Source organism: Hemitrygon akajei, chromosome 6, assembly GCF_048418815.1.
Source record: "Hemitrygon akajei chromosome 6, sHemAka1.3, whole genome shotgun sequence".
Taxonomy (NCBI): Eukaryota; Metazoa; Chordata; class Chondrichthyes; order Myliobatiformes; family Dasyatidae; genus Hemitrygon; species Hemitrygon akajei.
This window is the reverse complement of record NC_133129.1, coordinates 144,087,079-144,663,794: the sequence shown is the minus strand read 5'-3', so window position 1 is coordinate 144,663,794 and position 576,716 is coordinate 144,087,079. Positions and strand designations below refer to the sequence as shown.

The window sequence follows — 576,716 nt, the reverse complement described above, 5'->3', positions numbered from 1 at the left end:
TCGTCTTTGCAACAGCAGTTCAATGCAATACATAGTAACAGAAAAACTGAATTACAGTAAGTATATATATATTATATATGTGTATGTGTGTTTGTGTGTATAATAGTTAAATTAAATAAGCAATGAAAAAAATAGAAATAAAAATGTAGTGAGGTGGTGTTCATGGGTTTAATGTCCATTCAGAAATCAGATGGCAAAGCAGAAGAAGCTGTCCCTGAATCATCGAGTGTGGGCCTTCAGGCTTCTCTACGTCCTTCCTGATGAAAACAAGGCATAACCTGGGTGACGACCTGTGATTTTAGATCTCTGGAGTCAAACTTGAAGCCACATCTTCCTGAATCCATTGACACTATCGATGCACTTTAATGGGGATGCTAAACCAGGCTAAGGTTGGAATGGACACCTGTCCCTCATGTTTGTCAGCAACTACTATCTGAGCTCACAAACAAACACTTTGAGAAAGGTTGCTAGGATCTGTGTGAATCTGTGTCCAAAAGAGCAGTCAATCACTTAGAAGAGAGGTGAAAATTGGGAGGCTAAAAATACAGTTGATGTTTACTGGTACTGGGCTGTTTACGATTGATCGAAGTGTGGAAGTATTATGTCAGGCTCACATTGAAAAATTCTGCAAGGCTAACCAAGATTAATTAAGTGATGGCAATTAGCAGTTCACTTAAAGCATGAATAGCTGACACAAGAAGTCTTCTCAAAAATAAATTAAAAATCAATCCTCCTTATATTGTGCCCTGTGCTGCCTTCTCAGAATTTTAGTTTCCATTAATGTTACTTGTTATGTGTTCCTCATTGGCCTGCGCTCAGTTTGCCACTGCTGCAGACTTCAATTATCCATCAATGAAATAGCATGTCGTGCCTTGTAGAAACCAGGTACAAGCACAGAACATTACAGCTGTGTACACTGTAAGTTCCTTTATAGTGCTATGATCGAGAAGGATCAAATTATATTTCTCTCTCTAACCTGCAGATAGATGTGAGGAAAGCAGACCATTTTCTGTCTGTACTGTCCAATTAACTCTTTGGTTTCAGCAAAGAAACTTGAATACAATCTGAAGAGCACTGGATATGCCAGCGTTAACATTCTAGTTGTAAGGTACAAAGAGCATTATGCCCTGCATGTAGCCATGTGTCATAGAGTCATAGAGATACAGCATAGATAGAAACAGACCCTTCAGCCCACTGAGTCTGCACAGATCATCTAACATCCCAGTCACACAAGTCCTACATGAACCCCATGTTTTATTCTCCCCATATCCCTATCAATTCCTTCCAAATTCTACCACACATCAGAATCAGAATCAGGTTTAATATCACCAGCATATGTCATGAAACTTGTTAACTTTTCAGCAGCAGTACAATGCAATACATAATAGGGGAGAAAACCTGAATAACAGCAAGTAAATTAAAATAAGTAGTACAAAAACAGAAATAAATTTCAAAATGTAGGGTAGTGTTCATGATTTCAATGCTTTTTAAGAAAACTGGATGGCAGAGCGGAAGAAGCGGTTTCTGAATCACTGAGTGTGTGCCTTTAGGCTTCTGTATCTCCTTCCATGACTGGGTGGTGGGGGTTCTCAATGATGGACACTGCCTTCCTTAGGCACCACTCCTTCAAGATGTCTTGGATACTACACAGATGAGTACTATGATGGAGCTGACTAATATTACAACTTTCTACAACCTACTTTGATACATTGCAGTGGCGACCCCCACCCCACCCCCCCATACCAGAAGCTGCTGCAGCAAGTCAGAATGTTCTCATTGGTACACCTGTATCAGAATATTCTCATTGGTACACCTGCATCAGAGTGTTCTTATTGGTACACCTGTATCAGAATGTTCTCATTGGTACACCTGCATCAGAATGTTTGCATTGGTACACCTGCATCAGAATGTTCTCGTTGGTACACCTGTATCAGAATGTTCTCATTGGTACACCTGTATCAGAATGTTCTCATTGGTACACCTGCATCAGAGTGTTCTCATTGGTACACCTGTATCAGAATGTTCTCATTGGTACACCTGCATCAGAATGTTCTCGTTGGTACACCTGTATCAGAATGTTTGCATTGGTACACCTGTATCAGAATGTTCTCATTGGTACACCTGTAACAGAATGTTCTCCATGCTACACCTGTATCAGAATGCTCTCCATGGTACACCTGTATCAGAATGTTCTCATTGGTACACCTGTATCAGAATGCTCTCCATGGTACACCTGTATCAGAATGTTCTCGTTGGTACACCTGTATCAGAATGTTCTACATGGTACACCTGTATCAGAAAGCTCTCCATGGTACACCTGTATCAGCATGTTCTCATTGGTACACCTGTATCAGAATGCTCTCCATGGTACACCTGTATTAGAATGTTCTCATTGGTACACCTGTATCAGAATGCTCTCCATGGTACACCTGTATCAGTATGTTCTCGTTGGTACACCTGTATCAGAATGTTCTCCATGGTACACCTGTATCAGAATGCTCTCCATGGTACACCTGTATCAGAATGTTCTCGTTGGTACACCTGTATCAGAATGTTCTCCATGGTAAACCTGTATCAGAATGTTCTCATTGGTACACCTGTATCAGAAAGTTCTCCATGGTACACCTGTATCAGAATGTTCTCATTGGTACACCTGTATCAGAATGTTCTCGTTGGTACACCTGTATCAGAATGTTCTCGTTGGTACACCTGCATCAGAATGCTCTCGTTGGTACACCTGTATCAGAATGTTCTCCATGGTACACCTGTATCAGAATGTTCTCGTTGGTACACCTGTATCAGAATGTTCTCCATGGTACACCTGTATCAGAGTGTTCTCGTTGGTACACCTGTATCAGAATGTTCTCGTTGGTACACCTGTATCAGAATGTTCTCCATGGTACACCTGTATCAGAATGTTCTCGTTGGTACACCTGTATCAGAGTGTTCTCGTTGGCAAAACCTGTATCAGAGTGTTCTCGTTGGTACACCTGCATCAGAATGTTCTCGTTGGTACACCCGTATCAGAATGTTCTCGTTGGTGCACCTGTATAAGAATGTTCTCATTGGTGCACCTGTATCAGAATGTTCTCGTTGGTGCACCTGTATCAGAATACTCTCCATGGTACAGTTGTAACAGAATGTTCTCATTCGTACACCTGTATCAGAATGTTCTCAGTACACCTGTATCAGAATGTTCTCATTGGTACACCTGTATCAGAGTGTTCTCGTTGGTACACCTGTAACAGAATGTTCTCCATGGTACACCTGTATCAGAATGCTCTCCATGGTACACCTGTATCAGAATGTTGTCAATGGTACCCCTTTATCAGAATGCTCTCCATGGTACAACTGTATCAGAATGTTCTCGCTGGTACACCTGTATCAGAATATTCTCCATGGTACACCTGTATCAGAATGTTCTCGTTGTTACACCTGTAACAGAATGTTCTCCATGGTACACCTGTATCAGAATGTTCTCCATGGTACACCTGTATCAGAATGTTCTCCATGGTACACCTGTATCAGAATGTTATTGTTGGTACACCTGTATCAGAATGTTCTCATTGGTACACCTGTATCAGAATGTTCTCCATGGTACAACTGTATCAGAATGTTCTCCATGGTACACCTGTATCAGAGTGTTCTCGTTGGAACACCTGTGTTAGAGTGTTCTCGTTGGTACACCTATATCAGAATGTTCTCCATGGTACACCTGTATCAGAACGCTCTCCATGGTACACCTGTATCAGAATGTTCTCATTGGTACACCTGTATCAGAACGCTCTCCATGGTACACCTGTATCAGAGTGTCCTCATTGGTACACCTGTATCAGAATGTTCTCGTTGGTACACCTGTATCAGTATGTTCTCCATGGTACACCTGTATCAGAATGCTCTCCATGGTACACCTGTATCAGAATGTTCTCGTTGGTACACCTGTATCAGAATGTTCTCCATGGTAAACCTGTATCAGAATGTTCTCATTGGTACACCTGTATCAGAAAGTTCTCCATAGTACACCTGTATCAGAATGTTCTCATTGGTACACCTGTATCAGAATGTTCTCGTTGGTACACCTGCATCAGAATGCTCTCGTTGGTACACCTGTATCAGAATGTTCTCCATGGCACACCTGTATCAGAATGTTCTCGTTGGTACACCTGTATCAGAACGTTCTCCATGGTACACCTGTATCAGAGTGTTCTCGTTGGTACACCTGTATCAGAATGTTCTCGTTGGTACACCTGTATCAGAATGTTCTCCATGGTACACCTGTATCAGAATGTTCTCGTTGGTACACCTGTATCAGAGTGTTCTCGTTGGTAAAACCTGTATCAGAGTGTTCTCGTTGGTACACCTGCATCAGAATGTTCTCGTTGGTACACCCGTATCAGAATGTTCTCGTTGGTGCACCTGTATCAGAATGTTCTCATTGGTGCACCTGTATCAGAATGTTCTCGTTGGTGCACCTGTATCAGAATGCTCTCCAGGGTACAGTTGTAACAGAATGTTCTCATTCGTACACCTGTATCAGAATGTTCTCGTTGGTGCACCTGTATCAGAATGTTCTCATTGGTACACTTGTATCAGAGTGTTCTCGTTGGTACACCTGTAACAGAATGTTCTCCATGGTACACCTGTATCAGAATGTTCTCATTGGTACACCTGTATCAGAATGTTATTGTTGGTACACGTGTATCAGAATGTTCTCATTGGTACATCTGTATCAGAATGTTCTCGTTGGTACACGTGCATCAGAATGCTCTCGTTGGTACAACTGTATCAGAATGTTCTCCATGGTACATCTGTATCAGAATGTTCTCCATGGTACACCTGTATCAGAGTGTTCTCGTTGGAACACCTGTATTAGAGTGTTCTCGTTGGTACACCTGTATCAGAATGTTCTCCATGGTACACCTGTATCTGAACGCTCTCCATGGTACACCTGTATCAGAATGTTCTCATTGGTACATCTGTAACAGAATGCTCTCCATGGTACACCTGTAACAGAATGTTCTCCATGGTACACCTGTATCAGAATGCTCTCCATGGTACACCTGTATCAGAATGTTCTCATTGGTACACCTGTATCAGAATGCTCTCCATGGTACACCTGTATCAGAATGTTCTCGTTGGTACACCTGTATCAGAATGTTCTCCATGGTACACCTGTATCAGAATGCTCTCGTTGGTACACCTGTATCAGAATGTTCTCCATGGTACACTTGTATCAGAGTGTTCTCCATGGTACACCTGTATCAGAATGTTCTCGTTGGTACACCTGTATCAGAGTGTCCTCATTGGTACACCTGTATCAGAATGTTCTCGTTGGTACACCTGTATCAGTATGTTCTCCATGATACACCTGTATCAGAATGTTCTCCATGTTACACCTGTATCAGAATGTTCTCGTTGGTACACCTGTATGAGAAAGTTCTCCATGGTACACCTGTACCAGAATGCTCTCCATGGTACACTTGTATCAGAATGTTCTCATTGGTACACCTGTATCAGAATTTTCTCATTGGTACACCTGTATCAGAATGTTCTCGTTGGTACACCTGCATCAGAATGTCCTCACTGGTACACCTGTATCAGAATGTTCTCGTTGGTACACCTGTAACAGAATGTTCTCCATGGTACACCTGTATCAGAATGCTCTCCATGGTACAACTGTATCAGAATGTTCTCATTGGTCCACCTGTATCAGAATGCTTTCCATGGTACACCTGTATCAGAATGTTCTCGTTGGTACACCTGTATCAGAGTGTTCTCATTGGTACACCTGTATCAGAGTGTTCTCGTTGGTACACCTGTAACAGAATGTTCTCCATGGAACACCTGTATCAGAATGCACTCCATGGTACACCTGTATCAGAATGTTGTCATTGGTACCCCTTTATCAGAATGCTCTCCATGGTACACCTGTATCAGAATGTTCTCGTTGGTACACCTGTATCAGAATATTCTCCATGGTACACCTGTATCAGAATGTTCTCGTTGGTACACCTGTATCAGAATGTTCTCCACGGTACACCTGTATCAGAATATTCTCCATGGTACACCTGTATCAGAATGTTCTCGTTGGTGCACCTGTATCAGAATGCTCTCCATGGTACAGTTGTAACAGAATGTTCTCATTCGTACACCTGTATCAGAATGTTCTCGTTGGTGCACCTGTATCAGAATGTTCTCATTGGTACACTTGTATCAGAGTGTTCTCGTTGGTACACCTGTAACAGAATGTTCTCCATGGTACACCTGTATCAGAATGTTCTCATTGGTACACCTGTATCAGAATGTTATTGTTGGTACACCTGTATCAGAATGTTCTCATTGGTACATCTGTATCAGAATGTTCTCGTTGGTACACGTGCATCAGAATGCTCTCGTTGGTACAACTGTATCAGAATGTTCTCCATGGTACATCTGTATCAGAATGTTCTCCATGGTACACCTGTATCAGAGTGTTCTCGTTGGAACACCTGTATTAGAGTGTTCTCGTTGGTACACCTGTATCAGAATGTTCTCCATGGTACACCTGTATCTGAACGCTCTCCATGGTACACCTGTATCAGAATGTTCTCATTGGTACATCTGTAACAGAATGCTCTCCATGGTACACCTGTAACAGAATGTTCTCCATGGTACACCTGTATCAGAATGCTCTCCATGGTACACCTGTATCAGAATGTTCTCATTGGTACACCTGTATCAGAATGCTCTCCATGGTACACCTGTATCAGAATGTTCTCGTTGGTACACCTGTATCAGAATGTTCTCCATGGTACACCTGTATCAGAATGCTCTCGTTGGTACACCTGTATCAGAATGTTCTCCATGGTACACTTGTATCAGAGTGTTCTCCATGGTACACCTGTATCAGAATGTTCTCGTTGGTACACCTGTATCAGAGTGTCCTCATTGGTACACCTGTATCAGAATGTTCTCGTTGGTACACCTGTATCAGTATGTTCTCCATGATACACCTGTATCAGAATGTTCTCCATGTTACACCTGTATCAGAATGTTCTCGTTGGTACACCTGTATGAGAAAGTTCTCCATGGTACACCTGTACCAGAATGCTCTCCATGGTACACTTGTATCAGAATGTTCTCATTGGTACACCTGTATCAGAATTTTCTCATTGGTACACCTGTATCAGAATGTTCTCGTTGGTACACCTGCATCAGAATGTCCTCACTGGTACACCTGTATCAGAATGTTCTCGTTGGTACACCTGTAACAGAATGTTCTCCATGGTACACCTGTATCAGAATGCTCTCCATGGTACAACTGTATCAGAATGTTCTCATTGGTCCACCTGTATCAGAATGCTTTCCATGGTACACCTGTATCAGAATGTTCTCGTTGGTACACCTGTATCAGAGTGTTCTCATTGGTACAGCTGTATCAGAGTGTTCTCGTTGGTACACCTGTAACAGAATGTTCTCCATGGAACACCTGTATCAGAATGCACTCCATGGTACACCTGTATCAGAATGTTGTCATTGGTACCCCTTTATCAGAATGCTCTCCATGGTACACCTGTATCAGAATGTTCTCGTTGGTACACCTGTATCAGAATATTCTCCATGGTACACCTGTATCAGAATGTTCTCGTTGGTACACCTGTATCAGAATGTTCTCCACGGTACACCTGTATCAGAAAGTTCTCCATGGTACACCTGTATCAGAATGTTCACATTGGTACACCTGTATCAGAATGTTATTGTTGGTACACCTGTATCAGAATGTTCTCATTGGTACACCTGTATCAGAATGTTCTCGTTGATACACCTGTATCAGAATGCTCTCGTTGGTACACCTGTATCAGAATGTTCTCCATGGTACATCTGTATCAGAATGTTCTCGTTGGTACACCTGTATCAGAGTGTTCTCGTTGGAACACCTGTATTAGAGTGTTCTCGTTGGTACACCTGTATCAGAATATTCTCGTTGGTACACCTGTATCAGAATGTTCTCCATGGTACACCTGTATCAGAATGTTCTCATTGGTACACCTGTATCAGAGTGTTCTCGTTGGTACACCTGTATCAGAATGTTCTCATTGGACACCTGTATCAGAATGTTCTCGTTGGTACACCTGTATCAGAATGTTCTCCATGGTACACCTGTAGCAGAATGTTCTCGTTGGTAGCCCTGCATCAGAATGTTCTCCATAATACACCTGTATCTGAATGCTCTCCATGATACACCTGTATCAGAATGATCTTATTGGTACACCTGTATCAGAATGTTCTCATTGGTACACCTGTATCAGAATGCTCTCCATGCTACACCTGTAGCAGAATGTTCTCATTGGTACACCTGTATCAGAGTGTCCTCATTGGTACACCTGTATCAGAATGTTCTCGTTGGTACACCTGTATTAGTATGTTCTCCATGATACACCTGTATCAGAATGTTCTCCATGTTACACCTGTATCAGAATGTTCTCGTTGGTACACCCGTAACAGAATGTTCTCCATGGTACACCTGTATCAGAATGCTCTCCATGGTACAACTGTATCAGAATGTTCTCATTGGTCCACCTGTATCAGAATGCTTTCCATGGTACACCTGTATCAGAATGTTCTCGTTGGTACACCTGTAACAGAATGTTCTCGTTGGAACACCTGTATCAGAGTGTTCTCGTTGGTACACCTGTATCAGAATGTCCTCATTGTTACACCTGTATCAGAATGTTCTCGTTGGTACACCTGTATCAGAATGTTCTCCATGGTACACCTGTATCAGAATGTTCTCCATGTTACACCTGTATCAGAATGTTCTCGTTGGTACACCTGTATCAGAAAGTTCTCCATGGTACACCTGTATCAGAATGTTCTCATTGGTACACCTGTATCAGAATGTTCTCGTTGGTACACCTGTATCAGAATGTTCTCGTTGGTGCACCTGTATCAGAATGCTCTCGTTGGTACACCTGTATCAGAATGTTCTCCATGGTACACCTGTAGCAGAATGTTCTCGTTGGTACACCTGTATCAGAGTGTCCTCATTGGTACACCTGTATCAGAATGTTCTCGTTGGTACACCTGTATCAGTATGTTCTCCATGATACACCTGTATCAGAATGTTCTCCATGTTACACCTGTATCAGAATGTTCTCATTGGTACACCTGTATCAGAATGCTTTCCATGGTACACCTGTATCAGAATGTTCTTTTTGGTACACCTGTATCAGAGTGTTCTCATTGGTACACCTGCATCAGAATGTTCTCGTTGGTACACCCGTATCAGAATGTTCTCGTTGGTGCACCTGTATCAGAATGTTCTCGTTGGTGCACCTGTATCAGAATGCTCTCCATGTTACAGTTGTATCAGAATGTTCTCATTCGTACACCTGTATCAGAATGTTCTCATTCGTACACCTGTATCAGAATGTTCTCAGTACACCTGTATCAGAATGTTCTCATTGGTACACCTGTATCAGAGTGTTCTCGTTGGTACACCTGTAACAGAATGTTCTCCATGGTACACCTGTATCAGAATGCACTCCATGGTACACCTGTATCAGAATGTTGTCATTGGTACCCCTTTATCAGAATGCTCTCCATGGTACAGCTGTATCAGAATGTTCTCGTTGGTACACCTGTATCAGAATATTCTCCATGGTACACCTGTATCAGAATGTTCTCGTTGGTACACCTGTATCAGAATGTTCTCCATGGTGCACCTGTATCAGAAAGTTCTCCATGGTACACCTGTATCAGAATGTTCTCATTGGTACACCTGTATCAGAATGTTATTGTTGGTACACCTGTATCAGAATGTTCTCATGGGTACACCTGTATCAGAATGTTCTCGTTGGTACAACTGCATCAGAATGCTCTCGTTGGTACACCTGTATCAGAATGTTCTCCATGGTACATCTGTATCAGAATGTTCTCGTTGGTACACCTGTATCAGAGTGTTCTCATTGGAACACCTGTATTAGAGTGTTCTCGTTGGTACACCTGTATTAGAATATTCTCGTTGGTACACCTGTATCAGAATGTTCTCCATGGTACACCTGTATCAGAATGTTCTCATTGGTACACCTGTATCAGAGTGTTCTCGTTGGTACACCTGTATCAGAATGTTCTCATTGGACACCTGTATCAGAATGTTCTCGTTGGTACACCTGTATCAGAATGTTCTCCATGGTACACCTGTATCAGAATGTTCTCGTTGGTAGCCCTGCATCAGAATGTTCTCCATAATACACCTGTATCTGAATGCTCTCCATGATACACCTGTATCAGAATGATCTTATTGGTACACCTGTATCAGAATGTTCTCCATGGTACACCTGTATCAGAGTGTTCTCCATGGTACACCTGTATCAGAATGTTCTCATTGGTACACCTGTATCAGAATGCTCTCGTTGGTACACCTGTATCAGAATATTCTCCATGGTACACCTGTATCAGAATGTTCTCGTTGGTACACCTGTATCAGAATGTTCTCCATGGTACACCTGTATCAGAAAGTTCTCCATGGTACACCTGTATCAGAATGTTCTCATTGGTACACCTGTATCAGAATGTTATTGTTGGTACACCTGTATCAGAATGTTCTCATGGGTACACCTGTATCAGAATGTTCTCGTTGGTACACCTGCATCAGAATGCTCTCGTTGGTACACCTGTATCAGAATGTTCTCCATGGTACATCTGTATCAGAATGTTCTCGTTGGTACACCTGTATCAGAGTGTTCTCATTGGAACACCTGTATTAGAGTGTTCTCGTTGGTACACCTGTATTAGAATATTCTCGTTGGTACACCTGTATCAGAATGTTCTCCATGGTACACCTGTATCAGAATGTTCTCATTGGTACACCTGTATCAGAGTGTTCTCGTTGGTACACCTGTATCAGAATGTTCTCATTGGACACCTGTATCAGAATGTTCTCGTTGGTACACCTGTATCAGAATGTTCTCCATGGTACACCTGTATCAGAATGTTCTCGTTGGTAGCCCTGCATCAGAATGTTCTCCATAATACACCTGTATCTGAATGCTCTCCATGATACACCTGTATCAGAATGATCTTATTGGTACACCTGTATCAGAATGTTCTCCATGGTACACCTGTATCAGAGTGTTCTCCATGGTACACCTGTATCAGAATGTTCTCATTGGTACACCTGTATCAGAATGCTCTCGTTGGTACACCTGTATCAGAATATTCTCCATGGTACACCTGTATCAGAATGTTCTCGTTGGTACACCTGTATCAGAATGTTCTCCATGGTACACCTGTATCAGAAAGTTCTCCATGGTACACCTGTATCAGAATGTTCTCATTGGTACACCTGTATCAGAATGTTATTGTTGGTACACCTGTATCAGAATGTTCTCATGGGTACACCTGTATCAGAATGTTCTCGTTGGTACACCTGCATCAGAATGCTCTCGTTGGTACACCTGTATCAGAATGTTCTCCATGGTACATCTGTATCAGAATGTTCTCGTTGGTACACCTGTATCAGAGTGTTCTCATTGGAACACCTGTATTAGAGTGTTCTCGTTGGTACACCTGTATTAGAATATTCTCGTTGGTACACCTGTATCAGAATGTTCTCCATGGTACACCTGTATCAGAATGTTCTCATTGGTACACCTGTATCAGAGTGTTCTCGTTGGTACACCTGTATCAGAATGTTCTCATTGGACACCTGTATCAGAATGTTCTCGTTGGTACACCTGTATCAGAATGTTCTCCATGGTACACCTGTATCAGAATGTTCTCGTTGGTAGCCCTGCATCAGAATGTTCTCCATAATACACCTGTATCTGAATGCTCTCCATGATACACCTGTATCAGAATGATCTTATTGGTACACCTGTATCAGAATGTTCTCATTGGTACACCTGTATCAGAGTGTTCTCCATGGTACACCTGTATCAGAATGTTCTCATTGGTACACCTGTATCAGAATGCTCTCCATGGTACACCTGTAGCAGAATGTTCTCATTGGTACACCTGTATCAGAGTGTCCTCATTGGTACACCTGTATCAGAATGTTCTCGTTGGTACACCTGTATCAGTATGTTCTCCATGATACACCTGTATCAGAATGTTCTCCATGTTACACCTGTATCAGAATGTTCTCGTTGGTACACCCGTAACAGAATGTTCTCCATGGTACACCTGTATCAGAATGCTCTCCATGGTACAACTGTATCAGAATGTTCTCATTGGTCCACCTGTATCAGAATGCTTTCCATGGTACACCTGTATCAGAATGTTCTCGTTGGTACACCTGTATCAGAATGTTCTCCATGGTACACCTGTATCAGAATGTTCTCCATGGTACACCTGTATCAGAGTGTTCTCCATGGTACAGCTGTATCAGAGTGTTCTCCATGGTACACCTATATCAGAATGTTCTCTTTGGTACACCTGCATCAGAATGTTCTCCATGATACACCTGTATCTGAATGCTCTCCACGACACACCTATATCAGAATGATCTAATTGCTACACATGTATCAGAATGTTCTCCAGGGTACACCTGTATCAGAGTGTTCTCCATGGTACACCTGTATCAGAATGCTCTCGAAGGTACACTTGTATCAGAATGTTCTCATTGGTACACCTGTAACAGAATGCTCTCCATGGTACACCTGTAACAGAATGTTCTCCATGGTACACCTGTATCAGAATGTTCTCCATGGTACACCTGTATCAGAATGCTCTCCATGGTACAACTGTATCAGAATGTTCTCATTGGTCCATCTGTATCAGAATGCTCTACATGGTACACCTGTATCAGAATGTTCTCGTTGGTACACCTGTATCAGAATGTTCTCCATGGTACACCTGTATCAGAATGTTCTCCATGGTACACCTGTATCAGAGTGTTCTCCATGGTACAGCTGTATCAGAGTGTTCTCCATGGTACACCTGTATCAGAATGTTCTCTTTGGTACACCTGCATCAGAATGTTCTCCATGATACACCTGTATCTGAATGCTCTCCACGATACACCTATATCAGAATGATCTAATTGGTACACCTGTATCAGAATGTTCTGCATGGTACACCTGCATCAGAATGTTCTCCATGGTACACCTGTATCAGAATGTTCTCCATGTTACACCTGTATCAGAATGTTCTCGTTGGTACACCTGTATCAGAAAGTTCTCCATGGTACACCTGTATCAGAATGTTCTCATTGGTACACCTGTATCAGAATGTTCTGTATGGTACACCTGCATCAGAATGTTCTCCATGGTACACCTGTATCAGAATGTTCTCCATGTTACACCTGTATCAGAATGTTCTCGTTGGTAGACCTGTATCAGAATGCTCTCGTTGGTGCACCTGTATCAGAATGCTCGCCATGGTACAGTTGTATCAGAATGTTCTCATTCGTACACCTGTATCAGAATGTTCTCATTCGTACACCTGTATCAGAATGTTCTCAGTACACCTGTATCAGAATGTTCTCATTGGTACACCTGTATCAGAGTGTTCTCGTTGGTACACCTGTAACAGAATGTTCTCCATGGTACACCTGTATCAGAATGCACTCCATGGTACACCTGTATCAGAATGTTCTCGTTGGTACACCTGTATCAGAATGTTCTCCATGGTACACCTGTATCAGAAAGTTCTCCATGGTACACCTGTATCAGAATGTTATTGTTGGTACACCTGTATCAGAATGTTCTCATGGGTACACCTGTATCAGAATGTTCTCATTGGTACACCTGCATCAGAATGCTCTCGTTGGTACACCTGTATCAGAATGTTCTCCATGGTACATCTGTATCAGAATGTTCTCGTTGGTACACCTGTATCAGAGTGTTCTCGTTGGAACACCTGTATTAGAGTGTTCTCGTTGGTACACCTGTATTAGAATATTCTCGTTGGTACACCTGTATCAGAATGTTCTCCATGGTACACCTGCATCAGAATGTTCTCCATGGTACACCTGTATCAGAATGTTGTCATTGGTACCCCTTTATCAGAATGCTCTCCATGGTACACCTGTATCAGAATGTTCTCATTCGTACACCTGTATCAGAATGTTCTCAGTACACCTGTATCAGAGTGTTCTCGTTTGAACACCTGTATCAGAGTGTTCTCGTTGGTACACCTGTAACAGAATGTTCTCCATGGTACACCTGTATCAGAATGCACTCCATGGTACACCTGTATCAGAGTGTTCTCATTGGTACACCTGTATCAGAATGTTCTCTTTGGTACACCTGTATCAGAGTGTTCTCGTTTGAACACCTGTATCAGAGTGTTCTCGTTGGTACACCTGTATCAGAATGTTCTCCATGGTACACCTGTATCAGAATGTTCTCGTTGGTAGACCTGTATCAGAATGCTCTCGTTGGTGCACCTGTATCAGAATGCTCTCCATGGTACAGTTGTATCAGAATGTTCTCATTCGTACACCTGTATCAGAATGTTCTCATTCGTACACCTGTATCAGAATGTTCTCAGTACACCTGTATCAGAATGTTCTCAGTACACCTGTATCAGAATGTTCTCATTGGTACACCTGTATCAGAGTGTTCTCGTTGGTACACCTGTAACAGAATGTTCTCCATGGTACACCTGTATCAGAATGCACTCCATGGTACACCTGTATCAGAATGTTGTCATTGGTACCCCTTTATCAGAATGCTCTCCATGGTACAGCTGTATCAGAATGTTCTCGTTGGTACACCTGTATCAGAATATTCTCCATGGTACACCTGTATCAGAATGTTCTCATTGGTACACCTGTATCAGAATGTTCTCTTTGGTACACCTGTATCAGAGTGTTCTCGTTTGAACACCTGTATCAGAGTGTTCTCGTTGGTACACCTGTAACAGAATGTTCTCCATGGTACACCTGTATCAGAATGCACTCCATGGTACACCTGTATCAGAGTGTTCTCATTGGTACACCTGTATCAGAATGTTCTCTTTGGTACACCTGTATCAGAGTGTTCTCGTTTGAACACCTGTATCAGAGTGTTCTCGTTGGTACACCTGTATCAGAATGTTCTCCATGGTACACCTGTATCAGAATGTTCTCATTGGTACACCTGTATCAGAGTGTTCTCGTTGGTACACCTGTATCAGAATGTTCTCGTTGGTACACCTGTATCAGAGTGTTCTCGTTGGAACACCTGTATCGGAATGTTCTCATTGGTACACCTGTATCAGAGTGTTCTCGTTGGTACACCTGCATCAGAATGTTCTCGTTGGTGCACCTGTATCAGAGTGTTCTCGTTGGTGCACCTGTATCAGAGTGTTCTCGTTGGTACACCTGTATCAGAGTGTTCTCGTTGGTGCACCTGTATCAGAATGTTCTCCATGGTACACCTGTATCAGAATGCTCTCCATGGTACACTTGTATCAGAATGTTCTCGTTGGTACACCTGTATCAGAATGATCTCCATGGTACACTTGTATCAGAATGTTCTCCATGGTACACCTGTATCAGAATGTTCTCGTTGGTACACCTGTATCAGAGTGTTATCGTTGGAACACCTGTATCAGAATGTTCTCATTGGTACACCTGTATCAGAATGTTCTCTTTGGTACACCTGTATCAGAGTGTTCTCGTTTGAACACCTGTATCAGAGTGTTCTCGTTGGTACACCTGTATCAGAATGTTCTCCATGGTACACCTGTATCAGAATGTTCTCATTGGTACACCTGTATCAGAGTGTTCTCGTTGGTACACCTGCATCAGAATGTTCTCGTTGGTACAGCTGTATCAGAATGTTCTCCATGGTACACCTGTATCAGAATGTTCTCGTTGGTACACCTGTATCAGAAAGTTCTCCATGGTACACCTGTATCAGAATGTTCTCGTTGGTACACCTGTATCAGAATGTTCTCGTTGGTACTCCGGCATCAGAATGCTCTCGTTGGTACACCTGCATCAGAATGCTCACTTTGGTACACCTGTATCAGAATGTTCTCCATGGTACACCTGTATCAGAATGTTCTCGTTGGTACACCTGTATCAGAGTGTTCTCGTTGCAAAACCTGTATCAGAGTGTTCTCGTTGGTACACCTGTATCAGAATGTTCTCGTTTGTACACCTGTATCAGAATGTTCTCGTTGGTACAGCTGTATCAGAATGTTCTCGTTGGTACACCTGCATCAGAGTGTTCTCGTTGGTACACCTGCATCAGAATGTTCTCATTGGTACACCTGTATCAGAATGTTCTCGTTGGTGCACCTGTATCAGAATGTTCTCGTTGGTGCACCTGTATCAGAATGTTCTCCATGGTACACCTGTATCAGAATGTTCTCGTAGGTACACCTGTATCAGAATGTTCTCGTTTGTACACCTGTATCAGAATGTTCTCCATGGTACACCTGTATCAGAATGTTCTCCATGGTACACCTGTATCAGAATGTTCTCGTTGGTACACCTGTATCAGAGTGTTCTCGTTGGTACACCTGCATCAGAATGTTCTCATTGGTACACCTGTATCAGAATGTTCTCGTTGCTTCACCTGTATCAGAATGTTCTCATTGGTACACCTGTAACAGAATGTTCGCTTTGGTACACCTGTATCAGAATGTTCTTGTTGGTACACCTGTATCAGAGTGTTCGCATTGGTACATCTGTATCAGAATGTTCTCATTGGTACACCTGTATCAGAATGTTCTCGTTGGTACACCTGTAACAGAATGTTCTCCATGGTACACCAGTAACAGAATGCTCTCCATGGTACACCTGTATCAGAATGTTCTAATTGGCACAACTGTATCAGAATGTTCTCGTTGGTGCACCTGTATCAGAATGTTCTCGTTGGTACACCTGTATCAGAGTGTTCTCGTTGGTGCACCTGTATCAGAGTGTTCGTGTTGGTGCACATGTATCAGAGTGTTCGTGTTGGTACACCTGTATCGGTATGTTCTCCATGATACACCTGTATCAGAATGCTCTCCATGATACACCTGTATCAGAATGTTCTCATTGGTACACCTGTATCAGAATGTTCTCGTTGGTACACCTGCATCAGAATGTTCTCGTTGGTACACCTGTATCAGAATGTTCTCGTTGGTACACCTGAATCAGAATGCTCTCGTTGGTACACCTGCATCAGAATGTTCTCGTTGGTACCCCTGCATCAGAATGCTCTCCATGATACACCTGTATCTGAATACTCTCCATGATACACCTGTATCAGAAAGGTCTAATTGGTACAACTGTATCAGAATGTTCTCATTGGTACACCTGTATCAGAATGTTCTCGTTGGTACACATGTATCAGAATGTTCTCGTTGGTACCCCTGCATCAGAATGCTCTCCATGATACACCTGTATCTGAATACTCTCCATGATACACCTGTATCAGAAAGGTCTAATTGGTACAACTGTATCAGAATGTTCTCATTGGTACACCTGTATCAGAATGTTCTCGTTGCTTCACCTGTATCAGAATGTTCTCATTGGTACACCTGTAACAGAATGTTCGCTTTGGTACACCTGTATCAGAATGTTCTTGTTGGTACACCTGTATCAGAGTGTTCGCATTGGTACATCTGTATCAGAATGTTCTCATTGGTACACCTGTATCAGAATGTTCTCGTTGGTACACCTGTAACAGAATGTTCTCCATGGTACACCAGTAACAGAATGCTCTCCATGGTACACCTGTATCAGAATGTTCTAATTGGCACACCTGTATCAGAATGTTCTCGTTGGTGCACCTGTATCAGAATGTTCTCGTTGGTACACCTGTATCAGAGTGTTCTCGTTGGTGCACCTGTATCAGAGTGTTCGTGTTGGTGCACATGTAACAGAGTGTTCGTGTTGGTACACCTGTATCGGTATGTTCTCCATGATACACCTGTATCAGAATGCTCTCCATGATACACCTGTATCAGAATGTTCTCATTGGTACACCTGTATCAGGATGTTCTCGTTGGTACACCTGCATCAGAATGTTCTCGTTGGTACACCTGTATCAGAATGTTCTCGTTGGTACACCTGAATCAGAATGCTCTTGTTGGTACACCTGCATCAGAATGTTCTCGTTGGTACCCCTGCATCAGAATGCTCTCCATGATACACCTGTATCTGAATACTCTCCATGATACACCTGTATCAGAAAGGTCTAATTGGTACAACTGTATCAGAATGTTCTCATTGGTACACCTGTATCAGAATGTTCTCGTTGGTACACCTGTATCAGAATGTTCTCGTTGGTACACCAGTATCAGAAAGTTCTCCATGGTACACCTGTATCAGAATGCTCTCGTTAGTACACCTGTATCAGAATGTTCACCATGGTACACCTGTATCAGAATGTTCTCATTGGTACACCTGTATCAGACTGTTCTCGTTGGTACACCTTCATCAGAATGTTCTTGTTGGTACACCTATATTAGAATGTTCTCATTGGTACACCTGTATCAGAATGTTCGCATTGGTACATCTGTATCAAAATGTTCGCACTGGTGCACCTGTATCAGAATGTTCTCCATGGTACACCTGTATCAGAATGCTCTCCATGGTACACTTGTATCAGAATGTTCTCGTTGGTACACCTGTATCAGAATGATCTCCATGGTACACTTGTATCAGAATGTTCTCCATGGTACACCTGTATCAGAATGTTCTCGTTGGTACACCTGTATCAGAGTGTTATCGTTGGAACACCTGTATCATAGTGTTCTCATTGGTACACCTGTATCAGAATGTGCTCTTTGGTACACCTGTATCAGAGTGTTCTCGTTTGAACACCTGTATCAGAGTGTTCTCGTTGGTACACCTGTATCAGAGTGTTCTCCATGGTACACCTGTATCAGAATGTTCTCATTGGTACACCTGTATCAGAGTGTTCTCGTTGGTACACCTGCATCAGAATGTTCTCGTTGGTACAGCTGTATCAGAATGTTCTCGTTGGTACACCTGTATCAGAAAGTTCTCGTTGGTACACCTCTATCAGAATGTTCTCGTTGGTACCCCTGCATCAGAGTGTTCGTGTTGGTGCACCTGTATCAGAGTGTTCTCATTGGTACACCTGTATCCGTATGTTCTCCATGATACACCTGTATCAGAATGCTCTCCATGATCCACCTGTATCAGAATGTTCTCATTGGTACACCTGTATCACAATGTTCTCGTTGGTACACCTGTATCAGAATGTTCTCGTTGGTACACCTGCATCAGACTGTTCTCGTTGGTAGACCTGTATCAGAATGTTCTCGTTGGTACACCTCTATCAGAATGTTCTCGTTGGTACCCCTGCATCAGAATGTTCTCCATGATACACCTGTATCTGAATGCTCTCCATGATACAACTGTATCAGAAAGATCTAATTGGTACACCTGTATCAGAATGTTCTCCATGGTACACCTGTATCAGAGTGTTCTCCATGGTACAGCTGTATCAGAATGTTCTCCATGTTACACCTGTATCAGAAAGTTCTCCATGGTACACCTGTATCAGAAAGTTCTCCATGGTACACCTGTATCAGAATGTTCTCATTGCTACACCTGTATCGGAATGTTCTCGTTGGTACACCTGTATCAGAGTGTTCTCGTTGGAACACCTGTATCGGAATGTTCTCATTGGTACACCTGTATCAGAGTGTTCTCGTTGGTACACCTGCATCAGAATGTTCTCGTTGGTGCACCTGTATCAGAGTGTTCTCGTTGGTGCACCTGTATCAGAGTGTTCTCGTTGGTGCACCTGTATCAGAGTGTTCTCGTTGGTGCACCTGTATCAGAATGTTCTCCATGGTACACCTGTATCAGAATGCTCTCCATAGTACACTTGTATCAGAATGTTCTCGTTGTTACACCTGTATCAGAATGATCTCCATGGTACACCTGTATCAGAATGTTCTCCATGGAACACCTGTATCAGAATGTTCTCGTTGGTATACCTGTATCAGAGTGTTATCGTTGGAACACCTGTATCAGAGTGTTCTCATTGGTACACCTGTATCAGAATGTTCTCTTTGGTACACCTGTATCAGAGTGTTCTCGTTTGAACACCTGTATCAGAGTGTTCTCGTTGGTACACCTGTATCAGAATGTTCTCCATGGTACACCTGTATCAGGATGTTCTCATTGGTACACCTGTATCAGAGTGTTCTCGTTGGTGCACCTGTATCAGAGTGTTCTCGTTGGTGCACCTGTATCAGAGTGTTCTCGTTGGTACACCTGTATCAGAGTGTTCTCGTTGGTGCACCTGTATCAGAATGTTCTCCATGGTACACCTGTATCAGAATGCTCTCCATGGTACACTTGTATCAGAATGTTCTCCATGGTACACCTGTATCAGAATGTTCTCATTGGTACACCTGTATCAGAGTGTTATCGTTGGAACACCTGTATCATAGTGTTCTCATTGGTACACCTGTATCAGAATGTTCTCTTTGGTACACCTGTATCAGAGTGTTCTCGTTTGAACACCTGTATCAGAGTGTTCTCGTTGGTACACCTGTATCTGAATGTTCTCCATGGTACACCTGTATCAGAATGTTCTCATTGGTACACCTGTATCAGAGTGTTCTCGTTGGTACACCTGCATCATAATGTTCTCGTTGGTACAGCTGTATCAGAATGTTCTCCATGGTACACCTGTATCAGAATGTTCTCGTTGGTACACCTGTATCAGAAAGTTCTCCATGGTACACCTGTATCAGAATGTTCTCGTTGGTACACCTGTATCAGAATGTTCTCGTTGGTACTCCTGCATCAGAATGCTCTCGTTGGTACACCTGCATCAGAATGCTCACTTTGGTACACCTGTATCAGAATGTTCTCCATGGTACACCTGTATCAGAATGTTCTCGTTGGTACACCTGTATCAGAATGTTCTCGTTTGTACACCTGTATCAGAATGTTCTCGTTGGTACAGCTGTATCAGAATGTTCTCGTTGGTACACCTGCATCAGAGTGTTCTCGTTGGTACACCTGCATCAGAATGTTCTCATTGGTACACCTGTATCAGAATGTTCTCGTTGGTGCACCTGTATCAGAATGTTCTCGTTGGTGCACCTTTATCAGAATGTTCTCATTGGTGCACCTGTATCAGAATGTTCTCGTTTGTACACCTGTATCAGAATGTTCTCGTTGGTACCCCTGCATCAGAATGTTCTCCATGATACACCTGTATCTGAATGCTCTCCATGATACAACTGTATCAGAAAGATCTAATTGGTACACCTGTATCAGAATGTTCTCCATGGTACACCTGTATCAGAGTGTTCTCCATGGTACAGCTGTATCAGAATGTTCTCCATGTTACACCTGTATCAGAAAGTTCTCCATGGTACACCTGTATCAGAAAGTTCTCCATGGTACACCTGTATCAGAATGTTCTCATTGCTACACCTGTATCGGAATGTTCTCGTTGGTACACCTGTATCAGAGTGTTCTCGTTGGAACACCTGTATCGGAATGTTCTCATTGGTACACCTGTATCAGAGTGTTCTCGTTGGTACACCTGCATCAGAATGTTCTCGTTGGTGCACCTGTATCAGAGTGTTCTCGTTGGTGCACCTGTATCAGAGTGTTCTCGTTGGTGCACCTGTATCAGAATGTTCTCCATGGTACACCTGTATCAGAATGCTCTCCATGGTACACTTGTATCAGAATGTTCTCGTTGTTACACCTGTATCAGAATGATCTCCATGGTACACCTGTATCAGAATGTTCTCCATGGAACACCTGTATCAAAATGTTCTCGTTGGTATACCTGTATCAGAGTGTTATCGTTGGAACACCTGCATCAGACTGTTCTCGTTGGTACACCTGTATCAGAATGTTCTCGTTGGTACACCTGTATCAGAATGTTCTCGTTGGTACCCCTGCATCAGAATGTTCTCCATGATACACCTGTATCTGAATGCTCTCCATGATACAACTGTATCAGAAAGATCTAATTGGTACACCTGTATCAGAATGTTCTCCATGGTACACCTGTATCAGAGTGTTCTCCATGGTACAGCTGTATCAGAGTGTTCTCCATGTTACACCTGTATCAGAAAGTTCTCCATGGTACACCTGTATCAGAAAGTTCTCCATGGTACACCTGTATCAGAATGTTCTCATTGCTACACCTGTATCGGAATGTTCTCGTTGGTACACCTGTATCAGAGTGTTCTCGTTGGAACACCGGTATCGGAATGTTCTCATTGGTACACCTGTATCAGAGTGTTCTCGTTGGTACACCTGCATCAGAATGTTCTCGTTGGTGCACCTGTATCAGAGTGTTCTCGTTGGTGCACCTGTATCAGAGTGTTCTCGTTGGTGCACCTGTATCAGAATGTTCTCCATGGTACACCTGTATCAGAATGCTCTCCATGGTACACTTGTATCAGAATGTTCTCGTTGTTACACCTGTATCAGAATGATCTCCATGGTACACCTGTATCAGAATGTTCTCCATGGAACACCTGTATCAGAATGTTCTCGTTGGTATACCTGTATCAGAGTGTTATCGTTGGAACACCTGTATCAGAGTGTTCTCATTGGTACACCTGTATCAGAATGTTCTCGTTGGTGCACCTGTATCAGAGTGTTCTCGTTGGTGCACCTGTATCAGAATGTTCTCCATGGTACACCTGTATCAGAATGCTCTCCATGGTACACTTGTATCAGAATGTTCTCGTTGTTACACCTGTATCAGAATGATCTCCATGGTACACCTGTATCAGAATGTTCTCCATGGAACACCTGTATCAGAATGTTCTCGTTGGTATACCTGTATCAGAGTGTTATCGTTGGAACACCTGTATCAGAGTGTTCTCATGGGTACACCTGTATCAGAATGTTCTCGTTGGTACACCTGTATCAGAATGTTCTCTTTGGTACACCTGTATCAGAGTGTTCTCGTTTGAACACCTGTATCAGAGTGTTCTCGTTTGAACACCTGTATCAGAGTGTTCTCGTTGGTACACCTGTATCAGAATGTTCTCCATGGTACACCTGTATCAGGATGTTCTCATTGGTACACCTGTATCAGAGTGTTCTCGTTGGTGCACCTGTATCAGAGTGTTCTCGTTGTTGCACCTGTATCAGAGTGTTCTCGTTGGTGCACCTGTATCAGAATGTTCTCCATGGTACACCTGTATCAGAATGCTCTCCATGGTACACTTGTATCAGAATGTTCTCCATGGTACACCTGTATCAGAATGTTCTCATTGGTACACCTGTATCAGAGTGTTATCGTTGGAACACCTGTATCATAGTGTTCTCATTGGTACACCTGTATCAGAATGTTCTCTTTGGTACACCTGTATCAGAGTGTTCTCGTTTGAACACCTGTATCAGAGTGTTCTCGTTGGTACACCTGTATCTGAATGTTCTCCATGGTACACCTGTATCAGAATGTTCTCATTGGTACACCTGTATCAGAGTGTTCTCGTTGGTACACCTGCATCAGAATGTTCTCGTTGGTACAGCTGTATCAGAATGTTCTCCATGGTACACCTGTATCAGAATGTTCTCGTTGGTACACCTGTATCAGAAAGTTCTCCATGGTACACCTGTATCAGAATGTTCTCGTTGGTACACCTGTATCAGAATGTTCTCGTTGGTACTCCTGCATCAGAATGCTCTCGTTGGTAAACCTGCATCAGAATGCTCACTTTGGTACACCTGTATCAGAATGTTCTCCATGGTACACCTGTATCAGAATGTTCTCGTTGGTACACCTGTATCAGAGTGTTCTCGTTGCAAAACCAGTATCAGAGTGTTCTCGTTGGTACACCTGTATCAGAATGTTCTCGTTTGTACACCTGTATCAGAATGTTCTCGTTGGTACAGCTGTATCAGAATGTTCTCGTTGGTACACCTGCATCAGAGTGTTCTCGTTGGTACACCTGCATCAGAATGTTCTCATTGGTACACCTGTATCAGAATGTTCTCGTTGGTGCACCTGTATCAGAATGTTCTCGTTGGTGCACCTTTATCAGAATGTTCTCATTGGTGCACCTGTATCAGAATGTTCTCGTTTGTACACCTGTATCAGAATGTTCTCCATGGTACACCTGTATCAGAATGTTCTCCATGGTACACCTGTATCAGAGTGTTCTCGTTGGTACAGCTGTATCAGAATGTTCTCGTTGGTACACCTGTATCAGAGTGTTCTCGTTGGTACACCTGCATCAGAATGTTCTCATTGGTACACCTGTATCAGAATGTTCTCGTTGCTTCACCTGTATCAGAATGTTCTCATTGGTACACCTGTAACAGAATGTTCGCTTTGGTACACCTGTATCAGAATGTTCTTGTTGGTACACCTGTATCAGAGTGTTCGCATTGGTACATCTGTATCAGAATGTTCTCATTGGTACACCTGTATCAGAATGTTCTCGTTGGTACACCTGTAACAGAATGTTCTCCATGGTACACCTGTAACAGAATGCTCTCCATGGTACACCTGTATCAGAATGTTCTAATTGGCACACCTGTATCAGAATGTTCTCGTTGGTGCACCTGTATCAGAATGTTCTCGTTGGTACACCTGTATCAGAGTGTTCTCGTTGGTGCACCTGTATCAGAGTGTTCGTGTTGGTGCACATGTATCAGAGTGTTCGTGTTGGTACACCTGTATCGGTATGTTCTCCATGATACACCTGTATCAGAATGCTCTCCATGATACACCTGTATCAGAATGTTCTCATTGGTACACCTGTATCAGAATGTTCTCGTTGGTACACCTGCATCAGAATGTTCTCGTTGGTACACCTGTATCAGAATGTTCTCGTTGGTACACCTGAATCAGAATGCTCTCGTTGGTACACCTGCATCAGAATGTTCTCGTTGGTACCCCTGCATCAGAATGCTCTCCATGATACACCTGTATCTGAATACTCTCCATGATACACCTGTATCAGAAAGGTCTAATTGGTACAACTGTATCAGAATGTTCTCATTGGTACACCTGTATCAGAATGTTCTCGTTGGTACACCTGTATCAGAATGTTCTCGTTGGTACACCTGTATCAGAAAGTTCTCCATGGTACACCTGTATCAGAATGCTCTCGTTGGTACACCTGTATCAGAATGTTCACCATGGTACACCTGTATCAGAATGTTCTCATTGGTACACCTGTATCAGACTGTTCTCGTTGGTACACCTTCATCAGAATGTTCTTGTTGGTACACCTATATTAGAATGTTCTCGTTGGTACACCTGTATCAGAATGTTCGCATTGGTACATCTGTATCAGAATGTTCGCATTGGTACACCTGTATCAGAATGCTCTCCATGGTTCAGGTGTGTCAGAATGTTCTCGTTAGTACACCTGTATCAGAATGTTCTCCATGGTACACCTGTATCAGAATGCTCTCCATGGTACACTTGTATCAGAATGTTCTCGTTGGTACCCCTGTATCAGAATGTTCTCCATGGTACACCTGTATCAGAATGTTCTCGTTGGTACACCTGTATCATAGTTTTCTCGTTGGAACACCTGTATCAGAGTGTTCTCGTTGGTGCACCTGTATCAGAATGTTCTCGTTGGTACACCTGTATCAGAATGTTCTCGTTGGTACACCTGTATCAGAGTGTTCTCGTTGGTACACCTGTATCAGAATGCTCTCCATGGTACACCTGTATCAGAATGTTCTCGTTGGTACACCTGTATCAGAATGTTCTCCATGGTACACCTATTTCAGAATGCTCTCCATGGTACACCTGTATCAGAATGTTCTCGTTGGTACACCTGTATCAGAATGTTCTCCATGGTGCACCTGTATCAGAATGTTCTCGTTGGTACACCTGTATCAGAGTGTTCTTGTTGGTACACCTGTATCAGAGTGTTCTCCGTGTTACACATATCAGAATGTTCTCATTGGTACACCTGTATCAGAGTGTTCTCATTGGTACAACTGCATCAGAGTGTTCTCGTTGGTACACCTCTATCAGAATGTTCTCGTTGGTACACCTGTATCAGAATGTTCTCGTTGGTGCACCTGTATCAGAGTGTTCTCGTTGGTGCACCTGCATCAGAGTGTTCTCGTTGGTACACCTGTATCAGAGTGTTCTCGTTGGTGCACCTGTATCAGAATGTTCTATATGGTACACCTGTATCAGAATGCTCTCCATGGTACACCTGTATCAGAATGTTCTCGTTGGTACACCTGTATCAGAGTGTTCTCGTTGGTACACCTGTATCAGAATGTTCTCGTTGGTACACCTGTATCAGATTGTTCTCGTTGGAACACCTGTATCGGAATGTTCTCATTGGTACACCTGTATCAGAGTGTTCTCGTTGGTACACCTGCATCAGAATGTTCTCGTTGGTGCACCTGTATCAGAGTGTTCTCGTTGGTGCACCTGTATCAGAGTGTTCTCGTTGGTACACCTGTATCAGAGTGTTCTCGTTTGTACACCTGTATCAGAATGTTCTCGTTGGTACAGCTGTATCAGAATGTTCTCGTTGGTACACCTGCATCAGAGTGTTCTCGTTGGTACACCTGCATCAGAATGTTCTCATTGGTACACCTGTATCAGAATGTTCTCGTTGGTGCACCTGTATCAGAATGTTCTCGTTGGTGCACCTTTATCAGAATGTTCTCATTGGTGCACCTGTATCAGAATGTTCTCGTTTGTACACCTGTATCAGAATGTTCTCCATGGTACACCTGTATCAGAATGTTCTCCATGGTACACCTGTATCAGAGTGTTCTCGTTGGTACAGCTGTATCAGAATGTTCTCGTTGGTACACCTGTATCAGAGTGTTCTCGTTGGTACACCTGCATCAGAATGTTCTCATTGGTACACCTGTATCAGAATGTTCTCGTTGCTTCACCTGTATCAGAATGTTCTCATTGGTACACCTGTAACAGAATGTTCGCTTTGGTACACCTGTATCAGAATGTTCTTGTTGGTACACCTGTATCAGAGTGTTCGCATTGGTACATCTGTATCAGAATGTTCTCATTGGTACACCTGTATCAGAATGTTCTCGTTGGTACACCTGTAACAGAATGTTCTCCATGGTACACCTGTAACAGAATGCTCTCCATGGTACACCTGTATCAGAATGTTCTAATTCGCACACCTGTATCAGAATGTTCTCGTTGGTGCACCTGTATCAGAATGTTCTCGTTGGTACACCTGTATCAGAGTGTTCTCGTTGGTGCACCTGTATCAGAGTGTTCGTGTTGGTGCACATGTATCAGAGTGTTCGTGTTGGTACACCTGTATCGGTATGTTCTCCATGATACACCTGTATCAGAATGCTCTCCATGATACACCTGTATCAGAATGTTCTCATTGGTACACCTGTATCAGAATGTTCTCGTTGGTACACCTGCATCAGAATGTTCTCGTTGGTACACCTGTATCAGAATGTTCTCGTTGGTACACCTGAATCAGAATGCTCTCGTTGGTACACCTGCATCAGAATGTTCTCGTTGGTACCCCTGCATCAGAATGCTCTCCATGATACACCTGTATCTGAATACTCTCCATGATACACCTGTATCAGAAAGGTCTAATTGGTACAACTGTATCAGAATGTTCTCATTGGTACACCTGTATCAGAATGTTCTCGTTGGTACACCTGTATCAGAATGTTCTCGTTGGTACACCTGTATCAGAAAGTTCTCCATGGTACACCTGTATCAGAATGCTCTCGTTGGTACACCTGTATCAGAATGTTCACCATGGTACACCTGTATCAGAATGTTCTCATTGGTACACCTGTATCAGACTGTTCTCGTTGGTACACCTTCATCAGAATGTTCTTGTTGGTACACCTATATTAGAATGTTCTCGTTGGTACACCTGTATCAGAATGTTCGCATTGGTACATCTGTATCAGAATGTTCGCATTGGTACACCTGTATCAGAATGCTCTCCATGGTTCAGGTGTGTCAGAATGTTCTCGTTAGTACACCTGTATCAGAATGTTCTCCATGGTACACCTGTATCAGAATGCTCTCCATGGTACACTTGTATCAGAATGTTCTCGTTGGTACCCCTGTATCAGAATGTTCTCCATGGTACACCTGTATCAGAATGTTCTCGTTGGTACACCTGTATCATAGTTTTCTCGTTGGAACACCTGTATCAGAGTGTTCTCGTTGGTGCACCTGTATCAGAATGTTCTCGTTGGTACACCTGTATCAGAATGTTCTCGTTGGTACACCTGTATCAGAGTGTTCTCGTTGGTACACCTGTATCAGAATGCTCTCCATGGTACACCTGTATCAGAATGTTCTCGTTGGTACACCTGTATCAGAATGTTCTCCATGGTACACCTATTTCAGAATGCTCTCCATGGTACACCTGTATCAGAATGTTCTCGTTGGTACACCTGTATCAGAATGTTCTCCATGGTGCACCTGTATCAGAATGTTCTCGTTGGTACACCTGTATCAGAGTGTTCTTGTTGGTACACCTGTATCAGAGTGTTCTCCGTGTTACACATATCAGAATGTTCTCATTGGTACACCTGTATCAGAGTGTTCTCATTGGTACAACTGCATCAGAGTGTTCTCGTTGGTACACCTCTATCAGAATGTTCTCGTTGGTACACCTGTATCAGAATGTTCTCGTTGGTGCACCTGTATCAGAGTGTTCTCGTTGGTGCACCTGCATCAGAGTGTTCTCGTTGGTACACCTGTATCAGAGTGTTCTCGTTGGTGCACCTGTATCAGAATGTTCTATATGGTACACCTGTATCAGAATGCTCTCCATGGTACACCTGTATCAGAATGTTCTCGTTGGTACACCTGTATCAGAGTGTTCTCGTTGGTACACCTGTATCAGAATGTTCTCGTTGGTACACCTGTATCAGAGTGTTCTCGTTGGAACACCTGTATCGGAATGTTCTCATTGGTACACCTGTATCAGAGTGTTCTCGTTGGTACACCTGCATCAGAATGTTCTCGTTGGTGCACCTGTATCAGAGTGTTCTCGTTGGTGCACCTGTATCAGAGTGTTCTCGTTGGTACACCTGTATCAGAGTGTTCTCGTTGGTGCACCTGTATCAGAATGTTCTCCATGGTACACCTGTATCAGAATGCTCTCCATGGTACACTTGTATCAGAATGTTCTCGTTGGTACACCTGTATCAGAATGATCTCCATGGTACACTTGTATCAGAATGTTCTCCATGGTACACCTGTATCAGAATGTTCTCGTTGGTACACCTGTATCAGAGTGTTATCGTTGGAACACCTGTATCATAGTGTTCTCATTGGTACACCTGTATCAGAATGTTCTCTTTGGTACACCTGTATCAGAGTGTTCTCGTTTGAACACCTGTATCAGAGTGTTCTCGTTGGTACACCTGTATCAGAATGTTCTCCATGGTACACCTGTATCAGAATGTTCTCATTGGTACACCTGTATCAGAGTGTTCTCGTTGCTACACCTGCATCAGAATGTTCTCGTTGGTACAGCTGTATCAGAATGTTCTCGTTGGTGCACCTGTATCAGAGTTTTCTCGTTGGTACACCTGTATCAGAGTGTTCTCGTTGGTGCACCTGTATCAGAATGTTCTCGTTGGTACACCTGTACAGAGTGTTCTCGTTGGTGCACCTGTATCAGAGTGTTCGTGTTGGTGCACCTGTAACAGAGTGTTCTCATTGGTACACCTGTATCCGTATGTTCTCCATGATACACCTGTATCAGAATGCTCTCCATGATCCACCTGTATCAGAATGTTCTCATTGGTACACCTGTATCACAATGTTCTCGTTGGTACACCTGTATCAGAATGTTCTCGTTGGTACACCTGCATCAGACTGTTCTCGTTGGTACACCTGTATCAGAATGTTCTCGTTGGTACACCTGTATCAGAATGTTCTCGTTGGTACCCCTGCATCAGAATGTTCTCCATGATACACCTGTATCTGAATGCTCTCCATGATACAACTGTATCAGAAAGATCTAATTGGTACACCTGTATCAGAATGTTCTCCATGGTACACCTGTATCAGAGTGTTCTCCATGGTACAGCTGTATCAGAATGTTCTCCATGTTACACCTGTATCAGAAAGTTCTCCATGGTACACCTGTATCAGAAAGTTCTCCATGGTACACCTGTATCAGAATGTTCTCATTGCTACACCTGTATCGGAATGTTCTCGTTGGTACACCTGTATCAGAGTGTTCTCGTTGGAACACCTGTATCGGAATGTTCTCATTGGTACACCTGTATCAGAGTGTTCTCGTTGGTACACCTGCATCAGAATGTTCTCGTTGGTGCACCTGTATCAGAGTGTTCTCTTTGGTGCACCTGTATCAGAGTGTTCTCGTTGGTGCACCTGTATCAGAATGTTCTCCATGGTACACCTGTATCAGAATGCTCTCCATGGTACACTTGTATCAGAATGTTCTCCATGGTACACCTGTATCAGAATGTTCTCGTTGGTATACCTGTATCAGAGTGTTATCGTTGGAACACCTGTATCAGAGTGTTCTCATTGGTACACCTGTATCAGAATGTTCTCTTTGGTACACCTGTATCAGAGTGTTCTCGTTTGAACACCTGTATCAGAGTGTTCTCGTTGGTACACCTGTATCAGAATGTTCTCCATGGTACACCTGTATCAGAATGTTCTCATTGGTACACCTGTATCAGAGTGTTCTCGTTGGTACACCTGTATCAGAATGTTCTCGTTTGTACACCTGTATCAGAATGTTCTCGTTGGTACAGCTGTATCAGAATGTTCTCGTTGGTACACCTGCATCAGAGTGTTCTCGTTGGTACACCTGCATCAGAATGTTCTCACTGGTACACCTGTATCAGAATGTTCTCGTTGGTGCACCTGTATCAGAATGTTCTCGTTGGTGCACCTGTATCAGAATGTTCTCCATGGTACACCTGTATCAGAATGTTCTCGTTGGTACACCTGTATCAGAATGTTCTCGTTTGTACACCTGTATCAGAATGTTCTCCATGGTACACCTGTATCAGAATGTTCTCCATGGTACACCTGTATCAGAATGTTCTCGTTGGTACACCTGTATCAGAGTGTTCTCGTTGGTACACCTGCATCAGAATGTTCTCATTGGTACACCTGTATCAGAATGTTCTCGTTGCTTCACCTGTATCAGAATGTTCTCATTGGTACACCTGTAACAGAATGTTCGCTTTGGTACACCTGTATCAGAATGTTCTTGTTGGTACACCTGTATCAGAGTGTTCGCATTGGTACATCTGTATCAGAATGTTCTCATTGGTACACCTGTATCAGAATGTTCTCGTTGGTACACCTGTAACAGAATGTTCTCCATGGTACACCAGTAACAGAATGCTCTCCATGGTACACCTGTATCAGAATGTTCTAATTGGCACACCTGTATCAGAATGTTCTCGTTGGTGCACCTGTATCAGAATGTTCTCGTTGGTACACCTGTATCAGAGTGTTCTCGTTGGTGCACCTGTATCAGAGTGTTCGTGTTGGTGCACATGTATCAGAGTGTTCGTGTTGGTACACCTGTATCGGTATGTTCTCCATGATACACCTGTATCAGAATGCTCTCCATGATACACCTGTATCAGAATGTTCTCATTGGTACAACTGCATCAGAGTGTTCTCGTTGGTACACCTCTATCAGAATGTTCTCGTTGGTACACCTGTATCAGAATGTTCTCGTTGGTGCACCTGTATCAGAGTGTTCTCGTTGGTGCACCTGCATCAGAGTGTTCTCGTTGGTACACCTGTATCAGAGTGTTCTCGTTGGTGCACCTGTATCAGAATGTTCTCCATGGTACACCTGTATCAGAATGCTCTCCATGGTACACCTGTATCAGAATGTTCTCGTTGGTACACCTGTATCAGAGTGTTCTCTTTGGTACACCTGTATCAGAATGTTCTCGTTGGTACACCTGTATCAGAGTGTTCTCGTTGGAACACCTGTATCGGAATGTTCTCATTGGTACACCTGTATCAGAGTGTTCTCGTTGGTACACCTGCATCAGAATGTTCTCGTTGGTGCACCTCTATCAGAGTGTTCTCGTTGGTGCACCTGTATCAGAGTGTTCTCGTTGGTACACCTGTATCAGAGTGTTCTCGTTGGTGCACCTGTATCAGAATGTTCTCCATGGTACACCTGTATCAGAATGCTCTCCATGGTACACTTGTATCAGAATGTTCTCGTTGGTACACCTGTATCAGAATGATCTCCATGGTACACTTGTATCAGAATGTTCTCCATGGTACACCTGTATCAGAATGTTCTCGTTGGTACACCTGTATCAGAGTGTTATCGTTGGAACACCTGTATCATAGTGTTCTCATTGGTACACCTGTATCAGAATGTTCTCTTTGGTACACCTGTATCAGAGTGTTCTCGTTTGAACACCTGTATCAGAGTGTTCTCGTTGGTACACCTGTATCAGAATGTTCTCCATGGTACACCTGTATCAGAATGTTCTCGTTGGTATACCTGTATCAGAGTGTTATCGTTGGAACACCTGTATCAGAGTGTTCTCATTTGTACACCTGTATCAGAATGTTCTCTTTGGTACACCTGTATCAGAGTGTTCTCGTTTGAACACCTGTATCAGAGTGTTCTCGTTGGTACACCTGTATCAGAATGTTCTCCATGGTACACCTGTATCAGAATGTTCTCATTGGTACACCTGTATCAGAGTGTTCTCGTTGGTACACCTGTATCAGAATGTTCTCGTTTGTACACCTGTATCAGAATGTTCTCGTTGGTACAGCTGTATCAGAATGTTCTCGTTGGTACACCTGCATCAGAGTGTTCTCGTTGGAACACCTGCATCAGAATGTTCTCATTGGTACACCTGTATCAGAATGTTCTCGTTGGTGCACCTGTATCAGAATGTTCTCGTTGGTGCACCTGTATCAGAATGTTCTCCATGGTACACCTGTATCAGAATGTTCTTGTTGGTACACCTGTATCAGAATGTTCTCGTTTGTACACCTGTATCAGAATGTTCTCCATGGTACACCTGTATCAGAATGTTCTCCATGGTACACCTGTATCAGAATGTTCTCGTTGGTACACCTGTATCAGAGTGTTCTCGTTGGTACACCTGCATCAGAATGTTCTCATTGGTACACCTGTATCAGAATGTTCTCGTTGCTTCACCTGTATCAGAATGTTCTCATTGGTACACCTGTAACAGAATGTTCGCTTTGGTACACCTGTATCAGAATGTTCTTGTTGGTACACCTGTATCAGAGTGTTCGCATTGGTACATCTGTATCAGAATGTCCTCATTGGTACACCTGTATCAGAATGTTCTCGTTGGTACACCTGTAACAGAATGTTCTCCATGGTACACCAGTAACAGAATGCTCTCCATGGTACACCTGTATCAGAATGTTCTAATTGGCACACCTGTATCAGAATGTTCTCGTTGGTGCACCTGTATCAGAATGTTCTCGTTGGTACACCTGTATCAGAGTGTTCTCGTTGGTGCACCTGTATCAGAGTGTTCGTGTTGGTGCACATGTATCAGAGTGTTCGTGTTGGTACACCTGTATCGGTATGTTCTCCATGATACACCTGTATCAGAATGCTCTCCATGATACACCTGTATCAGAATGTTCTCATTGGTACAACTGCATCAGAGTGTTCTCGTTGGTACACCTCTATCAGAATGTTCTCGTTGGTACACCTGTATCAGAATGTTCTCGTTGGTGCACCTGTATCAGAGTGTTCTCGTTGGTGCACCTGCATCAGAGTGTTCTCGTTGGTACACCTGTATCAGAGTGTTCTCGTTGGTGCACCTGTATCAGAATGTTCTCCATGGTACACCTGTATCAGAATGCTCTCCATGGTACACCTGTATCAGAATGTTCTCGTTGGTACACCTGTATCAGAGTGTTCTCGTTGGTACACCTGTATCAGAATGTTCTCGTTGGTACACCTGTATCAGAGTGTTCTCGTTGGAACACCTGTATCGGAATGTTCTCATTGGTACACCTGTATCAGAGTGTTCTCGTTGGTACACCTGCATCAGAATGTTCTCGTTGGTGCACCTCTATCAGAGTGTTCTCGTTGGTGCACCTGTATCAGAGTGTTCTCGTTGGTACACCTGTATCAGAGTGTTCTCGTTGGTGCACCTGTATCAGAATGTTCTCCATGGTACACCTGTATCAGAATGCTCTCCATGGTACACTTGTATCAGAATGTTCTCGTTGGTACACCTGTATCAGAATGATCTCCATGGTACACTTGTATCAGAATGTTCTCCATGGTAAACCTGTATCAGAATGTTCTCGTTGGTACACCTGTATCAGAGTGTTATCGTTGGAACACCTGTATCATAGTGTTCTCATTGGTACACCTGTATCAGAATGTTCTCTTTGGTACACCTGTATCAGAGTGTTCTCGTTTGAACACCTGTATCAGAGTGTTCTCGTTGGTACACCTGTATCAGAATGTTCTCCAAGGTACACCTGTATCAGAATGTTCTCGTTGGTATACCTGTATCAGAGTGTTATCGTTGGAACACCTGTATCAGAGTGTTCTCATTGGTACACCTGTATCAGAATGTTCTCTTTGGTACACCTGTATCAGAGTGTTCTCGTTTGAACACCTGTATCAGAGTGTTCTCGTTGGTACACCTGTATCAGAATGTTCTCCATGGTACACCTGTATCAGAATGTTCTCATTGGTACACCTGTATCAGAGTGTTCTCGTTGGTACACCTGTATCAGAATGTTCTCGTTTGTACACCTGTATCAGAATGTTCTCGTTGGTACAGCTGTATCAGAATGTTCTCGTTGGTACACCTGCATCAGAGTGTTCTCGTTGGTACACCTGCATCAGAATGTTCTCATTGGTACACCTGTATCAGAATGTTCTCGTTGGTGCACCTGTATCAGAATGTTCTCGTTGGTGCACCTGTATCAGAATGTTCTCCATGGTACACCTGTATCAGAATGTTCTCGTTGGTACACCTGTATCAGAATGTTCTCGTTTGTACACCTGTATCAGAATGTTCTCCATGGTACACCTGTATCAGAATGTTCTCCATGGTACACCTGTATCAGAATGTTCTCGTTGGTACACCTGTATCAGAGTGTTCTCGTTGGTACACCTGCATCAGAATGTTCTCATTGGTACACCTGTATCAGAATGTTCTCGTTGCTTCACCTGTATCAGAATGTTCTCATTGGTACACCTGTAACAGAATGTTCGCTTTGGTACACCTGTATCAGAATGTTCTCGTTGGTGCACCTGTATCAGAGTGTTCGTGTTGGTGCACCTGTAACAGAGTGTTCTCATTGGTACACCTGTATCCGTATGTTCTCCATGATACACCTGTATCAGAATGCTCTCCATGATCCACCTGTATCAGAATGTTCTCATTGGTACACCTGTATCACAATGTTCTCGTTGGTACACCTGTATCAGAATGTTCTCGTTGGTACACCTGCATCAGACTGTTCTCGTTGGTACAACTGTATCAGAATGTTCTCGTTGGTACACCTGTATCAGAATGTTCTCGTTGGTACCCCTGCATCAGAATGTTCTCCATGGTACACCTGTATCAGAATGTTCTCATTGGTACACCTGTATCAGAGTGTTCTCGTTGCTACACCTGCATCAGAATGTTCTCGTTGGTACAGCTGTATCAGAATGTTCTCGTTGGTGCACCTGTATCAGAGTTTTCTCGTTGGTACACCTGTTTCAGAGTGTTCTCGTTGGTGCACCTGTATCAGAATGTTCTCGTTGGTACACCTGTACAGAGTGTTCTCGTTGGTGCACCTGTATCAGAGTGTTCGTGTTGGTGCACCTGTAACAGAGTGTTCTCATTGGTACACCTGTATCCGTATGTTCTCCATGATACACCTGTATCAGAATGCTCTCCATGATCCACCTGTATCAGAATGTTCTCATTGGTACACCTGTATCACAATGTTCTCGTTGGTACACCTGTATCAGAATGTTCTCGTTGGTACACCTGCATCAGACTGTTCTCGTTGGTACACCTGTATCAGAATGTTCTCGTTGGTACACCTGTATCAGAATGTTCTCGTTGGTACCCCTGCATCAGAATGTTCTCCATGATACACCTGTATCTGAATGCTCTCCATGATACAACTGTATCAGAAAGATCTAATTGGTACACCTGTATCAGAATGTTCTCCATGGTACACCTGTATCAGAGTGTTCTCCATGGTACAGCTGTATCAGAATGTTCTCCATGTTACACCTGTATCAGAAAGTTCTCCATGGTACACCTGTATCAGAAAGTTCTCCATGGTACACCTGTATCAGAATGTTCTCATTGCTACACCTGTATCGGAATGTTCTCGTTGGTACACCTGTATCAGAGTGTTCTCGTTGGAACACCTGTATCGGAATGTTCTCATTGGTACACCTGTATCAGAGTGTTCTCGTTGGTACACCTGCATCAGAATGTTCTCGTTGGTGCACCTGTATCAGAGTGTTCTCTTTGGTGCACCTGTATCAGAGTGTTCTCGTTGGTGCACCTGTATCAGAATGTTCTCCATGGTACACCTGTATCAGAATGCTCTCCATGGTACACCTGTATCAGAATGTTCTCCATGGTACACCTGTATCAGAATGTTCTCGTTGGTATACCTGTATCAGAGTGTTATCGTTGGAACACCTGTATCAGAGTGTTCTCATTGGTACACCTGTATCAGAATGTTCTCTTTGGTACACCTGTATCAGAGTGTTCTCGTTTGAACACCTGTATCAGAGTGTTCTCGTTGGTACACCTGTATCAGAATGTTCTCCATGGTACACCTGTATCAGAATGTTCTCATTGGTACACCTGTATCAGAGTGTTCTCGTTGGTACACCTGTATCAGAATGTTCTCGTTTGTACACCTGTATCAGAATGTTCTCGTTGGTACAGCTGTATCAGAATGTTCTCGTTGGTACACCTGCATCAGAGTGTTCTCGTTGGTACACCTGCATCAGAATGTTCTCATTGGTACACCTGTATCAGAATGTTCTCGTTGGTGCACCTGTATCAGAATGTTCTCGTTGGTGCACCTGTATCAGAATGTTCTCCATGGTACACCTGTATCAGAATGTTCTCGTTGGTACACCTGTATCAGAATGTTCTCGTTTGTACACCTGTATCAGAATGTTCTCCATGGTACACCTGTATCAGAATGTTCTCCATGGTACACCTGTATCAGAATGTTCTCGTTGGTACACCTGTATCAGAGTGTTCTCGTTGGTACACCTGCATCAGAATGTTCTCATTGGTACACCTGTATCAGAATGTTCTCGTTGCTTCACCTGTATCAGAATGTTCTCATTGGTACACCTGTAACAGAATGTTCGCTTTGGTACACCTGTATCAGAATGTTCTTGTTGGTACACCTGTATCAGAGTGTTCGCATTGGTACATCTGTATCAGAATGTTCTCATTGGTACACCTGTATCAGAATGTTCTCGTTGGTACACCTGTAACAGAATGTTCTCCATGGTACACCAGTAACAGAATGCTCTCCATGGTACACCTGTATCAGAATGTTCTAATTGGCACACCTGTATCAGAATGTTCTCGTTGGTGCACCTGTATCAGAATGTTCTCGTTGGTACACCTGTATCAGAGTGTTCTCGTTGGTGCACCTGTATCAGAGTGTTCGTGTTGGTGCACATGTATCAGAGTGTTCGTGTTGGTACACCTGTATCGGTATGTTCTCCATGATACACCTGTATCGTTATGTTCTCCATGATACACCTGTATCAGAATGCTCTCCATGATACACCTGTATCAGAATGTTCTCATTGGTACAACTGCATCAGAGTGTTCTCGTTGGTACACCTGTATCAGAATGTTCTCGTTGGTACACCTGTATCAGAATGTTCTCGTTGGTGCACCTGTATCAGAGTGTTCTCGTTGGTGCACCTGCATCAGAGTGTTCTCGTTGGTACACCTGTATCAGAGTGTTCTCGTTGGTGCACCTGTATCAGAATGTTCTCCATGGTACACCTGTATCAGAATGCTCTCCATGGTACACCTGTATCAGAATGTTCTCGTTGGTACACCTGTATCAGAGTGTTCTCGTTGGTACACCTGTATCAGAATGTTCTCGTTGGTACACCTGTATCAGAGTGTTCTCGTTGGAACACCTGTATCGGAATGTTCTCATTGGTACACCTGTATCAGAGTGTTCTCGTTGGTACACCTGCATCAGAATGTTCTCGTTGGTGCACCTCTATCAGAGTGTTCTCGTTGGTGCACCTGTATCAGAGTGTTATCGTTGGTACACCTGTATCAGAGTGTTCTCGTTGGTGCACCTGTATCAGAATGTTCTCCATGGTACACCTGTATCAGAATGCTCTCCATGGTACACTTGTATCAGAATGTTCTCGTTGGTACACCTGTATCAGAATGATCTCCATGGTACACTTGTATCAGAATGTTCTCCATGGTACACCTGTATCAGAATGTTCTCGTTGGTACACCTGTATCAGAGTGTTATCGTTGGAACACCTGTATCATAGTGTTCTCATTGGTACACCTGTATCAGAATGTTCTCCTTGGTACACCTGTATCAGAGTGTTCTCGTTTGAACACCTGTATCAGAGTGTTCTCGTTGGTACACCTGTATCAGAATGTTCTCCATGGTACACCTGTATCAGAATGTTCTCATTGGTACACCTGTATCAGAGTGTTCTCGTTGCTACACCTGCATCAGAATGTTCTCGTTGGTACAGCTGTATCAGAATGTTCTCGTTGGTGCACCTGTATCAGAGTTTTCTCGTTGGTACACCTGTTTCAGAGTGTTCTCGTTGGTGCACCTGTATCAGAATGTTCTCGTTGGTACACCTGTACAGAGTGTTCTCGTTGGTGCACCTCTATCAGAGTGTTCTCGTTGGTGCACCTGTATCAGAGTGTTATCGTTGGTACACCTGTATCAGAGTGTTCTCGTTGGTGCACCTGTATCAGAATGTTCTCCATGGTACACCTGTATCAGAATGCTCTCCATGGTACACTTGTATCAGAATGTTCTCGTTGGTACACCTGTATCAGAATGATCTCCATGGTACACTTGTATCAGAATGTTCTCCATGGTACACCTGTATCAGAATGTTCTCGTTGGTACACCTGTATCAGAGTGTTATCGTTGGAACACCTGTATCATAGTGTTCTCATTGGTACACCTGTATCAGAATGTTCTCCTTGGTACACCTGTATCAGAGTGTTCTCGTTTGAACACCTGTATCAGAGTGTTCTCGTTGGTACACCTGTATCAGAATGTTCTCCATGGTACACCTGTATCAGAATGTTCTCATTGGTACACCTGTATCAGAGTGTTCTCGTTGCTACACCTGCATCAGAATGTTCTCGTTGGTACAGCTGTATCAGAATGTTCTCGTTGGTGCACCTGTATCAGAGTTTTCTCGTTGGTACACCTGTTTCAGAGTGTTCTCGTTGGTGCACCTGTATCAGAATGTTCTCGTTGGTACACCTGTACAGAGTGTTCTCGTTGGTGCACCTGTATCAGAGTGTTCGTGTTGGTGCACCTGTAACAGAGTGTTCTCATTGGTACACCTGTATCCGTATGTTCTCCATGATACACCTGTATCAGAATGCTCTCCATGATCCACCTGTATCAGAATGTTCTCACTGGTACACCTGTATCACAATGTTCTCGTTGGTACACCTGTATCAGAATGTTCTCGTTGGTACACCTGCATCAGACTGTTCTCGTTGGTACACCTGTATCAGAATGTTCTCGTTGGTACACCTGTATCAGAATGTTCTCGTTGGTACCCCTGCATCAGAATGTTCTCCATGATACACCTGTATCTGAATGCTCTCCATGATACAACTGTATCAGAAAGATCTAATTGGTACACCTGTATCAGAATGTTCTCCATGGTACACCTGTATCAGAGTGTTCTCCATGGTACAGCTGTATCAGAATGTTCTCCATGTTACACCTGTATCAGAAAGTTCTCCATGGTACACCTGTATCAGAAAGTTCTCCATGGTACACCTGTATCAGAATGTTCTCATTGCTACACCTGTATCGGAATGTTCTCGTTGGTACACCTGTATCAGAGTGTTCTCGTTGGAACACCTGTATCGGAATGTTCTCATTGGTACACCTGTATCAGAGTGTTCTCGTTGGTACACCTGCATCAGAATGTTCTCGTTGGTGCACCTGTATCAGAGTGTTCTCTTTGGTGCACCTGTATCAGAGTGTTCTCGTTGGTGCACCTGTATCAGAATGTTCTCCATGGTACACCTGTATCAGAATGCTCTCCATGGTACACCTGTATCAGAATGTTCTCCATGGTACACCTGTATCAGAATGTTCTCGTTGGTATACCTGTATCAGAGTGTTATCGTTGGAACACCTGTATCAGAGTGTTCTCATTGGTACACCTGTATCAGAATGTTCTCTTTGGTACACCTGTATCAGAGTGTTCTCGTTTGAACACCTGTATCAGAGTGTTCTCGTTGGTACACCTGTATCAGAATGTTCTCCATGGTACACCTGTATCAGAATGTTCTCATTGGTACACCTGTATCAGAGTGTTCTCGTTGGTACACCTGTATCAGAATGTTCTCGTTTGTACACCTGTATCAGAATGTTCTCGTTGGTACAGCTGTATCAGAATGTTCTCGTTGGTACACCTGCATCAGAGTGTTCTCGTTGGTACACCTGCATCAGAATGTTCTCATTGGTACACCTGTATCAGAATGTTCTCGTTGGTGCACCTGTATAAGAATGTTCTCGTTGGTGCACCTGTATCAGAATGTTCTCCATGGTACACCTGTATCAGAATGTTCTCGTTGGTACACCTGTATCAGAATGTTCTCGTTTGTACACCTGTATCAGAATGTTCTCCATGGTACACCTGTATCAGAATGTTCTCCATGGTACACCTGTATCAGAATGTTCTCGTTGGTACACCTGTATCAGAGTGTTCTCGTTGGTACACCTGCATCAGAATGTTCTCATTGGTACACCTGTATCAGAATGTTCTCGTTGCTTCACCTGTATCAGAATGTTCTCATTGGTACACCTGTAACAGAATGTTCGCTTTGGTACACCTGTATCAGAATGTTCTTGTTGGTACACCTGTATCAGAGTGTTCGCATTGGTACATCTGTATCAGAATGTTCTCATTGGTACACCTGTATCAGAATGTTCTCGTTGGTACACCTGTAACAGAATGTTCTCCATGGTACACCAGTAACAGAATGCTCTCCATGGTACACCTGTATCAGAATGTTCTAATTGGCACACCTGTATCAGAATGTTCTCGTTGGTGCACCTGTATCAGAATGTTCTCGTTGGTACACCTGTATCAGAGTGTTCTCGTTGGTGCACCTGTATCAGAGTGTTCGTGTTGGTGCACATGTATCAGAGTGTTCCTGTTGGTACACCTGTATCGGTATGTTCTCCATGATACACCTGTATCGTTATGTTCTCCATGATACACCTGTATCAGAATGCTCTCCATGATACACCTGTATCAGAATGTTCTCATTGGTACAACTGCATCAGAATGATCTCCATGGTACACTTGTATCAGAATGTTCTCCATGGTACACCTGTATCAGAATGTTCTCGTTGGTACACCTGTATCAGAGTGTTATCGTTGGAACACCTGTATCATAGTGTTCTCATTGGTACACCTGTATCAGAATGTTCTCCTTGGTACACCTGTATCAGAGTGTTCTCGTTTGAACACCTGTATCAGAGTGTTCTCGTTGGTACACCTGTATCAGAATGTTCTCCATGGTACACCTGTATCAGAATGTTCTCATTGGTACACCTGTATCAGAGTGTTCTCGTTGCTACACCTGCATCAGAATGTTCTCGTTGGTACAGCTGTATCAGAATGTTCTCGTTGGTGCACCTGTATCAGAGTTTTCTCGTTGGTACACCTGTTTCAGAGTGTTCTCGTTGGTGCACCTGTATCAGAATGTTCTCGTTGGTACACCTGTACAGAGTGTTCTCGTTGGTGCACCTCTATCAGAGTGTTCTCGTTGGTGCACCTGTATCGGTATGTTCTCCATGATACACCTGTATCGTTATGTTCTCCATGATACACCTGTATCAGAATGCTCTCCATGATACACCTGTATCAGAATGTTCTAATTGGCACACCTGTATCAGAATGTTCTCGTTGGTGCACCTGTATCAGAATGTTCTCGTTGGTACACCTGTATCAGAGTGTTCTCGTTGGTGCACCTGTATCAGAGTGTTCGTGTTGGTGCACATGTATCAGAGTGTTCGTGTTGGTACACCTGTATCGGTATGTTCTCCATGATACACCTGTATCGTTATGTTCTCCATGATACACCTGTATCAGAATGCTCTCCATGATACACCTGTATCAGAATGTTCTCATTGGTACAACTGCATCAGAGTGTTCTCGTTGGTACACCTCTATCAGAATGTTCTCGTTGGTACACCTGTATCAGAATGTTCTCGTTGGTGCACCTGTATCAGAGTGTTCTCGTTGGTGCACCTGCATCAGAGTGTTCTCGTTGGTACACCTGTATCAGAGTGTTCTCGTTGGTACACCTGTATCAGAATGTTCTCGTTGGTACACCTGTATCAGAGTGTTCTCGTTGGAACACCTGTATCGGAATGTTCTCATTGGTACACCTGTATCAGAGTGTTCTCGTTGGTACACCTGTATCAGAATGTTCTCGTTGCTTCACCTGTATCAGAATGTTCTCATTGGTACACCTGTAACAGAATGTTCGCTTTGGTACACCTGTATCAGAATGTTCTTGTTGGTACACCTGTATCAGAGTGTTCGCATTGGTACATCTGTATCAGAATGTTCTCATTGGTACACCTGTATCAGAATGTTCTCGTTGGTACACCTGTAACAGAATGTTCTCCATGGTACACCAGTAACAGAATGCTCTCCATGGTACACCTGTATCAGAATGTTCTAATTGGCACACCTGTATCAGAATGTTCTCGTTGGTGCACCTGTATCAGAATGTTCTCGTTGGTACACCTGTATCAGAGTGTTCTCGTTGGTGCACCTGTATCAGAGTGTTCGTGTTGGTGCACATGTATCAGAGTGTTCGTGTTGGTACACCTGTATCGGTATGTTCTCCATGATACACCTGTATCAGAATGCTCTCCATGATACACCTGTATCAGAATGTTCTCATTGGTACACCTGTATCAGAATGTTCTCGTTGGTACACCTGCATCAGAATGTTCTCGTTGGTACACCTGTATCAGAATGTTCTCGTTGGTACACATGAATCAGAATGCTCTCGTTGGTACACCTGCATCAGAATGTTCTCGTTGGTACCCCTGCATCAGAATGCTCTCCATGATACACCTGTATCTGAATACTCTCCATGATACACCTGTATCAGAAAGGTCTAATTGGTACAACTGTATCAGAATGTTCTCATTGGTACACCTGTATCAGAATGTTCTCGTTGGTACACCTGTATCAGAATGTTCTCGTTGGTACACCTGTATCAGAAAGTTCTCCATGGTACACCTGTATCAGAATGCTCTCGTTGGTACACCTGTATCAGAATGTTCACCATGGTACACCTGTATCAGAATGTTCTCTTTGGTACACCTGTATCAGAGTGTTCTCGTTTGAACACCTGTATCAGAGTGTTCTCGTTGGTACACCTGTATCAGAATGTTCTCCATGGTACACCTGTATCAGAATGTTCTCATTGGTACACCTGTATCAGAGTGTTCTCGTTGGTACACCTGTATCAGAATGTTCTCGTTTGTACACCTGTATCAGAATGTTCTCGTTGGTACAGCTGTATCAGAATGTTCTCGTTGGTACACCTGCATCAGAGTGTTCTCGTTGGTACACCTGCATCAGAATGTTCTCATTGGTACACCTGTATCAGAATGTTCTCGTTGGTGCACCTGTATCAGAATGTTCTCGTTGGTGCACCTGTATCAGAATGTTCTCCATGGTACACCTGTATCAGAATGTTCTCGTTGGTACACCTGTATCAGAATGTTCTCGTTTGTACACCTGTATCAGAATCTTCTCGTTGGTACACCTGTATCAGAATGTTCTCCATGGTACACCTGTATCAGAATGTTCTCGTTGGTACACCTGTATCAGAGTGTTCTCGTTGGTACACCTGCATCAGAATGTTCTCATTGGTACACCTGTATCAGAATGTTCTTGTTGCTTCACCTGTATCAGAATGTTCTCATTGGTACACCTGTAACAGAATGTTCGCTTTGGTACACCTGTATCAGAATGTTCTTGTTGGTACACCTGTATCAGAGTGTTCGCATTGGTACATCTGTATCAGAATGTTCTCATTGGTACACCTGTATCAGAATGTTCTCGTTGGTACACCTGTAACAGAATGTTCTCCATGGTACACCAGCAACAGAATGCTCTCCATGGTACACCTGTATCAGAATGTTCTAATTGGCACACCTGTATCAGAATGTTCTCGTTGGTGCACCTGTATCAGAATGTTCTCGTTGGTACACCTGTATCAGAATGTTCTCGTTGGTACACATGAATCAGAATGCTCTCGTTGGTACACCTGCATCAGAATGTTCTCGTTGGTACCCCTGCATCAGAATGCTCTCCATGATACACCTGTATCTGAATACTCTCCATGATACACCTGTATCAGAAAGGTCTAATTGGTACAACTGTATCAGAATGTTCTCATTGCTACACCTGTATCAGAATGTTCTCGTTGGTACACCTGTATCAGAATGTTCTCGTTGGTACACCTGTATCAGAAAGTTCTCCATGGTACACCTGTATCAGAATGCTCTCGTTGGTACACCTGTATCAGAATGTTCACCATGGTACACCTGTATCAGAATGTTCTCATTGGTACACCTGTATCAGACTGTTCTCGTTGGTACACCTTCATCAGAATGTTCTTGTTGGTGCACCTATATTAGAATGTTCTCGTTGGTACACCTGTATCAGAATGTTCGCATTGGTACACCTGTATCAGAATGCTCTCCATGGTACACTTCTATCAGAATGTTCTCGTTGGTACCCCTGTATCAGAATGTTCTCCATGGTACACCTGTATCAGAATGTTCTTGTTGGTACACCTGTATCATAGTTTTCTCGTTGGAACACCTGTATCAGAGTGTTCTCGTTGGTGCACCTGTATCAGAATGTTCTCGTTGGTACACCTGTATCAGAGTGTTCTCGTTGGTACACCTGTATCAGAATGCTCTCCATGGTACACCTGTATCAGAATGTTCTCGTTGGTACACCTGTATCAGAATGTTCTCCATGGTACACCTATTTCAGAATGCTCTCCATGGTACACCTGTATCAGAATGTTCTCGTTGGTACACCTGTATCAGAATGTTCTCCATGGTGCACCTGTATCAGAATGTTCTCGTTGGTACACCTGTATCAGAGTGTTCTTGTTGGTACACCTGTATCAGAGTGTTTTCCGTGTTACACGTATCAGAATGTTCTCATTGGTACACCTGTATCAGAGTGTTCTCATTGGTACAACTGCATCAGAGTGTTCTCGTTGGTACAGCTCTATCAGAATGTTCTCGTTGGTACACCTGTATCAGAATGTTCTCGTTGGTGCACCTGTATCAGAGTGTTCTCGTTGGTGCACCTGTATCAGAGTGTTCTCGTTGGTACACCTGTATCAGAGTGTTCTCGTTGGTGCACCTGTATCAGAATGTTCTCCATGGTACACCTGTATCAGAATGCTCTCCATGGTACACATGTATCAGAATGTTCTCTTTGGTACACCTGTATCAGAATGTTCTCGTTGGTACACCTGTATCAGAAAGTTCTCCATGGTACACCTGTATCAGAATGTTCTCCATGGTACACCTGTATCAGAATGTTCTCGTTGGTAGACCTGTATCAGAGTGTTCTCGTTGCAAAACCTGTATCAGAGTGTTCTCGTTTGTACACCTGTATCAGAATGTTCTCGTTTGTACACCTGTATCAGAATGTTCTCGTTGGTACAGCTGTATTAGAATGTTCTCGTTGGTACACCTGCATCAGAGTGTTCTCGTTGGTACACCTGCATCAGAATGTTCTCATTGGTACACCTGTATCAGAATGTTCTCGTTGGTGCACCTGTATCAGAATGTTCTCGTTGGTGCACCTTTATCAGAATGTTCTCATTGGTGCACCTGTATCAGAATGTTCTCGTTTGTACACCTGTATCAGAATGTTCTCGTTTGTACACCTGTATCAGAATGTTCTCCATGGTACACCTGTATCAGAATGTTCTCCATGGTACACCTGTATCAGAGTGTACTCGTTGGTACAGCTGTATCAGAATGTTCTCGTTGGTACACCTGTATCAGAGTGTTCTCGTTGGTACACCTGCATCAGAATGTTCTCATTGGTACACCGGTATCAGAATGTTCTCGTTGCTTCACCTGTATCAGAATGTTCTCATTGGTACACCTGTAACAGAATGTTCGCTTTGGTACACCTGTATCAGAATGTTCTCATTGGTACACCTGTATCAGAATGTTCTCGTTGGTACACCTGTAACAGAATGTTCTCCATGTTACACCTGTAACAGAATGCTCTCCATGGTACACCTGTATCAGAATGTTCTAATTGGCACACCTGTATCAGAATGTTCTCGTTGGTGCACCTGTATCAGAATGTTCTCGTTGGTACACCTGTATCAGAGTGTTCTCGTTGGTGCACCTGTATCAGAGTGTTCGTGTTGGTGCACATGTATCAGAGTGTTCGTGTTGGTACACCTGTATCGGTATGTTCTCCATGATACACCTGTATCAGAATGCTCTCCATGATACACCTGTATCAGAATGTTCTCATTGGTACACCTGTATCAGAATGTTCTCGTTGGTACACCTGCATCAGAATGTTCTCGTTGGTACACCTGTATCAGAATGTTCTCGTTGGTACACCTGAATCAGAATGCTCTCGTTGGTACACCTGCATCAGAATGTTCTCGTTGGTACCCCTGCATCAGAATGCTCTCCATGATACACCTGTATCTGAATACTCTCCATGATACACCTGTATCAGAATGGTCTAATTGGTACAACTGTATCAGAATGTTCTCATTGGTACACCTGTATCAGAATGTTCTCGTTGGTACACCTGTATCAGAAAGTTCTCGTTGGTACACCTGTATCAGAAAGTTCTCCATGGTACACCTGTATCAGAATGCTCTCGTTGGTACACCTGTATCAGAATGTTCACCATGGTACACCTGTATCAGAATGTTCTCATTGGTACACCTGTATCAGACTGTTCTCATTGGTACACCTTCATCAGAATGTTCTTGTTGGTACACCTATATTAGAATGTTCTCGTTGGTACACCTGTATCGGAATGTTCGCATTGGTACATCTGTATCAGAATGTTCGCATTGGTACACCTGTATCAGAATGCTCTCCATGGTTCAGGTGTGTCAGAATGTTCTCGTTGGTACACCTGTATCAGAATGTTCTCCATGGTACACCTGTATCAGAATGCTCTCCATGGTACACTTGTATCAGAATGTTCTCGTTGGTACCCCTGTATCAGAATGTTCTCCATGGTACACCTGTATCAGAATGTTCTTGTTGGTACACCTGTATCATAGTTTTCTCGTTGGAACACCTGTATCAGAGTGTTCTCGTTGGTGCACCTGTATCAGAATGTTCTCGTTGGTACACCTGTATCAGAGTGTTCTCGTTGGTACACCTGTATCAGAATGCTCTCCATGGTACACCTGTATCAGAATGTTCTCGTTGGTACACCTGTATCAGAATGTTCTCCATGGTACACCTATTTCAGAATGCTCTCCATGGTACACCTGTATCAGAATGTTCTCGTTGGTACACCTGTATCAGAATGTTCTCCATGGTGCACCTGTATCAGAATGTTCTCGTTGGTACACCTGTATCAGAGTGTTCTTGTTGGTACACCTGTATCAGAGTGTTCTCCGTGTTACACGTATCAGAATGTTCTCCTTGGTACACCTGTATCAGAGTGTTCTCATTGGTACAACTGCATCAGAGTGTTCTCGTTGGTACACCTCTATCAGAATGTTCTCGTTGGTACACCTGTATCAGAATGTTCTCGTTGGTGCACCTGTATCAGAGTGTTCTCGTTGGTGCACCTGTATCAGAGTGTTCTCGTTGGTACACCTGTATCAGAGTGTTCTCGTTGGTGCACCTGTATCAGAATGTTCTCCATGGTACACCTGTATCAGAATGCTCTCCATGGTACACATGTATCAGAATGTTCTCGTTGGTACACCTGTATCAGAATGTTCTCGTTGGTACACCTGTATCAGAAAGTTCTCCATGGTACACCTGTATCAGAATGTTCTCCATGGTACACCTGTATCAGAATGTTCTCGTTGGTACACCTGTATCAGAGTGTTCTCGTTGGTACACCTGTATCAGAGTGTTCTCGTTGGTGCACCTGTATCAGAGTGTTCGTGTTGGTGCACATGTATCAGAGTGTTCGTGTTGGTACACCTGTATCGGTATGTTCTCCATGATACACCTGTATCAGAATGCTCTCCATGATACACCTGTATCAGAATGTTCTCATTGGTACACCTGTATCAGAATGTTCTCGTTGGTACACCTGCATCAGAATGTTCTCGTTGGTACACCTGTATCAGAATGTTCTCGTTGGTACACCTGAATCAGAATGCTCTCGTTGGTACACCTGCATCAGAATGTTCTCGTTGGTACCAATGCATCAGAATGCTCTCCATGATACACCTGTATCTGAATACTCTCCATGATACACCTGTACCAGAAAGGTCTAATTGGTACAACTGTATCAGAATGTTCTCATTGGTACACCTGTATCAGAATGTTCTCGTTGGTACACCTGTATCAGAATGTTCTCGTTGGTACACCTGTATCAGAAAGTTCTCCATGGTACACCTGTATCAGAATGCTCTCGTTGGTACACCTGTATCAGAATGTTCACCATGGTACACCTGTATCAGAATGTTCTCATTGGTACACCTGTATCAGACTGTTCTCGTTGGTACACCTTCATCAGAATGTTCGCATTGGTACATCTGTATCAGAATGTTTGCATTGGTACACCTGTATCAGAATGCTCTCCATGGTTCAGGTGTGTCAGAATGTTCTCGTTGGTACACCTGTATCAGAATGTTCTCCATGGTACACCTGTATCAGAATGTTCTTGTTGGTACACCTGTATCATAGTTTTCTCGTTGGAACACCTGTATCAGAGTGTTCTCGTTGGTGCACCTGTATCAGAATGTTCTCGTTGGTACACCTGTATCAGAATGTTCTCGTTGGTACACCAGTATCAGAGTGTTCTCGTTGGTACACCTGTATCAGAATGCTCTCCATGGTACACCTGTATCAGAATGTTCTCGTTGGTACACCTGTATCAGAATGTTCTCCATGGTACACCTATCTCAGAATGCTCTCCATGGTACACCTGTATCAGAATGTTCTCGTTGGTACACCTGTATCAGAATGTTCTCCATGGTGCACCTGTATCAGAATGTTCTCATTGGTACACCTGTATCAGAGTGTTCTTGTTGGTACACCTGTATCAGAGTGTTCTCCGTGTTACACGTATCAGAATGTTCTCATTGGTACAACTGCATCAGAGTGTTCTCGTTGGTAGACCTGTATCAGAGTGTTCTCGTTGCAAAACCTGTATCAGAGTGTTCTCGTTTGTACACCTGTATCAGAATGTTCTCGTTTGTACACCTGTATCAGAATGTTCTCGTTGGTACAGCTGTATCAGAATGTTCTCGTTGGTACACCTGCATCAGAGTGTTCTCGTTGGTACACCTGCATCAGAATGTTCTCATTGGTACACCTGTATCAGAATGTTCTCGTTGGTGCACCTGTATCAGAATGTTCTCGTTGGTGCACCTTTATCAGAATGTTCTCATTGGTGCACCTGTATCAGAATGTTCTCGTTTGTACACCTGTATCAGAATGTTCTCGTTTGTACACCTGTATCAGAATGTTCTCCATGGTACACCTGTATCAGAATGTTCTCCATGGTACACCTGTATCAGAGTGTACTCGTTGGTACAGCTGTATCAGAATGTTCTCGTTGGTACACCTGTATCAGAGTGTTCTCGTTGGTACACCTGCATCAGAATGTTCTCATTGGTACACCGGTATCAGAATGTTCTCGTTGCTTCACCTGTATCAGAATGTTCTCATTGGTACACCTGTAACAGAATGTTCGCTTTGGTACACCTGTATCAGAATGTTCTCATTGGTACACCTGTATCAGAATGTTCTCGTTGGTACACCTGTAACAGAATGTTCTCCATGGTACACCTGTAACAGAATGCTCTCCATGGTACACCTGTATCAGAATGTTCTAATTGGCACACCTGTATCAGAATGTTCTCGTTGGTGCACCTGTATCAGAATGTTCTCGTTGGTACACCTGTATCAGAGTGTTCTCGTTGGTGCACCTGTATCAGAGTGTTCGTGTTGGTGCACATGTATCAGAGTGTTCGTGTTGGTACACCTGTATCGGTATGTTCTCCATGATACACCTGTATCAGAATGCTCTCCATGATACACCTGTATCAGAATGTTCTCATTGGTACACCTGTATCAGAATGTTCTCGTTGGTACACCTGCATCAGAATGTTCTCGTTGGTACACCTGTATCAGAATGTTCTCGTTGGTACACCTGAATCAGAATGCTCTCGTTGGTACACCTGCATCAGAATGTTCTCGTTGGTACCCCTGCATCAGAATGCTCTCCATGATACACCTGTATCTGAATACTCTCCATGATACACCTGTATCAGAATGGTCTAATTGGTACAACTGTATCAGAATGTTCTCATTGGTACACCTGTATCAGAATGTTCTCGTTGGTACACCTGTATCAGAAAGTTCTCGTTGGTACACCTGTATCAGAAAGTTCTCCATGGTACACCTGTATCAGAATGCTCTCGTTGGTACACCTGTATCAGAATGTTCACCATGGTACACCTGTATCAGAATGTTCTCATTGGTACACCTGTATCAGACTGTTCTCATTGGTACACCTTCATCAGAATGTTCTTGTTGGTACACCTATATTAGAATGTTCTCGTTGGTACACCTGTATCAGAATGTTCGCATTGGTACATCTGTATCAGAATGTTCGCATTGGTACACCTGTATCAGAATGCTCTCCATGGTTCAGGTGTGTCAGAATGTTCTCGTTGGTACACCTGTATCAGAATGTTCTCCATGGTACACCTGTATCAGAATGCTCTCCATGGTACACTTGTATCAGAATGTTCTCGTTGGTACCCCTGTATCAGAATGTTCTCCATGGTACACCTGTATCAGAATGTTCTTGTTGGTACACCTGTATCATAGTTTTCTCGTTGGAACACCTGTATCAGAGTGTTCTCGTTGGTGCACCTGTATCAGAATGTTCTCGTTGGTACACCTGTATCAGAGTGTTCTCGTTGGTACACCTGTATCAGAATGCTCTCCATGGTACACCTGTATCAGAATGTTCTCGTTGGTACACCTGTATCAGAATGTTCTCCATGGTACACCTATTTCAGAATGCTCTCCATGGTACACCTGTATCAGAATGTTCTCGTTGGTACACCTGTATCAGAATGTTCTCCATGGTGCACCTGTATCAGAATGTTCTCGTTGGTACACCTGTATCAGAGTGTTCTTGTTTTTACACCTGTATCAGAGTGTTCTCCGTGTTACACGTATCAGAATGTTCTCCTTGGTACACCTGTATCAGAGTGTTCTCATTGGTACAACTGCATCAGAGTGTTCTCGTTGGTACACCTCTATCAGAATGTTCTCGTTGGTACACCTGTATCAGAATGTTCTCGTTGGTGCACCTGTATCAGAGTGTTCTCGTTGGTGCACCTGTATCAGAGTGTTCTCGTTGGTACACCTGTATCAGAGTGTTCTCGTTGGTGCACCTGTATCAGAATGTTCTCCATGGTACACCTGTATCAGAATGCTCTCCATGGTACACATGTATCAGAATGTTCTCGTTGGTACACCTGTATCAGAATGTTCTCGTTGGTACACCTGTATCAGAAAGTTCTCCATGGTACACCTGTATCAGAATGTTCTCCATGGTACACCTGTATCAGAATGTTCTCGTTGGTACACCTGTATCAGAGTGTTCTCGTTGGTACACCTGTATCAGAGTGTTCTCGTTGGTGCACCTGTATCAGAGTGTTCGTGTTGGTGCACATGTATCAGAGTGTTCGTGTTGGTACACCTGTATCGGTATGTTCTCCATGATACACCTGTATCAGAATGCTCTCCATGATACACCTGTATCAGAATGTTCTCATTGGTACACCTGTATCAGAATGTTCTCGTTGGTACACCTGCATCAGAATGTTCTCGTTGGTACACCTGTATCAGAATGTTCTCGTTGGTACACCTGAATCAGAATGCTCTCGTTGGTACACCTGCATCAGAATGTTCTCGTTGGTACCCCTGCATCAGAATGCTCTCCATGATACACCTGTATCTGAATACTCTCCATGATACACCTGTACCAGAAAGGTCTAATTGGTACAACTGTATCAGAATGTTCTCATTGGTACACCTGTATCAGAATGTTCTCGTTGGTACACCTGTATCAGAATGTTCTCGTTGGTACACCTGTATCAGAAAGTTCTCCATGGTACACCTGTATCAGAATGCTCTCGTTGGTACACCTGTATCAGAATGTTCACCATGGTACACCTGTATCAGAATGTTCTCATTGGTACACCTGTATCAGACTGTTCTCGTTGGTACACCTTCATCAGAATGTTCGCATTGGTACATCTGTATCAGAATGTTCGCATTGGTACACCTGTATCAGAATGCTCTCCATGGTTCAGGTGTGTCAGAATGTTCTCGTTGGTACACCTGTATCAGAATGTTCTCCATGGTACACCTGTATCAGAATGTTCTTGTTGGTACACCTGTATCATAGTTTTCTCGTTGGAACACCTGTATCAAAGTGTTCTCGTTGGTGCACCTGTATCAGAATGTTCTCGTTGGTACACCTGTATCAGAATGTTCTCGTTGGTACACCAGTATCAGAGTGTTCTCGTTGGTACACCTGTATCAGAATGCTCTCCATGGTACACCTGTATCAGAATGTTCTCGTTGGTACACCTGTATCAGAATGTTCTCCATGGTACACCTATTTCAGAATGCTCTCCATGGTACACCTGTATCAGAATGTTCTCGTTGGTACACCTGTATCAGAATGTTCTCCATGGTGCACCTGTATCAGAATGTTCTCATTGGTACACCTGTATCAGAGTGTTCTTGTTGGTACACCTGTATCAGAGTGTTCTCCGTGTTACACGTATCAGAATGTTCTCATTGGTACAACTGCATCAGAGTGTTCTCGTTGGTACACCTCTATCAGAATGTTCTCGTTGGTACACCTGTATCAGAATGTTCTCGTTGGTGCACCTGTATCAGAGTGTTCTCGTTGGTGCACCTGTATCAGAGTGTTCTCGTTGGTACACCTGTCTCAGAGTGTTCTCGTTGGTGCACCTGTATCAGAATGTTCTCCATGGTACACCTGTATCAGAATGCTCTCCATGGTACACATGTATCAGAATGTTCTCGTTGGTACACCTGTATCAGATTGTTCTCGTTGGTACACCTGTATCAGAAAGTTCTCCATGGTACACCTGTATCAGAATGTTCTCCATGGTACACCTGTATCAGAATGTTCTCGTTGGTACACCTGTATCAGAGTGTTCTCGTTGGTACATCTGTATCAGAATGTTCTCGTTGGTACACCTGTATCAGAGTGTTCTCGTTGGAACACCTGTATCGGAATGTTCTCATTGGTACACCTGTATCAGAGTGTTCTCGTTGGTACACCTGCATCAGAATGTTCTCGTTGGTGCAACTGTATCAGAGTGTTCTCGTTGGTGCACCTGTATCAGAGTGTTCTCGTTGGTACACCTGTATCAGAGTGTTCTCGTTGGTGCACCTGTATCAGAATGTTCTCCATGGTACACCTGTATCAGAATGCTCTCCATGGTACACTTGTATCAGAATGTTCTCGTTGGTACACCTGTATCAGAATGATCTCCATGGTACACTTGTATCAGAATGTTCTCCATGGTACACCTGTATCAGAATGTTCTCGTTGGTACACCTGTATCAGAGTGTTATCATTGGAACACCTGTATCATAGTGTTCTCATTGGTACACCTGTATCAGAATGTTCTCTTTGGTACACCTGTATCAGAGTGTTCTCGTTGGTACACCTGTATCAGAGTGTTCTCGTTGGTACACCTGTATCAGAATGTTCTCCATGGTACACCTGTATCAGAATGTTCTCGTTGGTATACCTGTATCAGAGTGTTATCGTTGGAACACCTGTATCAGAGTGTTCTCATTGGTACACCTGTATCAGAATGTTCTCTTTGGTACACCTGTATCAGAGTGTTCTCGTTTGAACACCTGTATCAGAGTGTTCTCGTTGGTACACCTGTATCAGAATGTTCTCATTGGTACACCTGTATCAGAATGTTCTCATTGGTACACCTGTATCAGAGTGTTCTCGTTGGTACACCTGTATCAGAATGTTCTCGTTTGTACACCTGTATCAGAATGTTCTCGTTGGTACAGCTGTATCAGAATGTTCTCGTTGGTACACCTGCATCAGAGTGTTCTCGTTGGTACACCTGCATCAGAATGTTCTCATTGGTACACCTGTATCAGAATGTTCTCGTTGGTGCACCTGTATCAGAATGTTCTCGTTGGTGCACCTGTATCAGAATGTTCTCCATGGTACACCTGTATCAGAATGTTCTCGTTGGTACACCTGTATCAGAATGTTCTCGTTTGTACACCTGTATCAGAATGTTCTCCATGGTACACCTGTATCAGAATGTTCTCCATGGTACACCTGTATCAGAATGTTCTCGTTGGTACACCTGTATCAGAGTGTTCTCGTTGGTACACCTGCATCAGAATGTTCTCATTGGTACACCTGTATCAGAATGTTCTCGTTGCTTCACCTGTATCAGAATGTTCTCATTGGTACACCTGTAACAGAATGTTCGCTTTGGTACACCTGTATCAGAATGTTCTTGTTGGTACACCTGTATCAGAGTGTTCGCATTGGTACATCTGTATCAGAATGTTCTCATTGGTACACCTGTATCAGAGTGTTCTCGTTTGAACACCTGTATCAGAGTGTTCTCGTTGGTACACCTGTATCAGAATGTTCTCCATGGTACACCTGTATCAGAATGTTCTCATTGGTACACCTGTATCAGAGTGTTCTCGTTGGTACACCTGTATCAGAATGTTCTCGTTTGTACACCTGTATCAGAATGTTCTCGTTGGTACAGCTGTATCAGAATGTTCTCGTTGGTACACCTGCATCAGAGTGTTCTCGTTGGTACACCTGCATCAGAATGTTCTCATTGGTACACCTGTATCAGAATGTTCTCGTTGGTGCACCTGTATCAGAATGTTCTCGTTGGTGCACCTGTATCAGAATGTTCTCCATGGTACACCTGTATCAGAATGTTCTCGTTGGTACACCTGTATCAGAATGTTCTCGTTTGTACACCTGTATCAGAATGTTCTCCATGGTACACCTGTATCAGAATGTTCTCCATGGTACACCTGTATCAGAATGTTCTCGTTGGTACACCTGTATCAGAGTGTTCTCGTTGGTACACCTGCATCAGAATGTTCTCATTGGTACACCTGTATCAGAATGTTCTCGTTGCTTCACCTGTATCAGAATGTTCTCATTGGTACACCTGTAACAGAATGTTCGCTTTGGTACACCTGTATCAGAATGTTCTTGTTGGTACACCTGTATCAGAGTGTTCGCATTGGTACATCTGTATCAGAATGTTCTCATTGGTACACCTGTATCAGAATGTTCTCGTTGGTACACCTGTAACAGAATGTTCTCCATGGTACACCAGTAACAGAATGCTCTCCATGGTACACCTGTATCAGAATGTTCTAATTGGCACACCTGTATCAGAATGTTCTCGTTGGTGCACCTGTATCAGAATGTTCTCGTTGGTACACCTGTATCAGAGTGTTCTCGTTGGTGCACCTGTATCAGAGTGTTCGTGTTGGTGCACATGTATCAGAGTGTTCGTGTTGGTACACCTGTATCGGTATGTTCTCCATGATACACCTGTATCGTTATGTTCTCCATGATACACCTGTATCAGAATGCTCTCCATGATACACCTGTATCAGAATGTTCTCATTGGTACAACTGCATCAGAATGATCTCCATGGTACACTTGTATCAGAATGTTCTCCATGGTACACCTGTATCAGAATGTTCTCGTTGGTACACCTGTATCAGAGTGTTATCGTTGGAACACCTGTATCATAGTGTTCTCATTGGTACACCTGTATCAGAATGTTCTCCTTGGTACACCTGTATCAGAGTGTTCTCGTTTGAACACCTGTATCAGAGTGTTCTCGTTGGTACACCTGTATCAGAATGTTCTCCATGGTACACCTGTATCAGAATGTTCTCATTGGTACACCTGTATCAGAGTGTTCTCGTTGCTACACCTGCATCAGAATGTTCTCGTTGGTACAGCTGTATCAGAATGTTCTCGTTGGTGCACCTGTATCAGAGTTTTCTCGTTGGTACACCTGTTTCAGAGTGTTCTCGTTGGTGCACCTGTATCAGAATGTTCTCGTTGGTACACCTGTACAGAGTGTTCTCGTTGGTGCACCTCTATCAGAGTGTTCTCGTTGGTGCACCTGTATCGGTATGTTCTCCATGATACACCTGTATCGTTATGTTCTCCATGATACACCTGTATCAGAATGCTCTCCATGATACACCTGTATCAGAATGTTCTAATTGGCACACCTGTATCAGAATGTTCTCGTTGGTGCACCTGTATCAGAATGTTCTCGTTGGTACACCTGTATCAGAGTGTTCTCGTTGGTGCACCTGTATCAGAGTGTTCGTGTTGGTGCACATGTATCAGAGTGTTCGTGTTGGTACACCTGTATCGGTATGTTCTCCATGATACACCTGTATCGTTATGTTCTCCATGATACACCTGTATCAGAATGCTCTCCATGATACACCTGTATCAGAATGTTCTCATTGGTACAACTGCATCAGAGTGTTCTCGTTGGTACACCTCTATCAGAATGTTCTCGTTGGTACACCTGTATCAGAATGTTCTCGTTGGTGCACCTGTATCAGAGTGTTCTCGTTGGTGCACCTGCATCAGAGTGTTCTCGTTGGTACACCTGTATCAGAGTGTTCTCGTTGGTACACCTGTATCAGAATGTTCTCGTTGGTACACCTGTATCAGAGTGTTCTCGTTGGAACACCTGTATCGGAATGTTCTCATTGGTACACCTGTATCAGAGTGTTCTCGTTGGTACACCTGTATCAGAATGTTCTCGTTGCTTCACCTGTATCAGAATGTTCTCATTGGTACACCTGTAACAGAATGTTCGCTTTGGTACACCTGTATCAGAATGTTCTTGTTGGTACACCTGTATCAGAGTGTTCGCATTGGTACATCTGTATCAGAATGTTCTCATTGGTACACCTGTATCAGAATGTTCTCGTTGGTACACCTGTAACAGAATGTTCTCCATGGTACACCAGTAACAGAATGCTCTCCATGGTACACCTGTATCAGAATGTTCTAATTGGCACACCTGTATCAGAATGTTCTCGTTGGTGCACCTGTATCAGAATGTTCTCGTTGGTACACCTGTATCAGAGTGTTCTCGTTGGTGCACCTGTATCAGAGTGTTCGTGTTGGTGCACATGTATCAGAGTGTTCGTGTTGGTACACCTGTATCGGTATGTTCTCCATGATACACCTGTATCAGAATGCTCTCCATGATACACCTGTATCAGAATGTTCTCATTGGTACACCTGTATCAGAATGTTCTCGTTGGTACACCTGCATCAGAATGTTCTCGTTGGTACACCTGTATCAGAATGTTCTCGTTGGTACACATGAATCAGAATGCTCTCGTTGGTACACCTGCATCAGAATGTTCTCGTTGGTACCCCTGCATCAGAATGCTCTCCATGATACACCTGTATCTGAATACTCTCCATGATACACCTGTATCAGAAAGGTCTAATTGGTACAACTGTATCAGAATGTTCTCATTGGTACACCTGTATCAGAATGTTCTCGTTGGTACACCTGTATCAGAATGTTCTCGTTGGTACACCTGTATCAGAAAGTTCTCCATGGTACACCTGTATCAGAATGCTCTCGTTGGTACACCTGTATCAGAATGTTCACCATGGTACACCTGTATCAGAATGTTCTCTTTGGTACACCTGTATCAGAGTGTTCTCGTTTGAACACCTGTATCAGAGTGTTCTCGTTGGTACACCTGTATCAGAATGTTCTCCATGGTACACCTGTATCAGAATGTTCTCATTGGTACACCTGTATCAGAGTGTTCTCGTTGGTACACCTGTATCAGAATGTTCTCGTTTGTACACCTGTATCAGAATGTTCTCGTTGGTACAGCTGTATCAGAATGTTCTCGTTGGTACACCTGCATCAGAGTGTTCTCGTTGGTACACCTGCATCAGAATGTTCTCATTGGTACACCTGTATCAGAATGTTCTCGTTGGTGCACCTGTATCAGAATGTTCTCGTTGGTGCACCTGTATCAGAATGTTCTCCATGGTACACCTGTATCAGAATGTTCTCGTTGGTACACCTGTATCAGAATGTTCTCGTTTGTACACCTGTATCAGAATGTTCTCCATGGTACACCTGTATCAGAATGTTCTCCATGGTACACCTGTATCAGAATGTTCTCGTTGGTACACCTGTATCAGAGTGTTCTCGTTGGTACACCTGCATCAGAATGTTCTCATTGGTACACCTGTATCAGAATGTTCTTGTTGCTTCACCTGTATCAGAATGTTCTCATTGGTACACCTGTAACAGAATGTTCGCTTTGGTACACCTGTATCAGAATGTTCTTGTTGGTACACCTGTATCAGAGTGTTCGCATTGGTACATCTGTATCAGAATGTTCTCATTGGTACACCTGTATCAGAATGTTCTCGTTGGTACACCTGTAACAGAATGTTCTCCATGGTACACCAGCAACAGAATGCTCTCCATGGTACACCTGTATCAGAATGTTCTAATTGGCACACCTGTATCAGAATGTTCTCGTTGGTGCACCTGTATCAGAATGTTCTCGTTGGTACACCTGTATCAGAATGTTCTCGTTGGTACACATGAATCAGAATGCTCTCGTTGGTACACCTGCATCAGAATGTTCTCGTTGGTACCCCTGCATCAGAATGCTCTCCATGATACACCTGTATCTGAATACTCTCCATGATACACCTGTATCAGAAAGGTCTAATTGGTACAACTGTATCAGAATGTTCTCATTGCTACACCTGTATCAGAATGTTCTCGTTGGTACACCTGTATCAGAATGTTCTCGTTGGTACACCTGTATCAGAAAGTTCTCCATGGTACACCTGTATCAGAATGCTCTCGTTGGTACACCTGTATCAGAATGTTCACCATGGTACACCTGTATCAGAATGTTGTCATTGGTACACCTGTATCAGACTGTTCTCGTTGGTACACCTTCATCAGAATGTTCTTGTTGGTGCACCTATATTAGAATGTTCTCGTTGGTACACCTGTATCAGAATGTTCGCATTGGTACACCTGTATCAGAATGCTCTCCATGGTACACTTCTATCAGAATGTTCTCGTTGGTACCCCTGTATCAGAATGTTCTCCATGGTACACCTGTATCAGAATGTTCTTGTTGGTACACCTGTATCATAGTTTTCTCGTTGGAACACCTGTATCAGAGTGTTCTCGTTGGTGCACCTGTATCAGAATGTTCTCGTTGGTACACCTGTATCAGAGTGTTCTCGTTGGTACACCTGTATCAGAATGCTCTCCATGGTACACCTGTATCAGAATGTTCTCGTTGGTACACCTGTATCAGAATGTTCTCCATGGTACACCTATTTCAGAATGCTCTCCATGGTACACCTGTATCAGAATGTTCTCTTTGGTACACCTGTATCAGAATGTTCTCCATGGTGCACCTGTATCAGAATGTTCTCGTTGGTACACCTGTATCAGAGTGTTCTTGTTGGTACACCTGTATCAGAGTGTTCTCCGTGTTACACGTATCAGAATGTTCTCATTGGTACACCTGTATCAGAGTGTTCTCATTGGTACAACTGCATCAGAGTGTTCTCGTTGGTACAGCTCTATCAGAATGTTCTCGTTGGTACACCTGTATCAGAATGTTCTCGTTTGTGCACCTGTATCAGAGTGTTCTCGTTGGTGCACCTGTATCAGAGTGTTCTCGTTGGTACACCTGTATCAGAGTGTTCTCGTTGGTGCACCTGTATCAGAATGTTCTCCATGGTACACCTGTATCAGAATGCTCTCCATGGTACACATGTATCAGAATGTTCTCTTTGGTACACCTGTATCAGAATGTTCTCGTTGGTACACCTGTATCAGAAAGTTCTCCATGGTACACCTGTATCAGAATGTTCTCGTTGGTAGACCTGTATCAGAGTGTTCTCGTTGCAAAACCTGTATCAGAGTGTTCTCGTTTGTACACCTGTATCAGAATGTTCTCGTTTGTACACCTGTATCAGAATGTTCTCGTTGGTACAGCTGTATTAGAATGTTCTCGTTGGTACACCTGCATCAGAGTGTTCTCGTTCGTACACCTGCATCAGAATGTTCTCATTGGTACACCTGTATCAGAATGTTCTCGTTGGTGCACCTGTATCAGAATGTTCTCGTTGGTGCACCTTTATCAGAATGTTCTCATTGGTGCACCTGTATCAGAATGTTCTCGTTTGTACACCTGTATCAGAATGTTCTCGTTTGTACACCTGTATCAGAATGTTCTCCATGGTACACCTGTATCAGAATGTTCTCCATGGTACACCTGTATCAGAGTGTACTCTTTGGTACAGCTGTATCAGAATGTTCTCGTTGGTACACCTGTATCAGAGTGTTCTCGTTGGTACACCTGCATCAGAATGTTCTCATTGGTACACCGGTATCAGAATGTTCTCGTTGCTTCACCTGTATCAGAATGTTCTCATTGGTACACCTGTAACAGAATGTTCGCTTTGGTACACCTGTATCAGAATGTTCTCATTGGTACACCTGTATCAGAATGTTCTCGTTGGTACACCTGTAACAGAATGTTCTCCATGGTACACCTGTAACAGAATGCTCTCCATGGTACACCTGTATCAGAATGTTCTAATTGGCACACCTGTATCAGAATGTTCTCGTTGGTGCACCTGTATCAGAATGTTCTCGTTGGTACACCTGTATCAGAGTGTTCTCGTTGGTGCACCTGTATCAGAGTGTTCGTGTTGGTGCACATGTATCAGAGTGTTCGTGTTGGTACACCTGTATCGGTATGTTCTCCATGATACACCTGTATCAGAATGCTCTCCATGATACACCTGTATCAGAATGTTCTCATTGGTACACCTGTATCAGAATGTTCTCGTTGGTACACCTGTATCAGAATGTTCTCGTTGGTACACCTGAATCAGAATGCTCTCGTTGGTACACCTGCATCAGAATGTTCTCGTTGGTACCCCTGCATCAGAATGCTCTCCATGATACACCTGTATCTGAATACTCTCCATGATACACCTGTATCAGAATGGTCTAATTGGTACAACTGTATCAGAATGTTCTCATTGGTACACCTGTATCAGAATGTTCTCGTTGGTACACCTGTATCAGAAAGTTCTCGTTGGTACACCTGTATCAGAAAGTTCTCCATGGTACACCTGTATCAGAATGCTCTCGTTGGTACACCTGTATCAGAATGTTCACCATGGTACACCTGTATCAGAATGTTCTCATTGGTACACCTGTATCAGACTGTTCTCATTGGTACACCTTCATCAGAATGTTCTTGTTGGTACACCTATATTAGAATGTTCTCGTTGGTACACCTGTATCAGAATGTTCGCATTGGTACATCTGTATCAGAATGTTCGCATTGGTACACCTGTATCAGAATGCTCTCCATGGTTCAGGTGTGTCAGAATGTTCTCGTTGGTACACCTGTATCAGAATGTTCTCCATGGTACACCTGTATCAGAATGCTCTCCATGGTACACTTGTATCAGAATGTTCTCGTTGGTACCCCTGTATCAGAATGTTCTCCATGGTACACCTGTATCAGAATGTTCTTGTTGGTACACCTGTATCATAGTTTTCTCGTTGGAACACCTGTATCAGAGTGTTCTCGTTGGTGCACCTGTATCAGAATGTTCTCGTTGGTACACCTGTATCAGAGTGTTCTCGTTGGTACACCTGTATCAGAATGCTCTCCATGGTACACCTGTATCAGAATGTTCTCGTTGGTACACCTGTATCAGAATGTTCTCCATGGTACACCTATTTCAGAATGCTCTCCATGGTACACCTGTATCAGAATGTTCTCGTTGGTACACCTGTATCAGAATGTTCTCCATGGTGCACCTGTATCAGAATGTTCTCGTTGGTACACCTGTATCAGAGTGTTCTTGTTGGTACACCTGTATCAGAGTGTTCTCCGTGTTACACGTATCAGAATGTTCTCCTTGGTACACCTGTATCAGAGTGTTCTCATTGGTACAACTGCATCAGAGTGTTCTCGTTGGTACACCTCTATCAGAATGTTCTCGTTGGTACACCTGTATCAGAATGTTCTCGTTGGTGCACCTGTATCAGAGTGTTCTCGTTGGTGCACCTGTATCAGAGTGTTCTCGTTGGTACACCTGTATCAGAGTGTTCTCGTTGGTGCACCTGTATCAGAATGTTCTCCATGGTACACCTGTATCAGAATGCTCTCCATGGTACACATGTATCAGAATGTTCTCGTTGGTACACCTGTATCAGAATGTTCTCGTTGGTACACCTGTATCAGAAAGTTCTCCATGGTACACCTGTATCAGAATGTTCTCCATGGTACACCTGTATCAGAATGTTCTCGTTGGTACACCTGTATCAGAGTGTTCTCGTTGGTACACCTGTATCAGAGTGTTCTCGTTGGTGCACCTGTATCAGAGTGTTCTCGTTGGTGCACCTGTATCAGAATGTTCTCGTTGGTACACCTGTATCAGAGTGTTCTCGTTGGTGCACCTGTATCAGAGTGTTCGTGTTGGTGCACATGTATCAGAGTGTTCGTGTTGGTACACCTGTATCGGTATGTTCTCCATGATACACCTGTATCAGAATGCTCTCCATGATACACCTGTATCAGAATGTTCTCATTGGTACACCTGTATCAGAATGTTCTCGTTGGTACACCTGCATCAGAATGTTCTCGTTGGTACACCTGTATCAGAATGTTCTCGTTGGTACACCTGAATCAGAATGCTCTCGTTGGTACACCTGCATCAGAATGTTCTCGTTGGTACCCCTGCATCAGAATGCTCTCCATGATACACCTGTATCTGAATACTCTCCATGATACACCTGTATCAGAATGGTCTAATTGGTACAACTGTATCAGAATGTTCTCATTGGTACACCTGTATCAGAATGTTCTCGTTGGTACACCTGTATCAGAAAGTTCTCGTTGGTACACCTGTATCAGAAAGTTCTCCATGGTACACCTGTATCAGAATGCTCTCGTTGGTACACCTGTATCAGAATGTTCACCATGGTACACCTGTATCAGAATGTTCTCATTGGTACACCTGTATCAGACTGTTCTCATTGGTACACCTTCATCAGAATGTTCTTGTTGGTACACCTATATTAGAATGTTCTCGTTGGTACACCTGTATCAGAATGTTCGCATTGGTACATCTGTATCAGAATGTTCGCATTGGTACACCTGTATCAGAATGCTCTCCATGGTTCAGGTGTGTCAGAATGTTCTCGTTGGTACACCTGTATCAGAATGTTCTCCATGGTACACCTGTATCAGAATGCTCTCCATGGTACACTTGTATCAGAATGTTCTCGTTGGTACCCCTGTATCAGAATGTTCTCCATGGTACACCTGTATCAGAATGTTCTTGTTGGTACACCTGTATCATAGTTTTCTCGTTGGAACACCTGTATCAGAGTGTTCTCGTTGGTGCACCTGTATCAGAATGTTCTCGTTGGTACACCTGTATCAGAGTGTTCTCGTTGGTACACCTGTATCAGAATGCTCTCCATGGTACACCTGTATCAGAATGTTCTCGTTGGTACACCTGTATCAGAATGTTCTCCATGGTACACCTATTTCAGAATGCTCTCCATGGTACACCTGTATCAGAATGTTCTCGTTGGTACACCTGTATCAGAATGTTCTCCATGGTGCACCTGTATCAGAATGTTCTCGTTGGTACACCTGTATCAGAGTGTTCTTGTTGGTACACCTGTATCAGAGTGTTCTCCGTGTTACACGTATCAGAATGTTCTCCTTGGTAAACCTGTATCAGAGTGTTCTCATTGGTACAACTGCATCAGAGTGTTCTCGTTGGTACACCTCTATCAGAATGTTCTCGTTGGTACACCTGTATCAGAATGTTCTCGTTGGTGCACCTGTATCAGAGTGTTCTCGTTGGTGCACCTGTATCAGAGTGTTCTCGTTGGTACACCTGTATCAGAGTGTTCTCGTTGGTGCACCTGTATCAGAATGTTCTCCATGGTACACCTGTATCAGAATGCTCTCCATGGTACACATGTATCAGAATGTTCTCGTTGGTACACCTGTATCAGAATGTTCTCGTTGGTACACCTGTATCAGAAAGTTCTCCATGGTACACCTGTATCAGAATGTTCTCCATGGTACACCTGTATCAGAATGTTCTCGTTGGTACACCTGTATCAGAGTGTTCTCGTTGGTACACCTGTATCAGAGTGTTCTCGTTGGTGCACCTGTATCAGAGTGTTCGTGTTGGTGCACATGTATCAGAGTGTTCGTGTTGGTACACCTGTATCGGTATGTTCTCCATGATACACCTGTATCAGAATGCTCTCCATGATACACCTGTATCAGAATGTTCTCATTGGTACACCTGTATCAGAATGTTCTCGTTGGTACACCTGCATCAGAATGTTCTCGTTGGTACACCTGTATCAGAATGTTCTCGTTGGTACACCTGAATCAGAATGCTCTCGTTGGTACACCTGCATCAGAATGTTCTCGTTGGTACCCCTGCATCAGAATGCTCTCCATGATACACCTGTATCTGAATACTCTCCATGATACACCTGTACCAGAAAGGTCTAATTGGTACAACTGTATCAGAATGTTCTCATTGGTACACCTGTATCAGAATGTTCTCGTTGGTACACCTGTATCAGAATGTTCTCGTTGGTACACCTGTATCAGAAAGTTCTCCATGGTACACCTGTATCAGAATGCTCTCGTTGGTACACCTGTATCAGAATGTTCACCATGGTACACCTGTATCAGAATGTTCTCATTGGTACACCTGTATCAGACTGTTCTCGTTGGTACACCTTCATCAGAATGTTCGCATTGGTACATCTGTATCAGAATGTTCGCATTGGTACACCTGTATCAGAATGCTCTCCATGGTTCAGGTGTGTCAGAATGTTCTCGTTGGTACACCTGTATCAGAATGTTCTCCATGGTACACCTGTATCAGAATGTTCTTGTTGGTACACCTGTATCATAGTTTTCTCGTTGGAACACCTGTATCAGAGTGTTCTCGTTGGTGCACCTGTATCAGAATGTTCTCGTTGGTACACCTGTATCAGAATGTTCTCGTTGGTACACCAGTATCAGAGTGTTCTCGTTGGTACACCTGTATCAGAATGCTCTCCATGGTACACCTGTATCAGAATGTTCTCGTTGGTACACCTGTATCAGAATGTTCTCCATGGTACACCTATTTCAGAATGCTCTCCATGGTACACCTGTATCAGAATGTTCTCGTTGGTACACCTGTATCAGAATGTTCTCCATGGTGCACCTGTATCAGAATGTTCTCATTGGTACACCTGTATCAGAGTGTTCTTGTTGGTACACCTGTATCAGAGTGTTCTCCGTGTTACACGTATCAGAATGTTCTCATTGGTACAACTGCATCAGAGTGTTCTCGTTGGTACACCTCTATCAGAATGTTCTCGTTGGTACACCTGTATCAGAATGTTCTCGTTGGTGCACCTGTATCAGAGTGTTCTCGTTGGTGCACCTGTATCAGAGTGTTCTCGTTGGTACACCTGTATCAGAGTGTTCTCGTTGGTGCACCTGTATCAGAATGTTCTCCATGGTACACCTGTATCAGAATGCTCTCCATGGTACACATGTATCAGAATGTTCTCGTTGGTACACCTGTATCAGATTGTTCTCGTTGGTACACCTGTATCAGAAAGTTCTCCATGGTACACCTGTATCAGAATGTTCTCCATGGTACACCTGTATCAGAATGTTCTCGTTGGTACACCTGTATCAGAGTGTTCTCGTTGGTACATCTGTATCAGAATGTTCTCGTTGGTACACCTGTATCAGAGTGTTCTCGTTGGAACACCTGTATCGGAATGTTCTCATTGGTACACCTGTATCAGAGTGTTCTCGTTGGTACACCTGCATCAGAATGTTCTCGTTGGTGCAACTGTATCAGAGTGTTCTCGTTGGTGCACCTGTATCAGAGTGTTCTCGTTGGTACACCTGTATCAGAGTGTTCTCGTTGGTGCACCTGTATCAGAATGTTCTCCATGGTACACCTGTATCAGAATGCTCTCCATGGTACACTTGTATCAGAATGTTCTCGTTGGTACACCTGTATCAGAATGATCTCCATGGTACACTTGTATCAGAATGTTCTCCATGGTACACCTGTATCAGAATGTTCTCGTTGGTACACCTGTATCAGAGTGTTATCATTGGAACACCTGTATCATAGTGTTCTCATTGGTACACCTGTATCAGAATGTTCTCTTTGGTACACCTGTATCAGAGTGTTCTCGTTGGTACACCTGTATCAGAGTGTTCTCGTTGGTACACCTGTATCAGAATGTTCTCCATGGTACACCTGTATCAGAATGTTCTCGTTGGTATACCTGTATCAGAGTGTTATCGTTGGAACACCTGTATCAGAGTGTTCTCATTGGTACACCTGTATCAGAATGTTCTCTTTGGTACACCTGTATCAGAGTGTTCTCGTTTGAACACCTGTATCAGAGTGTTCTCGTTGGTACACCTGTATCAGAATGTTCTCCATGGTACACCTGTATCAGAATGTTCTCATTGGTACACCTGTATCAGAGTGTTCTCGTTGGTACACCTGTATCAGAATGTTCTCGTTTGTACACCTGTATCAGAATGTTCTCGTTGGTACAGCTGTATCAGAATGTTCTCGTTGGTACACCTGCATCAGAGTGTTCTCGTTGGTACACCTGCATCAGAATGTTCTCATTGGTACACCTGTATCAGAATGTTCTCGTTGGTGCACCTGTATCAGAATGTTCTCGTTGGTGCACCTGTATCAGAATGTTCTCCATGGTACACCTGTATCAGAATGTTCTCGTTGGTACACCTGTATCAGAATGTTCTCGTTTGTACACCTGTATCAGAATGTTCTCCATGGTACACCTGTATCAGAATGTTCTCCATGGTACACCTGTATCAGAATGTTCTCGTTGGTACACCTGTATCAGAGTGTTCTCGTTGGTACACCTGCATCAGAATGTTCTCATTGGTACACGTATCAGAATGTTCTCGTTGCTTCACCTGTATCAGAATGTTCTCATTGGTACACCTGTAACAGAATGTTCGCTTTGGTACACCTGTATCAGAATGTTCTTGTTGGTACACCTGTATCAGAGTGTTCGCATTGGTACATCTGTATCAGAATGTTCTCATTGGTACACCTGTATCAGAATGTTCTCGTTGGTACACCTGTAACAGAATGTTCTCCATGGTACACCAGTAACAGAATGCTCTCCATGGTACACCTGTATCAGAATGTTCTAATTGGCACACCTGTATCAGAATGTTCTCGTTGGTGCACCTGTATCAGAATGTTCTCGTTGGTACACCTGTATCAGAGTGTTCTCGTTGGTGCACCTGTATCAGAGTGTTCGTGTTGGTGCAACTGTATCAGAGTGTTCGTGTTGGTGCACCTGTATCAGAGTGTTCTCATTGGTACACCTGTATCCGTATGTTCTCCCTGATACACCTGTATCAGAATGTTCTCATTGGTACACCTGTATCAGAATCTTCTCGTTGGTACACCTGTATCAGAATGTTCTCGTTGGTACACATGTATCAGAATGCTCTCGTTGGTACACCTGTATCAGAATGCTCTCGTTGGTACACCTGCATCAGAATGTTCTCCATGATACACCTGTATCTGAATGCTCTCCATGATACATCTGTATCAGAAAGATCTAATTGGTACACCTGTATCAGAATGTTCTCCATGGTACACCTGTATCATAATGTTCTCCATGGTACACCTGTATCAGAATGTTCTCTTTGGTACACCTGTATCAGAATGTTCTCCATGGTACACATGTATCAGAATGTTCTCATTGGTACACCTGTATCAGAGTGTTCTCGTTGGTACACCTGTATCAGAATGTTCTCGTTGGTACACCTGTATCAGAGTGTTCTCATTGGTACACCTGTAACAGAATGTTCTCGTTGGAACACCTGTATCAGAGTGTTCTCGTTGGTACACCTGTATCAGAATGCTCTCCATGGTACACTTGTATCAGAATGTTCTCGTTGGTACACATGTATCAGAATGTTCGCATTGGTACACCTCTATCAGAATGTTCTTGTTGGTAGACCTGTATCAGAATGTTCGCATTGGTACACCTGTATCAGAGTGTCCTCATTGGTACACCTGTATCAGAATGTTCTCGTTGGTACACCTGTATCAGAATGTTCTCGTTGGTGCACCTGTATCAGAATGTTCTCGTTGGTACACCTGTATCAGAGTGTTCTCGTTGGTGCACCTGTATCAGAGTGTTCGTGTTGGTGCACATGTATCAGAGTGTTCGTGTTGGTACACCTGTATCGGTATGTTCTCCATGATACACCTGTATCAGAATGCTCTCCATGATACACCTGTATCAGAATGTTCTCATTGGTACAACTGCATCAGAGTGTTCTCGTTGGAACACCTCTATCAGAATGTTCTCGTTGGTACACCTGTATCAGAATGTTCTCGTTGGTGCACCTGTATCAGAGTGTTCTCGTTGGTGCACCTGCATCAGAGTGTTCTCGTTGGTACACCTGTATCAGAGTGTTCTCGTTGGTGCACCTGTATCAGAATGTTCTCCATGGTACACCTGTATCAGAATGCTCTCCATGGTACACCTGTATCAGAATGTTCTCGTTGGTACACCTGTATCAGAGTGTTCTCGTTGGTACACCTGTATCAGAATGTTCTCGTTGGTACACCTGTATCAGAGTGTTCTCGTTGGAACACCTGTATCGGAATGTTCTCATTGGTACACCTGTATCAGAGTGTTCTCGTTGGTACACCTGCATCAGAATGTTCTCGTTGGTGCACCTCTATCAGAGTGTTCTCGTTGGTGCACCTGTATCAGAGTGTTCTCGTTGGTACACCTGTATCAGAGTGTTCTCGTTGGTGCACCTGTATCAGAATGTTCTCCATGGTACACCTGTATCAGAATGCTCTCCATGGTACACTTGTATCAGAATGTTCTCGTTGGTACACCTGTATCAGAATGATCTCCATGGTACACTTGTATCAGAATGTTCTCCATGGTACACCTGTATCAGAATGTTCTCGTTGGTACCCCTGCGTCAGAATGTTCTCCATAATACACCTGTATCAGAATGCTCTCCATGGTACACCTGTATCAGAATGCTCTCCATGGTACACTTGTATCAGAATGTTCTCGTTGGTACACATGTATCAGAATGTTCGCATTGGTACACCTCTATCAGAATGTTCTTGTTGGTAGACCTGTATCAGAATGTTCGCATTGGTACACCTGTATCAGAGTGTCCTCATTGGTACACCTGTATCAGAATGTTCTCGTTGGTACACCTGTAACAGAATGTTCTCCATGGTACACCTGTAACAGAATGCTCTCCATGGTACACCTGTATCAGAATGTTCTCATTGGCACACCTGTATCAGAATGCTCTCCATGGTACACCTGTATCAGAATGTTCTCATTGGTACACCTGTATCAGAATGTCCTCATTGGTACACCTGTATCAGAATGTTCTCGTTGGTACACCTGTAACAGAATGTTCTCCATGGTACACCTGTAACAGAATGCTCTCCATGGTACACCTGTATCAGAATGTTCTCATTGGCACACCTGTATCAGAATGCTCTCCATGGTACACCTGTATCAGAATGTTCTCATTGGCACACCTGTATCAGAATGCTCTCCATGGTACACCTGTATCAGAATGTTCTCGTTGGTACACCTGTATCAGAATGTTCTCCATGGTACACCTGTATCAGAATGCTCGCCATGGTACACTTGTATCAGAATGTTCTCGTTGGTACACATGTATCAAAATGTTCTCCATGGTACACCTGTATCAGAATGCTCTCGTTGGTACACCTGTATCATAATGTTCTCGTTGGTACACCTGTATTAGAGTGTTCTCTTTGGTACACCTGCATCAGAATGCTCTCGTTGGTACACCTGTATCAGAATGTTCTCATTGGCACACCTGTATCAGAATGTTCTCGTTGGTACACCTGTATCAGAGTGTTCTCGTTGGTACACCTGTATCAGAATGTTCTCGTTGGTACACCTGTATCAGAGTGTACTCGTTGGAACACCTGTATCAGAGTGTTCTCGTTGGTACACCTGTATCAGAATGTTCGCATTGGTGCACCTGTATCAGAGTGTTCTCATTGGTACACCTGTATCAGAATGTCCTCATTGTTACACCTGTATCAGAATGTTCTCGTTGGTACACCTGTAACAGAATTTTCTCCATGGTACACCTGTAACAGAATGCTCTCCATGGTACACCTGTATCAGAATGTTCTCATTGGCACACCTGTATCAGAATGCTCTCCATGGTACACTTGTATCAGAATGTTCTCGTTGGTACACCTATATCATAATGTTCTCCATGGAACACCTGTATCAGAATGGTCTCGTTGGTACACCTGTATCAGAGTGTTCTCGTTGGAAAACCTATATCAGAGTGTACTCGTTGGTACACCTGTATCAGAATGTTCTCGTTGGTACACCTGTATCTGAGTGTTCTCGTTGGTACACCTGTAGCTGAGTGTTCTCGTTGGTGCACCTGCATCAGAATGTTCTTGTTGGTACACCTGTATCAGAGTGTTCTCGTTGGTGCAACTGTATCAGAGTGTTCGTGTTGGTGCACCTGTATCAGAGTGTTCTCATTGGTACACCTGTATCCGTATGTTCTCCCTGATACACCTGTATCAGAATGTTCTCATTGGTACACCTGTATCAGAATCTTCTCGTTGGTACACCTGTATCAGAATGTTCTCGTTGGTACACATGTATCAGAATGCTCTCGTTGGTACACCTGTATCAGAATGCTCTCGTTGGTACACCTGCATCAGAATGTTCTCCATGATACACCTGTATCTGAATGCTCTCCATGATACATCTGTATCAGAAAGATCTAATTGGTACACCTGTATCAGAATGTTCTCCATGGTACACCTGTATCATAATGTTCTCCATGGTACACCTGTATCAGAATGTTCTCTTTGGTACACCTGTATCAGAATGTTCTCCATGGTACACATGTATCAGAATGTTCTCATTGGTACACCTGTATCAGAGTGTTCTCGTTGGTACACCTGTATCAGAATGTTCTCGTTGGTACACCTGTATCAGAGTGTTCTCATTGGTACACCTGTAACAGAATGTTCTCGTTGGAACACCTGTATCAGAGTGTTCTCGTTGGTACACCTGTATCAGAATGTTCGCATTGGTACACCTGTATCAGAGTGTTCTCATTGGTACACCTGTATCAGAATGTCCTCATTGTTACACCTGTATCAGAATGTTCTCGTTGGTACACCTGTAACAGAATGTTCTCCATGGTACACCTGTAACAGAATGCTCTCCATGGTACACCTGTATCAGAATGTTCTCATTGGCACACCTGTATCAGAATGCTCTCCATGGTACACCTGTATCAGAATGTTCTCGTTGGTACACCTGTATCAGAATGTTCTCCATGGTACACCTGTATCAGAATGCTCTCCATGGTACACCTGTATCAGAATGTTCTCTTTGGTACACCTGTATCAGAATGTTCTCCATGGTACACATGTATCAGAATGTACTCATTGGTACACCTGTATCAGAGTGTTCTCATTGGTACACCTGTATCAGAATGTTCTCGTTGGTACACCTGTATCAGAGTGTTCTCATTGGTACACCTGTAACAGAATGTTCTCGTTGGAACACCTGTATCAGAGTGTTCTCGTTGGTACACCTGTATCAGAATGTTCGCATTGGTACACCTGTATCAGAGTGTTCTCATTGGTACACCTGTATCAGAATGTCCTCATTGTTACACCTGTATCAGAATGTTCTCATTGGCACACCTGTATCAGAATGCTCTCCATGGTACACCTGTATCAGAATGTTCTCGTTGGTACACCTGTATCAGAATGTTCTCCATGGTACACCTGTATCAGAATGCTCTCCATGGTACACTTGTATCAGAATGTTCTCGTTGGTACACCTGTATCATAATGTTCTCCATGGTACACCTGTATCAGAATGTTCTCGTTGGTACACCTGTATCAGAGTGTACTCGTTGGAACACCTGTATCAGAGTGTACTCGTTGGTACACCTGTATCAGAATGTTCTCGTTGGTCCACGTGTATCATAGTGTTCTCGTTGGTGCACCTGTATCAGAATGTTCTCGTTGGTACACCTGCATCAGACTGTTCTCGTTGGTACACCTGTATCAGAATGTTCTCGTTGGTACACCTGTATCAGAATGCTCTCGTTTGTGCACCTGTATCAGAATGTTCTCGTTGGTACACCTGTATCAGAGTGTTCTCGTTGGTGCAACGGCATCAGTGTGTTCGTGTTGGTGCACCTGTATCAGAGCGTTCTCATTGGTACACCTCTATCCGTATGTTCTCCATGATACACCTGTATCAGAATGCTCTCCATGATACACCTGTATCAGAATGCTCTCGTTGGTACACCTGTATCAGAATGTTCTCGTTGGTACCCCTGCATCAGAATGTTCTCCATAATACACCTGTATCAGAATGCTCTCCATGGTACACCTGTATCAGAATGCTCTCCATGGTACACTTGTATCAGAATGTTCTCGTTGGTACACATGTATCAGAATGTTCGCATTGGTACACCTCTATCAGAATGTTCTTGTTGGTAGACCTGTATCAGAATGTTCGCATTGGTACACCTGTATAAGAGTGTTCTCATTGGTACACCTGTATCAGAATGTCCTCATTGGTACACCTGTATCAGAATGTTCTCGTTGGTACACCTGTAACAGAATGTTCTCCATGGTACACCTGTAACAGAATGCTCTCCATGGTACACCTGTATCAGAATGTTCTCATTGGCACACCTGTATCAGAATGCTCTCCATGGTACACCTGTATCAGAATGTTCTCGTTGGTACACCTGTATCAGAATGTTCTCCATGGTACACCTGTATCAGAATGCTCGCCATGGTACACTTGTATCAGAATGTTCTCGTTGGTACACATGTATCAAAATGTTCTCCATGGTACACCTGTATCAGAATGCTCTCGTTGGTACACCTGTATCAGAATGTTCTCGTTGGTACACCTGTATTAGAGTGTTCTCTTTGGTACACCTGCATCAGAATGCTCTCGTTGGTACACCTGTATCAGAATGTTCTCCATGGTACACCTGTATCAGAATGTTCTCGTTGGTACACCTGTATCAGAGTGTTCTCGTTGGTACACCTGTATCAGAATGTTCTCGTTGGTACACCTGTATCAGAGTGTACTCGTTGGAACACCTGTATCAGAGTGTTCTCGTTGGTACACCTGTATCAGAATGTTCGCATTGGTGCACCTGTATCAGAGTGTTCTCATTGGTACACCTGTATCAGAATGTCCTCATTGTTACACCTGTATCAGAATGTTCTCGTTGGTACACCTGTAACAGAATTTTCTCCATGGTACACCTGTAACAGAATGCTCTCCATGGTACACCTGTATCAGAATGTTCTCATTGGCACACCTGTATCAGAATGCTCTCCATGGTACACTTGTATCAGAATGTTCTCGTTGGTACACCTATATCATAATGTTCTCCATGGAACACCTGTATCAGAATGGTCTCGTTGGTACACCTGTATCAGAGTGTTCTCGTTGGAAAACCTATATCAGAGTGTACTCGTTGGTACACCTGTATCAGAATGTTCTCGTTGGTACACCTGTATCTGAGTGTTCTCGTTGGTACACCTGTAGCTGAGTGTTCTCGTTGGTGCACCTGCATCAGAATGTTCTTGTTGGTACACCTGTATCAGAGTGTTCTCGTTGGTGCAACTGTATCAGAGTGTTCGTGTTGGTGCACCTGTATCAGAGTGTTCTCATTGGTACACCTGTATCCGTATGTTCTCCCTGATACACCTGTATCAGAATGTTCTCATTGGTACACCTGTATCAGAATCTTCTCGTTGGTACACCTGTATCAGAATGTTCTCGTTGGTACACATGTATCAGAATGCTCTCGTTGGTACACCTGTATCAGAATGCTCTCGTTGGTACACCTGCATCAGAATGTTCTCCATGATACACCTGTATCTGAATGCTCTCCATGATACATCTGTATCAGAAAGATCTAATTGGTACATCTGTATCAGAATGTTCTCCATGGTACACCTGTATCATAATGTTCTCCATGGTACACCTGTATCAGAATGTTCTCTTTGGTACACCTGTATCAGAATGTTCTCCATGGTACACATGTATCAGAATGTTCTCATTGGTACACCTGTATCAGAGTGTTCTCGTTGGTACACCTGTATCAGAATGTTCTCGTTGGTACACCTGTATCAGAGTGTTCTCATTGGTACACCTGTAACAGAATGTTCTCGTTGGAACACCTGTATCAGAGTGTTCTCGTTGGTACACCTGTATCAGAATGTTCGCATTGGTACACCTGTATCAGAGTGTTCTCATTGGTACACCTGTATCAGAATGTCCTCATTGTTACACCTGTATCAGAATGTTCTCGTTGGTACACCTGTAACAGAATGTTCTCCATGGTACACCTGTAACAGAATGCTCTCCATGGTACACCTGTATCAGAATGTTCTCATTGGCACACCTGTATCAGAATGCTCTCCATGGTACACCTGTATCAGAATGTTCTCATTGGCACACCTGTATCAGAATGCTCTCCATGGTACACCTGTATCAGAATGTTCTCGTTGGTACACCTGTATCAGAATGTTCTCCATGGTACACCTGTATCAGAATGCTCTCCATGGTACACTTGTATCAGAATGTTCTCGTTGGTACACCTGTATCAGAGTGTACTCGTTGGAACACCTGTATCAGAGTGTACTCATTGGTACACCTGTATCAGAATGTTCTCGTTGGTCCACCTGTATCATAGTGTTCTCGTTGGTGCACCTGTATCAGAATGTTCTCGTTGGTACACCTGCATCAGACTGTTCTCGTTGGTACACCTGTATCAGAATGTTCTCGTTGGTACACCTGTATCAGAATGCTCTCGTTTGTGCACCTGTATCAGAATGTTCTCGTTGATACACCCGTATCAGAGTGTTCTCGTTGGTGCAACTGCATCAGTGTGTTCGTGTTGGTGCACCTGTATCAGAGCGTTCTCATTGGTACACCTCTATCCGTATGTTCTCCATGATACACCTGTATCAGAATGCTCTCCATGATACACCTGTATCAGAATGCTCTCGTTGGTACACCTGTATCAGAATGTTCTCGTTGGTACCCCTGCGTCAGAATGTTCTCCATAATACACCTGTATCAGAATGCTCTCCATGGTACACCTGTATCAGAATGCTCTCCATGGTACACTTGTATCAGAATGTTCTCGTTGGTACACATGTATCAGAATGTTCGCATTGGTACACCTCTATCAGAATGTTCTTGTTGGTAGACCTGTATCAGAATGTTCGCATTGGTACACCTGTATCAGAGTGTCCTCATTGGTACACCTGTATCAGAATGTTCTCGTTGGTACACCTGTAACAGAATGTTCTCCATGGTACACCTGTAACAGAATGCTCTCCATGGTACACCTGTATCAGAATGTTCTCATTGGCACACCTGTATCAGAATGCTCTCCATGGTACACCTGTATCAGAATGTTCTCGTTGGTACACCCGTATCCGAATGTTCTCCATGGTACACCTGTATCAGAATGCTCTCCATGGTACACCTGTATCAGAATGTTCTCGTTGGTACACATGTATCAGAATGTTCTCCATGGTACACCTGTATCAGAATGCTCTCGTTGGTACACCTGTATCAGAATGTTCTCGTTGGTACACCTGTATTAGAGTGTTCTCTTTGGTACACCTGCATCAGAATGCTCTCGTTGGTACACCTGTATCAGAATGTTCTCCATGGTACACCTGTATCAGAATGTTCTCGTTGGTACACCTGTATCAGAGTGTTCTCGTTGGTACACCTGTATCAGAATGTTCTCGTTGGTACACCTGTATCAGAGTGTACTCGTTGGAACACCTGTATCAGAGTGTACTCGTTGGTACACCTGTATCAGAATGTTCTCGTTGGTCCACCTGTATCATAGTGTTCTCGTTGGTGCACCTGTATCAGAATGTTCTCGTTGGTACACCTGCATCAGACTGTTCTCGTTGGTACACCTGTATCAGAATGTTCTCGTTGGTACACCTGTATCAGAATGCTCTCGTTTGTGCACCTGTATCAGAATGTTCTCGTTGGTACACCTGTATCAGAGTGTTCTCGTTGGTGCAACTGCATCAGTGTGTTCGTGTTGGTGCACCTGTATCAGAGCGTTCTCATTGGTACACCTCTATCCGTATGTTCTCCATGATACACCTGTATCAGAATGCTCTCCATGATACACCTGTATCAGAATGCTCTCGTTGGTACACCTGTATCAGAATGTTCTCGTTGGTACCCCTGCGTCAGAATGTTCTCCATAATACACCTGTATCAGAATGCTCTCCATGGTACACCTGTATCAGAATGCTCTCCATGGTACACTTGTATCAGAATGTTCTCGTTGGTACACATGTATCAGAATGTTCGCATTGGTACACCTCTATCAGAATGTTCTTGTTGGTAGACCTGTATCAGAATGTTCGCATTGGTACACCTGTATCAGAGTGTCCTCATTGGTACACCTGTATCAGAATGTTCTCGTTGGTACACCTGTAACAGAATGTTCTCCATGGTACACCTGTAACAGAATGCTCTCCATGGTACACCTGTATCAGAATGTTCTCATTGGCACACCTGTATCAGAATGCTCTCCATGGTACACCTGTATCAGAATGTTCTCGTTGGTACACCCGTATCCGAATGTTCTCCATGGTACACCTGTATCAGAATGCTCTCCATGGTACACCTGTATCAGAATGTTCTCGTTGGTACACATGTATCAGAATGTTCTCCATGGTACACCTGTATCAGAATGCTCTCGTTGGTACACCTGTATCAGAATGTTCTCGTTGGTACACCTGTATTAGAGTGTTCTCTTTGGTACACCTGCATCAGAATGCACTCGTTGGTACACCTGTATCAGAATGTTCTCCATGGTACACCTGTATCAGAATGTTCTCATTGGTACACCTGTATCAGAGTGTTCTCGTTGGTACACCTGTATCAGAATGTTCTCGTTGGTACACCTGTATCAGAGTGTACTCGTTGGAACACCTGTATCAGAGTGTACTCGTTGGTACACCTGTATCAGAATGTTCTCGTTGGTCCACCTGTATCATAGTGTTCTCGTTGGTGCACCTGTATCAGAATGTTCTCGTTGGTACACCTGCATCAGACTGTTCTCGTTGGTACACCTGTATCAGAATGTTCTCGTTGGTACACCTGTATCAGAATGCTCTCGTTTGTGCACCTGTATCAGAATGTTCTCGTTGGTACACCTGTATCAGAGTGTTCTCGTTGGTGCAACTGCATCAGTGTGTTCGTGTTGGTGCACCTGTATCAGAGCGTTCTCATTGGTACACCTCTATCCGTATGTTCTCCATGATACACCTGTATCAGAATGCTCTCCATGATACACCTGTATCAGAATGCTCTCGTTGGTACACCTGTATCAGAATGTTCTCGTTGGTACCCCTGCATCAGAATGTTCTCCATAATACACCTGTATCAGAATGCTCTCCATGGTACACCTGTATCAGAATGCTCTCCATGGTACACTTGTATCAGAATGTTCTCGTTGGTACACATGTATCAGAATGTTCGCATTGGTACACCTCTATCAGAATGTTCTTGTTGGTAGACCTGTATCAGAATGTTCGCATTGGTACACCTGTATCAGAGTGTTCTCATTGGTACACCTGTATCAGAATGTCCTCATTGGTACACCTGTATCAGAATGTTCTCGTTGGTACACCTGTAACAGAATGTTCTCCATGGTACACCTGTAACAGAATGCTCTCCATGGTACACCAGTATCAGAATGTTCTCATTGGCACACCTGTATCAGAATGCTCTCCATGGTACACCTGTATCAGAATGTTCTCGTTGGTACACCTGTATCAGAATGTTCTCCATGGTACACCTGTATCAGAATGCTCTCCATGGTACACTTGTATCAGAATGTTCTCGTTGGTACACATGTATCAGAATGTTCTCCATGGTACACCTGTATCAGAATGCTCTCGTTGGTACACCTGTATCAGAATGTTCTCGTTGGTACACCTGTATTAGAGTGTTCTCTTTGGTACACCTGCATCAGAATGTTCTCGTTGGTACACCTGTAACAGAATTTTCTCCATGGTACACCTGTAACAGAATGCTCTCCATGGTACACCTGTATCAGAATGTTCTCATTGGCACACCTGTATCAGAATGCTCTCCATGGTACACTTGTATCAGAATGTTCTCGTTGGTACACCTATATCATAATGTTCTCCATGGTACACCTGTATCAGAATGGTCTCGTTGGTACACCTGTATCAGAGTGTTCTCGTTGGAAAACCTATATCAGAGTGTACTCGTTGGTACACCTGTATCAGAATGTTCTCGTTGGTACACCTGTATCTGAGTGTTCTCGTTGGTACACCTGTAGCTGAGTGTTCTCGTTGGTGCACCTGCATCAGAATGTTCTTGTTGGTACACCTGTATCAGAGTGTTCTCGTTGGTGCAACTGTATCAGAGTGTTCGTGTTGGTGCACCTGTATCAGAGTGTTCTCATTGGTACACCTGTATCCGTATGTTCTCCCTGATACACCTGTATCAGAATGTTCTCATTGGTACACCTGTATCAGAATCTTCTCGTTGGTACACCTGTATCAGAATGTTCTCGTTGGTACACATGTATCAGAATGCTCTCGTTGGTACACCTGTATCAGAATGCTCTCGTTGGTACACCTGCATCAGAATGTTCTCCATGATACACCTGTATCTGAATGCTCTCCATGATACATCTGTATCAGAAAGATCTAATTGGTACACCTGTATCAGAATGTTCTCCATGGTACACCTGTATCATAATGTTCTCCATGGTACACCTGTATCAGAATGTTCTCTTTGGTACACCTGTATCAGAATGTTCTCCATGGTACACATGTATCAGAATGTTCTCATTGGTACACCTGTATCAGAGTGTTCTCGTTGGTACACCTGTATCAGAATGTTCTCCATGGTACACATGTATCAGAATGTTCTCATTGGTACACCTGTATCAGAGTGTTCTCGTTGGTACACCTGTATCAGAATGTTCTCGTTGGTACACCTGTATCAGAGTGTTCTCATTGGTACACCTGTAACAGAATGTTCTCGTTGGAACACCTGTATCAGAGTGTTCTCGTTGGTACACCTGTATCAGAATGTTCGCATTGGTACACCTGTATCAGAGTGTTCTCATTGGTACACCTGTATCAGAATGTCCTCATTGTTACACCTGTATCAGAATGTTCTCGTTGGTACACCTGTAACAGAATGTTCTCCATGGTACACCTGTAACAGAATGCTCTCCATGGTACACCTGTATCAGAATGTTCTCATTGGCACACCTGTATCAGAATGCTCTCCATGGTACACCTGTATCAGAATGTTCTCGTTGGTACACCTGTATCAGAATGTTCTCCATGGTACACCTGTATCAGAATGCTCTCCATGGTACACTTGTATCAGAATGTTCTCGTTGGTACACCTGTATCATAATGTTCTCCATGGTACACCTGTATCAGAATGTTCTCGTTGGTACACCTGTATCAGAGTGTACTCATTGGAACACCTGTATCAGAGTGTACTCGTTGGTACACCTGTATCAGAATGTTCTCGTTGGTCCACCTGTATCATAGTGTTCTCGTTGGTGCACCTGTATCAGAATGTTCTCGTTGGTACACCTGCATCAGACTGTTCTCGGTGGTACACCTGTATCAGAATGTTCTCGTTGGTACACCTGTATCAGAATGCTCTCGTTTGTGCACCTGTATCAGAATGTTCTCGTTGGTACACCCGTATCAGAGTGTTCTCGTTGGTGCAACTGCATCAGTGTGTTCGTGTTGGTGCACCTGTATCAGAGCGTTCTCATTGGTACACCTCTATCCGTATGTTCTCCATGATACACCTGTATCAGTATGCTCTCCATGATACACCTGTATCAGAATGCTCTCGTTGGTACACCTGTATCAGAATGTTCTCGTTGGTACCCCTGCGTCAGAATGTTCTCCATAATACACCTGTATCAGAATGCTCTCCATGGTACACCTGTATCAGAATGCTCTCCATGGTACACTTGTATCAGAATGTTCTCGTTGGTACACATGTATCAGAATGTTCGCATTGGTACACCTCTATCAGAATGTTCTTGTTGGTAGACCTGTATCAGAATGTTCGCATTGGTACACCTGTATCAGAGTGTCCTCATTGGTACACCTGTATCAGAATGTTCTCGTTGGTACACCTGTAACAGAATGTTCTCCATGGTACACCTGTAACAGAATGCTCTCCATGGTACACCTGTATCAGAATGTTCTCATTGGCACACCTGTATCAGAATGCTCTCCATGGTACACCTGTATCAGAATGTTCTCATTGGTACACCTGTATCAGAATGTCCTCATTGGTACACCTGTATCAGAATGTTCTCGTTGGTACACCTGTAACAGAATGTTCTCCATGGTACACCTGTAACAGAATGCTCTCCATGGTACACCTGTATCAGAATGTTCTCATTGGCACACCTGTATCAGAATGCTCTCCATGGTACACCTGTATCAGAATGTTCTCATTGGCACACCTGTATCAGAATGCTCTCCATGGTACACCTGTATCAGAATGTTCTCGTTGGTACACCTGTATCAGAATGTTCTCCATGGTACACCTGTATCAGAATGCTCGCCATGGTACACTTGTATCAGAATGTTCTCGTTGGTACACATGTATCAAAATGTTCTCCATGGTACACCTGTATCAGAATGCTCTCGTTGGTACACCTGTATCATAATGTTCTCGTTGGTACACCTGTATTAGAGTGTTCTCTTTGGTACACCTGCATCAGAATGCTCTCGTTGGTACACCTGTATCAGAATGTTCTCATTGGCACACCTGTATCAGAATGTTCTCGTTGGTACACCTGTATCAGAGTGTTCTCGTTGGTACACCTGTATCAGAATGTTCTCGTTGGTACACCTGTATCAGAGTGTACTCGTTGGAACACCTGTATCAGAGTGTTCTCGTTGGTACACCTGTATCAGAATGTTCGCATTGGTGCACCTGTATCAGAGTGTTCTCATTGGTACACCTGTATCAGAATGTCCTCATTGTTACACCTGTATCAGAATGTTCTCGTTGGTACACCTGTAACAGAATTTTCTCCATGGTACACCTGTAACAGAATGCTCTCGATGGTACACCTGTATCAGAATGTTCTCATTGGCACACCTGTATCAGAATGCTCTCCATGGTACACTTGTATCAGAATGTTCTCGTTGGTACACCTATATCATAATGTTCTCCATGGAACACCTGTATCAGAATGTTCTCGTTGGTACACCTGTATCTGAGTGTTCTCGTTGGTACACCTGTAGCTGAGTGTTCTCGTTGGTGCACCTGCATCAGAATGTTCTTGTTGGTACACCTGTATCAGAGTGTTCTCGTTGGTGCAACTGTATCAGAGTGTTCGTGTTGGTGCACCTGTATCAGAGTGTTCTCATTGGTACACCTGTATCCGTATGTTCTCCCTGATACACCTGTATCAGAATGTTCTCATTGGTACACCTGTATCAGAATCTTCTCGTTGGTACACCTGTATCAGAATGTTCTCGTTGGTACACATGTATCAGAATGCTCTCGTTGGTACACCTGTATCAGAATGCTCTCGTTGGTACACCTGCATCAGAATGTTCTCCATGATACACCTGTATCTGAATGCTCTCCATGATACATCTGTATCAGAAAGATCTAATTGGTACACCTGTATCAGAATGTTCTCCATGGTACACCTGTATCATAATGTTCTCCATGGTACACCTGTATCAGAATGTTCTCTTTGGTACACCTGTATCAGAATGTTCTCCATGGTACACATGTATCAGAATGTTCTCATTGGTACACCTGTATCAGAGTGTTCTCGTTGGTACACCTGTATCAGAATGTTCTCGTTGGTACACCTGTATCAGAGTGTTCTCATTGGTACACCTGTAACAGAATGTTCTCGTTGGAACACCTGTATCAGAGTGTTCTCGTTGGTACACCTGTATCAGAATGTTCGCATTGGTACACCTGTATCAGAGTGTTCTCATTGGTACACCTGTATCAGAATGTCCTCATTGTTACACCTGTATCAGAATGTTCTCGTTGGTACACCTGTAACAGAATGTTCTCCATGGTACACCTGTAACAGAATGCTCTCCATGGTACACCTGTATCAGAATGTTCTCATTGGCACACCTGTATCAGAATGCTCTCCATGGTACACCTGTATCAGAATGTTCTCGTTGGTACACCTGTATCAGAATGTTCTCCATGGTACACCTGTATCAGAATGCTCTCCATGGTACACCTGTATCAGAATGTTCTCTTTGGTACACCTGTATCAGAATGTTCTCCATGGTACACATGTATCAGAATGTTCTCATTGGTACACCTGTATCAGAGTGTTCTCATTGGTACACCTGTATCAGAATGTTCTCGTTGGTACACCTGTATCAGAGTGTTCTCATTGGTACACCTGTAACAGAATGTTCTCGTTGGAACACCTGTATCAGAGTGTTCTCGTTGGTACACCTGTATCAGAATGTTCGCATTGGTACACCTGTATCAGAGTGTTCTCATTGGTACACCTGTATCAGAATGTCCTCATTGTTACACCTGTATCAGAATGTTCTCATTGGCACACCTGTATCAGAATGCTCTCCATGGTACACCTGTATCAGAATGTTCTCGTTGGTACACCTGTATCAGAATGTTCTCCATGGTACACCTGTATCAGAATGCTCTCCATGGTACACTTGTATCAGAATGTTCTCGTTGGTACACCTGTATCATAATGTTCTCCATGGTACACCTGTATCAGAATGTTCTCGTTGGTACACCTGTATCAGAGTGTACTCGTTGGAACACCTGTATCAGAGTGTACTCGTTGGTACACCTGTATCAGAATGTTCTCGTTGGTCCACGTGTATCATAGTGTTCTCGTTGGTGCACCTGTATCAGAATGTTCTCGTTGGTACACCTGCATCAGACTGTTCTCGTTGGTACGCCTGTATCAGAATGTTCTCGTTGGTACACCTGTATCAGAATGCTCTCGTTTGTGCACCTGTATCAGAATGTTCTCGTTGGTACACCTGTATCAGAGTGTTCTCGTTGGTGCAACGGCATCAGTGTGTTCGTGTTGGTGCACCTGTATCAGAGCGTTCTCATTGGTACACCTCTATCCGTATGTTCTCCATGATACACCTGTATCAGAATGCTCTCCATGATACACCTGTATCAGAATGCTCTCGTTGGTACACCTGTATCAGAATGTTCTCGTTGGTACCCCTGCATCAGAATGTTCTCCATAATACACCTGTATCAGAATGCTCTCCATGGTACACCTGTATCAGAATGCTCTCCATGGTACACTTGTATCAGAATGTTCTCGTTGGTACACATGTATCAGAATGTTCGCATTGGTACACCTCTATCAGAATGTTCTTGTTGGTAGACCTGTATCAGAATGTTCGCATTGGTACACCTGTATAAGAGTGTTCTCATTGGTACACCTGTATCAGAATGTCCTCATTGGTACACCTGTATCAGAATGTTCTCGTTGGTACACCTGTAACAGAATGTTCTCCATGGTACACCTGTAACAGAATGCTCTCCATGGTACACCTGTATCAGAATGTTCTCATTGGCACACCTGTATCAGAATGCTCTCCATGGTACACCTGTATCAGAATGTTCTCGTTGGTACACCTGTATCAGAATGTTCTCCATGGTACACCTGTATCAGAATGCTCGCCATGGTACACTTGTATCAGAATGTTCTCGTTGGTACACATGTATCAAAATGTTCTCCATGGTACACCTGTATCAGAATGCTCTCGTTGGTACACCTGTATCAGAATGTTCTCGTTGGTACACCTGTATTAGAGTGTTCTCTTTGGTACACCTGCATCAGAATGCTCTCGTTGGTACACCTGTATCAGAATGTTCTCCATGGTACACCTGTATCAGAATGTTCTCGTTGGTACACCTGTATCAGAGTGTTCTCGTTGGTACACCTGTATCAGAATGTTCTCGTTGGTACACCTGTATCAGAGTGTACTCGTTGGAACACCTGTATCAGAGTGTTCTCGTTGGTACACCTGTATCAGAATGTTCGCATTGGTGCACCTGTATCAGAGTGTTCTCATTGGTACACCTGTATCAGAATGTCCTCATTGTTACACCTGTATCAGAATGTTCTCGTTGGTACACCTGTAACAGAATTTTCTCCATGGTACACCTGTAACAGAATGCTCTCCATGGTACACCTGTATCAGAATGTTCTCATTGGCACACCTGTATCAGAATGTTCTCCATGGAACACCTGTATCAGAATGGTCTCGTTGGTACACCTGTATCAGAGTGTTCTCGTTGGAAAACCTATATCAGAGTGTACTCGTTGGTACACCTGTATCAGAATGTTCTCGTTGGTACACCTGTATCTGAGTGTTCTCGTTGGTACACCTGTAGCTGAGTGTTCTCGTTGGTGCACCTGCATCAGAATGTTCTTGTTGGTACACCTGTATCAGAGTGTTCTCGTTGGTGCAACTGTATCAGAGTGTTCGTGTTGGTGCACCTGTATCAGAGTGTTCTCATTGGTACACCTGTATCCGTATGTTCTCCCTGATACACCTGTATCAGAATGTTCTCATTGGTACACCTGTATCAGAATCTTCTCGTTGGTACACCTGTATCAGAATGTTCTCGTTGGTACACATGTATCAGAATGCTCTCGTTGGTACACCTGTATCAGAATGCTCTCGTTGGTACACCTGCATCAGAATGTTCTCCATGATACACCTGTATCTGAATGCTCTCCATGATACATCTGTATCAGAAAGATCTAATTGGTACATCTGTATCAGAATGTTCTCCATGGTACACCTGTATCATAATGTTCTCCATGGTACACCTGTATCAGAATGTTCTCTTTGGTACACCTGTATCAGAATGTTCTCCATGGTACACATGTATCAGAATGTTCTCATTGGTACACCTGTATCAGAGTGTTCTCGTTGGTACACCTGTATCAGAATGTTCTCGTTGGTACACCTGTATCAGAGTGTTCTCATTGGTACACCTGTAACAGAATGTTCTCGTTGGAACACCTGTATCAGAGTGTTCTCGTTGGTACACCTGTATCAGAATGTTCGCATTGGTACACCTGTATCAGAGTGTTCTCATTGGTACACCTGTATCAGAATGTCCTCATTGTTACACCTGTATCAGAATGTTCTCGTTGGTACACCTGTAACAGAATGTTCTCCATGGTACACCTGTAACAGAATGCTCTCCATGGTACACCTGTATCAGAATGTTCTCATTGGCACACCTGTATCAGAATGCTCTCCATGGTACACCTGTATCAGAATGTTCTCATTGGCACACCTGTATCAGAATGCTCTCCATGGTACACCTGTATCAGAATGTTCTCGTTGGTACACCTGTATCAGAATGTTCTCCATGGTACACCTGTATCAGAATGCTCTCCATGGTACACTTGTATCAGAATGTTCTCGTTGGTACACCTGTATCAGAGTGTACTCGTTGGAACACCTGTATCAGAGTGTACTCATTGGTACACCTGTATCAGAATGTTCTCGTTGGTCCACCTGTATCATAGTGTTCTCGTTGGTGCACCTGTATCAGAATGTTCTCGTTGGTACACCTGCATCAGACTGTTCTCGTTGGTACACCTGTATCAGAATGTTCTCGTTGGTACACCTGTATCAGAATGCTCTCGTTTGTGCACCTGTATCAGAATGTTCTCGTTGGTACACCCGTATCAGAGTGTTCTCGTTGGTGCAACTGCATCAGTGTGTTCGTGTTGGTGCACCTGTATCAGAGCGTTCTCATTGGTACACCTCTATCCGTATGTTCTCCATGATACACCTGTATCAGAATGCTCTCCATGATACACCTGTATCAGAATGCTCTCGTTGGTACACCTGTATCAGAATGTTCTCGTTGGTACCCCTGCGTCAGAATGTTCTCCATAATACACCTGTATCAGAATGCTCTCCATGGTACACCTGTATCAGAATGCTCTCCATGGTACACTTGTATCAGAATGTTCTCGTTGGTACACATGTATCAGAATGTTCGCATTGGTACACCTCTATCAGAATGTTCTTGTTGGTAGACCTGTATCAGAATGTTCGCATTGGTACACCTGTATCAGAGTGTCCTCATTGGTACACCTGTATCAGAATGTTCTCGTTGGTACACCTGTAACAGAATGTTCTCCATGGTACACCTGTAACAGAATGCTCTCCATGGTACACCTGTATCAGAATGTTCTCATTGGCACACCTGTATCAGAATGCTCTCCATGGTACACCTGTATCAGAATGTTCTCGTTGGTACACCCGTATCCGAATGTTCTCCATGGTACACCTGTATCAGAATGCTCTCCATGGTACACCTGTATCAGAATGTTCTCGTTGGTACACATGTATCAGAATGTTCTCCATGGTACACCTGTATCAGAATGCTCTCGTTGGTACACCTGTATCAGAATGTTCTCGTTGGTACACCTGTATTAGAGTGTTCTCTTTGGTACACCTGCATCAGAATGCTCTCGTTGGTACACCTGTATCAGAATGTTCTCCATGGTACACCTGTATCAGAATGTTCTCGTTGGTACACCTGTATCAGAGTGTTCTCGTTGGTACACCTGTATCAGAATGTTCTCGTTGGTACACCTGTATCAGAGTGTACTCGTTGGAACACCTGTATCAGAGTGTACTCGTTGGTACACCTGTATCAGAATGTTCTCGTTGGTCCACCTGTATCATAGTGTTCTCGTTGGTGCACCTGTATCAGAATGTTCTCGTTGGTACACCTGCATCAGACTGTTCTCGTTGGTACACCTGTATCAGAATGTTCTCGTTGGTACACCTGTATCAGAATGCTCTCGTTTGTGCACCTGTATCAGAATGTTCTCGTTGGTACACCTGTATCAGAGTGTTCTCGTTGGTGCAACTGCATCAGTGTGTTCGTGTTGGTGCACCTGTATCAGAGCGTTCTCATTGGTACACCTCTATCCGTATGTTCTCCATGATACACCTGTATCAGAATGCTCTCCATGATACACCTGTATCAGAATGCTCTCGTTGGTACACCTGTATCAGAATGTTCTCGTTGGTACCCCTGCATCAGAATGTTCTCCATAATACACCTGTATCAGAATGCTCTCCATGGTACACCTGTATCAGAATGCTCTCCATGGTACACTTGTATCAGAATGTTCTCGTTGGTACACATGTATCAGAATGTTCGCATTGGTACACCTCTATCAGAATGTTCTTGTTGGTAGACCTGTATCAGAATGTTCGCATTGGTACACCTGTATAAGAGTGTTCTCATTGGTACACCTGTATCAGAATGTCCTCATTGGTACACCTGTATCAGAATGTTCTCGTTGGTACACCTGTAACAGAATGTTCTCCATGGTACACCTGTAACAGAATGCTCTCCATGGTACACCTGTATCAGAATGTTCTCATTGGCACACCTGTATCAGAATGCTCTCCATGGTACACCTGTATCAGAATGTTCTCGTTGGTACACCTGTATCAGAATGTTCTCCATGGTACACCTGTATCAGAATGCTCGCCATGGTACACTTGTATCAGAATGTTCTCGTTGGTACACATGTATCAAAATGTTCTCCATGGTACACCTGTATCAGAATGCTCTCGTTGGTACACCTGTATCAGAATGTTCTCGTTGGTACACCTGTATTAGAGTGTTCTCTTTGGTACACCTGCATCAGAATGCTCTCGTTGGTACACCTGTATCAGAATGTTCTCCATGGTACACCTGTATCAGAATGTTCTCGTTGGTACACCTGTATCAGAGTGTTCTCGTTGGTACACCTGTATCAGAATGTTCTCGTTGGTACACCTGTATCAGAGTGTACTCGTTGGAACACCTGTATCAGAGTGTTCTCGTTGGTACACCTGTATCAGAATGTTCGCATTGGTGCACCTGTATCAGAGTGTTCTCATTGGTACACCTGTATCAGAATGTCCTCATTGTTACACCTGTATCAGAATGTTCTCGTTGGTACACCTGTAACAGAATTTTCTCCATGGTACACCTGTAACAGAATGCTCTCCATGGTACACCTGTATCAGAATGTTCTCATTGGCACACCTGTATCAGAATGTTCTCCATGGAACACCTGTATCAGAATGGTCTCGTTGGTACACCTGTATCAGAGTGTTCTCGTTGGAAAACCTATATCAGAGTGTACTCGTTGGTACACCTGTATCAGAATGTTCTCGTTGGTACACCTGTATCTGAGTGTTCTCGTTGGTACACCTGTAGCTGAGTGTTCTCGTTGGTGCACCTGCATCAGAATGTTCTTGTTGGTACACCTGTATCAGAGTGTTCTCGTTGGTGCAACTGTATCAGAGTGTTCGTGTTGGTGCACCTGTATCAGAGTGTTCTCATTGGTACACCTGTATCCGTATGTTCTCCCTGATACACCTGTATCAGAATGTTCTCATTGGTACACCTGTATCAGAATTTTCTCGTTGGTACACCTGTATCAGAATGTTCTCGTTGGTACACATGTATCAGAATGCTCTCGTTGGTACACCTGTATCAGAATGCTCTCGTTGGTACACCTGCATCAGAATGTTCTCCATGATACACCTGTATCTGAATGCTCTCCATGATACATCTGTATCAGAAAGATCTAATTGGTACATCTGTATCAGAATGTTCTCCATGGTACACCTGTATCATAATGTTCTCCATGGTACACCTGTATCAGAATGTTCTCTTTGGTACACCTGTATCAGAATGTTCTCCATGGTACACATGTATCAGAATGTTGTCATTGGTACACCTGTATCAGAGTGTTCTCGTTGGTACACCTGTATCAGAATGTTCTCGTTGGTACACCTGTATCAGAGTGTTCTCATTGGTACACCTGTAACAGAATGTTCTCGTTGGAACACCTGTATCAGAGTGTTCTCGTTGGTACACCTGTATCAGAATGTTCGCATTGGTACACCTGTATCAGAGTGTTCTCATTGGTACACCTGTATCAGAATGTCCTCATTGTTACACCTGTATCAGAATGTTCTCGTTGGTACACCTGTAACAGAATGTTCTCCATGGTACACCTGTAACAGAATGCTCTCCATGGTACACCTGTATCAGAATGTTCTCATTGGCACACCTGTATCAGAATGCTCTCCATGGTACACCTGTATCAGAATGTTCTCATTGGCACACCTGTATCAGAATGCTCTCCATGGTACACCTGTATCAGAATGTTCTCGTTGGTACACCTGTATCAGAATGTTCTCCATGGTACACCTGTATCAGAATGCTCTCCATGGTACACTTGTATCAGAATGTTCTCGTTGGTACACCTGTATCAGAGTGTACTCGTTGGAACACCTGTATCAGAGTGTACTCATTGGTACACCTGTATCAGAATGTTCTCGTTGGTCCACCTGTATCATAGTGTTCTCGTTGGTGCACCTGTATCAGAATGTTCTCGTTGGTACACCTGCATCAGACTGTTCTCGTTGGTACACCTGTATCAGAATGTTCTCGTTGGTACACCTGTATCAGAATGCTCTCGTTTGTGCACCTGTATCAGAATGTTCTCGTTGGTACACCCGTATCAGAGTGTTCTCGTTGGTGCAACTGCATCAGTGTGTTCGTGTTGGTGCACCTGTATCAGAGCGTTCTCATTGGTACACCTCTATCCGTATGTTCTCCATGATACACCTGTATCAGAATGCTCTCCATGATACACCTGTATCAGAATGCTCTCGTTGGTACACCTGTATCAGAATGTTCTCGTTGGTACCCCTGCGTCAGAATGTTCTCCATAATACACCTGTATCAGAATGCTCTCCATGGTACACCTGTATCAGAATGCTCTCCATGGTACACTTGTATCAGAATGTTCTCGTTGGTACACATGTATCAGAATGTTCGCATTGGTACACCTCTATCAGAATGTTCTTGTTGGTAGACCTGTATCAGAATGTTCGCATTGGTACACCTGTATCAGAGTGTCCTCATTGGTACACCTGTATCAGAATGTTCTCGTTGGTACACCTGTAACAGAATGTTCTCCATGGTACACCTGTAACAGAATGCTCTCCATGGTACACCTGTATCAGAATGTTCTCATTGGCACACCTGTATCAGAATGCTCTCCATGGTACACCTGTATCAGAATGTTCTCGTTGGTACACCCGTATCCGAATGTTCTCCATGGTACACCTGTATCAGAATGCTCTCCATGGTACACCTGTATCAGAATGTTCTCGTTGGTACACATGTATCAGAATGTTCTCCATGGTACACCTGTATCAGAATGCTCTCGTTGGTACACCTGTATCAGAATGTTCTCGTTGGTACACCTGTATTAGAGTGTTCTCTTTGGTACACCTGCATCAGAATGCTCTCGTTGGTACACCTGTATCAGAATGTTCTCCATGGTACACCTGTATCAGAATGTTCTCGTTGGTACACCTGTATCAGAGTGTTCTCGTTGGTACACCTGTATCAGAATGTTCTCGTTGGTACACCTGTATCAGAGTGTACTCGTTGGAACACCTGTATCAGAGTGTACTCGTTGGTACACCTGTATCAGAATGTTCTCGTTGGTCCACCTGTATCATAGTGTTCTCGTTGGTGCACCTGTATCAGAATGTTCTCGTTGGTACACCTGCATCAGACTGTTCTCGTTGGTACACCTGTATCAGAATGTTCTCGTTGGTACACCTGTATCAGAATGCTCTCGTTTGTGCACCTGTATCAGAATGTTCTCGTTGGTACACCTGTATCAGAGTGTTCTCGTTGGTGCAACTGCATCAGTGTGTTCGTGTTGGTGCACCTGTATCAGAGCGTTCTCATTGGTACACCTCTATCCGTATGTTCTCCATGATACACCTGTATCAGAATGCTCTCCATGATACACCTGTATCAGAATGCTCTCGTTGGTACACCTGTATCAGAATGTTCTCGTTGGTACCCCTGCGTCAGAATGTTCTCCATAATACACCTGTATCAGAATGCTCTCCATGGTACACCTGTATCAGAATGCTCTCCATGGTACACTTGTATCAGAATGTTCTCGTTGGTACACATGTATCAGAATGTTCGCATTGGTACACCTCTATCAGAATGTTCTTGTTGGTAGACCTGTATCAGAATGTTCGCATTGGTACACCTGTATCAGAGTGTCCTCATTGGTACACCTGTATCAGAATGTTCTCGTTGGTACACCTGTAACAGAATGTTCTCCATGGTACACCTGTAACAGAATGCTCTCCATGGTACACCTGTATCAGAATGTTCTCATTGGCACACCTGTATCAGAATGCTCTCCATGGTACACCTGTATCAGAATGTTCTCGTTGGTACACCCGTATCCGAATGTTCTCCATGGTACACCTGTATCAGAATGCTCTCCATGGTACACCTGTATCAGAATGTTCTCGTTGGTACACATGTATCAGAATGTTCTCCATGGTACACCTGTATCAGAATGCTCTCGTTGGTACACCTGTATCAGAATGTTCTCATTGGTACACCTGTATTAGAGTGTTCTCTTTGGTACACCTGCATCAGAATGCTCTCGTTGGTACACCTGTATCAGAATGTTCTCCATGGTACACCTGTATCAGAATGTTCTCATTGGTACACCTGTATCAGAGTGTTCTCGTTGGTACACCTGTATCAGAATGTTCTCGTTGGTACACCTGTATCAGAGTGTACTCGTTGGAACACCTGTATCAGAGTGTACTCGTTGGTACACCTGTATCAGAATGTTCTCGTTGGTCCACCTGTATCATAGTGTTCTCGTTGGTGCACCTGTATCAGAATGTTCTCGTTGGTACACCTGCATCAGACTGTTCTCGTTGGTACACCTGTATCAGAATGTTCTCGTTGGTACACCTGTATCAGAATGCTCTCGTTTGTGCACCTGTATCAGAATGTTCTCGTTGGTACACCTGTATCAGAGTGTTCTCGTTGGTGCAACTGCATCAGTGTGTTCGTGTTGGTGCACCTGTATCAGAGCGTTCTCATTGGTACACCTCTATCCGTATGTTCTCCATGATACACCTGTATCAGAATGCTCTCCATGATACACCTGTATCAGAATGCTCTCGTTGGTACACCTGTATCAGAATGTTCTCGTTGGTACCCCTGCATCAGAATGTTCTCCATAATACACCTGTATCAGAATGCTCTCCATGGTACACCTGTATCAGAATGCTCTCCATGGTACACTTGTATCAGAATGTTCTCGTTGGTACACATGTATCAGAATGTTCGCATTGGTACACCTCTATCAGAATGTTCTTGTTGGTAGACCTGTATCAGAATGTTCGCATTGGTACACCTGTATCAGAGTGTTCTCGTTGGTACACCTGTATCAGAATGTTCGCATTGGTACACCTGTATCAGAGTGTTCTCATTGGTACACCTGTATCAGAATGTCCTCATTGTTACACCTGTATCAGAATGTTCTCGTTGGTACACCTGTAACAGAATGTTCTCCATGGTACACCTGTAACAGAATGCTCTCCATGGTACACCTGTATCAGAATGTTCTCATTGGCACACCTGTATCAGAATGCTCTCCATGGTACACCTGTATCAGAATGTTCTCGTTGGTACACCTGTATCAGAATGTTCTCCATGGTACACCTGTATCAGAATGCTCTCCATGGTACACCTGTATCAGAATGTTCTCTTTGGTACACCTGTATCAGAATGTTCTCCATGGTACACATGTATCAGAATGTTCTCATTGGTACACCTGTATCAGAGTGTTCTCATTGGTACACCTGTATCAGAATGTTCTCGTTGGTACACCTGTATCAGAGTGTTCTCATTGGTACACCTGTAACAGAATGTTCTCGTTGGAACACCTGTATCAGAGTGTTCTCGTTGGTACACCTGTATCAGAATGTTCGCATTGGTACACCTGTATCAGAGTGTTCTCATTGGTACACCTGTATCAGAATGTCCTCATTGTTACACCTGTATCAGAATGTTCTCATTGGCACACCTGTATCAGAATGCTCTCCATGGTACACCTGTATCAGAATGTTCTCGTTGGTACACCTGTATCAGAATGTTCTCCATGGTACACCTGTATCAGAATGCTCGCCATGGTACACTTGTATCAGAATGTTCTCGTTGGTACACATGTATCAAAATGTTCTCCATGGTACACCTGTATCAGAATGCTCTCGTTGGTACACCTGTATCAGAATGTTCTCGTTGGTACACCTGTATTAGAGTGTTCTCTTTGGTACACCTGCATCAGAATGCTCTCGTTGGTACACCTGTATCAGAATGTTCTCCATGGTACACCTGTATCAGAATGTTCTCGTTGGTACACCTGTATCAGAGTGTTCTCGTTGGTACACCTGTATCAGAATGTTCTCGTTGGTACACCTGTATCAGAGTGTACTCGTTGGAACACCTGTATCAGAGTGTTCTCGTTGGTACACCTGTATCAGAATGTTCGCATTGGTGCACCTGTATCAGAGTGTTCTCATTGGTACACCTGTATCAGAATGTCCTCATTGTTACACCTGTATCAGAATGTTCTCGTTGGTACACCTGTAACAGAATTTTCTCCATGGTACACCTGTAACAGAATGCTCTCCATGGTACACCTGTATCAGAATGTTCTCATTGGCACACCTGTATCAGAATGCTCTCCATGGTACACTTGTATCAGAATGTTCTCGTTGGTACACCTATATCATAATGTTCTCCATGGAACACCTGTATCAGAATGGTCTCGTTGGTACACCTGTATCAGAGTGTTCTCGTTGGAAAACCTATATCAGAGTGTACTCGTTGGTACACCTGTATCAGAATGTTCTCGTTGGTACACCTGTATCTGAGTGTTCTCGTTGGTACACCTGTAGCTGAGTGTTCTCGTTGGTGCACCTGCATCAGAATGTTCTTGTTGGTACACCTGTATCAGAGTGTTCTCGTTGGTGCAACTGTATCAGAGTGTTCGTGTTGGTGCACCTGTATCAGAGTGTTCTCATTGGTACACCTGTATCCGTATGTTCTCCCTGATACACCTGTATCAGAATGTTCTCATTGGTACACCTGTATCAGAATCTTCTCGTTGGTACACCTGTATCAGAATGTTCTCGTTGGTACACATGTATCAGAATGCTCTCGTTGGTACACCTGTATCAGAATGCTCTCGTTGGTACACCTGCATCAGAATGTTCTCCATGATACACCTGTATCTGAATGCTCTCCATGATACATCTGTATCAGAAAGATCTAATTGGTACATCTGTATCAGAATGTTCTCCATGGTACACCTGTATCATAATGTTCTCCATGGTACACCTGTATCAGAATGTTCTCTTTGGTACACCTGTATCAGAATGTTCTCCATGATACACATGTATCAGAATGTTCTCATTGGTACACCTGTATCAGAGTGTTCTCGTTGGTACACCTGTATCAGAATGTTCTCGTTGGTACACCTGTATCAGAGTGTTCTCATTGGTACACCTGTAACAGAATGTTCTCGTTGGAACACCTGTATCAGAGTGTTCTCGTTGGTACACCTGTATCAGAATGTTCGCATTGGTACACCTGTATCAGAGTGTTCTCATTGGTACACCTGTATCAGAATGTCCTCATTGTTACACCTGTATCAGAATGTTCTCGTTGGTACACCTGTAACAGAATGTTCTCCATGGTACACCTGTAACAGAATGCTCTCCATGGTACACCTGTATCAGAATGTTCTCATTGGCACACCTGTATCAGAATGCTCTCCATGGTACACCTGTATCAGAATGTTCTCATTGGCACACCTGTATCAGAATGCTCTCCATGGTACACCTGTATCAGAATGTTCTCGTTGGTACACCTGTATCAGAATGTTCTCCATGGTACACCTGTATCAGAATGCTCTCCATGGTACACTTGTATCAGAATGTTCTCGTTGGTACACCTGTATCAGAGTGTACTCGTTGGAACACCTGTATCAGAGTGTACTCATTGGTACACCTGTATCAGAATGTTCTCGTTGGTCCACCTGTATCATAGTGTTCTCGTTGGTGCACCTGTATCAGAATGTTCTCGTTGGTACACCTGCATCAGACTGTTCTCGTTGGTACACCTGTATCAGAATGTTCTCGTTGGTACACCTGTATCAGAATGCTCTCGTTTGTGCACCTGTATCAGAATGTTCTCGTTGGTACACCCGTATCAGAGTGTTCTCGTTGGTGCAACTGCATCAGTGTGTTCGTGTTGGTGCACCTGTATCAGAGCGTTCTCATTGGTACACCTCTATCCGTATGTTCTCCATGATACACCTGTATCAGAATGCTCTCCATGATACACCTGTATCAGAATGCTCTCGTTGGTACACCTGTATCAGAATGTTCTCGTTGGTACCCCTGCGTCAGAATGTTCTCCATAATACACCTGTATCAGAATGCTCTCCATGGTACACCTGTATCAGAATGCTCTCCATGGTACACTTGTATCAGAATGTTCTCGTTGGTACACATGTATCAGAATGTTCGCATTGGTACACCTCTATCAGAATGTTCTTGTTGGTAGACCTGTATCAGAATGTTCGCATTGGTACACCTGTATCAGAGTGTCCTCATTGGTACACCTGTATCAGAATGTTCTCGTTGGTACACCTGTAACAGAATGTTCTCCATGGTACACCTGTAACAGAATGCTCTCCATGGTACACCTGTATCAGAATGTTCTCATTGGCACACCTGTATCAGAATGCTCTCCATGGTACACCTGTATCAGAATGTTCTCGTTGGTACACCCGTATCCGAATGTTCTCCATGGTACACCTGTATCAGAATGCTCTCCATGGTACACCTGTATCAGAATGTTCTCGTTGGTACACATGTATCAGAATGTTCTCCATGGTACACCTGTATCAGAATGCTCTCGTTGGTACACCTGTATCAGAATGTTCTCGTTGGTACACCTGTATTAGAGTGTTCTCTTTGGTACACCTGCATCAGAATGCTCTCGTTGGTACACCTGTATCAGAATGTTCTCCATGGTACACCTGTATCAGAATGTTCTCGTTGGTACACCTGTATCAGAGTGTTCTCGTTGGTACACCTGTATCAGAATGTTCTCGTTGGTACACCTGTATCAGAGTGTACTCGTTGGAACACCTGTATCAGAGTGTACTCGTTGGTACACCTGTATCAGAATGTTCTCGTTGGTCCACCTGTATCATAGTGTTCTCGTTGGTGCACCTGTATCAGAATGTTCTCGTTGGTACACCTGCATCAGACTGTTCTCGTTGGTACACCTGTATCAGAATGTTCTCGTTGGTACACCTGTATCAGAATGCTCTCGTTTGTGCACCTGTATCAGAATGTTCTCGTTGGTACACCTGTATCAGAGTGTTCTCGTTGGTGCAACTGCATCAGTGTGTTCGTGTTGGTGCACCTGTATCAGAGCGTTCTCATTGGTACACCTCTATCCGTATGTTCTCCATGATACACCTGTATCAGAATGCTCTCCATGATACACCTGTATCAGAATGCTCTCGTTGGTACACCTGTATCAGAATGTTCTCGTTGGTACCCCTGCGTCAGAATGTTCTCCATAATACACCTGTATCAGAATGCTCTCCATGGTACACCTGTATCAGAATGCTCTCCATGGTACACTTGTATCAGAATGTTCTCGTTGGTACACATGTATCAGAATGTTCGCATTGGTACACCTCTATCAGAATGTTCTTGTTGGTAGACCTGTATCAGAATGTTCGCATTGGTACACCTGTATCAGAGTGTCCTCATTGGTACACCTGTATCAGAATGTTCTCGTTGGTACACCTGTAACAGAATGTTCTCCATGGTACACCTGTAACAGAATGCTCTCCATGGTACACCTGTATCAGAATGTTCTCATTGGCACACCTGTATCAGAATGCTCTCCATGGTACACCTGTATCAGAATGTTCTCGTTGGTACACCCGTATCCGAATGTTCTCCATGGTACACCTGTATCAGAATGCTCTCCATGGTACACCTGTATCAGAATGTTCTCGTTGGTACACATGTATCAGAATGTTCTCCATGGTACACCTGTATCAGAATGCTCTCGTTGGTACACCTGTATCAGAATGTTCTCGTTGGTACACCTGTATTAGAGTGTTCTCTTTGGTACACCTGCATCAGAATGCTCTCGTTGGTACACCTGTATCAGAATGTTCTCCATGGTACACCTGTATCAGAATGTTCTCATTGGTACACCTGTATCAGAGTGTTCTCGTTGGTACACCTGTATCAGAATGTTCTCGTTGGTACACCTGTATCAGAGTGTACTCGTTGGAACACCTGTATCAGAGTGTACTCGTTGGTACACCTGTATCAGAATGTTCTCGTTGGTCCACCTGTATCATAGTGTTCTCGTTGGTGCACCTGTATCAGAATGTTCTCGTTGGTACACCTGCATCAGACTGTTCTCGTTGGTACACCTGTATCAGAATGTTCTCGTTGGTACACCTGTATCAGAATGCTCTCGTTTGTGCTCCTGTATCAGAATGTTCTCGTTGGTACACCTGTATCAGAGTGTTCTCGTTGGTGCAACTGCATCAGTGTGTTCGTGTTGGTGCACCTGTATCAGAGCGTTCTCATTGGTACACCTCTATCCGTATGTTCTCCATGATACACCTGTATCAGAATGCTCTCCATGATACACCTGTATCAGAATGCTCTCGTTGGTACACCTGTATCAGAATGTTCTCGTTGGTACCCCTGCATCAGAATGTTCTCCATAATACACCTGTATCAGAATGCTCTCCATGGTACACCTGTATCAGAATGCTCTCCATGGTACACTTGTATCAGAATGTTCTCGTTGGTACACATGTATCAGAATGTTCGCATTGGTACACCTCTATCAGAATGTTCTTGTTGGTAGACCTGTATCAGAATGTTCGCATTGGTACACCTGTATCAGAGTGTTCTCATTGGTACACCTGTATCAGAATGTCCTCATTGGTACACCTGTATCAGAATGTTCTCGTTGGTACACCTGTAACAGAATGTTCTCCATGGTACACCTGTAACAGAATGCTCTCCATGGTACACCAGTATCAGAATGTTCTCATTGGCACACCTGTATCAGAATGCTCTCCATGGTACACCTGTATCAGAATGTTCTCGTTGGTACACCTGTATCAGAATGTTCTCCATGGTACACCTGTATCAGAATGCTCTCCATGGTACACTTGTATCAGAATGTTCTCGTTGGTACACATGTATCAGAATGTTCTCCATGGTACACCTGTATCAGAATGCTCTCGTTGGTACACCTGTATCAGAATGTTCTCGTTGGTACACCTGTATTAGAGTGTTCTCTTTGGTACACCTGCATCAGAATGCTCTCGTTGGTACACCTGTATCAGAATGTTCTCCATGGTACACCTGTATCAGAATGTTCTCGTTGGTACACCTGTATCAGAGTGTTCTCGTTGGAACAACTGTATCTGAGTGTTCTCGTTGGTACACCTGTATCAGAATGTTCTCGTTGGTACACCTGTAACAGAATGTTCTCCATGGTACACCTGTAACAGAATGCTCTCCATGGTACACCTGTATCAGAATGTTCTCATTGGCACACCTGTATCAGAATGCTCTCCATGGTACACCTGTATCAGAATGTTCTCGTTGGTACACCCGTATCCGAATGTTCTCCATGGTACACCTGTATCAGAATGCTCTCCATGGTACACCTGTATCAGAATGTTCTCGTTGGTACACATGTATCAGAATGTTCTCCATGGTACACCTGTATCAGAATGCTCTCGTTGGTACACCTGTATCAGAATGTTCTCGTTGGTACACCTGTATTAGAGTGTTCTCTTTGGTACACCTGCATCAGAATGCTCTCGTTGGTACACCTGTATCAGAATGTTCTCCATGGTACACCTGTATCAGAATGTTCTCATTGGTACACCTGTATCAGAGTGTTCTCGTTGGTACACCTGTATCAGAATGTTCTCGTTGGTACACCTGTATCAGAGTGTACTCGTTGGAACACCTGTATCAGAGTGTACTCGTTGGTACACCTGTATCAGAATGTTCTCGTTGGTCCACCTGTATCATAGTGTTCTCGTTGGTGCACCTGTATCAGAATGTTCTCGTTGGTACACCTGCATCAGACTGTTCTCGTTGGTACACCTGTATCAGAATGTTCTCGTTGGTACACCTGTATCAGAATGCTCTCGTTTGTGCTCCTGTATCAGAATGTTCTCGTTGGTACACCTGTATCAGAGTGTTCTCGTTGGTGCAACTGCATCAGTGTGTTCGTGTTGGTGCACCTGTATCAGAGCGTTCTCATTGGTACACCTCTATCCGTATGTTCTCCATGATACACCTGTATCAGAATGCTCTCCATGATACACCTGTATCAGAATGCTCTCGTTGGTACACCTGTATCAGAATGTTCTCGTTGGTACCCCTGCATCAGAATGTTCTCCATAATACACCTGTATCAGAATGCTCTCCATGGTACACCTGTATCAGAATGCTCTCCATGGTACACTTGTATCAGAATGTTCTCGTTGGTACACATGTATCAGAATGTTCGCATTGGTACACCTCTATCAGAATGTTCTTGTTGGTAGACCTGTATCAGAATGTTCGCATTGGTACACCTGTATCAGAGTGTTCTCATTGGTACACCTGTATCAGAATGTCCTCATTGGTACACCTGTATCAGAATGTTCTCGTTGGTACACCTGTAACAGAATGTTCTCCATGGTACACCTGTAACAGAATGCTCTCCATGGTACACCAGTATCAGAATGTTCTCATTGGCACACCTGTATCAGAATGCTCTCCATGGTACACCTGTATCAGAATGTTCTCGTTGGTACACCTGTATCAGAATGTTCTCCATGGTACACCTGTATCAGAATGCTCTCCATGGTACACTTGTATCAGAATGTTCTCGTTGGTACACATGTATCAGAATGTTCTCCATGGTACACCTGTATCAGAATGCTCTCGTTGGTACACCTGTATCAGAATGTTCTCGTTGGTACACCTGTATTAGAGTGTTCTCTTTGGTACACCTGCATCAGAATGCTCTCGTTGGTACACCTGTATCAGAATGTTCTCCATGGTACACCTGTATCAGAATGTTCTCGTTGGTACACCTGTATCAGAGTGTTCTCGTTGGAACAACTGTATCTGAGTGTTCTCGTTGGTACACCTGTATCAGAATGTTCTCCATGGTACACCTGTATCAGAATGTTCTCATTGGTACACCTGTATCAGAGTGTTCTCGTTGGTACACCAGCATCAGAATGTTCTCGTTGGTACACCTGTATCAGAATGTTCTCGTTGGTGCACCTGTATCAGAGTGTTCTCGTTGGTACACCTGTATCATAGTGTTCTCGTTGGTGCACCTGTATCAGAATGTTCTCGTTGGTACACCTGTATCAGGGTGTTCTCGTTGGTGCACCTGTATCAGAGTGTTCGTGTTGGTGCACCTGTATCAGAGTGTTCTCATTGGTACACCTGTATCCGTATGTTCTCCATGATACACCTGTATCAGAATGTTCTCGTTGGTACACCAGCATCAGAATGTTCTCGTTGGTACACCTGTATCAGAATGTTCACGTTGGTACACCTGTATCAGAATGCTCTCGTTGGTACACCTGTATCAGAATGTTCTCGTTGGTACCCCTGCATCAGAATGTTCTCCATGATACACCTGTATCTGAATGCTCTCCATGATACACCTGTATCAGAAAGATCTAATTGGTACACCTGTATCAGAATGTCCTCCATGGTACACCTGTATCAGAGTTTTCTCCATGGTACACCTGTATCAGAATGTTCTCATTGGTACACCTGTATCAGAATGCTCTCCATGGTACAACTGTATCAGAATGTTCTCGTTGGTACACCTGTATCAGTGTGTTCTCATTGGTACACCTGTATCAGAATGTCCTCATTGTTACACCTGTATCAGAATGTTCTCGTTGGTACACCTGTATCAGAATGTTCTCCATGGTACACCTGTATCAGAATGTTCTCCATGTTACACCTGTATCAGAATGTTCTCCATGGTACATTTGTATCAGAATGTTCTCCATGGTACACCTGTATCATAATGTTCTCCATGGTACAACTGTATCAGAATGTTCTCGTTGGTACACCTGTATCAGAGTGTTCTCGTTGGAACACCTGTATCAGAGTGTACTCGTTGGTACACCTGTATCAGAATGTTCTCGTTGGTGCACCTGTATCAGAGTGTTCTCGTTGGTGCACCTGTATCAGAATGTTCTCGTTGGTACACCTGTATCAGAGTGTTCTCGTTGGTGCAACTGCATCAGAGTGTTCGTGTTGGTGCACTTGTATCAGAGTGTTCTCATTGGTACACCTGTATCCGTATGTTCTCCATGATACACCTGTATCAGAATGTTCTCATTGGTACACCTGTATCAGAATCTTCTCGTTGGTACACCTGTATCAGAATGTTCTCGTTGGTACACCTGCATCAGAATGCTCTCGTTGGTACACCTGTATCAGAATGCTCTCGTTGGTACACCTGCATCAGAATGTTCTCCATGATACACCTGTATCTGAATGCTCTCCATGATACATCTGTATCAGAAAGATCTAATTGGTACACCTGTATCAGAATGTTCTCCATGGTACACCTGTATCAGAATGTTCTCGTTGGTACACCTGTATCAGAGTGTTCTCGTTGGTGCACCTGTATCAGAATGTTCTCGTTGGTACACCTGTATCAGAGTGTTCTCGTTGGTGCACCTGTATCAGAGTGTACTTGTTGGTGCACCTGTATCAGAGTGTTCCCATTGTTACACCTGTATCCGTATGTTCTCCATGATACACCTGTATCAGAATGCTCTCCATGATACACCTGTATCGGAATGCTCTCGTTGGTACACCTGTATCAGAATGTTCTCGTTGGTACCCCTGCATCAGAATGTTCTCCATAATACACCTGTATCAGAATGCTCTCCATGGTACACCTGTATCAGAATGCTCTCCATGGTACACTTGTATCAGAATGTTCTCGTTGGTGCACCTGTATCAGAATGTTCTCCTTGGTACAACTGTAACAGAATGTTTGCTTTGGTACACATGTATCAGAATGTTCGCATTGGTACACCTCTATCAGAATGTTCTCGTTGGTAGACCTGTATCAGAATGTTCGCATTGGTACACCTGTATCAGAGTGTTCTCATTGGTACACCTGTATCAGAATGTCCTCATTGGTACACCTGTATCAGAATGTTCTCGTTGGTACACCTGTAACAGAATGTTCTCCATGGTACACCTGTAACAGAATGCTCTCCATGGTACACCTGTATCAGAATGTTCTCATTGGCACACCTGTATCAGAATGCTCTCCATGGTACACCTGTATCAGAATGTTCTCATTGGTACACCTGTATCAGAATGTTCTCCATGGTACACCTGTATCAGAATGCTCTCCATGGTACACTTGTATCAGAATGTTCTCGTTGGTACACATGTATCAGAATGTTCTCCATGGTACACCTGTATCAGAATGCTCTCGTTGGTACACCTGTATCAGAATTTTCTCGTTGGTACACCTGTATTAGAATGTTCTCTTTGGTACACCTGCATCAGAATGCTCTCGTTGGTACACCTGTATCAGAATGTTCTCCATGGTACACCTGTATCAGAATGTTCTCGTTGGTACACTTGTATCAGAGTGTTCTCGTTGGAACAACTGTATCAGAGTGTTCTCGTTGGTACACCTGTATCAGAATGTTCTCCATGGTACACCTGTATCAGAATGTTCTCATTGGTACACCTGTATCAGAGTGTTCTCGTTGGTACACCAGCATCAGAATGTTCTCGTTGGTACACCTGTATCAGAATGTTCTCATTGGTGCACCTGTATCAGAGTGTTCTCGTTGGTACACCTGTATCATAGTGTTCTCGTTGGTGCACCTGTATCAGAATGTTCTCGTTGGTACACCTGTATCAGCGTGTTCTCGTTGGTGCACCTGTATCAGAGTGTTCGTGTTGGTGCACCTGTATCAGAGTGTTCTCATTGGTACACCTGTATCCGTATGTTCTCCATGATACACCTGTATCAGAAAGATCTAATTGGTACACCTATATCAGAATGTTCTCATTGGTACACCTGTATCAGAATGCTCTCCATGGTACACCTGTATCAGAATGTTCTCCATGGTACACCTGTATCAGAATGTTCTCATTGGTACAGCTGTATCAGAGTGTTCTCGTTGGTACACCAGCATCAGAATGTTCTCGTTGGTACACCTGTATCAGAATTTTCTCGTTGGTACACCTGTATTAGAATGTTCTCTTTGGTACACCTGCATCAGAATGCTCTCGTTGGTACACCTGTATCAGAATGTTCTCCATGGTACACCTGTATCAGAATGTTCTCGTTGGTACACCAGCATCAGAATGTTCTCGTTGGTACCCCTGCATCAGAATGTTCTCAATGATACACCTGTATCTGAATGCTCTCCATGATACACCTGTATCAGAAAGATCTAATTGGTACACCTGTATCAGAATGTTCTCATTGGTACACCTGTATCAGAATGCTCTCCATGGTACACCTGTATCAGAATGTTCTCGTTGGTACACCTGTATCAGTGTGTTCTCATTGGTACACCTGTATCAGAATGTCCTCATTGTTACACCTGTATTAGAATGTTCTCGTTGGTACACCTGTATCAGAATGTTCTCCATGGTACACCTGTATCAGAAAGTTCTCCATGGTACACCTGTATCAGAATGTTCTCATTGGTACACCTGTATCAGAATGTTCTCTTTGGTACACCTGTATCAGAATGTTCTTGTTGGTACACCTGTATCAGAATGCTCTCGTTGGAACACCTGTATCAGAATGTTCTCCATGGTACACCTGTATCAGAATGTTCTCGTTGGTACACCTGTATCAGAGTGTTCTCGTTGGAACACCTGTATCAGAATGTTCTCGTTGGTACACCTGTATCAGAATGTTCTCCATGGTACACCTGTATCAGAATGTTCTCGTTGGTACACCTGTATCAGAATGTTCTCGTTGGTACACCTGTATCAGAATGCTCTCGTTGGAACACCTGTATCAGAATGTTCTCCATGGTACACCTGTATCAGAATGTTCTCGTTGGTACACCTGTATCAGAGTGTTCTCGTTGGAACACCTGTATCAGAGTGTTCTCGTTGGTGCACCTGTATCAGAATGTTCTCGTTGGTACACCTGTATCAGAGTGTTCTCGTTGGTGCACCTGTATCAGAGTGTACTTGTTGGTGCACCTGTATCAGAGTGTTCCCATTGGTACACCTGTATCCGTATGTTCTCCATGATACACCTGTATCAGAATGCTCTCCATGATACACCTGTATCAGAATGTTCTCGTTGGTACACCTGTATCAGGGTGTTCTCGTTGGTGCACCTGTATCAGAGTGTTCGTGTTGGTGCACCTGTATCAGAGTGTTCTCATTGGTACACCTGTATCCGTATGTTCTCCATGATTCACCTGTATCAGAATGTTCTCGTTGGTACACCAGCATCAGAATGTTCTCGTTGGTACACCTGTATCAGAATGTTCTCGTTGGTACACCTGTATCAGAATGCTCTCGTTGGTACACCTGTATCAGAATGTTCTCGTTGGTACCCCTGCATCAGAATGTTCTCCATGATACACCTGTATCTGAATGCTCTCCATGATACACCTGTATCAGAAAGATCTAATTGGTACACCTGTATCAGAATGTTCTCCATGGTACACCTGTATCAGAGTTTTCTCCATGGTACACCTGTATCAGAATGTTCTCATTGGTACACCTGTATCAGAATGCTCTCCATGGTACACCTGTATCAGAATGTTCTCGTTGGTACACCTGTATCAGTGTGTTCTCATTGGTACACCTGTATCAGAATGTCCTCATTGTTACACCTGTATCAGAATGTTCTCGTTGGTACACCTGTATCAGAATGTTCTCCATGGTACACCTGTATCAGAATGTTCTCCATGTTACACCTGTATCAGAATGTTCTTGTTGGTACACCTATATTAGAATGTTCTCGTTGGTACACCTGTATCAGAATGTTCGCATTGGTACACCTGTATCAGAATGCTCTCCATGGTACACCTGTATCAGAATGATCTAATTGGTACACTTGTATCAGAATGCTCTCCATGGTACACCTGCATCAGATTGTTCCCATTGGTACACATGTATCAGATTGTTCCCATTGGTACACATGTATCAGAATGTTCTCGTTGGTACACCTGTATCAGAATGTTCTCTTTGGTACACCTGCATCAGAATGCTCTCGTTGGTACACCTGTATCAGAATGTTCTCGTTGGTATACCTGCATCAGAATGTTCTCCATGATACACCTGTATCAGAATGCTCTCCATGATACACCTGTATCAGAATGGTCTAATTGGTACACCTGTATCAGAATGCTCTCCATGGTACACCTGCATCAGAATGTTCTCGTTGGTACACCTGTATCAGAATGTTCCCATTGGTACACATGTATCAGAATGTTCTCCATGGTACACCTGTATCAGTGTGTTCTCCATGGTACACCTGTATCAGAGTGTTCTCCATGGTACACCTGTATCAGAATGCTCTCCATGGTACACTTGTATCAGAATGTTCTCATTGGTACACCTGTATCAGAATGTTCTCGTTGGTACACCTGTATCAGAATGTTCTCATTGGTACACCTGTATCAGAATGCTCTCCATGGTACACCTGTATCAGAATGTTCTCCATGGTACACCTGTATCAGAATGCTCTCCATGATGCACATGTAGAAGTTTTTGAGTGTTTTAGGTGCCAAACCATATCTCCAAACCAAACCAAATTCAAACTCTGAATTAAATATATCCACTGCCTTGCCTTCTTTAGGCTGCAACAATATATTGCATCCAGGTTAGGTCCTCAGAGATATTGATATCCAGGAACTTGAAATGGCTCACTCTCTCATCTATTCAGTAGAGACTATTTACGATGTTTAATTTACCTTACCAACCTGCATAATTTTTCTGGGATGTGAGAAGAAATCAGAGCCCACGTGGTCAAAGGAGACCCAGTGAACCACACAGATAGCAAATAAGTTCAGCATTGAATTTGTGTCTCTGGCTCTATAGTACAGTGATTCTACTAGCTACGTTAATATGCTTCTCATGTGCTTGAACGTCTTTACCAAATTTAAAGTTATTTATTTTAGGTATTGGTGTTTACACTGCTGTAATCTTGTTGTAAAGTCACTAAATCTAGAACAATAACTTACAAGGAGATAATATCTATTAGTTACTTTTTATTTCAGATAAAAGTTTGCCATCTGCTCGTGGACTTGTTTATCCTAATCTCTATAATCAATTCCAGCTGTATAATCAAAATCTGAATCAGAATCAGAATCAAGTTTAAGATCAATGGCGTATGTCGTGAAATTTGTTGAGTTTGCAGCAGCAGTAGAATGCAATACATGATAACGGAGAGAATAAAAACTGTGAATTACAGTAAGTATATATAAATATATTAAATAGTTAAATAAGTAGTGCAAGAAAGTAGGATATAAAAAAAGGAGTGAGGTAGTGTTCATGGGTTCAATGTCCATTCAGAAATCAGATGGCAAAAGGGAAAAAGATATTCCTGAATCATTGAGTGTGTGCCTTTAGGCTTCAGTACATCCTTTCTGATGAAGGAGTCTTTAGAGATTCGATGTCCCTCTTTTTTCTAGCCCTGTGATCATTCTGAAATTTAATCATTCAATTGCTTGTACAATTCCTTCATCTGACCAGAGCCAAGCTTTGGAATTTCCTTCAAAAATCATTCCATTTCACTACCACTCTCTCCTTCTTTAATGCAGTCCTTCTTCCTATCTCTGAGCATACTTGTGGACACCTGCTAATATTTTCGCGAATAGTTCTGAATCAGTTTTAGTTTGATAGTCTTAGGATATGTTGATACATTGAAGATGATGTATGAATAGAATTGCTTTAAAAGCACTGAAACGGATTACATGCACTGATTGATTCCTTCTCTAGGATAATTGATTTGTACGTCAACACTTTGGGAGTGTACCTAATTGCAGTTCCTTGAACATTTGCCAGGCGTATAAAAATTAGAAAATTTTAGTGAATACTATTTCATAGAAGATACAGCATTTTCACTACAGTTATCATTTTAAAATGGTTCCCCCAAGATTCCACGTGGTACTTGAGCCTCACTTTACTCACTGAAGAGGCTTCAGAGGATGTTTATGAGAAGGGTCCTGGGAATGGAAAGATTAACATATGAGGAGTGTTTGAAAGCTCTGTGCCCATACTCACTGGAGTTTAGAATAATTAACGTGGTAGCGGGGAATCTCATTGAAAGTTACTGAATACTGAAAGGGCTAGATAAACTGAATGTGGAGAGGATGTTTCCGATATTGAGAACATTTAGGACCAGACGGCCCAGTGTCCCTTTAGAACAAAGATGAAGGGGAATTTCTTTAGCCATATGATGATGAATCTGTGGAATACATTGCTACAAATAGCTGTGGAGGCCAAGTCATTGGGTCTATTTAAGGTGCAGGTTGAGGTTCTTGAATAGTAAAGGTATCAAAGGTTATGGGGGAAGGCAGCAGAATGAGTTGAGAGAGAAAATAAATCAACCATAAACAAACGATGGAGCAGATTCAATTGGACAAATGGCCTAATTCTGCTCCTATGTCTTATGGCATTTTGGTCAATACTTAAATTTGAAAAGCTGGAGACATAACAAGTGCAGGCAAGATGGAAGTTTAGGCAGTGGAGTGCTCCTCCTGTGAGATGTGGGAATTCAGGGTACCTAACAGCTCACTGATGGCTACATCTGCAGGAAGTGCACCTAATTTCAGCTCCTGACTGACAAGGTCAAGGATCTGGAGCTGGAGCTGGATGCACTCTGGACCACCCAGGAAACTGAAGAGAAGTAAGGGGAGTAAGCAGTCAGTGCAAAGTTCACCTAAGGCCATTCCCCCCAGCAACAAGTACACCCCTTTGGGGCATGACCCATCAGAATCAGGTTTAATATTTCTGGCACGTGGCGTGCAATTTGTTAACTTTGCGGTAGCAGTACAATGAAATACATGATAAATATAGAAAATAAGTGCATATATGTATATTAAATAGTTTAATTTAAATAAGTAGCATATAAATATAAATTTTGAAAAAGTAGTGATTAGTGTTCATGGGTCCATTTAGAATTCAGATGGCAGAGAGGGAGAAGCTGTTCCTGAATCACTGAATGTGTCCCTGTACCTCCTTCCTGACGGTTAGAATGAGAAGAGGGCATGTCCTGGGAGGCACCGCTCCGTGATGATACTATGAAGGTTAGTATCCGTTCTGGAGCTGACTACTTTTATAACTCTCCGCAGCTTACTTCGATCCTGTGCAGTACTGGTCAGATAGGAAAGGGTAAAGTCAGGCAGAGTGGTAGTGGTAGGGGGATTGGCAGGAGAGTCTGTGCTTGTGAAAGCAAAGGCAGGATGGCGTGTTGAGTCCCAGGTGCTGGGGGCCAGTTTGTCTCAGAGCAGCTGCAGAAGATTCTCAAGAAGGAGGGTGAGCAGCCAGATATTCTGGAGCACATTGGACCCAGTAACATAGGTAGAAAGAAGGAAGAGGTTCTGTGCTGTGAGTACAGGGATTTATGGAAAAGGCTGAAGAGTGGTACTTCCACGGCAGTAATCTTGGGATTACTCCCAATGCCACGTGCTAGTCAGGACAGGAATAGGATGATGGTACAGGTGGATGAGTGGCTGAGGACATCGTGTAGGGGGAAGGGTTTCAGATTTCTGGATCATTGGGATCTCTTCTGGGGAAGGTATGACCTGTATGAAAAGGATGTTATGATCGGTACAAAAAGGGAGAGTAGTAGAAGGCGGCTGTCTCTTTGACTGGAGGCCTGTGACTAGCGGAGTGCCGTAGGGATTGAAGCTGGGTCCATTGTTGTTTGTCATCTACTTAATGGGTACTTTGCATCTGTTTCCACTGTGGAAGACACTAGCAGTGTGCCAGAGGTCCGTGAGTGTCAGGGAGCAGGAGTGAGTGCCACTGCTATTACAAAGGAAAAAGTGCCAGGCAAACTGAAAGATCCCAAGGAGGATAAGTCACCTGGACCACATGATCTACATCCCTAAGTGCTGAGAGAGGTTGCTGAGGAGGTAACAGATGCTTTAGTCATGATCTTTCAAGAATCACAATCCTGACATGATCCTTGAGGACAAGAATACTGCAAATGTCACTCCACTCTTTAAGAAGGGAGGAAGGTAAAAGAAAGGAAATTATAGCCCAGTTAGTATAATCTCAGTGTTTAGGAAAGTGTTGGAGTCTATTATTAAGGATGAGGCTTCAGGACATTTGGAGTCAAATGCTAAAATAAGTCAAAGTCAGCATGATTTCTGTAAAGGGAAATCTTGCCTGACAAATCTGTTAAGAGTTCTTCGAGGAAATAACAAGCAAGTGGATAAAGGAGAGGCAGTGGCTGTCATTTACTTCGATTTTTCAGAAGGTGTTTGATAAGATGCCACACATGAGGCAGCTTAACAAGATAAAAACCCAGGGCATTACAGGAGAGATGTGAGAATGCTGATAGGCAGGAGACAGTGAATGGAATAAAGGGGGCCTTTTCCGATTGGCTGCCAGTGACTAGTGGTGTTCCTCAAGGGTCAGTATTGGGAGAGCTATTTTTCACATTGTTGTGTCAGTAACTTGGATAATGGAATTGATGGCTTTGTGGTAAAGTTTGTGGATCATACAAAGACAGGTGGAGAGGTAGGTAGCACTGAGGAAGCAATGCGATTGCAGTAGGACTGACAAATTGGAAGAATGAGCAAAAAGGTGACAGTTGGGATACAGTGTTGGGTAATGTATGATAATGCATTTAGTAAAAGGAACAACAGTGCCGACCATTATCTAAATGGGGAGGTTCAAAAATCAGAGGTGCAAAGGGACTCAGGAGTCCTTGTGCAAGGCTCTCAGAAGGTTACTTTACAGTAGAGTCTGTGGTAAAGAGGGCAAAAGCAATGTTGGTATTTATTTCAACAGAATATAAAAGCAAGGAGATAAAACTGAGGCTTTATACGACACTTGGGAGGCAGCACTTGGAGTATTGTCAACAGTTTAAGGCCTCATATCTCAGAAACGATGTGTTGTCGTTGGAGAGAATCCAGAGGAGGTTCACAATGATGATTCCAGGAATGAATGGGTTAACAAATGAGGAATGTTTGGCAGCTTTGGGCCTGTACTCACTGGAATTTAGAAGAATATGGGGGGAATCTCATTGAAACCTATTGAAAGGACTAGATAGGGTTGATGTGGAGAGGATGTCTCCTGCGGTGGGGGAACCTCAAAATTGAGGTGTGACCTTTTATAACAGAGGTAAGGGGGAACTTTTTTAGCCGGAGAGTAGTGAATCTATGAAATACTCAGCCACAGACTGCAGTGGAGGCCATAACTATGGTTATACCTAAGGCATAACTTGATTGTTTCCTGATTGGTCAGGTCATCAAAGGTTATGGCAAGAAGGCAGGCGCATGGAGTTGAGTGGGATCCAGGATCAACCATGATGGAATGGTGGAGCACACTCGATGGGTTGAATGGCCTAATTCTGCTCGCATGTCTTATGGTTTAAATTGATCAATTATGTTGCCTGGTTCATTTATGACAATGTATATTCTACTTTGTTTTAATATCGGTGGAATGCCATTCATTTTTTATGTTGAAAGTATGCAAACAACATAAAATTTTTGAAAGTTTTGTTGACATTTGTGCAGATCAATCTGAGCAACTGTAAAAGAAATTCTCTGTCAGAATCATTGAACGCTTTGAATCTTGCAAGGGAATCCTTTAGAAAAAAACATTTGGGTTTCTTAGAACTGTAGGAAATTGAATTATGTTATATTTAATTAGAAATAAAAATAAAACTCAGTTGTGTAATTAATCTGATGAAGAAGCTGATTCGAAATGAGGACAAGAGAATTCCATTAGTTGCTTCCTATAATATAAAGTGTAATTGGCAAATGAGTATATGAATATTGAGACTTGCCTCTGCTGGACTAATTCAGACTTTTTTGCACACACACACACACACACACACACACACACACACACACACACACACACACACACACACACACACACACACACACACACACACACACACACACACACACACACACAATCACTTTCTTTATTATGAAGAAAGGCCTCTGATTTTCTGCAAGGCTTAAATATTTTACCTATGGCTTCAGGAGAGTCAGTGTACTTTTTTGGAATATCTTTAACCAGAAATCTTCCACACATCAATTCCAGATCTATGACAGCCCCAACACCACTGTCCCTAACATTAAGAACTAATCGTCTGTCTACACATCCACGACTTTATATAATACATTTTAAGTTGATTACTTAGGGGACTGGTGTATCTTCTGCAATGTTCTCACCTTCCAAATGTGTACACACCCATTTCCACTGATTAATGCATCTACTTGCTTATTCACAAAATCCTTCAATCTATCACATTGTTTCTGATCCATTGTGTTAATGACACTGGTTAAATAATTTCATATTTTTGTTATGTGATGATCAAAACTACAGGTAGATTAGAAGAAACTCTCTCAGATCAAAATTCCCAGCAATGATGCCCCAGTTACCCACAGTCAACTCTGGTGGGCTGGGCGTATAGTTCACATACCTATCATCAGACTTATGAAAGAAGCACCCTGCCATGGGAAGGACAACAGATACAGAAAGGAAAAGATTCAACGATTCAAAAGTTCCCTAGGAGAAATGAATTACTCCATGGACTCATGTAATTTTTTGATTCATGACTGCTCAAAGAGGTGGAGAAGTATTTGAGATGGTTTGCGAAGCTCAAGGCTCACAGAAGCTCTTCATAAGCACATAGAGAGGTGCCACTTCACAAGTTACCCACCTGTTCAGGCACTTTCTATCCATCTGTGGAAGAATCTGCAGCTCCCATATTGGCCTCTACAATGCCTCATAACCTCAAATCAAAACTGGAGTAGAAACCTTTCAACCTTGGATAAGCCACAAAGAAAAAGGAGTAACTATGAACTCTCCTGTTGCCCTCCTGTGTAAAACCACAAAATCTGCATTCCACCCCAGTCAATGACACAGATTCCCCTTCATTAGCATGTGAACTGTGTTGCCAACATTGCTACCGTTACTCTGTTTAACTCCTGTGTAATTGAAAGTTGTGGAATTGATAGATTGGGTAAATAAGACTGAAATCTACTGCTTCCCTCCTCTGTACATTATAAACTTATTGGTTCAAACTTGTTGGACAAAGTCAAGGGGTGCATTAAGCTGGCAGTCTCAACTGCAGTTAAGGTCTTGAATACAGTTTGTTTTTGTCAAGGAAATGATTAGATCGTTATCAATGAATTAAGGCACTGCTGAAAATTACAAAAAAAGTATTGAAATCGCCTTTGGTCTCCAGTCTTCTTCCAGAACTATTTATTTGCATTTCCAATCGTGTAGAACCTTTCTAACCAAATATAAGCAACTGATCTATCTGTAGCTCTTCAAAAGTTAGTTCTTCCTATTATCTTCAGGGGTTTCAGACTTGGGAACAACCTAGAATGAGAGTACACGAATCTTTCACTTCACTTCCAAATAACAGTGGTATGTAGAAGAGCATATCTGAACACACAGCACATCGAACCTTGAAGCGGTAGAAGACCAAACACTCAATGGGCACCTTATTATGTACAGGAGGTACCTCATAAAGTGGCTACTGAGTGTAAGTGGGAAACGTAATGTTAGCATTTTTGCTCTTGATCATCTGCATTTTTTTATGAAGACAAATAAAGATTTCTGATAAGCTGGTTCCCTTCCATGCCACTCCGCCTTCCCTGCTCCAAGTTGATACATAGAAAGGCAATTTAAGTAATGTGATGGCCCTCTAGATTCCCAGAGGGAAAAGGAATTGAAAGTTAGAAGATAAGGAGCTGCAATGCCCTCAGATTTTGCTCTCTAAATGCAAAGGTAAACAAACTTTGCTGCAGTTGTCTGAATTTCAATAGCACCTTTCTAATTTGTTGAACAATTTGAATGTCAGGTTAGCACTTTATACATTGTGACATGTTGGCAACTTGCAAACCCTGTAGCAACTTTAGGTACTAAATGCCTTCTTTCAGTTCCAGGTGTTTATAGAGTGAGCTCAGAGACCAAAAATTTTTCAGGCGACAATAGAGAAACTTATCTTAACATGTTTATGGTTTTATATGTGGACTGCATGAAGTTAGAAGATTAATGGTATTTCAGTTACAACCCTATGCATCAGAATGAGACCAAATATGTCAAAATACTTGCCCAGATTTGTAGTGCCTCTGATCAGAGGACTTACCTTTCTGTCTCTTCAGTGTTTGATCAACACTCAGAAAATGAATGTTCTTAGGCAACCTGGAGTTGCAGTATGCTATTAGCATGTTAGTTAGTGGGATATAAGTTTACATTGTAATTTTTCAGAGTCACCGGCTGTTGATCACATTTTTTAATCCATCAATTCCAAACAGCATATTTTTAAACCTAACCAGTCCTGTCACCCTCCCAAAAGTAACTGCTGGAGAAACCTGGCAGGTCCTACAGCATCTCTGGAGAAAAGGAATGATTGATGTTTCGAGCTGAGACTTTGCATCTTTGTTCACTGCACACAGACTTTAATAAAGATATTCTAATAAATGGACTCTTACCTGATGTATTACCTGTTTCTCTTTCCACACGTAATGATTGAACTGTTCGGTATTGTTACGTACCCCATAACTGGGTGTCTTACCAGCAAAGATAGAAGTATCTGTTGGAGTCTGGTACTATTATCAAAACAGTGTTTATTAGTAAAATATACAAATCAATATCAACAATGCAAATATACAGATAATACACGTTAGCAATACTAAACCTAAATGTGTGGGTATAATAATAATCAATAATAAACAAGCTCTATCGATGTCTAGGGGATAATGAATTGTCATATGTGAATATAAAGTTCAGTTCAGTTCATACAGGCTGAGGTAGTTGTTGGTCGATGTGTTGTAATTGTTGGAGAGAGAGAGAGAGCGAGAGCAAGCAAACAGTGACAGCCAGTCAAAACTTCCTTTACGTTCTTGATCCATCGATGTGTTGCTGTGGCCATTCAGGTATGACCCCTCTCGCCTTTAGCTAGACCGTTCTTTTATGGTGGACTCGTCACCCAGGCAAGGGTGGACACACACACAAACCCCCACCGGCCTCGCTATAAACACTGTGAGTTAAAATTGACCGATCCTTCATTCGGTCTCCGATGCCCCCACACCTTCTCATGGGTTCCAACACTTAAGCAGTGCTCACTAGTGTGTCTCCTGGTGTGTCTGAGGGGTGTCTCCCCAGACCTCACTTTTATCCCTACTCACGGGGTCTCAGGTGTCAATCAGTTTTGAATGGCTTAGTCCATCAAACCAGCCCACTCTGGCTGTCCACTGAGGAATTTTAATGAACAGAATGGTACCAAGTAAACAGCCCTCTCCGGAGCCGTAAGTCTTACAGGAGTCATAATATGGTGGAACAACAAGTCTCTTTCTCCCTGTGTTATCTCTCCCTTATCTGAAGCAAATGTTCCAGTCCCAGTATGTTTTTGTTCCATCTCTTTCTCTCTCATTAGCAGCCTGGCAACAGTAACGGTTTGTAATTCTACCAGGGGAGGGGGACATGGGCAACCCTGCACCCTTCTGCCCATCAGAGCTGTTCATCCTTCGTAACAGTATTTACCAGAATTTTCCATTTTTTTATCTCTATTCCATTTTAAGAGAAAAGATCATTAGGCTGTGCATTATTCTAATCAGCACAACTTAGACATTTCTTATAAGATTCTTGTTACTTCTATTTCATTGTTAAATTTGTGGCCTCACATCTGCTGAAGACACAAAAGCATTTACCCTGATATTGAATATGTGGAATAAGGTAAATAATCTTGTAGCACAGTTAGAAATTGTTAGGCATGACGTTGTAGACATCTCTAAGTCACAGCTGAAAGAAGATCATAGCTGGGAGTTTGACATCCAAGGATCCATTGTACCAAAAGGACAGGCAGATAGGTAGAAGTGGTGAGGTGGCTCTATTGGTAGAAAATGAAATCAAATCTTCAGAGAGAAATGACATAGGAGTGAAAGATGTAGAATCCTTGCCGGTAGAGCTGAGAAACTAGAAGAGCAAAAAGACCCTGATGGGAGGTACATACAGACCTCTGAACAGTAGCCCGGATGTGGAGTGTAAGTTATAATGGGAGATAGAAAAGGCATGTAAAAAGAGCAGTGTTACGATAGTCATGAGGGATTTCAATATGCAGGTAGTGTACATTGGAAAAATTAGGTTGGTATTGGATTTTGAGAAAGGAAATTTATAGAATGCCTACAAGATGGCTTTTCAGAGCAGTTTGTGGTTGAGCCTACTGGAGGAAAGGCAATTCTGGATTGAGTGTTGTGTAGTGACCCAGATTTGTTTAGGGACCTTAAGGTAAAGTAACCCTTAGGAGGCAGTGATCATAATATAAAAGAATTCTCTCTGCAGTTTGAGAGGGAGAAGCTGAAGTCAGATGTATCAGCATTACAGTGAAGCAAAGGGAACTGCAGATGCATAAGAGGGGTGTTGGCCAGTGTTGATTGGAAGGGGACACTTGCAGGGATAATTGGAGAACAGCAAAGGCTGGAGTTTTTTAGAGCAATTTGGAGGACATAGGATAGGTACATCCCAAACATGAAGAAGTATTCTAAAGGGAAGATGTGGCAATCATGGCTGATAAGGGAAGTCAAAGACAGTGCATATTATAGCAAAAATTAATGTGAAGTTAGAGAATTGAGAAGGTTTAAAAAACAACAGAGGGCAACTAAAAAGGCCATAAGGAGAGAGTAGTTGAAATATAAAGGTAAGCTGGGCAATAATATAAAAGAGGATGCAACAAGTTTTTTCAGATAAATTAAATGTAAAAGAGCTGATGCTGGATCACTGGAAAATGATTCTGGAGAAGTAGTAATGAGGAGATCAAAGAAATGAGATGAATTTAATAAGTATTTTGCTTCAGTCTTCACTGAGGAAGACACTAGGAGTATGCCGGAGATGTGAGAGTGTTGGGGGCAGAAGTGAGTATAGTTGCTATAACGGAGTAGAAGCTGCTTGACAGCCTGTAAGGTCTGAAGAGAGATAAGTCATCTGGATCAGATGGACTACACCCCAAGGTTCTGAAAGAGGTTGCAGAATATATTGTGGAGGCATTAATACTGACATTCCAAGAAACACCGGATTCTGGAGGTAGGCAGAAGAAAGGAAATTATAGGCCATTTGGCTTGACTTCAGTGTCGAGAAGATATTGGAGTCCATTATTAAGGATAATGATAAAACAGGCCAAAGTCAGTATGGTTTTCTTAAGGGAAATTCTTACCTGAAATTCTTATCTGTTGAAATTCTTTGAAGATTGAAACAGGCAGAATACACAAAAGAAAGTCGGTGGAAGTTGTTTATTTGGATTTTCAGAAAGCTTTTGATAAGGTGCTACACATGAGGCTGCTTAACAAGTTAAGAGCCCATGGTACTATGGGAAATATACTAATATGGATAGAAGATTGGCTGACTGGCAGGAAACAAAGAAGGTCTTTTCTGGTTGGCTGCTGATGACAAGTGATGTTCCACAAGGGTTGGTATTGGGTCTGCTTCTTTTCAAGTTACAAGTCAATGATTTGGATGACTGAATTGATGTATTTGTGGCCAAGTTTGTGGACAATACAAAGATAGGTGGAGGAGCAGTTGGTGTTGAGGAAGTAGGGAGACTGCCGATGGAATTAAGACAGGGTGGGAGAATGGACAAAGAATTGGCAGATGAAATATTAGGTAGGGAAGTGTATGGTCATGCATTTTGATAGAGGCAAAAAGTCATTATTTTCAAAATGGGGAGAAAATTCAAAATTCAGAGGTGCAATGGGACTTGGGAGTCCTTGAGCAGGATTCGTAAAAGATTAACTTGCAGGTTGAGTAGGTGGTGAGGAATGCAAATACAATGTTAGCATTCCATTTGAGAGGACTAGAATATAAGAACAATAATGTAATGCTGAGCCTTTATAAGGTATTAGTTGGGGCACACTTGGATTATTCTGAGCAGATTAGGGCCTCTTATTATAGAAAAGATTTGGTGGCATTGGAGAGGGTCCAGAGGAGGCTCACAAGAATGATTCTGGGAATGAAAAAGTTAAAATATGAGGAGCGTTTGATGGCTCTGGGCCTGTACTCACTGGAGTTTTGAAGAATGAGGGGGTGATCTCATTGAAACCTATTGAATATTGAAAGACCTAGATAGACCTGATTCTGATTATGATTCTGATTCTGAGAGTGTATGTGGATATTTCATTTCCTATAATGAGCGAGTCGAGGACCAGAGGGCACAGCCTCAGAATAGAGAACAGAAAACATTTAGAACAGAGATAAGGAGGAATTTATTTAGTCAGAGGGTAGTGAGTCTTTGGACTTCATTGCCACAGACGGTTTGGAGCCCAAGTCATTGGGTATATTTAAAGTGGAGGTTGGTGTATTCTTGATTAGTAAGATTGTCAAAGGTTATGTGGAGAAGGAAAGAGAATGCTTGAGAGGGATATTGGTTCAACCATGATGGAATGGCAGAGCACAAATTGCCGAATACTGATTCAATGCTTTATGGCCCTATGGTCTTACAGTCTTATAAGCCTTTATATTGATTCAATGAAGTACCACTGTACTGAAAATGTTCTAACTTTTGCCTGCCAGTCAGTAATGGATCTAGCTAATTCTTCTTCCCAACTGCAGGACTATGTCGAGGTTTCATCTCTGAAGTGATCATTCAGGTTCTTTAATAAATGTGGCAGTGGTTTCCTTCTGCATGCAACATAGCTGTCCCTCAAAATTTCTTTTAAAACATTTGTTTCTAAGATATCTGCAGACTTATTGAATTTTTTCTAATCTTTCTCTCTGTTTTTAATTTGACCTGGCTTCAAGCAAGAAATAATTATCTTATGATTTATAAGGCTCTTTGATAAAAATGTAGTTGTATCTTCCCAACAATTAAAAGTAGAGTTAATGATTGATTTAATCTTTCTCTAAAAATAACTGTACCGTTTTATTAATTAGGAGTAGACAGCAATGAATAGGTCTCGTGCTAGAATGAGTTGAAGATTAAAAATTAATTCCACTTCTCTGTAATAATGGATATAAACATAGTTAATTATGCTTCATGTAAAATTGTGTAGTAAAAATTAAAAGCTGCTGTTTTAGTTAAAAAGTGGGATGAAACACTGCTCCTTATGCGTAGGATTTCTTGCATGAATTCAATTTAAAATTGTAAATAGTGCTGACAAAGATCAATAGAAGTCAAAGATCACAACCATGCTTTATTGGAATGTACACGTGTGTCAGTGCATTCACTTCCTTTCTTTGTTTGGGAACAGATAGAAAGGTGAATGCTGCTTCTTATCACTTGTAATCAAAATTATTGCTAATATTACCTTTGGCTAACCTCTAGGTGTATGTTGCAATTGGTAGTTCTGGAAAATCAAACATTTTATGGTGTATTTTGGCTTAGGAGTAGAAATTCTGCTTAATTTCATTGCTAGTTTTTCGGTGACAGAAGTCATGGAAAGTACTCTACAAAAGTCATTTTCACACTGAATTTCTCTAAAATTAATAGCTTTACAATATATTTAGTCATTTATTATTAATAGTGACAAAGAAATTAAGGAAGAATACTTCAAGCAGTTAATGGGATACACTAAAGCAAGCTTTGCAAACCTATGGCACATACAAAATATTTGTTAGCATACAGCATCTCAAAAATATTCACCACCCCTGTTCTAAGATGCTTGAGATATTACTAAGATGAAATAACTTTGGGTTCCATTAATCCCTATGTACTTCTTCTTAAAGGACTTACTTGGATCTTTCCTGTTCTGGTTAGTTACTGGTACCTCTTTACTTCCCTCATGGAGTTGGTTTACTGTACACTTTGGACTATTTTGTCACTGTACAAAATGTGTGTCACTGTGTATTAATTATTTTATGTCTTTGTAAATTGTTTCTGGGAAACAGCAGGTAAGCTACTTTCTGAATTGCTCTAGTGCTATAGCAAAAGAACACTCACTATTCTATGGTGTAGCAACTTTCAGTATTTAGAGACAGATGACAGAATAGTGACATTTTTACAAATTAGGAGTGTATGTGACTTGGGGAACTTGTTCTAGATGATGTCAAACTTTTTAGTAGAACTACACTCATCTAGCTGTGTTCCTTCAGGGTGGCAGAGTGAGTCTGAATATTTCGCCCTAGGTATCGATTCTCTTGCTTATGTAGCAAATGAGAGTAGGGATAGGCCATATAGGTATTTATATTTTCTATTCAGTAATATCATAGCCAATATGACCATCGATCTCAAATTTACTTTCCTGCCAAATCTCATAATGCTTCATTCTCCTGTAATTTAAAAATGTATCTCTGCCACAATTGTATCAAATCACTTAATTTACTTAAATAATATCATCTGAATTATTTAATGAGATAGTGGACCTTCAATGCTGCCCTAAATGCCAGCAGCATAACAGGCAGTAAGTAAGCAAGTTTCACAGCCATGGGGGAGTTGGCTTGACTTGGAGCAAAGCAATGTTGCTACATTTCTGATTGTATTGGTGGAAAGATTATGGAATTTTATACAATTCTTATTCTCCGTAGTAAGACTTTTCCATGTATAAATCTCCGCCAGGTGAAGTCAAGAGTAATGTAAAACACAAAGTTATTTGCCAGGTTGAAGGTCTGAGTCTGGGTTGGGCAGAGAAACAGAATTTTATGAGAGTGCAAATACACCAGTTACAAAATTGTGCGCTCCATTTAACACAGTGTTTAAAACAAGCCAAGTATACATCTTGAGGAGATATCAAAAAGTAAGGAGGTTATGTAAGTCATCTATTAAACACTGGTGAATACTATTGTGGTCACCATATAATAAAAGGGATATGGGGCACTTGAGATTGAGTATACTGAAAAAACAATTTGTTAGAAATTAAAAGGTATGCATACAGGATGCACAGAATGTATTGCTTTTCTCTTGAGGAAAGAAAGCTGAGAGTAGACCCAAATAAACCCTGAAAATTACAAAAGAATTTTAGAAGCTGCTTGCAGGGTATGTTTCCACTTGTGAGGAACATCATGCCTGGAGGCCATTAATGAAAGACAGCTGACACGAAATTCGGCAGCAAACTCTGAAGAAACTTAATCAAAGGCTGATCAGAATGTGGAACTTGCTGTGACAGGATGTAGTTGAGTGGATAGCATGAATGCAATTAAGGGGAGACTGGACAAGAATATGGAGGAGAAGGAAACAGGAGGATTATTCTGATAGAATTAGATGGAGAAAGGTGTTGGCGTAGACTGTATGGTAGTTGACTAGTTTCTGTGCCATATATCTTGTATAAATTCGTATAGGGAGATTTTCATTGTCTAAAAAAAGTAATAGTTTTTGTTTACTCTGAAAACATCCAGATTTTCTCATAGAGACAAGGTGATAAACGTAGGGCCATGGATATTATCTGCATGGATTTCAGTAAGGTGTTTGAAGAGGTCCTTCACAGGAGGCTCATCCAGAAGATTAAGATGCATGTGATAACATGTGACTTTGCCATCTGGATTCAGAATTGGCATAGAAACAGGCCCGCTGGTGGCGTAGTGGCATCAGCGCTGGACTTCGGGGCGAGAGGTCCCAAGCTCGAATCCAGCCTGGCAGAAGACAAAGGCGAACACTGCCATAACTTGCCACGTACATGATTTCCCAATATGTCAGAGTGGCACCAACTGGAAATTACAGATGCGACCTACCGACGACGATAGAAGACAGAGGTAGTGGTAGATGGAATTTAACCTGGCTGGAGCGCCATATCTAATGGTGTTCGGTGGGGATCTGTACTGGGACATCTGCTGTTTATATATCTGCTGTATATATGAATGTAGATAGATGAGTTATAAGTTCAGAAGATTGGAAGCAATGGGCTTGCTGCTGGTTGTGTGCCCAGTGGCACAGAGCTTGGAAAGAGCAATGCAACAGACCTTTAACATGATAAATCAGCAAGTTGTTTTGTTATGTCTCCCCTCTCACTGTGAAATGGGGACACCGCTTTTTCCCATTACTCGGGGGGGGGGGGGTGGGGGGAGAGCGCCTGTGGTATTTTGAATACCAGGTGAACAAGAAGTCACTGGGGTACTGCAAGTCTGTGTCTTTATTGATGCTTTGCTGCACACTTGAGTGCTGGGTGGAGGGGGGACATAGATGCTTTTTTGCTGGTGGGGGAGGGAGTGTTGTTACCTTGCTGTTGCTAGTGGTGAGGGAGGGGGAAGCTGGAGGGGCTTTGGGATTCTAACATTTAACTGTCATTCATTCTTTGGTGCACTCCTCTGTATTTGTGGATGTTTGCAAAGAAAAAGAATTTCAGGATGTATATTGTATACACTTCTCAGGCATTAAATGTATCTTTGAAACCTGTTGAAAAGCTGCAGAGAAAGTGCAGTGCAGGTAAACAATAAAGTGCTGGCTGCTGTGGTCTGTAGGCATTTTCTGATATGGCTGAGTTTGTTTCACAACCATTCTTCTGAGCTGTGAACTGTCTGTGTTATGGACATTTCACAGGAATGGACCTTCTTTAACTCGTGGGGGATCAAGTTAAGGACCATTCTGTTTTGATGCCTACAAAAGAGTGGACTAGCTTCTAGGGCTTTGTTTGCTTGCTCAGCTTTACCCACAGGAAACTCAATTGTCATACAGTATAAAAACAGGCTATTCGGCCCATCATGTCTACACTGGCCGGAGGACACCACATCCTCGCCATATTTCTGCTGTCAAACACCTGAGTATATTTAAGAATGAGCACCTGCTAGAATTGAGACTGTCGGTCATTCTGCTCAAACCTTTGTTCTAATCTCATGATCCTTCAATGGACCACTTCGGATACAATTAAATAAAGAGACTAAAACTAAAAGTGCACCTCCACATGTAGTCTCACCAACACCTTGTGAAGATATACATATATAAAATGCAGGAAGACCTGAGCAGGCCAGGCAGCATCTATGGAAAAGAGTACAGTCAAAGTTTTGGGCAGAAACCCTTCGCAGTTTTGGCCCAAAATGTCAACTGTACTCTTTTCCATAGATGTTGCCTAGTCTACTGAGTTCCTTCAGCATTGTGTGTGTGTGTGTGTGTGTGTGTGTGTGTGTGTGTGTGTGTGTGTGTGTGTGTGTGTGTGTGTGTGTGTGTGTGTGTGTGTGTGGGTGGCCTGGATTTCCAGCATCTGCAGATTTTCTCCCGTTTGCCTTGTGAAGATACAGCAAGGTTTCCTTGGTGCTGTCTTCCAGAGTTTAACTATATCCTTACTGCCTCTACAAAATTATGTTGAATTGTAGTTGGACCCCAGGTGTTTGGGTAAAGAATAAACACACTATAGTTTCCTAGTGCTCATTGGATACTGGATGCAATAAGATAGATTGCTGGCATGCTGGTTCAGTAGCTATGCTACCTGTGGTAATGGGCACCTTAACCTATCCTCTTTAGGTTACTTTTGAGAGCCTACTGTGTATCAGATACTGTCCAGTTAGTGCTTTGGAATGAAGTGTAGGGATGTGCAATGTGCTGAGTGGATCCTATATTTCTGTTGAAATGGAACTGCTTGTTTCGTGTTCTCTCTTGTTCTCTCTGCAACAAGAAGCATGCTGCCGCTACTCGTTGTCCTGTCACTCCAGGAGTAAGAGGGAGCTGGTTGTCTGTGGATGTCCATTTCTGGAATCCAGCAGGTGTCCGCTTCTGGGATTGCCAGTTGTTGCTATGAGCCGGAGGTCAGTGGCCGGTACCGGCGGCTGCTATCACAACACACATAGATAGAGAGACACATAATGCGGAGGCAGCAGCTTCAAGTCCGAGTGGCTGTTACTGTTAGTAGCATGGAGCGGAGGAATGCAGTCGCTGGAACCAAACATCTCGAGATCTTCGTGGACGAGCAGAATCTGAGAAACAACATCGAAGCGCTTATGAAGGAAGTGCGGCCACTTTGGAAATCGGCAGAGATTAAGATTAAGGCAAGTGAAAGGTTAATTGGATCAAGGCAACCTTCGGAGCCTTAAAGTTTAGTCCTTAACTTGCACAGGAAGCATGGAGGTTATCACGCTAGACAAGTTATTTGAACTCAATTGCGGCTTTTGTAGCCTCCTTCAAAAGTTCCTTGCGCCATTTGTTTCCGAACAATATTCTCGAAAGAGGGTGAAAACAATCAAAAACAATGCAACTACGGCGAACAGGCAGGTTAGCGTGAAAATAGAGCGGACGGGAATGCGAGCTGGCAATGGGAAATCATGTGTGGGAGCGTTCACGTCAAGTCGGTCCTGGAGTTTAAAGGGACAGTCCGGGTTGGCAACACGACAACATAGATGAGTGAAAATACAATCTGGGCAGGTTTGCACAGACTGGCATACAAAGAGGTAGTATTAACTCAGTGAGTAAATCGGTTTAAATAAAAGTCAGGTAACAAAGACCTGAGATGATTGGAATTGTTCCGACTCTTCCATTGAGGTTTTGGGTCAGAGATGTTAAAGATTAAGTGGCGTTGAGCATAGTGGAGAGAGAATTACTGACCAGGCAAAATAGTTCGCTTATTACTGTTGATTTATTATCCAGTTCGAGTCTCCAACATATTTGAGCCATTTTTGCAGTCATCTTTGTGATACAACCTTATTCAATTGTTTGACCTTATGCATGATTTGGACCTTGGATGTTTCATGATCATATTGAATGACAGGATGAGTTTGGCATCCTGGAGAACAGTTCCTCCTATTCTCCTGTGTCCCTGCATTTTAAAACATCCTCCTTCCTTCATTATCTCTTCTGTCAGGCAGCCTCCAAGTTGAGTATAACACACTTCCATTCCAGCTCTGGGGGTTCTAAGGTGACTGGGAAAGCCAATATGGGACTTGTAGCAGGGGCTAGGTTTCTATCTGCTTCTGAGACACGTCATGCTAACTCAAATGCATTTTCTCCATTTTAAGCAGTCAATGATTCTTTAAAGTCAGTGGGGATATTACATTTATTTCAAGGAGGCTTTAAATAGCTTCCTCTGTCGATTGGATACTCTTTTGACATAAATAAACTTAAAATAGCATTCAGGTTTAGGTAGGAGACTTAAGAGACTGCAGATGCTAGAGTCAATCCAGATGAAGTCTCGAACCAAAACGTCCATTGCCCATTCCCCTCGATAGATGCTGCTAGACTCTCGAAGATCCTCCAGTGGTTTGTGGTACTAGGTTTTGGTTGTTGGTGTCAGAGTAGACAGTCTGTAATCAGGATGTCAGCATCAGGGATGCTGTCATTGGAAAGATACTTATGTTGGTTCACTTACTCTGCCAGTGGAGTTGGAGGACCTTACAGAGGCTGTGTTGGTCATATCTCTCCAGTGCTTGGTGGTGCCTACCCTTCTGAAAGCTGCCAAGTTTTCTGTTGTAACTGAAGCTTTGAGCTTTTGGATCTCGGGCATTCTGCTGGCCCCCAGCCTTTAACTAGGAGTTCTTTCCCTTAAGACACCTGTTGGAGCTTCCACACCATGTAGTTGTGGTTATTTAGCTCCTCAATCTCTTGGCAAATCTCATCAATCCAATCCAATTTTGTCTTCAGGTAGAGAAGAAAAGGCTCTCTTTATAATTGTCAATTATGGTTGAACAGGGTAACGCAGACACTATGAACATCCTTCAGATGTATTTAATTTGGCATTATCTAAGAAAAGCTACTTTTCAAGATGCTTGATGTTATGTTTTGTAATTTCAAAGCATTAAACCAACACTAATGCTTAATTAGTGAATATGTATGTGGTTATTCAAATATTACTGATATATTAAACAGAAAACACTTGAGACCTTCACAATAGATTGTCATTTGCCGATACTCCTGTTGTAGCCATTATTTTAGTGGATTGAATGGAAGCTACTGGTACCTATTACAGGGTGAGTGATGTGAACATCCTTTCAGGCTATCACTTAGACAGTGAGCCAGAGCATTGCTTGGGAGTGTAGTCATGATGGCTTGTATTCGTTTCTCTGGCAGAATCATGCTTGTTATTACAAAGCCATTTTCCTAGCATTTTATCAAGAGGTAGCCTACCCTGCTGTCTTCTGTCATGCCTTGCCAGAGGAGTGCATCTTCTCTCACTTTGCTAGTGACATTGTCCAGAATTCAGTCTGTCCCACTCTGAATGTGATGTGACATTCATCAGCATTCAATTTCCTTGTCCAAACTGCACCATCACTATTTTCTGATTAGTGCCTATAAATCTCTCTAACTCGATTTGTCCATCCTATGATACATTTTAAAACAATATTTATAATGCAGTCAAGATAAGTATAGTTTATGTTAGCAGAAATATAGCAGGATGCAAAATTTTAAGTAAATTTCCTGACCTGTTGCACAGCACTACAGAACATTGGCTGAAATGGTTCTCCAGTCCTTAGTGAAATACTATCTGTTGAACTCAACTGGCACCCAAGTTCAGTGGGTAAGAGCAACAATACCAGCTATTCCAAGACTGGTTGCAAGTTGTTTAAATCCTGCATTACTTGGCCAACGTTATCTGATGGAGAAGCAGATAAATCTGTTTTCAAAGCTTCAGTCGTGCAACTCAGGGGAAAAAAAAATGAAAGTGGCTCAGGATCAAATAGGACGACATTTTAACTTACCGCTTACTTTGTAATTATGAAGCATGATAGGTCAGAGTCTTTGAAGTGGTCTCTTTTAGGGGCTTCTGAGCAAGCAGTAATAGTCCTATCTTGAATAAATCAAATGCTGCCTCAGACTTTCACATGAGTGAACCAAGGTGCAGCTTGTTTATATTGCAGTGCCGAAAGATTGTCATCTCACTTCAGTGACTTTGGAGGCAGCCAAATCATCTTGAAACACAGTTACATATAGACATAGGGCATCAAAGTAGGAATAAAGCATCTGATTGACTGCTCTGTTTCTCGCATAATAACAGTCACTGCAATTCACAGTATCTGACTTGACTAAATAATTTTTTTTAAAATCTGAAAATATTAGATTCATGGAAGCAGAAGCTCTTTCTTTCCTGGTAACTCTTAGAAGAATTTCACAAACTCACAGTTAAGTTTGTCTTTCCTAATTAGTTAGCCCATCTCTTGGTATGTGGTGACCTTTTACGGGAAGTGAGGAGGGAGCAGGTTTTCTGTTCTTCTGTCCTTACTCAGTTGCCATCAGAAATCATAGAGCCAGTTTCCTCCAGTGCTGCTGAGTGAGTCGATGCATGGGTTCCTGCTGACACTAGGCTTTGGCATTTGGAGAGAGGCAGCATCATTTAAACATTCAATCAAATAAATTACTGTGAATTGCAATTACTATTGTTATGAAAGGAAACTTTGAATAGGTAGGTGGGATCTAAAACAGAGCAAATAGGCAGATAAAGAAATGAGTGCATCAGACACAAATAGGAGAGCAGTAGAATAACGTATTGGCTCTTCTGAAAAATGTACAGAAAGATGAAATAAAGTGAATGGGCAAGAAAATGTATAATACAGCATTGAAAAAGGAATTGCACAGATACAACTACCTCTCAGGTTCAGCCAGGTTTACCCCTCACCCCTGCACTGAGGATCGATGGTGAATGACCTCAGAGGGACTCCTTCCTCTCTTAACATAATGCTTCACACCACATGGCAATGCTACCACTACATGTGGAACAATGGAATTTAGTCAGTGGAGTGTGTATGCTCCTTTACAGGGAACAATTACATTAAATCACTGCAGCATGCATGTCCAATGAAGCAACATATTCACCATGCATATTCCCTGAGAGAAGTGACTTGAATATTCCAATAATTAGGCTGTGCCTGAAAGGGACAGGGATACTGTTCTCATTCTCAGCACAAATACACAATAGGCTGTTGTACCATAGATCTTAATCCAATATTCCACTAAAACATCATGATTACACTAAGCAAGGGGGGGGGGGGGGAGACATAAAATCTGGCACTTATAGTTTATGTAGATAAAAGTTTTAACATTTTGGAAATATAAAAGATTCGTGTTCTGACTCTCATAACCTGGAGTAGATCATTACATTAACAGATGAAGAGCAACAATATAGTTAGCAAGAAACTCAATTCATTTCCCACGAGGTTTAAAAGCTGGGTGAAGAGCAATGATGATTGGTCCTCCAATAGGCGAAACTGTTGATGGAAATTTACCTGCATCTTTAGTCACATTCCCAGCTGCATTAATCAGCAGGAGTACAATTATTTGGATCAATAGACTGAGAAAAAGATACTTTATACTCTGGGCTATGTAAGAATCTCATGGGTGGAATTGGAGCAAATCGTCAAGAATGAAAACTAAGGAATTGTCCTTGCCCAGCTGAGCAACTTTGCATGATTCTCTCTCAGGTTTTCTTGGGGAAAAGAAAGAAACTTTGCAGAACATGGTACTCAGAAAATGAAGGGCCCAAAAAAGCATTTCCTGAAATCTGCATTGGAAAATAAGAATGGGAGAATTCTTGTCAGCAACATCAGGGTGATCTTCTAAATGATGTAGAGTAGGCTGGAGATAATAACAGTTACAGATTGATAGACTAACTGGCTACTGTCAGTTGGCCCTGATGTGTAAGCAAGTGCTATAATGTGGAGTTGTGGGATAGTTTGGGGAGGAGTTGAATTAATTTTTTTAGAAAATTCAAGAATGGGATTAGTTTAAATTATTGGTTGTTACTGACTCAGTGGGGTTTAAGTGTCTGTTTCTCAGCTTTGTTTTACTATGATTTAAGAATGAAGGGAATGAAGAACAATGGTCCAGTAGGAAATTCCAAAATCTCCAGTGCCAGGTTGGTAGAATGTGCACAGCATATGAAAGGATATAGTTGTGATGCATGTAGACCATTTGATAATCCGAGTTAAGTCCTGCTGCAGTAGTTTATGAATTTTATTTAATTGAATTTATAGGAAATAAAGAGAGTGCATTGCTACTAGCTTCTATGAAGCCTTTGTAATATAATCCCAAGTAGTTTGTTAATGCTCTCCAGGAAAGAAATCTATGCTCCTTGATCTGCTTACAAGTGACTTGAAAGCTTTCTCTGAAATGGTTATGTAAACCATTTGGTTGTGTTAATCTGCCACCAAATGGTAATGTATGAGTTGTTGTGTTCTTTATACGTACCATGGATTACTAAGAACAAACCATACTCTGGAAAAACATAACTAGAACTTTTATTTAACAGTAAACAGCAACCATATTTTACACTATACAAGTTTCTCGATCATGCTCCCTCTGGTGTTCCCCTCCCCCTTTCTTTCTCCCTAGGCCTCCTGTCCCATGATCCTTTCCCTTCTCCAGCTCTGTATCCCTTTTGCCAATCACCTTTCTGGCTCTCATCTTCACCCCACCCCTTCCAGTCTTCTCCTATCATTCCACATTTCCCCTCCCTCTCCTACTTTCAAATCTCTTGCTATCTTTCCTTTCAGTTAGTCCTGACGAAGGGTCTCGGCCCGAATCGTCAACAGTGCTTCTCCCTATAGATGCTGCCTGGCCTGCTGTGTTCCACCAGCATTTTGTGTGTGTTGCTTGAATTTCCAGCATCTGCAGATTTCCTCGTGTTTGCTTTCTCGATCATTCTGTCAGTTCTGTGCATGCTCACGATTCCATCCAATTACGTTCTTACACATGACACGTGATATAAGCACATCTTCCTTTTATTAAAAAGAAAAACAATGCATAATTTAACATGTCTCTATCAGTCTCGCTAGGGGTTTATGAACATGAGTAGACCTTCTAAGTGCTTCACACAGTTCTTGTATTTCGTTGTTATTTCCATGTTTTGTCTGGTCTACATTGGTTAATGGAAACTCCGAAGTTGTCTCTTTCTTGAGGTCTTTGCGAAGAAATCACAATTCATTCATTAACTGTGTAATCTCTTTTTTATGCTGAGACCACATCATTTCAATAAAACCTCTCAATTCCTTCACTTGTGCTTTCACTTCTTCAATTGGATCCTGATTCTTGTCGCTCTTTGGCTTCGTATCAGTATTGTAATGTATCGGCAAGTTTGGTTTTGGTGACAATGCTTTGTCAGATGCTGGTAACGAAGGGATGGGTCTGGGATTTTTCTTTATGACTTCTTTTACTTTTGCCGCATTGGAATCAAATTCTGTTCTCTTGCTCTTTCGTCAAGTCACTGTATTCTGATTCTATATCACTGTCCAGGACTAAGACTCTTTTCACCAAATTCAGTCTCTTACAGGCAAATAAACCCAGTGTTGACTGTACATTTTTTGCCACTACCACAAATGAAAGCGTGCTCAATATTTTTGTGCGATACTTTTGCCACACATGTTCCTTTAACTGGAATGTCTGCACCTGAATACCCAGTCACTTTTATATTTGTCTGATGTAACTTTGGTCTTGGCTTTAATACATTAAACTCAGATTCTGCAAGAACATTTACTTGTGCTCCAGTATCCAGTTTAAACAGAATATTGTTTTGGTTCACTTGCAATGGAATAGTCCAGTCATTCTTACTTTGTTTGTTTTCACAAAGCACATCAATATAAAACTCCTCACGTTCATTTTCAAGCACTGCATTTACTTGTTTTATTTTCTTTTTACTTCTGCTACAGCATGAAAAATGATTACTCTTACTACTGTTGCTGCACATTGTCCAATATGCTGGACACTTATTTGGTCAGTGCTGCCACCCACAGTGATCACAAAGTTTTTTTCTTTCAGATGACATCTTGTTCTCTGTCGGTTCCCTTGCTGTTTTATTATTTTTTTCTAATATGTCCATGATTTACAGCGTCTACATTGCCGTTCTCAATTAAAAAGTTCTTTAGCCTGCGAAATCACGGTCTTCAAAGCTTTGCAGAGTGCCACAGCTTTTTCTAAATTCAAATCTTGCTCTAACAGTCTTTCTCTCAGACCATTATCCAGAATGCTGCAAACAATTCTGTCTTTAATGAGAGAGTCCATCAGCTCTGCAAACTCGTATGTTTTACTGTGATTTCTCAATTCCGTAACAAATTGATCAATCATTTGACTAGCTTTCTGCTTGCATGTAACGAATTTGTACCGTTCATATGTCACATTGCGCTTCGGTATACAAAATGCTTCAAACTTGTCAATTATCGCTTTCAAATTCAAATTATCTCCATTCTCAAAAGCAAAATAGTTATATACCTCAACTGCATCGTCCCCAATCATGTGGAGTAGAATTGCAGCTTTCATTTTCTCCGTTTTATTATCTGCTCCGATCGCCGATAAATAAATTTCAAAAAACTGTTTAAATCTTTTCAGCTACGTTTCCAGTCAGCTGAAGTGTCGATGAGGGTTGCAAAACTTCCATTCTTAAAGCTGTTAGCAAACAACAAAAAAGTTTGTGCTCTTTTTTCAATTATCTTCGCTTCTCCCATGTTACCGAAATGAATTATTCTTCTAGACCAACTTCTGACACCATGTTGCATTCGTTATACGTACCGTGGGTTACTAAGAACAATCCATATTCTGGAAAACATCACTAGAACTTTTATTTAACAGCAAACAGCAACCACGTTTTACACTATGCAAGTTTCTCGATCATTCTGTCATTTCTGCGCTTGATCCTGACTCTGTCCAATCACGTTCTTACACATGACACGTGATATCACCACATGAGTAAATGAACCAGATCAGCCAGTATCATCCATTGGAATTAGTTATGATGAAGCCACTACAACTTCTTTGTAGCAAAACAAGGGCCATGCCAAAATTGTGCAAGCTATCCTATTAACCAGTCAAGTAGTAGCTTTAAGTAGAAGCAGTCACAGAAACATTACCTAAATGTCAGGCCAGCTAAGGATGGTGGATTTCATTTTGTAAAGGGTATTATTGAACCAGATGGGACTTTTTGAGAATGTTTCATTATTACCATCTTATACTGATTTTTCCTTTAATTTCACTTGCATTTTAATTCTCCTAACTGCTATTGTGAGGGGATTCAAGCTCATGAAATCATACTAGTGATATAGGCTTCTGCATCCTCATCAAGACACAACTATTGAGTATTAGAGTGAATTTTGAGTTTAGCACACTTAGCAGATAATTTTGGCCACCAGTCTTCAGATTTGAGTTTAATGCAAGCTCTGAACAATAAGTTCACAGACCAGGAAACAGGCAGTCAGCTGATTGTCTGCAAATGCATGAGTCCAATCAACATGCTATTACATGGATGTGGCAGTGATTAACACTTGTTTTGGGTGTGATGTGGGAAGATTGAAAATATAGATTTGATTGAATTGTCCTGAAACTTCTTTGATCTTTAGCACATAAAATGTGTGTAGTGCTGGGCATTGGCAGACCTTTTCACCGAAAGCACCTCCATATGATGCCTGCTGTATCTGGTTTTATTGAATAAAGGGGCTGCTTAATATCTTCCAGTACTTTTCTTGGGTGACTTCATTCATATTAGCTACTACCTCAGACCATGGTCTTCAACACCAAGGACAAGGACAACAAATGCAGAGAAATATTGTCACTCGAAGATACCCCTCTAAGTCACACATCATTGTAGCTATTGACTGTATTATTAGTAAAGTAATCCTAGAACAGTATTGCCTCTGATCCACCTACTGATCAGTGTTCTTTGTCTAGTACACTGCCATCATTTTATCTATTCATTCTCATCTAGTGGAAAGCCACTGCAAATATTTCACCATGCTCTCTTTACTGTGAAAGCTGTTCCTAATTGAAACTAAATTTGAGAGACAATATTAGGGGCTCCCAGCCCTCGCCATTTAGTCATAAGGGTATTATCATGCCACCTATCCCACCAAAACTGATGTGCAACTATTTTTATGTTTTAGTATTCTTTGAAATATAGTTTAGTGCCATACCCTGTTCTTTCTAACGAGGCCTATGTTCTGCTAATTAGCTTGATTGTTTAAAATGTCAACTTTAAATTATATATTGCAGACAGAAAAAAATCTGCAGAATATTGCATATCTATTAAGTGTTGCATTTTTCTCCCAGCTATGACATGGGAATTCTCAATTCAATATTCATTGGATAGTTCAGTGAGTCAATTATAAACTTCGGGTTTTCACATTTGTATCATTTTTATCACTGTGTTTTTGTTAATCCATTACACTTGGAAACCATTTCTGCAGATATTATCAGCATTTGTGGTTTTTGGAGTTTCTCCCTGGCTCCTGCAAATCCAATCAGCAGCTATCATCACCTGAGATTTCATTAATGTAGAATAGAAAAGAAATTCAGTGGAAAGCTATGTTGACATGGCACCTGATAAGCAACAATGGATTATCTTTATTGAGTTATTTGTTTAACAAAATTAATACCCTGCAGGGAACGAGAAATTATATGTTGTGGCTTGATTTGCTTAGAAATGCAGAGTTTTAATGACAGGTATTAAGTGCATCTGATTATTTGTTTAATTTGCCATTTGTTTTATGAGCTTGCTTAATGTTCAAAAAATTACCTGACAAATTGAATGTGAAATATAGCAGGCCACTTACACTAGAGAGTTTTGTGTAAAGTGGTTTGGCTTTGTGTCACTGAAAACTGTGTAGTTTAATTTGGGTGTCATATCAACCACATTGTATTTAAGCACAAGCTGTAAGAACACCTTGAAAGAGCATCCTCATTCTGCCTCAGGCCTGCACCTGCTGTAATGCAACACACATCATAGAAATGTGTCACAAGAGAACAATGTGTCCGTTCTCTAGAGTCATACAGTCATAGTGTCATAGAAAAATAGGTCCGGCAGCCCATCTAATTTTTTCTGAGCCATCTAAACTGACCAGCCCCATCAACCTGGACCGGGACCATAGCCCTGCATACCCCTATCATCCATGTACCCATTCAAACTGCTCTTAAACACTTACGTCAGCAGCTTGTCCCACACTCTCACGACCTCTGTGAAGAAGTTTCCCTTCATGTTCTCCTTAAACTTTTCACCTTTCGCCCTTAACTCATAACTTTTAGTTGTAGTCCCGCTGACCTTTGTGGAAGAAGCCTGCTTGCATTGACTTTTATATACCCCTCATAATTTTGCAAACCTCTATCAAATCTCCCCTCAATCTTCTAAGTTCCAAAGAATGAAGTCCTAACCTAATCAATCTTTCCATATAACTCAGGTCCTCCAGTCCTAGCAACATCCTTGTAAAGTTTCTTTGTACTCTTTCAACCTTACTTACATCTTTCCTTTAGGTAGATGACCAAAACAGCAAACAATACTCCAAATTAGGCCTCACCAGTGCCTTATACAACTTTAACATAACATCCAGTCTCCTGTACTCAGTACTTTGATTTATGAAGGCCGATATGCCAAAAGCTTTCTTTGCAGCTCTATCTACCTGTGACGCCATTTTCAATGAATTTTGGCTGGTCTGTATTCCCAGATCCCTTTGTCCTACAGCACAGCTCAGTGCCCTACCGTTCACTGTGTAAGACCTACCCTGGTTGGTCATTCTGAAGTGCAACTCCTTCCACTTGTCTGCAATAAATTCAATCTGCCATTTTTCAGTCTATTTTCCAGATGGTTTAGATCTGATAGAAGTTCTGATAGTCAGGATTTTCCAATGATTCCAAGGTCCCTGGCCTCCATCTTATTGTTACTATGGAATTTCAGTCCCTGTACACCTCCATCCACCACCAAGAAGGCCTCAAAGTTGTCCGTTGTTATTTCTGGACACCAGACCTAACCAGTTCCCCTCCACCACCACTCTCCTCTGCCTAGCGGAACTTGTCCTCACTCAAAATAATTTCTCCTTTGGCTCCTCCCACTTCCCTCAAACAAAAGGCATTACCAAGGGCACTTGCATTGGTCCCAGCTATGTCTGCCTGTTTGTCGGCTACATGAAACAGACTACGTTCCAAGCCTACACTGGTGACCGTCCCACACTTCTCCTATGCTACATCGATGACTGCATTGTTGCTGCTTCCTGCACCTGTGCTGAACTCATCAACTTCATCCACTTTGCCTCCAACTTCCACCCTGCCCTCAAATTCACCTGGGCCATTTCTGACATCTCCCTTCCTTTTCTTGATCTCACCATCTCTGTCTCTGGAGATAGGTTATCTACCAGTGTCTATTACAAACCCACTGACTCTCACAGCTACCTGGACTACACCTCGTAGCACCCTGCTACTTGTAAAAATGCCATCTGGTCTCTCAATTCCTCTATCTTTGCCACATCTGCTCTCAAGATGAGGCTTTTCATTCCAGAACAAAGGAGATGTCCTCCTTTTTCAAAGAAAGGGGCTTCCCTTCCTCCACCATCAACGCTGCCCTTAACTGCATCTCTTCCATTTCACACACGTCTGCTCTTACCCTATCTTCCCGCCACCCTACCAGGGACAGGGTTCCTCTTGTCCTCAACTACCACGCCACCAACCTCCACATCTGGCACTTCGAACGGAATCCCACCATCAAGCACATAGTTCCCTCCCCTCCCACCTTTCCGCAGGGATCGCTTCCTACGCGACTCCCTTGTCCATTCATCCCTCCCCACTGCTCTCCCTCCTGGCACTTACCCTTGCAAGTGGAACAAGTGCTACATGTGCCCCTACACCTTCTCCCTCACTACCATTTAGGGCCCTAAAATGTCCCTCTAGGTGAGGTGACACGTCACCTGAGAGTCTGTTATGGTCACTTACTGTGTTCGCTGCTCCCAGTGTGGCCTCCTGTATATTGGTGAGACCAGATGTAGATTGGGAGACCGCTTCACTGAGCATCTATGCTCCATCCGCCAGATCAAGTGGGATCTCCCAGTGGCTGCCCACTGGCTTCCAGTTCCATTCCCATTCCGATATGTCCATCCATGGCCTCCTCCACTGTCATGATGAGGCCACACTTAGGCTGGAAGGAAGAACACCTTATATTCCATTTGGGTAGCCTCCAACCTGATGACATGAACATTGATTTCTTAAACTTCCGGTAATGCCACCCCACACCTTTCACCACTTCCCATCCCCTTTTGCCTCTCTCACCTTATCTCCATGCCCACCTATTGCCTCCCTCTGGTGCTTCTCCCCCCTTTTTCTTTCTTCCATAGTCTTCTGCCTCTTTCACCAGTCAACTTCCCAGCTCTTTACTTCATCCCTCCCTTCCAGGTTTCACCTATCACCTGCTGTTTCTCTCCCTCCCCTCCCCCCCCACCTTTTAAATCTACTCCTCAGCTTTTTTTCTCCAGTCCTGTCAAAGGATTTTGGCCTGAAACATCGACTGTATTTTTTTCCATAGATGCTGCCTGGCCTTCTGACTTTCTCCAGCATTTTGTATGTATTATTCTGATAGTCTTGCTCACTGTCCACTACGCCCCCAATCTTGTTGTCATCCACAAATTTGCTGATCCAGTTAACCACATTATTATCCAGATCATTGATACAGGTGACAAATAACAACAGACCCAGCACCAGTCACTGTGGCACTCCACTAGTCACAGGCATCCAGACAGAAAAGCAACCATCTACTACCGCTTTCTAGCTTCTCCAATAAGGCCAATGTCACATCCAATTTACTACCTCATATTGAATGTTGAGTGACTGAACCTCCCATGTGGGACCTTATCAAATGCCTTGCTAAAGTCCATGTAGACAACATCCACTCCCCTTCTTCATCATCTTCCTAGAAAAGCATTGGTTAGACATGACCTACCATGCAAACAGCCATGCTGGCTATCTGTAATCAGTCCACATCTATTCAAATACTCATATATCTAGTCCCTTAGATTATCTTCCAATAACTTTCCCACTGCTGATGTCAGGTTCACTGACATATAATTTCCTGCTTTCTTTTTAGAACCTTTCACAAATAATGGAACAACTTTGACTATCATCCAAACCTCTGTTACTTCACCTGTCGCTAAAGATGATTTAAATATCTCTGCTAGAGCTGTGGTAATTTTTGCACTTGCCTTCTGTAAGATCGGGGTAATACCTTGTCAGGCCCTGGGGATTTACCTACTCTAATTTGTCTCAAGACAGCAAACACCTCCTCCTCCATAATCTGTATAGGGTCCATGAAGTTGATGCCAGCTTGCCTCACTTTTATAGACCCTGTGTCCATCTTCTGAGTAAATACAGATGCAAAAATTTCATTTAAGATCTCCCCCATCTCTTTTGTCTCCACACATACGTTACCATTCTGATCTTCCAGAGGACCAATTTGTCCCTTGCAATCCTTTTGCTCTTTGATATTCCTTAGGATTCTCCTTTTTCAACCACATGCCTTCTTCAGCCCTCCTGATTTCTTTATAAAATGTCCTGTTGTATTTCTTACACTCCATAAGCACCTCATTTGTTCCAGTTTGCCTTTATTTGCTATGCACCTCCTGCCTTTTTCTTAACCACGGCCTCAATATCTCTTGAAACCAAGATTCCCTAAATGGGCTATTTTTACCTTTTGTTCTTACAGGCACATATAAGCTTTGTACTAAGTTTCACTTTTGAAGTAGTTAAGGAACTTTTTCTACAATCTAGACATAGAGTTAGACATTTATCCAGCATGGAAACCGTCCCCTCAGGCCCCTCATCCAAGTTACTTTCCTCCGAACCATTCCCATACCCAAATGTCTTTTAAACATTTCAATGCTACCCACCTCCTCTCCGAGCAGCTTGTTGTACATAAATATTGCCCTTCAGGTCTCCTTTAATTTTTAAAGCCTTAACTTAAACTCTATAACTTCTCTATTAATTATGTGCCAGGTCAAATTAAGATTCTGTATAATGTGACCGTCATGATGTTGGTGTTGGGAATCACAGTGATTGGAATGCCATTGGAGGTCTGAGGGAGATGCTTGGGCCCTCTTCTTTGAGATGGTCACTGGATTATTATCATGCTATGGAGGCATTTACCAGTTCAAGCCTGAAGGCTGATTAGGTTCTGCTGTATGCAGGCATGGACTATCTTATTGGCTAGTGAATCAAAATGAACATCTTCTAATCATCAATGAATATTCCCACTTCAACCTTGATCATAAAAGGAGGGTCAGTGCTGAAGAAGCTGAAAATAGTTGGGCCTAGGAAACTGCACTGAGAACTTCTTGCAGTGATGTCATGGGGATGGGATGATTGATGACCAATAGCTATAACCTGTGTCATTCATCTTAGGAATGGCTTCAACTATTGGAGTGCTTTTCTCTTGCTGTCCATTGGCCTCAATATTAACCAGAACTCCTCAATCCCAGACATGGTCAAATGTTCTCTTTAAGTTACTTTCGCTTTAACAAATTGGGGATTGGTGAGGGGGATATTGTTAAGTAAATGTCATGTGATAGCACTGAGCCAATGATTAAAACACACTATTGCTTTTCTTCTAAGTTGCTGCCTACAGTGGTGTATCAAGTATTAGTCTGAAAAGATTGAGTCCGAATATATAATTGTGGATTAAAATTGACAATAAAGAACTACATCGAATGTGATCCATGGACAAATAGATTCTATGTGCTTCTCTGTGCAAATATTTGAAAACAGACAATTGATTGAATAAATTTGGACTCAGTAAAGTTAGTTCTGACCTTGAGCAAAGGTTGTCTTGCATTATGTTCCTATTTTGCAGAGTAGGGTTAGGATGATTCTCCAGCCAAAAAAAAATTTGTCTTTCACATTGGTCTGTAGTCAAGTTCACAGAAAAGGATTCCTAATGTGCAGGCTAAAATCATTCACTGTCATTTTAAAGGAGTGAACATTTGGTCTAATTTGATTTGCTGACAGCAACCTCACATGAGATTGTTGGAGCAAAGGTGATTGTGCTTACATCAACAGTTTCCCATATCTCCTTTTTATGGAATTGGCAAAGTATTTATCACAATTATTTACTAGAAATCATTGAACATTCAGTCTTTTGAATAGATGAAACGTTTTTGTAACATAAGAAATCTCTTGTTTGTGTTTTTGGAGAATACCAAAGAAGAAATATGATCTTCTGTCCTTCAATTCAGATTATTCTGCATCCAAGTGGTGTCACTGATAGAGATAAATTCTTTTGTAGCCGCTACATATTGTAGCATGCCCATCTGGTGGAGTAGTGGCATCAGCACTGGACTTCAGGGTGAATGGTTCCAGGTTCGATTCTGGCTGGCTAATTGCACGCTTTTCGTCTGTGCTGAGTTGGGTGTTGAGCTACCAATTTGGCCTCATGAAAAAACAGACAAATGCTAAGAAAATGGCAAAAAATGCCGCCTGATGTGCCACAAGGCATATAAAGGAACAACAAATATTGTAGTACGGCATACTAATGTACCGTATATGAAGACCTAATATTATGAAAGCCATTATTTTGTAAGCTATATTAACAGAAATGACTAAGTCTACATAACATTAGTCAGTTTTCAAAGTATTTACAGATTTGATGAAGACATTCTGTTTGATTCACAGAAGGTCCTGTACTCCAAAATGACACTGTTAAACTTTGGCACCAACACTACGAAAATGTTACTAGCCATCTAAGGACACCAGGGTTAACTCTCTTGCTGTTTTAAATGAGGACGTGCGAACTTATTTGTCAGAAGGGCCTGGTTTTAATTATGGAATAATGTTTGATCATTATGGAATAATGTTTCATCATTGAGAAAATGTACGGTTTCTTCATAAACAACAATCAAGGTCACTGCATAATTTACCAGCATCAATTCCCCATCTCCAACATTATTTGTTTGTTGCTGTGATTTCCATTCATGTTTTGGAAGGACACTTTCATTGTAGAGATGACAGATTTCAGTGTCATTGTCACCCAGATTGTTCATAATTATTTTTTTTGTGTGTGAGGATGTCAACGTAAAACCTAAGCAATAATGAAGAGCAAAGTGATAGATGATGCGATTATACAGATATTGTGGATTAAATAGCTAGTAAGATTTTCTTTGTGTTGGTGCTGGAGTTTACCTGTGTCTGTCTTCAGCACAGGACTTGCTGATTTCAGAGACAAACAGAACGTCTTTCCTCAGTTTTTCGCTGTCGATCTGGTATGTGATTTACATTACAAAAGAAATTGCAATGCAAACCATTGCTGTAAATGGTGATGATGGCACTTAACTAATAACCTACACACTGCAAATAAAAACAAACCCCTTGGTAGTCTCTAGTGAATTACATTCAATTAGTTTATGAAAAGTGATCATAAAAGCTACCAGGCTTTTGTGAAAATGCAACTGGTTAATACTATGTTTCATCTGGCTTGCATATGACACCAGGCCTTCACTGAGTGGTTGACTTTTAATACCATCTAGGCCAATTAAAAACAGTAATTTACTACTTTGCAAGTACTGGCCACATCTTAAAACCAGATAACACACGCTACAGCTTTATCTTCAATATGAACTCATTCTGCTTTGTACTCTTATTACTAGTGGAAATGTTAACCTATCCTTGAAAACATACGTCATCAAAACACCCATCTCTTCAGATTGTTCGCCAACTAACTCGCTTGTATTCTAACAGGTGCAGTCCCACACACCATCCCCTTGTTAATAATTATTTAAAATCAATGTTTCTCTATGAGTTCAAGTTCAATAAATGATTTTCAGCGAACAACCAAATAAATGTGATGATACCCATGCTTGATAATAGACCAAACTCCAGACCAATCTTCCCTGTAATGAAGATCTTGTGTGAATATGGACAATATTTAATAGAAGACACACTTTTGTGAAACACCTTTCATGTTCTTGTCAAGTTTTTTTAATATAGCTAATCAAGTATTTTATAGAGCGTAGTAACTGTTGGCATATAAGAAACTGAGTAACACGTTTGACCAGAGCATGCTCCTGAAACTGTTGTGTGATCATGAGCATATAATCAATTTTAGTGATGTGGTCCAGGACACCAGAGATAACTCTCTAGGTGTATAAAATAGTGGCATACGTTCTACAGCCATCTGTCAGGAGGTACTGGCTTTAGGTAGTAAATGACATTATAAAGCCAACTTGTCCAAGAGTGAGCACAGGGCTCCCTGAGAAATACAGTGGAGCATTAACCTAGATTTTCATTTTCAAGTTTCTATAGCAGCTCTTGAACCCAGATCCATCTGACTCAGAGAAATAGGTGTTGCCAACTGAATCAGCGTGAACGAGTAGATACCACAGGTCAAAAATAAATAACTGTTTCATCTGTTGAGATAATTAGGCAATAAGTACATTGTATTAGGTTGACTTCACTAGGTTTCTTGAAATATATTTTTCAATTTATTTTAAAAAGAGGCAGGTTGAAATTTTTGGTTGAATGAAGAACCTGGGAGGTGTGGTGCTTCACAATAAAAGTATTGGTATTGGTTATTATTGGCACGTGTAACAAGATATAGTGAAAAACTTGTCTTGTATATGGTTTATACAGATCAAATCATTACACAGTGGACTGTGGACTGGAATAAGGTAAAACAATAATAATGAAGAAAAAGTACAAAAGGGAGCAGTGTGGGTAAATGATTAAGTGCAAGATCATAACAAATTGATTGTGAGGCTAAGCGCCTCTCTCAATGTACAAGAGCTCCGTTCAAGAGTCCAATGACAATGGGTTAGAATTTACCTTTGAGCTTGATGGTATGTGTTTTCAGGTACATGTTTTCTACCCAGTAGGAGAGGAGAGAAAAGAGAATGTCTGGGGTGAGTGAGTGATTCCCAGTGGCAAGAAGCATAACATTTTGATGGAAGATTTAGATATAATTGATCATAGTGAAGTATAAAGCTCCTTCTTTGTGAAAGCCTTCATAGGTTTCAATCCATGTTGCACAAGAAGAAACATTTACTACAGTGGCCCAAAGCTTTGAGGATGATACCTCTTATTTGTGTAAGAATTTGGACAATTGGCTCCATTGAGTTGAATACTTCTTTGAAATGTGTCAATGGAGAACTTAAACTTGTGAAAGCATTTGGGTCCTGAGTCAAAAAAATGTGGTACCATCTAGTGCTGTTTTGCTGTAATACTTAGATGCTACCACTAGGTGCCAGAAGTTTACTGTAGTCAATAAATATTTATTGTGGTCTGTAAATTGCAGATATTAGTACAGTACAAAGTTATAGCATTCTTCATTTTGGTTTAGAATGAGAATCCTTGGAGTTATGTTTTAGAGTTAGGACAGTGGGTTATAACATTTGCTAGGAGTGGCCACTAATTTAGAAACAGAGATATTAGCTCAGGAGAGAACATTCTTGGCATCACTGAAACAGATTATCAGGTTATTACTGTTTGTGAGACCTTGCTGTGTGCAAAATGACTGCTGGATTTGCCTGCATTATAGTACAATTTAAAAAGTACTTTAATGACTTCAAAGTACTTTGTGACCTCTGAAAGTGTACAGTATGTCTTTAGTCAATATTAGTGGGGCATTAACACAACATTAACAATTGGTCATAACGATTAAGGAACTTCCACGAGTTAACTCTTTCCACATACCAGCAAATAAGTAGCAAGTAGCTTAAAGCAGTGAACAACACAAAAAACATCACTGGTCCCACTGGTGATTAATTTATGTGCTGAGTTTGACTAATCCACAGCTCCAGAAGGTTTAGAGTCATCAGATCACAGACATATCAGTGAACATTCTAACTAGCTAATACACTAAATCTTTCCACAAGGAAATCATTTTGAATCAATAGCTGTCATACAGTTGAAGTATGAGCACCAGGGGAAAACAATGCCAATTCAAACTGCCAACATTCATACAGAACACAATAGGGGAAATGACACAGCGGGACCTGAGCACTGCTGCATGTTCCTTGTTGTTGGTTATGTGCATTAGAAGCCCACTAAAAGGATAAAGGAAATAAATGAACAGTATGAAAGTGCAATCCACGCAAGTTCCACAAGTCAGGCAGCATCTATTGAGGGGAATAAACAGCCGATGTTTCAGGCTGCGATCCTTCATCAGGACAGGAAGGGAATGGGACAGGGGCTAGAATAAAAGGTGGGGGAGGGGAAGTGTACAAGCTGGCAGGTAATAGGTGAGACCAGGTGAGGGATAAGGTTGGTGGCTGGGGATGGGTGTATGAAGTAAAATGTTGGGAGGAGACAGGTGGGGAAGGAAAAGTGCTGAAGAAGAAGGAATAATAGGTAAGGGCAGTGTGGACCATGGATGAAAGGGAATGAGGAGGGGAACCAAATGGAGGTGATGGGCAGGTGAAGAAAAAAAGGAGCGATGAGAGGTTAACCAGAAGGGGAATGGAAAAAGAGAGATAGAAGGTGTTTGTCCCTTCATAGATGTTGCCTGACTTGCTGAGATCCTCCAGCATTTTGTGTATGTGTTACTCAAGATCTCCAGTTTCTGCAGAATCTCTAGAGTGTATGAAAGTGTAACCTGTCTACTTTCATGCCCACTCAAGATGGCAATAACCACCATAAATTCACCACCTTCTGGCTAAAGAAATTCCTCCTCATCTCTATTCTAAGTGGATGTCCCTCTATTCTGAGGCTGGGCCCTCTGTTCCTAAACTCCCCCACCATAGGAAACATTCTCTCTATATCCACTCTTTTGAGGCCTTTCAACATTCGATAGGTTTTAATGAGATTCCAGCCCCCACACATTCTTCTGAATTCCAGTGGGAACAGGCCCGGAGCCACTGGAATTCAGAATTTTCACTTGAACTGATTTGTTTGGTTTCCCTTTATACAGTCATGAGAGGCTCTCATATTTAGTGTCCTAAGGTATTTTGATAATGCTTATCTCATCCAAAGAAGGATATATATTAATACTGTACTTTCACCCTGGTGCCACCAGAAAGAAAATAAGAAGAGCCATGTACACAATGTGGCTACAAGAGCAGGTCAGAACTGGGGGTGTCATGAGGAACAGGTGGCACTTAGTGCTCTGGGACCACAGACATAGTTGGCTTCCCATATGTGCAGGCATCCACTGCTTGCACTCTTCTATCTGTAAGCACCTCCATTTATCACCTATACCTTTTCGGGATTTCCCTCTCAAAATGCTCATAGGTCCTAAGAAGATTTTCCTGATTTCAGTACCCAAAGGGAAGGAACAATGGGGACAAAGGCTGCCTTCTACTTTCCCTGCATCCTCACAAAAGTGTGCTGTTCAAGCACAGCAGTTGAGAAAGCTCCATCGGAAGCTTGAATAGTAATGCAAAATATCACTGTTCCCCTACAAATGGAAATGTTGATATCTGCATCAGCCTTGGGTGACCTGCTGTGCACACCAACCATGTATAGAAACATCATCATGTGCACAATCCAAATTCAGCTGGCACTGCTGGGAAAGAGCAGAAGAACAGGACTCAATGTTCACCAAAGATTTCACCTGCTGCCATCGGGGCTATTGTCTGATCCTGGTGACCTTCCATGGCCATACAGCTGGAGTACCTCATGTGGTTGTTTTTATTTTCAGAAATGTGAAATATGGGGAGAAAATTAATCTCTTTTCATTTCAGTTTAAGCTTTAGCCCTCAAGCTGCCTTCCTAATACCTATTTCATATACGTGAAGAAACACCCGTAATGCATTTCTACAGCAGAAGGGCACAATTCCTTCTTAAATATTTAATCTGATATTCCTTAAGCCATCCAGCAGCCTGAGTGCTTTAGCATTCTCACCTCCTTTCCATTCTGCAGCAGTTTTAGACCATAAGATATAGCAGGAGATTAAGCCCATTTGGCCCAGTGAGTATTCTCCACCATTTCAGCATGGCTGATCTTTCTCCCTCTCAACCCCATTCTCCTGTCTCCTCCTCATAAACTTTCATACCCCAAGTAACCAGGACCCTATCAATCTCCGCCTTAAATTCACCCAATGACCCGGCCTCTACAGCAGGCTGTGGCAACAAATTCCACAGATTCACCACCCTCCGGCTAGTGAAATTTTGTAGAACTCCAAATGTGTGCTGTATACATGGTGTATAACATTGGAACTAACACCTCACCCAGTGTTCTGTTTGCACTATGACCCAGTACTCTTCATACATTAGAGGAAAATGATCTGACTGTGAACCATGATTTATCAGCACAGGTGAAATAAGTCAGGAACATGCATCTTTCCCCATTAGGATTGGTCATCTTGGACTATCAGAGCCATTTCAAAGTTGTATTCAACTGGTCATATTAGAATATACACAAAGAAGCAGGATTATCAATATGAATAGGACAATCCTTTGATAGCTTCTTTCTTCATCCTGGTCATTTCTTCCAGCCATACCGCCTGCTGAGGTACCTGTGTTCTTCCAATTCCAGCCTCTTGAGCATCCCCAATTTAAATTCTCCACATTTATTGACTTTATCCAGTTGTCAAGGCCTGGATCCGATTCCTCCATTGGCTGTTAGGAGTTTGTACATTCTCCCCATGACCACATGGGTTTTTATTTTTCCTCCGGGAGTTCCGGTTTTCTCCCACATTGTGAAGATGGACTGGTTAGTAGGTTAATTAGTCACATGAGTGTAATTGGGTGGTGTGAGTTCATTGGGCCGGAGGGGCCTTTTACTGTGCCATATCTCTAAATAAATAAAAAATCTCTGCTTTTCTACTCATCTTCGCTCTTTTAAAACTCTGTTGAACACATATCACTTTACTCCATTTGCCTTAATTTCTTCTTCTCTGGCTTGGTGTCAAATTTTGTTTATTAACTCTCCTGTGAAGCATCTTGAAATATTTTAACAAGCTAAAGGCACTGTATTAATCTATGCAGCTTCATACTTCCACCAGCTTGGACTACTGCACTAAAAACCTGACAAATACAAGCTGTAGAATCAGGTGTACGAGTAACAAGGATGTTGTTACTAGTATAGCAAGGAGCAACTCATCTGGATGAGTGATCACAGTGATAGCTTTGTTCATTTTCTTATTTCCAAATGCAAACAGAAATTCAAATTCATGCTTAAATGAAACATAGATCTGAGAAAAATTGGAGGGAAAATATCTGTCACAATAAGCAGCTAACCTTAAATATATGTGAGCTTTATGTGTAAGGCTTCATGAGTTCCATCTTCCATGGCAGAGTATAAAAAAAGCTAATCATCGTTCAAAAGTAAATTAACAGTTCTAATTAAAGTACCACACTGGGGACAGGGCACAGATTGCCTGGTGATGTAGCTTAGCTCATTGATCCTTTACTTCATTGAGTTAGAATTGAATTTAGCATCACAATGATACAACACATATCTACCTTAATTGCAATGAGCTTCCTGTGTGAAATGGGTTTGGAAAGTTGCAGCTCAGTTCCTAGTACATCGCAGCCAGTTAAATATTATTTGTTTCTAAAGCAAGACTTTAAACAAAAATAGAAAATGAAACCTTCCATGAGTTTGAGAATTTAAGCTAAAGCACATGGCTGAGCTGAGCAGAAGGGGATAAAACATGTGTCTTTTCCATTATAAATTTTTGTAATTGGTTGAGCTCAGAAAATGCCTCTGAGATGTTTGTAGGGGAGAATGGGTTCAAAGTGCAAAGTAAATATATTATTAAAGTACATATATGTCAGCATAAATAACCCTGAGATTCATTTTCTTGCAGACATACTAAATTAATTCATAGAAGAATAACAAGAACGGAATCTATGAAAGATTGTCCAAACTTGGGCATTCAACCAGTGTGCAAAAGACAACAAATTGTGCAAATATAAAAAGAATTAAATATTAATAATGAATAAATAAGCAATAAATATTGAGAACATGAAATGAAGAGCCCTTGAAAGTGAGTCCATAGGTTACGGGAACATTCAGTGATAGGGTAAGTGAAGTTGAGTGAAGTTATCCCCTTTGATTCAAGAGTCTGTTTATTACATAAGGTGTGTTCTTCCACAAAGATGATTCAAAGATGTTTCATTTGAACAAGGTTACCGCCATTGAACTTTTCAGAAACAGAATGTTTTGTGGTTCTATCTTACTTCTGTTTTGGACCCTTTGTGTTACAGTTTCCTGTACCTGTATGAACAAATCAAATTTCTTTATTTAGTTGCCGCCTATTCTGTGTATAGTCCCAAACTGCAGGTTGAAATCATAAAGCACTGTGTCTCAGCAAGGCTGCTCCATATTTGGTGGTTTGCATCTTCTACTAGGGAATGCAATTTTATGTGTCACACCAGCTACAATGTTTTTTATAAGCACCCGGTGAAGATACTATCATTAAGGTCAATTGTATACTTCCTGACTATCCACTTAACTTTATAAAGTGTCACTAATGCAAGTTTTCCAAGATAACTAAAATGCCTATCATTAACTTCTCATTTAGGTATTTCCTGTTTTTGAACTATAATTTTATTACTTATAACAAACAGTACTTTGTGAACATTTGTGATATTATTGACTTCTTTCTAAATTATAGATACTCTTTCCCCAAGCATTCTGTATGCATGTTTTACAAATGTTTGGGAATTCTGGTTTGTTCTTTAGTGAGCATTGTAAACTTTACCTTGTTATCTGGGGACAGTTATCAGACTAGGACTGGTCCAGAAAGGATAAATAGAGATAGGCTACTGCCATTAGCAGATGGTTCTTGTGCCAGAAGATAAAAACATGGCAAGGGATGCAAAGAAGACGCAAATGGCTGCCTGTGCACAGTGATTATAATGTGGAACCCACTCTTTATAAGGATGTTGGAATCAGAGATCATCAGAGCTCGCAAAAGGGAGTTGGATATGTATAGATGTGAAAATACTTTACTGAGTTTTGGGGAAAGAGGAAAACAAATGGCACAAACTGGATTGTTCGACAAATTGCTGGCACTAATTCTGTGGGCCAAATGGCTTACTTCCTTACTGCCATGGATCTGTGATTCAGTGGGTTAATGATTTGAACTCACCTTGTCAGCATATCAACCAATAAGTAGTTTTACAGATTGATACTAAAGATTTTCTTGTTTGTTTCAGTGTTTTGTTGAAAGTTATCAATGTAATTGAGTATGTACACAAAGAGCCGTTTCATCTTTTGTGTTCAGTACATTTTTTCAATTATAGGGTTGGATTCCCCTTTTTATTTGTTGCTTTTTATCTCTTTTGATTCTACAACCCCTCACAATGATACAAACACTATCAAGTTAATGTTCTGACTCAGTGCCATTTTGAGGTCAAGCATCAAGCAATAGCTAACATTGAAGTAAGCACAAAGATAGTCAACTCAGGAACAATTCTTGCAAGTAGGGTAATCATACCCTTGTATTGATTGACTGGCCCATATAACACCAGTACAGGACAGCACAGGAGGTCAGCATCCCCATATAACTTTCCTGATCTGTGAATCCAACCTGAAGCTGATGTTTCCAGAACTTAGTTTGATCTTGAGTTAATTCTTTTCATGAATACAGTAGCTGAGAATTTTGTTGCCAGTAGCGAGTGTTGTTGACAGACTGCAGATTTAAAAATAATTATGATCTTAACTTCAAGCATTCCTGGCAGTGGGAGGTTTTGAGTATCCCTGGGGGAGTGCTCATAGAAAGACAAAATGTCCAATGTGAAACAGGCTCTTCTCAGAGCAAACTCCTTATTTTTCAAATACTCTTTTGAGGAAAATACAGCAAAGCAGGTTTGGATGAAAAGACCTTGTTTTTCCAGTTAGTTTAATATTTCATAACTAGCATTTTTCCATTGTTGTCTGGTGACTGTAGAAAGTGACTCATCAATGTAAGATATTCCTTTCTTTGTTATATTGGCTTGCAATCCACCATTGCTAGCAATATGCTTGAGATCATATTTGACCTTTGAAACACAATAAACTTTGATTTGACTGGCAGTGATTTGGACAAGTTCTACTTCTGAGGTGCTGTGGAGAAATGAGGGAGGAGTGGAACAAAGTTGAATGTAAACTTATCAAAGTATATATACTGTATGTCAACATATACTACCCTAAGATTCATCTTCTGTGGGCATTCACAGCAGATGCAAAGAAACACAACAGAAACAATGAAAAACTACACACAACAAAGGTGGACAAATAACCAACTTGGAAAAGAATCAGAGGCAAAATCAATTTTAATAGCACTGACATACATTGCAAAATTTGTTGTTCACAGTGGAGTACATAATAAAATGCTACAAATGATAAAGAAAAACCATATTTAAACATTAAATTAGATAAGTAGTGTAAAAAGAGAGCTAAAAAAAAAAGAAAGAAATTGTGAGGTTGTGTACATGGGTTCTTGGTCCATTCATAAATATGATGTGGAGGGGAATAAGCTGTTCCTAAAATGTGGTGTTTGTGTCTTCAGGCTCCTATAACTCCTCCTTGATGTTAGCAATGAGAAGAGGGCATATCCTGGGTAATGGGGGTCCTTAATGATAGATTCAGACTATTTGAGTCATCGACTTTTGAAGAAAATAAAGAATTCTAAAATAATGATTCAATACAGAATTTGTGCTAGGTAATACACCATGAAAATAAATTCTGTCATATGTATTTATTGAAATTGAAGGGGAAACACTCTCAATGTTGTAGGTCCAACATGGCACAAAATATACTAGTGGATCCATTGACAAAAATAGTAGATGATGCCATTGCCCTATCTTACTCCACAAGAAGCTGAGCTACACAGTCTGATCAACAAAACAACAGGAGGTTGCTGACTGAAGCTTTGGGACTTCCACATTCACGTGGAAAATCCGACATTGCCCACCCTTCTGGGGAAATGCTAACATTTTCACAGAATATGCAGGTCAATAATTAGGATGAGAACTCTTCATATTGAAAGTTTACAATTTAGGTCATTGATGTAAAACAATTGTGGATAAAAATTTGAATATTAATTGCTTTACGAAAAGTTTGTCTTACATATACTGTTCATACAGATCAAATTATTGCACAGTGCAAATGATAACAGAGTGCAAAATTAACTGAAACAACTCCAGAGAAAGTGCAGTGCAGGTAGACAATAAGGTGCAAGTTTATACAAGTGTAGATTTTATGGTCAAGAATCCATATTATTATAGAAACATAGAAAACCTATAGCACAATACAAGCCCTTCGATCCACAATGCTGTGCTGAACATGTACTTACTTTAGAAATTACCTAGGGTTTCCCATGGTCCTCTATTTTTCTAAGCTTCATGTACCTATCCAGGAGCCTCTTAAAAGACCCTGTCATATCCGCCTCCATCACTGTTGCCAGCAGCCCATTCCATGCACTCACCACTCTCTGCATAAAAATCTTACCCCTGACATCTCCTCTGTATCTACTTCCAAGCACCTTAAAACTGTGCCTTCTCATGTTAGCCATTTCAGCCCTGGGAAAAGGCCTCTGACTATCCACACGATCAATGCCTCTCATCATCTTATACACCTCTATTAGGTCACCCCTCATCCTCCGTCGCTCCAAGGAGAAAAGCCAAGTTCACTCAAACTATTCTCATAAGGCATGCTCCCCAATCCAGACAACATCCTCGTAAATCTCCTCTGCACCCTTTCTATGGTTTCCACATCCTTCCTGTAGTGAGGTGACCAGAACTGAGCACAGTACTCCAAGTGGGATCTGACCAGGGTCCAATATAGCTGTAACATTACCTCTTGGCTCTTAAACTCAATCTCATGATTGAGAAAGGCCAATGCACCATATGCCTTTTTAACCACATGGCCAACCTGCGCAGCAGCTTTGAGTGTCCTGTGGACTTGGACCCCAAGATCCTGCTGATCCTCCACACTACCAAGAGTCTTACCATTAATACTATATTCTGCCATCGTGCTTGACCTACCAAAATGAACCACCTCACACTTATCTGGGTTGAACTCCATATGCCACTTCTCAGCGCAGTTTTGCATCCTATCGATGTCTCGCTGTAACCTCTAACAGCCCTCCACACTATGCACAACACCTCCAACCTTTGTGTCATCGGCAAACTTACTAACCCATCCCTCCACTTTCTCATCCAGGTCATATATAAAAATCAGGAAGAGAAGGGGTCCCAAAACAGATCCCTGAGGCACACCACTGGTCACCGACCTCCACCTCTTTTGCCTCCCTCCCTGTCGTTCCTGAAACATCTGAAGCCTGGCACCCTAAGTAGCCATTCCTGCCCCTGAGGCATCCAAGTCTCTGTAATGGCCACAACATCATAGCTCCAAGTACTGATCCACGCTCTCTCATTAATTAAGCTCATACCAGGGAGTCATTAATAATCTTAAAATAGTGGGATAGAAGCTGTTCTTGAGCCTAATGGTACTTGGTTTCAGGCTTTTGTACCTCCTGCCTGTTTGTAGAGGGGACAGGATGAAGTATCTGGGTGGGGGGGTGGTGTCGGGGAGGTTAATTATGCTGGTGGCTTTACTGTGGCAGCAAGAAGAATAGACAGTGTCCATGGAGGGAAATCTAATTACAGTGCTGTGCTTAGCTCTGTCATCAACTTGTTGTCATGAGCAGAACAATCACCACACCAAGCTGTGGTGCATCCAGATAGGATGCTTTCAATGGTGCACCAATAAAAATTGGTGAGCTGTGGTGGGGACTTGCCCAATTTGTTTAGCCTGTTGAGGAAGTAGAGGTGCTGGTGAACTTTCCAGCCATGATTTCAGTGTGGTTGGACAATGACAGACTATTGCTGATGTTCACTCTTAGAAACTTGAACCTCTCAACCTCTGCACCATTGATGAAGGTGGGCGCATGTGCATCGTTCCCCTTCCTAAATCAGTGACGAGCTCTTTTGTTTTGCTGACATAAGGAAAAGGTTATTATCGTGACAGCATGTTACTTAACTCTTTATCTCCTTCTGAACGCCAAATTAGCGTACAGCATACTTAATCTTCATTGGTTGGGGCAAAAGTACAGAAGTGAGAAAGTCATGTTGAAGCTTTATAAAACTTTAGATAGGCCACAGATAGAGTATTGTGTGCACTTCTGGTTGCTGCATTACAGGAAGGATGTGGAAACTTTGAAGCAGTCCTATTCCAGATATTCCCTCTTTTCACTTCTCTCATCAGAGAGAAGGTACAAAAGCCTGAAACCACATGTCAATAGACTTGACAGTTTCTATCTCACAGTTATAAGTTTATTAATGGCTCCTTGGTATGAAAAGATGGGTTCTTGACCTCACAATCTACCCTCATGTAATTTTGCACCTTCTTGTCTACCTGCACTGCACTTTCTCCATAGGTTGTTTCGGTTAACTCTGCAGTCTGTGATTGTTTTCCCTTGTACTATGTGAAGATTCATGATGTAATGTACTGTGTAATGATATATAAGGAGATGTAAGACAAACTTGGACTGTTTTTTCTGGAGCATCAGAGCCTCAGGATTGACCTGATAGAAATATATACTGTAGAATTTTAAGAATTATACATAAGGGTAGATAGTCTTTTTGCCTGGGTGGAAATGTCAAATACTAGAGGAGTATGGGGAGATTAAAGGAAATATATGAGGCAAGATTTTCTTTATACAAGGACTGGCCATGCCTGGAGTGGGTAGACTGATAGGGGAAATGGTGGAATCAATACTATGACAACATTTAAGAGGCTTTTAGACAGGTGCATGAGAAGGCAGGGATTGGACAAATAGACCAAGCAGAAGGGATTAGTTTAAATTGACATCACGGTTAGCATAACAGTTGTGGGCTGAAGGACCTATTCATGAGCTGCTCAAATTGAGAAAAACAAGAAGGTAATAGAAGAGGAGTAATACAGAGCAGAGAAAGAAAATAAAGAAAAGAGAATGGAAAGTAAAGTGATGGAAAGGAAAATGTGAAACAAAGTATAGAAAAAAAAGCAAAGTAAAATGTAAACGCAAACTAAAATGATGTGAAAAACTTCAGTTAAAATTCTTAATGTGCAAGTGACTCCTGAAGAGCTAGACACTCAGTCATTCAATTAATCTTAGCACGTGTGGGCGTCTGAAAGCATGGGATGGAACACAAGTCAGCAGAGAAGTCTGTCTGATGAAATGGGGCTGGCTACCAAGCCAAGAAGACTTCAAGATGGAGCTGGAATGCTTGTGTAACCAGGTGCTATTCTACTTTTTTTCACCCTCTGATTTTCTGTGGCATTTAACTGTAGCCAGCTTCAATTCTTCCCACTCTGCACACTGCCCCGCTCTGTGGGGTTCTGGCCACCCACAGTCCTTCAAGGCATTGCTGCTATTGATCTTTTCTTGCATCTCTGTAGATTTCATATTATGGGACTGAAATAACCAAACTGTTAGAAAATGGAAAAAGGCACAGGAGGAATAATAATAAACAATAAGTGTAAAATAAGAAATGCAAACAGATTTTCTTTTAACTGTACAGGATAATTATAATCGTGCTGAAAAGAACAAAAGAGAAGGGGGAAAAATCTGACAGAGAAGAAAGAAACAAACAAGCTTTGAATTGCTTGCAATTGCCCATCAGAATATTACCAGCATATGGATTGAGTGTGTGGTGCACATGTGTGACAATCTGTAGTTTGTTCTCAGCTTGAACTTTGAAAAAAATTATTTATGCAATTTTGTATGAACAAAACAATATTGGAAGTGAAAATAAACAGATAAAATATTTTTTTTTAAAATCTGGTGCATTTTCCAATTGAATGTGCATTCTTTTGTTACTGTGGTATTTTGGAGTATTTCATTGTGTCGAGGCCTCTTTGTTTTGCAAGTCCTCATCCTGAGTTACAAAACAAAAGCATATTAAAGAAGAATGCATTGGCAAAAGATTTGTATTACAGCAGACTTAGCGTCTAGTGTCTGGTACAATGCAAATCTGCTTCAACAGCCAGCATGGCACACTCTCAGATAACACTTTGGATCTGGTTCCTCCTGGCGGTCCCAGACGCAAAGTCTGTATGGGAGTTCAACAACATGAAGCCTTCTTGTAATGTTTGCTGGACCACAATAAATTAAAAAAAGTAAATGACTCATAAATCTGCTAATGCAGACAGTATGTAAAATAGTGGTGTATATATAAAATAAGGCACCTAAGTTATTCTCTCTCCCAATGTTCTTTGTTATGTATTCTGCTATAAGTGACCTTTCATAGATGAGATTTTATTTTCTTTGAATTTACTTTGGGAATAAGCTATGATTGCATATGCAGCATGAAACTTCATCCCATGTGGTTGTGTACCAGGCACAGTGCAGAAACAGTTTCTATACTGACCACAAAGATCAAAATAATCATCCCACAATACAGGGGAAGAATGGTAGCTCTGACTAGAACAAGTATTCTATTCAGAAATGAAATTAAGCCACATAATTTTCTAGATAATGAACTAAAATAGTTCCCAATTTCAGTGGAAGTGTCTCCACATCTGCAAGGCTTCCATATCCATCTTGTGTTGGGCTGTGTTTCAAATATATGTGATGGAAGGTTCTTGGGAAAATGTGATGGAAGCTTAATGGAAAAATGTGTTTCTCCTAAAGCCTAGCCCAGATTTTACTGGTAAATGTTGGCAGTTCCAAATTGATTAATCAGCATCCACCATTATGAATGGAAGGAAGCTGATGGGTTCTGTACATACTTCATCAAACACCAACATTCCAAACTGTTCCAAATCTGACAGCTTGCTTTGCTGCTAAAATCCTCATGCTCCCATGTTGTGCAGCTCAATTTTGCTGGAAAATACCATGAGTAGGGATTACTGCCTTAAAGGCACCAGGTCCGATCCTGATCTTGAGTGTTCTTTGTTCAGAGTTTGCATGTCTTCTTGATGCTGGAATAGATTTCTTCTGGGTGTTTCAGGCTCAACATTGGCATAGGGTTTTTCCAAGAACATAGTGCTACATTCATTGACTATTTTAAAATATTTTAAATTATTTTAAATTAAATTAAATTAAATTAAGTTACTCAGTGTAAATTAGTGGTGCAAACAATCAAATGAGAGTTCATGGGCAAAGGAGAATAGACTAAATGGTTACAGAGAAATAACGAAAGGGGGAATGCGACTAGTCATATTGTTAACATGAACTTGATAGGCAATATGGTTAATTTCTGTGTCAATATAAATAGAAGGTTTGAACCAGAAATTTCAGTGTCAGGGGCAGAAGTGTGTGTAGTTGCTAAGAAGAACGTGCTTGGGAAACTGAAAGGTTTGAAGTTAGCTAAGTCACCTGCACATGATGGACTATACCTCCGGGTTCTGAAAGAGGTAGCTGAAGAGATTGTGGAGGCATTAACAAAGATCTTTCAAGATTCACTAGCTCCTGGAATGGTTCTGGGGATTGGAAAATTGCAAGAGTCACTCCACTCTTTAAAAAGGGAGGGAGGCAAAAGGCAGGAAATTACAGGCCATTTAGCCTAACTTCAGTGGTTGGTAAAATGCTGTAGTCCATTATTAAGGTTTCAGGATACTTGGAAACCCATGATAAAATAGGCCAAAGACAGCATGGTTTCCTTAAGGTGAAATTTTGATGCCAAATCTGTTGGGATTAATTGAGAAAATAACAGGAAGGATAGACAGGAGAGTCAGTAGTTGTTTACTTAGATTTTCAGAAGGTGCAGCACATGAGGTTGCCAAACAAGGTAAGAATCATGGCATTTCAGGAAATTACTAGCATGGACAGAAGATTGGCTAACTGGCAGGAGACAAAGAATGGGAATAAAGGTGTCTTTTCTGCTTTGTGCCGGTGACTAGTGGTTTTCTGCAGGGGTCAGTGTTGGAACCACTTCCTTTCATGTTATGAGTCATGATTTGGATGATGGAATTGATGGCTTTGTGGCCAAGTTTGCAGATAATACAAAAATAGGTGGAGGGGCAGGTAGTGTTGAAAAAGCGGTGTGTCTGCAAAAGGACTCAGACTGATTAGGAGAATGGGCAAAGAAGTGGCAGATGGAATACAGTGAAGTGTATGGTCTTGCACTTTGGTAGAAGGAATAAAGGTATAAACCAATTTCTAAATGGGAAGAAATTTCAGAAATCAGAGGTGCAAAGGGATTTGGGAGTCCTCATGCTGGATTCCCTAAAGATTAACTTATAGATCGAGTGAATGGTAAGAAAAGCAAATGTAATGTTAGCATTTAATTCAAGAGGACTAGAATATAAAAGAAAGGATGTAATGCTGAGGCTTTATGAGGCATTTGTCAGACTGCACTTGGGGTATTGTGAGCAGTTTTGGGATCCTTATCTAAGAAAGGATGTGCTGGCATTGGAGAGGGTCCAGAGGACATTTACGACAATGATCCCAGAAATGAAAGAATTAATATATGAGGTTTGTTTGATGGCACTGAGTGAGAAATCACTGGATGTTTAGAAGAATGAGAAGGGATCTCATTGAAACTACTGAATATTGAAAGGCCTAGATAGAGTGGACATGAAGAAGATATTTCCTATAGTTGTGGAGTCTGAGACTAGAGGGCACAGCCACAGAATACAACATATGGAATATAGATGAGAATGTATTTCTATAGCCAGAGTATGATGAATCTGTGGAATTTATTGCCACAGGTGCTTATGGAGGCTGTCATTGGATATATTTAAAGCTACGGCTGATATGTTCTTGATTAGTCAGTCAAGGACTGCAGGGAGAAGGCAGGAGACTAGATGGACTGAGTAGCCTAATTCTTCTCCTGTGTCTTATATTCTTATGGTCTAATCAGTTTGGTGTGGGATTGCAGTGTAAAGTTTACAATGTGTTATTTTCAAAGTCACTGGCTGTTGAACACAATGCTTACTCCACTAATTCCAGACAGCATTTTCCTGTACATAACTAGTCCTGCCACATTCCCATTAAAATCTACTGGAGGTACTCGGCAGGTCAGGCAGTACCTATGGAATGGTTGGAGAAGACCTGATGGGTCAAATGGACTAATTCTGCCCCTGTGTCTTATCACCCTGATTTCAATAAAAATTTAGGGCTGCAGATCAGAAACTAAAGAATAAAGTTCTTAATTTGAATTGTCAAGTTTACTTTATTATTTTTATGCGATTTTTTGGTTTCATTTTCACTTTTAACTTTTTAAGTGTCAAATATCTTTAATAGTCAATAATTTTGAAATATTTCTAAATGTCAGAGAAACTCTGAAACATTAAAATCCCTCTACATACATACAGTACTGTAGCTGCCTAACCTATCTAGGGTATTTTGATGGTGGCTCATCTTCTATGCGCCAGTGGGAGGCCTGTTGTTGCTTTAGATTTGCTGGCGGATTTCAGAAGACTTCAAGCAGCAAGTTTGGCCCTGCATGTGTAGACTGGGTAAATTCATTTGTGTGTGACAGCACCTAGCTCTGGACTCGAACCCACAATATTTCTTTGTTGAAAAGTGTGAATTTCTGATCATGCAGTAGTTTACAACACTCTATGAAAATGAATATAAACCAAAATAAAACAAGGGAATTCAACAAGGTCTGTTCCTTTAAATAATAAATCCCCTGTGCGTTTTGCACATGGGGATGAAGAACACAAGGATGAGTGCGAGTACAGGCTTTAAGGGATCTCTTAACCCACGGCTGCTCTTACAGCTCTTACATCTTGAAGAATATAAGTCCTCTCAACTTATTCTTTGTGCTGTGCTGCAGAAAAAAAGAATCACCAAAAAAAGGGGCCAAGAAATGCATTTACTAAAATATTTAATATGTAGATACATTAAATTTAGAATAAACATTTCTATGAATGAAATAAAGGTATGCTTTCATGTAACATTCTAAGACATCCCTCAGAAATGCTTAAAAGCATTTCACATCAGCAAATTACCCCGGAGCCTTGCAAGAGCTGTTCTGTAAGAAAATACAGTGGCCAATTTATTCGCAAGTAGAAATAGAATGAATCTGATTTTGCTGAGAATAGTTGGAAAGAAGTTTGGAATTTAAAATACTCATTGAATGACTAAATGGACCTAATTGAAAGCAAAACTAAACCTAGCATTTGTTCAGAACTCTAAAGGAAAGATTTACAGTGAGATTACTCATCCATTGAACATAGAGGAGTATAACACAGGATCAGGCCCTTCACCCCACTATGTCCAGGGGGAACATGATGTTGAATTAAATTGTATTAATTAAAGGAATGTTGTTGGCCTTGTGGAGGAATGAGATATAAATGTAAGCCCTTTTCAGAGGTCTAGAATAGAAAATACAGTTTTTCTATAAATAATTAGAAAGGTTTATAAAATTATGAGGGGAATAAATAAGGCAGATAGTCTTTTTTTCTAAAAAAGAAGTCTAAAACTAGATGGCGTAGGTTTATGGTGAGATGGTGAAAATCTAAAGGGGCTTGCAGCAAGGATAGTGGGTATATGGAGCAAGGTCCCAGAGAAAGTGGTGTGGATGTGTACAATTACAGCATAAACTATATATACTGTAATGCATTTAGACAGGCATATGGATAGGAAAGGTTAACGTGGGCTAATGGACAAGCTGAAGAAGGCATCCTTGTCGGCATAGAAAAGTTGGGCTAAAGGCCTACTTCCCTGCAGTATAACTCTATGACTCTAATTAGTCAAGTTAAAGTTCAAATTTATTGCCATTAAATCATATACATGCATCCCTCTGGAGCAAGGTGTACAACATATCACTCACACACACACACACACACACACACACACACACACACACACACACACACACACACACACACACACACACACACACACACACACACACACGTTAACAAACAAATTAATAAAAATATATTACAGAAAACTGATATTTGGCATAAGATGCATTCATGACCCAAGTTAAAAAGTAAACATAACTCTGCTGGTACTTCATACGTGATGAGACGTGGATAGTGGTAGAGAGTTCGATAGACTCACTGCCTATGAAAGTTTTCCCATGAATGCTTTCCCATGAAATATGTGTTTACCATTTTAATAGAGATGTATCCCCTTTTATCTTATGTGAAATTTGATTGTGTAGCACCTAATACTTCTACTTATTTATAAATTGTTTATACATACATTGATCGCTGATTCTTTTTAGTGTTTATGTTTAACCATCATTATTCTTGTAAGGAAATTCTAACCATATGAATAAATATCTTCCTATTATATGGTGGAAGTCTTTGTATTATGTAAGTAAATGAGATGTAGAATAAAGCATTGAATTGTTTGTTGAACTGATTCCACTTGGAAATCATGCTGCTGTTGGAATTAAGTTTCTGGTTCAGGTGAGGTAGACATACCACAGCTTGCTGCTGACACACAAGCTTCTATTGCATCTTCTTTACAGGGCAAAACACACTTCTACCTGTTCTCTACAAATGTATTGCTTGCCAAAGGATATAATCCCCAAACCTCACATGGATATATAAGAATATGTACGGGAAGCTCTCATCATCACAAACCCCAGTTTGGTTCGTGCTACCTGTAAACCCATAGCCCAGAAACTGTCAGTTCTCGTGTCTCTATGGAATTGTAGCAGCTCTACCTCAGCTACATCAGATGTTTAACCCAAAAATGAGCAGGATTTCCAGGTAAAAATTTTAACTGAAATTTTGGCATAAGCATTTCTCTTACCAGTACATAAATTACATTGAATTAGCATTCTCTTTACACTTAAGATATTTTCTTCCTGGCGCTATTTACCATGGTTCATTCCCATTTTCCCAATTTGGTAAGCATATCTTATTTAGAGATATGTACTATGAGTCTATGACACCCTATTGATATGTACATCTTTGGGATGCAGGAGGAGACCATTAACACCCAGAGGAAACCATGGGGAGAACGTACCAGCTCCTTACAGACAGCAGTGGGAATTGAACACCGTTTCCTGACACCGTAACAGCATTAAGCTACCATGCTGCCTCACTGGAATTTGATATTCCTACAACAAAGATATACAGTATCTGTTTGTAGATATTTAATTTAAATTTGTGAAGTGATACTAGACATTTGTTATAGTAGATATGGAACTAATTAATGGCAATGTGTGTGTGAGAGAGATTTTACAGTGCATATCCTCAATGAGTTAAAACTTGCTGCAGAAATGACCGTCCAAGGGCCACATTACTATACCTAGCACTAGTGGGTGGTAGTATCCGATTAAGTACTTGTTCCAGAAGTCATTTTGGATTGGATAGCAGTTGGAAAGCTAAAAAATATTTGCTTTGATCAGTGTCAACACATTCAACATGCTGGAGGAACTCAGCAGGTCAGAAATGAATTAACAATGGATGTTTCAGGCCCAAACACTTCATCAAGATCCTCAACCTGAAATGTCAGTTGTTTATTCACTTCCAGAGATGCTGCCTGACCTACTGAGTTCCTTAACCACTTTGTGTGTTTTCCCTAGTTTTCGGGCATCTGGAGAACCTCTTATGTTTATCATTTTCTGGATCAAGACCCAAAGACACAAGTCTCAAAGAAGGGTGATTGTTTTTTAACCTTTGATTGCTCCTTTGCAATAACCCCTCTGTAAGTTGATGCTTTCTTTCTTGCATTAGATTTTGGCTCTGTTCCTGCAGTGACTGAAGCATACCTGGATTTCTGCCTGTGCCATGCACTATTGGGGATAAAGATATGATGATTTTGCAGATAAATGCATGTCTGAAGAATTGGTGCAGGGGACAGAGTTTCAGATTTCTGGATCATTGGTATCTCTTCTAGGGAAGGTAAGACCTGTATAAAAAGGATATGTTACACCTGAACCCAAGGGGGGAAGGCAATATCCTTGTGTGCAGGTTTTTCTAGAGTGGTTGGGGAGCATTTAAACTAATTTGGCAGGAGGATGGGAACCAAAGTGATAGGACTGAGGATGGTGTGCTTGGTATACAAGTTGATGCAGTGTGTAGGATGAGTTAAAGAGTAACATCATAACTGGTGATGACCACAGCACTGAAGGTGTAATATTTGAATGCATGCAGTATACCCAATAACGTAGCTCATCCTGTAGCACAGTTAAAGATTGGCAAGTGTGATGTTCTGGCATCTCCGAGTCATGGCTGTAAGAAGATCATAGTGGGGAGCTTAACATACAAGGATACACATTGTATCAAAAGGAAAGGCAGGAAGGCAAAGGGAATGGGGTGGCTCTTCTGGCAAGAAATAAAATCATATCCTTCAAAAGAGATGACAGAATTCACCCTGAGGTTTGAGAAGAAGAAGCTAAAATCAGATGTGCCAGTTTACAGTGGAGTAAAGGGAATTACAGAGCCATGAGAGAAGAGGTGACCAAAGTTGACTGGAAGGGGACACTAGCAGGGATGATGGCAGAACAGCAATGGCTGGTGTTTCTCTGGGAAATTCCGAAAGTACAGGAAAGATACATCCCAAAGATGAAGTACTCTAAAGGGAGGATGATGCAACCATGGCTGACAATGTAAGTCAAAGACTGCATAAAAGCAAAAATTAGCAGGAAGGTAGAGGATTGAGAAGTTTTAAAAAAACAACAACAAAAGGCAACTAAAAACTATAAAGAAAGAAAAGATGAACTATGAAGGTAAGATAGCCAATGATATAAAAGAGGGTACAAAATGTTTTATCATACATATAAGAAGTAAAAGAGAGATGAGAGTGGATATTAGACTGCTGGAAAAAGATGCTAGAGACATAGTAATTGGGGTCAAAGAAATGGTGGAGGAACTTAATAAGTATTTTGTATCAGTCTTCATTATGGAAGATGCTAACAGAATGCTGGAAACTTGGAAGTGTCTGAGGGCAGAAGTGAGTATAGCTGCTATTACAAAGGAGAAGGTGCTTGGGAAGCTGAAAGGTCTGATGGTAGGTGATTCACCTGGACCAGATGAACTACATCCCAGGGTTCTGAAAGAGGCGGCAGAAAAGATTGTGGAGGCATTAGTAATGAACTTTAAAGAATCTGGAGTGGTGCCTGAGGACTGGAAAACTGTAAAAGTCATTCCACTCTTTAAGAAGGGAGGAAGTCAGAAGAAAGGACTTTACAGGCCAGTTAGCCTGCTTTCAGTGGTTGGGAAGATGTTGGAGTCTATTATTAAGGATGAGGTTCTGGGGTACTTGGAGGCACAGGATGTTTTAAGGGAGTGGAAAAACATGCATCAAGTTGGCAGAAGAAGTTATACACAGTACGTTGGAAGTGGAATTTTTTTTATATATGATCACTTGAGAAAGTACAGAATAATGTTTGCTGCTGGCCTGTTCTACAGAGTAAGATTTTTTTTTGTATACAGTACACTGCAGTAAAAATAGTCAAAAGGGTATTGTAATTTGCTGTAGCTCCTTTTTGATTAAAATGGAATCTGTGACTGAACAGTTCATTATAATACTTTGACATCTCACTTCTTGATCCTTGTCCAGTTCGAAAGTTATAGAATCTCATCAGCATCTTTTTTTAGCTGAGAATGTCAATTTATATTTTGCATAAAGATCATTGAATGAGCTTAACTAGATCCTTCATACGCTTCTCTTAAGCAGGATCACTATGCAAAATGGTTTAGAAATTTTAAATATTCTTGATTTTGTTCCTCATGCTTTATCAAAAAGAAATCATCATCTGTAACAGACACTAACAACACTATGTTTGTAGGTGATTATCAGTTCTTTGCAAAATAAATAAGACCGTCACTAAATGATTTACTTAGTCTTTCAAATGTAACACAGTGTCATAAATAAGTACGATAAATAAGGTACCATGTTAGACTAAAGTGCTCATTTTTTTCAAATAACACCTAAAGATTTTTTGACATAAACCCATTCACTGGAGGGACACTGTGTTAGATGACTGTGCATACTATGAGAGTTTGTAAATGTTCATTCCAAGGTTCTTTCATAGTAGGTGTGAGTATATTCTTTGTGACAGTGCAGGATTCTCTTTTCCATCTTAGCAAGATTTATGGAAAATTCCAGAATTTTGCTATAAAAAACTATTCAAACAAAGAGAAAGGGGCATTTGTCCTAGTTTTCTATTAGAATATAAATTTAATGGAAGTCCATTCATTTTTTCTCTTTTCTTTTTCACTTAACAGTACCCTTTAAATCAACAGTAAAGGTATTATTTAATTGTGCAGTCTTTGGCTAGTGACTAACATTCATTTCAGCTAATCTGTGAGTAGAAAATTGGAGCATTAGTTATAAATGTACTAGTATAACATCCTGTACCTAATTGCACTAAATAATATAACTAACACCATATTGAGTCAGTGTTTTTAAGTGTCTCTGGACTAATTGAAGCATAGAATTAAAAGTTAAGACCCCCATCTGAAACTGATTTTTCAATGGACTTGATTCATAAGTTGCTAAGTCTTCCTTGCAAGTTGTGACCATGGTGGTTAGGAAGCAAGCTGTGCTCAGGTTTACTTTATTATCTTTATTGCCTGCTGCTGTGATATTGGGCTAACTATTTGGATTTTTTGCTTTGTGTTGCAGTCTTCAATAGCATTAGAAATTAACTTTTGAAAGCACGGTAAACATTTGAACATTGGTGGAAGGTAAATACACTGATTGGCTTGTCATTAAAATTACCAAATGAAGAGCATATGGAGATGGTACAACTCTGGGGAGAGTTGAAAGAGGAGGGACAACAATAGGACATTCAACAGCATTCAATCCTTTAGAAGCCAACCATCTGACCTGGACATGTTGAAGGAGTAGTGTGACCAGTGGACCCACTTCAGCATGCAATGACTTTAGTGTTGCCTTCAGTACCAAGAATTGAAGCTCATTTCTAAAACATGGTTATCACAACCTACATTAATATAACTGTAAGCTCCACTGTCTTCTGTTCGGCCTAGACTCCATGACATGACAATAACAATGTAAGCTTATCATGAGCAATAAATAGAGAAGCTAATAAAAATTGTCTTTTATTGCATGGGTATGGAGCATTAACATACAGATGTTTTAACAGACCATTACAGGGGCCACACCCTTAAAGCTATGTCAAAATTACTTGGTAGATTATATGTCTCCACATTTAAGTAATGGTATACTTGTGTTGTGTCCAATGCAGAGATATTCATTAGCATTGTTGGATCGAAGGCTCAGCAGATTTCATCTATGCACATTGGAACTCAGAAATATGAGAAGCGATTTTTTTTGAAACATGTACTTTTCTAGGGTCAGGTATACATTGAGAGGGTGTTTCCCCGATGGGATTATCTATAACTATAGTTTCAGAATAAGTAGGCATCAAATAAAGTCAGAGGTGCTGAGAAATGTCTTTTGTCAGAGGCCTGTGAACCTCATGAAGCTAAGGAAGATAAGTATTCAAATTTAACCAAAGTAAATATTTACAGACAGTTAAACTACAGACAAATCAAGGGAAATGGATTGATAAAGAAAAGTTGAGACCAAAGTTGGCTCAACCATGATCTTATTCAATGACAAGTGGATTTGAGATGATTATCCCTATCCTCATTTCCTATGTCCACATATCACAAATGCACACTTGGCCAAGAAATGAAAATTCATTACCTTCCCAACAGTCCATGATAAAGCAAAAGAGGTGTATTTACACAAATGCAGAGAAACACATTTTGCAACCTTACAGCTTTGCATGTTCACTATTCTATACTCAATCAATACAGTAATGTTTTATATAGCAAGTGGCTTCCATTATTTGAATTTCCCATTTCTTGCTGACCATAGGGATAGGATTTTAAACCTGTTAACCCTTTCCTTCCTTCGTTCCTCAAACCCATCGTTCCTACTGGGGCATAGGCCACTGACAGCAGCTTGCCAGCGTCCTCTGTCCTGGCCAGTCTCCCAAGTTAGCCCCAGGTGTAGCCCGTCTTCAAAGATCGTGTTGCTCACAGGGATGAGGTCTTTGTAGCTTTTGTAGGTGTTTCTATAGCTCTGGGCTTTTGCAGGACAGAGTTGCCAGGCGTCTGCCCAACCCTTCTTGATTTGCAGCCACAGTTGGGATTATCCATGGCAGAGTTCCCTTTTTCCTGAACGTAATCATGACTTCATCATGCATTATGCTTCAGTGTGTGATCTACTCTCTCTCACTGGCTCCTTGAGAACAAGAGTATTCTCTCAATACCTCGCTTATGAATCCCTTCATGGGAGTGTGAAGAAAAACTAATTCACTTACAGCAGACCAGTATAGGTTTAAGAAAGTCCTTCTCAGATGGATCCTTCAAATGCCCCAAGATTTGCTATCATGTGCAATTTTCCAATGCAAAAGAGAAAACCTTGGAAATGTCAGTAAAGCACGAGCTGGTTGAAGAGTGGTGTAAAGCAGAAGTGAGTGTCCCAGTGGTACTGTTGTCTGCTGTAACTCAAGGGTAGTAAATTATTTGTTTGCTTGAAGACTTCAAAGCTTTTCCTCTACACGAGAGCAGTAACAGCATAGATACTACCTGACTTGCTGACTATTTTCACCGGTACTTTGTTTTCTTTAAAATTCCTTCTTGCTGAAAAGTTTCCATTTAATTTTGCTTACCTGGAATTTTCTTTCTCTGCTTCCATTTTTCAGTTTGGATGTAAGTTCATTGGACTTTGTTTTGTAACTATTTTAAGGATCTCCCGTAAAATTCAGAAGTAAGACTTAGAGAGAAACTTGTTCCTCCCAGTTATCACTTGCTGCTAGATGCACATTGTCTCTCATTTGTCAAGGCTGCTTGTCTAATTGACTGCACTCCTAGACCTGACTCCAAGCTTCATCTGTAAGCCTGTCCACAGTTCGTGACCACCGGTGCTCCCAACCCCAACTTTGTGAGTACACAGGTCAGCAGTTGGTACGTCAGTCAATGACAAGGGCATACTGTAGAATACTCTAGAAAATGTGGCAACATATTGGGCACTGTGCACTATTCACAGATTTGTCGTGAAATGTTTATGTAGATTCTGTGAACATCTTGAGTCTAGATTGAAAACAGATTCTCTTTTGCATACTTAATGTTCGGTAGAAAATACATTGAATGGAGAGGTCATCGAGGGAATGTTTACTCACCACATTTCTGCTCCCACACAGGGGTCAGTGCAAACCCAGTAGTTAGGCAAAGATAAATTAAACTTAATCTGACCCATCTACCGTCCTTGCAAATAACGCAATGTGTTTTCAGAGAACTGGTAACACTGTTCATCTGCAACAGCAGCATACTTTGTTGAATCTGTTACAGGACCATTTCATGAAGAAACACTAGACTGACATGCTCTTTATCTGCTGAACACTGAGAGAACAGATCATTGTAGTTATATCTCACCCTACATCCTGATGTGGTACTCTAAAATATCTTCAAAAACATTTGGTAGCTATCTAGAAATATCTCTTAATACAGATTTGGATTAAAATACCTAGGTTTGCACAGGATAAAGAAAACATTGGTTGCCGTGATAACAGTATTTAATCCATTTGTATATATTTTCTAAAATTATTATGTATTTGGTTGAATAATTAATGCTTTAATTTGAAGAATTAAAATAAATCGGTTAACTTTCCTGACTTCTATCCTTATAAGTACTAGATTCCATTCACCAGTTTTGTTCATTTGATATTAGATTTAAAATCCTGTGAAACTGAATCAGCTTAGAATTGTGCTTGGTCTGCATTCAGTGCCAAGAACTGTTGTGATGGGTTTGACACATATTCCCAGGCTTCACTTTGAAAATGGTCAATTTCTTTTATAGGGTTATAAAAGGACCTTGAGGGAAGCTTAAATGATTACTCAGTGCTTAATCTGACATAGGGATATAAAATGAAATGCTTAAATTTCTAGAAAGGAATGTGCACATGTGTAGCTACACTTGATTGGAATTCAAATATGAGAATGGCAACTTTGTTTTAGATACTTTCTTTTTGAGCAGAGGACTTTACTGGAAGGACATGGTTGGAAGTTTATGCAAGTCTGTTCATTTCTAGACCCAGTGTATTGATTTGTCAATATTGAGCATTGAGCAACAAGTTCTAAAGTTTTATAGGGTAACTGAGAAGTCTGTCATAATCAGCACAGCAGACAGGGGAGATCTGTGAAAGAGGAAGCAATATCATGGTGGGGAGATTTGCTGGTGATACCTTTAATTATTTGAACTACTGGCAGGGAGTAGGGACTAAAGTAGTTGTGTGGCAGATGAGAATGTTGAGGCAAATATGGACGTTAATGCAAGCAAGTTCAGTAGGCAGTTCAGGCAGGAGTGGGACATGAAGTGAGGGAGGTCTTATAGACTAAACTGCTTTATTTTAATACAAGAAACCTTGCAGGTAAGACAGATGAACTCTAGGAATAGATAGGTACTTCAGACAGTTGCTCGATTTTTTTCCCCGCGGAGGGTGGTGGGGTTGTCCTGTGATCAAGGTGGGTACTATGGAAATATTTAAAGATATTTGGTCGGATATATAGATAGGAATGGATTGGAAGAATGCAATCCAAATGCACACAAATAGGGCTAGCTCAGGTAGGCACCTGGGTCAGCAGAGATGATTTAGGTGGAAGGGCTTTTTCCATATTGTACAATTCTTTGACTTTATCTGTGGAGAGAAAAACAGACTATATTTCAGTGACCTTTATTCTGAATGACTTTTTGATGACCTGTTAGTGGAGTTAGATATCCTTTATAAAGCTGGTTGCAGAGCTGATGTGACAACAGTTTCATTTGCTAGAATGTAGTAATATTTGAAAAAGTTCTTGAAATGATGCTGCATACTGCAGGCATCTCCATAAATGAGAGCATAATAAATTCAGGAGGCTTTTCCCAATGACAATCCTTCAGAGATTATACCATGTGATTTCCAAACATTAGCCTCTGGAAAAATCACAGCTCCTTTATCTCTAACTTGAGTATTTATGTTTTTGCAAAATATGAATTCAGGCTTATGAGTTACAGTTTGATTACTACATGAGGGAATTATTCATATTGTGCCCTGTGAAATTACCAACTCCTTTAAAGTAAACATACTTTAATCCGCTGGTTTACCTCTGCTCTTCATTTTATCTTGGAAGCCAAATTCAGTCTTTTTTTCTTTGAAGTACACCTCATTTATTTCCCCAAGGGTTTGACAGACATTTGGACCACTTCTGGATCTTAGTTGGGTGATTTTCTTTTGGGTTCGGTATAACTTTGATGATGTTCTGCTCTGTTTGATTTCTATGCAACTAGTTCCTGATTTTACTTTTAAATACCAGCTGTTTTTTTATCTTTAGAATATTTCATGAAAGTCATTGAAGCTCTATACATTATGGTTACTGGTCACATCTTTTACTTTGTTTGGTACCATTAACATTCAGCTGGCAAAAGGTAACCATATATTTAAAAGGTCTAGGACATCTCCATCTTAAAAAAGAAAGACTGAAATTTAAAGTACAATTGAATATTTTGGGGGAAATTTATTTGGAAATAAAAATATTGTTTTAATTCTTCTTAGCGTGTGTTTTTTGCATGTGTTTAATAAGAAAAGTTTAGTGACAGACCCTATGGTGATGGCTTGGATTTTGAGGTCAATGTTAAAGTGATGCAATTCACCATTGACCTTGAAGAAGGCTGCTTACAAAAATCTAGCAGTCTCTGTGGCTCAGATTTCCCCTTTCCATTCAAGCAACAGTTATAATTGATCACTGATATCTATCTCTTGTGATGTCATCAAGTGAGCTGACTAATTACTCCCATTGAAAAATTGTCACCAACAGCAAACCAGGAAGTAAAAAGTTTGAATTTCTGAAGTTTTTACATTATTTTGTGGAGGAATTAGATGTGGTTAGGACATAAAATAGAAATTGAAATATGAAAACTTATTAATCATAAGATATAATTATCTGTCAATTATTTATTTAAAGTCAAAAAAATAATTGATTATTCTGAGGGAATTTGATATTATGTATAAAATTAAGTATATTGATCAGGAAGGTCTATTGATCTTAAAAGTAAAAAGCATTTTTTTCTCAGTTACATTTGAATCAACAAATACACTGTTTCAAGAGCTTTCACTGCAAGAGTACTGCAGAGGTATTCCATTAATGCCATTTACTACAGCTCATCTCGTGAAGGAACAGAATGTGATTTCAACATTCACGTTATAGATGTAAATTCAATGATGTTAATGCTGATCACTATGGTGAATTCTGAAGCATTGGCAGTACTGAAATTGGATGATATGGGCTAATCAGATGGTAATTTCTAGGAAAGATGTAACAATGAATGTTCAACAGTCAGATACTCATGCAAAATCTATTAATTGTGCGTCTTTTCAATAGGGCTGAATTTTGTTGAGTCCTACTAATGGTTTATTTTTATTTTTTTATTATTCTTGCTTTATTCGCAATGTTGTTCTAGAATAAAATCAGTGGAAGTGAATTTCAAAGTGTCAAAAGTAGTTAGAAATATAGGGAGATCTTCATGCAGGTGAACCTCCTCACAAATGTGCTAAACAGCTGAAAACTTTACCATATGGTGAACCATGTAACAGTTTCTTCCCCCAAGCTATCAGACTCCTCAATACCCAGAGCCTGGACTGGCACCTTACTGCCCTATTGTCCTGTTTATTATTTATTGTAATGCCTGCACTGTTTTGTGCACTTTATGCAGTCCTGGGTAGGTCAGTAGTCTAGTGTAGTTGTTATTTTTTTTCTCTCTTTTTTTTTTACGTAATTCAGTCTAGTGTTTGTACTGTGTCATGTAACACCATGATATTGAAAAACATCTCATTTTTACTATGTACTGTACATAGCAGTTATGGTCAAAATGACAATAAAAGTGACTTGACTTGACTAGCTGCATGGAGCTTACATCCTTTGACTTACCTGAAGTCAGTTTCCGCTATTATCATTATTTGTACTGAGTTTCCTGCTTTTCCCTTTTAAATATTCCCTTTTCTTTTTAGGCTTGTAGTATTTGGCATATATCATGATATAACACTAATATCTTACACGCATCTGCAAGACAACATCCCAAAGCCTTTTGTGAAAGGTCAGATTTTCCATGTCTGAACCAGTCTTTACTCACAACATTAACTTCTAACACTAGAGGTCAGACTTCTTTTCCAAGGGCTTCAGTGCATCCCAGTTCCTGACAATCCAAAAATGACCACCATATCTCAACTCTTTTTTTTGCGTTAGTCAAATTTATATGTTTACACACACACATATAAATATATATAAAATAAATAAATATATATATATGAAATACTATATTATAATATGTTTGTGTATGTATGCATGAATCTAACCTCATGCACTCTTCTATGTTGTGATCAGTGTCTGAAATATTTGGCATTGCCCTATTCAAATTATCTGACATTTTCAGACTAACTAATTTGCTTTTATGCTATCAGTGCCAGATTTCTTTGCACTGCTTCGTGGAAGCATTGCCTTGCATTGGTCTTGGCCCACGACTGTGGGTTTTCTGGAAAGTTGTATGCAGATAATGATTCAATGGAACTCAAGAGATAAGCATTTGAATGCTCATTGAAACACCATACACCTTACAGAAAACCCAACCAATTGGACTGGTGGGGCACTACGAGTGCTTACAATATGCCGATCGCAAGCATTTCTGCTCAATTAAAGGTTTGCTTCTCATTCTGCATACTAATTAGTCTGTCAGGATGGATTGTTCCAAAACAGGCTCCTTTATTGGAAGATTCTTAAGCATTTACAATGTGATCATAAAGCCGCTGCCAAATTGTTACTGCCACCTTGCAGTTGAAGAGTCAGCTGCCAAGATGAAAGAATACGGAGTCTGTACTGATTTAGGTTTGGGCTACAGAATAAAAACCTTCCAAATTGCATCAGTGATGTGATCAGAAAATGGATGAATATCATTTCCTTCCCATAAGTGTCGTGTCTAACTGGTCCATAATTCTGTGAAGATCCTTAATGTATGTACCTAGTTGTAGTAAACGCTTTCACTGTGTGTGCAGAAAATCTTCACTACCACAGCTGAAAATGTTGAATCTGTTCGTTACTTACCCCGGTGTAATAATGATCCCCTGGCAAAGATACTTGAACTGAAGAATTATGTGAAAATTGTTCTTTATGTTTAATACACGTATTGCAAGGGTAGTTAAAAAGTCACATTTTACCACTGAAATTACACAAAGAACAGCTTAAGCTGCATAACTGAATCTACTGTATTCCCTTGGCTTGAACATGCACAGTAGTTCCACTGTATAAACTATAGGTACACATTGCAGATACAAGAGCCAATTGTTCTATTGCTAATGGTGACATAGATGCAATACCAACTGTAATGGGAGAAGAAACCTCTAAAAAATTTGTATGTTTGATAGGATTTATGTTGAGAAAAGTATTTCTTGGTGTTGGTGGGATCTTATGCTCACTGCAGCAAACAGATTTCCCCAGGGCTTTGAAAAATTATCCCTTGTAAATAGTATTTCTGTTGGTCGTCTTGGCTGTGTAAGTTGCACTGTAGCAATAGTTCAGAGTGAATTTTAAAATATCTAAGATCTACTTAAGCAGCTGGCAACTGTTGCTGAAAAAAATACTGATTTTACAGTTTTGCAGACCATTTAGATATTTCCTCCATGCATCCTGTATCAAGAAGCCAAAAAATGTGGTTTAGAGGGCATGAATTCAGGACTGAAGGACATCCATTTAGAACAGAGATGCGGACAAATTACTTTAGTCAGAGGCTGGTAAATCTGTGGAGTTTGTTGCCACATGTAGCTGTGGAGGCCAAGTCAGTGGGGGTATTTAAAGCAGAGATAGATAGGTTCCTGATTAGCCAGGGCACCAAAGGATATGGGGAGAAGGCAGGAGAATAGTGATGACTGAAAGAATTGGATCAGCCTATGATTGAATGACGGAGCAGACTTGATGGGCCAAATAGCCTACTTCTGCTCCTATATCTTATGGTCTTATATCCACAAAACTAGAAAGAGGATAAGTGAAAAATTGTATCTTTTTACAATTTGAATGGTAGCGATTTGTGTTTTGAGCTAGGCATGGTAGCATAAAGTTCAGCTTCCTTAGAAACGTAAGCACATAGTACACTAATATCTCAGATAATGCATTAATTTTTTTGACTTTATTTAATTTAACATATCTACTCTTCCATTCATGTCTAGTGTTCCTTTTCAAACTGACTGATGTATCTGTACATTGTTTAAAAGTCACCCTTATTAACATATTCAATGAGATCACTTTTATCAAAATCCAATGAACACATGGACAAGTGACTTTTGGAATCAATGGACTATGGACCTTCATGAGATGAAGTTTGGCATTTTTCATTATATTACAAGCTAATGGGGATGTAGCTCTTACAATGGAAGAGTATATAACCATTGTCACATCTTTTAGATCAGAAAGAAACTTGCCATTGTTTGTATGTTCTCAGTGCATAATGAATCTGCTCCACTGAATTTAATAGAACTGAATTTTGCAAGCAATATTCAACACATATGCACGTCTAAAGAGCACTTTTAGGACTGCTACACCAGGACAATTTTCAGCTTAATACAAATGACACTGACTATTATTTAGTTAAATATAATTGGCCCACAGCAAGTCTCTATGGGCAGAAAGAAAATGAATTATAAATCCATAAAATGTTTTGATTGATTGGAAATGTGTGCTTGGGTGTGCTGCTCCTGTGGAATCTGTAGCATTAACCGATCATCATGTATGACTTTGCTTTAATATTTTTGCAACTTCGAAAATTCCCAATGATAGTTGAGCAGACAGTGGCTCCTGGAGATTTTTTTTCAGAATCAGGTTTATTATCACTGGCATGTATTGTGACATTTGTTAACTTAGCAGCAATACATGATAATATAGAAAGAAAAAAATAAACAAATCAATTACAGTAAGTATATTGAATAGATTAAAAATAGAGCAGAACAGAAATAATATATAAAAAAGTGAGATAGTGTTCATGGGTTCAATGTCCATTTAGGAACTGTATGGCGAAGGGGAAGAAGTTGTTCCTGAATCATTGAGTGTATACCTTCAGGCTTCTGTACCTTCTTCCTGACAGTAACTATGATAAGAGGGCATGCCCTGGGTGATGGGGGGGGGGGGGGGCGTGGTCCTTAATAATGGATGCTGCCTTTCTGAGACACTGCTCCTTGAAGATGTCTTGGATACTATGGAAGCTAGTACCCAAGATGGAGCTGACTGATTTGACAACCTTCTGTAGTTCTTTCAGTCCTGTGAAGTAGCGCCCCCCACCCTTTCCCCGTACCAGACAATGATGCAGCCTGTCAGAATGTTCTCCACAGTACATCTATAGATGTTTGCAAGTGTTTTAGGTGACAAACCAAATCTTCTCAAGCTCATAATGAAATATAGATGCTGCTTTGCCTTCTTCATAGCTGCATTGCTATGTTGGGATCAAGTTTGATCCTCAGAGATCATGACACCCAGGAACTTGAAATTGCACACTCTCTCCACTTCTGACCCATGAATGGGGATTGATTCATCTTCTTTTGTGTTCGCTATCAGCTCTTTTGTCCTACTGACATTGAATGCAAGGTTGTTGCTGTGTACACCACTAAACTAGCTGGCATATATCACTAGTATTCTCTGTATATATCTAGTATTCTCAATAGTAATTTCTCATACCTACAAATTCATTTTGGAGCCCAATTCTATAAAGAAATTACTTATCCACAATTTTTATATAGATGATATTAAAACACAGTCTTTATGGAGCTTTGCTAAAACATATGAGATATTAGGTATATTTAAGTTATGAAAGAAAATGGCAAGTAAAGAAGCCTCCTAAAGGAAATATGCTGTAAATAAATTTCAGTTGTTGATTGAAAGGAGTCTATATGGTAGTGTTCCCTATCAGTTTCTTAATTTTCCTGTTAATGGCTGTTGTTTGCCATAATAAACAGATAGGATCTTCTTATATTGTTTGGCTTTGGTCTTCCTTTTCAGACTGTCTACCTACCCGTTTCCACTAACTACATGAAAAATCACCAATCATCATTAACATTATAAATACTTTCCAATCACTTTTGAAATATTTATACATCTGTGTGATCCAGTACAGATAATGGCGAACCTATGCATTTATATAAGTGATGCGATTCAAGAAATCCTGCAGATTTGCCTGATATTGCTAGATGTTACGCGAAATGCTAAGCAGAAGCTAGATAGTCCATTCAGTTGACAGTGATCCCACATCACTTTTAAAATGGAAGAAATATTCTTGTTCAACTTTCAACTTAAAACTAAATCTTGATTATTGAGATTGTATGATCTTGCTGAGCTTGGTTTTGCAATAAAGTTCATACCAAAAAATAAGTCCATTAGTATAATGCTCTGGTGAAGCCAAGGAAAGACAAGTATCTGGAAATCAGTTGCAATGCATGTGTTAGTTTTTTAAAATGCTGTAGGACTGAGTGGCTATTGGTCATATGGAAATCATGATTGGCAGCTTATAGTGAACTTTATTTTGGAAAATTTGACCTCATCTTGCATGCATGGTAAGGACACATGCCTGAAGCATGTGGAGAATTTTGAGATACTTCCATTCCTTATCCCATGAAAGTTGAAATTTTGCATGCAATTAGTTTATATGTGCCTGATTTGAGATGTGCACTGGAAATCAGCTCATTTTGGAGCCTTCAATTTTTCTTAAAATAGTGGATGCTTTAGCCATGATCTCTCTTCAGCATGACATGAAACAAAAAAAAAACAAAAGAAAAATCCTAAAACACAGATTATTTCTTAGTTGAAATAAAAGATAGAGTCAGACAAGATGAGTCTAATCCCCTAAAGTCTTTTTGGAGTATCTCTACTGTAAGTAATTACCTGAGAGACAATCCTGAGGCTCAGAATTTAATTTGCAACACTGATAGAGGCGTATATATCTGCCAGAGAAGAAGAGAGTATTGTTTTTCTGAATTTGTTTGCTTCTGAACTCTCTATGCAGTGGAAGCTGCTATTTCTCACACGCTCCATGTAACTTGAGGTACTTAATGGCACAGGCACACCACTGTATTCCAGGAAAATTGAATCCAGTCACTAGAAAGGAGACACGAGGAAACCTGCAGATGCTGGAAATTCAAGCAACATACAGAAAATGCTGGTGGAATGCAGCAGACCAGGCAGCATCTATAGGAAGAAACACAGTTAACATTTTGGGCTGAGACCATTCATCAGGACTAACTGAAAGAAAAGATAGTAAGAGATTTGAAAGTAGGAGGGGGAGGGGGAAATTCAAAATGATAGGAGAAGACTGGAGGGGGTGGGGTGAAGCTAAGAGCTGGAAAGGTGATTGGCAAAAGGGATACAGAGCTGGAGAAGGGAAAGGATCATGGGACGGGAGGCCGAGGGAGAAACAAAGAGGGAGGGAAGCACCGGAGGGAGATGGAGAACAGGCAAAGAGTGATTGTGAGAGGGACAGAGAGAGAAAATAAAAAAAGGGAGGGGGGAATAATTAAATCAGGGCTGGGGTAAGAAGGGCAGGAGGGGCATTTATGGAAGTTAGAGAAATCAATGTTCATGCCATCAGGTTGGAGGCTACCCAGACGGAATATAGGGTGTTGTTCCTCCAACCTGAGTGTGGCTTCATCTTGACGGTAGAGGAGGCCATGGATAGACATATCAAAATGGAATGGGACGTGGAATTAAAATGTGTGGCTACTGGGAGATCCTGCTTTTTCTGGCGGACAGAGCGTAGGTGTTCAGTGAAACGGTCTCCCAGTTTGGCCTGAAACGTTGACTGTGCTTCTTCCTATAGATGCTGCCTGGCTTGCTGTTTTCCACCAGCATTTTGTGTATGTTGCTAGAAAGGAGACATGCATTTGCCCTGATCATGAGCTTCTTGGGTTGTGCACTCAGGGCACATGCAGTGATGCAACATGCCAGGATGTGCTTTACTGCACATCTGTAGGACACTAGTATAGATGTGTATAATCCAGCTCACTTCAGCCTCGTTAGAAAGAAGAGCTGTTGGTGAGCTTTATTAAAGGTGTGAAATGTTTCCAGAGGAATAAGTGCAAGATGTGACACAGATGTGACCAGGAGTTTGAAACTGCTCGCAGTTACCACTGCCGTGCTGCTGATGTAAAGAGGGGTGTAAGTGGTTCAAGTTCTCCTGAAGTAGATAACCTTCCTTTGACTGGTTGACATTGAAGAGGAGGTTATTTGCTTGGTGCTAATCTGATTGAGCACAAATTTCTGGAAAGCCCGACAACCTCAAAGCCCCTCTGACAGTGGAATAAAGCGATACAATAGCAGGAAGAAGAGCCTGGTTAGTAAAAGTTTGAGTGTTCACTCTGCTGCTTAGTGCTGTGGTGCCTTCTGCCCACAATACAGACACTTCACCTGAATGCCGATGTGGAGATGGACATATACCTTTCAAGCTGCAAAGGACTGTTGTCCTGCTCTAAGGAAAACATTATGCTTGGTGAAGGTGAGTGAGAGTGACATACTTAAACAATGTGTGTGTTATGTGGTTGGAATTACTGCCATGTTCAGTTGTCTCCAATCCACTACCGGTCAGAGGCCTCATGTTAGATGAGCACACAATCACCGATAATCACTTCTGCAAATTTCTACAAATGTACCATGGAGAGCATTCTAGCTGGCTGCATCACTATCTGGTACGGGGATGGGGGGCAACCGCACAAGATCGAAGTAAACTGCAGAACGTACATAGAACATAGAATAGTACAGCACATTACAGGCCCTTTGGCCCACAATGTTGTGCCGACCCTTAAAAGAGAGTGGTAAAATTAGCCAGCTCCATCATGGGCACTAGCTTCTGTAGTATCCAGGACATCGTCAAGGAGCAGTACCTCAAAGGCAATGTTCATCATTAAGGACCTCCACCACTCAGGAAATGCCCTCTTCTCATTGCTTCCATCAGGGAGGAGGTACAGAACCCTGAAGGCACACACTCAACAATTCAGGAACAGCTTCTTCCCCTCTGCCATCTGATTTCTAACTGGACATTGAACCCATGAACACTATACTACTTTTTTATTTCCCATTTTTTTGCACTACATATTTGATTTAACTATTTTATACTGTATGTACTTACTGTAATTCTCAATTTACTTTTTCTCTCTATGATCATGTATCGCACTTTACTGCTGCCTCAGAGTTAACAAATTTCATAACGTATGCTGGTGATATTAAACCTGGTTCTGATTCAGAGTCTGATTTGGAGCCTACCATCTGTTGCTGCAACTAATGGTTGAGGGAGATGTTCTATGTAAGAGAGAGTGAGCCTGACACCCCTTCTAATGCTTGAATGACTGGCAGGATGTGCATCCCATGGGTGTCAGGAGTATGGTGGGATAGCTCACACTCATCTAGGCAAGTGCAACACCAGGGACGTTCAGGAAAAGGTTCGCACACCATCTATTACTTCAACATGCCTTGCCTCCACTGTTGGCCTACTATGGCTGCAGTGCACACCATCTACAAAATGCATTACAAAAGTTCACTTGGCCTACTCTGACAGTATCTCATGAATTCACAACCTCTTGCTGCAAGAAGGACAGAAGGCAACAGTTACATGAGATTATCAACCAAACACAGGTCGCCCTCCTTGTCGCACACTCTCCTGACTTAGAAATATACTGCCAGTTCTTCTTTTGGCGGGTTGCAAATTTTTAACCCTCTGCCCAGTAGCATTGTAGATGGCCGCATTTGTTTAGGAAGACATCTCATCACCAACCTCTTAAAGACATTTTGGGATGACCAATAAACACTGGTCTTGCCCAGATACCCAGATCCTATGAAACGAATAAAAGAAGGTGTGAGATGATAGAATTGTTTGAGTCTGAGTGGAGTTTTTGAAAGATCAGATTTAATTTTTTGCTTTCTCTGACCATTAAACATAAGAGATAACTTTTCCTTCTCTTGAAACTTTGGGACATCTGGCCTGGCACTGAGCTCAGTTTAATTCCTCTCACTAGTTTTTCACATTTGCTCTGGATATCTTCCTGAACATCCATTACCACCGAGGTGCCTACAGCATCGGTCCTGTAAACACAGCTTCCTACACTGCTCAATGACCTCCAGCAGCAATGACATTCAGTACTCATTTCCTATTTAAGAGACAAAGATATAATGTCCATCAGGAGAGATTAGTGTCACAAAGTTCCTAGGATACCTGATCAGTGCCTTCCATGGGGTAAACGTTACTATCGACAAGGCTTTAATTACTGTCGCATGTACCAAGAGACAGTAAAAAAAATTGTTTTGCATGCCGTTCATCCAGATCATCTGATCGCTTAATACATTGATATAGTCCAAGAGAAAAGCAATAACAGAATACAGAACACAGTGTAATAGTTGCAGAGAAAGTTCGGTGCTGGCAGACAAGAAGGTACAAGGTAGATTGTCAGGTCAAGAGTCCATCCTACTCTAACAACAGGTGAACAAGCTCGCTTTGGTATGAACATTTGCCTGTGAACGTGAGCTTAGGCATTATAGAGTAATTCCCACTCTACAATGCATCAACTATTCAGGGCCAGAGACTGTAATCCACTGGGCATAATTATTTTAATACTTTTTTACATTCACTTATGAATTTCTTGGTGTGGGTTTTATATAATTGCGTATTAGGTATCTTGATTTTCTGTTTCCTCTAAACTCACATCCTTGTTAATTGCCATGCAGGTAAGGATTAAGGATGAAATCTATAAATGCTGGTCTTTAAAATGTTATTTAGGATATTAATAACAAACAAAAATGTTAATTTATGATATTTATAGCACTAACAAAATTAATTATGAATAAAGGAGGTTAACCTCCTCTTCACAGAATTGGGATGTTCTCAAATTATGCAATTTGCTGAATATTTATTTCCTGAAAATTGACAGCATAATTTTTGGTGTTCAACTGTAGCTGCAATATTTTATTGCATTGGCAACAGGGGTATTGAAGAATGGATGGCCAATTCACTATCACTCATCTTACACAACAGCATTGCATTAATTCTATCCTGCTGTCTTTTTCACCAAAAAAAAATGGAAAACCAGATTTCTGGACATACAAGAATGCAGGTACAATCTCATTAATGTTTTCAAGTAGAACTGAAATTAATCAGCAGTTCTTCAGTCATATTTTTAATATACCATGATGAGTGTTCTCCACTTTAATGTTTATCAGCCTTGGCTTCCAGGTCTACAGCAAAGCAACATGTAGGCTGTGTAGAGCAAGATGCAGGCAGTACAGAGAGATCTAGACTGAATGCATTGTTTATTAAAAGTTAGATATAAAGTAAATGTACAATGATAAGCACAAGTTCAAATGTGTCATAGCTTCCTCGTTTTTCAGAAACAAAAGTAGTTTAATATACATTTGCTAGTTTTATCAATTAAGACGTATTGGAAATGTTTCAATCCTTGCAATTATATAAGGGTTCATATCTGTTCATCATAGGGAGTTGCCAAATATTGTTAGGAACATAGAAACACAGAAAACCTATAGCACAGTACAGGCCCTTCATCCCACAAAGTTGTACCAAACATGTCCCTACCTTAGAAATTACTGGGGTTACCCATAGCCCTCTATTTTTCTAAGCTCCATGTACCGATCCAAAAGTCTCTTAAAAGACGCTATCGTATCCGCCACCACCACAGTCGCTGGCAGCTCATTCCACGCACTCACCACTCCCTGCGTAAAAAAACGTACCCCTGACATCTCCTCTGTACCTACTCCCTGCTCCTGTGCCCTCTTGTGGCAGCCATTTCAGCCCTGGGAAAAAGCCTCTGACTATCCATGTTGATGAGGTATACATCTCTAACTCACTGAAGTTATCATTTCTTAAATTTGAAATAATGTTAACTGTTCTTCAATAACTGTAGAATTAAATACAGAAGTCATTTCAAATACACAGTCTTAACTATTTCCTTGAGTATCTTGCACTGTTATCAAGTGATTGAAATGAACCTTCCCAATCACTCTCTGAGATAAATATTATAACATTTGATGTCATATTTTCTTATCGGCGTCTCAACAAAACCCTTAACAGGGAATCTGAACCTTGCCCTTTTATGGCATGTTTTCTCTTAGTTTTAACTGTAGGATCTTAAATACTTGAATAAGATCACTTCTCATTCTCTTAAACCCCAAGCATATAGGCCCAACTATCTAGTCTCTCTTGGTAAGGCAAATCTCTAATTCCAGAAATTAGCCTGGTGAATCTCCTTTGGACTGCCTCCAGTGCTACCTTATCTATTTTTAGTTTAAGTGAATAAAACTGTGTATGTTATTGCAGATGAAGCCTTACCAGCGCAGTGAGCAATTTTCTTTAAATGTCCTTTGTAAATGTCAACCCCTTCACAATGAAGGCCAAGATGGTGTTTGCTTTAACAGCTGGTTGGACCTGTCTTCTCAACTTTAGTGACTCATATACTAAACATCTAGGTCCCTCTGAATTTCACTTACCTGCAGTCACTCTCAATTTTCATAACAATCTGTTTTTTGATCTCTCACTCCCCTTACATTGAACTCACTTTACCAGTCTTTTGCCCACACTTTCAGTATACCCATAGCCATTACGGAATCAAAACATATTCTTCCAACTTTATTTATAACATTGGAAAATTTGGTATCTTTTGTATTATTCCTTCCTTCAGGTCATTCACTATGTAAATAGTGAACAATAGCACGTCAGCAACTGATCCACTTTCAAACCAGTCCAAAAAGGACAAGTTTGCTCCAACTCCCTATTTTCAGCTCATTCTAATATAGATCCTCTGATATCATAGCTCTTATATGGTACCTTCCAAATATGTTTTTTAGAAGATAAATACACAATGTACTATTTTCTTTGTATAATATCTCCCAGTGACATCCTCAAAGGATTGATGCAAATTTGTCAAACATAATTTAACTTTCATGAAACGATGTTGACTCCATTTTATCATATTCAGCTGTCCTTAATAATTTTCTATTTCATCTTTGATTATTGACTCTTAACATCTTGCTAATATTAGCTGTTAATTTAACTGGCCTGTAGTTTCCTGTCATCTGTCTTTATCCTTTCTTGAACCAAAGGTTCTCATTGGATGTTTTCCAATCCACCGTTTTCGTATCCTCCAAGAGTTTAATGAGTTATAAAAAACTTCAACCAATGGGTCCACAATCTGAACAACCCATTTCCTTTAAGTCCCTAGCAACCAATCCATTGGGTCTTAGTGACATGTCCGCCTTTATTCCCTTGAAGTTCTTTTATATTTTATACCTTGTAAGTGGGATTTCTGTAAGTTCTGCCATGTTATTTGAAACTGGTGCATCTGATATTTTAGCATAATTTTCCACAGTGAAGACTGATGCAAAAAATAACTAATTCAACACATCAGCCATTTCTTTGCTGTTATTAATTTGCCAGCCTTGTTTTCTAAATGCCCTATATTTATCTTAACCATATTCATATATCCAGAGAAATTTTTACTGCTGGTTTATAAACTACCTGCAAGTTTCCTCTCAAAATTAATTGTCTCCCTTCTTATGAGCTTTTCAGGTTGCTTCTGCTAGATGCTAAATCTTTCCAGTTCTCTGGTCTACACTAGCCATTGACACTTTGTGTACCCCATTTTTCAATTTAACATGATCCTTTATCTCTTTTCTTAATCACAGGTTGTGTTTTTTTTTTCTCCCATGATTCTCAAGAGAATTGCTTTCTTGTACCTTCGTATTGCATCATTTTGAGCAGTCATGCTTTGACACTTAACTTAATTTCAACAAGCACAGTTCACCTTTATGAACACCTACATCTATTCTGCATGAGAACAGAAGGGCTTTATTGCTAACACCAAAGAACCTGGCTTCGCCAGATTGGGTCTGAGCTGCTACGTTGCTTTACTGGTGCTACACATACACTCCTCTTAATTCTTCTTGTGTCCAGATCTGAACCCACCCTGTCCCTTTAGCTCTGTACATTGGAGTTTCTGGGACCCACTGGGAGTTTTCAGGCTCAGTTTACTACTGTGAGCTTATTGCCAAATGAACATTTTAATGACTGTTAATTTTACTCTGTCTCCTTGTCATTAATGCAACTTATGTGTTGGTTTAGGTTTCCTGCCTATTGTTGATTAAGATGTAGAATAATACCAGAGAAATAATTATTGATGTATTCAGAGATACAGCATCAAGCAAGTCCTTCCACGCCACCCAGCAAACCATCTATTTTAACCCTAGCCTAATCATAGGACAGTTTACAGTGACAATTTAACCTACTGATCAGTATGGAAATGGAATGATCTACCTACACTTATATTGCTGCTGCACTTCTCACTGCCTCTGTCAAGCAGCCAACTTATTCAAAGACTTCCCATCCTAGACATTCTTCAGGTTTTTCCTCGTCCCATCAAGCAGAACGTCTGAAGGTATGCACCATCAGGGTCAAGCACGGCTTCTAAAACACTGTTACAGGATTATTGAATTATCTAGTATCAGATAGACTCTTGACATTTGGAGTGGCCCAATGAGTTTGGCTGCACTTTATATAGATAGATACGTTATTGATCCCAAAGGAAATTACAGTGTCATGGTAGCATTACAAGTGCACAGCTATAAATATTAGAAGAGAAGTAGAAAGATTATAAAAAAATAAGCTACCACAAACATTCGAACAGGAGGGGATCATCATTTCCTCAGCTATGGGTTGACTCATAGAGCCTAATGGCTGAGGGTAAGAATAACCTCATAGTGCTCTTTGGAGCAGCACAGCCGTCTTAGTCTATTACTGAAAGTGCTCCTCTGTTCAGCTAAGGTGGCACGCAGAGGGTGAGAAACATTGTCCAGAATTGCCATGATTTTTCCATAGGGTCTTTTGTTCTACCACAGCCTCCATTGTGTCCAGTTTGACTCCTATCACAGAGACAGCCTTCCTGATCAGTTTATTGAGCCTGTGAGCTCTGCTGGCCAGTGAATCTCCACTATCCAAGCACTGTCAAGGCTTTCAGTATTGTTGTGGCAATTAAATCTTTGTGTCTGCAAGCATTCAGTAACACTTGATTCATGTTAAATAAAGAAATAGTTAAAATTTAAAATTATTCAACATGATACATTTAACATAAAACATTTAAAAAAAACATTAAAATGAATTTACATCATTAAAACAATATAGATTTCTCTAGAATGACCAGTGTCACCTGTCCCTTGTTCCCTGGTTTGACCTTGCATTGGGTGAACAGATGGACTTTCCAGTCTGTGAGAACTTGGAGATTGCAGATGTGCATGGTGTTCTGTTGAACTACCGGTACATAGAGTCTACCGGATTAGCTACACCAAGTGGCAACAGGTCAAAGTAAAGAATTTTCACAGGGATATCCAAAAAAAATCCAGTCATTAGTGTCATCATCAGGTTGAAGAATCTATCTGAAAATCTGTTTATATTTTGATTGAAATGGAGAAAGAAGTTGATGTCAATTCTACTTCAAAATCCTCACAATAATATGATTGAGTGGATTGGATAAGCTTCATGACTATGCTAGTTGTTAGTACTACATGGACTACAGCAGTTCTTATCCTCATCTTCTCAAGGGCAATAGAAATGTGAAATAAATTATGACCACGCTTGAAATACTGATTATGTCATTATTGTGTGAAAAAATTCTTCCCTCACTGAGGGCACAAATCAGATATGTGCTGCAAGTTGCCATGATCTGACAAATGTTTACTTGGATTTCATTGGTAATTCTGTTTCTGAAAAGCTGTTTTTATATTTAAGAATTAATTTCATTGCTCAATTATGTTCTGATTTTGTGAACTGTGAGGAGTCCCATTGATTGGAAAAAAGGGTGTTGTAACAAGGATGATTGTCAGACTGGGACCCAAGTGCAGAGGAGATCAGAGAGGAGGATGTACTTGAACTATCTTTACCTGTGGGTTGGTTAGTAGAGAGCACAGTCTAGGCCTCGAGAGTCACTACATAAAGGATAGGTAAGTTCAAGACTGGGCTTACAGGTATAGGTGTGCTGATAACTAAGAGGATGTCACAGGAGTGAAGCCACAAACTTTCCTTTGGGTCATACCTTTCCCAATCCATTACATAATGGAGCTAGCCACAAACCAGAAGGGCATCCAGCAGCTGAAGGACAGTGCTCGCTGGCTGACAGTTAATGACACGGGGAGCCGAGACAATCTCAGGACAGGCACCAGTGGGTTGCACAGAGGAACTTTAGATGGAAGACATAGAAAGTGGGGTTGATAGATCATCATCTGGCAAATGGAGACTGTATGTAACTGGATCCGACAGAAAACATTGAATGGCCTAATGGAGCATGGAGCTAGTTTCTGAGATGCAACCTGCAGTGGAAGGTCTTTGGTGGAAAGCTAGATCCTTTGACCAGGATGGAATGAAGACCCCAGCCACCTCCGATGGCTGGCTTGCCACTGGTGTTGCAGAGAGGCCTTCAATAAGGCTGCCTGAGCTTTCCTCCATGTCTGTTCAGCAGATGGGACTCCCACACTGGACCCCTGCTCAGGAAACAGAGGTGGTGTATAACCAAACTGACACTCAAAGAGAGACATACCTAGAGAAGAGGGGCACAGAGTGTTCTCAGCAAACTCTACCCAGAGCCAGTGATCATTCCAGGTGGTTGGGATGCCTGACAAAAGGCATCTCAGGGTCTTCTTCAGGTCCTTCATATGCCCATTAAACTGCGGGTGAAATCCCGATGAGAGACTGACTAATGAGCCAACAGAAGGCCTTCTGGAACCTGGAGGTAAACTGAGGATCTCGGTCAGAAACAACATCCTGGGAAAAGCAGTATGCTCTGAACACGTGTGCAGCATAAGGTTGGCTGTCTCCTAAACTGAAGGAGGTTGCGGTAGGGGCACAAAGTGGCAGGCCTTAGAGAACCGGTCCACCACCACCATAATCACAGTGTAACCTTGCGATGGTAGCGACTGGTAATGAAGTCCATGTAGATATGGGATCAGGGACAGGAAGGAATAAGCAGTGGGTGTAGCCCCTGCGGACATGATCTGAGTTTCTTGTCCTGGGCGCAGCTGTGACAAACTGCAATGTATGGTTTGACATCCCATCCATGTCCTACCACCATAGTTGCCATTTGAGAGGTCCCCAGATGTCCTGTGATATGTGTCCCCACTAACATATCTGAATAGGCAGAGTGAGGGATGAAAAGGCGACCCTGTGGACCGTTACCTGGGTCTGCCTACTGTTGATGTGCTCTCCTGATGATAATCTCAATCCTCCCCCAATTGGACTGGTGTCACCATTTGGGAGGCTAGGTTCTGAGATGGCAACCAGGTCTGGTGGTTCAAACTGCATGGAGAGGCTGTCTGGTTTCTAATTTTTGAACCTGGATGATAGGTAATGATAAAATCAAAACAATTAAAAAAGAGAGACCTCCAAGCTTGGCACAAATTTAATCAACGTTGCCTCTTGAATAGTGGGCCAGGTTTTGTGGCCTGTCCAGACCACAGATGGATGTTTATCCCCCATCCCCCTCCCCAGCCGATGTCTCCACTACTCCAGGGTTAATTTGACTGTCAACAGCTCTTTATCCCATATGTCATAGTTCCTCTCCAGGGGACAGAGCCACTGGGAGAAGAAAGCACAAGAATGAATTTCTCCGAGAACATCGCGATAATGGCCTGCAAGACTGCAGGGGTGATAGCTAATCCAAATGGTATCACAAGACATTCATAGTGGCCAGCAGGAGTGCTAGAAGTGGTCCTCCATCCATCGCCATCCTGAGTGCATACCAAATTGCAAACATTTCGGAGGACCAGTTTGGTAAAGACAGTTGCTCCTTGCAATCAGAGGCAAGGATATTGGTTCTTCATGGTGATCTTATTGCGATCTCAATAATCAATTCGTGGTCAGAGTCACTACCCTTTCTCACCGCGAAGAAGCTGCTCGCACCAGCAGGTGATGTGGAGGGGCGAATGAAAGCAGACACTATGGCATCATGGATGTACTTCTCCATGGCCACTCTTTCTGGAGCTAATAGAGTAGAATCTTCCTTAGAGTAGAAAGATTCCAGTCAGCAAGTCAACTGCACAGTCATAGTTTTAATGAAGCAAGGGGTGTTGTGGCCCTTTCCTTACTAATAAACTCTGGTAGGTCTGCATACTTTGGCAGGAACTTGGGACAGCTCAGGAAAGGCAGGAGGCAGCTCAGGATGAGTGGGTGGGCAGGTGGTCTGGCAGGGAGAAGACCATTTGTGGAGTGCACTGTTGGACTAGTCAATTTGTGAGTTGTGGAGAGCTAACTGTAGGTGTCCTGAGATTAATGGGAACTCAGGAGAACGAATAATGTAAAACTGGATAGTTCAGGCATGCTGTTTTGTGTGTAGACAGATGGCAACAATCAGGTGGCAGATCCTCCCAGGACCCAGAGGTCTTCCATCCAGAACCATGCTCATGACTGGTTGGTCAAGTTGGGCCAGGGGAATTTGGAGATGCCTTATTAAGCCGGGTCATGAAATTGCCTGCTGCAGCAGAATCCACAAAGGCTTCATGGGCATGATGTTGTTAACCCCAGGAGATGGAGATAGACAGCTCAACCATGGATGCAGCAGACCTAGGAGGAATGGGAAAGCCTGCAGCAGACCTTCCTTCCCTGGGTGTGTCTGAATTTTTCCTAACAAGTCAGGATAGGCAGAATGGAAATGGCCCAGCTCACCACAGTAGAGGCAACACTTTCCCTTCATTTTCCAGTCCTGCTCAGCTGGAGAACATTGGCCTGCCCAGATGCATTGGAGAAAGCAGGGGAGTATACATGACCACACTGAGAACAATGAGGCTGGTGGAGCTCGGATAATGGAAACCCTAGCAAACTCACAGTGGCATTCTCTTTTCTTCTTTCCTGGAGATGATTGTCAACCTGGATGGAGTTATTGATGAGAATCTCAAGGTCCTAGACTGGGTCTCTGTCTGAGTTCAACTTTAATTTCACCTGATAACCCACGATGGACATGGGTATAAGAGCTTCAGTGTTCCAACCTCTCTCTGCTGCCAGAGTGCGGAACTCAATTATGTACGACACACTGCAGGTACCCACAGAGAGTTGGAGTTGTTGGTGGGCTACCTCTTGACTGCTGACTGGGTGGTAAAACTCTCTCTTCACCTCCTTGAAGACTGGTGCATCTGCACAACTTGGAGAGGTCTTCACCCAGACCGCTGTAGCCCAGGTGAAAGCTTTGCTTAAGAGAAGATAGATGATATAGGCTACTTTGCAATGGTTGGAAGGGAACTTAGTGAGTTACAGCTCAAAAGCCAGCGAACACTGGGTAAGAAACCTTCTACAAGTCCCTGGGTTGCGATCAAAACACTCAGGTGCAGCAGGTTCATGCACCGCCATGTGACCCATGAAGAACCACAACCGGACAAAAGGGTAATATATCTATATTGGCTGGAGACTTGGGAGCTGTGGTAGCAGCAGGGGTTTTCTGGCTCAGCCAGATAGTCTCAGGGAGCAACTACAACTGCAATGTGATCAAAATGTGCTGGAGCATATGCTCATGTCTACTCACCATGACTTTGTGGCCAGCCAGCACTGATCGGAGATGCTTATACACTGCTGAATCCATGAAAGATTCACTCTTGCTGTCACAAGGGTGGTTGCCTTGCTGGGTTTGAACCTGAATAGTTATGGTCTGTATCTTTAACCACTGGATTACCAGGAGAGACTTAGACCAGGTGGACCCAAGTGCGGAGGTAACCAGAGATGAGGGTGGATTTGAACAAATAATCTTGATTTGTGGGTTGGTTAGTGAAGAACACGGGCTAGGGCTCAAGAATTACTATACACAAAGTAGGTAAACTCAAGACTGAGAAAACATGAACAAAACAGAAGGAACTTAATTAAACAAATAAAACAAGGCACAGATCTACTGATAACTAAAATAAGACACAGGTTAAAATAATCAATTAATAATCATGGGGAAGCGGAGCATCAGAGCCTAGAGAACTCGGGCAACCCCGAGTGGTCAGAGTATGCAGAATTTATCTAATAGCCATGTTATTCAGCAGTAGCTTCCATAAATTTCTCTGACTTCTTGGCCTGATCATTTCAAAAAATGAAAAAGTAAGTTTATGCTTGCTTGTTTTAGTTTTAATATTTTATAACACATTTGTATGCTGTAAACAGGGTCAAAGTGTAGCCATTATTTGTGGAAATTCTATCTTACATTGATGTTTCATCTTTAGGGAAAAAGGTAACCTTTTTCACTTCTATCCTCAGGTTTTCACCAGTGGAATCACAAATAAACTTGTCGGCTGTCATGTGGACCAAGATATGGAAGAAGTTGTTCTAGTAAGAATATATGGCAACATGACAGAACGTTTCATAAACCGTGAGAATGAGGTGAAAAGCTTTCAGATTCTTCATGCTCACCACCGTGCTCCAGAACTTTACTGTACTTTTCAAAATGGAATATGCTATGAATTCATCAAAGGAACAGTCATAGACATGTGGCTGCTCAGGAACCCTTCCATTTCCAGGTAACAAACTTTGCATATTTACTTTTACTCTTTACAGCTTGAAGTATGGTTTTAGTATAGCTTTGGATAATCTTGAACCTGGCTAAGGTAGCATAATTAATTAAGTAGATTTACCTGGTTTCTTTTCATCTCTGGGCCTTTTTCACAGAGTTTCTTGGAAGTCAGATGGGACTGCCAAGAAAAACGAAGAGGATAAGTTGGATAAGATGAACTTGATGAAGTTTTGCAGTAGATGGGAGTGGGAGGGATATGATTTCAAGGTCCAGGTATGAAAACTTTGGGAGGGGTCTGGCTGAATGAAACAAGAGTTTGAGAAGAGTGACAAAAGTAGACTTTTATGAAGGAAGCCATTCAATTATATCATTCCATGGCATCACTTATTATTATTTAGATCTATTTCCAAAACTTTTCAACCTCTCATCCATCTACCTATTTAATCATATGTTGATTTGAGCCTCAAGCACTGATTATGGAAACAAATGGATATAGTGTCATAACGTTCTGGTGCCAAAAGTTTTATTGTGTTCTTTTTGTAAAAATTTGATACATTTAGCCATGTATTTGTGATTCAACTCGAGACAATCTTCTTTGTAACTGTCCAAACATTTAATAATAAGACTTTACATTTGACAATTAAAAATTTGCTTTCTGAAAAATCTATTCTGCGACCATAAATGTTTGCCTTTTCAAATAGAAGACAATATGTGTATCATAAAGATTTTTTGCTCATTATATATGGCAAAGTGCTTGGGATTTGTCATTAACTTGATGTCTTTTCATGTGTCACCTGAAGTCATAAACTCAATTAAAAATAAATCTATTCGTATAATGCAGCTAAAATTGCATGACATCATTTGGTAAATTCTCCACCATGATGTGATATTAGCCTTTGCAAAAACTTAAAAATATTATGTTGCTATGCTTCAAGATCATAGTGTAATACTGCTGTAGTCATACAAAAAATATCTAGTGTAATGGCATACATTTTTAATAATTTGGGTATGATATAAAATAAACTTTTTATCATTGCCATACATTGAAATTTATTATTCTATTTCAAACAGCAGTAGAAATGATTTTTTTTTGTATAATAGGCTTCCATAATATATTGAGGTTAAAGGTACTAGAGTAATGTAGCCTCCAGTCTCTGGGTGGGGCAGCAGGTTGGCCAATAAATCCTTTCACTGACCTGGGTTTAAGTGTGCATTTTTTTGGTTAGGAAGCTAACCTCTGAGGAGAGAAAAGAGAAGTTATTCATATTTTGGCCCTCTATGCCAAGAAATGTATTTATTGTATTCTTGCTTTAGAGCATTGATTCTGAGGTTGTTCCAGCAAATTGCACATTGGAAACTATGATTCAATGTTGGGTCACTTTATAAATGTACTGCAGTTTCCATGGAGTTGGTTCCCTTCAGTTTACCACTGTAAATGGAATAAAAGGTATGATAAGCAAAAATATAGTGTTTTGAAAATTGCAGATTTTTGTGAGCATCATGCACTCACTATCTTTCATGTATGTTTAGCAATAAGTGATCAAACCACTGTGCAGAATGCCACTTCTTAGTACAGTTTTGCATGAGGGTTGTTGCCAAGAAGTATCTATGTGCCAACTTTCTGCAAATCCTGCATTACGGATCCAAGAAAATAGGTTAAAATGCAAAAGTCTGAAAAATAATTGCAAACTGGATTGGAATTTCAATGATTCTCAAACCAACAGTAGCAGAGAAAAGGCCTTATTGTTTTATAATTTTGATCAAACTGCAAAAAGGAAATATAAATGAAGGAAGACGGATTAGTTTTCTTGAATATTTTCTTGATTCATTGAATGGTATCTGATCAATACATTTATTATTATCTGCCAGCTACTTCCAGTTCCCTAATGGTGCTCCTAGTTTTAAATTTTTTCTTTTTGAGGGTCTGGTCACTCATTATTCATCTGTACTGACAGTTGTCTCCGTAGTTCCCAAGCACTCGGTGGAAAAAGCAAATATGGTAATATTTAAGAGAAGAGCTGTGAGGATTTGGCCAACAGGGTTTAGTCCATGTAATCTTGTTACTTCTAACCACTTTCATTGCTGAAAGGGAACTAGTAAATATAAAACAAGTTTTCCTTGTTTATATTTGCTAATTTCCCCGCAAAACTGTAGTTGAGATTTCTTAGCCTTAGTTCCTTTCTGAATGCAATTAGTGAACAAGCTGGTTTTTGTGACATTCTATTGGGTGCCATTAGTTAATCAATTTTAAGGATTGAAAAATGTTGAATAAACAACTCAAGGCAAAATAAACGTTTGTCTTTGCTTGAGTTTGAGTTGCTATAAATAATTCAGCAGTGCCATTTTATGCAGCAAATACAGATATTTTACAAGAATATGCAAATCTATTACTTTAAACTTCAATTATCCCTAGTAACTGCATTCACTTTCTTCATAACACTAAAAATTTAATGCAACACTTCTACCTCTTAAATGTACACACTATAACCATATGTAAGTTTTCACTTATCTGGACACCCCCATGGTCAATTCAATATGACTTTCAGTGTTTTTCATGCAGCTACTGGAATCTGGAGCAACACTCAATATCCCAGAGAAACTCAGCAGCTCAGGCAACATCTGTGAAAGGAAATGGGCAGGGTTACGTTTCAGGTTAAGACCCTTCATCTGAACTGATAGATAGAGGGGAGCCAAGATAAAAAGATGGAAGGGTGGAGTAAGAGGTAGGAAGGGTGACAAGGCAGAATGAGGAGGGGAGAGAGGATATAGTGACAGATTCTGGGAGGTGACAAGTAGAAAAGACGAAAGGCTGAACGTGAAAGAATTTGATAGGACAGAAGGGTTTCAATCCAGAATAGGGTGGATTTATTTTATTCAGTTTCATAGCTTGTCTTTCCAATGCTGCCACATTTGGGTGACTGGGCTCATATTGGGATTGAGTAATTCTTATGTGTGGTTGAAGATAGTGAATTCACATTGTTGTTTATTGAAACAGCCACTTCTAGAATCAACTGATGCCAAAACAAAGTACAATTGAATCCATTTTGACATTTACTGCTGCATATAGACACCACTACAAGAGCAGATGTTGAGAAATGTAATTGCTTGAAGAATTGATACAAAAAGCACATGGGCCAAGATGGCACTTGTTCCTTTATTATTGACCCCCTGGGATGGATTTACTGTGGGTTTCAATCCATCTTATGGGCCCCTATTTCATACAGCTATCCTGTGAAATAGCAGAGCTCAGCAGCGTTGCCTTAATATCCGAGGAATATCACCTTTGCAGCTTCTGCAGGGAGACAACTCAATGTCACGACATTTCATATTGTTGTGCTTTCAGTGAGCCACCCAAGATAATATCCACAGTTCCCCTTCCTAGATCCCTGAAACAAGAGCCTCTTAGTTGGTTTGTATGTGACAGATAAGAGTGTTAAAAAGAGGACAACATTGGGAACTCGAGGAAATCTGCAGATGCTGGAAATTCAAACAACACACACAAAATGCTGGAGGATCACAGCAGGCCAGGCAGCATCTATAGGGAGAAGCGATGTCGACGTTTCGGGCCGAGACCCTTCGTCAGGACTAACTGAAAGGAAAGATAGTAAGAGATTTGAGAGGGGGAGGGGGAAATTCAAAATGATAGGAGAAGACAGGAGGGGGTGGGGTGAAGCTAAGAGCTGGAAAGGCGATTGGCAAAAGGGATACAGAGCTGGAGAAGGGAAAGGATCATGGGACAGGAGGCCGAGGGAGAAAGAAAGAGGGAAGGGAGCACCAGAGGGAGATGGAGAACGGGCAGAGTGATGGGCAGAGAGAGAACAAAAAGGGGAGGGGGGAAATAAATAAATCAGGGATGGGGGAAGGAGGGGCATTAACGGAAGTTAGAAAAGTCAATGTTCATTCCATCAGGTTGGAGGCTACCCAGATGATATATAAGGTGTTGTTCCTCCAACCTGAGTGTGGCTTCATCTTGACAGTAGACAGTAGAGGAGGCCATGGATAAGACAACCTGATGGCGTGAACATTGACTTCTCTAATTTCCGTTAATGCCCCTCCTCCCCTCCTTACCACTCCTTGATTTATTTATTTCCCCCCTCCCCTTTTTGTTCTCTCTCTGCCCATTCTCTATCTCCCTCTGGTGCTCCCCTCTCTCTTTCTTTCTCCCTTGGCCTCCTGTCCCATGATCCTTTTCCCTTCTCCAGCTCTGTATCCCTTTTGCCAATCACCTTTCCAGCTCTTAGCTTCATCCCACCCCTCCGGTCTTCTCCCATCATTTCGCATTTCCCCCTCCCCCTCCTACTTTCAAATCTCTTACTATCTTTTCTTTCAGTTAGTCCTGACGAAGGGTCTCGGCTTGAAACGTCGACAGTGCTTCTCCCTATAGATGCTGCCTGGCCTGCTGTGTCCCACCAGCATTTTGTGAAAATTGGGAACTGATGGGCAAATGAACCTTGATGGATGGCATGAAATTATCATTGCTGCATCATCATCGAGAGATTTCTCAGCTTTACACTCTAGTTCTGTTTTCTTTTACTGTGCTTGCTCTGGAGTAAGGAGTGGAGATATAGTAAATAAGATGAGAATAGCTGTGCTAGAGCAGAGGAGATCATGAGATAAAGAAAGCTCATGAATCCTTTGCCAGCATGCTTCTTTAAAGCACTGTACCATTTTGCACACATTGATCTGCCAGAATAGGAACAGAGTGCTTAACAGCTCGGTCACCTATTCTTCAAGACTTCTGCATCTGATGATTCACCCAGTCATCCAGGTACAATGCTCATAGCACTGGACAAAAGCAAATGTATGAAGTGTTCTCCCTAGGTAGCAGCAATCAGTCCTCTGGCAGGGTGACGAAGAGCCAGAAGAGAGAGGCTGGAATTATAAAGTGGCCAGCAGCTTGATACAGATAGACATGTCTTCATTTTTTTTTTCTTTTGCAAATTTGCAACTTTTAAAAGTAGGTTTGGATGTACTTAGTGAAAACAACCAGCTGAGGGACAGTCGTGCTGCAGGGTCTTTTCCAATTTTCTGCATTTTATCTCTTTCATCACAGTGCCTCCTCTGGGTGTAAAATGTGGTTTGACCTCTAATAGTTTTAAATATCAGAACATTTTTAAGCACAAGTGCTGCTACACTCCCTGCAGCTATAGAGCTGAGTCCAATCCCTCTTGTTTATCAGCTGAGATGTCTGCTCTTTTAGCTGCCTGCTGTATTTCCCACCTTGCCTGTTAGTTAATTGATTTGATTTCTGCTTGTGGTATGCAGCTGCAAACAGTGTTAAGGATGTTGGTCCTCTTTGGGACTGACAGAGCCAAAGCCTCACACTGATCTCAGAGCGATTTTTGCCAATTATTTCAACAGATTTCTCTCACAATAGCTTCATAAGCACAACGGCCAAAATCCTGAGGAAACATTTTAAACGATCGTTTGGCCAGGCTTCCACCAAGGTGGCAGAATAATAATTTGTAAAAAGGAACCTTGTGGACATTCTTCTGAAAACACGAAGTTCAAGCTTATTATCAAAATATGCATACCATATACAACCTAGAGATTCATCTTCTTGCAGGCAAACACAAAACAAAGAAATGCAATAGAAGCCGTGAAAAGCCACACACAGCAATGACCAACAAACTTCCAAAGTGCTAAAGAAGACAAATCGAGCAAATAGTTTAAAAACAAGTAAATAAATAATCATAGAAAACCAGCTGCATTTACCCCGAAAGTGAGTCCACAGCTATGGAGTCAGTCCAGCGCTGAGGTGAGCGCAGCCCAGGTCAGGAGCCCGGTGGCTGCGGGGTAACAGCAGCTCCCAAACCTCGCAGCATGGGACCCAAGACTGCAGTACTGAGAAGAGAGGGAGACAGGCCAAAGACAGGCAGACACAAGTTTGTTTTCTGCTCGATGCTTTAATCAGAATGTTGTAATGGAGCTGAGCAGGGGTTCAGTTTCCACCTTTGGGCCTTGACACCATGTCCACACCCAGGCCATGTCTACATTCTCATGAGTCAAGTTTGCCAAATCATACAGGAGATCTTAGAATGGCTAGTTCGTTTAGCTGGTTCGAAAGTACATTTCTTGAAGGAAAATTGCAGGCTGCGGATAGCAGTGATCGTAGTTCAGAAAAGTATATCTAGTAGTTTTGTGAGCTGACCACAAAATGTTACCGGATGTTGCCTATGACATCTTGGAACCATCTTGGAGAAAACTGATGGAAAAGTTATATTTAAAAGTTGTCTCTTTTTTTAAAAAATGGAGATTACTCATTAAAGATGAAGATTTTTTTTCTCCGAGATTTTTAAACTAGTGCTGTCACTCTCTGGAACTCTCTCTCTCTCTCTCAAAGGATAGCTGATACAGAATCTTGGAACATTCTTAAGGCAAAGGCAGATGGATTCTTGGTAAGCAAGGCAGTGAAAAGTTATCAGGATGTGCAAGGATTACAAAGTTGAAGAAACAATCAACTGAGACATTACTGAACTGCGAAGCATGCTCCTGCTGAATTGTTTCGGCCCGAAACATCGACTGTACATTTTATCCATAGATGCTGCCTGGCCTGCTGAGTTCCTCCAGCATTTTGTGTGTGTTGCTTGGATTTCCAGCATCTGCAGGTTTTGTCTTGTCGAGGAGCTGAGTGGCCTTTTCCTACTCCCTAGTCACATGTTCACTTGCGAAAATAATCTGAGACTTCTATGTTCTTTGGGCTAAAGATATTTCAACGAATGCTTATACAAAAAGAATGAGAAGTAATGAAGAAGCTCCTCAGTCCATTTTTACTTCCTTACAACATTACCCTTACTGAAAAGTAGCTCTCCTACCATTGCCTGGCTCTACAATATCCAGTGTGCTTTTCTATGGCCAGTGCAGGGTTACATTATTATGTTCCATGTGGTGAGTTCCCAGACTAGTGTGATAAAGGTAGTTCCCAATTGGTAATTAAAAGAACTTGGGATAAATTCAAGCTACAGAACTCTAACAGAATCATAGAGATGTCTAGGACAGAAATGGGTTGTTTGGCCCAGCTGGATCATACTAACCGAGATACCCCCCTGAGCTAGTCCCATTTGCTTGGGTTTGGCCTATATTTGCTCTAAACCTTTCCTGCTCGAAACCTGTGCCCGATGGTCCTATTTCTGAGATGGAGCAAAGAACACTGGGAACTCTTTCATCAAGACAGTATGAGGAATGAGCCGCCAGAGGAAGTGGTTGAAACAAGTGCAAACACTTCCTCCAGCAGCTCATTCCACATACAGCCTTGACGGGGAAGAAGTTGCCTTTCAGGTTCCTACTAAATATCTGCACTTTCACTTTAAACCGAAGCCCCCTAGTTCTTGATTTCCCAACCCTGGGAAGAGGAGTGTGTGCATTCACCCTATCTCTGCCCCTCATAACTTTACACAGCTTTATAAGGTCAACTCTCTCTGGACATGTGATTTCATGTATCAGCTAGTAAACTAGCACGTTCCCCAACAAGTCTGTGCCAGTGTTTTCTTTTTCTCCACCCAGAAATAGGACCAACAGGCATAGGACATATTTGGATCTCAAGGCAAACAAGATCAGAAACTTCACAGAGTGATAATAATGTGAGCAACAGTCCAGCTACGTTTGGCTATTAAGACTAACAACAATCATGCAAGTTAGAGCAAAAACATGCAATTCAAGTATTCAAAATTACCAAACTTCTGCTGATACTCAGGTGTTTATAAAATTATCAATTGGAGATGAAATTGCAGATTGTGGCGACCCACTTTCTGCGCAGGCGAACCGGCTCATAAATAGCCAGCGCACAGGGGGAGACTTTGGTAATGCACCTCTGATGTCATTTCCGCCCGGAGAGGGTGGGCTCTAGGGATTAAATGCCAGCGCCGCGAAGTTTGAATAAGCTAGTCTCGAAATGACTTACCAACTGCGTGTCGTTATTTCAGCACTGTGCGTAGCACATCGCTACATTGGTGACCCCGACGGTCCAAACGGGATTTGGACCAAAGATGACTGACTCTTCATCTGTTCACGCAGTTTCGCTAAAACTGCCGACTTTCTGGACGCTGCGACCACACGTGTGGTTTAGCCAAGCAGAAGCCCCGTTCCAGATTCGGCAGATATCCTCTGATTCCACACGTTACTACCATGTGGTGAGCGCCCTTGACCAGGAGACGGCCGCCCAGGTTGCGGATTTCATACAGTCGCCCCTGGAAGAAGGCAAATATGAAGCATTCAAAGCGCTGCTCATTGGGACCTTTGGCCTCTCACGGCGTGAGCAGGGTGACCGCCTGCTTCACCTGGATGGTTTGGGAGATAGACTGCCGTCAGCATTGATGAACGAGATGCTGTCCCTGGCTGATGGACACAAGCCCTGCCTCATGTTCGAGCAAGTGTTCCTAGAGTGACTGCCCGAGGACATACATCTGCTGCTGGCCGACACAGATTTCAGCGACCCCTGGAAGGTGGCAGCCCGGGCAGACGTGCTGTGGAAAGCCAAGAGGGAGAGCGTGGCATCCGTCAGTCAGATTACCAGGCCACGTGCCCAACAGCGGACCAGACCAGACCCGGCAGGGGGGTGCACACAACACAGAGGCAGGAGTGAGGAGGCCAGTGAACAGTGGTGTTTCTACCACCAGCGGTGGGGCCCAAAATCCCGCTGTTGTCACCCGCCCTGCAAGGGCCAGGGCCAGGGCCAGCTGCTGCTAATGACTATGGCGGCTGGTCACCAGGACAGCCTCTTGTACGTCTGGGACAAACAGTCGGGACGCCGCTTCTTGGTCGACACCAGAGCAGAAATCAGCGTCTTGCCCCCGACGGGGTACGACACCCGCAACAGGAAGCCAGGACCCACCCTGAGGGCCGCAAACGGCAGCACGATACGGACCTACAGCACCCGTACAGTGCAGCTGCAGTTCGGCACCAGCCTGTTCACGTGGGACTTCATACTGGCCGCGGTGGCCCAACCACTCCTGGGGGCGGACTTCTTGCAAGCTCACAGCCTGCTGGTCGACTGGCAAGGGAAAAGACTGGTACATGCCGAGACTTTCCAGACGTTCTCCCTGGGTGAAGCCAAGTTGCCGGCCCCACACCTGGACTCCATCACACTGTCGGACAACGAATTCACCAGAATCCTGGCGGACATTCCATTGATTCTGGCACCGCAGTTCACGCCAGCCATGCCCAGACACGGGGTATGGCACCACATTCTGACCCAGGGACCACCCCTCCACGCCCGCACACAAAGGCTCCCCCCAGAAAAGCTCCGCCTGGTGAAGGAGGAGTTCAAGAGGATGGAGGAATTGGGGATCGTACGGAGGTCTGACAGCCCATGGGCCTCCCCCCTGCACATGGTGCCCAAAGCAGCTGGGGGTTGGAGACCATGCGGCGACTACCGCAGACTGAACGAGGCTACCACTCCAGACCGCTACCCCATGCCGCACATACAGAACTTTGCAGCAAACCTGCATGGGACAAGAATCTTTTCCAAAGTAGACCTCATCTGGGGATACCATCAAATCCCAGTGCACCCTGAAGACATCCCCAAAACAGCACTCATCACCCCGTTCAGTCTGTTCGAGTTCCTCCGAATGCCGTTCGGCCTGAAGAATGCTGCACAGACGTTCCAGCAGCTAATGGACGCGGTGGGACGCGACCTGGACTTTGCGTTCATCTATTTGGACAACATCCTTATAGCCAGCAGTAGTCGTCAGGAGCATCTGTCCCACCTACGCCAGCTCTACTCCCGCCTGAGTGATTTCGGCCTCACGATCAACCTGGCCAAATGCCAGTTCGGTTTCGATACCATCGACTTCCTGGGCCACAGGATTACCAAAGACGGGGCAACACTTCTGCCCGCCAAGGTAGACGCGATCCGCCACTTTGCCCGGCCCAACACGGTCAACGGCCTGCAGGAGTTCATTGGTATGGTGAACTTCTACCACCGTTTCCTCCCCTCAGCAGCCTGTATCATGCGCCCTTTGTACACCCTGATGTCAGGTAAAGGCAAGGACATTACTTGGGACGAGGAGGCTGCGGCCGCTTTCGTTAAAGCCAAGGAAGCCTTGGCAGCTGCCGCGATGCTGGTGCACCCCAGAACAGACGTTCCGACCGCCCTCACAGTGGACGCATCCGACACAGCAGTCAGTGGGGTGCTGGAGCAGCTCATCGAGGGGCGCTGGCAACCCCTGGCGTTCTTCAGCAAGCACCTACGACCACCCGAACTCAAGTACAGTGCTTTCGACCGGGAGCTGTTGGCACTGTATCTGGCAATCTGGCATTTTAGGTACTTCTTAGAAGGCAGGCCGTTCACCGTGTTCACGGACCACAAACCGTTGACCTTCGCGTTCACGAAGGTGTCCGATCCCTGGTCGGCTTGACAGCAGCGACATCTGTCCTACGTCTCCGAGTACACGACGGAAGCATGTCTCAGGAAAGGACAACGTCGTGGCAGACGCACTCTCCAGACCAGCTGTCCAGGCCCTGTCCCCGGGGGTGGACTATGCAGCACTGGCGGAGGCGCAGCAGGCAGACGACGAGATGCCCAGCTACAGGACCGCAGTCTTGGGTTTGTAGCTGCAGGACTTTCTCGTAGGCCCAGGTGAGAGGACCCTCCTGTGCGACGTGACTACTGGCCAACCTCGCCCCATCGTACCGGCAGCCTGGAGGCGGTGAGTTTTCGACTCCATACACGGTTTGGCGCATCCATCTATCAGGACAACCGTCCGGCTGGTCTCCAGCAAGTTTGCGTGGCACGGACTTTGCAAGCAGGTCAGTGAATGGGCCAGAATGTGCGCGCAGTGCCAAACAGCCAAGGTGCAGCGGCACACTAAAGCCCTGCCGCAGCAGTTCAAACCCACCCACCGGAGGTTCAACCACATTCATGTGGATATCGTGGGCCCCCTACCAGTGTCCCGAGGAGCACGGTACCTCCTAACTATGGTAGACCGGTTCACAAGGTGGCCAGAGGCGGTCCTGCTCACTGACACATCTGCCGATTCCTGCGCCTGAGCACTGATCGCAACCTGGGTAGCACGCTTCGGGGTACCGGCCCACATTACCTCCGACAGAGGCGCCCAGTTCACCTCCAGCATATGGTAGGCTGTGGCCAACCTGTTGGGAACACAGCTACACCACACAACTGCCTACCACCCACAGTCGAACGGACTGGTGGAACGCTTCCACCGTCACTTGAAGTCGGCTCTCATGGCCCGCCTGAGAGGACCTAACTGGGTGGACGAGCTTCCCTGGGTCCTGCTTGGAATTCATACAGCGCCCAAAGAGGATCTGAACGCCTCGTTGGCCGAGTTGGTGTACAGCGCGCCCCTGGCTGTCCCGGGAGAGTTCATACCAGCCCCAAGGGGGCAAGAGGAAGAACCCGCAACAGTCCTGGACAGGCTACGCGAAAGGCTCGGCAACCTGGCCCCCGTACCAACTTCACAACACGGACGGACCCCGACCCATGTACCCAAAGACATGCAGAACTGTAAGTTTGTGTTTGTACGAAGGGGCGGACACCAGGCACCGCTACAGTGGCCGTACGAGGGGCCATTCAAGGTGATCAACAACAACGGGTCCACGTATGTTCTGGACATTGGGGGGAGAGAGGAGGTTTTCACGGTGGACTGACTCAAACCAGCCCATGTGGACTTGGCGCAGCCAGTCGAGGTTCAGGCACCGCAGCGCAGAGGCAGACCTCCCAAACAGAGGCTGATCCAGACTGTGGACATTGGGGGGTGTATTGCCGGTTCTGGGGGGGGGGGGGGGGTGTTATGTGGCGACCCACTTTCTGCGCAGGTGAACCGGCTCACAAATAGCCAGCGCGTGGGGGGAGACTTTGGTAATGCACCTCTGATGTCATTTCTGCATGGAGAGGGCAGGCGCTAGGGATTAAATGTCAGCGCTGCAAAGTTTGAATAAACTAGTCTCAAAACGACTTATGACTTACATGTCGTTATTTCAGCTCTGTGTGTAGCACATCGCTACAAGATGATGTAAAATGTACAAACCCATTTCCAGAAAAGTTGGGATATTTTCCAAAATGCAATAAAAACAAAAATCTGTGATATGTTAATTCACGTGAACCTTTATTTAACTGACAAAAGTACAAAGAAAAGATTTTCAATAGTTTTACTGACCAAGTTAATTGTATTTTGTAAATATACACAAATTTAGAATTTGATGGCTGCAACACACTCAACAAGAGTTGGGACAGAGGCATGTTTATCATTGTGTTACATCACCTTTCCTTTTAATAACACTTTTTAATCGTTTTGGAACTGAGGATACTAATTGTAGTAGATATGCAATTGGAAATTTTGTCCATTCTTGCTTGATATAAGAGTTCAGCTGCTCAACAGTCCGTGGTCTCCATTGTCTGATTCTCCTCTTCATGATGCACCATTCATTTTCAATAGGAGATAGATCTGGACTGGCAGCAGGCCAGTCAAGCACATGCACTCTGTGTCTACAAAGCCACGCTGTTGTAGCCCGTGCAGAATGTGGTCTGGTATTGTCCTGCTGAAATAAGCATGGACGTCCCGGGAAGAGACGTCGCCTTGATGGCAAAATATGTCTCTCTAAAGTCCTAATACACGCCTCAGAGTCAATGGTACCTTCACATACATGCAACTCACCCATGCCATGGCACTAATGCACCCCCATACCATCAGAGATGCTGGCTTTTGCACCTTTCGCTGATAACAATCAGGATGGTCATTTTCATCTTTGGCACGGAGAACTCGACGCCCGTTTTTTCCGAAAACTAGCTGAAATGTGGACTCATCTGACCACAGCACACAGTTCCACAATCTTTTGGTCCATCTGAGATGAGCTCGGGCCCAGAGAACTCGCCGGTATTTCTGCATAGAGTTGATGTATGGCTTCCTCCTTGCGTAATACAGTTTCAAGTTGCATTTCTGGATGCAGCGACGGACTGTATTAAGTGACAATGGTTTACCGAAGTGCTCCCGAGCCCAGGTAGCTATAATTGTCACAGTAGCATGACGGTTCCTTAGGCAGTGCCGCCTGAGGGCTCGAAGATCACGCGCATTCAACAGTGGTTTCCGACCTTACCCTTTACGCACTGAGATGTCTCTGAATTCTCTGAATCTTTTCACAATATTATGTACTGTAGATGTTGAAAGACCTAAATTATCTGCAATCTTGTGTTGGGAAATGTTCCTTTTGAACTGACTAACAATTCTCTCACGAAGGAGCTAGATAGGTATCTTATGGATAGGGGAATCAAGGGATATGGGGACAAGGCAGAAACCGGGTATTGATAGTAGTTGATCAGCCATGATCTCAAAATGGCGGTGCAGGCTCGAAGGGCCGAATGGTCTACTTCTGCACCTATTGTCTATTGAATTCTGGCACAAAGGGGTGAGCCACGACCCATCCTTGCTTGCAAAGGCTGAGCCTTTGATGGACACTACTTTTATACCCAGTCATGATACCTCACCTGCTACCAATTAGCCTGCTTCATGTAGAGTCTTCCAAACCGATGTTACTTGAATATTCTGTACACTTTTCAATCTTATTTTAACTCTGTCCCAACTTTTGTTGAGTGTGTTGCAGCCATCAAATTCTAAATTTGTGTATATTTACAAAATACAATTAAGTTGGTCAGTAAAACTATTGAAAATCATTTCTTACAACAACACACACAAAATGCTGGTGGAACACAGCAGGCCAGGCAGCATCTATAGGGAGAAGCGCTATCAACGTTTCGGGCCGAGACCCTTCGTCAGGACTAACCGAAAGGAAAGATAGTAAGAGATTTGAAAGTAGTGGGGGGGAGGGGGAAATGCGAAATGATAGGAGAAGACCGGAGGGGGTGGGATGAAGCCAAGAGCTGGAAAGACGATTGGCGAAAAAGATACAGAGCTGGAGAAGGGAAAGGATCATGGGACGGGAGGCCTCAGGAGAAAGAAAGGAGGTGGGGGGGAAGCACCAGAGGGAGATGGAGAACAGGCAAACAGCTAAGTATGTCAGGGATGGGGTAAGAAGGGGAGGAGGAGCATTAACGGAAGTTAGAGAAGTCAATGTTCATGCCATCAGGTTGGAGGCTACCCAGCCGATATATAAGGTGTTGTTCCTCCAACTTGAGTTTGAATTTATTTTGACAATAGAGGAGGCCATGGATAGACATATCAGAATGGGAATGGGACGTGGAATTAAAATGTGTGGCCACTGGGAGATCCTGCTTTTTCTGGTGGACCGAGCGTAGGTGTTCAGCGAAACGGTCTCCCAGTCTGTGTCGGGTCTCACCAATATATAAAAGGCCACACCGGGAGCACCGGACGCAGTATACCACACCAGCCGACTCACAGGTGAAGTGTCGCCTCACCTGGAAGGACCGTCTGGGGCCCTGAATGGTGGTGAGGGAGGAAGTGTAAGGGCAGGTGTAGCACTTGTTCCGTTTACAAGGATAAGTGCCAGGAGGGAGATCGGTGGGAAGGGATGGGGGGGGGGATGAGTGGACAAGGGAGTCGCGTAGGGAGCGATCCCTGAGAAAAGCAGAAGGGGGGGGGGGGAGGGAAAAATGTGTTTGGTAGTGGGATCCCGTTGGAGGTGGCGGAAGTTACGGAGAATTATATATTGGACCTGGAGGCTGGTGGGGTGGTAGGTAAGGACAAGGGGAACCCTATCCTGAGTGGGGTGGCAGGTGGATGGGGTGAGGGCAGATGTGCGGGAAATGGGAGAGATGCGTTTGACGAAGGGAAGCCCCTTTGTTTAAAAAGGAAGACATCTCCTTCGTCCTGGAATGAAAAGCCTCATCCTGAGAGCAGATGCGGTGGAGACGGAGGAATTGTGAGAAGGGGATAGCCTTTTTGCAAGAGACAGGGTGGGAAGAGGAATAGTCCAGGTAGCTGTGAGAGTCTGTAGGCTTATAGTAGATATCAGTAGATAAGCCGTCTCCACAGATGGAGACAGAAAGATCAAGAAAGGGGAGGGAGGTGTCGGAAATGGACCAGGTAAATTTGAGGGCAGGGTGAAAGCTGGAGGCAAAGTTAATGAAGTCGACGAGCTCAGCATGCATGCAGGAGGCAGTGCCAATGCAGTCGTCGATGTAGCGAAGGAAAAGAGGGGGATGGATACCGGTATAGACTTGGAACATGGACTGTTCCACAAAGCCAACAAAAAGGCAGGCATAACTGGGACCCATACGGGTGCCCATGGCTACACCCTTGGTTTGGAGGAAGTGGGAGGAGCCAAAGGAGAAATTATTGAGAGTAAGAACTAATTCCGCTAGAGGAGAGTGGTGGTAGAGGGGAATTGGTTAGGTCTGGAATCCAAAAAAAAGCGAAGAGCTTCGAGACCATCTCGGTGTGGGATGGAGGTATATAGGGACTGGACGTCCATGGTGAAAATAAGACAGTGGGGGCCAGGGAACTTAAAATCATTAAAAAAGATTCAAAGCATGGGAAGTGTCATGAACATAGGTGGGAAGAGATTGAACAAGGGGGGGATAAGACAGTGTCAAGGTATGCAGAAATGAGTTCGGTGGGGCAGGAGCAAGCTGAGACAATAGGTCTACCTGGACAGGCAGGTTTGTGGATCTTGGGTAGGAGGTAGAAACGGGAAGTGTGGGGTGTGGGAACTATGAGGTTGGTGGCAGTGGATGGGAGATCCCCAGAGCTGATAAGGTTGGTGATGGTATAGGAGACAATGGCCTGGTGCTCCTTAGTGGGTCATGATCAAGGGGTAAATAAGAGGAGGTATCAGAGAGTTGTCGCTGTGCCTCAGCCAGATAGAAGTCAGTACGTCAGACAACAACAGCTCCCCCCTTATCAGCAGGTTTTATAGTGAGGTTGGGATTGGTGTGGAGGGAGCAGAGAGCGGAGCGTTCGGAAGGAGTGAGGTTGGAATTGGAACAGGATGTGGTGAAGTCGAGATGGTTGATGTCCTGTCGGCAATTAGCAATAAAGAGATCCAGAGCAGGCAGAAGACCAGAGTGGGGTGTCCATGAAGAGGAGGAGGGTTGAAGATGGGAAAAGGGGTCATCGGTGGGTGTAGGAGAGTCCTTGTCAAAGAAGTAAGCTCAGAGACGGAGCCGGCGGAAGAAGAGTTCAGCATCATGGCGTACACAGAACTCACTGAGGTGTGGGCAAAGGGGGACAAAGGTGAGGCCCTTAATGAGGACAGAGCGCTCTGCCTCAGAGAGTTGAATGTCGGAGGGAATGGTAAAGACCCGGCATGGATGAGAGATGGGATCAGAGGGGGGAGGGAGGCTGGTAGTGTCAGTGGAGAGGGAAGTGTTGGGGTGAGAGGAAGATGGAGCCTCTGAGGGCCCAGGAGCTGATGATGGGATCTGAGGGAGAGGGGATTGCATAGTGATTGTGGGGGAAGGGGAGACGGGAGTCACAATCGCAGCATGTGAAGACCCGTTCTTTGTACTTTTGTCAGTTAAATAAGAGTTCACATGAATTAACAGATCACAGATTTTTGTTTTATTGCATTTTGGAAAATATCCCAACTTTTCTGGAAATGGGGTTTGTAAATATGTTTTAGTGGATGTAGTTTTTAATCTAATTCAATGTCCAAGAAACTTCTGTGTTTATTAATTATCCTTTTTTTCACTCCAAGTATTAATGAAATTTGAGGCATGAATTGCCTTTTCTTCCCACGGTGCAGTATTATTCCTGGTTTTCTTGAAGCGGTTAAATGCATGGTCGGTTAATATCCTTTTCTAGTAAATCAATGTACATCATTAAAGTGTTTTCTTTAAACCCCACCAACCCTAAAAGCTCTGGAAATTAAAGGAAACCTAATGACTGAGGTTATGAGCCCCAGTACATTTTTGAGAGATTCAGTAAAACCATGTATTCTTGCAATGAGACAGAACAGAACACTTTTAATGTGTTTTGTTCCAAAAAAAAATGCTATAAAAGGGGTCTTGAAAAGTTTACTTTGAAAAACGGGCCAGTTATCTTAAGTGTTTATGGCCGTTGTACTTCCTCCATCCTCACAACTATATAAAGTCTATGCTCTGAGGATCTAAGACTTCTTATTGTATTCTTATTTTGACATGGATGATCAGAATAAAATGCAAAACATGTTCTCCCCCCAGTTTAATGCAATGTATGACAGTAAGATTCCTCAGCACAAGTTCTGCATCTATTTCTTCAACCATCACCACCAACGTACCCAATCGTCATTATAATAATTTTTCTCCCAAACCCTCAAATTTTTTTTTGATGGCTAATTCCATGCTGCTGGACTTCCAGCAGTGGGATTGAAAGGTAAAAGATGATGTTTGTCAGATTCTCACAGGCTATGGATTTTCTCTATTTAAATGGATGGATATAAGGCCACAGATATGTCCCCAGGATTTTACACCTGTCAGTCTCTGCTTGTACCACTTCTGGCTGAGATCATGAGATACCAGTTCTTTACTAGAAGTGCAACAAGAAGTCATTCTTTATGAGTGAATCAACTGTTCGGAACAAACGGAATATCTAAACACAAAGGACCTAACTTTTCACTTTGCACTTTATGTATTGTATCTGTTGCACTATGCTCTGTAGTCCTTCCAAGTGATGCAACACTTCACTGGTGAATCAGTTGATGTCGTCTATTGTATCAGCTGCTCCTAAATACGGCCTCCTCTATGTAAATTGGGAGAATGCTTTGTGGTATACCTCTACTCCATCCGCCAAAAGCAGAATTTCCCGGTGGCCAACTATTTTATATCCTATCCCCATTCCCATTCTGACGTGTCGAGCCAAGGCCTCCACTTCTGCCACAACGAGGCCACCCTTAGAGTGCAGGAGCAACACCTCATATTCCGCCTAGGTACCCTCCAACCTGATGGCATGAACATTGATTTCTCCATCCAGTAATTTTTTCCTCCCCCTTCTCTCTTCTTCTATTCCCCACTCTGGCCTCTTACCTCTTCTCCTCACCTAACCACCATCTCCCTCTGGTGCCCCTCCTTTCTTTGATGGTCCACTCTGCTTTCCTATCAGATTCCTCCTTCTCCTGCCCATTATCTTCCCCCCCCCCACCTAGATTCATGCATCACCTTCTAGCTACTCCTCCTTCCCCCCAACTTTTTATTCTGACATCTTCCTCCTTCCTTTCCAGACCTGAAGAAAGATCTCAGAATGAAACCTCAACTATTTATTCATTTGCATAGATGCTTCCTGACCTGCTGTGTTCCTCCGACATTTTGTGTGTGTTGTTATGTTCTACATTTTGCTCTTCTTTCTACCACCTCAATGTGCTTATGTATGGAATGATTTGTACCAATTGCAGGCAAAACAAAAGGCTTTTCAATGTATCTCAGTACATTTGAACAATAATATACCAATAACAAACTCAATACAGTCTGACACATGCAAACCTTTGAGGATTACTGGAATCTGAAAGAAAATTGGGGAATCTCATTCATAATTATCTTTCTCTATTTTCAAATGCAGCAGATACGTGTAGCTATATTGTCAGTAGTTATTCTGACTGACTTTCCTCGTTCAATATACATTATTTTTCAGATACGGAGTTCTTTATAATTTTGTTTTAACCATTTTGACAAAAAAATCTGATTTCAAGAGAATAAAAGAAAGTTGGTATAAGAACATTAGGAGCCTTTTTTGTTCATTTATTCTTCAGGATCAATGCACTACAGGCGAGTATATTGCCCATCTCTAGTTGTCCCTGAAAAGGTAGAAAGATGCCTTCTTTAACCACTGCTACCCTTTTTGTTTTCTCATAAATTTAGCTGATCAAAAATTTTCACTATAATAAAATACTACTGGAAATGTTAGCAATGAATAGTATATTAATGATGTTTGTTGTTTTTTTTTTGTCCTTACAGACTTATAGCAAAAGAAATGGCTCATTTTCATTCTGTCCAACCTGATGGTGGTCATTCTTCTGAACCTGTCCTCTGGAAGAGTCTTTCCATGTACCTGACATTACTTAAGTCAAGTCATTCTGAGCAGGCATCAGGTGTTAGGTAGGAGCAAAATTGATATTATTTAGTATTATTTTCCTTTCAATAAGGTACTTCTTAACACACAATAACATATCCAACCAACTGTTTTTAGTTGCATTAACTTTTTTAATGTTTCAGTTAAGCAGCAAATAAGATAATTGTATAAATATGAAAAAAACATTGCTTTTGTTATTATGTAAGTGTTAAATTTCAAACCAATTCCAATAGTCCAACATAGGATAAAAGGTTTTTTCTAATGAACCAAAGCCAAATATAATGAAATCGAAAATTACCGTGTCAAAACGAAACACATAGTCAAATATGGCTGAATATTGATAAGACTGATAGATCCATTACTGAATAAAATGCTATTGTTGGTCATGTTTACTCCTGGGAGGATGGAAGACTGAAAAGGTCAAGGAATATTTCCTAAGCCTGTCTTAGATAATGGTGCAACAGTTAAAATACTCTTAATTAACATTTGAAATATTCCTGCCACTATCTGATTGAAATCAGGACCGTGCAGTAACTGTCTCTGCTTTATTTCTGTAGACAAAGGAGTTTGCATTGATTTATACAGTTTTCTTTCTGGCATTTGATCATGTGCTGACTTCTCACAGCAGGCTTCTGATCATCACATTATATATGTCCACAGTGATTCACCACCTGTAACATCTCACTGTAACATATCAGATATAATCTCTTTTATGTATGTGGAGAAAAACTGAAAGTCGCATTCAGTGGGACCACCAAGTAGTTCGAGATAATAAAATAGGCCATTTCAGCCTGGAAATAATAAAAATGAAAAGGATGAAACAGTTACAGCAACTTACTAAAAGAGAAAAAGGCAGAATGCGACATTCTAAAAAAAAGTTAGCAGAATAAGATTAAATAAACACAATGCAAATCGAACAAAAATTATTGAAATAAAGAAGGAAAGGAAATTAGAATACGTACCACATTTCTGAAGCACTCTCCATTATTCAACTTCAATAATAAAAATATGTGAATGTAAACGCAAATTCTCCAACACCCACTATATTTCTTCCAGGTTTCCTGCACCATTCACAGGGATGGGTGGAGGAACTTGAATACATATGTTGCCATTCATCTCTTATTCCGGTGCTATGGCTGTGATATTCAGTCTATGTGAATGGTGTGGACACTGATGCAAAGCTTCACAAATGGCTGTGCTAGTACTTACAACTGATCTGCCCAAGGAGGTCTCAGTTCATCAACTCTAACATAGGGCACAACTCACAGATAGATAAACCACTCACCAGTACACCATCTAATGGTGGCTTTACCCTTACAACTCTCGCCCCATTTTGTCATTCCAGTCCACTTGTCCTGATCACCACCTTGTCTCTTATAAATTCCAGCTTAACCTCTTCTTCAATCCACAACAATTTTCCTTTCACGTGTCTCTGTTCAGGCCTCCTGATTTCTTCAGGTAATATGCATAACATCCTTCATCATGAACTCAAGCCTATTCTGTACTGCTGACACCAGGCTAACAGGTCAACAGTGCATATTTTCTCTTTCCTTTCTTAAATGGTAGGGTCACATTTGCTGCTCTCCACTCCACTGGAACAATTCCAGAATCTATTGAACTTTTAAAGATGATAACCAGAGCATCCGCCATCTCTATAGCCACCTCCTTCAAAACTCTCTTATGCCAAAGTATTGGGTTCCTGGAATTTATCAGCTTTTAAGATCATTGACTTCTGCAGTACTATTTTTGAATATTTTTTGACATTTCTTCCTGTTCCTCATTGTAAGGAGATGTATGATTCTCTGGTGTATCTGGAAGATTTTGTATATTATTTACATAGATGCAAAATAATTGTTTAATTCCTCTACCAGATTCAGACTAATTTATTTATGGTGTACATGAAAAGATACAGAAAGATATGCAGTTTGCATTAACAACCAACACAACCTAAGGATGTGATGGAGGATGCCTGCAATTAACACTTCATATGCCAACAGAACATAGCTACCATGTAGAGCAGAAAATCTCCAAACAACAACACTGAACAGCAACAAAATGACAACAGCATAAGGAAGTCTCTCTCCTTCTGCCAACACGTGTGCGCGTGCATGTATGTACACGTATATACACACACTCACTCACTCACTCCCTTAATCCCAGTGCAGGCTGCCTCTGGGCCTCCAGGCTCCAGTGGATTTGTGGATTCTTGTAAATCGAACCACCAATTTCCCCAGTGGAATTGCAATCCCACAGACCCAGGATGTTGGTTTCAGGACCTCCAATCAACCTCTGGGCTTTGAATTTCAATAGGAATCCAGGTCTCACCGATGACAGGACCTCGAACTCTAGGCCTCAAACTCTGGACTCACCAAGACGTGTAACTAGGCAACCACTGGTCTACATGCCGACTGCCAGCACATTCTTCTAAACCTAAGACCCGATGACCTGGGGAGACATACAATCCTCTGTCACACATCCATGCTACATTTTGCAATTCCAAAGAGTAAAAACTTTCTGTAATAAAAAGACAGGAGCCCAGGAGATAACTCAAGTATGTTTTACTTAAGGCAAGACGTGTGAATATCATTTGGTAACATCATGATGTATGCAATTCACATATTTTACACATAACCGTAATGAATTATATAAACAACAAAGAAGGCTTAATCAAACAATATATTAACAAGATTACTCAAATATTAAATACACAACATTCCTCCTTGCTTAGCTATCAACTCCAACTCAATACAGAGAGCATCTCAACTTGTACACATTATACTATATAATACAACTACTATATACAGACATCCACATCATAGTAAATTTTTTAATTGTCCCATTCAGACCTAAGACTTGACCACTGTGGAACATTTCCTTTCCTGACAAGAGAGGTCACTCTGCTTGGCAGGTGAGCCTCGTAGCTGTGAAAACAATCTCATGTTCTGGGGCTGTCAGTGGTGGCTGTAGGAGTTGACTCCAAGACTGCAGTAAGTGGTTCTGACAGCTCTGGACACCTTTCTTTTCCTTCATTTTTCTTCTAGTTTGTGCATCTCCATCTTAGGAAGGCCCATTTAGATCACTGGAGCATTTTCTTATTGAGCATTCTATTGCTCCCTTTACAATATGATTTCTCCTCTTGGTTTCCTCATCCACAACATCATCTGACAGAGCCTGTGTTTTTGTATCTCCATTGAATCCTTTCCTTTTGGCCTTCCATTCCTCCATCTTGTCTTTGGTCTTTGCATCAACATTTACAAGCAGCTTTTTCTCTCCCACTTGAAGTTCATGCAAGAAATTTAATGCATACAGACTAAATTCTGGTTCTTTATACTCAAAAAAACGAAATGTTTGCAACTATCCTGAAGCTCTTTGAACATTCTTTCAGCTTAAAACCAAGCAACATTTCACAACCTTCCTGACGAAGGGTCTCGGCCCGAAACGTCGACAGCGCTTCTCACTATAGATGCTGCCTGGCCTGCTGTGTTCCACCAGCATTTTGTGTGTTGTTGTTAACATTTCACAAGTAACTGCTGATTAACGTGTCAGAAACTTTCTCAGGCAGGTTGACTACAAAAATTATTATACCAGAACCACTGCTTTTGTCACTTTCACAATTCCTCTGAGCAGTGTGGTCCTTCCTTAGTCCAATATGCTTTCCGACCAGAATCACAGATTGGCACCAACATCTGTTTGCCCTCTGCTGGGCAAAGGTTTATGGTGTACAGCATGGAGACTGATGTGGCATCATCCAGTACCTTTCTTAATTCACTTTCAGTTGATTCTATTGCATGTGACGTTGCATGCAAATAGTGAATGGATCTCCAATTAAGTTGCAGTGTCTTAGCCAATCACATTCCCACAATGCTGGCAGATGGAGTTCAACCTAGATAAGTGTGAGGTGGTTCATTTTGGTAGGTCAGATATGATGGAAAAAACACACACAAAATGCTGGTGGAATGCAGCAGGCCAGGCAGCATCTATAGGAAGAAGCACAGTCGATGGCAAGACTCTTGACAATGTGGAGGATCAGAGGGATGTTGGGGTCTGAGTCCATAGGACACTCAAAGCTGCTACACAGGTTGACTCTGTGGTTAAGAAGGCATATGATGCATTGGCTTTGTCAATCATGGATGGGATTTGAGTTTAAGAGCCGAGAGGTAATGTTGCAGCTATAGAGGACCCTGGTCAGACCCCACTTGGAGTACTGTGCTCAATTCTGGTCGCCTCACTACAGGAAGGACGTGGAAACCATAGAAAGGGTGCAGAAGAGATTTACAAGGATGTTGCCTGGAGAGAATGCCATATGAGAATAGGTTGAATTAACTCGGCATTTTCTCCTTGGAGTGACGGAGGATGAGAGGTGCTCTGATAGAGGTGTACAAGATAATGAGAGGCATTGATCGTGTGGATAGTCAGAGGCTTTTTCCCAGGACTGAAATGGCTAGCACGAGAGGGCATATTTTTAAGGTGCTTGGAAGCAGGTACAGAGGAGATGTCAGTGGTAAGTTTTTTTTTACACAGAGTGGTGAGTGCGTGGAATGGGCTGCCAGCGGCAGTGGTGGAAGCGGAAATGATAGGGTCTTTTAAGAGACTCCTGAATGGAAACATGGAGTTCTATAACTCTATAATGGATACATGGAGTTCTATAATTGTCTTCTTTTTAAACTGTTCCTGCTGGTCTAACTTGCTGATGTCCGTGCATTTGCACAGTCGTGCCTTTTTCAAACCACTGAAGAAAAAACTGTCTTCTTTTTAAACTCTTCCCGCTGGTCTAACTCGCTGACATCCAGCCACGTGTGCAGTCGTGCCTCATGCCTAAATGTTGCAGTTTTGTTCACACTCACGTTCATTCTTGACTGCAACTCAGTTGCATCTCTTTCTGCTGCTGCATTTTCAACTGCTATTTTGAGTGAGTTGTGCTTCAATTAGGAATCATTTTTGAATGATTTCTTGTAAAATTCCACAAACTAAACAATCTCTCGGTGCATCATTAAGCCCATCATTGAACTGGCAATGCTCTGACAACCTCTCGAATTCAACCACATATGCTGAAGTGGACTCCACTTCCTTTTGGTTCCACTTATGAAACCTAAAGCGTTCTGCAATCAACAATGGTTTTGGTTCTAAATGTTCCTGCATTTCCTTCATAATATCAGCAAATCTTATTTCTGCTGGTTTGGTTAAACCAGTTATACTTTGAAGCAAACTGTATGCCTTTAAACCAATGCACTCAGAAAATTTGATACTCATTTCTCACTGACTATTTCACTTGCTTCAAAATACTGTTCAATTAGCTCAGAATACATGAGCCAGTTACCCATTGAGCTATTGAACACATCTATCTTTCCGATGTAGCTAGCCATTTCTGAATTGCTTTTGTGATCTCTATCAACCGATACCCATTGTTTATGAACCTGTGAATTCTTAAAATTTCTGACTTTTTTTTTAAACTCGACATCTTGCTGGGCTTCAACATGTAGGTAGTCATCTCAGTTTTGTTTTAAAAATACCTCGTCACCACTGTTATGTTTGGGAATTCCAAAACACAAAAACTTTTTACAATAAAAATACAAGAGGCTAGTGATTACTCATGTATGTTTGTTTTAACTTTAAGTGAAGTGTGTGCGTATCAAGTGGTAGCATTATGACATATGCAATTCATGTATTTTTGCATATAACTATAATGAATATATCAGCAAAAAAGAATGCTTAATGAAACAATATATTTACAAGATTACTCAAATATTACTAAAATATTATATACACAACAGTCCATGCTGTTGGCCTTCAAACATAGGTCGCAGAGTAGAGGCCTGGACTCCAGCCCAACCTCCAACTTTCCCCATTCCTGTTCCTAAACCCTAACCCAACCCCTAACTCCCTGATCTGTCCCCAAAATGATTAGCACAAACCTAAGGACCAACTAAGTCTGAGCAGTGGCTTTGATGGATGGAGACCACAGTCTGGCATAAATTCTATTGTTCCCCATTATAAATTTTATTGTCCCTGTCTGAAACAGGCCTATTCCTTCCTCATTTTACCAACCTCTGTCAATAAGGGGTTTGTACTTAATCTAGGTAGTCTTTACCTTTCTACATACCCATAAATGCTCTTACTGTCTCTGTTTGTGTTTCTTGCCAGTCTGTTTCCAACTACTTAATCCACTGCTGAATTTCAAAACGTTCCCTATCTTCAGGCCTGCTGGTATTTTGGCAACTTTAATGGTCTCTTTCTTGGATTTAACATTATCTTTAATTTGTCTTGTCAGCCTTGGATGATTCATTTTTCCTTTTGGATTTTGAAGCCTCAAAGGAATTCTTTTTTCCGACTTTAGCATTATTTCTTAAAATGTTAACCATAAACTGTACATCATATTTCAAATGTAGTGTCCCATTCAATTGCAGCAAACTCAACTGTCATGTCTTTATAGATTCCGTTGTTTAGATTAATGCCCTAGTTTCACATTGAACACCAACATTTTGAAGCTTAGTGATATATTTTATCATGTCATGGTCAGTTGTTCTAAATTCACATTGACAACAAGATTTTTTTTTTGTCATTGCATTAAAGAAGATACAAAACATTTCTTAAAGGTCTACCTCAAAATCTCTGCCAGGTATTGCACCATTAGTCAAAAGTGAGTAGCAGTTTTGGCAAACCCAAGTTTATCTCCACCTTGAATTTAGTTAACAAGCCTTTTAAATGGAACTCAATGAAGTGCAACAATAGTAAGAATCCTATTTAATTTTAATGTCCTGTTGGCATGGGATGGTAAGTTCAAATGTATAGTTTCTATTCTCACACTAGGAATGAAAGGGTTACCCTTTGAGGAACGTCTGGCAGCTCTTGCGCTGCATTCCCTGGAGTTCAGGAGAATGAGGGGGGGATCTCATAGAAACGTTCAGAAGGTTAAAAGGCCTGAACAGATTAGATATGGCAGAGTTATTTCCCATGGTAGGGGATTCTAGGATAAGAGGACATTAACTTCAGGTTTGAAGGACGTCCTTTTAGAACTGAGATGCGGAGAAATTACTTTAGTTAGAGGGTGGTAAATCTGTGGAATTTGTTGCCATGAGCAGCTGTGGAGGCCGTCATTGTGTGTATTTAAGGCAAAGATAGATGGGTTCTTGATTAGCCAGGGCATCAAAGGTTTTGAGGTGAAAACGGGAGTGGGGATGACTGGAAGAATTGGTTCAGCCCATGACTGAATGGCGGAGCAGACTGATAAGCCGACTGGCCTACTTCTCTCTTATCTCTTATTGTCTAGGGTCTAATGTCAATAAGATTGGTGTGGTCTGAGGAATTATGACTACTTTATCTGAGTGGTTCAGTATTGGCTAATGCTTTTTACAGTTGATCTATTTAAAAACTCTGGATGTGACAGAAAGGGGCAATTTTCTGCATTTACTCTAAAAACTGCTAGACTTCCCCCTTCAAGAGTACGTTAGACACTTTTAAGCAGAAGCTCTTACACCCTGATGTCCATTTTTTAAATTCCAAACAGCCAAGCCTCTGCTATGACAGTGTGAATATGTCAAATCGCTCTTTAAAATACCAGTCACATTTCAGGTAGATATCTAGCTGGAATATTTTACCTGCTTTCTCAATTAACATTACAGATTATGAGATAGTGAATATTCAGTAATCACATGCTTAATGAACACTTTCTTAAAATGTAATTTACATTTTAAATTGGCACTGTGAGTATTTTGAGCTTTGTATTAATGGGTACAGCTTGCAATTTAACTTTATTCCGTGCTGGAAGAGCCACCTTTTGTGATAATTACTATGGGTTTACTGTACCCTGTTGTATTAAAGAAAGTGGATAACTACACACTGCAGCCCTCCTTTCTTGATCATGTAAACTCATGGGGTATTGTTTCACACTTTTCAGCTGCAGGATTCCCAACTACAAGTTGATGTACAATATGTTTCTAATCCGACCGTGCAGCCAAAACACCAACAGTCTGTGTATAGCTGGAGGTGGAGGCCCTTATTTATTTGGATCAGGTTGACCCTGATGTCGGTGTTAAAAGCAGTCGCTGGTTGCAGCCATCACTCTCAGAAATCATGCCTCAGAGTTCTTCCAGACCTGAAATATGCCACATATTCAGATTTATTTATTACATAACACGTTGAAATGTTTCATTTGCGTTAACAACCAACACATCCAGGGATGTACCGGGGGCAGCCCACAGGTGTCACCACACATTCTGGTGCCAACATAGCATGTCCACTATGCTCAGCAGAACAGCACAGAACACAACAAACTAGATCATAGCCTACAACAAAAGGACAACAGCCCAACACAAGCCCCAGTCCTGCCTCCAAACCCTCACATGATGCTTTGGTACTCACTGCTGCATGGTAGCAATCAAAACAATTGACAAGGAAAGTAAGGAACCTTTGATTTTTGGCCAAGTCATTTTGCCATTCACATTTTTTAACTGCAGTGCAAGATTCCTAAAATGGAAGCATTCATAGAGGTCACTTCCACAAACTTCCCTGGCAACTTTTGCCAAAAAAATCTCACCAAACCAGGCTTCCTTCAGCACATAATGTTCCTCAAAACCTTATGCAAGTTTATCTGCCTTCCTCGGAGGAGTCTGGCAACACCTCAGAATTTAGAGCACATACTTATTTCTTGCTAATGCTCTCTAGTATTTATAAGGGTGCTGGTTGTACCACAGCCTCTTGAACTGAGAAAAGATGCCACTAATGTAAGACATTCAATCACTAATACCCACTGTTCCTGAAACAGAGTAGCATTACATAAAGCAGGCCACCAGAAAAGTTTTGGAACAGGCATGAGTGAATTTAACCTTTCTGAACAACTTTTAAACAGACATAGGGAGATTATTTCTTTATTGAGGTAGAGTACAGAATATGCCCTTCTGGGTCTTCGAGATTCCTAGCATTGTATTAATAAATCAGCTGGTTGATTTCTTGGTTGACACTTACACGGTGCAGAAGCAAAAAAGTGAATATTTTGTATGAGTCTCAGAGAATTTCTGAATGAACGCATGTCCAAATCTCAGAAAAGAGGCTATAATCTTTGCCAACCCAGCAGCAGACCAAGACCAGTAACAGTATTGATTTTTCCAGCATAGTCCATGGAGGGGAAGGGTGAGAGCTTAGGAACAGGGATGGAGAAGTTGTTCAGAACCAAAGAAGGAAGAGCAGGACACATGGTCTGTGAAGCACAATCACCATCAGTGCCAAAGAAGTGGATGGATGGCAGTGGTATAGGGACATAGAGGATTTGCTTCCCGGAGAAGGACTGGAGGTCTTTGAAGATCTACGTAGAAAGTGCCATTGGAAGATTGGTTAGATTTAAAGTAAGAAAGAAGAGAGTAGGAGGAATCAACAAAAGATGCATTGGAAATAATCCTTGCTTAGATGAAAGCAGCCAACAAGGCAGCAGGAGGAACGGGGTATAATGAAAGTGAGACAAGAAGAAGTAAAGGGAATGGTGCCTAAAGCACTTCAGTGTAAATGGGAAGGCAAGAGTTGGGCATGAGGGAAAATGAAAATATCCGCATAGCTAGGGTAGAGGAGGCTGAGGCAGGAGTGTAGAGCCACCTATTGACTGAAGACTTGCAGTTTCCAACATGAGCTCATGTTCAGAACAAGTATTTATCAAACACAAATTTTGTCGTAAAACCCTGGTGCACAAATTAGAGTCATGGACTCATAGAGCATGGAAATGGATTCTTCAATCCCTTGTAGACATCAAGTGCTCCCATACACTGCATTGATACCGTTTTATCCTCCACCAACTCCCCCTCACCTTTCCATCGCAATTACACTCAACTACGCACTAGGAGAAATTTACAGTAGCCAATTAACTGACTATTTCACATGTCTTTATGGATATGGGAAGACTGGAACATCCAGAGGAAACCCATACAGTCTACAGAAGGAATATGAAAATTCCACTCAACCAGCACTGGAGATCAGGATTGGACCTGGATGGCTAGAATAGCTAATGATTGGCATGCTATTCTACTATAAATCTCCATCATATGCAAAGCATTATTATAATTAATAGCTACAAAATTAGTATAACAAAGTTATACAAATCTGGATATTTGTACTTCTATGAAATCTATGTTCAACTGACTTGTCCACATATAAAAACATTTTTCAGAACAATAAGCATAATAACCATTATCTCCTTCTGTCAAATCAATGGTACCTATCCACTTTCATATTATATTCGCTGATTTCAGTGTTAGTCACAGGTATTGTCCAAGTGTTAATCTATCAACTGATCATTATGCCCCTCCCCCCGCCATGTTCTGTTACACATCACTGGAACTGAGGTGATGAATGCTATGTTCTTCAGTGTCAATAGAGACTGCATCTTAAATAAGAATTTCACAGCTATACAGTTGCTTGCTAGTGGGTACAGTTCTAGTGGGCACCTTCAAGTGGCGGATGCTTCAAAAGAGGGTGAGCAGAAAATCATAAAGACTGCTGTACACCAATGACTGTCAGTTGGATTTTATTTCAGTTTGCCTCCTCCCCACCTTCAGCAGACTGAATAACTGGATTTTGTATTCAAATTTTTGGATACTTAGCTACCCTTTCGGATTGTGAACATACGATCATTTAAAATACTACATTTTCAGCTGGGGAAATACAAGCATCTCTTGAGTCCCTTTATAAAAAGATAAAACCATCTTGAAACATTAGTAACAGTAGATGAATGAATGTAAAATATTGATCTTCAATGATAAGCCCAAGATGAGATTGAATAGTTTTGCGGACATAATATGAGGGGTTACGTTAGATTGGTTTTGCATATCACTAACTGCATTCTAATGGTCCAGGAAAAACCTTCACAGTATGTTCAGAAACCATCATGGAGGTTAAATGCTTCATTTCTCCTTGATTTTTTTCATGGAACATGACCATGTTATACAAGGGTGGAGAAACTAGAACCATGAAATCATTGCAGCATGAAAGGAGTTTGTTCAGCCTATTGAGCCTGCAACAGCCCTGTGCAGGAGCTCTCTGGTCAACCCCTTTCACCAGCTCTTCCACCTCAGTTCAGCAGTTGTTTCTCTCTCAAATACCTGCCCAATCCTCCTTTACGAAATTCACTGGAATTGCAGGCACCTCAACCACTTAGACTCAAGAAAATTCAATTGGCAATGTAACCAGTGTATGAACTAAAAAGAGAAAGTGCTGGAAATACTTAGTAGGTTGGGTGGCAGCCATGAAGAAAGAAAGAGAGTTACTGGGCCCAGGTTTTGTTGACAACAACCCTCCACTTGCATTTGCCCTCTATATTCTCCACTCTCCTGAGATTAAATTAGTAGAATTCAGAATGCTGATCTTACTGGTCCAAGTATGTCTATGTTTACCATTGGAGCCCTCTTTGTTGGCAAGACTTCATCAGACTTCACAGAGTGGTGGGGACTATCCAAATTAAATCTCTGTAAGCTTTTCTTTGCTCCCGCCCCAAAGTTGTCAAAGGGTTTTCACTCCTTCTGAGTATCTTTGACACTCGAAAGCATTTATAGACCATTAAAAATAATTCTGATTCAGATTTGTCTATCACATGTGCATCCAAATATACGGTGAAATGTGTCATTTGTGTTAACAAACAACACACTTAGGGTGTGCTGGGGACAGCCCGCCTTTGTTAGCATAGACCTCAGGACAACATAGCATGCCCACAATGTATAGCAGAACACAAGCAAAAAAAAAACAAGACAACAACAGCAAAACAAACCCTTTTCCCACCCATCCCCTCACACAAACAAACCTCCAAATTCAGGACAGGTCTCTTCTGGGCCTGTCAGGTCATCAGATTTTAAGACATTTGAACACATACTACAGACTGTCCCAGTTGCTGGTGTTTGATTTGAAATACTGTAAATGTAGATCAAGACACTGAAGTGCACCCTCCCTCATGGCCCTCCGTTGGTCGAGGTCGACCATGGGTGAGCCAAGCCAGTATGCAAGCCGGGGCAGTACGATATGGAGAGCAAGCTGCTCCCCATGCAGTATGATTTACCACCCCCCCCGCCCCCATGCAGTTGATGGATTCTGAGCAGTGGCAGAGACCAGTAGAGTTTGGCACCAGTGGCATCGCAGGAGTCGCCAGTCACCGTTGAATTCAACATAGGATGGCCTTAGAGTCTCCAGCTCAGTATTTTAACTTATGTTTTATTTCCAATGCCTTCCTCATGAATGGGTATAGCTGCACGGCAGTGGAGATTTCAAATCAGAGTTTGCTTCTCCTACATGAGCTGCCAACCACAGCTGAGAGTGACGGGGTTTAAGGTGCCAGTAGCTTGCCTTTTCCCCTTCTCTTGTCAGTAGAAATGGTTCCGCTTGACTTTAACCTGCCTTTTGTCCTCCTGTCAGTAGAAATGATTCAACTGAACTTGTTGTAGTAGTTAAGCCACACATGAAATCCAGGAGCTGGACTTGGTTGCCAGAGGTTACTTGCACGCATTGAGAGCATTTGGTACGTAGTGCAAATTTAGCTCCACTACCAACCAGGTCTATGACAGCCTACGCACGGCAGAAAATTATATAAATAATTAAAAATAAGTCATCATTTTAAAAATAAAGAGATGAGATTTACTAGATATTATTTACTAGAAAAATATTTTACAACGGACTCATGATAAAAAGGCCTGTAGCATTTCTTCCTTTCTAACATTCAGTCTGACCATTCCTATTACAAGTCACGGGCTCACAGATATTGCGCCAGGATATTGGTGGATCTGAGTGTAGGACATCAGCTTAAATGCCTGGGGAGTCTCAGGGATATTTTGCTCTACCGTTGCACTCCATTGAGATTTCAGCAGCAGAGTTCAGCCAAGTATAGGGCACTGCCAATAATCTGAGGCTCCATAAAGGGGGGCATTGCTCCATTTGGACTTGGACAGGGTTGGAACTGCAGTGGAGGAACATGCATGAGAAGGGTTGTAGTAATATATATTGATATACTTAGTATATTGTCCATATCTGGACCTGACAACCTACATGAGATATGAAGGAACTTGTGGACCAGAGAGGAGGAGAAACCCATATCACCTCCAGGAACTTCAGTAAAGCCAGGAGTCTATTATTACAAATCAATATGTCAGCAACACCTGATATTACTCTGGAACAGTGGCTGTAGAACATACTTCTACTGAAGCTCAGCAAGAGGCTGGCTAAAGTCAGTGTAACTTAAGTAGGTAGTACTACCTACGCATGCATAGGTAGTACACTGACCAAGGCATTTGATACGGTCAGCAGAGATGGCTTATGGAAGATAATGGAGAAGTTTGGCTGCCCTAGCAGGTTCATCACGATTGTTCGGCAGATCCACGATGGCATGATGATGAAAGTTTTGGATGATGGTGACGAGTCAGAAGCCTTCCCAGTGACGAACGGTGTGAAGCAAGGATGCGTTCTTGCCCCTACACTCTTTAGCATGGTCTTCTCTGCTATGCTGACTGATGACTTCCGCGATTGTCAGGATGGTATACACGTCAGATACAGGACTGACGGTGGGCTATTCAACCTCCGGCGTCTACAGGCTGTTACAAAGTTAAAGGAGACCATCGTCAGTGATTCAGTCAGTCATTCACTGATGATTGCCAGCACAGAGCAGAAGATGCAGCGAGAAATGGACTGCTTCTCATGAGCCTGTGACAATTTTGAACTTACAATCAGCACCAAAAAGACCGAAGTTATGTACCGGCCCACACCCGGAAAGCCCTACCAGGAACCACACATCACAGTAAAGGGGCAGAAGCTACTGGCAGTTAACAGCTTTACTTATCTGGGCAGTACTCTATCACGAGCGGTGAACATAGATGCAGAGGTCAGCAACAGAATTGCCAAAGCCAGTGCTGTCTTTGGGAGACTCCGTGAGAATGTATGGGAGCGGGGAGGACTCAGCCTTACCACCAAGCTGAAGGTCTACCGAGCAGTGGTTCTCACCACCCTCCTCTATGCCAGCGAGACCTGGACTGTCTACAGCAGACACGCTAAACAGCTCAACCACTTCCACTTGAGCTGCCTCCGCAGACTTCTCCACGTACGATGGCAGGACAAAGTCCCAGACACGGAGGTCCTGGAGCGGGCTAGCACCCACAGCGTCGACACCCTCCTACAGAAAGCCCAAGCCAGATGGGCTGGTGTGGTGAACTACATATACCTGTCTGGACTGCTCCTGTGGCTCCTCCCACAGACCCCTGTATAAAGGCAACTGAGGCCTGTTGCCCAGCCTCATTCCCCAGGATATAGTGTTGTTCATTCTTCCAGTCAATAAAAGCCGATACCTCGCTTCCTACGTCTCAGAGTGAGTTATTGATGGTGCATCAGCTGGCCATGTCATCAGGATGTCTGACAGTCGACTACCAAAACAGCTGCTGTATGGAGAGCTGAGCCAGGGCAAGCGCTCGGTTGGAGGGCAGAAGAAACATTTCAAAGACTGCCTCAAAGTGTCCCTCAAAGACCTCAACATCAATCCCAGTAGCTGGGAATCACTTGCTCTGGACCGCCCAACCTGGTGGTGCAGGACCACTAAAGGAGTGTATGCAGCAGAAATCAGAGGCACCACAAAGGCTCAGAGGAAACGCGCCGCGCACAAGGCTCGAGCTACCTCCACTTCCACTGCAGCACCTACCCTCATGTGTCCCACATGGGGGCGAGCTTTCAGGGCCCAGATTGGCCTCACGAGTCACCTCTGGACCTACAGTCACAAACCCTCCACCTGACAGAAGTCGTGGTCGTCTTCGACTCCGAAGGACGAACAACAACAACTTAATAGAAGCTGAGTCCAATTCCGTCAGAGCTCTGCTGAAGACATTTGCTAGCCAGAAATAGTTACCACCCTTTAGTAGAGAGCTATCAATGGAGAGTTAACATAGGTCTGAAGACTGAGTCCCATCTTCCTGCACCCGGACCATAACACTTTCGCATGATTCTACCATAACTTCTCTTAAGCGTCACAACTGAACTCTCACCTACTACTTCCACGAGCAACTTATTCCCCACTAGCACCACTCTCTGATTGAAGAAATTCCCCCTCAGATTCCTCTTAAGTATTTCATCTTCCATCCTAACACTATGACCTCTAGTTCTAGTCTCACCCAAACCGCCTGCATTCATTCACCCTATCTATACCCCTCATAATTTTATATATCTCTATAAGATCTCCACTCATTCTCCTGCACTCCAGTGAATAAAGTGCTAACCTATTCAAAATTTTCCCTGAAAGACTCAGGTCTTCAAGCCTTGGCAATATGAATTGCCTTTCACCTTAATCTAATCTGTCTGTGTCTACCTGTCCATATTATGCAGCTGAGGTGCCTGTAAAATCAAATCACATCCTGTTAATTCATCTTGATGAAATAGGGGAAAGGATTCATTGGGGTCAATATGGTTTAAGCAAGCAGAAGCAACCATACTCCAAAGTACATTGTGATGCTGAGACCGTTACCCAGAATGCTATGTAAGCAATTGGTAGTTCACTTTCTCTCTATAAAGCTCCAAAATTAGTTTTGCTACAACAAGTGTATGGGACATTGGAAAAAAAAGTTGAATTTCCCCATGGGGATGAATAAAGTATCTATCTATCTATCTATATTGTACCACTTAGTAAAGCACCAGAGAAAAATATGCCTTTTCACAACATTGCTAAGTGCATTTGAAGATGTTGTCCTGATGAAGAGCCTCAGCCTGAAACTTTGTCTATTCCTCTCCCTTGATGCTGTCTGACCCGCTGAGTTACTCGAGCATTTTGTGTGTGTTGCTTGAGATGATGCAATCTGTAGTGATGAGGCATCAAAGCGTGATCCATGCTATTGGTAAAATGATAAGCAGTGACTTAAACCTTTCTCACAAGGGCACGTGTTGTCTTCATCATGAAACATGGCATGATCTTGAGGCACGTTTACTGCTGCAGAACAGCAGCTGGCTTGAAGGATTGCCTTGTTGAGTGCATAGCATTAGTACATTAAAATGATTGTAGATTCAGGGAAGATATTCTAACAGTTGCTGCTTGTGTTGGATAACAGTTGCACTATTCATTGAGTAAGGGAAAAACTATTGCTACAGTTGAAGAATCTCAAAAACCTTGAGTGGAGCCAAGTTGTCAAAGGGTTTGATATCTCTCGGTGTTCTGGCTGCATTAATTTCTTCCAGTGTATGATTTGTGAGGGTGTTTCAGTATTTGCATAGAGTGCAGGTAGTGATGGGGTCAATGAGGTAACCAGCAAATAGCTTTGAGCTTGCAGCTTGGTGTTCACTAGTTTAGGATGCCACTGTCTAAACATACTGGCACACAGATATCAGCAAGTGATTAACACAGTGCAGGGAAGGTAAATGTAGCATTATCAGCATACACTGTTATGGCAGCAGCATTTGTTTTGAAAATACTTCAATTCTCATTCTATTGAACAGCTCTCAGACCCTTTCAGTTATCACTTTATCCCCACTAGGGTTACTCCCAAGCAAGCAGCCTTGCTGAGATTGTTTAAATTTGGGAAAATGAATGATTTTGAGACAGCATGGCAATAATTGTTTTCAGGGCCTTTTCAGCAAAGACTGTGAAATCATTAATCTCTGCTTCTCGACCAGGGAGGACAACCTTCAGGAAATTGTGACCTGAGTCCACAATAGGTTTGCATCTAGCTTGTAATTCACCTTTTAAAGGAGTTACCACTGATCTCTGGGAGACTCAGTTTTTTGATATCTTTAAGAGCTGCAAACATTGGACAGGAGGTGAATTCTGCTGCACTGACCAAGTGTTGTGGCTGGATTACACGAGCAAGCATTGGAACTAATCTTCCAGGAGCAGATTGACAGGTGGTGACATATTCTGTTCCTCAATCTAAGAAGACAGCTGTGTCTTCACAAGTCATTGATGGGGACAATGGATGGCAAGTAAGTTGATGTTGTAGGTTGCCATCATTGACCAAATTCTTCTAGCAATAAATAAAATTGATGCTGTCCATTGTTCAGACAGCAGCCAGATGGTTCAGCTTTCTTATTTTTCCTGATGTCCAAGGAAGGCTTTATAAGCTCAGGTATTGCTATAAATGAATCTTCCTGATGTAGAAAGGTACTATCCTTATCTTTGTTTCCGTCATGATTTGATCAACTCAGAATCGTTATCACTTTCATTATCTTTTTCATGAAGAAACACATTAATGAGGTATGGAAATTATACCATCACTACTGCATACACAATGTTCCATAGTCAGTGAGGAATCATCCTCTAAACTGCTCGTAGTAAGGCTTGGATATGTAACTGACATTTACTGCAGATAGATACAGTGCATTGTATTGCTACCATGATACTTTGACTTTCAGATGCCTTAAGCCTTGTGAAGTCATGATGGCTTACCAGTGCTCTGGATATGGCATGCCTGTCTCGTAGACACAGAAGAATGAGATCCTCCAGCAAATCTCTGGGCTTTGACATATAACCTGGCAGTATATCAGATAAGAGTCACCATTGACACCAAACACTGACTTATCCCCTTTCAGCTGATCCCACTTCACCTCATCATCATCATTGCCTGACAGGTAAAGGTTGAGCTTTCTCGATGCAGAAAAGTGGTTCAACAAAGTATGCTACCTTTCCTCTAAAATAACTGTAGGTGCTCCTGGATCAATGCAGGCACTGAAATCACAGCTGAGGCTCCTGACAACATTTTTCCTCAGTTTCCTGGCTCCTGCCTGACTCTATGGCTTTAGCTGTATGGCATTCACACACGTTAGTGGCAGAGTGGAAAGGAGTGAGGAGATAGGATTTGGCTGCCAGGGCTGGCCATCCCAGTAATGCGGCAGCTGAGAAATTATGGATTGTTAGAGAATAAATAAGTCATTCAAACTCTCCAGGAATATGACATTGACCATGAGAAATTTTGTTTTGAGGCCATAGACAGATGTCCATGGAGTCCTTGCAATCCATATAGAGAAGAAGCTTTATGAGGAAGAACATTTTAAAACACTTTATATTTTTAAGTCTGATATTTTTAATATTTTAAATATTTTTGCATGTTCGCAAACAAAGAAGACAGTTGCTAATATTCAAGCCACATGGCAGCTTTGTCAGCATGTTCAGCATGAGTTACTGCATTGACATCTTTAATGTAGGTAGGATTTTCTTGTGTGGTTTTATTTATGGTCACACCGACCAGGTCAGAGTTGACGTCAAGGACGTTGGTACAGGTTTCCTCCACTATCCTATGAAACCGTTTGTAAGCCGAAATGTTGTAAAGCGAAGAAACAATTACCATTAATTTATATGGGAAAATTTTTGAGCATTCCCAGACCCAAAAAATAACCTACCAAATCAAACCAAACACTGTAACACATTAAACCTAAAATAACATGAACATATAGTAAAAGCAGGAATGATATGATAAATATACAGCCTATATAAAGTAGAAATATTGTATGTATGGTGTAGTTTCACTTATCAAAATCGGGAAGACATCGAACCAAAATCAATTTGGAGAAAAAAAATCGGCATGTACACGCATGCACACAACTGCCCGCACAAGGCTTCACGGTCATGGTAGTCTTTCTCGGGGTAAACACATATATAAAGCGGGCGTCTTTTTTCGTAGAAGCGAAAATCCTCGTTGGTTAATGAAAACAGGTACTAATGTAGGTCTTTCGTAACAGCGAGCTGTCGTAAAGTGAACGCTCGAAAAACAGGGGCCACCTATACTTCAAAATCTGCACTTAAAAAATACAGAGTGAGCAGGAAGGGAGCAGTAAGCATAGGCAGTCCATCACTCCCAGGAAATGCCAATCATCGCATATATGCAAATAAGAGAAAATCTGCAGATGCTGGAAATCCAAGCAACACACACGGAATGCTGGAGGAACTCAGCAGGTCAGGCAGCATCTATGGAAAAGAGTAACCAGTTGACGTCGATTGTTCACTCTTTTCAGTAGATGCTGCCTGACCTGCTGAGTTCCTCCAGCATTTTATGTGCATCACATATATCCACCAGGTTGAATGCTGTTATTTTCAACAGAGACAATTTTGGACAAATTTTCATTTAACATCGCCATTGCATCAATAGAAGTGTAATCTGAATCTAAGATCCTGTGTTTTCCCTTTATTATTATTATTATTATGAATGAGAACTGCTAATAACAGATTCCAATCCTGTTTGAACACAGCTCATCAATTCTGACTACCAGTGAGTTTCTTTCAATTTCTCTTCTTTTGTCACTGTCTTCTCCCCTGAAACCACTAATTCTAGTGTTCAGTTTCACATTCCAGCAATCCACTGATGTTTCACCCAAGTAATCATTCTTCAACCACAAGCCTAGACAGCAAGCTGGAAAGTGTGTGCGTGCGTAATGGGTGAGATCAGGATTGGCCTAAAGGGACTATTGGGCATCAAATCTGTCCTAATCCTGTCCTCGCCCAGGAATTATGAGCATATTTTCCGACAGAGTTCTCTGGATAATGCTCACAGCTGGAGGCTTTTGTCGAATGTTCCTCTTCTTGGCTCAAAAGCACTCAGGATAATTGGTGCAACTTCATTACAGTCCAAGCTGACTTCTGTTAACCAATGATCGGTTTATCAGGCCCATGATCTAGCTGCTCCATAAAGTATGACACTCCATGGCTGATGGCTCTTCTGTTATACAATTGATCAGTTTCAAGAAGTGAAATTAACATCAGCTCAGAATGGACATGGAAAGATAATAATTTTCCAAGGTTTTTTAGATAGAATTAAGCCAGTGGGTACACCTATTAGAAAACATTATCTTTTCAAATTTCATCAATATTAGAAAATGCATTTCATTCATGGTATAAGTGGACATTTTGTACAGATGAAAGTTATTACAACATGTATATCTAGAACACACTCATCTCTTCTGTACTGTCATCATGCAAGAATTTCACCTGCTGCTGAGCACAGCAACATGGTGGGCTAAATCTCAAAGTAGTACTGACTACAAAACTACTGGCATTTGCTGTCATTATGTTAATGAAATTGATTTATCATCAATAAGAATGATATCAGTGGTTTGTTTTGAAACTGATTCTGAATTCTGAGCCTTTTGTTTAAGTATTTAATTGTTAAAATAGTGAGAACTATTTGCTCTCATCAGCAACTTAACAATACATTACTGTAATCCAGTTATCACACAGAGATTTCTTTGCAAAATTTGTTAAATTTTGCGGGCTTATGGCCTCATTTGGCTTTGCTTAAAACTCTGCTCTTTTTAGGATTTTTTTTATTCCTGCCAAGCAAATTCTTCATTATTTTGGAGCATCATATCTGACTTAATCCTGTCCTTAAAGAACGCTAATGAATGACTTTCCTTGCAAGGCTCTCTGGATAAATCTCACAGCTGGGAGCCTTTGCTGGTTGTTACCCACCTTGGCTCTCATTCACTACTGCAATTTCATCTGCAGCCTGGCAGGGTTGCTATGGTCAGTTAATAATGCCAATGAGTAAGTTGCTCCATATTGCTCAGTGCAGCATGGCAGGCAGCCAACACTTCACTGTTATTAAAATTGGATATTAGTTTAGTGGAGACACTTTAAAGAAATAACCAATGTACACTATGTATAATTTTGAGAATAAACCTTCCATATTGTATCCTAAATAGGCAGATTGCTTCAAATGAGGATAAAGGGATTATGAGGAGCCATAGGCCCATGCAGCAAAGGTTGAGTTGTTTTATTTGTACCTGTCATCACCCTGGGAACCATGGGTAACTAGCTCAGGTAACCATGGCGAACCAGCTTAGTGCCATGTGTCTGGATGTGACAGAACACCATTTATTTACCGACTGAATATGGATTTACATCTTGGAAAGGCATGTTATGATGAGGATAATTGTGATTCTTCAACTGTATTTAAATAGATCGAGTGATTGGGGGAAAACCTGGCAAATGGTGTTTAAAGCAGTGAAAGGTCATGTACTTTGGCAAGAGGAATAAAAAAGGCAGATTATTGGCTAAATGGAGACTGTAAGTAACTGAAGCTCAGTAGGATCTAGGTGCTCCAGTGCATAAATTACAAAAATCTACATGCAGTTCCAACAAGTGTTTAAGAAGGTTAGCAACATTTTAGCATTTATTGCAGAGGGGCTGGAGTTTAAGAATAAGGAAGTTCTGTTGCAGTTGTACAAGGTGCTGTTGAAGCCACTCTGGATAGTTTTGTCCAATTACCTAAGTAGCTTTGGATGCAGTCCAAGGGGGATATCCAAGAAAATTCCTAGGATGAGAGTGTTTCCTCTCTCCTTTGTCTAGACAGTTGGGTCTGTATTCCTTGAAGATTAGAAAAAATAAGATGTCATATTCAAATGTACAAGATCCCAAGGAGATTTGGCAGAATATATCCTGAGATGTTTTCACTAGAGGAAGAGCAATGAGCAAGGGGACATAGTTACAAAATAAGGGGAATAGTCATTTGAATTGAGGTGCTTTGAAACTTCTTCTCTCTGAGGGTACCGAATCTCTGGAATTCTCTGATATTAATGTGGTGGAAGTGATGTCTATCATTAGACATATTTAAGGTGAGTATGGAGAAATATTTCAAAAGAGTTATGGGGAGAAATTGAGGACGTCGTGGATCAGCCATGGCAGAACAAGCTTAAGGAGAATGGTGATCAACTTCTGCTCCTATAACTCTAAGTGTGAAGGTTAGGGCACCTGATCCTAATTCAAACATACAAAAATATTTAGCACATTAGGGAAACACGTATAAAGCAACCATTAGAAGAAACAGACTCTTTATGAAGGATGCTTCTTTCACCAGGTAGATCATCAGCACAACATGTTGCAGTTGATACCCTTCTGCAAATCAGAGAACATGAGGCCAGCTTCACTGCCAAGGTCAGTAGATTTGAGTAGAAATATCATCAGGGTCTTTAACTTGTGATTGGCAGAAAGCAGTCTTGATATCAACAGTTAGTGGAAAGAAATCTGTGTGAATTCTTGGACAAGAAAAAATTATGGAAGTTGTCTAAGAAATGAACTTTAATTCTGATATGAAAATCCCATAACCCCAGAGGATAATATATTCGAATCATCTATGTACTGTTCCAAACTCATTATATTTGCCAACAATATAAGGCTCCAGCAAAAAAAGAATGAATCCACACCTAGAGGTTGTGAATTTATGTGTTGTGTGAACTCGATGTATCAGGTGATTGAATGTTCTTATCAGATCTATATGCTACAGCATCACTTTCCATATGAAACTAGACATAATCACCAGTGAGGCTGAGAAGCCTGCAAATAACAAGACCTCTGGATTCCAGGAGTACCAAAATGACCTCTTCACAGAGGCAAAAGGTTAGAATAAATGCAGATTTAAAAAAATGTATCAATATAAATATTTCAAAAGATAAAATTTAGAGTTAAAATACAAGAAATTCATATGAATTAATTAAAAATGTAATCATTAAATTCAGAAAGGAAAAGAAAAAGCTTCCTCTCTTTGGTTAATGAATCTTGGTGACCCTATTTACATGAAAGGGGCCATACTTTATGCACCCGATATACCAAAATATAAAAGTGAGGAGACAGATGGGAAGTCTGTTTGGCCTCTCAGTTTGTGATCAGGAACCACCCTGGCTTGCCAAAATCTGCTGACCTGCTAGAGCTCCTAATTTTGACCATGTGAATACAACCCAGGAGACAGCAGGAACATGGTGGCAAATCTCTTCCATGCAGCTTCCATCTATTTCATTCATCTTTAGCTCAAGGTTAAACCCTCCCTTCGTCACTAAATAGCTGTGATCGATTTTCTTTTCTGACATCCACATATTATCCTTATTAGCTGCCGCTCTTTAAAAAAAAACAGCTTTTTCAGCGGATATTCTGATTTCCAACCTATCATGCTCGTTAAAAATGCTCCTTGCCTCCAGGGTATTTAAATTAGTGAGTGAAGTACCCGTCGAAGCAAAGTTGCACGTTCTGTCAGCTCTATTCCACTCATCTTAGTGTAAAGCATGCGCTCTTAGGTGAAACAGGAACCTTGTGACCTTAGTTAGTCCCATATTTATCATTTGCCACATTGATCCTGTGACCTTTTATCCTTGTGCTTGAATTAAATCAGCCCTCCAAAAATGTTCCAAGCAAGCTAGGCGAATGAAACTTAAAACAATTTAACACCATCTCAATTCTAGCCTGTGATTACAGCTTTAATGCAATTTGTGCACAATGCTTCCCTTTAAAGTATGTTTCTGTGAAGCTTGTCTGGGGAGTTATATTGCATTTTGAGGAAAATGGGTGTCAGCAAGCTGAATGAATTATTGCAAGACAGGCATATATTTTAAATTGTTAAAGAAATGACAGATCATTAATACAAGACAGTTTTCAATGTAGTAGTCATGATTTCTGCTGATTAATCATTGCCAAAGTGTTTCTGGTTCTGCAGTACAATACTCTACTTCTGTTTGGCAGAAGTAGGTGGTGACTTTGAAGATCTGTTGCAATACAATTGGGATTGCAGTAGGTGGCACTGGCTTTGTTGTGGTTGTACAAAACTTGTCACATGTAACCATATCCCTATTGGCTTTGATCCAACCGAATGCCAGATACCCCTCAAGGAAGGGTAGAGTTTAAGATCCTAATTGTTCCAGGGGAAGCTGGACTAAGATGTTGGGACAAATTTTCTATATGTTGCCAGGACTTGAATTTGATAATGCACGTCTTCTAGTATTCACTTCTGTTTTGTTTGTCATCATGATAAGAATGAAATGGAATAAAACAGTAATTCATGAACATCCACATTCATTGATTTTTTTAATGTCATTTAAACAATGGTCTTCATGAACTTGGGATCAAGGATGTACATGTCACACAAACATGCAGGCCAACCTATATTATCTGTTTTTAACCAAGACATGGGTCCGATTTAGGCAGGAAAGAGAATCATGAAGGTTTCCATTGATCCAATGATTTGTATACCAAGTCAATACTTTGAGATTCAGGGAGCATTACACTGAATTTAGATCAATGTTGCCCAAGGTCTAAGGATCAGTCAGCACTGGAGTAGAAATAAAGTATGGCACTTCAACATGGCTCAGATTATGAAGCACATGGTATGTGAAAACATTTAAAGGGAGTTTTATCATGTCAGAAACATATCTACAAATGGGAAGCTTTTTACTCAATGTCAACACTGTCTAGAGCGAAGACCACAGAAGCTTCAACAGTCAAATGCAATTTGCTTGCTCCAAGCTATCAGTAATACTTCTACTAATCTCCCTAAGGATAAATTCTACACTCATGTGCAGGACAGGGGTCTACTTCCAGCCTATGCCTGTTGCACCACACTGTCTTCTGATAATAAGGCTCACCATGACCTAGAAAATATGGGCCACTTCCCAAACCATAAAACTTTTCAGTGAAAGCATGCACCAATGACGAAATTGGCAATCAACTTCAATGGCATTTCAAAAATTAAGTGTTTTGGAAGATCAAGACTACAGTTCTGACAGAAAATCTATGGTCCATTGGACAGTATTAACCACTGCCTTCACTTATGCTTCCAAGACCTGCATTAGACATACCAAGGCACTGACAAAATACCTCCAACATTCTCTACAAAATCCTCCAAGTTCGTTAGAAAGACGAACACAGCAATATCGGTGCCCACTCACTGGCTAACTTCATCAGGTATTACGTCCCTAGTAATACACAGTTATAATCAATGACTAACTTATGTATCTTCTGTCCCTAATAAAGTGGCCACTGAGTATACATTCATGTTATTCTGCTGTTGTAGCCCATTTACTTCAAGGTTCAATGTGTTGTGCATTCAGAGATGTTTGGCTGTTACTGTTTCATTCCTGTCCGCTTGAACTTGTCTAACCATTCTCCTATGACCGCTCTCATTAACAAGGTGTTTTTACCCGCAGAATTGCCACTCACTGAATGCTTTTTGTTTTTCCCACCATTCTCTATGAACTGTAGAAACTGTTCTGCATGAAAATCCCAGGAGATCAGCATTTTCTGAGATGCACAAACCACTTCAATTGGCACCAACAATCACTCCATGATCAAAATCACTTAGATCACATTTCTTCCCTACTCTGATGTTTGCTCTAAACAACATATGAACCTTTTGACAATGTCTGTCTGCATCTATGCATTGAATTGCTACAACATGATTGGCTGATTAGGTATTTGTATTAATGAGCAGGTATACAGGTGTACCTAATAAAGTTGCCACTGAGTGTAGTTTCTATGGCAGGCCATTTCATTCCCATACCCAATACCAGCCTCCTGTGACATACACTTTATTCCAAGTTCATGGAATATTGGAAGAGATTCCTACATAGAGTAAAAGATTCATGGATATATTCAATGTCTACTTGATAAACAGCAATAGCTGTTCCTGTGAACCTCTTTCCTATGGCCATTCAAAGTAGAAAACAGGTATTTGTAACTGTATTGAGAACTTCAAGCCTATGCAAATGGAACACACTGAGGTCTTTTTCAGTATCAGAAGGAGTAGGCCACTTCACAGAGTACCCACCTGACCGCTTACACCAACTCTGCCATCCCCAGATTAGCCAAACGAGTCAAAGTAAGGCATTCTTAACTTGAGGAACTGCCTAAGAAGGGTAAAAATATCCACTACATCCCTGTATCTGCAGGGAAATGAATAAAACAGAAACATGGTTTGCTTCAAAGTTCAATTTTTATGTCAAAGAATTATCTGAAAATTGTATTCAGTTATAAATACAGCAGCAAATTGGAAACAAAGTGCTCCCTTCTTTTGATCAAACAGTTTCCAGTAAAAGATTTAAATTGTTGTCAAAATCTTGAAGTGCTTCAAAACTTGTTGAATGTTTTGACAAACAAAAACTTGTTAACAAAAGCTTCAAAACATGTTGAATATTCCTGGAACCCTCTCAAAGAGGTTTACAATAGAATATGGAAAGTTTCTGATTCACTTTAAAATACAGAACTTAACTTTTACTTTATCTTTCACTATTAACAGATGTTTAATATTAAAAATAACATATAGAATTTCATGTTATCCATTCCATTTGAATTGCATCTCCTATTCACAACCGATGTCCCACCTCAAAACTCCTACTGGACAACTCTTTTTTGCTCAAGCTACCAAGATTCCATTTTGGTGTTTCCAGTAATTATTACATTCGTTTCCCCCTCATTTATAAGTATTGACTCAGTTTCTCTTTCCCGGATCACTTTATTTCTCAACTATATTGAATTTTCCTTTATTTTCCTTCCTTTGTTAACACCAAGTTGATCAGCAAGTTTGCAGGTAACACAAAATGTTACCACCCCTCCCCCTGTATTAGCCATTTTCACACTCCGGAAGTGAGTAAAGGAGAGACAAGTGCATTTCCCTACAGATAAGTGTAAGGTAATGGATTTTGGAAAATCAAACCAGCATAGGATTTGTACTATGAATGGTAGGGAACTAGGGAATATAATGGAATGGAGGGACTTATAGGTGCATGTGCATAGTTTGTTGATAGCAGCACCAAGATAGGCAGGGAAAAGGGTGTTTATCTCACTGGCCTTCATCATTCAGGGCACTGAGTACAGTATTTGGGATATTGTGTTGCAGTTGTACTGTAAAAGTCACTGATAAGGCTGCACTTGGAATACTGTGTATAGTTTTAGTCATCTAGTTACAGGAAATACATGGCTGGGTTGGAAAGAGTGCAGAAAAGATTATGAGGACGTTGCTAGGACTTGAGGGTCTGAGTTATAAGGAGAGGTTGACCGAAGAAGAATAGCCCTTAACTCAGCAGTGGAGTTATCGGGGCACTGTCATGATGGTGTTTCTGTAGCAAGCTATTCTTGTTTTTACGAGGCTGAGTTGCTAGCTCGACGCTCAACCCAATTTGGATTCGAACTCGGGAACCTTCACTCTGGAGTCCAGCGCTGATATTATTGCGCCACCAAGCAGGAGAGGTTGACCAAGCCAGGTCTTTATTCCTTTGAATCGAGGAGAATGAGAGTTCATCTTATAGAAATGTTTAAAATTATGACAGACATTAAAAAGGTAGAAAGTAATGTGTTTTTTAATCAGGGTAGGAGGGTCCAAAACTTGGGAGAATAGGTTTCAGGTGAGAGGGGAAAGCTTTAAAATGGACTTGAGGAGCAACTTTTCCACACAGTGGGTGGTGAGTATATGAAATAAACTACTAGTAGAAGTGGTTGAGGCACATGCAATAGTTTCATTGAAGTAACACTTGGATAGGTACATAGAGGAGTGGGTCTTAAAGGGATATCGTCCAAATGCAGGAAACTAGGATTTAGATGTGTAGGTCCCGTGGTCAACAAATACCTGCTGGGCTCAAGGTCCTGTATCCAGACTGTAGTGTTCTATGACTGTAGCACTCTATGACTGTAGCCAAATAAGAAGAAATTTTCAAAGGGAAGAAGGACACTACCATGGCTGACAAGTGAAGTCAGAGCTAAAGCAAAAGCAAAAAAGAGGGCGTACAAGGAAGCCAGAGCTAGTGGGAAATTAGAGGATTGGGGAGCTTTTAAAAACTTGCAGAAGGAAACGAAGAAGGTCACTCAGAAGGAAAAGATGAACTATGAGAGGAAGCTGGCGATTAACATCAAAGAAGATACTAAAAGCTTTTCTAAGTATATAGAGGGTAAGCGAGAGTAGAGGGTAGATATAGGACCAATACAAAATGACACTGGAGATATTGTAATGAGAGATGCAGGGATTGTAGAGGAATGGAATGTGTATTTTGCATCAGCCTTCACAGTAGAAGACGTCTACAGTATACTGGACATTCAAGAGTGTCAGGGAAGTGAAATTTGTGCAGTGACAATTATGACTGAGAAGGTGCTCAGGAAGCTTCATGGTCTGAGGGTGGATAAACCTCCTGGACCTGATGGAATGCACCCTCAGGTTCTGAAGGAAGTAGCTGGAGAGATTGCAGATGTATTAATGATGATCTTTCAAGAATTGACGGATTCTGGCATTGTATCGGATAACTGAAAAATTGCAAATGTTGTTCCGCTAGTTAAGAACAGTGGGAGGCAGAAAAAAGGAAACTATAGACCTGTTAGCCTGACATCAGTGGTTGAGAAGTTGTTGGAATCAATTGTTAAGGATGGGATTACGGAGTACCTGGAGGCACATGACAAGATAGGCAAAAGCCAACATGGTTTCCTGAAAGGAAAATCCTGCCTGACAATCCAACTGCAATAATTTGAGGAAATTACAAGCAGGGTAGACAAAGGAGATGTAGTAGATGTGGTGTACTTGGATTTTCAGAAGGCCTTTGACGAGGTGCTGCACATGAGGCTGCTTAGCAAGATAAGAGCCCATGGAATTACAGGGAAGTTACTAGCGTGGGTGGAGCGTTGACTGGTCGGCAGAAAACAGAGAGTGGGAATAAAGGGATTCTATTCTGGTTGGCTGCCGGTTACCAGTGGAGTTCCACAGGAGTCAGTGTTGGGACCATTACTTTTTACGATGTATGTCAATGACTTGGACTATGGTGTTAATGGATTTGTGGCTAAATTTGCCGATGATACAAAGATAGGTGGAGGAGCGGGTAGTTTTGAGTAAACAGAGAGACTTAGATAGTTTAGGGGAATGGGTAAAGAAGTGGCAAATGAAATACAATGTGGGAAAGTGTATGGTCATGCACTTTGGTGGAAGAAATGAACAGGAAGACTTATTTATATGGGGAGAAAATTCAAAATGCAGAGATGCAAAAGGATTTGGGAGTCCTTGTACAAGATACCCTAAAGGTTAATCTCCAGGATGAGTCAGTTGTGAAGAAGGTGAATGCAATGTTGGCATTCATTTCTAGAGGTATAGAGTATAAGAGCAAGGACATGATATTGAGGCTCTATAAGGTACTCGTTAAACTTCACAGAGTATTGTGTGCAGTTTTGGGCTCCTTATTTTAGAAAGAATATACTGACATTGGAGAAGGTTCAGAGAAGATTCATGAGAATGATTCCAGGAATGAAAGGTTACCATATGTGGAACAACTGGCAGCTCTTGGGCTGTATTCCCTGGAGTTCAGGAGAATGGGGGGGGGGGGGGGGATCTCAGAAACATCCAGAATGTTAAAAGGCCTGAACAGATTAGATATTGCAAAGTAATTTCCCATGGTAGGGGATTCTAGGACTAAAGGGCACGACTTCAGGATTAAGAGACGTCCTTTTTGAACTGAGATGCAGAGAAATTACTTTAGTCAGAGGGTGGTAAATCTGTGGAATTTGTTGCCACAAGTGGCTGTGGAGGCCAAGTCATTGGGTGTATTTAAGGCAGAGATGGGATAGGTTCATGATTAGCTAGGGCATTAAAGGGTATGGTGTGAAAGAAGAGGAGAGGGGATAACTGAAAGAATTGGATTGGTTCATGATTGAATGGTGGAACAGACTCACTGGGCCAAATGGCCTACTTCTGCTCCTATATCTTATGGTCTTATAATTTCACTTTAAACAACATTCTTTTATTGCAACTTCTTGCATCCATTCTCATATGTCTTAGTTGCTCTTCCTTGAAATCAACTAAAATCAGAATAATCTATGGTTTCTTGACCCTCAGTATCTTTTACAGAGCATAGTTGTACTGTGTCCACTAGAGACAGGAACTCCTGTTTGCATTTGAGTCTGCATCCCATTATCAAGGATTATTACCGTTTGGGCTGACATTGAGGAGATAAAGGCTCATTTTAAGTCTCTAAATTGGGAGACTAAGACAAGCACTTGACATTTAGTAAGGAGTGGGTGAAGTCATGAGCAACAGGACAGATTGAATGGCACTATTAGACCAATAAAGGTCCAGAACATTGGCACACTGAATACAATAATGGCTGTTATGGCTTCACCGTGTTTGTAAACTGCCTACATGAAAATCAAAAATAATAAACTCTACATTGAAAGATAACTTTTTTATAAAACATGTTAAAAGTGCATTGTACTTTAAAGCTAAAAACAGTAGTGTTATATAAAATATTATGAACTTATGGAAACAAAATTTGATTTTTGATATTTCAGAACTGTGGAACTTAGAACAGCTGCCTTGCACTTTGAAAGATAACTAATATCTTGTAGTGGTAGAACAAGAGTGAATATTGCCATTTCTGAGGCATTAGAGGAACACTCTCAGCTGTATTTTCTATTTTCTTTTTGTAACATCATCCAGATGGAAACATCATCCTGATATTTTGTTCTTCTGTAGCATGATCATGGATCATCTGAGATCTTTCCACTCGTCTTAGTGAAAAATCAGAAATAATGATTTATTTGATTTGCATCACCACTGCACATGAGTTTACAGACATAAATTTCATGATGCCTGACAACAGATAAGATCACCTTTTGAAGACAGATCCAAATAATTCATGGAAGTAAAGAGTCTGCAGATATCTGAATGCATCTGCAGATTCTTGTCACAGACTCCCAGCCAATGTTTAAATCCTTCCCACACATCCTTTCAGGACTTCTATGGCAAATCATTGGCACCCCCAATAGGGGCTTATTATTGTTCATTATCTGGTTAGTAAAGAGAACGAAACTGATGAAGAACTGAATCAAAAGATTTACTTTTATTTCCTTCTAGGGGGATACTGACAAGTGCAATAATTTTCTGATATTTCCTGTGTAAGTGAACCACATTTTGAGTAAATGTTGAGCCAAGTTGGAATAGACTTATTCAGTGGCAGACAGATACAGTACTGTAGTCGACACTTTGCTATAGGTTCTGTGGGACTCAGTACCAAAGCCCCGTGTTCGGTCATCCATACAGCAACGATTTAGATATAGGCTAGGGGACATGTTCAAGAAATATTTGAATGATAGAGCATTTTCCAGTTGGTTGACAGAGAGGATGAGTGCCTTAGACTGCAGAAAGAAATCAGTTTAAACTTAGCCCTTACCATGGGGCAATTTACAATGCCCAATTAACCTACTAACCAGTACATCTTTGAACTGTGGGAGGAAACCAGAGCATCATGAGACAACATACACATCCCACAGGCAGGACATACAGACTCCATGCAGATGACATCTGACGCCCCAAGCTGTGATAGTGTCGCATTAACTGCTACGCTACCATACACTAAGTGTGAGTAAGTGCATTTGAAAAGGGCAAACCAAGCAAGGGTGGGATGCTTAGGAGTCTACATTGGGTCAACAAGTGTCGGCAGAAAGTAATGCAGTGACTCACTATTGCTGTCACCTCCTTCAGTGCTTGATAGAAGTGTCTAAGACTATGAGAGGCATAGATAGTGGCACCTTTTTCCCAGAGTGGCACTGGCCAGAGGACATCAGCTTAAAGTAAGTGGAGGAAAGTTTAGTTGTGTAGGTTTTTTACACAGAAAGAGGTGGGTGCCTGGTATGTACTGCCTGTGGTAGTGGTAGAGGCTAATTCAACAGAGTCATTTAAGAGACTATTGGAAAATGGACAATAAAGCATAGAACATTAGAGCAGAGTATAGGCCATTATGACGATGTTGTTGTGCTGGCCTTTTGACCTGATCTAAGATTAATCTAATCCTTCTGTCCTACAAAGTCCTCCATTTTCTATCATCTATGTGTCTATTACAGAGCTTCTTAAATGCCCCTAGTGCATCTGCCTCTACCAGCGCCCTTGGCAGAGTGTTCCATGCACTCACCACCTTCTGTGTTTAAAAAAAAAAGCTCACCTCTGATGTTCCCCTTATACTTCCCTCCAATCACATTAAAATTATGCCTCCTTGTACTAGCCATTTTCCTGCCTGGAAAAACCCTCTGGCAATCCACTTCTCATATCATCTTGTACACCACTATCATCTCTCATCTTGCTTCTTTCCAAAGAGAAAAATCCTGGCTTGTTCACCCTTTCCTCATTAGACATGCTCTCTACTCAGGCAGCGCCCTGATAAATCTCCTCTATACCCTCACTAAAGCATAGGTAGGTAGACACGTGGATGTAAGACAAATAGAGGGTTTTGGGCTGTGTAGGAGGGAATAGCTAGATTGATCACAAAGCAAGTTGATATAGGTCGGCACAAGATAATGGGCCAAAGGGCCTATACTATGCTGTACTGGTCTATGTTACCTAGCCGCTTGTGGAGCAGAAAGAAGCCACAGTCAGATGTATTTCTTCTCCTAATTTGTCCGGATATTTTCAGTTATTTTGAGCTTGCTGTTCAATTGGCTTTAGAGTCTAAATGTTTAAAGTTTAGACCATAATTGACATTTGTGGGTGTGGGGGCGGGGGGGGGGAGAGAACAGGGGGTTAAGAATTTGGATTGTTAGCTGGAAGCAGATGAGTCATCTAACTGGGAGTCTCCATACAGTCTCACTGATTCTGAAAATGAGAACCAGGCAACAGATTAGATAAGTGAAAATCTAAGACCAAATAATTGTTAAAGTGGGAAACACAAAGAAAATTAAGGGAAAGTCCAAATGATTAAAGGTGGAGCCACCTTAATGTTATAAAGTAGTGCTTTGCAAGCTGAACCAGTATTTAATTGCCCGTCCCTAATTCCCTTGAGATAACGTTGGTGAGTGCCATACTTGAACTACTGCAATCTGTAATGTGTAGGTTTGTCTGTAATGCTGTTACAGAGGGAGTTCCAGAATTCTGAGGCAGTGACTATATAGGAATGGTAATTTTTCCAGTGGTCCTGTTTCACTGCTCACATATGAATTTGACAACCGTTTTAGGAGCAAAGTGGAAATTCTAGTTTTAATTTTAAGAGGATTGTTAAAGACAGAGAAAGAGAAAGCAGTATTGAAGAGTGGAGATGAAAACAAAGCCAGGAGTTGCTGGTGAAGGAAGGAATGTTGAAGGAAGTGAGTTAAACAGAAATTAGTATTTGGGGAAAGTGGATCTAATTGTTTTATTAAAAACTTCAATTTTTAATCCCAAACTAAGGAAAGCCATGCAAAGACTGGTTACACTTTTAGGTTTTTTTTAAAATTTATTTCTCTGATGGATACCCAATCAATATAGTGTCAGAATATTTTTACAACCAGATTGATCATCCATTGCACCTGGAAGAGAGACATTTTTAAAGAAAGAAGGATTCATATCAACCATTGCCTTTAGGAAAAAGATTCAAAACCTTCATGCTGCACTTCTGAATCAAAAGGCTGAAGATTAAGGTCCCACTTCAGACACTTGTACACTGATCTACGTCAGTTTTCTTCAGTGCTGTCCTTGGGAGTACTGAACTATCAGTGATGCCTGATGTTAGAAGGGGTATTAAAGGTTTTTGTCTTCTTTCTTAGGTGGAAATAAATAAAATTGTGATACTATCAATCAATGTCTCAAATATTGATTATCTGGTTACAACTGTTTTGTTGGGCTGCATACACATGAATTGAATCCCATGTTTCTGATATCACATCAGTGATTTTCATGCTATTGGTATAATTGAGATTTGGGATATCCTGTAGTTGTATAAATTTCTATTTTAATGCAAGGGTTTTCTGATTGTACAAGACAAAAGACCTGGAAAAAGCAGCAAATACAATCACTGGGAGAAATTCATCTTAATGAGGAACAACTTACTTGAAACACTGTTGGCTTTCATAAAAGGATTTTGAGTTTTGTTGTTCAATCACAGGTATATGCCCCCAATGCATTTGGAGAGTGATTACAAACATATAAAAGTTATAAGCTTTCAACTAGGGTTGTTTTTTGAGCTTCAGTTTCTTTTTGAAAATGTTTATGTATTTTTAGCAGTCTTGTTTAGATGTTTAATGTAAAGCATTTACTTGCAGTGCATTATTAAGTTTAGATTGATGAAATGGTATTTTTGGAGCTGTTTGAAGAATGTTTGAAGAATTTATCATCTTCTGGGTGAGATTCCTTGCCCAGTGTCTGGTAGCCCAGAGTCTGCTGCTTTGTAGAGAATTAGGTTCAAAGTAAGATGATTCTAAGTGATGTTGCAATGGGTCTGTTGCTGTGACAATTATTAAGAGAAAGCCATTAGTTGCTCCGGTTTTTTTTGTACTGTTTATTATCCTTTGATTCTTTTGAAAAACACCAGCAAGCTTTCATGCAAATGAATACTTGGAAACACTAATGTCATGGGAAAAAAAAACAGTGAAAAAAATAAGTGTCTGTGTTTTACCAAAGCTTCAGCTTCCATATCTTAGAGGATTAAATAAATGTTCAAAGTGCACTTGTGCATTGGCAGGGATTTGAGGCCTTTGAAGAGGTTATCCAGGAAGCTTCAATTTCTCAACAATTTTTGCCCATTATTGTGTGCTTTTATCTGTTTCCTAAGCATTTTCCATACTGTGGAATGCCTTTATCAATGCCCTTCTTCAGCTCATCACTTGAAGATGTGCAAGAATAACTTGTGGTGAATGTAATTTTTTTAAGCCCCTTTGCTCTTTCCCAGGAATGAATGTTTGTTTTATGCTGATCTTCCAACAATCCTTTAACTCAGATTGGGAACTTGCTAAGTGGGAATATCTGTGAAAATGACCTTGCATGTGCGCGCAGCCTGACACTGTTTATTGACATATCTATTTAGTTTCGTTGGGAACTGTGGAAAAATAACAGACATGGAAAGTCTGTAGAAGCTCCCTAGGACACCCATGAAAGAACTTTAGAATTTCTAGAATTTACTGAGATTTGTTTTTCTAAAGAATAAAACCCCCTTGCAAGGGAAATGTGATACTTCATGAAAAGTGCTGTCACTGAGATCAGGAAAGGCTGTATAGAATATAGAACATAGAACTTGCAGCACAGTATTAACCCTTCGGCCCACATTGTTGTGCTGATCTTTTAACCTAGTCCAAATTCAATCCAATGCTTCCCTCCCACATAGCCCTCCATGTTCCTTTCATCCACATGCCTATCTAAGAATCTCTTACATGCCCTTAATGTACTTGCCTCCACTACCAAGTAATGTATTTGCATTCCATGTACCCACTACTACCTGATTAAAAAATATATACCTCTGACATCCCCACTATATCTTTCTCCAATCATCTTAAAATTGTCACCCTCGTATTAATTTCTTCTGCCCTGGGGAAAAAGTGCCTAACTGTCCATTCGATCATGAATAAATCTATCAAGTCACCTCTCCTCCTCCTTCTCTTCTGTATCTCTGTATGGTGGTCCTTATAAACATTGAGGATAAACCAGTAATCCAAGAAGACCTTCAAGTAATTTCATAGATAGATGTACATTGTCTTCTAACACTGGGGGACAAACTCACAGTTTCCTCCAGTAGTACCACACCTGGCTGCCATCCTTGATCGGGCTTCAGTCCTGCAGTCTGATTTGAACCTATAGCCTTTTGAGTCAGAAATAAAGCCTCCACCCACTGGTTAAAGTTAACTAGCAACAGGTATTTTACATCAATAGCCACCCTGTAGCACTTACTCAACAGTGGCCAGCTGTGTAGAATGGAGGGATCAGTGCAGAGCAGAATTTTGATCGCAATTTGCAGTCCCAGCATTGCCTCCAATAAATTACAGGAACAAGGAGCACAGGAAGCCATTAGTAATGATGTATCCTTGCTGCATTTTAGCCTTAATCATACCACAAGCAGGAAGAGCTCATGCACATTTTAGAGGAGTATTCCAGCCTTGCCTGTTTTGTAGGAAGAAGTGCTGAAACTAATCTTGCTGCTTTTCCTTGTTTTTATATGCAGAAACTTGAAATGTTGCTCTGCAAATGCAAATATACCTTGGCCATTTTTACAGATAAAATGGTAAAACCATTTCTAGATATGGACCATTTTTCTTTATACTGGTTTAGATGGATTTCTGCCTGAAAAATATTTAAGTGGCTTCATACTTTCGGGCATTTTAAGCAACCCCTGCAGATGTAAGATGAATCTTTGGATGCGTTACATTCTGGATCAATTCATAATCATTGTCTGGTTGAAATGAAGAATTTATCCATTAATCTGTCTCAATCAGACAAATATTTCATTATAGAGAGTTTCCCTCTCAATTCTGGCTGACAAGGCATGCCTATTTTGACAGCAAACCCTTAATAACCGTTGATTTTGTGTTCTTCAAAGTTAACTCTATGCCCCCAAAGTACTATGTGCAGGACATCATCAAACGTTTTGACAGACAAGAGGTGCTCCAACTCTTAAATTGAATTTGGAGCTTAAACTGTGTTCTCTGAGTTCTCATTCATTGCCCCTGCCTTGACCCACCTTGTCCACACTGAACAGTTGTCCTCATTGTTGGCGGGAAGGTTCAATTTCTTTTGATGTTCGACTTATTATTTATTTATTTTTAGTCTTTTGTATTATGTGTTGCATTGAACTGCTGCTGCTAAGTTAACAAATTTCATGACACGTGCCAGTGTTGATGAACCTGATTCTGATTCTGACTTTGCTTTTGCCTTAGTGTATTGATTTTTCTCTGTGTCACAGGACCACAGCTTGGGTATCGTCCCCTGAGCATGCACTGTACATGTCCCAGCCAGCTAGGTATGATTCATCAACTTTAGGTTGATGTTTTATTGGATCGTCTGATTGGCAATTTGTTATCCCAACACATCTGCCAGTGTCCATAACCCAGCTTTCACATTCGTAAAGATAGGTAGTGAGGATGCAACCTTCCTGTCACCTCTGTGAGGTACATTCACTAAAGCTGACTCTTAGATGGTTGAGTTGCTTCTGACCGCTGGGGTCCTTGCCCATTGGGACAACCATTTGTTAGATGCAGTGTGCACTCCAGTGCTTTGTCAGTTCAGATAAGGTGGTGCTGCCATGGAACCATCATCTCTTGTAGCATGGACTGCAGAACTCTAGTGGAAAGGCAAAGGCCAAAACTGATAGACTAGAGGACTTGCAACTTTTAAATGCAACACCATTCCAAGATGAAGGATGTGTTTGCTTTAACAAGCTGAGGCATGCTCCATTCCTTGGGGACTGTGGTTGGAGTAATGTGAAGAATATTGGTCAACGACATTCTAGCCAGTCAGGAAATGGAGAGAGAAGTAGCTGCGTAAGAAGCCTACCCAGTGGAACCACGAGAGTATAGAAAATTGCATATGTAACATGGTGTGTGTTCATTATAGGCATACGTGACTATATCAATAATTATTGAAAAAGTGGACCATTATAATTATAATTAAATATGTGAAAATGTATGGTGATAGCCTTAGCTTTACTTATGGGCAAGCTTTCAGGTCCTTTGTCATTCTTGGATGATTGAGCAGATGAGAATAAGTTGAAAGGATCATGTGACAGAATAGGTAAGTAACAGGAGATTGATGGTGTCACACTGGGCCTGAGGTTAGTATTGGAAACATCGAGGGAGGCCATAAGAGACGAGAAAGATCAGAAATTGAAGAAAAGCTTCTGGGTGCTGAACATTGGTTTTTGACTTGTCGCAGCTGTCCCATTTGATGTTCTATTTTAATTCAAAAATAAACTTTAATTATAAATAATATGTACTGGAAATTCTATACATTGCACAGTCTGCACTTTCATAGTGTTATTAGTACAATATACTTTGAGTGTTAGTGCTATCTGTGTATGAAGTGTTATTGTCATTGAAGTGTTTGGGAGGCTTTTACACAGGGCTCGGCCTTCACTGTGTTGCAGCAGTGGGCCCAGAGACTTCAGTCCTTTCCTGCAAACCCATCACATTGGCTGTACCACTCAGCACATAGTCCTGCAGTTTGGGATGTGTCACTTAGTAATAATCCCTGGTGGACATCTCACTGTACACAAAGCCCAACAAGACATATAAAATTCTAAAGGGATTGGACAGGCTAGATGCAGGAAGATTGTTTCTGATGTTGGGGAAGTCCAGAATGAGGGGTCACAGTTTAAGGATAAAGGGGAAGCCTTTTAGGACCGAGATGAGGAAAAACTTCTTCACACAGAGAGTGGTGAATCTGTGGAATTCTCTGCCACAGGAAACAGTTGAGGCCGGTTCATTGGCTATATTTAAGAGGAAGTTAGATATGGCCCTTGTGGCTAAAGGGATCGGGGGTATGGAGAGAAAGCAGGTACAGGGTTCTGAGTTGGATGATCAGCCATGATCATACTGAATGGCAGTGCAGGCTCGAAGGGCCGAATGGCCTACTCCTGCACCTGTTTTCTATGTTTCTATGTAAGACTGGGCCAGTTCAAGGAGTGTCTTTCATAGAGTTGATGATCCTCCAGCAGAATTTGATGTATCTTTTTTAATTTTTATTTAGAGATACTGCAGAGTACAGGCCTTTCCAGCCCAGTGAGCCTGTACTTCCCAATTCAGTTTCAGATTCATATTCAGATTCAGTTTATTTGTCATTTAGAAACCACAAATGCAATGCAGTTAAAAAATGAGACAATGTTCCTCCAGAATGCTATCACAAAAGCACATGACAAAACAGACTACACTAGAAAATCCACATAACGTTTGGCAATCCCCAATCCAGAGTCCGGAGAGGCTGCTGCGTATTAATATTGCACTACTGTCTTAGCGCATTTCCTAGAAAGGAGCTCGAAATCCACCAAAAAAATCAAGACCAAAAACTAAAGCTATAAGACCTGCACAAACCACATAATTACAACATATAGTTACAACAGTGCAAAAAATAACATAATTGATTTAAAAAAAACAGACCATGGGCACAGTAAAAATAGTCCAAAGATGTTAAAGGACTATAAGTTCAAAAGAAATCACCACACAGTTTCCACAAGTCCCCAGGGTCCCGACAGACTCGCCATCCCATGCCGGCGGCAGGAGGGAATACCCCCGCTATGGACTTCCACGGCACCGCCCGACTCAGCCTTGCAGACGCAGCACACACTGAAAGCTCTGTTGAATCCAGCCTCCCAGATGCAGCGCACACCGAAAGCGACCTGACCGCAGCGGACTCTGAATCTGTCGAGCCGACGACCATCCCCTCCGGCACAGCTTCTCTGAGCACCATCCTCTGCCGAGCGTATTAAGACGCCCCCGCCAACGGCCACTGGAAATGCGACCCTGAGGACTGGGAGCCTGTTCTTCCCAGCAGAGTCCCAGACCTCCCAGAAGCAGCAGCAACGAAGAAGGTCTTCCTGGAGATTTCCTGATGTTCCTCTGTGCTCCCACATCCGTTTTCAATCTGTTATGAAGGATGAACAACTCTGATGGGCAGAAGGGTGCAGAGTCGCCCATGCCCCCCCCCCTTTTGGAGAATCGCAAATCGCTACTATTTCGATGCTGTTATCAAGGAAGTAAGAGAGACAAAGGAAATCTGCCAGGGCAGTTGTTATTGATAACAGCTCATGAAAGTTAATGAGAGAGAGACATAGCTAAGGGGTACCACAAAAGAGGAGCGGAACCATTGATTTACTGCTATTGTCTTTTGGAGAAGGATTGTTTACTTGGTACTGTTCTATTCATTGAAACCCCTCAGGGGGCAACCAGAGTGGGCTGGTTTGATGGGTTACATCATCCCAACCTGATTGACACTTGAGACCCCGTGAGTGGGGATAAAAGTGAGGTCTGGTGTAACACCCCTCAGATGCACCAGGAGAAATGCTAGTGAGCATCAGAACCCCCACGAGACAGGGTGGGAGACTGGAGACCGAATGAAGGGTCGGTAAATTTTAACTCACAGTGTTTTGTAGCGAGACCGGTGGGGGCTTGTGTGTGTGTCCACCCTTGCCTGGGTGACGAGTCCACCACGGAAGAACGGTCTAGCTAAAGGACGGAGGGGTCATACGTGAATGGCCACAACAACAACGCATCGACGGATCAAAATTGTAAAGGAAGGTTGGCAAGATAATAGCTGTTACTGTTCACACGTTTTCTCTCTCTCTCTCTCTTCAACAATTGAAACACCGCGACCAACAACTACCGCAGCCTACATGAACTGAACTGAACTTTATATTTCCATCTGACAATTCATTATCCCCTAGACGATAGAGCTTGTTTCATTAGTGATTATTATTATACCCGCACTTTTAGGTTTAGTATTGCTAACGTATATTCTCTGTATATTCGCATTGATATTATTTTGTATATTTTTGCTAATAAATATTGTTGAAAGTAGTAACACCAGACTCCAACAGACACTTCTATCTTTGCTGGTAAGACGCCCAGTTACGGGGTACGTAAGAAATCGATTATGATTGTGCACGGCACCCCGCTTCACAGATAATCAGCTCCGGAGTGGCTGCTGCAAGCAGTGTCGCGCTGCCATCTTGGAATTACTCAGTTGCAATTAAACCCATGTGATCAATTAACCTATTGATCGTACGACTTTGGAATGTGGTAGGGGAGAGGGTGAGCTGGAGCACCTGAGGGATATCCACACAGTCACAGGGAGGATGCACAAACTACTTACAGACTGCGGCAGAACTGAATCCGAGTCAGTGGCATTGTAAAAGCATTATGCTAACTACTATGCTACCATGCCACCCAGTTTGCTTTGGTCTGAGAGCAGTTCATAGGAATGGAGTCCTCTGTTATGCAGCTGCAAGAACCCTTGTGTCCTTTTTCAAACCCACCTTTGCAAATCCACAATCAACAAAGAGATGCGAAATCATCCAAATCCTCATCAGAGACATCTTGACGGTAGTGTGCACTGTGGGTAAGGTGCTGACTGTGTAGGAAGGGCCCTTCTCACTGCTATAAAGCTGATATCTTAGTGCTTGTTGCTGGGTCTTGATAATAAGACACTCTGCCCAATAATTTTGGTAGTCTGGAGGGGAACTGTCTCTGCATGATTTGTCTTGTGCTACAATGCCTGAAAGATGTTCTTTGCCAACAACACTCTGATGGACTTGTTTTCACAAAGAACAAGTTTTGTGCAAGGTCCAACTGAACATTGTCCATCCTTCAGAACTTTGGGGACAGTTAAAACTTCTGCACATAGAGACCCTTCATGTTTCCATGGTCCATTTCTGTGATACAGTCACACACAAAGGTGGCCATCAAGATTTGAGCTATATTGAGTACACATTTTTCCATCCTCTGGCACTGTCTCCATTGTGGCTCGGCCTATTCGATCTCAGATCCCCAGATGAAATGGAAGAAGTCTTGGATGACTGTCACAGCAGATACAAAGGGAATGGACCACACCTATGCAACAGTAAGAGCACCTCGCATCTGTTGAACAGGTTCCTGCTGTTACTGAGTAGGAAAACTGCTCCCTCATTACCAGCACACACAAAATACTGTACTGGAGGAACTCAGCAGACCAGGCAGTATCTGTGAAGAGAAATGAGCAGTCAATGCTTCCGGTTGAGACCCATCTGTGTTGATCAACAACACCAGCACCCCCAAAATCTTCTCACATTACCAATTTTTTTGAATCCTTGGCTTTCTGCTCCAATAACTCTTGATACCTTCCTTGATTTCTCCAAACCAGATCAAGTCAACTCAAGTCAAGTCGATTTTATTGCCATTTCAACCATAACTGCTGGTACAGTACACAGTAAAAATGAAACAATGTTCCTCCAGGACCCTGGTGCTACATGAAACAACACAAAACTACACTAGACCTCAGAGCTACATGGGATTACATAAAGTGCACAAAACAGTGCAAGACAGTACAATAATTAATAAACAAGACAATAGGCACAGTAAAGGGCAAATTACAATATAATAAATGGAAATGTAAACAATGTTTTAGCAGGAATTAAGAAAGAAATGAGCAAAAATTGCAAAGGGAGTGGAGTGGTGTTCAGTTGAGTGTGAATGTGGTAGTCAGACTTGGTAGTGTAGGGGACCATGGACCAGTTTGCTAGCTGCTGAGAGAGAGTGACTCGGGCCCCTAGAGGTCTGCTCAAACAGGAAGCAGATGCTGATCAATCCGTAGGCCAACAGTGGATCTGAGCAGAAAACAATGCCATCACCATAGAGGGAAGTTTTGGTCAGAGTGCCTATATTATCTGGCATCATCATCATCCTTATGTCTGAATCCTTCCATATTGATTCAGCAAATGGCTCGCTACAACATACAAACAAGGCAGGATAGAATAGGCAAGCTCGTCTAACTCTGGACTTGATGAGGAAGTTATCTGTGTTCCATTCAGTTATTTGAACTGTGCTATGGATGTATGTGCCGAGTAGTTGGATCTGTTCCTGATACCCTCTCCAAAGCACAGCCTGGAGAGCATGTTCATCATCTACATATGCAAATGCCTTCTCCCCCCACAAATGCAATGGTATATCTGAGCCACACAAAGCTCTCAGGGATTTTTCTGCCAGGTACATTCCCATTACGTTGTCCTTGTATTCATTGTGAACAGCTGGTTCTGCATGATTGGCTCATGGAATCTGAGACTACCAATACACAGATTTATTTTGCAATTGCCGTGTCCAAATGTGCACTCTTTGTCACTGAATGCCACTGCATCTTCCCAGCTGCTTTCATTACAAGCTGAGGCCCCGGAAGCAACTTGGTGACTTGCATTAGCATTCAGTAAGCTTCCAAATGCCAAACTTCTGACAAATTTCTTTCATTTTGAGCTCATGAAGAGTGGCGCTCTGGGATAGAATTTCTCAGTGATGACTGTTCCAGTAACGCTTGTGGAAGGATTGAAACCTCCCTGATAATATTCAAACATCCTACCTACAATTACATATTAAAGTCCAATTATGAGGAGCACAATAATATTTTTAATGCAAATCTATCTCACATAAATTCATAGTCACTTCCAGCTGGTGGATATTATCATATTAAATGACGACACCAAGGATCAATCCTTTCGCGAACAAAACTGCATCAATTGATAAACGTAACGCAAATGAGAATGTTTAACAGCAGGGAGCCGTCAATCAAATCACTCAGTTTGTCTGCCTCCTCAAGAAATGGTTTTCTGATGACTTGGCAATGGGGAAATACCTTTGCACTGAGCAGGATCCAGAAGTTGAATGTGGGAAGGTCCAGTAAACATTTGTAATGAAGAAGAGAAATATTTCAGAATAGATGAGAGAAAAAGCTATAAGTCCATTGTGACTGCACTGACAGTGTCTATATCATAATATCAAAAAGAGCACAGGCTGTATCAAACATTCATTCCTGCTTTACTCATGTTAGCTTCCAGCGATCTTAATTCTCTTCCATTGGTGTGTTTTTGTTAATCAATTTTGTGGAATAAAACATTTTTCCCCACTTTATATCCACTTATATCATGAGATTACTGCAGATTTGGCACTGATAAATGTGATGTGCTGCTTTTCATGGATTAATTTATCTTAATTTCAACCAGTGCTATAGCACTGTCAGTAAAATTGCTAAATAGTGCCAGTAAGTGTCAAATATGATTACTGCTTTCTGTTTTGAAACATAGTGAACCCCTAACTGGAATCAGCTGCACTTATGGTCCTTAAATATTTGTCCATTCAAGATTTCATAATATCATTTTTATCAGTTGAAATCCACACCTCCCCCCCCACCATTGTAAGGTTTTCTATAAATAAAATCAAAGCGTTTGTAGCCATGCTGCTGAACAGGATAATAAATTACCATATTTAGGGCTGGAGGTTTATTTACAAATGCATGTTTGCATATAATTGAACAATTTGTAGGCATTTAAGAGCCCAAATCTATTTGCTTGATTAATTAGCTGCTTTCTTAATTGCAGGAAAAGTGTCTAAACAGAATTTCCCAGGTCCCTTTGAACAAAATTGCTCATTGGAAAAGAAACCGGAGGTTTAGCATTTCCTGCAGGGTGGAGATTTCCCACGAGTTCTGCAATGCATACAGCCTCTTCTGAGTTGTTGCATACATTCTCTAAGAAATGTAATTATCTCATGGCGTTGTTCAAAATCCACAGCATTTTGGTGTATTTGTCAAATTAGTGTGGCTAGAGGCTGCTTGTAAATCACTGTGGTTGGAGACCACTGTCCTATTATCAGCAGCATTCTCACTGGCTTGAACCTGTTGGTTTTGCATGGAACCTATTTTTCAAACAGCAATGCTTCTCTCAGTCATTTGATTATAGTTCCAACTCTTGGTTTGGAACATTTACCTGAATTACTGATAGTTAATATAGAATTGTTGCATTTTTTTTACAGTAAGCCTGTTAATCCAGTATTATACTATCAAAACCTAGTCTAAACTATTATTATAATAGGTTTGCACTTCAAATACAGACAATATGAATAGATGCAAATTCCAATGACACTCACGATTTAACAGTTTAAGGATCTGACCAAGCATTTTCATGAATTGCAATTTTGAATACTGGATACTAACTCTTGTGCTTTGTGGTGTGAGGGCAGTAAAAGGTCTGCATGTAGGAGGATGACGAGTAAGCATGTTACACCTATAATAATGCAGAAAGTTGAAATTTAACAAGGCCAGGCTGGTGTATACCCTGGAGAATGCCTCAGTGTTTGAAACACAACCATAAATAATGTCAATTGTCAGGTTAAAGAGTTGCTAATATTTTACATGAAGACTAATTCAAGAGACAAGTGTTGAATGATGCACAAAGCTAAATCAGCTGACCTAAGCATGCCTGTTAATTGGTGGGTTAAGCAATGTCGCCATGGAAGATTATTTGTTTCTGGGCCACTGTTGTATATGAAGGGAAAACAATGTCATCGTAAGTTGCATTTTAGTGAGCCTTGTGAGTTGGATGGCTGTAAAATATTTGAAGAGTCGTAATTACTAATGGGTTATGAGATGTTGTCTGCAAACATGCCAAAGAGAATGATAACACTGTTGCAATGGATGCTGTAGTTTACAAAATGGCTGTTTTCAACAAGGAATGTTCTTTTGTTAGAACTACCTAGTCTAAGCAATACTAAGGAGCAACATCAATGCACAGAGTTGACACTGCAATGAGCAAGAGATGTAGCTACTTTTATAAAAAGGGAGAAGTATCCAATGTGGCGAAACTAGATAAATAAGTTGAGAGAACTTAAGCAAACCATTTGACTGAATGCATGTGGGAGCAAGGAGGTGTTCCACAAGAGCCTGTGGCAGCTACACTCTGAGTGTGACTCTGAGATGCAAGCAAGTTGCTGGTCTGTCGCGCTGGAAATGGTGTTATGATCTTCTACAACTGAGTGACATGGACATTGGAAATTGGTCTTGTGGGATATCAGATGGTAACATGAGTGTTAAAGACAGGAAGTCTACAGGACACATGGTAGAAAAGGAGGGAAGTGGGATGCATTCCTCTGGATGCCATGGCAGACACCAGGCCCAGAAGACCTATTCTAATCCTTGAAGGTACTAGAGGCCATAGAAAAGATAGACCCTATAAGCAACTAGAATAAACTTGCTGGGATATTTTATGTAACTTTGGATTAGAGGATGAAGAAATGTAAACAGGAATATCAAATATTATATTGTAGTCGCGCGCAACGCGCTACTAAAGAAACACACGGAGGCAGAGAGAGCTGAACTCAGAATGCCTTTACTGATTCAAGATCGCACGCTTAAATCCCCCCCTCCCATGGGCCCCTGCGACCAGCGGGGCGGACGTGACGTCAGACTGTCCTCGGAAGGTCCGCCCCGAGCGGGTAGTTCCAAACACGCTGCCGTGTGTCTGCCCGCGGCTCCCGATGGTGGTTCAAGTCCTGTGTGTGCGGGCTGCCACAATCCACCCCCCACCCCCGGAAACGTCCATCGGGGGGAGTGGAGCCCCCAGTCTGTGTGGCTTGCCTGGGTGGCCGGCCTCGCCAGCACGGTGCAGGTACCCTGACTGGTTGCTCAATGTCCAAGTGCACCGGTTTGAGGTGGTCCACTGTAAAAGTCTCTTCCCGGCCACCCACCTCCACGACACACGTGGTTCTGTTGTGCCGGATCACCTTGAAAGGTCCCTCGTACGGCCGCTGTAGAGGTGACCTGTGCATGCCCCTGCGATTAAAACATATTCACAGTCTCGGAGTCTTTAGGGTTGAAGGATGGCGCGGGACTATGCCTGGAGGTCGGGACCGGTGCCAGGGTCCCTACCTTGTCCCGCAGCCTCGTTAGTATAGCTGCTGGAGTTTCTTCCGAACCTCAGGCCTCTGGTACGAACTCACCTGGGACCGTCAAGGGGGCGCTGTAGACCAATTCCGCTAAGGAGGTGTCCAGGTCCTCCTTGGGGACTGTGCGGATGCCCAGTAGGACCCAGGGAAGCTCATCTGTCCAGTTAGGTCTCCTGAGGCGCGCTATCAAGGCCAACTTGAGATGCCGGTGGAATCGCTCTCCTAAACCGTTGGACTGGGGGTGGTACGCTGTGGTGTGATGCAGCTGGGTGCCCAGGAGCTGCGCCAGTGCTGTCCACAAACCAGACGTGAACTGCGCCCCTCTGTCGGAGGTGATGTCCGTTGGGAGGCCGATCCAGTTGGCAATGAGCGCCCTGGCGCAGGACTCAGTGGACGTGTCTGCGAGCGGTACAGCTTCTGGCCATCTGGTGAACCTGTCTACCATGGTAAAGATACACCTGGCTCCCCAGGAGACTGGCAGGGGGCCAACGATGTCCACGTGGATGTGTTGGAACCTCCTTTGCGTCGGCTGGAACTGCTGGAGGGGAGCCTTCACGTGCCGCTGGACTTTGGCGGTCTCGCAGTGTACGCAGGTCCTGGCCCAGTGTCCGACCTGTTTGCACAAACCGTGCCAGACAAATCTGTCCACTACCAGCTTGATGGATGCCCGGATGGACGGGTGGGCCGGGTCGTGCAGCGTGTCGAACACCCAACACCTCCATTCTGCTGGTACCACGGGTCGGGTTTGCCGGTGGACACGTCACACAGGAGTTGATCTGCTGCAGGGCCGATGGAGACGTCCTCCAACTGGAGCCCCGAAGCGGCGGTGTGGTAAGCCGGGATCTCGGTGTCCGACCGTTGTGCTTCCGCCAGTGCTGCATAGTCTATTCCTGAGGTCAGTATGCCTACTGAGTGGAGGCAGGGGCGAGACCGTGTGTCAGCGATGACGTTGTTCTTCCCTGCGATGTGGCGGACGTCCGTGGTGAATTCAGAAATAAAGGACAGGTGCCTCTGCATGGGTCCGATACCTTGGCCAGTGCGAAGGTGAGGGGCTTGTGGTCCGTATACACGGTGAACTCCCATCCCTCGAGCAAGTACAAGAAATGCCAGACAGCCAGGTAGAGGACTCTGTCGAAGGTGCTGTACTTCACCCCTGTTGGCCGTAGGTGCCGGCTGAAGAAAGTGAGTGGTTGCAACTAGTCCTCGACGAGCTGCTCCAGGACTCCGCTGACTGCCATGTCGGAAGCGTTGACTGTGAGTGCCGTGGGTACATCGACTCTCGGGTGCACTAGGAGGGCCGCCTTCGCCAGCGCCTCCTTGGTCTGCTCGAACGCCTCCATGGACTCCGCATCCCATGCCACTTCTTTGGCCTTGCCGGCCATCAGGCTGAACAAGGGTCTCATAATGTGGGCCGCTGCTGGCACGAATCGATGATAAAAGTTGACCATCCCTATGAACTCCTGCAGGCCCTTGACCGTGCTGGGCTTAGGGAACTGGTGGATGGCCTGGACCTTGTCTGATAGGGGAACTGCGCCATGTCGGTTGACTCTGTGGCCCAAGAAGTCGATCTCCGTCAGCCTGAACTGGCACTTCACCAGATTGATTGCAAGTCCGTGGTCACTCAGGCGTTGGCAGAGCTGGCACAAATGTGCCACGTGCTCTTGGTGCGAACTGCTGGCCACCAGGATATTGTTCAAGTAAATGAAAACGATATCCAGGCCGCGTCCCACTGAGTTCGGGGCCTGGGACCGCGTTACGAGTGTCATGTTCGAGGGGGGGAGTACGCTGACTTCGGCCCCGGTGTCTACCAGGAAGCGCCGCCTGGAGTGTTGGTCCCAGAGGTACAGGAGACTGTCTCGGTGGCCAGCTGTCGTAGCCATTAGCGACGGCTGGCCCCGGGGTTTCCCGGAAAAGCACATGGTGGACGGCAGTGGCGTGCGCCTGAGCCCCATCTTTGGTGATAGAAACACCATTGCTCTGAACTTTCGTCTTTTTCCGCCGTGGGTCTCGATGGCTTCGGTTGTGGGGCCTGGGCTCTGGGTCGCGCGATCGTGGCTAGGCCAATGGAGGCTGCTCCACATTGCTTGCTCTGCCAAAGGACGTCTGCTTTAGCCGCGACCCTACGTGGGTCGCTGAAATCCTCACTCACGCGGAGGAGGCGAATGTCCTCTGGCATTTGCTCGAAGAACAACTGTTCAAATAAAAGGCACGGCTTATGGCTGTCCATGAGCACCAGCATATTGTTCATGAGCTTGGATGGCGTGCGGTCACCCAGGTCGTCCATGTGTAGAAGCCACGCAGCCCGTTTGCGGTGGGAAAGTCCGAAGGTACGGATCAGGAGCACCTTAAGCTTAGTGTACCCATCCTCCATTGGTGGCTGGCGTAGGAAGTCGATGATCCGGCCTGCCGTCTCCTGGTCGAGCACGCTGACCACGTAGTAGTACTGCGTGGCGTTGGCTGTAATGTCTCTGATATTGAACTGGGCCTCAGCCTGCTCGAACCAAATGTGGTGTTGAGTGTCCCAGAAAGTCGGGAGCTTCAGAGAGACCGCGCTGTGCGAGTTGCTCGAACTCATGGCTGGTGGCTGAGTCGCCGGCTCCAGATGCCGTCTGGAACGTCGGGGTCACCAATGTAGTCGTGAGCAATGCGCTACTAAAGAAACACACGGAGGCAGAGAGAGCTGAACTCAGAATGCCTTTACTGATTCAAGATCGTGCGCTTAAATCTCCCCTCCCATGGGCCCCTGCGACCCGCAGGGCTGACGTGACGTCAGACTGTCCCCGGAAGGTCCGCCCCGAGCGGGTAGTTCCAAACACGCAACTGTGTGTCTGCCTGCGGCTCCCGATGGCGGTTCAAGTCCCGCGTGTGTGGGCCACCACAATATACTGTCTATCACAAGAGAGTGATTAAGTTAACTCATATTGATTGAGGAAGCAGCCATAAGAAATGCCTATTGATACTCTGGGGAGTATTTGCTTGAAGGGGCAAGGTGTGTATTTGGAATATTTCCTCTACCCATCACTGAAGTGGATGATAGTTGAGTTCTGCAACAACTTGGAAAAAACCGTTAGATGCATGGGTGAGATGGACTCTTCTGTATCCATCAGCTTTAAGTATGTACCACTGACTCTGAGTGTGAATAAGAATCACTAATTTGGAAAACTGTACTTTTTAAAAACAATGGCCAGCAACAATAGGGAGATCTGAAAACTATCTATTCTACAGAATGACCCTGCCTCAGCAGATCACTGGTCAAGTGGGCTTGTCCAGCATTGCACACTCTAAATGTGGCAGAAACTGCAATTCAAAGAAGGAATCTGTAGGAAATGATAGGTTAATGGCTGGAGTCAAAGTACCAGAGGAAGGAAAAGTGACTGAGAATTTGCAAATGAGTGAAATGTGTATTTCAGAAACTGCAGGAAATATGATTAAGAACTTATTGTCTTTGAAAGAACAAAAGCTTTCACTCACATGAAACTGGAAAGCATTCACATGCAGGAACTGAACAGATTTTTAATTAAGAGTTCTTAACCTCATTAGTAAGGTTAAAATGAGCAGGATAATGTTCATTTTAATGAGTCAGGATATTAAAACGCAGGTGGGAGAGCTAGTGAAGAAATTGCTAAGGAAGGAGATCCAATCTACAATGTTTAAGTCAGGAAAAAATAATGAAGATTTGCAGCAGTAAAGACAGTCTTGTAGAGTGGTTCTGGAATGTGGTTTATTAAAAAAAAAATAACCTGACCTCAAGGATGCAACAGACAGAATTCCTGGCTCTTAAATTGGGTCAGAATCTCAGGGATTGCATTCACTGAATTTGAGTATTCAGTGACTTCAGCATCTTAGAACAGAGCTAAAGTGTAGAAGTATGGACATCTTATTCAAGGTGAATGACACAAAAACACCACAAAATTTGAAGGTATATTCTGTGAGTGAGGTAGTATGTTCTGACATACTACATAACCCTCGGTTAAGGTAACATTACTTAAGACTCTGTTAGAAGTGACATAAGACAGAATATATGAAGATAAAATGATACTCGCTTGAAATTTTAGCAAAACTATTACAAAACCATAAACGTCACACCAGTAATCATAAGTGAAGGCAGGTCAAGAGTGTGATGGATTTACAATGAGGATAATAAAATGTTAACACATGGGAGAGTTTCAAAGCTGAAAGAAAAGTTGGACAAGACCTGAATAATACTGCTTTAGAAAAATAGTGGGAAGCTGTTGGAAACCAAAAGCCACAGGCAAGACCATGAGAAAAGCTGTAACTAGTATCATAGATTCAAGCCCAGAGAGAACTGTACACAAAGAAGCAAGAGTACAAATGATATTTGGTGCAACATGAAATACGGCTTTGAATGAATTATTATATTTCAGGGTCAGGTGATGTTTATCTGTTGATATAATAAGCTAAATTAAGAAGCAGTTCGTCATCAGGGGCAGTGTTTAGGCAGTTGCAAAGTTTAGGGCAGGGGTGTCAAACTCATTTTAGGTCACGGGCCGGATTGAGCAAAATGCAGCTTCATGCGGGCCGGATCAGTCGGACGCGTGCGAACGCAGCTTTCATTGCCTCCGTTTTTTCAGCCTGCTCTCATGTGTCTCAGTCTCTGCTATAACTACAAAGTGTTTCACTTTACAAATTCCGTTTCTTATGAAGAAGATTGCCGAGCAAGACTGCCGAATAAACACTAAAAACCCTGAAAACCTGGTACCTGGTACCTGAATAAACTCAGCATTAGCCATATCATACGCCATAGGCGCTTCGATTACTGGGGCCAGCTTTAATAGTAATTAGATATTATCTCGCGGGCCAAAGATAATTCCACCGCGAGCCGGATTTGGCCCGCGGGCCTTGAGTTTGACATATATGGTTTAGGGTATTAAGCATCAAAAGGTTACTCATGTCACTAATGGCCAGTTACTTTGTTCGATGGCTTATAAACGGTGATAAGCAAGTTAGGTCAGGCAAGTGAAAACAGGTATATGAAGGTATTGAAAAAAGAAGGAAGACCTATACAAAGATGACATTATGTAATAGATGAATTATGACCCTGAGATGAAGCCATTGTTTGTCTACGCCCGTTCCCCACTGAACATGACTACACAAGAATGGTAGCAATGAACCACAGAAAATCACAAGCGGCAGAAGAATTTCATCTTTCAGCAAGAGTATCAGGCTTGCACAGAGAGGCACCTCCTAGTTTCCATCCAACTAAGAGGAGTCACCTGCCACGCATTTCCAACTCATCCCCTGCAGCCTGTTTAAACCCAGCTCTCATCCACAGCCCTTACTCATTCATCAGAGCAGCTTTCAGTTACCTTGTTGCCTGTGTTGTGCTCTCTCTCCTTTTCAGCCTCCTCGTGGCTTAATATTTTCACAGTCCATTATTAAATTTCTCATTTATCGCTGAATCATCTCCACTGCTTTACTTATGTGTCAAACCTGCTCTACATTTCCTAAAAGGATGAGTGAATGCCCCAGCAGAGTTTGCTTATCTAAAGGACATGAGCACACAACCCAGAATCAGCAGGAAACTACTGCCCATCTTTTCCACTCTCAACCAACTCTCTGCCTTAATTCAGCAAGCTCACCACAGTCAATCTCCTCCCTTGGAGCCCCAGATTCAACAGACCTCCAAACTGATGCTGTAACTTCCTGTCCCAGTGTGTCTTACACTTTGAGCTCCAGCCATCTCTGTATTCAAGATTGCCTTTGTCATCTCTCTCTTGGCTGGACAAGCTCTAAACTGGGCCACTGGGACAATAAAATCATCATTTGCAATATATATGAGGAATTCACCACTGAGATGCACCGGATTTTCAACCATTCAGAAAGTGGAAGAGAGGCAGCAATCGGATACTTGGCAGCATCAAGGCTCACGCTCAGTGCTAGGTTTTACCGTGGAATTCAGGACCCTCACGGTGGAGTGTGGCTGGAATGCAGAAGCAATGTTAGCCCAGAGCATCACATTCTCTCAGAGTGCTTCAAGCATGAGCTGTCCACCCTTGAGATGGTCACTGACCTTGAATGCCTCATCACTCCAGCCCTCCTTCTTGACAAGCATCCTAAAGAACGACCATCTAGATTAGCAGCCAAAGCCCCAATTCCATTTCTGGAATCACTTCAGGCTACAGGACCCTGATCAGCAATGCCTCAAGAACTCCTGTAGTTAGGGAGAGCTTCCTTAACACCCCCCCCACCCCCACAAGAGCAAGAGTGTCAGTGGAGAAACAAATTGTGTGCTTACTGTGGAGCAGCCTATCACCCACACATCAAATGCCCGCTGTGTCCAGAAAATGCTGCAGCAGGTAGAGATGAAGATATGGAGTAGGAAAAAGGGAGCTGCCCAGCATTAAGTGGGCCTTTGAAGTGGTGACAGAACCCTTCCTGGTCTGGACTGACCACCAGAACCTCATATTCATACAATAGTCCGCCAACTCGACCCACGTCAAGCTCGCTAGGCCCTCTTCTTCAAGCAGTTGAACTTCACCATCTCCTACCAACCCAGCTCCAGGTTGACACCCTGTCACGACAGTTCAACCCAGCTGAAATGGAGATCGACCCTTAGTTCATCATCATCGTCGCCCTGATCATCTGGGACCTTGAGAACCAGATCTGCCATGTCCTACAGCACAAATCTGCCCTGCTAGCATACCTGACAACCGCATATTCGTGCCAACAGCCATGCGCTCTTAGGCACTCCAGTGGGCCCACTCCTCATCGCTTTCTGGCCTTCCAGATGCACAACCGACTCTGGATTTTCTGTGTCGCCAGTTCCTGTGACACACCATGCTTGAGGATATACCTCAGTTTGTTGCTGCCTGCCCTCAATGTGCCCAGTCCAATCCCTCCAACCAGCAGCCCTCTGAGCTCCTGCAGTTCCTACTAGTCCTCTGACATCCTTGGACCCACTTCCCCATTGATTTCATTACAGGTTTGCCATCTTCCAATGGAGCCACAATAATTATGACAGTGGTGGACCGATTCTCCCAAACAGCACACTTCATTGCACTCCCCAAACTTCCCTCGACTGCTAAGACAGCAGACCTGGTTCTCTGACATGTGATTCACCTCCACAGTTTCCCTCGGGCCCACAATTCGTCTCCCGCTTCCTGCGGCTCCACCCTCTGCACCTCAGTGAGTTTGTCCTATGGCTATCATCCACAAACCAAAGGGCAGTCAGAAAGTGGAGAAGTTCCTGTGAAGCTTCCCTGCTTCTAAACCTTAAACGTTGAAGAAGTATCTGCCCTGGCCCAAACCGTCCTACAATCTCCACATCTCCTCTGCTATGATCCCTTCAAGATTATCTGTCACTTAACATCTACAGCTGCCATTGTCCCTCCAAATCACACCTACCTTCCTCGTGTCCTGCTTCACACCTGTCATCCATGGAGCCTGCGCCTCTGGAATCTGGGATGGTAGAATGTGGTCCAGAGTACACAGTTCACTGGTTGATGGAATCATGTCATCACGGACAGGGTGAGCATTACCTGGTCAACTGGGAAGTGTACAGCCTGGAAGAAAGGTCTTGGGTGCCATCCAGCTGCATCTCGCATCCATCACTCTTTGAGGAGTTCTACTGTACCCATTCTGATCACTTGGGTCATTGGCCATAGAAGGGAAGGTCCTGTCAGTCCTGCACAGGCAGGGATCTTCTAGTCTCCACCTAGCCAACAGAAATCACCTGCCACTCATTTCCAACTCATCACCTGCAGCCTATTTAAACCCAACTCTTATCCATACCCCCTGTGCGCTCATCAAATCAGCCAGCCTCAACCAGTTGCTCCTTGCCTTCAGTTCCCTTGTTGCCTTGTGGTGTTTAGTATCTGTTCTCTCTCATTTTCTGGCCTCTTGTGGCTTGTTATTTTCACAGTCTATTATTAAAGTTATCATTCATCACTGAATCGTCTCTGCTGCTCTGCTTTTGGGTCAAGCCTCCTCGACATTTCCTAACAAAGAGTTTATGAATGTTTACTGTGTCCAAGAGAAGCTAACCAAAGAGACTCTGCAAGAAATACTCATGCATGATATAGATAATTTTAAGAGCTTAATCTGGTCTCATGGTATTTAATTCTACACATGAAGCATTTCCTTAATGAGAATATACGCTGGATATGCAAAAACACCACTGTTATGCACAGCAATATCTATATTCCAAATTTATTAGTGATCTGAATACTGTGCTGTCTGAGCAATTTCTCCTGGAGATCATCACCAGTTCACTTTGATGTTCCATGATTTGTTATATGCCAGTGCTTTAATGGGACTGCATAAAAGGAAAGGGATATACAATATTTTCTTGGTCACCATTTTATCACTGTGTAGACACCCCTGATCTTTATGACTTTTGCAAAGTCCATTTTTTTGATTGGCACTGATCTTATTATTTAAGTAAATAGTTCTATTCATCTTTGTGAGCAGTAAAATTGGGTGAATTGTAATCTGTCAAATCAGACACAAAACTTCACAGTACTTGAAGTTGTTTTCTCTTTCAAAACTTGTACTTACTGTTTCATGGTGCTGCATTACTATGGTAACGCATAACTGTGAAGAAGTATAATGAAGAGAACCCCACAATATCATCTGTCTACCACTCTACCCTATCACTATTGGACACTTTGTTCTTTGATGACCAGTTCTATACTTATCAGATTTGATTCAAAATCTAAATAAAATTAAAGCACAGCAGAAATAAAACATGTAACCACCATATGAACAGATGGGAATTTGTTTTCTGAACCAACCTCACAGTTTCCAGCACATAGAACAGATCCATTTGCTTCTGGGAGATGACCGCCTTGCCTAAATAGACCTTTATTAACCTAAATGTAAATTATTTTATTCCTTTTCAAGTTAAGACTGCAAGTAAGTTATTGTTAGAAATTAAAAATGGTGCATCTTTTATTAGAAATATAAGCTGATCAAGCAAAGAGAAAAAGAAAATGGGCCAACCTCAGATTTTCAAGTGACCTGCTGTTTCATTGTGGAACATTGTTAGTGTATAGCTGGCTGGCTGCTGGTTATATTACTGTAAACTAGGCTGCCCTTGGGTTTCTGCACTGACAAAGGGATTCATTGAAACATTCCTTTTTGATGTTTTTACAATCACTGAAGACACCTTTGAAGATTTGATGTTTACTTTATATGTCTTTCTTCACAATTTAGATATTTGAGAAAAAGATGCTAAGCCATTAAAACAACTTCTTTGCTGCTCCATTTCAAACACATCCTGATGTGGGAGAGGAGGCATCACAAATTCTGAAGGACAACTGGAAGCAAAGCAAAACTTAAGAGAAGCAGTTAAAAAAGAGAGATAAAAGTTCTTAAAAGCCCTGGCTTTTTGATGAAAATAAAATTCAAGCATTGAATCAGTAGCTCTGATAAGTAAGCCATTGACTTCCAGTCAGATGTATTTGAGAGCCAGGGATTCACCTTACGAAATGGTATTTGCATTCGATACTTAGTTTATTGAAAAGTTCCAATTCTGGTCTCCTTTTTCTTTCACAAATGTATGCAAAATTTCAATCATAAAATATGACGTCAAAATGAAACTGGAAAAACTGGGGAGGAACTAGCAATACATAAATGGTTTGAAGAAGCATATAAAATCATTGCTCTGACCTGACCATGATGCGATGATGAGGACAGGTGATGGGGATCATTGTAGATCCTCTCGAGTTGTTACAATCACTAACTTGTGCTGGTTGGAAACTGAAACATGGCTGTTGGACAGTCATGTCATACTCCTGGTGACAGAAGAGTGACAATAAAAAAATTACCATGTGTCAGATTCCACTCAGGTTATCAAACATTGAATTCTGTTTCAATTATATTTTATCATTGGTTTTGAAATCTGTGTGTGTCATTCGCACATGCCAAAATTAATTGCCCAGTCATAATTGTCCTTGAGAATGAGGTAGTAAGTGGCTTTCTTGTCCTACCAGATGCTGCTAGTGTCCTTCTGATAAAAGTACATCCACTCATTTGTCGAGTAAGGAATACCAAAGTTTAGATCCTACAACACTGGAGGAATGGTAGTACTTTTCTAAGTCAAGGTATAAAGCAACCTGCAGATGGTGGTGTTTCCATGTGCCTGCTTCCTTTCTTCTTGTTGGTAGAGGTGTGAGAGCATCATAACTAAATATTTGTAGTGCATTTGTAAGCAGTACCCGCTAATGGTGGTGGAGGAAATGAATGTTAGAGTGGTGGATGGGGTGCCAATGAAGTAGCTTAGCTTGTCTTAGTGTGGATCAAGTTTTTTAAGTGTTAAAGCTACAGTTATCCAAACAAATGGAGAATACATCATCATACTCCTAAGGTATGTATATAGAAACTTGTGCCAAGAGATGAGTCATATGTCGGAAGGTGCCTTAATAGTAATACTATAAATATAGTTAGTGCTGTTGCGTTTCTGGCCACTCATGCTCCTTGGCATGTTGATTTGATTAGATCCTCATTTATTGGAGATAGTTGACTCCTGACACTGCTGAGGCATAAATGATACTTGCCACTAATTATCCTTTGATGCCTGGTCTTTCCAGATGAAAAAATAAACTATGTCATTAACTGCAGAATTTTGAATTTAATTGAATATTAAGCAATTATGATTAAGCATCTCCATTTTTAATTGAATGTTGAAAGGACATTTGCTGATGAAGCTGTGAAGATAGTTGGGACTGAACACTGCTCTGTGGGACTCCTGTAGTAATGTCCTGGGGTGAAACTTTCCACAAACACAACCATCTTCCTTTGCTTGAAACATGACACCAACCATTGGAACATGTTTCCCATGACAGGCATTTGCAGTCTATATAATTGTTACAAGGAGGCGGCTGAGTGGCTCAAGGGGCGGACTCAAGTGCAGGGCACAGGCACAGAGACTTGAGATAGAGACGGACTTGGACTGGACTGGAACGGAACTCGGAGCCCTGAAGGGACTGGAACTCAGAGCCCGGACTGGACTGGAACACAGAGCCTGGAACTCGGAATACTGAGCCTGGAACTTGGAACATGGAGACAACAACACCAAACAAAGACAGACGATTCGTATCTTGGCTCAGAGGAGTGGCAAATGGCCAGTAATCCTCAGCTAGACATGAAGAGACAGAATTCCCAACTCGGAGTAGTGGCAGACGGCCGGACCTACTCAGCTGGGAGCGAGATGACTAAACCAACCAACAATGGACAATACGAATCTTGACACGGAGAAGCTCAGGAAGATGGTTCTTATTCTTAGCGTCTCGGAACTTGACTCGGGCTCGGAACTTGCATAGCCGCTTGGCTGATGTGACAAACCAGCAGCAAGTAGATGAAAACTGGAGTCTATATGCTGCTGGTTAGAATGAGGAACAGGTGCTCTGATCAAGGAGCCCAGTGGAACACGGGGAAAAGGAAATTAACTGAAATGAGTAGTTAACGGACTGGACCATGACAGTAATCAGCTTTGTTAGAATGAGTACCCTGATACAAAATATAACATTTTGATATTCTGCACAACTGACAGGAATAAATACAAGCATTAAGACTTCTGACTTTTATAAGTAGATTTAAAATGGAAGGGACCCATATGGAAAATGTAGATCTGCTGATGGAGTCATTGATGCAAAATTCCTTGTTGTCCCACCTGCCTGGAAATGCAGACAAAGTAATGTTCATTGGCATTCAACTGCAGAGCCATCTTGTAATGTCCAGAAATCTGCTGTCCATTTAAGCACATGTAAGTAGATGGTATCATAACTAAACTAAAATGAAACTGGTGTAACATTTTATATGATGTCCCTGCTTAGTATTGCAGTTGAATTTGTGGAACATATGAATAGAACCAGAGTAGAGATGACAGAAGTATTGATGATTCTTTCAGTTGCAGCTCAAAAAATACTATGTAGTCTGGAGATGTTTTGGAAATTAACTCTACTCATTTATTCTTGCCACACATATTGACTCTGCCAAAGGAGGAACTAACTGAGAATATATCTGCAAGACTTCATGAAATTTTGTCACAGAAGAGAAATCTGCACATAAGGCTTGATACCTAACCCCATGCTATTCATTGTTGAAGCTGGTTAATGGAAAACCTGTGCAAATACAGTGTGTCTATCTTTGTCTTAATCTACTGAAATTGCCAAGTATTCATGCATACTTCACAAAATGTGAACAAGAAAGTTTTGGGGAAAGAAAATTATTTAATATAGCTGAATGGCTTCACTAAATATTTTGTTCAAAATTGTAGATCAATTTTAATAGATGGGTTTCTATAAAGTAGAGGAATAAAATGATAGGTACACTTTCAAGCTCCATTATCCAGTTAGTGAATCATTTTGAGTCGTATTGGCCATGCATTCCACGATTCCTTCCTGCATATCTACTGTTCCACACAACACAGTGTGCTTTCGTTGCTGATACAGCTGGTTCTAATCCTGACGCTGATGTCCGTTTCTGACTGATGTGGTTCAGCGGTCAAGGTGAGTCAAAATAATCTGCAATCATTCACTCATGCCACTGCAGAACTGATGATGATTATTTGAAATTAAAGACAATGCTTATATCTACTGGCAGTTTAGTATTTTTAAACTGTCAAGTTGTGCAGGTATAAGTTACAAAGATGAGCACTGCATTTATTTTAAATATTTGTTATTTATAGGTGTAGTCAGTACTGGAGAGGAAGGTTGTTCTATTAACAATCAGTAGTGCATGTAAACAATTGGAAATCTAATTTAGAAAATAGAAGCTATTAGACATGTGCAGGTTGTTTCTTTATTTGCCCATCCAAAATTACTAATGTCTTTTATTCTGTATTTATTTAGTTTATAGACATGGGAAAATATATATTAAAAATTTGAAATGTTGACCTTGGCACTGGCTTATTATTCTCCGAAGTGAGTTTTAATATCAGTCATATTTCCCATTAAAGAAACAGTAGGACAGGTTAGTGCAAGGGATTTTCAATAGCTCTAAATGCTTTTTAGTGTCTTTGGGAGTCCACGTACACAATTATAGTTCTTGGGCAAGAAATCTGGTAGGAATTTGCTGGCTGTTTCACTGCATCAATTCACTTGCCCTACTTAACGTTCCAGTTGGAAAAACACTCCCAGTGTGGGACGAACAGGAGTCACGTTGTGCTGTCTGTTGCAGCCTCTAAGTCATCTGAAAAGACCAAATAAAAACTTAAAAGAATAAAATTTAGAAGTAATTTGAAAGTAAATACTCTGTGGTGTACATACTCAATGCGTAGCTACTTTAAGTGAGAAATCTATAATAAATACAGGTAAAGGAAAGCAAATTTATTTATGGCAGATCCATTTGTATCAGTTAAAGAAAACAAAAGCATAACATGCTAAATATTATCTAGACTTTTGTTACCATATGTGTTTTGATTTTCAAGAACAGCAGCAGCATGTGAAATATCTCTCATGTCCACATTGAAAGGCTGTGTAAATGGCAGATTCATAGGATGCCATATAAAAGCTAATATTGTGAAAAGGTCACTTTTTTCCTGAAAAAGAGTATATTTTGTTCTGTTTCATCTTTCTGGTTGTTGGTGCATCACTGTTTTAGTTACAATTAATAGAATAGAATTAAACCTTAGCATGAAACCGGGAGAGATGAGAAACAGGAATGAATTTAGAAACTGAAATACTAATTAGAAGAGATTCAAAAGAAACCTCCTGTCTCTATAAGAACACCCAACAAATTAAGTATTGTTAGGTTATTTCATCTGATATTTTATACTCTAATGATCAGTGAAATGTGAGTATTATAGAACATCATATATCTATTCTTGTTTAGTAATGTACATCTTAAATGTGTTTCATTTAAATAAAGTTATAATACCTGATACTCTTTTATCTATCACTCTTTCCTTTGATACTATTTATCAGTGGAAGCTTTAAGTTAATCCAGATGAATATCCTGACATCTAAACCTCTTCTGTAGTTTTATTTGATATAAATTTTGTTACCCTAACCTGCACTATAATTCTCTCTTGAATGGTTTACAACGCTAAAATATTAAATCTGTGTAATAAAATGTAAAGGTTTACAATGTATGACAACATTTTCAAACTGCTTTTAATGCACTCCAACATAATTATTTATTATAACATTTTTGTTGCTCTTTTCTTGTCGATTTCTGTAGCTTCTCCCTGTAAAGGTTTTCAGAATCCAGTATAACAAAGGAAGGCAGATTCACACTAACATCCATGTTACTTTGATTTGTCCCTGTCAGTCATTTTTATTGTTGGTTTAATTGGACCTCAATGTGTTCAATAGATACAAAGGGGAACAAAAATGGCAAAATGGTAACGGGGTTGTGAAACATCAAAGAAATTTAAATGATGAAGTCTAGAAAGATGAGGGTTGAGGCTCACTCTTATTAATGTAAGGGTCCCTTAGGTCTGTCATAGCCAGACAAAATGGGGATAAGCTCCCACTATTTATTAAATGCTCCTAATGGTGTGCATCTCAAATAGCCTCTGACAACCAAGTCCAGCTCCAGGCCTTCATATGGGGCTTAGCTACTAAACTTGGGGGAACTGTTTCTACTGACAGAAGAATGGGCAAAGGGAGATTACCAGTGCTTTAAAACTAGTTGCTCCATCCAGTTGGGATTGTCAGCCATGGTTGGTAGCTCATCTAGGAGAAGAAAAATTCTGATCTCCAACCTCCTCTGCCTTGCAACTATACCCAAAGAAGGGCTTCAATATTGATATAGGTAAATACATTGACTTAGTAGCCTTTCCAAGCAAAGGAGGACTTGTTTTCAGTTCTGTATACCCTGAGATATTTGAGTTCTATGCAGAATCCAGAAGCAGCCACAGTTAGGGAATGGAGTGCTTAATGGACCATGTGGGAGAGTGGTTTGAGGTTTTGTGTGCAGCTTTTGTTTGTGTATGGACTCTGAATGCTCCCATATTTAACACTAAAGGAGTTGTTGGCTTTCAAATTGCTCCTTCGCCTTTTGAGCAGTTACAAACTAGGATCTCCCATGCTGAGAAAGATGTTACACTTTTTCAAGGTGTCTCAAGAATGTCCTTAAAGTGATTTTGGTATTGTGATGAATATTCACTTTCCAGGGCTGGGGAAGGGGCCTTTTTGCCAAACTCAACTTTCTAACACAGCTGACACTTCTAGAGATCAAAGTATTGTTTTTATAGCTAAGTTAAAATCCAACTATTATTCTTTGTTCAGCTTACTGTCATAAACAGGAGCCAGTCTGCGATTCTTAATGTAAAAATGGCAAGCAATAATCAGTCTTAAGGAAAAAAGAAAAACTTTATGAACAAACACCACAGTCTATAGAGCACAGTTTACTGGCCCAGAGCACAGACTGACTTGTTGTGTAAAACAATGGGGTTATGTTAATTTGTCTACATCAAACCAGACAATACTAGCTAATTATTTTTTTTTTTAAATTTTTTTTTAATTTTTTTATTAGTTTTTCAAAGCATTTTACAAAATTAAAAACCCCAAATCCCAGTGAGGAGCATTAATACAGAGCAAGGTTAAGCATACAATAACAATATGCTACAAAGGAAGAGAATTTAACAAAAAAGCACCTAAATTAAAGACAAATGAGCTTAGTGTCCTCCCCAAACCCCACAACACAAGAAAAAAAAACAACAATTCCAGACCAACCACCACACAATATAGAGAGTATAAGTCCGGACAGTCAAACTCCCAGACTGTGAATACACTTAGCAACAGAGGATAATAATGCCTACTACCAGAAAAAAAAAGGGAGCTGAAAGCAAGGGACCGAAAAGAAAAAAAAACCCTAGTCAAGAGGAAGGTTATGAAAGTACTCGATAAAAGGCCCCCAGACCTTATGGAACTTTAAATCCGAATTGAGAACTGCAGCTTTGAGTTGTTTAATATGTGAAAGTACCTTCCTCCTTTTAACAGGGTGGTTCAGTCTCTTTACATTCCAGCTCACAAATTTAAGTGCACTAGCCATTATCAATTACTAATGCATAAAAGGCAGCAGGCATATAAAAAATCAAGCGGTACAATAGCAGTCTGGGAGCAGAGATGTAAACATAGATTCGTAAGGTCAAAATATAAACATGTCCTAAACAATAAAGAAATGTTGGAACTGGAAAACCCGCCCCACCCACACAACCCAGAACTAGACAGCTACCAAAACAAGTAGCTAGCTCTACCAAAAAAATTAACCCAAATACAACTTCCAGATCTGTGTCATTGATAGCAGTTCCGTATAAATGCTATAACAAACAGTAACTAGTTTATGCACTAGAAAACATAACTACAGATTAGAACACCTTCTGCCGAGATATACAACTTAATACAGAGAAAATCGGAAGAAAACCAAAACTAACCTACCCGCGAAATATTATAGAAGAATAAAGTAAGAGAAGGGGGAAAAAAAAGGTAAGAAGGAAAAAGAAAAAAGAGGAAGGGGAAAATTATAAATTCAAGACGAGTATTTATCAACCGTTTACCGAGAAGGGAGAAAAAAAAATCAGAGAATGGAAAAAAAAGGGGGTGAAGAAAAGAAAGAGATAAAATAAATAAATATTTAAAACAGAGGAAAAATAAATCAGCAGTTGAACTGTGAACCAACAAACAGGGAGGCCTTCACTAAAGACTTCAAACCTCCAAAACAAGTTAGAATTAGTTGTAGAACTCTGCAGGTAAAGTTATACAGAGGTAAAAATAGATTACACACACACCAAATCCTGGGAGAGATTGTCAACAGCCTTTAGAGTTTCAGTGAATAATGTCTGAGTGATTCAAGTGAATTCCGAGTCCAGAGAAAGTAATTTTACTACGAGGAGTACTTATCCACCATTTTAGGAGGCCCGATCAGATTCCGAAGATGACTGGATAGCCGGAAGACTTGCCACAAACGCTTCAGCTTCCCTCGCTGATTTGAACCACTTGAATTCCCCGGTATTAAACTTGATTCTTAGGTCAGCAAGATTACGAAAGGAAGGTTTGAAACCACGATCAAAAAGCACTTTCATTGCGCCTTTATACTCAGCGCGCATCTTTAAGGTCTGGGGTGCAAAATCTTCCACAAAGCGAATGGTTGTAACCTGGAAAGGAAAAGACCCCCTGCGATGTGCCTCTACAATCAGACTGTGTTTTACCTGGTATTGATGGAAACACAAGACTACTGGTCGTGGACGGGATCCCAGAATACCGGGAGGGACGTTAACTCTGTGTGCCCGTTCGAGCTCGGGCGGGTTTGGAAGCAGATCCTTCCTGAATATCTCACAGAGAAACTCGGCAAAAAACTTCACGGTTGACCCCTTCTCAGTTGCCTCTGGTAATCCCAGAATTCTGATGTTGCAGCGTCTGCTGCGATTTTCGAGATCCACCGTTTTGGAAAGAAGTTTATTAGATTTTTCCTCTAAGCTGGAACAGAGAGTCTCCAAGTATCGAACCCGACTTTCTAAAGCTTCAGAAGTCAAATCGATGCGAGATAAGTGTTCAGCATGTTTGCCCACTTTATCGTTGATCCGATCCAGTTTCTCTTCTAACTGTTTGAAAGCGGTTTTAATTTCCTTTAAGATTTCGTCTCGGAGATTTGCAAGCGCCTCCATCGTCACGTCCGACGAAATCGTAGTTTCTTTTCTCCCAGATTTAGAACTCTTGATAGGCATTGTAAGTTAGATATATTCACAGGCAAGTAAGAGATACCGAAATAATTCCTAACTAAGCTTTATAAAATGGAGACATTTAGTGCAAAGGTAGCGACAGTAACGGAACAAAAGTTCGGAGCAGCTAAGCGATCGCCATCTTACCGGAAGTCCCTAATTATTTTTTTTCAAGGAAGATTACTGACTGTATTGATACTATCACTTAGCACATCAAATAGATGATCTATCAATAGTTGGAAAATTTGTGTACTCAGTCAGCATCCACAGCATTAACTTTGAGGGTTTGGGAACTCTGCTACTTTCAGGCCAATGTGTGAAAAGGTATCTGAAAAAAAGTATCATATGCATAAGAAGTTGTTGGCAGAATATCTGATAGTGACAAGAAGGCATACAGGAGTGAGATAGATTGTTTGGTTGAGTGGTGTCACAGCAACAACCTTGTACTCAACGTCAGTAAGGCCAAAGAATTGATTGTAGACTTCAGAGGAGGTAAGATGAGGGAAAACACAACAGTCCTCATCAAGGGATCAGAAGTGGAAAGGATAAGCACTTTCAAGCTCCTGGGTGTCAACATCTCTAAGGACATATCCTGGGTACAACATATCAATGCAGTTACAATGAAGGCATGATGGTGGCTATATTTCATTAGGAGTTTGTGGAGACTTGGTATGTCACCAAAGGCATTTGCAAATTTCTATAGATGTACTATGAAGGGTATTTAAACTGGCTGCATCACCATCTAGTATCGGGAGAGGGAGCTTTGCACGGGATCAAAATAAGCTTCAGAAAGATGTAAGCTCAGTCAGCTCAATCATGGGTACTAGCCTTCCCAGCATCCAGGACATCTTCAAGAAGCAATACCTTAAAAAGCGGCATCCACCATTAAGGACCACCATCATACAGGACATGCACTCTTTTCATTGCTACAATCAGGAAGGAGGTACAGGAGCCTGAATGAAGGTACAGGAGCCTCAATGATTCAGCAATAGCTTCTTTCCCTTCACCATCAGACTGGATGGATATTGAACCCTCAAACACTACCTCATTTCTTTTTTCTCTATTTGCTCTACTTATTTAGCTTAACTTTTCAATATACTTTATAGACTTCTTATTGCAACTTAAAGTTTTTCTTATCATGTATTACATTGTACTGCTGCCACATATCAAAGGATTCCACAGCATCTGCCAATGATATTAAACCCGATTCTGATTCTGAAGAGGCAAAAAAAAGAGTATAAATGTAGGAAAGCAGTCAGGGTTGTTAGGAATGGTCAAGAATGATAACAAGAATGACACAGAGACAGGGTGAACTAAAATCCATCCCTCCGCCTTTGACTTCTGTGATGGAATGCTCATTCTTCTGCAACTCATTGCTATACTTTTATAGCTTATAGGAATTGTCCTGTGTTTTGGAAATACTTTGAGTTTTAGAAATCATTTGGAGTTTGGAAATCTTCTATAAGATAAAGAAATTCTCTGAGTTTAAATGTATTTTAAGAACTTTACCTGAATTTAAATGTGTATTCCTGTGTTTAAACTATTTTGTTAGCTAGAAGCATCTCCTCCTTGATAGCGATGGTAGACCGGTTACGTTTTGTAACTCCTAAATATACAACTAATTGAAAGAAAAACACGGGGCTATAAATAACGTGTCTAACTTCATTTTTACTTTAAGTGAGGTGTGCATGTATGACATGATGGTATCATGACATATGCCATTTATATAATCGATAATGAATTAACTTATCAAAAAAGAATGCTTAATCAAACAAAAAAATTACAGTATTACTCAAATATTACTGAAATATTAAATACACAGCATACCTCTCCGCTTAGCTATAAACTTCAACTCAATATAGAATGCATCTCAACATCCATATATATACAATGTACTATATATTACAAATAATATATATACATTCACAGCAAAATAAATGATAATGTCTTATGTAATAGTTGGGGAGGGAGGGTTTACTCTGCTTGGCAGGAGAGTCCTGTGGCTTGGTGAAAAATTTCAGGTAATGAGGGCCCCTCTGTGGTGGTTGTAGCAGTTGACTCTGGGACTGCAAGAAGACTACAACTCTGAACACCTTTCTTCTTTAACGATTGATCCTGCTCTCCTCAACTAATCCAGATGATATCGGATGCAGTCTCTACTGTGTAGGATAGTGGTCACCAACCTGTCGATCGCGATCGACTGGTTGATCTTTGAGACTTTCCCAGTAGATCCCAAAAAGAAAAGAAAAATAAATACACAAACACTGTTGGTATTGTTTCCGGGTTGCGGGGTTTTAGTTCCGTTCTTTCTGCCCAGTGCGCATGCGTGTAACTTCCCCACACTACACAGTGTAATTCAGTGGTCCCCAACCACCAGGCCGCGAGGAAACGATACAAGTCAGCTGCACCTTTCCTTATTCCCCGTCATGCCCAGCGTTGAACTTGAACGTACGCGAGTCGCCTAAACGCAGTGATACCCTCGCGCCAGGGATCGCTGGTTGGCCTCGCACGGCTGGTGGGAAGTGCTGTTGCTACTGGCCCGGAGCACGGACAGATGGGCGCTGCCTCTAAACCTGTTTACCACACTGAATGTTCGTTCAGAACCCGGTGCTAATATATTCGCAGACGACCTAATTCGGGCTCAGTGTAACTATCAGAGCAGCTACCGCGCTGCAATCTACTGAAACAAACTTTTGTTGGCCGATAGATCCTATGGGGGTGGGGGGGGCGGCGCGCGCCCTGTTGCACTCAGTTGTTTGGTTGCTCTCTTCGGGCTGCGACTGCCGCGGCCCCGGCTCGGGAACAGCAGCACCTGGCCAAGGCGTCTGGCGGCGGGAGGATGGAGTTTGGGCCCAGAGGCTGTCTAATGAAGCAATGAAGCACTCAAAACTGCTTCGGTACCTTGAGTCCAAGCACCCTGCACTTAAAGACGAACCCGTTGAGCTTTTGCAGCGGAAAAAACATGAGCAAGCGGAACAGAAGCTAAGTGCCAAGAGCCACAAAAACTAAATTGCGGAATAGACTGGACATAAGGAACCTGCTTCGAGTATTCCGGTCGTGATTAACACCCCTCCACCATCAGCCAGTCTGCAAGAATATCGTCAATATTAAACCGGTCCGCAGTGCAAAAAAGGGTGGGTACCCCTGGTGTTCATACATTATTTCTACCTCCGGGTTGTGGGGTTTTACTTCCGGTCTTTTCTGCCCTGGTGCGCGTGCATGTAACTACGGTAATCGATCTGGGGTTGATCTTGCCTTTCACTAAGGCCCGAGTTAGGGGATCTTGGGCTTAAAAAGGTTGGTGACCACTAGTGTAGGAGAATGGTCCAGTTCTGTCCTTAACCTTTCCCAGTATCAGCCTCTCTACTCCCTCACTTGGACAGCTTGTCCTGCAGTAAATTGTTGAACCTCTTTGTCTGAGGAACCCTCCAGTTCTCTCTGCTGTTGGACTTGTATATCCCTTCTGAGATTGGGTTTGAGGAGATTCAAATGTGAGTGCAAGCGGTGACCCATGAACATCAAAGCTGGTGAGTTGTTGGTTGTGTCGTGTTCTGCATTGCGATGTGCAAGGAAAAAACTGGCAAGCTTCTGATTCAGTGTTACTGTAGTGTTTTCTGCTGATAGTGCTCACAGTGCATTCTTTAGACTTTGGACAAATCTCTTCACCATGTAATTCTTAACTGGGTGGTACAGTGCAGATGTAATAAGTCTTATTCCATTCATTTTCAGGAATTACTGTAGCTGTTTTGCCGCAAACTGTTGTCTATTGTCACCAGTCCTTTGGAAGAGGTTTCTCAACACATTAACAGTATGCAAACTGTATTGAAGACTATTGGGAACACTTCAAGGAACTCGGTAGCAACATCAACTACTACCAAGAAACTTGTGCCTTTGAATGGTTCAGCAAAAGCCACATGAATCCATATGATCTATCCCAGGCCACCAGACAAAGCAATACTTTCATTTTGACCATGCCTAAATGCCTAGCACATAGCTCATCCAACATTATAACTCTCTGTTTGGATGGTATATCCATTCACGGCATAACCTCCATCAAGGGCAAGTTCATCTAGACACCAATAAAATTAGGGGAACTGGAATTTCAGCTGTACATTCTAGCCATTTTGGATGGCCATTATTCCTGAGACAGTGGAGGGTCTTTTCTGGTTTCCTTAGGAATCATCTCTTCCATAATAGGGAGACTTTCAATTTGCATGAGAGAGAATACATCAAGAGGAGTGTCCTCTTTTGTATATTTTTCTGGTTCTTCCATTTCCAAGGGTAAATGGGACAATCTATCAGCACTTCTTGATTATCCGTTCTCTGGAATTTGATCTTGTAATTGTGTTCTCCAAGAAACAGTACCCGTCTCTGTATTTGTGCTGCTGCTGCTAGTGGATCACCCTTCTGTGGATTGAAAATGGAAACCAGTGTTTGGTGATAAGTCATGAGGGCAAACTCTCTCCCATAAAAGTACTAGCTGAAACATTTTACAACCCAAACCAGACTTGAGGCCTTTCTGTCAGTCTATGTGTAACTCTTCTCTGCAGCGGTGAGGAAACATGATGCAAAGGCTATGGGACGTTCACTTCCATATTTCGGGGATGTTACTTATCATCCTACTGGTAACAATAACGTCAATCAGGTAACACTGAGTACATTGGTAGCCTTGTAGCACCTGGACATATTTTTCTTGGCTACTGCAACCACTGGTGTTGTCCGTGGGCTCCACTCAATCTTGGAAAGAATTCCTTCAGCCTTCATGCAATTGAGCTCATGGATTATTTTATCATGGATGTTATAAGGAACCAGATGGGCTTTGTAAAACTTGGGTGTGGCATTTTCATTTATAATTACTTTACCCTTGATTTTGCATGTTCGTGTTTTCTAATGCAAACCTTGAATGCTACTGTAGCACCAAGAGTACCTTTCTTAGTTCGATTTTATATGGCTTCATTGCAGAGGATGTGGTATGCAAATGGTGGATGGATCTCTAATCAAGTTGTAGTTGTCTCAACCAATCATGTCCCTACAATGCTGGCCCTCCTGTTTTTATCACATACAAGCTCAATGTGGCTTGTTGGTTGTTGTATTTCACTGTTATGAACGTCATTCCCACAGGAGTTATCTTTTCTCAGTGTAGGTTCTTAGTTGTATATCTGCAGGTTTCAGTTTAGTGTCTCTGAAATGCAGTTCAAACTCATTTTATGGAATAAGCCAGAGCCCTATTCAACTTTAGTTAAATTGCCAAACACTGCTGCTATAAGTCATATTGCTTGTCTATTGTTAATTTATCACACTGTAACTCTCAAAATTCAAAGTGCAAAGTAAATATATTATCAAAATACATATTTATCACCATATATAACCCTAAGATTCATTTTCTTGTGGGCATACTCAATACATCCAATAACCATAATAGAATCAATGAAAGACCATACAGGGCAGACAACCAGTGTGAAAGACAGTAAGCTGTGTAAATACAAAAAGAAAGAAAAAAAGAAATAATAAGAAGAAAAGATTAATCCCCTTGATATGTTTGATGAAATCTTTCATGTTGTTATACTGACCTAAAAGCATTTGATTCTGTACCACATCAATGATATATATATATACACACTATATCCAATATTTGTGTAATTCCTGCACTATCTGATGAAGCATTTGGCATACTGTAATCACCCTATCTATTAACAATCAAAAAAGAGCAACCACTGTTTTCAAAATAAACCAGGGCATTTTCCAAGACAACTTTTTAAGTCGACTCTGATTTCTTGTAGCTTTAAACACACCCTCTAGTTCACATATTGGATGAAAATAGGGTATCAAGTCAAAAACAACCAAACAAATTATACCTTGACACACCTTCTGTACGTGGACAATTTGAAATTATACACACTCCATCACTAAATCTAAAGCAATAAATTCAAGTAGTAGAACTATTTTTAAAAGTTATAAACATGAACTTCGAACTAGATAAGTGCAGAACAGCAAACATAAAGAAAGGTGCAATAGAGCTAGTAGAATATTAAAAAAGCAGCAGGATACAATATGACCATTGTATGAGTATGAAGCATTTAAGTATTGGAGTATCAACAAGCAAAGAAAATAGATCATTGTGCAATAAAAGGAAAACTTTCAACAGAAATTACTTCAAGACTTAAGAAAATCTGCCACTCAAAGCTCAAAAGTAAAAATATACAAAGGCAATAAACACTTTAACTATAGTCAAATTAGCACAAATTATTTTGGCATAATATCTTGGTCCAAAACCAATCTGGAAAATTTATGAAGAAAAATAAGAACAGAAATGATAAATGACTCTTTGATTAACGCTATCAAGGACAGAAGCAAAAAGAGGAATAGCAGCCATAAAAATATTACATAAGTCAGATAAAACTTCTAAGGATATATTTTCATCAACAAAAACAGGATTCAGCACACCATGCAAGTATATGCATTTCTGATAAGAAGAACACATTGCAAAATTTAAATGAAAGCACAACCCAGGAAAGTGAAGAAATTATCATATTGAAGAAAAAGTTAACCAATGGAAGAGATTGACCCTCCATGGAAGACATCTTCATGATCTGAGCAGAGTAGATGTCGACAAGGACATGTCAAACACCTGGCTCAGAGTTGAAGAACTCTTCCCAGAAACAGAAGGGTTCCCTGTGGCAATACAAAACCAGGTGGTTAACACAAAAAATATCAAAAATACATAATTCAAGATGATAAATGCAGAAAATGTCAAGAGAAACCAGAAACAATCCAATGCATTACAGGATCCTACAGCAGTTTAACTCAATCTGATTACTTACACAGGCACAATGAAGTGACAAACATCATTCAGGATTCATCATTCAAGAGTCTTGCTTTAAAATACAAACTGATAAAAGAAACCATACCTTACTATAAATATAAGTTTGATCCAGTTTTAGAGCTAGAGTCCTGCAAATTATATTATGACTGATCCATTATTATAAATAACATAATCCATGATAACCATTCAGATATAATACAACAGGATTACCAAACAAGAACAACTTATTTAATAGATATAACCATTTCAAACACACATAACATCCAGAAATCATAAAGTGAAAAACACCAGAAATATGCTAACTTAAAAGAGAAAATTGCAAGGCTATGGAACATGAACAGGGTATACATTGTCCCAATAGTAATATCTACAACTGGTGTCATCCCAATGTCACTACACAATAGCATTAAACAATTAGGCCTACACAACAATATTTATGTAAACCTCCAGAAAGCTGCAATACTAAACACCACTAGAATAGTCCAAAAGTTCCCAGCAACTGAGAAATGAGTATGCTTGGCTATACTCATATCTCAGGCTTTAACAGTTTGAGCGAAGAAAAAATAAAAGTAATAATAAATAAATAAATAATAAATAAATATCGAGAACATGAGATGAAGAGTCCTTGAAAGTGAGTCCATAGGTTGTGGGAACAGTTCAGTGATGAGGCAGGTGGAGTTGAGTGAAGTTATTCCCTCTTGTTCAGGAGCCTGCTAGTTAGGGGTAATAACTCCCAGGGTACCCAGTCCTGTGTCACTTTCATCATCATCAGATTTATTTCATCAAGAGAATGCAGATTAGTGCTCTTTTAGGAACTGCAGCGTGAATTTATCTCTTCCCTGTGCAGTCCATTTATTTTTGTCTGCCTGACTTGTCTGTCTGCCTGCCTTCTTGTATATGTCCTACTTTGTTGCATTTTCTGCAGATTTTGCCTTTACATCTGCATTGGTCTGGTGAATATGAGCTGCTGTCACAATGGTAACACAATTTGTTTCTGTTTAGATGCTGCAGTTTTGTTCACACTCATTTTTATTCCTCACTGCAACTCAATTATGTCTCTGTTGCTTCCATTGATACAGTGATTTCAACAGTGAGTTGTGAGTTGTGAGATGTGCTTCAGTTCACAGCTGTTTTTGAATGCTTTCTTGTAAGATACCACAAACGAAATGATCTCCTAGTGCATTATTAAGCCCATTACTGAACTGACAATGCTGAGACAATTTCTTCAATTCAACCATGTATGCTGAAATGGCTTCTCCTTCCTACTGATTCCACTTTTGAAATCTAAAGTATGATGCAATGAACAAAGGTTTCCATTCTGAATGTTCCACATTACTTTCAAGATATCAGCGAAACTCACTTCTGCTGCTTTAGTTGGAGCAGTCAAACTTCTAGGCAAACTCTATGCTCTTCCTCAGCAAAACCGGCTCTCATTTCTCATTGTCTGGTCCAATTGCTTCAAAATGCTGCTCAATTAATTCCATATCCAGCAGCCAGTTATCTCTTGTCCAGTCAGACACATTTATCTTTCCAATGGAGCCAGCCATGTCTGCTATTTTTATTATTTATGATAATTATCACCTGGTATTCATCGTTTATGAACCCGTGAATTCTTCCCTTTTCTGTCTCTTCAACTCAGCCGTCTTCTTCTCTTGCAAAGAAAGCACACTGCGCTTTTTAAAAACTCGAAAACATCTCGTTGCACTTTTTAAAATCTCGAACATCTTGCTGTGCTTCAACAGGAGGGTAGTTATCTAATGTTCATTTAAAATTTTCTCGTCATCAATGTAACATTTTGTAATTCTGAAGCAATAAACTAATTAAAAGAAGAACACGGAGCTGGGAATAGCATGTCTAACTTCAGCTTGACTTTATGTGAGGCACATACATGTCATGGTGGCATAATAGCAGATGCCATTCACATACTTTTACATATAGCCCATAATGAGTAATTTAAACAACAAAAAATACTTAATCAAACAATATATTTGCAGTGTTACCCAAATTTTACCATAATAATAAATACACAATAGGACCTACTGCTGTTTTGGCAGCTAATCTCACCATGGAAGATAATAGCGAAGTGAAATAGTTTTTGAAGAGTATGTAGCTACATTATAATCTCTTTTTAGTGAAGGTGTCCTATATTGGATAGGGCTTAAGGTGTTTGTATGAGTTTAGAACTTTGTGGTCAGCAATTCCAATTCTATCACAGCGTCATCCTATAAATTTTATCCTGTGATTGAATCTCGCCTGCTAGTTTCAAGAACTGGTGTCCACCCACCCCTGGAGATGGTTTGGCCTTGATGCAGGCATGGATACTGGCATTGATCCTTTATTCTGCCAATGGAATTGAATTTCCAGAGGCAGCAATAGTGATACTGCTCCAGTATTTTGTTGTCCATAATTTAAAAGTACACAGGAGAACATAGATCACTCCTGCACAGTTGACCATGAGCCTAGTGCCAGGCTAAAGTTCTTGGTCTTTGTATCATCTTCCTTTGTCAGTAAAAGGCTGAGATGGGACACTCTAGATAGTGGATAACTTCATTTTCAATATTTGTTAAGGAGTAACTCCTGAAATTTGGAAATTGATCTACATATTCATTATAGAGTTTGGTTATTACAGATAGTGTGTTGTGGCATAGACTGGTTGGTTAAAGAACTTTTCATTCTGATATTTAATGTAAGGGCTATTTTTACATGCTTAATAACCGGAAGCTCAGTCTCCAAGTGTGCATGTTTGTAAGTATGATCTGCATATTGTGATTTAATGACTGAAGTTGGATGATCTTGATGTTGCAGCAGAGAAGCCAAAGGTTAAATCATTTCCTGCTAATACTGTTTACTAATTCATCCCCAACAGGATGTTCATTATAGGTGTGGTGTATTTTGCAGATGGAAGCATTGTGAATGTAATTATGAATACATAACTTTTTTGAAACCTATTTGCATTGAGAGTGCATCTTGATTGGAGCAAATGGGTAAAATCAGGGCTCGTATGACATCACATTACAGATGTAGATTGGTAACAAGTTCTGAAGACAGCCAAGTTTAGGAACATAGAAACATAGAAAACCTACAGCACAATACAGGCCCTTCAGCCCACAAAGTTGTACTGAACATGTCCCTACCTTAGAAATTACTAGGCTTACCCATAGCCCTCTATTTTTCTAAGCTCCATGTACCTATCCACAAGTCTCTTAAAAGACTATATTGTATCCACCACCACCACCGTTGCCGGCAGCCCATTCCACGCACTCACCACTCTCTGAGTAAAAAAACTTACCCCTGACATTTACTCTGTACCTACTCCCCAAAACCTTAAACCTGAGTCTTCTTGTGGCAACCATTTCAGCCCTGGGAAAAAGCCTCTGACTATCCACACGATCAATGCCTCTCATGATCTTATACACCTCTATCAGGTCACCTCTCATCCTCCGTCACTTCATGGAGAAAAGGCCAAGTTCGCTCAACCTATTCTCATAAGGCATGCTCCCCAATCCAGGCAACATCCTTGTAAATCTCCTCTGCACCCTTTCTACGGCTTCCACATCCTTCCTGTAGTGAGGCAACCAGAACTGAGTGCAGTACTCCAAGTGGGGTCTGACCAGGGTCCTATATAGCTGCAACATTACCTCTCAGCTCCTAATTTCAATCCCGCAATTGATGAAGGCCAATACACCATACGCCTTCTTAACCACAGAGTCAACCTGCTTTGAGTGTCCTATGGATTCGGACCCCAGGATCCCTCTGATCCTCCACACTGCCAAGAGTCTTACCATTAAAGCTATATTCTGTCATCATATTTGACCTACCAAATTGAACCACTTCACACTTATCTGGATTGAACTCCATCTGCCACTTCTCAGCCCAGTTTTGCATCCTGTCAATGTCCCACTGTAACCTCTGACAGCCCTCCACACTATCCGCAACACCCTCAACCTTTGAACATTTCTCCATAATCCCCATTGTTAATGATTTTAAGTATTTGTAAGACAAGATGTACATGAGTTGAGTGTGTTTTTGTGTTTTAATTCAATGAGTAGGATTAAATTGCTTAAGTAATCTTTGAAAATGCTACTAAGCTAAAAAAAATACTTGGAATATTATTTCAAAGAATTGGTCGAATTAGATGTGTGACGAAATTGAGGACATTGGAATGAATGCATTGCAAAGCTAGAGGTGGTAGCATGATGGATGTCCATTTCGTCACATGCTAATGCTTCTGTATCACCTGAGCATGCTCGAGGCAATAACAACATGAAGGGATAAGTTGCAATACATGGCTAAATAGTATAAAGGAAGATTTACTTCTGCATATGAGTTGACCAATGAGGCCACATTGGAATCACTAACTTTTGGGCAGATGGGGGAAGAGCAGAAGGCCTGGGAAGGGAAATGGATGATTAGTTTGTGAGGTGGTTCTTTTTGAGGTGGAATGCTCTTTTGACTATTCATATAGCACTCCTATCTACTGTGCATGGTATTCTAATCTCATGACAGAGTTAAGTACAGATAGTTATCTCAGGAATATGGTGATGAACTTGCAAGTGATTTGGTCTGCCTCATGGAGTTGATTATATGTAATGAGAGACTTGTTGTCAAGGATATTGGCTTGCTTATTCTTCCAATGGATTAGTAAAGTTTTGGAGAGACAAAAACAGAGATGGGTCAAACATTACCAGCTAAAATTTCCATAGAAAATGAGTACAGTGCCAACCAGTGTACAAAAAGAATTTGGCAAAATCCTTGGTAGCATGAGTTCAGTATAAAGTGATAGTTTTCATAAAAATAGTCTTTGCCTAAGGACAATAGTCATCAGCTGGAGTTCCTTTTCACCCACTAGGATCTTCTGGGTAAGTATTTTTTGCTATTATTTATAAATACAGTGTACTACATTTTGTTGTGAAGTATCCAATTGTGAGAGATACTTTGAAAGTATTGGCCCATTCCTGAGAATGTCCTCTGAAAGTCAAAGCCATCCGAACTGTTAGCCTTCAAAACTTTGGCAGCATTAAGTTTTCCATGTATAAATTTTGATTGTTGTAGTCATTGCGTTAGAAATAAGTGCTGTGATATTACTGGGGAAGAGCATTTGCAGTTGCCTATCCAGCAGGCAGCTGAATAGACAGATGTGTAGGTAACAGACAACTCTGAGGTAAGACCAGAGAAAACTAGAGGGGTTTAAGATAGAAAGATGCAAGGGAAAACATTCCATTATAAAAAGTGGAGGGCAGAGGAAAGGTATGGAGATCATGTAAGTGTTATTTAGGAGAGGTTCTAAATAATCTGTATTCAGGGTGGTGAGTAGCGACAGAGTTGAGCTACAAATCTCTTACTCCAGGTCCACACGGACTCCTATAAAAGCATTTAACTTTAGGCCACAATGCCTGACTTACTAAAGAGTTCTATTCATTCATTTTGCCTCACTTTACCTACTTCTGTGTGTTAGGGACATTATTATGGCAATATGTCCGTTAAGACCATTTAAAAAAAGGATGAAGAAAGTTAGTGATAAAAGATCCCTAAAGAGCCTAGGACTCCCAATTTAAAATCATTCAGATTAAACGAACCTCATGAACTTGCTCCATCAGTTGAGTTGAGCTGAAAATGGTGAGTGTGCATTTGTATCCATTCATCGGAGTGTAGCTGAGTGCAGTCTCATGAGAGCATTTGGGTCTGCTCAAATTTAAAAGTGCAAGTATTCATCTTCTGATGCGATGATTACTGATAGGATTCAGTGACCCATGATATGTGGAGAAGCCCTTTCTCTTCAGACAACTTCTCGTGAGTAATCATTCCTTTAATTTCAAATTTACTACATGCTATTGAGTTGTATTTTATATTTTGACAACATAACTACCCATGACCTATTGTAATATGTATCACCTATGCTGCAATTAGTGATGTTGTACTCATGTACATAGCTATATTACTACTGTTATCTTTCTTATAATTTTACATTATTATTTTCTTTTCCCTCAGATGGTACCGCATTGATGAGGTAAATACAGGCAAATCGGTGGTCACAGTAGTACTGCTTTTATGTTTTAGCTCACTTTCAGATCATTCCATATAATTAGATCATTATTTTACAAAATTGTTCAGAGGTCATTGCTAAAGAGAATTCCATGCTACAGATATGCTTCAATTTCTTTTCATTTATTTAACAAATAATTTAAGTGCAGTACATAAGAAAGAAAGGGGCAACCTGCAGTTTAAACCAGTACAACCCTAGAGCTATGGTATCTTAATAGTAAAATGTCACATCAGTTCTGTCTGTTCTTGTAGGTATTATAACAATACTGTAGCCATTATTGGAATGACTAGTTCTGGTATTTGAAGTGCCCTGGCGGAGTAAATAATTGAAACTTTCGATAGGTAAAAAGTTTTAAAGGAATTCTGCCAATATGCCTACCTCTATAAGTATATATCACCACAACTGATACTAAAATCTTATGGACTTTGCCATATTTAGCATTTTTCATAGAGTCTTAAAACTATAGATTATTATAGCACAGAAACAGACCTTTTGTCCCATCTGGTGCATGCCAAACCATTAACTGGTTCAGTCCCATCAACCTGCACCCAGACTATAGCCTTCTATATCCACCCATCCATGTACTATAGAGATTACTGTTAAATGTTGAAATTGAACCCACAGCCAGCAGATTTACTGGCAGGTCATTCCAACTCTCACCACCCACTGAATGAAGAAACTAAATGGCTAGCAGGAGAGGGCACAGTTTTAAAATATTTGGAAGTAGGTATAGAGGAGATGTCAGGAGTAAGTTTTTTACGCAGAGAGCGATGAGTGTGCGGAATGGGCTGCTGGCGACGGTGGTGGAGGCAGATACAATAGGGTCTTTTAAGACACTCCTGGACAGGTACATGGAGCTCAGTAATATAGAGGGCTATGGGTAACCCTAGGTAATTTCTAAAGTAAGGACATGTTCGGCACAGCTTTGTGGGCCAAAGGGCCTGTATTGTGCTGTAGGTTTTCTATGTTTCTATGTTAAGTTTCATCTGCCATTTTTCAGCCAATTTTTCCAGCTGGTCCAGATCTTGTTGCAAGCTTTCTCACTGTCCACTATGCACCAATGTTAGCGTCATCCACAAGTTGGCTGACTCAGTTTACCACATTATCATCCAGATTATTGATATAGATGACAACCAACAACGGTCCCAGCACCAGTCCCTGTGGCACACCACTAGTCACAGACCTCCAGTTAGAGAGGAAACCATCCACAATTGTTCTCTGGCCTCTCCTGCAAAAGCCAATATCTAATCCAATCTACTACCTCATCTTGAATGCCAAGTGACAGAATATTCTTCGCCAACTTCCCATGCGAGAGCTTGTCAAAGACCTTGCTATAGTCCATGAAAATAACATCCACTGCCTTTCCTTCATTGACTTCCCTGGCAACTTCCTCAAAAGACTCTATAAGATTCATTAGACACAGCTGACCACACACATAGCCATATTGACTATTGTTAACCAGTCTCTGTCTATCCAACTACTTATATATCTGGTCCCTTAGAATACCTTCAAATAACTTACTGCTGATGTCAGGCTCACCAGCATATAATTTCCAGGCTTAAGGAAAAATCTTGCCTGACACACCTGTTGAAATTTTTTGAGGAGATGACAGGTAGGATAGATAAAGGAGGATGCAGTGGATGTTGTAAATTTGGATTTTCAGAAGGCCTTTGACAAGGTGTCACACATGAGGCTGCTTACCCGGTTAAGAGCCAATGGTATTACAAGAAAGTTACTGGCATGGTTAGAGCATTGGCTGAGTGATAGGAGGCAGTGTGTGGGAATAAAAGAATCCTTTTCTGTTTGGCTGCCAGTGACTAGTGGTGTTCAGCAGGGATTGGTGCTGGGATCATTTCTTTTTATGCTGTATATCAATGATTTAGATGATGGAATAGTTGGCTTTGTTGCCAAGTTTGCAGATGATACAACGATTGGTGGAGGGACAGGTATTGTTGAGGAAACAAGAAGGCTGCAGAAGGACTTAGGCAGATTAGGAGAATGAGGAAGAAAGTAGCAAATGAAATACAATCCTCATCTTGAATATTGTGAATAGCTTTGGGCTCCTCATGTGAGAAAAGATCTGCTGGCATTGGGGAGGGTTCAGAAGAGGTTCACAAGGATAATTCCATGTATGAAAGGGTTATCATATGAAGAATGTTGATTGTTCTGGGTCTGTACTCGCTGGAATTTAGGAGGATGAGGGGGATTCTCATTGAATCCTTCTGAATATTGAAAGGCTTGGACAGAGTAGATGTGGAGAGGATGTTTTCCATGGTGGGAAAGTCTAGAACAAGATGGCACAGCCTCAGGATAGAGGGGCATCCATTTAAAGCAGTGGTGCAGAGAAAGTTCTTCAGCCAGATGGTGGTGCATTTGTGGAATTTATTAACACATGCAGCTATGGAGTCTAGGTTGTTGACTGTATTTAAAGCAGAGATTGATAGGTTCTTAATTGGCCTTGACATCAAAGGTTACAAGGAGAAGGCCGGGGAGTGTGGCTGAGGAGGGGAAACAATAAGGATCAACCATGATTGAATGGTAGGGTAGACTCATGGGCCAAATAGCATAATTCTGCTGCTATGTTTTATGGTCTTATGATCTTTTTCTTAGAGCCTTTCTTGAACAACTTTATCTATCTTCCAATCCTCTGGCATGTCACCTTTTAATATTTCTGCTAGGCCCCTTCAAGTTCCTCACCAGCCTCCCAAAGGGTCTAAGGGAACTGTTGGTCAGAACCTGGGGATTCGTCCATCCTAATTTAGCTCAAGACAACAAACATCTCTTTCTCTGTAATCTGTACATGGTTCATGACCTCACTTCTATAGACTCTGTGTCCATCTCCTAAGTAAATACAGATGCAAAAAATCCATTTTTCATCTCCCCGACCTCTTAGGGCTCCACTCATAGATGACCACTCTCATCTTCTAGATGACCAATTTTTTTCCCCTTGCTATCTTGTTGCTCTTAATATATTTGTAGAAGCTCTTGGGATTCTCCCTCACCTTGTCTGCTAGAGCAACCTCATGTGTTCTTTTAGTCTTCCTGATTTCCTTCTTAAGTGTCCTCTTGTATTTGTTATATGCTCAACTGCCATATTTGCTCCTTTCTTCTTTTCCTGCTATACACCTCCATTTCTTTCTTAACCAGGGCCTCATTTCTCAAAAACCAAGATTCCCTAAACCTGTTATCCTTACCTTTTATTGTGACAAGAGCATACAAACTCTGTACTCTCAAAATTTCACTTTTGAATGCCTTCCATTTACCAAGTACACCTCTGTCAGAGAACAACCTATCTACATTTGCCAGGTCCCATCTGATACCATCAAATTTGGCGTTTCTCCAATTTAGAACCTCAACCCGAGGGCCAGACCTATCCTTCTCCATAATTATCTTGAAACTAATGGCATTAAATGCTACGTATTCCCTTACACAAACCTGTTATCTGTCCTGTGTAATTTCCTATAGGAGATCTAGTATTTCACACTCTCTAGTTGGAACCTGTAGTTGAAACTAAGGAAACTTATCTGAACACATTTGACAAATTGTGTTCAGCCTGTTTATAGTTTGGGAATCTCAATCAGTATGTGGAAAGTTAAAATTACCTGCTATCACAAGCTACATTTTTTGCCGGTCTGTGATCTCTTTGCATATTTGCTTCTCTAAATCCTGCGGTCTGTTGGATGGTCTATAATATATTCCCTTTAATGTAGTCATCACTTTCTTTTTCCTCAGTTCTACCTGTATAGCCTCAATAGGTGAGCCCTCCAGTTTATCCTGTCTGTCATGACAGTGCCTAGTAATGCCACCCCTCGTCCTTTAATCCCTCCCGCTTAATCACATTTAAAGCAATGGGACCCTGGAACATTGAGCTGCCAGTCCTGCCGCTCCTACAAACAAGTCTTACTAATGGCTACAATGTCACAATTCCACATGCTATCCATACCCTAAGCTAATCCACCATTCCTAAAATCTCCTTGTATTGAAATATACACAAGTCAGAACATTTGTCCAACCTAAATTTGTATATAGGCTTAACAACATATTTTGCCATAGCCACACCACATCTGCTCTGGTACTCTGGTTTCCATCCCCCTGCAGCTCTCGTTAAACTAACCACCCCCCCCCCTCCTCCCACCGTCAACTCTCCCTGCAGCACTATAGCGAACCATCCTGTAAGGATAGTAGTCCAGTTCAGGTAAAAACCATCCCTTCTGTACAGGTCCCACCTTACCTAGAAGAGAGCCCAATAGTCCAAAAATTCTGAAGTCCTCCTCTTGCACCATCTCCTTCATCATTTGTTAACTGTATGATCTTCCTATTTCTGGCCTCACTAGCATGTGGCATGGGTAGCAATCATGAGATCATAACCCTGGAGGTCCTGTCCTTTAACTTAGCACCGAACTCCCTGAACTCATGTTACAGGACCTTGTTACCCTTCCTACCCATATCATTGGTACAGACATTGTCCAGGACCTCTGGTTGCTCACCCTCCCACTTATGAATGCTATAGACTCCATCCGAGATGTCCCTGACTTTGGCACCTGGGAAGCAACAAGCCATCTGGAGATTTTGTTCTCTTCACAGAACATCTTCTCTGTTCCCCTAACCATTGAATCCCCTTTCACTACAGCCCTGTAGTCTGACATCTCCTCGAAACTTTGGCATGCAGGATATCCCTACTGCCCCTGTTTGCTTCCTTTGGACTCACTCTCTCACTACACAATCCTTACAATAGAAAAGGAAGCCATTGCGGCCCATCAAGTTTATGTCAGCTCACAGAGTAATGCCATTCCCCTCTTTTCAGGGTAACTTACAGTGGCCAGTTAATCTATCAGACAGCATATTTTTAGAATACGAGAGGAATCCAGAGTACTAGGGGAAAGCCATGCTATCTCAGAGACTAATGCAAGCAGGATCAAGACCATCTGCAAAGATTTGTGAAGGATTGGCAGGTGCAATTTAACTTAGACAATTGTAAAATGAGACACTTTTTAAGGGGTTAAATCAGGGCAGGATATTTACAGTGAATGGCAGGGCACTGGGGAGTGCTGTTGGATAGAGAGTCTATAGGGTAAGTTGCTGCCTGTAAGGTGTTTGTACATTCTCCTCGTGACCATGTGTGTTTCCTCCAGGTGCTCTGGTTTCCTTGCGCAGTCCGAAGGCATACCGGTTGGTAGGTTAATTCGTCATTGTAAATTTTCCTGTGATTAGGCTAGGGTTAAATTGGCAGTTGCTGAGCCTGAAGGTTCTATTCCACAATTTATTACAATAAAATAAAAATAAGATATAAAAAAATACATAGCTTCCAAAATATGTGAACATAGGTAGGCAAGATGTTGAAGAAGGTATATGGCATACTTCCGTTCACAAAGTGAGGAGTTAAGCTGTCCTGTTACAAGACCACGCCTGAAATGTTGAGCACAGTTCCGGTCATAATACTATAGGGAAGATGTGATAAGCTGGAGAGGATGCAGAAAAAAGAATCAGAAGCATTTTGCCAGAGCTAGAGGGCTTAAGTTATAAAGAAAGATCGGATAGGCTGGGTCTGTTTTCCCTACAGTGAAGGAGGGTGAATGGTGACCATATTAAGGTTTATAAAATTATGAGGAGCAGAGATAAGGAGAATAGTCACAATCTTTTCCACAAGCTAGGAATGTTTAAAACTAAAAAAACATAACGCTAAGGTGAGATAGGAAAGATTTAAAGGAAATCTGAAGTGCAATGCAGTGGGTATCTGTGACGAGCTGCCAGAGGAAGTGGTAACAATAGGTACAATTATAACATTTAAAAGACATTTAGAGAGGTAAATGAGAGAAAAGGTTTAGAGGGATATGGGCCAAATACAGGCAAATGGTCTTGGCCAGTTATGCAACTTGATCAGATTGCACAAGTTGGGTCAAAAGTCGTATTTCCTTACTGTATGACTCTGCACTTCACACTGACAGTACTTGAGATCAGGACTGAATGCAGCTTGCTGGAGGTGTGAGACTGCAGTTCCACAAGATGCTGCCCATGATAGTGAGATACAAACAGCTGAAATCTATTACACAAAAGAGTAAAGAAAGTTTAAAAATTTATAGATCTAGTGGCCTTTCAATATAGTGATAACAGGTAAAACAATTAACAAATGCCAAATATTACTCGTACCATTAGGAACAGCGGGGTATTTGGCCTGTTAAGCTTGTTTAGCCATTGCATGTGATAATAGCTGATATGTGATGAGCTTTCAATGCATTTATAATGTGATGTATTCATGGCTCTCAATATTGGCATATCAATGCAATATTAGCACTGGGAATTTCTTTGGACAGAAAGCCCGGCTACTGCTTCAGCTGTTATTTCTCTCAAGTCCAAAGGATCTGTTTGTCCATACTTCAAGGGTTTTCACCAATATTCCACCACAGCTGCTGTAAATAAATGGGAAAATCTCAGGGAATTGCCGTTGCATGTTTATATTTTTGGACAGAATCAGAAAGCATTAGGACAGAAGTAATAGAAATGTAGATCAAATGTCGTGTGTGTAAGCAGACAAGGGATGCTAGATGACTAACATCTGTTGAATGGCAGTGGTGAGGATGTGATTGCTCTGACTTTATTTAACTTTTTGTATATTTCTTATTGTAATTTATAGTTTTTTATTATTATGTATGGCAATGTACCTCTGCTACAAAACATCAAATTTCACAACATATGCCAGTGATACTGAATTTGATTCGGATTCTGATTCAGAGGATGTAATCCTTGCCTGAGGTTCAAAGTAACACAGTTTCATCAGTGGAAGTAAAGAGAAAAGGCTGGAGATGCACAGCTTGGCATCGAAGGACATTTATTTGTTTTCCTGGCAAGTAGGATGTAAGGGTGAAAGTTGAGCAATGATGCCTATCTCACTACCCTTGGTTGAGCCTTGTGTTGTCAGTCCTGAGTGGATGTGAAAAGCTGTGGTCAAAGGCACATAGACACCTGTGGGACAGTAGGGAAAACGTCATATTTTTACAGAATAAGATAAAAAACGCTTTGGTTATTCTGATTGAAACTGCGGTGTGGTTGGCAAAGGAAACAGGAACTGAATGTCATCAGAATACTGAATGTGTAAAAGCTCATCCCTTGCTTCCATACCATGTACATCAAGCTCCCACATACAGTAAGTGATAAAGATGAGACAGCCTACACGGGTTTGATCAAAGAATGGTAATTAACTAGAGAAAGATCTTGGAGATTATGATACTGGATTATCTGAGTTGTCCAAAGTTCAAAGTATATTTATTATCAATGGATATACACTATATACAATTTTGAAATGTGTCTTCTTACAGGCAGCCACAAAAGAAATAAAACCCTATAGAACCCATTTTAAAAACCCACACAACAAAGACAACAAACAGCCAATGCACGAGAAGAAGAACAAATCATGCAAATAATAAAAAGTTGATCAATAACACAGAACATGAATCGCTGGATCACTGAAAGTGAGTCCACAGCCATGGAGCTACCTTGTAGTTCAGTGCTGAGGCAACTGAAGGCAGTCCAGGAGCCTGATGGTTGCAGGCCCCAGCTGCAGAGTCAGTTCAGCACTGAAGTGAGTAAACCACATAGGTAGTGAGCTAAACACCAGTTTGTCCTTTGCCCTTGGCCTTGGCACCTTGATCTTTTTAATCTGGCTCGGTGCTTAAATTGGCCAAATGTCAATTCATTTCTCGCTCTTGGGTCTGGGCCTTGCCGCTTTGATCTGGTCCCAAGTCCACTCCAACAATGGCTTGGAACTGGGTGAATATAAAGAATAAATCTGAAATAATCTCACCCCAATGAAATTGTTAATATCAGGTTAGTTTGTGATCAATAGAGATTAATTCACCAAGAAGGAATGAAAAGGTATCAGAGCGATGTTTGAGAGCTGAGAAGGGGATCGAATATTCATTGATGAAGACTTCTGCAATTTTGAAGTCTGTTGTACATATGTAATTGTGAAAGGCGCTGAGGTGTTTGACTTCAGAGAAGGAAAGAAAGATGTAAAGGTAGAGGAATTAATGAACATCATTGAATCCCACAGCACTGAATGTAGTGATTTGACTTATTATGTCTTCACAAGGCCCCATGAAAGATTTTACATTTTAGAAAGCATGTTTCAACTTATATCAACAATGTGTGAGGATTTTTTCTCTCTAATTTTCCTCTACTTCGTTTGGAATTTATTTTAAATCTGTAATTTTGAATACCATGTTATTTGCAGGAAGACATGATTTCACACTATTTGCTGTAATAGAATGCTTTATCATTGAGTGGCCTGTGTTAGATCTCCCTTTTAAATTTGCTACTCTAAATTGTTTTCTGGTATTCATTGGCCATATTTATAAATTAAATACCTGATACACATCGATATTTATCTTCTCACTCTCTGCTGCCAACCTCAAAATTTAAAAGATACACCTGCTGTTCTTTCCAGGTAACACTACTTCTCCACATTGTTCTTCTGAAGCACAAGGTCATGAGACACAGGAGTAGAATTAGCCCATCGGGTCTGCTCGAATATTCAGTCGTGGCTGATTTATTATTCCTCTCAAACCAATTTTCTTGCCTTGTCCACATAAACTTTGATCAAGACCCTATCAGCCTTTGCTTTAAATATACCTAGTGACTTTGCCTTCACATCTGTCTGGCAATGAATTCTGGATTCATCACCCTCTGATATCCCTCTAATGAAATTCCTCCTCATTTCTGTGCTAAAGGGACATCCTTCTATTCAGAGACTCTGCCTTCTGGTCCTAGCATTGCCCACTATAGGAAACATCCACTCCACGTCCACTCTATCTAGGCCTTTCAATATTTGATATGTTTAAATGAGATCCTCCCTTATTCTCCTAAACTCCAGTGAATACAGGCCCAAAGCTGTCAAACGTTGCTCATAGGCTAACCTTTTTAATTCCTGGGATCATCCTTTGAGTCCTTTCTAAAGCCAATACACTCTTCCTCAGATAACAGGCCCAAAACTGCTCACAATACTCCAAGTATAGTCTGATCAAAGCCTGATAAAGCCTCAGCATTACATCTTTGCTTTTATATTCTAGTGCTGTCAAAAGTGTAATGGTTAGCGCGATGCTATTACAGCTCGGGAAGTTCAATCCCAGCATCCTCTGTAAGCAGTTTAGTACATCCTACCCATGAAATGCATGGGTTTCCTCCAGGTGCTCCAATTTTCCCCCACAATCCAAAGCCGTACAGGTCAGTAGGTACCAAGCAAGAGAAAATCTCCAGATGCTGGAAATCCGAGCAATACACACAAAATACTGGAGAAACTCAGCAGGCCAGGCAGCATCTATGGAAAAAAGTACAGTTGACGTTTTGGGCCGAAACCCTTTGGCAGGACTTCGGCAGGGTTTCAGTCCAAAACATCGACTACTTTTTTCCATAGATACTGCCTGGCCTGCTGAGTTCCTCCAGCATTTTGTGTGTGTTGTTTGGTTGGTTGGTTAATTGGTCATTGTAAATCGTCCTGTAATTAGGCTAGGGTTAAATCGGCAGTTGCTGGTTGCATGGCAAGAGGGTCAGAAGAGCTTATTCCGCATCTTATCTCTAAACAAACAATAAATACAAACTAACGTTGCATTTGCCTTCCTTACCACTGACCCAACCTGCAAGTTAAGCTTTAGGAAATCCTACACAACTCCAAAGTTCATCTGCCCTCTGATTTCATAATTTTATTATAATTTAGAAGTCTGCCTTTATCCCTTCTAACAAAGTATACAACCAAACACTTCATTACACTATAATGCTAGATTGCCCATTCTCCTGATCTAAGTCCTTCTGAAGACTCCACACTTTCTCAACACCACCTGCACCCATCATTGTATTGTCTACAATCATGACCACAATTCCATTATCCAATCATTTATATTTAATGTGAAAGTAAGTGGCCCCAACACCAACCCCTAAGGAAACACCACTAGTTACCAGCAGCCAACCAGAAAAGGCCCTTTTATTCCCACCCTTTGTAACCTGCCAGTCAGCCAAACTTCTATCCATGCTGGTATCTTTCCTGTAATATTATGCGCTCTTATGTTGTTTAACAACTTCATGTGTGCCACTTTCTCAAAGGCCTAGAAAACAACATCGACTGACTTTTGTTTATCTATTCTATCCGCTATTTTCTCAAAGAATTCCAACAGATTTTCCCTGAAGGAAACCATGCTGACTTTGGCCCATTTTATCATGTGCCTCCAAATACCTCCAAACCTCTTCATTAATGATGGACTCCAACATCTTCCCAACCACTGTAGATAAGCTAAGTGGTCTATAATTTCTTGTCTTTTCCCTTCCTCCTTTTTTAAGGAGTGGAGTGACATTTGCAATTTTGCTGACCTCTGGAACCATTCCACAATCAGGTAATTCTTGAAAGATCATTACTAATGGCATTATAATGTCTTCAACCACCTCTTTCAAAACCCTGGGGTGTAATCTGTTATGTCTTATATTTCCAAAACATAAAAATATTTGAAAGGAAAACAAAGGAGCTGGGAATGAAAGTCTAACTTTGCTTTTACTTTCAGCGAGGTTCATGACATGGTAGTGTCATGATGTATGCAATTCACACACTTATACATAATGTGTAATGAATTATTTAAACATATAAAGAATGCTTAATAAAATTCTTATAATATTACTCATATTAAATACACAACACTTGTCCCTGCTTAACGATATACTTCAACTCAATAGAGAAAGCATCTCAACTTACATACGCAGTGTACTGTATAATAAAACTACTATATACAGACATCCGCAGCCTAGTACATTTTAAATTGTCCCATTCAGGCTTAAGGGTTTAATTACTGTGCAGCTTTTCTTACACTTGTGGAATAACAGCTTTCTCAATGGGGAAGGAGGGTCACTTTGCTTGGCAGTTGAGATTTGTAGCCGTGAAACAGTCTTGTGTTCTGGGTCTTCCTCCATGGCGGTTGTAAGAATTGACTTTGGAACTGCAGGAAGTGGTTCTGTCAACCCTGGACACCTTTCTTTTCTATTTTTTGGCTTTCTCTCGGGATCTATTTTCATCCTTGCTTCTCTCTTCGTCCCAGCTTCTTTCTCTCTTTATCCTGCTCTTGATCCTCTTCTCGCCCACGCTCCTTTTCCTTACCCTTGGTTTTCCCATGATCCCTATCAGAGTCTTGCTCATGATCTCCATACTGGTCATACTCCATACTCCACTCTTTTTCATGTTCCTTCTCCCTTTCATGCCTTTCTCTTTTACACTCACATTCATTCTCTCCATCTCTTCTTTCCTTTTCAACTTCTTGTCTTTTTCTTGCCTTTTTCTTCTTCTAGTTTTATGTGAGGATCTCTGAATTTGCTAATTACTTGAAAAATTAGATCTTGTTTATCATCTTTCATTTCCACAGTACATCCTTCTCTTTCTTTTCAATTTTCTTCTTTCTAGGATGTGCATATTGATCTTGGGAAGGTGCATTTAGTTTACTGGAGTTTTCTCTATTTTCATATTTTCATTGACTCCTTTCTGTTTGGCCTTCCCTTCACCCAGCTGGGCTTTGCTCTTTGCACCTACTTTTACAAGCAACTTTTTGTCTCCCACTTGAAGTTCATAAAAAAAACCTTAATGCATGTAGAGTAGATTCTCTTTCTTCATGCCAGTGGTTCCCAACCACCGGGGCCGCAAAGCATGTGCTACTGGGCCGTGAGGAAACAATATGATTTGGTGGTATGAAGCGAAATGAGTCACCTGACTCATATCACTTCATACTGCCAATTCATACCATTTCCTTGCAGCCTGGTAGCACATGCTTAGCGGCCCGGTACTGATCCGTGGCCCAGTGGTTGGGGACTACTGCTTTATGCCACAAAAGCTGATGCTTGCTACTTTCCTGAAGCTCCTTGAACTCTTCTCTAGCTTAAAACCAAGCCACATTTTTTGAGTAACTGCCTAATTAACATAACAGAAACAGTCTCAGATATGATGCCTACAAAAACAGTTGTAGTCAGACCACTGTTTTCATCATTTTCACTATCTCTCTGAGCAGTATGGTCCTTCCTTGGTCCATTATGCTTTCCAACCAGAGGCACAGAAGTTGGCACCAACACCTGTTTGTCCTCTGTTGGGCAACAGTACATGGGAGACAGTTGTTGCATCATCCAATTAGCTCTGTTGCTGTGTATATGGCATGCAAATGGTGAATGGATCTCCAATCAAGTTGTAGTTATCTTAGCCAATCATGTCCTCAGGATGCTGGCCGTCCTGTTTTTACCTTTTACAAACCCAATGTGACCTGTTTGTTTTTGTATTTCACTGCTATGAATGTTATTCTCACAGGTGGAATCTTTTCTCCAGTATGAAACCCCTTTTTACCGGGCATCTCTAGACATGGGTGGTTAGCCCCTCGCTAACAAGCCATGAACTCAGCAGTGAGAAAAGCATCTTTCTCAAATTCTATACGTCCCATCAGACCTGGAGAGCCAAGATGTTTCGACCACCTGCACCCCAGTCTGAGCAAGTACTGAGTAAGTGCTGCCCGCTTGCAATTACCTGTCAGCAAGAAAAAATTAAAAGGCCCATTACCATTAACTTAGTCTAAACATGCACATGAGCTCATCTTGAAGTTGCCTTTAACTCACACATTGGACCCATAATCTACATGAAATACCACCTTCCATATGTCGCTCAAAAGCCATCTTGAACAAATGGGCTCCATGGAACAAATCAACATGGGAGTACTGGTCCTTCCTCCTTGAAGCCATTCATCTGCACGAAGCACCTTGTGCAATAGAGATGGCATCCTCAGCCATCTTCCTCCCTGTCTTCTCCCAGCTCCCACCGAAAAGACCTTGACCCACATCATTGTCTGTCTCAAAAACCTCTCTGCCCATCATTCTCTAGAAACTTCTCTCAGTTCCGCCATCCTGATTGGATGATACTACATTCCTAAGCATGAACATCACAGCCCCTTATCTTTAGCTTAAACCCAAACATGCTGAAAGCAGAACAGATTGCTTGTACAGAACTGCTAAAATGAAACACCTACAGCATAGCAGTAAAAATCTTAACCCAGGGTGTTACCAGTATAAGTTCTAAGTTAGATAACTGCAGGCTTCAATTCCATATCTTTGAAATTTCACTCAAAGTCATTTTGTGGAATGATTGAATCATCCAAGTAAGTGTCCAGCTGCATTTTAATTAAATTACTGTTCACTTCTAGTGTAAGCCATATAGCTTGTCTATTGTTAGTAAATCTCAATGCTACATAGTCCTGCGTCACTTTCATCATTGTCAGATTTTTCATCAACAATATGCTCTTTTTGAAACTGCAATTTCACTTTTTTATAGTTTTCTCTTCCCTTTCAATCCATTTATCTTTGTCTGCCCAATATGCTCTTTGTATGTATCCTACTTTGTTGCAATATCTGCAAGTTTCATCCATAAACCTGCGTTGATCTGGTTTATGTGAGCCCCTGCCACAAATGATAACACAATTTGTTCAGCCAGACTAGTTTCTGTTTAAACACTGCGATTTTGGTCATGCTGACTTTCATACCTGACTACAGCTTAGTTGTGTCTCTGGCTGCTGTTTCCATTGATACAGCTATTTTAACTACTCTTTTAAATGAAAGTTGTGCTTCAGTTAGGAGCCATTTTTGAATGCTTTCTTGTAAGGTTCCACAATTTAAGTGATCTCTCAATGCATCATTAAACTCACGACCAAACTGATAATGTTTATACAACTTCTTAAATTCAGCCACGTATACTGAAATGGACTCTCATTCTTTTTGATTCCACATAAATGCTGAAGTGTTCTGCTCTCAACAATAGTTTTGGTTCTAAGTGTTTCTGCATTACTTTCACAATACAAGCAAAGCTCACTTTGTCTGGTTTGGTCAGAGAACTTAAAGTAAAATATATGCCTTTAAATCCAATGCACTCAGCAAAACTGGTAGTCACTTCTAATTGGCCATTTTATTTGCTTCAAAATACCATTTAATTCACTCAATATACGAAGTCCAGTAATTTCTTGTGAAATCAAATGTGTTTATCTTTCCAATGTAACCAGCCATTTCTGATTTTTAAAAAAATTTATGACTATTATCACCCAGTACTCAATGTTTATGAACCCATGAATTTGTCTGTTTTCTGTTTTTTTTTTAACTTGATTGTCTTTTCTTTGATGAAGAAAACATGCTGCTCCAAAGAAAAAAAAACTTGCTGCATTTTTTAAACTCAACTGTTTCTTGCTGAGCTTTTTTTAAAACTTGAACGTCTTGCTACACTTCAACATGTAGGTAGTCATCCTGGGTTTGATTTAAAAATACCTGGTCACCACTGTTATGTTTTGTAACTCCAAAATATAAAAACTAATCCAAAAGAAAACAAAGGAGACAGCAATATGCTTCTAACTTCGTTTTTTTTTTACTTTAAGCAAGGAACACACGTCATGAATTTTTACAATTCATGTATTTTTCCATAACCTGTATTGAATTATTTATGCAAATAAAGAATGCTTAATTAACAACATATTTACAATATTACTCAAATATTACTGAAATATTAAATACACAACATAGTCCAACTGGTCCAGGTGACTCATCTACATTCAGACTTTTCAGCTTCCCAAGCACTTACTCCATAGTAATAGCAACTACACTCACTCTGCCCCAGACACTCACATAGTTCTGGCAAACTGCTGGTGAATTCCATAGTGAAGGGTGATGAAAAATAAATATTGAGTTTGTCCACTATTTCTTTGTCCCCCATTACTACCTCTCTTATATCGTTTTCCAGAGGTCTGATATCCACTCTCTCCTCTCTTTTGCTCTTCACATATCTGGAAAAATCTTTGATATTCTCTTTTATATTATTGGCTAGCTTACCAACATATTTCATCTTTTCTCTCATTGCGAGTCCCCTAGCTTCCCACTGTATTTTTGCTATATTTTATGCTCAGTGTTTTGTTTTTGAGCTATCTTAGTCAGCCACTATTGCCTGATACTGTCTTCACGCTGTTGTAATACTGAAACATCTGACTTTATCTTCTCCCTCTCAAACGGCAGGGTGAACTCTATCATATTATGATTACTGCCTCCTCAGGGTTCCTCTACCTTAAGCTGGTTCATTACACAACTCCCAATCCAGGATTGCTTTTTCCCTTGTGGGCTCAACTGCAAAATGCACATAAAAGCCATCTCATATGCATTCTACAAATTCCCTCTCTTGGCTTTCAACATCAACCTGATTTTTTCAATCTACTTGCATTTTGAAATCCACCATGACGATCATAACATTTCCTTTTTTATATGTCTTTTCTATCTCACGTTGTAATTTCTAGCTCACATCCATCCTGGCTGCTGTTTGGAGGCCTGTATATCACTCTCATCAAGGTCTTTTTATCCTTGCAGTCTTTCAACTCTACCCACAAATATTCTACATCTCCTGATCCTATGTCACTTCTTTCTAAGGATTCATTTTTTTACCAATACAGCCACACCACCCCATCTGCCTACCTGCCTGTACTATCAATAAAATGTATACCCTTGTATACCTCCAACTATGATATTCTTCCAGCCACAACTTAGTGACACATACAACATCATACCTGCCAACCTCCTAACATGGAATATAGAACAATACAGTTCAGTAACTGGCTTCTCAACCCACATTGTTCATGCCAGCCATGATGCCAATCTATACCAATTCCTTCTGACTGCACATGGTTCATATCTCTGCCTGCCCTCTTACCTCTTCTCTTCTCTTCCCCTCACCTACCCATCATCTACCATAAGACATAGAAGCAGAATTAGGCCATTCAGCCCATTGAATCTGCCCTGCCATTCCATCATAGCTGATCCTGGATTCCAGTCAACCCCATACTCCTTCTTTCTCGCCAGAAACTTTGATGCCCTAACCAACCAGGAGACTGTCAATTTTTGCTTTAGATATACCCATCACCTTGGCCTCCACAACTGCTTGTAGCAGAGCATTCCACAGATCCACAACTCACTGGCTAAAAAATTCATTCCTTAACTCTGTTCTAAAGCGGTGGTCCCCAACCTCCAGGCTGCAGAACGATACCGGGCCGCGATGCATGCAGGGGTGCAGCGGTAGCCGATTGCGTAGAGCAAGTGAAATCGGCAATCGCCTCTGGTCTGGGCTGACTTTTACATGCCAGGCCCCAGCTAATGAATTAGCTTGATTATTTCGGATTTTTTCTTAAAGGTGGTGCGCTCCAGCTACCACTGCACCCCTGCATGCTTTGAAGATCGATATCAGTCCTCGGCCAGGAGGTTGGGGACCATTGTTCTAAAGCGTCAACCTTCAATTTTGAGGCTGTGCCCTTTAGTTCTGGACACCCTCACCATAGGTAATGTCCTCTCCACACCCATCTTATCTAGTCCTTTCAACATTCAGTAGATTTCAATGAGATACCCCCCCCCCGCCCACATTCTTCTAAATTCCAGTGAGTACAGGCCTAAGACTTCCAAACGCATCTCAAATGCTAACACCTTCAATCCCATAATCATCCTCGTAAACCTCTTCTGGACTCTCTCCAATGACAACACATCCTTTCTGAAAAATAGGACCCAAAACTGTTGAGAATACTCCAAGTGTGGCCTGACTAGTATCTTTTAAAGGCTCAGTATTATCTCCTTGCTTTTATATTCTATCCCTCTTGAAATGAATGCCAACACTGCATTTTCCTTCTTTATCACAGAGTAAACCTGTAAATTAACCTTCTGGGAGGATCTTAAGTCCTTTTGTATCTCTGATGTTTCAATTTTCTCCCCATTTAGATAATAGTCTGCAATTTTGTTCCTTTTACCAAAATTCATTATCATACATTTCCCAAAACTTTATTCTATCTGCCACCTTTTTGCCCATTCTTCCAATCTGTCTAAGTCCTGCTGCATTTGCATTGCTTCCTCAGCACTACCTACCCCTTCACCTATCTTCCTAACATCCACAAACTTTGTCACAAAGCCATCAATTCCATTGACAAACAATGTGAAAAGCTGCAGACCCAATACTGACCCCTGAGGAACACCACTAGTCACTGGCAGTCAACCAGAAAAGGCCAACTTTATTCCCACTTACTGTCTCCTGCCTGTATGCCATTCCTTATTCATATCAGTATCTTTCCTGTTTTATCTTGTTAAACATCCTCATGTGTGGCACCTTATCAAATGCCTTCTGAAAATAGAGGAAAAATGACATCCATTTTTGTCCACCCTGCTTGTTACTTCCTCGAAGAATGCTATCAGATTTGCCTGGCAAGATTTCCCTTCACAGAAATCATGTTGACTTTGACTTATTTTAACTTTAGTCTCCAAGTACCTTGAAACCTCATTCTTAATTATAGACTCCAACACTTTCTCAACCACTGAGGTTAGTCTATCTGGCCTATAATTTACTTTCTTTTGCCTTCCTCCCTTCTCAAAGAGTGAAGTGACATTTGAGATTTTCCAGTCCTCTGGAACCATGCCAGAATCAAAAGATTCTTGAAAGATCATAACCAATGCATCTGCTATCTCCTCAACAACCACTTTCAGAATCTGGGATGTAGTCCACCTGGTCCAGTTGACTTGTCTACCTTAAAATCTTTCATTTTGCTTAGCACAGTTTCCTTTGCAATAGCAATGGCACTCACTCCTTCTCCCTGACACTCACGGACCTCCGGCACATTACTAATGTCTTCCACAGTGAAGACTGATGCAATGTACTTCTTAAGTTCATCTGCCATTTCTTTGTCCCCCATTACTACCTCACCAGCATTACTTTCCAGTGGTGCAATATCAACTTTCACCTCCCTTTTAATTCTTCAAATAACTGGAATAAACTTGTAGTATCCTGCTTTATATTATTAGCTAGATTGCCCTCATATTTCATCTTTTTCCTTCATATGAATTTTTAGTTTTCTTTTGTTGGATTTTAAAAACTTCTCAATCATCCAACTTCCCAGTCACTTTTGCCACATTACATGCCCTCTTCTTGGTTTTTATGCAGTCCTTAACTTCCCTTGTCAGCCATGGTTGCCTACCCCAGCCATTTGGGAATTTCTTCTTCTGTGGGATATATCTATCCTGCACCTCATGAACTATTCTAATAAACTTCAGCCATCTCTGCTCTGCCATAATCCCGGCCAGTATCACCCTCCAATCCACCTGGGCAAGCTCCTCTCTCGTGCCTCTGTAATTCCCATAAATTCCATTGTGATACTAGTACAATTGACTTATGGTTCTCCCTCTCAAATTGCAATATGAATTTGATCATAGAATGATCACTTCCTCTTAAGGTTAAGGTTCCTTTACCTAAAGCTCCCTGATAAAATCTGGGTTATTACACAACAAGTTCCCTAATAAATTCTTGGTTATTACACAACACCCAATTTGAGATAACCTTTCACTGAGTAGGTTCAAGCTCTAAAAATCCATCTCATAGGCATTCAACAAATTCCCTCTCTTGTGATCTGACACCAATCTGATCTTCCCAGTCCCCCTGCATATTCAATCCCCCCATTACAATTGTAACATTAGCCTTATTACATGCCCTTTTCATCTCCCTCTGCAACCTCAACCCCACATCTTGGATACTATTTGAAGGCCTATCTATGATTCCCATAATGATTTTTTTACACTTGGAGTTTCCTAATTTTACCCACAAATATACAACATTCTCTGACCCTATGTCACCGCTTTCTGAAGATGTAATTCCATCTCTTGACAACACAACCACACCACCACCTATGCCTTCCTGACTATTCTTTCAATGCAACTTATATCCTTTGATATTTAGCTCCCAACTATGACCTTCTTTCGACCATGACTCAGTGATGCCCACAACATCATACCAACCAATCTCCAATTGCGCCAAGAGTTCATCCGCCTTATTCTGAATGCTACATTCATTTAAATACAGCACCTTCAGTCCTGCATTCTTCACTCTTTTGAATCTTGCCCCTGTGGTACAACTCTGCACTGCCTGCATTTGTACCCAGTCACTGGCTTGTGCTTCCTTACATTCACGTTACACCCATCATCTACTTGTAAACCTGCTGGCTCATCCTCAGCTCTAACATCCTGGTTCCCATCCCCCTGCCGTATTAGTTTAACCCACCCCCAACAGCTTTAGCAAACCTGTCCGCAAGGAAATTGGTCCTCCTTGGATTCAAGTGCAACCCACCCCTTTTGTACAGGTCACACCTGCCCCAGAAGAGGTTTCAATGACCTAGAAATCTGAATCCCTGCCTCCTGCTCCAATTCTTCAGCCATGCATTTATCTGCCACCTCACTTTATTCCTATCCTCACTGTCACATGTCACAGGCAGCAATCCCGAGATTACTATCCTTGAGGTCCCGCTTCTTAACTTCCTTCCTGTCTCCATGTATTCTGTTTTCTCCCTATGTCATTGGCATCAATACATGCCACAATTTCTGGATGCCCACCCTCCCTTTTCAAGATATTGTGGGTGCATTTAGAAACATCACAGACCCTGGCACCTAGGAGACAAACTACCATCCATGTTTCTTTTACACATCTACAAAATCACCTATCTATCCCCCTAACTATAGAAACCCCTATTACTACTGCCATCTTCTTCAGTTCCTTACCCTTCCAAGCCTTTGATGCCCCTCCTCCAGTCCTTTCTCCCATGGTTACTCTTCTTTTCTATCAGATTCCTTCCTCTTTAGCCTCTTCCACCTATCACCTCCCAGCTTCTCATTTCATCCTCCTCTCCCAGCCACCCATCTTCCCCTCATCTTGTTTCACCTATCTTGTACTCCTAGCTTGTACTCCTTCCTCTCCCCTCACCTTCATATTCTGGATTCTACCCCATTCCTTTCCAGTCCTGATGAAAAGTCTCGGCTTGAAATGTCAACTGTTTATTCCTCTCCAAAGATGGTGCCTGGCCTGCTGAGTCCTCCCAGCATTTTGTGTGGTTACTCTGGATTTCAGCAACTGTAGAATCTCTTGTGTCCTTATCTCTCCATGCCCTTTTTGGACAATTCCCTGTCTAAAAGCCTCCTAAGCATTGCTATTGCACCTGTTTCCACCATTTCCCCTGGCATTACGTTCTGGCACCTGCAATCTCTGTGTCAATAAACTCTTCTCTTGTAAATCTCGTTTAGAGTTTCCCATCTCAACTTGAAGGTATGCTCTCTAGTGTTTGAAATATCCACCTGAAAGAAAAAGACTCTGACTTTCTACCCTATTTTTACCCCATAATTTGATATGCTTTTATCAGGTCACCGCTCAGTGTCCAATAGTCCAGAGAAAGCGATCCAAATTTGTCCAACACCTTCTTATAGTTAATACTCTCTAATCCAGGCAACATAATGTTGAACCTTTTCTGCACCTTCAAAGTTCAGAGTAAATTTATTATCAAAGTTCATACGTGTCACCAAATACAACCCCGTGGTCCATTTTCTTGTGGGCATACTCGGTATATCCAAAAACCATAATAGAATCAATGAAAGATCACATCCAGCAGGACAGACAAACAACTGTGCAAAAGACACAAACTGTACGGATACAAAAGAAATAATAATAAATAAGTAATACATAACAAGAACATGAGAGCAAACACGAGGAAATCTGCAGATGCTGGAAATTCAAACAACAACACACACAAAATGCTGGTAGAACACAGCAGGCCAGGCAGCATCGATAGGGAGAAGCACTGTCGACGTTTCGGGCCAAGACCCTTCGTCAGGACTAACCAAAAGGAAAGATAGTAAGAGATTTGAAAGTAGTGGGGGGAGGGGGAAATGCGAAATGATAGGAGTAGACCGGAGGGGGTGGGGTGAAGCTAAGAGCTGGAAAGGTGATTGGCGAAAGTGATACAGAGCTGGAGAAGGGAAAGGATCATGGGACGGGAGGCCTCAGGAGAAAGAAAGTGGGGGGGAGCACCAGAGGGAGATGGAGAACAGGCAAACAACTAAATATGTCAGGGATGGGGTAAGAAGGGGAGGAGGGGCATTAACGGAAGTTAGAGAAGTCAATGTTCATGCCATCAGGTTGGAGGCTACCCAGCCAGTATATAAGGTGTTGTTCCTCCAACCTGAGTTTGTATTCATTTTGACAATAGAGGAGGCCATGGATAGACATATCAGAATGGGAATGGGACGTGGAATTAAAATGTGTGGCCACTGGGAGATTCTGCTTTTTCTGGCGGACCGAGTGTAGGTGTTCAGTGAAACGGTCTCCCAGTCTGCGTTGGGTCTCACCAATATATAAAAGGCCACACCGGGAGCACCGGACGCAGTATACCACACCAGCTGACTCACAGGTGAAGTGTCGCCTCACCTGGGAGGACCGTCTGGGGCCCTGAATGGTGGTGAGGGAGGAAGTGTAAGGGTAGGTGTAGCACTTGCTCCGTTTACAAGGATAAGTGCCAGGAGGGAGATCGGTGGGAAGGGATGGGGGGGACGAGTGGACAAGGGAGTCGCGTAGGGAGCAATCCCTCTGAAAAGCAGAAAGAGGGGGGGAGGTAAAAGTGTGTTTGGTAGTGGGATCCCGTTGGAGGTGGCGGAAGTTACGGAGAATTATTTGTTGGACCTAGAGGCTGGTGGGGTGGTAGGTAAGGACAAGGGGAACCCTATCCCGAGTGGGGTGGCGGGTCGATGGGGTGAGGGCAGATGTACGGGAAATGGGAGAGATGCGTTTGAGAGCAGAGTTGATGGTGGTCGAAGGGAAGCCCCTTTGTTTAAAAAAGGAAGACATCTCCTTCGTCCTGGAATGAAAAGCCTCATCCTGAGAGCAGATGCGGCGGAGACGGAGGAATTGTGAGAAGGGGATAGCCTTTTTGCAAGAGACAGGGTGGGAAGAGGAATAGTCCAGGTAGCTGTGAGAGTCTGTAGGCTTATAGTAGATATCAGTAGATAGGCCGTCTCCAGAGATGGAGACAGAAAGATCAAGAAAGGGGAGGGAGGTGTTGGAAATGGACCAGGTAAATTTGATGGCAGGGTGAAAGTTGGAGGCAAAGTTAATGAAGTCGACGAGCTCAGCACGTGTGCAAGAGGCAGAGCCAATGCTGAACATGAGATGTAGTATTTGAAAGTGAGTCCATAGTTTGTGGAAACATTTCAGTGATGGGATGAGTGAAGTTAAGTGACAGTTTTTCTACTTGTTCTAGAGCATGATGGTTGAGGGTTAATAACTGTTCCTAAACCTAGTGGTGTGAGTCCTGATGTCCTGTACTTTCCTCCTAATGGCAGCAGCAAAAAGTGAGCATGGCCTGGGTGGTGAGGGTCCTTGATGATGGATGCTACTTTCTTGCAATGGCACTCCATGTGGATATGCTCAATAATGGGAAGGGTTTTACCCATGATGGAATGGACAATATTCAGTACTTTTAGTACGGTTTTCCATTTAAGGATATTGGTGTTTATATACCAGGCTGCGATGCAACAAGTCAATATATTCTCCACCACACATTTCTAAAACGTTGTCAAAGTTTTAGACAGCCTGCTTTCTTTGTATATTATATGCTGGGTCCTCTAAGGGATAATACCATGGAAATTAAAGAAGCTGGCCCTCTCCACCTCTGATCTCCCAATGAGGACTGGCTTATGGCTCCTCCTCCAAAGCTTCCACATATTTCCTGCCACGTGGAGGACAGAACCGCACACAATATGCCAAATATGGCCTAAATGTTGAAACTGTTCTGATTGGTTGCATCATAGCCTGGTACAGCAATTGAAATATGCAGGAATATAAGAAGATGCAGATCAGAGTGAACTCTGCCCAATACATCATGGGCACAACCTTCCCCACCATCAGTAGTATCCACATGAAGCACTGCCTCAAGAAGGCAACATCCATCATCAAAGATCCCCTCTATCCAGGCCATACCATCTTCACAAAACTATCATTACACAGGAGCCTGAAGGCCTCCACCACCAGGTTCAAGAACAGCTGGTACCCTTCAACCGTTCAGTTCTTGAGCCAACTGGTATTTAGCACTTATATTTTATTCTTATTTTGTTCTTTATTGTAAAAATTGTGTTTATGTTTTTGTGAGTGCTGCTTATATGATGCTTTGAACCTGCAAGTAAGTTTTTCATCGCACCTGTGCCATTTATGCAAATGACAATAAACTCAATTTTGATTTTATTCAAAGCATTATGGATGGGAGATGGCAGAGAGTAGTGGTGGATAACTGTTTGTCAGGTTGGAGGCCAGTGACTAGTGGTGTGCCTCAGGGATCTGTACTGGGTCCAATGTTGTTTGTCATATACATTAATGATTTGGATGATGGGTTGGTAAATTGGATTAGTAAGTATGCAGATGATACTAAGGTAGGTGGTGTTGTGGATAATGAAGTAGGTTTTCAAAGCTAGCAGAGAGATTTAGGCCAGTTAGAAGAATAGGCTGAAAGATGGCAGACGGAATTTAATGCTGATAAGTGTGAGGTGCTACATTTTGGTAGGACTAATCAAAATAGGACATACATGGTAAATGGTAGGGCATTGAGGAATGCAGTAGAACAGAGTGATCTAGGAATAATGATGCATAGTTCCCTGAAGGTGGAATCTCATGTGGATAGGGTGGTAAAGAAATCTTTTGGTATGCTGGCCTTTATAAATCAGAGCATTGAGTATAGGAGTTGGAATGTAATGTTAAAATTCTACAAGGCATTGGTGAGGTTAAATTTGGAGTATGTACTACTAGTATGTAATTAGTATGTAATTAGTTTTGCTACAACAAGTGTATGGGACATTGGAAAAAAGTTGAATTTCCCCATGGGGATGAATAAAGTATCTATCTATCTATCTATCTATCTATTGTGTACCGTTCTGGTCACTGAATTATAGGAAAGATGTCAACAAAATAGAGAGAGTACAGAGGAGATTTACTAGAATGTTACCTGGGATTCAGCACCTAAGTTACAGAGAAAGGTTGAACAAGTTAGGTCTTTATTCTTTGGAGCGTAGAAGGTTGAGGGGGGACTTGATAGAGGTATTTAAAATTATGTGGGGGATAGATAGAGTTGACGTGGATAGGCTTTTTTCATTGAGAGTAGAGGAGATTCAAACAAGAGGACATGAGTTGAGAGTTAAGGGGCAAAAGTTTAGGGGTAACATGAGGGGGAACTTTTTTACTCAGAGAGTGGTAGCTGTGTGGAACGAGCTTCCAGTAAAAGTTGTAGAGGCAGGGTCAAATTTGTCATTTAAAAAAAATTCAATAGGTATATGGACAGGAAAGGAATGGAGGTTTATGGGCTGATTGCAAGTCGGTGGGACTAGGTGAGTGTAAGCGTTCGGCACAGACTAGAAGGGCCGAGATGGCCTGTTTCCGGGCTGTAATTGTTATATGGTTATGCAGCTTCAACATGACTTCCCAAATTTTATACTCAACACCCATCTGAAAAAGGTAAGTATGCTGTACACTCTGCTTCCCATCCTACCTACTTGTATTGCCACTTTCAGGAAGGTACAGACTTGCACCCCAACATCCATCTGTACTTCAATGTCCACACACCTCTTGTCAGCTATCAAGTGGAAAACATGTACAATGTCTGTTTAAACTCAGCATACATATAGGGAAATCCAGACTTCTAAATTTTGCTTCTAATCTTCTACCATAACCCATGAATCACAATCCTGTATGCCTTATTTGCCTCTGTTAATATCCAGACCAGCATTTTTCCCTGTGTGACTTAATTTATGGGGAAAAAAATAAATCTTCTCAAGCTGTGTTAGCTCAATGGAAACTCCAGTAGAAACTAAGATAATGTCAAAATTTTAACTGCTTACCAATTTGTTGAATAAATCATACTTTAAAACTCTTCACAGAGCTGAGAGAAATTAGTATTGCCATTACACTTAGTACGAATAATTATTGATCAGCACACATTTTATATCTAAGTGGAAACTTTGAAAGTATTTGAAAGAATGTAAGATTTTCCAGCCATGCATAGTTTCATTCTGTTTAACTATGGTTTTCTCTTTACTTTCCTTTTATCCTCTCTTTTGTCTTGGTTTCCTGCTTCTTGTTCATTGTTTTCTTTGACACTATACCCCACTATATCTCGCATAAGAAGGAAAACATTAGCTGCACATTGAATATGAAGAATCGAAAATATTTGAGGGTTTAAGTAATAACATACTATATTCAGAACACCCAAATAGCACATTTGCATTGTATTAGCATAAATAACTAAGCTCCCATGCCTCATTTGTGTTGAGCATGTGTCGCATTCAGCTTTTGCCAAATGCAATTAACAATTAGCTACTAGATTTAGTTTTATTCCTTTCTATTTCCTTTAAACCAGTTTTGCAATCTTTCCAGCATTTTTGAGAACATTTGCAAACCGAGAGAATGCTATTACTGTATATAAAGGCTAAATAATTTAATTTCACTGTTTCCAAAGAGAACGACATTAAAAATGTACACTTTTGTTCACATTGGGCAGCAAGAACTGATCCCATTCCTGACAGCTTGTGGGTCATATGAGCCTAAACTACCTTTGCTGGTGGCAAAAAGGGAAATAGAAAACATTTGTTGAAATTTTAAGACTTCATAAATGGAACTAATATGCTCAGAGTAAAACAAACAGCTATGAGAAATATTAGTGGCATCTTGACTGAAATCAGAATGAAAGCCTACAGCAGGGTATTAGATGGAAAATTGGAGCACATAGGAGTGACACTGATAATCTGGCTGAGTGGTTCCTTAACAACAACCCCTTACTCAATGTCAACAAGACCAAAGAGCTGACTATTGACTTCAGGAGGAGGAAACAAGATGTCCATGAGTCAGATCTCATTGGAGGATCAGAGGGGGAGAGGGTCAGCAGCTTTAAATTCCTCAGTGTTATTATTTCAGAGGACCTGTCCTGGGTCCAGCGTCTAAGTGTAATTACGAAGAAAGAACAGCGGCACTTCTAATTCCTTAGGAATTTGTGAAGATTCAGGATGACGTCTAAAACTTTGACAAACTTCTATTGATGTGTAGTGCAGAGTATATTGACTGGCTGCATCACAGACTGGTACGAAAACACCAATACTCTCAAATAGAAAATCCTATAAAAAGTAGTGGATACAGCCCAGTCCATCTTGGATAAAGCCCTCCCCCACACTGAGGACATCTATGTGAAGCCTTGCCACAGGAAAGCATCATTCATCATCAGGGACCCCCACCACCCAGGACATGCCCTCTTCTCACTGCTACTGTCATGAATAGGTACGGGAGCCCCAGGACTCACACCACCAAGTTCAGGAACTGTTATTACCCTTCAACCATCAGGCTCTTAAACCAAAGGGGATAAATTCACTCAACTTCACTTGTCCCATCATTGAAATGTTCCCACAACCTATGGATTCACTTTCAAGGAATCTTCATTTCATGTTCTCAATATTTATTTATTTGTTTTATTTATTTTCTTTTTGTACTTGCAGTTTGTTCTCTTTTACACACTGGTTGAATTCCCAAGTTGGTGTGGTCTTTCATTGATACTATTATGAGGGTATTATAGTATTTTTCTATTATGGATTTAATGAGTATGCCATCAAGAAAATGAATCTTAGGGTTATATATAGTGGCGTATATGTACTTACATGTACTTTGATAATAAATTTACTTTGACTTGGAAGTTTGAGAAGAGCTTGTGGATGAAGAGGTCTCCCAACAAAAGGTTACCTTTGGTCAAAAGTTACTATTTCCACTAAAGCAAGCTCTCTTTCCACAATTTAAGTGGCCTACTGGGTACTTCCAATGAAGGACTCCAAGTGGTCAGTGCTATTGCACAAGTTCCTCATTCGTTCCGAGCAGCTCTGGGTGAGGGGTATCCTGTGGCATGCAATAGGGATGCAGCTTTGAAATTATTGTGACAAGATTTATTTCATTTCTTGAAGATAGGTACAATCATAAGGCCTCTAAGGTTGCCTGGTATGAGGCCACAAACTTATGCCTAATGTTTTACAGCAAGTTCCAGAATTTCAGTAGGGTCTTGATGATTTCTGTCTCATGTCTGGCTTCATAAAAGCTTGTTGGTCTGGGAGGAAAACTGGACCAGACAGTGTGCTGTAGGATAGCATCATGGACAGAGACACAGATGAGGAGTCCTTCAACATGTTCATTTCAGTTAGCAATAATTGTCTGCTTATTCAAAATAAGTCTTCCTTTACGCTTGGTTTTCAGTTCAATAAGGCCTTGGATGTTTGCGTCATTTGGTCTCTTGGTTATCCTCGATAGTTAAAACTTGGAGGCATCAGTGTAGTTGGTAAAACAAGGCCATTTGAAGGTGGCATGCAAGCATAATGCTATTACAGTGCCAGCGACCCAGCTTCATTCTCCCTGAGATCACATGCTCCGGTATCCTCCCCAATTCCGTAGACACACAGGCGAATAGGTTCATTGGTTAGATGGGGTTCATTGGACAGCAGGGTTCATTGGGCTGGGAAGGCCTGCTACCATGTTGTATCACAAAATAAAAGCAAATCAAATTGAATCCATGAAGCAAAATGTGGGTAAACACCTTTGGACTAAAATGGCTACCCATACAAGCCAATACATAGAGTGCAACAGTGTTCATCTCTGATGCAAGTGACCGGATGAACATTACGATGACAGTGTCTAAGAGCACAGGTAAAGAGTATGTAAGCTCAAAGCCTGCACCATCTTTATTAATAGCATGACAAAATCTATGAAGATGTTCAGTTATCTTTCACTCCACTCACACTGAGCCTTAGTAATAGCTAAGACAGCCACAAAGACAATTCCTGAAGCTGAACCAAGCTCTAATTTCCTATCTTCTGATTTTAGAATTAAACCTGGACACAGAATGTCCAGCTGAAACTTCCTGTTGTAGTTTTAATCCCAGTACAAATCTTAGAAGAGTTATTACTCTTCTCCTCACAACAAACTTCACTCCTTTCTTTGATTGATAGGTGATTTTGGTATCACCACTGGCAACTTGATTGGGCTAAAGTTCAAAGTTCAGATTATGTAAGTACATACGTGTCATCACATGCAACCCTGAGATTTTTTTCTGCGGGCATAGTTAGCAAATCTATAGAACAGTAACTGTAAACAGGATCTGTAAAGTGTATACATCAGGAACTGTAAACTATGAACAAACTGTAAAAATGCAGGTAATAAATAAATAGCAATAAAAACGAGCATGAAATAACAAGATAAAAGAGTCCTTAATGAGTGTAGTTATCCCCTTTTGTTCAAGAGCCTGATGGGGTAGTAACTGTTCTTGAACCTTGTGGTGTGAATCCTGAGGAACCTGTACCTTCTATCTGATGGCAGCAGCGATAAAAGAGCATGGCATGGGTGGTGAAGATATTTGATGATGGATGCTGCTTTTATACGGCAATGTTTCGTGTAGATGTACTCAACAGTTGAGAGGGTTTTACCCATGATGTAATGGGCCAAATCCACTACCATTTGTAAGGTTTTCTGCTCAAGTGCATTGGTGTTCCCATACCAGGCCATAATGCAGCCAGTCAGGACGCTTTCCACCACACATCTATAGAAGCTTGCCAAGGTTTGTCATGGTGTAAAAGTTATTCTATGTTGGAAAATAAAGCATAAATCTAATTAGCGTCTTATTGCTAGCTCATGTACTTCAGTAATAAATTTACTTTGAACTTTCAACAACATTTTAGGAGCATCCTGACTATTACTTACAGTGTATGAGCAGGGCATAGGGGGATATGGAATTAATGCCATCAAGTGAGATTACTAAGGCTAGGTAAGATGGTTGGTATAGATGCTGTGGACTGAAAAGCCTTGGTCTTTGTTATACCAGCCTGTGACTTCGTACAATTATTGAAGATTCATGTCCTGCTCCAAAGACTGAAGCACAAAAGTCGACACAGCCAGCTCAGTGGAGTAGTAAGGGAAAGCTACACTGTTAAGAGTACAATGGATTCCAGTTAATTGAGACCCAACTCAGTTGTTTCATGGAGATTGTTAAAAGGGTTAAAAAAGACAAAATAAAAAGTATGTATTTAAACGAAATACAGAACAAATTCAAGCACTATCAATACCACAACAGTACTATAAAACTGTGTATTAGTTCCTAATAGTTATCAACTGAGGAATTCATCCACGCTGCTGTGTTCTTTTGATTGACTGTCAATGAACAGAATCAGCAAAGACACCTAGTGTAGATATTGGATTGCCTTCACACAATCCTTTTGATATCTTCAAATTTTAATAGTTCCTAACATTATTTATTTTATAAATAATGCTTTATAGGCCCTTCCAGCACTTCAAGTCATGTTGGCCCAGAAACCCCTGACAAACCTGATGAACTGTAACTTTAACCACAGGACAATTTACAATGACCAATTAACCTACCCAGTACATCTTTGGACTGTGGAGGGAAATTGGAGCATCCAGGGAAAAGCCATCTGTTCCACAGGGAGGATGTACAGGATGGCACCAGAATTGAATTCCAAAACACCCCGAGCTGTAGTAGTGTCATGTTAACCATGGTGCTTTTAATATATCCCAGGTATTTTTAATGTGCCTTTTCAGTATGACTTATTAAATTATATACCTTGTATATAATTAATTAATACAATGCTTTCAAGGATTGCATCCTTAAAATCTTCATTTTTATCAGAACATTCAGAATGATTGTCGAAACTTTCAAAGTCTTCATAGTTTCTCACTTGATGAAGGAGTGAAATAGTTTCATTTTCACTCATGGCCATTTCTGACACTTCCAAGTGTGAAACTGCAGTGAGCAAAACAGTTATGAATTGTCTTACACACAAAATGTTGGAGGAACTCAGCAGGCCAGGCAACATCTGTGGAAAAAAGTACAGTCGATGTTTCGGGCCAAGACCTGTTGGCAGGTTTCAGCCCAAAACGTTGACTGTACCTTTTTCCATAGATGCTGCCTGGCCTGCTGAGTTCCTCCAGCATTTTGTGTGTGTTGCTTGGATTTCCAGCATCTGCAGATTCTCTCTTTTATTTGCGAATTGTCTTACTGCTTATTTCTCAGCAACTACCAGTGGCAAAACGTATGCAACTGATGCTGTTCAGAACTGTTCACCCTAAGCATAGTGTAGTGTCTATTGGTGACACAAGTGCATGCAACTGATGCTAGTTCAAAATCGTTTGGCAACAGTCTCCTGCCCCAATTAAGCGCATAGTACCCAAATAAATGAAGGGAATCCAGGTATTTTCTAGATTATTTTTTGTTCTTTAAGTGTTGGCTCAAATAAGCAGCTACCCTACGAAACTGATGGCCTAATTAACTGCTATCCACTGTATTTCCTTTGGTTGAAGCTATTTAACTTATGTCCTGTCTGCTCGCTTAGGTGGGTGGAACACACGCTATGCCAGTGTTTTGAACAAAAGCATTAACCTGCATTAATGCAACAAATCATCTGGTCATTATCACATTACAGTGACAATTTACTCTGCACAAATTGGCAGAGAGTCAGAAAATTTCAATTGGAATATGCTGAGGTTGTGAAAGGCAAGGTAGAAGTGCACGTCTCTTTTCTTTAATTAACTTCAGTGAAAAACTGAGACAAGTTTTAACATGTAAAATCAAATTAATTCAACCAGAGATTATTACGGCTTGCATTTCTCTTTGGGCTCTGTCTGTTGCATTTTCTATTAAAAAGACAATTGCTTTTCTGGGTATTGTCAGTAAATCAATATTGCATCATATTATTCTGAGAACAATTTGACTTGTACTTGACAGTGCTGTACAAACTGGCAGCTATGAACATCACACACAGTATTGTTTCTTTCCAGGCCCTCACCTTTACATCAATGCAGGTAATTTGACATTAGTTAACTGAATTATCAGAAGTTATCTGAATCCAAATTGGGATATTTCTAAACCATCATAAGAAATTGGTCTCTCAATACTTCAGTTCCACACGTGCTGCACACTAGCATTAATCAGTGTGAAATAAAGTTTAAACAATTCTCTTTGTCCAGCAATATTTTTAATGCTGCCAGAGAATTGAAAGGACAGACATCTCTCTAGTAACATATAACATGCTGAATTTAATGACAAAGGAATCAACATACAAAGCAGAAATGGGTGACTCTAAACAAGCAATAATTTCAAACAGGTGTCTGCAATATAATGACACAAAGAACAGTTAACATTTTAGAACAGGAATTCCCAACCTGGGGTCCACGGACCCCTCAGTTAATGGTAAGGCATTTAAATGTTTGGGAACCCCTGTTTTAGAAGAATACAGTAAATTACAACATTTGTGCCAGGGAATGACTGTTAAAAAAGTCAAAATTCAGTTTCAGGAAAAGATGAGCAAATGAGTTCTAGGAAAAACTCTTCATAACACATCAATGTCATTATGGCACTGAAAGGTACATTGACTATAAAATATCCAAGATCTGAAAGATTGGAACCCATTGCCTAAGCCTCTGTACCTAGAGAACCTTGTATTTTAAATTATAATACTTTTTAACTGACTTATTCTTATATACTTTTTGAAAATATGTGATAAATGTTTTATGGAAACTTGAATAATAGATGACGTTACAGTATACTGCAAGCAAACAATGAGATTTAGTCCTTAGAAGATTCCAAATGTTGCTGTTTGAAGGGTTGATGTGTCAGCAATTTTTAATTTGAAAACTGATAGCTCATGCATTTCTTTTGTTGTTCTGTTCTAAATTTGCTCTCATTACATTGCCTACTACATTGATTCTGTACCTAACAGTTGTAGATATCTTGTCTAAAACATTCAGAAGTTATGAACTTCCTCAGTTAATCCTTGGTGGCCCAAAGGAGCAGTTAACATGGAATGCATAACAGGAGTGAATGTTAACTATTGAAGTTAAGTAAGTATCTTAAAACAGTACTTTATGGGCTGAGTGTTGCTGGATTATACCTGCCAACTTGAAAGAACACACTTACAATGTCTGTACTTACTTTGTGCAGGCAGAACAACCCTGCTTTCTGGAATAAAGCATTCAGGGCTCCTTTAGTCCAGGCCAAATGACTGTAAGACCTCTCTCAACACACTGAAGAAGCTCTACTCCGAAACTCCCTTTAAGTTTTGGCCAAACCCTGCCGCAATTCTACCAGGTGTAAATGCTCTGAGTGACAAATGTAAACATGTCTTGACATTCAGTAACATGTAGAGGCTATTAAAATGATAGGATATAGTTATTCCAGAAACACCTTTGAAATGTTAAATTAAACCAAAATATTTTTAAAGATTTCATTATATCCACAGCACATTGAAACTGTACTAGGATCCTGAGGCCAGTCTTTAGCTAGTCTTTAGCTAGTCTTTAACTAGTCTTTAGTTGGGCAATTTGAGCAAGATCAGGTCCAGCACTCAACTCACTATGGTGTCCAGTGGCAGAATGAATCAAGAAATGACATTTTAGGTGCATCAATAAGACCAAATCTCTGCGTTCTTTCTTTCTTTTTACAATATTTTTATTCAGAAGAAAAAAAAACAAGATTTACAGAGTGCAACACATAGATACATCTCAACATAACTTGTGTACATTCATATATTGTAATAAAATTGATCAAAATGTTATAGCATAACACCTAAAGGTATACCACTCTGTAATCAAAAATTTAAAGATAGGTCATATATCATAAAAGAAATTTTTTATATAAAAAAAGTCAACCCCCTACCAACTACCAAAGAAAAAAGCTGATGGATGATAATGGATAATTAGAAAAAAGAACATATTTGCTTAAGAAGAGAAGATTAAAAATATACCTAAATGTCTGTGCACTGTTAAAGTTTATAAATTGGAAAATTAATTTAGGAAAGGTCCCCAGATATCATAAAAAGATTGTTTCGAATTTAAGACTGAGCAGCGGATCTTTTCTAAGTTTATATAAGACATAATATCACGTAGCTATTGAAGATCTGTAGGAGGGGTAGACTCCTTCCATTTAAGCAAGATTTCTCTTCTTGCTAAAAGAGAGGTAAAAACTAAAACCTATAGGTTAGGAATATTTAAAGTTATATCTTCATTTGTTCTGCATTCTTAATGCTGTCTTAAAAGTTTCTTCCCCCAAGCAGTTAGTCTGATCCACCATTCTAGTTAGACTCCAACCCCTTTACATATTACCTCAGTCACTGCACTGCACTATAAACACTTTAAACTACTTTTTATAATGCTGTTTACATTGTAAATAGATGCTTGTATTTCTGTATTAGTGCACATTTTATTCCTTAACTGTACTTCAACCTAATCTGTATATATTTTTTATTCTTTGTGTTATATGATGATTTTTTTTTGTTGCACATAGCACCAACAGAACACAGCAAATTCCTAAAACATGTAAATGTGTATGGCAAATAAAGTTTTGACCATTGATCCTTGATTTGGCACCGTGCATGCAGTCTGGTCAAGATGGCGCCAGCGTTCAACGCACCCTCGGTCGACGTCTTCCAGACAGCTCATGAAAATGTCTTTTTCACTTCTTTTACATCTGTTTTTCACCTTAAGTGTACTTCTGGAACTGTTAGAGCCTGTAATTTACAATTTGGAGATCGTTTGAGTGACCCAGCACTTTGCTGTCTCAGAAGATTCCGGGGTGCAAGCGTGTAGTCAGACGGACTCGATGCGAAGAAACTTTGAGACGGTGCAAGCCAATGTTTGACTCCATTTTGCCAGTTAAAGCATCCACTAATTGCCGATTAAAGCGTTGAGAAATATTGAGACATCAAGGCGAATTCGGAAGGCAAGTGAAAGTTCAGCACAAACTGTCTTCCTTTGATCACTGCTGAGAAGCAGTCTGTAAGTGGTTTATTGCCATATAGCTCACTGTGGCAGGTGGGTCGGCTTCTCTGCCTTGTGTGGCATTCCTCTCTTTTGATGAATGTCGGCGATATCATAGGATGGTGTTGTGGTTCTCTGCGTTAACTCCTTCCTAAGCAAGGAGCTGGACCCGCTGTAATTTGTCTACCACCACATTAGGTCGACAGCAGATGCATTCTCACTGGCTCTCCACTCGGCTTTGGACCACCTGGACTACAGCAATATCTACGTCAAGCTGCCATTTATTGATTGAAGGTCGGCGTTCAACACCATCGTTGCCTCAGTACTAATCAACATGGTTGCAAAGTGGTTGGTGTGGAGCATTTACAGCTCAGAGCATTCCAGAGTCAGAGTTCTATTTCAGTGCGGTTCCGTAAAGAGTCTCTGCATGTGGAATGTGTGGGCTTTCTCACAGTCCTCCACTTCCCTCCCATAAGTCCAAAGGTGTACCAGGTAGGTTAATTGGTCATTGTGAATTGTCCCGTGGTTTGGTTAGGGTTTATTGGGTTTGTTGGGGGTTGCTGGGGTGTCATAGGTTGACGGGCTGGAAGGACCTACTCAGTGTTGTGTCACAAAATAGAATAAAATATAACTAGTTTCAAAACCCGGGCTTCTGTTCTTCCCTCTGCAACTGGATCATTGACTTCCTCATCTAGAGACAAACGTCAATGCAGATCGGAAATAAAACAACAAATTTCACAACAGGTCAGTGACAATAAACCTGATTGTGATGAAGCAAGAATTTGGGAGGTGATAGGTGGAAGATGCAAAGGGATGAACAAGAAGGAATCTGATTAGACGTTCTAGTTAACTGTTGGAGAAAGGAAGGAGGAAAGGCACCAGTAGGAGGTGAATGGCAGGTTAGGAGAAGAGAAGAAATAAGAAGGAAACTAGAGTAGGGAATGGAAAAAGAGAAAAGGAGGAGGTGGACTAACTACCAGAGGTCAGAGAGATCATGTTCATGCCATCAGAGTGGAGGCTATCCGTACGGAATATGAGGTGTTGCTCCTCCAACATAAGAGTGGTTTTTAGCTTTATCGTCACAGTAGAGGAGGCTGTAGACTGACATGTTGGAATGGGAATGGGAGTTGAACTGAAAGAGGTGGCCACCAGGAAATCCTACCTTTTGCGGAGGATGGAGAGAAAGCGCTCAACAAATTGGTCCCTCAATCTTCATCGCATCTCCCAATGTAGTGGTGGCTGGCACAGGAGCATCAGATACTGTAGATGACCCTGAAAGTCTCTCAGGTGAAGTGTCACCTCACCCAGAAGGACTGTCTGAGGCCCTGAATAGATGGGAAAGAGTAGGTGAAGGGGCAGTTGTAGTACTGTTCCACTTGCAAGGTAAATGCTGGTGGGGGGAAGAATGGGAGTACTGTATAAAGGAACTCCATTTGAGTTGATATGAAACAAGCCTTGGACTAGGATCCAGAAAACAAGTCTAGGCTTTAGTAACATTAGAATGAGGCCAGAAGACATTATTTTGATTAGACTTTATAGTCCAGTCTTTATAAGGGCTAGGGATAGAACTGAGAAGTGCCTCCGATGTAGATCCTAAAATGCCTCGTACAGCATCAATCATCACAAAAGCAAGTTACAAGAAGTGGGAACGATAGGAATTAGGGAATAATTGTTAATTAATTGCCCTGTTGTTTACAAATGCTGCAGGAAATGGGTGAAGACCAGGTGTGCAGCAACAACTCACAGTTAAAGTACATTGTAACGCAGAACAAACATTATTACTAGGTATGGGAATATGGGCTCAGTTGGAAGCAATAAAGACAGGATGAATCAAGGCTCTGGCCTGAGTTAAGACTCAGTCTCTCTTTTCCTGGGAGTAGAAATAAAACTAAAATTTCGATCTTGCTATTACTATGCCAAGGCTAATGCATTCTTGCCACTGTATTTGCACTCTGTTTAATCAGTTTACAGCTCAAGCGTTTGTTCTTTGCAGGGTTACAAAAGGAATCCTAAATATTGTTCTTGCTTCTTGCCTCCTTCTGTGAGACTGCAGGTTCTTTGCTGCAGAAATCAAAGAACTTTGATTTCAGAATTATTCTCTAGTATCAGATGTATGTAAATCTTTTATTGAGTTTTAGAGTATGTGATCACAGACTTGTTAAAATATTATGACAAGAACATTGTTATGATGTGACTGACATCATGTCTGAATGGGGGAAGACAGATTTGCAACTCAGTGACTAAGAGTCTCTGTTGTAAGCTAAATCACTCCATTTGTATGATGTAATTTATTTTGCACAAAAATTAAATTGTTTCTAACACTTCTTGCAGCCAAGAGAATGGAGCAATGTATTCAAACAGCAGATTCCGCAGAGGGTTATTTTACTGTAAAATGGACATTTCATTTTCTGCTCTACTATTTTCAATGCGACACATTAAACATTGCGCATCACAGAACCTGCTGGAGGAACTCTGGGCTGAAATCCCTCATCAGGACCAGGTGCTGATGCAGGGTTTCAACCCGAAGTATCTTTCCTCCCACCGATGCTGCTCGACCCATTGAGTTCCACTGACAGATTGTGTGCTGCTCCAGATTCCAGCATCTGTACTCTCTTGTGTCTACATTAATCTTTGATTTAACTCAGTTCAGTTCAAAGTTTTTAGAGGACAGATAATGAGAAGTCTATAAATTCAGCACTAAGATGGAATTAATTTACTGTACCTTTACTTCTGGCTTGACATTGACTTTCAGTGTTGACTTTCAGAGCTATGATGAGCCAGGAAAAGGAAAAAGGATGCGATAGGAAGAGGATGTAATAGGGAATTACATTAGATGTTATGATAAACATTCATCAAGTATGATGCTCGAGAAGTATTATTTGGAATGATTATCCTTCCAGGAGTTTTTGTCTTGCACCATCTTGAGAATGTAATGCCAGTAGTACATGCTTTTACATCCTAATGTTTTCACAATGTTGTACAAATGAGCATTTCAATCCTCTCTTCACCATAACATGATGTGGGAATTTTTATCCGCTTCTAATTGAAAGATTATTCTATATGGTTTAGATATTGCAATGAACCTAGATAATAAATGCATTGTAACTCCAGTACAAGAAGAGCGGATTAGGTTGAAAAATATTATTAGACCATTTATAGTATTTTCACTATCTGTTAAGTGTTAACCAGCAGACAATTCATTCATGCTTCTCATGGCATGAACGTGACAGGTTCAGTCATTCAGTAGTACTGGATTTGGTAAGCTAAGGTGCTAAGATTGGTCTTAGTGTCTTTCCTTGGATTAGGAAGAGGTTAACTGCTCGATTGTTCTCAATGTCCCAAATCAAGAACAAGAAATGCTCATGTGTGGATATTAAAACAAGCAATTTGATTCAAGCAATTGGATAATTGAGGCTGCAAAGTGGTTCTCAAACAAAATGATTTAAAATGACAGATCAAATGCAGACTTGGAGCAATTGTTCAGCAGTTACTTGGAATAACTGGAGTGATTTTTTTTCACGCCAACTTTATTCCAGTAATAATAGGAGTAGGAATAGTTATTGTGAAGCTATCAAGAAATACAAAGAAAAAACCTATCCTTCTTGGCACCAATGCCATGTTAGTTAATTTACAAATCATGACAGCCTAGTCTAGGTTCAGGTTAACAAAAGTAAATTTTGGCTATGCACTTCTTAAAAGTTTTGATGGTCACAAATTCAAACCCTGTGACCGAAACTAGAGGAAGTAATCAGTGTCTTCATCACTAAATTGAAGAATTTATTGTGCAACTGTAACTTAGGCCTGGTTTTAAACAGTGAGCCATTGAGACTGACTCACTTGAGGCCTTTGTCAGAGGGCAGTTTGGGGCTAGCCTCGTAAATACATGAATTCGCACCTGAAAAGACAACTTAGCTTGTTACAGCTATGGAAAACAAGTGTCTGAAAACAGGAGGAAATTCCATTCAGTGCAGGAGTTAGATGCTTTTGAAGAAAATAATGGGTACACAATTGTACAAGAATTAGTGTTGTTCCATCACAGTGCCGGTAAATTGAGTTTAATTCTGACTGTGTGTTCTATATCTGGAGTTTGTAAACTCTTCCTGTGAATATGTAGATTTCCCTTGAATCGTTGATTAGTTAAGCCACAGCCAGAGAAATGTGCAGATTTCTGGTTACCTCAATATAGAAAGATTTTAATTGAACTGGAGACGGTGCAAAGCGAATTCACCAGAATGTTGCCTGGGACGGAAGAATTCAGTTATGAGAAGATAGACAGGCTGGATTTGTTTGTAGTTGGGCAGGGGGGCTGATTGGGGTACGTCACCCCAAAGTTAAGCCATTGGATTAATTGACAGTTATATATTATCACTAGGTGTAAATTAATAGCAAAATGAATCAAAATGGGGCTGATCAGCATATGAGAAAGAATATGCTGCAGTACTAGAAAAAAATAAGTAGTAGAAGGGAAATGGGACATGAATTGTTCTCCTCAGAGCCAGCATGGAATTAATGGGTTGAATAGCCTTCTTCCATGTTGAAATAAGTAAGTAATGAGTGTAGCAATAGTGGCGTCTTCATCTACTCCATAAGGGCAATCTCAGCCAAAAACCTTCAGGTCATGTGTCTGCAAATGGCAGGAATACCTAATAGCCTTGCTAGGCCAAAGATCCGGCTTAATTTACCCATGATGCACAGTGCAGGTCTATAAGACAGACAAAGCAGAATAAGTTGTAGTGACTGTAACCCACCAAAAAAGCAGTCTGCAATGAACCCATATATGGAGAAGCACAGAAAAGTCCAAAACCCTCTTTGAGATAAATGAAACAACGAGGAAAGCACTTTATGTGCCACTTATCCCATTGACAGTGGCCAAAAGACAAACAGAAATTATTTTAAGGCTATATTTAAGGTGAATGGTTAAAATTTAGAGATAAGCAAAGGTACTGCTGAAGACTGTTCAGTCATGGAAAGAAGATTCCATTAACTAATCTTCCGTTTTATAACCCAATCAGTTCCTCTCTCAGCTTTCTCCTCTACAAACAAATCCAGCTTGTCAATATTCTCACAGCTGAACTGCTTCTTCCCAGGCAACATTCTGGTGAGTCCCCTCTGCACCATCTCCAGCGCAATCGAATCTTTCCTATAGTGCGGTGACCCAAAGTCTGCACATTACTCGAGCTGAGGCCTAAGTAACAATTATATACACAAAATACTGGTGGAGTACAGCAGGCCAGGCAGCATCTATAGGGAGAAGCACTGTCGACGTTTCGGGCCGAGACCCTTCGTCAGGACTAACTGAAAGGAAAGATACTAAGAGATTTGAAAGTAGGAGGGGGAGGGGGAAATGCGAAATGATAGGAGAAGAGCGGAGGGGGTGGGGTGAAGCTGAGAGCCAGAAAGATGATTGGCGAAAGTGATATAGAGCTGGAGAAGGGAAAGGATCATGGGACAGGAGGCCTAGGGAGAAAGAAAGGGGGAGGGGAACACCAGAGGGAGATGGAGAACAGGCAGAGTGATGGGCAGAGAAAGAGAAAAAAAGAGGAGGGGGAAAAAAACCTAAATATATCAGGGATGGGGTAAGAAGGGGAGGAGGGGCATTAACGGAAGTTAGAGAAGTCAATGTTCATGCCAACAGGTTGGAGGCTACCCAGCCAGTATATAAGGTGTTATTCCTCCAACCTGAGTGTGGCTTCATCTTGACAGTAGAGGAGGCCATGGGTAGACATATCAGAATGGGAATGGGATGTGGAATTAAAATGTGTGGCCACTGGGAGATCCTGCTTTCTCTGGCGGACCGAGCGTAGGTGTTCAGCGAAATAGTCTCCCAGTCTGCGTCGGGTCTCACCAATATATAAAAGGCCACACCGGGAGCACCGGATGCAGTATACCAAACCAGTCGACTCACAGGTGAAGTGTCGCCTCACCTGGAAGGACTGTCTGGGGCCCTGAATGGTGGTGAGGGAGGAAATATAAGGGCAGGTGTAGCATTTGTTCCGCTTACAAGGATAAGTGCCAGGAGGGAGTTCGGTGAGAAGGGATGTGGGGGGAAACGAATGGACAAGGGAGTCATGTAGGGAGCGATCCCTGCGGAAAGCAGAAAGGGGGGGGGGGAGGAAAGATGTGCTTGGTAGTGGGATCCCATTGGAGGTGGTGGAAGTTACGGAGAATTATATGTTGGACCCGGAGGCTGGTGGGGTGGTAAGTGAGGACAAAGGGAACCCTATCCCGAGTGGGGTGGTGGGAGGATGAGGTGAGGGCAGATGTGCGGGAAATGGGAGAGATGCGTTTGAGAGCAGAGAGAATGGTGGAAGAAGGGAAGCCCCTTTGTTTAAAAAAGGAAGACATCTCCTTCATCCTGGAATGAAAAGCCTCATCCTGAGAGCAGATGCGGTGGAGATGGAGAAATTGCGAGAAGGGGATAGCATTTTTGCAAGAGACAGGATGGGAAGAGGAATAGTCCAGGTAGCTGTGAGAGTCTGTAGGCTTATAGTAGATATCAGTAGATAAGCTGTCTCCAGAGATGGAGACAGAAAGATCAAGAAAGGGGAAGGAGGTGTTGGAAATGGACCAGGTAAATTTGAGGGCAGGGTGAAAGTTGGAGGCAAAGTTAGTGAAGTCAACGAGCTCAGCATGCATGCAGGAGGCAGAGCCAATGCAGTCGTCAATGTAGAGAAGGAAAAGAGGGGGACGGATACCCGTATAGGCTTGGAACATGAACTGTTCCACAATGCCAACAAAAAGGCAGGCATAACTGGGACTCATACGGGTGCCCATGGCTACACCCTTGGTTTGGAGGAAGTGGGAGGAGCCAAAGGAGAAATTATTGAGAGTAACTAATTCCGCTAGATGGAGGAGAGTGGTGGTAGAGGGGAATTGGTTAGGTCTGGAATCCAAAAAGAAGCGAAGAGCATTGAGACCTTCCTGGTGAGGGATGGAGGTATATAGGGACTGGCCTCCTCTACTGTATGTATATATTTATATATATCTAGGGACTGTCAAAATGAAGCCACACTCAGGTTGGAGGAACGACACCTTATTTACCGGCTGGGTAGCCTCCAACCTGATGGCATGAACATTGACTTCTCTAACTTCCATTAATGCCCCTCCTCCCCTTCTTACCCCATCCCTGATATATTTAGTGTTTTCCCCCCTCCTCTTTTTTTCTCTTTCTCTGCCCATCACTCTGCCTTTTCTCCATCTCCCTCTGGTGCTCCCCTCCCCCTTTCTTTCTCCCTAGGCCTCCCATCCCATGAACCTTTTCCTTCTCCAGCTCTGTATCCCATTTGCCCATCATCTTTCTGGCTCTCAGCTTCACCCCACTCCCTCTGGTCTTCTATCATTTCGCATTTCCCCCTCCCCCTCCTACTTTCAAATCTCTTGCTATCTTTCCTTTCAGTTAGTCCTGACGAAGGGTCTCAGCCCGAAACATCGACAGTGCTTCTCCCTATTGATGCTGCCTGGCCTGTTGTGTTCCACCGTCATTTTGTGTGTGTTGCTTGAATTTCCAGCATCTGCAGATTTCCTCGTGTTAACAATTATATAGTTGTACTATAATCTCCCAGATAATGAATGCAAGTACCACATAAGTATCATAACCACCTCATTTGCCTGTGTTGCTGCTTTCAATGGTGCCGCTCTTCCAGGGTTCTAGTTGTCACGTACCCCATAACCGGGTTAAAGAAAACACTTTGGAGTATGGTATTGCTATAAACTAATAGTGTTTATTATTAACTACTCAATACAGTAATATAAATGCAAATATATTGAACAGGTTAGCAATGATATATATGTGTGGAAATAAGAACAAAACTAGGCTCTTTCAAACCTAGGGGTAAATGGGTAAAGACTTACAATGTGATGAAAAGAGTTCAGTTCAGTTTGAGGTAGTTAGTTGAGTAACGTTGGAGAGAGCGAGAGAGAGAGAGGTGAGAGGTGAGCTGGTTCTGTTGATCTTCCCATTGTCTTCCGAAGTTCTGTTGTGGTCACTGACTGTGACCATGATACGTATGACCATTCTTCATGATGGAACTATCACCCAGGCAAGGATGGACACACAAATAATTCCCCACCAGTCGCACTTTTTCACACTGTGAGCCACTGATCGATTTCCCCGAATCGATCCTCCAAAACCCCACCTTCTTGTGGGTGCAACAAAGCTTGTTCAGTGTCCGAACCTATGTGTCTCGTGATGTATCTCTCTGTGTAACAGCAGACCTGGCTTTTATCTCCACATGTTGGACACCAGCTGTCCATCAACCTGCTCCGCCCTCCACTTTCTGCAGGAACTTTACAAGCAGGCAAGTGACCTCGGGGTAAAGGTAATCAAGCTGGTAGAGAAACCAGAACATCAATCTTTTGAGCGTTTTCTGTCTCTCTCACTGCGCTGGAGGCTCCCTCTCTCTCTTAATAGCAGCACAGTTCATAGGGTCTACTCTGGACCCCGTTTCAAACTAGGTTTTCCCATGACATAGCATATAGTAGCCGTTTTAGTCCTCACAGAACACATCACCTCAGAACATTTAGAATAAAATTTCATCTGGCATTGCTTTTTCCATCTCACCAACTCCCTGACAACAATCATAAAACTGTCTGTTAAGCCTGTTACAATGGAGAAATTTCCGGAATGTTTAGTCAAGCCGCCAAACAAAGCAAAAGAAATGGGAGGCAACAGCTCCCAGCAAGTCCAGTGGATGTTAATGAGGGAGAGCGCTGATCTGCGAAACCTGTCAATAGACACAGCAGATGCTGAAGTGCGGAGCAGTGACCACACTCTCACTGTGCTGGCCAGACTGCAACCCTGAGCATACATCTCTACACCTCATCCCTGCCTGCCTAAAATCTGACTTCAAAGACAGTTATTTTTCCCCTTTGTTCTCCTTTTTGGTGTCTAGTAACTTTTTAATATCAGATTCACCCCATTGTTACTTTATCTGATCTCCTCCCAAGGGTTTTGAGTGTGAACTAAAAAAAAATCATGTTTAGCTGCAAATCTTTAAAGTGTACTCAAGTATCTTTTCAAGCACCAAATTGAGGATTTTTAATTTCTACAATCAGCTTTCAGTGTTAAATGTTAAAAAGGTTATGAATATGATCAGAGGAACAAAACATCTGCCCTTCTTTATGAGGGAAATTACAATCGTGCCAAGAAGAGTCATCACTGTTCTTGTTCTTCCACGATAGAGCAAACAAAATTCTTTTTGTGTATTTTCTATTTATTATATTTTGAGTGTCCAAATGCCAACTTTCCAGCATTCATATGGCAGTAGTTTATATAGAAAGGAACACTCCATCTAACGGAATAATAAAGGCATTCTAGCACCTTGTTTCTTTTGGACTTATCCCCCAATCACCCACATAGACATAAATACCTTTGTGAAATCGTCCCATAAATCGAGAATCTTAAGTTAAATCCACATAAATGAAGACACTCACGTGCCACTCCCTCCCTCACCCAGCTCATAAATGTGTAGATTCCTGAGAACCCCCAGAAATATTGACAATCTCCAAAGACATCCTACTGGTGACCTCCCCTCCCCAACCCCATCAACATTGGTCATTCTCCTAAGAGGCCCCTGAATTGTATCTTGGGAACTCAACCATCCTTTAGGACCACTAATTCTTAGCTTTGAATCATTCATCATCATCATCATTATGTGCTGTGTTATATGACGTGGGCGATCATGGTCTTCCTTCTATCTTTAATCTGACAATTTCGAATAACTCTTCAGGACTTTTGCCTGTCCATCCCTTGAATGTCATGAATGTCACATGATGTCGACCGTGACTTCTTCCATCAGTTTTGCCCACCACTTCAAGATGTTCGAGCTTCTCTTTCCCCCTTACATATCCCAGAAATTCCAGCGGTTATTTACTGATTGATGACATCAGCTCTCTTCTTATTCCAGCTTTTCCCAACCCTTTCACATAAGTTACTCTGTCCTTCTGCAATATTTTCATCATTCTTCTCAAAAAACACATCTCTTCAGCTTTGAGTCTTACCTCATTTTGCATTGATATTGTTCAAGCATTTGCTTCCATATGTTACTGTGGGATGAACGTAGCAGCTCTCTGAGTTTTGTACCCATAGAAATTATGTTATTCTTTAGTATCTTCAAAAGACTATGTGCATTACTCAAACAGAAGTATCTTTATTACATCTGACAACCAAATCAGAATGCTGGTAGATCAATATCTAAAAATAGCAAGGTCTGAAGAGTTGGGAAGCACTGTGAGGAATTCTTCTTAATCTTAAATCGATCACCCATACTGGGGCATAAGCCGCCAACATCAGTGCGCTAGAGTCCTCTGTCCTGGGCCAGTCCTTCAAGTTGTCCCCAGGTGTCATATATCTTCTAGGCAAAGATCCTACCTCTCCAAGGTATGAGGGTTTTGGAGCACTTGTTGACATTCTGTAGCTCTGGGTTTTTGCGGGATAGGATTGCTTGTCCAATGCCCCAAACTCCTCTTTTCACAACTAGGCATGGCACCATCCATGGTGGAATTACTGTGAGGAATAGTCTTGCAGAATTTTAGGGCCCTGAGATTCTAGATTGAAAAACTTACTAATAGTTAGGCCTTTTCTTACATGTGTGGGTGAAGGCAAGTCAATTTTATCAAGTGCAAATAATTTTGTTTTTAGAATTGATGTAAAAAGCTTAAATGATTAAAAAGCTTAAGTAAGTTTATAGATAAACTTATGCATCATTTGAGCTGTTTTTTGCAACCTGGTAAAGTGAAGTCTTATGGCTGCATTTCTGAAATGATGGAAAACACAGATTAGTTCAGTTAATGTAACAATGTAGCTGGATACTAATCTACTTAATATAACAATGTCACTAGAAGTCTTGTTTTCAGTTTTCAAAGGTATTTGTTCTCAGATAAAACCCAGGAAATTGCTAGCTACATGCTGGTGGGAACCAATGGAAAAGATTTCTATCAATTGTACTGTGCTTATCCCTAGGGCTGTTTGAGTGGGTGTGGGAATAGCGTGCGGCCAGTGTGTTCTGTGCCACTGAGATAGTATTGAAAAGACAAGCAGAACAGCAGGCTTTATTTCCAATGCAATCAGCCAAGGGAGCAAGGGACAACCTATACCCAGCACTGTGTAGGGATAGACAATGTAGTGCTATATTTGGGCTTTCAAATAAGGACTCAGTAAGAACTCATGGGGAGGTTAATAAAATGTGCAATATCTGCTTTACGAGAGAATTTTAATGTTCCCTTTCTCCCCATCACTGGATTACATGTTTCCTGCAGCCTTCCATACCTAACATGAATTATGAAGTTATTTTCTGGAAAAATACATGATTATTGCAAAAAAGAGAATAAAGGCAAAATATTCTTCTTATTTCTGCAGCTCAGTTTGTTTACAGAAAGCATATATATTATTTGTATATCAAAATATAAAGGCACTTGATGTGTCCGACACATATACCAATGCATGCTGTCCAGAGTTGGATTTAAGTCTAGCATGGGATGTATGGGATGTATTTCCTTTCATTTTTACCTTTGGGAGTTGAGGGAGTTTTCCTTGTTCCTTAGAAATTTTAAGTGTGGCTGCTTGTCTCTTGGGATTAAATGAGAGTTCTTGTATAGCCTGGTTTAGAAGGAAGAGGTTCAAAAGACAGTTTTCAATTTATTTGTATTTCCTAGGTTCACACAACCAAATAATGAAGCAGGCAGTGTATACATGTCTATTATTCACAGTTGGTTGCCATGCTGTGTTTTTCATTTCCTTCCTGTGCTATTTTTAATACACTCATTAATATATTACTGTCTGCACTATTGTAACACATGCATTTAACTGCTTCCTTTCAACTTGCAAATGTATTAAACTTGTGAAGGCAGTAACTTATTTGAATATACCTGCTAGTCTGCTAATATAAAAGGAAAGAATTGTTCTCCCTTTTTAGTGATGGTTCTTGCATTTAATAAACTTTGGTAAATGGATAGAGTTATCCTTACATTGTCTGAATTCAAATGTAAGTTACTTCCATTAGTATTTAATCCACCTATTGTATTTTGTGAGAGATTTGTTTGCTTAAAATGTAAGAGGAAACCACTCTGCCATCAGATTTCTGAACAATGCATAAGCCCCTGAATACTACCTCATTATTTTGCTCTTTTGGCACTATTTATTTACTTTTTAAATATTTTTATTGTAACTGATAGGAATCATTTATGCATTGCACTGTACAGCTGCCACAAAACAACAAACTACAAGACATATGTCAGTGATAGGAATCTGATTTGTATTCTGATTTTGAATGTGACAAACATTGGAAATGAATATTGGAAATGAATATTCAAGGATATAAATCTTATCGAAAGGACAGACTGGCAGACGGGGTGGAGTGGCTCTGTTGGTGAGGAATGATATTCAGTCCCTTGCGAGGGGGGACATAGAATCTGGGGATGTAGAGTCAGTATGGATAGAACTGAGAAATTCTAAGGGTAGAAAGACCCTAATGGGAGTTATCTACAGGCCCCCAAACAGCAGTCTGGATGTAGGGTGTAAGTTGAATGAAGAGTTAAAATTGGCATGTCACAAAGGTAATGATACAGTTGTCATGGGGGATTTCAACATGCAGGTAGACTGGGAGAATCAGAATGGTACTGGACCCCAAGAAAGGGAGTTTGTGGAGTGCCTCCGAGATGGATTCTTAGAACTGCTTGTACTGGAGCCTACCAGGGAGAAGGCAATTCTAGATTTAGTGTTGTGCAATGAACCGGATTTGATCAGGGACCTCGAGGTAAAGGAACCATTAGGAGGTAGTGACCATAATATGATATGTTTTAACCTACAATTTGAGAAGGAGAAGGGAAAATCGGATGTGTCAGTATTACAGTTGAACAAAGGGAACTATGGAGCTATGAGAGAGGAGCTGGCCAAAGTTCAATGGAACAATACCCTAGCAGGGAAGACAGTAGAACAAAAATGGCAGGTATTTCTGGGAATATTGCAGAAGGTGCAGGATCGGTTCATTCCAAAGAGGAAGAAAGATCCTAAGGGGAGTAAGGGGTGGCCGTGGCTGACAAGGGAAGTAAAGGGCAGTATAAAAATAAAAGAGAAGAAGTATAACATAGCAAAGATGAGCGGGAAACCAGAGGACTGGGAAGCTTTTAAAGAGCAACAGAAGATAACAAAAAAGGCAATAAGCCAAGAAAAAATGAGGTACGAAGGTAAACTAGCCAAGAACATAAAGGAGGATAGTAAAAGCTTCTTTAGGTATGTGAATAGCAAAAAAATAGTTAAGACCAAAATTGGGCCATTGAAGACAGAAACGGGTGAATTTATTATGGGGAACAAGGAAATGGCAGAAGAGTTGAACAGGTACTTTGGATCTGTCTTCACTAGGGAAGACACAAACAATCTCCCAGATGTAATAGTGGCCAAAGGAACTAGGATAAAGGATGAACTGAAGGAAATTTATATTAGGCAAGAAACGGTGTTGGATAGACTGTTGAGTGTGAAGGCTTGTAAGTCCCCGGGACCTGATGGTCTGCATCCCAGGGTACTTAAAGAGGTGGCTCTAGAAATCGTGGATGCATTGGTAATCATTTTCTAGTGTTTTATAGATTCAGGAACAGTTCCTGCTGATTGGAGGGTGGCTAATGTTGTCCCACTTTTCAAGAAAGGAGGGAGCGAGAAAACAGGGAATTATAGACCGGTTAGCCTGACATCAGTGGTGGGGAAGATGCTGGAGTCAATTATAAAAGAGGAAATTACGACACATTTGGATAGCAGTAGAAGGATCAGTCTGAGTCAGCATGGATTTATGAAGGGAAAGTCATGCTTGACTAATCTTCTGGAGTTTTTTGAGGATGTAACTATGAAAATGGACAAGGGGGAGCCAGTGGATGTAGTGTGCCTGGACTTCCAGAAAGCTTTCGATGAAGTCCCACATGGGAGATTAGTGGACAAAATTAGGGCACATGGTATTGGGGGCAGAGTACTGACATGGATTGAAAATTGGCTGGCTGACAGGAAACAAAGAGTAGTGATTAACGGGTCCCTTTCGGAATGGCAGGCTGTGACCAGTGGGGTACCGCAAGGTTCGGTGCTGGGACAGCAGCTGTTTACAATATACATTAATGATTTAGATGAAGAGATTAAAAGTAACATTAGCAAATTTTCTGATGACACAAAGCTGGGTGGCAGTGTGAAATGTCAGGAGGATGTTATGAGAATGCAGGGTGACTTGGACAAGTTGGGTGAGTGGGCAAATGTATGGCAGATGCAGTTTAATGTGGATAAATGTGAGGTTATCCACTTTGGTGGCAAGAACAGGAAGGCAGATTACCATCTAAATGGAGTCAAGTTAGGAAAAGGGGAGGTACAACGAGATCTAGGTGTTCTTGTACATCAGTCAATGAAAGCAAGCATGCAGGTACAGCGGGCAGTGAAGAAAGCTAATGGCATGCTGGCCTTTATAACAAGAGGAATTGAGTATAGGAGTAAAGAGGTCCTTCTGCAGCTGTACAGGGCCCTGGTGAGACCCCACCTGGAGTATTGTGTGCAGTTTTGGTCTCCAAATTTGAGGAAGGACATTCTTGCTATTGAGGGAGTGCAGCGTAGGTTCACAAGGTTAATTCCCAGAATGGCGGGACTGTCATATGTTGAAAGATTGGAGCGACTGGGCTTGTATACATTGGAATTTAGAAGGATGAGAGGGGATCTGATTGAAACATATAAGATTATTAAGGGATTGGACACACTGGAGGCAGGAAGCATGTTCCTGCTGATGGGTGAGTCCAGAACTAGAGGCCACAGTTTAAGAATAAGGGGTAGGACATTTAGAACAGAGATGCGGAAAAACTTTTTCACTCAGAGAGTGGTGGATATGTGGAATGCTCTGCCCCGGAAGGCAGTGGAGGCCAAGTCTCTGGATGCATTCAAGAGAGAGTTAGATAGAGCTCTTATAGATAGCGGGGTCAAGGGATATGGGGAGAGGGCAGGAACGGGGTATTGATTGTGTATGATCAGTCATGATCACAGTGAATGGCGGTGCTGGCTAGAAGGGCCGAATGGCCTACTCCTGCACCTACTGTCTATTGCTGAACTGTTCAATTGACACAAAACTGCATTTATTGTGAAGAAAATTATGGAAGGGTGGCAAAGTCTGCAATAATTTTATTTCTACTCAGTTAAAAATATCTGTTAATTAGCAGTGTAATTATATTGACCATTTTGGATGTTGGAAAAATAAGCTTTCTCTCATTTGCCCTAACTCCACCTCATCCACATTTTCAGTTTGCCTTGAAATGTAACTAACATTACTGCAATAAAATGAAAATTATTTCACCTTAGTTTCAGTTGAAATCTGTCTTTACACAGCCACTGAAAGGATCCAGCTGTAAACAATCAGAGCACTAAGAAACCAACCATTTGTTCAATCTCCTGTTGGAAGCGTCCCACCACTAATGAGCTTTCAGCAAAGTAAATCTCCTCGACAGTCCACTAGCTAGATCCTCAAATATTAATAAAACATTGTTGGTAAGAAGTTCTAGCTCATCCTAATATGACTGGCTTACAGCTGATTTTTTTTGATTTGTGTATTTAACATTGATTGTTAAAGGTGGATGTGATTTTAAGGCCTTGATAATTACCATCTGGCCTACAAGAATTGTTTGTAGTCACTTGCCAAACCAGTCTGGAGAAGTCTTTAGAATAAAGAGTTATGACGTTACAGGATCTTCCAAGGTTATATTTTATGTTTTGTTAGAGGGAAGCCAAACAGACCTTCCTGTCAATAATGGCTCTAAGAAAAATCCCATCAACCCTAAACCTGCACTTATTTCCTTGTTGATATCAACACTTATTTGTATTTCCAACAATCCCACTGCATCAGAGGATATTCAAGGCATTTAATTAATCTATCATCCAGCATATCTTTGAAGGGTTGGAGAAAATTGGAACATCTCCACACACTGGAGGTCAGGATCATGAGACAGACAGCTGGGCTGTTGAAGAGGATGGAATGATAAGGTGATCACAGACTAGCTTTCAATTAAGGGATTTGTACACTGGCATTTTCCATAAGGGAGGTGGAGTTTTGGCTGGAGACTGTGAGGGCCCATGCATGAAGATAAATAATTCACATCCCAGTCTGGTGCTGTGCTGAGAAGATACAGCTGCCCCAGGATAGGCCAATGGCAGGACAAGGTGAACAATGTTTCCAAGGGGATTACATCATCACTTACAACCCCAACATGACAACTACAGCAAGATGTATAAGTGTGCCTCACAACAGGAAGTACCTCATCAAATATTTAGAAGGATGCAAAACAATAAGCAAATGTTAATTATATCATGTGATTTGAGGAAAAGCAATTTTCAATTGTAAGACACGGATGAGAACAACACTAAGCAGTTGAATCCTCCGGCAATTGTTTTTCAGGGAATAAAGCATAGAAGATGTACAATTATTTTTGCTGGATAACTTATTACCCAGATCAACAAATTGTTTTGGACTTTTCAAAATTATATACGTCAGCACACAAACAGTCCAATGACATTATCTGTGTCAAAAGTAATCGAGTCTTTGAGCAGCATCACTACAGTGGGATCTGCCATCTAAGGTTATTCAGGAATTTGTAGAACATTCCTAAGACTTTCTAGATCAGCTCTCTCTGGGATGCTTGAATTAATTGATATGACTAAGGGAATCCACCAAAGGAGAATACTGCAATAATATGAAATTGGAGAAAGCAAAGCAACAAACAAATCACTGGTAAGGATAGTGGACTGGATTTAATTGGCTAGTGCTGGTACTTCTTTAGGGTATCATTGGCATTTGGCCATTTAATCAGTAATAAGTCCTGGGCTTTCAAGAACACAGAACACACATGAAATCAGGATTTTTCTGACAAATTTGAAAGGCTGAATTTTAAGTTCATTTCACCTCGGACGTCACCTGGAAATTGTAGGCTCATAGATGAGGTGGCAGAGTGAAGGTGGATTGACGAGGCTGAAAAAAAATGTACTTACTGGAAATCCAAAATAAAAACAGAAAATGCTGGAAACACTCAGCAAGTGAAGCAGCAGTAGAGTAAAAAGTAATCGCTAACTTTTCAGCTCCAAGACCCTTCACCAGGGAGGCTAGATTAATTTTACTTTAATTATTTTAAATTAAATATGTCTAATTATTTAAGGGATTTAGTTAATTTGATTTTGATAATTTTGTATTCTTAATATATTCAAATTCAACAGCTTTAAGTGTTTCTCAACATCAGAGACATTCAAAATCTATTAAAAGATGATTTGCAGGTTTTGTACCTCGTTAAACCGAGAGCAATGCGATGTTAGCTGTCAAATGCTCAGAGTCTTGTCACTACACTCCGGGAGTTCTGTTGATGCTTGCCTTTGGCCTTGTAGTCCAGAATGCTTAGGGCCTGGTAGATTTTCTATCAATATTCAGACCAAGTGAGTATGCGCGTGTCCGTGGATAATGAATTCAGGAAGGATTGCCAGATCAGTAATACCACAATCATTTTAAATACACTTAAAACCTAGGCAGTTGTATTTCAGAGCTTACACAACTAGTATCCTGGCAGTATTAAGAATTAACAAGAATATAAATGACAATGATGTTACGTAGAAAATAGGACAAGAAATAATGGAGACATAACTCTTTCACAAATAGCTGGTTTAGAAACATAGAAACATAGAAAACCTGCAGCACAATACAGGCCCTTCAGCCCACAATGCTGTGTGAACTAGTACTTAATTTAGAAATTATCTAGGGTTACCCACACCCCTCTATTTTTCTCAGCTCCATGTACCTATCCAGGAGTCTCTTGAAAGACCCTATTGTTTCCACCTGCACCACCATCACCAGCAGTCCATTCCATGCATTCACCACTCTCTGTGTGAAAAACTTACTACTGACATCTCCTCTGTACCTACTTCCAAGCACCTTAAGACTGTGCCTTCTTGTGTTAGCCTTTTCAGCCCTGGGGAAAAGCTTCTGACTATCCACAGGATCAATGCCTCTCATCATCTTATACACCTCTATCAGGTCACCTCTCATCCTCCGCCACTCCAAGGAGAAAAGGCCGAGTTCACTCAACTTGTTTTCATAAGGCATGCTCCCCAATCCAGGCAACATCCTTGTAATTCTCCTCTATACCTTTGCTATAGTTTCCATATCTTTGCTGTAGTGAGGTGACCAGAACTGAACTCAGTACTCCAAGCGGGGTCTGACCAGGGTCCTATATAGCTGTAACATTACCTCTTGGCTAAACTCAATCCCACAGTTGATGAAGGCCAATGCACTGTATGCCTTCTTAACCAGAGAGTCAACCTGTGCAGCAGCTTTGAGTGTCCTATGGACTCGGACCCCAAGATTCCTCTGATCCTCCACACTGCCAAGAGTCTTACCATTAATACTATATTCTGCCATCATATTTGACCTACCAAAATGAACCACTTTACACTTATCTGGGTTGAACTCCATCTGCCACTTCTCAGCCCAGTTTTGCATCCTATCAGAGTCCCGCTGTAATCTCTGACAGTCCTCTACACTATCCATAACACCTCCAACCTTTGTGTCAACAGCAAACTTACTAATCTATCCCTCCACTTCCTCATCCAGGTCATTTATAAAAATCACGAAGAGTAAAGGTCCCAGAACAGATCCCTGAGGCACACCACTGGTCACCGACCTCCATGCAGAATATGATCCATCTACAACCATTATTTGCCTTCTGTGGGCAAGCCAGTTCTGGATCCAAAAAACAATATCCCCTTGGATCCCATGCTTCCTTACTTTCTCAATAAGCCTTGCAAGGGGTACCTTATCAAATGCCTTGCTGAAATCCATATACACTACATCTACAACTCTACCTTCATCAATGTGTTTAGTCACATCCTCAAAAAATTCAGTCAGGCTCGTAAGGCACAACTTGCCCTTGACAAAGTCATGCTGACTATTCCTAATCATATGCCTCTCCAAATGTTCAAAAATCATGCCTCTCAGGATCTTCTCCATCAACTTACCAACCACTGAAGTAAGACTCACTGGTCTATAATTTCCTGGGCTGACTCTACTCCTTTTCTTGAATAAGGGAAAAACATCTGCAACCCTCCAATCCTGCAGAACCTCTCCCGTCCCCATTGATAATGCAAAGATCATTGCCAGAGTCTCAGTAATCTCCTCCCTCACCTCCCGAGTAGCCTGGGCTACATCTCATCAGGTCCCAGAGACTTATCCAAATTAATGCTTTCCAAAAACCCCAGCACATCCTCTTTCTTAATGTCTATATGCTCATGCTTTTCAAACAGCTGTAAGTCATCCCTACAATTGGCAAGATCTTTTTCCGTACTGTATACTGAAGCAAAGTATTCATTAAGTACCTTTGCTATCTCCTTCAGTTCCACACACACTTTTCCACTGTCACACTTGATTGGTCCTATTCTCTCACGTCTTATCCTCTTGCTCTTCACACGCTTGTAGAATGCCTTGGGGTTTTCTTTCTTTTTCTTTTTTTAATCTTTTTATTGATTTTAAAAAGAAATGTGTATACAAACAAGAGGAGAATAGGGTTTTCTTTAATCCTGCCTGCCAAGGCTTTCTCATGGCCCCTTCTGACTCTCCTAATTTCCTTCTTAAGCTTCATATTTCCTCTTACTCTAATCAAACGCTTTCCTAATTTGTCTGTTCCTATCCCTCTCCAATGCTAGGGTAAAGGAGATAGAATTGTGATCAGTATCTCGAAAATGCTCTCTCACTGAGAGACCTGACAGCTGACCAGGTTCATTTCCCAATACCAGATCAAGTACAGCTTCTCCTCTTGTAGGCTTATCTACATACTGTGTCAGGAAACCTCTCTGAACACACCTAACAAACTTTACCCCATCTAAACCACTCGCTCTAGGGAGATGCCAATCAATATTTGGGAAATTAAAATCTCCCACCATGACAACTCTGTTATTATTATGCTTATCCAGAATCTGTCTCCCTACCTACACCTCAATGTCCCTGTTGCTATTGGGTGATCTATAAAAAAAACACCCAGTTGAGTTATTGGCCATTTCCTGTTTCTAACTTCCACCCACAGAGATTCAATAGACAATCCCTCCAAAACTTTCTCCTTTTCTACAGCTGTGACACTATCTCTAATCAGCAGTGCCCCCCACCCACACTTCTTTTGCCTCCCGCCTTGTCCTTTCTGAAACATCTAAAGCCTGGCACTCTGAGTAATCATTCCTGTCCCTGAGCCATCCAAGTCTCTGTAATGGCCACCACATCATAGCTCCAAGTACTGATCAAGGCTCTAAGCTCAACCACTTTGTTCATGATGCTTTTTACATTAAAATAGATGCATCTCAAACCATCGGTCTGAGCCTATCCCTCTTCATTACCTGCTTATCCTCCCTTCGCACTGTCTCCAAGCTGTCGCTATTTGTGAGCTAACCATCCCTTCCTCTGTCTATTCAGTTTGGTTCCACCCCCCAGCAATTCTAGTCTAAACTCTCCCCAATAGCCTTAGCAAATCTCCCCGCCAGGATATTGGTCCCCCTGGGATTCAAGTGCAGCCTGTCCTTTTTGTACAGGTCATGCCTGACTCAAAAAAGGTCCCAATGATCCAGAAATCTGAAACCCTGCCCCCTGCTCCAATCCCTCAGCCACACATTTATCCTCCACCTCACTCTATTCCTATACTCACTGTCCTGTAGCACAGGCCGTAATCCCGAGATTACTACCTTTGAGGTCCTGCTTCTCAACTTCCTTCCTAACTCCCTGTAGTCTGTTTTCAGGACCTCCTCTCTTTTCCTACTTATGTTGTTGGTATCAATATGTACCAATATGGCTGTTCACCTTCCCATTTCAGGATATCATGGATGCGATCAGAAACATCCAGGACCCTAGCACCCGGGAGGCAAACTACCATCTGTGTTCTTCTCCTGTGTCCACAGAATCGCCTCTCTGATTCCCTAACTATAGAGTCCCTGTCACTGCTGCCATCCTTTTCCTTTCCCTACCCTTCTGAGCCTCAGGGCCAGACTCTGTGCCAGAGTCACAGCCACTGTTGCTTCCCCCAGGTAGGCTATCCCCTCCAACAGTACTCAAAAAGGAGTACTTATTGCTAAGGGGGTCGGCTACAGGGTACTCTCTGGTATCTGACTCTTGCCCTTCCTTCTTCTGACTGTTACCCACTTATCTGGTTTCAAACATTTTTTATCTTTGCATTGTGGGTGAAATGCTAAGAACTGAAATTATGCTGAAAATATGCATACTATATTGCTTCACTTTATATTACATGAATAAGTATATTTTAAAGTGTAAATTTTGGTTTCAGTGTACATACCCGAGAACGTTGTGAAGTACATATAGCAGTGTTCATTGGGTCTTATTTCATTCCCTTTCTAAATATGATTGGCCATTACTTTGATCCTTTTCAGGATGATGTAGAATTAAATACAAAAACTTTCTCAACTCCTTTTGATTATGTTTTAGCAGTGAACTGCAAGGATGAGGTTTTTATTTTCTTGATTCAAACCCTATTATTCTCCTTTAAATGCAAACCAGTCTCCCATAGCCATTTCTCAATAGCTACTTCCTGCCTGTCAATTATATTGAAGAAGAATAGAAAGCACAGGAATTACCCAAAAGATCAACATCATCCGTGGTGAGATCAACAACATTCTCAGGTCAATCAAACCTGGAAAATTTGAAAAATGCATTGTGTTTTAAATTATAATGAAGTTAGAAAACAAAAGAAGAAATAAATTAAAGAAATTAGCAACTTGATAAATAATGAAAATTTTGAATCAAAATAGATGGTGAAAAGGCACAGCCATAATATTCATCTCGTTGACATACTGCAGATCAATAATGTTGACTTAGCACAATATATTTTGGCACATTAATATAGCAAGTGGAGCCACTGCCACACTTGCATGTGACCTGGATTCAATCTTGACCTTGAGAAATGTCTTCTCCCTGTGATCACATGGATTTCCATGGGTGCTCTGATTTCCTCCCACATATCAAAGATATGCGTGTTGGTCAGCTAATTGTCTACTAAAAATTTTCTCCAACATACAGCCATTTGGTGGGTTCTGGAAGAGGTGGCATGAATATGCGAAGAATATGAAAAGGGATTAATGTAGAGTTCATGTAAATATGTGTTTGACAGCTGGCATAGACTCATTGGGTCAAAAGGCCTATTTCTATGTTATATTGCTCTTTGAGTCTACAACGACGATATAACTTATGGCTAGGTTAAGAATTAGTTGTTCATTCTCTCTACTTTTTATTTTATTCACTTTCAGGATGTAGGTATCGTTGGCTATGCTATAGCATTTAACTGCTCTTGCTTAACAGCTCTTGAGAAAATGTTATTAACTTGAGGCACAGTAATTTGTTCTGCAGATACACCCACAGTGTTGGTAGGCAAGGTGTTCAAGGATTTTGATCGAATGATGATAAAGCAGCAGATACATATTTTCAAGAGAGGATGGTATGTTACTAAGAAGAAATCTTGCAAACAGCACTTTCTTCATGCACCATTACCTTTGCCTTTATAGGCAGGCCTGAAATTATCCTGTATTGACCTTACACTTCAAAAAACCTTATTGAATCTGGACAGACATGAGTAAAGAACCTTCTGCTGATTAGTACCGAACATTTTCCATCAACCGGTAAATCAGTATTCCTCTGTGTTTGAAACTACGTGAAGGAACCTCTGTGGGTGGTTAGAGCACAAAATATACTCAACAGAGAAATTCAATTATTGGCCAAGCTGGCTGAAGGACCAGCTGATTTCTGAAGGACACAGGTGTCCATATTCAGCTGATGAGACAAGAAGCAAGAGGGAAAACACCTAACCTAAGTCTATCACCAAAGTATCTGTCCCTGAGAAGTGTGGAGTGGCCCCAATTGCTTTTACAGAGACAAATCACCACAAAGTTGGCAAGTTCCTTCAGTGAATTTTGTAGTTGACATGTTGCATTCTGCAGCCATAATGAACAGATGCTGGAGGGAGTCAATGTTTAAGGTGATAGATGAGCAGTCAGCCAAACTTAAATACAGGTTATCTTTATAAATCTTTATGGAGGTGTGTTCATCGTGGCAAGTGGAGGGTACTCCAAAACAGTTGGGACTAGTATCTTGGAAATATTGGTAAAGTTCTGGGAAGACAAATGTGAATCATTCAAACTATTTGCCATTGAATATCTGTGCATTAGCCTGCTTTTATTAGCCTGTACAGGGAGCCTGTACTGGAATATTAACAATGGACAGTTTTGTTATGATGATGATGATGATGATGATGCTGATGATGATACCATGGACAGTGCTTGAGCCATGGGTAGACATTCTTTTCTTGGAGGTGTTTAGTGCCTGGCCTTCAAATGGTACATTACTACTTGACACATGTTACAAGCCTGAAAATTGCCAAGTGTTAAGAGCATGCACCTGTCAGCTGTTTTATTATTAGTGAAGTATACAAAGTTGGACAGTAGCAAATATCATCACATCTGTGGATGGTCGAAAAGTCATTGATGAAGAAAGAGAGAGTGATTGGGTTTGGGTCACATCCCTGAGTAACTAGCCCATTGACTTCCTGAGGCTGTGAGGAATGAGCTCTGACAATCTCCATGGACCAATTTTCTTTGTCTCCTTAATCCACTGATGATGAATTGTCATCAAGATCTGAAACATTTTTTGAGCTTTGTAATAACAAACAGTCTGCTGGAGGAACTCAGCTTGTTGAGTACCATCCCAGGAGAGAAAGGAACTGTTGATGCTTCAGGTTGAGACTCTGCATTAGGACAGAGAGTGCAGAGGGACAAAAACTCATATAAAGAGGAGAGGAGAGAAAGAGAGAATAGTGAGACAGAGGCCAGTAGGTGATTGGTGAACTGAGGAAGGGTGGAGGGTGATGGACAGATGGAGCCAAGTGTGAGAGTGGAAGGGTGGAGTGGGGAGACAGAAGCAGATGGATGATAGATGAACATAGACAAAGGAAGAATGGCAAATGGAGCCAGGTGGGGAAAAGGCTGGGTAATAAGTGAGGAAGAAACACTACCGGTGCTGGAACCTGATAAGTAAGGAAGATATTAATGAAAACCATTAAGGTGAATAAACAGCAGATGCCACCTGATGGGGATGTAGTACAGAGTGTGAAGTGTATGAGTAATAGGTAGATGGAACCAAGAGGAACATGGGGATGAAACTATGTGATGGTGGGGTGGGGTGGGCCTGAGAAGGGAATATGGGAAAAGAATGCAGAGGAATACAGGTATATTGGAATGTGGGGAGGAGTGGGTAAGGGTGAGGAAATGTGACAGGAGGGAAGAATTACCTGAAATTGGAAAATTCAGTGTGTTCGTAACATTGGGTTGTTCACCTCATCCTGGCAGAGCAGAAAGCAGAAGGACAAGTTGGTCTGGAGTTGAACTCAAATCCAACTGAGAGTTCAGGATGGCTATTGCAAACGGAGTACAAGTGCTGTGCAAATCGATCTGCATTTGGTGTTGCCGATATGGAGGAGGCTGCATTGGGAGTACCAAATTCTGTTGTTGAATTTGCTTTACCTTGGAGGGCTGTCTCCACAGTCTGGAATGGCTAAAAGCAGGAATCACAATCTCAAAATAACGAGATGGTTATTCAGGCAGAGAAGGGAAAAATGCTTTTACATAGAAGGTAGTGAATTTTTTGGAATCACCTCCTCAAAGACTGTGAAGGATATATTCAGTCCTGATAGATGCTTGGACACTATGAAAATGGAGAACTATCAGGTGCTGAGGCAGAAGATAAACATTATCTTACTGAATGCAGAATCAGCATGAAGGGCTGAATGGTCTGCATCTGCTTCTATTTCTTGCATTCATGTTTTACTGCAAAGTTAATTATGAGGACATTGCAGAATTAATTGGGCCGGGTGCTCATTGTACTTGAATTGCTTTAGTGTTGGATAGGCTACCTGACTATGACTTTACTTCTTCTGTGTAACTGCACTGATATATGAAGGACATCTCCCACCCCAGTCATTCTGTCCTCTCCCCACTTCCATCAGGCAGAAGGTACAGAATGTTGACAATTCCTTCCAATGCCACTACCTCTATCACAGAGAAGCACAAGGATAGCTGGCACATGGGAAAGCCACTCACTACAAGGACATCTTTTACCCTGTTGTTATAACATTCTTGAATGGGCCTTTTTGATGTTAAAGATGAATTACTGATTCCTCAGTCTATCTCATCATGATCATTAAAATTTATTTGTCTGCATGCACTGCACTTTTCCCGCAATTGTGCACTATATTCTGCATTCTGTTTTGTCTTCCTTTCGTACAACCTTGATGTACTTTTGTATGGAGTGACGTATCTGGATGGGATGTAAACAAACAAAAATAATGCATTCCCTCCAAAGGTCTGATTAGTCTTCTGTTTACTATAGAAGTAGTGATTCTCTGGAGCTCACCTTGAAAAGATTGTGATAAACTGGTATTTGTTTAAGTGGGTGCTTGATTGTCTGTGGTCAATGTTGACTCAATGAGCCAAAGAGCCTGCTTCTCTGCTGAGCATCTCTGCAACTGTGATGATGATGGCTGGTTCTTTGCTTGCAAAGATCAGGAGGGAACTCTATTGTTGTAGGATTCTGCTGTGAGGGTCAGTGCACACAGACTGATACCACTCTTTAGAGTGGGGACGTTTCACAATGACACAGCAAGCTGCGACAAGTGCAGTGGCTACAAGGCTGTAGGTTGAGTATCCGCATTTTCCTTCTCTTAGGTAAACTATCTGGCAAGGCTAATGAGTCCCATCTACTCGGGTTTGGAATTGGAGTTGTCCTTCTCAGCTGGCTGTCAACCATGGCTGATGAGCCCAGCCTGCCCGCCCAGTTATACCGCTGGACACTCACACCATTACATAGCAAACTCAGTAAGAACAGGGACGCCACATGAAGGCGTTGCTATGGGCACAGTAGTGTAGGAGAGTCCATATGTGAGTGACGTCCTGCCTGGCAAGCCAAATAGTGGTCGTATGGCAATCACTGCACTTGGAAAGGAGAGGCTATGGAAGACGCTTCACCTTCCTTAAGGTCTTAAGGGAGCAGGACGTCCGACCCAGGTCTCACATGTTTCCCCCTCCCCCCGCGCAACTCTATGATTTTATGAAACATCCATTTCACACATTTGACCAAATGAAGCTTCATATCAATTTGTGGCTATGGAAACAAGACACATTTCCAATTTTCACGTATAGGTATCTAAAACTTTTCTTACACTTCCTAAGGATTTCCTTGATCTTTAAAAGTACATATTTCAAAACTTTCACCAGACCTTCTGCCAACCTCTTTAAATTTACACCCATTGTGGATTGATTATGATCTCAGAGATATGCAAATTGCAAAATCTGTTAAATAAATGTTGATCATATTAGATTGTATTCATAATGGGATACAATTCTTGTCTATTTCTCCTGATTATACTGGGTTAATATTAAGATTATTTGCCTGTCTGTACACTTGTTTGTTCCTGATCTCTTTAAGAATAGTAATAAATGTTTGTCCAGGATTCTCAATCAAATGAATTGTCAAAGCTAACAAGTAATTATTTGGAGAATGTAGATAAAAAAAAAGACTTCTTTCTTTCAGTCATGTGTATTTTTATCACTTTGCTTCAGGTTTTGGACAATGAAATGTGCAGACTGTCAGAATCCTCATTGAAAACTAGTATGTCAGGTTGTCATTGTAAATTTCACAAGACTGTTGTAAAGCAATGAAAAAAACTAGGAACTAGATTTTTTTTTGAGAAGCCGTTTTGGAAAGGTTTCATACATCAAGAAAGATGACTGAGGTTTTTGTGTTGTATGACTAATCTTTTTTAAAAGGTCATGTTCTCCATTCAATTTAATTCAGTTAGATTGAAGTGTGTGAACTGAAGTTGGACTGTTCTATTTCAACAGTGTTGTCAGCATTGATATTAATTGTATAAATCAATATTTTGAAAAGCATTTTACTTTCTGTATGACAAGTTAGTACTTGACTAAATTTTATTTTTTCTGGAGAATATAAACCAAAGAAATAAATTAAACAATGACATAAACTGTATCTTTGATATCGACTGGGTGGTCACTAGGGAAAAGAGAAAAGGAAGATATATGGTAGTTCTGGACAACATTTGAAAGTATTGTAATCAAGATGTTTTATTGTGACTGGATGTCATCAAGGGCAAGACAGCTGTGGTTATTGAAAATGAGTCATCTCAGCTACTGGAATTATTCAGTGAAATATGCCGAAACTTCATTAATGGAATTTCTTCCATGAGAGTCAAATGTGGGAAAGTCTGGTGACTCTGCATATTTCTAAACTTTTATTTACTGTCTGTGGTTGTCAGTGAGTAAGCCAATATACATTGCCATCCCTAAATGTCTTTGAGTGGCTGAGACTTGCACTCCTGTAACTTGTCTGGTTCCTTCAAACTGGTCCAGAATTTGGATCCAACAATGATGACATTTTTCTAAATCAAGATAATGGGTGACATGGAAGGGAACTTGCAGCAAGTGATTTTCCCATGTGCGTGTATTCCTTGTGCTTCTTTGTGATCAAGGCTATGAAGTTGGAAGGAGTTGTCAAAGAAGCAATACGATATTACATACAATACAATTATAACAATACAATGCACTGTGGCCATTGTGTGCTGGCAGTGGAGGAAATGACTGTTTAAAGTGGAGGGTAGTGGATTGTTTTGTTCAGTCAAATGAATTGATTTGTTTTGGATGAGTTCCCCTACAATGACCTACCCTCCATGATGAGGTCAGAAATGGGGATGCTTATAGATGATTATTTAATTGCATTTATAAGTCCTTAAGTAAAGAAACAACTTAGTCCACTCCATTTTGCCTACCAGGGCAACAGCTCCGCAGCAGATGCCATCTCATTTGCTCTTCACTCAACCCTGCAACATCTGGATAGAAAAGGTGCATACATCAGGATGCTCTTTATCAACTACAGTTCAGTAGTCCATAACATTACTGCCCCAAAACAAATCAATAAGCTCCAAAATCTTGACCTCAATGCCCCATCATGCAATTGGATCCTTGGTTTCTTCACTACAGACCCCAGACAGTTCAGATTAGCAACAACATCTCCTGTGCGATCTCCATCTGCACTGGTACACCACAAGGCTGTGTACTTAGCCCTCTGCTTTGCACTTATGAGTGTGAAGTGAACACAGCTCCAATGCCTTATTCAAGTTTGCCGATTACACTAATGTCTTAGGCTGAATCAAAGATGGTGATGAATCAGCATATAGGAGGGAGATTGAAGATCTAGCTAAGTGGTGCCATAATAACAACCTCTTACTCACTGTCAGCAAGACTAAGGAGCTCAGGAAAAGGAAAACAGATATCCATGAGCCAGTTCTCAGCTGAGGATTAGAGGGTCAGCAGCTTTAAATTCCTTGGTGTTATTACTTTGAAGGTCCTGTCCTGGGCTCAGTTTGTAAGTGCAATTACGAAGGAAGCACAGCAGCGCCTCTGATTCCTTAGAAATTTGCGAAGGTTTGGCATGACATCTAAAACTTTGACAAACTTGTATAGATGTGTAGTGGAGAGTGTATTGATTGGCATCATCACAGGCTGGTATGGAAACACCAATGCCCTTGAACGGAAAATCCTACAAAAACTATTAGATACAGACTAGCCTGTCACAGGTAAAGCCCTCCTCACTATTGAGCACATCTACATAAATGAATGTCACAACAAGGCAGCATCCATTATCAGGGATCAGCACCAGCCAGGACATGCTTTCTTCTCAAGAAGTTTCCTGCTTCCAGCCACATGTAATCCTTTTAAATTTGTTGCAAAACAGGTTAGTCATAACTTCCTAATTAAAAATAGATGAAAGAATCTGTCACATATTTAAACTCTCATCCAACTTCATTAAAATAGGCTATAAGATTAAAATGTGCACTGTGTTTGAGGATTATTATAATGAAAACATTAAGTCTGATGAAGTTAAAAAAGATCTCACAGTGTATCTATGTACTATTGTTATATTGTAAGCTCTCAAGTGAATGTATACTTGCTTTGTATTCTGGCTATAAGTATACTTGCAATATTTTTTTCTACTTAACATTTCTAATCAGATTAAACTACACACACACACACACACACAGACATATATATATAGATACACACATACATAATACATACAGTGGACATATAGACATATAAATAAAGCATTTCAATTAAATTAACTAGGTGTGCAAAATAAGGTTCATCACTGAATTTATTACTTTCAAACTAGAATTGTTTTGCTGACAAACAGAGCCATTAACTGCTATTCAAAAACCTTAGACAGTCCTTTAGCAACCTGACATTTTGTTTGACTTGGAAATATTTCCATTCTTTTGTTTTTTGTTTACACTACAGTAACTATGGGCAACTCAGGAAAAATGAAGCTTTTGTATTTCAAGTACAAGAGTTTTAGTCATCACGGAGACGCTGTTCACTGGGCATGGCCTGATTTATCCAGAGCTGACTAGGCTCCCTGGCATCAAAAATCAAATTATAGAGTGCTTAAAAGAATCCAATATATCATACTTAAATGTGTTACTAAAAATCTCATAATTGCTTGTGACAGAATAGCTATTTTATTGATAAATTTGCTATGTTCGTACATTTGGATTAGATGCATTTGTTTTGCAGCCAAAATAGGATTGTAATACTTTTAATTTCCTGCACTAAATAGTAATGAAAATGGGAATACCTGGTCCCACAGTCAGAAATAAGTTAGAAGTCACCTGTGACATGAATGTTCTGTACTTCCTGCCTCAGCCACACCCTAATTTCCAACTGTTTTCTGCAAGAGCACCTTAGAAGGTGTCTGTAACTATGATATTTGGGAGATCTTTGAGAATTACAAAGTTAAGGATAGGTTTATGTATACGTGGTCAAGAAGAGTAGAATTAAACCTTTGTTTCTCTGCAAAACTGCTCTAGACTTTTGTTGCCATGGGCCCTGTGGCTCAGTGGCAGACAATAACAAAATTCTTGTGAGGTTATGAGGTTTTGATGACACTACAGCAACCAAATTTTAAATGGATAAAGACTGAGGTTTAATGGGCATGGGGACAGTGAGATATATATTTTTTAATTTTTATTTAGAGATACAGCATGGTAACAGGCCCTTCCAGCCAAATGAGCCTGCACCACGCAATTAACCAGTTAACCTACTAACCTGAAGATCGTTGGAATGGGGAAGGAAACCAAAGCACCCAAAGGGAGGTCACGTGGTCATAGGGAGAAAGTACAAACACCTTATAACTGTGGCAGAATTGAACTCAGGGTGCTCCCGCTGTTATAGTGTTGTAAGACCATAAGACACAGGGACAGAAGTAGGCCATTCAGCCCATCAAGTCTGCTCCATCGTGGCTGATTTATTATCACTCTCAGTCCCATTCTTTTGCCTTCTCCCCATAAAATCTGATGTTCAAAGTTCACAGTACATTTATTACCAAAGTATGTATAATACTACTATTGTTGGTAGGATCTGAGATGGTGATGAGAGGGTGTACAGGAGTGTACAGAGGGTGTGTGGTTCACTGTAGCAGGTGGGTAGGCCTCTCTGAGTTTGTGTGGTGTCCATGTCTTTCAACAATGAAGGGAGTTGTTATCGTGGTTCTACATTATGGATTGGACTATTCTATTTATGGACTGTGGACTTTCTCAGACTCCAGCACTTGTGCTCTCAGCTTGGAAGATACAATAACTCTCAATCCTCTCATTAGGCAACGTCCATCAAGGGCAAATTCATTCCAGCACTGGTAAAAAAAAATGAGGGAACTGCAACTTCTGCTGCACATTCCAACCATTTCGGATGGCTGTTTAGACCTGAGATTGTGTGGGGTCTTTTCTGGTTTCCTTTTGGATTATCTCTGCTGTAATAGGGAGACTTCAGATTTGCATTAGGGAGAATATGTCACAAGCAGATGCTACTCTATAAATAAGCCTATTTTAGCAATAAAGCCCTTTATTAATGTTTATGATGAGAAACACTTTGAATTCTTCTTCCATCTCCATCTGTCAGTATACCTCAGATAAGTCCACATTGCTAAATGTTTTCCTCCAGAAAGGTTTGCAAAATAATTCTCTATCCTGGGCAGAGGATATTAATCTACCTTCAGTGCTGGATAGATGATTGAGGTTATAATTACCACAGACTTGTCAGACCATCTCTTCTTGGATACTGGGACCACTTGTGTTGCCCTTGAGCTCCATTCAACCTTGGAAAGAATTCCTTCTGCTTCCAGGTGATCTAGCTCACTGGCTACTGGACAGTATAAGGAATTGAGCTAGCTTTGTAAAACTTGGGTGTGGCATTTTCATTTAATGCTATTTTACCTTGATATATTTGAGCTTTCATTGCCATCCTTGAACATTGCTGTAGCATCATCCAGTACCTTTCTTAATTCGCTTTCAGTTGACTCCAGCACTGCAGGAAATGATTCTGACAGTTCTGAACACCTTTCTTCTGGACTTGTTGGCATCTATTTCTGCTCCTTTTTAAAATCTATTATTATTATCACCCAGTACTCACTGTTTATGAACCCATAAATTCATTTGATTACTGCCTTTTTTTTTAAACTTGAACACCTTGCTGCCCTTCCACAGACAGGTAGTTGTCTTGGGTTCATTTAAAACTAACTCATCGTTACAGTTATGTTTTTTAACTCAAAAACATGAAACTAATCGAAAGAAAAACATGGGAGCTCAAAAGATGCATGTAGGCTTCATTTTTACTTTTAACAAGATGTACACATATACAATTAAGGCATAATGGCATATGTCATTCACGTACTTTTACGTATAACCTGTAATGAATTATGTAAACAGCAAAAAAATGCTTAAACAAACAATATATTTACAAGCACAAGAGATTCTGCAGATGCTGGAAATCCAAAGCAACCCACAAAATGCTGGAGGAACTCAGCAGGTCAGGCAGCATCCATGGAGATGAATAAACATTCGACATTTTGGGTCAACAACCTTCTTTCAGAACTGCTATTATATCAGTAATATAATATATCAGTAAATAGATTTATAATATGATTAAGGTATTACTGAAATATCAAATACACAACAGTCTCAGCATCAACCACGGCAGAACACCACTAGTCACCCACAGCCAACCAGAAAAGATCCCCCTTATTCCCACTTTTGCTTCCTCCCAGTCAGCCAATCATCTATCATGATAGTATCATTCCTGTATAATCATGGGCTCTTGTTTAACAATTTCATGTATGGCACCTTGTCTAATGCCTTCTGAAAATCCAGGTAAACAATATCCACTGACTCACCTTTGTCTATCCTGCCTGTTATTTCTCAAAGAATTCCAAGGAATTGTCATGCAAGATTTCCTCTTAAGGAAACCATGCTGACTTTGTCCTATGTTATTGTGTGCCTCCAAGTACCCCAAAACTTCATCCTTAATAATGGACTCCAATACCTTCCCAACTACTGAAGTCAGGCTAATTGGGCTATAATTTCCTGTCCTTTGTCTCCCCCTTTCTAAAGATTGGAGTGACCTTTGCAATTTTCCAGACCTCCGGGACCAGGTGATTCTTGACAGAGCAGTAGTATTACCTCCACAATCTCTTTAGCTACCTCTTTCAGAACCTTGGTGTGTAGTCCTTCTGTTCTTCAGACCTTTTAGCTTCCCCATCACCTTCTCCTCAGAAATAGCAACAACACTCACTTCTGCATCCTGACACTCGAAGTTCTGTCATACTGCTAGTGTCTTCTATAGGGAAGACCGATGCAAACTACTTTCATCCATCATTTCTTTGTCCCTCATTTCTACCTCTCTACTGTTGTTTTCAAGCAGTCTATTATCCACCCTCACCTCTCTTTTACACTTTTCTTCTTCTTAGCCCATCACCCGATTGGGGCATAGGACATTGATAGCAGCTCACAGAGTCCCCTGTTCTGGGCCATACTTTGAAATTGTTCCCACATAAGGCTATAGACAATAGACAGTAGGTGCAGGAGTACGCCATTTGGCCCTTCTAGCCAGCACCACCATTCACTGTGATCATGACTGATCATACACAATCAGTACCCCGTTCCTGCCCTCTCCCCATATCCCTTGACCCCGCTATCTATAAGAGCTCTATCTAACTCTCTCTTGAATGCATCCAGAGACTTGGCCTCCACTGCCTTCTGGGGCAGAGCATTCCACATATCCACCACTCTCTGGGTGAAAGAGTTTTTCCGCATCTCTGTTCTAAATGGCCTACCCCTTATTCTTAAACTGGCCTCTAGTTCTGGACTCACCCATCAGTGGGAACATGCTTCCTGCCTCCAGTGTGTCCAATCCCTTAATAATCTTATATGTTTCAATCAGATCCCCTCTCATCCTTCTAAATTCCAGTGTATACAAGCCCAGTGGCTCCAATCTTTCAACATATGACAGTCCTGCCATTCCGGAAATTAACCTTGTGAACCTATGCTGCACTCCCTCAATAGCAAGAATGTCCTTTGAGATCTTTGAGATCCTTCCTCTCCCAAGAATGAAGACTTTGGAGTTTCTATTGGTATATCTGTGGCAGTGGGCTTTTATAGGATGGTTTGCTAGCCTCATGCCCAACCCTTCTCCTTCTGAAGTTGGGCCTGGGACCATCCTTTGAAGAGTTCTTTTACTCCTTATATATCTAGAAACATTTTCTGATATTCTAGAACCATAGAACATTACAGCACAGAAACAGGCCTTTTGGCTCTTCTTGGCTGTGCCAAAACATTTTTCTGCCTAGTCCCACTGACCAGCACCTGGACCATATCCCTCCATACACCTTTCATCCATGTACCTGTCCAAGTTTTCCTCAATAGAAAAATAGAATCCTCTTTTATATTATTGGCTAGCTTACCTTCATATTTCATCTTTTCTTTCCTAATGGCTTTTTTTTAGTTCCCTTGTAAATTCCCACTGTTTTTGTTGCATTATATGCCCTCTCTTTTCCCTTTATGCTGCCTTTGACTTGTCATTCACAGTTGCATCATCCTCCCTTTAGAATTTTTCTGCATCTTTGGATTGCATCTATCCCAAATTGCCCCCAGAAACTCCAGCCATTGCTGTTCTGCCATCATCCCTGCTTGTGTCCCCTTCCAATCAACTTTAGCCAGCTCCTCTCTCATGCCTCTGAAATTCCATTTACTCCACTGTAATAATGATATAACTGACTTTATCTTCTCCCTCTCAAACTGCAGGGTGAATTATAATCACTGTCTCCTAAAGGAACCTTTACCTTAAGCTCTCTAATCAAATCTGGTTCATTACACAACACCCAATCCGGAATTGCCTTTTCCCTAGTGTGTTCAACTATAAGTTGCTCTAAAATAATCATCTTGCAGGCATTCTACAACTTCCCCTTCTTAGGATCCAGCACCAACTTGATTTACCTAATCTACCTGCATATTGAAATCCCATCTAATTCGGAGTGTTAGGTGCAGTTTTAGTTATCTACCTACAGGAAAGATGTAAACAAGGTTTAAAGGGTACAGAGAAAATTTACAAGGATCCTGATGGGTCTGGAAGACCTGAATTGTAAGGAAAGATTTAATAGGTTTGGATTGTATTCCTTAGAATGAAGACAGTTGAGAGGAGATTTGATAGAGGTATACAAAACTATAAGGGGTGTAGATAGGGTAAATGCAAGCAGGCTTTCTGTACTGAGGTTGGGTAGGAATACAACTAGAGGTCATAGATTAAGAATGAAAGGTGAAATGTTTAAAGGAACATGAAGGGAAACATATTCACTCAGAGGGTTGTGAGAGTATGGAATCAGCTGCCTGCTCAAGTTATGCGTGCCAACTTGATTTCAACATTTAAGAGATGTTTGAATAGATTAACGGATGATAGGGGTATGGAGGGCTATGGTCCCAGTGCAAGTTGATGGGAATAGGCAGACTAACTGGTTTCAGCATGGACTAGATGATCCAAAAGGCCTGTTTCTTTGCTGTAATTATTGCTCGATGACTCTAAAAGGCACCAAACTAATGCAGAATAACATGCTTTTCTTTACCAATTCAAGAATGGAAAACAGAAGAACAGAAATTTGATGAATTAGCACCCATTTTGTATGTACAAATATTCTTTAAAAAGCAATTTATTCCTCTGTATATTGCGCTAGTAATCAATGGATGGCACAGTAGCACAGGGGTTAACGTAATGCTGTTACAGCACCAGCTTTAGTAATTCTGCTGTTGACTGTAAAGTGTTTGTATGTTCTCCTTCTAAACACGGTGCTCAGGTATCCATTCCACTAGTAACCAGTGGGTTACTAGTTAATTGGTCACATGGATGGGATTGGGCCAAATGACCCTGTTAAAATAACCTGATGAAACTACACCCATTGCACAATTATAACCATATAATATAATTGTATCAGACACTTCTGTTTCCAATGCAAGTAGTTAGATTTTCAGACACTCATTGGTGAGATTCAACATATGAGGCTGCTAACCGAGGCAAAAGCCCATGTTGTTACAGAAAAGATACTGGCATGGCAGAAGATTGGTGACCAACAGAAGACAAAGAGTAGGAATAAAGAGGCCTTTTCTGGTTGGCTGATAATGACTGGTGGTGTTCCACAAGGAGCTGTGCTGGATCCACTACTGTTAATAATCTGGATAATGGAATTGTTGTCTTTGTGGCCAAGTTTCTCAGATAACATAGAGATAGGTAGAGTTGAGAAAAAAACGGGTATTGTTGAGGAAGCAGGCCCTCTGCTGAAGGACATGGGCTGATTCGGAGAATGGGCAAAAAAGTGGCTGCTAAAAGATAATGATGGAAATTATATGGTAGAATAAATAAAGGTATGGTCTATTTTATAAATGGAGAGTGAATTCAGAAATTTATTAAAGGGACTTGGGTATCCTAGTGCAGTCAGTGGTAAGGAAGTCAAATTCAATGTTATCATTCATTCTGAGAGGACTAGAATCTATAGTAAAAGTCTGGATTTGTAAGGACTTCGATCAGACATATTTGCAGTAGAGTGAGGAGTTTTGCGCTTCATATCTAAGAAAGAATGTGCTCGTGTTGGAGATGGACCAGAAGAGATTTATGAGAATGATGTAGGGAATGAAAGGGTTGACCTATGAGGATGCTTGCCTGCTCTGGATCTCTAGTTGCTGGAATTTAGAAGAATAGCAATGGTTCTCATTGAAACCTATTGAATATTGAAGTGCCTAAATAGAGTGGATTTGGAGAGAATTTTTCAATATGAGCTGAGGGCACAACTTCGGAATAAATGGGTGTCCCTTTAGAACAGAGACAAGAAGGAAGATGTTGGTGAATTTGCGGAATTTATTGCCACAGACATCTGTAGAGGCCAGGTCATGGGGTATACAGCATTTATATCAGAGGCGGTCAGTTTTTGATTGGTAAGGACATCAGGGGTTACAGGGAGGAAGCAGAAGGTGTTGATAGTGTAAAATAATTCAAACATTATCGAATGGTAGTATACATTATCGATGGGCCAAATGGCCTAATTCTGCTCCTATGTCTTATGGTTTTATCTGCCATAACATTTTCTGACTGAAAACATCAAAACAGATAAATGTGGTCTTCTGTTAATGATCCATTAAAGCTAACCCTTGGTATGTGGAGGAGAGCAGACAATGAAGTGAAAAGAAAGATTGCTTATCCTGCAGAGATTAACTCATGTTCTATATGTCAGTCTCCTGCACATACCTACATCTTACTCTCCCCTCCTTCTAAACGGCTGGCAGCTGAGAACAGGGAGTAACTGCTAACAGATGTTTTACCAAATTTCATTTTGAAATGCAACCAATACCCTAGAAAAGGCATGCATTTTTCATTGTCTATTTTACCACTCATACTACAACATGATATGTAACCTCTACCTTCAGTTTAAATATACAGATCAATGTAATGTGAAATATATAGGCTTTTAGCTTTCTTTAAGAGAGATGCCTGCTTTAATATTGTTGCAAATCACTTTGTTTTCTTGCAAGTGACTTGCAAATGGAACTGTGTATGTATGCAATTATTATGCAAGTATTTCCATATTCCTTATGGACTATTGCATTATTACATAGAGTAGGCAATGAACCAAGTAGGTACTATTGTTTTAAGATGCATTAGACTTCTCTAACCAATGGCATCTTCATTCTTTCAATGAAATTTGGATCATCTTAAAGTGATTCTGTTGATATCAAGTTGCCAGTGAAGACCTCAGCTGTGAATGCACGCTGTTCAAATTAGAGTGCTGAATAATTCTTTCATTGTTGTCTTGCTGATTTGTGAGAGTTGCCTAACGAGAGAACATCCTCATGAACAGCACTGCCTTCTGGGAAAGTGTTCTTTCCTCTAACAGTAAAGTCACTGTTTGCTTGGTGAAATTAGAATTAAGTTAGGGCAATATTACTCAGTGGATAACAAAAGAAACATTATTTTTGAGAAGGTGATAGTTTCTTGGTGATGCTAAATTTGAAAAGTACAGTCTTTAGACAATGGCAACAAAACAATGATGTGTATTCAAGTTTGGACAATGCGTGTTTTGGAAAAGGCAAGATTGAAGGGCTAATTATATGCTGAAATTTGGGTTAATGATTTTTTTGTTAGCCCACTAATCCAGGAAAAGAAGAAATATATAAAATTTTTGCAGTGACTAATGCTTGAGGGATGGATGGGCCAGGTTAAATTTTTAGTCAGTAATAATTTCCACCCTTCCAATATGATACTGGCATTGAATATCACAGATGTTGAGTGGGAGGGGTCAACTGTGACATTGTCTGCATTGAGGATGAAGATGATAATGTACCTTCATCATAGTCACAGAGGAGGACTACTTGGAGATGATTTGATGCTCAGCCTGAGATAGGAATCCAATACAAGAAATAGAGACATAAAGCAGGTGGGTTAGATTAGGGATTTCACTGTATTCAAAGATGTGTGTTGGTTCAAATAGCAGAGAGACAGAGTGATTGGAGGAGACAGGAAAGGGGAGGTTGAAAAAGGCCAAGATGAAAAGGGAATTGAAAAAACAAAGCTAGGTTAAACAGAGATTAGAAATTCTAAGAGGCAAGCTAGAAAAAGGGCAGTTTTGTGAATGTGGAAAGAGAAACATTGGATATTTCTTTGAGAGATCACCAGCCTGAAAGGTTGACTTCTTTCCCTCCATACTCTCTGTTGACCTACTGAATATTTCCAATACTTTCTGTTAATTTGGACTTCTAGTGTGCAAAATTAGAGGAGACGTAATCTGCTTATGATCCTGGGGTTTTCCTATTCTTCTGGTTGCTTTGTGACAAATGTGTCATTCACCATTAAATTCTTTGGTAATTTAATGCTACATTATATTATTACAGAAATTAATTAATCATCTATCTGCCTTGATACTTCATGAACCTCATGCAATTCTTAAATTAATCTGTAAATCAAATATCATGAATCTACAGACATTGACTCTTTTTTCATTCTGTTATGTGAGTAAATTTCAAGTTCCTTAATTTATGAGATGAATGTAAGCAAAGTATACAAGATTGGATACAAGCAAAGGTTAAAAGTGACAGCATTGAGATGAATACGTATTTATTATGTGACTTTTTTTAAAGTGAAATATCAGTCCATGAGCGTTTCTGTAGACACCAGGGAGATAATGGTCCCAAATGAAATGAATTGGAATCACATTTTCCACTTCCTCAATATATCTTTTCTCCAGGGCATCAAATCAAAGTAGCTGCGGTTTGACACAAAATCCCAGTCTTGCTCAAAGGCTATAAGTAAGGCTGGCTTGGGAAATGAAAGTGTTCCTCAGGAGAGTCACATTTCTGGAGCAAATCAGAGAACTTCAGCTTGAATCTGACTTGATCTGATATGAGAGAGTTTGAAGTGGACATTGGATTCTCAAGCTGGAAATTCTCTCATTCCAGGCATCAATATGTTCATTGACTTCAAACGAGTTCATTAAAAAACACGCTTTAAGGTCCAGATTCTAAGAGCTCATCTTTACCTACCTTGCACCCAAAATGCCAGTAAATACACGGACAGATAATTAATTTGTAAAGCCTGGTTGCTCTGGATGCTATTTCCCAGTAGCTATTCATTGTAATTAAAGAGGATGTTTTTGCCATTGGTTTAATTAAGCCTTGTGTTTATATAATATTTGTTAGGATGAGTAAAACTTCTCAATCATAAATTCCCCAAAACAAATGAAGGTTTAAGCGGAAACTAGTTATGGAGACTGAATTTGATGAAAACCTCTGCTTAGTGTACACCATTATTGGATGATATAGATAATCCAGGATGTTGTTTGGAAATTACTGAGCCATATCAATAACTGGTGCATTTGTATGCTGTTTTGTAGACCCTACTGTGAATATTAAAAAGCTTAAATATTAGAGTAGTGCGATTAAAGGAGTTCAGATAATTATTTTAGTCACAGATTCTGATAGGGAAGAGAAAACTCTATAGTAGCTTCAAAATAAATTCTGTCTGACTGTACCCTAGATTTCAATACACTGAAACACTCTCTAACTGTTGCTCCAAAAGTCTTAAATAACAGAAAGAAGTTAAAGATATTTATTTCCACTGTTTCCTTCAACAAGTCAAATAAATAATCCTGGGGTGCAAATATCTTATGAACCAATTCTGTGATTCTAAAGATAATTATATGCTTAAAAATGCCTTCTTATGAAGTTTTATGTTTATAATTTTTGTTAGCCTTCTAACCAGGAAAGGAATAGAAACAGGGAATTTTTGCAGTGTGATGTGCACTTGGGGAATGGATGGCCAAAGTTATGCTAATGAGTTCCATGAGCCTCCAGAGACAAATTATATAACAGTAACTATGTTTACCAAATTGATATCAGTAAGTTTGCCATGGTCAATCTAGGCATTCATGTGAAGCTCGAAAACAGCAAAATTCAAAGCCAGTAGATTAATCAAATTCAACATTTGATGATTTTTTTGTGGAATTTCATTAAAATCTGATAACTTCAAGTAACTTTACCTTTTTGACATCCAAGCATATTCTTACTTTCCTTGATCATTGTTCTAATTGTACCCACATTATTAACTGAAAGTCTCTATTGAATAATAATAAAATCAGGCTGGTGAACACACAGAAGTCAAGGAACAGGTGGATCTCTTTCAGAATGCTCCATTAACACTGAAAAGTGCAACATTTAATCACTGTATTCAACGTATATGTATTTAGTCTACTATCACTGCACGGCTTGTATGCACTCAGGACAAAGAAGCTGGCAGGAAAATAATTGTAGACATTACCCGCCCAGCAAACTGCCTTTTCAAAAAGCTCCCTTCTGGAAAGTGCTATAGGGCTATTGAAATTAAAACTTCAACCCACCTTAGAAGTTTCTTCCCCCAGGCAGTTAATCAGCCATTTTAGTTAGACTCCCCTCCCATCACCCTCTTCTGTCTACTACCTCAGTCACTACACTGCATTGCAAACACTTTAAACCATTTTTTATAATGCTGCTTCCATGGTAAATACATGTTGAATTTTAAGTATTTATGCACATTTTATTCCATATCTGTACCTCTAACTTCATATTTATATATTTCCTTATTCTGTATAATTGTGGCATGTCGTCGCTCTTTAATCACCTAGCACCAAACGCACTACAGCAATTTCCTAACACATGTAAATGTACACTTAGTGACCAGTTTACTGGATACAGGAGGACCTAATAAAGTAGTCACTCAGTCTGCTTTTATATGTACGTGGTCCTTGCTGTTACAGCTCATCCACTTCAAGGTTTGATGTGCCGTGCGTTCAGAGATGCTCTTCTACACACCACTGTTGTAATGTGTGGTTATTTGAGTTACTGTTGCCTTACTGTCAGCTTGAACTGCTCTGGCTATTCTCCTCTGACCTCTCTCATTAACAAGGCATTTTCACCCACAGCAGTAGATCAGATATTTTATGCATTGCTCTTTATTCATCTCATTACAGTTCAGTTTATGATAGTACCAATGGAAAAGCTACTACTCACATTGATCCCCCAAAGCAACAGGAAAGGCAGGAATTTTGTATTTATAACACATTGCAGAAATTTTAGAGTTGGCTCAATGATTCAACATAGCTTCACAGCTTTCTGGGGCACATCGAGAGCCTTCTCCTAAAATTTAAGAATTCTAAAATATCCCAGAAGTCTAATATATGCATGAGATTTTAATGGAATGCTAAACCATAATTTCTGCTTAGCAAACTATCTGGACTTTTAGAAAAACTAATATTTGGCATGTGTATTACAGTTCCTTAAATGGATATTTCAAAAATGAGATCTTTAATGTAATTGTTTCTTATATTTTAATTAGCTCATGATATGTGTGTTCTACGGTGAATATAATTCAAATTTTAGCACAGTTCAGTGATTAAAAAGCTAATTATGGAATGTGCCCTAGTTTGCTGACCAGGATAATTCTTTCATGTGATTGGATGCTCTGGCAGCTTACTGACACCAGGGATCTCCTTGAACTGATGTCCGACACCATCAGGCATCTCAGTAGGAGAAGCTCATACTAGACAGTTTGCTTGATCTTTGTGGCGATTCTTTCTCTAGATTGTTTTTGATGTCGATTCACCAGGGAAGTCAGTAATCTATCTTCTGGCATCCTTCCCTGATATAGTCTTTTTCTGGATCACTGAATGTACTAAGACAATGAACTCAAAATGTTACCAAGCATTTTGCATTAGTTAGTCATCCTTTCAGTCACAATTATGAGTTAATGGCATTCAATTAAGTCACAAGAGACACAAAAATAAAGTGTATAATTGCTTGCACTTCTGACACTTAAGAGGACTGTGTGAAATGGTTACACTGCTACAGAAAATGACAAAATATGGGGCTTCAGTCTCCAGGAATTTTTGCAGGGATTTCAGTAGAGTTTCCCTGCTTAATCTTCTTGAAGATTCAGTGACTAATAAATTACTGAAAAACTTTCATCACAAACAACTATTATCATCTCCTATGAGTTCAACTTGTTCAGTGGTGACAATCATTGTACAGCTGTTTAATATGTAGGTATGAAATTCCTTTGCATCACACATTTTCTGAGAAATTACTTTGTCTTACAACAGGTTAAAGTTTGTATTAAAATAGTTCACTGAATGTTATCAGTAGATATTTCAGTACTTGTGCACAAGCTCCACTTTGCAATGGTATTTAAGGTTTGATAAGTCACAGATTGAAGCTGAGCCACACAGAGGATTTTTCATACCTCCCTTTCAATAAACTAGGATTACGGCACTACTTGGAAAGTAGCTAGATTTATATATTCATCAGTTAAAATGAAGTTCTGCTTTTTAGCCTTAAAATTTAGTTTCATGTCAAGTATCAAAATTCCAGTTTTATATCACCTCTGGAGGTTGTGTATATAATCTCTGCAAAACCAACAGAACACTCGCCCAATATATTTTGTTTTCCTTCTCTTGACTTCAGTTGACATTATTCAGACAACTGTAAATAATACTTTATAAAATGCTTGTTCTAAATATAAAAACTAAAAACATTTAAAGGTTTAAATTACTGTCTGATAATTTTCTGAGAAGGAGAAAGACATTAAAATTAATTCTATTATCAACAAAAGTGGCCACGTTTTATTGTGCCTTAAAATTGAAAATATAATGCTGAAACGATCTCTTGATTCGTCTGTCATTGGGCAGAAAATAAAATTAGATAAGGGGAGTAAAGTAAGTCTGGATATTTTGTAATAAACTGCCTGTCTGACAAATTTAGCTGAGCAGTCTAGTGCACGTTAAAATCATAAATCACTTTTTATGAAACTGGCCACTAAAAGTCTCAGTTGGCAGCTTTCTTGCCTCCGAGTGAGGTTGAGGGTTCTAGACCCACTACAGATTAAACTCAGAAATCTAAATCAAAACTAAAGTGCAGTACTGAAAGAGTGCTGTATGATCTGAGGAGCCATCTCTCAGACAAGGTGTGAAATGGAGAACTGTTTTCCCTCTCAGGTGAACAGAAAGTATCCATGGTAAGAAAGGAGGTTCCTCTAGCTCCCCGAGTGATTGGTACTGGCTCAAGTCTTATGGAAGCTGCTCCACTCTCTCCCGTCCCAGAGCCTTGGCTTTGCAGCTGGTCCACAAGCAGTTTTGGCCACAAGTGGTAACTGAGCCTCGTCAGGCCCACCCCAAATCTCCTGGTCAAATGGTGCCATATGCAGATACAGGAATCCAGTCCATCCTGGTGAGCATACTACATTCAGTTGGCAATTCTCGACACATCAGAATCATTCATCATTATCTCATGGGAACCTGCTGTATGCAAGTTGGCTATTGCACCTTCTGCATTAAATGATCACACTTCAAATTTACATTGATTTTACATTATATTGATGTGTGTTATATTCTTAAAGGTATCCTTTGCAAATCCTGCTCTTGGTTATATGTGAAGTTGTGCAATATTTAACTATTTTAACACAATGGCTGTGGATGAAATTGGTTTGCATCCCCCTTATTCCTTGTAATCTGTTTTCTTCTCATTTAATGAGATTGGAGATAAGTATTGGCAGCACTAAGACTTCATCTATGCAATGTGTGACAGATTACCAGCTCAGGACAACTTCCTCATCCTTTACTTTCACTCATTCACATAGTGCTGAAATTCAGATGGGTCTCTTAATGAGGACGTTGAGGTATCGTAATGGTTACTTTACAGCGCCAGTGATAATGGATAGGGTTTCGGTTCCTGCTGCTCTCTGTAAGTAATTTGCATATTCTCCCCTGACTGTGTCGGTTTCCTCTGGGTGCTCCAGCTTCCTCCCATGTTCCAAAGATATAAGGGTTAAGGTTAGAGAGTTGTGGGCTTGCTGTGTTGGCACTGGAAGAGTGAAGGCACTTGCAGGCTGCCCAACGCAATCCTCACTAATTTGATTTGACACAAATGATGCATTCCACTGTATGCTTCAATGCACCTGTGACAAATAAAACCAATCTAATCTAATCTGAGTGGATCTATCTGTAGATCTACTTGTTTATCAATCAAATAGTTCAGTCAAACACGAACAGCGATGACACTTGCTCAAGTATGGTCCTACAGATACGTATGGAAACTCATGCTCATTGTTGGAGGAGCACACTGTCAAGCAAATTGCAATTCTCACCCTACAGCAATCAAGGGTTGAGCATAAAAACACAAAAAAATTGCTGGCAACACAGCAAATCAGGGAACATATCTGGACAGAGAAACAGAGAGGACATTTCAGATTGAAAACTGTTAGAAGTAGGAGAGAAAGAAAAAAAACACATTAATTTTAATATGCAGAGAGGGAGCGAAAGATGGGAGGGGAGAAAGAAAATAGGTCTACCAAGCGAGTCCAGAATGATTGTTGAGATAAGTTGCATAGGTTATCCCAGGTTGATCGTTTTATTGAGTAGTTTGGAACAGAGGTGAAAGAATAACTAAAAATTGAAAGCAGTTAGGAAGTGAGAACACAAATGGAAGAACATAAAAATTGTAGAATGCAGAAGAATGGAGTATTCTCAGCAGGTCAGGTTATACTAATGGACTGAGGAAAACTGAGCCTATATCATAGATGAATGATTTACAGCAGAGATGGATAGTTAAGATACTGAGTCACAGGAAAAGCATGTTAGCTGAAGTTCCGCATTGAAGTCAAGACAGGAGTCAGGAAAGGCTGTGGATTTCAGTGATGTTATTTAACTGTGATTGACTGAGTTATGAGGCAAACAATGAAAGATAAGTAGAGAGGCATTAGGTGAACTCTATTCTCTACTTTAGAAGACCTTGACTTTGTGGGTGACCTCACATTATTATCACATACATAACAGCACATGCAAGAGAGAACTTGGCGCCTTTATAGCTTTGGTGGATAGGTTGGACTCAGAGTCAGCCACAGAATGACCAAGACCACAACCCTCAATGTAGAGTCTCCTCCCATTAAGGCAAATGGCATGACTTACCCAACAGGGGCAGATTCCCCTTCCTGGGCAGCATCATTCGGTAGGATGGTGGAACCAAGGATAGCACCCAGTGCATACTCAGCAAAGCTAGAAGCATCATCAGATCAATGAGCAATACATGGGGATCAAATAAATGCAGCATCCACATCAAGGTGAAGCTGTTCCAGAGCTGTGACCTGTCCACACACTTGTATGGGTCAGAATGCTGGTACATGACAGAGAATGACCTGCCAAGTTGCTGTCATTCCACACCATGAACTTGACCCTCCATATTTTCTCACCAGAAAGATCTCCAACCATGCCCTAGTCCTTCAGTGTCACCAAGAGGACATGGCCACAATCACCATGAAGAAAGTTTGGAGATGGAATGGGCACCTGATGAGAAGAGAGCCCAACTTGATCATACGATAGCACTTCATTGGACTTCTGAAGAGCAGAAGTCAACTTGTTGACATACCATAGGTGAAGAAATGAGGACCCTGAATCACTCCTGTGGCAGAATAGAGCAGATGGCCAAGAACAGTCAAAGTTGGACGACCTTCGTTGCTGCTCTAAACCACAGCGGTTTAACAGTTAGTAACTCACGTTGTATAATACAACTTTGAGTCCAAAAAGGGTTAAAGTACCTTAATGTGTTCAGGTGTTACTTGGCCATAATAACAAACATTGTTTTCCTTCCTTATATCCTTCCTAATGTTTTTTTCATTCAGTGTAAAGTACAATTTGCTCAGCCATGATCAGGTATAAAACAAGTAAGCAGGCATAGAAAGCCTAATTTATTCTGAAAAATGTGACTGTCATTGTAAGTAAGAGTGAGATTTGCTGTTTAGTCAGTGATTCCTGTGAATATGTGCTGATTGTCATCCCTTTTTAAATGATGTTGCAGTTTTAGCCCAAAATCTCCAAACTAAGTTACACAGAATATAAATTGAAAGCAAACAACCATGTAATTGGTTACATCATGTCAGGTCTTTTGTGTCAGCTTGAACAAATCACCTGTAAACATCAATCCCCTTTCATTTATTTTGGTTTGCTTTACAGTTTTGGTAAACCACCTTGAGCTCAGTAAAACTAACTTTAACTTGAATTTTAACATGAATGTAAAGTAAAATAATTAAACAATTTCTATTGGTTTAATGACAGGGAGCTTACTACAGATACTTCTACTTCTTAGCCCATTCCTTTCATTCATGGGATATGGGCTTTGCTGGCAAGACCACAACTTATTGTTCAGCTTTAACTGCTTTGATAAGGAATTGATCAACTGCCACCTTGAAAATAGAATAGCATACTGGGCTCTCAGAGCCAAATGCAATGATCCAAATTTGATGACACGCAAAGCAAAATGTCAGATCTTCTTCACTGATGAACATTCAAGAAATCAAAGAAATGTTATGAAAATATAGTACTTTCATGAATACCTTAATAGATTTAGTTAACTGACTTCAAGTTTCTTAGCTGCAATTATGAAATTTGAATAACATCCACAAGAGAAAGGCTATTAGCCTATGATAGCATGTAGTTCCTAAAATTCCAATTCCTCTTTTACTTGTTATATTTTGATTACATTGCTAATTATAAATACATTGCAGAAACCCTGAGCTATTGTCATCAATTTTTAAAATAAATCTTACCGATATGATACGATATTTTGTATTTACATGAGGGAGTACTGTAGATTTCAAAATGTGTGTAAAAATCTGAGAATGTTCTTCTATATTGTCAGCCGATACTGTGAACTATCCCTAAGGCAGTGACATGCCGACCCTAACTGATTTTCCTTGCTCCTTAGAAATGCTCTACATGGACCACATGCAGCCAAGTTCCACAGGGCCTTGTTTGCTAACTAACAGCTGAGCGGACTGCCAGTGTTTTGTGGGACAATTTCCATAAAACAACATCATCTTCATAGTACAATTCTGCCATGCTGCATAAAGCAGTACTGCTATATCAAGGAATATTATCATATAAACGATAAAAAAGTCAGTAAATCATACATGTACTTGTATATATTGTTATGTTTGGATCTTCAAAACATTAAACTAATTCAAAAGAAAACACGGGAGTCTGGGAATGCAGGTGTAACTTTGTCTTTAGTTTAAGGAGGCACAGACATGTCACATGGTGGCATGATTAGGTATACACGTATTATATTTTTATATAATTGTAATTAATGTAATTAATTATTTAAATGAACAAGAATGCATAATCAATGTATATACAAGATCACTCAAATATTATTGAAATACTAAATATACAACACCAATGGAAAATTTGACTCCTATATGTATGAATGGATGGATGTGAAACTATTGAAACACACAAACAACTACAACAACAAACAGTGCCATCAGTTTATTAACTGAACAGACAAAATTGACCTTATGGTGACTAAAGCTGAGGAAGTAAAATCTAGTTCTTTCTGTGCTGGACCATGGAATATTGTAAACTTGGTGATATCTTCACATATTCGATTGGTACTTCCTATATAAAACAAATGGGCAGAAAGCACTGTGTTGTTTTCCAATTGCGAATGAGTATATATTTCCAGTACAAGATTCTGTAAAAGCACATTCTGATGGGAAAATACAGTGTAGCTAATACTTCTTAAATGTTATATGGAGATATCCAAACCACAATGGCAACTGCCACACCAGAATGCTTTCTGTACTTAACTACATTTTAATGTTTTTTTTTAAATCCTCAGTTCCGTGGACAACATGAATGATATGCCAAGTTTTGACGTCCTTGTCGGTGAAATTGAACTACTCAAAGAACACCTTTCCCAGATTAAATCCCCAGTGGTCCTGTGCCATAATGATCTACTGTGTAACAACATCATCTACGTTGAAGCAAAAGGTAGGTTTTATAAATATTGAATAAAAATAACAATGCTTGAATTGATACAGTGTCTCACAATGCCATGCTGTCTCCAATGCCAAATAGTGTCTATTTCCAAGAATAACAGTCAGCTAAAATTAATATTTGAAGTTTTACATTTTTCTTAATAAGCTGCAAACTGCTAACAATACCCATGGATATAGTTATGGGAAGAAAAGTAAACAATATTAACCAATTACCAGTGTTCTGAAAAATATCTGAAAATGTTCCACAGAAGACATGAAATCCTGGAAGGGAGAAGTAACTTGGTAATGGACTGGCAGCCAGCACTTGTGTTTGATGGTGCACAGATACAGAGTTCCATGGCACTCAGGTTTGAACCGATGTGCGCAGTAGATCACACCTCACAGGCGATGCTCCATGGCGGAGTGTAGGAAGAAAAATCATTTGGTTCAAGGAGGAGAATCCTAACAACCTTATATAACTGATGCCTTTCATCCTGGTAACATGCTACTAAATTTCCTCTAAACTCTCTCCAAGGCTTTGACATCTTAATGTGTGATGCCTAGAACTTGGCACAATGCTCCAGCTGAAGCCCCACCAATGATCTTAGCACAACTGCTGTGTTTTTCTTCTACCAGATGACTATATTTATAAAGCCAATTATATGTTATACTTTTTCAATACTCTAGTAAACCTGCTGCATCTTCAAAGATTTCCATATTTAAGGGGTTGGATCTCTTTGTTCTCGAGCCCTAATTAAACTTGTCAGTGTATATTGCCTTTTATTATTCTGCAGTATGTTACATAGAAATACAGAAAAGTACAGCACGGGAACAGGCTCTTTTGCCTATCATATCAGCGCCAATTGTGATGCCAATCTAAACTAATCCCATCTGCCTGCATATGGTCTATATCCCTCAACTCTCTGCCTGTTCTTGAGTCTGCCCAACTGCCTGCTAATCATTGCTATCATATCTATTTCTGCCGCCTCCCCTGCCAGTGCTTTCCCAACACTCACTGCTCTCTGTGTAAAAATATCTTGCCTCATACATCATCTTTAAACTTTCTCTCTCTCACCTTAAACCTATTTGACATTGCCACCCTGGAAAATACTCTATCTATGCCTCTCATAATTTAATATACTTCTATCAGGTCACCTCTTAGCCTCCAATGCTCCAGAGAAAACAGCCCAAGCTGATCCATCCACTCCATTTAGCTAATGCATTCTAACCCGGGCAACATCCCAGTGAACTTCTCCTGCACCTTCATCAAAGCCTTCATATTATTGCTGTTGTGATGATATTAGGTTTGCTGACAGTAAGGCTCTAAATTCAAACGAGGGTCTTAAGCCCTATCTGATATAGATAGCTATGGGTGCCCTCACTAAAGGGAGGTTATAATACAGCTGCCTACTCTTCAAAGACTAGCTTATACACCACAGTGAGTTTAACTGCCAATACCCACTATTTGAGTGATGGCCCCCCCCCCCCAACCCCACCTGCTAAGGAGGAGTTACTTCCAATTAACAAAGTAGTTTAGAAACAGTTGATTTAATTTTAGTGATACACATTTAAATCCAGACAAAATTCTTTTACAAGACTTTCAAATTACTTATGATTTCCAAAACACAGATACAATTCCAATAAAGCAAAAAGTCATACCAATGAGTTGCAACCAAAGAAATCTTCCGTCACAGAAATTGAAGGCAGAGGAATGGATTCTAGTCACCTTATCTATTTGTCATTCTCCTTGCTGTTCTTTGCACTCCTAACAAGCCTGACTGCTCTCTACATTTATAGTGTTTTTCTGCCACCTGGGTGACTTCACACACATGTGATTTTTTTTTTTCAGATCCTGTATCTTTTTACACAAGTGGTCTAAAAACTTCTGAAGAGAGATTTCTGAGATTCTCACAATTAATGCTGTAGAGCTGATTGTTTAAGCAGACAAGCCTTCCAACTATTAACTGATATGCTAGGTGATAGTATCAATCTGGTCTGCAGCAATACAAAATAGTATCAATCTGGTCTGCAAGCAATACAAGATAGTATCAATCTGGTCCTCCTTGAACTAAATAAGTTAGCCAGAGTTATCTGGTTTGAAATAAGCCAATTAACATAACCCCATTGTCTCATATTGTATCTATTGAGCAGTCAGCCTAGGTACATTTATAACTGAAGACTGGCTCCTGTTTGCAACAAGAAGCAAAGAATATCAGTTGGAATTTTAACTTATTTGGAAACAACTCCTTGTCTTTAAACATTTAGCTGCTATGTTGGAGAGCTGAGCTTGGCAAAAAGAATGCTCACTTGCCCTGGACATTGAATACCCAGCACCATGTAAATATAATTGCAGACAATACTGCAAATGTGAAGAAACTAAATTTTTACACAGCTGAAACATGACTTACCAACTTTTTTTACTCAGTGCTGCAACTGATGAAGGCAACAATGCCTTTTTCATCACCATATTCACTTATGTTGACACATTCAGGGAGCTATGGACTTCTATACAGCAATGCTCCTTCATGTCCTGCCGTTTACTGGCTTCTGCCTCCTTCTTTTCCAATCCTGATGAAGACTGTCAATGCAAAATGTCAACTGTATGTTCCCTTTCATAGATGCTGCCTGACTTGCTAAAGTTCAAGGATTTGAATATTTGAGCATGTCATTTACTGTATATTTTCTTCTTGTTTATATCTGTCCGAAATGTAATACTCACATCTGTGCCAATTAAACTGCACCTACACACTCTATGCCCAAGTTTCCAGCTGAGTTTTATCCTGCACCAGCACTTGACCGCCTTCCTCACACTCACAACTCCACCAATTTTGCTGCTATCTGCACACTTACCTCTCAGACCCCCTGCATTTTCATCCAATCATTATATATTATTATTATATTGGTTCTTTAAGGTTGTTCTAGCTGGTCGTGTAAGTTCCCACTACCTACTAAATCCTTCCAATGGTGTGCATCTCAAATTGACTCTGACAACCAAGTCCAACTCATGGCCTTTATGCTTGGCTTAGCTACTAAACCTGGCAGAATCATTTCTAATGACAGGAGAAGAGGCAAAGGTGGGTTGCTAGTGCCTTAAAGCCAGTTGCTTTGGGCAGATGGGGCTTATTATCCATGGTTGGCAGCTCATATAGAAGAAGGAAAACATATCTCAAACCTTCGATGGCTTGCGGCTATACCAACTTATGGAGAAGGATTTGGGAGTAAATGCCATGGAAAAATCCAGAGCTGGAGTCCTTAAGACAGTCCAACATTGAGTTCAATGCTAAAGGGCAATTTCTGTGATGCCACTGGTTCCAAACTGTATCGGTCTCTGCTGTTCCCTTGGATTCGTCAGCTGCATGGCGCGGGGGAGCCTGCCGCATGGGCAACAGCTTGCTCTCCATATCGTACTGCCCTGGCTTGTTCATCACGTAGACAGCTGGGACACAACATCCATGGTCGACCCAGACCAGTGGAGGGTCTCAACAACAATTAATATGCATTACAAACAATAGGAGTTCTACCACTGATTGTTCCTGAATAGACCTTCAGTCAGAAAAACATCCTTCCACCATTATCTTTTGTCTTGTATGGCCAAAACAATTTTGAATTTAATTTACCAATTAATCATGGATTCCATGGACCAGCCTACCATGAGGGACTTTATCAAACAGAGAATATGAATGAAACATCCACAGCCCTTGTCTTCTCAATCAACTACATCACTTTCTCAAAACTCAATCAAGTTTGTGAGACAGGATCTGTCTGACACTATGCTGACTTTCTTATTAAATCTGCCCCTTTCATGATTGCACACTGGATTTTTTTTCTTCACAGTAAGTGCCTGACTTGCTGAATATTTACAACATTCTCTTACTTCAGAATTACAGCATCTGTAATGTTCTATTTTTCACAGTTCTGTCTTTGCTTTTTTTCTCTCTTGTCCCTCACTTAACTCTTTCTCTTTACACCTCTGCCTGACAGGTGATCTGTATTTAACGTACCTTTACAGCTTTTGCCAGCCAGCACCACACCACCAGCACAGTCACTCTTGTCTGCACTTCACCAAAGATGTGCTGTTCGGTGTCTTTGCTCGTCTTCCTTCACAGCAGTTGAAATTGTTCTAATTCTGAATTCCTCTCCCCAGTTGCTGCATGATTTCTGACATCTTCTGCTTTTGTTTTATATCCTAGTGCTGAACAGAAATTACTACCCTTTTCTTCATATGGTCTGCATATTATCAAGGATTCAGTCTGAAAGTGATCTGATTATTTAGCAGTTTGGCCTGTGCATTTACAGGCTTTGTTTATATACATTATTTTATCAGAACAGACAAGGAACATAGCATGTACATTAACTACAAGATAAGTTACTTGTGTATATAAATTCTCATCATAACCAGCCATTAAGGGATTATGTTCCCCTCTCTGTTTTTGGCCCATATATTGCATATTACTCCGTGAAACATTAATGCCAGTTTCTATATGCCTCAGCATATTAACTGAAAGGAATCTGCTGATGTGAACTTGCTTGTAATGACTTCTCATCATATCTTGGAATTGGCAGCAGCTCTTGGAAATATATATACATAGTTTTTCTTTTTGCTCAGAAGACTTCTCTGACATACTGTATTATCCTTGGAGAGCAGTAGATTCTAGGGAGGTTTGTAAAAGAAGGTTCTACAATTGGTATCTCAATTTTACTTTGTTTTACTCCTTCATATTTCTGTGATCTCCTCTAGCCCTTTACTCATCATGGTTGTCTCTTGCCTCCTGTTAACCACTGTGCCTTTGAAACCATAATTTTTCCTTAAATATTGCAGTCTCTTTTTCCTTCTTTTAGGTTTAGACACTATATTTTTGATCAAGCTTCTGTACAGGTCTAATGAGTTCAGCATTAATATATGTTTGATTACATTCTTGTGAGAATCCTTCACATTATCATTGAAATTAGACGTGCCGGTTCAAATCTTGTCCCATCAAATAGTTAATCCATAATGTCTTCCTACTGTCCAGCTCAACTTGCTCCTCACAACTAAACAGAATATCCTAACTGAGCAAAACAAAAATGCAATTTTCTGCTTTCCTGGTGTCATGGAAAAGAAACCAAACACCCCACAACCTTTATATGATATATCTCAATGATATAACAATCTACAAAAATGTAAATAATATTGGTTTTTGGTGAGAACATCTCTGTGACCATGCAACTTTCACTCTGCTCCATTCTAACATCTCTTCTTTCATAGGGCCCTGGCTCCAAGATCTGAAACCTTGCGACAAAATACTAAGGCACTTTTGGGAGGGAGTGCCAAACTCATGGTTCTTAACCTTGGGGCAACATAAGTTAGGGAAATTTACTCTCTGCAATTTTAACTAATCTCATCCACTGCAATACACACAAAATGCTGGAGGAAATCAGCCGGTCAGGCAGCATCCATGGAAATAAACAAACAGTTGACATTTTGTGCCTAGACCCTTCCTCAGTATGTGGCTTGTTAGTGTTGACTTTATTACCTTTTGTTTGGGGTGGGGCATGGGTTGAAATAAGACAAAGTTCCTGGTTGCAATATAATTTCATGGATAGAGTGCACATGTAGAGGGTGCTTCCATTGGTAAAAGAGTCTAGGGTCCAAGCACAGCCACAGAATAACAAGGCATCCCCTCAGAACTGAAATTAAGAATTTCTTCAACCAGAAAGTGGAGAATCTGTAGAATATGTTGCCATGGTGAGTAGAGGGAGGGTGCTGTGGAAGCCAAGGAACTAAATGTATTTAAGACAGTGATTAATAGCTTCTTGATCGGTGAGGGGTTTAAGATTTACAGGGAGAAGGTGGAGAATGCAGTTGAGAAAGACAATTAGCCAGATTGAACAGCAGAGCAGATTTTATGGGCTGAATGGCCTAATTCTGCATCTGTGTCATATGGCTCTATGGTATTATTGCAGCTGCTTAACTGAGGTATCCGAGGCTCCAAGGACAACTGGACTGTACTCCAACTCAACAAGTCTGTCAACAAAAGTGGAAGTCATGATGATGTTAAAGAATGTACGCATGGGTTCAATGCGAAAAAATATATTCAGTATTGTGAGGTGAATTTTATTGCAAATGAAAATTTTAAGAAAAGCTGGAAACTTAGCCAATGACTTATCAACAGAACTGTTGAACAATTCTTATGAAACATCATTATGTGAAACATTAGTTCTGCTTTTCTGTTAAACATACGCAGTATCTTCTGTTTTTATATCAGATTTCCAACATCTGTGTGTGTTTTTTTTTGCATTTAGATTAAAAGTTGGAGTAAAAGTTGCAGTTCATTAATTAAATATTAACAGATAAATATTGCCTCTTTCTTAGGGGATGTAAAGTTCATTGATTACGAATATGCTGGGTACAACTACCAGGCCTATGATATTGGAAACCACTTTAATGAATTTGCAGGTAAGACACAGATTACCATGAATGTGAAACTGGGAGAAGGCATCCAGTTAGCTTGCTCTTCACATTGAACTTATAGCTGACCATTCATTATAGCCATCATTAGCCCATTTATTTCAGTGTTTTTATCAACTAAAATTAATAAACAAATTTGAACTTGGTGATCATAAAGTAGGATTAATGGAGGCCCTAAAATGGTTTACATAGGATTGTGTATTGCTACAGCAATCTTGCACTCCACATAAAACCTGCTTTTTTTTCTCTCTCTCTTTTTATCAGTTAGGGACTAATATAATTGCTAAGTGACATTGAAGGTGACACATTGCTGGAACTGAATTTTGTTGCATTTGAATTTTACATCTTTGTGCATACAGACCATCATCAATAGATCTAGGTTGGCCGTGGACTCAGCTGAATCTTTCAAAGACAAACTGCACATTCATTTCCATGGAGTATAGAGTAGCCAACGAAACCACAAAAGTGTGAATAGAAATCTAGAAAAGAAGCAAGTTAATTGGTGAAGAAATTTAACTATGGGGATCTGGTGTTCAGTCTAGTGCAGAACCATCACTCTATTTTAGCATCGTTAAACTTCTTTAAATGATAACTTCCATTAACAGAAATTATTCTGATGTTTAATCTAGCTGCAATTTATAAGCCCAGGTCTCAGCCCTAGCAATTAGGTCCAAATCCCAAGTTATTGTTATTTATAGACTGTAAGTTGATATTACTGACAATAGTTGGCACAGTGGCACAGCCATTAGAGCTGTTGTCTCACAGCATCAGTGACCCACGTTCATTTCTGATATCTCTTGTAGACTGTGTGGAGTTGTATATCTCCCTCTGACCTCATGTGATTCTTCTAGATGCTGTCATTTCATTCCAAATCCCAAAGACATTAGAGCTGGGAGTTGAAATGAGTGCTGCAGATTGCCCCTACTGTGTAACTGAGTGTTGAAATCTGAAGAGAAATAATAGAAATGTGCAGAGCTGTGAAGTTTACATGAAAATCAGTCATTGGACGGCTTCACTCTGGGTAAGTGTTCACTTGATGCCCAAATTGTGATCTCCTATGTCTTAGAAGGGCAGCATGTGTTGTTCATCCAGAAATGCCCTTTGAACGTCATGGCTTGTCCGGGTATTTCAGAGGGCAAGTAGAAGTCAATCACATTACTATATCTCTCATGTTACATACAGGCAGAAACCAGCTTAGAAGAGTAGACTTAGTTTCTTGTGAATATTTATAACCAAATGGATATTTACAATCCAATCTAGCAATATCATGGCCACTCTAGCTTTTCATCCAAAATATTCTTTATTTCCATTATTTAATTTCTCCCTGATGTGATGCTACAATTTGAACTCATTGTCTGGAATTAATCCAGGATTTTGTATATTAATCTGGTATTTATTTACTGCTGAGCTTCTGCTCGTTACAGTGTTCATTTGCTAATAGAGTTTAAACAATTAAAACTTCTGATCATATATTCATTTGCCCTAATATCCCCTAACATTTTGATGTCCAATTTTTTTCTGAAAAGTGTGGTGTTTAATATATCTTTAGAACATAGAACAGTACAGTATAGGAACAGATCTTTTGGCCAAAATATTGTGTCAAACTAATTAAACTAATGACACCTAATTAAACTAATCCCTTTTGCCTACACATCATCCAATCCTTCCATTCTCTACATTCATGAATGAACCAGGAGGTACGTCATCTGCTGAAGGCTAGATCTGCGGCATTCAAGGCTGGTGACCCAGGTCTGTACCAGAAAACCAGGTATGACTGGCAGAGAGCTATCTCAAGGGCGAAGAGACAATTTCGAATGAGGTCAGAGGTAACATTGGATGTATGACAACTCTGGCAGGGTTTGCAAGACATTACTTCCTACAAAGTGAAACCCAATAGCATGAATGGCAGCAATGCTTCTCTACCAGATGAACTTAAGGTCTTCTATGGACACTCTGAAAGGGAAAATATAACTACAACTGACAGCTATGAAGATCCCTGCTGCACCCAGTGACCTTGCAACCTCTATCTTGGAGGCCAATGTTAGGCTGTCTTTAAAGAGACTGAACCCTTGCAAAGCAGAAGGCCCCGACGGAATATTTAGTAAGGCTCTGAAAACCTGTGCCAACCAAGTGGCAGGAGTATTTGAGAACATTTTCAACCTCTCACTGCTACAGCTGGAAGTTCCCACTTGCTTCAAAAAGGCAACTATTATACCAGTGCCTATGAAGAACAGCTGCTTTAATGACTATCACCCGGTAGCAGTCATATATACAATGCTGAAATGCTTTGAGAGGTTGTTCATGACTGGACTGAACTCCTGCCTCAGCAAGGAGCTGGACCCATTGCAATTTGCCTATTGCTACAGTAGGTCAATGGCAGATGCAATCTCAATTGCTCTTCACATGGCCTTAGACCACCTGGATAATACAAACACTTATGTTGGGATGCTGTTCATCAACTATAGCTCAGCATTTAACACCATTATTCCCACAATCCTGATTGATAAGTTACAGACCTGGGCCTCTGTACCTCCTTGTGCAATTGGATCCTTGACTTCCTAACTAGAAGACAAAAATCTGTGTGGATTGGTGATAATATCTCCTCCTCGATGATGATCAACACTGGTGCACCTCAGCGGTGTGTGCTTAGCCCACAGCTCTACTCTCTATATACCCATGATTGTGTGGCTAGGCCATCTATAAATTTGCTGATGATATAACCATTGTTGGTAGAATCTCAGGTGGAGATGAGAGGCCGTACAGGAGCGAGATATGCCAACTAATGGAGTAATGCTGCAGCAACAACCTGGCACTCAACATCAGTAAGACATAAGAGCTGATTGTGGACTTCAGGAAGGGTAAGATGAAGGAACACGTACCAATCCCCATACAGGGATCAGAAATGGAGAGAGTGAGCAGTTTCAAGTTAGCGGGTGTCAAGATCTCTGAGGACCCAACCTGGTCCCAACATATCAATGCAGCTATAAAGAAGGCAAAGCAGTGACTATACTTTTTAGGAGTTTGAAGAGATTTGGATGCACTCAAATGCACTCAAAAACATCAATAGGTGTACCGTGAAGAGCATTCTGACAGACTGCATCACTGTCTAATATGGGGGGGAGGGGGGGGGGGGCTGTACAAGAAGCTGCAGAGGGTCATAAGTTTACTAGCCCACAAAGTACCCAAGACATCTCTGTGGTAAACTATGTGTACCTGTCTGGACATGCCCCTCTGCTGACTGCTCCTGTGGCTCCTCCCACAGACCCCTGTGGAAAGGCAATTGGAGACACTGCTCCTCCCTCAGTCTCCAAGATGCCGTGCTCCGTTTTGCTGTTAATAAAAGCCTATCGTTCACCTCCCGTCTCCGAGAGTTATTGATGGTGCATCAATCTCCAAGGAGCGGTGTCTCAGAAAGGCAGCATCCATTATTAAGGACATCCAGCACCCAGAGCATGCCCTTTTCTCAATGTTACCATCAGGTAGGAGGTACGGAAGCCTGAAGGCACACACTGAGTGATTCAGGAACAGCTTCTTCCCCTCTGCCATCCAATTCCTCAATGAACATTGAACCTGTGAACGCTACCTCACATTTTTAATATATATTATTTCTGGTTTTGCATGATTTTTAATCTATTCAACATACACAGACTGTAATTGATTTACTTGTTTATTTTTTTCCCTTTTCTTCTATGTTATGTATTGCATTGAACTGCCGCTGCTAAGTTAAAAAAATTTCACATCACATGCTGGTGATAGTAAAACTAATTCTGATTCTGATTCTGACATTCATATGCCCTTCTAAGAACCTCTTGAATTACTCTATCATATCTACCTTCACCAAAACCACTGGCAGTGAATTCCAGACAATTACCACACTCCGTGTAAAAGAACTTGCCCTGGCATATCTGTTTGAACTTTCCCCCTATCGCCTTAACTTTATAGCCTTGAGTATTTGTAATATTAAATTTGCTACATGTTTGTTCTGTGGCCTTTGCCAGGTTGGCCCAGTGAGAATACAAATTTCAATCATTTACAAGCTTCTTAGACTGTGAAGGGCAGTTAATCCAACCTTGATCTTACCCTCTGCAAAGACCCCATGGATCTTTACAGCACAGACTTTTATGTTGCTCTTAAATGTGGGAATCTTTCTTGATTTTGTTCTTCACTCCCTGAGGAACAGATAGACAATTGTAGGAAAATTGTTACTCCAACAAATTCCAGAAATTAGCCTTTTAAGAATATGAATATTGATGAAATCTGATGCATAACTGTTCTCCCATTTATGGGTTAGAGATACCATCCCCCCCACACTGTGTATTCGATTTATAAATAATTATAATGATAGAACTTTATCTCTTTCTACTCTATAATAAAATGAATAATCATACTAATTTATCTTTAATTTTCAAGTTCAAGTTATGTAGAGTAGACAAATTGGTTTCCCACTCTTATATGGAATAGTAAGTTAATATGTTTGTTCTAAACTTATGCAAACATACAAATCAGGCATTCAGAATTCAGACAATGCTTTGCACATTTCAGTTCCATTTGCTTCAGAAACTGCGACCTGCAAAGCCAAGAAGTCCTGTAAAACTCAACTTGGTGTCATGTTTTAAAGAGTTATTGTGTTGGGTTCAGCAAGCATTGTAACATAATATCTGCTCGCATTTAATATTCAAAACAAAATTGGGTAAAAATAGCTCACATAGTATTCCCATAATAGTATTTAATAGTTTTAAATATTATCATTTAATTGACTATTTACTTGTTTTTTTTAAATGGGAATCAACTTTTGTTATCTCTCACACTGCCACGTAACAGACTATATCACTTAATAAGTGTAATAATCTAGGATGGAAAATATTTATTGTGTCGAGCTTTACAATTGTCTTTATTGCTAGCCATTTATTTATTTAATAATAAAATGTTTGTTTTATTGTAAATTCTGAATTACTACCATCCGTGGAATGAGCAACTGATAGAATGGCTACTGCAATGGATTGTTTTGTGTTCTGTGTAAAAGATCTAGTTACTAATGGGCCTATCTTAAGTCCAAAAATGTTGTCAGCTTGGCAACAGAATGTATTTGTCAGATATGGTCAGAAACTCAAATGTACAATTGGGATGGGCAAAGTGTGGAAGAACCCTCTTGGCTACTGATATGAGGTAAAGAGTCATGCTATCATTAAAGATTTCTGGATTGCTTCTTCATTTATTGACAATCAGAGACCTCACTATTACAAATGTAGTGCTCATGTTAATGAGATAAATAAGCTGTATGTTTTGAATGAATTACATTCTTGGCGTCACTGCTTTTATAAGAAGAGGGCAATCCATTATCTGTATGGAGATTGCATGTTCTCTTTTTGACTACATCTGGTTCTTCAAGTTTCCTCCCATATCTGTAAAGGGGCTGGATGGCTTGGAGTTTGTAAAATGTGTGCAGGATAGTTTTTTGCAGCAATACATAGAGGTACCAACTAGAGAAGGGGCAGTGTCGGATCTCCTGTTAGGGAATGAGATAGATCAGGTGACGGAGCTATGTGTTGGGGAGCACTTCTGACCCAGTGATCACAATGCCATTAGTTTCAATATAATTATGGAGAAGGATAGGACTGGACCCAGGGTTGGGATTTTTGATTGGAGAAAGGCTAATTTTGAGGAGATGCAAAAGGATTTAGAAGGAATGGATTGGGACAATTTGTTTTATGGGAAGGATGTAGCAGAGAAATGGAGGTCATTTAAAAGTGAAATTTTGAGGGTACAGAATCTTTATGTTCCTGTTAGGTTGAAAGGAAAGATTAGAAGTTTGGGAGAGCCATGGTTTTCAAGGGATATTGGAAACTTGGTTCAGAAAAAGAGAGAGATCTACAGTAAATATAGGCAGCATGGTGTAAATGAGGTGCTTGAGGAATATAAAGAATGTAAAAAGAATCTTAAGAAAAAAAGAAGCTAAAAGAAGCTTTGGCAAATAAGGTGAAAATAAATCCAAAGGGTTTCTACAGTTATATTAATAGCAAAAGAATAGTGAGGGATAAAATTGGTCCCTTAGAGAATCAGAGTGGACAGCTATGTGTGGAGCTGAAAGAGATGGGGGAGATTTTGAACAATTTCTTTTCTTTGGTATTCACTCAGGAGAGAGATATGGAATTGTGTAACGTAAGGGAAACAAGTAGGGTAGTTATAGAAACTATGATGATTAAAGAAGAGGAAGTACTGGCGCTTTTAAAGAATATAAAAGTGGATAAGTCTCTGGATCCTGACAGGATATTCCCTCGGACCTTGAGGGAAGTTAGAGTAGAAATAGCTGGGGCTCTGACAGAAATATTTCAAATATCATTAGAAACAGGGATGGTGCCAGAGGATTGCATATTGCTCATGTGGTTACATTGTTTAAAAAGGGTTCTAAGAGTAAATCTAGCAATTATCGGCCTGTAAGTTTGACGTCAGTGGTGGGTAAATTAATGGAAGGATTCTTAGAGATGGTATATATAATTATCTGGATAAACAGGATCTGATTAGGAACAGTCAATGTGGATTTGTGCGTGGAAGGTCATGTTTGACAAATCTTACTGAATTTTTTGAAGAGATTACTAGGAAAGTTGATGAGGGTAAAGCAGTGAATGTTGTCTATATGGGCTTCAGTAAGGCTTTTGACAAGGTTCCACATGGAAAGTTAGTTAGGAAGGTTCAATCGTTAGGTATTAATATTGAAGTAGTAAATTGGATTCAACAGTGGCTGGATGGGAGATGCCAGAGAGTAGTGGTGGATAACTGTTTGTCAGGTTGGAGGCCGGTGACTAGTGGGCCTCAGGGATCTGTACTGGGTCCAAAGTTGTTTGTCATATATGTTGATGATCTGGATGATGGGGTGGTAAATTGGATTAGTAAGTATGCAGATTATACTAAGATAGGTGGCATTGTGGATAATGAAGTAGGTTTTCAAAGCTTGCTGAGAGACTTAGGCCAGTTAGAAGAGTGGGCTGAAAGATGGCAGATGGAGTTTAATGCTGATAAGTATGAGGTGCTATGTTTTGGTAGAAATACTCAAAATAGGACATACATGGTAAATGGTAGGGCATTGAAAAATGCAGAAGAACAGAGTGATCTGGGAATAATGGTACATAGTTCCCTGAAGGTGGAATCTCATGTGGATAGGGTGGTGAAGAAAGCTTTTGGTATGCTGCCTTTATAAATCAGAGCATTGAGTATAGGAGTTGGGATGTAATGTTAAAATTCTACAAGGCCAAATTTGGAGAATTGTGTACAGTTCTGGTCACCAAATTATAGGAAAGATGTCAACAAAATAGAGAGAATACAGAGGAGATTTGCTAGAATGTTACCTGGGTTTCAGCACCTAAGTTGTAGAGAAAGTTTGAACAAGTTAGGTCTTTATTCTTTGGAGTGTAGAAGATTGAGGGGGGACTTGGTAGAGGTATTTACAATTATGAGGGGGATAGATAGAGTTGACGTGGATAGGCTTTTTCCATTGAGAGTAGAGGTGATTTAAACAATAGGACATGAGTTGAGAGTTAAGGGGCAAAAGTTTAGGGGTAACATGAGGGGGAACTTTTTTATTCAGAGAGTGGTAGCTGTGTGGAATGAGCTTCCAGTAGAAGTGGTAGAGGCAGGTTCGATATTGTCATTTAAAAAAAAATTGGATAGGTATATGGACAGGAAAGGAATGGAGAGTTATGGGCTGAGTGCAGGTCGGTAGGACTAGGTGAGAGTAAGCATTCGGCACGGACTAGAAGGGCCAAGATGGCCTGTTTCCATGCTGTAATTGTTATATGGTTATATCCCAGAGATATGAGAATTGTTTGGTTAATCAAGCAGTAAATTGCTGCTTGTGTATAGATGAGTGATGGAAAATGAAGAGAATTCTTAGGAATATGGACAGAAAATTACACAGGGAATGGGATTGCTCTGAGAGAAAACATAGACCCAATGGCCAAATTGTCTTCTTCAATGTCTTAAGGGTAGCATTTATTCATAGTCATGGAGGTAAGCAACATAGAGGTAAGCCCTTTGGCCCAACTCCATTGTACATCCCTAAAGGCCCTTTGAACTTTATGGCTAAACCAAGACATTTCTGAGGGGAGATAGGAATCACTCACATTGCTATGGCTCTGGTGTCATGGATTGGCAGAGTCAACTCAGAATAGCAGATTTTCACAAGAGGGCTTTTAGTTCCATGCTCGTTGATTGGCATCCTACTATGACTCAGTTAACAATATACATACCTGTGTATTTGGTCATTTCAAGCAGGGAATATGTGTCAGATTTTGCAATCTGATGCCCACAGCAAATGACACATATTTTATTTTCCCTGGCTGACTTGATCAATATGCTTCATGGAGGCACTATTGACACCCAGGAGTGTTACACTCTGTTATGATCCATTTGTCTCTGGCCATTGGAAGAGATTTTTTTCTTTGGGATACTTTCTATCAGGAACAGTTACTTTAAAGTACTGTCGCAATTCTGCTTTCATTGTCTGGTCCTAAACACAAAATTGATGAAGTCACCATGTGGATTGTTACTTTGTTACCCTAAGAGTTAGCTCCATAGTTCCTGCTGTTTGCTTGATAATAATCAATTATCAACGTGGCTCTAGTGTTGCACTGCAGGGCAGGAAAAAGCAAAGTCGAAATGTTGAAATCTCACTCTCTCAGCCCAAATCACAAGAATGCTGCAATGTATGAAGGCACCTCTTTATGAGAATCTAAAGTAGCTAAGGTCTGTTCAGAAAATGTTACTAAACAAGTTGCAGTTGCCTTTGTGTTGTGCGCTATCATGGTTATGACTCAGATGAAAGTTGATAGGACAGTCTGTCTTCACCTTGGTTAAGTAGTCCATCACCTGTGTGCTCATATGAATGGTTGACTGTCTTAAATTGACCCAGATATAGTAGACACTTTGTGAGGGAAGCAATTTGTGTTGAAAGCAGGAGAGGTGAAGTTACCAGCCTAGGTACATGGGTAAAACAGAGTATACATGGATATGGGAACAGATAGGGAGAATTGCCAGTCCTTGAAGATCTGTACCATTTTGTTAGGGAAATGCAGAGTATGCCAAGTAGTTACGTTTGCCTGTTCTTTGAAGAAAAATGTTATGACTCAGGTAGATTTAAGGAAAGCTGTACAATTCTATGACCTAATCGAGAATGAAAATAAAAATGAAAACAGGATTTAAAATTGAAAGATTTTTTAATGGAAATTAATGGATGACACAATAAATCCTTCAGTCATCATTTTTAACATGATAATGAACATGACCTCAAATGAAATTATAGTATGGTTATCCATTTAATGTCATTGTTTCCCCTCCACTCTTTTTATGGCCAACATCATAATTTATGGAAGACATTATAACAAATGAAGACAGCATTGTTATGACATACAATTCACTGACGTGACATCCAGAAGTTGCCTCCTGTAATTAATCATGAATCATTAATCATGCAATCATTATCTTCTATTTTATTTTTAATTATTGTAAGTATGTATGATAGCTGAGCTTTATGAATAGTGACAGTGATTGCTAGAGTTATGAAGCTTTTTTATGTCATTAACCATTTGGCCTCAGTAATCTACTTGCTTTTAACAAAAAAAAAAGAAACCAGGGTGTTTAATAAGACAACGGTTAGGAATAGAGTGAAAAACTACAACCTCCGCAGATAAATGTAATGTGATTTGTTTATAAAAATGAAAAACTGAGCCTATTGATAACCACATTTGTAAGTGTGTGTGTGCGTGTGCGTGTGCGTGTGCGTGTGTGTGTGTGTGTGTGGTCCCCATGGTGGTTTATGACCAGCTGGACGTGTTCTTGTCAATTATTGATTCAGGCAAATCTTTGTTAACAATGTGATCTGTTAAGCTTGAAGTAATCTCAGCCTTGACAGCTTATAGCTCTCTTGTTGTAAACAAAAGTCCTCACTAATTACTGGCTTATTAAAGAAAAATAAATGGTGTCTTTTGGTGAAAATATTGTAATTGATATTTTTTTCAGCTTCTGAACGAAGTGGTGCTGGCCTGCACTTTCATTTGTGGAGAAATTATGAAAGGCATGGATCAAAGTGTAGGTTACAACCTACAAAGCACTTTGGTTGAAAATAGGAGGAACAAGAGCTTGACTAGAGGCATATGCGTGTTTTGAAAGCATGCGGGTGAAAAAATGGCATATAGGAAAATAGAACATTGATTGTTTATACAGATGGCAATAAACTTAGAGATTCAGTCAATGAGATTGAACTTGGTATAGCAGTAATAAAGTATTGAATCACAAACTGCACAAAAAAGAATAAAAACTTCATGTTCTAGATTTTTCAATAATACCTTTTAGTTTAAAATGCCCCAATTTTATGCCAATTATGTCCCACAAGCAGCTGCAGACACACAGAATAATGGAGCAGATAATATGCAGTGATTAGTGATGTCAATCATCAGTGTCTAATGATTTTATAAATGGCACACATTTCTAGTTAAGACACTGAGAAGGTCCTGACAGAAACTGTTGGGTCATCATTATTGTGGCCTAATGGTGGGGAATAGCATTTTTTCGTGGACAATATCTTTTCCATCTATTCTATTCAAAGTAAGCAACTCAATATTTCCTACATATACCTACGTGTACAAGTGCATTAAACAATTTCTTTCAATAACAAATTGTTCAAAGAAGTCATCACCTTTTAACTTAACGCAATTTAGTTTTCTTTGGTACCTTTTTCCAGTCCTGTTTTGGCATAATCAACTTTGTAGTAATTCTTATAAAGGCACTTGGAACACAACATCGATTGCAAACTGTTCCAGTGGTAATCCTTCTGCTTGACATCACTGTTTTGTTAGAGGAAAAGGGCTTGCAAAGATGGATTCTTTGAAAGAAAGAATATGCCAATCAATTACAGTAAATGACCTTAACATGTCTCTGCACAATGGCTACATGGCCAATTATGTCCAACTATGTGCTCTACTGATTTTTAGTCAGAGCAGAGTAGATGTATGTGGCCCACAACAGTTCTTCTCTTTATTCCTCTGACATTCTACAAGTCAAGGGCATTGCCATGGTCCACATCCCAGCTGTGCTTCTCCTTCTTTTAAATACATGGACCAGCCGTTGCTCTACAACTACTCTGGCACTCCTGCCCAAATCTTTCTCCACCACACTGAAAACTGCATTGGTGTTGCTACCTACACTTGTGCAGAGCTTGTAAATTATATGACATTTACCACCACCTTCCATCCTACCTCAAATTCACCTTGATTATTACTGATACCCATCTTCCTTTTCTAGATTGCTCTGTCTCCATCGCAAAGGATCTACTATCCACCAGTATCTACCATAAACTTACCTCATCTACACCATTTCCCATTATCTCTTGCATCCAGCACATCATCCTTCAGCATTTCCACCCACTCTGATGGAATTCCATTATCAGCCACAACTTCCCTTCTACCTCCCCTTTTCTACTTTCTGCAGGGACTACTCCCTGCATGCCTTTCTGTTCCACGTTTCAGTTCCCACTAACCCTTCCTCATCTGCTGGCACTTTCCCAGGCTTTTCCAACCTTTATTTTAGGTTTCCACTGTCTGCAGTTTTAAAAAATATTTTCATTTACTTTAACATTCTGAAGATAAGCAAAACTTATTCCTCCATTTCCAACATCCAGCAAAATAAATAACCTTTCTAGATGAGGCAGAGATTCATGTGCACCTCCACTAACCTGCTTGACCTGTTGACTTCTTCCAGCAGATTTTGTGTTGCTACTAACAATGTTATTGGTATATTTTAGCACCATGACAAAATGATAATCCTTTAATAATTATTGTTTGAAAAGCCACAGCTTTTCATATCCTACTTAAAATCCTATTCCATGCCTTCTAATTCAATGGGTCAATGGTTCAATTTAATATCACAGAATGTATACAGTATACAGCCTGAAATCCTTACGCTTCACAGACATCCACAAAACAGAAAAAAATAAGCCAAAGAATGAATGACAGAAAACATTAGAACCCAAAAGTCCCCCTCCTCCTCCTATGCACAAGCAGCAGCGAAACATCACCCCCCCCCCACTTGCTCACCCCTCTCCCACCCACCTTGCCAGCAATGGGAAAGCCCCCCAGAGTCCGTGATCTAGAGTCCCTCAAAAACTACTGTCCATTTCAACACTTTGACATCTCAAATAGGCTCTCTCTCTCTCTTTCTCACTAGTGTGAGAGTCAGTAACACCAGTGAGGACTCGGATCATCCACAGGGCTACAACCCGAAGGTACACATCTTCCAGGCTGCACCTGGAGATATCGAAAATGCCTCGACAAATCCCGAGAGCGAGAACACTGCCTTGAAGAATCGCCGTTTGAGTGCAGCTGTAGATCATAGACTCCGACAGAATGGCAGCCTCCTTGAAAAGGGAAAAAGAAACATTAAAAGAGAAGAATTAAACTGTTTTGCAGGTGAATGGAAGTAGTCGCTCATGTCCACATGCACCTCTGCCACCATATTTAGCTCCCCCCGCTCCAAAATTCCCTTAGCATTCAAAATCTATCAGTCCGTGTGTTGAATATTCTCAACAACTGAGTACAAAGGAGAGAGTTTCAACCTTTTAAGTGAGGAAACTTTACCAGCTGAGTTCTAAATGGAGAAATCTTTCTTCTGTTACACTGGCCTACTATTGTACAAAAGGAAATATCTTCTACTCTATCCCATAGAATTTCCAATTAACTACCCTCTCATTTTCCTGCTCTCCAGGAAACAGGCATATTCTGTCTATTTTTAATGTGGTTATTTGAAAATTTTTTATTTGTTATTTGCCAATATATTATTGGCAATCTCTTTATTGTAGGAATTAGTTGAGAGTAAGTTTATTGCAATCCCTTTAAGGCAATTATATCTTTCTTAAATAGGGAGCTCCAGCTGTTCACAGACTCCAGATGTAATCTCATCAAGGCCCTTTATAATTAATGCAGTAAGACTCCCTTACTTATATATTCCAATCTTAGTGCAGCGAACATGCAATTAAATTGCTTAATTGCTTACAGCACCTGAACATTGACTTTTCCTGATTCATGTACAAAGATATCAAATTGCTCAAAATACCATTGTCTCTATTTATTTAAAAAGGATTCCACTTTCCCATTTCTGCTTCAAAAGTGCATAGCATAGCTAGGTGTTTATGGATTCTCCTTCATTCACTAAGACTCAAATATGCTAATAAGTTACAATGGCTAAAACAGCTTGAGGATTCCCTTCACTGATTCATTGGATTCCCATCCAATCAATAGTAAAGATCATTTCTGAAGCTCAGCAATCTTGGGCTAGTTGCGGATCTATGAACATCTGCACAAATACAAAGGCTATTTTGTTTTACACTATTTTGTGTCTGACACATCACTAGATCTTAAAGAAAAATATGGTTGTAATTTACCTTCAGTATTGCTGTTTTAATAAAATATTAACTGAGATGTGAAGGAATATTTCCCTTTTCCTTCGGTCTTCATTCCCTTGTAAAACAATACAGAAAGAGAGGGAGGGATATTATTCCCATCAAAAGATGAGGGTGGGGCACTTTACTGGGTGTAACTTTTGTCATAGATGACCTCATTCTAATCTAAATAGATTATGTTAGTTGTTTCATAGGAACTGAGCATGAGAGCAAGAGAATGCCGCAAAATAAGACAATTATCCATTATAACAATGACTGGGATTTAAACAAAGGCTTCTCAGCAGCATCACATGCACTAAGGTGCTTCACAAGGTGTCACTGAAGGATACTGTATATTAGATCTTGTTATCACAAAAACGGTTAAATGTTCAAGATATTTCCTGAAAAAAAGGGAATGAAAGAGGCAGAAGGGTTCATGTACGGAACTCTAGAGCTCTAGACCTGGACATGTTAAGTTGAATGATACAATAAAGTCTAGGGTGTTTCTGAAGTATACAATCATACCAACTATTTTGTGCTTAGATTATTATTTCTTCTCCAAACAAAATTCGTATTAAGATTTATGGATGTAATTTTTTTTTACTGTATGAAAGGTCAGTTTCAGAATTCTAATGGTTCCACCTTGAACAAATAGACCAGAATATTGCTGAAAGTCTCAAACATTTTCCTCTACCATTTCTGGAAATAATGAAAGAAACCAAGAGTGACAGATGAAGTGATTGGAACTTATAAAATGCTAGCTAAATTTGCAAGAATTTACAGATTCACATTGTTCAAATTAAATGATATCATTCATAATTAAGTCATAACTGCTGATGAAAATGAAATGTGAGCATTAAAAGGTTTCATAGTACTGCTATCCTAATATTGTTAGCTCGCAACTCAAGGATAATTGTTTCTGTAATGTTAGACTGCCAAGTTTTTATATTGCTATAACATACAGTGAAAGAATTCTTCAAGCTCCAATAAATTACTTAAATATAACAGCAATGAAAACAATAATTGAAATAAAGGTACCCCAGTGCTGATCCCAACTCTACACTAATTCAGAAGCCCTTGTATTGTTCATATTTAAAGTTTTATATTATCCAAAAATAATATCTGGGATAGCAAATTATCGGCTTTGGGTCATTGCCGAAGTTTGAAGGGATCAGAAAGTGGAATTGCCATTAAATGTATTGAAGATCTTGGAAAAATTGAAAGCGATATTTGGTTCTGGAAGCATCGAAAGGAGCATGCTAGTGTAGGTTTTCACAAATAAAAGTATGTGAGGTGTTTTATGTTTAATGAAACCCTAACACATTTTATTGAACTCCAAAACCTAAACACAAATGTGCGCTAAAAATCTTTATGTAACAACGTCACCTCAGACCAGCCTCTTAAAGTGAAACCCCAACTCAATGTCAGTGGTTGTGAATTATGTACATTTCTTCCAATTACATTACTCTACACAGGCTCCTCTAGAATTCAGTAAAACCAGCACTCTGAGCCTGTCTGGAGCTCAGATGAGCCACCCTGCTTGGGTCTTGCGTATCATGGGTGGAAGAAGCGCAGAAGCCGCTGACTTATCCTGATGTGCATTGACATGCTCGTGGTCATGTTGTGTCAGCAGAGGCATGGCAGCAGAATAATCCAAATTTTGGTGAAGCGGGTTAAGGCAATCTATTGAATATGTTCAGGTTTACATCTCTTATATATGATAAAAGTCTTTTCTCCCCATTTCAAAATACAGAATGTGCCATTGTACGGGGGCCTAAGGGAATGTTGGTGTGCATCATGGCAGATGAAAACAAATAAGGCAGAATGTAAGTCAACAGAAACCCAAGAGTGCTGTATGCCATGATGGGAGGTAGGAATCGGTGTAAAGGAATTGAATTTGACTCCCATCCACTCCATAATGTACTGGTTAGGCACAGGAGTACATTCAGCCAGAGACTCATTCCACTGAGATGTAACACTGAGTGTCATAGGAAGTAATTCCTACCTGTGGCCATCATCCCTTGGACACCATGAGCCAATAAGCTGGTCCTGGACTTATTTCCGCTTGGCATGATTAACTTATTATTATTTAATTATTTATGGTTTTATTTTGCTATATTTTTTCACTATTCTTGGTGTGGCTGTAACAAAACCCAATTTCCCTTGGGATCAATAAAGTACGTCTGTCTAAATTTGCTGAGGAGGGTGGAAAGCTGTTGAGAGGCCAACCGGGTGGTCGTGATATCAGAAATGAAATCACCTGGCACTAGTATTGGCTGCCCATATACTGACTCAGCCACGGATGACTTTGGTCCTCTTTTGGAGAAGTTCTGAGCCCCAGCAGAACCCAGAGGAGACAATCATGCCAACACTCATTGGTCAGAGAAGCCCTCAAAGCAGCCTTTAAGGAGCGATAAAACTGCTCATGGAGGCCATTGGACTGTGAGTGATGCAAGGTGGTGTAATGTAACCTAATGTTGAGGTTCTGGGCCAATGCAGCCCAGAGGTGTAAAATGATTTGGGGACTGCTGTCAAAGGAAATATCAGACAGGGTGCCAAACTGAGCAACCCAGGTGCTAATGAATGCCCAAGCCACATCTATGGCCATTGTTGTTGCTAGAGCGATGCCCTCTGGCTCGCTGGTGGTAGGGTCCACCATGGTAATAAGGTGCGTGAAACTGTGGGAGGGTCATGAGGACCAACAAGGTCCACATTTGACATGGTCAACCAGAATCGAACTTAGGGACCCATATGGAGGGGTGGAACCCAGGGTCTATTTGACCGGCGTACGGTGCTGAGTCTCTCCACATTGGCAAAGACAGCCTTCGCAGTTGCCAGCTTTTCTAAGTCCGGTCTACACGCGCCAGGATGGACTGGTGGGTCAGTTGTGGAAATGTGGTGCTCAATCTCATGTTTTGTGACTGTAGTGGAGAATGTGGGCTTGGTGAGGTCTGGGAATTTGTCCAGCAGTTGAATAAACTTACCTGCAGTGATGCATATGCTTGACAGAGTCGTTATGAGTAACTTACTTGGGGAGCCAACAGTTCTTAAAATCAACTAACAGTCCTTGGAGCACACAGGAAATCTGCACCAAATAGAGATCTAGCCACTTTAGCCAGGTTGAAATCCCATGTGTAACATTATCATAAACACAAAGTACACTGCAGATGCTGTGGTCAAAGCAGCACGTACAACACACTGGAGGAACTCAGCAGGTCAGGCAGCATCCATGGAAACGGGTAGTTAACATTTCAGGCCGAAAGGACTAAAGAGGGAGGGGGCAGGGGGAAAGAATTCCCTCCCACTCCCTTCCCCCATCCCAGTTTCACTCTGCCTCCTCCTCCAGCTGCCTATCACCTCTCTCATGATTCTGCCTTCTTCTATTACCTATAGTGCTTTCCCTTTACATTCCTTCTTCACCTTTCTTGCCTACCCCCTCCCTGCTTCCCCTCTCCCACCCCTTGATCTTTCCTCTGATTGGTTTTTCACCTGGCACCTACCAGTCTTGTCCTTCCCACCGTCCCCCCACCTTCTTAATAGGGCCCCTGCCCCCTCCCTCTTCCGTCCTGATGAAGGGTCTCGGCCTGAAACATTGACTGCTCGTTTCCACGGATGCTGCCCGACCTGCTGAGTTCCTTCAGCATGTTGTTCCATGTGTAACATTGCCTGCTGACTCACAGCATCACCCATCATGTCCCGTAAGTCTGGATCCTGCTGCCATTGGTAGCTTCCAGTAAGATTTCGTTAGACTTTGACTTCCCAGCACGATCGCTTGAGCACCCGTGTCACACAGTAAGTGTCACCCTAAAAGGATGCCCGTAATGAACAGTAGACAACCCTGCCAGCTGGAACCCACAGTGTTTATAGACCTCTGATGTCCCGTTACACTGGTATTGTCGAAGCTGCAAGGCGCTCAGCATTTCCTAGCATTCGTACCAAAGCAACCATGGTAGAAACACGTACCCGGCATTGTCAGTTTCACAACCGCAGGCATCGTTATGTTGTTATCTTTGATGACTAGTCTTATTGAGGTAGAGAAGGAAGGAGGAACCATGCACTGTTGCCTAGCTGAATGTGGACTATCAGACATTTTAGCAGGTTCCTTATAGTCCTTCACAGGTGCATTAGCGAGGGCTATATGGACTTGATCAGGAATTAGCTGCATGAAGAATTCTTTAAGAATAAAAGAAGGATGGTGATTTCCCAGGAGAGACAGCATGTAGTCCATTACCTCAAAAGGGTTAGCATTGCCGACACCAGGTAAGGAGAGCAACTGTTTGGTGCACTCAGACTCTGATAGTCCAAAAGTCTGTAAGAAGAATGTTTTCAGCGATCAGTATTTATTGTGTTCAGACAGCTGTTCAAGCAGACGCCCCACTCTCGCAGCCATGGAATTGCCACATGACACCTCCACGTAGTAGAATTTGGTGGTGGTGTCAGTGATTTCTCCTAGAGTAAACTGGGCTACAGATTATACAAACCAAACAACAGTATTTTGCTCCCAAATCTCCGGCAGTTTCAAATCGACTGCATAGCCGACTCTGGAATAATCCTAGAGCACGAGGTTACCAATGTAGGTATTTGCAAATAAAACAAAGTGAGGCATTTTATGCTTAATGAAACCCATAACACATTTTATTCAATTCCAACACTTAAAAACAAATGCACATTAAAATCTTTATGTAACAACGTCAACAAGTCAGATCACCCTCTTAAAGCAAAACCCCAACTCAATGTTGCTGGTAGTGAATTATGTACTTTCTCCCAATTATGTTACCCTACACTAGGATATAAGATCATTGCATAAAAAATGTTTCAGGATTTTTTGTAACAAATGCTTGGAATTTGGCCACACTAGCAAGAGTTCTGTCATATGGGGAAAGGGAGCAATGGGAAGAGAAATGCAGGAATCTGGAAGAATGCTGACATGGTTCTTGGCATTTGAAATCCCTTGAAAGGTGGTTGAGGAGCATGAGCATTAAGAGATGATGTGGATCCTCTAATCAGTAAAGGTAACCCGAAGCTGAAATTATTGTGGACTCTAGAAGATTTAGGAACATTGGTAGGGTAAATTCTGGCTTTAATTGGGGGAGTATTTGATTGTAGTGTATAATATTGCCATGAAGGTTAGAGAGCATTGGCGAAGGGGATTAGAGATCCCTTTATCTCTTTGCATCATCACCTCTCTGTCACCTCTGTTAATTTTCCTGATTCTTAATTTCCTTTGCTACACCTCATAATCCCAATTTAGAGTTAGCATCCATTCAACACTATTTTTGACATGTTATTCAATGATAAACTACAAAGAATAAATTCTATAAAAAACAGACATTTCTGTAAACCTATAAAAGTCTAATTACCATTTTTTTAGCATCTTTCCATATTTTTCCATTAATAAAACTCCTACAGTTCAAAAAGTTAAGGATTTTCAAATGAATTTGGATACCAAAAAGATGAGTGGGATTTGTTTTATTCATTGAGGACAAACCGATTAATTCAACTTTGTCTTCCAACTTGGTTTAAATTACTTGGAGAATGTTGCTGGAACTCCTTCGGCTTTTCCACTGAGGAAAATAAAAAAAAAAAATCACATTTGAATCAAATTTTGCTTTATTTTCGAAGCAGTAGCAAAAAGAGACAAGATGAACTTTTAATCATACGTATGAAAATCTGATCTTTTAAAAGTTAAGTATTTGAAATGGTGCCAGTGTGAATATTTCAAATGTCAAATATCTACTTAAACAAGTGTCTGAGAATTCATTCCCAATTGTTTTTGGAAAAAGCAACTGAACTTAGAAATCTTCACAGGAAAAGAAGATATATCACACCAGTACAATTCATAACCTTTCTGATGCATAATAAAATGCACATTCTCAAGAACATTCACTTTGTATGTTGCAAAAATCGGCAAACAAGATGGATTTGCAGGGTTGGTAGCTACTGTTAACTTCTTGCTACAAGAACATATTCAACAGGGTTTTAAAACTGGATGATGCTTTGATGTAAAACACAATGTCACTGGGTAAATGTAATCATGTCATTGTGGCATTTTTATTTTAATTCTCTTATTTACAGACTTCTGTATTATAGATGTGGTCTGCTCACTGTTCATTGGTTAATTTCTTTTAGTCGTCTCCCATTGGTACTTTTGATTAATTCATTCACTGTTCAGTTTCATTTTGTTATGTTTTGTTTTGAAATGTTGCTATGACAGAAAAGAATATTTGACAATTACAGATGTGTGTGTGCCTTAGATGTCATACTGGTTGGTCTACAGTACGAGCTATTGATTTAGGTTTTACAGCCACTGGAGAATTATTGGCATTCATCACTGACCTCAAAGTGCCACTGAGACCAAGTAACTTCCACGGTATGGATTTCCTCTTTCCAATGTCAATTGGTGTCAGGTATCAGTTTAAAGAGGATCCCTGGTGGACAGCAGTCATGATGTCATCAAGCTGGCTGAGCAGCCAGGCTTATAAAATAATTCTTACAGACGGCAAATCAGGAAGGAACAAACCTACATTTCCATTCACTTTATGACAATTTTACAAACGTAAATGAAGATTGGAATATATACTTAAAATTGAGAAGTTGCAGCATTAAAGTTGCAGCATCATAAATGCCGTTCTTGGAAAACAAAAACAAATCATAAAAATACATATTAGTTTTAAATACAAAGGTGAAGAAAATAATCCATTTCCATCAAGTTGGTTTTTATTATCAAGAATATTTGTATTTGTCACAATTTTGGGTATGCAACATAACTAACTGACTTAGAAATCATGCATGGAAATGGAAGACTTTCAGATATTTTACAGTGAGACTAGTTTGTTATTGCTTGACTTTCAGAGGTTGGCTTGTTTTCCCTCAGTCGTGCTGGAAGATGTTGAATACAGCAAAGTCTATGGAATCAGGTTGAGGCATTAACAGTACTTTTGGGAACTCTACATTGAACTAGTACAATAATCCCAGCGATCTCAGTATCAGAGAAGTGAATGCAAGTTTGCTGCATTACAACCACAATATCTGGACCATGAAAGGGCACCAGTAAAGTTATAAAGCAATTAATATTGAAAAATAATAGGAAAATGGGCAAAGAAATGGCAGATGGAATGCAGTTAGGGAAGTGTATGGACATGCACTTCAGTAGAAGAAATTAAGATGTAAACTATTTTCTAAATGGGGAGTGAATTCAGAAATTGGAAGTACAAAGGGACTGGGGAGTCCTAGTGCAGGATTCCCTGAAGGTAAATTTGCAGCTGAGTCAATAGTAATGAAGGCAAATGTGATGTTAGCATTCATTTCAAGAGGACCAAAATATAAAGGCAGGGATGTAATGCTGAAACATTATAAGGTATTGGACACACCGCATTTGGAGTAGTGTGAGCAAGAAAGGATGTACTGGCATTGGAGAAGGTCCAGGGCAAGGTTACAAGAATGATCCAGGAGTGTTTGAAGGCCCAGGGCCTATACACAATGGAATGGATGTGAAGAAAGTGTTTCCAATAGTGGAGGTGTATAGGATCTGAAATCTCAAAATAGAAGAAAGTCCCTCTATAACAGAGGTGAGGAGGAATTTCTTAAACCAGAGGTTGACAAATCTGTAGAATTCTTTGCCACATATGGCTGTGGAGGCCAAATCATTGTGTGCATATAAAGCAGAGATTGAAAGGTTCTTGATTAGTAAGGGCATCAAAGATTATGGAGAGATTGCAGGAAAATTGGATTGAGAATATGATGAATCAGTCATTATTGAATGGAAAAGCAGGTTTGATGATCGGAATGTACTAATTCTGCTCTTACGTCTTATGGTCTTACACTCTTCTGGAATACAAAGAGACAAAACGGATACTGTAACGGGATGTTGGTTTTTGGAATAAATTATAACTGGTTTCTGCAGGCAAAAGCTATAGTAGTTTACTTATCTCAGTTTTCAATTTACAATAATTCTACAAATTTCAGTATCTTCCAGATCGAAATATTCATTTTCACAATAGCTGCTGTGTTTCAGTGTTCTATAATCATCATGCACTTGGGCAAAACCTCATTTTTTTCTCCCCCTACAGGAGTCAGTGAATTGGACTTCAGCATGTACCCACCTCAGGAAATGCAAGTGGAATGGCTGCAGTCCTACCTGGAGGTATATAAAGAGAACACTGGCAGTGAACCAAAGGTGACTGAACGGGAAGTACAGAAACTCTATGTAGAAGTGAACAAATTTTCATTGGTGAGTAGCAGGGGCTTATTGCTATTTTTATGTTTGCATATTGAAATAAATAGACACTGATTTCCATATGAAAATGAATGAAAGGAAACTGGATTTTGCAGTGTCATGATCTGCAGGATAATTCAGTTCCAATGAAGCATCAGTCATAACAAATATAATCAAGTTCCCACAGGCTGCTCAAAATTTGTTTTTTCTTGCAAAGTCCGCAAAGTTTCCTATATGCTAATAGTGGAGGAAGCTGGATGCATTGCCTGCCAATGATAGTCATTATTGTGTGTAGACAATTCTGCATGCCATCTTGCAGACCTCATTGATCTGAGTGTATTTTAAGATGTTGGTTGACCAAATGATCACCAGGAGGCTGGACGTACCCTGAAAGGGTATCCAGCATCATGTGTCTTCTCATACTTCTCTGTAAGTTTCACAATTGGTGCTTTTCACTATACTGCCTGACATTTATTTAAAAGCGAACGCAGTTCTCGTTTCACCCAAAGCTGATAAATGAGGTGTTGGCTTTGGTGTAGCTTTACACTTCAAGAACTTGTTTTTCTTGCATGTAGTTGTGACTTTTAATAAATATCTTTTCATGGGTTTAGATTTGTAGCAAGTTCCCAAGTGGTTAAAAAATATAAGCTGAAGTCTTAATCAGCTTATGTCACGTTATTATAATAAATCTCAGAATTACTAAATCCATTTGTACAGTTCCCTGCAGTATGTTGTGATGGAGGTATTTTTCATTCACTGGTTTCCTTTAAACATTGAGAGGGTCATCGGTAGAAATGGGAGTATTCGTGTGTTTCCAGTTAGCAACCACTAAACCACAGGCATGTTGCATTATCAGGTGTCAAAAATAATATGCCCTTCCATATTAATTTTCAATTTTGCTTCTCTCTTGTCACATTTACAAAGAACTCTTGTGTTCTTTCAGGTCAAACTCAGCACTTTTCTTTTTTTGCAATGATTTTATTCCTATAAGGTAAAATGAGCATCAGTATTATACTGGAGTTGTCAGACTTTTTTTTTCAAATGGAATTCAAAAATCAAAATCGGCTTCGAGATGGAAGAAAAAGATCTAAAGTAGTGAACAAGACCTGGGAAATCAGGTCACACCATCTCTTTGTTTAAGCAGACTAAAATGGCATTATGTAAAACTTAGTAATATTCCCCAGAATATTCTCAGGTGAGAATATGTTAGCTCCTTGCTTATTCTATTAATCCTAAGAAGTTTCAGACGAGCTTTCACAGCATATCTATAAATTAGGGATGATATAACTGTTGTTGGCACGATCTCAGATGGCAATGGGATGGCATACAGAAGTGAGATAGATCAGCTGATTGAGTGGTGTTGCAACAATAACACTGTACAGTACTCAACGTCAGAAAGACCAAGGAATTGATTGTGGACTTCATGAATTGGAAGTCAGAAGAACACATAACAGTTCCCACTGGAGGGTAATTGGTTGAAAGGGTGAGCAGCATCCCAGAAGATCTACCTGCACCCAACATATTGAAGGAACACCAGAGGTTATTTTCATTAAGAGCCTGAGGTGATCTGATATATCAGAAAAGACTCTAGCAAATTTCTACATTTTCCAGCATTCTGTCTGGTTGCATCTCCACCTGGCAGAGAGGCTCCAATGCACAAGATTGAAAGAGGTTACAGAGTTCGTTGACTCAGCCAACTCAATCACAGGTACAGCCTTTTTGACCCTCAAAGACAACTTCAAAAGGTGGTGCCTCAGGAAGACAGTATCAATCATTAAGGACCCTCACCATCCAGGACGTGCCCTAACTTCTCATTATTACCATCAGAAACCTGAAGACCCACACTGAATGTCTTAGGAACAGCTTCTTCCCCTCTGCTATAAGTTTCTGAACAGACTACAAAGTAAGACTTGCTATTCCTTTTTGCAGTATTTATTTATTTTTATTGTGATTTATGGTCACTTTTATGTTGTGCACTGTACCGCTGCCACAAATCAACAAATTTCATGACGTATGTCAGTGATAATAAACCTACTTCTGATGCTGATTTAGTATCAGCTCTTAACTCTGCAAGCTAGTTTCATATTCCTAGCCCACACCCACTGATGCCAAGGCAATCAAAGGAATATCCCAAGAAAAATATCGATACTGCAAACTAGGAAGACAAGGCCACAGATTGAATGAATTGGCGTCAAGTTTTCCATCATGCATGGAAATAAATGCTTTGCCCTTGAAAACAGAGACAAAGGAAAAGTAAAAGGGATAAAATCATAGCCAGCTGTTCCACATCTACAAGTTCTGTGGATGAATCTGTATTTGTGGGATCAAATTACCAAGTCTTTCCAGAATCCATTTGTGAATCATTGTAGAATTCATTCACCAATCCAGGGAATGTTAGTGATGATATAGTTTACTTCTGTTTCCTTAGCATCCATTACATTTTTTTTGATTTATGGTTTGTGGATGTTATGAAACATACACTCAGTGGCCACTTTATTAGGTACCTTCTGTTCCTAATAAAATGGCTACTGGGTGTATGTTCGTGGTCTTATGTTGTGGTAGCCCATGCACTTTAAGGTTCAACGTGTTGTGCATTCAGAGATGCTCTCTGCAGACCGATATTGTAATGTGTGGTTACTTGAGTTACCTTCGCCTTACTGTCAGCTTGAACCAGTCTGGCCATTCTCTCCAACCTCTCTCATTAACAATGCATTTTTCCCCATAGAAGTGCCACACACTGGCTGTGCTCCTTTGGTTTTCGCACTATTCTCTATAACCCTAGCGAATGTTGTATGTGAATATCCCAGGAGATCAGCAGTTTCTGAGATACTTTAACCATCCTTCTGGCACCAAGAATCATTCCATGGTCAAAAACATTTAGATCATGTTTCTTCCCCATTCTGATATTTGATCTGAACAACAACTGAACCTCTTGACCATGTCTGCATGCTTTTATGCATTGAGTTGCTGCCACATGATTTGCTGATTAGATATTTGCATGAATGTACCTAATAAAGTGACCACTAAGTGTAATTTAAAACCCAAACAATTTTTTTGTAAGCCTGAACAATTAAAAGATGTTGAAAAAACTTTCAACTGACCAATACAGTTCCTCATAAGAAACATACAACTTTTGTTTGTTTTCCTGTCATTATTAGGTCAGTACATCCAGTTACTATTTCAGTTGATCTACCTAATGCTGTCTTACTCTTGACCATCCACACTTAGCCTATATTTATTGTCATGCCTCCTGTTCATCTTTTCCTCGAACAGTCAAACCCAGTCCAGATTTTTTTTTTGAGTTCACTAGATTGATAAAGTCTGATCTGCACTCTCTGGAACTTAGACAAATGAGGATTCAGAAAGCTGAATGAAATTGGCAAGCTGCCTAATGAAAGGCAGTTTCCTCAGGATGCTGAACTCTAAACATTGGGTCATCATTGGATAAGAAATCTATCTTTTCGGACTGAGATAAGAACAAAAATTTTAATGCCGAGTGTTGTAGACCTTCGGAATATTCTATACCAGTCATTGAGTAAATTCAAATCGGTGCCTGGTAGATTTTCTGATTCTAGGAAATTAAGTGAAATTGAGACTAGGTAGCAAAACAAAGGAGAAAGTGGCAGCCATGTATTGATTGTATTTCATAGTAAGCTATGTGACCTATTTATTTTATATCTATTTGTTCCTGGTCAGCACAATGGCTTTCAGGTCACTTATACACTAATAAATAGCTGATGAATTTAGGTGATTTTACCCCACTTCCTTGGCACCTGCCACCTGCCACGACACCAATCTCTTCTCTTGTCGCCTCCGTCTCTAAACTCATTTCTTTGGTAAGAATTCCCCATTCCACACTGATAATCCCTTCTCCCATCTCCAACACTTCTCCTCTTCTTGGACAGCCCACTCTAGTTCCCTGCCTTCTCTAAATCTTGTCATCTTGAATTACTGACTAGTCATCAACCGGCTCAACTTCAGCACTCCTCTCTCCTCCTCAAATCTTATCCCCTCTGAATGCACTGCCCCTCACTTCTCCCTCCTGTCCCACCAAACTCATGCCCTCATACCTCAACTCCATTCCATCTCCCTTGGTTTAGTCCCTTCCCACCTACAACTGAAACACTTCTCATCTTCTTGGTCTCCTCAGTAACTTCCTCTTGTCCCTGGTTCTGACCACCTCATTTTCACCATGCCCCTATACAGTTCTAACCCCACCAAGAAAGCCTTAAAGCTCTCCGCTTCTTTCTCAATAAAATAAGTAATCTGTTCCCTTCCACCATTACCCACTCCCATCTGGTAGAACTGGTCCTCATCCTCAAAAAATTTCCCTTCTCCAGACTCTTAAGTGTAGCCATGGGCACCCACATGGCCCCAGCTATGCCTACCTTTTCAATAGCTGTGTAGAACAGTCCAAGTTCCAAGCCTTCCTCAATAATGCTCCTCAGCCCTTCCTTGCTACATTAATGGCTGCATTGGTAGAACTTCATGCACCCATACATACCTTGTCAATTCATCAATTTTGCTTCCAATTTCCAGGATGCGGCTTCCTTTCAAGGACATCAGGGATGTCCTCCTAAAAGAATGGGGTTTCCATTCTTCCACCATTGATGCTGCCCTCACCCACATCTTCAGCACTTCCCGAACATCCACGCTCACCACATCTTCCTGCCACCTTAACGGTGATAGAGTTCCTCTTGTCCTTGCCTACCACCCCATGAGACCCCACATCCAACACTTTATTCAACACCCACCATTTCCAAAGGGATCCTACCACCAAACATATCTTTACCTCTCCCCCATCTCTCCACTTTCCACAGGGATTTCTCCCTTCATGATTCCTTTGTGCATTCATCCCTTCCCACTAATCTCTCTCCCAGCACTTATCCCTGCAAGCGGCCAAAGTGCTAACCTCCACCCTCAAGTCCATTCAGGGTACAAACAGTCCTTCCAGGTGAGACAACATTTCAACTGCAAATGGGCTGGGCCCTCCATTGTGTCCTGTGCTCCCAAAGCAGCCTCCTCTACATTGGCGAGACCCGTCGTAAATTGGGAGACTACTTCATAGAGCATCTTTGCTCCATCCACCAAAAATGGAAGTTCCCGGTGGCCAAACATTTTAGTTATAATTTCCATTCCCATTCCAAATGTTGATCCACTTGTGCCCCAGTGAGGACATCCTCAGGGTGGAGGAGCAACACCTTATGTTCCATTTGGGTAGGCTCCAACCTGATGGCGTGAATATTGATTTCTCCCTCTGGTAAAAAAATTCCCTCCCCATCCCCTTTTCTTCTATTCCCCCCTCTACCCTCTTACTTCTCACCTGCCCAACAGCTCCCCTGGGTGTCCTTCTCCTTCCCTTTCTCCTTTGGTCTACCGTCCTCTCCTATCATATTCCTTCCTCTCCAGCCCTCTACCTCCCCTACCCACCAGGCTTCACCTATCAACTTCTAGCTATCCTCCTTTTTATTCTGGTGTCTTCCCCCATCCCTTCCAGTCCTAATGAAGGGTCTCAGCCCAAATCATCATCTGTTTATTCATTTCCATAGATGCTGCCTTACCTGCTGAGTTCCTCCAGCACTTTGAGTGTGTTGATTTGGATTTCCAGCAGCTGCAGAATTTTTCATGTTTATAAGTTATGTGACTCTCGAATCTTTCATTCAGTGCTGTGTTACATTGGGAATGTGTTAACAAATGTTCTAGGAACAAACGCTAATTATCTATTTGAGCAAATAATTGCAAATATCAGGAATCTGAAAGAGAAATTGCTGGAAGAACTCAAAAGGTCAGGCAGCGTAACAGGGGAGAGTGAAATAAAGTTTTTTTTTGCTTCTTTCCTCTCTGACACTGTCTGACCTGATGAGTGTTTCCAACATTTTCACTTTTTGTTTAAACTGACATCCTTAACGTTGGCTCAACTCTCCTTTTGCTTGAGAGGATATTAGTTTGTATGATGTCCACACCCTGTGAATCACTCCATCAAGCCCACAGTGGACAACTCTGTTATATTATGATCAAGAAGCAAGCTGGGATCTATGGATCCCTTGCTTAACTGTATTGGTCCATGGCAGAAAAATGGTTGGAAACCCCTGATTTATGTAATAGTATTTACATTGAGTATTGTGATTAAAATTAGCCAAATTCTTTGGCAAGGAACAAATGACGTGGTTTAAAACTTCAGAAATGGCAGCAATGAATGGGATTCCCTGGTGCTGGTAGTGAAAAACAAAGTTATGATTTTTTTCCTGAAACTTTTCACACAGTAAATTGAAATGGTTTCTCAGGATGATGATCGAGTAGAATATCATGATTATTTGAGAAACAGCTGGATATCTGAGCTGTATGTGGCTTGCAGATTGATGAAATAGGGTGGGCTATTCAGCTGCCTCTATTCACATCTTTCTTGTGACATTGAGTCATGAATTGATTTGGTAATCTTGAGAGGAGACATTTAGCTTTGTCCACCTGATAATTGGTCTGATTCTTTTCGATAGTTTGAGGGCACACTTTTTGAGAATGCTATCATTATTCAAGCCTCAGTCATAGCATGCACAATACAAAATTCTCATCAAACAATACCAATTCATTGTTTTATTTTTCTCATCCTGTTGCACAAGGTAAGGCTTCTAACACAAGCTCTGGGAATGCGGAGACATAAGCCCCTTCTTTAATTGCCAAGTGCAAATCTATTAATCTGAGAGAAACAGCTGTAAATATAGAAATCCTGTCTTGATGCAGTCTAGTCTCTGAGAGGCCCTTCTCAATTCTGTCAGAGCACACAATGAGTCCATTGTGTTTCGATCTCCACAGCTGGGCACTCATTCCCCCCAAGAGTGTTGTAGAGCGTCACCTTTGTCTGTCAACAAAAGTGTGAAATCACAGCAAAATCATGGATGCTGCTGCAGCTCTTACAACCCATTATCAATAAAGAGTTTTCCTTCTGTTCATAATAATGTACAGAACCACAAGTTCTTGGTTAAGTAACTGAAATTGCTTTGTAATTCAGTCAAATTCAGCTGTATAGACAAGGTTAATATCACAGATATTTTTGTTTGAATGTCTTTGGATCAGTTAAAATGGCTAGAAATACTGTAAATTTTAACTCTTGAGTGAAATGGTAAAATATGTCAAATGGTCATATATTATACTCAGACAATATAATCTGTGTAAGTTTGTGTATGGAGACCTAAATACAGTGCCCAGCCTATTTTAAGTCTATCACGAAGTAACTCGCAGCAGGTGGTTTAGATGGAGTTCTGTGTGTGAACTGAATTTGACTAGAGTATTTTATTATCAGACAGTACAGCTAGTAATCTGAACACTGATTCAAATTTACTCATAGTGAGGTTATGAAACAGCAAGCAATCTGAAATCTTGGGAGGAGATTAACTTCAGTGGGAATGAAATTCAGCAGAGACATTTAACAGATGGCCAATCCAATATCACCAATTTTCTGCTAAAATACGATCTTAATAATCATTTCCTGATGATAAATGCATGCTTAGATCCATTTCCTCCTTTGACCCTTTGCAAAAACAAAAAAGACAAATATCGTGGGCCAACAACTAAGGGAAGAGAAAAAATGAGGGAGTGGTCTCAGAGCGGCTTAAAACTCAATGGCAATAGCCAAACTAATTTCAACTAGATAAATTAGTATTTATTCAATTCCTCACCCCCTCCCCTTGACACGAGCTGCTTCACAATCTCATTTTCTATGAAAACACCCTTTCCTGGACAGCTGGAATTAAGTATCAATTTCTCTTTATTTGATGTTTTTCCAAAATAGATTTGCACAGTTTCTTCAGAGATGAGTACAAGTGATCTTGAGATATTATAATAGGTTAAAAGTGTTTTTCAGTGATCATTTAATTTACCAAGCTTAAGATTTACTGCATATGTTTTCCAGGGCCAAAATGTCTTGTTTTGAACTTTTCCAGGCAATTTACTCCTGGACGTACAGCATATGCAAACAACAAGAATGGCCAGCACTCTGTATGCATGCAGCTTCTAATGTAATAGTGGAAAAGAAGCATTTGGATTGTACCTTTTATTTCTGGAGCGAAACTCACATTTGGAACATGCCACATTAAAATAACTTGCAGAAACTAAGATGATTTAACATTGAGGTTTTTGATTCATCAATGAAAAGTTTTAAATAAAACCAAATTTCCACAACGGTATATACTGTAAGTAGAAGATAATATGCAGAAATTTCAGTGGGATTGGAAATAAAAGGACGCCTCTGTTTACCAGTATCTAATCCCAATGAAAGAAAGTGTGTGTCTTCATAACTATTTCTTTAGGACCTTGCCATGTGGGTTTGGGTTTGGGTATTTGATCCTCCACAATATTCCATGTGGGAATTTAAACTGGAGGGTGGCAGTGTTTTTTTTACTAGGTCAAGTTGCGAGCTCAACATCAACCCGGCAGGGATGGAGAGCGTGCTCAGGAGTGGTCTGTCACTGGATCGAACTCGGGAACCTCCGTTCTCGAGCCAAGCGCTAATCTCACTGCGTCACCAGCCGACCTGTGGTAGGGTTTCTCCAATCCTAAGCACTGTTTAATATTTTCACAGTAGGACCAATGGATAGATTTGCTGTCAGTTCCTGATCTTCTCTGTTTAACTGTCCTATCTAAAGAAAATTTAGATATTCTGAGCATCTTTCATAAGGGTACATGAGTAATCATTCTCTGTATCCATCATTCCAGATATCCGTGGTTCATTCACACAATTCTCGTGCTCCATCATTAACTATTTTCTACACTAAAGCCAGGAAGAAGATGCTCTGTTGTTACTGCTGTTTCCATGAACAGCCTCCTACCATATTTTGCCTCTTTTTGTTGCATCTCCCTCTTCTCCAGTTCTGGTGAGGGGCCACAAACCCAAACATTGACTGTTTCTCTTCCCAGTAATGCTGCCTGTTCTGCTGAGTTTCAAGAATCTGCTGTTTTGTTTTTGATTTTCAGTTCCTTACTATTCCATGGGTGTAGTAGTCCACTTCCCTCTCCACAGCCTTGAACATCATGTGCAGGGAGAGATCAATGAGAACAGAGATTATACTATGAATATTTCATCTCACATTATATCTGCTTACACTTCTGTACCTTATGTACAGGTCACCATGATTACTGTACCAGTGTGACTTATACCTGCATAATAAAGGATGCTATTTGTCATTAAATTGCATTTAAACTGTGCTAGCATTTTGACAATGATTTGTAATAAAACAAAATCAAACAATACCTGTTATGTTTTATAACTTTAAAACATTAAACTAATTAGAAGGAAGACATGAGAGTCTGAAATGCGGTTTAGTTTCAAGTTTTACTTTAAGTGAGGCACGCACGTATCATGCGGTAGCGTGATGATGTTGGCAATTAATGTATTTTACATATAATCTGTAATTATTTAAACAAACAAGAATGTTTAACCAATATATACAATATTACACAAGTATTATTGAAATACTAAATAAACAATACCCGAATTGTCTTTCCCAAATTACAACTTTGTGGGTGGGTTTTGAAGTCCTATCACATCATTGCAGAATCTCATTGAAGCTACAGTTGAGTTTATGGACTCCCTTTCTCTTTGTCTGCACATAATGCATGTTCTTGATGCCTTGATGAACTGACGTCAGGCTACTCCCAGAGCTAACTGAAGAAACAATCTGAAGTTGCCGACAATGGGGTAGAAGTGTGTGTACTGCTTGAGAGGTAATGGTGGGAAGTGACTATGTTCCCTAGTGCAATGCTATCAACGTCCTGAACCTGCACACCAGACATTTCAGGAGACAGGTAAACAACTGTGTAATGACCTGCTTGCACCGAGATGGTATTGCTGCTGTTTCAACCGCCAGTCCTGCAGCTGACCCCGACTAGGACACTGTGTCATCAGTGTCTACCCCCTACTGTCTTCACACCACCTCTTGGAGTTACTCATGGTGCAGTCTGAACAGCAACCTGCTCATGATGAAAAGTTGTGTCAATTGGAGGCCAGGAAATGTCAGAAGAGTGTTATTTGACACACTATAATCCCCTTCACATGTAGTATCTCCATGCTCATGCAACAGAGTAACTTGCTTGTTGGAGACCCCTCATTGTTCGTGGAAAACAGTTAGCTACCTACCAGCAGCATTGCTTTTGTGCAAATGTGAGCACCTTGAGGGTTACACTCCTGTTGTCTGCTCAGAGCAGTATGTATTGTTACGAAAACCCCGTAACCAGGTAACTTACCAGCAAAGGTAGATGGATCAGCTGAGTCGGATGCTACTATTTTCAAACGTTTTATTCAACAAGGGCACAAACGTATGGTTAATACAAAACATTCAAATCGTCAAAACTCAATCTAAAACACCGGTGTAACCATAATCAATCAGAAATAAGCTCTACAGTTGTCTAGGGGGGGTAATACTGAGTCCAACGGAAGTCTTAAGAGTCACTCAGAAGTTTGCAGGCTTTTTCCTTTATAATTTAGAAAAGATGCACACTTGCCCGTCGTCTTGGCAGAGCAAATCCTTGGAATCAGGGGAGCAGACTTCCCCGTTGTTATTTTAAAAGCAGTCTTTCGTCGGTTTTAGCCACAGATTCAAAGTCGGAATCTAGCGTACGTGGCTTCCTTCAAAATGGCATCCCGCTCCCACGGGAATCGATCTCGTGTCTGCTGGGTGCATCTGCTGGGTGCATCTGAGGGTCCTCCCCTCAGACCCGCCTTTATACTTCTTCACGGGATCGCAGGTATCAATCAAGTTGCAGGTAATGCGATCTCTCTCTCAACCAGCCCACTTTGCCCGAGGGCTTTTCAGGTGGTCTCCATGAGACAATAGTCAAAGTCACTTTTATTCTGCTTCTTGGAAGAACGTGGTCTTTCGCACGTCTCTCTCTTGGGTCAGTTGACCCCCCCCCCCCCCCTTAACTAGAGTTCTTGCGATTTTCACAAAGGAGGGGGCCAACGGCATAACAGTATGGTCAGTGAAACAGTGACCCATTCACATGTGCTAGATCCTCACTCAATAAGAACAGCAGGCAGCTTCCAGGCACACATTACTGTTTGTTCACTTTTAAACTGCAGAGACTAATTCTTTAACTGGATCAGAGTGAGATTGCATAGAAGCAGAAAGACTTTGTGTGTCTTAATCTATGTGTCAACGTTAAGAAGAGGATGTGCTGGAATTTTGCAAATCATTAGAATAGTTATGTCCCTGTCAATGGACAAAATATACCCCAGGTTATAATGGAAAGCAAGGGAAGAGATTAATAGACACAAAGTACACTGCAGATGCTGTGGTCAAATCAAGACGTACAAAAAAGCTAGATGAACTCAGCAGGTCGGGCAGCATCCATTGAAAGGAGCAGTCAACGTTTCTGGAAGAGATTGTTGCACCTTTGGTAATGATCTGTGTATCTTCACTGGCCACAGGTGTGGTACTAGCCAATTGGTGGGTGGTAAATGTTAATCCTTTGTTTAAGAAAGATAATCGGAAAACCCTGGGGATTATATACCCATATGTATACCCATTATATATGAGTGTTATGTCACTGGTGAACACACTATTGCAGAGGATTCTTAGAGACAGTATTTATGAGCATCTGGAGATCCATCATCTGATTAGGGATAGTCAGTATGGCTTTGTGAGAGGCAGGTCATGCCTCAAGAGCCTAATTGAATTTGTTAAAGAAGTGACAAAGCAAATTAATGAAGGCAAAGCAGTGGATATGGTCTATATTGATTTTAATAAGCCATTTGATAAAGTCTCCCATGGTTAAGTTCATTCAGAAAGCCAGGGAAACATGGCTGTGTGTTATCACAATTGTCTTGCCCACAGAAGGCAGAGGGTGGATTCTGTCTGGAGATTGGTAGTCAGTGGTGTTCAGTTCTGGGATCCCTGCTCTTTGTGATTTTTATAGTGCAGTTTGTCATATGATAAAATGGGATAGTGACAACATGCAAAGTTGTGCTGACAACTGGCATGTGGAATTCAAGCTTTAGTAGTGACACACTTTGGAAGGTTGAACTGGAAGACAGAATATAGGTTTAATGGCAGGGTTCTTAACAGTGTGGAAGAACATAGGAATGTGGGGTCCACATCTCTCAAAGCCTACAGCACAAGTTGCTAAGGTTGCTAAGAAGGTGCACAGTGTGTTGGCCTTCAAAGTTGAGAAACTTAGTTCAAGAGCCATGAGGTAATGTTGCAGCTCTATAAAATTCTGTTTAGATTGCACTTGGAAGATTATGTTTAGTCTCGTCCACCTCATTATAAGAAGGATGTAGAAGCTTTAGAGAGGGTGCAGAGGAGATTTACGAGGATGCTGTCATGATTAGAGAACATTTCTTATGAGAATAGGTTGAGGCTTTTTTCTTTGGAGTGAAGGAGGATGGAAGGATACTTGACAGAGGTGCACAAGATGATAATAGGCCTAGATAGAGTAGACAACCAGATACTTTTTCCCAGGGTGAGCGGGCATAATTTTAATTAAGTTTTTTTTACACTGGGAATGGTAGGTGCATGGAACATGCTGCCTAAGGTGGCAATATAGAGGCAGGTACATTAGGAATATTTAAGACACTCTTAGCTAAGCCAAAGGATGAATGAGAAAAGGAGGGCTATGTGGGAAGGAAGGGTTAAATTGATCTTGGAGTAGATTAAAGGACTGGCACAACATGATGAGCTGAATGGCTCTACTGTTCAATGTTCTGTCTTATTTTTCTCATTTTAAATGTACTTTGAAAGATCTGTATTGCAAAAAAAAAAGCAAATTTAAAAAAGGTAGCAGAGCCTCATTGCACCAATGTGTGGGTCCATGAATTTCCTTCCAGTCCCCTTCCCTGGCAACTTGCCAAAGCGTTTGTGCAATCCTCCTGCCTAGCTTCATCATGGTGTAACACCAGTGACTTCCCAGTGATGATGCCAGGGAGCTGGAAAAATCTATGCCTGCAAACGCAAAGCATCTATTAACACCTGTGACAAGGGCCAAAATCACTACATGCAGGTGCTGAGTGTCTGTATCCAAGATAAAAGAGCAAGGTTACATAATGAGGTTCTGTCATTTGACACTGCCATGTTTAATATAGTTTAATAGCTTCCTTAAATGCATGGAAACAACACTGAAGGCAGTCATTTGGATTTTAAGAAGTATATAAAACAGAAAGCAATGTAAGCTCTGAATAAGATGCCTTTCATTTATGGAAAAAGTTGCTAAGCAACTTGCTTTTTATCTTTCATAACAAAGGAATGCAGTACAAAAAGTCTTTTTTTCCCATCAGTGACCCCAAACCTTTTCAAAACTAATTCATCAGGTTGGCTGTTGTGATGTTGTGGCTGTTCTGACCATACAGCATCTTACACAAGGCTTGTTAAATTGAATAGTGACCAAGCATAGAAGTGCTCCATTATCTCCCATCACAAAATGTAGCAAACCAGGATTCTAACTCTGGTGCTCACTTAAGACTACTCTTCATCTTCAATGGCACAAAGGGGTACTTATGATGCTCTGAAAAATAGATAATTTACTTTTGTGTGCTTATTCTCATTTTACATGTCACTTTAATAGAACTGCATTGAATTTTACACCTACAAAGTGTGTTCCTTCTGAGATTACAGTTTCATGAGAATTTGTAATTATTACACATATTGTACTCTTTATGAAGGACAAACAAATAGAAATGGACTACGTATTGAATGCACATCTAAGTCAAGAATTAGCATCCTCTGTAATCTTTGGACAACACTGCCAGCTAAAACTTAATCCAATGAGTAATGGAGTGTGACACACGAAAACAGGCAGATTCCCAGTTTATTGATAAGCTGTGAAAAATCTGAGGTTTTACAACTCCTCTCTGACTCAGATTCAGATTCTGGTATTTATCTCTTGTACATGGAAATACAGAGTTAAATTCATCTGGGGAATGCAGCATGCGAGCACCACCACACATACCAGCAAGTCCACAGTGCTTGGCACAGCACAAATCAGAACAGAATGAGCAAAACCTATTCCTCCTTCCCTCCCACCCACCGACACAGACACTTCTCCAACTCCAGGACAGGCCTCCACCCTCCTGTTACCGATGCTGGGCCATTGAGTTTCCCTGGCAGAACATGAAACGTGGTTGGCTCCGTTACTCTGTGCTGATTAAAGCATTGAGGAAGATTTAAATCATTGAGAATGAGAGTGGAAAACCAACAGGTGGTCGTCGCTATCTGCTCGCGTTTGACTGGTCTCCCTCTCTTCAAGCTCCTACGCTCAGGCAGGATGTGCAGGAGTCTGGGGCCCCATGCTGCCAGGTTATTGCCATCGGGCTCCTGGTCTGGCTTCATCACCTTACCACTGAAAGGACTTCACAGCCTGTGGACTCATTTTCGGGAACTCTGCAGTTCACGTTCCATGTCTTTTTGTTTACCTAATTTTACTATTTGCGCGATTTGATCAAGGCCCTTCAACACTGAACTGATTCTGCAGCTGTGGCCTACAACCATCTGCACTCACCACAGCGCCGAACTGGCTCCATAGCTATGGCCTGCAGTCATTGGGCTCCTATACTGGCTTCACTTGCCACAGTGCTGAACTGGCTGTGATTTCAAAGGTTGCAAAGGTACATTTAATGTCGGAGTAACGTATATAATATACATCCTGGAATTCGTTTTCTTCACAACCATCCATGAAAACAGAGGAGTGTCCCAAAGGATGAATGACAGTTAAATGTTAGAACCCCAAAGCCCCCTCCCCAGCTCCCCACCCACTCATAAGCAGCAGCAAGGTAACAATCCCCTCCCCCAGCAGAAAAAGCATCGGTGCCCTCCACCGAGCACGCAAGCGTGCAGTAAAGCATCAATAAAGACACAGATTTGCAGTACCCCAAAGACCATCCGTTCACCCTATAATTTGACATACCACAGGCTCTCTCTCTCTCCCTAATAAGGGAAAAAGAGGTGTCCACATTTCACAGCAAAAGGGGGGTCATAACAAACAACTTGCTGATTTACGATGTTAAAAGTCTGTTGCGTTGCTTTTTCCAAGACTGTGCCCAAAGAACTCAGGTCTCTGGGCACAAAACCAGCAGCCAGCTTGCTGCTTTCAATCTTTCATCTCCCACGACACACTGAATTCCTGAGGAGGCATCGACCACGAGTCCTCCTGCCTCCAGATCCACAAAATCGCAGAACCCCGAAGGCATGCTAGTCTTCTAGGCTGCATCCTTGGTGTGTCGCCTAGCGGTCAGTCGGGAGACCCCAAGAGCGGGTCTGATTCTCACAAAGATCCAAAGTCAGTGTGTCACTCCAGGTCAGGGTCTGAAAAAGAACCCTGAAAGGGAAAAACAGAGATATTAAAGATAGAAATAGAGCTGTTTCTGAAGATGCAAGCAAAGGAGTCACTGTTTAGCGTCATCATCTCCTAAGCTCCTCTCCCTTGACTGTGGGGCTGCGGAATCGATCTTGGGGACTCTGCGGTTAAAGTTCTGCATGTTATTAGTTTGCTTTTTCATCATTTGCACCATATATTGTTTTTTCACACATTGGGTATTTGACTATCTTTGTTTTGTGTGTGTGTGGGTGTGTTCTAAGTGTTTCTATTGTGGTTACTGCAATAAGATGAATCTCAAGGTTGTATACAGAATACACAGTTTAATAATAAATGTACTTCGAACTTTGAGTTGTGACTTCTAGACTACCAATCGACATTCGAGCTCCAGTATTTGGTCATGATCCCCAGACTAGCCAATGATGGGAGCCCAAACTCCAAACTGGAACTCTGGACATACCAACTGACTGGATCTCGCGTCTCCTCTGGTCCCTAGTTTAAGATGAAGAAAGTTATTCAAGGCTCTCTGGTCCCATAAGTTAATCAGTAACTCTTACATCCTCACGAATATAAGCCTTACACATCTGGTGAGTGGGCAATCAGTTTTGACTCCTATGCTCCACGTTAGCTGTCACTGACTGACTGAAAGGATATCCACAAACTCCATAGATGGAAAATTTCAAAAATTACAAGAACAAAATTTAAAACTAAGTTCAACTCCAAGAAGGCTGCAACGCCTTCTCTTTTATCTCTTCCTTTGCCACTTTCCAGACTTGTATTTCCACCATTTTGGTGTACAGGGTTGAGTGTCATGATGTTGTCCCCTGTACACTGGAAGAAAACAAATGCAGATTAGGTGTCCATGTTGTGTAATAGCCAACAAGAATAACCCTGCTACTTTAATTCTCCATCCAACTTCCATGCCGACCTCTCTGAGGCCTCCTACACTGCTCCGACAAAGCCTAATGTAAAGTCAAGGAACTGCAGACACATCTGATACTCCTCAATCTGCTGAGTATCTTCTGTTTTGTTTGCCTTTGTTTCATCTTTTAACCTATTCTTAAAGTGAGAAGAATTTTGTTCTATCTAGAATTTCCCTAGCGCATAGCCCTCTATTTTTCCAAGCTCCGTGTACCTGTCTAAGAGGCTCTGAAAAGTCCCTATTGTATCCACTTCCACCACTGCTGCCGGCAGTGCATTTCCACTCACTCACCACTCTCTGTGTGAAAACCTTACCCCTAACATCCCCTCGGTACCTATCTCCAAGCACCTTAAAATTATGCCCCTCGTGTTAGCCATTTCGGGCCTGGGGGAAAAAAACCTCTGACTATCCACACGATCAATGCTCCTCATCATCTTATACACCTCTATCAGGTCACCTCTCATCCTCCGTCACTCCAACGAGAAAAGGCCAAATACACTCAACCAGTTCTCATAAGGTACATCCTCCAGTTATGTACAATTATCTGCAATTTTATCACAGATAGTGGGGATATTCTACATACATGTATTTTGCATTAAGTCACCCAGTGTGTTAACTTTAGAGAACAGAATTTTGGAAATCTACAGCTCAGAATGAAGTCGTTTGACATATTTTGCTTATACCACCCTAAGAAGAGCATCCACTTGCTAATCCCACTTCCCAGCTAGTTGTCCATAGCTTTGTATATTTTGCCACTCAAGTACATTTCCAAGTACTTTTTAAAAACATTGTGATGTCTGCCTCTGCCCCCTTTCAGGCAGCAATATCAAGACCCTGGTAAGCACTGATTAATCAGTTAGCAACACAATGAATCCATTGCTCTGGGCTTAAAAAAGACATTTCAGATCTGCAGCTTTTGATAGAATTCACTAATGTATTCATTGCATTTTATGAGGATAGTGTTTAGGTCTACTACAGCTGAAATCCACAGTCACAGCCATGGGTAGTCCAGTAAGCAGCATCATTTAAAGATGTTTAAAAAAATCTTGGGTAATGAGAGCAGTTCCCCTTTAAGAAAGTGGAAGTGGGGTCCAGTCTATAGGTATACACAATTAAAATGCAAAGGCCTTATCCTTCCAATTCTGACTATCCTGCTAGTAAATATACTGCCAAAATAAAACTAAAGGCCTCAGGACATGATTGCTATACCAGAAGGATATCATGGATGGCTGTGTACTTTGCTTCATGGAAACATGACTATCCCCACCATTTTGGACATATTTCTGCAGCTCTCCACAAGGCAGGACAGCTCTGTCTGTTAAAGGCAGAAGAGGTGGCGTATGCTTAATCATTAACACGTCATTGTGCACAGATCTAGTGAGGGAGTATCTCCTGAGGGAGTTTTCTGTCATCATCCTGTAGTGGTGTACATTCCACCTCAGGCCAAGGTCAGGCAGGCTCTGGAGTATCTGAGCAACATAATCAATTGGCACAAAACAGCACACCCTGATGCCTTCTCTATCATTGTGAGAGATTTCAGTCAGGCCAACAACTACCACCAACATATCACCTGCGGAACCAAAGGAGTTAACACACTTGACCACAGTTACAGCACCATAAGGAATGCTTACCATGCCATCCCACACCCACATACACAAAAAGTCCAGGTACGACCTATGGAAGACCATTTTAAGGGGGAAAATCCTTTCCAACTGAAGTTAATGATGGAATCAGATGCACATCAGCTCTGGCAGAGATTGCAGGCCATTACTTCCTACAAAGCAAAACGTAACATCATGAATGGCTGTGATGCTTCACTCCCAGACAAACTCAAAGCCGTTTATGCACACTTAAAAAGGAAGTATAAAACTACGCCTATGTGAATCCTTGCAGCTGCTGACCCTGTGATCTCTGTCTCAGAGGCTGACGTCAGACATTTTTCAAGAGGGTAAACCCTCACAAGGCAATGGCCTACTAGGTAGTGCTCTGAAAACCTATGCCAGCCAACAGTTTGGATTGTCTAAGGACATCTGCTGCAGTCGAAGGTTCCCACCTGCTTCAAAAGGGTGACAATAATATCAGTGGCCAAGAAAAGCAGGGTGAGCTGCCTCAGTGACTATTGCCCAGTAGCACTACATTTACTGTGATGAAGGGCTTTGAGAGGTCGATCATGGCCAGAAACAGCTCCTGCCAAAGTAAGGCCCTGGACCCACTTCAATTTTCCAATTGCCACAATAGGTGTACAGTATAGGGACAACTTTATGTTTTAGTAACACGTCGTTGAATGTGCTATTATGTGCATATTGAGCATGCAGCACGTATTGATCTGTACGTGTGTGTTGAGTTAGGTTTCTGCCAGTAAAGAACCATGAAACTTAGCTCCTGTCTCCAGCATTCTTATTAATAGTATTGTTGTGTAGCCAGGCCACATACACAACAAGTTGGCGATGAGGTTAATGAACCTACATCGTATCGGAATGCCATGTTTTAATTGATAATGAAACTCGGAAGAAGACTGTAAGGAACAAGTCAACGAGTGGGAGCAGGAGGCAGTGCGAGGCCGTGAGTCTGAAAGGAAGCGGGAGCACAGCCAGGGTCAGAACGTCGGGAGACCAAAAGACACAGTCGGAGCTGCAGCATGTCCAGGTGAGACCACAGCCGGCACTGACCCCCAGGGGCTGAGGGTCTGCCTGCCCCAGAAGGGAGATAAAAAGGAGCGACACACACACATCTAGACGGAGTGCACTCGTGGCATTAGCAAAAAGGACACAAGTCAAAAAGGAAAATAAGGGGAGAATGGGGCTTAATTAACATAGCAAAGATGGTGATGATTGGAACCATTACAACATTTAATAGTGGCATTGAAAACTGGGTAACTTACATTGAAAGAGTAGAGTTATATTGTGATGTTAATGATGTTAATGATGAACAGAAAGCCAGCATCTTACTCAGTGTTATGGGAGCAAAAACATATGGGCTGCTATGGAGCTTGTTAACCCCTGATACACCAGCTGACAAAACGTTCAAGCAAATAGTAGAGACTCTCCAACAGCATTTAAACACCAAACCACTGGTCATTGCTGAAAGATTTAAATTTCACAATCAGAATCAGAGCAAAAATGAAAGCATTTCTAAATATTGAGCTGAATTGTGCAAATTATCAAAACATTGTCAATTTGGAGCTGGTCTATCGGACGCTTTGAGGGACAGGTTAGTGTGTGACATGCACTGTGAAACCACATGCAAGAAGCACCTGGGTGAAAGCAACCTTACATTCAAGAAAGCGCTAAACATTGCAATATCAATGTAAACAGCAACATGGGGCGATTCTGAGATACACCAAAAATCTCTGGAATATGCCACTAATAAAATGTCACTGAACAGAAATGAAGGGAAGAAATGTTAGCATTGTGGGTACAGGTCACATGACCCAGATGACTGTTGGTTTAAAGACAAAGAATGCAGAAACTGTGGCAAACAGGGCCACACTGGCAGAGTATGCACAGCTAGTAAACAGCAGAAAAAGGACAAAATACAGAGAAACAAGAAACCCCAGAAAGGAAAACACAATATTGTACACAAAATGGAAGAAAGCAGTTCTGATGAAAACGACTCTGACAAAAGTGAATTGTCTTGTCTGCAACTTCACAGCGTGAAAGAGACAGATGATCGAAGAGTAATAAGGATCACTCTACAAGTGGCAGGCATGAGACTGAAAATGGAGTTGGACACAGGCTCAGCTTTAACAGTGATCTCTGTACATGACTACAAATGACTGTTTTCTCACATACCTCTGAAACGAACTAAACTACTGCTAAAGACTTAGGACAGGACAGAGTACGTCCCAAAGGTAAATTAAAGTGACAATGACCTACAGAGACAAAACACAGCAGCTGATCTTCTATGTACTGAAAAATGGATGACCACCATTGCTGAGACGTGAATGGCTCAGGAAAATCCAGTTGGATTGGCACACCATCAAGGCACTAATTATGTCAACAAAGAAGGGCAGCTCGGTGGGGAAGATGTCCGCAGCTCTCCTCTCACCCACTGTTGACTATTACAACGACGATGACGAGCTAGACAGTGTCGACAATGAGGACAAATGCAGTATCCGTGGCCGTGGATTGGATGAAGATACAGAGGATGCAAGGGAGACAGATATTGCCAATAAGCAGGAAGATGAAGAACACCTAGAAATAAAAGAGCAGATGTACCAGGAGAAATTGGCATCTCTCAAAAGACAGCTACAGCAGTTACAGGAAGCCACTTGGCAGGAGTATCAGGAAAGGATGAAGAAACTAGATCAACAATGCAAGGAAAGAATACGAAATGCAGAGCTTTTTCTGCAACTGGAGACAGAACAAGTGAAAAGGAATTATATTAAAGAGAAGAAAGCAGCAGCGAAGGAATTTGATGATAAAAAGATTGAGTTAGAAGAAAAGAAAAAGATGATTGAGAATGAGAGGGTAACAATGGAATTCACAGGAGATTCTATGGAAGTAAAGTCAATAACAACTAGGAAACTAAGGAGGAGACCTAATGACCCTGTTCCAATTACAGACAAAAGATGAAAACCTGCACCTGCGCAGTTAAATTACTTGTTAACAGATGAACAGATAATGGAAGATCTGTGAACTCTCAGTAAGCTTAAATTACCGAAAAGACCAGCATCTCCGTCTGCTCCTGAGCATCTTCCCAGCACTCCTGCTGAATCTCCAGCACAAAAAGATGAAGCATGAATAGAAGATGGAAAGTTATAATACGATAAGAGGTGGTATCATAAAGGTCAGGCTATCTATTTGGAATCTAAGGAGAACACGAAGATTGGCTGTGTAATTAGCTCAGTTGGAACAAATGAGATATGGGTAAGGAAGACAAGTGATAGCACAAAGATGTGTATATATCTAGGACAGCTGTACAGAGGCGTCTTCAGTATACAGAGGCGATCTGCTGCCTAGAATTCTTAACAAGTTGGAGGCACACATCTTCTTAACTTCCTATGCTCAGAGGTCAACTTTTCATGACTTTTATATGGAAATCTGTATTAAAACAAGCAAGTTTGTTGACAGACTGAAGAACACTTTCCAATGCCATTTCTGTTTTGATGATTGTACATATTTTTAAGAATAGCATTCACCTTTACACAGATTTCACTTTGCTTTCATTGTCTTCTCAATATGGAGGTGACTACTCTTTATGGCTGGAACCTGCCAATTTGTGGATTATTTAATTAATTTCAGACAATAGAGTAAAGATCTATTTGCTTCAGTGCCAGACAATCTAGAGAAGACCCCTCCCCCAGAGACTTGAGTTATAAATGGATCTTAGACCAAAGGTAAAAAAAATGCTTGTTATAATTCAATATCATTACGTTACTTTGTTATAATTTGATATTATTAAGTTGCTAAGTAAACAAATGGTAGGCATTTGTATGTTAAGGGTAGACATATTTGTTTAGCATAATGCCACAGTAAAAAAAAGCAGTTGATACACTATTAAAGGGGGAGGAGTGTACTGTATAGCCTACAGTATAATAAGGGACTGCTTTATGTTTTAGTAACACGTTGTTGAATGCGCTATTAGGCACATAATGAGCATGCACTATTAGGTGTGTATTGATCTGTACGTGTGTGCTGAGTTCGGTTTCTGCCAGTAAAGAACCATGAAACTTAGCTTCCTCCTCCAGCGTTTTTATTAATAGTTTTGTTGTGTAGCCAGGCCACATACACAACAATAGGTCTATAATGGATGCAGTCTCACTTGCTCACCACATACACAAAATGCTGGTGGAACGCGACAGGCCAGGCAGCATCTATAGGGAGAAGCGCTGTCGACATTTCGGGCCAAGGTCTCGGCCCGAAACGTCGACAGCGCTTCTCCCTATAGATGCTGCCTGGCTTGTCACGTTCCACCAGCATTTTGTGTATGTTGCTTGAATTTCCAGCATCTGCAGATTTCCTCGCGTTCACTTGCTCACCACTTGGTCTTGCGTCACCTGGACAATAGTAATTGCATCAGGCTGGTGTTTATTGATTATGTTGTGTTCATTATTGAGGGATAATGCCAGCATACAGGATATTCAACTGAACTTTATAGACCACCCTGCTTGTACAGTGTGTGAACCCCTCCCATGTGGGGGTGGCTAACTGAGTGGCATCAGAATAACACTACTAACTACCACATCTCCTTTTCATGAATAGAAAAAGAAAACCAAGTATGTACTTCTTGACATTGAAATCATAGTCACTGAAATGGAGTGATTCAGTTCACTTCACCCACGGCACATAAATTATGCTCCTTACACAAACATAAAAACAAATTGCCAACATTATAACTGTCTTACTCTTTGCTTATAATCATCTACCTTGCCCTTTATTTTCTCCTTTTCTTTTGCCATTTTTTTAAAGAAAGTCTCATTTTGTGAAATGTTTTCAACATTAGAACTCTTTCCAAAAAACACTAAAGCTAATGAGGTCAGTGTAGACTACCTGAGCACTCCAACAAAGTGAGAGGATTATTCTGCATCTTTAGTCACTGTTAGGGTATGGAGTATAGCTCTGTGGTTGGAGATTCTTGAGCAGGTGTGCCCACCTCAGGTAAGTGGTTCTGCTCTATTTCTTTCTCTACCTTTTGTGGTCTTTGAAGCTGCATGAGCATACACTATTCTGCCTGATTTCATCTTGTGATGTTCTGGTCACACACGATCATAGTGTATGCTGCCAGACTATTGTTTCTTTGGTGAATTGGTCTGAAACTCAAACAACTTCACCACTCCTGGCTGGTGACAAAGGTTTTGCTCTGTGTCTGAGATCATGCACGCTCTTCATTTTCTCACGCTAGGTTGTCTCAAAATTTCTCACTTTGTCTCCACCTGGTAAGTGAGGTAGGAGACAGGAAGGAAGAACAGGCAGGCTTGTTCTCAGTCTCCGGCCCATTGACAGCTCTGATGGACTGCAGCCATTCACTAGAGGTGTGGAGCGATAAGCTAGCAGCGCTTTCTAGGGGTATTTTGCCTTCAGTAGGAGACTCTTAACAGTTTGCACTGCTCTTTCCACTTCTCCATTTTCCTGTGGGTACTGTGGACTGCCTGTCTGGTGTTTAAACTCATAGTCCCTCGCAAAGGCTTTGTATTCTGGGCAGCTGAATCGTGGATCGCTGTCTGACATAGATGTCTCTGGTATTCCATGGTGGGTGAATACAGCTCTCAGATGCTGTATAGCTGCTGTTGAGGATGTAGAGGACAGCTTGGACACCTCAACATGAGTAGTAATCCACAGTGAGAAGATGTTTGTCTCTTTTCAGCTCAAAAATGTCTGTGCCTGTAATTTGCCATGGACAGTCTGGGAATTCTGTGGGACAGAGAGGTTCAGCATGATTTTTATGTAGTTTCCTGCATGCTTCACATAGCTTTACGTAATCTCCCAGTTGTGTGCTCAGACCAGGCCAGCACATGGATTACCTTGCTTTTAGGTGACACTTTTCCATGCCTTTTTGTCCTTGGTGGATTTGACTGATGTTTGTGGTGCGCATAGAAGCAGGAATGACAACCCTAGAGCCCTTGCTGAGTTAACCATCAAAAATGGTGAGAGTGTCTCTTTCAAACCGGTAAAACCTGAGTTTGTGAGCTCCTTTTGGAACTGCTGGCCATCCATGCTCTCATGACCTTGCTGCAGAATTGGCCCTTTTTCAAATCACTATGAATTTTGTCCTGTTTGCTCAGTGATGCAGAGAAACTTTTACATACCTGAGCTAAGCAAATGTAGATATCTTCCACGAGGGTGGGGTCAGCCATCACCCACTCACTTCTGCATGGCATCATCGACAGTGTCTGGTGTTGTGAACGAATTGCTGGGGATATGTTCAACGTGATAACAGAATCACATAAGCCTCATTCTGAATCTTTGCAGGCGTCGTTCAAACAGTTAAGAAGATTAAATTTAATATCAGAGAATGTATACAGTATACAAACTGAAATTCTTACTCTTCACAAACATCCAGGAAACAAGAAACCCAATAAGACAGAGAGGTAGAGAGAGAAATCGAGTACAGGGGTCTTCTGAAAACAGTGCATACTTCTGCTGCCCCTATAACTCAGTCTCCCATGATGGTTCAGTTCCCGAAATCAGTGAGGATCCAGTTAGGGAGTCTACTGGGCCACTCCTTGAATGCACATTACTTCCAGGCCACTCCTGGAGATGGCAAAGCACCGGGCTGTCCAGCCAGTCCTAAGACCCGCTGCTTGTGAAGAACTGTAGTTTGAGCTGTAGCTGTAGACCATGGACCCTGACAGAACCCCAGCCACCTTCAAGGGTAAAGAAAGACATAAAAAAGAAGAAACAGTTTCATGGACAAACTGTAAGAAGTAGCCTGAATGTACAGAAGTGGCTGGGGCCATCATTCCTAGCTCTTCCTCCTAGGATGAGGTATGTCATCCAAGAATTTCAAGATGAGGATACTGACAAGATACTTGTGGTCTGTTTCAGGCAGGAATTTAGTGTCTTTCAACAACAACTGAAACATTCACTAGCCCACAAGAGAGCCAGCATCTCCTTTTTGATTTGGGTGCAATGCTGTTCAGTTGGAGTCAGTGCTTTGGAGCCGGTTTCCATACACCACTCCAGTACTGCATGAGCATTCCCCCTAGACTGAAGGAAGAGATATCTGCTGATAACTTGGTTGCTTTACTCAGATCAAAGAATGCCAATGTTGATGGAGAGATCGGCTCTGCTTTAATTGATAAGAATAACTTCTCCTATAGTGCATCCAAGGTACAAACTTTTTTTTTTCTGAGAGAAGAGGCCTTGTTTTCTCCACCAAATCTGAAATGAACTTTTCCAGCTACTTTACCATGCCAAGCAAAATGCAGATCTCCGATACATTCGTAGGTTGCTCCGTGTTCTGAACTCCTGCCAGCTTGTCTGAATCTGGTTGCACTCCTGCTGAGGACAGTTGGTGGCCTAAGAACATCTCCTCCAGAAATGCAAATTTTCATTTCTTTTTGTTCAGGGTTATTCCAGCCTGTTTCATTTTCTCCAAGACAGCTTCCTCTCTTTTGTCATGTTCCAAGATGGATTTATCATCAATGTGGCAGACTACACCTTCCAGTCCCTCCAAAATTCAGTTCATCCTCATCTGAAAGAGTTCAGGCCTGATGAGATGCCAAAAGGAAGTCTATTGAAAGCATAGCCTCTATATGGTGTGACAAAGGTTGTGAGCTGCTATGACTCAGGAGCTAACTGGATCTTCCAGAGTCCTGAGTTTCCATCTAGTTTGCAGAAAAACTTTGTTCCACACAGCATGCCAAATGTGTGCTCCACAGAGGGCAGAATAAACTTCTCCCACCCCATTGTGTTATTAAACTTCGTTAGATCAACACAGATCCTTATTGTACAACCTGGCTTAGAAACAAGAACAATGCCTGCTTATCGGTCAGTAGGTCTCTTCACTCTAGTTACGATGTGACTTTGTTCATCAATGGGACTGGTATATGCCCCGCTGTGGTCGGGGGTGGGGGGGGCCTCACCCCTGGCCTCAGTTGGATAAGGTACTCCTCTGTCAGTACGCCCAGTCCTGTGAACAACTCCAGGTACTCCTCTTTCCACTGGACATTGTTTAGTGAACCCAGCCTTGCAATGAGGTTCAGTTATTTGATGGCATGTCTTCCCAGTAGTAGTGAGAAGAGCTTCTGAATCATCTTTTAACTGTTTCTCATTTTTACAGATGAAAGTAGTAAACATTCCTTTCACACTGACCTTATGTTTCCCTGGCCCCATGAGCACTTTCTTTATTGGGTTTAGCATAATGCCCATTTTCTTCACCAGTTTTGTGAACAGACATTCAGAGATGACTGTGATATCTGCCCCAGTGTCCATTATGAACATCACTGCCTCATTTTGCAACTGAGCCATGGTACACCTGCCTTGTCTATTTGAATCTAGAGCCCCAAGGAAAGCTCTCTCTCCAGATGAATCATGGTCTTCTTTGACCTCCTGAAGAACTTATTGAGTGACACTGGCTTTTATAATGGCCAACTCTATTGCACTGGTAGCATTTCACTTCTTTTGCTGGGCAGAGTTCTTTGACATGGAGTGGAGACTTGCTGCATGTCCTGCAGTTGGACGTGTTACCTGCTCTTTGTTTCACTTCTCTGTTTTGTTTGAACTGAGCTCTACCTCTTTCTGTAGTCTTTCTGACTGCACCTTGTTGGTGCCTTTCTTTTTGTACAGCTTCTTGCATTACCTTAGCGTTGTTTTCTTGTCTGAGTTCTGCCTGCTGCTGATGAACATACTCACTCTGCTTGACCTTAGTAATAGCTTTCTCTAGTGTGAGATTTGTCTGCAACTGAAGTCTCTCTGACAATTTGGTGTCCAGTAGACGGACAACAATCCTGTCTCTAATGAACCCATCTCTCAGATTTCACATACACGGTTGTCTGACAGGGCATACAATGCTGTAATGAAATCATTTACAATTTCATCTGGCTCCTGTTTTCTGGAGTTGAACTCTGCCCTCTCATATATCAGATTTCTCTTTCCTGTGAAATAATCTCTGAATTTGTCCTGAACTGTTTTGCATTCCTTGTTCTGAACATCTGTCAGTCCTAATCCACCCATGATGTCATCTGCTTTGTCACTCATGTAGTATATTAGTGCTCTTCATTAAGGACCTCCATCACCCAGGACATGCCCTCTTCTCATTGTTACCATCAAGAAGGAGGTACAGGAGCCTGAAGACACTCATGCAACGTTTCAGGAACCGATTGTTCCCTCCCCTATCAAATTTCTGCTTAACTTCCGATTAGAACCTATTCCCTATCATATCTAGAAAATCTGTACTCCTCCACATTGGAGGCCACGGGTGAGAACCTCTGAGAGTAACGGGATATTCTGGATGAGGAGGTTGACTAGGAATGGTTGCTAATCCCACCATTGATCAAACTGTCAAGATCTGAAGAACAGAGCTATTAAACAGGTCTTGCCGCAAGTAGTGAGAAAACTAACAGAAAGAAAATGATTTACTAGACTTCATATTCAACTATATATCTGTAATGGATCTATCTATCCATAACAATATCAGTAGGAGTGACCACAGCTGAATACTTGTGGAAACAAAGTCCCGCCTTCACTCTGAGGGCAATCTCTCTGTGTTTCCTGGCAATGCCACCAATCAAAACAAATCTACCATTTAGAAGGCGAGCATTATTGAGACATAGTAGGGCTTCAGCATCAGCAAAAATTTAATAAACCAGTATCTGTAACTTGATGGGCCAACATTTTCCTCTACCTAACCAATACAATAAAATCAGAGAACTACATGAATTCAATGAATAATATAGCACAGTTTGACAGGTACAGTAGGAATGAACTGTTATCCTGGTACAACCTCAGTACAGGATAACAAACCTACTCTGTGGATGAACCAGTATATTGTAAACAGAGCATAGCAAGCCTGCAAAGTACAGATTAGATCAATTCCAGCCATACCCAGTTGTATGTACTAGTAGATATTTACATGCCTGAAGAATAATTTTCGGCATGAACATCCCCATCTTGAGCAATTGTGGAGTGTACTGTATGATTGCTAATGTCAAGGCTGAAATATTTGTAACAATATTCATCCAAGGTGCCAACAGTAGATGCCTTTCACTGATGATCCCACTATCACATGCTATACTGGTGGTCCACAAAGCTACATCCTTGATCCACTATTCTGCTCCCTGTAACTCATTGCTGTATGGCCAGATTCTCTTCTAGCTCCATCTACACAGCTGCAGATGTTACTACAGCAGTAAGCCAGATCGCAAAGAATGTTAAGAAGAATACAGGAAGGAGATAGAGAGCTGAATGACAGGGTGTCATGACGACTTTCCCTCAATATCAGCAAAACAAAAGAGCTGGTCATTAACTCAGGAAAGGTGGGGGGGGGGGGGGGGGGGATGGAGGGGGAGGGCTGTATGCAGGTTCCTGCCTACATCAACCGTGCTGAGCTCAAGTGAGGAGAGACCTTTATGTTTCTAGGATTGAACCTCACCAATAGCCTGTCTTGATTCAACCATGTTGATACCATGACAAAGGAAGCACACCAGCTTTGGAGAACTGTACCAACACCAACCTATGGAGATCAGCTAAAATTTCTGTCAATGTGCCCTGCTGTCAAAGAGCATAACATTTGTTATCTGGCCTGTTACCATCTCCCAATCATTATCGAAGTAATGGGTGGTGTATCAACAGAGCTTCTGAGCAACTCATACGCTGCACTAGCCTGTTCGCTGAATCTCAGCTTGCGTTTTGCATAAAGCACTTGAGAGACAAAACCTCATAACAGCCGTATTCTAAAAATGGGCTGAAGTGTTTAATTTTAGAGGTCCAGTGAAGGTGACTAACTGAAGTTTGATCAAGTAGTGCACTGAGAAGTTAGTGGGGATCAAATGCAGAGGCATGGACAGGACTTTTAATTTTCTGCGTTGTCACATCCTGAACAAATCAGTGTGCATTGTTTGTAAGGATTGCTGGATCTTCCACATGCACACATGTTCCTGAATTGGAACTATACTTAGTGCACAGGAGGTTGGATATTCTGCAATGACTGACCTTCCTGTTCTGACTCCCTGACACCTTTTCACAAAGTAGGTGATATGTCAAGGATATGGTGGAAAACAATCCACCTTACTGGATGAGTGCAGATTCAATAACACCAGATGGCAACATATAAGAGAAAGTAACCCACTTGAATATAATTTCCTCTGCCACCCATACACCATAAGTGCAGTGTGCACTATCTACAAGATGCATTGCATCTGCTCACCAGGGTTTCTTTGATATAGATTCAAAACTCACATTCTTCACCACATGGAAAGACTCCATAATACCGCCATTCCTACTTTACAAACCACCTGCCTCGGAAATATATTGTTGTTCCCTTGTTGTCACTGACTACTGTGCTCAACACAAGGAATGGCTCTTGAGTGGCTCAAGAGGTAAGGGAACCCTTCAAAGATGGTGATCATAATATGATGGACTTCACCCTGCAATATAAGAGGGAGAAGCTAAAGTCACATGTATCAGTATTACAGTGGAGTAAAAGGAATTATAGAGGCATTGGAGAGGAGCTGGCCAAAATTGATTGGAAGTGAACACTAGCAGCGATGATGGCAGAACAGCAATGGCTGGAGTTTTTGGGAGAAATTCAGGAGGCCCAGGAAGATACATCCCTAAGAAGAAGTACTCTAACGACAGGATGATGCAACCATGGCTGACAAGGGAAGTCAAAAACAACATAAAAGCAAAAGAGAGGGCATATAATAGAACAAAAATTGGTGGGAAGGTAGAGGATTAGAAAACTTTTAATAACAGCAGGCAACTAAAAAAGCCATAAGGAGGGAAAAGATGAAATATGATGGTAAGCTGGCCAATAATATCAGAGCAGATACCAAATATTTTTTCAGATATATAAAGAGTAAACCAGAGGCGACAGTAGATATTGGATAGCTGGGAAATGACACTGGAGAGGTAGTAACGGGGGACAAAGAAGTGGCGGATAAACTAAATAAGTACCTTACGTCCGTCCTCACTGTGCAAGACTCTACAATTTGCCAGAATTTTGAGGGTGTCAGGGGCAAGAATTGAATGCATTTGTTATTACCAGGGACATATGACTAAGAGCAGGTGCTTCGGAAGCTGAAAGGACTGAAAGTAGATAAGTCTGAAAGTGGTTGCTGAGGAGGTTGTGGAGGCACTGGTAATGATCTTCCAAGAATCACCAAACTCTGACATGGGTCAGGAGGGCTGGAAAATTGCAAATGTCACTCTGCTCTTCAAGAAGAGAGGGAGGCAGATGAAAGGAAATTATAGGCCAGTTGGTCTGACCTCAGTAAATGAGAAGATGATGGAGTCGATTGCTAAGGATGAGGTCTTAGGTTACTTGGAAACACATGATAAAATAGGCCAAAATCATCATGGTTTCCTTAAGGGAAATTTTTTGACTGACGTATCTATTGGAATGCTTTGAAAAACCAGGATAACCAGGATAGTCAAAGGAGAATCGCTGGATGTTGTGTAGGTGAATTTTCAGAAGGCCTTTGACAAGCTGCTGCACATGAGGCTGCTTATATAAGAACCCATTATATTACAGATAGATACTAGCATAGATAAGGAACTGGTTGATTGGTAAGAGGCAAAGTGTGGGAATAAAGGGAGCCTTTTCTAGGTGGCTGTTGGTAAGTCAATATGGAGAAGATACTTCCTAAAATAGGGCAGTCTAGGACCTGAGGGCATAGCCTCAGAATTGGGGATCTCCATTTGGAATGGAGATGAGGCATAATTTCTTTAGCTAAAGGGTGGTGAATGTGTTGAATTTATTGCCTCAGGCAGCTGTGGAGGCCAGGTTTTTGGATGTATTTAAGGCAGAGGTTGATATGTTCTTGATTAGTTAAGGTGTTAAAGTTTATAGAAGACAGCAGCAGAATAGGGTTGACAGCAAAGATGTATCAGCATGTTGAAATGGCAGAGCAGGTGTAATGGGCTAAATGGCCTAATTCTACTCCTATCTCTTGTGCTCTTTTGGTCTACTCAAAGAATAGGCATCAATGCTGGCCATTATAGTGATGTTCTATATCAGTTGACATAAGAAAACAAGTAAGCTGGACAGCTATACTTTTTGTCCAAAGCTCCATCTGATGATTTCAGTAACTTCATAATCAATTGCAATAAAGTTGGCCCTTTTGCATCTATGAGCAATCCTGACACAGTGGCATCACATGAAGAACTTGTGCTAAACTAAGCGTTGGTACCAACAATCTGCTGCTATACTTTGAAAGATGAATTGTGCCTGTACCTAAAGAATAGTTACATTGTGAGTTATGATCATACCCTTTAATGGAAGTACAGTTATATTAGCTACGGTTCAATTATGTTATTAAGGTTTCATTGTTAAATCTCAATTCTCCCTAATTATAGCCTAGAGATCTATTATTTGATTTTGTAGTAAGGTATATTATGTATAATGAAATAACTTATAGTGTCTCATGCTGTGTAATTAATGCCTAAAAATCGTTTAGGAATTTTGTTTGCTCTCAGCTTTTCTCAGAAAATAAAATATCTTATATATTAGATCACTATGTTATTTGGAGATTGCAGTCGGCAGAAAATTCTACAAAATCTGTTTTCTTTTATGTTACCCCAATTTTTTTGAAAAATGGTGTCATTTATTTTCAGCTATTATAATATGTAAATTAATGTATCTGTAATTTTGTACTTCATGCATAAGACTTCTGTTGTGATAGACTCCACTGACCTCCATGTGCCTTATCGCCAATCAGCTCCTCAAAGGAAACACCAATTCTAAGTCAGGATGAGTAAAGCATTTTTAATTGTTACGCCTGCATTTCCAAGTTAGTTCTTGCAGTTTGTAGCTCTTAATTATATTAATTTATTTAAGGATGTTTTTATCACGCTACTGGGTGGTCTTAAAGCAACTTCATTTTCATTCATCACAAGACCTTTTAATCAGAGTTTTGTTATTTGAAATCCAGAAGATCCCAAGTTGACCAACTCGTGATAGTCTATTATTTGCCCAGTTTCTCACATGATCAAAGCAAAATGATTAAACTTACGTAATCAATCTAATTCGTTAGTGGGTTTGGTACAGTCAGTCAAATACTTCTTCACTGATAGTTTGATTACATCATCAGTGTTAAAGAAATTAGACTCTGTGCTCACAAAAAGCTGGAGGAACTCAGCAGGCCAGGCAGCATCTATGGGGAAACAAAAGTGCAGTCGACATTTCCTGCTGAAACCCTTCGGCAGGACTGGAGGAAAAAAGAAATGAAGAGTAGATTTAAAAGTTGAGGGACAGGAGAGAGAAATGCAAGGTGATAGGTGAAACTGGGAAGGAGTGGGATGAAGTAAAGAACTGGGAAGTTGATTGGTGTAAGAGATACAGGACTAGAGAAGGGGGAGTCCAATAGGAGAGAACAGAAGGCCATGGAAAAAAGAAAAAGGGGAATAAACTCCAGTGTGTTTTGCATATTACTGAACTTCAAGGTTGTTTAAGATTCTGGAATGCTGTTATGATTTGGAATATGGCTATATCAGAAAGTTCCTGATGTTTTTTTTAAAAACTGAAATACTGTAACTTTTCTGCTGATTGTTTGGTACTGTCAAGAAGCCGAAGTGTAAAAAGAACCTGATACCATTTCTACTTTGCAGTTTATCATTGACCTTGGGTTGGTGGTGTCATGCACAAAAAAAAAGGTTATGAATTGTTTGTGATTTTATTCTAGCATACAGAAAGATTTAAATTTACACTACAGTGGACCATTCAGCCCACTTCCAGCTAAAAAAAACTGCTATCCATCTACTCTCTCTTCCCTTTTCCTGGTTGCTCTAGATGCTTTATCAATGACATAACTCTTTGGTGTTCACAAGTTGCTTACACTTTCTACAACAGATCAAGCCTCTTCTGAACTGACAATTGCTGTCCTCTGCCATGCATTTGTTACAATTGGCAAAATCTAACAAGTTCAATCACATTACTCTGACAGGTTGGAAAATTGGGGTGGCCGTCTATCATGTGCTTGCTACAGTGTGGAATGTTTTGAAGTATCATTAGTAAATATCTGATCACTAGATAACTTTGATGAGGAAAACTATTCAGTGATTCCAAATTTCATACATGCATCCAGGAGGTTGTTAAATGATTTCAAGATTTTCCTTCAACTACTCTGTTGTGGAAATCATTTCAATTGTTAGTCACCCTCCTGTGTGAAAATAAAGATTTCCCAATATGCATTGCTAATTTCAATGCTCACAGATTTTTTAAAGATAAGTTTTCTCTTTCCGTCTTTCTATGCTGATGTTTACTTCTCCAATATTTTCTTCACAAATTATGACATCTAATTTACTCTAAGATTTCGTATAACAAAATTCTCAGGAAGTAATAATTCTCGTGGATACTCTCTGCAGTTTTCCTGTATCATTGTACAGGATACAAGACTTGAATTAAGATCTGACATGAGCACTAAACATGGCTTTGTATGACTTAGGTCCAATTATAGCTCATAATTTTACCGTTTTCCTTTACTTAATAAGCTTCAAAATGCATCTTTCATGTTTGCAGTTGTTTCAAATACTTTTTTTTGCCATGTTTTCTTCACTCATTTCTGCAGTCTCTAATCCTCTTCCTTGAATTTCACTGCCCAGTTTAAGCAATTCGAATTCCTGAATCCATCTTGTAGACGTAAAGTGGAAACTTTGTTGGCAGCCTCTGCTTTAGAATATGGTCCCATTACAATACGGGAACAAAATCTTGTATTTATATGCAGTGCCTAATGTAGTAAAGCATCCCTAGACACTTTCAGGAGTGTTATCAAGAAGGAGTTTGACACCAAGCCATGTCTAGTAAAAGGAAAAGGAGGCTGAGAACTTTAGGGAGAGAGTTCCAATTAAAAGACTAGCAGCTGAAGAGATAGGTGAACAATAAGTATCAGGGAATTTTGTGAGGTCAGGACCTCAAGACCACAAATATTTCAGAGGATTGTACAGCTGGAGGAAGTTAAAGAGTTATGGAGAGAAGAGGGCATGAATAGTTTTGAAAACAAAGATGAAAACGTTGAGCTATTGTTTAATCTTGTGTCAGTGTAGATCAGCGAGCACAGTGTGATTGACGAGTGAATTAGATGCTGTCAGGTGGGACGCAGCCAGCAAAGTTCTGTATAATAGATTTGAAGTAGGAGAACAAAGCTGGCCAGCATTGTGACAGAATAGTCAAATGTAGCAGTAATAAAGTCATGGATGAAGACATCACCAGCAGATAAACTGCTGCAGGACCTAGTCTTTTATTGCGAAAATGACCTGAAGAAGAGCACCTTCCATGATATCCACTGTTACTTTAACATATAGATAGGGATATACTTGGTTGTCACTGCTTGCTTTAGGGCTCATGAGTGAAATCTAAGCTCAGTATGATATTTTCCAATTTTTGGCATTCGCTAATCCAGGAATTGTTCACATATGCTTTCTGCTTTCTCAGTGAAATCTGCAGCATTGTGTTGCTGGGATGTGTCAGAACAGATGGCCCATGGTTATGTTTCACATTAGATGACAGAAACATTCTATCCTGTGATCAATTATTGTTTTCACTTTTGGGCAAAGGATTGTTTTTGTTTTGTTCCCTGGGGCCCACTGCAGAGATATGGGGACTTATAAACACGGAATTGTGTTCTGCCATGATGGAAAATTGACATTTTTCTCTCTATCGCCCTTTTATTCCTTTTCCATTCTTATGAACAGTTTGATATCTGATATCCAAGACTGAGGTGGATGCTTCTGAAACTGCTTATCTTTATTCTTTAAAGTTTGTGTTTTTGATCAAAGTTACAGTCAGTCCCGTGACATCTGTGAATATCAGAATACCTTAGGTGCTGCAACGTAGTTTGGACTATAGGTAATTTTCAGCTGTTTGAAACTATGCCCTCTCCAGATTCTTATTGCTTCTGATGTTCCCAGACAGTCTTCAACCAAGCACTCATTGGCTCAAAGTCTTCTGAGCTCATGTAGCATCAGGTATGTTCAGACTTGTGCCAATAAACACCCTTAAAGAATCTGGATCAAGATCTACTTGCTTTGTTGTTATTTCATGGGTGGCACTTATCTGACTGCACCACCGTCTTGCTCAGACTGCCAAGTTTTCATTTATATGTAGTTCTTAGAGTAAATATTTCCCTTAATTTTGTAGAGAGCACACCTGTTCCACGGTACGGTGGTGCAGTGATTAGGCCAACGCTATTACAGCTCTAGAGTTCAGAGTGTCTCCTGTAAGCAAGTTTATATGTTCTTTCCCATGTTTTTGTGGGTTTCCTGTGGCTGCCCCAGTTTCCTCTCACATCCCGAAGATGTACCAGTTAGTAGGTTAATTAGTCATTGTAAATTCTCCAGTGATTAGGCTAGGGTTAAATCAGGGGATTGCTGGGTGCCACAGCTCAGAGGGCTGGAAGGGCCTGTTCTAAGCTGTATCACTAAATAAATAAATGAACAGAAGCAGACTTTCTCTGTTTGTACAAGGTGCATGTAGACATTATAAAAAGGCTTTCCATAATTTTTCAGTCCTTCTTAAATACAAAAGATTTGCAAGAGGACTGGAAAATGGCAAATATTACACAGCTTTTTTTAAAAAAAAGATGGAATACAACTACAAGCCAGTCATTGTAACTTCAATTGTATACAAAGTTTGGAGGCAATAATCATTTTAAACAATAATGATAGCTTTCATTGATAAAAGATTGTCAGCACAGATTTGTTGACTCTCTTATCAACGAATGACTGGACATTTGATGAAATAACAGAGGAGAGCACTTTGGTGAAGCAGCCACCATAATCAATGATCACACCCACCACAGTCTTCTCCCCTATCCCATTGGGCAGAAGATAAGAAAGCAAGCTCAAGGACACCTTTAAAAGACTATTGAATGGTATGACAAACTACACACTTGACCTCACAATCTACCTTACTATGGCCTTCCACCTTATTATCCATTTGCACTGCTCTTTCTCTGTAACTGTAACATTTAATTCTGTGTCCTGTTATTGCTTTCCATTATCCTACCTCAATGCACTGATGTTGGGGAAGTCCAGAATGAGGGGTCACAGTTTAAGGGTAAAGGGGAAGCCTTTTAGGACCGAGATGAGGAAAAACTTCTTCACATAGAGAGTGGTGAATCTGTGGAATTCTCTGCCACAGGAAACAGTTGAAGCCGGTTCATTGGCTATATTTAAGAGGAAGTTAGATATAGCCCTTGTGGCTAAAGGGATCAGGGGGTATGGAGAGAAAGCAGGTACAGGGTTCTGAGTTGGATGATCAGCCATGATTATACTGAATGGTGGTGCAGGCTCGAAGGGCCAAATGGACTACTCCTGCACCTATTTTCTATGTTTCTATGTGGCGAAATAATCTGAATAGATACCATGCAAAACAATGTTTTTCACAGTTCCTCAGTATATGAGAGAACAATAAATCAATTTACCAATTTACTAGTAGATGCCTGTGCCTAAACATGTGTGGTCTAGAAATATTAAATGTGATTTCAGTGGAATATACTCCCGCAGAGCTTGTCAGTGTAGCTGTAGTGTTGTCTTTTCCTCTCATTGTTTCCAGAACCTTCAGTTAAATGCCATTCAGAAGAAACTTCTTCCCAAAGAGAGTGGTCAGTTTTAGAATTTAGATGACAGTAGAGGATCAGCCACTGAGTATACTTAACACAGAGATCAGTGGAGTTTTTTTGGATATTAATGAGAAGCATGCAGATGTGTTTATCAGAGGAAAGCAGCAGTGAGGCTAAAGATCTGTCCTTACCTTACTGAATGACAGATCAGGCACAAGGGGATAATTACTCCTGCTTCTGTTTCTTACATGGACTTCTAGAAGGCATTTGATAAAGTTCCACTAAAAAGCCTGACTGGCGAAATTGAGGTGCATGGAATTAAAGGGCCAGTAACAATGAGAAGATTATTTTCAGCCAAGAAACAGAAAGTCATAATAAACTGGAGGCTATTTCCTGCTAGTGCCACAGCCACTTCTTCATTTGATATATTTTAATGACCTAGTTATGGATATGCGGTGAAAAAATTATGGTTTTATACATGGCTGGGAGCTATAGCAAGCAGTAAAGAGGCTAGTAATAGAAATATATTGGCTAGCTGAATGGACAGCTAAGTGGAAAAAGGACATTAAATACAGATAACAGTAAAGTACACATTTAATTGGAAAGCATAGGGAGAGATAATATCAGCTAAATGGCACAGTTGTAGGAATTGTGCAGGAGGAGAAAACACTCTGTACATACACTAGATGCATAAATCATTCACAGTGCTAAAGAAATGCTGTTGCATGATCCAATTTCTAAGCAAGTGCTTCCTCTGCATAGTGTTAAAATTGATCACTTCTTTTACTTCGTTGTTTCCTCTATGTTATATTTTACAATGCTCAGCAATGAAAATAAAGATTCAAAGAACATTTATTATCAAAGTATGTATACCCTGAGTTTCGCCTTCCCACAGACAGCCACAAAACAAAGAAAGCTAAGGAACCATTTGAAAAAAAAATCAAACCTCCAACATGCAAAAATCGTGCAAAAAGCAAAAAAAAACAAGCCAACAGCACAGAATATAAAAAACCAACCACAACTTCATCGAGAGAATCTAGGCATATTCAGTGCAGCTCAGTTCGGTTCAATCTAGCACTGCATCATTTGTTACCTGCAGGCCACCCTGATCAAAATAACGCAAAATAGCAACTAAAAAGAAGCAAAAAAAGTGGCTAAGGTCCAAGTAAAAACTTGCCAGTAGGTAATCTTCCATTGTCACAGTTGGATGAAAACCACAAATTCACATCATCACTTTGCAAATTTTTGCAAAGGAAATAGTTGAACCCTTCTTTATTTTGAGGATCTTGGCATTAAAACCTTCATTGGTAATTTGGTTCTTCTGAGAAATACCCAGTTGCAAAGTTTAAATTAATCATTTTAATATTTAATGATAATTATCAGCTGAAAGATTAATCGGTTTGAGTGATGAGCATTCCAACTCTGCTAAAATAAATTGTCTGCAGCAGGCAAAGCCCTTAATGTAAAAACTATTTTTCTATAAAGATAGGTTTCCATGGTGAATGATTCCCATCTGGGATTTGGTTTTACATCTGTATATTCCATAATCCATTTGTGAATTTAGTGCCACTGCATATACAGTATGTTTATATTACAACACAATTCATAGTGCATGATTTTAATATATTTTAACCCAAGAACACAAGGTTAAACAAAAATTTTCTTTCCAACATGAGATGGATGATCTGCAGTATTTTACATTGATAATACCTGACATTCTTACTATATGCAGGTCAAGTTTGGAAGTGATTTTAAACTAACATCATCTTTCATGTATGTTAATTAGAGGAATGATTTGAGATATCAAAAAGGGGACAAAGATATTAGAAGCTGAAAAATAGATATTAAAATATAAAACATTTTATCATTAAAAATATATTGTATATTTATACTGTTAATTAGATAACTATAAATAGGTTTAAATTTTATGTTAGACTGATAGAAAATTAGTCTATGTTCAGTGCAAAAAGCACAAAGCTAAAATATTGTAAAAAACAAAATGTTGAACTAAAAACTGAAATAAAACAGAAAATGCTAGGCATATTCAGCAAATCAGACAATATCAGTTGAGAGAAACAATGACCTTTATTTACTTTGTTAATATGTTAATGAATGTTTTATCTTTTGTTACTGCCGAGGATCTGTAGTTTATTTTATAACTAACTTGATATATGCTTTTGTTATAATTCTACATTCATCAACAACTTCAAAAATTGAGCATTAGTAGATTTCTATTGAGATCCAGTACATGGAGCCACTGCTGCTCATGCAATCTAGAAAAGTAGATGTTGTTTATATCAAAGGTATCATAGGAAAAGCCTCCTCTGATGTGCTGGTGGCACTGCAAACATGACATTTTGTTACATAGAACAGAAAATGCAGACCAGACTGCATCTGCAATAACAGGAACTGAGTTCAGTCAATCATCTTTCATCAAAAATGGAAATAATTATGGAAAGCGTGTTATGAGATGCACAGGAAATGGAGGATAGATGCTGGAAATCCTGAGCAACACACACACACACACACACAATGCTGGAGAAATTCAGCAAGTTGATCTGCATCAATGGAGGAGAAAGAGCAGTCAATGTTTCAAAATGAGACCCTTCATCAGGACTGAAAAAATGGTCAGGAATGATTGTCCCCCTCCTTAAATGCTGCCTGAGTTGCTGAGTTCCTCCAGCAATTTGTGTGCCTTTGATATAATAGAAGGTGGAAGAGTTTAAATGACAAAAGAGAAGAAATTGAAGATGAAAGAAAGTAATTATGGACTGATAAATCTGTTTATTCCTAAACTTTCACAATTACATGTGTAAAGTCATTGATTTAATATATCACTAGATTTCATATTCTGAACATGAAGATTCACAACATTTTATCTTTGTGTTTTAGATATTCAACGTCCTTAGCAATTTTGCTTTTATTACATTTTGTTAAATGCTCGAAACAGCCACCAAGAAAATTACCAATGTTAACATCATTAAACATTTGATGTAATCAGATACAATGCCCCCTCATTCTTTTTAGCTCACAAGCTCACAGTCTTCCTCACTAATTAACAATTGCAGTGGTGTGTGGCTTTTATATATGAACTGTAAATCCATTGCCATGTCATTAAATTACAGATGAAGTCAGTCATTTCTACTGTGTTGCGCGCCCTGGTCTGGAGGAATGTTGTTTCATTTGGAGGTATATGTGTGTACAGTTGAATGACAATAAACTGAACTTAAACTCGTTAATTCACAAGGACTTTCAACCCCACAGTGAAAAGTAATACAATTGATAAACTGAATAAACACAGGAATACGGACTTCTGAACATTTAAATTGAATTACACGTATATGCTTTGTTATTGTTGCTTTTTTTTCATCAAAACTTGGAACACTTCCTTGACAGAGTGATGGCTGGGAACTTCTCAAGTTGAATAGTTTGCATTTCTCTGCTCCACATGGGGACTTGGAAAGTTTATTTTGCTTAATAAAGAACAGGTGTGGTGCTTTTATGATTATTTTTTACACAGCAGTAATGTAACTGCTGACATGGCAACAACGAAATGGTGTGTTAAAAAGGATAACTGTTTCTCCTGCAGATAACATTAGTCTTTCACATCACCCACTTTTGAAGGGTTTCACTGTGTAAACATATTCTTAGATTCCTTTAGAAAACATTCGGATACTCCCTGATTAAAATATTGCTGGTTCCTTTGGAGGTTTATTCAAGGTATCCTACATGCCTCCATAAAAGACTTTGAGCAGTTTGATGGATTCTTTGTGATCCTGGGTATTATATCCTATCAGTCTATTTGCAATATTAGATAAAACCAGAAAATACACCAAATGTATGATTGATTATGCAACACTTGTGGAGGGAGAAGCAGAGTAAACGTTTCAGTGTGATGACCTTACCTAGGATCCATGATCGGTTGAAACATCGCTGATCGGAATTCAATTAGAATTCTATTGGTTATGGCCTGCAGTAATGAAGATGTGTATGTTTCTGTGGTTCCTAGCCTTGAGCGTAGCAATATATATTGCACAGAGAAATTCACAAGAAAAGGAGAGCTTGACAAAATGCATTTAATTTACCTAATTTAGCACTTAACACATCTTTACCTCTCAGCCCTCATTCTCTGCTTTCCGTAGAGAACACTGCCTCTGTGATTCCCTTGTCCATTTGCCCCTCCCCAGTAATCTCCCTCCTGGCAATATCCCTGCAAGCGACAGAAATGCCACACCTGCAAATTCACCTCTATTCAGGACCCCAAACAGTCTTTCCAGGTGAGCCAACACTCCACCTGCAAATCTGTGGGATCGTCTATTGTATCTGGTGATCCCATTGCAGCCTCCTCTGCATTGATGAGACTCGGCTTAAATTAGGGAACCGCTTTGTTGAGCACCTCCAGTTCATTCACAAAAAGCAGAATTGCCCAGTGGCCACACACTTCAATTCCTATCCCAATTCCCATTCCGACATGGTCTTCTCTTCTGCTATGATGAGGCTACTCTGAAGTTGGAGGAACACCTCATATTCCACCAGGGTACTCTCCAACCTGATGCATTAACATCGATTTATCCTTCCAGAAATTTGTTTCCCTTTCCCTTCCCTTTTCTTCTACTCCTCACTCTGGCTTCTTAACTCTTCCCCTCACCTGCCTTTCTCCCATAATCCTGTCTTCTCCTATCAGATTCCTTCTTCTCCAGCCTTTTGCCTTATCCAATTATCACCTGTAGCTTGTCTCCTTCTCCTCCCACTTTCTTGCTCTAGCGGTTTCCCCTTCCTTTGCATTCTTGATGAAGGCTCTTGGCCTTAAATGTCATCTGTAGATTCATTTCCATAGATCCCTGACCTGCGCAGTTCCTCCAGCATTTTGTGTGTGTGTTGCTCTGGATTTCCAGCATCTGCAGAGGCTCTTGTGTTTCTAGTTTATCTGTGGAACTTTTCAGACTATGGATACTCATATGATCAAATACTATCTGCAAGCCCAAAAAGATCACTCCATTTTCATGCAAAGTCATATTAACTTTTCTGGATATTAGGCTTATGTGCTTCAATCCTCTTAGATTTGCTTTTAGGTATTCAGAGATTTTCCTTTCTCATGGAGGTGTGACCAAAACATTAGATTGACAGCACAAACAGTGTTGGACTCCCTTTGCCTAAGGGGAGCAAAATGTTCTGGGTGATACCGTCATATCATAAGGCAGCTTGATACATGAATAAAGCCCCTAATTGAGAAGACCTTGGTCCCTGTCAGAAGAACAGACAGATTTTGCAGTTCCTTTCTTTTCTTTTTACAGTATTTTGATTCAGAAGAAAAAACAAGATTTACAGAGTGCCACACATAGATACATCTCAACATAGATTGTGTACATTCATATATTGTAATAAAATTGATCAAAATTTTATAGCATATCACATAAAGGTATACCACCCTGTAATCAAAAATTTAAAGATAGGTCATACATCATAAAAGAAATTTTTTATATAAAAAGTCAACCCCCTACCAACTACCGAAGAAAAAAGCTGATGGATGATACTGGATAATTAGGAAAAAAAACATATTCGCTTAAGAATGAAGTTTGACAAAAAGTAGTGAGCCCTGAAAAGTTGAGCAATTTTGTCTGCTTTGGGCCCATAACCATGGAGCCATACAGCAATATAGTACAGATGTAGGCCCTTGACCTAACAAGTCCATACCAACCACAGTACCCACCCAGCCTGTCCCAATTTCCTGTGTTTGGTCTATCTGCCTCCAGACCCCTTCACTCCATGTACCTATCCAAGTGCTTCTTAAAAGACACTAATGTAGTTGCCTCAGTAGGGTAACGTAACTGGGAGAAATGTACATAATTCGAAACCGCTGACATTGAGTTTTGGGTTTTGCTTTAAGAGGCTGGTCTGACATGATGATAGCATTACGTAAAGATTTTTAGCACGCTTTTGTGCTTAGATTTTGGAGTTCAATAAAATGTGTTATGGGTTTCATTAAGCATAAAACGCCTCACTTTGTTTTATTTGTGAAAGCCTACACATCAACCAGTTCATTCCATAGACTCACCAGCCTCTTTGTGAGAAAGTTGCCCGGAACCTTTTAAAATCTTTTTTCTCTAATCCTAAACTGCCTAGTTTTGGACTCCCCTGTATGTTATCATCCACTTTATCTATGCCTCTCATAATATTAAACACTCCTATTAGTTTGCCGCATGTTCTTCTACATTCCAAGAAATAAACAGCTGGCCTCTTTCCATAACTCAGGCCTATTAGTCCTAGCGACATCCTCAGAAATCTTCTCTGCACTCTTCCCAAGTTAACCATGTCTCTTCTATAATCACGCAGCCTAAACTGGACACAGTACTGTTCTGATTGCCCACTTGCATTGATTACACCATGTTGTATTTTTTGCCAACAGACAATGTCATTAGAGTTTGTTCAGTTCCTTCTATGCCAGCCTTCAGCAGATTTGATGTTGGTAAATTCGCTTAGTATTTAGAATGATGTGCACATGAACTCTGTGCTCCTTAATGCTGGTATTCATACCATGGAATGTATCTGCTTATGACTCTAAAATCTTGTCTAAATATAGTTGCAAAGTGATCACATTAAAAGAATGTTTTCTGTGAACTTTTACATCTTTTCAGCTTAAAGTTAGTTTGCTTATATGAACAGTAGGTAGATTCATTTTTGGACTATTATAAAAAATTAAACAATGCTTCTGACCAGAATCTCACTGGAATAAGTTTTCAGATCCAGTGTGCATATCTCTAATGTTAACAGTCAGCAGCTCTTTCAATGCTTTTATCCATTTCCAATCAGAACCATATATTTTAATTTAAAAACCATTGCATTTTCAACTAGTGCTGCTGTTCCATATACTTATAGTGTTTAAACAATGCTCTACAGTTTTTTTTAAAATTCAATATTGTGCCAACTTCTCCTTCTTTGTTGACTGTTATTAGTTTTGCCTGTGTAACCTCAGGGTTGGTCAGCACCGTAAATCTAGGGAAGACCACCTCTGGCCCCACCAAATGTGTGAAATCTGAGGTGCAAACCTCCTGTTTGTGTGGATACTGCATGATTTGTTCCCCTGTTACAAATCAATACCACAAAATAACAGACAGTACACCATATGCAATTAAATGATTTAGCTTTATAATTCTTAATTTGACTAAAGGGTTAGTAAAGGAAACAAAAAAAAGGGCCCATTTTAATGAAACTGTCTAATGTGCACAAGTTGGAGCTCACAGTTTCCCTTCTGTTGGTCCTCCATCTATTTCCCCGGGCTTCGTCGACTCCCAGCCCCACTCCAAGTCCACTCCTTTCTAGTGTCTATAACCTCTCCTTTTTGGCATTACTCTCCATCTTCCACCGAACAAAAGACCCAAATTACCCGGTGTCAGGCACACAGCATGAAAACACCCTCCCCTCATTGGATGGCTCACATTCCATAGCACCCATTATCTCTAACCATAACACAAACACTGCTTCTACAGAAAGACCATTACATTAGCAGTGAAACCCTTGCCAGGATGTTACACCCGTACCTTACGCTCACTAATCAAGTCTGGATCACTGCACAGCACCCAAACCAGAATAGCTGATCCCCTAGTGGGTTCAACCATGAGCTGCTCTAAAAAGCCATCTCCTAAGCACTCTAGACATTCCCCCTCTTGGAATCCAGAACCAATCTGCATGATTATTGTAACTTTGCCCTTTTGGCATGCATTTTCTATCTTCCATTGAATTGGTGACCACATCCTCCCATCTGGATCTTTTTACCTTAGCCATTTCTTAGCTCTATCCACAATGTTTCAACACTTTCTAATGATTTGATTTTATTTTTTACCCACAGAGCGATGCTACCTCCTCTGCCTTCCTGCCTGTCCTTTTGATGTGCATCATTGTACATAAAGCTCCCAACTATAATCTTCTTTCTTCCATGATTCAGTGATGCCAACAACATCATACATGCCAATCATCCTTGTTAACCTCCTCTGGATGCTCTCCAATGCCAGTGTATCTTTTCTTAGATAAGGAGCCCAAAACTACTCACAATACTCAAGATGAGGCCCCACCAGTGCCTTAAAAAGCCTTAGCATCACATCCCTGGTCTTATATTCTGGACCTCTTGAAATGAATCCCAACATTGCATTAAAGTTAACTTCAGGGTGTTCTGCACAAGGACTCCCACGTCCCTTTGCATTTCAGATTTTTGAATTTTCTTCCCACTTAGAAAATAGTCTGAGCACTATTTCTACTATCAAAGTGCATGATTATGCATTTCTTGCCTATTCTCTTAATCTAATTCCTTCTGCAGCTCACCTGTTCCTCAACACTATGTGCCCCTCCACCAATCTTTGTATCATCTGCAAACTTGGCAACAAAGCCAATGCTCTAACAATCCAGTCACATTCCTTTATTACCATGGGCTCTTAATTTGGTAAGCAGCCTCATGTATGAGCACCTTGTCCAAGGCCTTCTGAAAGTCCAACAACATCCACTGCATCCCCTTTATCTATCCTACTTGTAATCTCCTCAAAGAATTCCCACCTGTTCGTCAGGCAAGATTTTCCCTTTAGGAAACCATGCTAACTTTGACCCGTCTTGTCCTGTGTCAACGAGAACTCGATAACCTCATCCTTAACGATTGACTCCGACATTTTCCCAGCCACTGAAGTCAAGCTAACTGGTCTATATTTTTTTATGCTGCCTTCCTTTTTTAAAGAGTGGAGTGAAATTTGCAATTTTCCAGTCCTCCAGCACCATGCAGGAGTTCAGTGATTTTTGAAAGATGATTACGAATGCCTCCACAATCTCTACCGCTACCTCTTTCAGAACTCTAGGGTGCAGTTCACCTGGTCCGGGTGACTTATGTACCTTTAGGTCTTTCAGCTCGTTGAGCTCCTTCTCCCTTATAAAAGTAACTGAACTCACTTCTCTTCCCTACACCCTTGAACATCTGGCACATTGCTAGTGTCTTCCAAAATGAAGACCGATGCAAAATATTCATTTAGTTTGTCTGCCATCTCCTTGTGCCCCATTATTATTTCTCTGGCCTTATTTTGCCTCACACAGTTAAATAATTTAAACATGTTAAAAGCACACAGTTTAATAGCTGCTAACAGGTAATTGATATATTAAATTCTATTTTTACAATGAAATGAAAACCTAACACTGAAGCAACTAATAATTAGGTTTCAAAGCAGTAAATATATTTTCTTCAAAACCTGGTATTTTCCTTTATTTTGATCCTATTTTTCCTATACCGTGATGTTGCTTTAAATGATTGTTGTCTATTTTTACCTTCTTCAAATTGGCTGCAAACACGAGGAAATTTGCAGATGCTGGAAATTCAAGCAACACACACAAAATGCTGGTGGAATGCAGCAGGCCAGGCAGCATCTACAGGGAGAAGCGCTGTCGATGTTTCGGGCCGAGACCCTTCGTCAGGACTTACTGAAAGGAAAGATAGTAAGAGATTTGGAAGTAGGAGGGGGAGGGGGAAATGCAAAATGATAGGAGAAGACCAGAGGGGGTGGGGTGAAGCTGAGAGCTGGAAAGGTGATTGGCAAAAGGGATACAGAGCTGGAGAAGGGAAAGGATCATGGGACGGGAGGCCTAGGGAGAAAAAAGGTGGGGGGAGCACTAGAGGGAGATGGAGAACAGGCAGAGTGATGGGCAGAGAGAGAGAAAAAGAAAGAGGAGGGGGAGAAAATGAAATATATCAGAGATGGGGTAAGAAGGGGAGGAAAGGCCTTAACTGAAATTAGAGAAGTCAATGTTTATGCCATCAGGTTGGAGGCTACCCAGCCGGTATATGAGGCAAACCTGGGCCAGGTTATACCACTTCCTTAGTTTGGCTAATAGTCACCTGAAACAAATTTCATCTCAAAACTGCACATACACTTTATTAGTGCAGCTCATCAGACTGAGCAGGACAACAGGACTTTTAGACATGGGAGACCAATATGGAATTGTTACAATTTCTCATGCAAACCTGTCTAACAAAGTTAGAACATAACAATTTAACTCATAGCATACACAGGAACCTGGCACCTTTCAAATAGGCTTCCAAATTTTAATTTCATTTGAGCTCATGGAAATAATTATTGAGAGATGATTATTGTGATATCATGAGCTTAACTCTGCCACTAAAATTAAAACTTCCTATTGTTTATTATATTGGCTTTATGATTTTAGTTCTATGAATTGTAGTTTTATGATTAATACACTTAATTATACAATGTATAATAATTCTAATCATTGCATTAATTACTAAGTGTTTCTGCCTAGCATGGTGGCATGCTATGTTGGTGTTGCCAAGCATGGATGTGTGGCAACGTTTGAAGACTGCCCCCAGAACATCCTTGGGTGTGTTTGTTATCAACACAAAAAACACAATTCACTGAATGTTTCAACACACATATTCAAAATAACTAAATCTGAATCAGATCTACTATTTTTATAGAGTACATTTTGTTGAGTGTTGCTATTATAACTAATCATTCAATACATTTCAATAATTCATAAACACTAACACTAATGGATTATTGTTAACAACAAGAAATTCTGCAGATGCTGGAAATCCAAAACAACACACACAAAACGTTGGAGTAACTCAGTAGGTCAGGCAGCATCTATGGAAATGAACAAACTCTTTTGGGCTGAGACCCTTCTTCAGGGCTGGAGCGAAAGAGGATAGACGTCAGAAACATCTTAACTAATGCTTCTGGAGAAATAGATGAAGTATTATTAATTACTGCTTTTGAAATCAAGAACAACAGAAAATTATCTCTGAAATTGTGATCAGATTATTCATGTGGCTGGTCCAAATATTTTGATAGCTGGCAGTGGATTTCAGGGTGCTAATTGTGAGGGAGAGCTGGTGTGAGTTTTGTAGTGCTTAGTGCCACTGGATGCTAGTTCACTCTTGTTGGATATGTGGTCATTATGAATATTATTTGGGACTGATGAGCCTATCTAAATATTGTCCTGGTTTGTAGATTGCAGGCATAGACCTTTTAATTTCTGAGAGGTTGTGAATAGAACTGAATGATGTGCAAGCATCGGCAGAACAGTCTGACCTCTGACCTAATGATGGAAAGAAAATCATTAGTGAAGCATTTTCTGAAAACACAGTTACAAGGGAAATAACATAGGGGACTTGTGTGCTGCAGTATGTGTGTAGAAAATCGCCACCAGCTCAGTAGAGCAAGTATCATAGTAAAATTCCATCATTTTTTCTCTGTCCAGTGGGCAAAAAGCATTAAGTGTAAAAATTGGAATTATATGTTCCTTACAGATTACAGTATAAAGCTTTTAGCTCAACTTTAGCACAACTAAAGCTTTTAAGACTAACTGGTTAAGTGAGTTCAATCTGAAGTATTTATAAACAGCTTACAGTTGTAACCAGAGGAAGTTTTACCAAAGGATGCACACTTGAAACTTCATATAAACTTCCTTTAATTTGACATTATTGCAGTTGTTCTGCATTCGCTATATGTTTGGTTTTGTATTCCACCGGAAGGTCTAATTTTTTATTCTGTGATATATTTCCTAACAGGATGTGGACAATGGAGGTAATCTCTAGTTCATGGGCCTGTAGAATACTGCCACCTTACTAAAATAAGATGCTTGGTTCACTTCAATTGTGACACCCCATAATTGTAGATATAGAAAGAAACCCTTTTCTAAGAGAACATCTAAATGTACAGGTGCTTGTCTGGTCTGGCAGGCAAATAGCAGACAAATATCCCTTCTATTTGGGTAATTAATTAAGAAGTGGTTGTGGAGGGAGTTTTTTTGGAAAGATTTATGAAAGTGCAATGAATGATCAGTCAACACGTCTGCGGATTGGGGATTGATTGATTCTATTACTAGTCCACTGGAAATAACCTTTACACACAACTGCAAAAGCCTCCCCTTTCTGCACATTGCGTTGTCACTGAGCAGGGAATGATTAGTGTTGCTCCAAAGTCCTATGTGTAACACATGTGGATTATGTAAACTTTACTGTGTATCCCTTTATGGATTACAGCATGTGATTTACTGAACTCTGTATAAGTTACAACAATATTTAGTGAAAATTTTCCAGGAAATCACTTGCTGTGTGTGAAAGCTGACTCCAAATTTGTTTGTTATTTGCCACACAAGCTACCTTTAGAAATACTCTTGTGTATGTGTAGTAGACAAACAGCAGAGATAGGACACATATCTCTAGTAGTTCATTTTCTTTGATAGTTTAACTTATCGGCTATCCACTAGTATCTAAGAAAATGGTGTCACAGTCATTGAGAGACAGAGATCAGAAACATATCCTTCAGCCTACCTGTTGTGCACTGACCATGAAACACCCACCATGACAGGGATTCTCTACTTTTTTTACGCCAAGGACCACTGCCATTAAGCAAGGGATCCATCAACCCCAGGTTGGGAATTTCTGTTCTGAGGTATTATACTATACATATGGTGCCTATAAAAAGTAATCGACCCCCTTGGAAGTTTTCATGTTTTATTGTTTTAGAACATTGAATCATAGAGGATTTAATTTGGCTTTTTTGACACTGATCAACAGAAAAAGATTATTTCATGTCAAAGTGAAAACAGATCTCTACAAAGTGATCTAAATTAATTGCAAATATAAAACACAAAATAAGTGATTGCAGAAGTATTCACCAACTCCACCCCCCCCCCCCCCCCCTTACCTTTAATATGGCATGTCAAATCATCACTGGTGCAGCCAACTGGTTTTAGAAGTCACATAATTAGTGAAGTAGAGATCTGTTTTTGGAGACCTGAGTGCAGTCAAGAAGTTTCAATTGACTGTAGTGAAAATACACCTGTATCTAGAAGGTCCGACTGCTGGTGAGTCAGTATCCCGGAAAAACGGCACCATGAAGGCAAAAGAACACTACAAGTAATTCCGTGAAAAGGTTATTGAAAAGCTCAAGTCAGGAGATGGCTACAGCAAAATTTCCAAGTCACTGAATCAAGAAATCAAGAAATGGAAATAACATAGCACAGCTGCAAATCTGCAAAGTGTCCTCAAAAACTGAGTAACCGTGCAAGGGGACAAATGAGAGAGGCCACCAAGAGACCTATGACGACTGCGGAGGAGATACAAGCTTCAATTGCCGCGATGGGAGAGACTGCACAAGCAACAACTGATGCCCAGAAGCTTCCTTTGTGGGAGAGTGACAAACAGAAAGCCACTGCTGGAAAAAGCAGGAACCAAGGAGTCAAACTGCACTCACCTAGCTCTCTGTTCAATAACAGGCAGCACTCAGAGAATGCACATGCTTAATGAGTTATCTCTGAAGTTTCCAGATGTCTATCCTGTGCCCTCCCTATTTCTCACCTACTTGCTTCCTTTTGTATGGCTTTCGAAAAGAAAAGATCACATTCCACACTGACACACTGCTGAGTGTTGTCACCAGCTCACTCAATTTCCCAGTTCCCTCCAGTTTGTCACAATATTTGGGTAACATTCGGCACTAAGAGCAGAAATCTCCTCCAAATCCAATGCTTGGCCACAAACTCCCTCTTCCTAGCAAAAATCTGGCACCAGTTCAGCCTATTCACACACTCACTCTTCCATTTCACCCAGAGGTAACTTTATGACCACATAGCTGCACCATCACATGGGCCATCTATTTTCACTACTATAACATCACAAAACTCCATCCCTTTCTTATTTTATCTGCTGCTTAAACTTTTAGCCGTCTTTTTTCCAATCACAAACAAGGAGTTGGAAATCCAAGCAACACACACAAAATGCTGGAGGAACTCAGCAGGAGGAACATCAGATGAAAGGTCTCAGCCTGAAATGTTGACTGGTTACTCTTTTCCATAGATGCTTCCAGGTTTGCCGAGTTCCTCCAGCATATTGTATGTGTTGCTTGCCACTTTTGTTACTTCTTGATGATTATTCTAGCAATTAGCTGACCATCCTGTTACCTTTTTGCTCAGCATAAATTTAAGTTAAAACTATATTTGTAAGATTGAGGGATTGATAGCTATGAAGAACTGGCACAGAGAAGAGGTGAGACCAGCATGGATCAGACATGATCTTATTCAATGGTAAAGCAAGCTGGTGGCCTTCTCCTGTTCCTATTTTCTCGTGTTGTGCTCCTCTGACCAGGTGCTACCCAACTATTTTGATCTATCAATATCTTTTGTTGTCATTGTTTTCAAAATCATCTAACACTAAATTACCACTCTCAGTGAAGGAAGTAATGGTTGATCTAAGAATTCCACAACATATCAGGTTTAATATCACCAGCATATGTCGTGAAATTTGTTAACTTTGCAGCAGCAATACCATGCAATACATGATAATATAGAGGAAAAAACCTGCGAATTACAGTAAATATATATATAGTAAATTGTTGTAAGTAGTACAAAAAACTAGGAAATAAAAAAGTAGTGAGGTAGTATTCATGGATTCAATGTCCATTCTGAAATCAGATGGCAGAGGGGAAGAAGCTATTCCTGAATCGGTGAGTGTGTTCCTTTAGGCTTTTAGACCTGCTCCCTTATGGTAGCATTGAGAAGAGGGCATGTCCTGCGTGATGAGGGCCCTTAATGATGGCACCACCTTTCTGAGGCACTGCTTCGGAGGCTAGTACTCATAATGGAGCTAACTAATTTTAGAACTCTCTGCAGCTTACTTTAATCCTATGCAGTATTGAATTGAATTGACTTTATTACTTACAGTCGGCCCTCCTTATCCGCGAGGGATTGGTTCTGGGACCCCTCGCGGATACCAAAAATTGCGGATGCTCAAGTCCCTTATTCAACCTGTCTCAGAGCGGTAAACCTTAGGACCCAGCGGAACCCCAGACCTTATTTAATCTGTCTCAGTGCGGTGGACATTAGGACCCGGCGGTGGGCTCTGAATCCGCAGTGTTTCTGTTCACGAAAATAATCATGATCACGATTAAAAATGAAGTGGAAATAATAAAGCGATCGGAAAGAGGTGAAACGCCATCAGTCATTGGAAAAGCGTTAGGCTAAGTTGGTCAACGATCGGAACAATTGTAAAGGATAAAGTGTGAAAGGCCCTGCCCGGATGAAAGCTACAATTATTACTAAGCAACACAGTGGTTTAATTATTGGGTTTTGGGGTTTTGGGTTTTTGATCCTCCACATCAACCTGGCACAGTGGAGAGCGCACTCGGGAGCGGTCTGTCACTGGATCAAACTCGGGAACTTCCCAAGCCCAGCACTAAAACATACGTTCTTAAGCGTTTTATATGCATAGAAAGGTAAAATATATACTATATACTAAGACAAACGTTTAACTAACTGACGCTAAATAATACTAGATGTACCTGTTCTGATTTACTTAGTAAGAGAACATCCTCAGATAAATACTTTGTGGAGATTTGTGATATATATGATTATATGATATATATGTACAATGTCTGAAATACATCTTATGGAAATGTTTGTTTGATGAACTTCAATAAAAAAAATAAATTACAAAAAAAAGAGAACTTCCGATTTTTTTCGATCCCGATCCACAATAACCCACGCACATCCTCCTGTATACTTGAAATCATCTCCAGATTACTTATAATGCATAATACAATGTAAATGCTATGTAAATAGCTGTTATACTGCATTGTTTAGGGAATAATGGCAAGAAAAAAATCTGTACATGCTCGAACAGCAAGTGCTGGAAGAGCACTTCCGGGTTTTCTCGAATCGTGGTTGGTTGAATTCGCGGATGCGGAATTCGCGGATAAAGAGGGCCGACTGTACTTCCTTCATATACATGAGGAGTAAAAATCTTTACGCTACGTCTCCGTCTAAATGTGCAATGTGCAATTTGTGGTAATTTATAATAAATAGTATGTACAACAGGGCAGTCAATATAACATAGAAATACAATTGGATCGACATGAATTAATCAGTCTGATGGCCTGGTGGAAGAAACTGTCCCGGAGCCTGTTGGTCCTGGCTTTTATGCTGCAGTACCATCAGATGGCAGCAGCTGGAACAGTTTGTGTTTGGGGTAACTCGGGTCCCCAATGATCCTTCGGGTCCCTTTTACACACCCGTCTTTGGTATGGGCTCCCCACCCCTATACCAGACAGTGATGTATCTACCGGGTAGTTAGAATGCTCTCCACGATACATCTGTAGAGATTTGTGAGTGTTTTTTGTGACATATCAAATCTCCTCAAACTCCCAATGAAGTATAACCATTGTCTTGTCTTCTTTATAGCTGCATCATAATGTTGGTTCCGGGTTAGGTCCTCAGAAATATTGTCACCCAGGAACTTGAAATTGCTCACTCTCTCCACCTTTGTTCCTTCTCTGATTACGTGTGTGTGTTCCCTCATCTTACCCTTTCTGAAGTCAATCAGACCTTACTAACACTGAGTGCAAGTTTGTTGCTGCAACACCACTCAACTAGTTGGTATATCTCGCATCTGAATGCCCTGTTGTCACCATCTGAGATTCTACACACAGGCATGGGTGTCGAGAGAGTGGAGCAGTGGGCTAAGCACACATCCCTGAGGTGTGCCGGTCTTGATTGTCAGCGAGGTGGAGATGTTATTTCCAATCCACACAGATTGTGGTCTTCTGCTTAGGAAGGATCCAGTGGCAGAGAGAGGTTCAGAGGCCCAGGTTCTGGAGCTTTTTGATCAGAACAGTAGGAATGATTGTGTTTAATGCTGAGCTGTAATCAATAAACAGCATCCTGACACAGGTATTTGTGTTCTCCAGGTGATCCAAGGCCACGTGGAGAGCCAGTAAGGTCATGTCTGCTATAGAGCTATTATGGCAATAAGCAGATTGCAGTGGATCCAGGTCCTTGCTGAGGCAGGAGTTGATTCTAGCCATAACCAAACTCTTAAAGCACTTCATCACCATACATGTGAGTGCTACTGGACAGTAAGCATTAAGCAGCTCCTCCTGCTCTTCTTGGGCACTGGTATAATTGTTGCCCTTTCGAAGCAGGTTGGGAACTTCCGACTGTAACAATTAGAGAATGATATTGTCTTTGAACACACCCACCAGTTGGTTGGCACAGGTTTTCAGAGCCTTACCAGGTACTTCATCAGGGCCTGTCACCTTGTGAGGGTTCACCCTCTTGAAAGACAGTCTGATGTCAGCCTCCGAGACGGAGATCACAGGGTCACCGGGTGCTGCAGGGATCCTCATAGCTGTAGTTTTAGCATAAAAAGCATTGAGCTCATCTGGGAGTGAAGCATCACTACCATTCATGTTGTTGGGCTTCGCTTTATGGGAAGTAATGGACTGCAAGCCCTGCCAGAGCTGACATGCACCTGATGTCACCTCCAACCTCATTTGGAATTGTTCCTTAGCTCGTGAAATAGCCCTCTGCAAATCGGACCTGCTGTTCTTGTGCAGACCTGGCTGGACAGCTCTAGCCCTCGACAGCCTACAAACCTCCTGGTTTATGCTCGGCTTTTGATTCGGGTATGTACAGTACGTTCTCACGGGCACACGCTCATCCACTTGGGTTTTAATGGTCAGTAACAGCTGTGGCAAACTCATTTAAACTCAAAGATGAATCCCTGAATACAGTCCAGTCCACTGATTCAAAGCAGTCCTGTAAGGGCTCGAGTGCCTCCCTTACCCATACATACAGTGCTGACAATTCATTAATTGTAAAAATTATATTTTAATAAATGGCACTTGTAATCTTGGTTCAGTAGAACAAGAAAAAATGATGACACCTGAAATTGTACTTTGTGGGCCCCGTCTGAGAACTCTATCATGGGCTGACTTTTATAAGTTAGTTATCAGGCCAGTAGGTGGAGTATGTGGCTATGGTGGACGTTCCATCTGCAGAAGTGGAAGGGAGAATTGGATAAACTCTCAGCACAATGATGATCTGCTGTTGGATGCATTCACTTGCATCAGGAAGACACAGTTGCCACGAGTGTTTTGGCCTTCCTACTTGTGCAAGGATTCACTGTGGCAAGCTGTTTTCATGAAAAATGATAAACTGGGAGAGGTTGGGGAAGGAAGAAAGATTAACTGCTTGGAAACAACAAGCTGTGATATAAGAGGAGTAGTGCATTAAGTATTGTGAAATATTCTTTCATCTTCTGAAACATTACTTCATTTATTTTTAATGTTTTAACTACAAAAGCAAAGACAGGAATGAAAAGCAAAGGCATTCAGTATTTAGCCGTTATTAGCAACAGTACTAACATTCAAAGTTTGAAGTTCAAAGTAAATTTATTATCAAAGTACAGATACGTCATCATGTGGTACATATATGTAACTATTCATTTTCTTGCTAGCATAATCAATAAATCAATAGAATAATGGCCATGACAGAATCAATGAAAGACTGCCCAACTTGGGCATTCAACCAAAGTGCAGAAGACAACAAACTGGGCAAATACAAAATGAAATGAACAATAATAATAAATAAATAGCAATGAATATTAAGAACATGAAAGGAAGAGTCCTTGAAAGTGAGTCCATTGGTTGTGGGAACATTTCAATAACAGGGCAAGTGAAGTTGAGTAAAGTTATCCCCTTTCATTTAAGAGCCTGATGGTTGAGGGGTCTTAACTGTTCGTGAACCTGGTGGTGTGATCCTGAGGTTCCTGTACCTTCTTCCTGACAGCAGCCATGAGAAGAGAGCATGTCCTGTGTGGTGGGGGCTCCCTGGTGATCGATGCTGCTTTCCTGGGACAGCATTTCATGTAGATGTGCTCAATGGTAGGGAGGATGGACCATATCCACTACTTTTTGTAAGCTTTTCCGTTCAAGGGGATTGGTGTTTCCACACCAAGCTCTGATACAGCCAGTCAATATACTCTCCACTACACTCATTTAGAAGTTTGTCAAAGTTTTAGATGTCATATCAAACCTTCATAAACTCCCGACTAGAGGCGCTGTTGTGCTTTCTTTGTAATTGCACCTGGGCCCAGCACAGGTCTTCAGAAATAATAACACCAAGGAAGTTAAAGTTGCTGATGCTCTCCACCTCTGATCCTCTGATGAGGACTGGCTGACGGACCTCTGGTTTCCTCCTCCCGAAATAAATAATCAGCTCTTTGGTCTTGCTGACTTTGAGTAAGAGGTTGTTGTAATGGCACAACTCAGCCAGATTTTCAATCTCCCTCTGATATATGCTGATTCATCACCACTTTGGATTTGGCCAAAGACAGTGGTGTTGTCAGCAAACTTGAATATGGATAGCATTGTAACTGTGCTTAGCCACACAGTCGTAAGTAGAGCAGAGGTGTGAGTACACAGCCCTACATTGCACCCGTGCTGACAGAGATTGTGTAGAAAATGTTGTTGCTATTCTGAACTGACTGGAGTCTGCAAGTGAAGAAATCGAGGATCCAATTGCACAAGGATGTATTGAGGCCAAGGTCTTGGAGCTTATTGATGTTGCAACGAATGGGGGAGCCCAAACACAGGACACTGGCACCGAGATAGAGTTAGGATGCAGACAAGGGTGTGAGCGTGGCTGGAGCTGAACAGCAAACAGGAGGGTGAATGGAAAAACAAGAGGCAGGCAAAACTTAACTTGACACAGGGCATTGCTGGAGCTGAATGGCAAACAGGAGACAGGCGGCAGGCAATTCTTATCTTGACATGGTGCGTTGCTGGAGTTGAGCGGCAAACGGAAAGGCAGGTGGCAGACGACACTTATCTCGACATGGAGCGTTGCTGGAGCTAACCAGTAAATGGAAAGGCAAGCAGAAGTCTATATTTATCTTGACATGGAGTGTTGCTGAGCTGAACGGCAAATGGAAAGGCAAATGGCAGGCAATACTTATCTTGACACGGAGAGACATTGAGTTACACAGGTAAACCTTGGTACTGAAGTAAAACTTAGAATACACAATCCTAAGCGGCCCGGAACGTGAATTACCACACTGGATAAATCAACGATCTGGCAATGAGTGGATGCAAAGCCGGGGTATTTAAGCTGCAGGTTTAGATGAGAATCAGATGTGCTGCAATCAAAGGGAATTAGGGGAATATGGGGAATTTACGGTTGGGACTGTGACAATTGATTAGTTTTGAAGGAATGATAGACTGTGGATATAAGTTCTAATGGATGATAGCCAATGAGACAGGTTATCACGTTATTCTTGGGCACCAGTATAATTGAAGCCTACCTGAAGCAGATGGGTACCTCAGACTGTTGAAGCGAGTGGTTAAAAGTCTCAGTGAACAGTCCAGCCAGTTGATTAGCACAGGTCTTCGGTACTTGACTAGGTACCCCATCTGGGCCGAATGCTTCTCATGGGTTCACCCTGCTAAAGTCAGCTCAGACATCGGCCTCAGAGACTGAAATCATAGGAGCATCAGGAGCTGTTCATGATGGTTCCTCCCTGTTTTGATAGTCAAAGCGAACATAGAAGGCATTGAACTCACCTGGAAGCAAAGACCTTTTATGTCGCTTGATTTAACAATAAAAGGGGTGATAGCATTCAAGCCCTGCCTCAACAGTTGCTAGGCTTTAAAATTATGACTGTAAAAGTTACCCTAACTTTATCATTTTAATTACATTTTATTATTCCTTGATCAGCATAGGTTAAGAACCAAATTGACGAACCAACAGAGGTTGACCTTTGGCATCAGCAGTCTGGATTAAGAAAGGCAAGGTGTCTGTTTCTGGGTTACTGACCAGTGAGTCTGCAGGAAGACAGAGATGCAGGCATTCAAGAACTTGATTGGACCACAGGCTGTCAACAGTTTCTGTTGAGGTTTACAAAGAGACTTGGCACCGTGGAAGCACTCTTTTTACAAAAATGCAAGGAGTTCAGAACAAAACGGTTTCAAATGCTTGGCAAGGATCAAATACATCTGAATGGCAGATCTTAAGTAAGCATGTTTTCCATATAATTTCATATTTCTTTATGATATAAAAGGAGGCTATTTAGTGCATCAGATCTTTACTGGCTGTCAGAACAATCACTTCAATCTAATTTGCCACTTATACTTTTCAATAGCAAATTTGCTCTCCTATACCTATTAATGCCACCCATGTTTCTCTCACCACCCAGCAAAAGCACAGGAAATTTACTGAGGCCAATTAACATATCAAACCATACTGTTATGCATGAAAATCCCAGGAGATCAGTCATTTCTGAGATACTCAAACCATCCTGTCTGACACCAACAATCCTCTCTCAGTCAAGATCACTAAATTCACATTACTTCCCCGTTCTGATGTTTGGTCTGAACAACAGCTGAGCATCCTGACATGTCTTCATTACATTGAGCTGCTGCCACGTGATTGGGTGATTACATATTTGCATTAATGAGCAGATGTAAATGTTTACTCAGTAAAGCGGCCACGGAGTGTATGTTAGGATGATGTGCGACCTGATGGGATCGGGAAAGATTTGGTTCTCCTACATCTTTGTTGCTTGTCTTTAGTTACCTTGGATAAGGAAGGGGGGAAGTTTTGTCAAAATAAATATGCTCGTACCCGTATATCTTATGGATCACACAATTATGTGGCACCATAAAAGGGATGGGTAATAAGTCAAGGGGTGAGTTGGCTCACACCCTGAGATGTAGGAACCACATAATTGCATTCTTTGACTGACAGTTTTGTACAAATGACTTCAAGGGCCAAGGCAAGATAATCCACGTTCACAACTAATTCAAGGGTTCACAACCCATGTTTGCAGAAGGAGATAGGATTTTAATGTATTTTCTACCCTGTAAAAGTTTTATCAGAAAGATAACATTCTCCTGAAATGGAAGTTCAGTACTTTCAATCTCACGAAGAAGCAAATGCTCTGCTTAGCTTTCAATAAAATTAAAATTACAGTTGGCACTGGTGAGTGGAGTTCCATACATGCATTAGACAATTGTTTTTACTTGGCTACCAAGCATTGCAAAAGTGGTTGAATAACTGAGTGCTACTTGCTTGTTCGGCTTAGAGAATGGCCAGCTGTTATATATAGTTAATAAACAATGACACTACTAACTAAGGGAAATTGCAATAAATATTATTAAGAACAATGTGCCTATCAGATTTTGTTTTAGTAAACATAACCAGTGTTATTTGCACATCAGCCTGTCTAACTTAGTAATAGAAGAGGATCTTGAGGTTGAATGGCTTATCCCTATTCCTCCAAGGAATGGGTGGTATTTTTTTTTTTTTAACTTGCATTTAAGAAGCTTACAACATTTAATTGTTACTTCATATTCTTGAAAACAATGTCTGTATCTCAACTGGTGTCATAAATAAACTACATCAGCTCACAGTGAATAGATAGTTGTCTGCATGTCTGAAGCTATTAGGAAGCGGAGGTCCCTATTCTGGCATGTTGCAAACAGCATACTCCCTAAGCACTAATTCTTTTGTGTTGGCAATTCCATCAAGAAGCTGACGCAGTATTATCTGATACCTTGGAATCTAGCTGCAGGCTGGAACAGATGCATTGAAAAATACTGTGTGTTCTTTGCTATCTAATGTATTTACTCTGCGGACCATTTCACCATCAGCAAGGACCCTGAGGTGTTTTATTTTTATAATTACAAAAAAATGCACAGCTGTACTCTTTGTAATTTTGCTGCTGAAAAGATTGTCATAGCTTTTGACAGTTCATCTTTTCAGTACAATTAATTAGCTCTTTTAACCACGTTTCCTCTCAAGTGTAGAGTTAAAGGAAAGAAACATAAAAGTACAAAAATATGCTGAATGCATGAGTTTGCACTTGCCTGCCACTGAATGCATTTGGCAGATCTTTGTTACAGTAAGATTTACTGTACCGCGTCTGCGCCTTAGTTGACTTGACTCTCATGCCTGGACAGAATGTGGATCTGAGTTCCAAGCCAGGACGTCATTGCACAGTCAAGGACGTATGTTATTAGGGTGTAAGGAAGTGAAAAGTGGAGATTCAAATTCATTTTAACATGAATTTTAAGATTCCGTCAGTGAACACTGCTTATTATAGAACTGAGACACATCAGCTTTGATGATTTGCCTATGATAATGGCAAATCTGGGACGAGGAAGAGTGGAGCTACTAAAATATGGTTGAGTTTTGAGCATAGGCCACTAGAGGCAATGGCGATTGAAGGTTACGAGATGCAGGAATTGGGACTAAATGTGAGAGCTGGTCAATACAATAATTTAAACTCATATGCTACAGTTGTCTGGGCTCCAATGTATTCTTTCCATGTAAAGCTGAAATACACTTGTTCTTTAAATTCTGTTTGCTGCTCAGCTGCGGTCTTCCCTATGGTGAGAGACAAAGAGCAGGACACCCCTCACCTGTGCACGAGTTCCTCACCCAATTTACAATCATTTAGAACATGGATTCTCTGCTCCATTCTCATTCAGAATGAATGATATGAATTTGCTGAGCTTTCATTAAGGATGCATTTAACCATTTCAAAAAAGATTCTGTTGTTCTCATTTAAACTTCTGGATCCTTCTTGTCTTCTTTGTCTACCACAAATCCTCTTTCAGTGGAAGTAAATTTTGGAAGTGGAGTATGATACACATTATTGTATTATGAAGGGTCTCGGCCCGAAACGTTGACTGTTCATTTCCACAGAGGCTGCCCGACCTGCTGAGTTCCTCCAGCATGTTGTACGTGTTGCTTTGACCCCAGCATCTGCAGTGTACTTTGTGTATATGCAGTACATTGTTGCATTGCAAGAATGTTTATAAATTTCCCATTTTGGAAAGAAGACTGAAATGTCAGTTCTGTTCCTTTCTCTACTGTTGCTGCCTGACTTGCTGAATATTGCCAGCATTTCATTTTATCTCATCAGTGTTTTGATTTTGGTGTAGTTCTTTCTGTTAGTTAACCTCCCTGTCAAATGTCTCTGATCTTGAAATTGGCAAAGGCCACAGTTGAATCCGGGATGAGTATTTGGATTCATGTAAGTTTTAGTTCTAATCGCCTTCTGAAAAAGACAAAGGTTTTGCAGAGAGAAAGAAGACTGAATGTACCCACAAGACCACCCATGTAGTCAGACAGATTCCTGTACTAGATTGTTGAGGAATTAAACTTGTAGGTTGAAGAAGCCAAACAGCAGTCACTGGACCATGGAATATATAGCCATGGAAAACAAAACAAATTTCTTTCAAATGTGTCTTTTATGTTGGGAATGCCCCAAAGCACTTCTCAGAAAGTAAGGAAATTGACAGCAAGCCTTGGGAGGAGGGGTTTAGAAGAGTGACTGAAAGCTTTTCTTAACACAGGCTTTAAAGATAGAGAAAGAAAGTGTAAATACCGAGAGGTGCAGAGAGGAGCTTTAAAGCAAACAATGGCATTATGTTGGTAGACTAGCAATATACTTAATAATCCAAAGATTATTCCTCCTTAATTATTCTATTTTTCATTTATTTCTCCTTGGAGTGGGACTGACCCTGTCATGGTTGCATCTACTTGCATCCCTTGGGCTCTTTTGTTTTGTTAAGATTATTTGTATACTTGGTAGCTTGAGGGCTGTTGGCAGTTCATCATAAATTGTAGGACAGGCCAGATGGGGATAACAACTTCCATTCGCAAATGATTTTTTTAATTTATAAATGATAGCTATGCACTATCCACCTATCGGACAGCACAAAGGATAACATCTACCATAATGTAAAGCTAACCAGCCAGAAACTGACTTCATCATAATTGCAAACAACATTACATAAAGGGATAAATGCAACAGATTATAAATTATCTGAAACTACTGAGTTGGACAAATGAATGCAAAAGATTTAATAATAATAATAACACACACAAAATGCTGGTAGAACACAGCAGGCTAGGCAGTATCTATAGGGAGAAGCGATGTCGACGTTTCGGTCCTGACGAAGGGTCTCGGCCCGAAACGTCGACATCGCTTCTCCCTATAGATACTGCCTAGCCTGCTGTGTTCTACCAGCATTTTGTGTGTGTTGCTGTTTGAATTTCCAGCATCTGCAGATTTCTTCGTGTTTGCTCTAATAATAATATTTGCCCAAACACAAATATTATAAACGTAATTGTTTTGTATACAGTCAGATATGCAATCAGATCAATATGTATTGATACATCTGATAGCCTGGTGAAAGAAGCTATTCCGGAGCCTGTTGGTCCTGGCCTTAGTGCTACGCTACCATTTGCCAGACGGAAGCAGTTGACACTCTTTGTGGTTGGGTTAGATGGTGTCCCTGATGATCCTCTGGGCCATTTTTATGCACTTGCTGCTGTAAGTGTTCTGAATAGAGGAAAGCTCACATCCACAGATGCACTGGGCTGGGCTCTCTGCAGTGCCCTGTGATTGAGGGTAGTACCAGGTGGTAACACAGCCAGTCCAGATGCTCTTGATAATGCCCCTGTAGAAAGTCCTGGGGATTTAGGGACTCATGCTGAACTTCTTCAGCCATCTGAGGTGAAAGAGGCATTGATGTGCTTTGTTCACCACACAGCTGGTATGTACAGCCCAGGTGAGATCCTTGGTGTTGTGTATACTGAGGAAGTTGAAACTATTCACCCTCTCAACTACAGTCCCATTGATGTCAATAGGGGCTAGCATGGCTCTGTTTTTCCTGTAGTCCACAATCAGCTCCTTCGTTTTTCTGACATTGAGGGAGAGGTTGTTTTCTTGGCACCACTTAGCTTCTCCTCTGTAGGCTGTCTCATCATTGTTGGAAATAAGGCCTATCAATGTCATATCATTTGCAAATTCGACAGCAGTTTGGAGCTGTGTGCGGCAACACAGTCATGGGCGTATAGGGAATAGAGAAGGGAGCTCGGGACACAGCCTTGAGGGACTACTGTGTTGAGGGTCAGAGGGGCAGAGGTGGTGGGGGAGCCCATCATCACCACTTGCCAACAATCTGACAGGAAGTCCAGGATTCTGCTGCACAAGTCGGGGTGCAGGCCAAGGTCTCTGAGCTTCTTGTTGAGCCTGGAGGAAAGTATGGTTTTGAATGCTGAACTGCAGTCCAAGAACAACTTCTCCAGTTGAGTGAGGGCAGGGTGTAGTACCGTGGCTACGGCATCATCTGTTGATTGGTTGTGTTGGCAGGTGAATTGTAGGGGATCCAGTGTGGGTGGTGGCGGGCTGCAGATGTAGTCCTTGACCAGCCTCTCAAAGCATTTGCTTATGATTGAGGTGAGTGTGACAGGATGCAATGACTGGATTGAGGATTTTTAAGTGCAGGTTGCACTGAGTATAAATTGAGATTTCTTAACCATTTACACTTGGTTCAAAACACAATTGCTTCGGATGTTAGCGCAAGGCACACACCTAGCCACATCAAGGGAGACTGACAAATACTTTTGTTAGTAATTGTTCAAATTAAGGTGGGGATTTTGGGTGCTCAGAAATTGGTAGATATGTTTTCAAAGATCAATGTTAAATAGAAACATTACAAAATCTGACCAGTTCAAAATAAATTGTTAAATAGTTCAATATCAATATTTTACCATAATTATTCAGTTGTTTTCAAGTATATGTTTCCCAGTTGATGGTTAATAGGTAATTTCAAAATACCTATTATTCTGTGACAAGCTCCTTTTCTGTCATATTAATCAAAAGGCAACAAGTTGTCACAACATGGATGTTAATTAATACAAGTAAAAGAATAAATAATTATATTAATTAGATTAATTGTGCTGGTTTATGAAGAACTTATGATTTTTTATTCCAGTTTCAGGTGTGAGCATTGATGTGCTCTTCTGCATCCTCACTCTTTGTTGCCAGTTATCTCAAAGGCCCTCTTCCACACTGAATCGCTAAACAAATTAAATAATTAACCAGTTTCCTTAAGCCTGCTGTGCTGCGTTGTAAAACATGTAAGATTTTATTTCAGGCAGAAAAACCCAAAAGCTGATTTGGGGTTGACAGGGTGCCAGGGGCGTATCTATGGAAAATAGCGCCTATGGCAAGAACTGAAATTGCACCGCTGTCCAAACATCTGACATCCATCTTTTAGATAACTTTGCCATAATATCAGCTCAAAAGTAGAAGTCAAGCTCATGAATCGTTTAATTAACAAATTATGGCACTACAGGAAATTATAACTGCACCTTCCTTGCTTTCACTGATGCAAATTGGTCTATGATGTGATCAAAGTCAGTTTTTTCAGTTTCTTCTCTCTCTACACTCAGCAGAGCAAGATCACAGAGTCTGTCTTGACCCATGGAGGCTCTCAAATACGAAACTATTAGTTTTAACTTGCTGAATGATCTCTCACAGCTAGCAATGGAAACTGCGATGGCTAGCATTATCTGAATAGCAATGCGAAGATTGGGGAAGATGCTCTCATCACCGCACTGAACAATAAATTCAAGAAGCCCTTCAGGTCTTGATATATTCATATTGACCTGCCTTGATAGCAACACTCTGCAATCCAAAATTTCTTCATATAGCTGCTGTCCATCAACATCAGAGCTGTACAATTCACCCAAATTTTCACACTTCTTCTTTAGGTCGTTATTGTCGGCGCCGTAACACAATCCCTTGACATCGAGAAGGAACCCAAACTTGGCGTCAGTGTCGTGCAAACAAGCAAATCTTTTGTCCATTTCTTTGTGAAAATGGTCAAGTGTTCCCTTCGTGACTCTTTCCATTTCCTCCTTAGCTGTTAACCCAGCATCTCTCGAGTTCTCATCAGCCATTCATTTCTTTCGTCTCTGACGTCTTTCAACTTCAATATTCCATTCTTGACAGAGACCGACTCCTCTTTCGAGTGACTCACTGACCAACACTTCTTTTTCATCATAAAAATGATCTTGGAGGGCTTTCAAATCCAGGGCAGCATCATGGAAGTTCATGCTAGGATTCTGCAGTCTCTTTTGAATACTGTCAATGCGAATGAGTACTTTGTTCCAAAATCCTAGCAAAATCAGAAAATCGTAACTCAACATGCGGTTGTACAGCTGCCTTGCATCACTTGTTTCACTGGTCTTGTTTTCATTGTCTATCATGTCCTGGAGCACTTGAAGTATCTCCTCAAGGTACTTGTTGAAGGGCTTCACTGCTTCTGTCCTTACACTCCTCCTGGTTTCGGATTCCGACAACAACCACAGGCACGGCGTTTTTGAGTTTTTCCCAGCGCTGTGTTGAACGAGAGAAAAACATGTAGAGAGCTTTGATGGTTCCAAAAAACGTGACCGTCATTGTATCCTGATTGGCTGCATGTACACCCATCAAGTTGAGTGAGTGATTGTCGCAATTCACAAACACTGCCAGGTGTTTTTCTCACTTATTCTTTGATGAACACCACTTCTGTGTCCAGCCCTCACAGCAGCATTGTCATAGCACTGTGACCGACAATTGTGCAGCTCCATTTTGTCCTTCTCTAGCTGTTGCAAGATGTCTTCAACCAACCTCTCAGCATCCTTCTGGCTTATCTGGCTAAAACCAAGGAAGGACTCTCTAACATGGACTGTTTTCCTCTCAAAATCAACTTCCACATACCTCACTACTTCTGACATCTGCTCACGGTGTGCCTGATCAGGAGTCGAGTTGAACATGAGACCATAGTACTTGGCTTTACAAATACTTCTCAGTAAACTCTGGCGAACAGTGGATGCCATCATGTGGATGAATTCGTTCTGGACACCTGGTGAAAGGTAAGATGTGGATCCAGGATGACTTTCCAAATGAGTGAGGTGTTCTTTTATGACAGGGTCAAAGATGGCCAGTAGTTTCAGTAAGACAAGGAAATTTCCCACAATGGAGTCATCATCTAGCTGAAGTGACTCCCTGTGTCCTTGCAAAGCCAGGTTCTGAGTCGCAAGGAATTTTATGCAGTGGAGTATTCTCATCAAGATATCACACCACCTCTGCTTTTCCTTCTCAATCTATGACTGAAATACCGCGTCAATAACTCCTCTGTTTCCAGCTAAATTTCTTTCTGTTTCTTTCCACTGTGTGAAGCATTCCCGATGATTCTTAGCATTTTCATGAACACTAATCCTTTCAGGTGCTTTCCACTGGGTGAATCCACTTTCCTGCTCAAAATGAGGATTGATGGTCTGACCGGGAATAGAGAAGACAACAGATGCAAAGTACAGACTTTTTAGAAGGGGAATAGACCAGCCATGAGCGAGTCACTTCCTCACCATGACCATTTCCCAATTTCCTCTTGAACCAAGTTTTGTTCATTGAGCAGTTATTTGTTGGTAGGAAAGGCCACTCACTATTCTGGAAATACTTCAAACCCAGCTTTATTATTTCTGTTCTCAATGCGTCAGGCAGAATTGCTTTTCCAGTATCCTTGTTGAACTTCAGAAGTCCAATGTCATGTAGTTCAATCACTTCTGGTATAACAGTTCGACGCTCTTTAACACCATCCAGTTCACTAGATTCAGTGTCGTCAGGTTCAATCTTGTCAGGTAAAATCTCAATAGACAATAGGTGCAGGAGTAGGCCATTCGGCCCTTCTAGCCAGCACCGCCATTCACTGTGATCATGGCTGATCATACACAATCAGTACCCCGTTCCTGCCCTCTCCCCATATCCCTTGACCCCACTATCTATAAGAGATCTATCTAACTCTCTCTTGAATGCATCCAGAGACTTGGCCTCCACTGCCTTCTGGGGCAGAGCATTCCACATATCCACCACTCTCAGTGTGAAAAAGTTTTTCCACATCTCAGTTCTAAATGGCCTGCCCCTTATTCTTAAACTGTGGCCTCTAGTTCTGGACTCACCCATCAGCGGGAACATGCTTCCTGCCTCCAGTGTGTCCAATCCCTAAATAATCTTATATGTCTCAATCAGATCCCCTCTCATCCCCTCTCCCCTTACTCCCCTTAGGATCTTTCTTCCTCTTTGGAATGAACCGATCCTGCACCTTCTGCATTATTCCCAGAAATACCTGCCATTGTTGTTCCACTGTCTTCCCTGCTAGGGTATTGTTCCATTGAACTTTGGCCAGCTCCTCCCTCATAGCTCCATAGTTCCCTTTGTTCAACTGTAATACTGACACATCCGATTTTCCCTTCTCCTTCTCAAATTGTAGGTTAAAACATATCATATTATGGTCACTACCTCCTAATGGTTCCTTTACCTTGAGGTCCCTGATCAAATCCGGTTCATTGCACAACACTAAATCTAGAATTGCCTTCTCCCTGATCGGCTCCAGTACAAGCTGTTCTAAGAATCCATCTCGGAGGCACTCCAGAAACTCCCTTTCTTGGGGTCCAGTACCATTCTGATTCTCCCAGTCTACCTGCATGTTGAAATCCCCCATGACAACTATATCATTACCTTTGCGACATGCCAATTTTAACTCTTCATTCAACTTACACCCTACATCCAGACTGCTGTTTGGGGGCCTGTAGATAACTCCCATTAGGGTCTTTCTACCCTTAGAATCTCATCAATAAACTCAACATCACCACCACCATCATCCTCCCCTCCTGTCATGTCCATGTTCTGTGTGGCAGCCTCACTCATAATCTCGTGATACTCAGATTTATCTGAGTTGACCTCCTCTTCGGCTTGTGATGCATTTGTACTTGACCCACCTTCGGATTTTAACAGACTTCTAGCAGGTGCAGGCAAATCCATGGAACGTGTTGAACTACTTGTTCTGGGCTTTTCAAAGAAGGGCATGAAGAACCTGCTCGACTTCTTGGCTTCCTCCACCTCCAGCTTTCATCTCTTCTGTCCTTCAGCTCCACTTTCCTTCTTCTTCATGAAGAAACGTTTCATGGTCTTCTTACACAAAGCTCTGAAATAAGGTCATCATAGTGCTTCTCACCCATAACAATCAAAGACAGATCATACATCTGAAGAAAATTCTTTTTTCAATATCCGAGGATGGCATGTTTGACTTTAATAGAAACTGCTCAGTGGCGCCCCCCTTCAAGTGGCACCCAGGGCACATGCCATTCGTGCCATACCTTAGATACGCCACTGCAGGGTGCTTGATGTGGTGGAAATCAGTTGTGGAACCAAAGTTTGCACCAGAATATTGTCACTCTGGTAACCAGAGCTATTTCTGAGTGTGGCCACTCAGAAACGGTGACACCTCAGATGTTGCTACTGGGAAATTTTGTGATGATAATGCTTTTGAATGTCAAAAAAAGTTTGTAATACTCTTTGGAGATGGTCATCACCAGACATATCTTGTAATACTGGACAATTCCATAATACCTCTGAAAGTTGTCCTGATTTTGCTGATTCCAGGTATTTATTTTCATCATCTGAAAAGCTGCCAACAGAATTGATATTCTACACAGATCACAGAACATACTTTCCAATGAAGGGACAGTTACTGATGAAACTGATGGAAGTGGTTAGGCTTAAGAGACAATACTGAAGAACTTTTACAGTGATGTCCTTTGATGTGAGATTGATTCCAGCATATAAAGATATTTCTCCTCATTTCCCATTGACCTCCATGTTACTTATCAACGCCATAAACAATTTGTTGGTGGAACTCTGTAGTCAAGCAGTATCTGTGAGAGGAAATGAATTGTTGATATTTCAGGTCATAACCCTACATCAGGACAAGTGGTGCTCAATCCGTTGAGTTTCTCCAACAGATTGTTGCTCCAGATATCACCATCTGAAGTCTCCTGTGTCGTCAACGATATCCTGCTCCATCGAGTGCTAACTTGGTGCCAAGGAGACTGATTCTTGTTGCACCTCTGAAATTTAATGCTTTTGCTTTGGGCCAAGTTTGTAAAGAGGTCTGCAAACCACATAAGCTGGCCTTTGGACAGAATTTTATTCACTCTAGCTCAGGGACAAGGGCAGTAGATACACTGGAGCTCTACACATTTAGCCTTCCTTGCCACATTTTACAGAAGAATGACAGGAGATATAGTAAATGGGGAGATAATATGCCAACTGAATTTGCCCTTCAAAGTGACATGACCTCCCTTCACTTGGTCAGTTTGATTTCTGTTTTGAGTTGTACTGAAGCAGTTTGTCTGTAGCACTAGTCAAAAATGCTATATTTAGTCCTCAACTCTACATCTAAACATTTTCAAGGTCCACACCCTTTGTTTTATCCATTAATTCAATTTCTTGGTATTATATGGAGCATAGTTTATGGAAGACTAACTTATGTGATGGTGGAAATCTCATGAAAATTATGTGCCCATGATCTCCAATCTCTTCTGTCTTAGAATTACATACTACGTAATTTCATTGAAGATGTTTTCAAAATCTTGAAATAGTCAGCTCATACAAAGTCAAAGAAGTGATTTTGATGTATAGTCATTGTTGTGAAGTGAGAACTCAGTAGCAATAACAGAAAGTGCTCAGTGGGTTAGATATCACCTATGGAGAGAACAACATATGATGCTTCAAATCAACAACTTCAACGATGCAGTAGGAAGTTTGCCATATTTCATTTGTTTGACAGAATACAAGAGTTATCAAGGAGGTTTGGGATTCCAGTCCTAACATCTTAAAGGACCTCATGGGTAGTGAAAAGTACCAAAAGGCTTGGAGAAACCACAGTCAGTATGGATCAGAGACTTCTTCTCCTCCTCACTAGCCATCAACACAACAGTACTTCAGTGCCTGTGCTCAGACCCCTGTTATACTCTCTCTATTACTTGTGTCTATGTGGCTAAGCATAGTTTCAACACCATTTGCAACTATGCCAATGATAATTTTTGGCAGCATTATGAGGATATTGGTCAGCTAGTTGAGTGGTGTAACATCAACTTCGAGCTCAGTGTCAGCAAGGATTTGACTGCAAACTTCAGGAAGGTTAGATTGAAGGGTTGGAGTGGAAAAGGTGAGCAGCTTCAAGTTTCTGTGCCATCATCATCTCCGGGGATCTATCCTGGGCCCACCACAGAGGTGCAATCATGAAAAAATGTGCTAGCTTCTCTACTTTCTTAGAGGTTTAAGGAGATTTGGCATTTCTTCAAGCACTCTGACAAACTTCTGCAGATGTCCAGTGGAAAGTATTCTGACAGGTTGCATCAGAGCCGGATACAGTAACTCCAAAGCATAGAAACACAATAGACAATAGACAGTAGGTGCAGGAGTAGGCTATTTGGCCCTTCTAGCCAGCACCGCCATTCACTGTGATCATGGCTGATCATACACAATCAGTACCCTGTTCCTGCCCTCTCCCCATATCCCTTGACCCCGCTATCTATAAGAGATCTATCTAACTCTCTCTTGAATGCATCCAGAGACTTGGCCTCCACTGCCTTCTGGGGCAGAGCATTCCACATATCCACCACTCTCTGGGTGAAAAAGTTTTTCCACATCTCTGTTCTAAATGGCCTACCCCTTATTCTTAAACTGTGGCCTCTAGTTCTGGACTCACCCGTCAGCGAGAACATGCTTCCTGCCTCCAATGTGTCCAATCCCTTAATAATCTTATATGTTTCAATCAGATCCCCTCCCATCCTTCTAAATTCCAGTGTATACAAGCCCAGTCACTCCAATCTTTCAAGATATGACAGTCCCGCCATTCCGGGAATTAACCTTGTGAACCTACGTTGCACTCCCTCAATAGCAAGAATGTCCTTTCTCAAATTTGGAGACCAAAACTGCACACAATACTCCAGGTGGGGTCTCACCAGGGTCCTGTACAGCTGCAGAAGGACCTCTTTACTCCTATACTCAATTCCTCTTGTTATAAAAGCCAGCATGCCATTAGCTTTCTTCACTGGCTGCTGTACCTGCATGCTTGCTTTCATTGACTGATGTACAAGAACACCTAGATCTCGTTGTACTTCCCCTTTTCCTAACTTGACTCCATTTAGATAGTAATCTGCCTTCCTGTTCTTGCCACCAAAGTGGAAAACCTCACATTTATCAACATTAAACTGCATCTGCCATACATTTGCCCACTTACCCAACTTGTCCAAGTCACCCTGCATTCTCATAACAGCCTCCTGACATTTCACACTGCAATCCAGCTTTGTGTCATCAGCAAATTTGCTAATGTTATTTTTAATCCCTTCATCTAAATCATTAATGTATATTGTAAACAGCTGCGGTCCCAGCACCGAACCTTGTGGTACCCCACTGGTCACAGCCTGCCATTCCAAAAGGGACCCGTTAATCACTACTCTTTGTTTCCTGTCAGCCAGCCAATTTTCAATCCATGTCAGTACTCTGCCCCCAATACCATGTGCCCTAATTTTGCCCACTAATCTCCTATGTGGGACTTTATCGAAAGGTTTCTGGAAGTCCAGGTACACTACATCCACTGGCTCTCCCTTGTCCATTTTCATAGTTACAAGAGGCAATAGAGAGTGGTGGACTCACCCAGTTCAACCATTGTTAAGGCTCACCGCACAATCAAGGAAATCTACATGAAGTAATTTCTTAGGAAGATGACATCCATCATGAAGGGCACCGTCATCAGGGCCATGGTTCTTTTTGCTGCCATCAGGCGAAAGAGTTTAAGACCCACACAACAGATTTAACAACAGCTTCCTCCCTGCTACAGTAAGGGTCTTGAACCAACGTAACAAATCCTAACACTACCTTGAATTATGTTCCTTTTCTTCCTTTCAGCTTGCATTAATGTTATTATGTGTATTTTAGTTTACTTTGTTGTGTAAATTATGTTTGATTTATGTTAATTTAACTCTATGTTAACGTATGCTGTCATGCTTGTAATGTACTGTGCAGCAGTTGCTGCAAAAAGCTACCTTTCATGGTATTTTTACCTTAGGTATACACACTCAGTTATTGCATATATATTTAATCAGACAATCATTTGGCAGCAACTCAATGCATAAAAGCATGCAAGAATGGTCAGAAGGTTCGATTGTTGTTCAGACAAAACATTGGAATGGGGGAGAAATTTAATCTAAGTTACTTTGACTGTGGAAAAATTGTTAGTGCCAGATAGGTTGAGTATCTCAGAAACTGCTGAGCTCTTGGGATTTTCACGAACAACAGTCTCTGGAGCAGGGAGTCCCAACCTGGGGCCCATGGTAATGGTAGTTGTCCATGGCATAAAAACAGTTGGGAACCCCTGCTCTAGAGTTTATAGAGAAGGGTGCAAAAAACAAAAAAAAAAACATCCAGTGAGTGGCAGTTCTCTGAACAAAAATGCCTTGTTAATGAGAGAATTCAGAGGAGAATGGCCAAACTGGTTCAAACTAGCAGGAAGGTGACAGTAACTCAAATAACCATGCATTACAACAGTGTGTGCAGAGGAGCATCTATGAGTGTATGACATGTTGAACTTGAAGCGGATGGGCTACAACAGCAGAAGACCATGAACATACAGAAATACCTCCTGTACCTAATAAAGAGGCCACTGAGTGAATATGTCTAGGACGATAAACATAGATTTGAAAGTTGGACTTGGAAATTCCCTGAGGTACCAACTGATAGAACAAACTTGAACCTCAGTACGGAAATAATTCAAAGATTCAATATTGGCTCAGGAAACCTCAGAGAAGAACAAATAACTGATGATTAGGAACAGGCTGCTGCCATTATTGAGCAGTCATCATCCAGGATTAAAGCACATCTAGAATCCAGATCTGGCACTGTGGAGTGTGAGATGCCACACTAGTATGTTAGTATCTCCCCTATCACACTTGTTCTCAAGCACTTCTCTTTAGCTGAACTGGAAATTGTCCTCAACTCCAATTCTATTGCCAGTAGAACTCCAGGTCTTTCATCACTACCACCTCCAGAATACCCAGCTGAGTGGAGGCAGCCTTTCACTAGTCAGTCCACATGAAGGAGTCAACTTGGAAAGCTAATTTGTAAAGGCTGTTACACTCTGACATAAAGACCATAGGCAATACCATATATCTGGAGAGTCCATGATTCCTTGTTATCTGTCTTATTCCATCCAATGGCCCACAAGACAGCCTGGATCTTGAAGATGGCTGTACTCCATCCTCCCTTGACTTCTGACTCTTATTTATGCTTCAGGTGAAGCCCATAAGATGGGCCTATTCTGATGAACTACATTGTTCAGCCTATTTCAGCCATCATGTAACACAGAGGGCTAGACAAAGGGAATGGGAGTTAACTTCTTCTCATTTTAATTTTGAATAAATGCAAATACATAATATTTTAAAAATCTCAGGAACACCAGGAATCAGTTAGAAAGTGCCACTGAGGCCCTAAAACTGCAATTTTACTCTCTATGTTTGGCTGGGGTTATCTTGCAGTCCTCTCCTTTATCTTTCATACTTCATGGTTGACTGCAAAACCTTGCCATCAGGAAGGCTCAGCCTTGAAGTTTCCTGCAAAAAAAAACACATTGATTTTCAGTTGCATAGCACTTATAAAGACAGGGCTGCGTGGTGCAGTTTCCAGGTTCAGTACTTATTCTTTTATGCTGCATTGATCACTCATATATGAGTCAAGTTTCATCATATATTAATAGTTATCCTTAAAACGTGAATGGGAACATTCATGGCAATTTCTCTCAGTAACACACAATGTTCCTTTTTTTAAAAAAAATCTTTCTTCAGTTAGGTCACTGTCACATTTTAAAGGAAGGCCTTTTCTTCCAAAGTTCAATTTTACCATTTCACAAAATAATTATTTTCTCATAAAAGCAATTTACACCAAAGGATAACTTTTCTTAACAATTTGGAACATATAAGGACTCAGAATATAAGCCAAGAGCAAAAGTACTTGTAAAATTAATTTGCTTTTGACTTGTAGGACTTATGTTACCTGGTGAACGAAATCCATGCAATGTACAGATGCACAGATATATAAAGAGTGAAAGGAGAGGTGAGAGTTGATGTTTGACCACAGGAAAATGTTGCTGGTGAGGTAGTAATAGGGGACAAAGAAATGACAGATGAACTTAAGGGGTACTTTATATGTGTCTCCACTGTGGAAGACACTAGTAGTGTGCCAGAAGTCCGTGAGTGTCAGGGAGCAGGAGTGAATACCATTGTTATTATAAAGGAATAAGCACGAGGTAAACTCAAAAGTCTTGAGGTGGACAAGTTACCTGGACTACATCCTAGAGTCCTGAGAGAGATTGTTCAAGAGTTAACGGGTGCATTGGTCATGATCTTTCAAGAATCACTTGATTCTGGCATGGTCCCAAGGACTGGAAGATTGAAAAAGTCATGCTACTCTTTAAGAAAGGAAGAAGGCAAAAGAAAGGAAATTATAGGCCAGATAGCCTAACGTCAGCAGTGGGAAAGTGTTGGAGTCTAATATTAAGGAAGAGGTTTTGAGGTACCGGGAGACTAATGATAAAGTAAGTCAAAGTCAGCATGGTTTCTGTAAAGGGAAATCTTACCTGACAAATCTGTTAGAGTTCTTCAAGGAAGTAACAAGCAGGGTGAACAAAGGAGAGGCAGTAAATCCATCTACTTGGGTTTTCGGAAGGCATTTCATAAGGTGCCACACATGAGGCTGCTTAACAAGATAAAATCCTATGGTATCACCAGAAATATACTGGCATGGATAGAGGAATGGCTGACAGGCAGGAGGCAGGGTGTGGGAATAAAGGGGGCCTTTTCTGGCTGGCTGCCAGTGACTAGCGGTGTTCCTCAGGGGTCAGTATTGCGACCACTACTTTTGTTTGTCAGTGATTTAGATAATGGAATTGATGGCTTTGCGGCAAATTTTGCGGATTATACAAAGGTAGATGCAGGGGTAAGTAGTGCTGAGGAAGCAACGTGATTGCAGTAGGACATAGACAAATTGGAAGAATGGGCAAAAGAGTGACAGGTGGAATACTGTGTTGGGAAATGTACGATGAGGTATTTCGGTAAAAGGAACAGCAGTGCAGGCTATTTCCTAAATGGGGAGAAGGTCCAAGCATCATAGGTACAGAGCGGCTTAGGAGTCCTCATGCAAGACTCCCAGCAGGTTAACTTACAGGTTGAATCCATGGAAAAGAAGGCAAATGCAATTTTGGCATTTATTTCAAGAGGAATAGAATATAAAAGCAAAAAGATAATGCTGAGACTTTATAAGACACTAGTCAGGCCGTACCTAGAGTATTGTCAACAGTTTTGGGCCCCGTATCTCAGTAAGGATGTGTTGCCATTGGACAGAGTCCAGAGGAAGTTCATAAGGATGATTCCAGGAATGAAGGGACTAACATATGAGGAGCGTTTGGCAGTACTCACTGGAATTTAGAGACTGCAGATGGATCTCATTGAAACGTACCGAAAGTTGAAAGGGCTAGATAAATTGGATGTGGAGAGGATGCTTCCTGTGGTGGGAATATCCAGATCTAGAGGGCACAGCCTCAAAGTTGAGGGGAACCTTTTAGAACAGTGGTAAGGAGGAATTCTTTTTAGCCAGAGAGTAGTGATTCTGCGGAATGCTCTGCCACAGACTGTGGTGGAGGCCAAGTCCGTGGGTATATTTAAGGCAGAAGTTGATAGTTTCCTAATTGGTCAGGGCAGCAAAGGATATGGTAAGAAGACAGGTGAATGGGGTTGAGTGGGATCCCAGTTCCAGTCATGATGGAATGGCAGAGAAGACTCAATGGACTGAATGGCCTAATTCTGCTCCTACGTCTTATGCTCTTGTAATGACTTTTAACCAACTTAGGTTTGGATTTTTGCCTGCATATGCCGTATGTTTAATATTGTAAAGGCAGATTGCCAGGCAGACAAACTTAACAAGTGCTTTATCTGAAATGTTGGGTTCACACATGCAGCATTAACTGTACTCTTTTGTATGCATTTTCTGAGTTAACTTGCCAACTGTCTCCAATAGATATGGATGTTTCAGAGTTCCAACATTTGAATATTGGAAGTACTGATTGTTATGATTTGTCATTCCAAAACACAAATACTAATCGAAATGAAAATAAACGAGTCTGGAATAGCATACCTAACTTCATGTATACTTTAAGTGAGGCACGCATGTGATGGTGTGATGATGTATGTAATTCACTTATTTGTCCATGTAACCCATAATGAATACCTAAATGAACAAGAATGCTTAATCAAACAATATTATTTACAATATAAACAACACACACAAAATGCTGGTGGAACACAGCAGGCCAGGCAGCATCTATAGGGAGAAGCACTGTCGACGTTTCGGGCCGAGACCCTTCGTCAGGACAGTCGACAGTGCTTCTCCTTGTAGATGCTGCCTGGCCTGCTGTGTTCTACCAGCATTTTGTGTGTGTTGTTTGAATTTCCAGCATCTGCAGATTTCCTCGTGTTTGTTATTTACAATATTATTGAAATAATAAATACACAACACTCCTCTCTGCTTAGCTATACACTCTAACTCAATATAGAATCATTGTAACTATATACATAGTATACTATATAATACAACTATTTATACAGACATCAACAGCATAGTAAATTTTAAAATGTCCTATTTAGGTCTAAAGATTTAGTTGTTTTGGTGCATTTCTTACTCTTGTGGGTTAACATCTTTCCTGATGAAGGAAGATCACTCTGCTTGGCAGGTGCGACTTGTGGCAGTGAATTAATTTCAGATCCAGGGTCCACCACCGTGGTGGCTGTAAGACTTAACTCTGGGACTGCAGGAAGTAGTTCTGACAGCTCTTGATACCTTTCTTCTGGATGTCTTGGCATCCTGAACAGTGCGTGGCAAGTTTCACTAGAAGATGGGGATCATAATGTGAGAATACAGTATCCGATGTCACCATTTCCTTTATGTTTTGGAAAGCCACCTCACACTGCTTAGTCCATTTCCATTTCTTCCTGATCTCTAGTATTGAGTTGAAGGGGTGAAGCACAGTAACTGGGTTTGGCAGGAATCTGTTATGGTAATTGGTAAAAAAAAGAACAGCAACTGTGACACATTCCTTAGTCTTCGGACATCAACCACTGCTTGGATTTTCTCAATATACTTGTGTAATCCTTGTGCTTCAGTTAATGATACTTGGTTTAAAGAATTCACACATTTGTGTCGTGCTCTGAGCCCTTGATCTTCTAATCTTATTAACACTGTCTTCAGGTTTTGGAGATGTCCCTTGTCATCCTCTCTGGTAACAATGATGTCATCCAGTTAACACTGAGTGGCTGGGCAGAGCTTTCTGATAGAGTGCAGGTGCAGATGCTACCCCAAAAATAAGCCTAATATAGTGATAAAGTCTTTCACAAGTGTTTATTGTGAGAAACACTTTGGACTCTTCTTCCATCTCCATCTGTAGGTAGGCATCAGACAAGTCCATTTTACTGAAGTTTTTTTCTATCAGGAAGATTTATCCTCGATCCTGGACAGATGATATTGATATATTTTCAGTACCGGGTTGATACCTTAAGATCACCACAGATTCTGACAGACCTTTTAAGAATTCATTCAAGACAAAATGGGAATAAGTCAAGACAAAAATGGGAAACTGATTTGAATATTAAAATTGATGAAACAAGTTGGTCAAGATTATGTCTTGACAGTATGACAAATACAATAAATGTTCAACTAAGATTAGTACAATATAACTTTTTACATCAAATATATATTACACCACAAAAAATAAATAGATTAAACTCAAATCTATCTGATCAATGTTTTCGATGTAATCAAGAAATTGGTACTTTTTTACACTCTACTTGGTCTTGTTCTAAAGTTCAACCTTTTTGGACAAATTTAAGAGTTTTATTGGAACAAATTATTGGAATACAACTTCTACACAATCCAATATTATTTTTACTAGGCGATATTGAAGGGATAAAATCAAAATCCAAATTGAATAAATATCAGAAAGAATTCATAAAAATTGCATTGGCAGTAGCCAAAAAGGCTATTGCAGTTACTTGGAAATCGGATTCATACTTAAGTATAGATCATTGGAAGAATGAAATTTTTAGCTGCATTCCACTTGAAAAAAAATACTTATAATTTAAGAGATAAATATGAAATATTTCTGAAAATTTGGCGCCCTTATTTACAAAAAATAGGATTAAATATATAGGTGCTCCGAAGATAAAATTATTGGTTATCTGGGGAAATAAATAAATATACATATTAAAGCTATTATGAACTCCATGGAGCATGTGGGGATCTTCCGATATCCAGGCATTCTTTCTTTCTTTCTTTTTTCTTTTTTTTTTCTATAGGGATATGCTAGGGGGGATGGGTTTAGGGGAGTGGGGAAGGGTTGATAATTTTCTTTTTTCTTTCTGTAACCTATTTGAAAATTCAATAAAAAAAATTTTTTTAAAGAATTCATTCAGACTCCATGTGATCGAGGTCACTGGCTAGTTTATCACAGATGGTATAAGGAACTGGATGGACTTTGCAAACCTTGGGTACGTCATTTTCATTTAACTCTATTTCACTCTTGACATGTTTTCCAGTGCCTTCCTGCAGTGCCTACACTGCTGCGGTAACATTCACTATCTTTCTTAATTCACTTCCAGTTGGCTTTATTACAGGAACATGGATGCAAATGGTGGATGGATCTTCAATCAGGTTGTAGTTTTCTCAGCCAATCACATCCCCACAGTGATAGCTCTCCTGTTTTTATCACATACAATCCCAATGTGACTTGTTGGTTGTTGCATTTCACTGTTACAAATGTCATTCCCAGAGGAGGTATCTTTTCTCCAGTATGTTCGTAGTTGGATATCTGCAGGATTCAGTTCAGAATCTTTGAAATGCCATGCAAACTATTTTGTGGAAAGACTGAAACAACCACGACAGTGTCCAATTAATTAATTTGTTGTTTACTTCTGGTGTAAGCCATGTTGATTGTATCTTGTTAGTTTCCATGTTGTAAATCTCAAGGCTACTCAGTTCTGTGTCACTCTTGTCATTATCAGATTTTTCATCAACAACATACATATTAGTGCACTCTTTGAAACTGCATCTTGAACTTTTTTCCTTCCTTGTGCAGTCTATTTATTTTTGTCTGCCTGACATGCATGTGTACTACTTTGCTACATTTTCTGCAAGTTTCACCTTTAAATCTGCATTGGTGTGGTGTATGTGAGCTGCTGACACAACAGTAACACAATTTATTCAGCCAGATAGGCCTTTGTCCAGATGCCACAATTTTCTTCACATACACTTCACATCCACTTTCATTTCTGATTGCAACTCAATTCCATCTCTGTCTGCTGTTTCCATTAGTAGAGCTATCTCAATTTCTATTTTAAATGTAAGTTGTTAGAAGCCATTTTTGAATGCTTGTGAGATTCTACAAATTAAGCAACTTCTCAGTACATTATTAAACCCATGATTGAACTGATAATGCTTAGACAACTTCAATTCAGCCACATATGCTGAAATGGAGCCCCCCCCACACACCTTCCTTTTGATTCTGCTAATGAAACCTAATGTGTTCTGCAATTAATAATGGATGCAGTTTTAAATGTTCCTATATTGCTTTCATGATATTAGCAAAGCTCATTTTGGTTGGTTTGGTTAGAGTAATTTAACTTTGAAACAAGCTGCATGCCTTTAAATCCAATGCACTCAGCAAAATTGGCACTAACTTCTCATTGGCTATTCCATTTGCTTCAAATTATTGCTCAAATTTGCTCAGAATACAAAATCCAGTTACCTGTTGTGGAATCAACCACATCATTCTTTCTGATGTAGCTAGCTATTTCTGCTTATTTATTTAAAGGTTCAAAGGTTCATTTTATTATCAAAATATGTATGCAGAAAACAACTCTGAATTTTATCTTCTCCAGATAGCCATAGAATATAGAAAACTATATAAGTAGTTGAAAGATAGACATCAAAGCCCCTCCATACAAAAAGAAACAAACCCCAAACACCCCCAACCCCTCCCTCACACTAAAAATAACAGATCACCTGAACGCCCAGACCACTAGTCGACAAGAAAGAATGGGTGAGAACATAAAGGAAACATAGAACTGAAAGAGGCTAATATGAACTATAGTTAGTTTGAACTACAGTCCATTCCATAAATATCAGAATTTCGATAACATTTCCGAGGGCATCAGGATCCAAAGGCCTCTAACAGGGCAGCAACTCAAACCAATGTCCCCTCTGGTGGCAGTGACTCAAACCTGTGGCCCCTCTGACGGCAGCGACTCAGACCAGCGACCTTCCCAACGGCAGCAACTTGAACCTCTGAGGGCAGCGATATTTCTGATTATTATCACCCAGTACACACTGTTTATGAACCTGTAAATTCTTCTATCTTCTGCCATTCTTTTAACTCGACAGTCTGTTCATCTCAAGTTCATTAAAACTTCCTCCTCACCACTGATATATTTTGTCACCCCAAAACAAAAATAGTAATGAAAATAAAAACAAGGAAGCCCGGAATAACTTATCTAACTTTCTGTTTTACTTTTAGTGAGGTGCACACTTATCACATGGTGGTGTGATGACATATGCAATTCACTTATTTTTACATATAATCCATAATGAAATATTTAAATGAACAAAAATGCTTAATCAAACAATATATTTACAATATTACTCACTACTACTAAATATTAAATACACAACACTGATAACATTGCTTTTGGTGTCTGTTGCAAACACAACACTGTACTTTTGTCATTAACTCTATCTTTTGACCATATTAAATTGAATGAGAATTTTTTGCAGTCACAGTCTACAACTGAGCCAGAGCTAAGCATTCAAACTGATGTAACCTCCTTCCCAAGAACTGCCTGTTTCATTTACTGTAATGACTCTTCCCCTCCATCCATTTATGCTGAAATCTTTACTGATGTAGAATTCTTATCATCCACTCTGTTCACCACATTTTTAATGACCATGTCAAAAGCTATGTAACTTCCTGCTTGTTACCTTTTGAACAATAGACAAACTTCTGGAGGAACTCAGAGTCAGACAGCATCTATAGAGACAAAGTGATGATTAAAGTGGTGTTTTGGTTCAGGACTGTGTATCAGAATTCTATCATCTACAGTTTGTTTTATGACCATCTCCTGTCCTTTGAAACACTTTAAAATCCATCTCTTTAACCATGCTTAGAGTGATCTCCTGATATTTCCTTCCAAACCCTGGTATCTGTTATTCTCAGCTATGCACGCAGTAATGTTATTCCATTTTGGAAGTGTAAAAATCATGCAAAATGTTGTTGTTAAATAGTGAACTGGAAGTGTGTCCCTAATACAGTATTTAAAAACGACATAGTAGTTAGATGTGTATGCTCAACAAAATATTGTACTTGCTGATGGAACAGATTTCCCCTGACATGCACCTATGCAACAAATTCTGTTTGGCACCACTCATAAAAGTTAACAGGCACACATATCTCATTCAAGATGTGGAGATATTACCACAATTTGTATTCCAGGTTTGCACCAAGTCTCTTAAATACTTATAGTGATTTATTTTCCAAATTCTGACCAAATTACTTTCCCATTCCTAATTCCTTGCTGCATAGAGGAGCCTTGCCGAGCTCCAGCATTATTTACACTTAACTCCTTTGCAAGTGAATGCAAAAGGGTCGTTTGATTAGTGAGGTCTTTAAAAGGGAGTTTTCTTAGTTTATTTGCTCTATAGTAATACTTTATTGAAAGCATGCTTGAGGGATTCCAAAGTATCTTCTGATGATTAATTGGTTTGCCAATGTTCAGTATCTGTGCTTATTAAGAATGGCCACTTGGGTAAGATTCCACGTCACTCTTGCTAATTTAAACTTAGTCCAATAAGAATAAGAAGAATATGAGGATATTGAGTGCATTGTCGAGAAAGAGAGGAAGCTGTTTGATTGGAAATCTTGTATGGAACTGCTTAGTTCTCACCAATCACTGAAGGCCATGTTATGCAAGGGATTGTAATATGAGTTGTATAATTAATCTAAAATGACTTGGTAACTTTCAAAAGCAAGGCAGTGGCAACCAGCTGGTCTAACAATGCATCCAGACATGTGAGATCCTTCCACATTAATCTGTGACTGCCGCACCATAGGGACTATTTAATGTTGTGAATACTTAGTCTCATGATAGAGAAATATTTTTATGTGATATCTAATGTAGAATCTTTCACTAAAATTCATAGAGTTTTAAAATGGTTTATCATTTTTAAACATTTTTTAAAATCTATCAATTCTCAAAATCGACAAACCTTAGGTAGCAGACTTGGTTTGTGAGTGCAGTTCCCCTTTAAGAGAATGGAAGCGTGGACACTACAACTGAAACACAGAGCCCTTAGATTTCCACTCGCAGTTATACTGCTGGTAAATGTACAGTCTCTGGAAAATACAACTGAAGACCTTGGAGAAAATTGCTGTACCAGAGGGACATCAGAGAATGCTGTGTACTTGTACTCTGTTTTACAGAAACATGGTTCACTCCCCATAATTTTGGATGCAGTGCTGCAGCTTAATGGCTTCACCATTCTCCACAAGTACATGACAACTCAGTATTTTAAAGGCAGCGGAGGTGGAGTAGGTCTTATGATTAATCTATCATGGTGCACAAATGTGGCAGTTCTCCCTCAGTCCTGTTCCCCTGACCTGGAACATGTAGTGCTTAAATGTCATCCATTTTATCTGCCAAATCTGTTGACCTCAGGTCAACATCAGGCAGGCACTGGAGTAGCTGAGCAATGTAATTAGGCACAAAACTATGCGCCCTGATGTTTTCCCTATCATTGTAAGAGATTTCAACAAGGCCAACATAAAGAATTCTCTGAACTACTGCCACCAAGATATCACCCATGGAACCAGAGGAGCCAACAGACTTGACCACTGTAATACCACCATCTAGAATGCTTACTGTGCAATCCCACGCCCACACTTTGGAAAGTCCGATCACCTGGCTGTACTTCTACTCCCAGCATAGAGGCAGAGACTGAACACTGCTGCACCTGTGGACCAAGAAGGTCAGGTCAAGGGAAGTGGAGGAGTGCTTACAAGACTGCTGTGAGTCAGTGATCTGGACAATGATTAGGGATTTATCTTTGACTCTGAATGAACGTGCCACAGTTGTCATTGACTTCATTAAGACCCGTGCGGATGAGTGTGTGCCTGTGAGAACATACCAAACCAAAACTCATGGATGAAATAGGAGATTCGTAGTCTGCTGAGGGCTAGATTTGTGGCATTCAAGACCGGTGATCCAGAACTATAGAAGAAGTCCAGATATGCCCTTGGAAGGTGAGATCAGAGATGGAATCAGATGCACGTCAGCTCTGGCAGGGTTTACAGACCATTACTTCCTACAGAACAAAACCTGACATCATGAATGTCTGGGATGCTTCACTCCCAGATGAGCTCTATGTGTTTTATGCACACTTAGAAAGGGAGAATAAAACTACACTGTAGTGAATACCTGCAGCATTTGGTGACCCTGTGATCTCTGTCTCAGAGACCGATGTCAGAATGTATTTCAAGAGGGTGAACTCTCACGAGGCTTCAGGCCCTGATGGTGTACCTAGTAGGGCTCTGCAAACTGTACTAATCAAATGGCTGAGTGTTCAATGATATCTTCAATCCCTCACTACTGCAGATGGCGGACACCCTTGCTTTAAAAGAGTGACAGTTATACTAATGCCCAAGAAGAGCAGGGTGAGCTGCCTCAACAACTGCCAACCAGTGGCACTCACATCTACTGTGATGAAATGCTTAGATAGGTTGGTTCCTGCCTGAGCAAGGACCCGAACCCACTGCAATTTGCCTATTGCCACAATAGGCCTATAGGGTTTGCAGTCTCACCAGCTCTCCACTCGGTCTCGAATCAGCTGGAAAACAGTAATGGTAATACCTACATCAGACTGCTGTTTATTGATCACAGCCTAGCATCCAACATCATCATACCTTCAGTTCTATACAACATGCTCCAAAACCTGGGCCTCTGTATCGCCATCTGTAACTGTATCCTTGACTTCCTCAACGGGAGATCACAGTCTGTGTGGATCATAAATAACATCTCAGTCTTGCTGACAATCACCACTAGCGCACTTCAATAATGTGTGCTCAGCCCACCGCGTTACTCTCTCTACACCCACAAATGTATGGCTGGACACAGTTCAAACAGTATCAATTAATCTGCCCATGGCACAACTATTGTTGGTTGGATTTTCAAATGGTAATAAGAAGGCATGCAGGAGTGAGATAAATCAGCTGGTTGAATAATGTCTCTGTAATAAACTTACACTCAGTGTCAGTAAAATCAAGGAATTGATTGTAGACTTCAGGAAAGGGAAGTTAAGGGAACACACACCAGTCGCCATCGAGGAATCGAAAGGGGAAAATGTGAGCAGTTTCAAGTTCCTAGGTGTCAAGATCTCTGAGATCTATCCTGGGCCCAACATATCCATTGAATTACAAATAGGCACAGCAGTCACTATCTTTCATTAGGAGCTTGAGGGCACTTCATATGTCAGCAAAGACTCTAGCAAATTTCTACAGAATATAGGACATTCTAACTGGTTGCATCACCACCTGGTATGGAGGGGCCACTGAACAGAATCAGAAGAAGCTGCAGAAAGTTGTAAACTCAGCCAGCTCCGTCATGGGCACTAGCCTCCCCAGCATCAAGGACACCTTCAAAAAGTAATGCCTCAAAAGGTGACATCCATCATTAATGACCCCCATCATCCAGGACATGCCCTCTGCTCATTACTATCATCAAAGAGGATGTACAGGAGCCTGAAGACATTCACTCAACGTTTCACGAATTGTCACATCCAGGGGTCGCTTTTAAGTGGAGTTTTTATTTTGTCAGTTAGCATGCAGACTGTATTTTCTCTTTTTTTACAGTGTCACCTTGTGCGTATATTTCACCTTTTATGTCCAATTGTTTGTCTTTGCACCAGCTCTGGTTTTTCAGAATGTTTTGTAGGTGTCTCATTTGGGACCATGAGGGATTGTTTTTATCAATGGAATTCAATATGGGATCATTTAATTAGCACAGTAATGTCAATTCTGGAATTCCTACATGCTCCAAGGTATATTTCAGGAGGTCATGCCAACCCTTCGTTGGGTCATTGAGATTCCTTGTCCGGTGAAACTCAGACCGAGTTCTTCTATGTATCCTGCATAATTTCAGTTTGTCAAGATTTTGTATTGCTTGCCTCTTATTAGTTTTCCTAGTTAATTTTTGTAATAAATCCTTAGTTTTGTATGAATCGCCAAAGTCTGTGTTCTCTAGTGATTTCATAGAAACGGCTTCTTCCCCTCCACTATCAGATTTCTGCATGGACATTGAACCTATCAACACTATCTCACTGATTTAAGCACAACATATTTAATTTAATTTTATGTATACAGTATTTAAAATTGATTCTGATTGGGATGTAGGATTGCTACCCATGTCATGTGCTAGTAAGGCCAGAAATAGGAAGATCATACATTTTACCATGTGGCTAAGGAGATGCTGAAGGAGGGAGGGCTTCAGATTTTTGGATCATTGAGCTCTCTTCCAGGGTGAGTGGGACTTGTGCAGAAGCTGAACTGAAGGGATCTTACATCATTGCAGGAAGTTTGCTAGCACTGCATAGGTGATGGAGTGAGGTAGCATTTAAACTAGAGTTGCATAAGGATGAGAATCAGAGCACCAGAGCAGGTAGTGGAGAGATTATTGGCAAAGATGTTGCTAAGCCTACATACTAAATTGGGAATCCAAAAATTGAGCATGGTGGGGCTATTATTCTGAGTTGTGCATATTTCAATACAAGGAGTATTGTAAGAAAGGCAAATGAGCTTAGGGCATGGATCAGCACGTAGAACTATGGCAGTCTACTGAAGCTATATGAAGGTACTAGGGAACAACGAAGGGATGGCTACATTAATGAGTTTGGTGGTTGGCACATCTGCCTCTCAAAGTACATCATCACAAACCTGGGTGGAAGGAATAGAGGTCCTGGGATCATATGCAAATCAAATCAAATTTGCAGACAAATCAAACTTTCCTGCTGCTGCAGACCAGGTGAGAGACACGGAAGGGTTTACTGCATGGCATCCGTACCTGGCTGGGGCCTGGCCACTCCTGCCAGTGCTGCCCTCTAGTGTTCAAGCAGTGGAATGACAGGCTGGATTGTGTGCGTCTTTACTCTGCTGTTTGCTGGATTACTGGCCATTGTCGCTCAGAGGCTTGGACCATATATACGTTTTTCTTTGCTCACTATTTTCAATTAGGTTACTCGTTACTTCTGAATGTTTGCTTGCTATTTTGAATGTTTTACACCTTAGCTCCAAAGAACACTGTCTTGTTCAACTGTATCTATGTATAGTTTGAATGATAATTAAACTTGATTTGATTTATTCCGAGACTCACCCACTATAGGAAACATCCTCTCCATGTCTACTCTATTCCTGGAATCATTCTAGTGAACATGCTCTGGACTCTCTCCAATACCAGCACAGTTATTCTTAGGTAAGAAGCCCAAAAATGTTCACAACACTCCAAATGAGGTCTGTCCAATGCCTCATAATGCCTCAGCATTACATCCTTGCTTTTATATTTTAGTCCTCTTGAAATTAATGCTAACATTGCATTTGCCTTCCTTACCACCAACTCAATCTGCAAGTTAACTTTGGGAATCATGCACGAGGACTCCCAAGTCCCTTTGCACCATACATTTTTGAACTTTCTCCCCATTTTGGAAAGTAGTCTATGCCTTTATTCCTTCTGCCAAAGTGCATTACCATACATGGTCCAACACTATATAACATCTGCAAATTCTTTGCCCATTCTCTTAATCTTTCTGTCTTTCTGCAGACTGACTGCTTCATCAACACAACCTGCCCCTCCATTTATGTTTGTATTATCCTCAAACTTGGCCACAAATCCATCAATTTTGTTATCCAGATCATTGACATATAACTTGAAAAGAAGCAGTCCCAACATCGACTCTAGAAGAATCCCATGGGTTATCAGCAGCTACTCATGTGTGTGCAATCTTGTCAAAGGTCTTCTGAAGATCTAAGTAAACAACATTCATTGAATCTCCTTTGTCTATCCTGCCTGTTATTTTCTCAAAGAATTCCAACAGATATGTCGGACAATATTTCCTCTTAGGAAAACCATACTGAATTCGGCGTATTTTATCATATGCCTCCAAGTAACCTGAAATCACATCCTTAGTAATGGACCAAGTTCTTCCCAACCACTGAAGTCAGGCTAACTAGCCTGTAATTTCCCTTTTTCTGCCTCCTCCCTTCTTAAAGAGTGGAGTGACATTTGAAGTTTTCTAGTGCTCTTGAACCATTACAGAACCAGGTGATTCTTGAAAAATCACTTCTAATACCTCCACAATTTCTTCAGCCACCTCTTGCAGAGTTCTGGGGTATAATCCACCTGGTCCAGATTACTTATCTACTTCATACCAATCAGCTTTCCAAACATATTCTCCTTAATAATAACAATTACACTCACTTCTTCCCCCTGACGATCCTGAATTTCTGGCATACTGCTAGTGACTTCCACTGTGAAAACTGATGCAAAATACTGAATAAGTTTTTCCACCATTTCTTTGTCCCACCTCTTTTGCATCATTTTCCAGCAGTCCAGTGTCCACTCTCAGCTACCTTTTACTTTCTATATATCTGTAAAAAAAAACTTTTGGTATCCTCTTTGGCATTACCAGCTAGCTTACCTTCATATTTTATCTTTTCTTTTCTTATGTCTTTTTTCATGCCTTCTGTTGGTTTTTAAAAGCTTCACAATCCTCTGAATGTTGCTGTATTATGTGCCCTCTCTTTTACTTGCATACTTTCTTTAACTTTGCTTGACATCCCTCATTGCCTCATCCTCCATTGGAATAATTCTTCTTTTGGAAGTATCCTGCACATTCTGAATTGCTCCCAGAAACTCCAGCCAATGGTGTTCTGCCATCATCCCTGCTAGTATTTCCTTCCAATTAACTTTGGCCAGCTCCTCCCTCATGCTTGCATAATTCCCTTTTCTTCACCTTAGGATTGATACATGTGACTTTAGCTTCTCCATCGCAAGCTACAGGGTGAATCCTATCATAGTATGTAAACTGACTCCTAACAGTTCCTTTACTTTAAGCTCCCTAATCAAATCTGGGTCATTAAACAACTCACAATCCTGAATTGCCTTTTCCCATGTGAACATAAACACAAGCTGCTCTAAAAAGCCATCTCATAGGCATTCTACAAATCCCCTCTTTTGGGATCTTGCACCAATCTGATTTTCCCAATCTACCTACATATTGAAATCTGCCATCACCATTGCAACATTGCCTTTTCTATGTCCCATTGTAATTAGTACCACACACCCTGGCTACTGTTTGGAGACCTGTATACAACTCCAATCAGGGTCTTTTTATGTTTGTAGCTTCTTAACTCTACCCGCAGGGATTCTACATCTTCCAATCCTATGTCACCTCTTTCTAAAGAGATTTGATTTCATTTTTTTTTACCAACACAGCCACCCCACATCTTGTGCCTACCTGTCTGTGATTTCAGTACAATGTATATCATTGGATGCTAAACTTCCAGCTGTGATCTTCTTTCAGCCACAACTCAATAATGTCCACAATGTGACACCTGCCAATCTCTAGCTATGCTACAAGATCAGCTACCTTCTTCTATATACTGGATGCATTGAACTATAAAATCTTTGGTCCTGCATTTATCACCTTTTTCAGTTTTGCTCCCATGTTAAACTTCACTGCAGTCTTGCCCTATCATCTGCCTGTCCTTCCTCACACTCTTACTACACACTTCATCTACTGTATCACACTGCATAGCAACTGCCCCATTCTCAGCCCTGTCAGTCTGGTTCCCATCCCCCTGCCAAATTAGTTTAAACTCTCTTCAACAGCTCTACCAACCCTGCTCACAAGGATATTGGTGTTGCTGGAGTTTAGATGTAACCTGTCCCATTTGTACAGGTCATACCTTCCCCAGAAGAGATCTTAATGATCCAGACATATGAAACCCTGACCCCTGCACCAATTATTCAGCCACAAATTCATCTGCCAAATTTCTTGGCCTCACTGGCACCTGACATAGAAACAATCTAGAGAATACTTCCTTTGAAGTCCTGCATTTCAGCTTTCAACTTAACCCCTATATTCTTTCTTCCAGACTTCATCTCATTTCCAACCTAAGTCATTGGTGCTAATATGTACCATTGCTTCCAACTGTTCACCCATGCCGCACTGCCCCCCCCCCCTCCACCCACGCCTTAGAATGTTGTGGACCCAATCTGAGACATCCCTGACTCTGGGAGTGTCTTTTTCATGTACGTAGAATCTCCTGTTTGCTCCTCTAACTGTGCAATCACCTATCACAACTCACTCCCATTCTCCCCACTTCCCTTCTGAGCCAGAACCAGAGGAGCACATTTGTGGAGACTTTGCAGACTGTTGCAAGAAACATTAGGTTCTGGTAAAGGGTGGATTTTAACTTTCCAATATTGACTGGAATTCCCATACTTTAATAGGGCTGCATGGGAAAGAACTTGTCAAGTGTGTTCAGGAAAGTTTCCTTAAGCAGTACCTAGAGGTCCCAACAAGATCTGCAATTAGGGAATGAGACAGGACAGGTGACTGAAGTTTGTGTAGGGAAACACTTTGCACTGAGTGATTATAATGCTAATAGTTTCAAGATAATTATGGAGAAGGATAGGTTTGGTCCTATGTTTGAGATTCTAAATTGGAGATTTTGATGGTATCAGAAGAGATGTGGCAAGTGTGCATTGAAACAGGTTGTTTTCTGGCAAAGTGGGAGACATTCAAACATGAAATTTTAAGAGCATGGAGTTTGTTTGTTCCTGTTAGAATAAAAGGCAAGGATAACAGGCTTAGCAAACCTTGTTTTGAGAGACATTGAGGCTCTGGTTAAGGAAAAGAAGGAGGTGCATAGCAGATATGGGGAGGAAGGAGAAATTGAGGTACTTTAGGAGTATAACAAATGCAAGAGAACACTTGAGCAGGAAATGTGCAGGGCTAAAAGAAGGTATGAGGTTGTTCTAGCATATAAGGTGAAGGAGAATCCCAAGGGCCTCTACAGATATATTAAGAGTAAAAGGATAGCAAGGGACAAAATTGGTCCTCTGGAAAATCAGAGAGGTCGTTGAGCCAAAAAAGATAAAAAGATGGAGGAGATCTTAAATGGATTTTTTGAATGGATATTCGGACAAATAAATCCCCAGGGTCTGCCAAAGCATTCCCTCAAACCCTGTGGGAGGCTTATGATGAAATATTTCAAACGTACTTAGCAGTGGGTGAGGTGCCAGAGGTTTGAAGGATAGCTAATATTGTTCTGTTGTTTAAGAAAGGCTCTAAGAATAAGCTTGAAAACTATAGGGCAGTGAGTCTGACATCAGTAGTAGGTAAGTTATTGGAAAGAATTCTAAGGGACCGATATATAATCATTTGGATAGTCAAAAACTGATTAGGTAGGGTTAGTAAACATGGCTTTCTGCCTGGTAGATTGTTTCTAACCAATCATATAGACTTTTTAGGAAAAATGGGCTGAAAATGACAGATGGTATTCAATGCAGACAAGTGTGAGGTGTTGCACGTTGGGAGGACAAACCAAGGTAGGACATAGATGGTGAGCGGTAGGGCACTGACGAGTACAATAGAGCAGAGGGAGTAGATCAGTAGTTCCTTGAAAGCAGGTTCACATGTCGATATGGTCATAAAGAAAGCTTTTGGCACATTGGTCTTCATAAGTACTGAGAACATAAACAAGAGAAAATCTGCAGATGCTGGAAATTCAAATAACACGCACAAAATGCTGGAGGAACTCAGCAGGCCAGCTAGCATCTATGGAAGAGTTCCATCTCTGACCTCACCACTATTCAAGAGGCCACACCAGGAGTATCAGATACAACAGATGACCCCAACAGATTCACAGGTGAATTGTCACCTCACCTGGAATGACTGTTTGGGACCCTGAATAGTAGTGTGGGAGGAGGTGTAGGGGCAGGTGTAAACTTGTTCCACTTGCAAGGATACTCACAAGGAGGGAGATAGGTGGAGAGGGATGAATGGACAAGGGAGTCACATACGGAGCGATCCCCGTGGAAAGCAGAAAGTGGCAGGGGAAGGGAAAGACATGCTTGGAGGTGGGATCCCGTTTGAAATGGCGAAAGCTACGGAGAATTATGTGCTGGATGCAGAGGCAGATGGGTGGTAGGTGAGGACAAGAGGGGTGGCGGGAGGATGGGGTGAGGGAAGATGTGTACAAGATGGTAGAGATTTGGTTGAGGGCAGTGCTGATGGAGGAGGAAGGAAAGCCCCTTTCTTTGAAGAAGCAGGGCATCTTCTTTGTACTTGAATAAAAAGCCCCATCCTGATTGCAAATGCGGCAGAGCCAGAGGAATTGAGAGTAGAGGATGGCATTTTTACAAGTAACGGGGTGAGAAGAGGTATAGTCAATGTAGCTGGGAAAGTTCATGGGTTAAAAGAGTCAGTACATGAGTTGGGATGTTATGTTGATGTTGTATAAGTTATTGGTGAGGCATAAATTGGATTATTATGTGCAGTTTTGATCCCCTACCTACAGCAAAGATCTCAGTAAGATGAAAGGATGCAGAGAAAATTTACAAAGATGTTGCTTGGACTTTAATACTTGAGTTATAGAGAAAGGTTGAATGGATTAGGACTTTCCCTGGAGCTTAGAAGAATGAGGGGAGTTTTGATTGAGGTATATAAAACTATGAGGGGTATAGATAAATTCAAGCAGGGGTTTTCCGCTGAGGTTAGGTGAGACTACAACTTAGAGGTTACAGGTTAAGGGTGAAAAGTGAAATGTTTAAGGGGAACATGAGGAGGAACTTCTTCACTCTTAGGCTAGTAGGAGTGTGGAATGAGCTGCCAGTGGAAGTGGTAGAAGTGGGTTCGATTTCAACAATTTAGAGAAATTTAGATAGCTACATACATGGGAGGGCAATGATGTGGATGTAGGTCGAAGGGACTCAGCAGATTAATAGTTCGGGTTCAACAGGCTGAAAGACCTGTTTCTGTGTTGTAGTATTATATGACTCAATCTTGAAAAAGTATCTCTGGAGGGTTGTGCTAATCTTATGCTCTTGATACAGATTAGTCTCTTAACAACTTAATGGAATTCTTAATCAAATGTTCTTGAAATTAATAAATTACCATTGCCATGTCCTATATTTTCAATTAAAATATTAAATAATCAGTTTTGTGGATAGGATGCCCTTCAGCATTTGTAGTGGAAAAGATCGCCTAACGCATTGGGTGGACGTTGTTCTGAAGAAATATTCCAAACAAGTGTTTAATCATGTAATCCTCCTGAAAAACCTGACTGCCATTAAAACTTTTTCAGTTGCAGATGCTGATAGATCTACTATATAAATGCAGGGTTTTCTGTTTTTTATTGCACATTATAATTCAGTGCACGTGGGATTTTCTTATTGAGGGCAGTATGATGAATTGAATCCATTTAATTCCCAATAAAGAATCCCAATTTAATGTCTTCAGTTGCATTAAAGACTTAATTTCCTGTAGTGACTGACACGTCATACATGTGCTGGAAGTTAGTTAATAGGTGAATTGTAGCTTTTAGCCTTTGTGCTAGTTTAATTGAATGTTACTACATAAATGCCATGTTTCTCTTTATAACATTTGTGTCTCACTAAAGCACATTGGAAATGCAGTGCTGAAAGTTCAAATCACCCACAAGTAATAATCTGGTCTGAAGAACAATTTTCCTTTTTTTTTGGAATCAGAATCCTGTGCTATGGTTGGTTCCATTCTGTGGTATTTTTTTCCTTCTTCACCAGTGTACAATGTATGGAATTGTCTTGTGGACCCCCCTTGAATTTCAAGCCAGTTGCCTTAAATTACAAGTAAATGATGATGAAGTGCTTTTTAAAACAGCCCATATGCAACAAAACCACCATGAGTGGCCCAGATGGAACTCTCTACATGTAATAATTTTTTACAGATTTACATTGTGGTGGCAAATTCATTTCTTCCAGAATTTGCTAAAACCAAAGAGTAAAGTTGATTTTATTTCAGATTTTATTTTTAAGAACCGCCCAAAACTTTAAAATCTTTTTGAAATAATTTCTCAAAATTCAATGTGTTTTTCAAGTTCATATTAATCCTAATACTGTACTACTTAACCATAACTATTAGTTTTTTCTGATTTTACAGCAGCTTTTAACCTTTAATAAAATTACTGCACTAATAAAATTTTTCAAAACAAAATGCTGTCTATGATCCTACCATGCCTTTTGGGAAGATAGGGACATAAGTAGGTTAACTGGCCTCTCAGGTTAGTCCCACTACTAAATTTGAACGAACAAGGATAATCTGTAATAAAACTCCATTTACTTGCTTATTCTCTACTTTGTTTCAATTATTTACATCTCATTTTTAAAATTAACAATTGACCTAGCATCAATTTCAGTTTGCAGAGAGATTTCCAAGCTCCTGCTACTCTTTAAATATAGTTGCAACTTCTAGCATCACCTGAAAAACAAATGGACTTAATTTTTTAAATATGCTCTCTATACCTAGAAATGCCATAACATGAAACTATTTTATCATGGTTACCCCAATTTAGTCTTAATAACTTAGAATGTTCAGTAACATCATTCTTTAACCTACATAACTTCTTGGTTTGGCATTGTTCCTTAACCTTTGGCGATTAGGTATCTTGCATATAATTGTAAATCAAAAAACTGCAGATGCCGGTAATCTGAAATTAAAATGGTAAATACTAAAAACACTCAGCAGACAAGGCAGCATTTGTCAGCCTTGAATTTGGTAACACCTGTCTTTCCAAGACCAATGAATTCTGCTAAATTTGTGGTGGCCAAAATCATTACCAGTGCTGTGTAATCTGACATTTCATAGCTGATTTTTTTTTCTGACAGCTGATCTGTCTTCCTTTTTGTAATCTAGTTTACTAGATACAGTAAACACTTGTCTATCAGTCTTTTTAAAACTATTTTGTGTAACTGTGCTATGCATTTTAATGATCCTTGTACAGTACCTCCAAATTTATTTAGACCACCACTTTTACTAGCTTTATTTGGCATATAGACTGTCCTTATCTATTCAGGTCCAAAGAAGATGATAAATGCTTAGTCTGAAATACATTTGAATTTAAATTTCATTATTGTATATGGTGAATATTGTACATATGGTGAATATTTTGTGGCACCTTGTAGATCCTTCCTTGACAATAGATACATCCTGTAGCATGAGTAACTGATCAATATTTCTTTTCTCTCTCACTTGCCACTCAACTAAAATCTTAACTTGAACTTTAGCTTTATCTGGCAGTCTCAGACTTGCACAAATGATTTTCACTTATTAAAATGGCATACTTTGCTGCTTTCTGATGGCTTCTTCAAAAAGAAACACAGAGTTAGACCTAGTCTTCATATACCCATGATGACTCTCACTGATCAGCTGTAAATTTCGAAAGAACTTAATTATAGAGTGTACTAATGGCTAATAAGAGATGTTAAGTTAACCAAGCTATTATTCCCAGGTTTTTATCTTACAGTCTTCCTAAATAGAAGAATTAAGTGTACAGTTTTATCGTCTTCTGGTTCCCAAATGATGAAGGCCTTGGAAAATTATAACTGAAGTATTTACAATTTTTTTTATCGATTGTAAGAAAGTAAGAGTACAAATCAATGCCTTACAGTTATTCTGCTTACATTAATTTTACCTTAATTCCTAACCTGAATGAACAGCAGTTTTTTGAATGTCTAGCTTATTAACATTTTCATCCATTGATGAAAAATAAGTATTCAGCATCTTCCCATTCCCAAATGTTACTTTATACCTTCTCTGTGATCTTTTGTAAAAGTTTAATATTCTCTGTTTTTTTATCATTATTCCTTTGAGTGTTTCATATCCACTTTGTCACCCCATTGTTGCTCTGTGTTCCTTTTAATAATCAGGATCTACACTGAAACTTTCATTTTTATATGCTTTATCTTTTGGCTTTGAGCTACACCATTCATATTTGGTTCATGGCTATTTTGGCAAATATAGGTCTGCGCCCTTGAGGGTATAAACGGTTCTGTATCACATTTTTTGAATACCTCCCACTGATCCTCTGTCATTTTTTCCACTAACAGATTTGCTCAGATTTCTGTTGTCAGCTTCTGTCTCATTGCATTGAAGGTAGTTTTATTTAAATATATAATCTAACCAGCCATTTTGCACTTCTCCCTTTCTGGCACTTCATTGAACTTGTTCAAATTATGTTTGCTTTTCGGTAAATAGTCATGCAATGTCAGATTTGACTCAACAACTGTTATTGATGTAAGATTGTTGTTATCAATTTGGTTCTAGTCATAAATAGAAAACTATTCTGAAAAAGAGTCAGTTCATTCTCTTGCTGAGATAAGGTTATCGCAATCCATGTGGAGTTAAAATAGCCCACTCTGCCTTTAAGACGAGTGTGTCTCATCTCTGAAGTTATATATTCTATCAGTTTACACCTTTTATTGAAGACTGTTCATTGTGGACTTGAACCGGGGTCTTGTAAACGTCAGCAAACTTCAGGCCAGGAGTCGGAGAGTTGCTCCAAGAGATGCTGAGCAGAATCATGGAGAGCATCATGTATTGAACAAGTGGGTAGCTTAATGGCAGTGCTACTAGGAGAGTGAGAAATCCAGAGTGGACCTGGCTAGTCTCATGTCCCTCCAGGCCCTTTCCCTCTACACACCTATTCAAGAGTTTCTTAAATGATACTATTGCACCAGTCTCAATAACTTCCTCTGGAGATTATTCCATAGATTCACTACTCACTGCATGCAAATGCTGCCCCTCAAGCTGCTTTTAAATTTTTACCCTCTCACCCTAAATCTATGCACCCTAGTTTTAGACTCACCTGCCCTGGGGTAAAGACTGTTACTATTCACATTATCTCTATCTATCATAACTCCAAACATTTCTATAAGGTCATCCCTCATTCTCCTCCATTCCAAGGAAAAAGGTCCTGGGCTGGTAAACCTCACCCTATAACTCAAACCCTCTAGTCCTGGCAACATCCTCATAAATCTTTACTGCCCTCTTTCCAATTTAACCACATCTTTCCTATAACAGGGTGACCAAAACTGTACACATTATTCTGAATGCAGCCTCACCATCAAATTTAACAATTGGAACATATATAAAAGTCCAAAGAGACAGCATCCATGGCTTTACTTGCATCTACTCTTTCAGTTACTTCTTCAAAGAATGCTAAAAGATTTCTCAAACATGATTTCCCATGCAGAAAGCCGCGCTGACTCCTCCTAATCAGACTCTATCTACAGATGTGCTGCTGAATCTCATCTAGTATCAGAATGATATTAGGCTGACCACTATAGTTCCTTTTCTTATCCTTGCTAACTTCCTTAAGCAACGGATTAATATTAGACACCTTCCAGTTTTTGGGAACTTCACCATCGGCTAATAATGAAGTAATTATTTCTGTAAGAGCCTTCTCTACCCTCCCACAAAGCCCATGTATGTATTTGATCAGATCCTTGGGGTTTATCCACCTTAATGAGCTATAGAGCTGCAACACAGCTCCTTCCTGGTAATATGAATGCTGTAACACCAGAAGACAAGACGTAGGAGCAGAATTAGGCCATTGGGGGCTGCCCCACCAAGCCATCATTGCTGATTTATTACCCCTGCAACCCCATTCACTCCAAAACCTTTTTGTCACCCTGACTAATCAAAAACCTCACAACCTCTGCTTTAAATATACAATGACTGGGTTTCCACAGCCATCCATGGCAATGAGTTCCACAGATTCACCACCCTCTGGCTAAAGCCATTCCTCCTCATTACTGTTCCAAATGGGCATCCCTCAATACTGAGGCTGTGTCCTCTGGTCCGAGACTCACCCACTATAGGAAACATCCACTCCACATCTATTCAATCTAGGCTTTCGATATTCAATAGGCTTCAATGAAAATTCCCTCCTCATTCTTCTAAACTCCCACGAATACAGGCCCAGAGCCATCAAATACTCATTTGTTAACCTTTCATTCCTGGAATCATTCTGATAAAACTTCTCTTGATACTCTCCAATGCCAGTACTTCTGTTCTTAGACGAGAGGCTCAAAACTGATCCCAATACTCCAAGTGCAGTCTGACCAATGCCTTATAAAGCTTCAGCATTATATCCTTGCTCTTATATTCTAGTCCTCTCAAAATTGCCTTCCTTACCATCAGCTCAACCTATAAGTTAACTGATAGGATATCCTGCATAAGGACTCCTAATTCCCTTTGCACCTCTGATTTTTGAGTTTTCTCCCAGTTTAGAAGATAGTCTATGCCTTTATTCGTTCTGCCAAAGTGCATGACTATACACTTCTCTACACCATATTCCACCTGTCACTTATTTACCCATTCTCCCAATCTGCAGACTCTCTCCTTCCTCAATACCACCTGCCCCTCCACCTAGAACCATAGAACCATAGAACACTACAGCACAGTACAGGCCCTTCAGCCCTCCATGTTGTGCCGACCCATATAATCCTTAAAAAAAGTACTAAACCCACACTACCCCATAACCATTTTTCTTTCATCCTTGTGCCTGTCCAAGAGACTCTTAAATACCCCTAATGTTTTAGTCTCCACCACCATCGCTGGCAAGTCATTCCAGGCACTCACAACCCTCTGTGTAAAAAACTTACCCCTGATGTCTCCCCTAAATTTCCCTCCCTTAATTTTGTACATATGCCCTCTGGTGTTTACTATTGGTGCCCTGGGAAACAGGTACTGACTATCCACCCTATCTATGCCTCTCATAATCTTGTAGACCTCTATTAAGTCCCCTCTCATTCTTCTACATTCCAAAGAGAAAAGTCCCAGCTCTGCTAACCTTACTTGAGGTGACTTGTTCTCCAAACCAGGCTCCTCTGCACCCTCTCCATAGCTTCCACATCCTTCATATAATGAGGTGACCAGAATTGAACACAATACTCTAAGTGCGGTCTCACCAGAGATTTGTAGAATTGCAACATAACCTCTCTACTCTTGAACTCAATCCCCCTGTTAATGAAGCCTAGCATCCCATTGGCCTTCTTAACCACCCTATCAATCTGTGCAGCGACCTTGAAGGATGTATGGATTTGAACCCCAAGGTCCCTTTGTTCATCCACACTCTTAAGTAACTGACCATTACTCCTGTGCTCAGTCTTCTGGTTTGTCCTTCCAAAATGCATCAGCTCACACTTGTCCGGATTGAACTCCATCTGCCATTTTTCTGCCCAACTCTGCAGCCTGTCTATATCCTCTTGTAACCTTCGACCACCTACAACTCCATCCACAACTCCTCCAATCTTCATGTCATCCGCAAACTTACTCACCCATCCTTCCACCTCTACATCCAGGTCATTTATAAAAATCACAAATAACAGGGGTCCCAGGACAGATACCTGCGGCATTCCACTAATCACCGACCTCCAGGCAGAATACTTTCCTTCCACAACTACCCTCTGTTTTCTTCCTTTAAGCCAATTTTTTATCCAAACAGCCAAGGTTCCACTGATCCCATGCCTCATGACTTTCCGGATGAGTCTCTCATGAGGGATCTTGTCAAATGCTCTGCTAAAGTCCATGTAGACCACATCCACTGCCCTACCCTCATCAATTTCTTTTGTTACCTCTTCAAAAAACTCAATCAGGCTCGTGAGGCACGATCTTCCCTTCACAAAGCCATGTTAACTATCCATGAGTAGACTGTACTTCTCCAAATGCTCGTAGATCCTATCCTTAAGAATCCTTTCCAGTAGTTTGCATACCACCGACATAAGACTCACTGGTCTATAGTCCCAGGTTTCTCCCTATTACCTTTTTTAAACAAGGGAACTACATTTGCCATTCTCCAGTCCTCCGGCACTTCCCCTGCAGCCAAAGAGGATTCAAAGATCATAGCTCATGCTCCTGTGATCTCTTCTCTCAATTCCCACAACAACCTGGGGTGTATCATATCCAGCCCTGGGGATTTATCAATCTTAATGTTTTTAAGAAGATCCAGCACTACTTCTTCCTTAATCTCCATATTGTCCAGTACACAGGCCCGCTCTACTTTGACCTCATCCTGATCAAGATCCTTTTCACTTGTGAATACTGAAGCAAGGTATTCATTTAGGACCTCCCCAATCTCCTCTGCCTTCAGGCACATGTTGCCCCCTTTATCCTTTAGCGGTCCCGCCTTTGTTCTTGTCATCTTCCTATTCTTCACATACGCATAGAAAGCCTTGGGGTTCTCCTTAATCCTACATGCCAAGGCCTTCTGATGTCCCCTTCGAGCTCTCCTGAGTCCTTTCTTTAGCTCCTTCCCGGCTACCCTATATTTCTCATGTGCCTCCTACTTCCTGCTTCTTATATCTAACATATGCTTCCTTTTTCCTCTTGACGAGTTGCCTCACATATTTCATCAGCCACGATTCCCTTTTCCTACCATTTTTGGCTTGCCTCAGTGGGACAAACATATCCTGAACCCAGCTCAAGTGGTCCCTAAACTTCTCCCACATTACTTCTGTCCTTTCCCCTTTGAACATCTGTTTCTAATTTACTCTCGCTAGCTCCTGCCTCATCCCTTCAAAGTTAGCCTTTCCCCAGTTAAGCACTTTACTATTTTGTCTGATTTTATCCCTTTCCATAGCTATGCTGAAGCTAAGGGAGTTGTGGTCACTCTCACCAAAATGGTCCCCCACCAAGAGGTCTGTCACCTGACCAGGTTCATTACCCAGAACTAGATCCAGTATAGCCTCTCCTCTCGTCAGCCGGTCCACATACTGTGTCAGGAATCCTTCATGAATACACCTGACAAATTCAGCCCCATCTATCCCCCTTGCACTCAGGAGGTGCCAGTCAATATAAGGGAAGTTGAAATCACCCATAACTACTACCCTGTATTTCCTGCTCCATTCTAAAATCTGCCTGCTTATCTGCTCCTACTTCATATCCTATGCAAACCTGTCCATAAAGTCATCAATTCCATCATCCGAGTCATTGACTCTCGGTCCTTCCCCTGGACACTCTCAAATTTCCACTGTGTCTTTGCTAGTGTCTTCCACTGTGACAACGGACAGAAAATGCTTACGGTCAATAGGTCTGCTGGCCCAACATGGGCCTCGACATTTTATATGCTAAACATCAAAGGACAATTCCATATTTACAATGTATGGACAATGCTTTCTTTGAAACTACCCACAAATTTCACAACCCCAATTTGCATTCACACCACAGATATCCAAATGAATTTTAATCAGCATTGTCTGGTCTGGGAAATTTCGGGTTTTAGGAACTCATTGTTCAGAGCCGGACTCCAAATTAAATCCAGAATACATATTCAAATATGAAGACTGGCAGCCAAAGTAATTTGCTAAATATAAATGTACTAAACCCAAAAGTCACTCTAATAGTCCCAGAGGCTGCAATCAAGCCAATGCCAGGTCTGAGACTAACTCCTGGCTCTGCTTTCCTGACCTGATTTGTCTCAAGCTATGCTAGGTGGTAGAGTGTTATCTGCTAGGGAATTGTCTGCAAGGGAGACTATGTATTCTTCCCTACAGTCCCATGGTCACTCCCCCTGGCCTGAGTAACCAATGGCCTTCCAGCATGCTGGAGGACCAATCATATGCCTCAAGTTCCCTTCCAAAGGTGAAGGCCAGTGCCACATGATGGCAGTCTGCTCTTGGCTGGAATTGCATGTGACTATTAGCAGCAAGCATAGTGCGGATGCCATCTGATTCAATGGCCACAGCACTATAATGGGTGGCCTGGGCAGCAAAAGCAGTTGAAGCCTCTGTCATCACTGTTGCACCTCCACACCCATCCCCACCCCTCCAACCACAGCTGACGCTGAGCAGCCCAGTACGTCTCTATCAACTAGAGTGGGCTTCAACATTTGTACCAAGCCCTCTGAGAATGCTGCTTGATCTCTCTCACAGGTTTACAGACAGTTTGACTGACACACCATGCAAGCCCATCATAGTATTCCTCTAGAGTAAAAATGGTGCATGATCTTATCCTCGGGGAATTTCACACATGTGCCACTGTTATTCCTTAGATAGCTACAGGTGACACATCTGACGACAAGATATTTGTGCCTCTGCAATATTCTCGAAATCCTGCACCATCGACAATGGTAAGTGGAATGGTCACGTGTGCTGCTTCTGTGTCTCCTTCCTTTCCTTCACCAGCAACTGCTCCACTGATCAGAAATAATTTTTTTCCGTTCACTTTATTCTTTGCAGCTTGACCAACAGTTCCTATCTTCAACTGCCCAGAAAATACACTGAATGATATTTATGGTAAAATTAAAAATTACCAGAATCAGAATCAGGTTTAATATCACATGCATCAATTGTGAAATTCGTTAACTTTGCAGCAGCAGTACAATGAAATACATGATTAAAAAAAGAGAGAGAAAAAACTTAATCACAGTAAATATAAATATATATATATATGTCTATTAAACAGTTAAGTTAAAATAAGTAGTGGAAAAATAATAGAAATAAAAAAAGTAGTGAGGTAATGTTCATGGATTCAATGTCCATTTAGAAATCGGATGTGGAGAGGAAGAAGTTGTACCTGAATCATTGAGTGTGTGCCTTCACACTCACATTGTGCCTTTGCAATTCACATTTTAAAACTGAGTAAGAATAAAGAAGCTCTGAACTATTGCTGCATTTTGAATAAATTTGGAGCATACTGTATGTGGGAGGATTTATACTTTGTTCAAGTTAACCCTCACTTACTCTGGTTGCAAGTTGTATTGTGCGAAAATGATTCAGTGTTCATTTCTTTATTTAGATTCTCACAGTACAAATTTTTATACTATGTATCTGTATATTTGCAACATGCAAAATATGTAGAATTTTAATTTGTCGTTAGATTGCTTGGGGCAAAAAAATGCAAGATTTTTGCATGTTTGAAAATTCAGTAGTCACAAGGATGCCGTCATTTGTAATTTTATTTGTTAGTTTGCTTCCAAATTCAGTACTCAGTTTGGACGTTGATCCAAATCTGGGGTCTCCAGTCAAATACAACTGCAGTACATGCAAAGCTTTACAGAACTCAGCATACAGGAATGTTCTTTATTGCACCATTAAGAGATGACCTATTTCCTATTTTACTCGAATAACAGGCAAGCCCATGTAAAACAGAACAACACTTGGTCGTGGACGAGCCAGTGCAGCTTAACTGTGATACAAAAACAAAGTCGTATTTGACTCTCTTTGCACAAAGAAGATATTACAGTGAAAAGCAAACTGTAACTGTTAGCTGCAAATTTTAAAATTTGAAACAGAAAATGTTGCTGTTGATCAGTTTTTGAAAAGAAGGTATTGAATTTTAATTTTGAGTGTGCGAGTTTCAATAAAGGGTCCCACTCTAAACAATATTCTGTGCTTTTCTTTGAGTCATTGATTGAACGTATTTATTGCATTTGCTGCTTGGAATGTGTTAACATTACTGTAAACTTTGGAACAAAGTTTCAATGTAAAGATAACTTTCTTAAAAATGTATTATTTAATAATATCGGCAATGCTTAATAGAATTGACTCTAATTATGATATACTGCAAAAAAGGGAAAGATAGAAGTTGTATTAAATTCTTTTTCGGTTCTTGAAAATCCAGAATAACATCAAAGCTAAGTATTGATGAAGACACCCAGATTATGACCAAATTTACACATGGGAAGTCATTCATTGCAATTGTTGGATTTTTCACTAACCGATCTTCAAAGACTAGCTTTTGAAAATTATTTTCAAAAACACCTTGGTGTAGAGCCAAAAGGAGAAAGAAATGGAATTGTCTCCACCCAGGGCTTATCCAATCCCTTGAATTTGTTTCTTTGATAGAGCAAACAGCCTGTGGAGGCATGATCAACATCAGCAGGTCACTGCAAGAAAGTTGCCCATCTCTATTGATCCTCATGCCTCCTGCTTTGGTCATACTGATTCAATTGCACTCCAACTGTGTTAGTAAACAGCCATAGGCTCATTTTCACCCTAAACTATTTATAAGCTTTTCTCAGCCAAATCTAATTTCTTTCCACAGGAGGAAAATCTAAAAAAAAATCTGTGTCATGCTCTTATTGTTAAAAACTATTCAGACATCGCTTATTTTTATTAAGTCGTAAAAATGTTTAAGTGATACAGCATTCCATTGGAAATGTGATTGGTCCAGTTATTGCCTATGGTGTAAAGATCTCAACACATTGCGTAGGAAACTAACATTAGTCATCAGGTACAGCAGCAGTGGGAAAGCAGAACATAATACTGAACAGAACCTGTGTTTTCAAGAAATGGCCTTTCATTGTTCTGACATAAGATGGTCAACCTAAATTGGAAAAGTTTGTTCCTTTCTCTGCTGATGCGTGTTTATACAGATTTACAGCTGCTGATTTTGGACAGGTTGCAGTTGACCTATAACTAGTATGACATATCAACAGGAAAATAAATTTAAAAGTGACAACTATATGGAGAAATTTAAGAATCTTTGCATTTGGAGGAACACAGACACACTTATGCCCATTAAGCTTTCTTTTTGTTCTGAATGGGAAGGGCCAAGCCCCATTTTGCTCTCTCTTGTGTACACGCCTGGATGGAGGAAATCAAATTGCAGTAGGTCTGCTCATGACGCATTGGATAAGTGCAAAATGTTTTCATTCATAAATCTGATTGTGTAGTGGCATACATTAACAGTCTGTTACAAAATGTGAAAGTCGACAGCTTGGTCCAAAAAAACAGCCCAGTACGGCTTTCTACATATATAACCTCTGATCATAATCCCACCACGGACCAGGAACTGAACAAGCAGGAAGAGACAGTTGTCAAAACACGGTAGTCATCATCTTAGTTTATAACTTGGCCAAACTGATCTTGGTGCTCAGTCCATGATAGAAACTGGACCAGAAGTTATCAGAGAAATCCCTGTTCCTTGAGGAAGGTCTTCCACGTAAAATTTTAATTCTGGTTCTTATTCCACAAATGCTCTTTGGGTCTGATGAAGCATTTTTAATCTGTAACTTTAATTCTGTGTGTCCTGATGCACAGTCTGTACCTTCACCTCCACAGATACTGCTCAACACACTGAGTTCCTCCCCCAGATAGTGTTTTTTTTTTTGCATCCACAGTCTCTTGCGTCTCCATGCAGACTAATTTTTGTGGGAGATAAGTATGGAAGTGAATGATGATGAGAACCTGGGGAGGGAAAGGTAAGGCTTCAGTGCTTATGAAAACAAAGGAGAGAATTTAGCGGGTAAACAGGATGTGGGGCAATCATTGTGAGTTAAATTGCATTCCTGTCCAGTTTCTGTTGGATAGAGGGAGTTACGATTGGCCGTCATACTAAGAAAATGAAAAACTTCGCCAAGCATTTTGAAGACTACCGATTTTTTAAATATGTTATACCATCTGTGGAAGGCCAAGTGATTTCTGATCACTGTGCTGACATTTCCTCTCTCTCATGAAGCTGACCAAACAAAGCTATTTGGATGATATCCCTGGAACTCATTCCTAATATTCCTTCTCAGGACATTCTTTTTAAAACCAAGAATATGACTTAAAGTACTGAGGAGTGTTGTAATTTCTTTGCAATCTAATATTACTTTGGTTGCAGTTGTATTCAGTAAGTGGTAACGTGATTAAATTCAGATGCAAACTGAAATATAATACAGCTTCACCATTACAGAGGGCATGGTGGTGAGCATTTTATTTTATTAACTTGTTGCCTTGATACAAGAACCCAAGTATTTTTGTGGCATGTTGCTAGCTGAATATTCCCAGTGTAAAAACCAACAGTATTTCCTTATAAATTCCTTTATATCTGCTCCTGAAGAGAGTCTTTTTGGATACACTTCCAAATCAGAATGTCAATATATATTTTCTTTCATAATGAAGCAAAGTTTCAACAGGTTGTACTGTATAGCAGATAAATTCAATCCTGTCCACAGTTCACACTCCACCACTACCTGACAGAAGGTACTAAAAGATCATCAATAAAATGAACAGCATGGAATTTAACTACTCTTGGAACAATTGTATCCGATTATTTAGCTCAGCATATACTGATTATTAAAACAGGTTGTCTGATTGACTGAAGATGATTGCTATGGTTAGACTTATCTTGTTCTTTAAGAAATTCTCAATATGTTTTGAGAAAAAATGTGTTATTGCATTTCCAGCAAAAGCATCAAAGTTATTGCTAAATGAAACACTTAGAGTCAAAAAGTCTAAGAACACTACAGCACAGAAAAAGGCCCTTCAACCCATCTAATCTGTGCTGAACTATTAATCTGCATAGATACATTCATCTGCACCCGGACCGTAGTCCTTCATACCTACCCAAATTTTCTTAATTGCTGAAATCGAATCAGCATTCACCACTTCTGTAGCAGTTACTTCTACACCATCTGAGTGTAGAAGCTCCCATGCCTCCACCCATGTTCCCCTTAAGTATTTCACATTTCACCCTTAACTAATGACCTCTGGTTCTAGTCTCCTCCAATATCAGTGGCAAAAGCCTGCTTGTATTTACCCTATCTATACCCCTCATCATTTTGTATACCTCTATCAGCTATCCCCTCATTCTTCTATGCTCAAGGAAATAAAGTCATAACCTGTTCAACCTTTCCCTGTATCTCAGGTCCTCAAGTCCTGGCAAAATCCTTGTAAATTTTCTCTGCACTCTTTCAATCTTATTAACATCTTTCCTGCAGATAGCTGACCAAAGCTGCATACAATACACCAAATTAGGCTTCACCAACATCTTATCCAACTTCAACATAACATTTCAACTCCTGTACTCAATAATTTGATCTATGAAGGCCAGTGTGCCAAAAGAATTTTTATGACCCTCTCTACATGTGACACCACTTTCTATTGCACTCCTCAGTGCCCTAATCCTCACCATGTAAGATATACCCTGGTTTGTCTTGTTGCAATACCTCATATGTGTCTCTATTTAGATTGTTACATACCCCATAACTGGGTCACTTACCAGCAAAGATAGAGAGGTCCGTTGAAGTCTGATGGTACTATTTTTAACAGTATTTATTGATAAAAATACACAAAAATAATATCAATGCAACCATACAGATAATATACATCATCAATACTAAATCTAAATGCGCGGGTATAATAATAATCAATAAGAAATAGCTCTATCGTTGTCTAGGGGATAATGTATTGTCCGATGGAAATATAAAAGTCACTCAAGTTCACTCACGGGGTCTCAGATGTCAATCAGGGTGGAATGATGCGATCCCCCAACCAGCCCACGTTGCCTGAGGGCTTCCACGAAGCACAGTACTCAATACACAATTCCGTCTCCAAGAGACAATGGCCATTTCCCGTAGCTTTGTATCGCCGAGGGGCCAAGACATTCCAAACGTCTCTCTCTCATTTCCTGGGTCTCCTGACCTGAATTAATAGCGATCTTGCAATTCTCAAAAAGGAGGGGGCTACTTTGGGACCCTTCGACCCCTCAGAGTTGGGCACAGGCGTAACAAGATCTACCTGCCATTTTTCAGCCCATATTTTCAGCCGGTCCCAATCCCACTACAAGCTTTGATAGTCTGCCTCGCCACCCACTACATGCCAATTTTGGTGCCATCGGCAAATCAGCTGATCCATTTTACCACACAGTCATCTAGATCAAACAATAATGGATCAGCACTGATCCCTGCATCACTCCACTTGTCACAGGCCTCCAGTCTGAGAAGCAACCATCTACTACCACCCCCTGGCTTGTCCTGCAAAGGCAAAATCTAATCAAATTTACTACCTCATCTTGAATGCCAGGTGACAAACTTCTTGACCAGCCTCCCATGCGGGTTTGTCAAAGTCCTTGCTAAAATCCATGTAGACAACATCCTTGCCTTGCCTTCTTCAACTTTTCTGGTAACTTCCTTGAAAAACTGGTTAGACATGACCTTCCACACTTAAAGCCATGCTGACTATCCCTGTCTATCTAAATAGTCATATATGTAGTCCCTTAAAATACCTTCCAATGACTTACCCTTGTGGATGTCAGGTTCACCAGGCTAAAATTTCCTGGCTTATTCTTAAAGCCTTTCTTAATCTCTGATACTCCAGCACCTCATCCATGGCTAAGGATGTTTTAAATATCTTTGTTAGGGCCCCTGAAATTTCTGCGCTGGCCACCCACGGGGTCCAAGGGAACACCCAATCAGGCCCTGGGGATTTATCCACCCTAACATGCCTCAGGACAGCAAACACCTCCTCCTCTGTAATTTGTTTACAGCCCATGACCTCACTGCTGCTTGCTTCACTTCCATAGACACTGTGCCCGTCTCCTGAGTAAATAAAGGTGCAAAAAACCATTTAAGATTTCCCCCATTTCCTTGGGCTCCATACATAAATAACAATGCTGATCTTCCGGTGGACCAGTATTGTCCCTTACTATCCTTTTGCTCATAATATCTCTGTAAAAGCCTTTGGTATTCTCCTTCAACTTGTCTGCTAGAGCAACCTTATGCCTTCTTTTAGCCCTCCTGATTTCCTTCTAATGTGTTCTCTTGCATTTCTTACACTCCTTAAGTACCACATTTGCATCTTCCTGCTATGCACCTCCTTTTTCTTAAACAGGGCCTCAATGTATCTTGAAAACCAAGATTCCCTAAACCTGTTATCCTTGACTTTTATCCTGACAGAAACACACAAACTCTGTACTTACAAAATTTCACTGTTGAAGGCCTTCCACTTACCTATCCCAATCTATACATGCCAGATCTTTTCTGATACCCTCAAAATTGGACTTTCTCCAATTTAGAATCTCAACCCAAGGACCAGACTTCTCCTTCTCCATTATTATCTTGAAACTAATGGAATCATGATCACTAAATGCAAAGTGTTCCCCAACACAAACTTCCCCAACTCATTCCTTAATAGAAGATCTAGTATTGCACATGCTATAGTTTGGACCTCTGGGAATTGATTAAGGAAACCTTCCTGAACACATTTGAAAACTCTATCCCACCTGAACCTTTTACAGTTTGGAATCCCAGTCTATATGTGGAGATTAAAATCACCTATTATCACAACCTTATGTTTCTTGTAGCAGTCTTTGATCGCTCTACAAACTTGCTTCAAAAAAAACCTGTACACTATTGCGTGTTCTATACTATAATCACATTAACGAGGTCATCCCCTTCTTACTCCTCAGTCCCACCCATATAGCATTAGAAGCTGAGTTCTTCAGTCTGTTCTGTCTGGGCACTGCAGTGACATTTTCTCTGACTAGTAAAGCCTCCCCTCCCTCTTTAATCCCTCTCAATCTAGCACATCTATAACAATAGGACGCTGGAACATCAAGTTGCTCGTCCTGCCCTTCTTGCAAACCAATTCTCAATATGGCTACAATGTCATAATTCCACATGCTGATCTATGTCCTAACTCATCTGCCTCTCCAACAATACTCCTTGCATTGAAACGTCCACAGCTCAGAGCATTAGTCCCACCAACCTCAACCTTTCAATTCCTGAATTTGTATGTAGGCTTAACAACACCTTTCCCCGCTCTGAAAACCTGTGCTAACTAACTGGAGGAGTGGTCCAGAAAATTTTCAAGCTCTCAGTGTTGCGTTTAGAGTTTCCTACTTGCTTCAAAGGGCAACAATCATATCAGTGCCCAAGAAGAACAGTGTGAGCTACCTCAATGACTATCATCCTTGGCACTCACAACTACCGTGATGAAATAATTTAAGAAGTTTGTCATGGCTAGAATCAACTCCTGCCTAAGCAAGGAGCTGGACCCACTGTAGTTTGCCTATCACCATAATAGGTCTACAGTGGATGCAATCTCACTAGCTCTCCACTCAGCCTTGAAGCACCTGTTCAATAGTAATACGTACATCAGATTTCTGATTATTGATTACAACTCAGTGTTGAATACAAACATATCCACAGTTCTAATCAACAATCTCCAAAACCTGGGCCTGTGTAGCTCCCTTTTCAGCTGGATCCTTGACTTCCTCTCTGTCTGTGCAGATCTAAAATAACATCTCTTCCTTACTGACAATCAACACTGTCACACCTCAAGGATACACGCAAAGCCCACTGCTTTACTCTCTCTATGCCTATGAATGTGTTGCTGGGCACAGATCAAATGCCATCTGTAAATTTAGCGATGACACAACTATTACTGGCAGAATTTCAGATGTTGAAGAGGAGGTGTACAAGAGTGAGATAGATCAGCTGATTGAGTGGTGTTGCAACAGCAACCTTGCACTCACCATCAGTAAGACCAAGGAATTGATTGTGGACTTTAGGAAGGTGAAGGTGAGGGAACACACACCAGTCCTCACTGAAGGATCAGAAGTGGAAAGAGTAAGCAGTTTCAGATTGCTGAGTGTCAACATCTCTGAAGACTTATCCTGGGCCCAACATATTGATGCATTTACAAAGAAGGCACGACAATGGCTGTATATCATTAGGAGCCTGAGGATACTTAGTATGTCACCAAAGACACTTGCAAATTCATACGGATGTATCATGCATATCATTCTGACAGGTTGCATCACCACGTACTATGGAGGGGCCACGGTACAGTATCATTAAAAGTTGCAGGTAGCTGTAAACCCAGCCAGCTCCATCACTGGCACTAGCCTCCACAGCATTGCGGACACCTTCAAAAGACGATGCCTTAAAAAGGCAGCATACATCATTAAGGACCTCCATTATACAGGATATGCCTGTTTCTCATCAAGTAGAAAGTACAGGACCTTGAAGACACATACTCAATGTTTCAGGAACAACTTCTTCCCATCTGGCATCAGATTTCTGAATGGACCAATGAATCTATGAACACTACCTCACTAATTTTTTTCCTCTTGTTTTCCACTACTTATTTAATTTTGTATAGTGTGCCTTCAAAAAGTATTCACCCACCTTAGAAGTTTTCATGTTTTATTATTTTACAACAATGAATCATAGTGGATTTAATTTAGCTATTTTAATATTGATCAACAGAAAAAGACTCCTGTGTCGAAGTGAAAACAGATCTCTACAAAGTGATCTAAATTAATTACAAATATAAAACACAAAACAATTGATTGTATAAGTATTCATTCCCCCCCCCCCCCCCATTTACATGACACACCAAATCATCACTCATGCAGCCAATTGGTTTTAGAAGTCACATAATTAGTTAAATGGAGATCTGTTTTTGGAGACCTGTGTGCAGTCAAGGTGTTTTGATTGATTGCAGCAAAAATACACTTGTATCTTGTCACAACCACAGATTCAGCGGGTGTAGTAGATATGGCAATTGTACTTGTGAATTTGTATGTGTCAGCTAATTATTATTTAATAGTGATAGTATTTAACTCCATATTTGTCGTCGTCGTGCTTGTCGAGACTTGGACAAAGCACAGCAACACTTCGCTGCCTGTTTGCATTCAGCCTTCCCTGAGAAATTGGACTTTCAAGTCAACTGACTCTGAAGACTAGTGGTATTCGTTTAATATTTAAATTTTCTTTTCAGCCACAGCGTAGGCTTCGTTTTCCATTTGAGCACTTTATTTCATGGCCCTCTTTGGCCTAGCGTTTATTGTTTTATTTCCCCTTTAACACTGTTCGCATTAAAGTTTTGTGAACTATCAACCTGCTTCAGTGTCTCTCACTCCGCACTTGGGCCATATCCGAACCTGGTAACACTATCTGGAAGGTCCAACTGCTGGTAAGTCAGTATCCTGGCAAAAAATACACTATGAAGACAAAAGAACACTCCAAGAAACTCTGCAAAAAGGTTATTGAAAAGCACAAGTCAAGAGATGGATACAAGGAAATTTGCAAGCCACTGGATATTCCTTGGAGTACAGTTAAACAATTATCAAGAAATGAAAAGAATATTGCACAGCTGTAGATCTGCCTAGAGCAAGCTATCCTCAAAAACTGAGTGACAGTGCTATAAACAGATTAGTGAGGGAGGCCACCAAGAGACTTATGACAACTCTGGAGGAATTACCAGCTTCAATGGTTGAGATGAGAGAGATGGTGGACACAACAACTGTTTCCCAGGTGCTTCACCAGTTGCAGCTTTATGGGAGAGTGGCAAAGAGAAAGCCACTGTTGCAAAATACTCACATGAAAACTTGGCTGAAGTTTGTCAGAAAGCATGTGTGAGAGTCTGATGTCAGCTGGAAGAAGTTTCTATGGTCTGCTGAAACCAAATTTGAGCTTTTTGGCCATCAGACTAAATGCTATGTTTGGTGTCATCCAAACACCACACATCAACAAAAGCACACCATCCCTACTCTGACGTAATGTGGTGGCTGCTGTGGGGATGCTTCACTACAGCAGGCTCTAGAAGACTTGTAAAGATAGAAGTTAAAATGAATGCAACAAAGTACAGGGAAATCCTGGAAGAAAGCCTGATGCAGTCTGCAGGAGAACTGTGACTTGGGAGAAGATCTGTTTTCCAGCAAGACAATGACCCCAAGCATAAAGCCAAAGCCACACAGGAGTGACTTAAAAACAACAAACTTAATGTCTTTGAGTGGCCAAGTCAGAGTCCAGACCTCAATTCAATTGAGAATTTGTGGCTGGACTTGAAAAGGGCTGTTCACTCACAATCCCCATGAAATCTTACAGAGCTTGAACAGTTTTGTAAAGAAAAATGGGGAAAACATTGCGGTGTCCAGATGTGCAAAGCTGATAGAGACCTATCCACACAGACTCAAAGCTGTAATTGCTGCCAAAGGTGCATCTACTAAATACTGACTTGAAGCAGGTGAATATTTATGCAATCAATTATTTTGTGTTTTATATTTGTAATTAATTTAGATCACTTTGTAGGGACACGTTTCCACTTTGACACAAAAGAGTATTTTTATATTGATCAAATACACTGAGATTCAATGTTGCAAAACAATAAAATATGAAAACTTCCAATGGGGGCGAATACTTCTCATATGCCAGTGATATTAATCTTGTTTCTGATTCTGATTTTGACCTCTCCACTATCTGCTCTGGCTTTTTAGTTCCCATCCCCCCCCCCCCCCCCCGCCAACAACTCTAGTTTAAACCTCTCCATGCAGCACTAGCAAACTTCCCATAATGATACTTCAGTGGTGCAAACCGTCCCTCCTGTATAGATACCACCTTCCCCAGAACAGAGCCCAAAGATACAAAATTCTGAAACCCTCCCTCCTTAGCCACGGGTTAAGTTAAATGATCTTCCTATTTATGGTCTCACTAGCATGTGGCATGGGTAGCAATCCTGAGATTACAGCCCTGGATGACCTAATTTAACACCAGCCTCCCTGAAATCACTTTGCAAGGCCTCATCACCCTTCTTAGCCATGTCAGTCATACGGGTGTGAACCATGACCTCCGGCTGCTCACCCTCCCATTTAAGAATGCCTTGGACTCGGTCCAATGTCCCTGATCCTGGCACTTGGGAAACAACATACCATCTGGGAATCTGATTCTCATCCAGAGAAACTCTTATCCATTCCCCTAACCTATGAATCGCCTATAACAACAGATTGCCTCTTCTTCCCCTTCCCTTCTAAGCTACACAGTCAGTGACAGAGACCTGAGCACTGCAGCTTTCCTTTGTTCGGTCACCCCTGCTCCCCCCCCACCCCCCATCTGCATTGGCTGCCTATCCTCTTCTGTTGATTACCTAGTTCCCTGTGTCCTGGAACTTGGGTGTAACTACCTCCCTGTCTCCCTGTAAGCACTGACATTCAACAGCTCAGCCTCCCAAATCATCATCTACCTACACCCTTTACCCCTACTTGCCAAAGCCCAAAATTTCAGCATTTCTGAAGTTTTCCCTTAACGTTCCTCCCAGAGATAAAGATAAAGTGAAAATTATAACCTAATTATTTCATCAAGCTCTTGCACGTTCATTCTAATGCATCATTATGTTACACATAAGTGTTAGTTTATTTGATAATGTTCCTGTGAAAAGCCATGACTTACTTTAGTGATCTCAGAAAACTTTCCTTTGTATAGTTTTTGCATTTACTTTAGATTAAATATATGTATTTCTCCTCTGAGCATTTTGCATCTCTAGATGAGGATTAAGAAAATAAAACTGTTTTTGGTTAATTTATGAAAGTGGTCTGAGTGCTATAATCGTAGATGGATTTTTAGCAAAACAGTTTTAGTTAGAAAAATTTCATTATCCAATAAAAAAATTTCTAACCAACCTGATTGTGGCTGTCAAAACTCCAATGATTAAACTATGACAATATATCCATTTCTCTGAAACTTTGAAATCAATTTGCCTTCTGTCATTTTTTTTCAGTTCGACTAAGTACAGTTTGGTCTTTATCATTCCAGTTTTACCCTATCCTTTCACTTTCTGTTTATGGCCTGGATTTTGCAGTAAATAGCAAGCACTGTCAGTTTTTCACTGATTTTTTTAAAAAGAAGCTGAACTTTCTTTTATCAATGCTCACTGCAAGAACAGGTAAAAGATCGACTTTACTAGCATATTTTAACACCCTTTATTATTTATTCCCTTGGTCCCTGGCACAGAGAAAATACCACCTTCACAATACAGTACATTGCAGTCACTCACCTTTGATATCTATCACCTCCTCTGAAATCCCAAGGCTCCACCAGCAAATGCAATAGGTGCAGCGAGATGCAGGTTCCCTTCCAAGACTTAGAAATGTATTACTGGTCGAAATCCTGAAAATCCTTGCTCAACACTACCGTGAGACCACCTCAGCAGAAGGATGCAGTGCTTCACCACTGCCTGCCCTGGGCCAATAAATGCTGGCCTAGCTAGCAACGCCCGATGTGAATAACTACTGAAAAAAATAAAACTGATAGGAAAAGACCAATTTCTGGCACAAGATTCTTAGGTGAAAGCATGATGTGAATGCAGGGGATTTACATCGGGTTTTCTTGCACTCTTAATTTTATTTTTAAACTGAAGATAAAGCCTACCAATAGAGTATGCCATGTTGTTCAGCGGGTCCCAGGTGTCAACAACCTTTCGTTTCTTTTTGCCAAAACATACAGAATTATTTTGTGTATTTTTGTCTTTCTTTGATACGGTAGTCTATTATTGGGTCCAATTCTTCTGAAGCCATAGCAATCCAGACATCCCACCCTGCAAAAACTCATTTCAGGGAGGTAGCACCATCGATTTGTGGGAGACTCCTGGAACTTCCGGGAGAGGTGAGATGTCTGCTAAAGAGTAGCTCCTTAGCAGCTTGCCAGCTAGTTTAAATAACGTTAGCTATGCTAGTGTACGAATAACACCTGTTAAGCTCACCTCAACATGTCTTTTGCATTTTAACTCACCATGGGCAGTAGAAAAGTCACTGTTGCAAACAGTGCAGTGAGCAACACTGTCATTATTTTTGATCTCGCTCTCTCTCTCTCTCTCTCCCCCCCACCCCCAACTCGCTCACTTGCTCTCGAAAAATATCAATATCCGGGATATTGTATATAATTTGCGGGTGTCAGGGAGCCACTATCAATTTGCGGGAGACTCCCGGAACTTCTGCGAGAGGTGGGATGTCTGGCAATCACTGAAACATTGCAGCAGATAGTTCTCTGAGTCAACCACATCAGTGTGGGACTGGGGTGATTTCTCTATCAGGTCAGATATGAAAAGTATGCTTCACTCTTCACTGTACATTGATGACTCATTTGACAATCCGACAACTTCAAATTCTTTTTGACATAATGCTTTTTAATTAAGACAAATGACAAAATGTAGGTTTTCAAACATCTGAGGTGTGCTTTGAACTCACTAAATTGTCAGTGCTGACTTTCAAATCACCATTTTTTAAAAGATAATCTTTATGCTACACTGCTTTATTTTATGTTGTTTGCTTATATTCCTGGTTAGTGTAAGAATTGGATTAGCAATGCTCTTAGTAATTGCTTATGTATACAAATCAAGTACGTGAATGTTTTGTCATCTGCCTGTCCAGAAACTGCTTTCATTACTTGAAGGGTAAGAATCCAGTTTTACTTGGTTAATTATTTAATAAGTCTGTTAGGTCAAACAAGTTGTGTTCAAGAATAATAGCTCTATTACTGAAAACCAGAGCTGTTACCATACCTTAAGTACAAAATGCATACATAGTTTCGAGGAAGAAAGGAAATGTCACATGATAATAATGACTAAGGTTACATTTGGAAAACGGTATATGTTCCCATCAAGCTGAAGCAATAGGCATTTAATCCTCTTCTGTCACTATAACATTCTACACATGCCCCATGGTCACTGTGCAAACTGTTTTGCTGATTCACAATATCTGGCATAAATATGTGTATTTTAAAAATTAACTTGAAGTGCAATATAGATAATTTTTTCCTTGTTTTTTTTCTTCTGTGCTTAGGTTTCACACTTTTTCTGGGGCCTCTGGGCACTTCTCCAGTCCAGATACTCTACCATTGACTTTGATTTCCTGAGGTAAGTGCCCTGCTTTTTTAGACAAAGTGAAAGAAAACAAATCTAGCCTGTGTCTGGCTCATTGTTGCTGACAATGTGAACTCTAATGCAGTTGGAAGCAGCACGTCTAAATAGTCTGTCATGTTTTCTTTAATGTTTTGTAACCCACAGATGGGATTCATTTCCACCCGCTCCAAAAATGTAAACAATAAAACAGCATTAAAGTACTTTAAACTACTTGATGACATTTCGGTCACATTAATGAAAACTGACATTTACACCGATTAGGACAAATCAATCAAAAGATTGAAATATTCTGGTGTTACCTTCCCTGTAGCCTTCTTTCTTATAGTCGACTACAGTATGTCTTAAAATGTGATTTAGATATTTAAATGCTTTGAGTAAAATAGTCATCAAAATGTATTCACCCCAACTGACCTACTTGATTTATTTTTGCAGTTCACTTAATGTTTTGTCCTGCTCATAACTCGTCCTTTTCTAGCTTAACCACTCAACGCACAATGCCGCTCCAGTAGTTCATAGCCATGGTGGTTACATTAATTGTTAATGACAAAGGCAACCTTCACTCTGTGTGGTTTTCTGCCCACATTTGGATCATTTACAGGGCCGTTTTCCTGATAGGAAATGCAATATGAGATGTGCGAAAACAGTGCGTATATTGTAGTTTAATTGGCTCTTACTGTCGCTCATCCAAGTTCGGCGCGTGTGCTGTAGGGTGTCTGTTCCACAACAGGAAAGAATAAACCCAGACTCAAATCATAGGAAATTCATCAAATATGGTTCTTAGAGTTCTGTCTTTCAAGCTCTGTTTCACTGCCATATGAACTCCATAAACGAAATTACTGTTGGCTTAGGTACAAGACTAATGGCGCCTGGGGCAAGTTCATAATGAAATCCACATGCACGTGACAATAGAACAATCGTGGAGAAGCATGGAAAATTCTCCATTAGATCACTTTATTTCTTTTATAAAAATAAACTCACAATACTTACTACACTTAAGGAAGGAACTGATAATTCACTTGCAGTTTGGATGCATGTTAGCCAAACCATTAATAATGACAAGACTAAATGGGTACTTAGACTATCAGATATCTCAAACAGTTTTATTGGATGAATGTAGTGTCCTGTCAAACCTACCATGAAGTAAGTATACACATTTTATTAATGTTTCAAATGTGTATAGCAAAAGATGCAACAAAGTTCAACACTTGGTTTGGCTACTGTAAAACTTTATTTGAATCTTTAAACCATGTAAATGTTTTTACTATTTCCCCTTTATTTTATCTTGCATGGTTTCAATTCAGCAATTCTTTCAAGAGAATTAAAAGGTGTCCCAGTATAACATAAAGTGGTACTTAAGCCAGAGGCATGAAATATGGTTAACAATTATACAAATTTGGCACTCATTGTAGCATTCTCCCAATAGTACAAACCATGACTATGCCATTAATAATTGTTGCCATTTTGATTTTACTGTATTCACTTAAAGTATTTGATTCTTACCAATTTCTTTAATTTGTATAACAAAAATAATATCTAATTGTGAATATAAAGATCGGTTAATCTTACTTTTCTGAATGTTTTAAATATTAGTAGCAGTCAAGATATTAAATGCTCTATGAAACTCACAGAATTATTCAAACTCTAAACATTCAACTGGCTCAGCTTATGTTTCTGTATGTGGCTTTACATTGAGCTAAAATGCTGAAGATTGCTTAATAACCTTTCATTCTTTTGAATACAACGCCATAATTTACAAAACATAACATCTTAGTTTTATTGTATGGTGTGTTGTTTTTAATTCCATAGCAATTTTCTATTTGTGTCTTTATTTGAATCTGTTAGCTACTATAAAGTTTCAATTCTTATAACCTATTTATATACCTCCATGCCATCAGCTCTAAGAGACCCTTTTCTGGTCTTTCTTCATAAACGTATCTTTTCGCACCAGATGCCGTAACTCCTTTTCATTGTTTCTATTGTTTATAAGTCTCCACAGCCAGGACCAGACTTGGTTTCAAGGTGCACAATGTGCAGATGGTCCAGAATATTTTACAAATTAATTATCACTTCCTTTGACTGGTATTTTGACGGTATCGGGCTGCATTCTGCTTGCTGTGGTTATATGTTTTCTTGGCCTTAGTTGGACATGTTAGCTACACATCTGCAAAGAGATCTGGGTCTCTTTCAGTTACTAGTTCAACAGAACTCATGGACAATGGGTGCTTCCTGTTTATCCTTCTATGAGCAATACTGTATTGAATTCCAGCTGCAACCTTTCATCACATTTACACATTTCATCCAACCCTTTCTGTCATTTTCAGGTGCCCTTCTTCAAAATGTCCATTATACTAGAAGTTGGGTGCTGACAAAAAATGGCAAGCAATAGAATCCTGCTGTTCTACTTATCTTGATTTTGTAGTAGTTTCCCCATAAACTTTGACTAATGCTAGGGATCCAACTTGGATCATGATTATGTTAGGGTTTGTACTTTGGCTGCTATTAACCCTAGAGCAATTCATGAAACAAAATGATCCCTCCTCATGTATGGGCCTTGTTATTGTTGGTGGCTGCTCCACAGAAACAGCTGAAAAGAGATAAAGGACACTACCAGAGCTGAATCTGGCTTCCTCTAATGATTAGAGAAATCTAATCAAAAATTTAAAGAATAAGATGAACAAAATGTACAAACTGGCACAAAATGACTTTCCTAATTTATAATGAGTGAATATGAAGTTCAGCCTAAAGAAGAGACTAACAGCACACGATCTCCATAATGTTGCAGATTATAAAATGACATATTGGCCCATTACACTCATAATATCAACTTAAATCATTTAGTCATTTCACCATTTCATTCTAGTTCCAATGTGTCCATTGTGACTTGAGCTTTAGTTTCAACTCATTTATTACAAAATACTATGAAATGGAACATGATGAAGAATATTAGTGATAATTTGTGCTTTTATTAAAGTTTTAGTACAACTATAGATTCCCTATATGGCTTACTCCAGACAAAGTAATCCCAGATATAATAACATTTCCTGATTATCTGCAGGCATTCTCAGTTTTTATTAGTGTTTTTGCATGCGCGTAAATAACGTGCACAGATGTTTCAATAGCACCATCTGCAATGATACACATGAACATTTCAGAATCATCCAGTGTGGATGTGTGTCAAACTTGGGGATGTATTAGCAGATAACGTGTGTGGTTTGAAAGACTGAACTCAAGAGTTAGTTTTTAAAGATGGAAGGATGATGTCAACACAACATGCTGCAGATCTGACAAAATCTATACACACTAGATGTTCTGGGTGCACTGAACATCAGCAAATTAGACAGCTCACAACATGTTGAAAAATTCACCTTCTCTTCCCGGCATTAATTAAAATGGATAGAAAACAGAGTGGCTTCCTTTGGAAGTATGCACAAACCCAGAGGTTTCCTCCACTGACTTTTCAACTAGCACTTACCCACAATCAGAACCGTTACAATTCGCTGAATTACTGAACACTGGCAGGTATGCAGTTACACTTTTGAGTGACCCCATAATTATTCATTTAGAAATATAACAGGACATCCTGTCATGAGTTATTTAATCAGGCAGGGTTCAAGCACAGCAGGAGTTTGTATGCATGTGTCTCACTGCAGATTTGGAGCTGCAGATGAATTACAGTGCTAATGTATATTGCCGTTTTATTCTTCGCCCCTTGCTTTGATTTGGGCTTGAACAGTAAAAATAAAAGATTTGCCTATCACTTTTATGGTCCTTTCCATATAAAATGTACTATTAAACTAAAAATAAGGTATATTTAAATCAAAAGTAACTGCCAGAGATTAGAATTGAGGGAAAAGGGCTCCTGTTTCACAAGTGTATATTGTGAAGTGAAAAAACAGTGTCCTTTTGTGTGCCTACTGAAACTGAGCTACGTTTCAGACCTTGAGTCTGGGATCTGACTAAAAGACAATCAGTTTCAATATAACCATAGAATGTTCTTCAAGGAGCCTGTAAAAACAATAGTAGCTTATTTTTGTGTTATTAGCATTAATTTTAATTAGAATAAGCTATAGGCAGCTAACACACCTTACGTGTGACCGCGTTGGTCTGTTTACAGTTCTAGCTTCTCAGAATTCCACAGATCTGAATCAGCTATCTGATTAATATTGCAGTGATCAGATAATAACCCATCATCGTCACTAGTCTGGGAAGACTGCACACTCCACAACTAACTGCTTCATCTGCTTCTGAAATACTTTCCCCTCTATTCTGCTTCGACGTCCGTTTTATGGCTTGGTTGTAGTTTTCTGGTCAGTAGGTGGTAGGAACACCAAGACATGAAGCTTGAATGACATGAAGGCATTAATGAGGGAATACTATTTTTGGCAATGTCTGCGCCTCCAGCTAAGAACCTATCCACGCTCTCGAGCGGATGTGAAAAAAAAACTCATGGTTTTAGTTTAGTTTTATTTAGAGCTTTATTGTCATTGCTAAGGACAATGAGATTGCAGTGAAACTCCATTCAGTGCAAAGCAGCAATTCAATTACTGAAAACACAATGACTACATTTAAAATAACATCTGAGTTATTTAGAATGGCATCTAAGTGAAAACAAACAACCCTGAAACTAAAAGGAAGATTGGCGGCCCCATTCAAGTGTTGCATGTGCTCATGTCATAAGATACAACAATTAATTAAAATAGAGCATCAAAAATTAAAGCAGGGATTTTTTTTTAAAAGAGCTCTGAAATCAAAGGAAGGTAGCTGCTCCATTTGAACCCAAAAATTGCACATGCCCATGTATTGCACTTAGAGATTGTCGATCGTGCCTAGGGATTATAGGTGTGTGGGAGGCCATTGTTCAATTGCACAACAGCCTTGGGGGGGAAAGCTGTTTTTCAATCTGGATGTCTATGTGGAGATGTTTCTGTACATCCTACCGGATGGTAGGAGATTGAACAACTGATTACTGGAATGGGATGAACCCATCATGATGTGTGAACCCGCCACAGACAGCATGAGCTATAGATGGTTTCTATACCTGGCAGCTGTGTCCCAGTGATGTTCTCTGTAGTTCTGAGCACTCATTGAAGTGCTTTTTGGTCAATCTTGTTACAGCTAGTGTACCATACCGCCATGCAGTAGGTCAATATGTTCTCAGTTACACATTGATAAATGCTTAGCAGCAGTGCTTGGGACAGATTTGCCCTTTGTAAACTCTGAAGATAGGATAGACACTGTTGAGCCTTCTCTACTATCAAGGAGGTTTTGGTGGTTCAAAAGAGATCCTCTGTGATGTTCACTCCCAAGAACTTAAAGCTGGAGACCCTTTCCACTGCTTCACCATTTATCAGTAGTGGCGCTTGTTCATACCTTTTTGAGTTCCTGAAATCAACAAATTTTTTTGTTTTTTATGTTAAGTGAATGGTTATGGTTATTGTATCATTCAGAGAGTTTCTGTCCCTCCTTTCTGTATGCTGTTTCATTTTATTTGTATTTAATCCAATTATTGTGGTGTTGTCTGCAAATTTTATGAAGGAGTTGTTGGCATAGGAAGGGGCACGGTCATGGGTGAAAAGAGTGTAAAGGAGTGGGCTCAGTACCTATCGCTGCAATACAACGGTGTTCAGGGTCAGGGAGCTTGATGACCTGCCTAGTCTGACTATTTGGATACAATCGGTACAGAAGTCCAGAATCCAGTTGCAAATTGTTGTATTGAGTCCCAGATTATATAGTTTAATGGTCAACTTGTTGGTGAGTATGATGATGTTGAAGGCAGAACTGTAATCGATAAAAAGCATTCTGGTGTAGGTGTATTTATACCCCAAATATTCCAGTGGAGAAGGATGGAGATGATATCCTCGGTTGATCTGTTTGCCTTATAGTCAAACTGGTGCTGGTCCAGAGTAGCTGGGATGGCATTCTTAATGTGGGACATAACCAGTCTATCCAGGCACTTGGCGACTATGGGGGTGAGTGCAAACAGTCCGTAGTCATCTGGGGCATGTTACTGCTGGCTGCTTTGGGATTGGTATGATGGTTGATATTTTGAAGCATGAGGGGACCACAGCAATGGATGCAGAGTAAAACCCCCTGACAGTTGGCCAGTGTAGTCCTTGAGGACCCGCCTGGGTATGCATCTGGTCCAGCTACTCTGCATTTTTTGATACTGTGGAAAATACATCTCACCTCATTTGTGCTCAGTGACAGCACTGTGACCTCCTCATGTGTCAAGGCCTTCATTACTGGTTCGTTGTTGTCCCCATCCCTGTCAAACCAAGCAAAGAAGTTACTCAGCTCCTCATCTAGTGTGGCATCACCATCACATGGTACTCTTTAAAAGAATGAGCCAGTTATTCCCGAAAGGCAGCCCAATATTGATCCTTCAGACAACATCACAAAACAAATTGGTATTTTATGAAATTGCTATTTGTTGTAACTTCCTGTGATTACTATGTTAAATTGTGACTGCATTTTGAAAGTCTTCCATGCCATCTGATCATGAAAAGCAACAAATAACTACATTCTTATGTTTTGCACACTTTTGTGCAAAGTGCTTTCTGAGATCAGGTTTAAATTTAACTTTTACCTATTTTATAAATTTATCTTTGCCTTAGCATTCCAGCAAACGCTTACACATCATTCAACATCAATTTAATAAAATGGATTATCTAAACATTGCAACATTTGTGGGAGATTGCTAAGAACTAACGAGTTATGTTTATTAGAGTCATAGAGTATAGAATTTCGGCTCATCAGCCCATTTCATCCATGCCAACCAAACTGACTAACTAACTGAGCTAGTCCAATTTACCTACATTTGGCACATATCGCTCTATACCTATCCTCTCCATATATCTGTCCAAAATCCTTTAATGCTGCAACTGTACCCTTCTCTGGCACTTCCGATGGAGGTCTTTCTCTCTGTCTGAGAAAGTTACCACTCAAGTCTCTCTTAAATCTTTCCCTTTCACCCTAAACCAATACCCTTGAGATTTCAACTCCCCTACCCTGGGGAAAATTGAAGTGTTCTGGTGAAGCCTTTATGCACTAAAATAAAATCAGTAAGTCACACATCAGAAATTCAGATACTTGTACCTCGATAAATTGCTGTTTGCACTCTGTAAGAAGCATTGAAAAACTTTTCACATAATATGCCACATTCATCCCAGAGTTTACTCACAAAAATACGACCAGATTTATTTCAAAATAATGTAATTACTGCAAACTATTTAAACAATGCTGGAATTTTATCATTATTAAAGTAGAAATAACTCTGCAATGTCCTTCTGTGTACTACAGAATGGGATAATAAAGAACACAGAAATAGTGCTCAGTTATTCTTGTATTGGAATATCAAGATTATTCTCAAGCAAGTTCATCTGCATGGTTGGCAGATTAGCTTGATCATTCTCATACCTGAGTGAATCAGTTGTGAATGTTAGAACAGGAATACCTGATTCCCAAGGAAGGGTTTTACAAACTCTAAGCACAATTTTGCCAGGACTTCCAGAGAAGAACATTGGAATATCATTTATGCCTTTATGCTTTGCACTTGGACTACTGTGGTCTGTCTTTCACTGGTCCCCTCAAAACTCTAGGCCGGTATAAAGAAACATCAGATGAACTGGATGAGAATCAACTGCTCCATAATAACTATATAATTTGATTTGTGACCTGCTTTAAAGATCAATGATAGATGATGGTTGTGGGTTTGCACTGCAAGACATAAACTGCACAGCTTGATCCAATGTCAGCATCTATTGTGACCCTGTTTCATTAAACTACGTGCAGCAAGTTTATACATCCAAATTCACCGCCTCTTTGAGCCATATTGCATTTAATAATCTGTCTGTGTAACTGCAAATGCTTACTCTACACACTCGGCTACTCTGAGAATTTCAGACAGATTTCAACATCATGTGAGGTCCCAAATCATGGCCCTAATTGGGGCATCAAAAGAAGCCGTTGTTTTAAAAAAATAATAATTTGACTCCACATGTTAAGTAGATGAGTGGATGGGTGGCAGAGGATTATGCCTGATATCCAGTTACTTCTTCAGTTGATGAAGAGTCCAGCAGCATGTGGCTTTTAATGTAATCTGAGCCTCTTGACTAGATTGCTGCTTATAATATATTTCCAGAATGACATGTCTATGTGAGACTAAGAACATTTGCATTTCATACTAAATACGTTAGCATGCTTCTGAAAATGTGGTTACCCTGACTAATATTTCTGAATGACAAATTGTCAAATTGATGATTTTCTGTCCAGTCACTGGTGTCCATTCCATAAAGCCTATTGAAATTGTGGGCAGAGAATTATGTCTAGTATGCTAGTAATTGGAAATGAAGCATTAGGAAATACACCAATGATTTTTCAGCAGATAAAGGCTCAATTTTGGGAGCTTGCATTCAAGAAATAATTTAAAAGTTGGCTAAAAATATTCAGTTGGATGCTTTATGCTGAAGCACATGGTGAAAATTGCTTCATACAGTAAAATGCTAGTAAGTATACCATGCAGACTTTGGTGCAGAGCAAAATGGGAAGGGTTGAAAATGCTCTATTACACTAGTATTTTCTAATGCACTAGAAATCAAAGGAAAATATATCAGTAGAAGGTCCTGAGGTATGGATTAATTATTGGTAAGAAAAGGAAATCAAATGCAAAAAGAATTTTATTTCTAACCTGCTTCTGGCTGAAATGTGATCCCATCATCACTAACGTCCAGGAATTGGAAATGTAACTTGAAAGGAAGGAGTTAGAATTTGGAATGATACTAAACCTGCTCAAGTTTAGACTAAGGAGAAGGAGGAATTAAGGTTTCAAGAGAATATAGACAAGCTGAACCAGTAAATGAGAGCATGGAAGATGAAAAATAATATGGAAAAATATCAGCTTGTCCATTTTTTTGCTCATAACAGAAAAACAGAATGTTTTATTAAATGGGAGAGAGTTGGTAGTGTTGATATTTAAAGAGACCTAGGTACACAAATCACTGAAAGCCAAACAGGGTAGAGCAAATGATTAGGATGGTAAATGGTGTGTTAGTTCTTGCAATAAGACAAATAGATTATAGCATTAACAAACGTCTTATTACAATTGCATGGGGGCTTGATTATATTGTAACTGGAGTATTGTGCACAATTTGGTTTCCTTATCTAAGATCATAGATAGAGTGTAGTAAAAATTTACCACAGTAGTTCAAGGGAGAACAGGCTGGCCATGTTAAGATTAGTTGAAAAAAAAATTAAACTATTGATGAATTGTCATCAAAACCTACAAAATTCTTCAAGGATTTTTTGGTTTAATGTATAAAGTCATATAGCAAGGAAGTATCCCCTTTAGCTCACTGAGTCCACACTATCCATCAATTGGACTGCCAACACAGATGCCTTGTGCAGGAAGGCACAGAGTCGACTGTACTTCCTTAGAAGGTTGGCGTCATTCAATGTCTGTAGTGAGATGCTGAAGATGTTCTATAGGTCAGTTGTGGAGAGCGCCCTCTTCTTTGTGGTGGCGTGTTGGGGAGGAAGCATTAAGAAGAGGGACGCCTCATGTCTTAATAAGCTGGTAAGGAAGGCGGGCTCTGTTGTGGGCAAAGTACTGGAGAGTTTAACATCGGTAGCTGAGCGAAGGGCGCTGAGTAGGCTACGGTCAATTATGGAAAACTCTGAACATCCTCTACATAGCACCATCCAGAGACAGAGAAGCAGTTTCAGCGACAGGTTACTATCGATGCAATGCTCCTCAGACAGGATGAAGAGGTCAATACTCCCCAATGCCATTAGGCTTTACAATTCTACCGCCAGGACTTAAGAACTTTTTAAAAGCTATTATTAATGCTTTTTGAGATAGTGATTTAGATGCATATCATATTTTTTACTGAGTTAAATATTGTATGTAATTAGTTTTGCTACAACAAGTGTATGGGACATTGGAAAAAAAGTTGAATTTCCCCATGGGGATGAATAAAGTATCTATCTATCTATCTATCAATTACCCGTTTACACTAAAGCTGTTTTATTCTCTGCATACTCCCATCACCTCTTAGAAGATTCTACCTCTCACCTCAACCTAGGGTCAATTTACATCAGCCACTTAGCTGATAAGCTTTATGTCTTCAGGCTGTGGGAGGAAACTGGAGCACCTGCAGTAAACCTATGCAATTACTACAGAGGATTTGACAGCACTGGAAGTCAGGATTGAGTATAGGTTGCAAGAGCTGTGATGCAGCAGTTCTACCGGCTGTGCCACTGAGCAGGAAGGATGTCTCCATTGACTGCGGTGTCTTGGATCATGAAGCATAGTTCATAAAGAAAAGGTAAGTTGTTTAGGAATTAGAGGAAGAAACATTACTTCATTCAGAAGATGGTGAAACTTTGGAATTCTTTATCCTGGATAACTATGTAAGTTGAGTCATGGTTTTCATTCAAAACAGAGCCCATAGCTTTCTAAATGTGAGCAGAATCAAGGGGTACAACTATTGTGTTGAAAATAGCACAGAGGAAAACGATCATCCACAGATGTTATGCTTTTGTTCCTAATTCTAAAGTTTTTATGTTCTTGAACAATGGTTGCACAAACACAAAACTGCCAGTATATGTAGAAGACAGTGCATGCAGAAATGAAGAACATCTGGAGGACAAATAAAGGAAATAATTGACTGATAACAATACCATAAACTTGTTTCATCTGTCCTTTGGGTTGGATGGACATCATGTACAATTGAAAACATGGATTGTACTGAGATCCGTAACAAAACTGTTGTTGGATTGCTGGATGCAGTGAGGAGATAGTCCTAATGATTAGGATGAAGGAATATGTCGCTGTCATCAGGATGGCACAGTTAGAGCCACTGAATTTTGCAGCAGAGGTACTGTTTTCCATTTTGGAATCTAGTGCACAAAAAAAAACTATTTAGTGGCCTGACAAAGTAAGCAAGGAGTGAAGCAGCAGGTATAGTTACATCAAAAGCACACCACACCATTGCAATCACACCATCTGCACTATCAACACTTATCCTGTTTCATTAAGCATATTCTATCACATCACTGTCACATGTATCGAATCACCCATCATTTATTATGTACTGTATGTTGCATATCCCTTCCATGATCATCACATGCCTTGTGCAATATGGTCCATTTGCTTGATATTCACTGCAACCAAATGTATTGCAATCTTCAGCCAAAAATGTGCCTTTCCGTCTGTTGTTTCACTTATTAAAGAAGAGTGCATAAAACATGATGGAATAAACTGGACGTGAGATCCAAGTGATTGTACAACTGAGAGTTACAAAAGGAAATGCAATGGAGATCAGTGATACCTCTGCATCTTGATAATCAGAAGTGCAGAGACAGAGATTTTACAAGTGCCTTTTGAAAGAGTTAAATGCCTTTGACCCGTGTATCATGCAAGACTAATTCACACTCAGGTTGGAGGAGCATCACCTTATATTCCGTCTGGGTAGCTTGCAACCTTATGGCATGAATATCGATTTTTCGAACTTCCATTAATGCGCCCCTCTCCCATTTCCATTTCCATCTCTCGCCTTATCTCCTTACCTGCCCATCACCTCCCTCTGGTGCTCCTCCCACTTATTTTTCTTCTTTGTCTCCAGTTCTGATGAAGGATCTCGGACCGAAACATCAACATTGTCGTTTCCATAGTTGCTGCCTAGCTTGCAGAGTTCCTTCAGCATTTTGTGTGTTGCTAACACAGTCCTGATTTCATTGACAAATGGAAGCATTTGGAGTGTGTCATTACTAATTCATATCCATTTCTTGTCTTCTCAATGCATTCAAGCACAACAACAGCCTATTGACTTGCCTGACCATATTACTATAGATTTCCTTTAAACATTATTGCGAATTATTTCATTAGAATCTGGAGTCACAGATCACAAAATGAGTGTGTGTAGTTAATAGCAGGACACAAACCTTTTTCAAAATCTGCCTACCTAACAAGGAATGAAAACTTCATGGACAATCAACAAAAACAAAACAGGAAAAAAGGCTCATCTTCTCCAGAAAATGCAGAAGTCCAGTTTGAACGTTTCTGGATGAATATCATCGTCATCACTGGATGCCTGCCCTTTCAAGAGTGGTAACTTCCACAACTTCCCAGTGGTCAGATGCTGGCTCATTCAACTATATGCCCTGTAAATTGAGTCCAGGGGCAGATTAGTAATGTGTTAAAGAATGTTTTGCATTTGCCCCTAGCTTTACACCGGTATTTAGTTGGAGTAGAAGTGACAGTCACAAACCCTGTAGATAAATGTTGATTTGAGAGAACACTTTATTCATTTTACATTATTTTAATGTTTTAGTTTTTCTGGGTAAGATACTATTGGCCAATGATCTGAAGCAAGTCCCTCCCCAGCAGAGGCAGGAGAAGGCCCAGGAGAAGGAAGGGAAATGGACAGCCGGTGTAGAGTACTCCTGTGGCCACTCCCTTCAATAATAAGTATACCACTTTGGATTCTGTTGAGGGCAATGACTTGCCAGGTCTCTGACACTGAGTCTGGCACTGTGGCTCAGAAGAGGAGAGAGGTGAAGAGGACTGCAGTGGTGATAGGAGATTCCACAGTCAGAGGAAAAGAGATGCGATTCTGTTGTCTCCCCGATGCCAGGGTCAGGGATGTCTCAGATTGGGTAAACAGCATTCTAATCGGGGAGGGTGAAGAGCCAGAAGTCTTGGTACATATTGGCACAGGTGACATAGGTAGGAAATGTGAAGAGATCCTGAAGGGAGACTTTAGGGAGCGAGGTAGAAGTCTGTCGAGCTTGAGCTCCAGAGTAGTAATCTCCATTAGATTGCTGCTGTGCCACACGCCAGTCAGAGTAAAATTGGGATGATTTAGCAGATGAATGCGTGGCTGAGGAACAGGTGCAGGGAGCAGGGGTTCAGATCTCTGGATCATTATGATCTCTTCTTGAGAAGGTATGACATGTGAAAAAGGAACAGATTATAACTGAACCTATGGGGATCAATGTCCTTGAGGGCAGGTTTGCTAGAGTTGTTCTGGAAGGTTTAAGCTCATTTGGCAGGGGGAATGGGAACCGGAGTAATAGAGCTGAGGGTGGGGTAGCTGGTTTACAAACAGAGGTAGTGTGTAGTAAGACTGCTAGCAAGGAAAGGCTGATGATAGGACAAAGTTACAGTCAACAATATGAGTTACAATGTGAAAGGAGAAGAAAATCATAAAAAGTGATGAGTACAGGACCTAAGGTATTTGGCAGGTATGATGTTGTGAGCATCACTGAATCATGGCTGAAAGATAATTATAGCTGGGATTTTAACATCCAAAGATACACATTGTATCAAAAGGACAGGCAGGTAGGCAGAGGGGGTGGTGTGGCATTGACGGTGAAAAATTAAATCAAATCATTCAAAAAAAGGTGACATAGGTTCGGAAGGTGTAGAACTGTTGTGGGTAAAGCTAAGAAAATGCAATGGTAAAAAGATCCTGATGGAGGTATATACAGACTTTCAAACAGTAATAAAGATGTGGTCAAATTACAACAGAAGATGGAAAACGTATGTTAAAAGGGTAATGTTATGGTAGTCATAGTGGATTTCAATATGCAAGTAGATAGGGAAAGTCAGGTTGGTGCTGGATCTCAAGAAGGGGAATTTGTAGAATGCCTACAAGAAGGCTTTTTAATAACAGCTCATCATTGAGCCCACTAGGAGATCAGCTATTCTGAATTTGGTGTTATGCAATGAACCAGAATTGATTAGAGAGCTTAAGGTAAAGGAACCCTTAAGAGTGAGTGATCATGATATAATCACCCTGCATTTGAGAAGAAGAAGCTAGAGTTAGATGTATCAGTATTATGGTGGAGTAAAGGGAATTACAGAGGCATGAGAGAGGAGATGGCCAAAACTGGAAGGGTACACTAGCAGGGATGATGGCAGAGCAACAATGGCTAGAGTTTGTGGGAGCGATGCAGAAGGTGCAGGATTGATACATCCCAAAGCAGAAGTATTCTGAAGGCAGTATGATGCAAACGTGGCTGAGAAGAGAAGTTAAAGCCAACATAAAAGCCAAAGAAAGTGCATATAAAAGAGCAAAAATTAGTGGGAAGTTAGAGGATGGGTAAATTCTAAAAACCAACAGAAGGAAACTTTTAAAAAAAGTCATAAAGAAGGAAAGCTAGAATACAAAGGTAAGCTAGCAAAGAATATTAAACAGGATACCAAAAAGTTCTTCAGGTCTATAAAGTGTAAAAGAGAGGCAAGAGTAGATGTCAGACCACTGGAAAATGATGCTGGAGAGGTAGTAATGGGGGACAAGGAAATGGCAGGTAAACTGATTAAGTATTTTGCATCAGTCTTCACTGTGGAAGACAATAGCAGTATGCCAGAAATTTGAGTGTGTCCGGGGCCAGAAGTGAGTAAAGTTCCCATTAATAGAGAGAAGGTGTTTGGGAAACTGATAAGTCACCTGGACTAGATGGTTTACACTCCAGGCTCCTAAATGAAATGGCTAAAGAGATTGTGGAGGCGTTAATAATGATCTTTCAAGAATCACTAGATTCTGGAATGGTTCCAGACAACTGGAAAATTGCAAATGTCACTCCACTCTTCAAGAAGGGACAGAGACAGAAGAAAGGAAATTATATGCCAGTTAGTCTGATCTCAGTGGTTGGGAAGATGTTGAAGTTGATTGTTAAGGATGTGCTTTTGGGGTACTTGGAGGTGTATGATCAAATAGGCCTTAGTCAGCATGTTTTCCTTAAGAGAAAATCATGCCTGACAAATCTGTTGGAATTCTTAAAGGAATAACAAGCAGAATAAACAAAGTAGAAGTGGAAGAAGTGTTATTGAATTTTCAGAAGGCCTTTAACAAGGTGTTACACAATAGGCTGCTTAACAGATAAGAGCCCATGGTATTCCAGGAAAGATACCAGCATCGATAGAAGATTGGCTGACTGGCAGGAGCAAAGAGTGGAAATAAATGGTATCTTTTCTGGTTGGCTGCCGTGACTAGGGATGTTCTGCAGGGATTGGGATTGGGACCGCTTCTTTTCACATTATATGGTAAAAATTTGGATGACTGAATTGATGGCTTTGTAGATTCAAAGATAAGTGGAGGGACATATGATATTGAGGAATAGGGAGTCTGCAGAAGGAATAAACAGTTTAGGAGGATAGGCAGAGGAGCGGCAGATGGAAAGTGTGTAGTTATGCACTTTGGTAGAATAGAAGCAGAGACTATTTTCTAAACGGAGAGAAAATTCAAAAACCTGAGGTGCAAAGGGACTTGGGAGTCCTCATGCATAATTCCCTAAACGTTACTTTGCAGGTTGTATCAGAGGTGAGGAAGACAAATGCAATGTTAGCATTCATGTCGAGAGGACTAGAATAAAAAGCAAGGATGTAATATTCAGGCTTTATAAGGCACTTGTGAAGCCTCACTTGGAGTATTGTGAACAGTTTTGGACCGCTTAACTAAAAAAGGATGTGCCACCATTGGAGAGGGTTCAAATGAGGCTCAGGGAAATTATTCCAGGATTGAAAGACCTATCATATGAGGAGCATTTGATGGTTCTGGGCCTGTACTCACTAGAATGAGGGGAGATCTCATTGAAACCTAGCATATTCTGCATGGAGGTCAGTCACCAGTGGAATGCCTCAGGGATCTGTTCTGGGACCCTTACTCTTCGTGATTTTTATAATTGAACTGGATGAGGAAGTGGAGGGATGGGTTAATAAATTTGCTGATGACACAAAAGTTGGAGGTGTTGTGGATAGTGTGGAGGGCTGTTAGAGGTTACAGCGGGACATTGATAGGATGCAAAACTGGGCTGAGAAGTGGCAGATGGAGTTCAACCCAAATAAGAGTGAAGTGGTTCATTTTGGTAGGTCAAATATGATGGCAGAATATAGTATTAATGGCAATACTCTTGGCAGTGTGGAGGATCAGAGGGATCTTGGGGTCCAAGTCCATAGGACACTCAAAGCTGCTGCGCAGGTTGACCATGTGGTTCAAAAGGCATATGGTACATTGGCCTTCACCATTTGATTGAGTTTAAAAACTGAGAGGTAATGTAACAGCTGTATAGGACCCTAGTCAGACCCCACTTGGAGTACTGTGCTCAGTTCTGGTCACCTCACTACAGGAAGGATGTAGAAGCCATATAAAGGGTGCAGAGGAGATTTACAAGGACATTGCCTGGATTGGGGAGCATGCCTTATGAGAATAGGTTGAGTGAACTTGGCCTTTTCTCCTTTGAGCAACAGAGGATGAGAGGTGACCTGATAGAGGTGTATAAGATGATGAGAGGCATTGATCATGTGGATAGTCAGAGGCTTTTTCCTAGGGCTGAAATGGTTGCCACAAGAGGACACAGGTTTAAGGTGCTGGGGAGCAGGTACAGAGGAGATGTCAGGGGTAAGTTTTTTACTCCGAGAGTGGTGAGTGTGTGGAATGGGCTGCGGGCAACAGTGGTGGAGGCACATGTGATAGGGTCTTTTAAGAGACTTTTGGATAGGTACATGGAGCTTAGAAAGATAGAGGGCTATAGGTAAGCCTAGTAATTTCTGAGGGAGGGACATGTTCAGCACAACTTTGTGGGCCGAATGGCCTGTATTGTGCTGTAGGTTTTCTATGTTTCTATAAATGTTGAGAAGCTTCCATAGCGTGGATGTGGAGAGGACATTTCCTATGGTAGGAGAGTCTAAGATCAATGAACACAGCCTCAGAATAGGGGGACATTCATTTAGAATCAGGATGAGGAGGAATTTCTTTAGCCAGAGTGGTGTAACTATGGAATTTGATGGCACTGGCAGCTGTGGAAGCCAAGTCATGGGGTATATTTAAGGCAGAGGTTGATAGATTCTTGATTAATCAGGTCATGAATGTATACAGGAAGAAACCAGGGCATTAGTACTGAGAGACAAATGGATCAGCCAGGATTGAATGATGAAGCAGACTCAATGGGCCAAATGGCCTAATTCTGTTCCTATATCTTTTTATCTTATGGTTTTATGACAGTGAATGGATTTGTGGACTCTCCTACACAAAATCATCCCACATTCCACATCAGACAACAGCATCCACCACAGCACAAGCTGTTTTGAATGACCTCCGGAAGTTCAACATAAAGCAGCCATGGTTTGCGTGATCAATAAAAGGGTTTACGACAAATCAGTTAACTGAAGGAACTGTGAAAGCAGCCCCAAGCCATGAGCTATGATGAATTTCAGAATATATGACCTTCAACGGACCTGCAAAATCATGTTCAGTCTCTCCTCCCTTAAGGTCTGGTCCTCCCCTAGTTACAGAAGCCGAACTTTGGCACAGTCTGTGCGTGTGAAGAACATGTGGGAGATTGGTGGGATGGACTTGCCAGCTGTTGCTGCATTACAGTCACCTTCTGCCCTGTGTAAAATTGATTTGCAACAATATCATTGTGTTTTGCAGATGGATCTGACTAGCTGAGTTAAACACCCTTGCTTAACTACACATTACCCTTGGTTGGGCAGGTGGTTGAATTTCTGACATATCAACTATGTGGATTACAAACAGTTCTTAGGAAAGACTCCTGCCACAATCAAGGAAGGACATGTATGGAGCTCTCTCGATTGGATAACAAGTAACATACAAAATAGGCATTAGCCAGAACTTCCATTTAACCTACTTGAACCCCTACCCCTGCCTTAAATATTTCCTATGTGGGTGGTTAAAACTTCTCCAGTGAAATATCTCAGCAAAACATCCAATGACATGTGAAAAGGAATCAGGCTGCATTCAGACAACAATCAACAGCAGTGCGATTGGTGCTACACATGAACTGTGGTTCTGCAGAGTGTGCCAAGTGTCAGTGCTCTTAATTTACTCAGTTTAAACACATGCAGTTATTGAACAGGTCCATTCACGAGTTCATTTTCTGGCAATAAATTTTCCCCAGTGAATCTCAGGAATTTAAAAAGAGCTATTCTGGCTTGTACACAGGTGAACTTAATGGCAGTAATCTTGGCTGTTTTTATCCCTCCTTGTTGGAGGCTCTTAGAGGCCAAATCTAACACCTCTCCTGCCTTGCAGGACTGAATTCTGGTAACTCAGAAAAGTCCAAATATTGAACTAGAATTAGAGCATCCTGATCTGATCTGCTGATGTCAAATTGGAGACTGTATTAATAAGTTGCACCACCAAGCAATTAAACACACATTTTGCAACCATGATATGCTGAGGTTTTCAGATGGTGTTTGACGAGGTGCTAGATTAGAGCTTATTGCAGAAAGTAAAGGTTTCTGGGATGAGAGGTAACACATTGCACTGTGAAGATTCATTGGTTAACAGAGGAGGTTCACAAGGATGATTCCGGGAATGAAGGGGTTAACATATGAGGAGCGTTTTGCAGCTTTGGGTCATTGGAATTTAGAAGAATGTGGGTCCTTTTTTCTTTGTATTAAATGTGTTGATGATACAGCAAAGGTTTGAAGAGGCATGTGGTGATTGGGAAAAGGTCTGATAAATGGAGTATAAGGCAGAGGGATATGAAATTGTACAGGAATGCTAATTATTCATTGCAAGTAGAATCAAATGCAAAGAGAGGAAAAGTATGATTCAGTTACATAGGTCACTGATGAGACTTCTGGAATGTTGTGTATATCAAGTTACTGAGTCATACAGACCCATCAGCCCATCTGTTCCATGCTGACCAAAATTTTACCCATAACATTCTAAACCTTTCTGATCCATCCACCTGTCCAACTGAAGTTTACAGTGTTCATCTCCTAATTTGGAAGTAGTTCAGAGTAGATATACTGGATTAGTAATAAAACTTGACTTATTAGGAAAAGTTGAACAGACTAAACTTGTGTCAGCAAGAGTATAGACATATGAGAGGGAACTTGATTGAAGCAGAGATTGCTCAACTGAAGGATGTGGAAAGGGTGTTTCCTATTGTAGGGAATTCTGGAACTTGGGGGTCACTGTTTGAAAATAAGAGGTTGCCATTTAAGACAGAGCAGAACTTCTTTTTCTCTCAGTGAGTTTTTGGAACTTTTCTTCTAAACAATGTTGGGAGTCGAGTTTTTGAGTATTTTTAAGGTGTGTAGATAGATTCTAGCAAAGCAAGGGTATGAAAACTTAACATTGGTTGAGGTTTGATCAAATAGCAATTAATCCTGCCACACTTATTCATGATTTTGATGAGTGATATTACCATCTGGCTTTGAAAAGAAAGGATCTTACTTGTACCACACTAAAATAAGCAGAGTCCCAGCCAGTTGGGACTGAATGAGCAGCATTCTCACCTTGAATTTGAAATTTGTCGTTAAGTCCCACCTCAGAAATCAAAGCACAAAAATTTAGTAAGAATTCTGTACTGCCAGAGGTGTTGAATATAACCCCATCTGTTCTGTTGGGTGAAAATGTCACCATTTCGAAGAAGACCAGAAAAGTTTAAATAAAAACTGACCAACTGGACACATTAATACAGATAATTTACACAAATATTTTGTATAAACTGACAGCCATGCTGCCCACAAAAATAATGGGGTTTCACTGACAGTAAAATGTTTTGGGATGAACTGAGGCCATGAAAGGTGTAAACATGAGTGTAAGTTTTTCTTCCTTGGACTGTCATTTAGTATGGGAACTTGCAGGAAAATGACATTAATTTGCTTTTATCTTATTGTCAAGTTCCGTCATTAAACTGCTGTGAAGTATTGCCCGAAGTGACAAGCATGTAATAGAGAAACACGTGCCGATTTTTCAACACATATGCTATTTATTATTTTTATTAGGAAGGAGCTACATATTTTAATTAGAATATTTTATTTTACCTAATATTAATAACTCTAATGATAACCCTAATGATACAAAAGCATTCAGCATACTACTGAAATGTTATGCAGGCATATAACTTATTCTCTCCATTGTTTAGTGTTACATGTCGAAATTAATTAGGCTACTGGAAAATTACAGTAAAGGTTGCACAGGCTTCAGCAGACTCAAATGTATTATTACAGACTTTTCTGCCTACCCACACAATTGCACTTGACGCCTTGCCAATATAAATAGGTGAACTATTTTTGACCATTAGTGTTCACTTCCAGAGGCATTCCTGGATGGACAGGCTAAGAATTTCCTTTCTGCATTTATACCTTGGATGAGAACATTGCCAGAGAGGCTTGTATTACTTCCCTCGGCATTTGGATTGCATGCAGCTGTAACGTGCACTTGAACATGCTCAGATTCTAAATTGCCAATCACGGTCAATGCTTTCACTGAAGCACATGAGAGGATGGGCTTTACACTCACCATCTACAAGAAAAAAGTTGTTTTAACAAAGTACCCTTGCTGCACCAAGCTGCCGTCAACAGTAAAGACACTGAAAAGTGTAGCCATTTCCCTTATCTGGGGACCTCCTCTCAGTTAAGTCAAATATTGATGATGAAATTCAGCACTGCCTTGAAATCACAAGCACAGCAGTAACCAGTTGAGAAAAAAATTGTCTTCAAAACTCAAGATTTCAGAACTCACAAAATTTATAATCTACCAAGCAGCATTGATCTGTCCCTTATGTTTCTGAGATCTTGCCTACCTATAGTAGGTACCTCAAAAAACTATATAAATATCAAAAACACTGCTTCCACCAAATCCTCTAAATTCGCAGCAAGGATAAGCAAACCAAAGTCCAAGCTGGGACAGTTGGAACCATGATTTTGATGGATTTTTTTTCTTGTGTTCATATTTCACTCTCCCCTAGGGTGGAACATGAGAAATTGGAGGATGGATCAAAGTAGTAAACGTTAATGTATATGATTTGACAGCTATATTAAACTGATTTGGTAAAAAAGGAAAAATAACACTTAAGTAGGATAATGAGATTTTTCTTTGGATAAATGAATTAATGTGCTAGTAATTTGAAGATATCTTGGGAAAACATTGTCATCTGTGGTTCACTTGATTGGATCATCAACTTTTGACCAGAAGACTGAGAGTTCAATTATTTCTCCAGAAAGTTGAATACAAAAATGGAGGCTATGTTTCCGGACAGTACTAAAACTCGACTGCAGACTCAGAAAAGTTGTAAATCAGAGATTCGATCTGCTCTTCTGGGGTAGACTCAGGATTTAGGATGGGTGGCACTTTCGCCAATCATCTTTCTGGCTCTCAGCTTCACCCCACCCCCTCCGCTCTTCTCCTATCATTTCGCATTTCCCCCTCCCCCTCCTACTTTCAAATCTCTTAGTATCTTTCCTTTCAGTTAGTCCTGACAAAGGGTCTCGTCCCGAAACGTCCACAGTGCTTCTCCCTATAGATGCTGCCTAGCCTGCTGTGTTCCACCAGCATTTTGTGTGTGTTGTATATACATAAGATTAGCTTATATACATAGACTGATTGTGTGTACATAAAGTGATGCTAGATGCAGAAGTACCTGTACATAAGGTTACTCTGATGGGAAAAGATTAAGTGATGAAGTGAATCTTGGCAAGAAGAAATCTTCTAGGTAGCAGCATGGCATGTGAAAGCATAGTGGTACAGTTACTGTGTCAGTTTAGGAATGAAGGGTGGAGTGTAAGCATTAAGTCACGGTGCATGGGATGGGGAGATGAATGGTGCTGAGGGATTGTGGAGAAAGCTGTAGCTGATATGTATACAGTGATGGTGGGGTGAGTTAGTGGTGGAGGTGTTGATCAACCTGATAGCTTGGGAGGAAATAACTGTTTTTGAGTCTAGTTCAGAGTTCAAATTCAAAGTTCAAAGTACATTTATATTTGAAGAATGCAAGTGTATATATATGTACATAGGGGTTCGTTCTTGGATGCTGGGTACCCTCTTCCCTGATGTACAACAATCATTGGGCTTCTCATATTCAGAATTACTCTCTGATTTCCACATATGGATCCTCGTGGATTGGCATTGCCAGGGAGCAGGACTATGATCAGATGTTGACTGTCCATATAAATTGCAGACATACTGTATTCTATCTCGTGGGAGCAATACAGCTGCTCAGGAGGGCAAAGAATTTTGTTAGATATTGGTCATGTAGTACAGCTGAATAGCCCTTATCCGAAATGCTTGGGGTCGTAAGTGTTTCAGATTTTGGAATATATAATGAGATAGCTTGGGATTGCCATCATTTCTGACACTGAATTTCTGTCACCAGTAAGCAATCCTTACCATATACTTGCTCATCAATATGTGCTCAACAGTAAATATTATTACATACCATTAATATAATGACAATATCATGTGTGCCAGGTAACCAAAGCAGCATTGGGAGAATACTTGAATCAGCTGTTGAACATCAACACACACCAGCAGCTTTTTAGTCTCCATCTAAGATGCTGTATTTTCATTAAAATGTCACAGTAAACTGTATTTGTATTTTATTTCTTTTTTATGTTTCATGTCAAGTATAAAAACAATCAGCTTTGTAGACTTGTTCTGGTGTTAGATTTTCATCAGCGACAACCTTCACAAACTCATCAATGAATTTCTCTGATGCTTTGAGATCGGAAAATGCTTTAAAAATTTAATGGCATTGCTTTTCTTAAATTTCTTCAACCAGCCTGCTGAATATTTAAAATTACCTTCAATTTTCAGTTTGTTGTGATAGATCTCTGTTTGTTTCATAATTAGCATACTGTTAAGCGGCATATGTTTATCCCGACACTGATGAATCCACTCTTTCAATACCCAATTGAGATATTCATTATTTGTTTTATACAGTGTTTTTCTATCTTTCATTAAGTTCTGTTCATTACAGACATGAGATCATTTCTCAAAATTGCTTGTTGAGCGCAGAGACCTGCCATCGCGTGGGAATTTTCCATTTGTGGCATCATTTCAGCCCTCAAAAAATTTTGGATTTTGGAAATTTTTGGATTTGGGATTTTCGGATAAGGAGTACTCAAACTGCAATAGTTTTCTACCGCTTGGTCTCATTAGCAAGCCAGGGGATATTTTCATGAACATACAGCAATATTAAATTGAATTTGGAATCAATTTCAGAATGGAGTTCTTGAGGGGCCAATGCTTTGTGTTTAATTTTCTCTGGTAGCACATTTGGAAATATAATTACGTGGAACTCCTTTGTGCATTATTTTAACATGATCATTATCTTGTTTAAACTGTGTTTTCCCTAAAAGAATGAAATCTCCAAAAGCTCAGGTAGTTAATCATCCAGCCAATTACCGCCCTATCAGTCTACTCTCAATCATCAGCAAAGTACTGGAAGGGATCATCAACAGTGCTATCATGCAGTACCTACTCGGCAATAACCTGCTTACCGATGCCCAGTTTGGACTCCATCATGACCACTCAGCTCCTGACCTCATCACCTCCTTAGTCCAAACATACCAGAGGTGAGGTGAGATGAGAGTGATAGCCTTCGATATCAAGGTAGCATTTGACCAAGAATGGCATCAAGGTGCCCTACTAAAATGGAGTCAATGGGAATTAGGGGGAAAATGCTCCGCTAGTTGAAATCATACCTGACACAAAGGAATATGGTTGTGGTGGCAGGTGGTCAATCATTTCATTTGCAGGACATCACTGCAGGAGTTCCTCAGGAAAGTGTCCAAGAACCAATCATCTTCAGATGACCTTCCTTCCATCATAAGGTCAGAAGTGGGGATGTTCGCAGGTGACTGCACAATGTTCTGCACCATTCATGACTCCTCAGAGTGTGAAGTAGTTCATACCCAAATGTAGCAGGACCTGGACCATATCCGGGCTTGGGCTGACAAGTGGCAAGTGACATTCGAGCCATGCAAGTGCCAGGCAATGACCTTCTCCAACAAGAGAGGCTCTAACCCCTGACATTCAGTGGCATCGCTATCACTGAGTCCCCTACTATCAACATCCTGGGGGGGTTGCCATTGACAGGAAACTGAACTGGTCTAGCCATATAAACACTGTGGCTACCAGAGCAGATCAAAGACTAGGAATTCTGCAGCGGTTAACTCACCTCCTGACACCCCAAAACCTGTCTATCATCTACAAAGCTCAGGTCGGGAGTGTAATGGAATACTCACCACTTGCCTGGATGAGTGCAGCTCCATCAACACTCAAAAAGTTTGACAGCAAACAGTACAAGGCTGCCCACTTGTTTGGTATCCCTTCTACAAGCATCCAGTCCTTCCACCATCAATGAACAGTTGCAGCAGTGTGTATGTATTGGTGGAGTCATGACTGTCACGTGACAGCACTGCCCATTACCTGGTTGAAAGACATGCCACCCGCCAATCAAGGTTTGACCCCTCCTCGCCCATCAAAGCACACGTAACCATTGGCCCCTTCAGTTAGCCTTGTACTTGGCCTCAGGCAATTGGCCTTTGTTATCAGTTTAACTCTGCTGGCACTGAGTCATTAGCCTTCCTGTGAATTACCTGGGTGGGATCCTCCAGCCCTGCTGCACTATAAAGGGTGCCAAGTGTGCTGGACCCTTTTGCTTTTTTGCAATCCCTGAAGGATCACCCTGCTTCATTCCAGGCCAAAAACCTTAGTGGCACTGGAGAAACTATTGGTGAGTTGTGCATTGAGTAGGATTGGGAGCATTGATAATTGTCCCTAGTAGCGTAAGAGCCATGCCCGCACCGAGTCAAAGGGTGGCAGGTATCATATTGACTTTTCCCTTAGCTGTATGTGTGTGTATGTGTGTGTGCGTGTACATTGTTCCCACGTGATTTTACTATGTTTGTTAGTAATTGCCCGCGTGTGTTTTATTGCTGATCCTACTGCTGTAAATTGTGTGGGTATGCATGTTGTTTCTGTTGCCATTTTCCCACGTTTGCCTTCTGTGAATAAAATCCTTTACTATCAAGGCTGTGTGTTCAGAATCCTTGTCCTTGAGACCTATCGAATCTGTTTCCTCACTTACATCAGTGTACTATCTACAAGATGCACTGCAACAACATGCCAAAGTTCCTAAGGCAGCACCTTCCAGACCCACGACCACTACCATGTCAAAGGACGAGAACAGCAGATCCCTGGGAACACCACCACTTGGAAATGTATCACTGTTCCTTGATTGTCGCTAGGTCAAAATCATGGAATTCCCTCCCTAACAGCACTGTGTGTGTACCTACACCTCAGGGACTGCAGCGGTTCAACACCACCTTCTCAAGGGCAACTAGGGATGGGCAATAAATGCTGGCTTAGCTGGCGATGCCCACATCCCATAAATGAATAAATTAAAAAATCTACAGCAACATTCCTTTTCACAACTTGAGACATCTTCCTCAGTGTCATATTAACACTTTGTTCTTTCCTATGCCACGCACAGACTAGGGCAGTTGTGAAAGAGTGCTTGCATCTGGACAATCAGCCAACAAGAAATGAGTTCCATAGTCTTCATCCACAGCAGAACACCGCAACCATGCCAGTGGTTTTCAAGTATATCATAATAACTTCTCACGGATTGCCTCTTCCTAATACTTGGTCTGTGTCACTTTTCTTTATGTTATTTGCTCCCCAGGCTTTATTTTGACTGGGCTTGCCACTTCCTTTGCCTCTTCTTCCTCACAATTTGCATTTTGTCTTGGAGCCAAGAAGAGCTGAATCTTTTAGTTTCAAATGCAAGAAATGCTGAAAATCCAGAGCAACACTCAAAAAATATTGGAGGAACTCAGCAGATCAGGCAGCATCTATGGAAATGAATGTCATTGTTTTGGGCCGAGACTCTTCATCAGGACTGGAAAGGAAAGAGGATGAGGCCAAAATAAGAAGATGAGTAAGGGGGAGTAACGGAGTACAAGCTACAAGGTGGTAAGTGAAGCCAGATGCACTGGGGAGGGGAGAGAAGTAAGAAGCTGGGAGATCATAGGTGGAAAAGGTAAATGGCTAAGGAAGAAGGAATCTGATAGGAGAAGATAGTGGACTATGGCAGAAAGGGAAGGAGGAGCAACTCTAGGAGGATGTCATAGGCAGGTGAGAAGAAGAGAAGAGGAGAGAAGAGGAAAGAGGAGGGCCAAAGTTTGGAATTGAAGAAGAGGGAAGAGGGAGGGATGTAATTATCGGAAGTTGGAGAAATCAATATTCATGCCATCAGATTGGAGGCTACCCAGACAGAATATAAATGTTGCTCTACAGACCTGAGAGAAGCAGTAGCAGTACCATGGACTGAAATGCCAGAATGGGAAAAAGGATTGAAATTAAAATGGTTGGACATTGTAAAATCCTGCTTGTTGAGGATGGAGTGAAAATGCTTGACATTGCCATCCCCCAATCTACATTGAGTCTCACTGATGCAGAGGAGGCCCCATCAGGAGCACCAGATGCAGTAGACAACCCAAACAGATTTGTGGGTGAAGTGTTCCTCACCTGAAGAGCAGTTTGAAGCCCTCATTAGAGGTGACAGAGGAGGTAAATGGTCGGGTGTAGCTCTTCCACCTACTAGGATAAGTGCCAGGAGGGAGATTAGTAGGGAGGGATGAATGGACAATCAAGGGAATCATGGAGGGAGAGATTTCTATGGAAAGTGGAGAGTGGGGGGGGGGAAGGTAAAGATGTGTTTTGTGGTAGGGTCTTTTTGAAGATGGCAGAAGTTGCAGAGAACCATGATATAGAGGCTCATGGGTGACAGGTGAGGAGAAGGGGAACTCTGTCCCTGTTAAGTCAGCGAGAAGATGGGGTGTTCGCGAAATGGAGGAATGCAAATGAGGGCAGTATCAATGACTGAAGAAGGAAAGCCTGTTCTTTGAAGGAGGGCATTTCTGATGTCCTGGAAAGCAAAACCTCATCCAGGGAACAGATGCAGTGGAGAAGAAGAAAATGAAAAAAGGAAATGTTAGTTAGACAGGAGACAACATGGGAAGAGGTATAGTCAAGATAGCTGTCTTAGTCTCAACCTGTGATCTCTATTCTATGCCTGTCCCTCTGCAAAGTGCAACCTCTTGTATTCTACTTTGTGTTTTTCTTTTAAATGCATATATGACATCTCTGAACCTTAATGATGGCATTGCACAAAGAGTAGGACAAGGGAACAGAATTACAATGAAGATTCTTAGATAGAACTTGACACAATCTAAGTGAAAGAAACACAATCACCATCCTTTAATATCTACAATATGTTCCTGAACTCCTGCTAATTTCACTTAATAGTTCACATTATCAATATATTCTAATATTCTTAGAAATGCTGAAGTGTTCCCTATTCTACATTGAAAACTATGGCTAGGACCAATTTTCTGTCACAAAACATTATTATGTGGTTTTACATTATTTTAAAACCCAACTGTGCTATAAAATTTGTTAAAAAGAAGATCAAAGGACAAATGAGATTTAACTGTCAAGCATTTTACAAATAAGACAGCGCAGTAGAAAAGAGCTTTCAAAGCAGTGGCGGAGAACTGCACTCTGAATTAAAATAATTATATGCTTTTGAACGCAGTTCAGGACTATAGTGTGGCTACATCATTAAACTAATACCCTTAATATTACAGAAACAAAGAATGTATTACAGTGCTTAAAACGAAAGACTGAAAGCAAAATCCTACAGTCACTTTGTAACCCACAATTGTATGTTGGACAGGCAAGGATGGCCCGAAAATTACATTCACTGTCTAATACCCTTGAGCTGAGACTAATTCAATGTATTATGAAATGTGGAAAGAACGCTGTGGGTAAAAATTCCCCTAAACCCTACGATTTGTGAACTTTTCCTCTCTTTGTATTTTCCAACTATGCCTTAAATATGTTCTGAAGGAACACACTTAAAACTTTGCTGAAGAGACTGAACAGGAAAGCCAAATAAACTGATTTGTAGCTCTATATTTAGGAGCCAAATGAATTTCACCATTTTTAGCCAATCCATTGGGTCTAATCAGTGTCCTCAGTGTGCTACAATAAAGGTCAGGTTTAGCATATAAGATGAAGTAGACCTGACATGAATGAGATTTCCTCGGTTAGAACAGGGAATGACTGCAAATGTACAGAATATTGCAGCATCTGGGAGGAAAACGAGAATGTATGTCATATCATTCCTACATAGTTCTTGGCCAATCTACAATCAGGGATTAGCCATCATTTGGCAGAAGTCATAAAGTGCCAAACTACACAATTTGCAAGAGGATTCATAGGTTTATTATAGACTCTCAGAGTTAGACAGCAGGGAAACAGGTCCTATGATGATCAAGTTATCTAGTTGATCTAGTCCCATTTGTCTGCCTTTGGCCTTTATCCCTCTGGACCTTTCCTATCCATGTACCTGTACAATTGTTTTTTGAACATTGTAGTTTTATCCACCTCTACCAGTTCCTCTGGCTGCATGTTTCTTATACTCATCACCCTCTCTGTGAAGTATCCCTGTCCTTGATCTTCCCAATGAGGTGGTGGAGATAGTCGTTCTCTCATCATTTAAGAAACATCTAGACCAAGTGCCTGGATCACTAGGGCATAGAAGACTGCAGATCTAATCTGGATAAAATGATGTGTAGGTACTTAGAATAGGTAGCACTTATAAGGTGGGCCAAAGAGCCGGGTTCTGTGTTGTACAACTTTATGATTTTATGATTCAAGAGTTAGCTCGTGGAAAATCTGAGTGCATAGCATTCAAAATAAAGGAATATTGTTCCACTGTTTAGCTCTGTCATGCCTCACCTTAATAAGCATAAAATCCAAGCATGCCTGTGGTTTATAACCTCAGTGAGCAATGGTTTTTCTTTTATTGTCCATTAATATTGCAGACAGAGCTCTGCTGATCACCACCAAAGCAGTCAATAGCTATGAGCTGCTTTTTCTAAACCATGACAACTGCTAAGTTAATCATGTTTCAATGCGTAATGAATTATTATTTGAAGTGCAATTTAAGTCAGGATTGAAGTAGTTAAATAGAGAATTTGTGAGTTCTGAAAGCAATTATACAGAAGGCAATAGGCTGCAGTCAGCATGTTACATGAGAGTAACCCAATCACAGAGTTCGTGCAGTGCCTTAAACCACAAGGACAAAGGTCATTTAGTTTATTAACCAGTTGAACCCTGCAATTGGACAACCGGGCATAATTCACTTCGTAGTGAGTGTGTATTATACCATCACATTACGCAAGGTATTATATATCAAGGGTTAGAGGGTGAAGGAAAGATAGCGAATGAATGGAAGGAAGGGGTGAGGTAAAGGACAGAAATGGCAAAGAGGACAGAGGGGTAGGAGGAGGGAAAAAGAATGGAAGAAATCTGCAAAATAATAAAAACACACAATGTGAGTTAAAAAGGTAGGAAAATAAAGTGGAAGTGCCAGGCATGATAGAAATACAGCAAAACAAGTCAAGTGAGTGGATGAGCAGTGATTTGTAGTATAAATACCCAAATATTTAAAAGTGCATTCTTCCACTGTAATAGACTGACTCTGGAATATTCTGCAATGTAAATTGACAACCCAGGCAGCAATTTTAATGTGCAATAGTGAGAAGTTATCAAGATTTTCTTTACGTCAGCTCCAATAGCTTTAACTTTGGTTTGCTCACTGTCACCTAGGATATCTCTGTATTGCTTAGACTGGTGAATTATTTCACAGTATATGCCATATAACAAATACAAAACTGAGATCTAATTGAGTGGGTCAGATGGCAACTGACTCTGGAGGACAAAATTCAAGCACTTGTCATCCTCTTTGAAATCCTGATGTGGCAGATTTGATTTAGTTTTGTTTTGCGTGGGCAGAAACTGTCATTGCTTTATGATTTTCACACTTCACACTACTTGAGAATAAAACAACAGCTATGTTGTTGACTTGCATTAATTCTCTCAAGTGGGGAATGTGGAATTCAGCAATTACAATTGAAAAAACAGTCAAATAACCTGCTCTAGTCTTCCACCAAAGTAACCATGGACTGTCCACAAGGAAGAAGCCATGTGATACTCTTGCTTTCTCTTTCTTTTCTTAAGGAATAGTAGGGAATCTTAACAGAGAAAAGGAAAATTATCTCATAAACATTCAGCCTATTGTATATTTTATTTCATTCTTTGATTGCTCTTCCTTCTTCCTTGAAGGCACTGACTCATAATGCAGATATCAGAAGCCTTCAGAACATAACTTTATATATGATCTTTGATGGTGATGGCCATCAGATTATTGAACACAAACGATGGTAACCTGATTCAGCTCTCAAGCAGTATGCACAGCCAAAGTCAGGAATGGGAAGCCGGACTAATTATACTACTTGCCAATTGTTGCAGAACCCGTGGTTATTGCAGCTGAGAGCAGCTAATTCAGCACAGGCCTGCAACTCAATCTGGTCTGTATTGCAAACCAAGCAACTGAATTGTTTTATGCTAATTACTATCCCTATTAAGATGTATCCTATTCCAGATTACTTTTAATGGTAATCACTGTAGTAAGAAGAAAATTCAAACAGCATTTTGGGTGTGCCCTTATATTTCCTTCATGTATTTTCATTGTTGTCTTGGCTTCTGTTTTGATTTAGCTTTTCTTTCATCACTGGGGTTTTGTGTAATTCCACCTTAATCTTCATATTTATGCTGTTACCAATTTTGAATAGACCAAATATCATACATACTTAAGTAAATTTGTTACAGATTTCGTCTTTGCTAGTGTTTAGTTACATCATTTCGTTCACTGAGATCAGAATTGGTTAACACACAGTGCTGCAGTTTGGCACTGCATGGCACAAGTTTAATTCAAAGGCAGTCACGTTTCCTTTTTTTAATCAATTATGCTGGGATTTGATTTACAGGTGATGCTCCAGTTCTGATAGTTCATCCAGTTTCTCATTGTGATTGCCAGCTGAGAGTTTCAGCAATACCTATGATCATAATGGACAATCAGACGTAGTCCCAAATACTGATTTTCTCAGAGGCTCAGAAGAATTTCTGCCTGACTTTGTGCCCCCATTCTGTTCCAATCCCCAGCTTCCCCATCTCCCCTCCTTCTCATAAACCCATCATAGCTCCGCTGTCTGACATCAGTTGTAATAGTCCTGCCACAAGCATTTCGTAGTCAGAGCCTTTTCAGAACAGATCAATGATAAAAGATGGATCCTCCAATGTTTGTGTAGCTCCATTCTACATTGGAAAGTGTACATATCAACAGAACCATCAGGTAACTGATAATCTGTACAGTCTGCTGTCTGGATACAGCTCAGCACAAATAAACTGAAGATCGGTTCACAAATCAACTTCACATTTACATAGTCATGTATCCATACATCTTTGCAAATCTTTAACCTCTCAAATAATTATTGATTGGGGTTCTGAAATACAGTGTCTGCCAACCCCACCCAAGCACATCCCTGAATCAAAATTGTATCCAGGACTGGAACTCTGTTGTTGAATAAATCTACATATCTGCTCAATGTGCAGCAACACATTCCAATGGAGCCATTCTCTTCTAAGCTAAGTTTATTCTTAAAATTTCAATTTATTTTGCGATACCCATTACCAGAAATGTTGAGAAAAACTTTGTACTTGTGAGGGATATACAATATTGAAAAATATAACAGTGTTTAACCAGATCCTGCTAATGATGCAATAGTTTTCACTTGCAGAGAGTATGAAAGCCATGTTTGTTGGATGTAATGGAAGGTGCAGTTATTACATCTGGCAGTGATATTCATGATTTGAGAATGCTTGAAAAAATAAATAGGTGAGAAGAGAAAATACTTGATTGGGCATGAAATCAATAAAGGAAATTCCGAAAAGTGTTTTTTAGTCCCCAGGTATTCTTCAGCATTGACATCTGCAACTCTAATGTATAGAAAAGTTAGTGCAAAATGCTTTTGAATTTAAGATAAAATAATCTCTGATATTTTCCTCTAGTGTTTATCTAGCTATCCTGCAAGGACTAACAGGTACGGTCTCTCAGGTATGAGGAAAGATTGTGTAAATAAGTATGCTCCCCAATTTATATTAACACAAGTATGAAAATTAATTTGAACTACTCACTGGTCAGTTTATGAAATAACTATTCCACCCACATAAAAGAATTGCCTTCTGTGAGATATTTCCCAGAGAAACTCTTAACAGTTATTTAGGTAGCAATAAATGGTTTAAATTTGATCAGGGACTGATGACTCCATCTTTTATAACTTAACTAGAATAACGTATATAATCCAATTCTCTGTTGCAAACAGAGTTGTTGACATGTTTAATGTAAATGGGTTATTTATATAATAAAAAGCAAAGACATTTTAACTGTTAGAGTAAATCAAACCTACAGCTGGTCTAGAAATGTTAGCAACACTTTTAGGTGAAATCAAGAACCATGTTTTTGCATTCAACTTAAAATTTCTTCTCTATTTCGTAAAATAACTTGGTTCAAATTTCAGAGTATTAAGTTTTGCCCTGTTCCGTATCTCCTCCATTTCCCAAATCTTCATGCTCACCCCATCTTCCCGCTGCCTTAACAGTGATAGAGTTCTTCTTGTTCTTACATACCAACCTATGAGCCTCCACATCCAACACACCCCGGGAATGTCTGCCATTTCCAAAGGGATGCTATGACCAAACCTTGCTTCCTCCAGGATTCTCTTGTCCTTTCATCCCTCTCCACCAGTCTCCCTCCCATCACTTATCTCTGCAAGCAGCCAAAGTGCTACACCTGCCTATTTACCTCCTTCCGTACATCCATTCAGGGCCCCATACATTCCTTCCAGGTGAGGCAATACCTCAGCTCTGAATCTGCTGGGGTCATCTGTTGTGTTCAGTGCTTCTGATTTGGCCTCCTTTACGTTGCTGAAACCCATTGTAAATTGGGTGGCCATTTCATCAAGCAACTCTGTTCCATTTGCCAAAAGTGAAATCTCCCATTGGTAAAACATTTTAATTCCGATTCCATTTCCCGTTCTTGTTCCAAAATATTGGTCCATGGCCTTGTCTTGGGCCACAATGAGGCCACCTTAGGGTAGAGGAACAAGACCTTATATTCCATTTGGGTAGCCTCCAACCTGATGGCCTAGATATTGATTTTTCCTTCTAGTAAAAAAAAATACCCTCCTCCTCCCTTCTTCTTCTATTCCCCACTCAGGACACTTGTAGAAAAGTGGCTCAGGGAAAAACATTTTTTTACGGTAAAATATGGGGGAGGGTTCAACAGAGTTTTCAAGCTCACAAATGTAAAATAAAAATAATTAAGACTGAGTTGAGGAGAAACTGCTTTATGCAACATTTGGTTGAAAATGGAAATATACTGCCTTTAGATGTGGTATACTGTGGCCTTCAAAAGGGATTGGTTAAAAATTGTTGGAGAAGAATTGCAAAAAGTAAGAGCCAAGGGTGGAACTAGTAAATTGTTGGCCTGGACATGATGAGCAGACTGACCTCCTCTGTAGTAACCATTCTATGAGTCTATGATAACTGATAGCTAAAATAGTGAAGAATTTGCAATTAGCAGTAAAGCAACATTCATTGTTTTTTACCTCCCTAGAAAGAGGTGCCAATCTCAATTAGGAACCTCACAATTCGGCTCCACATGTTGCCATTAAAAACTTAGAGCCCATGCCACAAGATTTGCAATTTTCATTTAAAGGGGAAAAAAACTGATCCCTAGCTATACAACTAACCAGAATATTAAGTGCCAAAAAGCAAACCAGCCCTAAATTACAGATTAAGCGGCAGGGACACGCTGCTAACAAAGTATTAGTATCAGATTTAGAATCAGAATCAGGTTTACTATCACTGGAATATGTTGTGAAATCTTGAAATACGTTGTTTTGTGACAGCAGTACATTGCAATATATAAAAACCGTAAATTACAATAATTATATATATATGACACACAAAAAGAAAGAGAAAAAAGAAAAAAAAACAAATAGTGAGGTCATGTACATGGGCTCATTGTCCATTCAGAAATCAGATGGAGGTGGGGGAAAGGTTGTTACTAGAACATTATGTGTGTGTCTTCAGGCTCCTGAACCTCCGCCAAGTGATGCAGGAGATGGCTACTTAATGCCCTCCCTGATCTCCTCCTGAAGTTTTCAGTGAGCACCATTTAACATAAACATTCATCTGCTGCGTCTCCCTGGGGTGTTTCCGTAGTACAGACCAGAAAGTGCCCCACACCTTGTGATTGGTTTCAATAGCCTTAAAGTGATTAGTTGACGTTAAATTGTGAACAGACTTTATTTCACGAAGACTGGTTCTACATTTTCTTGTAACATCATTTTAATCCATATCTGCTATTCATAATTTCATAGCTCCAGAATGATCCCTAACAGTCTTCCAACTACTATGTGTCAGTAGGTCAAAGTCAGGACAAGGAGGAAGAACAAGGTAGCAACAGAATCTCCGGGTATAAGGGTTCTGTAAGAAGGATCACTCCAAATATTAAACAGTTCTGCCTGGTTCTTACCTTACAAGTTTCTTATAGCTGTAAGAACTCTAGCGTGGTCATAAATTGTCCCCACCCCCTCCCCCTGATAGCTATAGTGTCTCCAAAAGGAAGAGCTCAAACAATCATTCTATTTCTTTCCCTATCTCAAAATCAGCAGCTGTTTGATGCATATTGTTTTGTCCAGGGACAAAAAGAATGATGAATGAGCGGCAGGCCTGTAGATCAACATGTGATTCCTTATAACTACCATGCAGCTGTATAAAAGATTGCTTTGGCCAGACTTAAAGTGTTGTGTGCACTACTAGTTCAGCCTATTTCAGGAAGGATATAAAGCCTTTGGAAAGGATGCAAAGAAGGTTTGCCAAATTGCTGCCTGGATGAGAGGATATAAATTATAAAGAAAGGTTGGACAAACTTGAGTTTATTATGTTTTGTGACTCCATTGCTATTTCTTCCTGCTCTATGGTAATAAATTGAAAGGTTGGAGCACACCAGCCAGTTTTGGCAGAAACCTTTTATAATAATTAATAATTCCTAAAAATGACTGCAACTGTAATACATCCTTTGGTCTTGTGGCATTCACTGCTGCTTGAAGTTTCTCCTCACACCTGTATAAATCTTGTGCATCAATGGATTGACCACAGTAAGTGATACTTTGTTTAAAGAATTCACGATTGTTGCATTGTACTCTGAGCCCATAAGCTTCCAATCTTTTTAATACTGTCATGAGATTTTGGAGATGTTCCTGATCATCCTTACCAGTAATAGTGATGTCATCCAGATAACACTGAGTGCCCGGGCAGTCTTGCAGAACCTGGCCAATAGATTTCTGCCAGAGTGCAGCTGCAGAAGCTACTCCAAAAATAAGTCTATTATAGCAATAAAGCCCTTTGTGAGTGTTTATAGTGAGAAACACTTTGGATGCTTCTTCCATCTCTATCTGTAGGTAGACCTCTGCCAAATGCACTTTGCTCCAGAAAGGTTTACAGAGATATCCTCCATCCTGGGCAGAGGGTATTGATGCTGACCTTAAAAACACCACAGATCCTGATGGACCCATTCTTTCTTCCTACTGAGACCATTGGTGTTGCCCCTGGGCTGTAATGAACCTTGGAAAAAGTTCATTCAGCCTCCATGCAATCAAGCTCACTGGCTACTTCATCACGGATGGCAAAAGGAACCAGATGGGCTTTGCAAAACTTGGGTGCGGCATTTTCATTTAACACTATTTTATCCTTGATACATTTTCCAATGCTATCCTTTAATACTGCTTTGGCATCATCCAGTAATTTCTTAATTCTCTTTCGGTTGGCTTCATTGCAGGAAACATAGCAAGCAAACTGTGGATGGGTCTCCAATCAAGTTATAGTTGTCTCAACCAATCACAACTCCACAATACTGACCCTCCTAATGAAGCATTTTGGGTGTTGTATTTAAATGTCCTCCCCACAGCAGTGTTATCTTTTCTCCGTTATAAGTTCTTAGTTGGATATCCACAGGCTTTAATTCAGTGTCTTCGAAATGCCATTCAAGTTTATTTTATGGAACAACCAAGCCAGTATCCAATTCCATTTTAGTACATTTGTTGTTCACTTCTGATGTAAGCCATATCGCTTATCTATTGGGCCAGGCAGCATCTATAGGAAGAAGTACAGTTGATGCTTCAGGCCGTGACCCTTACTCAGGTCCTGCATTTTCCACCAGCATTTTGTGAGTGTTGCTTGAATATACAGCATCTGCAGATTTCCTCGTGTTTGCTTTTCTGTAGTTAGTCTTCACATTGTAAATCTCAAGTGTATCCAGTCCTGTGTCATTCTCATTATTATCAGATTTTTAATCAACAGCATGCAGATTAGTGCACATTTTGAAACTGCAGCTTGACTTTTTAGCTTTTTCTCTTTCCTGTGCAGTTCATTTATTTTTATCTGCCAAACATGCTCTTTGTATGTGTCCTACTTTGTTGCATTTTCTGCAAGTTTCACATTTAAACCTGTATTGGTCCATTGTATGTGTGCCCCTGCCAGAACGGTAACACAATGTGTTCAGCCAGGCCTGTTTCTGTTTTTGCAATTTTGTTATGCTTATTTTCATTCTTGACTATAACTCAATTGTATCTCCGAGTGCAGTTTTCATTGATCTAGTGATTTCAACTGCTCTTTTAAATGTGAATTGTGCTTCAGTTAGGAGCCATTTTTCAATGCTTTCTTGTAGGATTCCACAAACAAAACCATCCCTCACTGCATCATTAAACCCATCAATGAACTGTTAATGCTCAGACAATCTTGTCCAAAGTTACATATGCTGAAATAGACTCCCCTTCCTTTTGATTCCACTTATGAAATCTAAAGCATTCTACAATCAACAATGCTTTCAGTTCTAAAAGTCCCTGCATTACTTTCACAATATCAGCAAAGCTAATTTTCACTGGTCTGGTTGGACTAGTGTGCTTAGAACTGAATAAAACAGGCACACATTTCTAATTGGCTCTTCCATTTCCTTTAAAATACTGTTTAATCCATTCAGTACACAAAATCCAGTTACCTCTTGTCCAATCGAGCGTCTATCTTTTCGATGCAGCCAGCTATTTCTGCTTTTTTTATTCATGATTATTATCACCTTGTAAGCTCAGTTTATGAACCCGTGAATTTGTCCATTTTCTGTCTTTTTTCACTCAAGCATCTCGTTGCACTTCAACAGATAAGTAGTTATCTTGGGTTCCTTTAAAACTTACTCATTAACACTGTTATGTGTTTTAACTCCAAAACATAAAGCTAATCATAGAAGAAGCATGGGGAGACCAGGAGAATGTACACTCTTTGTTTCTTTACTTTAGTGAGGTGCATGCATTTGACATAGTGACGTAATGACATGTGCTATTCACGTACTTTTACATATAACCCATAATGCATGATGTAAGCAACAAATCATGCTAATCAAACAATATATTTTCACTACTACTCAAATGTTACTGAAATATTAAATACACAACAGAGTTGTTCCCCTTGAGTATCAGAGGCTGAGGGGAGGACTCAATGAAGATTCTAACAGGCTAATAGATGAGACATTCAGGATCTTTTTCCCATGGTAGAAATGGGAACTTGAGGATATGCATTTAAGGTAGGTGGTTGAAAATGTAAAGGAGCTACACAGGGCAAGCTTTTTACAGAGAGTGATAGGTGCCCAGGACGGGCTTTTGGGGGCAATGGTGGATGCAGATACAATAGTGGCATTTGAGAAGCTGTTAGATAGGCACATGAATATTCAGAAAATACTGAGCTATGGATCATATACAGCCAGAGGAGTCATATTTGGCACAAACACTGTGAGCCCAAGGCCCTGTTCCTGTGATGTAGTCTTCTATGTTCAATAGAAGTGAAGAGTCATGCGATTGGTCTGGTTTGTGGCTATTTAAAATGATCATTGAACTTTTGTTAACTGCTACATTATTTTCATCTTTCAGTTATGTGGGGCCATAATTTGTTAACGACATATAAATGCAAAATATAGGAACATCTAAAGGAACATTTGAAACTGCGAATGGCAGTATATGGTATCATGAGAACATATAATGAAGTGATATGCTTGTAATGCTACTGGTGGCACAGTTATCAAGTAGTTCATTTGTGAATTATCACTTTACCATGAGCATGCAATATCAAATTGATACATTGCTTGCAACAACACAGCCTGGTGCTGAGAGCAGTCACCCAGGTTGGGACATTCTCACCAACCTTCCACATCCATGACATTATTTGCCTCTGTCACTTCTTCCCCAGTGTGGGCAGAATGCCATACAACTTCTGTGGATTTCCTCGATCAGAATCTTATGTTCCAAATCTAAAGGCTGTGCACTCTTTCCCTCAGGCTTCTAACATGTGTCTGTCTCCTTTGCATCCTCAATGGAAATGACAGGATGGAGGCTATAGTAATACAATATAAAAATGGTACCTTAACAGCATGTGAGTGCTAACTGTGTCTGCTTTAGCATCTCTATGCAAGTTCAAGACATGGTAATCACCAATTAGCTCCAAAGTTGCAAGCTAAAAACCAGATTTTTGAACATGTGTGTCTTATTAGCACAGCACTCACTTAGCACCTGTTTTCACCCTTTCCCCAAAATAACTGCCTCAGGAATTCCCAGTGCTTTACATACAAGACTCCAGTGTGTGTACTGTAAATGAGAAGCTGCATTTTCCTGTTAGTACTTTGAATAAACAAATCACGAGGCAAAGATTTAAAAACAACTATTGGTTGATGGTGTACAATGTTGTAATGAACAGGTACGCAAGAGAACGTTTCAAGCAGTATTTTAAGAAGAAGGATGAATTCTTGGCCTTGCAATTTTCCTGTTGAAGCTAAAAAGATCTGCAATCTCGTTCACTGCTGGGGAAAAGATGGAATAAAGTGGAAATAGTTGAAGCTCCTAAACGAGAAAGTACCAAAAGTTCACTGTACCTGGAATTATAAAATAACAGAGAAGTGGATCAAATATTTTTCAAGCTGAATGGTGAAGTCCCTTTAAAATAATTATTTATAGTAAAGACAACATTAGCTACTGGAAGTGAATGCATAGAAGTTGCTACAGATGAGTGTATTGGTTGTATTTCTATTTTATGTACTGTTGTTATGCAATTTACATTCAGGCATGGCTTACTGTTATCTTCAATCAAATATTTTTATGTAATTGACAATTTTATATACTTATTGGACTATTCTTTACTGTCACATATTTGCCACTAGATTGTAAGGAGAAATGAGATCAAAAGATTTCCATCTTTTCTTTCAATAGTAGCGTGTAACCATAGATTGTATACTGATTTTACAAATGTAAAAATTACCTCAGTTTCTGAAGAAACATTTAAAAATGATTAAGTTCTGGAAAGCTTAATGGAAAATTGGAAATACATAACTATTTCATCACTTTATGAGAAAGGAAAAGGTGGTTATTTCTGTGTAGAACTCTTCATCAGATTTTCTAACAAATCGAATGCAATAAAGGTCACTTAATCTTTGAGAATCTGATTAATCTGCCATAAATTTATATATTTTTTTTAAATGTGATATTTGACATGGAACTAATACAACAAGTTTGCAAACTAACAATAAAATTACAATTAAGTATTCAACACACGACTCTTTTCATTTGTGACATTTCTTACTCTGTTCATAAATGCTGTTATGGAAAATATTGTGAAATGTGCCCCCTTCCATCTTTGAGTCCACAGAACTCAAAACGTATTTTATTTTCAAAACAAATGAAATCCATGAAATATCCTGGGATCTTTCAAGATTGGTTTTTTTTTAGCCAAATTTACAATGATACTGAAAAAATATTGCTATTGATAGAATATCACACTAATTCAATATTATTACTAAAGACCATAAACTTCATTCGATCAATATTGAGGCTTCAAAAGTAGGTCAGAGATTGGCTATTCTGTAGCGACTGACTGACATCTTGATTTCTCAAAGTCTTTCCACCATCTGCATGGCAGAACTCAGGAGTCTAATGGAATATGTTTCACATAACTGAATAAATGCAGTTCAAACACTGAAGAAGTACAATATGATTCAGAATAAAATAATCCAGTGCACCATTTTAAACACATTTCCCTCCAACACCTGGTGCTGACTGTGTGCCATCTGTAAGATGCGCTGCAGGAACTCTTCAAAACTTTTCCATTACATTTGCCAAGTGACCTCAAGCACCATTACTAGCATCTCTTACTATCTTTCCTTTCGGTTAGTCCTGATGAAGGGTCTCGGCCCGAAACATCAACAACGCTTCTCCCTATAGATGCTGCCTAGCCTGCTGTGTTCCACCAGCATTTTGTGTGTGTTGTTTGAAGCACCATTAAGCCTGCTTTTCCCAAGCTTATGGGCTGAGGGAAAACTGGATGAACTTTCTTCTTTTTGAATGGACTTTGAATGAGCTCCCCGATGCAGTTATGAACAGTGAACTGATATATGGAAGAAAGCCGCATAGCAGCCTGGTATGTTCCTGTCACTAGGAAGCTCCCAGTTCTAGAGGTCTCATGAAAGGAAATATGTTCTTAGCATCTAATCTGTCAAGCTGGCTCTCAGATATTTATATGTTTATATGTTTCAAAAAGATCATCTCTCTCACACTGTAAAATTCCAGTGAGCAAAGGCTGGACTTCTTCAACTTCCTTTTTTAAAATATCTCTCTTTTTTTCTTTTCCTATCCCTCTTCCCTCTTCCTTCTATTCCCCACTCTGGCCTCTTACCTTTTCTCTTCGCCTGCCTTTCACCTCTCTCCCTGGTGCCCCTCCTTCTTCCCTTTCTCCCATGGTCCACTCCTCTCCTATGAGATTACTTCTTCTTCAGCCTTTACCTTTCCCATCCACCTGGCTTCACCTAGCACCTTCTAGCTTGTCCTTCTTACATTCTGCCCACCCTTTTATTCAGGCATCTTCTCCCTTCCTTTCCAGCAATGATGAAAGGTCTCAGCCTAAAACATCAACTGTTCATTCATTTCCATAGATGCTACCTGACCTGATGAATTCCTTCAACATTTTGTGAGTGTGTCGCTCTGCGAGTTATTCCTTTTCCAAAAAAGACCAAAACTATACTAGTAAACGAAAATCAAAAGTACAGTTGATGCTGGAAATGTAGAATGAAAGATATGAAACTTCTAGAAATACTCAGCTCTATCAGAGGGTCTCAGCCTGACATATTAACTAAGTTTCTTTATGCACAAAAGCAGCTTGACTTGCTGACTATTTACAGCATTTTTAGTTTTTATTTAAAACTATACAGCCTTTCTACCAGCATCCTGTACACTTGTTGGCTAATAATGGCATAAGCACCTCCTCTCTTGGACAACTGAAAGCCTAGTGCTAGTCAATTGTGAAGGGCCACAGTGTGCAGATTGCCAGCATTTCAGCAAAAATTAATGTCATTGGTGGCCTGGCTTGTGTAATGTAGCACTAAGGTTATGCCTCTCCAGCAGGGCCGAGGCCATGTTGATGCTCGCATGAGCCAGTCTGACAGCTCCTCAGAACAGGAACACCACAATCCAGGAATGTGCAGTGCCACAGTACAGACCCACACCGTATGAGTAGAGAGAGCATAGACAGGTGGTAAATCTATAGTACTACACAGGGCAGATAACAACAATCCTCCTATGGCTAAAAAATTCCCATTTTACAAGGAGTACCCCTGGTAGCCAATGATAGAGCTGCTGGCCACATACCCAGTAGGTACTGTTAACGGGATTTGTAAGGTGACCGGTAATATAGGAATTGCATGCACTGTTATCTAGGTCTAGTCCCGGTCCTTGCTGCTTACAGTAGCATAAGTCACCCTTATCCCCGTGAAGCAGCTTTGAAGCCGCAAGGTGGTGGCGGGGGGCGGGGGGGGGGGGTGGGGAATGTGGTGGCAGTCCTATAATTATTGTAAGTATATTCATACTATCCCTCAAAACAGTCGCATTTACAATGATCGTTCCTATGGGCAGTGCAGTCCCGTGCACCCTTTACAGTTCAAAATAAACTGCAGAAGCAAATTCACTACACTTCAGGGGTATAAATACAATGCCAAGCCAACTTCTGAATGTATAGGCCTCTGAGAGCACACCCAACGACTTGACCAGTTGGTACATGACACTTATTTCTAACTAAGGTGAAGAAAATTGTTAGGAGTATTAGTGTTGGAAGATGCTTCTGCAATGAGGCAGAAAATAGTTGTCCAGATTACGCAAAACTTAGTGATTACTTCAGGTGGCAAATAGCACATCTGCCCCTATCTTCAACATTCTGGCCACCTGTTCCCTGCTGCAGTGACACTGGCTAAACCATATCTCCACATCAACTTTCCTTGGACATTTAAAGTGGTAGGTGTGGTCACCAACACTTGGAGTGGACCTTCCGAGTGGGGCTCCAGGCAGTTCTTCCCATCGGTAGGCTCTCACCAGTATCCAATTCCCTGGCTGGTGGGTGTGATTCTCAGAATGATCTTCTGGGCTTCAAGTGCCTGTTTTTGGAAGCCTTTAAGAGCTTGTGTTAGTGAGATACAATAAATGAAATGTGCCTTCACTTACAATATGGATGACCATCTGTTTAATTAGAAAGGGAGGGGTGACTGGTGAGTGTATAGAATGTCCCAAAACTATCTCTTGCGACCAGGCTGCCCACAAAGAAAAGCATACTCCTCATGGATACCAATTCCATGTTTTACCTCTACTGGGTCCATCGTCCCGTTTCCATGTTCGTTGACATGAATCAAAGAACTATAAAAATCATGCATTTAGAATAGCATTATCTAAAATATGTCTACACTGTTCAGATAAATAAAAATGTTACCTGTCATAAGTGGGTTACATGAGTCATGTGTATAAAGCAGGTAATGTTAAACCAGTTTACAGTGAAATCTTAAGCAGAAGTTAACCTGGTAATGATTAGCCAAAATCTGGCACTGTCAATTTTGTTAAATATAAAACAAAGCTGTAAGTTAGAATGACATTCAAATTGTATGGGACAGCTATTGCAATTTTTTTAAAACAATGTACCAATGTACAATATTGTCCAGAGGCAATAGTGGAGTAGCCCTGGAAGTCTCGCACAAGTATTGTCTTCATTCCCATAACAGTTTTAATCCTTAAGCATTGTAATTGCTTTTGGCAAAATTGTAAAACACTTATAAATTTAATTAACTCTTCTCATGTCACATAAGTAACAGTATATGTTTTCCTTTAACCTTAGTTGCAACATATTTTCAATAACATTTATTAAGATGGGCATCCCCACTTCTAGAGTTAATCCAGAATATTTTGAAACTATTTATGGACGCTTTCTGCATATTCATTAACATCATTGTCTTCTGTCTGACACATCTTTATGTCAATCTGAGGTGCGAGGAAGGCATTTTCTTAAAGCTCCTACTAGATTAGTTCAAGGTGCATTTAAATCCAACAATTCACACAACACTCAGCATCCCGTATCCTCTAGTGCTATTGGGAACCGCCACTTGCGGCTGATGCCATCCTCACTGAAAACTCAAGAGGCGCCACTTAGTTTGGGCTTTGTTGAAACTATGCCTGGGGAAGGCAGGGGTACGGCATCTGGTTCATCCACAGATTCTGGTGCTAATTGTTTCTTTTCGATCACTGTGGTAGACACTATTAAACTCTGTTCTTTTTGTCTTTTCCTTCTTTAACTTTTGCTCACTTTCTCTGTTTTTTACAGGATTCATTGAACCGTTTCTGCATTTCACATCTACAATGAACAGAGACCACCCTAAGGTCTTGTCACAGTTTCCATTTTTTAATAACACTTCTGCAGACATGAACTTATTTCATTCCACTCATACAATATACTTCTCGACACACTTCATGCTTTCTGGTCCATAATGTACAAGCATACACACTATTGGAGTCCTTTAGAGATCTGAGACAGGGGACTTCCATGCTACTATGCACACACACACACACACACACACACACACACACACACACACACACACACACACACACACACACACACACACACACACACACACACACACCCCCACCACCACCCCCCCCCCCCCCCCACTCATTTTGGCATTCTCTTTTTAAATCATGCACTTACCCTATTTTTCTCTGCTTCCCATGGGACCTGACCCAGATCAGGGCAACTTTGTGTGGGACGCACCCAGGACCACGGAAGCTTCATGAGGGGCACAATCTGGCAACTTTTTAAATACTGTAGCTTTCCTGTGTCATTGGCTAAGATGTGGCCGTACCTTGACTACTGCACACAGGAGGAAATTTGCAATCCAGAAGCAGACTCAGTCATTTGCTCAAATATGAGTAGCCTAGGACTTAGGACTGATTGGCTACTAGGGCAGTATCTTTTTTTCCCATATGGCCAAGGGTTAGCCATCTCAGTAGAACCTGCAAGTAACTTCCATCACCGATAATAAAAAACTGGGCCAGGACATATGCACTCACACAACTCAAACATACTTTATTTACTGGCACACAAGGAGAACAGCGTGGCCCCTGTCACCACACTGTTCTGAAGCCAGGATAGAAAACTACTGTTTTTATATAGAACTGCCTTATCAGTTGCGGTTATTGACCATTTAATAAATTACATATGTTTCAATTCCTCACTTGCATGTTCAATCGCCATTCACAATAGAGATGTTAAAAGTTAATAAAAACTACAAGCTTTGACACTTTGAAATTAGTAAAGCAATTGTCCATTATTTGTTGGGTATATTTCATATCCTTCCATTATTCTTATCTCATCTCTTTCCTGCACCCCTACTCTGTAAAGGGAAGCTATGTTCTTCTAGGTGGATTTCACACTACCACAGTCATTGCCATCTGCAGTAAGCAAGGTTGTCTCATTTCAAAATCCTCACTTGACTACATATGCCCCACGCTATCTTTGCCTGGATATTGTCTTTAACACGTCCCTTACCACAACATCCACACTATGTGCCTCAGTTCTACTTATTTTCAAGAATTACTTTGTACAAATTCATCATAAATTACTTACTCTCTGTTTACTCTAAGTCAAGCAGCCTGAGGGGATTTTTCATAAGTTCTAGTCTCTCTGTGAGCAGTGTTAGGATGGTCCAGAAGCCTTTGTGAGCTACACCAAGTTTCACAAAGTTTCTTGACCTCAAGTCCTGGTCACTAGACTGTGCCAGTCTGCAAAATTTGGTTGTGAGCAACTCCTTGCACTCAAGGACTAGTTTTGGGCAGACCAGAGGGTTTCTTTCATTGACCCAGTAATCTTCAAGCAGAAATTGGAGTTGAATTGGGAAAGTGTCCTGTCTTAGAATTGTCCAGGATAAGCTTCAACCATTTACACTGCATTGTCTTCTAGATATTCATGACAAATTCATATTCCAGTGGAAGATGGATACCACCAGAGTCTCTAACTCTGGCTGAAGAGTTTGACAGGGAAGGCTCTTTGCACCATCAGCAATCAAGATTCTGGTGCTTGTTTGGGAGTCCAGGTGATGAATCATTCTATCAGTCTACTTGGAGAAACCATCTGTCAAGATATACCTAAATCCTATTGCTATAAAGCATGTGAGGGTAATCCATGTAAACCACTGCCCTTGATTTAGTGTTTTTCTGTATAAACATTTCTACAAGAGATTAATAGCATGGCACAGTTCAACGTATTGGAATGTTCTGCAGCCAGACCCATCCTTTGCAATATCATGGGAAGATAGTACCTTAGTAAGCACTGGCATTTGGTGAAGTATGGCTTAACCTGATGAAGGTAATCATCGGAATCGGGCTGTTAAAGTACATGATTGTTCCCTTATGAACATTTGCACATTGCATCTCTGAAAATATTGTACACTTCTGATCCCCAGATAAAATAGACAAGACGGCTTGATAAAGATTGCTGAAGAAAAGTTGGGGGCCTGGGCCACATAAGCAGTACCAAGACCTCCTGATGTCCAGGTTTTATTACTGGTGAAAACTTATAAGAAATCAGTTTTTTACTTAATTTAATTTAAATTATGAATTTTAAAAAGTATAAAATTGCATCTATTTGTGTCGATACATTACATAAATATGGTTGAAATTTAGAATGATTTTAAAGACTTAAATTTCATCAATTGTGCCAAATTCTTACAAGAAACATCATCCATTTGTTTATCAGCCCTCAAAGCAATTTAGGACAATCAATAATTTCAATCTCCTAAACATGTCTTCTCCACTGACATCCACAGGAATTCCATGCCTGTCTAGGGTGAGTTTGGTTGTTTTCTTAATTTACACAGTTTAAAGTTTCATTGCTTGTGTTTTCTTTGCAGATGTTTGACTTGTGCCAAATGCTGCTGTTTATTAGAAACAGCAGGATCTCCAGAATGATGTGAAAACAACTCTCTTAATATTGCCAGACTGCACCACCTTGCAATGAGATTGAACCAAATCTTCAGTATGTTGGAGTGTTAGAAACAACAAATTCAGTTAATAAAAATTCTGCTCAAGTTGTACTTCTATGGACTTGTCTGAAGAACTTTCACTACTTTTGATGGCAATATTTGTCTGCAAGTAGCTGAGATATAAATAAATGGGAACATAGAAATAGTCGAGAACTGCATGAAAGAATTTAATCTAAAGCCTGATCCTAAGATAGCTACTGTTGTCCTTTGACTGCACAGATCCAACTGATCTAAGAAGGTTCTCTTTAAATTTCGCCTCCCCTTCCAAACAAACTTCCATAGAGGACTGATCATAGAAATCATGGATCCTGTGAAGATGTATGCCTCTGTCATCCTAGAGCACTAGATAGGAATATGTTGTCTGAAGTGTTATAGTCTTGGAGGTCCACAGAAGATTTAGTGGCATAAACTCTGTTGTGAATTTATTGACCTGAAGGGTTAATTTTGTTTCTCTCTCCACAGATGCTGCCTAACTTGTGAAGCATTTCCAGTGGTTCTAATTTAATTATTATATGGGTGGCTTACATGTGTATGAGTGGCCTGCTCATGATCACCCTTCTGTCTGAAAGTCCAGCTTTCTTGATCCCTCACCTTAATACCTCCAGTCTACTCCATATTTCTCTCATCTGTGCTTCCCATTCCTCTATGTTAGTGAGACAGAGAGGAAGTGAAAGAGGTTGAATGCCAGACTATATTTTTTTTATCTTCTTTTGATCTCTTTCCCTGTAGGCTGGGTCGTACCTGAATTCTGCTGCATGCTCCAGAATTGTGCATGTTAGTGCATAGAAGGTCTGATCTGTCAGGCATGGTGCCTTGAACCTTGTTTATATCTGATAAGACAATGTTAATCCTAAAGTGCTGAATATTTTATAACTTTCTAATTTTTAGATCATATTAATTGCAAATCTCTCTTTTAATCTCTGTCAAAGTATTTATTGCAATATTTCAAGCTACTTGGAAAATCTTTGTAGTTCAAAACAACTGCAGGTCACCTGGAAATAATTGCTGATAGGTATCACTCAGTACATAGTTTATTTTCAGACATTGAAATAAATAGCACCATGCTGTCTAAGTTCTAGGCTATTTGGCTTTAAGAATTCGCCAGTCAACAAAATGGAAGCTGCCAAAAACATTTGAATAGAGGATAGTCACTTTTTCAGAAAGTTTGGAGGCAGGCCAAGCTTACAATCACTGCAAATGTCATGTCTGTCGGCAATAGTAAGTCACAGAGTCTCAGAGAGATACATCATACAAATACTGTACCGCCTTTCTTGCAGTGAGTCCATCCATCTTTACATAGAGCCTACCCTAACCTAATTTATACGTCTTGTGTTCCCAACAGTTCACCCCAGATTCTAGCACTCACAAGTAATTAGGTATTGGATTTATTACCATTGACTTGGATGAAGTGAAATTTGTTGTTTTGCAGCAACAGTACAGGACAAAGGCATAAAAATTACCATAAAGTACAAGATGAATAAAAAGTGCAAATTAAAAAGAAATAATGAAGTAGTGTTCCTGAGTTCATGGACTATGCAGGATAGGCTGTTGGAGGGAAATAAGCTGTTCCTAAATCACTGGTTGTGGATCTTCAGCCTCCTGTACCTCATCCTTGGTAGTAGAAATGAGAAGAGGGTGTGATCCATCCAACCATAATACTCTCCAAGGTACATTTGGTGACATATAAAGTCTCCTCAAATTCCTAATGAAGTGGAGCTGCTGATATACCTTCTTTATGATTGCCAGTATGTGTTGGATCCTGGATAGATCATCTGAGATGTTGCAGCACAGGAACCTGAAGCTTCTCATTCTTTCTACTACTGACCCCTCGTTGAGGACTGGAGTGTGCTCTCCCGACTTCAACTTCACAATAGTTTCCTTTGTCTAGCCGACATTAAGAGCGAAGCTGTTGTTACAAAATCACTCAGCCAGGTATTAATAAATACTTTTGTTTTGGTAACAGGAGAATCTGGACCTTTTATTATCTTGAATGAATAATTTCATATTCATTTCTCATCAGTGTTGTTGAATTCCTAGTGCTGACCTTGACATCTGCAGGTCCTGCACTTTACTCTTTTGTTGGAAGTACCATACACGTTGCTGACTTCTGTTGGATAGACTGATAGCCACTCCTGCTTTCATATAGTGTGTTAATTTAAATACAGTGGATTCCAGTTAATTTGAACAGATCAGGACCAATACATTTGACCCAATTAAGCGGCTGTCCCAATTAACCAAAGTTTCATGGAAGTAGTTTAAAAAGTATAAAAAAAGACAAACTGAATAGCAAACTATGTATTTAAATAAAATTCAGAACAAATTAGAATACCACCAATACTACTACAGTATTATAAAATCGTGTGTTAGTTCCTAATACTTATCGATGGAGGAATTCATCTGTATCCTTTTACTTTAAATGAACAGAATTAGCACACTGAATTGTTGTACTGCTTATTTCTCACCAACTATCAGTGACAAAAATCACTGCTTTTGAAGAAAAGTATCCAACTGACACAATTTAATATTGCTTGCTCGATGCACAGTATAGTGCCTAATGATACAATGAAACACACCTTTACCTCTCTCCCACTCTCCACTTTCCACAGGGATCACTCTCACCAGGATTCCCTTGTCCAAATTCATCCCTCTCCACTAATACCCCTCCTGACACTTATCCCTGCAAGCAGAAGAGGTAGAACACCTGCCCATTTGCTTCCTCCTTCACCTCCATTCAGTGTCCCAGACAGTCGTTCCAACTGAGACAACCATTCACCTGAAAATACATTGTGGTATTCTGCTGCATCCAGTGCTCCTGATGTGGCCACTCCTACGTTAGTGAGACCCGACATAGATTGGGGAATACTTTGTTTAGCACCTTCTTTCCATCCGCAACAGGGAGGATTTCCTGGTGGCCAACCATTTTAATTCCAAACCCCATTCCCATTCTGACATGTCAGTCCATGGCCTCATCGACTGTCACAATGAGGCCACTCTAAGGTTGGAGGAACAACACCTTATTTTCTGTGTAGCCTCCAACCTGGTGGCATGAACATCAATTTCTCTAACATCTGATAATTTTTCTCCTATCTCCCTTCCCTCTTCTTCCATTCCCTACTCAAGCTCCCCCCTTACCTTTTCTTTTCTGATTACCTGCCAATCGTCTCCTCCTGGTGCCCCTCCTCCTTCCCTTTCTTCCATGGCCCACTGCACTCACCTATCAGATTCCTTCTTCTTCAGTCCTTTACCTTTTCCATCTATCATCTCTCAGCTTCTAACTTCAGTCCCCTCTCCCCCCACCTGCTTTTATCTATCACCTTTTAATTTGTCCTCCTTTCCCTTCCCCAACCTACTTATTCTGGCCTCTTCCCCCTCCTTTCCAGTCCCAATGAATTGGATCGGCTCAAAACAATAACCATAGAACCATAGAACACTACAGCACAGTACAGGCCCTTCAGCCCTCCATGTTGTGCCGACCCATATAATCCTTAAAAAAAATGTACTAAACCCACACTACCCCATAACCCTCTATTTTTCTTTCATCCATGTGCCTGTCCGAGAGGCTCTTAAATACCCCTAATGTTTTAGCCTCCACCACCATCCCTGGCAAGTCATTCCAGGCACTCACAACCCTCTGTGTAAAAAACTTACCCCTGATGTCTCCCCTAAACTTCCCTCCCTTAATTCCTTTGTTTTTTTTCTTCCTTTTCTTCCTTTCCACAGCTGCTGCCCAACCTGCTGAGTCTCTCCTGAATTTTGAATACGGTATTATGTCCTTACTGTATACTTGGACTCCATTAGTAAATTACTTATATTCTCATTCTGAGAGAAGTTTACAAACTCAAAGGCATTAATTGTCTCTATTTACAGTCAAGAAGTAACATTCATACTTTGGTCATGGATGTACAGTATGTCATATTTTATTTACAGAGAGCACAGATTTATTTGAACTAATATGCTATTGGACATCCCTGGGTAATCATGGTAACTGCATTTAAATTATTGATATCTGTGTTCATCTATTTTCTGATAGACAAATGTTTGAAAATCTTGACATGGTTCCTATTTATTTTTGCTTTCATATCCAGCACTTGGAGTATTGTATTCAGTTCAGTCTGCGTTATTTTTAAATTTTTATTTATTAAGATACAGTGCAGAATAGGCCCTTCCAGCCCTTTGAGCTGTGCTGCCCAGTTTAACTCTAGCCTAATCACGAGGGAATTAGCAATAACCAATTAGCCTACTAACCAGTACGCCTTTAAACAGTGGGAGGAAAGTGAAACACCCAGAGAAGATCCACCTTCCACAGGAAGGATGTACAGACTCGTGATCGATGAGTTAGCAATTGAACTCCGAACTCCAAGGCCGCTAGATGTAGTAGAGTTGTGCTAACCACCACTCTATTATCTCATCTTATAGGAAGGATGTGGAAGCTTTAGAGAGGGTGCAGAGGAGATTTATCAGGATGCTACCCAGACTGGAAAGCATAGGATAGGCTGTGTGAGACTTTTCTTTGGAGCAATGGAGGATAAGAGGTGACTTGTCCAACATGATAAGAGGCATCAATTGAGTCGACATGCAAAACTATTTCCCAGGGTGAAAATAGCTAATACAAGAAGGTCTAATTTTAAGACAATTTGAGTGAAGTATGGGGGGGGGGGGGGGGGGAAATGACAGAGGTAGATTTTTAACACAGAAAATTGTAGATGTGTGGAATTGTGCTGCCAGATGGAATGGTAAAGGTAGATACATAATGGTTGTTTAAGAGAAAAAAGGATGAAAAAATAGAGGGCTATGTGAGGAGAAGAATTGGATTGATTTCAGACTAGGCTGAAAAGCTGGCAGAATATCATGAGCTGAAGGGCCTGTACTGTGCTGTGGTGTCCTATGTCCTATGTTCATTCTATTTCCTTCTGAAACTAACATTGCCTATAAGCCTCCTCAACCAACAATCACACAGGCTGGTCTTGCTGGTTTTCTGGAGCCTTTTATTTGCTCTGACACTTGCTTTCTGTTTACTTAACATCATTCAGATGTTTCCTATACCCTTTCCCATCCTGTCTCACTGGGACACTACTCCTATTGTATTTACCATGCCCCTTCAGGCAATTTGCTGCTCAATAGCAGTTTTGATTCCAGCTATTTGAATGCGTCTGCATCCCTCTCCTGCTTGCCATTTTAATCTTTTTATTTGCCCATTTCATCATAGTTTTTATAATGTCCTTGATGTCAGTTTAACCTTTCTTTTGTTTATTGGCCCAGAGTCACTCCCATCTCCCAATATCTTCAGGTTCTTTTTCTCTCTGCAAGAACTGAAGACATTGTTTAAGAACAAAAGTAAAGGTATACACTGATGAAAATGTTTGGAATTAGTCTGAGAGAGACAAGTTGAAATTATGAAGAGGAAGTTGGCTTGAAATTTTAGTTGATACTTTAAAAAATGCCAGTAGTTGGTCATAAATGAACAGAGGACAACATCGATGTAGGTACATGTTAATTGTATATCTGCAATGCTTTCTCTCCTTATATTTCAGTACTAACTTGGTTAAAATTGTAATTTGGTCATCATCAGTATCATTTGAAATTGAGATTAATTAGTTTTACATCATGCAGTAGATGTCATGATGTAGAGATTTATATCAAGTGCCAACAAGCAAATTAGGCAAAAATGCTTATAGGAAAAATACCTAGTTTTATGTTTCATCAGTTACTAAACTGTGCTTCAGTGGCACTGCTTTCATTGAACCTATTTACTATATTCTATCATTGTCTGGCTTTTTCTCTTATTAATGGCACGACCTTTAATAAATTTCAAATGTCAAAGATGATTCAGTTGACCCAGTAACTAAAGCATTTTATTGTTGTTTGCCTAACCTTCTTTTGTTACATTTTGTTGTCATTGGCCAGCAGCCAGGATTTTGCCAAAGCCTCAGACAGCTTACACCTTCAAAACAAAATACAAAGTAAATTTATTACCTTTTTATGTATTTTCTGTTTCCATTAGGTGAATGCAACATTTATTGAAATACGTTTACTGATTTATCTGGAAAAATCACTGGGAGTTCTCACTGAAATACTCATTTATGTGTTCACCAGTAAATTGCTGATTTGCTTTCAACTCCAGTTAAAGGGTTTATTCTATACACATAAAAAGAAAATGATGTCATATTTATTTTTTGCTTCCTGTGTGCTGCTGCAAATTTAACGAAATGTCAACCATAGCAACTGTTTGCAAATGTCTGTAATTTAGGACTTACACAAGATCAAATGTAAAATCTATGCTTAAATGTGTGGTATGCATGGTGGTAGTTATAGTCAAAGATATTCAGATAATAAGAATGATTTTTTTTCTTGTCAGTTTTTATTCCTTCATCCGGAGCGTCCAGTTAACAATAGAAATCATCTATACATTTCTGAAAATTTCAAATGTACAAATGCTTTCCTGGTGCTATTAATTATCACATACTTCATAAGTTATTGTTTGATCAGTAAATAATAAATAATAATTTGTTTTTTTTTAAGAGTTCTATTGCAAGTTATCATTGATTTCCTCAATGTTCACCAACCACTGTTCAGGCATCAGCTTGAGTCTTAAGCTAACACAGATGCAGTAAATACAAATGGCTCAAGGGAAAATGAAAGGCATGTTTTATTATAGTATTTTTATCAGGACGTTGTGTAAAGTCTCACAATAACCGCATGAGATGCCTTTGAAGTTCAGCGACTGCTGTTATGATGGTAAATGCTTTTTTGGTTTGTTGGTAGAGGTAGGATACCTCCCTGCTTACCTTTATGGCATTAACAAGTGATCCTTAACAATCAGTATCGACTAATAATGAGCCTTCCAGTGCACTATTGATTATGAAGTGTATGACAACTTAAGGCTTAACCATGATCCACCTAATGATTACTATTGGTTCCTATATGCCCAGGCAGACTACTGCTATGGAATTCAGAGTTAACAGCTTGTAAAGGTTCTGTCATCTAGGCGAGTTGACATGGTACATAGGAGTGTATCCAGTGAAATATCAAGGATCTTATAGGTACCTGCTTTCCCGTATTCCATGGCAATGCAATAATTACACTGAATATTCAGAATCAGAATTGAGTTTATTATCACTGGTGATTTACTGCTGTGGTATTGTGCGATTATATAGAAAAATTACTGAGTTACAATAAGAAATATTAAAAAATGAGGTGACACTTCTCTGTCCCTTGTTAGTGAGAGAGAGAGTGCCTATGGCATGTTGAATTGTTGGGTGAACAATAGCTTTCGTTGGACTGCGAATCATGTTCTCTCTTTGGGGGCTTTGCTATTGCTTGCTTGGTGGGTGGTGGGTGCCGATGCTTGCTTTTGAGACACGTGGGGGAATGGAAGGGGAAGTGTTTATGCTTTGCTGCCAAAAATTATGAGATGAGTGGGCTCAAATGATGCAGTTTCATAGTAAAGAAGCAATAACGTGCTTCCATTGTTTCTCACCAATGCCTGTGCCTATGATGAAAAGTTAAGGCAAAGATGTTAAAGGAAGAGACCATTACATGCATTTGTAGAAGATTATCTCAGAACATAACAGGTGTGATCCTAGGAGAAGGATAATGATGCATAATATAAATAACCTTACGATAAGGTCACACAACTTACACATTGACTTCCCTTCCCTTTCCACAGAAGCTGCCAGACCTACTGAGTACTTACAACAGTTTCTGTTCTAAATACAGCCTCTTTATCTTTCCAAACCTCCAGATAGGAAATTACATTTGGTTTAGAGGATTTCCAGTGGTAAAGAGCACTAGATTTACAATCAGATGCATGCACTTTACAGATTTTGTATATAATAAAAATTGTATTCATGGCTTTTCTGTACAGATTAGTTTGTAGTAGGTTTTATGAGTTGATGTATACACAGAGGGTCTGGAAAGGATAGCAAATTAATTTATTTTAAGAGAGTAACATCTCTGCTAAGGAGCAAGTGGAGGCATCTGAAAGATCCAATTTCTACTCTACAGCATTTTCTATCTCTGAATTCAGAGGAGCAGAAGACAATTTGGTGTGTAAATCAGGTATCTGGCTTGAATTTATTCACTTTCATTGTTCCAGTCAGGCTAAAATCAAGGAGTAATTGAAAAAGATAATTTTTAGTTTTAGTTGTTATTCCTCCTTATGACCATCTTCAAGAAATTATTCTTTTTCTTGAAGAAACACTTGTTGATCAAAGTTTGAACTGTACATTCTACAATGGGCGTCTTGCATCATAATCCGCACAACAAATGAGTGGAAATAAATCATAGTAGCATACAGCAGAGTTTATACTTACTTTTGTGTTATCTTATATATTATTTTACCTCCCACACTCTATCGTTCTGATTTCTGTTTACTTTGCTAGAGCCACTGAGAAATGACTGGAAATTGTTGTAAAACAATTATAACTAGCAGAAAAGGTGTAGTAACAGAATAGGGAATAATAGGAGGTGGCAGGAAATCTTTAGAAGAGGAAATGTGGAGTTGATTGGAACAGGCAGGTAAACTATACAAAATGTCCTAGAAAGAAAGAGATAATCAAAGTCAAATGAAGAGAAGGTGGAGTAGATTGTGTAGGATTCCGATCTGAATCCTGCTGTATCTGCTGTCGAATGCAATTTGTGCTTGCAGTCATGTTGTTGATGTAAAGCCCTCACTTGGTCTAGGTTAAACTAGAATGCATTTCCACATTTGTCATGGAGCGATTTTCACAGAGCTGATGCAAAGAAGTCCACATATTAAGTTTTCTCTTGGAGAATGCTTAATTTTTCACCATGTTTCAGCATGTTTCCAAAGTTTAATGTTAGGAATGTCAGTTAAATCGAGAATGTATGGAATTTAGATTGAGCTTCAGCAACAATGAACTCTAATTTGCCTGCATGACAATTCAAAGTTCTCCTCTAGAGGCAAAGATCAATCATAAGCATTTAGTCACTCTCTCATTTTACATTCCTACCTTTTTACATGTAACTTTCTGCTGCCAATTGTCAGAACCAATTTTGTTTCACTGTTACATGCTTTCTGCTTGTACCGGGAACATTTCCAATGTTGCTTCATGCTTAGTTTATAACATATAATTTTAATTTTGATTTTCTCTGAATAAAAGGCTGAAGTCAAAAGCTGGGGGGGTTGGTGGTGGGGAATGAGGTGCTGATGGGACATGTTTCAAATGTTCTTTATAAAAACAAAAAGCCTTTCTCCTACTTTAAGAACCTGGTTGATGTTCACCTAGGGAAATATAACACTTTCACATATTAAGAACCCAGCATTAGCACCATTCATCATATTATCAAAAGAATATAAAGAATAGGCCTAGTCTTACACCAGTATGGCCCAATCTCAAATTCACAACAGCATTCTGAGATATTCCCATTTCTACACCATCCAAATTTCTCTGCAAAATTAGCAGCTGGCTCCCTCATTACAAGAAGTGTTATTCGTCTATTTCCACCGGACTTAAGTAAGAAAAAACATTTTTATCTCAGCCAACTTGAATCGGAACCTGTTGATGACAAATGAAATCAGTTCTCAACACAAGTCATGGACCCTGCATGCTCCACAATATAAATTTACAAGAGAAGATGTTAATCTTCATAAAATCAAAAATACAGCATAATTGGTATGTTCAAAAACTACCTCATAAAATTGTCCTCATGGAGATGCCTAATCCAACTATTTATAAGATTGCTTTTACCTAACTTGAGCAATCCTTCAGAATTCTGTTTCAAATAAACATTATTCTTAATATAACTCCTTCTTTCCAAGTACCTAGTACATAACCTCCAATGTAATGCAAATACAGGATAAACCTCCAATAAAGCAATAGAATGTTTTATTTGTGATGCTATTGCTAATTTGATAATAAAAAGTCCCAACAATTTACAGATGTGATTTTAGTAGTGATGTACTTTCCAGATGGGCAGCTCTTTAAAGGACATGGAAGCAGAGTGCTTAAATGTCTTCAACGCAAAAGTCTACAGATTTTTTTTACAAACAAGGAGCAGAAAGGGTATTTCATTGAGATGGGAATGCACAATACTACCATGATCTTGTTAAATGGCACAGCAGATGGAAGGGCAGAGTGGCCTAATTCTGCTCCTAATTTGTATGATCATAAGTACATAGTTTATCAAATGATGTGTTGTATATTTAATTGATTCATATTAATTTGCCTATTTTCATTACCTCTGGAAGAGAAATTGAGTGCAACAATATTGAAGACAACATGGCCAGATAAATAAAATAGAGAGTATCCAGGCAGCCTTCATGGTCAATATACACAAAACTTAATGTTCATTATGAAAAGGTAGCTTGAGACATGAAAAAAAACATTCAATCCATTAAATCTTCTTCTGACACAGACCATGTAGGGCCTAACTTATTGTGAACTCTGATCCACCCACATGGCCTCCTTGGAGAATGTTCTGCTGAATACTCCTGATCCTTAAAGTCAATTGAGCAAAATTACAGAATAGTTAATCATCTTCATAACAGTGCAACCTCTGTTTGCGGTCCCCTAGACAATAATTTCAGTTCCTTGTGCAGCATAGGAACCATATTAATCAGTTAAACTAATTGGATATAATTTGCATACCCTGAATAGTTAATTAGAATATGCATTTTTCCTCAACTGAGGAAACCCCTATCTTTACAATGTTTGGGTATGACCATTATGCTATTAGAGATAATACATTAATAATGCTAATGATGCTTAATTTACATATGCAGACTAGTTTAATTAGAAATAGACTTTCCACATTAAATCAAAAAATAGAAGCCCGAGCTTCATTAAATGTGGGACAGTTATGCTAATTATATAATATATGAATTAATATGCAAATTAAATCTAAATTGCATATCCAATACTAATTTGTAAATAGACAGTACTAAATAGACTTCCCCATGACTAAAAAATTTATACAAATTAAAGATTTTAAATAAGTTATCAGATAATCGAGAAAAAAGTATATTCCATTTTATTGTAATTAAGGGAAACAGCATTTAATGAGAAGTATATTAAATTCTTAATGGCTTTGCTCAGCCTTCTAATTTTTTGCATTTTACTCACTCTGGTGTGGCACCAGACATTTTCCAGGAATCAAAATGAAGGGAAAAAGTTGCAGAGGTTGTTATGTGAAGCAATAAAGTGTCAAAGAATGAATTGGATACATATGTGATCTTGTTTGTTGTTACACTCCCAAATACACTGTGGTGGGTCAATCTAAACCTATTTCATCAAACCACTAGCCCACAGGAGAAAACTGGGGCTATTAATGTAGAAATGTTGTCCCTTTTGCACATAACTTGTGTGCAACATGGTGATACCATAATATTTAATTGAGTGGTAATTGCAATATGAGGTATCATTTCAAGAAAGGGGAAAAAGTCAAAAACGAGACAGCACTGGTTTAAGGTGAGAGGGGAATTTCTGTGTGGAATGAGCTTCCAGTAGAAGTGGTAGAGGCAGGTTTGGTATTGTCACTTAAAGTAAAATTGGATAGGTATATGGACAGGAAAGGAATGCAGGGTTATGGGCTGAGTGCGGGCCAGTAGGACTAGGTGAGTGTAAGCATTCAGCATGGACTAGAAGGGCCGAGATGGCCTGTTTCCGTGCTGTAATTGTTATATGGAAGGAGCTGACAGGTAATTACTTCATGCAGAGGATGGAGCAAAATAGGGAATGAGCTGTCAGAGGAAGTGATTGTGGTGGGTAAGATACCACCATTTAGAAGATACTTGGACAAGTACATGAATGGGAAAGGAGTAGCGGAATATGGGCAAATAGAGCCCTCCAAGATGGGCATCTTGGTCATGGACGAAGGGCCTTTATCAATGTTGCATTACCATGATTCTAAGAATTACTTAGCTATGACTTGATCAAGGAGACTTTGAGAGGCCGCATGTCTCTAAGCTTTACAGGTGATGCCTCTGAAGTTTTGGTGATGATTTTGTAATACGAGAAATATCTAAGAGCTGGAAGATTCCCTGGACTAGAAGACTGACACTCAGCAAAATCAATCCTTCACAGGGTAACTAATCTGATTCAGTACCCTTTCCTAGACCAAAATCTCAGTTTTACAGTATGTGCCTAGAAGGCTTTCAAAATCCCAGACTGCATCTTTTCCCCCTTCAGTCTCCTCTTACAATGCTTTCTGTGCAACACCTGAAGAGCATGGAACATGTCTCCTGAGGCTATCATCATACACAGCCAGCTAATGTCATTTGCATGCCTACAATCAGACTCCCATGACTGGGATTCTACTCCCAGAGCTGTGCCATGGCCAAAGACCACCTGGGGACAGAGGAGGTGATTAAAGGATGCCATTAAAGCCCTCTGAATCAGGTATAATATTTCTAAGAGCTGAAGTCTCTAATTATGATGGCTTAAAATGCAGATGGAAATTAGGGAATGTGCTAAGATCTCCAGGTATTTTCATTGGGAGCACACAGAAGCCTGGTATAAATTGCAAAATGAATGTATCACCTCCCTAACATCTTACCCAATGCTTCCTACTGCACACATGACAGAGCCTGTAGATCACATATTAACCTCCTCGGACCACTTAGAAATGAGGTAAATGCACGTCGTCCTGGACCCTAAGGCACTGCCTGAGAAGAAGGTGCTGGAAGAAGCACTCAAAAGATGAATGGCTAGAACCAGGGACTTAACCAGCAAACCTAATAAATACTGATATGGTGGACGTCCATGAATGGACTCAAAAGCCAGATGATACCAACAGCCCCAGGAATAAAAGCATGCATCATTCTAATATCACTCGAGTAGGCAGAAACTCCTTTAATGAGGACCTAGATGTATGTTAGGATGCTGCACTTACATCCACTTTTCACAGTTTGCACACACTACCAGTTGTTCAACTATAGCAGTCACTTTATTCACAGTACTTAGTAACACACCTCATCACTCCTATATTATAAAGCTACTCATTATCATTGACGGCAGTGGCTAACTGGGAGACATGTACATGTACAGACCCCTTCCCACACATGGAGGATACAGTATTGCAACCTTGTGTTGGGCATGAGTGGTGGGGGAGAAAAACTGAGGGGAGCATTATCTTTAAATCTCCCTTCCGCCTCCTTTCACCCTTGATTTTACAATCCCTTCTGAGTTCACACGCAGTAGGTTTTTAAAAGATGGCTCTCCTTGTCTTAATATTTTGAACTTTCCTTTTAGACGGACTTTTAACATCATAAACCAGCAGGTTGTTGTTATGTCTCCCGCTCACTGTGAAAATGGGGGACACCTCCCTCTCCCTTGCTAAGGAGAGAGACAACCTGTGGTTTTGTCGCATTTCGGATGAAATGCAAAGCCTTTGGGGTAACTTTGGTCTGTGTCTTTGCTGTTGCTTAGGACATGCTTGGGCTTGGTGATAGTACCGATGCATGTTTATTTTTGCTGGTAGAGGGAGGGGGGAACTGGGGGGGGGACTTTGGGGTTCTCTCGTTTAACTGTTGTTCATTCTCTGGGTCACTTCTCTGTTTCCGTGGATGTTTGCAAAAGAAAAGCATTTCAGGATGTATATTGTATACATTTCTCTGACATTAAATTTGACCTTTGAACGTTTGAAGATAGTCAAGGGTTGAAGTCTGGCCAAGCATTGGTGTAAGAGTCAAAAGAGATGGAAGATGAAGATATGCCTGAAATCAATTTAAACCTTCCAGCCACTAGCACAGAAACTGATACCTGATGCAATTCAGATTAGAGGTGGGATCTATGTACTAGAGATGAATGGCTGTCTACTAAAGTAAGGGGAAATTTTACAAAGGATAACTACATGACAGAGGGGGTGCAGACAACAGATGACAGAGCTGACAGCTTCTTTGGGACAGATTGCAGGATAAGCTTTGACAGGTGCTTTAGTACCTTGGAAAGGCCAGCTAAAATGCTTGCAAGCAGGATTAAGGACTATGGTGGGGTCCAACACCAGCTATAAAGATGAGTTTACAAGGAACTTAGAGTCCATGCTTTTTAAAACAAAGGAGGGAACCAGCCTCATTGTTGTACTTACAGAGCTACACATGATGCCACAGAGGCATAGCAATTAGTGCGATGCTGTTGCAGCCTTGGGCATCAGAGTTCAGAGTTCAATCCCATTGTCCTTTGTAAGGAGTTTGTACGTCTTCCACATGGAAAGTGTGGGCTTTCTCCGGGTGCTCCAGTTTCCTCCCACACTCCAAAAATTTACCGGCTGGAAGGTTAATTGGTCATTGTAAATTGTCCATTAATTAAGCTAGGGTTAAATTGGTGGGTTGCTGGTGATGCAGCTTAAAGGGCTGGAAAGGCCTATTCCATGCTGTATCGAGAAAGAAGAGTAAGAAAGAAAGATTGGGCATATTCTAAAACAGCCCAAGCAGAGACGAGATGAAGTCTGAGAGCACTGGTGAAAATGTAGACAACCCCTGTGGTGATTCTGGATGCCAGTGTTTGGAAAGATTTATCAGGCATCATAGCAGATACCCCAGCTACCCAGTTCCAGCAAGGGCACTCTGAAACAAGAATGGCAGATCCTGTGATCCCATCACTGTTGCTTGCAAGTGCTGACACAGGCTGCTATTACTTACATGAGATGGTGAAGTCCAAAGCCCAGCTTACTAGCCCAGAGGTTCAAGAGTTATCCCTCAGTAGCATCTGCAGTTTCCTCCACTGTAAATCAGCTGTCTTCATCCAAAACGTTGGCACCAGTATGTGCGATGACAGTTGTGAGCTGCCTCCAACACACTGTGGCAGGGAGAACTTTGGCTTTAATGAACCATAGTTCTATTAGTTTTTAGAAAGTAATGGAAAAGGATAGGACATAGGTTAGGGTTCTAAACTGGAGCAGGTCTAATTTTGGTGGAATTCTGGAACCTTGGTCCCAAAGGAACATTGTTTCATTTAGTTGTATACATGTGTGTGGTTGAATGACAATACACTTGAAATTGAACCTGAAATTGTATTTGGATGTAGCACAGGTGAGCCTGTTTGAAGGGAAAGGAACATGTAACAATTGGAAGGCTTTTAACAGTGTGAGGTCTGAGTCTAGGGGCAGCATGTTCCTCTGAGTATGAAGGGTAAACCTGGAAAGTTTGGGGAGTCTTAGCTGATGAGGATTATTGAGGCTCTGGTCAGGATAAAGAAGAAAATATGCACTGGGTTTAGGAGGCTGGGGATAAATGCATGTAAAAGGGAAAACAGGAGAGCAAAGAAAGGAAATAAGAGAAAATGTGTAGATGCTGGAAATCCAAGCAGCACACACAAAATGGTGCAGGAACTCAGCAGGCCAAGCAGCATCGATAGAAAAAATTACAGTTGATGTTTCGGGTTGAAACCCTTCGGCAGGACTGGAGAAAAAAGGCCGAGGAGTAGATCTAAAAGGTGGGATGAGGGAGAGAGACACACAAGGTGAAAGGTGAAACCTGAAGGGAGAGGGATGAAGTAAAGAGCTGGGAAGTTGATTGGTGAAAGAGACAGCAGGCCATGGCAGAAAGAAAAGGGGGAGGAGCACCAGAGGGAGGCGATGGGCAGGCAAGTAGATAAGGTGAGAGAGGGAAAAAGGGAAGGGAAATTGTGAAGAGGGGAGGTGTGGGGGCATTAACAGAAGTTTGAGAAATCGATGTTCATGCAATCAGGTTGGAGGCTACCCTAATGGAATATAAGGTGCTGTTCCTCCAACCTAAATGTGGCCTCATCATGACAGTGGAGGAGGCCATGGATAGATATATCAGAATGGAAATGGGAAGTGGAATTAAAATGTGTGGCCACTGGGAGATCCCGCTTTTTCTGGATGGTGGAACATAGGTGCTCGGCAAAGTGGTCTCCCAATCTATGTCGGGTCTCACCGATATAAAGGAGGCCACACCGAGAGCACTGAACACAGTATATGACACAGACAGACTTACAGGTGAAGTGTTGCCTCCTCTGTAAGGACTGATTGGGGCTCTGAATAGTGATGAGGGAGAAGGTGTAGGGGCAGGTGTAGCACTTGTTCTGCTTGCAAGGATAAATGCTAAGATGGATATCAGTGGGGAGGGGCGAATGGACAGGGAAATCACATATATATATAGATAGATAGATAGATTGATAGATAAAAAGAATATAGGGTTGGCTAGGGAAGGAGTAGGTCTCCTTGGAGATCAGCTGGTCCATCTATGTCTTGAGCCATAGGAGATAGGTGGGATTTTTAATGACTATTTTCCCTCAGTGTATACTAATATAAACATTGCTCAAGTGATAAGAAAAACTGGTGGAGGTATTCTGAAAGAAATGCATATTACCAGGGAGGAGGTATGCATACATCCAAATACATCCCTGGACTTTGTGGGAGGCTAGAGAAGAAATTGTGAAGGCCTTTGCAGAGATAGTTGCTTGATCACTAGCCACTGATATAGTACCAAAAGATTAGAAGGCAGCTAATGCTGCTCTGTTGTTTAAGAAGGGTAGAAGGCCAAGCCTGACATCAGTAGAGGAAAAGTTACTCGAGGGAATTCTGAGGGATAGGATCTGCCGGAATTTGGATGTACAAAGTCTGATTAAGAGAAAACAGTGTGCTTTTGTGCATAGAAGTTGTACTTAATGAACTTTTAAGCATTTTTTGAAGGAGTAACCAAAAGTAGATGTCATCTATTTGGACTTTATCAAGACAAGGTCCCAAATAATAGGCTGGTCATGAAGGTTAGATCCTGTCCCAAGGAAACCAGGGAGAGCTATTTAGGTGGATTCAAAATTGGCTCAGAGGTAGGAAACAGAGGAGGTGCTAGAAGGTTGTTTCTTGAAATGGAGGCCAGCATCAAGTAGTTTTCTGCAGAAGTTGGCTTTGGGAATCTTGTTATTCATGATTTATAGAAATGATTTGGATGCCAATGCACAGGTCTTAATCTGTAAAATTGCAGATGTCAGGAAATTAGGAGGGGCAATGGATTTCAATACAGATAAGAGTGAGGTGATGCATTTTGGAAAATGAAACCGGCATAGGACTTATACTATGAGTGGTAGGGAACTTGGAGTGTATTGAAACAGAGGGAGCTAGGAGTATACAAGTGAATAGTTCATTGAAAGTGCAGCCACAGGTAGACAGGGTGGTGAAAATGGTGTTTAGCATTTTGGCCTTCATCAGTCAGGATACTAGGTATAGGAACTAGGCATTATGTTGAAGCTGTATAAATTGAAGTAGTGTGTACAGTTTTGGTCACCCTGCTATAGGAAAAACCAAGTTAAACTTGAAAAGAATACAGCAAAGATTGATAAGGATGTTACTAGGGCTAGAGGGCTTGAGGCATAGGGAGAGATTAACCAGTTTAGCTCTTTATTCCTCGGAATGTAAGAGAATGAGGGGCAAACTTTTAGAAATGCATAAAGTTATAGGAGATACAGAAAAACTGGACAGAAACAGTCTTTTCCACGGGGTAGGGAAGTCCCAAACCAGGGAGCATAAATTTAAGGTGAATGGGGTAAGAGCTAAAGGGGACCTGGGGGACAGATGGTTGTGAGTATATGAAACAAGTTACCAGAGGAAGTGATTTAGGCAGGTACACTTAAGAAGCATTCAATAGCTATGTAGAGGGGTGAGTTTTACAGGGATCGCTCTCCTCTAATCTGAACCTGGATCTGATATGGGACAAATGCATGAAATTGGGACTAGCTGAGTGGGCACTGTAGTTGGCATGGACTCCTTGGGTCTAAGTGTTGTATCCTTACAGTTCTGCTCTATGACTCCATGACTCCAGGAGATCCTGAGACTAGTCTATTCAGGAGGCCATTAACAGGGAATGCTGACGGTTGCTCTGCCCATTTCAAGATGGGTGAATCCTTGGAAACCTTTGAGTGATTGGGAGAATATAAGCCATGACTAAGAGACTGTCAGCCTATTCATGTAATGATCAGAGGTGTTTTCACTTCAAACAATATCTTGAAATTTTGCAAAGATTCAGACTGAAGCCAGCATGATTTAAGAGCAATTCATTTGACCAAAGTGTACTTTGAGGAGAAACCCTTCCAAATTTACTAGTCCTGGCATAGCCAAAGGACATGTCACTGAAATATTGAAAATATTGGGAAAGTGTTTAGACAGTGGAGATTAAGAAAAAGAAGCAGCTCCAGTATAAGGTCATGTTTGAGTTTATTGTAGCATTCAAAATGCTTTCAACATATTGCTACTTTAGAAATTTCCAGGGTAGAGCACTCTGTGACGTTTTTTGTGTGTTTAGGATGAACAATATATGTATTTGCAGTGAGCTGTTCAAAATTTCCATCTTGACATTTACTTTAAAGTGCCAAACAGCATTTTCCATGGGCATGACTGATTGAGACTCACATGAGCTCCGGGCCAAGTTGGTCAACAGACAGCTGCAGGAGTGAATTAGCTTCAGAAAGGAAGCCAATCTGCCTCTGAGGTGCAGCAGATTGTCATGGTTCCCAAAGGCCTGCAAAAAGCCACACTGGAAATAATGATAATGCTGGCCATGGCAAAGGCAAGCTAATATCTTGCTGTCAAAAAGTTGTTTCTCTTACCAAGCATCAAAGCATGGGAGATTCCTATGGTTGGGAGTGTGTGTGTTCCTATCACACTCAGGCAGCAATGTGTCAACTTGCCTATCATTATAGTGAAAGGAATCACACCAACCTCAGTAGAAAGAACTCATTGAAAATATATTGGAATGAGGTATTTCAAGTAGCAAAACATTAAAAAAGTATCCAGGGCGTAGTGGACAGCTATTTCAATTCAGAAGTTCAAGGCTAATGTGGGAGTTGAAAGGATTACAAGACCAGTTCATGACAAGCTATGCCTAGTACCATATGTTCTGTGAGGTAAAATTGAAAAGGAACTGAAAAGACACAAATGTGAGAACATTATTTCCAAGACTGAGCAAAATTATTATGGTGCCAAAAACCTGATGGTATTAACTCAACCAAGAAAGCCCCACTTCCCAAAATATCTCATGGTTCAGATCCTTCTTGGATTTAGTCAACAAGCACTTTACTTCCATTCCAAGTGTGGCAACTTCATTGCGTTTGTTAATAAGACATTGAATAAAGATTTTTCATGGAACTGAAAAAAAAATGTGACAAAGTATTCAACCTGTGTTAAAGTCAGTTTGCAGAGAATACTTTTGTTTAATCTGGTGTGTCAAAAGAAAACCAACCAGTGCATGGTGATTTTCCGAACTGCTTGAAGCATCTAATAAAGGCCTATTGTACTTGTATTTCAGTTCTGCAGCGAAAGTGAGTTCTAGCAGAACAAAATGCTTTGGCTCCGATGTCTGCAAGTTTGTGAGTTTATTCTTTAATTAACATAAGCCTCAACAGTTATTCTGACTTCAAAATCTGTAGTTTCTGCATAACCTGCAAGATAAGTACAAAGGTGGCATAGCTCACTCTGCTTCAGTGCAGATCAAAAGATTTTCATTGAAGCTTCCATCCTCATTGCAAGATATTCCAAATAGCAATTCCTCATATATATCTGGAAGAGCTGTTTGATTCCTCATATCTGGAAGAGTTGTTTGGTACTGGCAACACAATCAAATGCGATTCTGTTTTAGCCAAGGTATATGACTACAAAGCCATCGGTTGGCCAGCTCATTTATTAGATTCAGATGAAACTATTCACTCATATTTTATTAGTAAGAGTGAGTTGTCACTTGACAAAGGATGTGTTACGTGGGAAGCAGAATACTAATTCCCAGGAAATACAGATCTCAGTTGTTAAAAATTTGCATGAACAATGCTTTGGGATGTGTCTGACAAACAGTTTGGCATGAAGCTATCTAAGGACATAAGGAGTTAGCTAAGGACATCATGGCAATAATAAATGCATGTTCTATTTCACAATCAGTAATCAAAATGCAACATTTGTCCCCTAGCACTCATGTCATTTACTGGCTAGAATATGGCAACAATTATATATGGATTTCCCAGAGGTGGAAGGGCAAGAATTGTAAATTGCGATAGATCAATCTTTCAGAGTGAGTGAAATGATTCTGCTGGAAGCATTTGAAGTATACATGACCAAAACGATATAAAGTAGAATTAAGCCATTTGGCCCATCAAGTCTGCTCTGCCATTCCATCATGGCTGATCCAATTTTCCTTTCAGCTCCAATCTCCTGCCTTCTCCCCAATATCCCTTCATGCTCTGAACAATCAACAATATATCAACCTCTGCCTTAAATATGAATAAAACTTGGCCTCCACAGCAGCCTGTGGCAAAGATTTCCACAGACTTACCACTCTCTAGCTAAAGAATTCCTCCTCATCTCTGTCCTAAAAGGATCACCCCCTATTCAGAGGCTGTGTTCTCTTGCCTTAGACTCTTCCACTATAGGAAACATCTTCTCTACATCCACTAGGCCTTTCACCATTTGATAGGTTTCAATTCTTCTGAATTCTAGTAAATACAAGCCCAGAGCCATCAAATGCTCTTCTTATGCCAAGCTATTCAATCCTGGAATCATTTTCCTGAACTTCCTTTGAACCCGCTGCAGTTTCAGCACATCCTTTCCAAGATAAGAGGTCCAAAACTGCTCACAATACTCCAAGTGAGGCTTCATCAGTGCTTTATAAAGTCTCAACATCCTTACTTTTATATTCTCGTCTTCTTGAAATAAATGCTAACATTACATTTGCCTTCCTCACCACAAACTTAGCCTGCAAATTAACCTTTAGGGAATCGTGCACAAGGACCCCCAAGTTCTTTTGCACCTCAGTTTTTTTTGTATTTTCCTTCCATTCAGAAAATAGTCAACCCTTTCATTTCTTCTACCATAGTGCATGAAAATACGCTTCCCAACATTGTACTCCAATTGCCATGTCTTTGCCCATTCTCCTAATCTAAGTCCTTCTGGAGCCTCTCTACTTCCTCAAAACTACCTGCCGCTCCACCTTATCTTCATATCGTCTGTAAACTTTGCAATGAAGCCATTAATTCCAACATCCAAATCGTTGACATATAATGTAAAAAGAATTGGTCCCTGTGGAACACCACTAGTCACTAGTCATCAGCCAGAAAAGTTTCCCTTTATTCCCACTCTTTACCTCCTACCATTCAGCCACTGCTTTAACCATGCTAGAATCTTTACAAGTACCTTAAATGTTTCTTCAGGTTGAATAGCAGTTGTAAAAATTAGTTTCTACATGTCAATCACATGATTGATGAACACTAGGATGAACCAAGCTATTCTGATCAGGTGGCTTGACTATTTACAAAAGGTATGCCAAATTTTAACCTAAGACAGTTTACACCAGAAACAGAAGAAAGAGATCAAAATTCTAATTCGAATCACTGTCAGATAATTATGCTAATGTTGTAGAGTCCTGGTCAGAGGCTGTTTGTGATAAGGAAAATTCCTTCTCAGATTCAACCCAGAGTAAACCAAGTCCTACCATGTGGTCTCAAAGATTTGGTCAAGAAGGTTAAGTCCTTCTTGAACTGCTGCATTCCTTCATATCAAGGTACTCCCACAATACTGTAGGACAGGGAGATCAAAGGTTTAAACCTAGTAAAGGTAAATGACTAATTACTTATTTCCAAGACAAGATAGTATACAACTTGGAAGAAACTTAAAGCTGCTGGTGTTCTATATTCTTACGTATCTGTTGCCCTTATCCTCCTTTGTGTTAGCAGTGCCGTTGTTGAGATGTGCTGTTTCAGTAGCATGAGCAACTAACTAAACTGCATATTGTAGATGGTGTACTGTGCATTGGTGGTGGAGGCATTAAATACATAGAGTTAATGATGGGTAACAATCAAATTCAAGTTCAAGTACAAATCTATTGTCACCTAACTGTACATATACCTAAGAGGATCACAACCTCTTTACTGGATTTGGAGGCTTGCGTGCCTCAATGACTTGGAGAGCTATGTTGGCTGGAGGCAGTCTTAATAGTTTGGCTCTTAGTAGGGTCATCCATGCCAATCAAGTCAAAGGGTAGAGGCCAGATTAAGAGTGGTCCACCGATCCTCCAGGTTCAGGGGTTCAGCTCAGCTAACACCCCTGACTGGTCAAACAAACTTGTTACAGACTCAGCAATGGAGAATCCTTCTGCATCTGAGTGCAACAGGATGCCTGAGGCTCCACTTGTGAGAATGACAGTAGTGAAAACTGATAGGAAGCTACTGACATGATGAAGGAAGCCCTGAACACCACCAGAGATGGAAAACCTTCATTGCTGCCCGAAACGTCGGTGGCATAATGCGCAGTAAGTAAGTAAGACTGCACATTCGGTATACAACCAAATGAAATAAAGTTCCACTGGACCATGGTGCACCTACAAAACATATAACACACATGGTACATAAACCAAAGTATGACCAGAAATAAGTTAAATAAATATAATTCGAAATGCATGCAGGACAGATAAACAGTAGACAGCACACTGACATAGTGATGCCACCTCGATGGCAGCAGGGTGTTCATTAGTCCCAAGCCTGAGGGAAGAAGCTATTACACAGTCCAACAGTCATAGTCCTAATGGATCTATACCTCCTTTCTGATGGTAGTGGGTCAAAAAAATTATGCGATGGGTGGTGGGGATCCTCAGCATTGCTTTGGGCCCTTCATCTGTAACAGTCCTGGTAAATATCACAAATAGGGGAGAGGGAGACTCCAGGTATCCTCTCAAACTGTCTGCTTTGTCCTTAGTGTTATCAGTCTTCTTGAACGTCAAGGGTAGGTGGTTAGAATTTCTCTTCTTGGAGATTGTCTAGTTATTGATAAACCCGTCCTGAATGTCGTCCAGGTCTTACCCACAAGTAGGCATGGACTACTGTATTCGCTGAGGAGCTGCAAGTGTGACTAAATATATTGCAAGTATCAGTGAACATTCCCACTTAGTTTATTATGGAAGAATTGATGAAGCAGCTGAAGATGGTCTGGTCTAGGACACTGCCCTGAGGAGCACCTTCAGTGACATACTGAGTCTGTTATACTGACTAAGTTCTCACAAGTTCATCCATCTATTTTTCTGCAAGTATGAACCTAGACATTAGATGTAGGAAACATACATTTAAATTTAATTTATGGAATGATGCTTCCACAGCACTCTGTATTTTAGTTGATAGTGAGGAATGTTGTCAAAGGATTAAGCAAGATAAGACGTGTTGAAAATGTGGGCAGAGAAGAGGCAGATGGAGTTTGATCTGAAAAAGTGTGAAGTGTTGCACATTAGAAAATCAAATGTAAGACAGCATTGTATAGTTAGACTCAGGACCTTTAAGAGCAATGATGTTTGGATGGATTGTAATCATAAGACCATGAGATATAGAAGCAGCATTAGGCCATTTGGTCCATCGGGTCTGCTCCACCATTCCATCATAGCTGATCCAATTTTTCTCTCAGCCCCAATCTTCTGCTTTCGCCCTATATCCCTTCATCCCATGACCAATCAAAAG

General features: G+C 40.9%; 1 protein-coding gene and 1 pseudogene across 3 annotated transcripts; both read left to right on the top strand.

The window, feature by feature from the left end:
* Positions 1-123,739: 123,739 nt before the first annotated feature.
* Positions 123,740-546,504, top strand: LOC140729555 (ethanolamine kinase 1-like). Of its 3 annotated transcripts, XM_073049448.1 has the most exons (8): positions 123,740-123,907; positions 187,628-187,887; positions 206,677-206,817; positions 364,444-364,595; positions 370,935-371,018; positions 392,523-392,683; positions 507,062-507,135; positions 545,676-546,504. In XM_073049448.1, the coding sequence occupies exons 1-8, from the start codon at positions 123,773-123,775 to the stop codon at positions 545,746-545,748; spliced, it is 1,080 nt and encodes a 359-aa protein (XP_072905549.1). In that variant the 5' UTR covers positions 123,740-123,772; the 3' UTR covers positions 545,749-546,504. The 3 variants fall into 3 exon arrangements, with proteins under 3 accessions (XP_072905549.1, XP_072905550.1, XP_072905551.1); XM_073049449.1 differs by lacking the exons at positions 507,062-507,135; positions 545,676-546,504 and adding an exon at positions 449,584-449,702; XM_073049450.1 differs by lacking the exons at positions 507,062-507,135; positions 545,676-546,504 and adding an exon at positions 400,575-400,655.
* Positions 412,913-413,848, top strand: LOC140728765 (sin3 histone deacetylase corepressor complex component SDS3 pseudogene; annotated as a pseudogene).
* Positions 546,505-576,716: the final 30,212 nt, after the last annotated feature.

What these genes read in the sequence shown, in the direction of transcription:
- LOC140729555 (XM_073049448.1), top strand. Translation starts at nt 123,773, where the DNA reads ATGGAGCGGAGGAATGCAGTCGCTGGAACCAAACATCTCGAGATCTTC. An exon ending in GAGCAGGCATCAGGTGTTAG is followed by an intron (nt 206,818 to 364,443) that starts GTAGGAGCAAAA and finishes TTAAATCCTCAG; the next exon opens with TTCCGTGGACAACATGAATG. An exon ending in CCACTTTAATGAATTTGCAG is followed by an intron (nt 371,019 to 392,522) that starts GTAAGACACAGA and finishes CTCCCCCTACAG; the next exon opens with GAGTCAGTGAATTGGACTTC.